At 34.9% G+C, this 526,145-nt stretch overlaps 4 protein-coding genes across 5 annotated transcripts; 3 read left to right on the forward strand and 1 right to left on the reverse strand.

Annotated features, from left to right (window-relative positions):
• Positions 1–24,384: 24,384 nt before the first annotated feature.
• On the forward strand, positions 24,385–319,919 carry LOC149561410 (uncharacterized). Of its 2 annotated transcripts, none has more exons than XM_089825134.1 (8): positions 24,385–24,745; positions 68,253–68,308; positions 117,642–117,703; positions 135,158–135,217; positions 159,166–159,231; positions 192,028–192,146; positions 234,319–234,434; positions 318,909–319,371. In XM_089825134.1, the coding sequence occupies exons 1-8, from the start codon at positions 24,534–24,536 to the stop codon at positions 319,058–319,060; spliced, it is 843 nt and encodes a 280-aa protein (XP_089681260.1). In that variant the 5' UTR covers positions 24,385–24,533; the 3' UTR covers positions 319,061–319,371. The 2 variants fall into 2 exon arrangements, with proteins under 2 accessions (XP_089681260.1, XP_089681261.1); XM_089825135.1 differs by lacking the exon at positions 318,909–319,371 and adding an exon at positions 319,531–319,919 and having other exon boundaries at positions 24,445–24,745.
• LOC149561411 (uncharacterized) lies at positions 214,403–216,884 on the forward strand. The gene is made up of 4 exons (XM_089825136.1): positions 214,403–214,635; positions 214,751–214,903; positions 215,038–215,438; positions 215,581–216,884. Exons 3-4 carry the CDS (start codon positions 215,106–215,108, stop codon positions 215,980–215,982), a joined length of 735 nt encoding a protein of 244 aa, XP_089681262.1. The 5' UTR covers positions 214,403–214,635; positions 214,751–214,903; positions 215,038–215,105; the 3' UTR covers positions 215,983–216,884.
• Positions 286,146–287,681, forward strand: LOC149561412 (uncharacterized). The gene is made up of 3 exons (XM_089823784.1): positions 286,146–286,885; positions 287,011–287,198; positions 287,305–287,681. The coding sequence occupies exons 1-3, from the start codon at positions 286,716–286,718 to the stop codon at positions 287,484–287,486; spliced, it is 540 nt and encodes a 179-aa protein (XP_089679910.1). The 5' UTR covers positions 286,146–286,715; the 3' UTR covers positions 287,487–287,681.
• On the reverse strand, positions 293,849–296,197 carry LOC149561413 (uncharacterized). Its single transcript, XM_089823785.1, has 2 exons — positions 294,371–296,197; positions 293,849–294,252 (listed from the first exon to the last, which is right to left on the reverse strand). Exons 1-2 carry the CDS (start codon positions 294,686–294,688, stop codon positions 293,980–293,982), a joined length of 591 nt encoding a protein of 196 aa, XP_089679911.1. The 5' UTR covers positions 294,689–296,197; the 3' UTR covers positions 293,849–293,979.
• Positions 319,920–526,145: the final 206,226 nt, after the last annotated feature.

The following is a 526,145-nucleotide window of genomic DNA, read 5'->3' on the forward strand; positions in this document are numbered from 1 at the left end:
GAACTATAGAGTTGAGGAACTTGAATATTGAGTTGAAACATAATATTGAAGCTAAGGAATTCATGGACTTTATGAAGAATTTTCATCAATAAGTAAGGAGTAATTTGAATATCAATAATTAAGAATATAAAGAGAGAGAAGATAAGAAGTGGAGACTTAAGACTTTTAAAGTTGGAGATGAAGTGATGGTACATCTGAAGAAGAAGTGAATTTCCTGTTGGAATTTATAGAAAGTTAAAGATGAAGAGATTTGGTCCTTATAAAACCTTGAGGAAATATGAGACTGGAAAAGCCTTTGAATTTGAATTTCTTGATGACATGGATGTTTCACCTATCTTCAATATTGTAGACATTTATGAATACTAAAAATATGATGAAGACACACCTGATAAACCTAATTATCCTAAGAAGAAGACAAAAGGAATTGAAATTTTTTTTGATACCCGAGTCAGTAAAAGCACTAGAGGAAAGGATTACAAATAATACTTATTAAAATGGAAGGATAAATCAGTGGAAGATAGTTCTTGGATTTCTCAAGCTGAGTTGAATATTTATAATACCTGTCAGAACATTAGGGGTTCCTAATGTGGAAAACAACCTTTGTTTACCCCAAGTGTCTAATGTAGGAGCATCTTGGTCATTTTGACAATCTTGCATCAACCAAAAATATTTTCTTTCAATTGTTCTTGCCTCTTGTTTGTGTTTTAGATTTATGTGCAACTGGATACTTAATCTGGACCTATTGTGGATCATTTTCCTATGTTCATAGAAACTAATTTGATCATATGATGGAGTTATCTTTTCTCTTTACTCATGGCTTGTTCTTTTCTAGCATCTCAAGTAACGTGTGGGTTTGGGTTATGTGAGCTTAAGTGTGATATATGGGCTTTTTGTGGCTTGAGGATCTCTTCTTGGATCCCATGTGGACCTATCTTTGTTTGCACATATTCCCTTTTTCTTAATTGTAAGGTTTTTTATTTATCCTTTGGGGTAGGACCTATATTTTTGTAATAATTCACCTGACAGACTGACTTGTGATCTTGTTGGCTATATATTCGAGATCTAGGATTATGATAGGTAAGAATGAATTTAGATATTAGGAAACCAATAAGATTTAGCTTTGTAAGCCTGATATTCTAAGCTCAAAGATTATATTTTAGATGTTAATGGTTACAACTAGGTGGCCTTATGCATGGCATGTTAATGCAAGATTTTCTCATCATATCTGCATTGAATTCTATAGAATTTATTGTGTTTTTTCTTCTACATTGGCTTATGTGTGTAACTCTTAGCAAGGGTAGCTCAAGACTACTTCCTTTTGGCATTTTATCCTTGCATCAAGTCTATATAGTAGTTCATTAGCATGTCTTAGGTCAAACTCCTTATATAATGCATGTGTCAGTGTCAACAAAAACATATATATTCCTTGTGCTCTTCAATCACATATGTCTTCCTTGGTTATAAGGATTTTATGAAATTCATGATAATAAGTTAGTTATTATCTTATTATGAGCTTTATTCATTTCAAATAAATTATTCTATGTACTAAAAACAATTTCTAATTATTTTTATATACTAATGTTTGTTTATAGGTTTGAAAGTTACTATTTCAGTTATATATACTTCAAACATAGAGTCAAATATTAATTATACCATCCCAATCACTTAAGTGGCATCAAATGATTACCTTGTGACCAACTTTGACAAATGCCTATGAATAATCAAATATTCATCCACATTTATAATTAAACTCGTGGAGAAGGCATCATTGTATGTTAGATATGTTGAGGAACTAAAAATAATGCAAATAAAGATGATACAAAACAAATTGTGATACACATATAAAAGTGGATGTGTTTGCCCAATGATGAAAGAAGTATTTTACAAACATTGTTTAAATAAAGGTCATAATACAATCTTAACTAAAGAAGACATATGCCATGTATTTACACCATTACAAAGAAATGTTTTGTATATAGTTCACTCTTCTCATAATATATTTCAAACTTCAACTTTGTCTAATTAGTTGTACTAGAGTTATATTCCTTACCTCTTCTATGTAACTTTCATGGGAAATATAAAAATAAATTATTTTTACAAATGTTCTCTTCAATGTATGTGGTTATTAAATGTAATAAATTGGTTAAAAAAAGAATTTGTGCATATATGTTATAAATTAAATTTATAACAAATGGCATATGATAATTGTAAGAAACATCTTCATTTTAAGTGGAACCCTTATTTCACTAAGATTAGTGCAAAATCGTAACTTTGCATGATATCCTTCATGATAGGTATATTTATCAAATACGATTATTACTTATTGTAATAGAAGTAACTTTTAACATCTCATGATCTCACATCATTACAACCAAATGATTTCTATATAGTTATTTCTTGTCTTCACATTCACACTACTTACATCATCTAAATACTTGGGTTGGGACTTATAGTTGCACTTTTATGAATAAGATAAAATCTATTAAATTATTTTTACTTTTCAAGACATGTTCAAAACCTACATCATAACTATAAATATAGTTCTAATCCAAATCATAATATTTATTGCAAGTGTGGCCATTATTTCAATAACATTAGCGCCAATTGTAAACTTTTTGCATATAAAATATATTAGTAACATTAAGTACCATAAATGTGTTTCTTCATGATAACCATAATTAACATAAACTAAAACTCTAATCATGTGCCTAACTATGATTGTAATTCTAACTCTATTACCTAAATCACATCACTAACTCTAATCCTAATTATAAGCCTTGCATGGCATTTATCATTACATCCCTTTATAAAACTAAACAACTTCTTTCTACTCACCAAAACTCCAATACTACACCTGAGTCCCACACTTCCCTTATGCAGGTCCCTATTTTTTTGTAATAGTTAATTGCATCTTACTCCTAACCATAACACTAAGTGTGATATAAACAAAACTATTAACCTTGGATCCTCACTCTAATAACCCTTATCTTAATTGTATATTTAACCCTAAGTATATATGTATTTTAGTGAACATTTAGTAAGTTGTATGAATAAAAATATAAACCTTGGATCTTAAATTTACCCTTAAATCTTACCCTAACTTTATATTTAATCATATTTTTGTATGTTAATATGGTAAACATTTAGTAAATTGTATGCATAACCCTAACGTCATCTGTAATTATATTGATATTTGATGGTAGTCCTAATCCTAACACTTACCTTATTGTAAGTCTTACCTTGACCTCAACCCTAATCAAGATTATCTATTACATGCTCCTATTCCTAAGTCTAACTATATCCCTATTCATAACATTAACCATAATCCTACTCCTATCCTTTATCCTACCCATAATTTTAAGCATATATGTAAATCTTATAGCATGCCTAACTATAATGATAACTCTATTCCTAACCTAACTCCAACTCTATTGCTAAACCTTACCCTGACCATAACCCTAAGCCTAATCTTATCATAAGTATTCCCCTAATGATAACTCTTAACCTAACCCTAGACCTAACTATAACCATATCTATAACCCAAACTCTAACTCTAACCATAGTCCTACTCCTATCCCTAACCTTACACACAACTATAATTTTTTCCCTAACTATTATAAAATTCTTAACTATAATAATAAATCTAATTCTAAACCCTTACCCTAAATATACTCATAATCATAATCCTAATTATAATCCTAACACATATCTTACCATATGCGGGCACCTAATTATAACTCTAAATCTAACCATAACTCTAAAAGTAAGTTTGTCTCCAATTCTAATCATATGCCTAACCCTTCTCTTATCATAATTTTAACCCTAACCCTTACTATATCCCTACTCCTAATTATAATTCTAACCCTATCCCTAACCATATTACTAACCCTAACATTTTTTCTAATTGTAATTCCTAACCCTAAATGTAGCACTGATCTTACCTCTTACCTTATTTTAACCCTGACTCTAATTATAATTGTAACCCTAACTCTATTTCTAACTCTAACCATCAACCTTACTCTAACTATAATTGCAAACCTAACCCTAACCCTAAATTTAATCATATCTCTAATCATAATCATAAGCCTAACAATAATTATTGTAACCTAAACCTAACCCTAACCCTAAATACAAGCCTAATTGTAAGCCTTAATTTAACCTTACTTGTAAGCCTAACACTTACCTTATTATGTTCTTAACTCTAACCCTAACCCTATCCCTATCCTTATCCCTAAACATAAGCCTAACTATAGCCCTAACTCTAACCACATTACTAATGTTAAGTCTAATTATAACCCAATCCGAAAGACTACTCCTATGGGTATGTTCAGGATCATGAGGGGCCAAACCATTGCCTTAAGTGGAAGTGAAAAATCAACAAATTAGTGTTATGTCAACTTGACATGCAATTTTGAACTCATTATGAACTTTATATCAAAAAGTTGTAAGAATATAATATGTAAAAAGTTTAATGTAATTTTTCAACTACTAGGTCTTATCTCAAAAAAAAGAAAAAAATTGGTCAAACATTCATATTTTAATACAATAGTACAAAAGTTTTAAGGCAAATATAAAAAATAGGTCTATGTCTGACCACAACACTAATCACAATCAAATGACAAAATTCTAATTACAAGATTCTAGATATTAGAAGTAGACTTATGCCTAGATATGATACATATTTTAGGGTATTTTCATTTCAAGAAAATAATTAATTATCTACAACATTTTCAGAATAAAAAAATAATTGTCTCTGACCACCTTAACTATTTCAAAACATTACAAAAGCAAATAATAGAATGTGGCGCATCTTTTAGATTTCAAAAAAGTTTTATCATTTGAAAGTTATCGTTGTTTTAAAATCAATATGCCAATCAACACTTTATAGGTATCTTTTTTTAAAATAACTAATAATTACTTATCAAACTCATATTTTGGTACCAATTATATAATTGGAAAGTTGAGAATGTCCTTTAGAAACCCTTCTCATTTCAACAAATTCAATTAGATTAAAAGTGGTTAGATGCCTCCTCGAAGTCTAGAACTCACCTAAACTAGGAAAAATCACATTGTTTGAGTTGACCAACAAGGCTTGGTTATTACCAAGCCTAATCGAGTATGTCATGTGTTGGAAATCAATTCAAAATTTCAACCTTTCATCTTATTCCCCAACTTTTCCCTCTTAATTTAGATACATTTTTAACAATATATTAAGTACCTTTTTAGCTTTTATATAAAATAGAATATTTTGATAAATTTTAGATAATATAATATTTAATAATAGTTAATAGTATTTCATAATGTTATAATGTGTATTAATATAAATATTATAGTCTTTGTTGTTATATAATGTTCTAATTAATATAAATTTTCTAATATCATATTACATATTGGTAAATATTATATAATTAGGTAAGTTAATATATCATATAATATTAAGTAATATATAATTTTTTTATTGTAACATAATATTATATAATTTATAAAATATGATATTTAATATAAAAAAATATAATGTGATTGAATGGGTCTAAAGGGGTTATAGGATACCATTTGACCCCTTTCAACCCATTTGATGACATGATGTGTACTTACATGTCCTAAGTTCTCTAGGGACATATATCATGTCATCAAATGGGTCAAAAGGGATTGTAGGTGAAAATGGGTCAAAGGATACCCTATAACCTTTCAACCAATTTGACAAGATGATATGTTCCTTCCTATGATCTCTAAGGACATATAACATATCTTCAAATAGCTCTAAAGGGGTCATAGGATACCCTATGACCCCTTTTGACCCATTTGATAACAAGATATCTTCCTAGGGGTTCTATGACCCCTAGAGACTTCTATCATGTGTTTAAATGGATCAATATCAACCTATTTGATGACAAGATATGTTCCTAGGGACCTTAGGACTCTTAAGGGCTTACATTGTGTCATAAAATGGGTCAAAAGGGATCATAGGGGACCCTGTGACCTCTTTTAGCCAATTTTATGACAAGACATGTTCTTAAGGGTCGTAAGACCATAGGGACATATATTGTATGTTCAAATGGGTCAAAAGAGGCCATAGGGTACCCTATGATCCCTTTCAACCCATTTGATGACATGATATGTTCCTTGAGGTTCTAGGACCACTAGGGGCATATATCATATGATTGAATGGCTCAAAAGGGGTCCCCTTTTGACCAATCTAATGATAAGATATGTTCTTACAAGTCCAAGGACTCCTAAGGACATATATATCATATGTTTGAATGGGTCTAAAGGGATTATATGGTATACTATGACCTCTTTTGACCCATTTGATGGCATGATATGTTCATAAGGGTCCTATGACACCTAAGGAAATTATATAAAATATATTTGAATAGGTCTAAAGTAGTAATAAAGTACCCTATGACCCATTTCTACCCATTTTATAACATAATATTTTCTTACGGGTCCTAGAGCCCCTAGGGACATATATCATATGTTAGAATGGGTTAAAAGGATACATAGGGTACCCTATGACCCCTTTTGGCTAATTTGATGACAAGATACACCTCCTAGGGGTCATATGACATTCTTTTCCCCCTTTCAACTCATTTGATGATAAGGTATAGCTCTAAGTGTCCTAAGACCTCTAGGGACATATCTCATATGTTTGAATGGGTCAAAAGGGGTCATACAATAACCTATGACCTATTTAAACTCATTTGATAACATGATATGTTTTTAGGGCTCCTAGGACACCAAGAAACATATATCATATATTCGAATAGATTGAAAGGGGTTGTAGGGTAACCTATGACCCCTTCCAATCCATTTAATGACCAGATATGTGCCTAGGTGTTCTAGAACGCCTAGGGACATATCCCATATGTTCAAATGGGTCAAAATGGGTCATTATGTACCATATGACCCCTTTCAACCAATTTTATGATATGATATGTTCCTAGGGACACATCTCATATGTTTGAAAGAGTTAAGTGGTCATAGTGTACCATTTTGATCTCATTCAACCCATTTGATGACATGATATGTTCCTATGGGTCTAGGACCCCTAAGAACATATATCATATGTTCAAAATGACTTATTTGATGACAATATATGTTCCTAGGTCCCCTAGGGACATATTTGATATTTTGAATGGATCAAAAGGAGTCATAGGGTACCCTTTCACCCTATTTGACCAATTGCATTACATGATGTCTTTGTCCTAGGACCCTTAAGGACATATCTGATGTGTTCAAATGGATCAAAAGGGATTATAAGGTACCCTACAACCCCTTTTGACCAATTTTATCACATGATGTGTTCATAGGAGTCCTAGGACCCCTAGGTATATATCATATGTTCAAAAGGCTCAAAAAGGGTGATAGGGTACCCTACGACACCTTTTGACCCTTTTGATGATAATATATGTTCCTAAGTGTCTTAAGACCCTAAAGGACATATCTCATATATTTGAATAGGTCAAAAGGGGTCATATCTATGACCCCTTCCAACATATTTGATCACATGATATAATCTTATGGGTCATTGGACCCATAGCAACATATATCATATGTTTCAATGGGTCAAAAGGGGTCATATGGTACCCTATATCTCCTTTCGATCCATTTGATCACATGATATGTTCCTTGGGGTCCTAGTATGCCTAAAGACATATGTCATATGTTCAAATGGCTAAAAAAGGGCCATAGGTGACCCTATGACCCCTTTCCATCCATTTGATCACATGATATATTCCTAGGGGTAATAGGATTCCCAAGGACAAATATCATATGCTTGAATGGGTCAAAAGGGATCATAAGGTTCCTTATGATGCCTTTCGACCCATTTAATGACACTATATGTTCCTAGGGGTCTCATGACCCCTAGGGACATATCGCATATGTTTGAATGGGTCTAAATGGGTCATAGGGTACCCTATGACCCTTTTTTACCCTCTTTATGACATGATATGATCCTAAGGGCCCTAAGACCCCTAGGGACATATATCCTATGTTCAAATAATTCAAAATGGGTCATAGGGTTCCCTATGACCCCTTTCAATACATTTGATGACAAGATATGTTCCTAGGGGTCCTAGAACCCCTAGAGACATTTCTCATTTGTTTGAATGGGTTAAAAGGGGTCATAGGGTACCCTATGACCCCTTTCATACCATTTTATAACAAGATATGTTCTTAGGGTTCCTACAACCCCTAGGGGTATATTTCATATGTTTGCATGGGTCAAAAGGGGTCAATCCATTTGATGACAAGATGTATGAATCCATAGGGACATACACCTTGTCATAAAATGGGTTGAAAAGGGTCATTTGGTGCCTCATTATCTATTTTAACCCATTTGATAAAATAATATGTTCTTTAGAGTCCAAATATCCCTAAGGGTATATATTATATGTTCAAATGGGTCAAAAGGGGTCATATTGTATCTTATGACCCCTTTTGATCCATTTGATGACAAGATATGTTCTTAGGGGTCCTAGTACCCCTAAGGACATAGTTCATTCCATCAAATTGGTCAAAAGGGATCATATGGTACCCTATGACCCATTTTGACCTATTTTATGACAAGATATATTTCTACGAGTCCAAGGATCCTTAGGGGCATATCTCATATATTAGAATGGGTAAGAAGGGGTCATAGGGTACTATATGACCCCTTTCAACATATTTGATTACATTTTATGTTCCTAGGAGTCTTAGCACCCCTAAGGAGATATATCATATTTTCAAATGTGTCAAAATGAGTCATAGGGCACCCTATAACCCCTTTCAACCCATTTGATAGCGTGATATGTTTGTAGGAGTCCTAGAACCCATAGGTATACATGTCACATATTCAAATCAGTCAAAATGGTTCATAGGGTATTATAAGACCCCTTGCAACCCATTTGATGATAATAAATGTTCTTAAGGGTCCTAAGATCCCTATAGACATATATCATATGTTCTAATGGCTCAAAAAGGGTCATAAGATACTCCATGACCCCTTTTAACCCATTTGATGACATGATATATTCATAGGGGTCATATGACCCTTACTAACATATATCATATGTCTAAATGGGTCAAAAAGGGTTGTAAAGTACCTTATGACTCATTTCAACCCATTCGATGACATGAAATATGTCCCTAGGGATCCTAGGAGCCCTAGCAATCTGTCCATAAAGATCCTAGGAGCCCCAGCGATCTATATCATGATATGTTTGTAGGGATCTTAGGACACCTAAGGACATACATCATATCATCAAATGGTTTGAGGGTCACAGGGTACCTTGTGACCTCTTTTGATACATTTGATGATAGGATATATTCATAAGGGTCCTAGAACCCCTAAGGACATATCTCACATGTTTGAATGGGTCAAAAAGGCTCATAGGGTGCACTATGACTCATTTGATGACATAATATGTTCCCAAGGGTCCTAGGACCCCTAGGGACATATATCATATGTTTGAATGGGTCAAAAGGGGACATAAGATACCTATGACCCCTTGTGACCCATTTTATAACTTTATATGTTTCTATGGGTTCTAAGACTCTTAGGGACATATATCATATGTTTGAATAGGCTGAAAGGGATCATAGTGAACCTTATGACCTTGTTTGATCATTTTGATGATAAGATATATTCTCATATGTTCAAATGGGTCAAAAAGTAATCTATGACCTCTTTCAACCTATTTGATAAAATGATATATTCCTAGGGGTCTTAGGACTCCTAGAGACATGTGTCATATGTTGAAATGGGTTGAAAGGGGTCATAGGGTACCCTATGACACCTTCTGACCCATTTGATGACAAAATATATTCTAGGGGCATATCACATATGTTCGAATGGGTCAAAATAGGTCATAGGTTACCTTACGACCCTTTTTGACCCATTTGATAGCAAGATATATTCTTAGGAGTCCTACGACCCTTAGGGAAACATCACATATGTTGAAATGGGTCAAAAGGGAACCTATGACCCCTAGGGACATTTTATTACACTAAATGGGTCAAAATGGTTCATAGGGTTCCTTATGACCCCTTTTGACCTATTTAGTGTAATAAAATGTCCCTAGGGGTCATAGGATCCCTAGGGACATACATTACGTCATCAAATACATTTAAAGGGATCATGAGGTACCCTATGATCCATTCGATAACATGATATGAACATATTAGGGGTATAAAGACCCCTAAGGACATATATCATATGTTGAAATGGTTCAAATATGTTCCTAGGGGTTCTAAGACCCCTAGTAACATATCATGTTATCAAACAGGTCATAAGGTACCCTGTGACCCCTTTCGACCCATTTGATGACAAGATATGTTCTTAGCGGTCCCAAGACCCCTAAGGACATACATTATTTCATCAAATGGGTCAAAATGGGTCATAGGGTACCTAGGACCCCTTTCAACCCATCTGATGATAAGATACATTCCTAGTGGTCATAGGGCCCCTAGGGACACATCTCATATGTTCAAATTGGTCAAAAGGGATCATAGGGTACATTGTAACCCCTTTTAGTCCATTTCATGGTATGATTTGTTTCTAGGGTTATAGGACCACTAGGTTCATAAGACCCCTAGGGTCATATATCACATATTTGCATGGTTCAAAAAGAGCTATAGGGTACCCTACCACCCCTTTCAACCCTTTTGATAACATGATATGTTTCTATAGGTACGAGGAGCCCTAGGGACATATATCATATGTTTAAATGGGTCAACAGGGGTCGTAGGGTACCCTATGACTCCTTTGAATCCATTTGATGATATGATATGTTCATAGGGGTCTTAGCACCCCTAAGGACATATAACATACATTCAAATAGGTCTAGAGGGGTCAAGGGTATCCTATGACCCTTTTTGACCCATTTGATAACACAATATATTCCTAGGGTTTTTCAAACATACATCATATGTCCAAATACGTTGAAAGTGGTAATGAGGTAGCCTATGACCCCTTTTGGCCCATTTAATGACATGATTTTTTTCTAGGGGTCATAGGACCCCTAAGAACATCCATCATGTCATCAAATGGGCCAATCCTCTTTCAACCCATGTGATGACAAGATATGTTCCTAAGGGTCTTAGGACCCCTAGGGACATATCTCATATGTTTGAATGAGTCAAAATGATTCATAAGGTACCTTATGACCCCTTTCAATATATTTGATTACATGGTCTATTGTTAGGGTTTGTATAACCCCTAGAGACATATATTATATGTTAAAATGGGTCAAACCTATGACCCATTTGATCACAATATATGTTCCTATGGATTAGAGATACATCATATGTTAGAATGGGTTGAAAGGGGTCATATGGGACCTTATAACCCCTTTTGACCAATTTGATGACAAGATTAACCCCTAGGGACATATCTCATTTGTTTGAATAGGTCAAAGAGATTTTAGGGTACCTTACGACCCCTTGGGACATATTTAATATATTTGAATGGGTCTAAAGGGGTCATAGGGTACTCTAAAACCCCTTTTGATCCATTTTATGATATGTTATGTTCCTAAGGGTTCTAGGACCCCTAGGAACATATGTCATATGTTTAAATGGATCAAAAGGGGTCAAAGGTTATCATATGACCCCTTTCTACCCATTTGATGACAATATATGTTCCTAGGTTTGTAAGACCCCTAAGGATATCATCATGTCATCAAATGGGTCAAAAGGTGTCACAAGGTACCCTATGACCCCTTGCAACCCATTTGATGACAAGATATATTCCTGAGGGTCCTAGGACCCCTAAGAACATCTCATATGTTTGAATAGGTCAAAAGGGTTATATAGGGTACCCTATGACCCCTTTTGACCCATTTGATAACATGATATGTTACTAGGGATCCTAGAACCCCTCATTACCTATATCATATTGTACAAGAAAGCAATTAGATGTGTTGTTATCAACAACATCAAGTTTAACAAGACATTGGAAAATGTAAAAGAAAATATAAGAGTGACATTTATACGCTTATCAATAAGTAGTGTTTGAGTACTATTTTTTGAAACTCATTTTAATATTACTATAATATTTATATATTAAATATTAATATAATAATTAGTATATAATATATTAGTTTTAAATATTACTATATAATAATTAGTATTAAATAGGCAAGAACCTACATCACTATAGTAAATTGTGATCATCTTATTTGGTAGGCCTTGAGTTCGAGTCTACTCAGACTTAACATATAATAATAATTATTCTCAAAAAATCATAATAGTAAAGAAATAATAAAATAATTTCTATGCTTCAATTCATTATTGATTTTTAAAAAAATAGTATTAAATGTTGCTATATATTAGTTATATTTAGTATTACTATATAATATTACTTAATAATAATTACTACATCTAATAAATGTATTAAATAATAATTACTATATAATTCAACTCTATATAGTGTATTAAGTATAAACTCTATACTATCTAATAACTCTTTACACATATACTCTATAATATTAAGTATATAGTATAAATAAACTAGTTAGTTTATAGATACCTAAGTTACTTTTGACATGTAATAGTACTCTATATTCTATTTTCGAAGCAAAAAAGACCATTTGGATGGCAAATTATCGAGTACCTAATATCAAATCGGGTACCCGATACTCGATATTTTACTAGTGAAACATAAATTTATTGTCGCTCTCCAAACCTGAGAATTGTAGATTTCAAAATATGTTTTCATAATTTTTGAGCTTTCTGACAAATTGTAGGGCCCATTATTTCAAAAAGTTGTTAAATTTTATAATTAGAGGTCCTAGGATCATTGAAAGTCTAAGGAGAAATAGTCTACAAAAGTCTAAATGGAAGAGGAAGGTGACCAATAAAGAAATAAATGTATATAGACAAAATATATAGGAAAAACCACTTAAAACAAAGATAAAGTATGTTAAATGTGAATAAAATTGAGTCCATAACAATAGTTAACACACTTAAGATATTTACTAAGTTCATGTCAAGCTAGTAATGCATGCCAAGTATAATATGTATATATGCCGCGTTGAAATGAGTGTCGAGTCACTTATGTGCTAAGTCACTCAAGTGTCGAGCAGATAGACCATGCTGAGCAGATAGACTATGCTGAGTAATTCAAGTGTCGAGTAAGTAGTTGATGCCAAGCAATTTAGGTGCTGAGCTAGAAAGAAAACTACAGTATGTGTTGAGCATCAGTATTATCAAGTGTTGAGTAACATAGATTAGATCTAGTTATTTGTGATGGCACAAACAACTATGTAAACCATTTTTATGCTGACTTATGGATAAATCTCAAAGCTTTGAAGATAAGGATGAATCTATTTGGATTCCCTATGCAATCAACATGTAACCAATCATAAAATTAGAAGGGATTAAGCAAAAAAATGAATGAATCTCAACCGTAGATTCATACCTAACCTTAAGCCACCAAAGTATTTATAAGGAAGATAAAGCCCCATAATTCAATATGTATGCATGCACATGAGTGAAGAGTAAAAGGAAGAAAAGGGGTGAATCAATCAGAAAGCATTCAAGGTGACTTAGAAGAGTGAAATTGTAGAATCAATTAGCAGAACAGAGGATCGAGGATACAACATTAACAAATCATATCAGAAAGGATTAAGAAGGATAGAATGGTGATCTAAAACCAGCAAGTTAAAGTTGTAAGTCATCAAATCAAATATTCTACTATTACTTTCTAACAATTGTATTAGCAGAGTGAAATCCTTTGGACTAAGGTTGACTTAACAATCATTGTAAAATCCTTTAATAGGGTGACATTCCAAGTGAATGTTCTAAAGTCCATTAACTAGGAACACTTCTAACGGGGTGTTAAAATCCTTTAACAGGGTGAGATTTAGTAGTCTCTTGTAAGCCTTTAACAAGGCAGGACTTTCATAGGGCAGATCATGTTTTATGGTCAAACTTATTTTAACCTTAACAGGTGAAACTTTTGTTGCTGTAGTAGTGAAGAATTGTGGGTGTCATCCCCACCCAATTTTACCTTCTCATTTGGAGGGTTTATGAGTAATCATATCAGGTGTCAAGTGTGTATGTTTATATGTTATGATGCATTTACTTTACATTTTATTTCAGTTTATTACATGTATCTAATGAATGGTATAAGAGATTTAAGTGTTGAAGTTTGAATTTTTGATTCACCCCCCCTCTCAGAAGTCTATGTTTCCCATTTGTAATTCCAAGAATTGGTATCAGAGCTAAGTTCTCAAGAGGAGAAGCTTTACAACTTGGAATAAATATCTTGAAATGGAAGTCTACAAGTTGGGAAAGACCATCGAAAACTAGGAGATTGAGATACATCTCAGACCACATCAACTAAATGAAGCCAGAGATGCTTTGAAGAGTTCCCTGAAGAGAAGGAAAGAGATTGTTATAGCAAAAATGACACAATACAAAGAGATTGACACCATAAAGTTATTTGCAGATGGTAACACCAGTGAATTCAATGCAACAATTGCAGTTCTTATGGAAAAGAACAAAGCACAAGCTAAAGAGATCAAAAATTTCAAGTTGCAACAAGAATCACAAGCTATACTATTGTGTGAGGTGACTGAATAAAAGAAGAAAGCTATAGAAGACAAGGCCATGATTGAAGAAGACAAAAGAATTTTGGAAAACAAATTAGAGGAAAAGTTAATAGAGCTATCCAAGATCTCAAAAATGCATTTGGACACCTTAAGCCAAATGATGAATGCTCATCATGAGTTGAATGTCAAGGATATTGAAATAACCACTTTGAAACTGCAAAATGACCTAAAAAGAGAAAAGGAATTTGCTGAAAGTTTCAACAAGCCAAATAAAGCCATCAAGTACTTTGAGCAACTATTGAAATCCCCTAGATCCAGTAGAGATACATCAGGATTGGGCTACATAAGCACTGAAAAAGGAGAATCATCCAAATCTACTGAGGAAAGGAATAATAAAGGTAAGAACTCTAAACCTACTTGTCATCATTGTGGTAAGAAAGGACATACAACTAATATTTGTAGGAGTAAGAATGCAAGTCAAAATTCTAAGCCAAAGAACATGACTCATTGTCACAAGTGCAACGAACAAGGTCATCAGTCACATGAATGCAAAACTAGAACCATGCATGCACCAAAATTTCAAGGACACTACTATAATTGTCAGAAGTATGGACGCAAAGCCTTTGAATGCAAATCCAAGTCCACATGGTCATCAAGCAAGCCAACAAAGGTAAGAAGCTATGAAAACTCCTATAACTAGGATTACAATACAAGATATAGATGTCACTATTATCAGGAATATGGACATATCCTTGAGAATTGCATAAGAACACACTTCAGTAGTAACTACAAGAGATGGTTTAGTCAAACTACATGTTTTAGTTGTCATAAGATTGGCCACATCAGCAATCATTGTCCAACTAGGTCCAAGGCACCAAATTGTGAATTTGATAAAGGTAAAGGCAAGGCAAATGTTGAGCACATCAAGAATGAGATGAACAAGACATGGAAGAAGAAAGATGTTGGGAGTACATCAAATGGAGAAGGGATCAATTCACTCAATGGGTCAAGTGGTCACACTTCTTCAAACTAAGCAAAATGAGGTATGTGGGGCTGATATTTAAAATGTTTTATCATACATTAGTTCCAAGAAATATCAGTACTAAAAAAGATAGATCAACATGAAAAAAGATGCAAGAAAATGAGGAAAGTCCAAAGTCAAATCTTCAAGTTCTCACATTTCTGCCAAGTATAAAAGGTCCACTTTAGATGTTGTGTAAATACTAGTGTGTGTCGAGCTAATAGTCAAAGTTAGTTAGAGCTAAGTTAGCAGTAGTTGCTGAGTGGAGGTAAAATCAATGAATGCCGAGTGAAACATAAATCACATTGAAGCCAAGTTTTATAGCTATACACAACTAAGCATTAATTGTAGAGTTTTGAAGGGTATATGGTTGATGTTCACCTATTCTTTGTCATTACAAACTCAAAGCAAGAGTGAGCAAAGCAAAGAAATGATCTACAAACTAGTTCGAAGCATTTACACATATTATAGCAAAGATCAAGCATCAGTTCATTAATTTTAAAGGTATTCTTCATCCGTCGAGCTACATAATTTTATACTTGTTAAACCCTAATTTTATGGTATGGCATCTAGTTCAAAAATTATGAAGGAGAAAGAAACTTTTGAAGTTCAATTAGTCAGCAATGAGGTTAAACAACCAGATTTCAAGGCTATACCAGAAGTTGCCTATAAAAATGATCCAATAGGAGTGTTGTCCATGATCCCGCCTAAGGTTATAATGGTACAAGATGTGAGCAAGTGCTATAACAAAAAATTAGGAGCCATTGGAGACATGGAAATAAGATAGACATATGAAAAACTATGTGAAAATGGAGTGTCGAAGGAGGAATTCAAGATTGTAGAGAGGAAGGGTTTGACTCGTGCCCTAGATTTTCTCATGATTTTTAAAATAGAGTGGATTAAAATAGTTTTGAGTAGAATACATGATGGATGTTTGTGGTTAGAGGGAGGAACCATTGAAATCTCAAAAAGAATTGTCCATAGGGTTACTAGTTATACAACCCTAGATCAGCCCATGACACTAAGAAGCGACTCAAAAGAGGCAATAGAGAAAAATATAGGTGCAAAGTGGAACAAGCGTGGTATGGCCATTGACACCATTACAGACCCTTTTCTTGATTTTGCTATTAGAGTCATATCCTACAAATTCTATCTATCAATCAGGTTAAACAGTGTGCCCTACATAACAATGGATGTTGGATACAAGATTGTTAAGAAAGATCACAACTATGATCTTGTAGAACTTCAATTTCAATAGATAAATAAAAATCTTGGAGCTATTAGAAGGTCAAAGAGTGCTCAATGCAATTTTGGTTCAATACTTGTATGTATGTTTTTCTATGTACAAAATGAGTTTCCATATTTTGGCAAAATAGGATGAAAGACAAATAAGTTAGTTGTTGTTCAAATTAATGAATATATTGAGCAAATGGGAGACAATTTTGAGTCAATTATGACAAGCTATTTTGAAGACTTTAAGAAGCCTATGAAGGAAAGGTTAAGGATTCTTGTTTCCCTAGTTGAGCAATACTACAATGACATTTGTTTCCTTGTTGATATTGATTACACTTACATCTAGTTTGCAGTACCTAGGGTTAGATGGATAATGCCCCTAGGCTATGAAATAAATGTTGATGAAGCCTCAACTGCCATCACTACACTTCTTGTTGAAGAAATTGACAAAAGTGCCAAGATATTTGGAAATTATGATGTTGTGAAGTCAAAGGTTAAGATGGAATTGAAGATAGTCTCTACTTTGAAAAAGAAGGACAAAATGGCTAAGAAACTAAAGGCCAAGTTTGGAGAAGGTGCAAGTGATGATGAAGAAGATGAAGAGGAAGAAGAGATGCAAGGTCAAGAACCTTTAGCTTTAACCCAATGCATGGGTGAAGACCAAGAAGAAGAAGGTGCAGAGGAAGAAGAAGTTGAGGAAGCACTAGTAAAGCTAGAACCTAAAAAGAGAAAGGATAAGGCACAACTTGTAGCCAAACCAAAGGCAAAGAGGGCTACCAAGCCAAGCATAGCAAAGCCAATTGCTCCAACAACAAGGGCTAGTACAAGGGCCACTACTCAAAAGGACAAAAAGTAGGCAAAGGAGAAAACAAAAGCAACTAAATAGAAGGGCCCAATGTAGAAGAAACTAAGGAGAAAGTATGTTACACAGCCTGAAATAGACGATAAAAAGATAGATTCAGAAGATACAAGTTAGTTTAGGGTGGTAAGTCATGCACCTAAATTTGATCTTGAGAATATTTGTGATAATATTAAAGATAATGCAGATATGAAAGGATTAAAGAACATTGATTTTAGAAAACTTGCTAGAGAAGAGCAAAACAAGGTAGAAGATTTAGTGTATGCCATGATGTCTAAATTCAAGAATACTCCACTTGAATTAGACAAAAAAATGCCCAAGGAGCTATACACCCTTGTAGAAAATAAGTGGCATTATTGCTTAAACCTTGAAAAGAAAATAAGGGAATCAACCCTAGCCCAAGTGATGCTTGACCTAACAAAGGGGAAAATTATCAAGGAAAATAAGAAGTATGGTAGCAGATTTGCACCCAAATACAGGGTATTCAACATTCTCCAAAACAACATTGAAGATGTTGTAAAGAAATCCACTCAAATGTGGAAATTGATATATGGGTTAGCAATTGTCAAAGCAGGAGAAGAGGATCCCTTTGAGGGAAGAAATAATGGAGGAGAGGAAGAAAAGGAAGAAGAGATAGAAAAAGGAAAAGAAGATACTAATGTGGAGGAGACACAAAAGAAGAAAGATGAAATGGCCACAGTTGAAAAGCAACAAGAAGAATAGAATGTGGAAGACATACAAATGGCAGCCATGAGCCCTCCACATGATATAAACACACCTGTAGAAACCATAATAGTAAAAGTCAAGAATGGAACAAAGTTTGAGGAAAAATGATTATCAAGCTGACTTGGAAGGAACATTTAAATATTGTAGAGGTTGTTACAAAATATTTACATGACATGGATCACAGATTCCTATGTTGTGTGATCAATGATCAAGATAAAGAGGCAAAACATGGAATTATCTAGAAAAATCTTTACGATACTCTTTAAATAGTGATGATCTTAACCTGGATCATATGGTTAGTGAGAGTGTGAATCATAGTGCAAGTGAAAGCAAGAGAGGGTGATGATAAGTAAAGAAAATGATTGAGATTAGAAGTCAATGAAGGGTTCTATTATCATCTATAAGAGCAAGTGACCTATTCATAAGCCATGGAGTGAAAGGGAAAGAAAATTAATATCAAATTAGAAGAGAGGATTAGTTAGCAAGGAGAAGACTCAAAATTAGTTTACAAAGCATATTGAAAGTTAGGCAACAGACTTGAATCAAGGTAAATCTCTTAATAGAGTGATCTTAACAGATCTTTGTAATTCTCCTAACAGAGTCCTTACTTTGTTGTAATTGTTAAATCATCTAACAAGGTGATGCCTGACAATCTCTTAAGCCTTTAATAGGGTAGACTCCTTATAGGGTAGATCATATTTTATGATCAAATATTGTAACCATGATAGGCTAACTTTATTACTCCAATAGTGAAGATTTGTGGGTGTCATCCCTACTCGATTTCTACCATCACCTTGGAGGATTTTTGGGTAACAAATATTGTGTTATCTATTTGACTTTCATGCATGTGATAGATTAGATTTACATGTTACAATAAGTTATCATTACAAGTTTTACATGCACAACTTTATTGAATGATGTGAATGAATTCGTAAAAAGTTTAAAGTGTTAAATATTATGATTCACCCCCTCTTAGTATCTTGTTTATCCTATTTATTACTCCATTAATCAACACTTGGTAACCCTCTAATTATTTTCATCTTACTAGTGTTTACCAAATTATCAAAGTTCATATGACATGACCTCTTATGACATAGCCAAATATCTTCAAATTGTAAAAATATACAAGTATCTTCATATTGGTCTAGATAGAACAAGTTACCTCTTATTTTCCCTCCACTCCTAATAAGTTCACTAGTGGTATCATAGAGCTTTGTCTTCTTATTTTGGAATTTAACTCTATAGCCTGAACTAATCAACTGTGCCACACCCAACAAGTTATATTTCAAATCATCAACCCAATATGCATTGTCACATCTGATCTTATCATTCAGTTTGATTGGTCCTTTACCTTTTACATAACATGGTACATCATCACCAAACTCAACACTACTTCCATTATAACGTTCTAGCTTCTCATACTTACTTGTATCACTAGTCATATGATATGAGAAACCACTATTAATTATCCATATATCATTCTTGTTCACATGTGAAATCAATGCAATTTTCTCATCTTCATCAAAATCATCTTTCATTGAAATATAAACAACCTCTTCACCATGATCATCATAATTACTATCAGAATCATCTTCTTTAGCAATGTAGTAAGATTTCATACCTTTATTCTTGTAGTCTTTGTAATTATTGTTACCTCAGTTGTCTCTATTGTCTACCCTTCCTCTGTCCTTGGAATCTTTCCTTTCTTCCTTCTCATCTCCGTCAAGACATCTTATTGCAATGTGGGCATCTTTATTACATGTAAAATTATTAATAGGAAGTTTACCTTTGTATTTTCTTTTTCCTCTAGGTAGTCTTCTGGCTAACAATGCTTCAACTTCATCAAGGTTATCATCAGATTCACTGTCACTTTCTACATACTTACACTTCTTCTTTCTCTTTGAACCATCAAGGGTTGGTTGTTCTTTACAAGAAGATTCAAGACTAGCAGGTGAATATTTATCAAAATTTGACAATTCAAATGCAATGAGTCTACCAATTAGACCATTCAAAGTTAGATTATTACCGAGTGTACATCTTAGTTCTTAAATTGTAGATACTCTAATTGCATAGATAGGTAGTAAAGTCCTCAATACCTTACTTATCACAGTCTCATTAGATATAATGCCTCCAACTCCTTTGATAGCATTCACCACCTCTTTGATTTAGCCATAATACTATGTAATAGTCTCACCTTTTTGCATTCTCATGTCATCAAACTTGCCTCTCAAGCTTTCTGCCTTAGCTCTTAGAACATTTTTGTCTCCTCCATGGATTTGTGCTAGCTTGTCCCACATTTGTTTTACAATAGTGCAATCTTTCACATCATCAAATTCAACATAACTTAGGATTGTTGTAAGTGCAATCATCATTTGGTTGTGCTCTTGCTTCTCTTTCATTTGTTCAACTGTCATAAGTCTTGGTACCTCAATGTATTCATTGTGTAGATAGTATAATGTAGAATCTCCAATACCATATAAGTGTGATCTCATCAAACTTTTCCATGCTGGAAAGTTTTCCTTGTTTAGCTTGGGTATCACTCTTTTGTACATCTTGATCTTTAGCTATAAGTCCTTCAAACTTTTTTTTAGAAGCAACACTACTCTAATACCAATTGTTAGAATGGTTTAAAATAACTGAGAGAGAGAGAGAATGGTAGTGGGGGTCAATTATGCTCAGGTCCAAATGTACCAATTCAACTTTTAACAGCTTCACCCAACTTAAACAATCTCATTCAATAACTTGGTCAATATAACATCTCATTAGTAAATCAACTTTCTATACATCACTTAATGTTCTCTAGATGTGTCAACTAATAGTAAAATAGACAACTGTAAAAATGACATGCATAAAATAACATACACACATGTAAATGAAACTTTGACACCAAAATTTAACATGGAAACCCAATTTGAAAAAAAATCACCAAGCAACATGCTACCAATTTTTCAATCTTTTAAAGTGAGCTCAGTTAAGAGCCAACCTTATTAAAGGTTATACAACACATTGTTAATTGTGAACTAGTTAATTAGAATGCCAAATTCATTAAAGGATTTACAAAATGACTATTAGGTCAACCTTGATTAAAGGTTTTTGACTGCCACAATGGTTAGACTGTAACAATATGTCTGATCTGTAAAGCACAAATCCAGATCTCCATTTGCTCATCTATTGGCTCATTGATCGAGCTCCATTATCATCTCCATCACTAATCTTCTCGGCACCCCTTTAAGTAATCACACTTCACTAATCTCTTCACACTTCTCCTCTATTGCTCTGCTCTTCATAGCTTCTCCTTAAGATCACCAATTAACAATGAATCAACCTAAGAAAACATCTCTCATGCCTCCTTAAATAGATAATTTTGATCTTTTTCCACTTAAACATCACTATAGATCTTAGGGTTAGGTTGGATTCATTGAATCCTTCCATCATTTTGTTCTTGTTCTTCTTCTAGAAACTATTGATCAAATCTATGCCTTTGATTACATAAAAGACTCTCATCATGCATTAAATATGCTAGCTCATTAATCCTTATCATCCACACACTTTGACTATTCTTTCACAAACTATAAATTTTGTTGTCACTCGACAATCACTATGTTCTTCTGTTCGATAATCACTGTGTAGCTTGGCTTATACTATTTTGTTTTTCTTGCCATTCACTGGCTCACTCAACAATTACTATGCTCAATCGCTTCTAGGGTAAAAACACATACTTATGTCACCTTTTATAAAGAAAAAGGATCCCGTAATGCAAAGTGTTCAACTTTAATGACATAAAAATGGTATTTGTGTTTACAATTTGAAGATAATGTAAATTGATGAAATGTGTAAATTAGATGAATTTTATGCCTATAATTTTTTTGAGTAAGAATTTATTCATTTAAAAAAAAATTGAAGTCCTCTTTTAAATTGCAAAAAATATAGTGTATAGTTCCCGTTAGACACATGTATGCAAATCATCATTTTTTGCTATGATTTGAAAATATGTTATAGATGACATGTATACCTAGGTTACAAAAAAAAGAAAAGTTTTTGACGATGTTTTCTTTGTTATAAGTACTCAAAGTTGACCTTATTAGAAACCAACAATTTTTTCCTTTCGTCAAAACTTCCTTATCAAATATACATCTTTTTGAAAATGAATTACATATTCTTGAAGGGGACTCTCTCCTCTAGGGATGAATATATATATATATATATATATATATATATATTTGTGATATGGTTGACTTTTTTTTTTCCTTTTTAGATGGAGCATCTTTTGAAATGTTAAAATATTGACTTATAATATTTTGAGATTATAGCATATTAAAAGTAATCAAAATACTATGAAATTTATTTAATGATGATATTGACTTTGAGATCTATAAAAGAGTATTTTTAGTTTTTGAAAAAAGTTAAGTTTTGATAGAGAAATGAAATTTGACCAAAACAAGTTTAAAGGTCCTAAAAGGTGACACAGATATGTGCTTTCAGCCATTAACATTTCCTTCATCAACTTGCTCAACAATAACTATCACTCGGCTTGAACTATTTGTTCAACTCCTTCTTAAGTTCTTTAATCTTCTACTTCACTTGCTTCATTGACTGACCAATACTGATTCTTAGTCAAGCTTAGTGTTTAACTTAACTCTTGTCATTTCACTCATTCATAAGTTTACTTGGCTTATTCACTTTACATATTGATTGAATAATACATTATCTTGTCAAAGACTAACTTATCAAGTGCTCGTTGTATTTCCATGATACTTATTTTCTCATCACTCAACAACAATACTAGCTCACTTTATTATTTTTTCTTTTCAAATCTTCTTCATCAATCCAATGACATGACACTCTACATGGTTAGTAAATGTCTCTCCAATAGGTTTGATAATATCTTACCAGTAGGTTTGACATCAATGACAAGATAACACTTGTTCCAATTGTAGTTTCCAACAATATGCATATATGTATATATGTGTATGTGTGTATGCGTCTCTCTCTCTCTTTGTATCTCTGTACATGCATAAATACATATATAAACACATACATATGTATGCATGTACATATATAGATATGTATATATATGTATAATTTTATTTGAACAATAATAAATGCTTGTATACATACACACATAATTCATTTATATACAATTGTTTTTGTGTAATAAATAGTCTATTTATAGAATTAAATATTTATATTAAAAAATTTAAATTTTTTTTGATTATCATCTAACTATTTTTTCATACATTCCTAAAAATTATATTATAATAATTTAACAATAGGATTTTTTAACTTTGCAAATCAATAGATTCATGATTTTTAATAGTTTTTTTTATAAATGATTTTCAATAGCTTTTATTTATATTTAAATAAATAATAAATAAAAAACAATAGATTTTTAATAGTTTGACTAGTCATTACATCATAAATAAACAAATAATCAAAATTGTTTTTCAAAATTTGCAACAATGTGATCCCCATAAATATCATAATTATTTTTCAAAATTTGCAACATTGTGATCCCCATAAATATGATATATTAGTACCAATTAAGCCGAGAGGCTTTCTACAATTGTACAATCTTTAATGTAAACATTTTTCATTATTAAAAAAAATTGACGGTCATTTACTTGTCACAGAAATAAAATAGAATTTAACAGTTATAGAGACTAAATATAATTAAAAACTTAAAAGTTGCATGCAATGGATAGTTTAACTCAATGTGAACTGGTGGATTTTTCAGTCTCATAAAACTAAGAAGAGTTTTAAAATTTAAGATTTCTATGAAGTTTTTAAAGATAGATTTAAGATTTTTATGTATTGGGTGATAGTATATATAAAATAAATAAACTTTTGAAATTAGATACCTCTCGACCTATTTAAAAAAAAAAATTGAATTAAATTTTTAGATATGGTAGTGATAAATTGGCATCAATGAAATCCAACCATATAGTTGAAATCTGTAATTTACATTCAAATGTCGCGATATATTCAATTTCACACTTATAAAACTTAATTAATAAATGATTTGATTAGGATAATTTATAACAACTAAATAATTATCGCTTGTAAGTACGGTAAAATTTGAAATGTGAATACCCAAACTTGAGGAAGTGTTTTGCGAAGGATGCTTATTTTGTTGGCGACGTAATTGGAGGAAAGCATGGAGGGTGGGCAGAATGTCACGAAGAAGAGAAAAATACAAATTTCTCACTCAGAGAGTTGCGAGGAAGAAGAAAAAGATGAAAAACAAAGTAACACGAATTGGATTGGAGGTGAAATTAGAGTGGGCGCCTGTGATCTCATCTTGGGTATTGAAGATGAGCTTGTGCGAGAGCTAAACTCTCTCACTTTTGGACTTCCTGTTGCTTATGTGTAAGAATATGCTCTTTTTCTACTACATAGAATATACTATACCTGCCCCCGTCTAATAGGAATAGGATTTTATTCGCTGCAGTAAATCTGTTTCCTTCTGTACCAATTCAGCATATGTTTCTTCTGACATTTTGTTTATTTTAGGTTACATATGATTTTTTCTAAATCCGTAAAAGGCAAGTGCTCTGTACATATTATATTTCAAAATAATTTACATTATTTTAAACCCCGTTTAGAGTGAGGCATTCGGAAAAAAAATGGGGAAGAAAATCCTGAATATAGCCCACGGCCAAAGTCCTGTTTTAGAATGTACATTTGCCCCTTAAAATTCGTGGGGTCTTTAGAAGGCATACGATCTTTTTACATGACAAATATTTATACATTTGATAATTGCCCTTAGTAGGCCTTACAAGATATACATGTTAAAACTTTGACAGCTGATTTTATTACATTGGAATTGTTATATCTTTGATTCTTTGAGCGAAGCCTTTTTCTATCCTGTTATTTCATATCCTTGCTTCTTTTACTGCTTTCTTCTTCGTTACTGGATTTTCGCCCCTGTGACTTCATGCATACTCCAAGCTCAAGGTTAAAAGTTGGTGTAAACCGTATCAAAACAATCCAACTGGGATATTACTACCTCTTTTTCCCTAGTTATATTGGTACCTCATCATGTATTAAATTTCATTTCCTAAAGAATCTTAAAGGAAACACTTTAGAAATTGAGAGAATCTTTTATTAAAAGAGAGTAATCTTTTGCTTAATTTTCATGCTACCTTTTCATGTCTTCCTTGTAAGTAAAGTTTTTTCACGGTTTCATTAATTATTCTTATAGTCAGACCTTAATTGTTTTAATTTTAAAATTATTTTCAAGAGTATCCTTTCGTTAGTTTTATCTTATTGGTTTCAAGGTATACTTCTTGAGGCCCCTTCTTAAAATTACCCTAATACCATTTTAGTGTCATTTCCAAATTTAGACAGGTTGCATATGAAATTTTATTGTGCTCAAGGTGTGAATTATGTTGAAGACGTGATTGGTGTTTGATATTTCTCTTTAATTACAACAGGTTAATTATCTTGTTATGGTGACGCTTTGTAGTATGAGGTTCATTTTCAACAATGAATGACCTTGCTTTGTTGGCAAGCCTATTAGCAGGCATTGAATTTGCTAGTGACTTTGATTAAAGTTAAGTCTAAAGATGTTTATGGTTTGGTTAGAAAGGAGGATAAGTTTTAGATTGGGTTTAAAAATTGAACAAACATGGGTTGTTCATCTTTAAACTTGGCTTGCAACTCGAGCAATCTGGGTTTTTGGACAAGACACTGCCAAATCATTATTAGGGTTAAAAATACCTCAAGACACAATCACCTGGAACTTAGGTTCAGTAATGGGAACTCTGAACGCATGCTTTATTCATATACTCCTATATCCTACTTAAAGATGGCTATCCAAGTATCATGGTGACTATGCCTTACGGAAATTAGTAAGGGGGTTTTCTGTGATATTCCTTGGATGGTATCCTACTTAGGTTGTTCGTGATTTATGACCGTAAAGTTGGCAAAGAAAAAGAGTGCCAATTATTAATGATTCCATACACAAAAAGCACACAGGTTTGGCTGCAATACAAAATGCATGACAGTTTCTCATCCCATTTGGTACGTACACAATTGAAATGTCCAAAATGGATGGGCAATGAAAAGGAAAGGTCCTTTTATAGTGTACGATACCAGCCATGTGTTTTTGGGTCTACATATGGTGAGAGTAATTAATTTTCTAAAAACTTCGAGTTAATGAAGGCTGTGTTGCATGACTATGGGCTGTCATAGACTGATGTATGCAGATGGAACTTCACATCACTTCAAATATTAGGCTCTGACCTGATAGCTTTAGTCGCTGCCAAGCACCAAGACTTTGCTTCCTGTGACTGATAGACAGAGAAAACACCCAACATTCTATCACTAATCATTCATGTGGCTGCGCTTCTCAAAATCAAGAGCGATACCGAGCTAGCTCGGTGTTGTGTCTCACCCCACACATGATACATAGATAACTATTGGGCAATATTACAATGTCCTTTCCCCAACTTACTAAGGCGACTATGCCAATTTCGACCAGCTGCAAACTGCTACGCAGTCACAACATGCATCACAACAACCTTCTCATTTCACTGTTTCAAATCCCACAGGAAATAGTCTGCTGTGTTTAAACTCAAAGTGCCTAGAAGCAAACGACCAACTCCATTCCTTTCAACATCTATTGATTCAATCCATTGTTTAGTTCAGGTGAACTCGCTCTACAAAATTGCGACCAGATTGCAAAACTTGAAGGGCTTATGTCGTTCAAAAATGCAAGTCACATAATGACTAATTTGTAGAATTCAATTTTTTTTTCTTTTCCTCGTCCAATGGTTCTCTCCCATGCAACAACCCCGCTTTCTTGGAGTGGATGTGTGTTACAAAATGAGACCATTAGAATTCATTTCCAGCCACATGTAGAAAGCTCCAAAATTAGAGTGTGCTCACATTAGAAAGGGAAGTTACTTGCCCTAGGAAATATATTTGCGCCCCCAAGGATTTTAAATAAAAGTTGCCAAGTCACAGACATATTAATATTAATATCTTTCAACTAAGGACACCAAGCAAGCTTAAAGTCAAGTGGCCATCAACTGTGACCGCAAAGCATTTCTTTCACACCAAATTTAGCTTACTAGGATGATGAGTAGACCAATGGCGTCCGTTGAGACTTAATTTCGAGAAGGGGACATGACAGTCGTCCCTTCCTGTGATTGTTGGTCCTCAAGCAACTGTAAGGTTGGGTGTTGTAAGATATTTTCATTTTCCCAAGTTGCATTTTCAATAGGTATGTCCCTCCATCGTACTAGATATTCATTAATTGTCCTATTTCTTAAGTGCTTCTATCTTACCTCTAATATCTTCGACAACACCAATACTAGTTTTCCTCCATCTAAAGGAGGCAATTCAGGAGAAGCTGCAATATGCTATCGAATAACCTTTTAAGGCAAGAGACATGGAAGACATTATGGATTTTTCTATAATCTAGCAACTCAAGTTCATAGGCCACTTTACCTACTCTCCTCACTATCCTGTAGTGTCCATAGAATCAGGGCCTAAGCTTTTATGAGCCACTCTTAAATCGGGGTCAAGTTCTTACTTGGCTTATTGCTCTTCCTAGGTCGTTGCGGGATCCAATCCTATTAACAGAGCTTGTCATTGGTTCACCAAGGCCTCTGCTCTTCTTGGTTCGATTGGAATCTCAACGAACCACCTTCCCCCCTTTCAATTCTCTCTGGATGACCTCGCTCACCTACTTCCTTCTTAGCAGGAGTTGAATGAGCACATTAGGACTGACATTTACAGGTAGCATATCATCATGACGTGGGTAAACCTTCTGAGGAGACTTCACCTAAGGATGGCTTTTTATGCTAAGCACTATATGGCTCTTCAGGACGGGATCTTTGTTCGTCCTTACTATCTCACGCACTGTTGGACCCACGCCCTCCTCATCTCCTTGGGATCCTTTCGGGTGAGCTCCCATCAGCCGCGTGTACAAACTAACCATCATATAGAGAAAGAGGACATGACTTGTTGCCTCTACCCATTTGGAGAGGTGGATATGGAGACCCATTTTATTTTCCCTTGCTTCATTTATTATGAGATCCGGGGGAGGTTCCACTACTTGTTAAGGGGGTGCAGGAGCCTATCATCCTCCTTTAGTTACACCAACTAGCGGTGCCTTGCCCTCTTCATCCAGGCGGCAATACAGTTGCACAATTACAACCTTGAGCTTCAATTCCTGCCGAGACAAACTTCAAACCAGTTCATTACCTCCTTCACCCTTGGATCTTCCACTTGGGGAACGAAGAGGTCGCCTGGCCTTTCCTCGAACCATACTATATCTGTGAGACATTGCAAAACATTCACTCGACAACATCATCCTACCTCTAGCGGCTCCTTGAGACAGTTCGGGGCCCATGCATACCTTTGCCTCGAACGGTATCCTTTAGTCCTGGACTACTTACTGGTGGGAAGTTCCTTGTCTCTCTTGTTTTTCTATCTTTCCTCTTTCTTGTTTTGTTCTTTTCGTGGTCACTGTTTGTTGTTCCTGCCGTTGGTTGTGGCCTCTGTGTACTCTTTTCAGTCCCTTAGACCCGTTTGTGGTCTTTTGTTGGACATTAATAAATTTATCTTATCTTATCTTATCTTCTTCAATGATATCTGTCCGTAGGGTTGAAGCCGAAGAAACACAATATCTCCAAACCCAAAAGATCTCGGTCGTGTGGCAATCAACTTAAATCTTTTGCTGATTTTGTGTATGCATAATGCTCTCCTTGATGGCTCTAAATATATTATATTGCTCTTGCAACCAATCTTTTGCTAATGGGGTCTTGTTGTTAAATAGAGCTAAATCTAGGAAAGATAATGGTTCATAACCATATAGTGCTCTGAAAGGTGACATGTTGATAGACATATGGTAAGTTGAATCATTGCAATACTCACCCAAATAGAACCATTTGAACCACGCTCTTTGCTTCCCTACAACATAATTATGGAGGTAACTCTCTACCCATTTATTTACCACCTCTGTCTGCTCATTTGTCTAAGGATGATAGTTGGTGCTAGAAGTCGCTCTCTAATATGCTTAAGAACATCATCCTTGAGGCTTTTCCAAGAGAACTTCTCTTTGATCTACCTGTAAGTCCTAAAGTACCTTGGATGACCTGCTGAAGGTGTATCATGTACTGCTTGCATAATCTTGTTCTTAAATTTAGATTCAGGTACTAAATAAATCCCATTTTTATAATAAATCACATCATCAATAATCCAATACTTGTCATCTTGAATCAATATGTCCATAATCTTACATGAAAAAGTGTTTTTGAAATACTCGACTAAAAGTTGAAATTTCCAATTAGCTGAAATCTTAGAAATAGAACAAGTATGTTGACCTTACAAGTCTCTTTGGCATAAAGGTTGTAAGGAGTATTGTCATTGATATAAAAGTTATTGATTGGCAAACTATTTGACAGTTGATCGAAGGAAGAAGAAGACACAAGGAGTTGTGACTACTAGTAGAAGAGTGGACCAATATGCACCATTCCAACATAGGTAGACATGCATGCAAGTTAGTTAATCTAGGTCATTAACCAACTGAGTCACCATTGACGTGATGGGAGAGTAATGGGCAGGGTGGATGTGACAAAAGCAAAGAGCGAAACGACGCAAGTAAGCAAGGACGAAGGCAACCATTAGTTCACAGATGGACTGGCAGGGCTCCAGTCTAGGCCCTAAGTGTAGGGGTCATGGATTTCTTGTGAACAAACTAGACATGAGAATCAAAATTTGAATTAAAAAATAAGCGGGATAATTTGGTTATGGGTACCTGTGCCCTGATAACGCTAAATGAATTTAAGCAATCAAAAAGAGGTTTCTGTTGTTGCTGTTGTTGTGAGAGTCGAAGAAGTTGGTTGTTGAAGAGTAGAGAACAAAGAGGGAGAAAAGTGTGTAGAAAAACACATAGAGCAGAGACCAACAAGCAAAGAAGTTGCGAAGAAAGAGAATACAATAACGGGTTGTTGCAGACAACCAAGGGGAGAGGTGAGACCAAATAACTCACCAGGTAAACGAGGAGATCAATGCGTCTCCGAAGATACAAAGCATAGATCTACACGGGAAGCTAGTGCCACATTGAGGTCGAAATACATTGTATGCTTTCTTATCATTGCATCTATTTGTAGCTCTTGATAGGGAAAGCTTCATTAGTAAGCTTAGTGTAAAATCCTCTAACAAGGTGTCTCTTTGAAGGAGACTTGTAAATCCTCTAACAAGGTAGTTTTCACAGGTTTGTGAAAACTTGACAGGTTATAAGCATACCTAACAAAATGTATTTCCAGAAGAAACACTTGTAGCTTCTAACAGGGTAACGCTTTACATGCATTATAAGGGCTAGTGGGTATATTATCCCCACCGTGGTTTTCATCCTCTAACCAAGGGTTTCCACATATAAAAATCTTTGTGTCAACTTGATGAATGCTTTTGTGTGTGAACTTACTTGCTTTTACTTTTCTGTATTTCTCTTGGTCTTAGTTGTCAAGTAGCTTACTCTAAGTAAAATTAGAGTGGTTAGAGGAGTAACTGGTTTTCAAGTGGGTATCGATTCACCCCCCCTCTCAGTACGGGTTGGGACCAAAAAAGTAGCCATTGGTGGCCTCTTGGAAAGTGCATCAACTACAATGTTCCTTTTGCCCTTGACATATTTAGTGTCAAAATCATAAGCCTATACCTTATTCACCCACTTCTACTGCCTCTCATTCAACTCTTTCTGCTTTAAGAAGTAATGTAGGCTGTTATGATTTGTCCTCACGAAAAACTTCCCACCTATGAAATACTGGCTGAATTTAGCCATTGCATAGATAATGGCTAACATCTCCCTATCATAGGTGGAATACAACCTCTTATTCTCTTGCAACTTCTTGCTCTTGTATGCGATGGGATGCCTATCTTGCATAACTATTGCACCTATCCCCTCTCCCAAAGCATCACACTCAATACAAATAGCCAAGAGAAATCCGAAAGTGCTAACACTAGACAAGTACTCATGACCCTTTTAAGCACGTTAATTATTACCTCTCCATCATCTGGCCACCTGAAAGCACCCTTCTTAGTGAGATCGGTGAGTGGTGCTGCAAGCTAAGAAAATCCCTTAAGAATCTCCTATATTATTAACATATCCCAAGGAACCCCCTCAAATCAAAAGCATTTCTAGGTGGTGGCCAATCTAGTATTGCTTGTACTTTCTCTTGATGAACCTTGACACTATGGGTCCCTATCACATGCCCAAGGTCTAAAATATTTGTCAAACCAAACTCGCATTTATATTCCTTAGCAAATAAAGAATGCTGCTCCATGATACTCAAAACCTCATCCAAATGCTGTAAGTGCTTTTCCCATGATTTTCCAAATATCATACTATCATCAAAGAACACCAAAACATACTTACACAAGTGCTTATTAAAAATGTTGTTCATGAATAATTGAAATGTTGCAGGTGCATTGGTGAGACTGACAAGCATCACCAAAAACTTACAATGACCGTAGTGGCATCTAGATGTTGTCTTATGCACATCCTCATCATGGACTCGAATCTGATGGTATCCTGAGCAAAGATCAATTTTTGAAAAACAACTCCATGCAATTCATCTCTTCTTGATTATCCTCTCGTTAAAGTGTTGTACTCAGTGCACATCCGAAGAGTTTCATCTTTCTTCTTAAGCAATACCATTGAAGAAGCAAGTGGGCTCAAACTAGGTCTAATGTGTCCCATGACAAGTAACTTCGTAATTGTTTTCTCAATCTCCTTAAAATGTCATGGATGGCGATAAGGAGTAGTAATGATGGGCTCAACACACTCCTTCAGCTCTATCATGTGCTCAAATATGCAATCAGGTGATATGTCGGGATCAGTGTCTCTAAAGACACCCTTGTGCTTATTCAACATGGTCTGTATGTCTATGTGATACTGCTGGCCTAAATCAGAAGTAAATTTGGTAGACACAAAACATTGGGCTGCCCGCACAATCTCATCGTGTCTCACAATGGCCTTCATCTGATGAGCTGAAACCATCTTAGGCGCTCCTTCTATCATGGCCTTAAGAATAATCTGATGGTCTCTCAAAAACTCTAACTATTTCAGATCACGATCAATAGGTTACCTGCTAAGTGTTTGAAGCCACAGTAGACCTAAGATGGCGTCCATCCCACCTAACTTAACCACAAAAATTAGCTACTAAGGTGTAATTCCCCAGCTGGATACATTCTTGGAACAGTTAAGATCTCCACCAACAACGCTAACATCAAATTCAGAAACCACTTCCACTTGCAGTTTCCGTTTTGCTAGTGTGCAGGTACTAATAAAGTTATGTGTAGCTCCGATATCCAGTAAACAAGCAATTAACTGCCCTTTCACATTTCCTTTTAGGCAGATAAGATAGTCTGCAGGTAATCTTGAAAGATTGGCAATCGTAGGTGGCTGATCGGAAACATTTCCCTCAACTGTCTATACCTAGGATTGTGCAGGGTTACCTTCATCATCATTGCTATTTGACGTGTTGTCCTCATTTTCACCATCAGAAACAACCTCAGTTTAATCCAATGTATCCTTCTTAAGGCACCTATGATTAAAGGTCCACGATTCTTTGCATGTAAAACACAATCTTTTCCTTTTTAACTCATTTTTGTACTCAAATCTAATTTAGGTGGTATGGTCTTATTCTGATTTGCAGATTTCAGACTTGATTTTGACCCTTTAAATGGCTTCCTAGGTGGCTGCAATAGAGGAGGATTAGTATCTAAATTATGTGCCATCTTAATGGGTTCATGCAGCGTGTTTGGTTTCTGCACTTTAACAATCCCTTTGAATTTTTCATTCAGCCCTTCAACAAACAACATTACCTTTATTTTTTCTGTCATATCCAGAACCACAATAGAAATCTTCTAAAGATAAGGGTCTAAAGCACCACTTTGTTTCAGCTAGGCCTGTTCTCTTTAATAGATCTCTATATCTTTATTGTCAAACAGGGTGATCAACTTGTTGCTAAGGGCCTCATACGAATTAATCAGCTCATGATATAGTGTAATAAGCCCATGATGCCACCAATCATACGTTGTCCCATCTAAATGCATGGTAGAAAATTTAATTCCTTCTGTTTCTAACATGGGTTTAAGTATCAGGAATGTATTTAGCTTGTGTATCCAAGCACAGGCTGAAGTTTTACCGCTGCCTTCAAATGTTGGAAGAGATAGTTTGTCCATAGCATGTTTTGAATCCTTGGTTTGAGCCTTGTGCCTTCTATCTTACCTTGCCCTTCCATTTCTATTCGCTGCCTCATGTACTGAACAAAACTTAAATAAGCTTTGACATTATCTAAAAACAAATCTCACTCGGCATGCATGGCCCTACCATCCTCCGAAATAGCTACTGCTGCCCCAACATTTCTCACTTCCACTTCATTATTGTTCTCAACAAATATAGACATTAACAGTCTATCTAAGGCATGTGTAGGTGCTCTAGGGCTTTGTGGGGACACAATTGTACGAGCGCCTTAATTGTAATGACTTTGAGGTCTTCTTGACCCTCTATTTAATTGTTGTATTGCCTCTATAAGCTGTTGCAACACATCAACAACATGTTCTTGCCTTGTTTAGTTTCTTCTCAAAGTCTCCCTTACTTCTCTGTCCTCATCCGCCATATTTGCAACTTGTTCAAAGCTAGAAGGGGCTTTGATAATCATAGAAGTTGTCCTGCCTTCTGGTACTGGTGGTTGTCATGTCCCCATTTTGGAGGTAATTTGATTCAATTAATTAATTAATTAAGTTGTCCAAAATAATGAATATTTTATGAGAATGACTAATTAATTATTTTAATTAAATAAATAAGTGGTATTAAGTTAATTATTTATAGAGTTATCAAATAAATAAATATTAAAAGATAACTTTATATTTAATTAATTTAATAAAGTGACTTGAATTATAACATATTTTATAAAGTCACTTAATAGATAAAATAAAATAATGTTTTAGAAGTTTCTGGAGAAAGTGGAGAAAAAGAATATATAGGCATGGAGGGCTCATTGTCTATCATCCAAGTTTATTTTCTCTATTGTGTCTACTTGAGCATTTGTGGAGCTTGAAGGCCTCCAAGTATTCAGCTTAATCATTGGGAACGATACCTCCCAAGTGATTGCATAACTGAGGGGGTGAAAGATTCTCTGAAGGGTTGCCCTTTGGAAGTGGCACCCAGCCATTTCAAGTTGAACTTAATTTGTATACTTAGACTTACCTGAGGGTTTGAGTTTTGGTTGCAAGAGGAAAAAAGTAGATCCGAAAAAGCAAGCGAAGAAGCAGATCCAAAAAAGCAAACCGAAAAAGCAGATCCGAAGAAGCAAGACGAAAAGGCAGCATTGGTAAAAGTTATTACAGCCATCTACAATCAGGTTCCTTTGGATATTTTATGCATTTTTATCATTTAGATGCATATTAGAAGATAAGGCTGTAGGTGAAAGTTTGTATCAGATATAAGCATTATTCTTGCAGATGTAAGCCAAGAGTCTTGGCCATTTCATACTAGCATTGTAGTTGACATTATATGTGCAATAAAGGAGACATAAGTTGCTGGTCTGACATAGTTGTAATTGAATATGTATTTATCATTCATGATCAACTTATTAGTTTGCATGTCAATTGGTTGTAGGTTCTCTTTTTGGCATAAACAATGTTATAATTTTGCATACCAAGTGTTTGTATTAATGCCAGTGGGCTATAAGTGCATTAACGCCATCATAGGTTGCATCCAAAGTGTTTGTCATAATTACTATTTGCTGTAGCTGTATATTGCAAGTAGTTTTAGTCACATATATGCATTGAATATTGTTAAAATAAGTTGCACATTCATGTTAGGTCATTGTTTTGTCAATTTTGAGCCCTCTTGCAAAAATTCTCATTGATGCTAATTGAAGAAAAGAGTCATTAAAGCAAACTGAAATACTATATAAGTCATATGACCCTTGTATGTGAAGTGTTTGACAAAATTTCTTAGTTTAGCATTAGAGGTTTTTAGTGGCCTATAGGTAGGGGTCATTACAGTGGTGGTCTTCAAACTCCACGTGGTTCTCTATTATATTGTTGCATTCAATTTCAAATTTCCCACAAGATGGCAGGAAAACCACCTCTGATACCACTGTAAGTTCCCTTATGAATTTTAGACTCCAATTTTATGGAATAGTCTTGCAAGTATCTGTCTTGATGGGTTTCCTATTGTTTAATTGAATTTGATAATTCCAATTTATTTCTGCTGAAGATGTATTGATGACTCAATATTAAACCACAACTGATGTTTGTATGACTTGTAATATTCAGAATGAATTCATTGCATTTCAAAATGCGAATAGCTAGAAATTAATATACTAAAACATAACTACAAAACTTACAATCAGCTTGTTTCCATGACAAAGATACAATATGACAGTATGTTAATGTATAGATTAGTTGAACAAAAATTATGAAGATTTATTAATAACTCTTGTGTTGATATTTATGTTATTCATAAATGTTTAGGATATTTAAGTATACTCGTATATATATATATATATATATATATATATATATATATATATATATATATATATATATATATATATATATATATATATATATATATATATATATATATATATATATATATATATATAACAAAATGTATATGAATAAATTAATGAAGTTTTTCCTATGTTATTGATTGCCTTATTAAACCAAGTTTATAATACTCCTGTCAATATTAGAAAGATTATCGAGGGTGACTATTGAGTCACGCTCGATAGACATGACTCAAGTATGAGTCACGCCTATTGGTCATGACTCATGGTCAACCCTCCCATCTATTAATATGCTATCTCCGCTGATTATTAGACATAGTGAACACATATGTATTTCAGTCTTCCAGTGCATATCGGCGTTGATTACTTAAACATATTCCTGCATTCTTGATCATCATACTGTTATATAATCTGGTTCTATCACTGTGTTACTGTTATGTAAAAGAACTCATAATCAGATTCTTATCTTGGAGAACAAATCATAATAGTATTACACATACAGTCTGTTACACTAACATGGTATCAGAGCAGGTTTAAACTAACATGGTATCAGAGCAGGTTTAAAGAAGCAATTCGAAATCAGACTTTATTCAAATATTATTCTAAAATTGTGAACGGCATGAGGCTAGAAGACAGGTTAGAAGGTGATTCAAATTTTGTAGGCTAGAAACTACAACTAAAACTTATATGGAAAGAACATGGCCTAAATAAGTTCATTGAAAATTCTGACCCACCACCCAAAGGAAATGATGGATTGGAAAAATGGGAGAATGACAACAATAAAGCGATGAAGCTCATTGTGGATGGTGTAAAAACTCATCTACTTCCTATAATCTTAGAACTAGAAACTGCACATGAGATGTACAATGCTCTTGGAAATATGTTTGAGATAAATAATGCTGTTCGGACTATCACATTAAGGGACATAATTTCAAATATTAAAATGAATAAGGAAGAGAAAATTTCCTCATACTTTATGAGAATAACTGAACTTCGAAGTCAACTCTCTTTAATAGGACATGTCTGTGATGGAAAGGAGTTAACAATAATGGCTATAAAAGGCCTTCCATCATCATGGGATACCTTCAGGCAAGGGGTATGCTCTTGTTCTAAACTTCCTAAATTTGAAAGACTTAAAGCTGATTGCATACAAGAAGAGTGTCTGCAAGTAGCCCAATACCAAAATGTCTCCTCCTCAAAAGAAGATTTACAAGTTCTCTCTACACAAGTAAATAAGAAGAAGAGAAAATTCAAAGGGAAGAGAAACCAACTTGACTTCTCCAAAATGCAATGTTTTAGATGTGATAAAATTGAGCATCCAACATCTAAATGTCCTGATAGAATTAAGCAACAAGCATCATTTGCAACCACTCAAAACTCAAATGGAAATTCCAAACATAATGCATTCTATTCAGCTCTCTCTAGTGAAGCATCAACCATATAAAGTACTTGGGTAATTGGTGGCGGAGCCTCTTGACATATTACAGGTTTTAAAGAATAGTTGGATTCTAACAAGGAAGACTATGTTAACGAAGTAACTATTGGAGATGATACAAGCTATCCCATAAAGGGAATAGGGACATGTACTATTCATCTGAAATCAGGGAAAACAATTGAACTTACTAAGGTACTATATGTACCTAGTATAAAAAGAAACTTGCTTTCCACCTCTGCTCTTGAAGATGAAGGATTTAGAGTTACATTTATGGAAGGAAAGGTCTTAGCTTGGCCTAAGAGTTCTAACATAAAAAATGCGTACAAGATTGGCTCCAGACATGGATGTCTTTATCAACTTAACACTCACACTCATTCAGCTCTACTTCATGATTCTTTCAAAGAAAATGAAATCTGGCACAAGAGACTAGGTCATCTTCATTTTTGAGGATTACCTTCTCTAGAAAAAATGGTAATGGGTCTACCTAAACTTCATCCATACCATGAAAGAACCTGTAAAGGTTGTACTCTGGGGAAGAATATTAAAACTAAATTTCGAAATAGTCAAAGCAAATCCAAAAAAGTTCTAGAACTTATTCACTTAGATTTATGCGGTCCTATGTTGGTTCCTTAACTAGGGGGTTTCCTATACTATATCCTATTTGTGGATGATTTCTCTAAGAAGACTTGGATCTATTTTCTTAAAAGTAAAGAGTCTGAAGAAATCTTGACTAAATTTAAAGAGTTTAAAGCCCTTGTAGAAAATCTATCTGGAAAGAAAATAAAAGTTTTGAGAATAGACAATGGTAAAGAGTACATTTCTGAGATCTTTATAAATTATTGTAAAACTGTTGGGATCAAGAGGGAGTATTTTGTTCCCTATAATCCTCAACAAAATGGAATAGCTGAGAGAAAGAATAGAACCATAGTTGAAGCTGCTAAAGCAATACTTCATGATCAAAATCTTGAAACTTTTCTTTGGGGAGAAGCCTCAAATATTGCTGTTTTCCTTCAAAATAGATGTCCACACTTTCATTTGGAATACACGACCCCTGAAGAAGCATTTTTTGGGAAGAAACCTGATCTTAAATACCTAAGAATTTTTGGTTGCTCTATCTATGTGCACATTCCTAAGGAGAAGAGAACAAAACTAGATCCCTCAGGAAAGAAGGGAAGCTTGGTAGGATACAGTGAAACTTCCAAAGCTTATCGTATCTATCTCCTTGGACAAAGAAATATTGAACTAAGTCAAGATCTAATATTTGATGAAGATTCAATTTTCAAAATATCTAAGGATGAAACTGAATAAAATTTAGAAGAGACACTAGAAGAACAAAACTCTGATAATGAGAGGGAGTTTCTAATGGAGGAAGATAACTCCGTTGAACCTATGGACATTACTCACACTTCTGAGGAAAAGAAAAGACCACTATGAGCCAGGAAGCTAACTGAAGAGAACAATTCCATTCCCTCAGATTTCATTATGGAAAGAAAACGTCCTAACATATATTCTAGTTACATTGCATTAATGAGTGGAATCTCCAAATTTGAACCATTTGATGTAAAAGAAGCAATAAAACGTCAAAATTGGAAAGATGCCATGATAAAAGAATATGATTCCATACTTAAAAATGATGTTTGGGATATTGTTCCTAGACCCAAAAATAAATCAGTTGTCTCCTCAAAGTGGCTATTTAAAATTAAACATGTTGCAAATGGAAGTATCGACAAGTACAAAGCGAGGTTTGTAGCAAGACGATTTTCTCAAAAAGAAGGAATAGACTATGAGGAAACTTTTGCTCCGGTAGCTAGATATACCTTTGTCAGAACTGTTTTGGCCATTTCTGCATCCAAGGGATGGAAAATTCATCAAATGGATGTAAAGACTGCATTTTTGAATGGCATTATAGAATAGGAAGTTTATCTTGAACAACCTGAAGGATTTGAAGTACACAATAAACAATCTCATGTATGCAAGTTACAAAAAAGCATTATATGGATTGAAACAAGCTCCCCGAGCTTGTTATAAACAGATAGATCATCACCTAAGTAAACTTGGTTTCTCTAAAAACATTGCAGATCCAAATTTATATTACAAGGTAATATAGGGGGATATGTTGATTATGGTTTTATATGTTGATGATCTTTTGATTACAGGAGAAGATCATCTTATTGACAAATGTAAACAAGATCTTATATCTGAATTTGAAATGAAGGACTTAGGAATACTACACTATTTCTTGGGACTAGAAGTATGGCAGCAATCAAATGAAACTTTCTTAAATCAAGGGAAGTATACTTTTGACCTACTCAAAAGATTTGGCATGTTGGACAGCAAGGCAATAAAAACTCCTATGGAAACAAATCTCAAGACACTAAAAGAAGCAACAAAAGATTTTGAGAATGTCGATCCTACTCTATATCGACAGATAATTGGTTCTTTAATGTATTTCGTAAACACAAGACTTGACATCTGTTATGCTGTAAATGTTCTTAGTTAGTTCATGTGTGAACCTAATTAAACTCATTTAGTAGCAGCAAAACACATTCTGAGGTATCTTAGTGGTACAATTGGATATGGTCTCAAATACAGTAAAACTGAACTAAATCTAAGTGGATATACAAACTTTGACTAGGTAGGAAATTCAGAGAATTGTAAGAGCACTTCAGGATGTTATTTTACTTTGGGGTCAGCAATGATATCTTGGTTTAGTCAGAAGCAATCTTCAGTAGCACAGAGTTCTACATAAGCCGAGTACATAGCTGCATGCATGGGAGCAAGAGAAGCTGTATGGTTGAGAAAGCTTCTATTTGGATTATTTGGAAAGCCTCTTCCACCTACTACTATTTATTGTGATAACTAGAGCTGCATTAAACTATCTCTTAATCCAGTGTTTCATAACAGATCAAAACACATCGAGATACCATACCATTATGTTCAAGATATGGTTTTGAAGGATGTAATCAAGTTGAAATATATTAGTACAAAGAATCAAATTGCAAACACTCTTACCAAACCACTTGCTAAGACAAAGGTGGAGCACTTCGTAAAGAACTTGGTATGATTGTAAAATTTGAGGAAATGTCTCAGAGAAATTGATTATTGTACATTACATATATTATATAAATTTATGAAACTTTGTTAATCATTAAGAAGTGACGACTTCAAAATGATTTCACTTGTATTGGGAGAAGTTGTTGTAAAGTGATGTCCTTACAATAACTTCTAGCATGATTCATTTTGTGTAATTGTTTCATGTAAAGGCTTTATCTTATAAATCAACAATAGGTGTTGGATATCATTACATTGATTATCTACAAGTTGCTTGTATAGATATATTTTTGGTACTTGGTGAATATCTTGCCCTGATATTCTGATAGGCCAATACCACACTGAGTACTTGGTGAACATCATTCAGTAGATGTTCTGATAGGCCATTACTCAAGAGTGCTTGGTGAATATCATGTGATTGATATTCTGATAGGCCAATACTCGTGTTACATAATGTCAAATATAAGTTGGTGAATATCTTATCATTGATGAATCAACACTTATCTGACATTGTATAAAGAAGTCTTTTGATCAAAGACTTCTTCTGTGTGTTTAGCCTACTAATCTAAGAGGGAGTGTTAATATATAGATTAGTTGAACATAAATTATGAAGATTTATTAATAACTCATGTGTTGATATTTATTTTATTCATATATGTTTAGGATATTTAAATATACTCATATATATATATCTATAGATAGATAGATAGATAGATAGATAGATATAGATATGCAGATATATTATGAAATGTATATGAATAAATTAATGAAGTTTTTCTTATGTTATCGATTGCCTTTTTAAACCGAGTTTATAATACTCTTGTCGATATTGGAAAGATTATTGAGGGTGACTATTGAGTCACGCCCGATAGACGTGATTCAAGTATGATTCACGCCTATCGGTCATGACTCATGGTCAACCCTCCCATCTATTAATATGCTATCTCCACTAATTATTAGACACGACAAACACATATGTAATTCAGTCTTCTAGTGCATATCAGCGTTGATTAGTTAAACATATTCCTGCATTCTTGATCATCATATCGTAATATAATCTGGTTCTATCACTGTGTTACTGTTATGTAAAAGAACTCATAATCAGATTCTTATCTTGGAGAACAAATCAGAATAGTATTACACATACAGTCTGTTACACTAACACAGTATGATATGGCAATCGTAATTGAGTCTTATGAAATTCTTGCAAATGTTTACATTCATATATATATATATAAATATGTATATATGTGTATATATATATGTGTGTCTGTGTGTGTACACACACACACACACACACACACACACACACACACACACATATAAAGGAAGGGACTTAGCTCAAATTAATTTTCTAAGAACTTGGAGTTACTGAAGGCTGTGTTGTATGACTACGTGGTGTCACAGACTATCGTATGTAGCTGAAACTTCGTGTTGCTGCAAATATTAGGCATTGGTTCTTTAAGAAGATTACCAAATAAATGCAGTTGCAGCCAAGCACAAAGACTTTGCTTCTCTCAAATGATAGATAGAGCAAACACCCAACATTCAATCACCAATTATTCATGTGATGGTTCTCGTGCTTCTCAAAATCAAGAGCAATACCCATCTAGCTCGGTGTTGTGTCTCGCCCCACACACAACACACATATAACTACTGGGAAATAATTAAAATGTGCTCCTTTCCCTAACTCACTAAGGCGACTACACCAATTTTAACCAACCACAAACTACTACATAGTCACGACATGCATCACGACAACCTTCCCATTTCACCTTTTCAAATCCCACAAGAAAAATACCTCGCCGTGTTTAAATTCAAAATGCCTAGAAGCAAATGATCAACTCCATTCCTTTTAGCATCTAAAGATTCAATCCACGTTTGAGTTCTGTGTGAACTCGTTCTATAAAATTGCAACCAGATTGTCATCCAAATTGTAAAACTTGAAGGGTTTACGTCCTTGAAAAATGTAGTCACAAAATGACTAATTTGTAGACGTGAAGCTTCTTTTCTTTTCCTCTTCCAATGGTTCTATCCCATGCAACAACCTTTCTTTTTCCTGGATTGGATGTTTGTTACAAAACAAGACCATTACAATTCATTCCCAACCACATGTAGAAAGCTCCAAAATTAGAGTACGCTCATGTTAGAAATGGAAGCTAGTTGGGCTAGGAAAGATATTGACACCACCAAGCATTTTAAATAAAAGTTAACAAGTCATTGACATATAAATATTAATATTAACAAGGTTTTGCTAAGGACACCAAGCAAGCTTAAAGTCAAGTCGCCACCAACTAACCGTGACCGCAAAGCATCCCTTTCACACTAAATTTAGCCTATTCGGATGACGAGTAGACCAATGGCATCCCTTGAGACTTAATTTCGAAGAGGGGACATGACACACAGGGTTATAGTACAATGCTGCTTCTCTTGTGCTGATATCACTTCATTACATTCTAGTTGAAACATGTTCACATTCATGGTTGCTTGATGTTGAGGGCAATTATTGTCCTCATAGTCACATAGGCCATTTATTGCGAGAAACACATTTGAAATTATGGCACCCATTTACATCTATTTCCATATGATGACTTAGCTTCCTTGGTTCTAGTTTTTTGTTTTGTTGTCCTTGTTGAGGGTTTTTATTGTCCACTTGTAATTGCCTTTGAAATCATTGAATTTTTTGCTAGCATTTTTGGGTCATGTTTATCAAATTGAAGGAATAATCCTTTGTGAAGTGCATTATCATTCTAGATATCTCACAAAAACATGTCTATTTAAGAATTTTTATCAAAATTTTATCTTTTCTTTCTCTGTCTCATCTTAGATATCCCTAATCACTTCATCATACATATTTTGAGATTTTGAATTTGTTGAAAGTTTAGCTTCAGTCGAGTAATACTGAGCATCTGAATATGTTATGCTCTGTCTTATATATATATGATAATATGCATATGCATATATGTACAGATATGTATAAGTATGATTTAGACAGATGTGATTCAGATCAAGCATATATATGTTACTGCTGTTACTGATTCACATCGGGTTCTATCATTCTTGATATTATGACTGCCACCAATACACATTGGATTACTTTCAAATTTATCTACCATCTTCGATCAGGGATTGGGTGTTATTTGTATTGCCTTTGATAAATATTGAGATCATTATCGAAGATGTTATCGGGCATGATTAAACCATTGTATGGTTATGGTTAACAAACATTATTTTATGACTATGTAGGGTCATGACCCTATGAGGGCATCACTCTTCACACTTGTATATATAGTTACTCTCATCGGTGGACAAGGCAATATGAAAGACGTAACATACTTGCAGTCCTAGGATGAATAAGGAAACATTGCAGATTACAAAATACATTCCCTTTTAGCATTCGGCATTCCAGTCACAGCATATCAGAAGCATTCTGAATGTATCTACCTATTGCATTCAAGTAACTCAAGTAAGTAAAGTCTGATAAAAAAACTGTTATTAATTCTATCAGAGATCCTATAAAATTAACATGGTATCAGAGCCATACTGATAAGAAATTTTATTCAAAACTTATATATATAAAATTTCAAACTTTACCTTTTTTAAATTTTCTTTTCAAAATGGTTTACCACTGGGGCCTTCAAACTTTTTTTCATGGAAAACTCGTGTCATGATAATCCTAAGAGAAATGGAATTAGAAGAATATGTAGAAACAAATAAATCTATTCCAGAAAATGATCCAGACAAAACAATATGGAAAAGGCACAACAATAAAACCGTGCAAATAATTATAGACTCTATTAAGGATCATATTTTCCCTTCTATTTCTAGCCTTTCTACAATATTTGAAATGTTCTCCACTATTAAGAACACCTTTGAAATCAATAATACTAGCAGGTTGCTGACATTAAAGCAGGATTTATTATACATAAAAATGAATAGTAGGGAAACTATCACTTCCTATTTTCTAAGAATCTCTGAACTAAAAGATCAGCTTGCCACAATTGGAAGTCAAGTTGATGATAAAGAACTTATCATGATTGCCCTAAGGGGATTTCCTCTATCTTGGGAAACTTTTATTTGAGGACTAAGCTCTCAACCTGAGCTTCAAAAATTTGAATTATTCAAGAATGAATGCACTCAAGAGGAATCAAGATTAGTCTGAAGGGGGATAAACCTAAATCAAGAGGGAGACATTCATGCACTTCAAACAAGTTACAACAGGAAAGGAAAATTCAATCGAAATAGGAGAGAATCTAACAAACCTTATAAGAAAAGAGATTGGTCAAAAGTGAGATGTTTTAAATGTGACACAATTAGTCACTCTCATAATGTCTACCTTGAACATAAAAGAATTCAAGTTTCTCTAGCAGAAATAAAAGAAGAAATGGAGGAAGTAGAAGAAAATCATGCATTTTATCTAGCACTCTCCAATGAGTTAAACTCAAACAAAAACACTTGGATCATAGACAGTGGAGCATCTCGACATATAACAGGTTTTAGAGACAAAATCAAAAACTTTACAGAATGCAACTCAGAAGAGGTAACCATTAGGGATAACTCCACACATCCAATTAAAGGTATTGGGTCTTGCTCTATTCAACTAAATTCTGGCATTACTCTTCAACTCAACAATGTTTAATATGTACTTGGAATTAAAAGAAACCTAGTCTCTATATCTGGCCTTTTTGATGAAGGATACAAAATTGCTTTTCAAGAAGACAGTTTTGTCTTGGCCTAAATTACTAACATCAAGAAAGCTATCACTATTGGTGTTAGAGACAGGAGTTTATATAAACTTTGTAATCAACAAAATTTTGTACTAAGTCATGAAACCTCAAAGTCTACAAAAATATGGCATAGGAGACTAGGTCACCTACATTTTCAAGCATTATTAACTATAGGGAAAATTGTCAAAGGGTTACCTAATCTAAAATCAGATCATTTAGGTGTCTACAAAGGCTGTGCCCTAGGTAAAAATGTCAAGAAAACCTTTCTCAAAAGTGTTCATAAATCTAAAGCAATACTTGAACTCATTCACTTTGACCTATGTGGTCCTATGTTTGTACCCTCTCTAAATGGGTGCCTCTATTATGTAATCTTTATTAATGATTATTCTAGAACTTGGATCTATTTCCTAAAACAAAAGGAATCTAGTGAAGTACTCTCAAAATTCAAAGAATTCAAAGCTCTAGTAGAAAATCAGTCAGGAAAGAAAAAACTTTAAGATTAGATAATGGAGGAGAGTACATCTCTGAAATTTTTAAAGATTTTTGCATTACTGTTGGGATCAAGAGGTGGTTTTCTGTACCTTATAATCCTCAACAGAATGGAGTTGTAGAACGCAAGAATAGATCAATCGTTGAATCAGCTAAAGCTATGATGCATGATCAAAACCTTCATACTTCGTTCTGGGCTGAAGCATCTAACATTGCTGTTTACATTCAAAATCGATGTCCACACTCATTCTTGGATAATACCACTCTAGAAGAAGTATTTACAGGCATCAAACCAGATTTAAGTCACCTAAAGATATTTGGGTGTCCAGTATATTTACACATTCTTAAAGAAAAGAGAATAAAGCTAGAACCATCTGGAAAGAAAGCAATTCTCATCGAGTATGGTGAAAACTCCAAAGGCTATAGGGTCTATATCCCAGGTTAGAGAACAATTGAAATCAGCAAGGATGTTAAATTTGAAGAAGACATTGCCTTCAACTTTTCTAAAAATAATGATGAGATATTCATAGAACCTACTACTGAGACAAATGAAGATCATCTGATAGAGAATGAGAGGGAGAACGACACTTCATCTCCTATACCTACTTCGAATGATGTTGAAAATAACAACAATAAAATGAGACCGCTTTGGGCCAAAAAATTCATAGAAGAAAATCATGTTGAACCTGATGAAGTATCAAAAGAAAGCAAGAAAAGAACTCAGTCTTGTTATGTTGCATTAGTAATAAAACTTATCAAATCAAAACCTTCTAACACTAAAGAAGCCTTATCAAGTCAACCTTGGAAGGAAGCTATGATTGAAGAATACAATTCAATATTTAAAAATGATGTATGGGACATTGTACTTAGACCTAAAAGCAAATCAATAGTTTCTTCCAAATGGCTATACAAAATCAAGCATGCACTTGATGGCAGCATTGAGAAATACAAAGCTAGATTTGTAGCACAAGGTTTCTCATAGAAGGAAGGTATTGATTACGAGGAAACTTTTCCCCCAGTTGCTAGGTATACATCAGTTAGGACCATCTTGGCCATTGCAACCTCTAAAGGATGGAAAGTCCATCAAATGGATGTTAAGACAACTTTTCTAAATGGTGAAATTGAAGAAGTGTACATTGAACAACCTGAAGGGTTTATTGCTCACAACAAGAATACCCATGTATGCAAGTTAAAGAAAGCACTATATGGGCTCAAACAAGCTCCAAGAATGTGGTATCAAAGAATAGACAGTTATCTTACAAAGCTAAGGTATTCTAAAAATGAAGTTGATCCTAATCTATATTTCAAAGCAGATGGAAATGATATGATTATTCTGGTGTTATATGTTGATGACTTATTAATTACAGGTGAAGAACATTTAATAAGCAAATGCAAATAAGAATTGACAGCTGAATTTGACATGAAAGACTTAGGTCTTCTTCACTACTTCCTAGGATTGAAAGTTTGGCAAAAGGGAAACTACATCTTTCTAAACCAAGGATAATATATTATTGATATTTTAAGTTTGGAATGATGGACTGCAAACTAGCTTCTACTCCCATGGAACTTAATCTACATAAATTGAAGGATGACACGGATAAATCTGAACGTGCTGATCCTACTCTCTACAGACAAATCATTGACTCATTGATGTATTTAGTGAATACTCGTCATGACATATGCTATGCTAGTAACACCTTGAGTCAGTTCATGGTTACACCAAAGAAGATTCACTTGATGGCAGCTAAACATATTCTAAGATATCTAAGAGGAACTATTGGCATGGGAATCATATATGATCAAGTTGAGATAAATCTTCATGGTTTTTTAGAGTCAGATTGGGCAGGCAGTTCTACCAAGCATAAGAGTACTTCAGGATGTTGCTTTAGTCTTGGGTCCGGGATGATTTCCTAGTTCAGCAAGAAACAATCATCAGTTGCACTAAGCTCTATAGAAGCAGAATACATAGCCACCTCCTTTGGAGCCAGAGAAGCTATATGGCTACGAAAGCTTTTATTTGATCTATTCAGAGAAACCTTAAAGCCTACCATCATTCATTGTGATAACTAGAGTTGTATTAAACTATCAGCTAATCCAGTGTTTTGCAATCGAGCAAAACATATCGAAATTCCCTATCACTACATTAGAGATATGGTAGATCAAGATATCATTAAACTTTAGTACATTAGTACTAAGGAACAAACAACTGATATTTTTACCAAACCTCTTGCTAAAGTGAAGTTGGTATACTTTAGAGAAAAACTTAGTCTGATTAAATTGTAATTTTGAACATTGAATATAATATCAATTCATATGTGTTTTTGCTTCTATGTTTGTTGCTTCAGATATGTAATGAAAGGTGACGATCTTTGATATATATATATATTTAGAAGGTAATCTTTGTAAGGTGATGATCTTACAAATGATAGACCTATTATTATGACTGTTGGTCTAGATATTCCGGAGTCATGAATAACAAATACATTATGATTACTCTAGATATTGTTTCAAGCAATTAGGGATCATAATTTATGTTATGATAGCGTTCATAGCATTGTGATTTATGTTATTTGACAAGTCTCTATTTCTTAGAGTGGTAGTGTCAAATAATGTATTGTGTAGATATTCTAATATCTGGATTCTTTATTACTTCTCCCTTGCTAAAGAGGGAGTGTTGAAAGTTTAGCTTAAGTCGAGTAATATTGAGCATCTGATATGTTATGCTTTGTCTTATATATATATATCTATATATGTATAGATATGTGTACGTATAATTTAGATAGATGTGATTCAGATCAGGCACATATGTATTACTGCTGTTACCGATTCACACTGGGTTCTATCATTCTTGATATTACGACTGCCACCAATACACATTGGATTACTTTTAAATTTGTCTATCATCTCTGATCAAGGATCGGGTCTTATTTGTATTGCCTTTGATAAACATTGAGATCATTATCGAACATGTTATTAGACATGATTAAACCGTTGTATGGGTATGGTTAACAAACATTAGTTTATGACCACGAAGGGTCATGACCCTACATGGCCTTTGGCCACGTAGAGTCATGCCTCTACAGGGACATAACTCTTCACACTTGTATATATAGTTACTCTCATCGGTGGACAAGGCAATATGAAAGACATAACATACTTGCAGTCCCAGGATTAATAAGGAAACATTGCAGATTACAAAATACATTCCTGTTAGCATTCGACATTCCAGTCATAACATATTAGAAGCATTCTAAAGGTATCTACTTGTTGCATTCAAGTAACTCAAGTAAGTAATCTGATATAAAAATTGTTATTATTTCTATCAGAGATCCTATAAAATTAACAGAATTTTGGATCTAACCATATCCTTTTCAACATTGGATCTTGTTGACAAATATTACTATTAGTGGTATGTTTGTTGGTTTTCTCCTCAACTTGTCTTGTGATTTTGGTTCAAATAATCCCTTGACTATATATTCTTTAATACATTTTCAAAATGTTCTCCAATTTATAAATTGTTTCCCTTAATTTTGTAATATCTTGATGTATGTTTGCGCATTAAATAAATATCCAACCTTATATAATATTTATGGAATCGGGATTGTTGATACATATGGTTTCCAAAAGACTAGGTGTTAGAAAGTTGCTCCTATGTAGATTACAAGACTGTACACTTGTAATGACCCATTTAGGCAAGATCTTGAAGTTTGGGTTTGTCAACTCATCATTGCAACCCATGTGAGTTGATGTTTGGTATTGAGGGTCCTTGTTGCTAATTTGCTATTTTTGGACTTATTACATTTAGTAAGTCATTTTGGCCGGTTACTATTTTTAGTAGGGTAGTTCTGGCTGGGGTGGTTGCTTGGCATTTTTGCTCTCAGTCTCTAGATGGATTATTTGGTAGAGTCATATTTATTTCAATTTTAATGAGACGTAATGAATATCTAATGCACTTTTAATTATTATTGTGCTTTTGTAACATCCCGATTTTCCGGGTCTAATTTAACTTTCAACATACTCAAGGAATACAGTTACTATTTGGTTTCATAGGAAGATGGTTATATCATTCATGTTCATGTGAATAAGATTTACTGTTAAAAAAAATCAATTAAACAAAATTTCTTAAATAAATACTTGAAATACCATCAAATGAAATTACCTCAGAAATTGAAATCACATACCTCAGAAAACTGAGTCTGAAAATCAACTAAGGATGCTTCTGCAACCACCTAGATTGGTCCACAAATGCACTATAACAATTTCATATGACATTTATCATCTAAAAGCCGCTATCTTAAAATCAAATTAAATACTTCCATTATTTTAAATTAGGGCATCACCTACCACTATATCAATTAGGGCATTGTTTACCTTCTGTTCATTTAGGGCTTCTGATACCGCTATCTCACTTAGGGCTTCCAATACCATGGATTCATTTTAGGGCTTACGCGACCACGGATTCAATTTAGGGCTTCCGCGACCACGAATTCAACTAGGGCTTCCAATACCTTTGTATCATTTAAGGTTCCAACTGTCACTTGATCAATTAGGGCTTCAGATTTGATTACTTATCTGTGACAGTAACTCAAGGTTAGAAATATACTTGTAATCGATATTCATTTAAATGAAAAACAATCCATGAATCTATCTCTTAGATCTAGATGTAAATAACAATAAGAATGAAATCCGCTCAATTTAATCTTACCTCTTCATAAATTAAAATGATAATATCTGTTTCTAGTAAACATAGGAATGCATAGCTTATCTCTATCTGATGCTTGTCCGACATCTTGAGAGAGGTGAAACATTGTCAGGGGCTTAACCACCCAACCTCGGACCACAACAAATCCCCACACGATCTCCATTGAGAAAGGCCCTCCTTACCCGGAATTGACAGGAAACATCTTACCAACCATTGGGCATCATGATATATAACACGCCATACGACTTGGCAGCAGATCACCATAACAGGAATATTCATGAGCTATTAATTAATTCATATTAAATAATAAAAATTGAAATGTCATAACTGATATTGGTTCATATTAATTATGATTCCTTTCTCACACCTCATCACCCATCTTCTCGGCTATACAGCCGGTTGAGTCCTAGGTATCCAGAATTCTCAGAACATACGGCTCTAACAATTATTCAAGAAGATCACATACAATAATTATTTCACTTTCTGTGATTATATTCTTTAAAGATCTCAAAATTGACAACATTCTTCCTGAGCGAAACATGCATAAGCTATAGATATGTTTTTATGTTTCATTATATGAATACTGATGTCAACCTCTTCACCTCCTCACCCTATTCAGGCCTCCAAGCCGGTGATTCCCAGGTGTAATCAGATTAAAGATCACAAAGATATTTTACAACTTCTTCACCACATACTGGCATCTTCACCTGGTGAATTACTTGGTTAACGGGTTTCAATATCTTCTCTCAGTTATTTATATTATAACAGGATTTAATTGACTTCCAATTGGGATTATAACTTTCTTTCCATTTACCATAAATGATCCAAAGAAATTATTCATACTCGGAAATAAATTTAAATGAAAGAAAATATTAGACTTATTTATAATCAGTGCAGTAATAAAAGGCAATCGACAGACCTTTCAAGGGAGACAACATACTTTATAGGTATACAACAGACTTACAAGAAGAACAACAAACTTTATACGTTATTCACTGTCATATTATCTCTATAACAAACTTGTAAATGATAATAAACGATAGGCTTATGCATTAATCAATGTCTTCTTATCAAATGCTGATACTTAGAAGGGTTATGACTAGAACTAATGGCATAAGAATAATATCCAAATAAACAGGTCAGAAGTCTTACAAGAAATACGGAAGACTTATGCATTAAATGGGTTGCATCTAATCTTGCTTTCGTGACCAAATCTGGTATCAACTTGCATTTGATGAAATTTTGCCAACCCTGCTATCAGACCCGCGGCAAGAGGAAACAGTCTCTTGTTCAATAGAGATAATACGCAGAACAGAAATCAGTCGCATGATTAATGACCATGAAAAGCCATCCAACAAATGTTACACAATGTCTAGCAAGCATAACTTGAAACAGCATCTTCTTTGTAAGGATTAACACTAAATTAATAACTGTCGACTTAAGAAATAATACCACATTCAAACCTTGCAAGAAATGAATATGAAAAAGGGTACACGAGTTGTGGTAGGGTCTTACATGACTCTGTCAAAAGTCTAAATAAAAATAACCTTAATGTTTGGTATGATTCCGCCTACCAGCTCAAAGGTTTGCGGCTTGAAAGAATTCAATCGTTGGCACAATATGAACTCGGGTTCACTCTGAGAATGTCTATCAAGGGTTCGATTGCCAAGAAAATTGAATTTTGAAAGAGGAATAAGTAGAATGGATCCGACAGCTAAAGAAAATACATAATATATAGAGTAAGCCTGACTCTACGGCTACCTACATTTACAAGATTCATTTCAAATTCCCCAAAAGTCTAAATGAATTTAAAAACATAAATATTATTAAACATGCCAAACAATAATCGGTTGAAAGCAAGAATAATAAAGAAGAGAATAGAATTAGAAAATTAAAATTCGAAGATTATAATAATATAATTATTATAATTCAAACATTATTATAAAATACTTCTTTTAAATTATTAAATGATAATGGTGCCAAATCATGGTTATATTTAAATGAATATTTATAAACAATTATTAAAAATACTACGACAAAAGATAATTTAAAATCCTTTAAGATATGTTTTCTAAATAATTTAATTAATTTAATTAAAATATTTATTAAACAACTCAATTATTATAATTAAACTATTTATTAAAATAACTCATGCGATTCCACAAATGTATTTTGTTCCAAGTCGCTAGGTCTTCTATCTGTCTGCCCAGTGATGATGACGCCCTGCCTAATTCTTTTCTAACAATGCTTCCACCCCTTCGGCATGCTCCCTGCAAGAATTTTCTTCGTAATTAAATTATAAATTATATAATCATAAATAATTATAACAGTTAACCTTACTTAATTCCCTGTATTTACGATTAACGATCGACTAACATGTCATCTTCACTTGAAATCATAACGACTATCTATCTTACGATTTCATCTGATTATATCAAATTAAACTGCCAATTGACTTCATGTGAACTTCAACGTCTATATTTCAAGCCAGGTCAAATATTGGGATGTAACAACTTTATATTATAAAGTAATTGGACTTTATATTATAAAGCTATCTCTAAAGTGAAAGGTGTGATGGTGAAGCTAGCTGTAATGTTTCGAGCTAGTAGTGCAGTGTTTAAACACGATGAGCGAATGGTTAGGTACAAATGATGGTCTGTGTGCTTTAGAATAGGGTCCATACGGTGGAGGTGGGCTATGCTGAAAGTAGGTCGTACAATGGAGAGGAGAGAGATGGTGTAGGGTAGTACGGATGAGTCCATACGGTACAAGGTGAAGGCTATACAGTGGTAGAAGGTGGGATGACGTATGGTGGTGGTAGGACAGTGATGAGAATTGTCCTACGGTGGACCAAGCTGGCCGTATGATGGGCTTATGGTAGCGTGGTATTGAGGTACGATTGCAACAATAATGAAAACCATACAATGACTATATGGAGGCCCTACAGTGGGAATAGGAAGGGCCGTACAATTGTGTGGGTGGGTCGTACAGTTGGTAGGAGGGTAGTACGACTTATCTTAGAGGCTGTATGGTGAGAAATGCTGCAGACAGAAATTGTATTGAGTGGTACGGAGGGAAAATGGTTTAGCTCGGTACCTTAAATTATTAACCCCAAATTTATCAAACAATGCCAAACAAGAATGGAGATTTGAACATGAATAACCTTCAATTAATATTTGCCAAGAGATGGTGCTCCGATTTGCCAGATCCGAGCGAAGTATTACATGCAACAACGGAATGGGGTGATGGTTGAGTCCTACTGAAATTGCACGAGCCAAATAGGGGAGATCTTTCACTTTCGAAATGGCGAAAAAATCTAGAACTCCAACAAGAATTTGTAGTACAAAGAAATAATGAAAATTGCATACCTATGACTACCTACAAGCCGTGCTTAAATACCCGTTGGGAAACTTTCTGAGGGTGTACAAAGATAGGTGACATCTACACTTACCTATGGGAACAAAACTAAAATGGGTCTGAGATTTTTTTAAATCAATCGGCCATTAACAAAGATTTGATTAATAAAGTATTTTACGACGGGGATATTACAATCCTCTTGTCCCAAAATTTGCTTGTCCTCAAGCAAAAGCAATGCCAGATGCTATAGAATGTGCTCACCTTCCCAAGTTGTGTCGTCCTACGGCAAGCGTTTCCAGCATACCAAGTATTCCTTCACTGTTTGGTTTTGCAGGGTCTTCTCACGTACTTCAATAATTTCGACTGGTTCCAATATGAGCTTTCCTTCTTCATTGAGTGGTGGTGGGTTTGTAGCTACCGTGATTATCTGTCCCACAACTTTCTTTAGGCAGGAAACATATAAAACGTTATGAATACAGCTCCTCTTCAGAAGTTCCAGTTTGTAGGTGACTTCACTGATGCGGCAAACTACACGATAAGGGCCATAAAATCATGGCTTAGGTTTTTCTTTTCCCTTTTCTTTCAATAAGTATTGTCAGTACAGCTGGAGCCTGAGGTAGACAAAGTCTCCTACTTTGAAACTCCTCTCTATTTGGTGTCTATCGGCGTACATCTTTTGTTGATTTTGTGCGCATTGTAAGTTTTCCTTCAGGTATCTTAGAATGTCTTGTCCCTCTTGAAGTCAGTCCCTCGCCTTTGGTGAACGACTATCTCCTAAAACTGTGTCAATGAAGGAGAGGGGTCTGTACTCGTATAGAGCTTTGAATGGTGCCATCCCAATGGACATGTGGTACATGGTATTGTAACAATATTCCCCTAGGTGTATCCATTTGACCCATGCTTGTTGTTGTGCCGAAACGTAGTTTCAGAGGTAACCTTCGAGCCACTTGTTCACAATCTCTGTTTTCCCATCTGTCTAAGGGTGGTAACTCGTACTTGGTGACAATTCTCTCCCTGCCAACCTAGACTTCGACTTGTAACTCGTATAGGTGGCACTTCCTATACAAGCTAGACTTCGACTTGCAACTGACTTCTAAAGTTCCACACCATCCATTATCCATGATTCCCCTCTTTGGTATAATCACTCATCTCAATATTGTTTTGACTCCTTTTTAAATGTGTTGCAGGATGTATCCTCCAATTGTGGTGATATAAACTAATTTTGTCTCTTTGATATGACTATAGCAGCTTGAAGGATACAGACTAAAACAAATCCTGTTTTCAAATAAACAAGTTTGATACCTGCAATTTCTTCCCTTCAATCCTCACATCCCTTATGTTGCTCACGCCAGCAAAGACATAACATTCCAGGCAACTAATTTACGTAGACTCATAATGTAGGAGATTGTGCCATTATCTGTGGTGGGCATGCTAGTTTCCGATTCCAAAGTATGCAACCTTGAAATGCAAGGAACTCCCATTATTCATGAAGCCAGGTGGCAATCAGAAGTAATCTCGAAGGCTATTGTGTGCAGTGTTGATTCCTCCTGTTCTTATATCGCCTTCCAAAGTCATTCAGCACATCTAAAAATATTTGAACTTTCTTATACGGTTAATGAAACTTCAACTTCATAAGTTGTAACTTGTTTGTTATTCTTGCATTTCCCTTCTATGTTAATGTCCTCTTGACTTAACAAGTTTTCTCAAAGGGGGATTGTTAAAGTTTTGTAGCTTTAGTCAGATAAATCTATGAATAATTATATATGAGATATAATTGTTAAAGGGCACTTATTTGGCAAAACAAGCCCAGATTTCTTCATTTCCAGCTCATGAGTGCATATTAGAGGAAGACGATTTGGCATTTGAATGCACGTTCTTGCTATTTGAGGTCACATTTTACCATTCCTTGTGAGAACCGATTCATATTCTTGCACTTGAAGGGCACATTTTTGCCCAAACATGACCCCACACATGGTGATTTCTAAAAATGTTTTGTATTTGGGGGTTTGAAGATCACATTTTTGGCATTTGCACACAAAAACGCCTCATGCTTTAGCCTTGGACAATAATATTTGCAAGTTTTGAAATAGTAAGAGCTTTTTGGGAAATTTGAATTTGTAGGAAAGCCATTCATTCAAACTTCTCAATCTTCCACATTTGGCTCTTTGAGCTCGATCTAAGTAGACGTTTTCAACTTTGCTTATCTTTGCTATTTTGTTGCATATTTTGGCTAACCATTGTAGATTGTTCAAAGACATGCCATGTATTTTGCAGATTTTCTTTAAATAAGATGAATACTTCTATTTTCAAATGCTTGGAATTTCCCCAAACTGCAAATTCAAAATTGCATATAGGAGAGCAATTGATATTTGTAATGTTTGAGTAAAAAACCATAGGTATGTTTTTTGTTTTGTGCATACTTTTGTTTGTTGTTTGCTTGCTGTTTTGATTTCCTTTTTTTGAAGAGGCTAGGATTCTTTCCCAAAAATGTAAGAGCATTTTACACCATTTCACATTCCACCTTTTAATTCAAGAACATCACATCTTTTCACCATCATGTGTCAAAGTATATTATGCCCATTTTCTAATATATGCAATTACATCCATTTTCATTTACGTATAATTCCATCCTCCATACCCACTTAATGTAATTACATTTTCCGAACCTAATTACATGTTTACATCAAGTAACAATTATATGTAAATCACTTTATATGTAATTGCATCTAGAGAACCCAATTTTGGTAAAAGGTCACTCTCCAAATACCGAAGTCATCATTTGCATGTATCCTCATACACCTAGCTTACATTCCTGTAGCATTTACATGAAAACCCATCCTTACCCACATGCAGTCCATCTTCCTAAATCCCATTTTGGTCCTCTGGATATGTTTTCCTTTTCGTATCCAAGCCATTGCATATGTTCCATGAGTATCTAATCAATACTCCGGATGTATTGTTCCTTATAGATCCGCCTTTGCCAATAAAAAATCAACATCTTCATGGAATTAGTAACTTCCAATAATGTTTTCACCCTTTGAAATTTTCATGTTTCAGCACATGACATGCCCGCATCTACGAAGTCCAAAGGAAAGATGAAGTATCACTATAACAAGGAGTTAGCTCATGTATCTGCATCTCTCATCTCATCTCCTCTAGATCAAGTATCTGACACAAAGATTGGACACGTTGACATATATGATTTCTTACAAAGGGTCGAAGCTCCTTCTAACAAAGAGATGAGATGCATTAAGAGAAGTAACATTCATCTAGTATTTACTTTTCCTACGATTACCTTGGAACCAAAATTCGTCTTAGGATGTGCTCGACGTTTCAGTCCTAAGACCAAAACAATCAAGAATGCAGGTGCTAAAGTTATCATGATCCTAGACCTAGAGATTATTGAACAAATTTTTAGAGCTCCTCAGAATGCATAGTGTGTAGACTTGTCAAAAGAGATGCCTCTGACTCTCTAGAGTTATGGAACGAGAAGAAGTTGGATTATCAAAGGTATATGAATGCATATTGGTTAGCTGTCAGAATAAGTAAGTTTTCAAGATGGCCCAAAACAATTCACAGATCTGACTTTAAGCCGAAATGTAAGGATTTGATTACTCTCCTTACTAGAGTATGTGGCCTCAAAGAATCTAGTGACTTTGAACCATGGATGTACAAGTTTATCTTTCAAATCTTCGATAACGAAGAACCCATCTTCTGGGCAGAGCTTGTCAGTACAACACTATGCGAACAATTGCTTAATGTGGGAATGTCATCTCCATTTCACATGAACTCATACTTGGTTTACATTGCTGCATCCATCGGATCCTTCTTAGGACTTTCCACCAAAGGGGCTCGGCTTCAATCTCCTATTTGGAATTGTTATGATCAAATCACATTGACACATAACAAATATTGCTATAAGAGAGTCCAAGATGCATTTTTTAGATATTTCAAGTGTCAATTTGATAAATAGTCTGTAATTAGAAGAGTATCAGATAAAGCTTGGAATAGGGTAAATCAATTTGGTTGCATCTTTTTGTAGTTTCCAATTCACTTATTTGAGAGTTGGTTATTTCAAAGAAGAATCATATACCTTACTAGATATGCTATTGATAAAATTATTCTGATGGAGTTGGCCAGATAGCTTATGGAGGTGCAAACATATCAAAATACTCAACATAGGCCAGGATTCAGTATTACCATAGCCAGGCCCTTGGTGATTGGTTAATATATGCTTAATTCAGTCTACAAAGCAAAAGCTATGGAAGCAGAACTTCAACTTATGACATTGAAGATATGCAAAGCTAGGTTTGATTTTGATTACCGAAGAATGCATTCAAAGATCAGAAGAGCATTCATCCATGTTCATTGGATATACGACTTATGGATTAACTTACGCATAGAACTGAATATGGTGAAGATGGATTATTGTAGGCTCACAATGTAACAAATCATTGATCTCAACATGCTTGAGATTCCACCCAATTTTTAGATACAAGATGATGGTGTCATTCTTGATCTAAAATATCATTAGGTTTGCTTGACAAGCAACGTCCTTTTCCCATACATTAGCAATAGAAAGGTGTTTCTATCTTTGATAGATTCCATTCCGTGTTGGCAAATACTAACAAGTGGTTGAAGATCAATTGTCTTAAGAGAGTATATCCTAAGCTTTGGGTAGATTGTGATAATTTTGGACCAGTTGGAAGGACACCTTGGGTGGAGATTACAAGCAAAGATGGTGAATCTTCCTCAGTAACAACCAAATCTCTCAAGTTTAAGCTTAAAGGCGGAAAGGATCAAAATCACTTAAGCACCTGTACAGGCTCAAGAATCTGAAGAAGAAGATGAAGAGGAAGGAGAGATCATGATCATATCTCCTCCACAACCAATAAATACTCAAGGTCTATCCATTCAAGAAGTACCCTTCTTGGATGATATAGAGAACAATGTGGATTCATTCTCGACCATTTTAACATCTATCATCCCTGCTTCAGAAGTAAACATGTTGGAACTCCCCATCTCTTCAACAACTCCTATTCTCATAGCTGAGTAGCGTGAAAATTTGGGAAATTTGTTTGAAGATTTCTCAACTCTCACAGAAGGTCAAGTTTCCCAACTTGATACCTCAATGGTTGGCTTCAAATATTCATGACAAAATCTTCTCATCAGGCACCCTTGAATTCAGCCATGCAAACTAAAGCATGCACGATTACAATGGAAATACAATCAGGATCAATGTCTGTGTTAGCCACTATCTTTGTTTCAGTAGATGAGGGTTTTAGTTTGCTTGCATGGTTGGGTAAAATCACTATGAAGAGAAGAAAGGTCGTAGTATCTCCAGATAATCTTCCTATTAAGAAAACTAAGTCTAAATCTTTGAAAGACAAGATTATTCCAAGGGTTGTTTTGGATTCCGAAAAGACTAAGTTTGCAGAAATTGCAGAACCTTTGGTAGATAAACTAGCTGAGGAGCTTTACCGTTCAAATCAGAGGTTCACCAAAATTGAATTTGGTAAACAATCACGACAGGGTGTTTGCAAGATGCCCAAGATGCACTTGGCAATGTGTCTAGAAGCAATCATGAGCTTTGGGTGAAGAAGAATCAGCTTAAGCAAGAGGTTACTTCTCTAAATGAGCACATCCGTTAACAGACTTCATAGCATATAGTCACCACGTCTTAGACACCTCAGGGTAAACGGATAATTGAAGCAACAAAGAGTTGGTTTGGAGAAGTTGTCTCTGAAGGAGTTCAAGCCATTAAATATGTGGTCAAAGTTCTTGAACGTATCAGAGGTGTTGAAGACATTTTACATGACCTGATTGCTTCTGTGAATCAAGAAGCCAATAGCTTGAAAGAGAGTTTGTGTAATTGGGATCAAATGGTTAATGCTGATCTAGATGACATGATGGCATGTGAAGTCATTCCATCTTCAGAAATGTTCTACAGATGTCAGGGACTCATGGGTCACAAAGAAGAGACATTGGGAAAACTTATAACAAAGTTGCAGGCAACCTTAAAGATTGTCAATCAATTGAAACATAGATCATGTGCAATCTGGAACAAATGGGATGCAATGTCCTTATTGAACATGACAATTTGGTCACAGAAGAGGAAATAACCTCAGAGTATACAAATAGAGTTAATGCTGATCTTGATTTTGAAAAGTTTGGATTGCACACAATGAACAGATTTGTTGCATACAAATCAGTAGCAAAGTGCCTATGGGCTTCTCTTTCAGCAAATTACAAGGTTCTAAAATCAACATATGCCAATGTAGTCATAATTGAAACTATATCAAAGATAATGAAGATCTTAGATCTTCCTACTGTGTGTGATTGCATTCCCAAGTATAATGCCCTTTAGAACAATTCTTAGGATTGTTTCAACTTCTTCTGTCTTCTTCTTTCTTTGCTTTACATGTTGGTAGTTGGAGAGGATGAATTGCACGAGATGCAATTATATGTAATTCAATTTACATGTCCTTCAAGCATGTAATCCAATAATTCTTTCTCACCTAGTTTTATCGGGTTAAAGTTGGTTGAGTTGCTCCCATTTTTTCTTCTTTTTTCTCACTTCTTTTTCCTATATAAGGAATGCCCCCTCATTGTAAAAGTCATCTTTTATTGTTTGCAAGAAAGTTCTGAAGAAATTGTGCAAGCATAACTTTGATTGTGTAGTACTATTTTGAATGAAAAGTGAATACAAAGAAGCAATTAGAGGAACTTTGATTGAGTGCAATTGTGAAAAGTGCAAATTGGAAGCTTTGACTGTAATTTGCATCTTTCTTCATTGGTTCATGTTTTCGTTCTATGATTTAAATAATTGAGCATAGAGGATTAGGAAACAATTGAAGCCGAAGCTTTGACTAGGAGCGATTGTGGTGATACATAGACTAGCAGTTTTGTTTGTAGCTTGTATTGCCTTCTCAAGTCACAAAAATAGTTAGAATTCTTTGCTTTTGGAAGTCTTTGTGCCCCAATAGTAAAGCTTATTCTAATAGAATAGATTAAAAGTGGACTTAGAGCCAAATTGGTACGCTTTCAACTAGCCTTTAAGTTAGTTTTGATTTACGGTATTACTGTTTCTAGCTATTAGATAGAAGTGTAGTTAGAGTTCTCATCTTACCCATTACTCACTTCATAGGTAAGTGGATTCTTTCCTAAAAGTTAAGAGGAAAGAATATTGATAACACCCTTTCAAAATCTCTCATTTTCTTGCTTACCTTGAGTTGATCCAAGGAATAGTGAGAAGGGGGAGCCTTCCCTTTAAGGTAGAAGAGGCTGTGTCATACGCTGAGGTTGGTCTACCTATTTTGTGACTGGATTTTAGCAAACTGTCGGTTGCAAAATGTCCACCCAACACTATCGTCCCCTTGTCCCCTAGGACGTTGTAAATATGATTCTAAGTTACTGATTCGGGTTCGGTTCCAAGTTGCAAGTTCGAGAACCGGTTCATAAGTTTGTCAAAATTTTGGAAAGGGATTTGGGTTCGCTGGTAAAAAAACATGCAAAACTTATAATATATATGTATATACCTATATACATATTTATGAAGCATGAGTTAAAATTAGAATGCAGCATAGTAGCGGAAACACATTTAAACAACAAAAACACCATAAACTTGTAATCATAGTGATCATACCATCATATAGTTCAACATCAAAGATTCAAAACATTAAAAATAAATTATAGCATCAAGTTCAAGTATCATTGTTTCACGTTCATTGTTCAAGTAATGGAATAAAAATCTATTAGTATTCTAAGTTCTTCAATCTTCATCTTCTTCATATTCATCTTCATCATCATCATCTTCTTCTTCTCCATCTTTTTTTTAATATTAGTCGCGCTAAGACTAGTGGGATCAACAACAAAAGGAACAATGGTATTGGCATCAAAGTCATCAAAATCATCCACTGTAAGCCGAGCAATGGAAACTTCTAAGTCTGCAATCTTTGCACCTATATCTCACTTCTTTTTCTACCCTTCTTTGTATTCTTACTCTTGTGCGAAAGAAGGCGAAATTTGTAATGTACAAATACCAGGTTCTTTGCTTTTCTTGAATTGCAACCAATTGCGCTACACTGAGTGGATTAAAGAATGGGTGCTACAATTTCTTTTTTATGCAAAAGAACCAGCAACCTATGAAGGCAACACACGGTAAGCAATTATAATAGAATTAATTCAATCTTATATAAAATTTAAAATTACTTTCTACTCATGATTCTTTTGAAGATAAGTGAGCTATTATTTTAAAAATAAAAGTTACTTCTGATATAACTTTGATTGCAAGGGGCTGCAATGTTTGTAATCTTTGGCCATGGAGATATCGCCAACTATGAGCATCCTTCCCGAATCAATGACGAATAACATTGTTACTTAAACCTCTAGCATTCACAAACTCTATGAATGTAATAACCCCAATAGGTTATAACTTCTTCAAACACCAAAAATCTTTATACTTCAGTTGTTTGACATTTCGTCAAACACTTTGCAAGCAAGGGTCATCTGACTGATATAACTTTTCAGATTGCTGCAGTGATTCTTGTTTGGATTTGCCTCAAAGTGAATGCTTACAAAAGACTCCAAATTGTCTAAACAATTACCTAACATAAATATGCAACTAATTTTGGCAATAGTGAATGCATATATGAGTTCTAATCATGAAAATGATCACCTACAGCCAACTGGTATTTTAACAAACAGTTGGTATGCAAGGTAACTGGCTGATAAGAAATGATATATTAACGCTCAAAGACAACTATTAATGACCAGCAATTGTATCTCCTTGATTGAGAATGAGTATCCAATACAATATTCATACTAAGTTAGCCAAGACTCTTGGCATTTACAAAGATATCAAAATATGATGCTTGCTGGTAAAGTAATATGCACCTACAGCTGCCAATGAAAACTAATGCAACACTAAATATCTAACTTCAATACTCCCCTACAGCAGTACGCTAATCACATGCATGATTAAATACAACTAAAGCCATGGATTGCTGATACCATTGTGAGGAATGTAAAAATGAATGATATATCTATTAATGAATGATAGGTCTGATATGAAATGACAATTACAACAACACTCTATAGTGAAAGGCAACTATGAAAATACACATCAGACCTGGCATATGAAGTCGCCTTAGAGAATAGATGTATTGCAATACCATTGAACAGAAAATAACCTCCTCAAGTGCCCAAGTCGTGCCTCTCTAGCTGCCGCCCTTGATTGTAGATGGCTGTAATAATTTTCTTTGCTTTTTCGAATTGCCCTCTTTTTTTTTTTTTTTTGGATTGCTTTTCCGGACCTGCTTTTTCGGCTTGCTTTTTCGACCTGCTTTTTCGGTTCTGCTTTTTTGGCCTGCTTTTCGAATTGCTTTTTCGGCCTGCTTTTTCGAACTGCTTTTTCGGCCTGCTTTTTTGTACTCAAATATTTTTTCTCAATGTAGCACAAATAGAAGACTGAAGTATCGTTCTCCTAGCTGCAATAATTCAAGTGATATTTCACACCCTCAAAATTGCGTACCAATTGAGAGTTTTTATTCTCAATGGCCAGTTGTGACTATTGCAGAAACCCTAGGCTCCATAATGCACATCAACAAACATCAATATCAACAACAACAAATTTGGATGATTAGAATGAAGCCCGGGGTGCCTATTTATTCTTTTTCCTCCACTTTCTCCAGAAGCTTCTAGAACATTATTTTATTTTATCTATTAAGTGACTTTATAAAATATTTTATAATTCAAGTCACTTTATTAAATTAATTAAATATAAAGTTACCTTTTAATATTTATTTATTTGATAACTTTATAAATAATTAACTTAATATCACTTATTTATTTAATTAAAATAATTAATTAGTCATCCTCATAAAATATTCATTATTTTGAACAACTTAATTAATTAAATCAAATTGCCTCCAAAATGGGGACATGACAATGAACTCATGCATGATCACATCTCTCATATCATCATCGGGAAATAGTGTTCTAAATGCTACTTGGTACCCGTCAGGCACTTCTATATCTCTATATGGTGGCAACCTCTGTGGTAGACTATAATATTGAGAGCTATAGTATTTGGGCATCAAGGCATAGGCAAGAAAATGTAGCAGAGTTGTCATTTTGTTCCATCTTTCAACAATAATTGCTTGGAATTGTTTAATGAAGGTCTCTTGCGGATCTTGCTCCTTATTTATAATTTGTTTGACCTTCTCAAGCATTGCGTCTATGCCATCATATATCTCTCCAAGGCAAGGCCTATCCATGTCAGTATACCTAAGCATGCTCAATGGGCTCGGTGATCTTAAGGAGATATTCCCCACGTTCCCACCATGAGTAAGTCAATACCCTATCCTATATTTTGTTTGCCCTATCAGTGCTCTTTTGCTTCCATACGCCCCAATTGTAGTTGATTACCATACGTTGAAGTGCCTCTTTCACTTGCACAAGTTAGTCTCAAGACGATTATATGTGATAACGGGTCTCAACAACCTGTGACATAAATTAGAGCAAAAAAATAACTATTAGATACATATTTTAGACAAGCATATAAATTGCACAAGAAAACTATGAAAAATCAGAAATTGTCAAATATTAAAAACTAAATTACTAACTTGAGTTCAAGTTCATTTTCCTTCAGTAGCTCCAATTTTGAGTAGTTTTAGAAAAGAGATTGAGTCATGTGGTGGTTTGTGACAAACATTTGGATGTCCTCAGCCTCTTCATACACTGTTTTGATCCACTCAATTTGGTTCCCAATCTTTTTTACATAAGATTGAGTGGATGGAGCGTACAAGGTGCCCAAAAGATTTGCTGATATTGCTTTTCAACCAACAAACTAGTAGCTCTACAAGTCTTTGCGTTGTCTATTATGACTTGGACAACGTTTCTAGCACCCACTTGTTCAATGGCCTCAATTAGTATATTAGCAATAAATGGTCCATCTTTTACTTGGCCCTCACAATCCACTGCTTTGGGAAACATTACCCCTCTAGGGGACCCTGCAAGGACATTGATCAAGGGACGGTTTTTGGAATCCTTCCACCCATTTGAAACAATTGTCACCCCTATCTCAACCCATGAGTCCCTTATGGGCTTCAATTGATCTTCATTCCACTTGACCTCTTCATCCACTAAGGTGGTGCATACTTTCTCGAACTCGGGGCCACAATAATCTCTTGGAGCTTCATTGGCACTCCTCAACATGTCCTTCCAAAATGGAGAGTGAACAACATTAAAGGTCAACCCATTTGCATACAAGCATCTTCCCACCTTAATATCCACAATTTCTCGACTCTTATTTTGAAAAGTAGTTTCTAGTGGTCCCTTTCTTTTGTGTCTAAGGAGTACAGATTCAGTCTCAGTGGATGCGGTACTAAAAAAGGGGTGGTTTTGTACTATAACATCTAGGGGGGAGTTCAATTCCCTTTGCTTTTTTCTTACTTTTATTGCTATTGAGTTCGGTTGCCCTACATCCTTCTCTCTCTTCTACTGCCTCATGCTCTTCAATATATGTTAACACAGTTTCATTTGGTATAGGGACACCATTTATTCCATGACAATTCTTGACTCTTCTTTAAGTGTATCCACTCAAATGACCTACCACACGATAATATGAACTATTTCTTTCTACACCACAACCTTGCCATCTCCAATGGAATGCACCACCTCCTAGGAGGGGTTTTATAATATCTACATACTTCCATAGAGGAGAATCAGAGTTGGGTTCTATTCCTTGTTCGATATTGCCTAGTAATGAAGAGGTAGATGCCATTCTAGTTTGTTTTCCTATGGTAAGAAATTAAATACATGTTCATTTTATAATTTATATGCAAGAAAATGATTTTTTTTGAAGAAAATGGAAAGTCTTAGGAAGAATGAAAGAGAAATGGCAAAATTAAAAAACTAGAACAAATACAAAAGAAAATGGAACCAAAACTTACCTTTTCCATCCATAGTAAGCCTGCAAATGTGTAGGAATGAGACACAAACACTTGAAGAACACCCAAAAATCAATCTTCAAACTCTTTGCACAATCAGATTCTTGCTGTACCACTTATGTGCTCTTCCTTAAGACAAAATTATCTGTTTGGAAAAATAAAATTACAATGAGAGGCCACCAAAAGCAATTCATAACAAACTTTTAGGGTTGTGGACGCCAAACAACTATTAAATTTTGCAAAAAAACAAGTTTTCAGCCATCCATGATGTTGGCGTAGCGACTATATCCTTGATGAGATCCCTCTCCACCATCAGTATGTGCTTCTTCTTGAGCTTCGCTTAAGGGGGGGTGTTAGAGTAATTATTTTGTTACGCTTATTAATTAGATCATGTTGATTTAATTAATTAAGTGGTTTATTACTCTAGATACTTAAGCTTACTCTTAGGTGCATATAATTAATATTTTATATTAATTATAATGCGTAAACCTAGTTTTCTTTCCTTTTAGGGTTTTGTTCACCTTTAAGGTTGAACCTTTGTACTTTTCGTTTTTCATAACTTGGAATACATTTCGCTCTCACTTCGTTGAGAATTTTCAAGCTCTACTTTTTCTGTTTTTTGGTTTCTCTTCATTACAAGATATTTGCATGCAGGTGTTCTTGGTGATCTGTGAAGTTAGTTTTTTCAACTTCTACACATGAGGCCCAATATGCAACTTGGTTGGAATTTCCTGGTTTCGTTTGCCGGATTCAAACTAGTTTCGAACCCCTTTGCACCCACAGTTCAAAAGTGGAACCCTGCCTGAACCAGAGTTCAAAACTGGCTTGAATTTTGGACCAGTTCGAACTAATGCTGGTCATGGGGGGTGGGGAGGGGAGGTACCATGGTAACTTAGCTATTATTATCATGGAGCATTATTATTATTGATAATTATATATATATGTATGTATATATGTATGTATATGAGATATATTACACACACACACACATAAAGTATTATCATATATTATAATGATGATAATACATTGAGCAAATATCATTGTGATATATGATTAGTTGAGACATGTCCATCCGGGAGACATGCCTCTTTATATCATATACATATTCATTGGATGATAACTTCAAAAAACACAAAAATCAATAAGTGAAAAGTAAAGTTACACTAGTAAATACATAAATCTGCTCAAACCTTAACTTGGTACCATAGCAGGACTATTTAATGATGCACATAATGTTTAAATATCTATATTAGCTTAAGTGAGTGCTCAAATTGTTCAGACCTGCTTTGGGATCTCTTGTTCAAATTATATAGAGTTTTCTTTAAATGTTGGTGTAGGATTACACTTGAGGTGAGGAAATGAACGTTTGTTAAGATCATGGGATAACACTTGCTTCGTTTAGATTTGAATGGGATTTTGGAGACAAAATGCTAAATTATAGGATATTAGTGTATTATGAAAACAGTTAACAGAAGCAAAGAAAAATCAGAACAGTAAGCACACAATTATGCAATGCAAATGAACTTTATTGAAACCAAGAGTAATTATAAAACAGTAGCAATTGCTAAGTAGAGATTTGAAGCCACGACACTATTTTCTACACTCCACTAATGAAATTGTTAACTCTAGCAGGGAATAAGTCTAAAAATAAAGCATGAAACTATGCTTCTTGGAAGCCATGCAAAAATCATTCTTCCAAGAAGTTGATAAGTTTTTTGTAATTTAAGTTCATAAAAGACAAAGATCTTGGTTTTTTGAATTTTTTTGAATTGTCTAGACTTGAATATTTTCCAAACTGATTTTTTGGTGCAGTTTTCGGGGAGTCAAACTTTGCTCAACAGCATTGTGCATCTGTTTCTCATGTAATATTCATCCTAAGGTTTCCCAGAATTTTTAAATGGGTTTATTTAGAGCTAATGGTCATAATAATGTGTCCTGGCAAGGTGACCTGCTAGTATTTTGATATATTCTGTCAAATTATGTCCTGAACTGCAATCCGGGTCATCCCACACATTGCAATTCAATTGTTTTTTAGTGAGTGAGTCTGATGAGTTATGTTGTAGACAGCTTCAATATTGATCTAACCTTTTTGGTTGTTTGGGCAGTTCATCAGCTGCAGTTAGTCAACTAGAATATAGGAAGTTTGTGATCTTACTGCCAAACATTTTGCTTTTGCTTGACAAGAAATAGTCAATTATTCTGCAAGCTATTCTGGAAGTTGAGAATAAAATTCTGAGTTTTAAAACATTTTGGTTTAATCGGAAATTAGATATTTTATCTACTGATACTTACTTTTGTATGTCAAGCGTGAGGCAATTCACATTTTTGTAAGTTATTCTTTTTATTCATGAACAAACTTTATGTTATGCATATCCTATGCAATTGATGTATAGTCAATAGAATGAATAACAATAATAATGTGAAGATATGTACATGGGTAAAGTGTTTTGCAGTCAAAGTTACAATGACAGTCAATTATTCTGTCATTTTTTAATTCCTCGTTTGCTCTGCCATAATATCTACTCCAAGCAGCAAAATAAAAATTGAAATGCCTGTTCTCTTGCTTATATTCCATGAGGATATCGTCACCTAATACCTTGATCAACTATCCTGATTTTATCTTGCAGATATAATCCACTTGTATATGCTTGGGAACTGCACAAGCAATATGTGAGGAACTATGGTCAGTATTCAATACCACTATTGTACTTGTACTGCAATTTATTATGATTCAAAGGATGTGTAGTGACTTTTGAAGCCTAACTTTTACTATTCTGATTTTGCCAGATTAAAATTGATGAACCCATATACAAAAGGGACATTACTTTGAATTCATTCAGTTGATTAAGAATTCCCACTTTGCTCCCAATTAGCTTTACTAAAGTGATAAATCCTACGACATTTATGTCTAATTTTTATACTTTTTTTCGCTGCATGAGTTGAGGGATATAAAGGCTCACATCCAGTATATTAGACCAAATATAAAAATTTATATTTGAATATGGACTCTCATTGAGACTATGATATGAACTGGAAGATAATAGTGCTTGAAAGCCTGGAGCTCTTCTCAGGCAACACAAGCATAAATTAACAAAAAGTAGAATAGAAGAGACAAACACGGTTGCTATTTTCAACCAATTCTTGCACAAGGTCCACTAAAGCTTCCTCTGAATCAAATCCAGCTTATTCAGCCACTGCTCTCAGCCTTTCCCCATCAGCCGTTCTAACCAAATATTTGCAAGCATGTTGTTCTTACTGTTTAGCACTTTCTTGATGTGGAGAATGAGTTTAAAATGGACATCTTAACTTAGAAACATCAAAAAAGGGCCGAAGAGAAGGAGAACACCCATAGGACAAAACTTGCTTCCAAGAGAAGGATGATGAATGGATGAATTTGGAAGTTGCTTGTGTGCCTTGAAGCTGATAATTGTGACTGAAACTGATCAATGGGATCAAGTGCAATGCAAGATTCAAGAACATTGACTATAATGAATGTTTCTCAGTTAGAGACATGAATTGCATCAAGATTTAGGAACATTTTCTATAGATGAATAGCTTTCAATTTGAGATGTGAACCAATCCGAATCAACACGTGTCAAGTGATAAGCATGAGTTAGAGAGAAAAGGAGGATCTAAGCCAGCTGATGCAACTTGGTGTGAACTTTCATTAATAGATTGTAATGAGCCCTTCTGGCTCACTCCTGACTATGCTGTAGAAGTAATACTGTTTTCCTTGCTTTTTTGAACGTTTGTGATTTTTGTATTCTTTTGCATTATATGCTTTTCAGATTTTGAGAAGAAATAAAATCAATGCATAGAAATAAATGGAAATCCACACTCTTATTTATAATTTTGCAAATATATACAATGAATTGCAGCTGTATGAAATGCACATTTATTTAATATTTGAAATGCAAGGAACCTAACAAAGATAAGAAGCACGCAAGTCCATAATTGTGGCAGATGGAATTGATAGTTGATGCAGAAGTATTCCCTTCATGACAACTATAGAGAGCTAAGATAAATTTGGGCACATTCAAATGATCTCCACGACACAATAATGCCATTCTTTTAACAAATATTTTAGCCTTGGAATATTTACCGTACTTACACATCAAATATTTAAGTGCAAGTGCCACAAGCTTATTTCAGCTACTTTATTAAACCCACAACAAACCCTATTTATTGAATGCATAATATTCCCTTAATTCCACAGCTATGACATCTCTCAAAATGCAAGGCGCTTCAAAGAAACAATTAATAGCTTCACCTCCAAATATTCACCTAAGCCTAGGTATGAATAGTGTGAACCTTAAAAAGTGCAACTTAATTTATTCCACAGTGTATATTAAAGTTGCCAACCCTTTGCAATAGGTTTGACATAATTATTGAAGTCTGCGAGTTTAATAAATTCGACATCAATAACATCTTCAGAATATAATTTGGAAAACATGAGTAATAATCAAAAACCTTTCCAATTAATTGCTTGTTTTCTTTAATATTAACAATTGTATAGTCCCCAAAATATTAACCTTTGTTGCACAATATTTTTGTCATGGATATTAAAACTTTTCCTTTCCAAAATGAGGTAAATACATCAATGACTGTAAATGCCTTATTTTTGCAAATTTTAACCCTTCAGGTTGGCAGGATACATTGCTTTGATAACACTAAAATATCTCTGTAGGATATTTTCTGTAGATTTTTTGAATGGTACACAATAATTTACATAATTTTGTGCAAGAAAAATGATTTCTATTCATTTAGTAGATTATATTGAAAACCAGTTAGGCCGAAAGTAAATATGAAAATTGCCTTCAAATTACAATCTTATTTACCAAACAGATATGAAATACCTCTATTGTTGCAAGTATGTCTTTAGATGAAATCTTCACCAATTTGCTAAGATGTGCGCTCCGTTGCAAAGCCATCTCCAAAGATTTATTGGGTTTCTATCCAGTCCACTGAGACATCCTGAAGGTTTCCGTCCTCAGGTTTTCAAAATTGAAAGCTAAGGCTTCCTATAATTATCCAAGAGAAAACAATAAACCAAACATATGAGAATGAGATTCTCAATTTTCTTTTATAGCACATACTGTGACTTCATTTTCGTTGTGCCTGTCTCTTCATATTCCTTTTCTTTGTCTCTTTATTTCCCTCTAACTTAAAACAACTTTATTAATTTTTCACTAGGTTCCATAGAAGTCATTTTAATAGTTTATTAAATAATTAAGCTAAGTTGTTGTTTAGTTTGATATAATTTGACAACTTAATTATTTAATTGACTTCTACAGTCACAAAAAGGGACATTACCAAACATAGTTCTGATGCCAGTTGTAATGTCCCCTTATTAGTTATGAAAGGATGTTGGAAGTATTACTCTTCCTCAAACTGTGTTAATAGATATACTGAAGCAAGTAATGCAAGATAATGACTCTTAATTTGATTTCTGATATATACATTAATAACCAAGATATGCTTAATTAATGATTGTAATGTTTGGTATGCAATAGACTTGTACAGTGTGCTCTGGATTCCTTCACAGATTGTGATGGATTGAAGATGCTATATCTGACTTACAAATGAAATATGCAATCAATATTAATTGCAAAAGAAATGCTTCTATATCTAAATATATATAAGTGGACTTTGATTTTGTCAATGGATAGAGACAATGGAGATAGAAACCAGTAAATAAAATTAAGCTTGATATCATGTCAGAAATGATTGAACATAGGGAGCAGACAGGAGTAAAAGCGTCTGAATATACCATACAACGTGATGTACTTAATTAGAACCAGCACTATAGTCATGTCCCCAAATTTTAATGTAATAATTAAATTAAATTAATTAATTAACTAGTCCCAGAATTTAAATAATATAACAAAAGGACCTTTAATTAGTTACTTTAATTAATTAATATGGGGCCCAGGTTAATAATATTTGCATTTGTGGTTCTAATTGATTTAGTATATCTCGGACCTATTTTTATTTTAATTGTTTACCGTAGGTGTTGCCATCGGCTACCTTTGTAAACCCTCAGGAGTTCCTCCAAAGGGTATTTAAGCACGACGTGTAGGTAGTAGTTGTTATCGAATTTGGATTTTTTTTTGTATTGCGAATTCTTGTTGGAATTTAGTATTGTTCACCATTTCAGAAGTGAAAGATCTTCCCTACTTGTCTATTCCGGTTTCGGTGGGATTCATCCCTCACCCTATTTCGTTTCTGCATTACATGCTCAGATTTGACAAATCCTTGCATCATTTCTGTTGCAGATTCATATATTGGATTGAACCATTTGCATTGGCATTAATTGAGGTATTTGGCGAATATATGTTCTGGCATCTAGCTCGTAACTCATTTTGCACCCATCGTACGGACCTTGCGAATCTTGTGGCTTAACAACACGTATCGTACGGTTTGGACATCTGCACAACCATATGGTTGCCCCTCCTCTTACCGTACGACCATATCGTATGGTAGTCAACTCCACCCCTCACACTGTACGGCTTCCATATCATCGTACGGACTTCCCAGAAAGCATTGATCCACCGTATTTGCCCCTACCGTACGATCAAACATTACAAGCCCTCTGCAGTAGTTGCTCCATGCTTCTTAGGCCACCGTATGACAACTGAGTCATAGTTGGAGCATTATAGTGGTATTAGAGATGGTGATTCTGCCAGCCTGTTGGGAGAATGGAGAGCTTTGACTTGGATTACACTATGGCTTAGTTTCGAGCCAATTGGAGGGCACATCTGTTAGTCGAATACTCTGAGAATACTTTTGCGTGCAAACTATTGGATGGTCAAGTATAGGATAACAGATATAAAGTGGTTGTCAAAATCATTTACCACAAAGACAGAATCTACTTGGTACCTGAGTCCAAAATGAAGGAAATGTCTGGAAGAAGGTACTTGCACAAATATCATTGAACCAATGCTCGATGATCAACGTGATGGAAATTTGGGTTCTACCAGCGACCCTCCGAATAAGCAAGCTCTACTGGTAGTTGTTCAATCTCCCAGTGATATGGATTTGATCGAGGATTATTTGCAAGAGCAATCTTTATAGTTGGCTGATTATGAAGTCTTTCCCCAGTGTCAATCATGATGGATTACACAGATGAATTTCAAGTTTGCGATCTTGGTGAATTGGGACAGGACAATATTTATAGCAAAGTGGCGCAATGGCTGCTTAACGATAGTGGGAGCTGTGTGGTTCAAGGGAGGTTTGATGACAATTCACTTATTTCGCCTGCATGTTTAGATTGGGATCCTGGTGACTCAGGACACGACAATATTTGTATTAGTGGCGTAGCGAAAGTTTGACGACAATGTGGTGTTGTGGAGGATTGATGTCATTTCACTTGTCTTACCTACGCGTCTAATTTCATATCCTGGAGCTGTTGGTATTTTATTTGATGATAGATTGCTTAAGGGCAAACAATCTTTGGGTAGCGAGGATTTGTCATGTCCCCAAATTTTAATGTAATAATTTAATCAAATTAATTAATTAATTGGTCCTAAAATTTAAATAATATAACAAAAGGACCTTTTATTAGTTACTTTAATTAATTAATGTGGCCCAAGTTAATAATATTTGTATTTGTGGTTCCTATTGATTTAATATATCTCAGACACATTTTTATTTTAATTGTTTTTGTAGGTGTTGCCGTTGGTGATCTTTGTAAACCCTCGGGAGTTCCTCCGAAGGGTATTTAAGCATGACGTGTAGGTGGTAGTTGTTATGGGATTTGGATTATTTCTTTGTATTGCAAATTCGTGTTGTAATTCAATATTGTTCGCCATTTCGGAAGTGAAAGATCTTCCATACTTGGCTATTTCAGTTTCGGTGGGATTCATCCCACCCTATTCCGTTTCTGCATTACTTGCTCGGATCTAGCAAATCCGCGCACCATCTTTGTTACAGATTCATCTATATATATCACCGGAATTGTATTGAACCATTTGCACTAGCATTAATTGAGGTATTTGGTGAATATATGTTCCAGCATCTAGCTCGTAACTCATTCTGCACCCACCTTATGGACCCTGCAAATCTTGTGGCTTAACAACACATACTGTACAACATGGACATCTCCACAACCGTATGGCCTGGTCATCTCTACAACTGTACGGTTGCCCCTCCTCTTACTGTATGACCATACTGTATGGTAGTCAACTCCACCCCTCACACTGTACGACTTCCATATCATCGTATGGACTTCCCAGAAAACATTGATCCACCGTATTTTCCCCTATCGTACGATCAAACATTACAAGCCCTCTGCAGTAGTTGCTACTCGAAAACACCGTATTCTCCTCCCAAACCGTACACCATGCTTCTTAGGCCACTGGACAACAACTGAGTCATAGTGGGAACATTACAACTACATCCTTCTACTAACCTGGAACCCCTTAATTGTTGAAGCCATTTTGGAGCTGTAAGAACTTTGACTAATTCTGCTCTGTTTTCTTCAAGTTTGGATGTTTGACATGTTGAAATGTAGTATCAGTCAGATCTGATAAGGGACATCAGTATCTGCATAGATCACACACACACACAAACACACACACACATGACGCATATCCTGATGTATTAAATCAGACCTGATATCATGTCTCTACATTGACATGACCTTTCTTACTCATATTTATATTGATACGGCTGGTTGAGAGAAAGCATCAATTCAATCCATGTTACAATCTCAAGCAACTGCAATCTCAGTAATAAATATATTGCACTACAACCTGCGATCTTTTGCATATATAAACCAGTACTATAGACTGTAATCTTGCATAGATTCATAAACATTGTTACAGTATTATAGACTGGGGTCTTGCACAGATCCATAATCTTGTTATTGTGATAATCCTCATACACCTGTTCACAGTACCATCTTGTGAAAGAGCATTGACACCCTGCACAATTATCACAGAGATAAATCAGTCACTATCTTGATTACTCAAGAGATTAAATAAGGTCGAATTGTCATACAAATATCAGAGAATTAGTAAATCAGAATACTCTACCATAAGATCTCACATTCCTTAACATAGTATCAGAGCCTAGTTAATAGATATAGTTTTTTAAAAAAGATTTGATATGCCTCTAAAAGATTTTCGAACTATTTAAAATCCACTCAAATTCAAATGGTGAACAGATTCAAGTTAGAAGGTAGACTAGATGGAGCTTCAAACTTCGTATCTTGGAGAATACGAATGATGGTTGTACTTAGAGAACTTGAACTAGATGAATATGTAGAAGAAAACAAAGCTATGCTTGGAGATGGGCCTAATAAAACAATTTGGAAAAGGCACAACAGTAAGGCTATGAAAATCATAATTGACTCTGTAAAAGATCATATTCTTCCACATATAGCAAAAGCCACAACTACATATGAGATGTTTATAATCATTCATAACTCATATGAAATTAAAAATACTAGCATATTGCTAACCTTGAAAACGCAACTTCTTCGTATTAAGATGAACAAGGGAGAAACTATCACTTCTTATTTTTATGAGAATATCAGAATTGAGAGATTAACTTGCAACCATCAAAAACATTGTTGGCGACCAAGAATTATAATTGATTGCTCTTAAAGGTTTGCCAACTACATGGGAATCCTTCAACCAAGGGACTAATGCACGCCCTACCTTGCCAAAATTCGATCAACTCAAGAATGACTCTACTCAAGAAGAGTCCCGACTGATTACAAGAGGTATCATCCCTAATAAGGAGGAAGAGATTCAAGTGTTACATGCAAATTCAAATAATAAGAAGGGAAAATTCAAGAGAAAGAGAGGAAAGAAAAATACAAACTACAAGAAAAGAGATCTATCAAAATTTCAATACTACGAGTGTGACAAATTTGGACACACTCTCAGGTATTGTTCAGAAAGGAAGAAAAATCCCTTCAACTTGGCTGAAGTCAAGGAAGCAGAAAACTTACTATTCTTCTTCACCTTATTAAGTGAGCTAAACACTAAAAACACCTAGATAATTGATAGTGGGGCCTCTAGACCCATAATCGGATTTAGAGATCAGTTTGAAACCCTTGAGGGAGATTCACTTGAAGAAGTACGATAGGAGACAATTCCACTTATCTTGTGAAAGGAATTGGGACCTATTCAGTGATACTAAATACTAGAGTTACCCTACAGTTAAAAGATTTCCTATTTGTATTGGGAGTAAAGAGAAATCTTGTCTCTATATCTGGTGTAGCAGATCAAGGGTATTGAGTTACCTTTCAAGAGAATAAAGTCCTATCTTGGCATAAAAATTCAAATATTAAGAACGAAATCTCTATTGGATTTAGAGATAGGATTCTATACAAGCTTTGTAATTCTTCAAACCTAGCCCTAAACCATGAAGTTGTGAAAACAAATGAGATTTGGCATACAAGATTAGGGCACCTAAATTTATGAGCTTCACCCTCTATAGAGAAAATTGTGAAACGCCCACCTAACCTAAAATCTGATCATGAGGGGAGTTGTAAAGGCTGTGCATTAGGAAAGAACTCTAAAACTTCATTTCCCTGCAGTGAACACAAATCAAAGAGCATACGTGAACTCATTCATACTAACCTATGTGGACCCATGTCAGTACCTTTGTTAGGGGGATACTTATACTACATCATCTTTGTCGATGATTATTCTAGGGAAACTTGGATGTATTTCCTTATACTAAAAGAGTCAAATGAAGTCCTATCCAAATTCAAAGAATTTAAAGCCGTAGTCGAAAATCAAACTAGGAAGAAGATCAAAATCTTAAGATATGATAATGGAGGAGAATACATCTTCGAAAACTTTAAAGAATTTTGTATATTTGTTGGGATTAAGAGGGAGTATATTGTACCATATAATCCTCAACAGAATGGAGTAGTAGAGAGAAATAATAGAACTATCATTGAAGCAGCTAACGCCATGATGCATGATCAAAATATCCACATAACATTTTGGGCCGAAGCATCCAATACTACAATATACATTCAGAATAGATGCCCTCATGCAATTCTAGAGAACATAACACCCGAAGTAGTCTTCCCATGAAACAAACGTGACCTAAGTCACTTCAGGATATTTGGTTGTCTTGTATATATTCATATCCCTAAGGAGAAAAGAACTGAACTAGAGCCCTTAGGGAATAAAATCATATTCGTTGGCTATACTGATTCTTCCAAAGCCTACAGAGTGCATGTACCAGGGTCAAAGACAATTGAAATCAGTAGATCTGAAGTCAGAAGAAGATATTGCATATAAGACTTCTAAAGATATAGAACCTAATGATGATTCCATTCTCGAGGAAAATGAAAATTCTATGGTTGAGAGGGAGAGTTGTACAAAAGATAATGGACCCACAACACCTAACTCTAGGCACGACTCAAACCCACTCAATAAGAAAAGAACTTTATGGGCCAGAAAAATGCTAGAATAAAATAATGTGGCTCCTGATGAAATCTTTAGAGAAACCAATAACAAGAAGCCATTCATGTAATGTTGCTCACACAAATGAGCCCACTAAGTCAAAACCTTCTAATGTTGAAGAAGCCCTAAAATCCCAAGCCTGGAAAGATGCCACGATTTAGGAATACCAATCTATACTAAAAAATGATGTTCGAGATATTGTGTCGAGACCCAATGATGAAGCACTTGTCTCCTCAAGATGGTTATTTAAAATCAAATAGGCACCTGATGGCAGTATTGAAAAACACAAAGCCAGATTTGTGGCCAGAGGATTTCCAGAGAAGGTAGGAATTGATTATCATGAAACGTTTGCTCCTGTTGCTCGTTACACATCTGTTAGAACCATAATTGCAATAACTACATCCAAAGGTTGGAAGGTACATCAGATGGATGTAAAGACAACATTCTCGAATGAAGTCATTGATGAAGAAGTATACCTGGAACAAGAACAACAAGAAGGGTTTGTTATTTATGACAAGAAATCACATATATGCAAACTAAAGAAAGCTCTCTATGGTCTTAAATAAGCCCTCAAGGGATGGTATGAGAGAATAGATAACTACCTTATCAAATTAGGGTACTCAAGAAATGAAGCAGATCCTAACATATACTTATGGAATCATAGGGAGATATGCTAATACTAGCTCTCTATGTTGATGATCTTCTGATAATAGAAGACCACCTTATTGCTGAATGCAAACAAGACCTTACATTTGAATTTGAAATGAAAGATTTTGTTGTTCTACACCATTTCTTAGGATTAGAAATATGGCAAAAAGGAAAACTATATTTTGCTAAACCAAGGAAAGTATACTATTGATAAATTTAACAGATTTGGCATGATGGACTGCAAACCATTATCCACACCTATGGAGACAAATCTTCATAAACTCAAAACTAACGCAACTAAGTCTGAAGCCACTGATCCTAGATGTTACAAACAAATAATTGGATCCTTAATGTACTTGGTGAACACCCGTGTTGATATTTGTTATGCTACAAATGCATTAAGTCAGTTTATGTGTGAACCTAAGAAGATTCATCTCAGGGCAGCAAATCACGTTTTGAGGTACTTGCAAGGCACTATTGGACTTGGTCTAAAATATGACAAAGTTGGGTTACAACTTCATGAGTATTCATATTCTGATTGGGCTTGATGTTTTACTGATTGGATTAGCACTACAGGATGTTGTTTTAGTCTTGGATCTGCGATGATATCCTAGTTTAGTAGGAAGCAATGTGCTGTTGCTCAAAGTTCCACCATAGCACAATACATAGCCACATCTATGGGAGCTTGAGAAGCAGTATGGTTAAAGAAGTTATTGGTTAGGCTATTTGGGAAACCTCTAAAACCTACAGTTATACATTGTGATAACCAAAGTTGTATCAAATTCTCAGTGAATCCAATCTTCCATAACAAATCCAAGCATATAGAGATACCCTGCCATGACGTCAGAGATATGGTGGATAGGGATGTCATCAAGTTGGTATATATCAGCACTGAAGAGCAATCTGCCGACATATTCATCAAACATCTTGCAAAGTTAAAAGTGGAATACTTCAGAGGAAAATTTGATATAACAAAATTGTAATTATATTTGTAAGTCCTAAGATAAAAAATCTCAGTTTTGTGTAATATATATATATATATCTTTGTTGTTTAAAGAGTTACTATTGTGCACATGTGTTTGCTTATGAACGGTGATGATCTTTCATTTTATGAGATGTGAGGTCTTTATTGTAAGGTGACGACCTCAACAATAGATTGACCTATTATCATAGACTTCATTAAGTGTTGTCCCAGAATGTGCTGGAAAGTATGATAACAAAAGTATTATAGTTGACTTCATTATGTTGTTGCCCTGGGTTGTGCTGGATACCATGATACTACTTGTGTTGTTATTTTAAAAATCCTCGACTTGTTGTCATGTTAAGACTACATTAAAATGTTGTCCCAGGATTATGCTGGAAACCACATGACAATAAGAATCGTGATAGATTATGTTAGTCCCAGAATGAGCTGGATATCATGATACTTATTATGTTGTTTTCTGGTCAAGGTTAATTGTTTGATAGACTATTTCGTTGTCCTGGAATGTGCCAGAATTCAGATAATTATTAAGATACTCTTGTTGATGAGTACATTGTTGGTTTTAATCTCATTATTGGATTGATCAGTTCCTCCCTCACTAAGAGGGAGTGTTGAAATGTAGTATCAGTCGGATCTGATTAGGAAACATCAGTATGTGCATAGATCACACACACACACACACACACACAGATAATAATAATATGATGCAAATCCTGATGTATGAAATCAGACCCAATGAATCTACATAGTGTGATTGATTGCATTGCCTAGATCGGGCATCTATCTCTGTGCTTAGTCTGATCAAAGACCTCTGACATTGTGCAAGTGTGCGAACATATTAATGGTGATTGAAGCACTTGTCCTTATCGTGTATCAATATGTATATTGCTCTGAGATGGGGTCTGCATTAGTGCGCTGAGAAAATGGTTTCTAATGAAGTGTCATAATGCCCTGAAGTTATCCGGCCTTAACTAATGAACATCTTGTGTTACCAAGAGTTATGTCCACGTAGGGACATGACCCTACGTGGCACATGCCACGTAGAGTCATGTCTCTACATTGACATGACCTTTCTTATTCATATTTATATTGATATGGTTTGTTGAGAGAAAGCATCAATTCAATCAGTGTTACTATCTCAAGCAACTGCGATCTCAGTAATAAATATATTGCACTACAACCTGCGATCTTCTGCATATATAAACCAGTATTAAAGACTGTGATCTTGCATAGATTCATAAACATTGTTACAGTATTATAGACTCTGATCTTGCAGAGATCCATAATCTTGTTATTGTGATCATCCTCATACACCTATTTACAGTACCATCTTGTGAAAGAGCATTGACAACCTGCACAATTATCACAGAGATAAATTAGGCACTATCTTGATTACTCAAGATATTAAATAAGGTTGAATTGTCATACAAATATCAGAGAAGTAGTAAATCAGAATAATCTACCATATGATCTCACATTCCTTAACATGGCATTTCGTCAAGCACTTGGCACACAACTCACTATTATCCGATTTTGTGATAATTGTTTATGTTTTGGGGTTTATGTCTATTGCCAAATCAAATAGAAATGCAAAGAATATGGTAAGCAATGATTGCACTAAATTTAGAAAGACAAACTCAAAGAAATGATGCTGCATTAGACATACAATAGAATTGAATATACTTATTATGAGGTCTGATGCAATCATATCAGACTGTAGCATCATCTGGAAAATGCATTACATGAACAATTACAAAGTCTTATTTTGTTCCTCACATACATGATTTGCTTTCTTGCTTATATGCATTCAAAATGACAGCTAATACAACTTTATGCGGAAGGGAATGGCCTGCAGTTCTGTTGATGAAATCTAAAACAATTTTGATCCAATTTGAAACTGATGCCAGTCTCTACAAACTCTTAGCACCTATAGATATTCTTCTCCAATATAGCTTCTTAGGGTATATGTGGAAGTAATGAATCCCTAAGCTATTACAAACTGATATGATGCCAATCTCGAAACCCTTGCCCCCGGAGTCTTATATAAACCTGATGAAATTTGATCTCCAAACTGCAATTATTCCCCAAGCCCTAGTAGTTCCAAATGAAGGAAAATTCATATAAAATCACCAACAGCTTCAAAAAGTCTGAAACCACCTGCAACTAAATGATATTTCCAACTCCTCAATGCCAAATAGAAGTAATAAGCTCAATGTGAATTTTGCAAAAAATCCACCTAATAGGCTGAATTGGTTTTCGTCTACACAACCAAGAAACTCCAAGGGTTCTCGTTCTTAGATTTCCTATAAATGAAAGCCAAAGTGTAATGTCCCCATTTTTGCTAGCATCAGAGTTTTAGAGATTAGCTTATTATTGTGATCCTCGTAGGCTAATTATTGTGGATAGAGGGTCTTCTGAGCTAGTGGCTTGGCTTGGGATGGTCTTATTTTTTCCACAATTCAATATGCTATAGGTTGGTCTTCGTTTGACTCAAATTGGACTTCTTTTGGGCTTAGTTTTGTGTACTTACTATTTGTGGTAAGTTGGTGTTGATTGAGATGGACCCTTTCTATTTTTGGAAAGTGCATCTAGTCACATAAAGAAATAATAAGTTGACTCCTATTTCAGACGACATATTTAAATGATGAGTATTTTGGGAGTTATTATATTTTTAGTGGCCAAACTATTATTAAATAATTAAATGGCTTATTATAAAGTTGTTATTTAACTTTATAATTTCAGTTAAGTTGAGGGTTGAGTTATCTTTGGAAAAAGGTATATTTTAAGCCAAGTCAAGTAAAAGAATCTAATGAAAGCTTCTAATTAATGTTGTGTGGTGAAGCTTTTTGAGTGAATTTACATTTTGGTAACAAAAGAGAATGTGGAGGTTATAGATACAAGCCCATTTGTTGAGAAAAGCATGCTTGGATATTTTATTTGCTTTTGATACCTTTGTGGCTTTTTCTAAGTTTTCTGAATTGAGTGCCCTTGCTGAAGTATAAGGGTTATTCTGATAATTTCTATTGCAAATTGTGCTGAGGTAAACAATTTGTCTATTTTCCTCCTACTGTTCATACTATGTCTAAGGAGAGGATTACTCTTGAGATTTATTGAAGGAAGTGGTGAATTTCTGAGAGCTGTGATTCAAATTGGGAGTCATAATTTGGTTTGCCAAAGTCTCACACTTCTACTTAGGCAGTGGCTGATCGTTGGAGAGATGCATTTCATCTTGGATAGGCCTGTTATACATTTCCAGAGGTCTGCGTGGGTAATTTCCAGACTTGGTGTCTACATTAGAAGCCCCTAGAAATCATTACCAAATCACAAATCATTACCAAAGCTGTGATTTGGACTGGGAGCCTGTGTCAACTCATCTTTGCTCTGCGATTTCATTTAAGGCTCACGATTTGATCTCCATGTCTGCAATACACATTCCATGCTATGCCACGTCATTTTTGGCAAACATATTGACGACTAGTGGTTAATTCATGTTGGCTGGGCATCGTTTTTGCATTGGAGGAGACTGTGAATTTTCCTAGTCCTGCAACTTTCCAGTTTGGAGTTCTATGTTTCCATATTAGCTATGTCAAAGACATCTAGATTACAATTAAGCTCCATTGGATTTAGATTTTGTAAACATTGTTAATTCAGTTTTGGCAAGTAAAATAGTGGAAATGTCTGGGAGTTCTTTATCTATCTGAATAGGGCCAATTTTTGTGAATTATATCTTCCCTAGAGTTTGTTTGAGAAAATAATAAACAACTGAAGATTATCTTGTCAGTCCATTTGATTTTCTAGATTGGCATTCGTGGCTTAAATTGAGTTTACCATTATATCTCAGCCAAAGATTCGTTCTACATGTTTGCAAGAAAACTTTAGAGTGCGATAAGAAGTTCGGTATTTCATTGTTATGTCGCATGAAGGATAGTTTGCAATTCAATCATTAAGACTGTTTAGAAAATTGCCAGACTTCAATTATTTGAGTGCTTCCCATGTGTTTGATTAAATGACAACTCTCTGATTGGTAAAGGGAATTAGTGTTTATCTAAGCTATAACCAGATAGGTGTTGTTACACAAAGCTCTCAATCTCCTTAAAATGAAATTAAACAAAATGAAGTATATCCAAATGAGCTCCAAATGAGGCCTTTTATTACGCTCCAAGGAAGCTTCTTGAAGCCCTTATAAAATTTCCACTTTTCTTCCACATGAGAATTCAATAATTTAATACTTAAGTGATTCCCTCGTATAATTTCTTCAGTAATATAAAGTCACTTTAATATCCTTATACCTCCATTTGTTGGCATTGCATTTGGCATAATAATTAAATACTTTATGAGATTAATATATTAAATGCACAATTGACCCCTTATATCACCTTTAATCATGAAGATATTTAATTTAATTAATTATTTAAAGGCAATGCTAGATTAGAATTTAGTAAATCAGATTAAATCATTATATTCCATTAAATGCCAAATATCAAACGAACATTTGATTCTACCAATTTTCTTGATAGAGCCAATGGTGCCCTTTGATCATTCAAATGAATTACCGTAAATAGTAGGCATGGACCCAAAAGTCTAAGTGACTTACTATAAGTAATGTGTATAGATGGATCCTTAAAGGCCTCTAGAAGGCAAACCAGAAGTAAATTGATGCACTAAGATGGACAGTATTGAAGTAGATGTCAAATGATCTACTGAATAACCTTGAATTTCTCTCAAAGGCTACCCTAGTCACCATATATGTCTACATGGACCACTAATAATAGGACAGCCTTTGAAAATAACTATTGCCTAGGAAGGTGCAAAAAAATGATTTAACATAGGGAATAAATGGGAGAAAGCATTTGAATCTACCTTCCAACATGATGTAGTTGATTAGAACTAGTGCCATGTCCTTCCACTAACCCAAAATTTATTCCCTGTTGAAGCCATTTTGGGGTCGAGGGATCTTTTCCCTTGAACATGATAACATCTTAAAATCGTTCTTGTAATGCCCTTTAGAATCTCTAGGGATGGTTTTGCCATCTACCACCAAGCTAGTAACAACAATAGAATCCATGGAAACCACAAAGGATACCCCACCAATGGTGATTGCATCCTTATTGCAAGCGTTAGGAAACTTCTCAAACAAATCCGGGTTGAATCCTTTCATATCATCTGCATTATTAGCCACATTGTTTGTTTCAAGAATAGGCCAAAGAATAGGGTCATTCATGAACTCTTCATTGTTAGCTGGATCAATTTGGATGAGATTGTAATGATCCCATGTTTTAGCCTTCACGTTCTCCAAAGTCTAAGTGGAGGATAAGAAGAAATTAAATTAATTTCTTATAAAGTCATTCAATTTAAAGGTGACTTTGTATTTAATTAATTTAATTATTAATTACAAGGGAGTAGCTTCTAGGGTATGTATTAATTATTGGAAGGACGGAAGCCTCTCGTCATTTAATTAATTATTGCTAGGGAGGGATTTCTAGAGAATGCATTAATTATTGGAAGGAGGAAGCTTCTAGCACTTGCAATTAATTAATGTTTTAGTTCTTTCTAGAAGGGTGAAGGAATAGGATAAATAGGGGTGAGAGTCTCATTGTTTAGCATGGGATTATTGTATCGGATGATTATACCTTGCATTGATAACAGCTTGGATGTGTGAATCACACTCTTTTTTGGCAATAGGGGACGTTCAGTCTCTGTTGTAACATTCTAGACGTCATTCCCTTAGGGTTTGGCCTTTGGAATACATCTCTTTGTACTTGATTGCAGCATTTTTAGAATTAATATAATTTCAGTAGTTGGTTCAGCTTTTGGGCATTCCTGGGTGCCCATTCCAGTGGTATCAGAGCTTCCTTGCAAAGTCTTTCATAAAGTTATAACCGGTGGGTGCCCATTCCAGTGGTATCAGAGCTATTTCTAGGGTGCCCATTACAGAGATCTCCTCCCATGGGGACCTAGCAATTAGAGAGCTCAAAAAAACCCTAAAAGGGCATAGCAAAGAAACCCAAAAAGAGGATAGTTTCTAAACATTAGCTGATGAAAACAAAGGAGAATTTTCCCATGAAAACCTCTCCTCCATGTAATCATTTCCATTACAATCATGATAATGCATCATTACGAAGTTGGGGGGCGAGACGTCCATCAACATGTGTAAGATGATCATGCAAGATAACAGCACGAGTCTCATTAGGAATGTATTTCATGACAAGTCACATTATTAGAGGTGATGGAAAATGTAATAGAAGCCAAACAATTGACTGAGATATTGCCCTGCTTAAGTCTGTTAAATTTTGACATTGTTTGTCATGGATAACAAATCTTGGCTTTTGGTGATGATATTATTGTGAATCCACTGAGGAGTCATCTACCCATGATAAGCCATTGCCACCTTAGCTGTATGTGCAGTCTGGATTCTCAAATTGATCACATAAGCCAACTTTAGATTGCCTTGAGCATCTTTGATGAGTCCACCAAAATCCTTCTGACTTGGGTTCCGCAAAGAGGAACTATCAAAGTTGAGTATCATCCATCTAGGTTTAGGGTGGTCCATTTAATTTTGTTGTTGTAAACCAAAGGGAGGGAACCATAGCCTACTAAGCAATCAAAAAGACCCCTAGATTTAGTAATCTCCCAGTCCAAAGAAGAGGGAGGAACCTTGTGTTTGATTCTAATATTACACTTGATGCTTTACTTACATTATTAATAGTAGTAAAGTAGATCACTTCCCAATTGGTTTTATTATCTCTAAAGGTGTAGTTATTATGTTCCTTCCATAAAGACCAACTTGAATGAAGGGGTTTCTGCAACCACTACTCAACAACAAAGTGTGAGAGCTAGGGAGACTGACATGAATAACTTAGTTGGGGATTAGTTTGCCAAAACCGTTGAATAGAGATGTAATGTCCCCGATGCACAGTAGTGACAGGTTGTCAATCAGTAATCACTGGAGTACAAGATAGAGGCTACACAACAAAATGGATAAAGTGGGGAGTGTGTGGAGACAAAGAAAGGAGTTGGGCATACAGTCGGCTATACAGATGTGTTCCAAAGCATATGACAGTGAGTGAGGCAGGGCGTACGGTGGTAGTGAAAGGAGTGGTACAATGGGTGAGGCAAGCCGTGCAGTGTACGAATGACAAGAAAGGTATATAGTAAAAATATGAAATACTTATGGGGGAGAAGATGCAAGACGTTTAATATGGTTAGAGCGAGGAGGTCCTAGTATAAATGGTGTATAATTGGAACTTCCAACTATGTACATCAAGACGAGATAGTGTGGTGGAGTCTGGGTCGTAGGACTTTTTTGGACTGTCTTTGGCAGCTTCATCGTCGCCTTAATATGTTAGTGTTAGGTAATTACATAGAAAAACTGCTATCTCAATATGCCAGACAGATCAATAGTTGCATGTCACTAATTGTATTCATCAAGACGAGGGACTTCCATATAATTGGAACTTCTAGGTATGTACATCAAGATAAGGTAGTGTGGTGGAGTCTCGGTTGTACGACCTCTCTGGACTTTGTCTTCAATAGCTTCGTCGACACCTTAATATGTTGGTGTTAGGTAATTACACATAACAACTACTATCTCAATATATGAGAAACAAGTCAATAGTTGCAATATCACCAATTGTATCCATGCTAGAGAAGTAAATCTAATGTAAATGAAGGAAGCACAAAATATACTATGGATCACCATGAAATGAATATTGGATTGATTTTTGCCAAAGCCAGCAACTCAAAGAGTTTTACATTCCAATGATTAATAGCACTGCAAAAGGCTTCCATGAAGATTTGAGCAAATAGAGATCAATCTCCAAACGAAGATGGTCAACAGATTTGTCACACAAGTGAAATAGCATAGTGATATTTCCAACGTTAGACTAGGGTAGTGCTGAACCACCGAAACTGTGAAAACTAGATTAGGGAGGATCATCTACCTCTGAAACCATGCTCAAACTTCCTCAACCTTGAGCCTCTTGAAATACAAAATCAATCCATGATGATTTACAATGCCCAACTTCGTATATAGGCCACCAAGTGTCCAGGAGATTACAATAGGACACAGGGCCATAATTAATTTATTATTATATTATTTATTAATTTGGCCCCCCCTTAATTTATTAATTAATATAATTAATTAAAAGTCCTTTATTATTTTATTTAAATTCTATGACGACCACTTAATCAATTAATTAAATTAAATTATTACATAAAAAATTTGGGGACATCGTGAGAGGAGACATTAATCTCTGCTCGAGATTCCAAGAATATGGATATCTTAACATTGAGTTATTCATACTTTTCAAATCCTTTTCAACACACCTATTGACCACTTGAATGCCTTTCTTTTAAATACTATGCAAAGTAAAATATTCCTCGTGGAAGACTGTCCACCAAAAGAAATGAGTTTTGGGGGAATTTACCATATTGATTTATCCTCGAGATTCAATTTGTAAAATCTCAACCACCAAATGGATAGGTCCTTCAAACCATAACAAATCAATCTTCCAAGAGGGGGAAGGGATTGTGATGTTTCATTCTGGGTGTACGACAGAATAGCGATAGCTACTAGTAGCCATACGGTTGTTTCTTGAAGGCCATACGGTTGCTTTTGTTACGCCATAGGGTATGTAGGAGCCACACGGTGAATACAGAATGACTTACGAACAAGATGCCAGAACATGTATTTGCCAAACAATTAATGCCAGAGCAATGGAACCCAAAGATACATACCTATATATATAAATGAATCTATAATAGAGATGGTGCGTAGATTTGCCAGATTCAAGCAAGTTATGTAGAACGGAATAGGGTGAGGGTTGAATCCCACCGAAACCGAAAAACCAAATAGGGAAGGTATTTCACTTCCGAAATGGGGAACAACAGATAATCCCAACGAGAATTCGTAGTACAAAGAAAATAATCCAGAATGCATACCTATGACTACCTACATGTCATGCTTAAATAGCTGTCGGGAGAACCTTCCGAGGGTGTACAAAGATAGCCGATGACCGTACTTACCTACGGAAATAATTAAATTAAAAATGGGTCCGAGATATATTAAATCAATCGGCCCATTAACAAGGTTTAATTAAATATATTTATTTTATGACCGGGACATTACAGTCCTCTTGTCCCAAAATTTTCTTTTCCTCAAGCAAATGCAAATCCGGTTGTAGGAAACCTTCCGTAATTAGCTTCTTTAGTTTCGAGTTAGGTACTAAGTAGATATTCCCACCGAAATAATTATGTCATCAATAACTTTGTATCTTTCATTGCGTACATAGCCATCCATCAACTCACATGCAAAAGTGTTTTTGGTGTACTCAACCAATAGAAGGGCCTACCAATTATCCAAGGAATGGGGTAAGGTGTTGACTATCTTGTTTTTACTTGCAGCATCTAGGACCAAATTGTGTTTAAAACTAGCCTCCATCTTCTTGATTGTTACTTTTCTCAATCCTTTATTTCACATTCCTCTTAGTAGCACCTTCTTGCCATCTGTCTCAAATGAAAAGTCCATCCTTTTGAAACTTTGCGTGTACTAGTCAAGAGTTTCCAACCACTGGATGCCCAAAATGATATCGATATTAACCAAATCTATGACACACAAATTATCTGTCATGGTATAGTTTCCCGTGGAAATTTGTAGTTGTGGGATCACTTGAATGTAAGGTAACAAGGTTCCTCCTGCAACCTTAACCTTAAATCCTCCATGGTCCACTGTGCGCAAGCCTTTACTAGTGACTAAAGATGAATTGATGAAAATGAGTGTGGCGCCACTATTAATCATGATTGGGAGTCATTTTCCGTGAAGTGTGCCACGAACCCTGAAGATACCATTTCTAGTCACTGTAGTAAGGGTAGCAATGGAACGCCCTTTTTGTATCAGGGCATTTATTCTCTCCTGTTGGGAAATTTTTTCATTAGTTGCTGTAGGTATTTGTCCTTTGTCGTCATCAAGCATCACCTCAATGTAATGAATCTTTCCCTTCCCCAGGCAGTGATGACCAGGTTCCCATGGTTCTTTGCACGTGAAACAAAGCTTTTTCCTCCAAAGCTCTTGCCGAGAATCTTCATCAAACTGAGGATTCTTCTGAACTGGTTCCTTGTCCTTGTCTTCTTGTGGGGATGGTGTTGGTGAAGCTGCGTGAGTTTTGGAGGAAGATACAGCCATGTCGCGCACCTTCTCAATAGCTTTGTTGAGTGCACACGGGTTGAACCCTTTGATCTAGCCTCTCAAATGCTCTCTCAACCCATCCGTGAATAACACAATTCAACATCTTTCAAAGATGTCCGCGACTAGTACCGATAGCCTTTGGAACTTAGTGATGTAGTTGTCTACTGTGCCCGTTTGCTTCAGTTGAGCTAGATCTTTGAAGTTTAGCTTAGGATCCTTTCCATCAAAATGGTCAATGAGTCTCTTAGTGAACTCCACATAAGAGGTCACTTGATCGTGACCGAGAGTAACCAATCCATGATGCCACCACTAATGTGCCACTCCTTCAAGATGAAGTGCTATGAACTTGATTGCTTCCTCTTTGGGCATTGGATTGAGTTGGAACTACCTTTAGAACCCATGACTGTGCGGTAATGAATCCAAATCCATCAAATGGCGATAAGTTTACCTTTCTGATCTTTCTCCTGAGATCATCATTAAAATAACCAGGACTTCCCCCTCTAGAATATCTCATTCCTAGATCAACATTGTCTTTGTAAGATATATTAGCTTCCATATTCGCGCTCCGCCAATCTTCATGAAGTTTTTCTTGCATTTCCTCAAAAGTGAGCTCTCTTTCTTTGCGTGGTGCTTCCGTCCTTGGAAGGAAGATGGGTATTGAGGGGCGAGAGCGAGAGGGTTGAAAGTTTGTCCTTCCTAAAACAAAATTATCGCTATTCCCATTCGGTTCTCTTGTTGTCTTTCCTTAGCCAATATTTTTAAAGTTTCCTGCATAAGCCTTTGGGTTTTGTTGATTTGCATTTGGTTTCTGTTCAGCTCTCTTAAAAGATTCATGAGTTTTGTAGTAGGATCTTGATGATTTTCCATTCTACCAATAAGGTTATTTCGCCTTCTCCTTCGAGTATAAATTTGCATTCACTTCCACAAGCGGGCAGAATCAAAAGCTTTGATGCTATTGCGATGTTCCATTCCGGGTGTACGCCAAAATAACGGTAGCTACTAGTAGTCGTACGGTTGTTCCTTGGAGGCCATACGGTTGCTTCTGTTATGCTACGGGTTATGTAGGAGCCACATGGTGAATACATAATGATTTACTAACAAGATGCAAAAACATGTATTTGCCAAACAATTAATGCCAGAGCAATGAAACCCAAAGATATATAACTATATTTTTAAATGAATCTATAGCAAAGATGGTGCGTGGATTTGCTAGATTTGAGCAAGTAATGTAGAATGGAATAGGGTGAGGATTGAATCTCATTGAAACCGGAAAACCAAATAGGGAAGGTATTTCACTTCCGAAATTACGAACAACAGAGAATCCCAATTGAAATTCGCAGTACAAAGAAAATAATCCAGAATGCATACCTACGACTACCTACATGCCGTGCTTAAATACCCGTCGGGAAAACCTTCCGAGGGTGTACAAAGATAGCCGACGGCCAACCTACGGAAACAATTAAATTAAAAATTGGTTCGAGATATATTAAATGAATCGGCTCATCAACAAGGTTTGATTAAATACATTTATTTTTTGATTGGGACATTACAAAGAGAGAAATATCTCATTACTCGTGAATACGATATCCAAGCTTGTTGGTTAAGACACTTTGTGAAGTAGAGAATGTTAGGTGATATTCTAGGGGCCTAGAGGAAATCCAAAGACCCTTCTAAAAGTGGACCTTCCTACTATCTCCAATTTTCCATATGTGTCCTTCCATCAAAATTGGTTTGTTTTTTGGTAAATTATTGGAAACATTAGAACCCTAAGGCTAAAGATTATTCTTAAGGAACATCAATCCATCATTATTCTAGAGGTACATAAATACGATATTTTTGGCTCATTACGAGGACTGGTTGGTGAGTTTTGAACTGACTTTGGTCGGTAGAGAAAGAATGAGAAGGCGAGTATTTTTGACATTAAATCCTCCAACCTCCCTAGAAGAGTAGACCTTTTCCCAATCAACAAGTGAGACCTAATTTTTAGTTTCCATAATAGACCAAAGAAACTCTCTTTTAATGAGGTGAAGTTGTTCAATCCACATAGTAGGCATGTGGAAAAGTGACATAATGTAGATATAGGTACTTTTAATAAAAACCAAGAGCATTTGGATTTCTCTAGCATTATCGAGGACAACATGTTCCTAGCTATCCAACTTAATCTAAACTCTCTCTAGCAACCTAGACTGGACTGAGTTGCCAACTTTACTTGAGGTTAAAGTTCTAGCCCCAAAAAAGTGGAACAAAAACTAACAATCTGACAATTTAAAGTTCTAGCAATATGAGCCTAAAGATTATAATGAGTATTCATAAAAATCAACGCACTTTTTGGCGGTTTGATTTTCTGACCCAAAACCAAAGCATAATTCAATAGGGATATCCAATCTTTAGCCTAAGCCAAGGAAGCTGAATCAAGAAGGATTGTATGATCATCAGCAAACTGTTGGTGAGAAACAAAATTATTTGTGGATGAGGGTTTGATACCTTTAAGTGAGACTTGCTAAACTCTTTATTCAATATTTCTTCGCAAAACGTCATCCGATAAAATGGAGAGGTAAGGGGATAGGGGTGCCCCCGTTGAAGCCCTGCAAAAGCTGAAAACAATCCTTGCATAAATCCATGAACCATGAAAAACTTTAGGGGTGCAAAGACAGGCCTCAATGTTTTCTGGAATCCTCCCATCAAATCCAAATTTCTGTAGCACTAGAAGAGAAAGGGCTAGGAGACCATCTCATTAGCTTTTGAGTTATTAAGGTTGAGGAGCATACCTTAGTCATTTTTGATACAATGGAGAGCTTCATGCACTATAGTTGCAACATTAGTTATCTGTCTGCCCAAAACAAAATCTTTTTGATGGACATGTATCAACTGATACAGAACAGATATAACCTTGTAAATCAAAAGTTTAGACAAGATTTTTTATAGTGTTACAAAGGCTTATGGCACACAATTCTCCCATTGTGTTAGCTCCACTTTTCTTAGGAAGAAGTACAATATATGTATTATCTAACTCTTTTAGAATACCCTCACAAGGGAGAAATCCCTTAGTTGCAGTAAGATATTGAGAGCGATGATATCCCAATATTTTTGAAAGAAAAAAAGGGGAAAATCATCTGGCCCAGAGCATTGATTGAGCTAAGGGAGAAGACCAATGTTTTGATTTAACCTTCAAAGACTCTTTTTCCACTTTGCCTTTACTTCCCCAAGATAAAGAGAATAAGGAATAAATTCCAGGAGAGATTCAATAATTTGAGTAGCAACATTGCCAACCAAAGGGGTAGGATTCAAAATAGAAAAAACAGGGTTGAAATAATATCCTCTTGTTTATTGTAAATAGTGCCATTCAAGATAATAAACTCTCTGATTTTATTCCTCTTTTTGTGTCTCAGAACAAATTGGTGGAAGAATTTAGTATTATGATCCCCCTCTTTGATCCATTGGGCTCTTGAATTTGTTTCTGGAAAATTTCTCTTTGGAAGTAATGTTGTGATGTTCATAAATCATTCCTTTATTATAATTTAGTCTCAAGGATAGAACCCTTTCTCTCAATTTGAAGTTGAATCTGCATAATTTTATCATTTAACTGTATTTTGAACCAAGATGTTACCAAAACAGGATTTTCTCCAACCCCATGGCTTGGCCTTGAGTATTTTCAACTTCTTGGTCATTTTGAACATAGCAATCCCATGGATATCAAAGTTTCACCAATGAGCGAACAGATCTTTAAAATCAGATTGATAACACCACATTATTTTGAATCTAAAAGGGAACATTTTCCTGGCAAGATCCTCTTTCCAACTGAGAAGAATGAGGCTATGATTCAAACGAACATGGATAAGGGAGGATAGGTTGTATTTTTCACATATATTCTAGGATGAGGAGATAAGGCAATGGCTTAAATGGACTTGAATCAGATAAAGGCCAGATTGCATGTTTGACCAAGTGTAGCGTTTTCCAGCCATTTCCAATTCTCGGAGACCATTGGAAACAAGTTCATGGAGGTATTGGGTACTACTAGTGAGGTTAGGAGAAAGTCCTTGTTTTTATGAGGGGTACAGGGGAGTGTCAGAGTCACCCATCAACATCCATTTAGAGTTAATGAAGGGTGCCTTATCATTCAAAAGAGATAACCACAAATCCCTTCTCAAAATTTGGTAGTTAGGAGCATACACATTAGGGAAGACCCAATGCATAGATGAATTCTCGTCCTTGAATGAAGTACTTTGAACAATTTTTATTTTGAGAATGTAGGGTACCGATAAGGTTATGGGGTTCCTACATCACAACAAGACACCCTGAAGCACGCTCAATACAAACAACTAAGGAGTTGGAAAAAGGCCAAAGGAATTTGCTAGCTGTATAGAACACTTCATCAGACATCTTGGTGTTCTAAAGAAGAATATCGAGTTTTAAATCTCTTGCAATATTTTTATCTCAAATCTGATTTTGATTACCATTCAGTCCTTTGATGTAGGATAGAACAATCATTTTTATGATTTTGGAAGTAGAATTGCTCCAATGTACTTTGACTGGCATTGGCCACATCTTTGGCTGTTGTGGATTCACCAATCTCTCTAGTAATCTCTTACTAACCTTCGAATTACTAATATTTGTTGTCCTTTGAACCTTCCAAGTATGACGCTAGAGGAGGAGATTCCTCTCTTTCAAGGTATTGGGAGGGGGGGTGGCGAGAGAATGAGAGCGATAAAGAAGAGACATTGTTCGCATTAGTGGGAAAACAAATCTGCCCAGTGTTGGTTCTCTAAACCACAGATTGAAATCCTATGAGCCTTGCCAACTCAATGTTGGGATTCCAACTTGTTATGGCCAACTTGACAGGACTGATCAATTTGGTCCAAGTCCCCTGCGCTTTTGGCTCTGCAGGGCTAAGGCGGGTACACGTACTCCTAAGACAGGTCCTTTGGCCTTAGGCTTTTATTGCAGACAATGTGATCACAAATGAAAGCAAATACTCTTCTGAATGACAAGAAATTAAGAAGACCTTTAGCATGCAAATTTTAAAACTGAAATTAGGAATCTTTGTAACTGTATTTGCTGAAAGTAAATGCTTTAAAAGAGTGAAATAAATTGTAAATGCATGTAGATTGATTTCTTGAAAGGAAAAGCAAAATAACTCTTCAATCTCTGGCTATAAATCAAATGATTATACTTCTGATGACTAACAGATCAGTGCCTTGTCTATGTGTGCAATAGAGTCAGTCATGTGAAAGTTATTTATGCACAACTTTATAGGACAATACATTTAAATACTATCAACAATCCAATTATTAGAGTGTAGAGAACCAATTACATATGCAATTCTAAGTCAGTCTAATTGGATGCTAACTTCTTTGATAGGAAGATCAATCGAACTAAGATATTAAAAAAACATAAATATTTCACTATATCTCAGATTATTAGACTTAAAATATTGTAACTAGTTTCTAATTACAATCAGATATTGAGAGTTGTTCACAAATTTCTTTGTGACTGTAAAGGGCAAAACTTATCTGTGTTTTGACTCCTTGCATAGAATAGACAAAAATAGTGAATCGTTACAAATCACATCAGAATTTCCACATCAGTTGAAATGCCAGATCTTGTAGATTATAATACTACTCTTCCTTTTTCCAATTTTCTATGGATGAAAAGTAGTCCTGTTAATAAATTTTGTCATTGAAAGTGTTGTTTCCTCTTTGTTCTAGCAATCTCTTAATTATATACAAATGAAGAGATGCAAGACTCTTCTCATTGTTGTTTCCTTTTTGTTCTAGCAATCTCTTAATTATATACAAATGAAGAGATGTAAGACTCTTCTCATAGCAACATGTCTCTTCATAACCATTAACTGATTGGGTATTACTTCTACACAATTTGTATGTTTATTCAAAACACAGAATCAATATGTCAGCCGATTAGTAATCTGTCTTTAATTTAGAACAAGCAGCGCTACAAAACAATCTGAAGCATCACGCTGTGGTACAGACATAACTGTTTAGAGGCTGGTGATGAGCGGCCTGCACTTCTTGTCTCACCAGCTGCATTAATATTTTGTCCTTGATTCTTAGAGCCTTCGGAAGTGTTCAAGAATGTGATGATCCCTATGCATGCTCTGCCCCTATTTCTTGCTAAAGTAGAGTCCAGAAACAATTCTTATCTTGGGTAATTTGGGGCACTCAATTTGAGATGCACAAATCCTCAATGGTTATCAAGAATTCATTGTAATGCACACATGACCCAAATTATTTGCTAATCATCAAGTGTAACCTGAGGAATCTTGCACCCGTAAGGCTTTTCGATGGTAATATACTCTAGGTGCATTATTAGTTCTATCATCTATCACTTTTTGGAATAATTAGCCAACTGTCTAATTCAGAGACGTGGCCTGTCAGATTATATTTAATTGGATACATTGTAGTATATTTTGATGCAAATGCAGTCTGCTTTATCCTTTTCAAAGTCCATCATCAATGACTTTAAACAGACACGAGCATCTTCATTTTCACCAAACTTCTGTTCTTTGCCATTCATATTCTCTTCAATGTATATCCGTGAATTTCTCCTATTTCCATCTGAGCTCAATATCCAAATCTATAATTGTTATTATGCATAAACGATCATTCATCTCGATATCAGTTATTGGCTGAACAGCTGTGCAAAAGAATACTGTTGACTTTAATGGATATCACACACCATGATCAGAGGCTCTAGTACAGTGGTTCTACATTCAGATGATCTTCAACTACGGTGTTCTCTGCTTATAGTGATGCTTCAGATATCAATCGGAAACAATAATCATAGACGCTGGATAATCTTCCGTCATTGAAAGCCATTACTATGGGTGTCAACTCATGCACACAATCTTGGAAACTCCATAACCATTATGCTCTCCCAACAATAAGAATAAAGAGATAATCAAGGCTATTGGCCTCAATAGTTCTGCACAAACATGTCCTCGTGAGCAATATGGCCGGTTGCATACTTGAACTATTTGGTTCAATGAAATATCAACATCAACCTCTAGAATGCTAGGATAAATATTTGTCTTTCCTAATTGAATCGATGCAGACACTCATTATTGTCTCATACGCTCCAATAAATTCATATATAGCCATCTGTTATGAATATTTGAAAAGCATGATCTGAATTGTATACTCTTTGCTTATTTTTGACTTAGCTTTAACTGGCAGTGGCACACAACATTCTTTACTTTAAATAGTTTCAATGATAATATTCTGGCCCCGAACTATCAACTCTGCTTTAATAGTTAGAGTTTGAGATTCAAGTCTTCATAATCTTCATATGGATTTCAGAAACAGCTTGACCAAGCCCATATATGAATGAATTTATTGACCATAAAGTGATACAATGCCCTGCTGTGCTGTGTCTAATTTGTGTGAAACCCCATTAATGGACATGCTACAGAGTCCTTTGTTTCAAATACATTGTCTTTAAAAATCAGAGGATAATATAATAATTTCTAGCATTTTAATCTGCAGAATGGAACAAATAATTCAAATTACTTAAATGTTGAATTATGACACCATTTGATTTATGCAAAAACAGTGCAATGTATAATATTTGAGAATATAACACTAATAATATACATGAATTATTAAATCCCATAGTAGAAAAACTGCTAATGATCAATGCTTAAATACGAAATTACAAAACTTTTTAAAATTCAATGGAGAAAAGAGTTCGAATGGAAGCCTAATTTGCAAAAAATAGGGCTTCATCACCTAGAAGAGGAAGCTCTAATAGAGGAACATTAGGGTCCAAAAAAGGAATAATTTGCAAAGGAGGGGAGCCCATTGCCTGTTGAAGATCTATCACTAGAGGTCAATTAGGGGGAGCTACCTTCACCACCTAAGATGCATCCGAGGGAAAATAGGCAAACATTTAATGCCCTGCTTGGAGATCCTTCAACATGCAACCGATCAAAAGATCGCAACAGAAGACTTAACCAACCAATCTTGGCAACCGACGAATCTCCAAGCGACACTAAAACCAAAAATGACAATGCTACTGAGGTCGCAAACACATTCGAATCCGAAAGACCCCAAATTCGAAAAGTCGAACACTAGAGTTCGAGAACTCCGTAAAGGGTAGCTAAGTCACCTCTCAAAGAGTTCTGGTCAAGTGAAAAAATGCCCGCTGGTCGCTCGAGCAGGCTTTCTCACAAACCTATGCGACACTTTTCAGTATAGCCATGCGATATTTCTCACTATAGCTAGGCGATACTTTAATACAGCTATGCAATATTTGTCTAGTATCGTACGACATTTCTCACCACTATTGTGCAATACTTTCAGGGACCGCGCGATAGAGTTGGCTATAGTCGTGCTATACTCTTCCAGTATCGTACGATAGATCTTATTACTCGTAATGTCCCCATTTTTATCAGTATTAGAGTTTTAGGGATTAGCCTATTATTGTGATCCTCGTAGGCTAATTATTGTGGATAGAGGGTCTTTTGAGCAATGGCTTGGCTTGAGAGGGTCTTATCTTCTCCACAATTCAGTAAGCTACAAGTTGGTCTTCGTTTGGCTCAGATTGGACTTCGTTTGGGCTTAGTTTTGTGTACTTACTATTTGTGGTAAGTTAGTGTTGATCGAGACAAACCCTTTCTATTTTTGGAAAGTGCATTTATTCACATGGAGAAATAATAGGCATGACTCCTATTTCAGACGACATACTTAAATGATGAGTATGTTGGGAGTCATTATATTTTTTGAGGCCAAATTATTATTAATTATTAAATGGCTTATTATAAAGTTATAATTTAACTTTATAATTTCACTTAAGTCGAGAGTCGATTTATCATTCGAAAGTGCCATATATTAATTAGTTAAGCCAAGTCAAGTGAGAGAATCTAATGGAAGCGTCTAATTAATGTTGTGTTGTGAAGCTTATTGAGTGAAGTTACATTTTGGCAACAAAAGAGAATTTGGAGGTTATAAACACAAGCTCATTTGTTGAGGAAAGCATGCTTAAATAATTATTTACTTTTGTTGCCTTTGTGGCTTTCTGAGGTATTGAATTTTGTTGCCTTTGCTGAGATATAAGGGAAGTTGAGAAGTGTTTTTGAATCACTGCCGAGGTAAAGTGATTCCATTTAATCTCCCTAACTGTTATTATTTGTGGCTGGGAGTATTGCATTTGTGGTGTTTGATTTGTATCTTCCATTATTGTACTTAGTGTGGCTTGGAAGATATATGTTGGGTGGAGGTTATCTATATTCTGCCATTGATTGATAAGAGGGCTGATAGCTAAAGAAAATCTCATGCTTTGGTACACCTAGGGTCTGGAGTTTGGAGTAATTTCTCAAAGTTTTTTTGTAAGTGCGCATTGGCTCTTTCACACGCCTAGATTTCTGGTTACTGGCGTTGAATTCTAGTGGTCTAAAGTCTTGTCAAAGGCCACATTAATATCTATTGTTTGAGATGTCTATCTCTGCTAAAACGTTGGAAATTGATCTACACTTGATTGGAAAAATCAAATTGCAATTGATTTGCACTTCTGGTCGTGGATTACTTTGTAGCCTGTTGACATTCTTTGCTGCTGTTTGCTTGTTATTGGGAGCTGTAGTTGCCTATGGAGTTTGGGTAAATTCTAGTGTCACCCTATTGAAGGAATTCAGACACCATCTGAAGGCATGGTTATGTGTTTCCTATCACCAAGTTTGGTGACCTGCTGATCATCTCTAGGCTTTGCTGCTGTTGGGCAATCTAAATCTATGTGGAGGCACTTGCTAGTTTGTTAGGGGCACAAACAACTTCATTATCTCAACTGGAGTTGTAGAGTTGAGTGAAATGCATGTCACTTTTTGTGCAAATTGATTTGGAGCTGAAGTCATAGGGTGCTTTTGTTGGTGTAACTAAATATTCACTAATTACACTTACTTAAGCTTACTTAGGATAATGCATTGTGTAGTAGTTTGTGATTGAGACACTTAGGAGTTTGCACCTCAATTAAACACATGGTGTTGGAGAATTCCACTCTACGTGGTCATAGTTGTTATCTCATTCCACCTTTAGTGCACATATCACATTATCATCCTCATCATCGCACATACTTCATTGCATAATGGACGATGATTCACCTTTGGTGGACATGTGATTCCACCTTGTGTGGGTGATAGCTTATCTTCTCCTTATCATTGTCTCTTATCGCCTTTCCTATATAAGGAGGCCTATTATGTACATTTTCAATCAATCCATTGGACGTCAATCAAGTCCATTATCAATAATAGCATTTTTGCATCTTCATGCAATTGTCTTGCCAATCTCTTCTTGAAGTTATCTTGGTCTTTCATTTGATCCTAGGGGTGTTGTAGAGTCACCTAAAACTCCAACAATTTTTAAAATTTTATGTATGTTGCAACATTTCCTTAAAAGCCAAATTGCAGATTGATATAAACCCCAATTACAAGACATTAAGTTTGGTACCAATTATAGTTAATTATATAATTTGGGTATTTTTCTTCTAGCCTTATTTAAGTAAATGAAATTAATTGCTAGATATATTTGAAATTGTTCAATTAGTTGTGGGTAGTGCATATTCCAATGTGGTTTTCAAATTTGGAAAAATAACGTACTTTCAATAGTGAGTCGGGTTGGGGTTTTTACATACATTGCCATGTGATACTTTCCAGTATCATACGACATAGCTCTTTAAGGCATGCGAAACTATATAAATATCGTCCAATATTGAAGCATTGTCGTCCAGGAATGCAAAGAAACATTTCGACGTACATTCAAAGGGAAAAAACGAAGTTAGAACCTCCACACTGGGGAATACTAGATTGACAAAATCGAGGCTTGGAAACTCGAAAGCAAGAATAACATGACACCAAACAATAGGAAGCAGAAACCATCTAACTATTTGAACTGTAACAGCATATGAAGGAACATGCAGAAAACAACATCGGAATGTACATACATGGTTCATAAACTAGCATGATATGAAGAAAACATAAACAAGTAAACTCATGCTTGGTTTCTCCCAACCGTAATAGCATCATGAGACCTCAAGGGCCCTAGCCATCCCCCAAGCGTAACATCCCAAACTGCCAATGATATAGTTACGAGCTGTCTTATGAGGGAGTTACTACTACAACGTAATAACACCATAAGAACATGAAGATCTAACATGGTAAGCCGTCAAAGCATAGATTCTCCAGCTAGTAGTGAATCACATCATCTAACAATATGCTAAACATCATAATAAAGGAATGCGTCAAATGAAACTAACATCACCTAAACATGATATCCAAGCATTCCATCACAAGGAAACATAATCCGAAAACCCGAATATACCAAGTGAAACATCAAGCATTGGTCACAACTAGAAATAGACCATCTCTGTACACTAGTTCCCAACAGTGGTATAGGTAGCTACGCTTCCCAACCACGTAGAACCCGTAGGCCCACTTTCATCATGTTGATGGAGATAGTGATCCAACCACAAACATACATAAAACAAACGCCCATGACTAACACTCACGCTAGACAGTAAAGAGGACTGCAACCAAGATCATGAGACAATGCAAGTACAATAGGTCCTTGTTAGACACTCTATGGGTCATCTATGTAGGGACTCGATAGAGGGTAAGTCGCTTGGCATCAAAGAGCCCAAGCTAGTATAGTTCGGCATCAACTCCCTGGGGAGGTGCATGCACTATGTCCTCAGATCCACTCTGGGTGCTCACATTTTATGTGTCCTTGGATCAACTCCGGGTGCTCACTATTTTTAGTTACCTTAGATTTATTACCTAGTTATTTATCTAATTATCACCTTTTTAGAACTTCTTCACACCAACCTAGGAAATAGTCACCAAGGTTGAGAGAGAAGCCCCCCCATAGTGGTAGCCTACATACCCATGCTCATCACATGATGAGTGCTTTTAGGTAATGCATATTGCCAACCCAACTCCAATGAACATAACTCTACCGATAACAACTGGGAGATCGAGCCTCGCAAGCACTTGACAAATGCATGCGCACGTGCTTGTGGGTGGGCGCACTAACTACACGAAGATCATAAAAATAAGGGTTGGATGAGAACATAAGCAAAATAATACTTAACTGAATACAAGGTCGGGAGTACGGATGTGGCATGCATCCCAATGCAACATAAAAGTGCAACAGTGGTCGGATTGACATCCTACAGATAATCCAAATCCATGACCAACACCATGCCAAGAAAACCCGAGAAAACGGGGCGACACTTAAATCAGGGCAAAAATCTCAAAAACTAAATGTTGACGAAAATCAACGAAATTAAAACCCATTCAATCCAAGGATGAATAAGCCACAAAAATCCAATAAAAATCGGGTTCGAACATTGTATGCAAAAACGGCCAGCATAATGGTGCGAAACCCCAAACCTCCATCCCGAAAATCAAGGAAATGCTCATACCCGCCCAACTAGGTGGAGCTAGCAATCAAAAATAGAGGGGAACACTAATTCTCAACCTCCTAACATACAACTATTAGAAACGGAAGTAGAAATGAAGCTGAAACAACAAAACAAGAGAGCCCTACCTGACAGCCAGAAGGGCAAAAACGAGAATTTGAACAATAAAATAAAATTCTTGCGGAAGTTGTCGAAAATCATGGCAACCCAAGGTCTCCCTGAGCTAGATCCAACGAGACCGATTTCACGACGATCCCACGCCTGCATCTTCTACAATGAACAAGAACTTAATACTACAAATGAGGATTCAGAAATTGCTCTCAATTTTCTTATTTCAGAAAGTGAGAAGTGAGGAATGAAATTCCTTTTTGGATACTTATTCAATTTTCAAGTTAATGAAGGATTAGGGTAAATAACTAGGTCACCTAGTTAAATTCTAAATCAACCCAAACGAAAACAGACTATTCCAAGTAATTGGAATTCATCTATGACAAAGCTATTGGGAATTAAATTAAATAAAATAAAGTTCGAAATTCCCTTGAAGCAAAATCACAAAATTCTTTAATAACTTTCACGACGAATGCAAACCTCTCAATGCGCAGACACGCTCATGGGTCTAAACACATTATGCAAATGTGTTCAGATTTATGAAATCACCAGAGGGTTTAATTTAAACAATTAAATAGGATACATCGACCATATAGGGACGACATTGGTTAAATATGAACAGCTGAATCACTAACTCCATGTGCCACTGCCAGGTACATAAATCCTGCACACTAAACACAGAATCAAGTGCAATTGGATATAATAACATAGCTGAAGCAATAAATGCATTAAATGACCTAATTTAACCATTTATTTAATTGTACTAAAATAATCCATTTACATCACTCACTTTCACGTAAAGTGTCACAAAGCAAGATTGAAGTAAATAATCTTAGCATCAAATCCAACATATAAACATAATCAGAGGATATGTCTCAATACCAGATAACCAGATATCATCATAAAACATACTGTCATCTCAAAAAGGGATCATCATGCAGATATGATCAACCAAACAACATAGTAATCTATCTACGATACTGGAAATCAAAGTAAAACATTTTGACCATCAGATCATCTCAAATGTAAAAATAACATGAGTAACAAGTATCTCTCAGATCAAAATATAACAAGGTACATATTGCAAACACGTGAGGCACTACATCCTCCGTCACTAGGCATAGGCTTACTCCCGCAAGACTGCAAAAAGATGGGGGAACAAATCTCTCAATCGTGTAGCATCTTCCCAAGTAGCAAAAGTCTCATCGCTTGGGTCCCACTAGACCCTTACTTGCTCTATGTCCCGACCTCTCAAAGTCAGCCTCTGATGCTGAAGGATACGAATGGGCTCCAAAGAAGGTTGCCTGTCCTCCACCTATAAAGGATCCCAATCAAAACATGGGTCACTTTGGGAATATATATTGCCTCAAAACAGAAACATGGAAAACATTATGGTTGCATGATAGGCTAGGCGGCAACGCTAGTCGATAAGCAACAGGACCGATCCTCTCGAGGATCTCAACCAGTCCAACAAAACGTGGCGCCAACTTAGAGCCTTTCCCATAACGGATGGGGCTCTTCCTCAGACGCACTCTCAAAAATACCCTGTCACCAATAGAAAAGTGACGATCCAACCTATAGGCATCTGCTTACTTCTTTTGCCTGTCCTAAGCAGTAACCAAATGCTCTCTAATACGAACAAGCTGTTGCATAATATCCTGAAGCATCTTTGGACCTAGAAGTACTCAGTCCTCCAAACGATCCCATCTCAAAGGGGTAAGACAAGGTCTTCTGTACAAGGCCTGAAAAAGTGACATGCCAAGAGAATTATGATAGCCATTGTTATATGCAAAATCAACAAGGAATAAATAATCCTCCCACTTCACTTGCTTGTCCATCACATATATGTGAAGTATGTCTTCCAGAACCTGGTTCACTCTTTTTGTCTGACTATTGGCCTCTGGGTGGTAAGCCGAACTAAAATTGAGCTGCGTGCCCAAAGCATGCTTGAGAGATGTCCACAATGCTTAAGTAAACACTGGATCTCTATCTCATATAATCCAACGAGGGATTGCATGCAATCGAACAATGTCTTCCAAGAAAACATGTGCTACAAAATAAGCTATGTAGGATGTCCTCATGGGTGAAAAGTGTGCTACCTTGAACAACTTGTCCACTGTCACCATGATACAATCATGTCGTCATGATGACATATGCAACCTTGTGATAAAATCAATGGATACGGTATCCCATTTCCACTTTAGAATGGTATGCGATTGTAAAAGACCAGCTGGATGTTGATGCTCTTCCTTCACTCTCTGGCACTTGAGACATTGAGCAACAAAATCAGCGACATTGCGCCTCATCCTTGCCCAAAAGTACAACTGCCTAAGATCGGAATGCATCTTCTTGATACCGGTATGTGCAGAATATGGTGCACGATGCGCTTCCGACAAAATCAAGGTACGAAGATCACCAGACATTGGTACATAAATATGCGTCAAGTGTCGCAGCATTCCATCAAACTCTACCAAATAACCTGAAAACCTCCCCTCAAGGGTACATCCAAACTCAATCTCCGCCCTCACCTCTTGATACCATGTGTCACCAGGCAAAGCCTCCAAGATACGGCCTCGCAAATCCACTCATAATGACAAAACTAATATCTCATGTCGCTTCCTACTCAAGGCATCCGAGATGACATTTTCTTTTCCCTTAATGTAGTGAAAATCAAAGTCATATTCACATAGGAACTCCATCCAGCGACGCTATTATGCATTCAAGTTTGGCTGAGTAAAGATATACTGCAAACTACGATAATCGCTATGCAGCTCAACTTGTGTCCCAAAAGGAAATGACTCCAAAGCACAAGACCATGCACCACGACCGCAAGTTGCAAATCATGAGTGGGGTAGTTAAGCTCATGGTCCTTGAGTTTTCTAGGCTCGTATGCAATCACACGACCATACTACATCAACACCGCACCCACATCTTCTAACCAAGCATCCATGCAAACCATAAAATCTTTTAAAGGATTAGGCACTGTAAGGATTAGTGCACTAGTCAAATGCTCCTTAAGAGCATTGAATGTTGCCTCACACTGGTCTAACCAAATATACTTCTTCCCTTTCCGTTGAAGAGAAGTGATGGGATGAGCCACATGTGAAAACTCCTTAACAAATCGATTGCAGTAACCCGCCAATCCCATGAAACTATGAACTTCAGAAACATTAGTGGGTAACGGCCAATGCATGATAGCTCGGATTTTCTCTGGATCCACCACAATACCATCACCAGTGATGATATGCCCCAAATACTTCACCTCTGACTAGAAGAATTCACATTTACCCAAATTGCCATACAACTGATGGTCTCACAAACACTGCAACACTTGGAGTAAATGGAACTCATGTTCCTCTACAGTCTTAGAATAGATCAATATGTCACCCAATAATACAATGACATACCAATCGAGGTATGTGCGAAATACTCCATTCATCAGACTGATAAACATTGATGGTGCGTTGGTTAATCCAAAGGGTACAACCGTGAAGTCATAATGCTTGTAACGTGTACGAAAAGTTGTCTGATGAATATCAGCCTCATGAATATGAAGCTAATGGTATCTCGACTTGAGATCAATCTTTGACAACGCTCGCGCTCCCTTCATCTGATCAAACAAGTCATCTGTCCTCATCTAAGGATATCGGTTCTTCATCGTCACCTTATTCCACTGCCGGGAGTCAATGCATAAGTGCAATGATCCATCTTTCTTCTTCACAAAGATGATTGGTGCACCCCACGAGGATACACTACGACAAATATGGCCCTTGGTCAACAATTCCTCCAATTGCAATCTGAGCTTACTTAACTCTTTAGGAGGCATGCAGTAAGGAGCTTGTGAAATTGGCTCCGCTCTTGGTATGAGATTGATCCGGAAATCAATGTCACGTTGCGAGGGCATACCTGGTATCTCATAAGGGAAACACGTATGCATACTCACGAAGGAGTGGGTGATCATCAAGTGTCACCATACGACTCTTGACCTCCTCAAGATCGTTGATAGAGACTAAAAACATTTGACATCCCTTCCGCATAGTCCTCTTCAACTAGTTAGCTGAGATCATCCGAAGTGAGACTAGTCTCTAGACCCTAAAAAGCTCTATCGGCCCACCTGTGTCATCAACGCATTGTACCGACTTACAACAACAATCTATATTTTCCTGATGGGCGGCTAACCAATCCATGCCCAACACAATATCATACGATCCTAGAGGTAGGATGCGAAGATCCACTATGGTGTTGAAGGTACCTATGTCCAAAACACATCCACTGACCAGTAGTCCACAACCACTCTCTGAATCTCTCCTCAAAGAGATGGTGAAATAAAAGAATCTAAGGCACCTAAGTCAAATAATACTAAAGATGAAATACCATGTAACATACTTGTAGCCTCGACTATAGTACCCTGGTACTTAGCTTGACGGTTATTAATCGTCGCAAAGACTCGATGGTTTTTACTTGCATCTCCCATGGTAGGGTGTCCGATATGGCTGCACCTTTACTAGGTCCTGAAGGAGTTTTTGAAGGACATTCCACTGCTTTATGGCCAAGTTGATTGCATGAGAAACATGCTCGTCTCATATCAGGGCCCTGTCCACGTCCACCCTGAGAAGCACTAGAATAGGGTGCACTTCCCTTGCTAGAGTTCTACTGACTACCCTGAGATGGGCGATTCTGCTGAGATTGCTGGCCACGACTCTGGTAATCCCGTTTTTTCCCTGAGGCACTTGAATTCTGTCCACCCTTTGTCCAATTCCCTCGTCGTTTTCCATGACAATAACCACCATGTGAGGGTGTTGACTGGGTTTGGCCCTTTCCAAAGGATTGTGATTGAGGAAACTATGCATCCTGCCTTGAAGTTTGTGCACTATGGCTCTCAGAGCTTGATTTGCCACTGAACCCCTTAGCCATATTGTTCTCCGCAATCCTTGCCTTTTTTGGAGCAAGGATGAGTGTCCTAGGTTGATGCATCCGAACCTCTCCAATGATGGAGTATTTAAGACCTCAGGCAAAATGCTGAGTAAGGAGTATCTCATCATGGTTATAGGATGAGTACTACCTGAGCTCAAAGAATCTATGATGTCCCCATTTTGGCAAGTAATTTAAATAATAATAATAAATATTTTATATAAAGTAATATTAATAAATAATATTAAAATAATAATATTATGTTATAAGTAATATTATAATAATTATATTATGTCGTATTATAATAGTAATATGAATGAAATAATAAATAATGATAAAGACACGCTTTAATATAGCAATACTATATTAGTAAAAGTATTATAATAATATTATTTATAAGTAATACTATTATAATCCTATAATACTTTATAATCATATTAGACTTATAAATTCAATATTATATTATGATCATATAATAATGTCATATTATGTATAACGTATTATAATCAATGAAATAATAATAATATAATATAATGATATTATGATTACTAAGATATATTTCAATGTAACAATACTATATTGATAATGAATTATAATAATGTATAGTTGATATATTATTAAATTAATATATATTACAATATAATTATTAATATAATATATTAACTAAAGCTTATTAATATAAATATATTATTAATATAATATAATTATTATTATGAAAAGATGTGTCTTTTACTATTAAAATGTATATATGTGGAATAGTAACTTTGAAAGGGTATGATACGGCAACAGATAGAAATTATCAAAAGGATCCGGAGAAAAATATGGCAAAATAATTTATAGAAGAGGAAAGACGTAGACAAATGATGGACCCCCAATTTGGGTTCATTACAGAATCTCATCTCGTACTGATCCACTGACATGTTCCCTTGTTTAATCTCATCGAACTCATCAGCCTGAGCTTCCTTGAACTAAGGGGATAGGAACCTCTCTCTGAATCTCTCCTCAAAGATCTCCTAGGGGAGATCTATAATATTGATCTGGAGCTTTTGCCCCTCATTTTTCCACCAAATAGATGCGTGGTCTCTCAACTGCATGACAACACAATGGGCTCTCAAGTTGGTTGCATACAGATACAGGGAAAAACAACGTTCCATATCTAGTAACCAAGTCTTAGCCTTGAGGCCACCTCCCTATCAAGATTAACCTCAGATAGAAATAACAGTTACATACAATATAACCAATATTAGAAAATAGTAGATTGTACATAAGAGAACACAAAACACCAAGATTTAACGTGGTTCACCCAATCCCTAGGCTACATCCACCAACAACAAGTCCAATATTATTATGATCCAGTGATTACAACCTGATTACAATTTGTAAGCCCTTATAGCTCAATACTGCTACAAGAACCAATTTTCGCATTACTCATTATGAAATTCCCTAACCCTAAGCCTTTTTATACAAGCTTTTTGCCGCTTACAAAATTAGGGCTAGAATAATAGAACAATAGTAGCTGACGCCTTTTACAATATAAGATCATTTTTGGGGGCGCTGCCCACAAAACCCCGTAGAAATAATCTAGAGGGAAACCGCGCCAAATAAACCTCTAAGTCTGATTAGGCTCCACATCACAACAGTCTCCCACTTGGAGACTGATCAGACTCCACAATAATAACACTTCCTTACCATCAAAGTATGGTAGTTTAGATTGTTGAAGGGATTTCATCATGTATATGCGGATGGAATCCTCACCGTCGCAGTCATGATCTTTCTGATGTTACCCTCTACCATTAGGTGGTGTGTGAGAATGTTCACGCTCACGCTTCTCTTCCTCTCTATGATCTGAGATATGGGAATCTCCATGATTAGATCCCTCGTCCATGTTGGTTTTCCTTTACACAAGGTCCCAACTGCGCTATAATCTCTTGTAGCAAAGGCATCATTGCCCTAGTGCCACCATGGTTGTTATTACCCTATTCTTCCATACCATCTTGACGTTCCTCCTAATGGTGTTCTTCCTCATTGTTATTTCTTCGGTTATTACCTCGATCACCAAGTCTACGTGTAGGAGGCATCACTAAGGAAGCAACAAGATAAGGGTCAGAATCATATGTGACAGTCATAAGAGTTGCAAGCAAAAGCTAAAATAAGATAACAATGTACGCAAAGAAAAATAATATCATAATGGGAACATAACACAGAGATCTAAATGTTGCAACATGGGCTCTGATACCAGATGTAATGCCCCACCCTTAAATCCTTGGAACAAGGATAAGTAAAAGCCAATATGTAAATGTAATTAGAGGATATGTCTAAATACCGGATAACCAGATATCATCATAAAACATATTGTAATCTCAAAAAGGCCTCATCATGCAGATATGATCAACTGAACAACATGGTAATCTAACAGCTATGATACTGGAAATCAAAGTATAACATATGACCATCAGGTCATCTCAAATATAAAAATGACATGAGTAAGAAGTATCTCTCGGATCAAAATATAACAAGGTACAAATTGCAAACACGAGAGGCACTACAAAACACATTCAACTCCTTGGCTACATACTCAAAACCAAAAGGAATAGGGTAGGGGCCTAGAATTCCTTTTACGCCAACTAGTTTACGATTGTGTTCTAAGTCAATTTGAAGAGGGACAAACATGATATCTAAAGCTTTAGTAGGGATCGATTGTAATGTCCCCTTTCTAGCATTCATAGCATGATGTTGTCGTTAGCCTATTTCCCCACAGTCCCATAGGCTAACTAGGACATTAAAGGGGCTTAGAGGCCATTTGGCCTAGACAGTTTCAGTTGCAGGTCTTTCTGAGGGGTTCTGTGGCAACTTTGGGCATACTTACTATTTATAGTAAGTCATCTTGGACATGGCCGGACATTCAGTCACAGTGGTATGTCGATGGTAATTGTTTAAAATCGATAGAAAAACTTATTTATCATTGATAAGATTTGTTATGCATTGATAAAGCCATTTTATAAAGTTAAATTTAAATATTTAACTTTATTAATGCATAGACTATAGTTTGTGGGAAATATTTAAATTAAAAGAGTTCCCTTTATTTTTATAACACATTGGAGACATAAGGTACATAAAGGGAGTTATGTTTTATCCCACATTGAGAAAACGAAGGATTGAGCTCTTGTGAGAACACTATAAAAGAAATGGAAGAGCTTTTTTTTGTATGCAGGGATGAAGATTAATGTTATGTTGCTGGATATTTGATTATCGGTCTTGGAGGACAGAATCCCTCTTTGCTAGCATTCTCTTCGCTGTTGGAAGACACAGTCAGGAGGATCAAGGGTGTTTTCACTTCAGGAAACACACTGGGTTTCATTTGGGGCATTCGCATAAAGAAATTTACAAGGGTTTGAGGTGCAAATCTGAAGTTAGTTATTGCTATAGTGCCGCATGAACAGTATTTTGCTACAGTCGGCATGAACAGTATTTTGCTACAGTACGGCGTGAACAGTGTTGGTATCAAGTTTACTTGTTTTTCCGGCTGATTAGAAGTTTGGAGGGCTGCCGACTACATCTGCAAAATACTACGGCAACTAATTGCAGGTTTCTTCTGTCAAATTTTGATACTTTGCATAATAATTGATGAATACAAGTCTGAATAGTTGTTGCAGCCTTTAAGGCAGCTGTAAGTGCACATCTACATTTAAAAATCACCCTTTTATCAGCAGATTGAAAGAGTTTCCAGATATTTCATATACTGTTGAATGTGTCCCAAGTGTTTGTGAAAATGTTATGATGTGTATTATGCATTTTAATGTCAGTTCATAGTTGTTCGTAAATCTACTCATTGGAAAGCAATTTATTGAGGAAATCAGCTTTATGAGTTTGCATACAAAGTGTTTGACAATATTCCTTAAGTTAAATTTCTACAAGTCAAAGTTCAAATTAGGGGAGGATATTACAGTGGTATTAGAGCTATAAGTCCTGCCATCCTGTGGAGGTCTTATAGGAAATTTGGAATTGGCGGATAGAGGGGAAAGTGTTTGATGAAATGTCAAAACACTAAAATCAGAGCATTTATGTTTGAGCATGCGACAGGGGCCTTATAATCTCCGCAATACCAGAGCAAGACAAAGTAGGAGTTCAGACCTGCAAAGCAAACAGTCTAGTTCATCCGTACAGGGGGGTATAGAATCCAGTCATACAGACACAGCGGAGGTATTCTTTGATCAAGACAGCAATATGGGTGACCGAGATGACAGGAATACAAGATTAGGTGGAGGCGGTAATGCCAGTCCAGAGCCTGGAGAGGAAAGATTCTTACAGTTATTAGAGACCTTGCTACAGGGTCAGCGAGTAGCAGAACAAAGGGCACAGGAACAGAATCAGAGATTGTATCTTATAATGCAGATGATGGCTCGTCAAATGGGGTTGAATGCTAACATGGGTGGAGGAAATAATCAGAATGGTAACAATCAGAATGGAAATGATCAGGATGGGACACATAATGGAGATGAACAAGTTGGGAACAATTTCGGTCATGCACCCCAGCGAGCTAGGACAGTGAGTTCAAGGCCCATGATTCCTACATTTCCTCCTAGAGCTCCAGAGCAGCTCGTACCAGAGCCCCAGATTACTGATATACAGGACCAGTTGAGGAGAGATTGGGAAGCCGGAGGGCCAGATTTTACTGCTGCAATTACCTTTAGGGAGTATATGGATGTGCGGATGAAACATATGCCACGTGGACATGACAGGAACCAGAGCTATGAGCTACAGAAGAGAGTAGGGAGACTTGAGTTACCATATTATGATGGCTCAGGAAAGTCTACAACAAGAGCTTGGGTTCAAAAGCTTGACACATACTTTCAATTGAACCCTATGCCCGAGGAAGAAGCTATTAAGTACGCAGCAATTCATCTGGATGGGTTAGCACACGAGTGGTGGCATCATGGTATGGTCACTATGGGACATGCACACATTACCTCATATGTGCAGTTTACAGAGAGGCTGATTGAACGTTTTGATAGGAAGGATCCAGAACTCCATTTGAAGGAGTTAGCTCAGCTTAAACAGTGGGGATCATTGGAAACATACATTTTAGAGTTTCAGAAACTTGCAGTGTTAGTAATAGATGTATCTGAACGGAGGATACTAGTTCTATTTATGGATGGGTTAGCTGATCCGTTGAGAGGGTGGATTAAAGCTCTCAACCCTCCCACTTTGCAAGAAGCCATTAAGAAAGCTCGTGACATGGATTCCTCTTCATCTTCAAAAAATAAATTCCAGGAAAAGAGTTTCCCTTCAAGGAAAGATAAGGACAGGAAACGTTTTCATAAAGAGGTTCAGCCAGCTAAGGAGGAAAGTAAGAGGTTGGACAATGAGACACTTAATGATCTCAGGAAGAAGAAGCTTTGTTTTCATTGCAGGGAGCCTTGGGATTTGTCACATAAGTGTCCATTGAAAGCAAAAGCTAAGCAGATGGAGTACTTTTCAGCCGAAGAGTCAGTAGATGGAGATTCAGAGCAGTCATCCGAATCAGATGGAGATGATGATAGTTCTTCACAGGAGGAAGCACGCGGTGATAGCACGATAGCTCAGTTGTCAAGTATACAGGAGGCCGTCACTTTCAGAGTTAGGGGAACCTTGGATGGACAGAGAGTTGTGGCACTCATTGATACAGGGGCGACACATAACTTCATTGATGAGAAGTTTGTGACACACAGAGGGCTACATACAAAGGAGCATAGGGGATTTAAGGTGATGGTTGCCGATGGCTTCAAAATTGAATGTACCAAGAAAATCTCCAACTTGCAGCTTCATTTGGGAGATTATGACATGACAGGAGATTTCTTTGTGGTCAACATTGGTGATCAGGATATGGTGCTTGGGATGAACTGGATGAAGTCTCTGGTAGAGTTTACATTTAACCTTGAGAAAATGGAAATGAGGTTTGAGGCAAATGGTAAGAAGATAGTGCTCAGAGGTTTGTCAGATGGGAGACTTCGAGTGGTGTCACTCAAGCGGATGCAAAGTTTCTTTGGACATGATCAGGTGCATTGGGCAGCAGAGTTTATAGTAATGCCTGAGATGACAGAGCAGCATAAACAAGAGTATCCACCTGATGTACAAAAAATAATAACCAAACATACTAAGGTGTTTGGTGAGATACCTCCAGGGAGACCCCCGGATAGGGGAATCGAGCATGTTATTGAATTAGAGGAAGGGGCTAAGCCAGTTATCATCACACCTTACCGCCATCCGAAGAGATGTAAGGATGAAATAGAAAAGGCAATTAAGGAGTTGATTGACATGGGGCACATACGGCCAAGCAAAAGTCCTTTCGCTTCTTCAGTAGTACTGGTGAAGAAGAAGGATGGTACAATGAGGATGTGCATTGATTAGAGGGAGCTAAACAAGAAGACAATCAAGAACCGATACCCTATCTTGCGCATCGATGAGCTTATTGATGAATTGCATGGTGCATGCTACTTCTCCAAGATTGATTTGAGATCCGGCTACCATCAGATACGGGTTAGAGAGGTGGATGTGGAGAAGACAGCTTTTAGATGCCACTATGGACATTTTGAGTTCTTAGTCATGCCCTTTGGGTTGACAAATGCCCCTGCCACTTTCTAGTCCTGTATGAATAGAGTGTTCAGAGATCAGTTGAGGAAGTTTGTGTTGATATTTTTTGATGATATACTGATATACAGCCGTACTTGGGAGGAACATTTGAGGCATATTGATACAGTGCTCAGTATTCTAGAGAGGGAGTCCTTATATGCCAAGATGAGTAAATGTGAGTTTGGGATGACAAAGTTGCTGTATCTAGGGCATATTATTAGTGCAGGAAGTGTTCGGGTTGACCCAGACAAGATCAGGGCCATTTTGGATTGGCCACCACCGAGGAACACTTCACAACTCAAGGGATTTCTCGGGCTTTGTGGGTTCTACCGCAGATTTGTGAAGGGATTTTCACAGATAGCAGCACCACTTACAGATTTGACACGGAAAGATAGTTTCAAGTGGTCAGAGAGGGCTCAGGATTGTTTTGACAGGTTTAAGGAGCTGATAAGTACATGTCCTGTTTTAGCCATTCCAGATTTCACCAGGCCCTTTGAGCTGCAGTGTGATGCCTCGGGAGAGGGCATAGGAGCTGTTCTAATGCAAGACAAACATCCCATCGCATATGAGAGTAGAAAATTACGAGGTGTGGAGAGAACCTACAGCATCTACGACAAAGAGATGCTAGCAATCATGGACGCGCTAGCTAAGTTCAGGCAGTATTTAGTTGGAAGCCGGTTCACAGTAAAAACAGATCATAATAGCTTGAAACATTTCCTTGGACAGAAGGACCTTAATGACAGGCAACAGAAATGGGTGAGTAAATTACGGGCCTATGATTTCGACATAGCCTATGTCAAAGGGAAGAAAAATATTGTTGCAGATGCTTTATCTAGAAGGCCTCATTTGCTTGCTGTTGGGATAGTCATGGATGATTGGAGAGAGATGATCTTGGCAGAATATGCTAAGGATAGTTGGGCATCTAGCATTATTGAGGGAGCTATTCAAGATAGTCGATACACTGTCGTAAATGATCTGATCATCTACAAGGAAAGGATTTATTTAGTACCCGGGTCTGCTATGAAGCAGAAGATTTTGAGGGCATTTCATGATTCACCAATGGCAGGACATCCCGGATTCTTTAAGACATCTCGGCAGGTGAGAGAGCGCTTCACTTGGAAAGGACTCAAATCAGAGGTGCTTCAGTTTGTGAGGGAATGCCCTGTGTGTCAGCAGAACAAACAGGAACATTCTTTTCCGGGTGGTTTACTACAGCCCCTACCCATACCAGAGAAGAAGTGGGATAGCATTTCCATGGATTTTATCACAGGCCTCCCCAAGGCACAGGGTTGGGATTGTATGTTTGTTGTGGTAGACAGATTGACGAAATTTGCACATTTCTTTGCAATTTCGTCTACATATTCAGCAGCACAAACAGCAAAACTTTTTTTTCGAGAGGTATTCAGACTACATGGGATACCACGGAGCATAGTCAGTGACAGAGACAGCAGATTTATGAGCCACTTTTGGCAGGAGTTGTTCAGGTTATGTGGAACAGAGCTCACTCCGAGTACCAGCTACCAACCCCAAACTGATGGGCAGACAGAGATAGTGAACAAATGGGTTGAGGGGTACCTTCGAAACTACATTGCAGGAGAGCAGAAGGCTTGGGTGAAGTGGCTACATCTAGGGGAGTACTGCTATAATACCTCTTTCCATATGTCTATTCAAATGTCCCCTTTTATGGCACTGTACGGGTATGATGCTCCTAGTTTTTTGGATTTGTTATTTGGCGACAGCAGGGTGCCTAAGGCCAAGGATACTTTGCAGGAGTGCCAGGACATTATGCGATCCTTGAAGGAAAATTTGCAAAAAGCACAAAATCAGCAGAAGCAATATGCTGATCAGCACAGGGTTGAGAGGTCTTTTGAGGTGGGAGATATGGTGTACCTCATGTTACAGCCGTATAGACAGTCCTCTCTCAAGAAGAGTGGAGCAGAGAAATTGAAACCACGCTACTATGGACCGGTCAAAGTAATCAGGAGAGTGGGCGAAGTAGCTTATGAGTTGGAGTTACCTGCAGACAGTAAAGTGCATAATGTGTTCCATGTGTCACGCCTTAAGAAGGCATTGGGTCACAATGTGGTGCCTTCAGTAGTATTGCCACCTCTTGATGATGAGAGAAAGCTTATCTTGGTTCCCGAGGCCATACTTGACTCCAGGGAGAGGGTGGTTCGCAGGAGGACTATCAGGGAGTATCTAGTGAAGTGGAGGAACCTACCTGTCGAGGATGCTACTTGGGAAAATGAGCAAATATTGCAGCATCCAGAGCTGAAATTGTTTGAGGACAAGCAATTTTGGGAATGGCGGACTGTAATGTCCCCTTTCTAGCATTCATAGCATGATGTTGTCGTTAGCCTATTTCCCCACAGTCCCGTAGGCTAACTAGGACATTAAAGGGGCTTAGAGGCCATTTGGCCTAGACAGTTTCAGTTGCAGGTCTTTCTGAGGGATTCTGGGGCAACTTTGGGCATACTTACTATTTATAGTAAGTCATCTTAGACATGGCCGGACATTCAGTCACAGTGGTATGTCGATGGTAATTGTTTAAAATCGACAGTAAAACTTATTTATCATTGATAAGATTTGTTATGTATTGATAAAGCCATTTTATAAAGTTAAATTTAAATATTTAACTTTATTAATGCATAGACTATAGTTTGTGGGAAATATTTAAATTAAAAGAGTTCCCTTTATTTTTATAACACATTGGAGACATAAGGTACATAAAGGGAGTTATGTTTTATCCCACATTGAGAAAACGAAGGATTGAGCTCTTGTGAGAACACTATAAAAGAAATGGAAGAGCTTTTTTTTGTATGCAGGGATGAAGATTAATGTTATGTTGCTGGATATTTGATTATCGGTCTTGGAGGACAGAATCCCTCTTTGCTAGCATTCTCTTCGCTATTGGAAGACACAGTCAGGAGGATCAAGGGTGTTTTCACTTCAGGAAACACACTGGGTTTCATTTGGGGCATTCGCATAAAGAAATTTACAAGGGTTTGAGGTGCAAATCTGAAGTTAGTTATTGCTATAGTGCCGCATGAACAGTATTTTGCTACAGTCGGCATGAACAGTATTTTGCTACAGTACGGCGTGAACAGTGTTGGTATCAAGTTTACTTGTTTTTCCGGCTGATTAAAAGTTTGGAGGGCTGCCGACTACATCTGCAAAATACTACGGCAACTAATTGCAGGTTTCTTCTGTCAAATTTTGATACTTTGCATAATAATTGATGAATACAAGTCTGAATAGTTGTTGCAGCCTTTAAGGCAGCTGTAAGTGCACATCTACATTTAAAAATCACCCTTTTATCAGCAGATTGAAAGAGTTTCCAGATATTTCATATACTGTTGAATGTGTCCCAAGTGTTTGTGAAAATGTTATGATGTGTATTATGCATTTTAATGTCAGTTCATAGTTGTTCGTAAATCTACTCATTGGAAAGCAATTTATTGAGGAAATCAGCTTTATGAGTTTGCATACAAAGTGTTTGACAATATTCCTTAAGTTAAATTTCTACAAGTCAAAGTTCAAATCAAGGGAGGATATTACATCGATACGGGTTCCCTAACCTTCCTTTCCCTTTGAAAACCTTATCATAAGCCCTTGCGCAAGCGTTGTTGACATGACCTTTAGAAGAACAAAGTTGACAAAAAGGAGTGGAGTTCTTGTATTCAATACATTGAGTCCAAGATCCCAGCCTAGACTTTAGTTCAATGGAAATCAGAAGAACAAAGCTAAGAACTACAAAAGAAACCAAAAACAATCCTTGCCCTACTCTTTGTAACAACATCAATGCCCAAATTCTCGCCAATGGAGCTAGTAATCCCTTTAATGACCTCATGATTTCAAAATTCCAACCGTAGTCCAGGATTGTGAACCTATGTTAAGATAGCCAAAAGATAATCAAGAGGGTCAAAACTAGGGCCTCCGTTTGCATAGATGAAGAAGTTGTTTAAAAAAAACCATGACCCAACGAATAGGATGTGAATACAATCTTTGAAGAAGGAAAAATAAAAACACCCCTTAGGAGGAGACAATACAAACAAAGAGCCCTTGATAGCTTATTTAGTTGCAATCCACTTTCTAGGCATTACAATGCCTGAGCGACAAACCCCAATTTTCCAAGATAGATAATTTTTCATCTTAGTTAAGGACCTATCAACGGAATGGTCCAATATCTTGATGCAAGTACCTGAATCTATTTTTTTTTACAAAGACACCCCCATATGAGTCAAAGAGGTCCTTTATAAAAGGATTCTTCCAAAGCCCATAAGGGCCTTTGTAAGCAGAAACAGACTTAGGGAGAGAGAACCATTAACCTTGATATACAAAACTTGATTGAAACTTAAGGTAAGAGGTATAAATTTTGTTGTTTTTCGAAAAAATCTACAAAATTGTTTAGGGCTTGAAGTTAATTTAGAGTAAGAGGTATGTGAATGGGAGGTGTTTTGATGAAACAACTTATCCTTAACTTCCAATTGGAATTAAAACCATAATTCTTAAAATTTTATAACAATAAACCATAATTCTAACAATTTTATAACTCCATAATTATAAGTCAAGATTAATTAGATCTTCTCTTTACGATTGTTATTGTGATAGCAGGAGATCAAAAATGACAAATACAAGGAGTTTTCTTAAGTTAGTGTCAATATTTACTATTAAAATTTGCCTTTATGATTTCATATGTTGATTACTTGTGCTTATCTTGTAGGAGGGAGAAGGGTGGAAGTGCTTTTGGTTGGGATGAATCCAGGTCCTTTTGGAATGGCCCAGGTAATTAGAATACTTTTATGTTTCTATCTTCTTCCTTTGAAAGATAAATGAGGGATTTTGCTATGGCCATTAAGCTCGGGCATATGTTTTGAACTCCAATACAAAAAATACACCATCTAGTAAAAAGAATTAAACTATTTTGAGGTTGGACATTTAGCTTTAACTTTTGATGTTCCGTTTTGTTGATATGTAACTAAAATTATATTACTCATGTGTAGGCACCCACTTAATATCCGTATACCTCCATTTGTTTTTTGTTTTTTTGGTAAATAAGAGGCAAGTGCCCATTTTATTGAAGTTTAGAAATATTTAGATAACCCTATTCAAGTGTAGGCATCGGGGGAAAAAGAACGGGGTTAATAAAATCCCTGGTGTAGCCTAGGATTGAAGTCCTGTATACGTTCATTTGCTAGAATTGGGATTTGAAGAGGGCATATCGTCTTTTACATAATTTTTAGAGGGCATACCCCCTATCATATAGAATTTAATAATTGATTACATAATTTAGTAAAAATTTACAACATATAAGATTGATGGATGAAAATGATGGAAAGTTATCCTTGGAGACTAGAAGAAGCTCTCTGCATTCTTGCAACATGTTGTCAGCCCACATATCCTCCTTCAAGGAACAAAACAAAACACTACACAAACACAACTTTTATAGAGAATGGGTTAGTTTCATCCTTGAATAATTCATATTTTAGATTAAGGAAGGTGGCAATGGAAATCTCAAACCTAAACATGCTGAAATAAAACCTTATAGAAGTGTCTTCAAACATAATCTCAAGCCATACCAGAACAGTAGTCATTTGAAATCTAAAATTGAGAACAACCATGTTTCCGAATATATAAGAAATATAAATCACAAATCCTTCTTAATCAAGATTGCTGAAACAAAATCATTCTCTGAAAGGAAATTGGAAGCACAAATATCGCAATAGCAACACCAAACTAAGATAAAAGACCCTTTCATACATGGAGTCAGCCGTGCTGGTGTTAGGCTATAGAAGCTTGGAAGCCAAATCCTGTCATGTTTAGTTGGAAAAAATCATGCTAGGGTCTGATAAGTATTCCAGAAATGACTTTTTAAGAGAGCCCTTAAAGAATGTTATATGGCGATTAACTAATTGCTAAATTCTTAAAAGTTGAGAACCAAAAGTAACAGGCGTTTATATGCTATTTACGAAGGAAGGTTCCATTCAAAAGTTACTACTGTCCAGACCATTAACAAAGTTAAAAGAAATTGTAAAGGAGATTCAAAGAGTCATATATTTAAATAAAGCATGGCTTCGGTCACTGTTTTAAGCCTTTGCCATAAAGTTCCAAGGAACATTTCGAAGACAAAAATGATAAAGAAGTATCTTAAAAGTCTCTCATTCCTTGAAACATTCATGGAGGTCTTCTATGTCGATTCGCAGGCCCAGTTGTGTAGTATCCCTTCTACTTGAAAGTAGTGCTCCAACCAGTCTAGATCAATGTGGTCCAACATAGCAAAAAAGTAAAGAAGAAACCTAATATTTCTCAGATAAACCTCTTTGTCTTCCTAGAAGCCCGCCGGATCCTCAATAAAGATAATCGGGTAATTAGGAACAGGTTCCGCTCTATATAAAGAAAATTGTAGTAAGCTGCAAGAGGAATGATAAGATCTCTTCTAATGTTAATAAGGATAGTGTCGAGATCTCACAACAGATGGTTGTCAAATATTCATGAGATAGACTAGCTAACAGCCTATTATCAACACATATATGACGGACTTCTGCTATGAACATAGCAATGATGACTGCATTAAAACGAGACCTATTGGGACAATTGATATATTGGGTACCTAAGCTTTGTAGAACAACTATCCAAATTACCTTATTCCTAACAGATACAAACTGTATAATTCTCTCAATCTTAATGGGTTTATCGAAAGCCATGAGCCTAGCAAGAGAGGTGAGCTTAATCCGAGTATCCATAATTCTCAAATGCAAACAAGGAACTCAACATTCCTTAATAATAAGTTGAGGAGAAAGGCTGCCCAACCTGCCACCTTTCTTTGGTGAATAATTGCATTTAAGTCTCGCACAAGGAATGATGAAATGTTCTGAACGGTTTCGGTAATGTTCCTGAAAGTTTCAGAGATGCTCTCAAACGGTTTCGGTAATGTTCCCAAAAGTTTCGGAGATGCTCCCAAAAGGTTTATGCTCTAATACCACTGTAATGTTCCCGAACAATTTCAGTAATGTTCCCTAAAGTTTCGGAGATGCTCCCGAACAATTTCAGTAATGCTCCCGAAAGGTTTATGCTCTGATACCATTGTAATGTTCCTTTCTAGAGTTTCCTTATGAAGTCTCGTAGTATGCTTTAGGTAATCTTGTCGTGTGCTTCAGGTAGTCTGGTTGTGTGCTCCAAGTAGTATCCATTAGTGCTTCGGGTGGCCAGTGCTTCAGGTCAGTTCTTTAGGTAGTTCTCCTTTAGTGCTTCGGGTTAGTGCTTCAGGTCAGTGCTTCGCATTAATGCTTCGAGTCAGTGCTTTGGGTAAGTACTTCGGGTGACTAGTGGTTCAGGTCAGTGCTTCAAGAGATTGATCCGAAGGGAACTTAGTCCGAAGGGGAAACTTGATCCGAAGGGGAAACTTGATCCGAAGGGGTTTTTGATCCAAAGGCAATTGTTCTAATACTACTGCTCTGGAGACGATCTCTCTCCGTTAGATACTGGAAATGTTGCTCGGATGGTTCTATCGTGGAGGCAGTACGGCTAAGTGGAGATGATGTACAAACACTAATTGAGGAGGAAGGAGGAGTAGCAGGAATGTCGTATGGTGGAAGGACGAACAATAGGAATGTCGTGCAGTTACAGGGGGTAGATGGTCATACAAAGGGATATGGAGCAAGCCGTACGGTGGAACACAAATATGGCTGTATGTAATTGCTTGGGAGTCCGTATGGACGGTACGGTGGATTGAGTTTGACTGTATGGTAACAGGCCAAGGGAAATGGGAAGGCCGTGTGGTAAGAAGAATGAAGCCAGAAGATGATTTGGTAGTTGACAGATGGTTAATGTTGTGTATCATTGAGGCACGGATGGAAGGCGATTTTAGTCTTTCAAACATAAACTTATAATCATAAATTCATCAGATAAAATCCAAACAATAATGGAGATCGAACATGAATAATCCTTCAATTAACATATGCCAATATGATAGTGCTCCAACTTGCTAGATCTGAGTGAAGTGTTATAGTTGACCAAATAGTGTGAGGGTTGAATCCCACCGAAACCAGAAATAGCGAAGTAGGGAAGATCTTTCACTTCCAAAATGGCGAACTACAAAGAATTCCAACTGGAATTTACAGTACAAAGAAAATAATCCAAATTGCATACCTACAACTACATCCAAGCCGTGCTTAAATACCCGTTAGGGAAAACCTTTCCGAGGGTGTACAGAGATAGCCAACGAGAAAGTTTACCAACGGAAACTAAAATAAAAATAGGTCCGAGATATATTAAATCAATCGAAACCACAAATACAAATAATAACTTGGGCCTGTATTAATTAATTAAAGAAACTAATTAAAGGTCCTTTTATTATATTATTGAAATTTTGGGACCAGTTAATGAATTAAATTAAATTATTACATTAAAATTTGGGGACATGACAAATGAAGTAATGCATGCACGAAAGGTGCTTGCCTCTTTGTATGAGCACTAAATGATCATTTATTAAAAGCACATCCAAGTTTAAAATTGAAAAAAAAAGATTAAAAGTGAAGAGTAAAATAAGAGAGGTGTGAATGGCGGATCCCAAGATGGCCTTAAAAAAACTTCATTAGAAGCTGCTGAAAATCCCTTTAGTACCAAACTTGATTGACATAGTTAAATATGCTAGGTATTATGTTCCTTCAAAAATAAATCCAATAAGGATAGAAAAAACAATCTAGACAAAACAAAAATAGAGAAGAATTAAAATAATGATAAAAGGATTAGAAATGAGTTAAAAGAGACTAGGATGGTAAGGGGAAGATACTAGGATTAAGACAACACTTCTTTAGGGCTAACTTTCTATAAGCTTCCATATATCCTGCTAGTATAACATTCATAAAACAATGAATCAAAAGAAGCCACAGTAGTTATAAGGAGAGTAATTGAAGTTCCCTCGAGAAGTCATTCTTGCTCTGTAGGTCATTTGGCCAAATGCTTTAAGAGACACAAGTCTTATTCGAGCCATCTGCTCCTTCATTTGCCAACTGATTAGCCAGAGTGTTCTCTTCTCTATTAATATGGCTCATTGTAGCTTGCTTAAATGTTTGGAGGATCTGTAATGCTTTTACCAGTAGTGATTCCAATTTCCAGTTAGGCATGGATCCCTTTTGTAGGGCATTAATGATTATGGCTGAGTCACCTTCAATTTCAATGTTTTGGAATTTGAAAATTGAGCAGAGCCGGAGTCCTTTCAAAAGGGCTTTAAGCTTTGCCTCGTGATTAGATGCAAATCCAATGTATTTTCAACATTTGATTGGAATATCTCCCTTAGGATCTCTAATAGAACACCCAATGCCAGCAACACCTAGATTCTCTCGTGAAGCTCCATCAAAATTAATGTTCACCCAACCTTTTTGGGGAGGTGACCATACACATTTTTCCCTTTCACTTTTATCCTTCCCTTTCCCAATGAAAGGAGGAAGTTTATGTACCAGCCATCTGTGTCGCATATAATCATCCCACTAAGTCATTACTTTATGGGATCCTTCGTTATTGCATACCTTACTGTTAATAAATTCAATGGTTAGAGTTTCCAATTTAACAATGAGTTGCTAGTGATCCATCTTCATATCTCTAAATATCTTTCTGTTCCTTTACTTCCATAATAATTGTAGAATCATGGAAGGAGATATTAGCCATATTCCCCTAAAAATACTCTCTTTATTCAAGATGGTCCAGGATAAGAAGAGAGATCGAATGGAGTGAGGAAGATCTTTTTTCTAGGACATCATTTTGAAGAACCAGTTCCAATGCTATCTAGCATAGTCATAGTTAACTAATAAATGGTTGAGATACTCCTATTCCTTTTCACAAAGTGGATGTTGAAGGGGGCCTTCATAGCCCATTCTTCTGAATTTATCAGCAATTGGGATTTTTTCTTGAAGAGCTAGCCATGGGAATGCCCCTGCCTTAGGAAGACAGAGCATCCTAACACAAGATCTTAGGTAGCTCCTCCTTGGGGGGATTTCTTCTTTCCATCAAGTAGCTGTAGTCTTCCTTTGCTGTAAAGTCCCCTAATTTGGATCCATCCCAGATTAATTTATCTTTACTATTTGATAAGACTAAGGTTCCATTTTTAAGAATGGACAAAACAAAAGCCTTATTAGACTGTGGAGCCTTAGGATTATGGAAGGATTCCCAATGCCAACCCTCGTGGAAAGATTTGTCTAAGCCCACATTGTTCCTTAGGAAAGGAACCCAAGATTCTTCCAGGTCTTCTCTAAGAATAAGAAAGTTGCCCAACTTATTTATAATATGGTATCCTTCCCAAGAACTAGTCCAGAATCTTTCCTCATCAGCTTTTCCTACTTTCGATGTGATTCTATTAGAGATGATAGATTTGCATTTGATCATGAAATTCCAAATGCCTGATCCCATTGGAGGATTTTTAATTCTGAAGAGACTGAGGGGATCCATTGAATCAAGATATTTTTGTAATGAATTTTGGCCCATTTTAGATGAGGGTTTCTAAACATTCTCCATACCAATTTTGCCCGAGAATCGAGGCCTAATCTTTGATATTTCTTATCCCATAACCTCCATTGGCCTTAGGCCTGTATGCTTTATCCCAAGTCAATAATGGAATTTTCATTATGTTGCCTAAACCTTGCTAAAGAAAGTCTCTTGAAATTTTGTTTAAAAGCTCTATTCAGAACAGGCAAGTTGGATATTGAGAGGTGATATATAGGTATGCTAGTTAACACTGATTTTAGTAAAGCTAGTCTCCTCGCCAGAGATAGCCTCTTTCCTTTCCGTGATTGAATTTTTTGTTTTGACCTTACCTAATAGACTATCCCAGCTAGCTGTCTATTTCATCCCTTTTTCCAGCTAGAACTCAAGGTATTTAGAAGGAAAGGTGCCTGCTTTGATGTTGAGAATTTTCCCTATACTTACTCTTAGAGAAGGGGCAGTGTTAAAAAAAAAGGCTTCTGACTTTGCCAAGTTGATCTTTTGACCTAAAAGGACCATATGATTGTTAAGAATGGTTTTCATGGTTTTGGCTTCTAAGATGCTGACCTCATCATACAACATTGTGTCATCTACAAATTTCTGATGGATAGTGGGTTCATCCTTCCTTGCTGGTTGAATGCCTTTAAGTAGGTTGTTAGAGAAGCTAGTTTGGAATGCTCTCCCTAGGGCTTCTGACATTAGGACAAACAAGAATAGGGAAGATTAGGATAAACAAGAATGAGGATAGAGGATCCCCTAGCTGTAGTCCTCTTGAAGGAGCCAAAAATCCTTTTGGGGCACCATTTACAAGAACCAAGAATATCGGGGTAGAGATGCATTCATAGATTAAGTTTATCCAAGGTTTAGCAAATTCGTGAGCTTGGAGATGTTTGCAGCGAAAGTACTAGTTTACTTTGTCATTGGGGCACCATTTTCAAGAACCTAGAATCTCGGGGTGGAGATGCATTCATTGATTAAGTTTATCCAAGGTTTAGTAAATTCGTGAGCTTGGAGACGTTTGCAGTGAAAGTACTAGTTTACTTTGTCATAGGCTTTACTAATATCCAGTTTTATGAGCATCCTAGGTTTTCTTGATACTTGTAAAGAATGCATAATTTCTTGAGCTATCACCACTCCATCGTAAATGGATCTGCTAGGAACAAAACTTGTTTGTTCTTCATTAATGAGAGATGGTAAAAGATTTTGAAGTCTACTAGCTAAAGTCTTTGTTAGCAATTTATACAGTGTATTACAAAGAGCTACCGGTCTATAGTCTTTGAAGCTTTTAGGAGATTCCTGTTTATGAATTAAAGCTAGGAAAGTGTGATTAACTTCCCTAATGGGCCCCCTAGAGTTACAAACTCTTTCCAGAGCCTCTGTGACTTCATCTCCTAAGAAATGACAACATTTTTGAAAGAAGCAAGCCAGGAAGCCATTTGGCCCAGGTGATTTATCCGTATTCATTTGTTTTAGAACCTTTTGCACTTCTTCCTTAGTAAATTTTGCCAAGAGTACTTTATTCTTCTTTGGGGTATTAGGAATGTTATTGAGGAATTCTTTCTGATTTAGTGTTGAAGAGTTTTCGTTAAGCATATTCTTAAAAAAAAGAGGAAATCTCCTCTGCCACCACTGAGGGGTTTTCCAAGCTCAAACTTTTCTTTGCTGGAATTTTGGTAACCTTGTTTTGTTCTCTATGAAGCTTTGTGCTATGATGATTTTTTTGTGTGTTCTTATCTCCTTTAAGCCAAGACTCCCTAGATTTCTGCCTCCAATAAATTTCTACCTTAGCTAGAATATCTTGTAATTTTAATTTTAGGTTTTTTTTCACGGATATAAAGGTCTTCTTCCATGCCTACAACCATGACTTCCAAGTTAACTTGTTCTAGTTCTGCTTCTATTTCCCTTTTTTGATCGAAGATGTTTTGAAATGTGGATTTATTCCATTGAATGAGATGATTCTTTATAATTTATAATTTTTGAAGTACTTTATACATATTGGATCCTGAGAGTTTTGCTTCCCTCCACCATAGTTCCAGTAGAGATAGAAGAGAGGGGTCGAGAAACCACATTTGCTCAAGTTTGAATGGATTTCTAGCTGGGGTTTCTCCCATGAACATATAAAGCAGAACAAGGAAATGATCCGAGTTGGAGAAAGGTAAATTTTCAGATTTGATATAGGAAATTTGATCAGGGAAGTTACCCTAGGAAATGAACCTATCTAATCTTTCTTCTATTTGACTGAAACCAATAATTAAAATCTATAGATGTTTGAAACAGTTTTGACAATCCTCTTTTTTTCGAGGGCGAGGTGATAGCATTAAAATCACCTCCTAGAATACAAAATTGATTAAGGGTCTGAAGATGAGTGCTTGATTCTTGCCAAACCTTTCTTTTATTAGAAGTCAAGATGGGGCCATGTATATTAAACGTGAAAAGAACAAATTTTTGTTAAGATCCTTAACTTGTGCCAGCATCCAATTCTTTTTCGAATTAATAGGGGTGATGCTAATGTTGTGAGGGTTGCAAATGAAGGCGAAGCCTCTTGAAGTGCCCTCAATTGGGATTCCCCAAATACATTTGAATCCCAGTTTCTTATTAAATTCAAACACTTCTTCTAAGCTCATTTTAGTTTCTTGTGTAATAGCAATGTCAGGTTTATATTTGTTAAGACAACACTTGAGAAGGTGCTGTTTGTTAGAGGCATTAAGCCCCCTAACATTCCAAGATAGGACTAACATGACCCCTTGGGAAGGCTCCTCCACTTCCCGGCTTCAAAGAGATCAATTAATTTTTGTTGCTCTTCAGCTTCTGCTGCCTAAGATCTAAGTTCAGTCAAGGATTTCCTACCCCTTTTTCTGGGTATTCTTTCTAAGAGCGAGCATGTTTTTTTCAATTTCCCTCATATTTTCTAATTCTTCCATTATTACCACTTAGCATGAAGATCTTCCATAGTATAGCCTTCTCCTCCTAGGGAAAGCAAATCAATGAATAAGCTTCTGCTTATGATGATCTAAGCAATCCTTGACAACATTTTCTGTAAAGGTATTATAAGATCCTCTGCCAATTTTTCACATAAGGCATATTTTTCTTCTCTACATAACCTTTTGAGAGAGTATCCCCTACTATTACATCGAGAGGATCTTTCTTTAGAAGGGAAACTAGGAGACCCATCTGCCTGAACCTTATTAATTTGATCCCCCATGTTGGTGGGTTGAAACAGAGATTGTTCAAGAACACTCTTAAGGTCTGAATTAGGGACCTAATTTTGGGTTCGCTTATTATTATCTCCTTTCATAGAATGGGAAGAGCTTCCTCCATCTTCAGAAGGATTCTCTGTTACATCCGAAATTTTGCCCTAAAATTTTAAACTGATTATAGCCGTTGAATCAAACTATTTCTTCATGAACGTGTGAAATTGAGTTAGTTAATTATAGCCGTCGTTTATTTTTTTTCATGATCATGTGAAATTGAGTTAGTTAATTATAGCTGTTGTATTGATTTATTTGAGTTAATTAAGTTTATTCATGATCATGTGAAAGTAAGTTAATTATAGCCGTTGTATATTACGATGAACATGTAGAGTTAGTTAATCTGACATTGATGAAATCTCTAATGGTCACTTGATAACTTTGAATTAGCAATTTATAAATCTTGAATTGATGTCTTCGTGAGAATGTTGTTTTGAATGATTACAGGAAGAAGACTGAAGAGAGAGGGGAAGCATAGCTAAACAGGGTCATCGGAAGAGGATGGTTGAGTAGTTTAGTCATCAAAATCAATAGGTTTGACCTAAACTATCTTCGCAAGGTTACTAGGACTTGGCAACATATTTCGTGGTGGAACTACACGAGCTATAAAGTAGAACATTATAATAAAAAAAAATGTAAAATAAACATAAATTATTACCTTGAAAGAATTATCAAATATTATTATTATTTAATTATTATTTTACATTCTCAAATATGATCATATGTAAATAATAATAAAATGACACCATTACATTGATAATAATAATCCAATGATGCCACCCTATTATTACGTACACATAGGCATAAATGAGAAAATAAAATAATAATAAAATAATAATAATTTTAAAAACCTTTCATCTTCTTCTTTCTTACTTTTCCTTCCTTTCTTTCTTTTTCTTTTAAGCCGATTTGAATGGCTTTCGATTTGAGTCTTGTAACTGTAGGTAGCCGTAGAGACATGCTTACTCTATATAATGGATTTCCTTAATTGACTGTCAGCATGCATTCTTTCTCGATCAACATTCATATTCTTTTGGCAATCGAACCCTTTGTTAGATATCCTCATAATTTGCAGAGTCAACCTGAGATCATACTGTGCTCATCGAATAAGTTCTACCAAGCCACGGATCTCAGAGCTGGTTGGCGGATTTATTCCAAACGCCAAGGCTTTATTTAGACTTTCGTGCAGAGTCATGTAAGGCACCTCCTACAACCCGTGCACCCTTTTCATACTCTTATTCCTGTTAAGTTTAGACACGGAATTATTTCCTTAAGCCGTCAGTTCTGATCTTCTATTTCCATAGTGTTAGCATGTGCTGATATGACAATGAAATTATAAAGTTAGTTTTCTTTTTCTTTCTCATGTATATAAATATTTGAATAGGTAGAGCTATTCTGAATCATTTTGATCCATGTCAAGAAAGTATATCAACCCAGTTTAGAATCAAATGCATCCTGAAATAATTATAACTGAGAGAATGATGTATAGAACACCAAGGAATTCACTAGGCGATAACGCTAGAATATGGTGAAGAAGGTGTGAAGTATCACTGAGAATTTAATTTGATAGCACCTAGGAATCACCGGCTTGATGGCTTGAAATAGGTGAGGAGGTGTAGAGAATCTGCAAAACAAGAATGTCATTAGAATAAGATAATAACATGATAAATAATAACATTAGCTCATGCATGTTCCATTCATGAAGAATGTTGTCAAGCCGAGTGGTGGAGATCGGGTTTGTCGACCCACATTTTGAAATCCTTGGCTAGGGTGGAATTAGGCAGATTTGCCGAACAAGTGATCTTTGTTGATTGTCCAGATGCTTCAGTTATTTTGTCAAATAACTGTTGGGACTTCAACCCACCTGAATACTCTAATAGCTAGATTAATGAACATCCCAAGCTCAACCTTGGGGTAGGGAGGGCCGTTCTATTAAATTAGAATAAGTGGGGATAAGTAATGGTCCGCGGTTGGGAGGTTAAGCCTATGTCAATGCTTCTCCTCTTACCAATGCCAGGGCTTGGACAATGAGTAAAAGAAAAGAGGGGGTCTAGTCCTCGAAGAGGTGCCCCGCATTGGGACTAGGTGTGAGCTGCGTGAATGTGGTCTTTTGTTGTGCCTCCTCGCTCAACATCCTCACTGAATGGCTCTGCACCTTGGAAGTGGATGTATCTCCTCCTATATGTGGGACCGCCAATACCTCATTGTCTAAGTCTGAATCCTTATCATCCTCGTCCTCGTCCTAAATGTCATCTATTGTGAAACAAAAATCTGTTTCAGCACGCTCTTCCAAGGCCTACTTCTCCAAATCAGCAAACTCCTCTGCTAAAAACAATGGACCTAGCTCTTGTGCCTTCCAATCAGAATAAGGATTTATCTCATTCATATCAAGTGGACCAAGTACTACTAAACTCTGTGCCCTTTTTATGCGCAACTGAAGATTATAGTGCACATAAACAAGGTCATTGAGCCTTTTTTGAGTCAATCTGTTTCTTTTCTTTGTGTGGGTGGACTCAAATAAGCTCCAATTGCACTAAGAATGGGATGCGCTACAAGTTTGGCAAAAGACTTTGAGAGCAAAATTCTTTAAATTAGAGGTATTTCCACCCCAAGTTGACCACCAACTATCTATAATACAAAATATAATAAGTTATAAAGCAATGGAAAAAGATAATTAGAAAATACAACTTATCAATTTGCAAAAGTTTTAAAGTTCAAACTTTGATGGTTTACCTGGGGCTTGAGCGCCTCTTGCTCTCTTTGATAGCGTAGAAGAGAACAAATCACCACATGATCGACATAGACTTGTTCGGTCACAACAAGTTTTCTCTCCGCTTCATCGGATACGATCCTCTCCATGCATCTAGAGAGACCCTCCATGACCTTCTTAAGGATTTGAATAGGAATCATCGGCCCTAAAACAAACATAAAATGAAATCAAGTCTTAGTACAGAACCTTAAAAAATGAAGTAAAATGAAATCTTAGTTAAATCTCAAGGAGAATCATAGTACTTGAATTTAGGGTTGAGGAAGTAGCCTTTAGGGTGCATGAATGGGTTAGTGGAGCATATTGTTCCACCTTCTATCGATTTTTCCAAATGGGGTTAAATTTGAGTCTGTTCGCATGGTAGTAATTTCTAACAACCTCTTTGGCCTTATCCATGACCTCATAAAGACATCCCATTGGGAATTGTTGCCCATCGCATATGTACAAGACTCTAACCAGGGGCATAGGCATCTACATTTGAAATTTGAAAAATACAAATTAGTTACCAACATAGTAAGTTATAAATTAATAATGAAACTTGAATCAACTAAAAAATAAATGTTTTGATTTTAAATGTTACCTTCACAATCTCAGTAGCCTTTTCAAAAAACTCTCATCAAAGTCTATCCGTGCCACGCCCTCTCCTTTAGGCTTCTTTGAGTAAGGTGAAGTAACCCAATCAGCACACAAAAACATTTGTTTCATAGGCAATAGTGTGTTGATAATACTTTGCAATGTCAAGAACACCATTTCAAACCTTGTGGTAGTGGGTCTCACCAAATCTTTGCCTTTAGTGATCCTTCTTATCAAACTGAGAACCCACGGGTGATTATAGATATATTTGGTGACACGCCTTGCATCTTCCACAATTGGACTCAGCCAATCAAGTTTTCCTATGTCCTCCAAAATAAGGTCAGGGACATGTGTTGCACAAGGTGACGAAAAAAGTGTACGATGCCTTTCTTGGTGGATTCTACCTAAAAGATTAGTAAAAAAATAATAATTAGTTACAAACTTTCCATATTTACATCAAATCTAAATTCAATAATACCATAGCATTACATTCATGATTTATATTGAATATAAAAAAAAAATTTATCTTCTGCATTATCTGTGATGATTTGCACCACATTCTCTACTCCCACCTCTGTGACATTATTCTCTAACATTAAAGTCAATGTGTGCATTTTTCACTTTATTGGAGGCATCAACAAATTTCCAAAACAACACATCACCTTTGCAAGCAACCAATAAATTAGTAATGGTTCTACTTCTTTCATTAGTCCACCCATTAGATAAAATGGTATAGCCATATTTCGTCCACTCTTTCTTTTGGTCTTATATCAATACTCCTTCCCTACCAACCGCATTGTCAACCAGCCTACAAAATTTAGGTGTAATAAAATGTTAATATAAAGTAGGAAATAACAATTAAGATTTAAAATATAACAATGAACTAAGGTGGATTTCAATTATTTATAGTTACTAAAGAGTAAAATACTAACCTTCCACTCAAATCCTTGCAAGAAGGGGGCTTGTACCCTTTGCCCGATGTTGAATTTGTGTTCACCAAATTCAACCAATAGGGACTATCAACCACATACATTGAGAGATTGTTGAAAAACCAAAAATCAGTTGTTGCAGTATCAATTTGTTCATGCACCTCCTTATTCCATTAAGTGCCATCTAATGATGGTTGTGATCCAGTTGTGTTCCTGGACACAAAATAACTCCCTATGCCTGATGCGTATGGTGATGAAGAACTAGGTAATGTAGAAGGAGCGGGTATAGCAAATGAGACACGCTGTTTGTAGATTCGCGGGCCACAAAGAGATCTCGCTATGTTCTCAAGTGCCTCTTCTTCTTCTTGAATATCAATTGGAGCTCCTTGAGATTCAGCTATGGCTTCCCTCATAGCTAATTTCGCTCACTCCCTATTCAATTTTTTCTCTCCAGCAATTGCAAGTAGGGCATTGATGAATCTTTTTTCTTATTCAGTTACCTTGTGACAATGAGTTGAATCATGTTTCTTTATGCGTGCAACGTGGTATTTGAAGCGGTTTAGGACTCCATAAATATTTTTCTGACATAGAATGCATATAACCTTCCCAACATCATTTGGAGCTTCATAGGCAAACTACTGTGCCTTATCTCTTGCATTTCTGGGCCGAGTACCGATAAATTTAGATGGGCATGGTGTTTGTGGCCACTCTTCCTGTGAATTTGCCATTTTTTTTAATGCTTACCGCTGCCCTACATATAAATTTAAAAAGCAAATTAAATTTAATAGAAAAATGAAGAAACAAAATTAGAACTTCAAAATAGAAACTAGGTAAATTAGTTTGATTGTTTTTAGATGTCACTCAAAGTTGAACATTAACTACACAGACTGTTAGTGTTTGTTTAAAAAGAAACTACATGTTTTTTAAAAAATGATTGTCAAACATAGAGTTGAAATGCTTTCAAATGATTCAAACATGGAGTTGAAATGCTTTCAAATGATTTGAATGCATTTACATACTACAAGAAAACAATAGAAGTTTTTTTAAAAGAATAAAAATAATCTTAGCAAACCTACTTGGGAAAGAGATTTGTCTTCTAAAACCAGTTGGAATCCTCTTCAAATCCACCCAAATCCGCCTTGAATAGCTTGCAATCACCTAAGAATGGCTTGGAACCCTTTTTCTCTCCCCTCCTCAAGCCTCCAAACACACAAAAGAAAACTGGTGTTGACAAAAATAATGTTTTTGGCATATATCATTGTTGCTCACACGTGGCCGAGTATTTTATTAAAAATCATGAGTTTTAACTCGTCGATTTTTCGGAGGTTGCCGAGTTTTTATTTGAGCGATTATTTTTGCCAAAAACTTGCCGAGCTATAAAAGTTGAATGCAATTTTATCTCTTTGCTTCTCACGTTAAATATATGCCAAGTAGAATGCAATTTTATCTCTTTTGTTATCTTATTCTATTTTCTCCCTTTGATGCAATTTTTATTTTTTCTTATTCAATAGTGATTTGTAAATCTTGTTTTAATTATGATCTGTGCTCTTTAGAAAAAGTTGCAGCCCTTCATAATCACAATCTTTTTGAAAAGTCACAACACTTCATAATTACAACCTTTTCAAAGAGTTACAATCATTCATAATTGCAACCCTTTCGGAGAGTTAGATCCTTTCATCATTGCAACAAGCTTTTGAAAAACTCCCTCCCTTATTTTCTTCTCATTCCCCATCTTTTCCATTAATCCTTCTTTTACTCCCATCTTCTCCTCTTCTTCCTTCCTTCCTCTTTCACATGAACTCTTCCTTTTTATCTCTTATTTTGAGGAGTCACAACTCTATTAAATATCTCTCGACCTTTCATCATGTTTAGTTAATTTATTTTATTTTCTATTATATTATTTATTATTAAATCTTATTTATAAAAGTAACATACTTTTTACTATAATGTTTCTTGTAGTTAATTTTATTTATTCGTTTGTTGTAATTTTATTATTATTTAATTGTTATTTATTTTTAAATTTTATTTTAAAACTTATATGACTGATAATAGATCTTTTATATTATAATATTAATACTTAAATTTTTAAAATTGTATTTCTTATTTTTTATGTTTTAATATTAATTTTAATGTATGACTTTATTATTATTATTTATTTAAAAATATAGCATTATTTAGTTACAATTAAAATTCTATCTTAAAATGGGAACATGACACTTGACTTCTTCCTACACCTTCCACACTTCCTATTTATGCTTTAATAAACCACCTCCTATATCCTATAAAAGTAAGGTAAAGAGCCTTGCTGCCTCTTACTTGATTATGCTGTAGAAATGATATTGTTTTGGACCTGTGGTTTTTGAAAGTTTTTGTGATCTTTCTGTTGTGTTTTTGGAATATATGCTTTTTTTGTTTCTTTTTCTTGATTCTGAATTGAAAGTAATGCATCAAAGTTAAAGCAATTTCAAGCAATTTCAGTGCTCACACCGTCTTTACTTTCTGTATGAAGTTGTAGGTAATTATAATACACAGCTTATTTCTAAATGAAAAGAATCTGATTTGTGATGTTAATAAACTCTGCTCATTCCCAGATGTCTATGATAGACCATCAAATGAGATGCTGCCCAACACAATTGAATTTGATCCTCTTGAAGTATAATGCTGGATCAGAGATGATCAACGTTGCCTGGTAGGGATCACAGCCTTCTTAATACTCATGTTGGTTTCTTTGAGAGTGCCTGATCTGCATCAACTAACTCCAAGGCTGCCTTAATTGCAGCAATTCTCACAAACCAAACCCCGACGTCCGACACCAACAAATTTCAGAATTCCTCCTAGACAATTCCTTTGATTATTAGCAGAAATTTGTAGGCACAATCCATTGGTATTATGAAATCAACTCAAAGTGTAAAGGTGGGAAGAATTGACAATTCTCTTAGCTTCAGATTTTTCCTAAGCCTTCAATTTACAAAAAAATCAATGCCATAAGATGGTTGATTCTTCTCTTCAAATTTGCTTTTATCATTGATTAAGCCAAGAAAGTTTCTCCCTTACACCAAACGGTTAATAGCTCCATTCACACACGTTTTACTTAAACGACTTTGCTTTTGATTGCTTATTCAAACTTAAAAATTTACTAACTCCATGAACTTTTATAATTAAACTTGACTTAGGCTTATAAATCAATTAATTAAGTAAAACTTAATAACTTTTCCTTATATTACAAGGTCAAGAAATTATCAAGTATTCATCCAGATAATAGCTTGACCAAAAACATCTACCAGATGCACTGCTAAAAAATGGAAATCAGCCCAACTAATTTACTATATATAGAAATTCAACCACCAGAGACCCTTAAAACAAACCCTTATCTCACAAGGGTCACAATGATGAACTAACATAACCAAGCTCTTGAAACTTGCTAGAAAGGGGACTTTACACATAATGCAACCACTATCTCTCAACCTAATGTGGTGTCCTCCCTCCTTCCTCCTAAAGAAACAAAGGACCTTATGTTGATTGATCCTCAATCATATCTAATTTCACACAAAACCAAACATAACCCTTGTACTGGTGAATACCACCATAAATGTTTTGCTAGAGCTCATGAATGTGCTTTCCGAAACATATCCTCCCCAAAGACACCTACTGATGCTTTCATTCTCATTGATCATCGTATGCATAGCCTAGGGGAGGAAGTTAATCTTGAAAAGATGAAATTGATCACCAATGTTACTTTTTAAAATTATAATGTAAACATGCATGCATTATTGATCTTTTCCTACAAATATATAAAATTTCTATATATATTTAAAATTTTCTATATTTGATATAGCCATCCCCAAAAAATGGCTTGAAAAATCAGGCACAAGGAAATGCATCCCCCTATCCCCAATAACCCTATCTTGGAAATGTAACAGAGTTATCAAGGTAAGTTCTTGAAGTAATAGCTCATATAATTATATTTACACTTAAGTAACTAATGTTTGTTTCTTTATGTTAATTCTTGATTTAAATTTTAAACAATATGGTTTCACTACATTGATAGTGTTGCACTCAATAATCTGATGCACTTATTGATGAAGAAATCATGTAAATAGTTCTACTTAGTATCTTTGGCTTGATGTATTTATGCACATTTCCTTATGTGTATTAATAGTTGCATTGTTTTATATGTTTTTACATTTATATACCATTTAAAGATGTTATGTTAAATGTACATTTGTATTGGAATTGATGTTATTAGACTGGGATTCCTTTTGGAGACAACATCATTGTTCGTGATTTCTTGAAGATAAATGGCAAGGTAATGACACATCTCTGTCCATGTTTTGCTAAAGAATTTTGAATTGTGTATAGTTCTTATTTTTGTAAGCCTATCGTTTATTCTATAATGTGTTATTTTTTATTTTCTTCATAGAGCACCCTCACATTAATCAAATTTTTCTATTATACACATCCATCGGAATCATGTCACTGACTGAGCCATATGTGTGAAGCTATATTGGTTAATTTTAACATGCACATAGCCCTAGGGGAGTGGAAAATTAGTATATATTATCTAAGACTGGAAACTAGACAAAAGAAGATAGTGACAAGCACATTCTATGTTTTAGAATATATCTTGCTAATAGATTAGTGTCTCTCATCAGACCCTTTGGAAACAGATGAATTTTCCAACATGTTTAAGCTGAAATCATGAACAAATGAAAAACCTAGATGCCAAATTTTATTGAAATTAATTCTGATCTGCAATATGGCATAATTACAAAACCTTTTGCCAATAAAAATACACAACTATTGACATCTCACAAGCTGCTCTGAGTCTTGGAACTCTTGAATCTTGAAATTATGAGAATTGTACACGCAGATTTGAAGTACGATAGTGATGAGCATACTCTTTTACTGCAGAGATGAGGGGTTTGAATCAGAAGAAGGAAATCTTTTGTTTTCAGTTTATTGATCACATTAATATCAATCACATAACTTTAACAAATAAGAACACAAAATTTACATGGAAACCATCTTGGTAAAATTGTATAGCGAAATATTGCTTATATAAATTCCTCTTACAAGCTTTATGGCATAACCTACTGTAGACACCAATTTCTTGCTTATCTTTGTAGGCTTCACTGGACACACAAATGCTTAGTACTAATGTAAGAACTCCTGCACGTTCTGACTGTGAGAAACACTGGATTTGTTTTCATTTTGGATATTTGACATTTTGTCAAACACTTCCAATGCAAGTCTTGTTTCTTGTTTGGTCTTTGCGAAGTTTAAGCACCTTTTTGGTTTTTTCAAATACATGCTTTTAATTATTTTCGACAATATATGGAATTATTATGAAATGCTTGGAATTTCAAAAGTCAATCAAGCTATTCATTGAACAATCATAATTCTTATCATTATCCAATTATCCTTATCTTATCACTATGCAATTATCCTTATCCATTTGTGATTTTGATTCAGCTCATTAACCAACATATTCAACTGTTTCACAATACTGAACTGTATCTCAGATTCGTCATCCCTAAGTGGTGAAGTATGATGCCTATAGGCATAGTGCCTACCTAGAACGGATCTACTATCACTACCCATGTCATTGAATACCAATTAGTGAAATATTAGAAGTAATGACTCTGAGGCCAATTCCTGCAGGCTGGCAGGAAACTGCTTAGGGTCTGTTTGGTTTGTGGAATTGTAGAAATAGAGATTTCTACAAAGCTCGGTTTAGCCAAATCAAGGTTTTGCAAATCTTCATTCCTATTTTTGAGATTTTACTTAACTGTTTGTTTCACTCGGAAGATGACTGGGAATAAACATTTTTATGTGTAAGCTTGGAGTTGCAGGCAAACTCCAAAAAGTAGTCCAATATATTGTCTTTATTGTTTTTAAACTCCTCAAAAAGCATAACTAGGTTTTGATTTTCAATTCCTACTTGCTAGTAGGAAATCGGAAAACCTGGTTTTGAGATAAAATTAGAAGTTTGGTATTCTAATTTCATTTTGCCAATTTTGAAACGAATGCAAAAATTTTCAAATCCAAATTTTGGAAAAGCCAAATCCTATCATCTTCCACGAACCAAACAGACCCTGATATCACTGTGAAAGCCCTGGTTGATTATGTTCTTGTCAACTTAAATAATTTCCACTACTTAAACGTGTGACATTTGTCAAACAGTTGGTGGCCAGAATTTATACCACTAGAAAGAATTTGCTTGGCTCTCTTACCTAAACTGGATGTTTGAGTAATTAAATTTTGTGTTTTGTAAATTTTGTTTTGTCTTTCCAATTAAGGTTTCATCAATCTTGTCATGATGTACACCTTTGTCTCCAGTTATCTCTGCAATTTCATTTTAGTAAATGTAATGTACCAAGGAGTCCCTGAACTGTAGATATCAAATTCGCCGTACGGATAGGGCGCCTGAAGGCCATTCAGAATGAGTTTGCAGGGGTTGTATGAGGTTGGAAACAATTTGTAGGGAGCTGTACGGTCAAATCCGTACACAAAGCAACTCAGAGATTACCGTACGTTGGGCCAAGAAGGCTGTATGGTTGGAGTAGTGCAAGCCGTACAGTGGGCAAGTATGCTGTACGGTGGAGGATGAGTAGACTCCATATGGGGGCCAATAGATGGCTGTACGCCAGATATAATCAGATCGTACGGATACTGGATTGTTTGTATGCAAGTTTGGAAGCCGTACGATGTCAAGGAGGGCCGTATGATGGCTAATGCAAGCCGTATGGTGGTCTAAGAAGATAGTATGGTGACTATTGAAGGGTGAAAAATGATCGTACGGTGAGCTAAGACAGATGAATGGTAGAAGAAAACGGTTGTACGGTGACGTGCAGGGTGTATGGAAGAATGATTGCACAATGTTAAACTAGTTTTCTTGAATATGCACCAATTACTGACACAGAGATAGAAGATTCACCAAATAGGTATTGATATTTCCACAAACAATAAGCCTTCAATTTGCCAGATACAGACCGAGTTGAACACCGACAGAACAGGGTGAGGGTTGAAGCCCATCGAAATCGTGCAAGCCAAATAGGAAAGATCTTTCACTTCCAAAATGGCGAACAATGCTGAACTCCAACAGGAATCCGCAGTACAGAGAGATATAATCCAAAAGCATCCCTACTGACTACCTAAGGTCCGTGCTTAAATACTCGTCGGGAAAAGCTTTCCGAGGGTGTACAAAGTTAGCTGACGGCAACACAAATTACGAAAACAAAATAAAAATGGGTCCGAGATAAAATAAATCAATCGACCCATTACAAAGATTAAATTATTAGTTATTTTATAATGGGGACATTACAGTAAATAATAATATATGTTATGGGCCCATTTCTAAGTTGTTTTGAATTTATTTCCCTCTTGCTAAAGAGGGAGTGATGAGGAAGTTAGCCTTATAGTGAATTGAACTAAATTTCATATGTTGATATGTACATGTGTGTGTTGATGGATTTATATTGATATTCTTAATATGTCATTTTAGGAATATCATTCTAAGATCATATCTCTCCATACTCAAGAGCATAATGTGTTATATATCAATCTTCCCTAATTAAGAGGGAGTATTAAGGATGTTAGCAATTCTGTGTATTGAAACTACTGGTGGATATTCTATCAGCCACATTTAAGTGGTCTCATACCTACTAGTATAAAGATGTTTCAAACCCTCATTGCTAAAGAAGGAGTGTTGAATATAGTTTCGATTGTATCTAAGTCATAGCTATGGTAGAAAACAATTGATATACATATCATTGTTAGAATCAGATATTGTTGGCATGTTTATACTAACACATTTCGTGAAGCAATGTCTACTATAAACAGAAAGTTCACAACTATGATATGATATAGACTTCTTGTTGAAACTTATATTATCAAAGGATAACATCTAGTGTGATAAATGTATATTGATGTCTTTAATATGACATTCTAAGATTATCATGATAATGTATTCTATAACAATCTTCCTAAGCTAAGAGGGAGTGTTAAGTTGTAGCTTCTGTTGGATTGAACTATCCTAGAGTTAATCCTTTTGTGGTTATTGACAATCATTAATTAGACATATATATATATTATGTTATATATATTATATATTTATATATATAATATAGATATGTTATAATTAATAATGTTTTAATTAATGATTAATTAATATATATAACCATATAGACATGTCTATTCACAAGACATGCCTCTTGAAGATATATTTATATATCTTGGAAATCTGCAATTGAAAGACATAGAATTACATCAATGTTATTACATTTGTAGAGATCCTAAAAACTAACACCTTTCACTTTTTTTTTTGAAGCAAATTGCTGGGCACATTCCCATGCAAACCTAGGTTCTCAGACAACCATTGGGAAAGTGGAGACCAAATTAATTACAACTTATTTGTTTTGAAGCACACCTTCTTTATTGGATTTCATCATTCATTATAGAAATTCTGCCATATCTTGAATTGCTGTAACATGAAAGTTTCAATGGGATTGAATCCAATCATTGGAAATGGATTCTAACTCCACGTGTAATTTCCCCATTTTAGCAGGTTCTTGCAGTTGGCCAGGTCAGTTCACCATGGCGACTCTCGTGAGCTGACATTGGGATTTGAGGGTCTCAGTTGTGTGGTTATAGGCTTTCTAGCAGCCTATGGTGTGTTTTATCTCTGTTTGAGGGACTTACCATTTAAAGTAAGTCAATCTGTTGGTTCCGATGAGCTCAGTTGAGGAGTTGGAGGATGCTTTCAATTTTTATTTTGGGCTTCCAGTTTGAGCTCCAAAAATCTTGGAGGGAGCATTTATTTATAGTAAGTCACCCCGTCAGGTTCATTCATCATCTTTCATCATCAGGATCACTTTGGTGTTGTCAGATTTTGATTGTGATGCCTCTTCAGTTGTTTTTGTAAGACAGGTGAATTATTATTATTATTCATATAAATGCGCCAAGGTTGCTATTTTTGATAGTGTTGTTGGTTGGTCACCTTAGTATCATAGCTCGTTAGAATAGGACGAAAAGTTTTAAATTATGGGAACAAGAAACAGTGGCCTTACGTGTCAGAATTTTAAGTTATGGTGGAAAAAGCTCATTTTTGGAGCCAAAAGCAATTAAATAAATCAGATTATAATGGCACTTTATTATATTTTAATGTTGTGTGTGGGAAGCTTCTTAAGTGAAGTTCATTTGGGAAACTTTGTCCGATTCAGAGATTATAAATATGAGCCCATTTGACAAGTAAAGCATCTGATTATTTGATTAACTATTTGCCTTTGGTGTCTTTGTGACAATTCCGAGTCTGTGGTTTGTGCCCTTGCTGAAGAATAAGGGTCTGGATTGGAGAAGTTACCAGGTAATTCATTGCTGAGGTATTGTGAATTAATTTTGAGGAATTATTTTGTCTTCCTACTATTCTTATTGTTGCTAGAAGTCATTATTTATTATTATCTTTAATTTGGTTGAGAGTTGTGAAGTCTGAAAATTATTCTAGGAATTGGAATTGCAAATTACTGCTGAAGTATAGTAGTTTGCACTAACTTCTCTTCTATTGCTAATTGTTTTTGAGAAGTGATTAAGTGTTGAAGAAAATTTGATGGGGGTGGTTTGGATATTTATGACTGTTGCCATAAACTCTTATACCTATGTTGAATTGCTTATGGGTTGCAGTTACATGTTTGAGGCTTGAGATTGTTCTACTATAGTCCACATTCACAGTTGGAGGGTTTGCATTCAACATTTAGATTTGCATTTGGAATTTCCAAGGAACTGCAGTTACATTTACAAGGCCTGCTCTCATTATTGGTGCTTAATCTACACATCCAGACATTGCAAATTGGGTCTGCTGGTATAAGTAGAGTGCATAATTTGAAGTTTGCTGCAATCATTCTGCGAACTATACATTGGACAGGTTCATTTATTGTAATAATTTACATCATTGCGGTCATTGTTGATTTTAATAAAACTTCAGAATAATTGCTTTTGAGCTAATTATCTATCGTTGTGTTGAGAGAAATACTTTCATTTCAGAATTCCATATTAACTTCCTTTTTATATGCATCAATATCATCATAAAAAATCATTGTCAAACAAAAAATCAAAGCTAATGGGTTGCTTGCCAAGTGTTTGACGAAATGTCAAACCTTTGAATTGTGAAAGAAATTAATGTTTGATTAAGTTATAACTGGTTGGGGTAGAATGTTGGCAAAATGGATCTCTGAGGAACAATATATTTTGGGTATTGATTAGATACTCATGGAACATATGCAATGAATTGGATGTGATATGAAAAGTACATGTAGAGGGCTAAAATGGGACTTAGGAAGATGGATGGCATGTAAATGTGTATAGGAAAAGGATGCGTTCTTGTAAAGATGCCTCAAGGAATGAAGGCTAGGCGCATGGGAATGCATGCAAATGATAACTTTTGACATTAAAAGTTTGACCTTTAGTCAAAAACGGGTTCTTTGGATGTCATTACACATAAAGTGAATTACATGTAAAACGAATATGCATTTAGATTCAGAAGATGGAAATGCGTTTAAATGGGAACGAAGGATGAGATTGCATGTAAATGCAGATGAAGGGTGAGATTACATGTAATCGCGTGTGGAGAATGAGATGCAATGTGCCATAGCATGTAATGATGGAGGTAGAATGAAACAATGCGGTTGGATGAGATGGTGGAAAGTGGAGTGAAGTGAAATGTATTCAAGTTCTTGGGAAAGAATTTACAATTCCTTCCAAAGGAAGAAAAAAATAAGGCAAGCAAACAAACAACAAAAACAAGCACAAAAGAAACACGTACCATTGGTTTTAGACTCAAACATACCAAGAGGCAAGTTGCTTTAAAGTGCAAATTCAAATTTAGAGTTTGGGAAAAAGTCAAAAGTATGAAAGTGTGAGTTTTCATCACATTTAAAGAAAAATTGCACTTTACATGGCATATCTATGGACAAATGTGCAATATCAAGCTAAAATATGCAATAGAATAACAAGATAAGCACAAATTAATGAACAAGATTGAAAATGTCGACTTGAAGATCAATTAGCCAAATTAGCAAGATTTGTAGATCTTGAAGACCAATTCTCGCCCAAATCCGGATTATCAAACAATAATATTGACTTCAATCTTGCAAGTGATGATCATTAATGTGCAATGAATGGTTGTATTTGGTATGAGATACCAAAATCGAGGTCAAAGATCACCAATGCATGGGTTGTTTTTGGCAAAATGCTTGAGTAGAACCCATTTTTGACAAAGACATGGTCTTAATCTGCCCTTGCATGGAACGTTTTTTGCATTGGATGGTAAAAACGTGGCCTTTAATGATATGATTATGCACCCAAGAAAATGACCTATATTTGAGCCAAAACATTATCTCCAAACTCCAAAATTGGGCATTTTTGGGCAAAACGTGAATCCAAATGAGCATGAAATGAGACATTTTTTGTATGGATTTGGATGGCAAATGCATAAAAATGCACGAGGATGCAAAAACGCCTCTTGAGGAAGTGATTTCAAGACATCATGGACAAATCTAGTCAAAATCACCCAAAACGTAGTCTCAATGGGCAATAGGATGAATGTTTTACTCATGGAGGCAAAGATGTAGACTTCAAATGCAAATGCATATAATGGTAAACCCAAACACACACTGAGGGAGTGATTATGTGTTTTTAATTACATGCCTTTTGCCTTTTCCATGCCAAACGAATTCTTGAGGAGTATTTGCATGTTTTAAAATATGAATTTGATAAAAAACACACTCATGGAGTGCTATTACACATTTAAAAAACATGCAAATGACTTGCCTATGTAAAACACATTCTAAGAGTGTCATTACAGATTTTAAAAACATACCATATGATCTCAAGGTGCAAAATGCACTCTTGGAGGGTGATTGCATGTAATGTCCCCATTTTGGCTGACATCGTTTTGCGTGCCGGATCAGTCTATCACGGACTCTCGTAGACGGGTGGTTGTGATGAGAGAGTCATTTTGGCGTTTATTTAGTGATTGGATGGCTCATTATGCTCTTGGAGATATTTTATTTATATTTTATCATCATTTTTATACGGGGCCTACATGTTATAATTCTAAGTTGAGTTGCACTTTTTTATAAAGTTATTTATGATAAAAAAGTGCATTATAATGGAATTTTATAATGGATGTTTCTAGAAGTTCTTAGTAACTTTTTAGAAAGGGATGTTTCTAGAAGTTCTTAGTAACTTCTTAGGAGAGTAGATAAATAGAGGGCTCGGGCTCCCATTTGGACAGACGGGAATTGATGATTCTACTACCATTCTCTTTGAGCATTTGTGGCACCATCCAGGTCTGCAAATATTCAGCATAATCCTTGAGAACAATACCTCTCAAGAGATTGCATAACTGAGGAAGTGAAAGACCTTCTGAAGGGTTGCACTTTGGAAGTGGTTTTCAGCCATTTCAAGTTGAGCTTAATTTGTATCCTCAGACTACCTGAGGGTTTGAGTTTTTTGGAAGCAGATCCGGAAAAGGAGTCTGAAAAAGCAGATCTGAAAAAGCAGTCCGAAAAAGTAGATCCGAAAAAGCAGTTCGAAAAAGCAAAGCGAAAAAGCAGATCCGAAAAAACAAGTGAAAAAAGCAGATCGGAAAAAGCAAAGCAGAAAAGGCAGCATTGGAGAAAATTATTACAGCCATCTACAACTAGGTTCCTTTGTTAGCATTGCATTTTAGGTGTTACAAGTTTCAGCTGTAGGTGTGCATTATACCAACATTATCATTTTTGTAATCCATGTAAACGCCAAAAGTCTTGGCCATATTTCACGAGCATTGTATTAGAAATTTCATTGCAATTAAGGAGATAATAGTTGCTGGTGTCATTTGAGCAATTCAATATCATTATTTATCAGCTAGTTAGTTTGCATACCAATTGTTTGTAAAAATGCCAGTTGGCTGTAGGTGTTCATTTCTAATGTTTAGATCATATATATGCATTGTATATTGCCAAAATTAGTTGCACATTCATGTTAGGACATTGTTTAGTCAATTCAGAGTCTGCTTGCAAGCATTCTTATTGATACTAAATGAAGGAAAGAGCCATAAAAACAAACTGAAATTTTATATCAGTCATATGACCCTTGTATGCCAAGTGTTTTCTTGAACCTTTATCAGTATTTTGGGATCAGATTTGATCAGGTTCATTACATTGCATATTTAAAAAACTTGCTTATTATAACCTCTTTTAGTGCAAAACACTCTCTGGAGGTCATTGCATATTTAAAAAACATGCAAAACTCATTCTAAGATGACCATTGTACATTTTAAAAACATTTAAAATGCCTTTCTAGTGCAAAGTGTGGTCTCTAGATGCATATGCATATTTACATGTAATAGGGTCTAAAGACATGTAATGCACAACATAAGTGATGAATTAAGCACATTTCTAATTAATCTTGTGGAAATATCACTTAATTGGGTCAAAAATAATATTTACTCTATATAGTTTAATAAATATGTGCAAATATCATTCAAAAAGTAATATTTACTTAGATGTTTTAAATTAAAACAAAAAGCAACTCAAAATTTTTAATCAAACTATATAGTTAGTAAAGTCACTTAAGTGAAAAATTGAGAAAGCAACTCAACATGAAAATATAATATAGAGTGCACTACAATCACTTAAGTGATAAAGTAACTAAAAACATAGCATAAAGTGATTTTAAGTTATATTTTTCAAAAAGTGAATGTCAACTTTAAAATATAATATGATATTTTAAATCGTGCAGTTGCACCTGGAGAGTCCACCTTTTGGGCACTAAAATGATCATGTCTTTTGATTGCTAACTCTGATTAAGCCCTAAGATAGATCGAATTGAAGGGAAAACCGAAAGCAATGATTTGAACAAAACCAAAAGACCAAAAGCTAACAAACACACACTCAAAAATGAAGAGGACAATAAAGGCTTCAAAAATTAAACATAGGATCAGCAAACATAAAAACGAAAAAGACTTGATAAAAGCCTTTAGTAAAAGAATCCATTAGAATAGTTGGACTCGGTTGGTCGATCAATGTTATCTAATTAAATAATGAACTAACATAGAGAAATGCGAAACTAGGTTGAAAAAGTTTCGTAGTGTTGGCTGAATTTTGTGGTGACAAAATGCAGGACAACAAGGAACAATCTAATACTAATGATGTTGGCAATTTAGATGAAATTGGCAACATTATATCTGAAGTAGTCACCATAGCAGAGGATATCAAGGATGACAGTAGTGGACAAGAAATATATACAAGAATAGATGAGGAAAGAAATAAGCAAGCTGAGCAAATTGAACAAATAGTTAAGGATCAAGCTGATAAAGTTGGACAGATGAGTGAGCAGCAAGAAGATTAAAGTACGTAAACAAACATTCTGAAAAGTGAGAACTTGGACAAGGACTCAATGCCATCTGTGGTAAATGAAAAGGATCTTCATTACCCACTAGAACTGACATTACTAAGAAGGTCATGACTGATCAGAGGATAGTGACAGATCAAAGGAAAGAGGAGCAAAGGACAGAGGTAGCAGGTCAAGTTACTCAGACTACAACTTAGTATAGATTCCCACAAGGTCAATGGATAAAGGCAAGGATATTGCTAGCACACCATCACCTACACTTCAAACCTTATTAGCAAGTAATAGCATAGCAGGAGATATTACTAAGTTGATGAAGGAGGACATGGATGCAAAGAGTTTTATGCAATTATCAGTGTTTGCCTTCACCAAGGCTATTGAGCAACCTGAGATGAGGATGGTTAGTACTCGAAAGGTATTGGAACTTGCACTAGAAAGATTATAGAAGACTTTGCCTTCCTCGGTACAACTTGAATGACATACCATGGAGAAGGATATGGAAAATGTTATTGAGGAATTTGACGCCCAATTCTCCACACTTGAAGAGTTATTGGAAGTAGATCATGAGGCAAAGATTTTTCATCAGGTATGTGATAGCATCAAGAATGATTTACTAGTCATTGATACCTGCATAAAAGACATTAAGGGATGAATATCAGAAGGAAAGAAATTGTATGTTGAATGTGCAAGAGCACATAAGTATACTGCTGGTGTGACAAAGGCTATCAAGGAAAGGGGTGAAGATTTAGAAAATATAGCAGAAAAATTTAAAGAAAATGACTTAAGCATTATTGAGGTGGACAAAGGAATGAGTAAAGATATGATGGCTTACAGATTTGATAGCATGACAAAGATAAAATCATTGGGAGATTTAACCTATTTAGAGATCATTTGTCACCCAAGAGTGATTTGTTAAAAAAGAAGCTCAATTCCCTACTAAGTGCAAATAGATCATATGAAAACTTTAAAGAGGAATTTCTCTGATTGCATCAAACTTTTGCATTGAAGAACAATTTTTGGAAGCACAATTTTGACTTGCATATACATTTTTGACTCACCTTTGCCATTGGTGTCGAAGGGGGAGAAGAAGTCAGTGAAAAAAATATTTTTAAGGATAACATAACACAAGTTATGTAGTATTGTGACTAAACCTCACCCAATGCCCATGTATGGGACCTCTGTTTGTAGTCTTGGCAAATCTTAGCCATGAGTCCACCATGGAGATTCCTGTATTATGTTGTGCAAGTGTAGAATGGAGTCAACCATATAGGGAGCGCATTTCAACACATGCTTTGGATGGTCAGTTATGGAGATTCCCTGACATGCATAAAGCTCCGCTCTTAGAGCTTTTAGGAGCGCACTTTCAATCCTAGTAAGGATTTCTTTTGTCATGCAAAAATTCCATGATGCCCTTGAAACCATGCTCCCCCACACCTCTGGAGTGCAATTTTGACCACCTCAAGTAAGGTATGTCGTGGATGAAATTCGTGAGACTCTTACAATCCTACCCTTTGCATATTATGGAGTACAATTTCGGTATTGTTGTGGATTCTGTCCTGCAGAATGGAATACAAGACAAACTCAAAGCCCCGCCAAGTCTCTTTTACTAGGTGCAGTTCTGACCTTCCTGTGGAATGCTTTTCTTGGAAGGGAATCCATGATTTCCATAAGACCTCACTCTCTCATAACGTTGTAGTGCATTTCTACCAATTTAAAGGAAACCTTGGACCGCACTAAATTCCTTGGACTTCTTAAAACTGCACTCTGCATAATATGTGGAACACGTTTTTCCCATAGCATGGAATATGTCCAAAGGATAATGCAATCAAGAAAGATATAATCTTTTGAAAGTGGAGTAGAACATAAGTAGAAAATGAAACCTTGAAAATCCAAATGTATGATGGTTGTGGGATAAAAATGGGAAAAGTTGAAAAATCTGGGGAAATATGGGAAAATCCATGATAGTGAGAAATTTGGAACTAAATGGAAAAGTTGAAATCTTCTAGAATTTTGGAGAAATGTAACAACCTGCCTTGTTCTGTTATTTTTTAGTGTCTATTTCTTCTTGTAATTTTGTCAAACAATTGTCTTGCAACCAAATTTCTTATAGTTTTCAGCTTGATGTTGATCAATGGTTTCTCAAGATTGTTTGTGTTTCATATGAGATGCAAATAGGAGGCAACATACAACCATATGCAACTAATAACAATGACCATTCATTTATTTCTTGTTTCAGATTATCAGGAAATTACAACTACCATAACAATCATATCTTCTCATTAAACTCAACGCATTATATCAACTATAAAGTTCAATGATGGTCCATACCCATTTCGGTTACAACAGTGTTAATAGTTCTGAAATTGCTACAGTAACTTGTAGCTACAGCGATTCGGACTTCGACAGTAACTTGCTGCTACAGTGATTTTCGGTCTGCTACATTAACTCCCTGCTACGGTGATTCAGATTGCTACAGTAACTCGCTGCTACAATGATTCCGACTGCTAGAGTAACTCGCTGCTACAGTGATTCCGACTGCTACAGTAACTCGCTGCTACAGTACTGCGCTACAGTGATTCGGGCTGCTATAGTGACTCGCTGTTACAGTACCGTGCGACAGGAACTTGCTGTTACCATGTTGAATCTCAAGACCATATCTTTCAATGGCGTCAAGATTTCCAACTTGAAGGGATTTCGTCCTTCAAACTATTGGGATATAATATCCAGAATATTACCCAATTTCTTTGATATTTCCAAGCATGCTAAAAAGAAGCTCTTCCATTTCTTTTATAGTGTTCTCACAAGAGCTCAATCCTTCGTTTTCTCAATGTGGGATAAAACATAACTCCCTTTATGTAACTTATGTCTCCAATGTGTTATAAAATAAAGGGGACTCTTTTTAATTTAAATATTTCCCACAAACTATAGTCTATGGATTAATAAAGTTAAATATTTAAATTTAACTTTATAAAATAGCTTTATCAATGCATAACAAATCTTATCAATGATAAACAAGTCTTCTTGTCGATTTTAAACAATTACCATCGATATACCACTGCCACTGGATGTCCGACCATATCCAAGATGACTTACTATAAATAGTAAGTATGACCAAAGTTGCCTCAAAACCCCACAAAAAGACCTGTAACTGAAACTATCTAGGCCAAACGGCCTCTAAGTCCCTTTCATGTCCTGGTTAGCCTACGGGACCGTGGGGAAATAGGCTAACGACAACATCATGCTATGAATGCTAAAAAGGGGACATTACAAGAAATCCCAACATTTTAAAAAAATTGAAAATTCAAAAGTTTGAAAAAATTGAAAATTTTAAAAAATGCAAAAAATTGCCATGTCCAAATCGTGAAAAGTTGAATTTTTGGGAAATTTGAAAAAAATCCTAAATTTGAAAATTTTGAAAAATAAAATTCCATGGAAAATCAAGTTTGGAGATTGAAATAATAAAAAGCAAAAATTTGAAAAAGCATAAAGTTGGGAAAATTCTTCATGGATGGAAAAGGTGGACTTAAAAAGATTTTGAAAATAGCTTTTCAAGCTTTGTTTTTTGGATTTACATAAAGAATTAAATATTAGCTTTTATTAATATTTAATTTAATTATTTTTTGAAAATAATCCCGAAAATGAAGTATTGGAAGAAATTGAGAGTAAATTTGATTTTTTGCATTAAATCTAGAATATTGATTTTCAATAAAAATTTAATCAATGAAATGCCAAAAAATCAAAATTGGAGGAGTTAGGCATAACTTTATCACGAAGCTAAATGCATCAAATTGGAAACTTTTGGGAATTAGGGTAGAAAGTGGCACAAAAATTTGAAATCTTAATGACTAAGTAAGTCAACTGCCTAATATTAGCCTAGAGTTTTAAAGGCGACTTTTTACAAGGATGCCTTATATAAGCAAATCATTTCATTCTTTCTCTCACATAGAGAAGTTTAGAAAACACATTGGGAGAGCAAGAGTGAAATTTAGAGAGTTTGTGAGAAAGAATTTTGAATTTTTTTTCGAAATTGTTGAGGAGAGGGAAAAGGAATCTGGTTGGAATTCATAAAAGAAGGATACTGAACTTCATCAGAAAGGGAACTTGTTCAATGGGTTGTGAAAAATCGTATGTTTCTTGAGAAAATCTTGAAAGGCTAATCCCGAGGAGAAGAAAATGGAAATCTTAACAAAATTCCAAAATCTTCATCTTTTGGAGGAATTATCTTTGCTTTTTTTATGCTTCTTATGTATGAACTTTTTGTTTTATTTTCCAGGAAGGAAGAATGGCAAAACCCAGAGGAACAGGAGAGACGTGAGCACAGTTGATAGAGAATGAAGTAGAGGATTTTAACCCGAATCCAAAATCATGTCGGAGTGGGCTGACATTGGAGACTCAAGCTTTGGTGGCCTTGATTTGAAAGAATTAAATCAAAGAATGTTTGGATACAATAACAATCCTACGCACCTAGCTACCAGGGTCATGAGAAGTGGAATTGTTGCTATGGCTGGTTTCACTCCTACCTTTCAGCATCCAGAGTTGATTGTGGAATTTGGCAAACACTATAGTCCAAGGGACAAAACAATCGGGGATTCAGAATGAAATGTTCTCTTAGATTTTTCTCTAGCATGCATAACTGAATCATTTGGGATTCCATCACATTCGAGAATGGTGAGGAAAACATAAGAGCAGGCACTTAGAATCTATATTGCTGGAATCCAATTTTGTGAAGAAATAATCAACAAGAGATGGTTGAAAGGGAATAGATCACATCATTCAAAGATTCCTAAGGAACTAGTATGGCTCAAATTGCAGTGAGAGTAGAACGACATGATCATGATGCTTAGTCGCATTTTTGGCATACCTCATTGCTTTAGATTTGACTCTTGGATGTGGTACTAAGTTGAGCAGGTGATAGAAGAAGGTGATAGGATAGATTGGGTTGGACTCATAAGTGACAACCTAAATGAGTAATTGATAAATTTAGAGTACACAGGAAAATTCTACATGAGCTCATACATCATTTATATGGCAGCACACATGATGAGTGACAATGGATTGAGAGCAGAACCCACACCTGAAAGTTCAAGAGTGCTACTCGTAGTTGTATTTATATTCCAGGGATGATTACATAAGGGTTAGTGATGCCTTTTCCATGTGCATAGTGAGGACCCTACAAAAGAAGTTGCATATGAGATTGTCAATGGGCGCAATGAAGTTGGTGGAGGACTATAGCGCTTGGTTCATCCAATTTCCTACCTTTTCATACATCCAAGTTGAAGGACTCTCCATGTAATCATACAAACTTTCGAGGTACCCAACAGATAAGATGGTCTTGTTGGAATTTATGTGGCAACTTACAGTCTATGACAAGATTCAAAAGGGGAAGAGGAAGTTGGGGTTCCAATTCCCAATTTCCATTAGAGAAGAAAAACCATGGCATTTCCATGTCTAAAGGCAACAAAGAGGTCATTAGATGAGTTGCACTTCTTCTGTCTTCCACTTTATCTAATGAGTGACGATTTTGATCCCTACAACAAGATCACATCAATAGTAGGATCAAAGTACCAACATAAGGTTCACCTTGAAGATTTTTGGGCAAACACTACAAATGAGCATGAGATTAGAAAGAGGATGCGTTCAAGGTTGCCATTGAGCATTATCAAAGCATGCAATGTATTCCAGGTTCCTTATCAGATGGAGGAGGATCCAAATGTGATACAAAAAGGATTCAATCCAGAAATGACAATTTAACCATATGATTGGAAAAAGCAAGAGGTTACAAATCTGGAAACTCTTTCAAAGATAGTCTTGGATTTTACAAAGTGGTGGATTGAGTGAAAGCTTGAAAAACTAGTTGCGCCAACAAATGGATTCAAATATAGATTGATTGGTCATCGATCGCTTAGGGATGAAAGATCGAGGCAAATATATAAAGGGACTATTGAAGAGAGAGAACTCCATCAGAAGACGTAGGAACTAAGAAGGGGAAAGAGGTAGCTCGAGAAAAGAATCCTAGGAGTGGGACAGATGTCCAAGAGCCTCAATAGAAGAGCATAAATGTAGAAATGCTCCCTCTTCTTTGAGTGGTACACCTAGCCTTCAAGAGATAGAAACATTTGAAAGGCAGTAAGTAGAGATGAGCATAAGGAGATTTGAGCAACATGAAAATTTGGCTAGGCCAGTTCATGATAGACTAAGTGTAAATGCCCATGAAAAATCTGTGCAAGGGGGAGGAAGACAACAAGATATAGCTATAGAAGAAAGGCTTGCTACAATCTTAGAGCGAGAAATGATGGAGGTCCAGGTTGGTCCAGAAGAGGAAAAGGCTCCTACAGTAGCAATACAGATTCTAGATATTGAAGTTGCAACTCCAAAAGTGATAATGGATAGTCTAGGAGGTAAAGAGGAGATGAACATTCAAGTAGTCCAAAGGAAAGAACAATCCGTGATCCCAGTAGATCAAAGTATACCCATTCAAGAGTGGTTGAAGTAACGAATTCAAAAGAGTCAATAGGAGGTTGACTCGACAATTGAATTGTAGGAAATTTTGAACCGAGCAAACTAATCCGAAGAGAAAGGGAAAGCAAAGAGATTCACTAATGTTGTAAGGGGAGAATTAGGGTCTAGGATTTTGTAGATTGCAACTCCTACAGTTGACAAGGGTACGGATTAGATTGCTGCGAATGAGTACCATCACAGAAATCAATCTTAGAAGAATTCGATGACTCTACTCAATCTTTGGAAGATAAATTGAAGAAGGTGCAAGAAGGGTACCAGAAACAAAAAGGGAAATCAAAGCCTTGTGTTAGTACATCAATGACTTGCCTCGTCGAGTAAGAGAGGAAAGTCCATCATTTGTCCCTCCAATGAGTGAGCGGTAGATGATATTAATAGGATCAAGCGAACTGCTCAAGGTGCGAAGGTTTGGGTTGAAAGAATTGTTGTGGTTTCACAACGGATGCCCCATTTTGCCTAGAAATGGGGATCGCCTACTTTATTTTTCGGCGTTCCGGACCCCTAGTGTAGGGTCCGAGTCTTTTCTAGGGTTTTGCCTAGTGTCTTTAGTCAAATCCAAGTCCCGGCTTGAAAACCCAGATTCTGGAAATCATAATTCTGGGGGAGAAGTTCATTTTTGTGCATAAAAGTGCATACTAGCTCACCTAGCTCACCTCGCTAAGTGCGCTAGTGCGCTAAGTCTCATTGGAAAACATTGTCTCTTTGAAGTGCGCAACAATGCACCTCAAAGAGGTGCGCTGGGTCCCAGGTCTATAAAACCCGGGACCCACTCAGCCCTTCACTTTTTCTCTCCTACGCATTCCCGACCCGCATCGTTGTTGCTCCTTAGGTGCGCTGTTGCGCCGCCTCGCCTCTTCATGACTACACAAAAAAAAAAACCAATTTTAAACACCGAAAAAGGTGCGCAGCTGTACACCTTTTTATTTTTCAAAAACTTTAAAACTTTAAAAACTTTAAAAGCTTTAAAAGGCTAACACCTATTCAGGTGTGCAGCTGTGCACCTTTATACTCCTTATGCATTTAAAAAGATATAAGGGTGTGCACCAAGCGCACCCCATGAGGTGCGTTGGTGCACACTCATATATTAAAGTTTTACAAGGAGAAAGGCTCACTTGGCACAGCTCCAAGGTGTGCCACGTGTGCCCTTTTTTTGCATATCAAGGTTAAATTTAGGTTTTTTGATGTTTTTTAACACTTAGGGTTTCTGGGTTTTTCCCATATCATTAGGGTTGGTATTAATTGATTTTTCTTCGACTTCGAACTAATAGACGTTTTTGTGTAGGTTCAATGGCTTCTTCATCGTCCTCCCTTGCTCAAAGATGGTCTCGAAACCAATGGTGCTCAAGTTTTAGGGTGTTCCTGCTAAGTCATGCTTCCAATATGATTATTCAGAGATTTGGGACACCGAACTTGGTCATATTGACTGGAACGCATTCCCAGTGTTATGCAACAAGCCTATGGAGAGGTCCCCATTGATATCTGCTCTGATCCGATTGTTACTAGTCAACACAACATCACATTTAGTATCTGTACAATCTTCATAATTGATCATAGCACAGGCAGAAAACTATGTTTCTGAAGAAAGGGTCGTGAAGAGTATAATTGGAGAGATCGTCCTAGATCTCTGACCAAAGAACATAGAGGTGTTCCATCTTCCGAGAGCAGATCAGTTCATCAGATTAACCTATCACTAGGTAGAAAGATGGTACAGAGAAGATATAGAGGAAGCATCTCAAATCATCCAATCTTTACACCTCATTGAGAAGACTCCTCTAGGGCGTAAAACAATCAAAGTGGACATGACGAGAGGTTACATGAAAGAAGATATTGGATATTCTATAATACTCTTGAGTAGAGTTATGGGGTTTCCAGCATTAGGACACTTGAATATATTGACTGTGCATTTTATTGAGATTATCAAGACGACAAAGATGCCAATTGATTGGGCTTCCATTCTTAGTGAGAACTTGGATGAATAGTTGGTGACGGTTAAGAATAATCGTAACTTCTACATGACATCATATTTGGTGTACTTGTTGGCTGCAAGGGTGACAGATTATCCGAGACTCTTCAAAAAGGGCAGCATGCAAGATGCAAACACATGACCCTATATAGTATATCCCTAGCTGGTAAAGAAAAAACTTCCAGAGCATAGCAAGGAATACAAGATAGTGAATGACACATTTATATTCACAATTATCCGATTTATTGAGGGGGATTATGCGAAGAGGATGTTAGAGGAGGCAGCGACAAACATTTCAGAAATCAGAGCCTATTACATTAGATATCGAACATTCACTTATTGGAGGGTAGCGGATACCACTATCAATCCCAAGAAGCTCACTAGGTATCCAAGTGACATTCTTATATTGTTGGAAATTGTTCGACAACTCTTGTCTGCCTGCGACAGAGTAAGGAAGCAACAGAAAATAACATGGGTGTGGCCTATTACTATAGGACCATTTAGTGTGGTTCAGAGATAGGATATTCCATCTTTTGAGCCTGAGTGGGATCAGTATCTCTTGGAGGAATATATTCTCCTCGCCCTTATTTTGATAACATTGGAAGAGTGCAATATTTAGCTGGCAAGACATTTCAACATGAAGATTCAGTTGAGGACCACTGGATGGACATAGTAGATGACTACGATATTCGAATAAGGGATTATTGTAGGATGACTCTATTTGGCGAGCAGTGCTTTAAAGATAAAGGTCGCTTTGAAGGTTATGCAACAAGATATTGAGGATGTCCTTGATCCGTTGTTCAATAGAGACAAGATTGGTGATTGACCTATTATGAATGCTGAGATTGATAAGGAAGAAAACTCAGAAATTAATCATAGGGCCAGGCATGTCATCAAACTGACCAAGGATATGATCAATAGACCTTTCAAATTGTATCCAATTCCTCAAGCGGTAGTCTTTCACGCTACAACCTGCCCAACAAGAGGTCGAGGAGCTAAGGTAGCAATGCCCACTTTTACAGCTCAGTGCCCAGTGAGGTCGGAAACAGTACACCAACTTGATAGAGAAGTTGGATAATATAGGGCTTAGAAAGGTAAAGGCAAGAGGAAGATAACTTCCCTCCAACAAGCCGAGCCAGAAGAGGAACCACGTCAAGCACCGCCACAACCTAGGGTAGAAAATGTACAAGGGTCGGAAAACATTGAAGCTACACAGACCTAGGACAATGCTCAAGTGCCACCAACTGAACAAGGGCAAGGAGCTGAAGCAGAGGTACAAGAAGTGTCTCCACCTCAACAAGAGGTACAAGCCTCCCCATTCACTCCTAAGAAAAGAAAGATCAAGACTTCAGTCAAGAGGAGACAAAAGGTGATTAAGAGAGTTATTCCTTTCCCATCAGTCCCGGAAGTTATCCCAAAAGGAGAGGAAGAAGAGGATGATGAGGATGAAGAAGATGACCTTCCTTTGAACTGGAAGACTCATCTTGCTAGAGCCATGGAGTTGGAACGGAGAAGAAGCACCACAATTACACTGCCATCCATTCCTCAACAGCCTATTCAGTCTACAACTTCAGATGATGAACTGCAGCAATGGATTGATGAGTAGGAGGGTGAAGGCACCGATGTCTTTCAGATGTCAGATTTTGATTTTATGACGGTTGGCACTGAATAGGTGGGAGACAAAATAAGGGATTCTCCAACTAATCAACCTCAACAGGAGGATTGGAGTAAGTTGTCACCTGAGCCACAAGGACCCAAAGTAGCTCCACCATCACCAATTGAAGTTACATTTTGCGTGGATAAAGGATCAACTACTCCTCTTCCTCCGAGCAATGAAGAAGAATAGGTTCAAGCGGAATAGGAGGAAGAGCCACAACAAATATCCACCGATGAAGTGTCAGAGGAAGGGCAAATATATGAGCAACCTTAATAGAGTTCCCAAGACACAGATGTGAGGATTGTCGACTCCACGAATATAGAGACTTCAAATGTGGATCTCTCACAAAAGGAGAAGACTCCAGAGAGGAGAGATAAGGGGAAGAGCATAGTAGAACAGACTCCTTCGTCATCAAAAGGAAAATCTCCAATGGAACATATTCCAGGATGGCTAAGAAAAGAGGTGATTAGTAACAAAAGGCAATTCTATGATACTAAGGAGGAAGGAATAAGATAATTGATTGAAGTTCTCAGAAAACCCGAGTCATCGCCAAAAGATGCACGGGCATTTGCCTTCATCATGAGTGATCAGAACCAAGATTCATTTGCTCATGTTGCTGTCCCTCCTCCACATGCAGATGGTGAAGAATTGAATCCCAAAAATTATTAGATCCGGGAAGTTGTGCTTGGGAAAGCCACGTTGGACATTGCTAAGTTGATGGTGACAACTGGGATTAAAGAAGCATTTAGGCACTTAGAACAAGATGACACAGAATTAATAATACTTCGGAAACAGAATGAGATCCTAAAAGGATATCTAAACGAAGTTGTTGGTCTTTTAGATTCTGAAAATCTTGAGGAGACTTTCAATGCAGCATTGGAGAAAAGAGATAAGGAGACAATGCAACTTGATCCATTTTTGAAAGCTTGTCAATAACGGCGAGAGAGTTTTGAAGAAAAAGGTGTGGAGATTATATAAGGAAATCTTAAGTTGCTACGCCATATGCAGGATATGCGATAAGTTGGTAGCCATTTTTAATCAATATTTTGGTTTGATGAATGAAGTACATACCTAGGGAAAGGACTTGGAAGCATTACAATCGATCAAAGGCCAAAGGTATTGGATGTTAATGGAGGTATACAAAGCGGAAGAGTTGGACAAAATTGATGATTGGATAGAGAAGATTGCGGATACAATAAAGTAATGGAGACATTACATGCAAAAATTCATAAGCTCAAGGATCAAACCCAAGAGCAAATTTTGGAGGCAGAGAAACATTATAGTGATGTGTGTTTAGATATTTTTTAGGATGATTCAAGGGACAAATTGATGTCTGTGGAAGCAGTTGTTGAACAGTTCTGAAAGACTTTTGAAGAAGCTTCTAATGATGATGATATTAGAGAAGCATTCATAACTGAAGGAGCATTATTAGATTTAAATGTGAAACTTGGAGATTTTGCAGAGACTCACATCGAGGTGGGCAACTTTAGTCAGAAAGTCAAGAACAAGAACCATCTTTTTTGTAATTTAATTTAAGTTCCTAGTGAAGCCACCTATGGTAAGAAGGGAGCCTCCCCTATTGTTGAGAGGATAGAGAAATCTCATGAAATGTTGCCTAAAGTCACAATTTTGTAAGTCATAGTGACATAGAAATTTTTTAGCCAACAATAGGTATATATATATATATATTAGAGTTCTTCATATGTATGTTACTATTTTTAATTTTGTCAACAATCTAACTAGTGTATTCTCTCTCTCTCTCTCTCTATATATATATATATATATTAAAGTTCTTCATATGTATTTTACTATCTTTAATTTTGTCAACAATCTAACTGGTGTGTTCTCTCTCTCTATATATATTAGAGTTCTTCGTATGTATGTTACTATCTTTAATTTTGTCGATGATCTAACTGTTGTATTCTCTTCCATTCATATATATATTTGTTGATTAGTTTGGCATACCTATTAACAAGTTTGCATTTGATCATGGGGATCTTCACCACTAATATCAATATGGCAATAACTATTTTGATATTTTGGGGTTCAAGACTCAATATAAATGATTTCCAAATAAACTCCTGCATTCCTGAAAATTTCATTTATATAGAATAAAAGATAATAGGTAGCATGTTTCTGTTGTCCTCAAATAAGGCACTGTATGGTCTAGTTGTCATGATTGCCTTGTCCTCCGATATATTTTCATTTAGAATCCTTCTCTTAATCTGAATTATTCCTTTTGTTTGCTGGTAATGTATTTTCTCTTAGAGAGCGATGTTCTTTGATTTGCAATAGTTGTCTTTATTGCTTATTATTTAATTTATTTTGTAATGGCTATGCGTTTGTGTAAGCTATTCACGAACTTCCTTGATTGATGCCTTAATTCACCAAGATGTGTATATTAGTTAATAATTCTTTATATATACTTGCTCTACCGATCAATGAGATTTCTTGCCTTTTGCATCTCCCTTGTATGACATGTCAATGTTTTTGTTCTTGTAAAACAAGTTGCTTCCTTACATTCATAGTTTGGCTTTGATACCATGTTCAGATTTATAAAATAATTTTTTGCAAATGTAATAGCACTCCCGTCATATTGGTGTGTCCCAAATGCAAATGATAGACTTATAAATATGAGAGGTGGAGACATATCTGTATGATTAATCATCATTAGATAATATATTAACAATAATATATATATATATAGCTACAACCTTTACATGGTCAAGGAATTTATTTGACTTGTCAAATCAATAACTTAACAAGGTAGGGATGACATCCGAGTTGTTAACTCTCAGCTAGCAAATTATAATATTAGGTTTTGGTAACGTGTGATTATGTACAAGGCGACTCATTAAAGAATTTAGTATACAGGGATTTTTGTTTAGCGAAGTCTCCAATTGTATTGTAATGATATAATTGGTATATGCACACTTTATTGATATTTGTATAGATGTGAGTTTGATGGTTAGAGTAGTACAGATAGTTGTATGTATGTTTGGATGCAAGGAACTAAAAGCGACTGATTAGATATTGAAAAGATCAACAACAGTCAAAATTTTGGTATATCTCTATATTATTTCTTGTAATGAGCAGTGAGCTCACCTTCTTTTCGTAAATACAACTCCTAACAGGGTTGAGGATTCTAACAAGGCTTAGTCCTCTAACAAGGACAGATACATTGTATATATGTAATTAGATTCCTAACAAGGTCAACACCTTTCACAAGGTACTTTTGATTAGTGGATCATTTTGTGGATACCATCCCCACTTGGGTTTTCCCTTGGCTGGAGTTTCCTTGGTTAACAAGATATCATGTTATGATTTTCTTTATGGTATGCTTATTATTACTTTTCAATTTACTCATTTATGCAAGTTTAAGGTTGGTAATTGATATTTATAGTTGGGCAAAAAGTTGCGATTCCTTTTTTCTAACAACAATTTGTGCTACTATCTCTTGTAAACTCTCTTTTGTATCAGTCATCATCTTACTTGAGACATATTATTATAATAGTATAGTGCTACTCTATAAATTTACTTTAGATTTTAAATTTCTATTTGCAAAATGCTTCGTGTATTGATTCTATTAATTTTCATTAGGCTAAATAAATCCTTGTCTAGTAAGGATGTGACCTTTTTGGAGGATTGTGTATTTCTCTCGTTATAATTTCAACCATTATTTGAACACCTGGCTTTTACTGCATACTAGACTGACTTTTCATATATGTAGGTAGATTCTCCTAGTGTTACTCATCCAAAGAGGGAAGTTTATGGATTGGATTGCCCTAGAAGAGAGGTATTGTTTTCTTACTCATTCATCTTTTTAATATTTAATAAAATGTAAGACCGATGAATCCTTTTGACATATGTTTAACTTGTAATTTGTGGATTAAAACTTAAGTTGAACAATAAATTATTTTCAGTTGTTTCTAATTTTTTTTTTTCCTGATGAATGATTTTAAGGAAACATATTTGTGCAAATACACATCCAAATTTACCCAACAATGCTTGTATTTCTACATCAAAATAAATTTATTTAGTTTAGTGTAAGCTATTGTACTTCTTATATTTTACTTGAATGGGATAAACATAAAATCCACTTAGGTTAATTTTGGTTGCAATCTTACTTGATTATTGGTTTATTGTTTGGTAAGGCAACATCATGTTATAGTTTCCCTTAACTTGCATTGACAGGGAAGTTGATATGGTCTTTTGTAATGTTCTTATAGAATTACAATCCATGAATTTTAGTTTACAACCATCTAGGCCTTGAAAGAAGTAGCTCTCTATACAACACAATTCACATTATTTAAACTTGTGTTGAATGCTTTTTGACGTCACTACATTCAAGTACATTCTTAGGACCATAATTGAATGTAATGTCCTCACTATTAGGGTTAGTTTGGGACCAGTAATACCTGCAAAATAATGGTTAGAATCACAACAATAACAAAACTAACCATATTATTCTATCCTCTAATTTAACCCCAATCTTAAGGACGTCTCTAGATCGGGATGTCTCTAGATTGAGTTTCCTAGCCCAAAGCTACCTCGCCATCTTCTCTGGAGCACACCCCTTGGCATCCTCTATCCAAGGCCAATCACATATGCATATGTTGACATCATCATAATATTTTGGCACATTGATTCTCGGCCATATTGGACAATGGAGATCTTGATATCTCACATGCTCCATGCTTCAAGTCTCATCAATATTCACGGTGTTAATCCCAGAGGCTAACACAATATTATCCACAGGTTTGATTCATTAATATAAATAAATTCATAAACATAATTAAACAAATATAATCTACAAACATACCTTTCTTACCTTCTTTTCCTAGAGTCACAACCTTTCATAACACAAATCCTTTGAAAAGTCACAACACTTCATGGTTATAATCCTTTCGAAAAGTCACAACACTTTATAAGTAAAATCCTTTGGAAAAATCCCAATACTTTGTAACCACACTATTTTTTAAGAGTCACAACAATTTATAATTATAACCCTTTCGAAGTTTCACATCCTTTCAATATTATTGATACCTTTTCCAAAAGTCACTTTCTTATTTTTTCATATTACTTTCCTCTTCCATGTTTCCTTTTCAAACTCCTATCTTCTCTTCTTTTTCCCCCTCTCTAAAATAAACTCTTCTCCATTTTATATTTTAATTTTAAGGAGTCATGCCTATTTGTTAAACATCTCTTGACTTTTCATTAGATTTAGTTAATTTTTATTATTCTATGTTATATTTTTTATTTACTTATTTATTTGTGTTTATTATTATTTATTAATAAATTCTATTTAGAAAGTTAACATACTTTCTACAATATTGTCTCTTCTATTTAATTTTATTTCTTTACTTACTCATTGGAATTTATTATTTTTTAATTATTTAAAATATCATACTAAAAATTATTTAATTGATAATATAAATTAAATAATAATTATTTCCTATTTTTTATATTTTTAGTATTAGTTTTAATATGACTTTATTGTCATTATTTATTTAATAACGATTCATTATCTAATTATTATTTAAATTCTATCTTAAAATGGGGAATGACATTGAAAAATTGAGACTTGGTGATTATGGACAGGCAAATGTAAATAATAAAAGGACTTAAGTTATGCAACTGAAACCCTTATTCTACAATTAATTGCCACCTTGTGATTGAGCTTAATATATATGCATAAAAGTTGAAAGATTATACAAATCTCTTAACGAAAGGCCTCTTGTTGTACCCCAATGTAGATGCATGTAATTGACATACAATGTTTATTGTTAGTGTTGATTTTATGAGGATTGCTGTAAATGTAATAGCACTGCTTTCCAAATGGTAGAAACGTCTAATTTATAATGAGCAAAGGCTATGAAGAGACATGTCCTTTGATGGGATATCTCTATTCAACAATTAGGTATTAACAAATAATAATCTCACATAATATATAATTTAACTACACACACACACATATCATAGATATATTGGATATATATATAACTTGAGTTAGTCTCATGAGTTTATTCAACTTCTTGGGTGGATATTTTGCAACGGATAGTTTTGAGTAAAATCTAGTCGCAAAATAGGATGACCAGTCATAGCATGTGCGACAGTTTCTTCGACCTTAAAGAGAAGGCTCCTGCTTCTCACTGTTCTTTGAATCAACTCAAGGTAAACAAGAATCTGAAAGATTTTGTAAAAGGGTGTTACTAATATTCTTTCCTCTTATCTTTCAGGAAAGAATCCAATTACCTGTGGAGCGAGTAATGGACAAGGTGAAATCTCTAACTGCACTTCTATCTAAAAGATGGAAACGGTGATACTGATAAACCGACACTAACTCAAAGGCTAGCTGAAAGTGTATCGATTTGGCTCCCACTCCGGTCATAATTCTATATGAATAAGATTTACTATTGGGGCACAAAGACTTCCAGAATTAAAGATATCTAAATTATTTTGTGAATCAAGAAAGATATATAAGCTATAGACAAAGCTTCTAGTCTATATATCTGTATAACCGATGCCAGTCAAATCTTCGGATCTGGTTGCTTTATAACTCTTTTTATACTCAAATATCAAGAATGCAAAACATGTGATTTAAAGACAATAAATGCAAATCATAGTCAAAGCTTCTAACTTGCACAAGTAACAATCTCACTCAATCACAGTTAAGTCTAAATTGATTCTTTGTATTCACTTTCTTTCAAAAAGACGCTACACAATCAATGTTATGCTTGCATAATTTATTAAGAGCTCTCTTCCATACAGTAAAAGATAGATTTTACAATAAGAGAACACTCCTTTATATAGGCAAAGGAGTTGAGAAAAAGATGGAGAAAAAAGTGGGAGCATCTCAACCAGCTTTGATTGAGTGTAACTAGAAGGGAAATTAGTGGATTACATGTAAATGCACATGCAATTCACATTACATGTAATTACATAATTTCATGCAATGCATCCTCTTTGATCTACAAGTAGTAAAATAAAATAACAATCTTAAAGATTGTTCTTTAGTGCCTTGAATTTGATGATAATATCATGTATTGTAGGAAGATCAAAAATCTCCATTGTCTTTGTTATTGCCTTTATTCTTACTGCATTTGCATATGCTGATTGCACAACCTTGAAATTTGCTGCCAAAGAATCTTGCAAGTTTTTTGCCAAAGATTTATACAAGGCAAACTTCTTCATTATGTGAGAACCAAAATCGTCAGAATCTAAATCAGCATTCATTCTAATTGTATATTCCGTTGTTATTTCTTTAACTACAACCAAGTTATCATTCTCATCAAAAACTTCACATCCCATTTGTTCCAAATCACACATGTTCCCAATTTCTATCGCCTAACATTCTCCAAGGGTTGCTTGCAACTTTGTTATCAGTTTTCTTAGTGTTTCTCCTTTGTAACCCATAAGTCCTTGACATCTGAAGAACATTTCACAGGATGGAAGAACATCACATGTGACCATGGTATCTAAATGAAGAACATTGACCGTATTTGTATAGGCCTGTACTCCTTCGGAAATGACTTCTCCCATCCAAGACTTCACAGCTTCCACTATCCTTTTCTCCGTAGGTGTCTGAGATACAACAACTGCATGTTGTGAGGATTGTTGTTGAATTGCCTCGTTTAAGTGAGCAACCTCTTGCTTAAGCTGATTTTTCTTTTCCCATAGTTCATGGTTACTTTTTGACACATTAGCAAGTGCATCTTGAGCATCTTGTAAGCAACCCAGTCGAGACTGCTTTCCAATTTCTACCTTGGTGAACTTGTAATCAAAACGATTAAGTTCCTCAACTGGCTTGTCTACGAATGGTTTAGCAAATTCTACAAACTTGTCTTTTTAGAATCAAATATGATTCTAGAAACAATCTTATCTTTCAATAATGTAGACTTAGTTTTCTTTACTGGAAGGTTATCTGGGGTTACCACAACCTTTCTTCTTTTCATTGTAATATTACTCAACCATGCAAGCAACTTGAGACTCTCATTCGTGGAAGCAGGTATAGTGGAGAACATTGTCATTGATCTTGATTATATCTCCGTTGTAACTGAGCATGACACAGTTTGCACAGCTGAATTAATGGATGCATGATAAGAAGATTCTCTTAATAATAACTCAAAGCTAGTCATAGAAGTGTCAAGATAGGAAACTTGACCCTCTGTGCAGATTGGAAAATCCTCAAACACATTTCCGATATTTTGGCATTGCTCAGCTATTAGAATGGAAGGTGCTGCCTAAGATATAGGGAATGCAAATGTATTTACTTCCGATGATGGAATAGGAGGTGTGAGGACCGTATAGAATGAATCCACATCATCATCAGTTGTACCCAGAATAGGTGCCCCCTACATCATCTTCTTTAGCCTCTTTATCAGATTTCTTCTTCTAATTCTTGAGCTTGCGCAAGTTTTTGAGATGTTTTAAATACCTTCCCACCTTTCAATTTGAACTTGAGGGATTTCTTTGCATCAGAGGAGGATGCACCATATTTACCCACAACATCTAATTGCGAGTTTCTCCCAAATGGACCTAAACTTCCACAATCCAAACATAAATTTGGATTTACCCTTTTGAGACCTTTGATCTTTAACCATTTGTTGGTGTCTGTCAAAATGGATTAAAATCAATCAAGGATAGGGGTGCCTTCCGTTTGTTGCCATTGTATGGGAAAAGGGCATTGTTTTTCAAAACCAGCCCGATGATATTTTGGATCAAGAACATTACCATCATCTTTAATGTGAAAATTAGATGGAATTTTAAGCATATTCAAATCAATGACCTACTGCAAAGTTAGCCTGCAATAGTTCATCTTCATAATATCCAATTGTGTTCGCAAATCAATCTAGACGTCTTTTGTGCCATGAACATGAGTAAATGCCCTCTTCATTCTTGAATTCATTGCATGATAATCAAAGTCATATTTGGCCTTGGACTTCTTCAATGTGATTAGCTGAAGTTTCGTTTCCATAACCTTAGCTTTGTAAATTGAATTGATCATATAATGACCAATTGCCAAAGGCTTAGCAGAGGTGATGCCAAAACCTAGCCTATGTAAAATGGTTTGATCACATTCTACCTCCATGAACTGTTTGGCCAACTCCATTAGAAAGATTTTGCTAGTGGCATACCTAGGTAAAGTATAAGGTTCTCCTTTACAATATCTAACTCTCAAATAGGTAAAGGTCGAAATTGAAGGAATATGCAGCCATATTGATTAACCTTATCCCAAGCCTTATCAGACACTCTTTTGACAGACAACTGTCTATCTAACAAACATCGAAAATGTCCAAAGAGTGCATCTTATAGTCTTCATTAATGTTATTTACTATTGGTGACAGTAATTTGATCATAGTATTCCCAAATTAGAATAGAAGATGATCTCCTTTGGTTGAAAGCCAAGAAAAATATTGCATAGCAGCAAGAATATAGGCAAGATAGGAATTCATGTAGAATGGTGTTGATGTTCCTACATTGAGCAACTGCTCACAAAGCCCAGTGCGGATAAATTCCCCCCAAAAGATATGTTCCTTATTATCAAAGATTTGGAAAATGAACTTATACATCCATGGTTCAAAATCATTAGAATCCTTGAGACCACATATCTTGCTGAGAAGGATATTTAGGTCTTTGTATTCTGACTTCAAACTATATCTTGGGGTCCAACCAGTATAAATTAGCATATCTTTGATAAGTTGCTATATTCTCATTCCATATCTCTCGAGATCTCTCTTTTCTCAGATCTACACATTCTACACTTTGTGGCACTTTGAAAATTTTCCCAATAACCTCTGGATAAAGACTAAGAACGACATTACCATCTGCATCTTTGATCGTTTTAGACTTCGGACTAAAATGCTTTGCACATCCTACAATGAATTCCCATTCTTCCTCCTGCAATGGTCATGTTGTAATGTTCCCAAGTATGGAGGGCTGGATAATTGACGGAGATGAGCTCAGGAAACTTGTACGATGTGGAAAGACAATCCGTACAGTGCAATGAAGGGATCTGTACGGTGGAGAAAGGAGGGGAAGTATGGTTTAGCCATCCAAGAAGTTCGTACGATGCTGGGGCAATGCATAGGAAAGGCCATGCAGTGTCACTAGGAAGGCCATACGGTGGAGGGCAATACATAAGAAGCTGTATGGTGGGTGTGTAGGGTGTCTTTCGTACGGTGGAGACAAATGTAAGGTGATGGTACACTAGTTTGTACAAAAATATATATTTTCAGGCCTTATGGTGGAGTTAGTAGGTCGTATGACACAAGGAAGTGCAGTACGGTGATGGAATATATGATGACCGTACCTAATACTAGCTGTACGGTATCAGAGGGAGACAATGGATAGAGGGGAAAGTCCAGTAGTGCCACAATAAACTTAAAGATCACAATTCATCAGATAGAACCAAACAATAATGGAGATTGGAACACAAATAACTTTCAAATAGTATTTGGCAAAGGATGGTGCTCCGATTTGCTAGAGCCGAGCGAAGTATTACATGCAACAATAGAATAGGGTGAGGGTTGAATCCCACCGAAACCGCACTGTCCAAATAGGGAAGATCTTACACTTCCGAAATGGCGAACAATCTAGAACTCCAACAGGAATTCGTAGTGCATAGAAATAATCCAAAAAAAAAAACCTAAAGACTACCTATAAGCTGTGCTTAAATGGTTGTCGGGAAAACTTTCCGAGGGTGTACAAAGATAGCCGACAATGACACAAACTATGAAAACAAAACAAAAATGGGTTTGAGATATATCAAATCAGTCAGCCCATTAACAATAGTTTGATAAATGATTTATTTTATAACGGGAACATTACACTTAAAATACTAGAACTGGATGCCCACTTCAGTGATAAACTAAACCCAATGATGACCGATTTCCAAAACAAATATCTCCAACGAATTCAGTGTTATTCTCAGCACCAAAACTCTTCTCAGTTATAGTCCATACAGTAAGAGAAGGCCCCTTCAATCAATTAAACAAGAAAAATCAATCTCACTATACACTAGTAGTGGATTGATGCACAGGTTCAGCACCAAAACTCTTGTCAGTTACAGTCCATACAGTAAGAGAAGGCTCTTTCAATCAATTAAACAAGAAAAAACAATCTCACTATACACTAGTAGTGGATTGATGCACAGGTTCAATTTTCAAAATCCTTAGAACAAAACCCTTACACCTCAGAAAGCGAATTGAAATCACCAAACTCAGAAACCCTCACAAAAGGCAATAAATAAGCAATTTGACAATTGGATTTTTTTTTCACCAAATGTACTCATATTTATAATATAATTTGCAATTAGCTTCTTCAACACACCTTTCACTTAAGAAGCTTCTTCTACACAACTACATTTTATAACATTAAATATCATAAAGTATCATTATAATAATGAAGCCTTAATAATTAATTAATAAATATAAACCCATCCATTAAATACCCTCATCCAATGAAATTGATGACCAACTACCAGGGCTACCAAGTGCACTACCAAATATGGTAACTACCCAAAATAGACTTTGTAAAAATAGCAAGTTCACAACTGATACCCTCAAATCTCATTGTCAGATCACGAGGGTCGCAATGATGAACTGAGCTAGCCAACTGTGGAGAGTTGCTAAAAATGGGAAACATTCAAATCTTCCCTCCCCAAGATTGCTTGTCCTCAAGTAATCAAGCAACACACTGAACTCCAACCTCCACTCGGATCCGATATGAAGAAGCACTTGATATCTCCGTCATCACTAAACTAACTATATAGTAATAACATCATTAGGATCAGCAACATAATCTGTAAAATAGCACCCAGTATCTATATTAATGATGTCTAAGCTAAAGTATTATCGGACGACTGCATAGGAGATGTTAGCATACTATCCTTCATTCCATCAACCCAACCATCCTACCAAAAGTCTAACTTTGGCACAAACAAACTCTGTACTTGATGTAAGTCCTACACATGTGGATTGAATATGAGACTGTAAATACTTATCACTGTATACACTCTGCTGCCACTTTGGTCATGTCCATCAAAATCCTCAGGTTGTTGAGATGACTTTGCCTTAACCTCATTAGTATAAACCCACATGGCATAGTTTGCTGCCCCCTTTGGCCTCAATGGACGTGTGACCTTTAGAGAAAGGCCCCTTGCACCTGTTGGCCATTCTCCCCCCCCGCCCCAATTCAGCCCATCACTAACAACTGATTTGAGAGATCTTCAATTGGTTGGATTCTTTGATGTGGGTTAACATGCTTTTTGGTCGGGTTAACATTTCATGTTAACTCGATCTCTTCATGAGCCGAGTTGGCTCAGTTCCTTCATCGACCGAGCTAGTTCAGTTCCTTCATTGACCGAGTTAGCTCATTTTCGTTCATTTTCCGAGTTGCGGGTTAAGATGCATTTTCACTCCGGGTTAACATTCTGCGTAAACCATTTTCGCTATTTCGGGGAGTGACCTTTCTTGCTCCCGCAAAATTGCGAGATCACATGCTGCCTCCTCCACCATGCATTTGGGAATGTACAAACCGATAGATTCATGCCACATAGCGGATCATTCTTGTGTTGGGCTACTCTTGATCAGTAGATTTGTATACATATTTAAATATTTTGAAGTGTATTATAGTTGACCATTGGAGAATGAAGGGATCTTGATCTACGGTTTGGTTTTAATCACTTGCTAAGGAGATTTCTTGCAACATCTGAGCCATCTATTTCAGAATGAAGATCTACATCAATGAATCATCTTATTGGGGGCAAATTAGATTGATTCCATGCGGGTTGATTGTGCATTTCCGTGGCAGGTTAGTTTGCATTTTATCCCATCCTGTGTTTTATTTTGACAGCGATGCGATTTCTTTTGTTGCGGCCATAATACATTACAAGGACGGCTCTTTAATGTTGAGCAACATTCTTTGACACCTTTGCTTCTCCACGCCTCTTTATGGATTGTAATGATCAAATCTCATGGGATTTGATTTCTTATGGTTGGGTGCATTTATTTTGCCCTTCTATCACTTCATTAGAACAAATTGTATTTCATGATCAGATTTAGTTCTGATATTCATTTATTGCTGCACTCTGCAACTTGACTTCACCTTTAGTTGGGGTTTGAACTCCATAGTTTAGATTTGAGTTATGCTTGAACAATATAAAAGGCAGTTGTAAATATGTTTCTAGGGTTTTGATTTTTCAAAAAAAAAACATTTTTTCGTGATCTCTTAAGAGTTCTTCATAATATTTCTTGGAGATCACTTTGTAACCAGTTGGATGAATGTTGTTGAACTATTCTTTGAATCTTGAATAAAAGAATAGTTTAGAAGCACTTATTGTGTTCATCTTTGATGTGTAAGTTACTAGTTTGATATAATTATTGTGATTTATTTCGAAATCCTAAATTATGTCCTAGTTTTATTTGCAAAATGAGTTTGGAATATTTATATAGGTTACAAGTAGTGGGTTTATGCTTCTTCTCAAGTTGCTAATTGTGAGTGTCATCACTCCCCTTAGCACCTTGTTTAAAGATTACTCTTCTTGTGAAATATTTATATATGAGTTTTCTAAGGTCAATATTGTGCCCCCCTCTAACTGTCCAGAAAAGCTTCATCGTGTTAGGTCAACAATATTCCTATCTTATTGTTTGGTGTATCATTCATTTTAATTTTCAGCATTTACTTTCATGCAAGCAATCCCTCTCCCTTTCCCTCCCAAGTTTAATTTTATGTATAAGGAGCAAATAGGTGAAGCATCATAAGGAACCAGCCTAGAACGGGGAGATGCATTCCTAATCTTGATACACCCACTAGCTAGGAGTGTTTCCATGTTACTCGAAGTGACTGAACTGAGAGATCCAGTCATGGTGCAACTTTTAGAGATAATAGCACCACAAGAAAAGTTGTCTCCTAAAGTCCTCTCGTGAAGCAGGCCTCCCAACTGCCTCCCCTTGTCCTCAGTGACTGGCGGGACTCCTCATCAACAAGCGTAGAGGCAAAAGACTTTGAAACAAACTTGTGTCAAGAAGATGACTCTAGATCCCTAGCTTTCCTCATCACTTGCTGCAAAGTAGAGGGGTCCAATGACTTAATCCATCCATGGACTGGCTCAACTAGTCCCTCCATAAACATCACTTGACTTTTTTTTTTCTCTATATATACCTCTTAGCCCCAAAACTTCCTCTGCTGAGCCAACTCTTTGAAGTATAATTCGAGATCCTTCCTATCTAATCTCTTGATCAATCGATCCACAAACTTGTGATAGGAAGTGATTTGATCATGATGAAGTGAAACCAATCCATGATACCACAAATCTTGAGCAACTTCTTCAAGATGCAACACACTCCCCCTTAGTCATCAAATGCAATGCCAAATATGTGTTGAGCTTATGGACCTAAGCTCGAGTTGTCACTCTACCACTACCATCAAAGTGCTCTAATGTCATCTTATTGGCCACGTCTCGTAAATCAATCTGTCGAGGTCTCTGTTTGTTAGGTGCAAGCCTACCTCTAAAATGCTCCTACTTCTGTGTCAGGAACCTATCAAAGTTCAAGTGTTGTTTGATTGCCTATGGTAGAGCATCTCACTATGAAATGTGTGCTAATAAGTCATCTGTAAAGGGTGTGGCCTCACTCTCAGTACTACCCACATCTGCTTGAAGTCACAGGAATGTAGGTCTTTGTGGCTTATCATATGTGCCAGTATGAATTGTCCTGTCAACTTTGCTAGCTATCTTGTCTCAATCTTTTGGTGTAACCCTGTTGCCATCTCTGAACTTGTCATCAACTTAGGACCTGTGAGAAGTAACAAAAGCATTTCGAGCACCTCGCTCCCTACTCTAATCTCTAGGGAGTGCAATCCACTGCAGTGTGTTAGAAAGTTGTTGCAACACCTTGGCAACATAGTGTTGACCATGTGCAAGATCCTGTTGTGTCTTCCAAGCCTTTCTATCTGCCTTAAAACTAGTGCCATCATCTCTATATCCTATATTAGCTGAACCACCCAGACTATCTACACCTATGTCACCCATAGTACCAAATTGAATAACCAGTTCTCCATCCCTAGGAGAAGTGCGACCTCTATGGATATAATGTCTACCTAGAATAAACCTTTGAGCTATCATGCTAAATAATAAATCATTCAACAATGAATTGATCAATAAATATTGAGCCCAATTCCTATAGGTTAGCAAGAAATCACACTAATACCATTGTAATGTGCCCAAGCTGGCTCTACTAGATATATAGGTCGAATGTAGCTATAAAAAGATGTTTTCCTTTCTTGGTTTTTGAATTTTCAAGTTTATTGGAGTTTTTGGAATATATATATATATATATATATATATATATCATAGTAACACGGGGATGCGTCCTCACTATTTTTTGCTGCTGCACCCAGAATGGTGGGACAACGTTCCTATGTCCCCAGCAGTGCCACCAACTCGCCACTGGGAGGGGAATGTCCCCGTTTAGGGACTTGGGGATGAGGATGCGTCCCCCAACCTAGCTAGGGACGACAGGCCATCCCCCGTCCTCATTTCACATAACGATTAAAATTAGTTACAATCATGTGAAATGGTAAGATGGTTAATTGTTGTAATCTCATATGAGGTTGGCATGATAGTTAATCGTTATGATGATATTTTAATGCTAGTTTGGAAAGTTGGTTATTTATCATGAATTCATGAGAATTGAAAAAGTAGTTAGCTGTTATGATTGTTTATGATTAATAATTTTTCATGGTAATATGAAGATGATAATGTTGGAAGCACGTCAAAGGGGTGGAAGCATTGTTAGAAAAGAATTGGGCACAGGGGCACCACCATCACTGGGCAAATAGGTGTGAATCTTGAACTATCGTGGTTAAGGAAAAACGAATAGGCAAGCAAGAGTGTACGTTGGGCAATAGCATGAGCTACTTGGTCAAACATAAAATAAAATATATAGTTGTCATTATCAAAGTTCATGTTCAGAACCATTACCTTTTTTGTTTGGTGGTGTCGTCTCAAACATAAAAGGTAGAGTTGCTAGATGCGTAAATGCATGTGCTCTATGTACTTCTTCGTCTTACATTTGTTGTGATATTTGTTCTATAGCTCTGAAATTGTAAATATTGAACTTATAATTGCTCAAGATAGTACTCACATGTAGAGAAATCTAGATGATCTATATACAAATGATAGTTTCTTTCTCCAAGGACCCACCCTGGCTGGAGTAGCCAATGAAAGGGGGTGAAGAGGAAGAAATCCCTGCAAGGGAAAGAAACAGAAAATTAGAACATTAATACTTGAAATTAAGATAAGTTTTATAACACATCCAAGTAAGCTCATATTTGTCCAGTATGTACCCTATTGACAAGTCAAGTGGTGGAATTAGGTACTAGGATGCTCAGTGGCTAGAGAAGGTGTTCTATGTCTATTTCAAGTAGGGAGGGCCTTTCTCGAATTGGATTATGTAGGGATATTTTAAGGGTCTTTGATTGGGAGGTTAAGCCCCTAACAATGTTTCCCCTCTCAACAAGATGTCAAGATATGCACCAGACAAAGATAAGTTATGCATTCAAACATCTTTTGGTAACATGCTATTTCCTTTAATGAAAGCAACTTTTCTCGTCAATGTAATTGGTAACCAGTTAGATCGATTGATCTTCCAACTGAACATGGAATATATCTATATGTGGGAGATAGGTTTATTTGATAGATTGTTATTTCAGTGTTTCATTTATGTGAATAATGAATATGAGCGTATTTTCTAACTGTATGTTATTGCCATACTTAGCAATGGAAGGAGAAGGGATGATACAATGGTATTTGATGCCCTAAGTGATACAATGGTATTTGATACCCTAATTGATATAGTGGTATTTGATGCCCTCAATAATATAGTGGTATTTGATAGTATTTGTCATTTCGATAAAGTGGTATAGCTATTTGTTCTAAGTAGTATTTATGGACTAACATGGGTTTTGTAGAAGCATCCCAAGATGGATTTCGGTTTTGAACTATAGAGGCATGTAGATTTTAAATTCCGTGTTAAATTGATTGATGGTGTCTTCAATTGTTAGTTATGAAATTTCTGTTTAACTAATTATAACCATTTATCTCACTCACATGAACATATCTGTTATAAGTATCTTCCTATGAATATGAAGTATTAACTGTATTCTTTGATATGACTGGTTGTTAGTTAAGACCTGGTAAAAGTGGATGTTACAATAGATGATGAATGATCTCTTAGGACCTTGTAGCTTCCTGCTCTCAAAAGCCATGAGATGGCAATCTTGGCAAAGTATTGCTCCAATAACCTCTGCTGAGGCATCATGGTGCAAATTAAATAGCCTCGAAAGATCTGACAAAGCTAAAACAAGGCATGAAGTCATGATAACCTTGAACTTCACAAAGCACTCTTATACCTGAGGAACCCACTAAAAGACACCCTTACAAGTCAAATCCGTAAGGGGAGTTCTATATTTCAAGAAACCTGCCACAAATGTGTGGTAGAAAGCACGGAGTCCAAAGAACTCTCTCAACTGTGTTAAGTTCTCAAGTGTAGGCCACTTTAAGATGGCACAAATCTTATCAAGATCCATGCGAACAACCTTTGCACTAATAATATGTCCCAAATAGACCATCTATGTTATACCAAGTGCACACTTGGACTCCTTGGCACACAAGGAAGCTCTATCAAAAATGTCAAAAATTGTATCAAGATGAGAAACATGGTCATCCCAAGTCTTACTATAAATCAGGATATCATCAAAGAAACACCAACACAAATCTTCGAAGTTGACTATAAAAAACCTTGTTCATAGACGACTGGAAAGTGGTAGGAGGATTGGTCAAGCCAAATAGCATGACTAGGAACTCAAAATGTCCGTAATGACACCTGAAAGTAGTCTTCTCTATATCTTGCTCACTATTTTGGATCTAATGATAACCCTATCTCAGATCAATCTTAGAGAAATACATCTCTCTTAGCAGCTCATCAATCCGAGGAATTGGATATTGATTCTTAATAATCCTCTTATTAAGCATCCAGTAATCTATACACATCCGCAATCATCCATCCCTTTTCACCAATAAAATTGAAGAAGCAAAGGAAGACTTACTCGGCCTGATGTGTCCCATATCTAGCGGCTCCTGTATAGTCTTCTCAATCTCATCCTTAGGCCATTTTGAGTTGTGGTAAAGCATAGTTATGATGGGCTTAGTGCTCTCCTCCAACTCAATAATACGCTCAATCCCTCTATTAGGTGGCCTGCCAGGTTGTAAGTCACTAAACACTTTAGAGTGTTTAGTCCTCAGTTGCTGAATATTTGGATGATATGTTGGCTTGTTTGGAAAAGCTAAAGTAGGCATCATCTCGCACTCAATAGCCCAATCAATCACATTCTCATAGCATACCAAGTGCTGCATACATCTACGAGAAATCTTTTTAAGATCATCATTCCTAATAGCCTTAAGGACGTATGCTTTACCATCCCCAATGAGTCTCATCTCCACTAATATAAATGTCCTTAATATCCAACCATGTCATGCCAAGAACTATGTCAGTGCCACCCGTATCAACCACATAAAAGAAATGCCTTGAAGGTATAGGGATTCAACTTAACTTGTAGATCTGAAATCATCTTGTTTCACCTAAGGGTGTAACCATCAGCCAGCTGAACTTGTAGTCCCTCAAAATCCATAACGTAGATCTCTCGCTTGGTGACCGAATAGGCATCAATAAAATTATGTGCTGCACATGTATCTAATAGAGCAATCACATGTTGTCTCGCTAATATCCCATGCATCTTGAAAGGTCCTTCTTTTCTCATGCTAGAAATGTAGGCAACCTTCAGGCTGGAATCACCCACCTCATCATCATCATCTCCCATAGCTCTATGAAGATCATGATCATAATAAGCTAGCTTCCCTATAGGATTAGAACTATCTGTATCATCGTAAAACCACTCCATCATCTTATTCTTGCCCTTAGGCTTCATAGGACAATCATGATTGACATCATACAACCCTGCAATAGAAACATAACTTCTTCCTCAAATTTTTAATGGTATCCTAGTCCAAACGTGTTGGCATAAGACGCTCAGGATCTGATTTTTCTTCCCTCTTAGGAGTTTTCCTAACATTAGATGAACTAGAAGGCTTTGAGGCAAACTTGACTCTAGTTGTAGATGACTCCAAATTCCTAGCCTTCTTTATAGTCTTTTGTAATGAAGATAGGTTTAGGGACTTAACCCAACCTCTAAGTGGCTCAGCTAGACCCTCTATAAATAGCATGACTGCCCTCGTCTTTGATATGTCATATATTATCACAAAAAGTCTCTAAAATTCATTGATGAATGCTTCTAAACTAGCTGTCTATCGTAATTAAGCCAACTCTCTAAAGTAGACCTCAAGATCCTGCTTGTCGAAGTGCTCTATCAACATGTCAAAATCGTCTCAAATCCTCTCCCTACTCCATCCCCAAGGGAGTGCTATCCACTGTTGAGTGTCAAAAAGATGATGCAACACACCTGCCACCTAGTGTTATCTTGCTGCCAAGTTCTGGAGTGTCTCTCTTGCCTCTCTATCGAATTCAAAACCTGTGCTAGCATCTCTAAATCCTATACCAAATGAACCGCCCAGACTACTAGGACCCCTGTCACCTATAACACCAAACTGTATCTCATGCTCTCCATCCCTTGGTGGAGAAGTATGACCTCTACAGGCATAATGCATACCCAACACAAATCTCCCGTTACCATCCATAACTACTGAATGCCAAAAGCTGAATCAAATGCTGACAATCTCTAAACTAAACAAATAACTCTGAGTCTAATTTTTGCAGGCTGGCAGGAAACCACTCTGATACCATTATAAGGACTCTGGGTTGTCTACCACTCGCTAAACTGATGATGAAAGATAATTTTTTTGCTTTCTTGTTTTCCTACTATTTTTTGTGTTTTTGTATTTTTATGTTTTTTTTGGCTTTTCTAGATTCTTGAATACAAACGTATGCAATGCTAAAAAAAAAAACTTATAAACTAATTACTACTCTTATTCATGTGATTTGATCATTTCCACATCAGATAATAACTAACAAATGAGATTACATAATTTAATATGAAGGTAATGGAACTTAGAAGTAATTAGCATATTCGTAAGCTTGTTGATGCAACCACTTGCTACGACAATCTTCTTCACAGCCCCTGTCCTTATCATTCTCCTCTAGTATGAAGATCGGGCAACCACATTGAACAAAGTGGACTTTGGCTTCCCAAATTCATATTGTAGCCTTAATAGATGTTTGTGTGAGATGTACCAAGTGATGCTGCTTCCTAATTTGCAAATCGCAAGCCACAAACAATGTAACACGAGCCTTAAGAATGGAACACAGGCCCTTGACTGTAGAATGCAGGTACTTCAAATGAAATCACAGGCCTCCTTTGGATGTTTGCAGCCCTCAGTTTGACCAAAACGTTGCCTTACACTACTACAATTGTACCCGAATTGCTATGGCGTGTTGTTGCAATTGCGATGAACATCCATCACCCAAGCAACATAAGCACGACTTGGCTCCTGTCGGATGGGCGTCAGACTTTTGCTGTCACAAATTGCGACGACAAGGGCATTCGTTGCAATTGCGACAGATAAAACTGTCGTAACTTGGAAGAAGGAATGGACAAGAGTTCATGTTAACGACATCGCAATTGCGAGTCCTCCGTCGTAATTACGATGTCTTGAGCATCCAGGTTGCCTCGTAATTGCGACTCCCTTGCAACAGCTTTGCTATGGAAGCGACATTGAGCCGTTTGGACTAATTGTAATTGCGACGCCCTTGCTGTGCAGGTGACGGCTAGCCATTGGAACATTCCGTCACAATTGCGACGACTGATCGAATAATTTAAAAAATGTTGCTAGAGAATATTTTAATATATTTTGATATATTATCATTGCAGTCATTATTCATACAATCTAACGGGTTTGTACCATATTTTTCTAACACACATATCTACTATGGAGCCTTTATATCCATCCATTCATTATAAGTTGGGAATGTTCCTCATACCTAGCATGCAAGGGATGCATTTGCATATGCAATTTTATCAACTTGGAAAACTATATTTGATCTTGCTAGCTGGGAACAGTGGATTGTTTTTTTTATTGTACCTAATTTGATGACATTTCTACAAGAATTCGTAATCAACCTAGCTAATCAGCAACCAAACCAATTTCATTGGGTTATGGCTTGGGCATCTGCTATTCCCATTTATCATATGGTTGCAATGTTGGAGGCAACATTTTTTCCAAAGTGGCAGCAGGTTTTATATCATTGGCTTTGTTCAAGTCCTGATTTTAATTAACACAATGGTTTTTAGGGTGGAAATGACTATTTTGCCCCGAGCTTCTTGGTAATGACAGGATAAGAAGTCAGCTAACTGTAACCCTTGAAATGATGAATCAAGCTGTAGAGGGTATGACTGTGGAACAACCTGGGGCTAGAGAGAATGTAACCTATCATAGACTGACAGAGAAGCGCCAATGTGAGGCACTTCAGCAGTAGCAACATATGCTCAACAACGAACAACGAGCCTCAACTTCCATGGGTAGTGGGATTCACCTGAACAATTCCATGGGCACACCTCAGTTGAGTTTGAAGGAAGTGATTGAAACATATGCACAAGAACATGACACACACATTATAGTCTTTAGGTTTATGGCTTTGAAACTGTCATTATCTATCTAGATTTTGTAAAATTGTAATGTTCCCGTCATTAACTAATTATTTAATCAAACCTTCGTTAATGGGTGGATTGGTTTAGTATATCTTGGACCCAGTTTATTTAATTATTTCCGTAGGTCAGTGTGGCCGTCGGCTATCTTTGCACACCCTCAGAAAAGTTTCCTCGACGGGTATTTAAGCATGGCTTTTATGTAGTACTTGGTATGCAATTTGGATTATTTCTTTGTATTGCAAATTCATGTTGGAGTTCTGGATTGTTTGCCATTTCGGAAGTGAAAGATCTTCCCTACTTGGCTATTTCAGTGTCGGTGGATTCAACCCTCACTATATTCCCTTGCCTATAATACTTCGCTCAGATCTGACAAGTCGGAGCACCATCTTGTTTGCAAATATAAATTGAAGATTATTCGTGTTCAATCTCCATTCTTGTTCGGCTTTTATCTGATGAATTTGTGGCTCTAGATTTATTTATGGTTGCATCGACAGAACCCATCTTGCATCCGTACAACTTCCACTACCATACAAACTCTTGGCTTGGAATGACATACATTATACTTAACTGTACTGCATCATAACAACTTCATATGGCTCAATATATCTCTCAACTGCACTGTACAACCCTCTGGCCCTACCGTACAACCAATTTATCTTAGACCCATTGCTGCCTCTCTCCCCTTACGGCCTTCCTAACTCAACCGTATAGCTCTTCGTTATACCGTATGACATATTCCTAGGCTTCCCCACCATATGGTTTGACTCCAGTCAACACCCTCCATGTCACACCCTGCAAACACGCTACTGTACGACCCCCAAGCAGTTTGTACACCAGTATTACCCAACTGTACATCTTATTTAGGCTACCTGTATGACTACTATGATCCAGTGCATGCTTTGTTTGGGGTTTGATTCTAGCATTCGCCAAGCTCACACATGGGAAAACCAGTTCTTGAAGGTTAGTCAGACAATGGGAACATTATCCCTCTCTATTGAATCCTTACGAGAGACTTTATCTCATCCCAGGTCATTAAGGATATCCCTTTAGGAGTATCCCTCTCTATTTAATTCATAGGAGAGACTTTATCTCATCCTAAGACCTCTAGAAGTGCATGATCTTTCTATAGTTTCATTCAAGGAGTTTTGAGAAAATTTTGAGTATAAATACAATTGAATATTTGTATTCATATGCTTATTACATATTCTCATAATCAATTACTTGTCAATCAAAAAGAAATATTTACAAATACTAAATAAAAGTGAATGATTTCTTATCCCATTTTTATTTTCCCTTCTTCTCTAATATCGATTACTAATTCCAATCAAATTTATACATCAAGTGTAATTTCTTCAAAATACCATCGCTTCTCTCCTTCATTTTGTGCTTGAATACTATTCAAATCTCTTGGATCATGTCTTGCTTTCTTAGGAGATTCGTCTATTTCTCTCTCGGATCTTGCTTCTATTCTATTAATTTGATTCCTTTTGCTACACTTGTGACCTGACGCTTATGGTTCTCTACACCGAAAGCATAAGACTTTCTTCATTACATCCTCTTTTTGCTTGAGAGCATCCTGTCCATGGCATTGATGCCCAACACTCCACTGTCCTTTGCAAAAATAACATTCTTTTTCTTTATGATCGTTTCTCGAGTCATTGTTTCTATGTTCCGTCTTTGATGAAAAATTCTTAGATTTTCAAAGGATTTGATTCTACCATTTTTTATTTTTTAATGGCTTCTTCCAAGTTTTGTAGTTCATGCAGTTTAACAGAGTGCCTGGTGGAATCTTTTAATCTTTCTATAAATATATGAGTGAGTCTCTTTTGGGAAAGGTCCGGAACCATAACTGATAACTCTTGGAATTTGCGAACATAGTTTTCCACTGTTCCAGTTTGTCTAAGTTGAGTTAGTTCTTGGAAATGCCATTCGATGTCGTTATCATCAAATCTGTTCATGAGCTTTCGGGAGAATTCTTCATAGGATTTTACATATTTATGTCATAATGAAATACGCCCACGGGTCCACCAATCATGTGCTGCTTCCTCTAGATGCACTATAGTGAATTGTAAGGCATCTTCTTTGGTCATGGGATTTAGAATAAAAAATGTGTTGAATTTTTCTAACCATTGGTGCGGTGTAATCGTTTTTGGACCATCAAAATGTGGAAGCTTTGTTTTGTTAATTTTATGTTTGAGCTCTTCATTTACAGTCCTTCTAGACGTCTCCCTTCATTCATCACAAAATTCTCTGAAAGATACAAGTTCTCTAATGTTAGGTTCTAGAGCTGCGTATGCCCTTGCAATTTCTTTAGTCCTAGTCATTGGTTGTTCTATCCCATCTTCTTCTCTTGGTAGCTTTGCTTTGCGTAAGAATGATGGTTGTAGTATTCTAGTTGCAGAAAATGCATTATTTTCTGAGTGAGTGGAGCCAGTTTCTCTTGCCTGGTTGGGTTGACCTCTCAAATTGTTGATAGAATTTCCCATATTTTGCAATGCTTGGAGAAGTGCTTGATTTGATTTTTCCATTTGATTCAATATGGTTTGGTTGGTTTGGTTGTTTTGTTCCATATAAGATCACACCTCATTCACTAAGTCGTTCATTGTTGTTTTATTTGTCCTCCTCTTGTAAGTTTCCATAAGCCTTCACTCAGAGGATTGGAAGATCAAGCTTTGATAGTACTGTAATGTCCCTTATAGACTAGCTTTAACTTTCGCCTTCAATCTTGAATGGATCAAGGTTGCAAGCAATGAATAATTTATAAAGGTTACATATGATTATATTGGTTATAGAAATTTGTTCATCCACCCTAGCTTCTATTTGAATTCCTTTACAATAGACTTGGTTGAGGAACACCTTATAGAGGGAGGTAATATAGTTTTATTAATACCCAGTCTGATATGGTTTAAGATAATCATATTTGAGCACTAGTTTGATAGTGAAAGTTGACAAGACTACGAAGTTGTTATTCCTAATATATTTTGATGTGCATGAGATAGTACTTATCCGAATGCTTTTTTTTTCTATTTAAATCTTTATTTTCTGTGGTAGCCTATTGATGATCAGTCTGTTTTAATATCACAAAACTGGTGGATGCTTATTCTTATCATAGATGGGTTATGTACAATCTCCATTGATTGTATTCTATAAGGTTACATAACCCTTCGTACCTGAGTTCTTCAAACATCTAATTGGAAACTCTCCTTGATTCTGCTCACCTCTCTATATATATATATACCATTTCAATATCCTTCCTTGGAATCTTGCTCCATAATATTTCCTTTATATCTTCTATACATATGGACGTGACTATTCGTAGTGAAAGGACATATCTCTCCCATCGAGAGGTCATATTAGTTCGCTCGTCTTACAAAACCAATTTATGATTTAATTGTAACTTATGAATTTTAATCAAATCATTGATTCTATGTACTATTATATTTACCACGATCAAGGTTGCTAATGTTATTGACTAGATGGGCACAAGTTTTCATATCTTTTGTTCGCCGCCTTATTTTCATTCCCTTTGACTGTGATAATAATATCTTCTTATCATCATTTACTCATTGTCCCAAGTTTAGGATTGGACACTGAATATGATAGGAAACATTAATCAGACATCGTTCACCCATGAATGGAATTGGTGATTCGCAACTCATCATATTATTAATTCATACCTTGTTTGTTAGATTCAAAACCGTGCAAGTCCTGTTAGATTATGTTCGATGTTTCTGATAGCTTTGGAGATTCATAGTCTTGCTTTTTTAGTCATACTTTGATCCAATTGGTCTTTTAGTTATAATGAACACTAATTTATAATATTTAGTTTTCCTTTCACCTATACCATTAACTTGTTATATTAATATTATTTTTGTGTTTTTACATTTAACAATAAATTATATATTATAATAACATAAGATTTGTCTATTAGTATAATAATATTGTATTATATGCTCGTCTTATTATATTAGTGTTATAGTAATTTTAATAATAAATTACATTATAGTTTATTATTAAATTGATTCATTTATTTTATTATTTTATTGGATGAAAATATGGGACATGACAACAATAGGAGAACAAAATGGGCATAGGAACGCCTCTGTTTTAGGTAGGGCAAATTTTCGACCCTCTTGCTCTCGACCCTTGATACCCATCTTTCTTCCAGGGACAGCAGCACCACGTAAAGAAAGAGAGCTCACCTTTTAGGAAATGCAAGAAAAACTTAGGGAAGTTTGGGGGAATGTGAATATGAAAGTTGATATATCTTACAGAGAGTATGTTGATCTAAGAATGAAATATTCAAGTGGGGGAAATCGTGGTTATTTTGATGATGATCTCGGGAGAAAGGTTGGAAAGGTAAACTTTTTAGCATTTGATGGATCTAGAGCCATTACTGCTTAGGCGTTGGTTATGAAGGCAGACACCTATCTCCAACTCAACCCGATGCTCGAAGAGGAAGCAATCAAGTTCGCAGCACTCCATCTAGAAGGAGTGATGCAAGGTGGAGGCACCATGGATTGGTCACTCTTGGCCACGACCAAGTAACCTCTCATGTCGAGTTCACTGAGAGACTCATTGATCGGTTCAATGGGAAGGATCATGAACTAAACTTCAAAGATCTAGCTTAGCTAAAGAAAACAGATATGGTAGACAATTACATCACTGAGTTCCAAAGGCTGTCAATACTAGTCACTAACATCTGTGAAAGACGTCGAAAATGTGTTATCCATGGATGGGCTAAAAGAGCCTTTGAGAGGCTGGATCAAAGGGTTCGACCCGTGTGCACTCAATGAAGCTATTAAGAAGGTGTGTGACATGGTTGCATCTTCCTCCAAAACTCACATAGCTTTGCTAACATCGACCCCACAAGAAGACAAAAACAAGGAGAAAATTCACTTGAATCCTTAGTTGGATGAAGACTATCGAAAAGAGCTCTAAAGGAAAAAGCTCAGTGTCATGTGCAAGGAACCATGGGGACCTGATCATCGCTGCCTTGGGAAGGGAAAGATTCATTACATCGAGGTGTTTCCTGATAACAAGGAAGGACAAGCACCTACAATGACTGGAGAAGAAATTAACCAGCAGGAGAGAATAAATGCCCTAATATTAAAAGGGGGTTCTATTGCTACCCTCACTACAATGGCCAGAAGTAGTATCTTCAAGGTTCGTGGCACAGTTCACAGGAAACGAGTCACAGTCATGATTGATAGTGGCGCCACATTCAATTTCATCAATTCATCTTTGGTCACTAGTAAGGGATTGCATGCAGTAGAGCATGGAGGATTTAAGGTTAAGGTCACTGGAGGAACCTTGATACCCTGCACTCATGTTATCCTACGGCTACAAATTTCTATGGGAAAATATACCTTGACAGATGATTTCTTTGTCATAGATTTGGTTGATATTGATGTCATATTGGGCATCCAGTGGATGAAAACCCTTGATCAATACACCCAAAGTTTCAAGAGGATGGACTTTTCATTTGAGACGTATGGTAAGAAGGTGCTGTGAAGAGGAATGTCAAATAAATGATCGAGAGAAGTCACAATCAAGAAGATGGAGGTCATTTTTAAACATGATATGATCTCAAATGTTGCAAGTAAAAACATAACAGTCAACACTTTGCCCCATTCCTTGGATAATTGGTGGGTCCATCTATTGGTCGAGTACTCCAAGAACTATTTTGCATGTCAGTTGATGGATGGCTATATACATGATGACAGATACAGAGTTATTGATGCTCTCGTTTACTACGACGATAAGATCTACTTGGTACCTGACTCGAAAAGGAAGAAGCTGATTACAGAAGGTTTCCAAGAATCGGATTTGCATTTGCTTGAGGACAAGCAAATTTTGGGATGGAAGGACTGTAATGTTCTTGTCGTTATATATTTAATCAAACCTTTGTTAATGGGCCGATTGGTTTAGTATATCTTGAACACATTTTATTTAATTATTTCCGCAGGTAGGTGTGGCCGTCAAGGATATTTGTACACCCTCAGAAAGGTTTCCTCGATGGATATTTAAGTATAGCTTGTAGGTAGTAGTTGGTACGCAATTTGGATTATTTCTTTGTATTGCGAATTCTTGTTGGAGTTTTGGATTGTTTGCCATTTCGGAAGTGAAAGATCTTCCCTACTTGGCTATTCCTATTTTGGTGGGATTCAACCCTCATCTTATTCCATTGCCTGTAATACTTCACTTAGATCTGGCAAATCGGAGCACCATCTTGTTTGCAAATATAAATTGAAGATTATTTGTGTTTAATCTCCATTCTTGTTCAGCTTTTATCTGATGAATTTGGGACTCTAAATTTAGTTATGTTTGCATCAACAGAGCCCATCTTCTATCCGTACACCTTCCACTACCGTACGGACCCTTGGCTTCGCATAACATACATTATACTTAACCATACTACATCATAACAACTCCGTACGGCTCGATATCTCTCACAATTGCACCGTACAACCTATTGGCTCTATTGTACGACCAGTTTACCTTTGATCCACGACTGCCTCTCTCCCCTTACGGCCTTCCTAACTCCACTGTACAGCTCCCCGTTATACATTCTCAGGCCTCCCCACCATACGGTTTGACTCCAGTCAATACCCTCCATCTCACACCCCACAAACACGCTACCGTACGGCCTCCAAGCAATCTGTACACCACTCTTATCCAACCGTACGTCTTTCATGCTACTTGTATGACTATTGTGATCTAGTGCACGCTTTGTCTAGGATTTGATTCTGGCATTCCCCAAGCTCACACACGGGCAAACCAGTTTCTGAAGGTTAATCGGAAACGGGAACATTACAAAAACAAGTGCTTGCACAATCTGGAGATAGATGGGTGATTTCAGCATTGGAGCAGCTAGTTGAGATGCACCATAATTGAATTGGAGGAAATCATTGATAAACCAAATATATAATGAAGAGGAAACTTGGAAACTTGAATGCTGAAATGAAAACTATCGAGGATCAAACGCCTACGCTAGAGTTACAACACAATGTGATGTTGATTTTAGATATGGTAGAGGCATGCATTTTGAAGTTTGATCGGAATATAAGGCACGGGATAGAGTTTGTGGCAATATACCAGAAGGAGAAGGAGCGGTTTTAGAAAGAGACTGCACGGTAGAAACAACTACTAGACAACAAAGAGGATATTATGGGAGCACTAGATAGAATCCAGGGAAGTGTTGTGGTAGGTACTATGATATTGGAATCATTTGGATGGAAAACACCCTCTTATAGAGAAGATCGGATTTTCACATTCACAATGATCTAATGACCAAGGCATTATAGACTATAGAAAATGGATCAAATGTGTTGAACAAGAATATGTCTTTTGTGTCAAGTATGACCTTGATTTAAAGCTGAGAAGGCTCGGGACAAAAATTCCGAGCCATACTTTATAGGATTTCTGAGATCAAATATATAATTACTCTTAGGGCCTACAAACATGTGAATACACACTTATTCGAATATTTCAGGGTAAAATCATATGATGAAGCTTAGGCCTTCTGATGTCAACCCATTATTTTAGGATACCCAAAAGAAGATCAGTTGGATGGATGTGGACCTGTCTACTTGCTAGCCTATTACTATATTGGTATTTAGTGTAGATGGAAGCAAACTAACAAATCCGTTTGCCAATGAAAATCTATAGCCTTCTCAAATTAGTCAAATACCTTTTCGTCAGTGGCATACATATTCTAAAAGATGGTTGAAATAAAATACAAAACGATAGTAAGTGTCAAGAAACACTAGAATGGACACAACCACTAAATAAACTACCTTGTTCCAATTGGGCTCACAATGGCTGCAAATGTCCCAATTGAATTTGTGATACCTGCCCTATATAGATATGAAGAATAAGATTGTTGTCATGAATGAATCCAATTAATAAGAAATCAGTCCATTGCCTTGAAACTTACGGATAAAAAAGGGATCAACTATTATACCATGAAGAACTCCTACATATTGTGGTGCTATATCTTGATTATACAACAATGAATGAAGAATCCAAATATTCAGAAAGTGATTTTTCTAAGAAGAGAAAATCATGATATCATTGTTCAAGTTTCTTAAAGCTATTGACACATTGAATTCAAATGAAGGAGTTATGAATCATTGGAAGAATGATATACTTCAATAAGCTACGAAGATCAACTGTAATATGTTCGAAAATGAAGACACTGGTATATCAATCAAGACAAGAGACCTACGTGCATATTTAGAAGAAAACCAGCTTGGCTAATTGAACTCAAACTAAGTGTCGTTGTTAGCCATGCAAGCCTTGGCAATTATGACAGACACCCATTGCCCAAGTGACATAAGCACAAATTGGCTCTTGTCAGATGGGCGTCGGACTTTCGTTGTCGCAAATTGCGATGGCAAGGGCATCCGTTGCAATTGCGACGGATAAAACTACCGTAACTTGGAAGATGGAAGGGACAAGAGTTCATGTTAACAACGTCGCAATTGCAATAGTCCATCGTCGTAAGTACGATGTCTTAAGCATCCAGGTTGTCGTAATTGTGATGCCTTTGCAACAGCTCCACTGTGGAAGCGACATTGAGCAGTCGCGACTAGCCATCGTAATTGCGACGCCCTTGGTGTGCAAGTGACGACTAGCCGTTTGAATATTCCGTCGCAATAGTGATGACTAGCCGAATTATTTTTAAAAAATGTTGTAGAGAATATTTTAATATATTTTGATATGTTATCATTGCAATCATTATTCATACAGTCTAATGGGTCTGTACCATGTTTGTCCAACACACATATCTACTATGGAGCCTTTATATCCAACCTATGAAGCCTTTATGTCCAACCATTCGTTATAAGTTGGGAATGTGCTACATGCCTGACATGTAAGGGATGCATTTGCATATGCAATTTTATCACCTTGGAAAACTGTATTTGATCCTGCTAGTTGGGAATAGCTGATTGTTCGTTTTATTGTACCTAATTTGATGACAGTTCTACAGGAATTTGTAATCAACCTAGCTAATCAACAACTAGACCAATTTAACTGGGTTAGGGCTTGTTTCTTTCTAAAAATATCTTGTATGATATGTTTTTGTAAAATTTCCTGTGAACTCTGCCATTTTTCTTGTTCTGCATTACTTTTGTGCAGGATCTTGAGGTAAGTCACTTAGTATAGGTTGAGTGAGTTTTATTGTTTTATTATTTGGATTCAGGAATATTTATGCAATTGGATCAATTTTTCTGTTGTGCAGAAATGTAATAAGCACCTTAAAATAGATCTCTTTGTATATAAAGAGATACATACATAGACACACACACATATGTGTGTATGTATGTATGTATATATACACATATATATACATATACATATGTATATACATACATACATATATATACATATACATATGTATATATACATACATATATACATATACACATACATACATATCTACTGCATCAACACAACTACCATTTCATATTGATTACTTATTTGGACTAGCTTTCTCCGATTGATAAGTTTTGATAGTGGAAGAGAACTAATTATCTTAGTTGTTGATGAGAACCAATAGACATTATTGTCTAGCTTAGGGACATAAAGAGAAGATATGGGTGCAATGAAGGATATGTCATAATTTGTGTTTCATATATGCCTCTTCATTTTGATTTTGTTCAAGGGAAATCTGTCAATGCTAATAGAAAACAACAATGCACTTTCTAAGAGTTTACAATTGTTCAACAAAATTAATGTTACAAGAAAATGCACCTAAAGAATTGTTAGCACAGAAGCAAGAACATGGTGTTGAAATAGTATAAAAAGTGCTTGACATGAGAGGTTCGCAAGTGAGGGTGTTGACTAGTCTTGAAAACTTGAATGTTGAAATGAAAGCTATCGAGATCAAACACCTATGCCAAATTTACAACACAATGTGAAGTTGATTTTAGATATGGTAGAGGCAGATATTCAGAAGTTTGATAATCAAAATTTAAGGCACGAGAGAGAGTCTATGGCAATATACTAGAAGGAGCATCTTCAGAAAGAGATTACACAATAGAAATAACAACTAAACAATATAGAGGATATTATGGGAGCCATTGGATAGAATCCAAGAAAGTGTTGCGGTAGGTACTATGACATTGGAATCACTTGCAAGTGTCTTTGAGAGTTTATAGTCCAAGTATTGGGAGGACTACAAGTTGTGCAATTTGTCATGTATTGTCATGCATTCTCCTTGCGATGATCTCAAATATCCATTGCTTATAAGAGTGTTTCAAGGTTGGGAACCACTTCAACATCCTTTGCATGGTTTAGAGTTAATGTCATTGTAGCAGAGGCTTCTACATGGGAATGAGCCTCATGATTATGGCATTTACACAGAAGCAAAACTTGTTTCTTCAACTCCTTACACTCAACTTTGCATTGAAGTTATTCTTCAACAGTGAGAATAGCTACTACAAATTCCTAGGAGCCAAGGGACCCTAAACCTATGCTACGTTTTTTAGATACACTCGATAAGTTACTACTGGCTTCCGTACTTCATAACATTTTAGATCATATAGTGATGCCCAAATTAACATCACCAGTAGATACTTGGGATCCTCGCAAGGGGATTGTGCCAATACATGCATGGTTACATCCTTGGTTTCTATTGTTAGGCCAGCATATGGAGGCTTTATATCCAACCAGTCTTTATAAATTAGGGAATGCACTTCATGCCTGGCATGCAAGTGATGCATCTACATATGCAATTTGATCACTTGGAAAACTATATTTGATCTTGCTAGCTGGGAACAACTGATTGTTTGTTTTATTGTACCTAATTTGATGATAGTTCTACAGGAATTTGTAATCAACCCATTTAGTCAACAACTAGACCAATTTAAGTGGGTTACGGTTTGTTTCTTTCTAAAAATATCTTCTATGATATGTTTTTCTAAAATTTCTTGTGAACTCTACCCATTTTTTCTGGTCTGCATTATTTTTGTGTAGGATCTTGAGGTAAGTCACTTAGCACGGGTTGAGTGAGTTTTATTGTTTTATTATTTGGATTCTGGAATATGTATGCAACAAGGGCATAGCAAGGGCACAAAGATCACAAGGGCATGGCACGGCAACGTAGTTCTGCAGAGCTAGGGCACGGCCATTGATTGACTGAAGATTATTACAATATAGTCAAGCTCATTTGATGCCATGAACAACAAAAAAACATTTAATTAAGATTAAGATCTCATATAGGGAGGAAGATATTCAAAGTTAGTGTGAAACAATAGAAAGACTAAATAATGAGGAGAATGTATTACAAGCAAAATACCGTGGCAACAAAATGCAGAGAAAGGGCAACAAAATGTAGAGCAAGGGAACGGCTAGGCAATCATAGATCTCCACACTCCACACTTTTTCGGAACTTCTCTATACACTTGTTCGGAGCTCTCCACAATCTTTTGCGTGTAGGTCTCCACAATCATGGGAATTATTAATGTCATGTTTCTTTCTTTTTTTGTTTATAATCACATTGACGTCGCAATTATGGCACCAACGTCGGTATTGCGATGGTGTTGGGGACAATTGCAAAAAAAAAAAAAAACATGAAAATCACCACAAACTTCACTGCCGTTGCTAATTGTCGTCGCAATTTGACCCCAAATGTTGTAGTGTTAGTAAGGTTAGCACCCTCAATAATGTCCACAACCTTATTCCAGATCAGAATCGTAGGCACTTATTTAATTTACTAGCAGCAATTATTCTTCCCAAACCAATCGATCTCTTCAATATGAATCAGCTTCTCAATTACAGTAGAAACTGAAGCGAAGCATATGCAAACTGTTATACCTCATCAACAATTTGCCACAATTTCCTTGAACAATCTTCAAAACTCAATACCCTCAGCAATATAACATTCAATTGGATACTTATAACAAGTTGCAAATATTATATTCACCAAATTTCTGAATTTGTAGCCATAGCGACATACCAATGCAAATTTGCAAACAATCAATTTATTAATTGACTTGAAACGTAGAAAAAGTCCATTCAGCACCACCAATGAATGCATGGCTGTAGAAACATTCTGCCGCCTTCCCAGAGACCCAGACAGCCTGTATATATGAGAATACGACCTTCCTAAATGCGTACGCAACCTCTCAAGTAATCTGAAGGCTTCAAACTCTAAAACCTGCAGGACCAAACAATGAAATGTAGGTCAAAATGCTCCCACCTTTGGCGTTTCTAAACAGGCCCCATAGGGAGATCAGTCCCTATTCCAAATGTTGAAAATGCTTGCCAATCGCAGATAGTAATGGCATTAAAATGGAAATGAATTTTTGAGCTCCCAATTGCAGTAGAAAGTCATGCCTAAGCATAGGAAAATAGGTGTCCAATACAGCAAGAAATGGGAGAAATGAATGCCAACCACATCGCCTAATAAAGAAGTAGAATTCCCACACTGATATGCTAGATGAATGAGCAATGATTTGCAGATGTCTCAATTTGTTTCTCAGAGTCCAAACCCCTACACTGAAACACGAGAATTGGATGTTCAATTCAGTGATAAACTAAAGCCAATGATTACTGATTTCCCAAACATAAATCTCGAACAAATTCAGTATAGTTCTCGGCACTAAATCTCTCTCAGTTACAGCGTATATTGTAAGAGAAGGCTCCATAGATCATATAGACAAGCAAAATCAATCTCACTAAATACCAACAGTGGAGTGATGCACAACTTCAATATTCAGAATCCTCAGAACAAAACCCTTGTACCTCAGCAAGGGAATTGAAATCACCAAACTCAGAAACACTCACAAAAGATAATCAAAAAGCAAATAGACAATTGGATGCTTTTTTCACCAAATAGGCACATATTTATGACATAATTTGGTACTTAGCTTCTACATCACTCCTTTGACTTAAGAAACTTAATCTACACAACTCCATTTTATAACATTAAATATCATAACGTGCCATTATAATAATGAATCCTTAAAAATTAATTAATAAATATGAACTATGCATTAAATACCCTCATCCAATGTAGTTGATGACCAACTACCAGCACCACCAAATTGCACTGCCAAATATGACAACTACCCAAAATAGACTTACTAAAAATAGAAAGTCTGCCAGTGAGACTCTCAAATCTCACTGTCTGCTCACAAGGGTCATGATGATGAAATGACCTAGCCAACTCTAGAGACTCGCCAAAAATGGGGACATTACAGTGATAAACATTTGTTTTCTACAATGGAATAATCCTTCTATTTCAATTCAACATTCTTTCCCGTGAAGGTTTGGACCCCTCTAGGATGCTCCTCCTTGCCTTTGCATGCAGACAATATGAAGCTTTTTCCACCCTTTATAAGTTTGTAAATTTCTGCCCTACAATAATAAGCCTCTTTGTCGTCACATGTGTAGGGCTTCCAAATATAGTACAATGTGCATCCATAGGATCTATATCTATGATGATTTCATGAACAAATTGGAGTTACCACAAATCTTCAATTTATATTGTCAACTCACAAGAAAAATTGCTTTGTTTTTATCTAGCATTTCTCTCAAAAGGATTGTAAGTATTAATAAGTTTCTAGATCATATTTGTCAACTTTATCTTTAGACACGAGGTTAGCTTGCGCACGAGAATCAAAAAGTTCATCAATTTTAACACCATCAGCTTGAATTTTTATGTGCAACAATGCTTTTGACTCATTGAGCCATCATACTAACTGTGCAACAATGCTTTTGACTCATTGAGCCATCAAACTAACTTTTTAATTAGAATTTGAGACCACTTCTGAAGTACAATCAATTTTTTTTTTTCCTTTATTAATTACTATACATTACATTTATGGTAGGCAAACAGTTTTACTTACCCATTTTACCTCGCTTATGAGGATTCGTAGTATGTAATTCCCAACAAGTTGAATGGATTGAATAGATAAACTTATAAATATGGTTTGAAGTAGATTCTTAATTGATGGGTTTGAATATCCGATTGATAGAAGTCACTGTGCTAATGGTAGTTTAAATTTTTTAAATTAGTGTTACCAAGGTTTGACCTATTTTTCTTTTCTACTTGGCTTTTGAGCTGTGCAAAATATGATTTCACGTAATGCATTAATTATTGCTTTATGAGTTTTTATCTTTAATTCCCCTATCTTACTTTCTGGAAATTAAATCTGGATGCAATTAAAAGACACTTCTGCTTGAATTGTATAGCAGATGTCATTAAAGTAGAATGTGCATTCAATTAAAAGTGTTAATTTGGTGCTTATTTAAAATTAGGACAGTTAAATCTCGAACGAGATAAAGCAATCCACACACAAAGCAAGGAGGTTGGCCTAACTTTAAATTTGAGAATATCATTTTGATAATGCTAACTGATTAGCACCTGATTTTCTTCACTAATCTGGCATATTTCAAAGAAACATAAATGGAGTATAAATTAACAGGATACTGTGAATTGCATCCCTGAACTCTCTATTACCTTTTATTGCACTTTAATATTACAAGGTGCAGAAGTGTAGGTACTGGAGATTTCTGAGGTGTTCCTGTGTCTCTGAAATGTTACAGGAATGAGGCCACCTGAGAACTCGTGGTTTTAGCTATTGACATACATTTTTTATAGTATGTCCTGGTAAATGGGTTCAACTTTCAAGATTTTGATTATATAAATTTAAAAGCATATAATATTGAATTCAACCTCTTTCCTGATTAAGATGGTACTTAATGTGGTATGAATATTTAAATAAACAGTGCTGGTTCTGTTTATATATTATAGTTTTTTGTTGATACATAAAGGTCGTTCAAGAAAGTGATATGTATGCCTTTGTTGCTCTAAGAAATATTGTTTCCTGAATCTTTAATTTTATTCATCTTATTGCAGATCAGTGGACAAAGGTTGTGGGGATGGGCTGAAAAGCAGTTTCATTCTGCAGAAAATTTTCTTAATCGCTTTTGGATTCACAACTATTGCCCTCTTCTGTTTATGGAAGCATCTAGCAAGTAATTTTTTTATTTATTGTTTCTTGAAAGAAATGGTAGTCAAATGGTTTACAATTTACATATATGGATTAATTTAATCAATTCACTGGGCCATAATCTGGTCCTTTGTGCTTGAGTGGTGCTAGATACTAGTATCTATCTCTTCAAATAATTAAGTTTGAATCAATACTAAATTTTATCACTCATCCCCCAATTACAAAAATGATTTCCTAGTTTTGTATCTACTATTTATATGATGACCATAAGCAGAATTCCCTCTATGTTCACAAAAAATACCTAATTGCTCAAAATTTGATTATAAACAGTAATGGAACATACCCATTTGCTGGAAATGAGATATATAACAGTACAGTAGTATTGACCAGGAAATGTAATGCACAGAAACACTAAGTTTCTCTCCAAAATACGTCCAAATGGTATGAATATATGTAGCAGGGTTTAGAGAAATGTGTGATCTCTAAGAATGAATATATAATCCTCCCGAGTCTGATTGCTTTACCTAACCATTTCATGCTAAACTCAAGAAGTGGTATGGCTAGTATAAAATGGTACGACCCAGCCAAGGCACACATACAACAGAAAAATGTAAGTTTTGTGCAAATTCTGATGACACAATACTGATATAAAACCTGTATGAATATATGTAGCAGAGTCGAAGAGCAATCTGTGATCTCTAAGAATGAATATATAATCCTCCCAAGTCTGATTGCTTTACCTAACTGTTTCATGCTAAACTCAAGAAGTGGTATGGCTAGTATAAAATGGTATGACCCAGCCAAGGCACACATACAACAGAAAAATGTAAGTTTTCTGCAAATTCTGATGACACAATACTGATATAAAAGCTTTAGCCTTGCTGGAGATGATCCTTATATATATTCAGGACAGAATATTTAGTGTTCTTGGAGTATGATGTATTATTTGAAAATGTTTTTTGTCCGTGCTATAAATTGTATTATTGTGTTGAGTGTGTCTTCTATCCACTTCCTTGCCTCTCCTCTATAGTGAAGCCAAGGGACATGTCCTTACAAAGGACATGACCCTTTCTAGGTCGGCCCTCCATAAAATACATTTAATTTATTCCTCCATAAATCGGTGCTCTTATTCATTGACTAATAGTTAACTATTCTTTAACTACAATAGTCAATTTGAAGACATATAAATGTACTTAGCAAATCACCGATCTGCTCTACGGAGATGCATTTATTGTGAGGCCATGTACAAAGGAAATTTCATGCATTTTAGATCTATATAATCTGAAAAATCAGAACATAAATATGATCAAGTTATCAGGATTTAACACTCTCTTAACTTGATAATATAAATGAGAGAAACATAACTACCAACATTGTTAAGCATAGATTTGTACTCTATATCTATTTGATTCTTCCATGCATGTAGTATCATGGTACGCATGATACTTTGTTATATTACTAAACTTGTAATATGGATTATCACTAAGACTTGTGATAATAGTATTACATATAATGCAGTACACAGGATAAAATCCGGAGAATGATAAAATTCTTCCTTTACCCAAATTGTGACTCATAGGCACTAACAAGCCTATATCACAATATGATCTTGAATTAAGTTGCCATTACACAGGATAAAATCTGGAGAATGATTAAATTCTTCCTGTATCCAAATTTTGACTCATAGTCATAGAAATGTCTATAACACAATATGATCTTTAATTCATCTAGATCTACTAGTAATTTCCTACTATTATAGAAAATTATCTCAAAGATTGTCATCTCATATAATGTCTATTTATTATCACAGAGATCGTCACCTCTTTAGATAATAAACACAAATGATGAAGCCAATAATAGTCAATAGCCTAACAATAATAAATTTAACACAAAATTATTTCATTAATAATTAAAGAATACAAATGTATTATAATTCAACCATACCAAGTCTTTTTCTGAATTGATCTATCTTGACTCGAGAGAGAGGTTTGGTAGGAATATCCATTGTTTGATTTGTAGTGCAAATGTTTTCTAACTTGACAATTTTCCTGTCTACCATATCTCTTGCATAATGGTAAGGAATTTCAATATGCGTGGACCTGTCATGAAAAATTGGATTCACAAAAAGCTTGATGGAACTCTGATTATCATAGTGAATAATAGTGGGATTCATTGGTATACCAAATAATCCCACAAGTAACTTTCTCAGCCAAACTGCTTCCCGAGAAGCCATTACAGTTGTAATGTATTCAACTTCTGTGGAACTCTGTGCCACTGATGCATGCTTTCTGCATATCCATGATATTATCATTGAGCCTAAACTGAAACAACATCCTGAAGTGCTTTTCCTATCAGTAACACTTCCAGCCCAATCTGAGTTAATCCATGTAAGTCCAAGTCAATTTTCTCATACTTGAGCCCAAGGTTAAGAGTGCCTTATAAGTATCTTATAATGTGTTTGACTGCAGCCAGGTGAATCTCCTTTTGCTCACACATAAATTGACTTAAGGCATTAACAACATAGCAAATATAAGGTCTTGTATTTACCAAGTATATAAGAAACCCAATCATTTGTCTGTAAAGAGTAGAATCTATGGAGGGTGATTCTACTATTGCTTCCTAAAGTTTGTGTAGATTAGTCTCCATTGGAGAACACATAGGTCTGCAGTTCAACATTCCAAACCTCTTCAAGATGTCTAATGTACACTTTGCTTGATTAAGTATGATGTTGTCAGAGTTCTTCCACACTTCTAGTCCTAGGAAGTAATGAAGGAGTCTTAAATCTTTCATATCAAATTCTTTGAATAGATATTTCTTGCATTGCTCTATAAGATGATCATCACCTGTTATTAATAAATCATCACCATATAGTATCAAAATTTTCATATCATCTTTATCTCTTTTATAATAGAGATTTGGATTAGCTTCATTCTTAGAGAATCCTAAACTTGTGAGATATGTATTGATCCTTTCGTACCATGCCTTGGGAGCCTGTTTAAGCCCATAGAGAGCTTTCTTGAGTCTGCAAACAAATATTTAAGATTATGAGTTTCAAATCCTTCAGGTTGTTTCAAATATACCTCTTTTGTAATCTTTCCATTCAGAAATGTTGTTTTCACATCCATTTAATGTACTTACCATCCCTCCAATGCTACAATATCTATGACTGCTCTTACAGATGTGTATCTAGAAACTAGAGCAAAGGTTTCTTCATAGTCAATTCCCTCCTAAGAGAATCCTCTAGCTACGAATATGGCTTTATATTATTCAATACTACCGTCAGGAGCATGCTTGATTTTAAATATCCACTTAGAAGAAACAAAAGATTTTTCCTCAGGCCTTGGAACAATTTCCCAAACATCATTCTTAATAATTGATTGGTATTCTTCCGTCATAGCATCCTTCCAAGTTGTATGTTTAATAGTATCTGAAACATTGGTTGGTTCTGATTGAGATAAATCGCTCATATTTGCTGCATAGCTGGAAAATCTTTTGGGTCTTTTGTTTTCTTTGAAGGTTCCAGATGGTGCAACGAAGTCTTGTACTTCCTCTACAGTCTTTATAGCCCAAAGTTATCCTTTCTTAGTATTTTGAGTTTCCTCAAGATTAAGATTTTGAATTTCACTTTCAATTTCTTCAGTGTTCTCCCTCTGAAGCTCAAATTCATGATTTTCTTCAGAATTAGGCATAGGAGAGGGATCTTTGGAACTTAGGGTTCTTTTGAATGCAAGCTCTTCTTCAAAGATAACATCTCTACTAATTTCAATGTTCTTTTGACCAAGTATGTAAATTTTGTATGCTTTAGATGTTTCACTATACCCGACAAAAATACCTTTCCTCCTGGAGGGTCCTAGGTTAGTTCTCTTATCTTTTGGAACATGTATTTATACTGGGCACCCAAATGTCCTAAGATGACTTATATTTGGTTTAACCTTAGAAAAGACTTCTTTAGGAGTTTTATCTCTAAAGTGGGAGTGAGGACTTCTGTTTTGAATATAGAGAGCAGTACATGAGGCTTCTGCCCAAAGATAATATTCTAAATTTTGATCAAATATCATAGCTCTTGCTGCTTCTATAATTGTTTTATTCTTCCTTTTTGCTATGCTGTTTTGTTGTGGGTTATAAGGAACAACATACTGCCTCTTAATTCCTGCTTCTTTACAAAAATCCTTAAACAAATCTGAAGTATGTACCTTCCCATTATCAGACCTAAGAGTCTTAATTTTGTGTCCTAATAGGTTTTCAGATCTTTAAATCTCCTAAGGATTTATTCTGATTCTTTACATTTTAAGAAATAAATCCATGTTTTCCTAGAGAAATCATGTATAAAAAGTATATAAAAGAGAAGGAATAGACATGGGTCCACATAAATCTGAGTTGACTAATTCTAAAACATTGTTAGTTTTTCTAATGCTATCTTGAAATGGACTTTTGGTGTTCTTACCTAGTGCACATCCTTTGCATATGCTTGAATGATCTTTATTCAACTTAGGTAAACCAGTAACCATCTTCTCCATAGTCGATAACGCTTTGAAGTTTAGATGTCCTGACCTTCTATGCCACATTTTGTTTATATCAGCAGCTTCATGAATCAAGGCTTGAATAGGTTTTATGTTTAATTCATACAGGTATCCCTTTCTTTGACCAATGAACTTTGATTTCTTAAATGAAGAGTTCTTAGACCAGGTCATCACTTTACCGTCCATGAATGCAACATTATGTCCATCATCTTTAATTGTTGCAACAAAGATTATATTTTGTTGGATTCCTAGTACATAGAGTACTCTTTTAAGATGATGAGAAATACTTGACTACAGTTTCAAGGTGCAGTTTGCAATTCCTTTGACAAAATGAGTGAAATTATCACCTATGGTAACTTCGTCATTAACTTCTTTTGATATTGAGTCTAGTACATCTTTGTATCCTATAATGTGTCGAGATGATCCACTATCAATTACCCATGCCTTGCTTGATACTTCATTTAATAGTGCTGAATACAATACACGTTTCTCGAGATCATAGTTTTCCACTTTCCTAGTAACGTTTGTACAGTTTATTTGTTGCTTTGTATTCTCAAGGTAATTAGATTTATAGTGTCCAAAATTTTCACATTTGAAGCATTTTATTTAGGACAAATCTCTTTTAGGTTTGTCATTTGTTTGATTACCCTTCTTACCTTTATAGAAATTTGTGTTGAGAACATGAAGTTCTTCATCTTCAATTTTCAATTTTCCTCCTTTCTTAAGTTGCCTGGATTCTTCTTGAAGGCAATCTCCTTTAAGTCTATTGAAGTCTAGAAGTTTGTCTCTAGCACTTACTCCTTGTTAGAATATTCCCCATGAATCTGGTAATCCATCTATTGACATTAATGTTAGTTCTTCATCATCAATTATGTACCCAATGCTTGTAAGTTCATCCCTTAGACTAGCCACCCTTAGGAAGTTTGAATTCATAGATTCCCCCTTCCTTATTTTTATATGATTTAGTTTGCTTTTTAGTGACAGGGTTCTACTTTTATTATTAACCTCACATGCATTGATTAATGCACTCATCATTTTGAATGTTGTCTAATGTTTCATTAACATAGGTACTATTTCATTTTTAACTCCATCTAATATGATTTTCATGGCTTTCTTGTTTCCTTTAATCTAGATAGTTTTATGAGGATCAGCATCAGGTTGCTTGGATTCCTGAACTGTGATACATCATTTTCTTCAAGAGCCATCATAATTCTAAATTTCCATGCAATGAAATGGTTTTTTCCATCAAATCTATCTTTGAGTCTAATTGCATTAGCCGTTGGAGCCATTGTAGGCAGAAGAATGAAGCTAGATATGAATTAAGTCTGATTACTAATTTGCAGAGCCAAGGTTTGATTACTAGAGCTCTGATACCATATAAGTTTTCTGTAAATTCTGATGACACAATATTGATATAAAATCTTTAGCCTTGTTGGAGATGATCCTTATATATATTCAAGACAAAATATTTAGTGTTCTTGGAGTATTATGTATTATTCTGAAAATGTTTTTATCCGTGCTATAAATCGCATAAGGCAGCAATGGTAGAGGAGTAGACTTATTGTGTTGAGTGTGTCTTCTATTCACATCCTTGCCTCTCCTTTATAGTGAACCCAAGGGACATGTAATGATCCGACCTATGCAACTACTCTTAACAATCTTTCTACCAAATAAAACCCGTACAAGATTCTGGAGGACAGTACAATGCAATTGGAATTTGGAGTACGGATGCCAATTTGCAACATGGATGATATGGAGGCTGTATGGTGTCTGAGTAATTGTACGGTCTAATCGGTGGAGATGGGCTGGACACCAAGGAGGTGAAGGTTGTATAGCGTGAAGAAGTCCGTACGGTTGGCAGTAGAGTTCGTATTGTAGATAGGCCGTATAGGAAGGAGGCACAATGGCCGTACGGAGGAGGGTGGAGGGCCACAAGGCTGTACGGTGAATGCAGAATAGAGCCGTACGATGTATTCAAGAGGGTCAGAACAAGGCCGTATGGTGTGATTCCAGATAGTTAGAAAGTGAGTGGTGGGCATATGGCATGGGGCTGCTTTCAATGATGTACGGATGAAATTGGGTGTTAGAAAATGATCGAACCACTCAATACTATCAAGATAAAACTCGAACAAGAAATGGAAAGTGAGCACAAACATTCAACTAATATTCGCAATATGATGGTGCTCTGATTTGCCAGATCCGAACAAAGTATTACAAGCAACGGAATAGGGTGAGGGTTGAATCCCATCGAAGCTGGAATAGCCAAGTAGGGAAGATCTTTCACTTCCGAAATGGCGAACAACAGAGAATCCCAACTGGAATTTGTAGTACAAAGAAAAATCCAATATGCCTAAAGACTACCTACAAGCCGTGCTTAAATACCTGTCGAGGAAAACCTTTCGAGGGCATACAAAGATAACCGACGCCGACACGAACTATGGAAACAAAATAAAAATGAGTCCAAGATATATTAAATCAATCGGCCCATTAACAATAGTTTGATTTAATGATTTAATTTATAACGAGAACATTACTTCTAGGTCGGCCTTCCATAAAATACATTTAATTTACTCCTCCATAAATTGGTGCTCTTATGCATTGACTAATAGTTAACTATTCATTAACTACAGTAATCAATTTCAAGACATATAAATGTACTTAGCAAATTGCCGATCTGCTCTAGGGAGATGCATCTATTATGAGGCCATGCATAAAGGAAATTTCATGCATTTTAGATCTATATAATCTGAAAAATTGAAACATAAATATGATCAAGTGATCAGGATTTAACAAAAAATACCTCTGAAATCTCCTTCAATCGGCCCTACCAAATAAGCGAAGCGAAATCTCAACGTCGTCTAAAATTGGCATGTCCACTACTTAAGCTGGATCTATTCACAAGTTTGGCTAGCTCATTCAATCTTCTGTAAGCTAGTTAACCTTTCAAGAAGGCCCAATTTGGGTGGCACACTTGTGCATTGCCCTGCCTAAGTATGGACCGGTTTCAAATTAATCTTTTGTGGCACCATTCTATGCTAGCTGATTAGCTTGTATTGTTTTGCTTGAACATCATACATATATTGACATTGAGTGACCATAGTCATCATTGATCATCTATGTTGAGATATAATAGCTTCAGTCATATTATATTGGATACTATTTTCCCATATATGTGAATGTATGTTTTATATACATTCACACGTACATACTTGTCATAATAAATGTAGGAATATACTTGAAAACGGACCAGCATAATCATATGAGACTAAATTAAACTTGATGCAGATATATATTTTTATCTTGCTTCTTATAATAATGATCGGTTAAGGCATATTGCTAATCATATGAGTAATCACTTGCTAGTTAGTATTTACTTAATGATCAAATCCTTTTAGATTGGATTAGTTATTGCATACTAACTAAAAAATGCTTAAATGACTTTTCATTTGAATAGTCATGACCGATCATGGATTGACTGTTGAATACAATATATATATGCCATCATTGAAAGGAGTATAGATATTGTAATTGATAAATTTCCTATACCTTCCTATAGTCTGAAGATAATCATATTTGCATAACTATATTTATCCTAAATATATAAAACTATCCTACCTTAACATGGTATCAAAGTCAAGTTGTTTGTTAGGAATATTTAGGGTACAAAGATTTGAGCTTAGCAGAGGGTATTTGGAGAATTTGTAAGAACAAGTGGAGATTTGTGATTTGAGCAGAATTATAGTCCAGAGAATATGAAAGGTCTCTTGTCGTTCTTAAACAAAATCATATATCTTTTGTAGCGAAGAGATTTTACAAAAGATGCGGATGAGCTTGTTCTAGAAAGAATGTGTGGTTCTATTTGAAAGATGCTAGTACTATCATTTTGCATCGGGAGTGAAGGGAAATGAATTCATTGTTATTGAGTTCTGCCAAAGCATATCCACTGTGCCAATATCAATATTTATGGAAACAAAAAATCTCCTACGTAGATGGATTTTAGCAGTGGTGCTAAATGTTATCTTAGTGAAACAAATAAGGGCAAACATCTGTTAATATGGGTCTCGAAGTTTATTTGACAAACATTTAGATCTTTATATTATCGTGGAACCTAAAATTGGAAGATGTTGACCAATATAGTTCGGCATCTAACTATGAAATAAGATATATTTGCGTGAAGGCATATCTAATATATTTATTGGGCCAAAGGATTTTATTGATTAATGTTTTCATGTGTAGTGTTCCCAATGTAGCTTTGGAGCATTACTCTTTATAAGATTGGGCTTTAGCGGTTGGGAAGTTACTGTGTGGGTCCCCATAAATAATAGACACCTAGAACCACAAAATAAGGCTAGAGAATATGATTTTTGCAGAAATTATAAGCACTAACGATGTTAGGGAAATTCGTTGTAAGCAAAATATTAATCATTGTGAGGAATGTTTGAAGGGGAGACATGTATTCAACAAGCAGTTGGCAGTTGATAGTCAGTTGAAGGCATTAAAGTTTCCTGTAGGCATTATCAACTAGACACCACAATTTCTTACATCACTACAAAATACTTTGAACTGATTCTGCAAAGTTCGGAGAGGCTCAAAAGTCATTTGATGGTGAAACAACAATGGTGATTCGTATTCCAGCATATTCCAAGTCCATGCATCTGTGGTTCTTGTTTGGTGCATATTTAGTCATTTGGGACTCTTTGTTGGTTGCATGTTCTCTTCAAATAAAAGATGAGCATTCCATGCTTGATTAATGCACATGAACTTTTATCGTTATGCTATAGCAAATCATTATCCTTCAATTGCATTGGACAATCTCCATATTGCTTTCAAGATGCACCAAGAAGCATAAGAATAGAAGAACTTAATAATTGCTACAATGAGACTGAGTTGGTAGCTAGAAATATTTCTTCGAAGAGGGAGAGTTAATATTTAGGAGTCTGATAATCCATTTTAGTACTTATAGTGCCTTCTATATTTGGTGGCAGTAATAAACACTACAAGTTGTCATTTCTAAACAACATGAAGATGTCAATGTTATATCTTGAGGAGTATAAATACCTAATGAGGTATTGTCACGAGGAACTAGATATATTGAGCTTTGAAAATATCAAATGAGCTCTAGTTTGGGACAATTCCATATGCAGAAGTTAAAATTGGAAATTAAATATATCTAAGATTTACCAACTGTTGTCGTACATTTTGTCACAACAACATGTTGGTAACAACACAAAACTTTTTTAAGCTAGTTTCGTGTTTCTCTAAGCTTGAATTTGATATTTAATTTCTTAGTGTTGATCGATCGATCCATTCCAATTCATATATCAAATCATTTTATTGAAGGTCTTTGTCAAGTCTTTTTCGTTTTACTTTCTATCGAGCCTTTGTTTGATTTTGAATCCTTCATTGTCTGTTTTTTGTTTTAGAGTTTGTGTTTGTTTGTTTTTAGTCCTTTGCTTTTGCTCGTGTCATGCCTTTCGGTTTCCCCTTCGATTCGGTCTAACCTAGAGGTCAATTGGAGTTGTTAGTCAAGAGATATGCCCATTTTATGGACCTTTTTGGTACAACGACACAAATTAAAAATATGATGTTATATTTTCAATTTCACTTTCACTTGTTGATAAATATAACTTATATTCACTTTTTGTTATGTTTTTAAGTTACTTTAACTTCAAATTTTTAACTTAAAGTGACTATAGTGCACTATATGTTATAATTTTAATTTGAGTTACTTTTTAAGTTTTCACTTAAAGTAACTATATAACTATATAGTTCCAATTTAATTTTTGGTTTTTAAATCAAATGTTTATTTAATTGTTACTTTTTAAATGATGTTTATATGTTATATTTTAAAATATGATAGATAAATATTGTTTATGGCCCATTTTGTAACATTTTTATAATTTTAAGTGAACTAAATGACTTCAAGTCTTCAAAAGTGGACATTTTATATGCATTTACATGTAAAATCCATCAGAATTGGACATTTTACATGTTACTGCATATAAAGATCACTTTGGTGGACCTTTTTGATGTCATTACATCAAAAGTCTATCATAAGTAGACCTTTCTGATGCTATTGCATCAAAAGTGAAGTTTTCATGCTTTAACATATAAAAAGTGAGATACATTTTAAAACATGCATCCTCCCCCAAAAGGTCCGAGTTTACTTATGAGCATATTTTAAAACATGTAATAGCACCCAAAAAGTGTGATTTTGATTAGATGCACATTTTAAAATATGTGACTCAAAAAGGTCTGATTTTTATCAAAAACCATGTTTTAATATATGCAATGACACTCAAAAAGTCCATTTTTGAGGAAAAACATGTTTTTGCCCTCCAAAAACCCGATTTTGATTATAAGTTGAGATTTATCTTGCATTTCAAATGTATTCAACAAGCTGAAAAATGTATTTGGAAGCTCTCATCTAGGGCATGCCTTTTGAAATAACTCTAAATAGATCTATTTTTTATCCACGTTTTTGCACAATGATGAATCAATTTGGTGTTTTATGGTGATTACATTGCATATTGATGCAATTTTTGATCTTTAATGATCAAAACGTTTTGATCATGCTTCTTGGTGAAACATGTTTTTCACCAAAAACGTCCCACAAGCATGAGCTTCCAAAAACATTGGATTATAGAGCATGAATAGGGCACATTTTGGCATCTTTTAAAAAGAACTCCTTGTTTGCTGTCCTTTCCCATTCGAATTTGTAAAGTTGGAAAAAGTGTTTTTGAAGAAATTTTGAAACATTGGAGCATCTTTTCCCTTCATTTTTGGCACATGTAAGTGGACTCTTTCTTTCTTTCTTTTAATTCATGCTTATCTTGCTGATTTTATGAATGTAATTACTTGATGGTTGACACTTGTTAAAATCATTCCCATGGAAAGTGCATTTTTATTTTACAAATGAAGTTTTTGTTCACTTTCATGTTTTTGGTTCTTTCCCAAGTCCCAATTTCGAATTTGAGTGTTGAAGTGCATTGCATTTTGATATTTTTGAGTCACTTTCGAAAGGTACGCTTTTTCTTTTGCGTTTTGTGCTTTGTGCTTGCTTGCCGGTTTTCTCGACTTGGAGAAATTGCAAGTTCTTTCCCAAGAACTTGTTTTTGCTTTGTTACATGTGAAAGCATCATCAGATTCCACATTCTATTTCCATGTCACAACACCTCATCTCTCACTCAACAAATGCGATTACATGTTTTCCATCTCATTTTCTATTCGCACGTGCATGTAATCTCATTTTTCATTTTCCATTTTCACTCATCTCACTTCTTGCATCCGTTTGCACGACACGATTACAGGAAATGTCTTATGTGTCAATGCATCCAAAAACTCCAATTTTGATTAAAAGTCACATTTTGAAAAGTCAATAAAATGTCATTTTCATCTCCCATGTACTTTGACTTCCCCTTTTCACCAAGAGCGACTATAAAACTCATTATCCCTCATCGATTTTCCATTTCCATCTCTCCTTATGCTTTTGCGCGTCTATGAGCAAATACATATTTTTGCTTCTTTCCATGCTTTCCATCTCATCCTCCATTTGCACTTACATGTGAAGTGCATCCTCCGCTTGTAGTCACATCTCATTTTACCTTCCATCTCCCATTACATGCTGCACTTACATGTACTCATTTTTCGTTTTATAATGCTTTGGAAACACTGAGCCGCTTTTAAAATCAACAATTTTCATTTGCACGCATTCCCATGCATTTCACCTTCACACATTCTCATTCCGTTTCATTCCATCTTCCATATTTTCACTTTCATATCATTTCATTCCGCATTCCATTCATTTCATTCCACACATCACTGCATATGCATATGCTTTGTTTTTAAAGTCACTTTGTCGGATTTGTGAAGTCTCCAATCCATTTTCGAATCTTTACTACTGATCCAAAGTCAACTTGTATAGCGATTCCATCTGATGATGTATTTGTGTTTTGAGATTTTTGTATTGCAGCGCAAGTACAAGACATCTCCTCGCCATCAAAATCCAAAGGCAAAATGAAATATCAATATTATAAAGAATTGGCTCATGCAGCTCCTTCGTCAATCATATCTATTTTGGATAACGTGATGGACATAAAGATTGGTCATGTGGATGTGGCTGATTTTCTACAAAGAGTTGAAGCTCTAGCTAGTAATGAAATGAAGCGTATTAAGAGAAGCAACATTCACTTGGTGTTTATGTTTCCTATGGTGGCTATAGAACCTGATTTCATTCACGAACGTACACGGTGGTTTACTCTCAGGACGAATACTATCAAAGATGCTGATGGCAAGGTTATCATTAACCTTGATCATAAGGTCATTGTAGAAATCTTCAAGGTTCCACATAAAGCAGAATGTGTTGATTTGACCAAAGAATCATCATTGGCATGCTGGAATGGGCAAAAGGGTGATTATCAGAAGTATGTCAACCTTTATTGGTTAGACAATAAGAGAAGCAACTTCTCCAGATGGCCAAAAACCATTCATCAGTCTAATTTTAAACAAGAATATAAGGATCTCATCATTCTTCTCAGCAGAATTTGTGGCCATAAAGATTCTACTGATTTTGAGCCATGGATGTATAAGTTCATGTTTCAAATTATGGAGAATAAATAACACATCTTTTGGGGAGAGCTCATCAGCATTGCGCTTTGCCAGCAAATAGGCAACGTGGGAACATTGATGCCTTTTTACATGAATTCTTACCTTGTTTACATTACTGCTGCCATGGGATTTTTCTCTAGTCTTTCAACCAAGGGAGATCGTCTTCAGGTTCTTGTTTGGAATTACTATGACCAAATCACTTTGGCAAATAGTAAATTCCATTATAGAAGAGTCCAAGATGCCTTCTTTGGGCATTTCCGGTGCTTGTTCAATAAACAGTTATTTGTCAAAACAGTATCTGATGCAGCATGGGAGAAGGTGAACCAATACAGCTATATTTTTATTTAGTTTCCCACTTTCACATACTTGAGAGTAGGATATTTCAAAGGTGAGCCATATACCTTACCTAGATATGCTACAAATCGAATTATTTTGATGGAGCTAGCTAGACAGCTCATATACGTGTAGGGTGATTATCATGCTTTGCATAGGCCTGGTTTCGACATTACCTCAACTAAACCTTTGGCTATTGGTAACTATTTGATCATTTTTGTGTCTAAAGCAAAAAACATGGAAGTAGAGTTGTAGTTGATCACCTTGAAGAAGTTCAAGGCCAGATTTGATTTTGACTACAAAGAGATGAACTCTCAAATGAAAAGAGCTTACACTTATGTTCATTGCATCGAAGACATCTAGATAGATATGAGGTCAGAACTTGATATCATGAAGATGGACTACTACAGATTAACCCTGCAACAGATAATTGATCTTAACATGTTGGAAATCCCTTCAAATTCCCAAGTTGAAGATGATGGCAACATCATTGGTCCGGAGCTTCATCAAGTCGGCTTTGATAAGAAGTGCCCTTTTCCTATCTAGTGGCAGCAAAAGGAAGGTACATCTATCATGGATAGGTTTCAATCCATCTTATTAAACACCAATAAATGGTTGAAAAGTAAAGGCTTTAAAAGAGTAAATCCTAAGATGGGCTTGGATTGTGGAAATTTTGGTCCTCTTGGCAGGAAGTCACAATTGGAAATCATAGGGAAAGATGGTGCCTCATCTTCTGATGCTAAGGGTTCCCTCAAATTCAACTTGAGGGGCGGAAAGGGAGCTATTTCATCTCAAGTTCTTGAATTAATTCAAAAATCAGTGGAAGAATCAGAAGAGGAATTGGAAATAGAATTTGATAAAGGAGATTCAGTTAAAGAAGGGAAAAATCATGATCATATCTCCTCCAAAGCTTGCGCAAGCTTGTAGATCTTCTATACATGAAGAGCCTTTTCTACACGAGGTGGATGATGATGTGGATTCATTCTCCATTGTTTTCACTCCTTCCATTCCAATCTTGGAGGTTAATAACATGGCTCTTCCTATTTCCTCTACTGCTCCTTGCATCCTTGCACATGAGCAATATGAACATTTAGCAAATGTGTTTGAGGATTTTCCAACTATTACGAATGGTCAAGTTTCCCAACTTGATACATCTTTGACAGGGTTTGAGCTTTTCTTGACAGAGTCTTCTCAGCATGTTTCTATGCTTTTAGCTATGCAAACTGAATCTTGCTTTATTAGAACGGAAATACAATCATGATCAATGTCTGGTCTCCACTGTAACTACTTCTATGGATGAAGGTTTCAACCTACCTCTATGGATGAGCAAAATAACAATGAAGAGGAGAAAAGTGGTTGTTCCTCCAAACAATCTTCCTGTTAGAAAGACCAAATCCAAATTTTTGAAAGACAAGATTATTTCTAGAATTTTGGTTGATTCAGATAAAACCAAATTTGTTGAAGTTGTTGAGCCCTTGGTAGATAAACCTGTTGAGGAACTTACTCGTTTTGACTACAAGTTTACTAAGGCTGAAATCGGAAAGGAATCATGTTTGAGTTGTTTGCAAGATGCATTTGCTAATGTAACAAAGTGCAATAATGAGCTATGGGAAAAGAAAAATCAACTAAAACAGGTCTCTTGTCTGAATGAGGTCATTGAAAAACATTGTCGTCATAGTGTTGTTATGTCTCAAACACCTAAGTAGAGAAAGCTAATTGAAGCTACCAAGTTTTGGATACAGCAAATCATTTCTGAAGGAGTTCGAGCTATCTCGGAGACATTTGCAGTTCTTAGGTGTGTCAAAGAGATGAATGAAATGGAGTGAAACTTAATCTCTTCTATGACTCAAGAAGCAGATAACTTGAAGGAAATCCTTGATGATTAGGATGAGATGGTGAAATTTGATCTAGATGCCTTGGTCTCATGTAACATTCTTCCGTCATGTGAAATGTTCTTCATATTTCAATGACTCATTGGTTACAAAGAGGAAACATTGAGGAAGTTGATCACGAAGTTGCAAGTGGGCTTTGAAGATTGTCAAACAGGTGAAACAAGTGTTACTTGTGATTTGGAATAGATGGGATGCGATGTTATTGATGAATGTAGTAATCTTATTGCAGTAGAGAGTAAATGTAGAATATACAATTAGGATCAATGTTGATGTAGATTCTGAAGATTTTGGTTCACACACGATAAACAAGTTTGTCTTATATAAATCCTTGGCAAAACACTTGTTAGTTACTACAGTAGCAAATTCCAAAGTTGTGCAATCAGCGTATGAAAATGTAGTGAGAGTAGAAGCCATATTGAAGACTATGGAAATTATTGATCTTCCCACTGTGCATGACATCATTGTTAAATTTGAGGCACTGAGAAACAATCTTTAAGATTGTTGTTTTTGTTCTTATTTCATGTTAGTAGTTGTAAGTGATGCATTACATGAAAAAATTTAATTACATGTAATGCAAGTTACATGTATGAAAAAGGATGTAATGCGAGTTGTATGTGCAGTTGCATGTAACCCTTCATTTTTTTTTTCCTGTAGTTAGACTAGGTCAAAGTTGGTTGAGTTGCACCCACTTTTTCCTCCACCTTTTTCTCAACTCCTATGCCTATATAAAGTAGTGCCCCTTTATTGTAAAATCATCATTAGCTTTATGCAAGAGAGCTCTAAAGAAATTGTGCTAGTAGAATTTTGTTTGTGTAAGCACTATTTTGAGAGAGAGTGAATACAAAGGAGCATTTGAGACTTAACTTTGATTAAGTGAGATTGTTACTTGCCTGAGTTATAAGCTTTGTCTATAATTCATTTACGTTATTTTTGATTCATGTTATCTTATGTTATTGGTAATTGTATCTCATGAATTGGATAGAAAAGAGTTAAGAAACAATTGGAGCCAAAGCTTTGACTAGGAGCAATTGTGGAAATATATAGCTAGAAGCTTTGTCTGTAGCTTAGGTTTTCTTCTTAATTCGCAAAATAGTTAAGTTACTCTAACTTTTAGGAGTCTTTGTGCCCTAATTGTAAAGCTTTTCCATATAGAAGTATAACCGGACTTAGAGCCAGACCGTTGCATTTTTAGATAGCCTTTGAGTTAGTGAAGGTTTATCGGTATCATTATTTCCAGCTCTTGATATAAGTGTAGTTAGAGATTCACCCTACCAATTACTTCCTTCATGAGTAAGTGGATTCTTTCTTGAAAGATAAGAAGAAAGGATATTAGTAACACCCATTTTATAAAATCTCTCGAATTCTTGTTTACCTTGAGTTGATCCAAGGAATTATGAGAAGGGGGAGTCTTTCTTTAAAGGTAGGAGAGACTCTGTCTCACATGCTGTGGCCGGTCATCCTATTTTGCGACTGAATTTTTACCCAAAATTTTCAGTTGCAAAATATCCACCCAACACCAACAATGTGGGAGACCTTGATCATAGCGAGCATCTAGAAGATCTGCCACAATTGATCTTTGAGGAGTTTGATTATATCGATTCAGAGGGAGCAGGCTGTAGTGGAATTTTGAGGGAGTTTGAAAATCCATCATAGAAAATTTTGGACGAGAAGGTCAAGAGGTTGATGCGTGTACTTGGAGCTTCAGATAGAAGCCACATTATTATGAATGTTGGTATCACGATGCCTAGGGATACATCCAAAGCTTATTGCATTTACTCATGTTACTATGAAATTAGACAAATATATTTGTGCACAAGAAACTACTACTAAGAATAATGTCATGATCAGAGCAGAGAGAGTTGCTAAGGAAGTAGATCATGGAAGTAGAACTTGTAGAAAAATTATATTATCACAATAGTATGAACTGTTGATATTCTCACCAAGTGAAGTTTGTGCATTTGGAGAGTATCGTGGAGTTAGGAAGAATGAAGCCCTTGCTAAGGAGTCTTAGCATTAGTGATTTATTGAAATGTACTTTATTGGATTCTTCTCTATGTGAGAGAAGCTTAAGGTGGAACCCTAGGTTCATAAGCAGGGAGAAGTTGTGATAGATCCATCCTTTGATATGGTTCATGATGGATGTCATGTGTGTGATGCCATGACAACACTTCGTGAGAGAATCCATGGTGGCTCTGTGTAAACCTTTTCATATGTGTGACTATGAATTTAATGGGCCCCCATGTGTACATTATTGAAAGGTGATGATCTTTTTGATAATGTACACTTGTATTCAACATTGTAAGGTGACGAATTTACAATGTTCAATATCATGACGTATATCATGTAGTCTTGGTATTCATGGAAATGTCTTGATAGTTAATCTCTTGAACTTAATTGATAGATGTCATGCTGACTTGATATCGGTTCTGTATATATATGTTATTTGTGAGATAATCATGATGGTTATTATGTGATGTAATATCTATGGACATGCCATGTTGAGTTATGGTAGACATCATGGAACGTGATGCAAGTGCACATACCATAGCCAGGATATATGAATAGCATGATGACTTGATGTTCAATATACTTCTTGATATCACAAGTGAGGTGATATCTAAATTTGTCATACTTGGTATCTCTTGAACATTTTAATGGATATTAAGAGACATGATTCCTATTGCAAATCATTGTATTCTTTATGAGATAATCATGGTGAGACGCCACGATGTGTTATGGTAGACATCATGTGACATGATGCCAGTGCTCATACCATAACTGGGATATATGAATGCCATGCGACTTGATATTCATTATACTCTTATATCTCGAGTGAGCTAGTATCTAAATTTGTTCATACTTAGTCATCTTCCCTAGCTAAGAGGTAGTGTTGAGATATGATAGCTTGGGTCAGATTATATTGGATACTATTTGCCCATATATGTGAATGTATGTTTTACATACATTCACATCTATGTACTTGTCATAATAATTCTGGTAATATACTTGAAAACCAACCAGCATAATCATATGAGACTAAAATGAACTTGATGCTTATATATATTCTTATCTTGCTTCTTATAATAATGATCGATTAAGGCATATTACTAATCATATGAGTAATCACGTGTAATAACCCCAATAGGTTATAACTTCTTCAAACACCAAAAATCTTTATACTTCAGTTGTTTGACATTTCGTCAAACACTTTGCAAGCAAGGGTCATCTGACTGATATAACTTTTCAGATTGTTGCAATGATTCTTGTTTGGATTTGCCTCAAAGAGAATGCTTACAAAAGACTCCAAATTGTCTAAACAATTACTTAACATAAATATGCAACTAATTTTGGCAATAGTGAATGCATATATGAGTTCTAATCATGAAAATGATCACCTACAGCCAACTGGTATTTTAACAAATAGTTGGTATGCAAGCTAACTGGCTGATAAGAAATGATATATTAACGCTCAAAGACAACTATTAATGACCAGCAATTATATCTCCTTGATTGAGAATGAGTATCCAATACAATATTCATACTAAGTTAGCCAAGACTCTTGGCATTTACAAAGATATCAAAATATGATGCTTGCTGGTAAAGTAATATGCACCTACAGCTGCCAATGAAAACTAATGCAACACTAAATATCTAACTTCAATACTCCCCTACAACAGTACGCTAATCACATGCATGATTAAATACAACTAAAGCCATGGATTGCTGATACCATTGTGAGGAATGTAAAAATGAATGATAGGTCTGATACGAAATGACAATTACAACAGCACTCTATAGTGAAAGGCAACTATGAAAATACACATCAGACCTGGCATATGAAGTCGCCTTAGAGAATAGATGTATTGCAATACCACTGAACAGAAAATAACCTCCTCAAGTGCCCAAGTCGTGCCTCTCTAGTTGCTGCCCCTGATTGTAGATGGCTGTAATAATTTTCTTTGCTTTTTCGAATTGCCCTCTTTTTTTTTTTTTGGATTGCTTTTTCGGCCTGCTTTTTCGGTTCTGCTTTTTCAGCCTGCTTTTTTCGGACTGTTTTTTTGGCCTGCTTTTTTCGGACTGTTTTTTCGGCCTGCTTTTTCGAACTGCTTTTTTGGCCTGCTTTTTCGGCCTGCTTTTTCAAACTGCTTTTTCGGCCTGCTTTTTTGTACTCAAATATTTTTTCTCAATGTAGCACAAATAGAAGACTGAAGTATCTTCCTCCTAGCTGCAATAATTCAAATGATATTTCACACCCTCAAAATTGCGTACCAATTGAGAGTTTTCGTTCTCAATGGCCAGTTGTGACTATTGCAGAAACCCTAGGCTCCACAATGCACATCAACAAACATCAATATCAACAACAACAAATCTGGATGATTAGAATGAAGCCCGAGGTGCCTATTTATTCTTTTTCCTCCACTTTCTCCAGAAGCTTCTAGAACATTATTTTATTTTATCTATTAAGTGACTTTATAAAATATTTTATAATTCAAGTCACTTTATTAAATTAATTAAATATAAAGTTACCTTTTAATATTTATTTATTTGATAACTTTATAAATAATTAACTTAATATCACTTATTTATTTAATTAAAATAATTAATTAGTCATCCTCATAAAATATTCATTATTTTGAACAACTTAATTAATTAAATCAAATTGCCTCCAAAATGGGGACATGACAGTCCGCCCTTCCTAAAATTGCTTGTCCCCAAGCAATGGCTGAACAATAAACCAATCAATCCGCCTGGATTCCAAATGTGGATATCTTGTGCCTCTTCATGCAATTTTTTAATCGACTTAACCTTAGTGCCAAATTTTTGCAGCATTAGGTTGAGTGAGTCCACAGCATAAGGTGTCCAAAAATTTGTTTGTACTGCTCCTCAACCAATAAGCCGTCGACCCTGCAATTCTTTGCATTGTCGGTTACTACTTGAACAACATTCTGAGGGCCAACTTGCTCAATGGCTTGGATGAGAATGTTTGCAAACAACCGTCCTTTACCTGACCTTCACAATCCACAGCTTTCAAAAACATTGCACCTCTTGTAGACACTGCAATAACATTCACCAGAGGACGGTTCTTCGCATCTTTCCATCCATCTGATACTACTGTGACACTTGTTCTGGTCCATGAAATCTTGATAGGCAGCATGACAGTGTCTACACGAGCCACCTCATCATCAAATAAAGCGGTGTGTATTTTCTCATAACCAAGGCCCTTGAACCCCTTTGGAGCATCATTAACTGCTCTCACCATGTATTCCCAATATGGTGAGCGAACAACATTAAATGATAATCCATTTGCATATGCACATCTTGCTATGGCTTGATCGACAATGTCTCTAGCATCATTTTGAAATGATGCTTCCAATGGTCCCTGTTATGTCCCATATTTTTCCCATAGAATTTAATAATAAATAATAAAATAAATGAATCAATTTAAATTATAAAATAAGTTGTGTTAATATCATAGTTCCAAAAATCGCCTTGAAATTGCCGAAATCGCCGATTTGGCGATAAGATTCATGACTCCCGATTTTTTTCGGATCGGAAATTGCTAGTTGCGATTTTTTCTGGTGAATCACCTGAATCGCCCAAATCGGCGATTCATGGCAAAAATCGCCAGAATCGCCATCGGGTATCTCCAAAAATCGGCCGCTCCAACAAGTATAAAAAGTTGGACTTAAAAAAAAAAAAACGCATGTTTTAGTTGCTTTCTAATTTGTCTTTCCTCTTTGTTATAACCCTAAAGAGCCTTCTATTTGCTTAGCATGAGTAGAAGAGAGGAAGAGTGAGAGAGAAGAAGAGAAAAGAAAATCCATAGGTTTCCAACTGGCAAGAAGGAAGAGCAACAAAGAGATCAAAAGTCCATCTGGGGAGGCCGTAAATTGCATTGGGAGCATTAAGGAGTCAATATCAACACTCCTCAACTCATTTGCAAGAGATAAGTGCTGGTTTTTTTTTTGCATATTAGTGTATTATGCATTTTTTGTTAAATTTTTTTAGTGTTCATTTGCAAATCTTTTATGTTTTTTATTTCTACTAAATTGCAAACTAGGGTTTGTTGTTTTGTAGTTTTTGTTTATTAGCTGCAAACTTTGATATTTTACATGAATTTTTTTTTATTGCAGCAGCTCTTTGCTTTCATTTTCCAATTTTCACAATGGGTAAGAAAGATGAATGCTGGAAATATAATGAAGAGTTTCTTGGGAGAACCAAATATCATACAAAATGTATATTTTGCAAAGAAAAAAGAAATTCGAGAGGTATCTATAGATTGAAATACCACATTGTTGGCATACCTGGCCATGATGTCACAATTTGCAGTCATCAAACTGCTGAGGGAAAATGCACTTGTTTGGTGGCATTAGAAGAAATTGAACAAGACAAGTTGAATAGGAAAATGCAACTTGAAGGGTTAAGAGGTATTGGCTCCCGTGCTCCCATATCCGCAATCGCATCTACATCTGCATCTGCATCAGCTTCCGCATCTGTAGGTTGTGTTGGAGAGGGTCCTTCCAGGCCTCCTTTTCATCCTAGTGCTAGTGCTCATGCGAGTGTTAGTGCTAGTGGTAGTCGGTCTTATACTGAGACAGAGTCCAACACCAACCTATTGCGGCCTAGAGTGTGGAAAAATAGAATTGATAGTTACTTTGTGCCCCACACTATTGTTGGCTCCCAACCCACACTTGAGGGCATGGGTTTGAACAAGGAGATTCATGATGTTGCCATAAAAGAGATTTGCAAATTCTGGTACTTTTGCAAATATTCCATTTATTGTAGTCAGGTAATTGATTCTTTTTTCTTTGTTATCTTTAAAGTTAAAGTTAAAAGTAAAAGTAAAACTTTAATTATATCTACTTGTTTTATGATTTGAGTTTTTGATATCTAAATTTCTAATCAATATCATTATCTATTTGTGACAGGGCTCCTTATTTGCAGAACATGATAGATGCAGTTGCCATTTGTGGTCTGGGGTTTAAAGCCCCAACTGAGGCTGAGTTGAGTGGATACCTCCTGGATGAAATGGTTGAGGATATGAGGCATGAGCTTGAGGACAATTGAAAGGAGTGAATCGAAAAGGGTTGCACCATCATGACTGATGGTTGGACAAATAGGAGGGGAAGAACACTCTTCAATTTTCTTGTATCCTGTGGAGGTGATTGATCATTCTACTTTCTTACATACATAATTTTAAATTGTGATTGACTATTTCAAATTTTGATTTGTTGATTGCTAATAGTAATTATAATTCGTTGTTTTGTTACTTGTAGGATATACCATGTTCCTCAAATCCATTGATGTTTTTATTCATGTAAAAAACGCCACATACTTATGTGAGGTTATTGAGGAAGTTATAGCAGAGGTGGGGGAACAACATGTGGTGCAAGTGGCGACGGATAATACAACAAGTTATGTTGTTGCAGGTAAACTTTTAACTTTTCAAGTTTTGAAAATAAATTTATTTGAATTTTAAACTTTTTCTAATTCTAACTTAGAATTTCTAAGTTTCCTAAATTCTAACATGTTTGAAATTCTAATTAACTTGAAATTGTTGTAGGTAAACTTTTGATGGAGAGGCACCCCACCATATTTTAGTCCCCTTGTGCGGCACACTGCATTGACCTCATGTTGGAGGAAATTGACAAACTTGAGTGGGTCAAGTCATGTGTGGAAAGGGCAAAAAACATATGCAAATTTATTTATAATCATTTATTTGTCCTTAGCACAATGAGGAAGTACACAAGAGACAAAGAGTTAGCTCATCCAGGGATCACGAGGTTTGCCTCGAATTTCATCACCTTGCAGTCCTTGTTGACATCAAGGGATGATTTGAGGAGCATGTTTGTTGGGCAGGAGTGGATTTCATCTTCCTATGCTACGACCACTGCAGGGATAGATGTGGTGGATTGCATATTTGATGATGATGGTTTTTGGAAACTTGTTAGAGAAATCCTTAAGGTAAATTTATTGCAATTTAACATTTAATATTTTACAGTTTACTATGCCAATTGTTTAATGATCTAGTTTTACCTTAAGTTATATTATTGAATTATTCTATATTTAAGTTTTGACTCAAATTTTTGTTTTACTTTATATGTAGGCCACTGAGCCCCTTGTATCCCTCTTACGAACTGCTGATGGGGCGAAGCCCTCTATGGGCTACATATATGACGGCATGGATAGGGCCAAGGAGGCCATTAGAGCCCAGTATGTAGGAGTGCAGGAGAAGTATGCCCCTATTTGGGACATCATTGATAGGAGATGGCAGAATCAGCTCCACAAACCCATCCATGCAGCAGCTTACTTTTTGAATCCGACATTTCGTTTCCGTCCTGACTTGAAGGCGGATGAAGAGGTTCTCACCGGATTATATACAGCGGTCCAGAGGTTGATATCTGATGAGGATAGCAGTGCTGCAATTATTGAGCTTGATAAGTTCAATAATAAAGAAGGGCCACTTTTCTCTAGCAGGATGGCCATAGATGCTCGGGAAACAATATAGCCAGATAAAAATTAAATAATATATTCAATATTCATGAATCTAGATTCTAAACTTAAAGTTGATTATGTAATTGTAGAGTTAACTTGTAATTTGTAATTTGTAAATGAGACTAATTGTTTTTATTTTCCCTTATTTCAGATATATGGTGGCAAATGTTTGGGGCCACAACTCCAAAACTTCAAAAAATTGCCATCCGTATTCTGAGTCAGCCAAGCAACGCTTCTGGATGTGAGCGTAGTTGGTCCATGTTCAAGCACATCCACTCGAAGAGGAGAAACAGGTTGACAGTGCAGAGGTTGAATGATCTTGTCTTTGTTCATTACAACGTCCGTGTTAGGATCAGACAGATTTTGGGCACTGACTCCTCTCCGATCATTCTGGAGGAGATTGATCCAGAATCAGAGTGGCTCACAGAGGTTGTGGATCTAGTCTTTACTGAGGAAGACCGTGCGTGGATTTACCAGGTGGATATAGAGGCTGAGGCATCTAGAGCACGTTCTTTAGGCATTGGTAGACGCACACGTGCGCGCACAGACACAGGCCCTAGCGACGTTCGTGAGCCCATCTTACATGCAGGAGATATGGCTCGGCAGTCCTCTAGGACCTACATTAGACGCCTTGCTATTAGGCAAACTGGATACTTAGAGGTTGACGCTGAGGTTGCAACCGAGCTTGAGGATGGTGTTGAGGATGATGATGACTATAAGCCTGAGGCTTGAGCTGGAGCCTTGCTTTTATATTTTGTTTACAGATATCGATACTGAATCATTGATAGACATATGTTTCAAACTTTCATGGATCTTCATCTTAGATTCTTACACACATTTATGATTCGATGTCTTATAGATCATCTTACATACATTCTATGATTTAAATCATTATGATCATTTGATTTCTATTTACTTCAGCTGGCCTACAATTTACATTTTAGATAACATAGTTACGGATGTGATGGATTTTATGTTCTATGTTTATGTATGTTATAGTGTGTTTTAGTTATATTCAATAAAGGGTGCATGAAATAAGTTTTAAATTGTTAAAATCTTTAAAGTTAAAGGGTTTTTTCAAATTTGCCCATTCATCGCCAATTCATTGTTGATTAATGATTCGATTCGGCCTTGCCGATTCCGATCTGATTTTGATTCACGTTACTTTGGTTAATATAATAAAACAAGAGAACATAATATGGATGAAGTAATACCATACAATTCATAATTAGATAAAATATTATTGTATTATAATATATGATATAATATTATAATACAAGCAATTAAATAGTAGAAGATTAATAAAATCAACTTAATCCGCACCCACATAGTTAGAGGAACACACAAAGATAATATAATCAAAGAGACAAGTATATATAAGGATAATTAATGAAGGAAAATAGGGATGACCAAAGTGTCACTATTTAGGACCAAACTAAGGAGAGACAACCATTCAGTATAGGTAATATAAATAGATAGGCAATTATTCATTTAGAGGCGAGAAGAATGCGTCGTTTTTAAATTTTTAAATGTTCTGCTGTTCGCATGAGACTTCTGATAGCAGTTCCAGGTCATCAACTTTTGGTGAGAGATGTGTGTAGGTGTCAAGAAGGATTGCAGAGAGGGGCTTAGGAAGCAGATGGAAAATGATTTGTCAACGAACTAGAGAAGGAATCAGTGTTCAAATACACCACCAGCTATGTGACTTTCCATGTCTCCCAAAAATAAGGGAAGTCAGTTCCGTGAGAACCAGGATAGAGAAGATTGGACAACGATAAAGGAGTTGATAATATAATGGATGAAAAACTATATTACTTGCGCAGATGTTGGGCATGTTTGCTCTAACAATGAAATGATTATTATATAGTGAGCAAGGATGAATAGAGGACATTAATGAAAGAAGATGAACCAAGTGAATATTGATTACATCATAAGTGAACAAGATACATTTTTGAGTGCTAAAGGAGTCCCATATGTATTTTTTTCAGCAGAGATACCACGGAATTCTATCAACGAATTTCATAGGGGCGTCAACGGGTATCAATAATGCAATTACACAATTGTAGAAGTATTTCCTATTAGAACTATCTGAAGTTATAGTCTGAATTTGAAAGATCCCTGATGGATTTCTGCTGTAGATTTATTTTATTTTTTTGTTTTTTTCTGTTTATTAATGTTTTCTTGTAGAACTAGACGGAAATGTAGAAGAGTTTGTTTGTTTTTGTGTTTTTGATGATTATTCCACATAGAAATGAGAAGTAGCAAATGGCAAGAAAAGAGTCTGAAAATAAATAACAATATGCAGTAAAGTCAGAGTTTATACAAATCGTACCAGGCAGATCTCTGAATTATAGAGCCAAATAAAAGATCCAGTACATTTCCTCTAACAATGATGCCACAACTGGCTGATGAAAACGGGCTGATAAGATGCAAGAATCTGCTGCCGAGTAACTGATTTTTCTATGTATCCAAGTGCTGCAAATGACAGAGTACGGCTGCAAGAAATGGCAGTGTACGGCTGCTAGAATTCACCTCCTATATGCCAAAGAACATGCCCAACAAAACAAACTGTAGGCCCAAGCTGAAGTGGCGTCTACCTTCCTCCTGAATACTGTTGAAACTACTGACAAACCGATAGCCAATGCTGCTGAGGGTTACGTCCCAGCCAGCAATTACCCTGGGGTTTGCGTCCCAAAATGCAAATCGCTCAAGTAGAGCAAATCTGAAAAGAAGTGTTTGAAAAATATGCATAATCATGAGAAATGGCGCCCATCTCCTTATAACCCCTTGCAAAGCAATTCGAACCCTAAAGTGACCCCCAATTGGCGTTGGCTATAAAAAAATGAATTAAATCTTATTTTAAAGTGACCATGTCACTAGAAAATGACCTTTTCCACCATAGTAATAAATCCGTTCACCGAATTGCCCTGAGACCAAAGAGGAAGATTTAGAGAATTTCAAGACCTTTCAAACGAGCTATCATAACATGGGATATGCATCCAGATGAGGCCAAAATTCCCTTATTACTCCAAAATGGCTACTAACTTAGCCTTATTTAAATATTAAACGCTAACTTAGGAAATATTAAAAATATAACCCAAATAGCCACAAACTGCCCAACTGACATCACAAACCATAAAATCATCCTGTCACCTGTCTGTGACTGAAGTTGGAAATCAAGGATCCACTGGGAGTCTCATCCCTAAAATTTAGGGATGCTCCTAAAATTTAGGAAACAAGCCCTATCCCTCTGAAACTGAACCCAAAGGGTCATCTCATGGAAACCTAGCCCTGGGCATGATCATACCTCCTAAAAAGTAGGAATGAACCCCATAAATGTAGGAACTGCCTCCTAAAAACAAGGAACGTTACCCAACTGATCAATACCCACCAGAAAGCTAAGTCCCCAACACTGAATAACCATACTGGGTCTCTATCCAACCCTGTCAGCCTACAAGACCCCATAATAAGCTGACTCACATGTCTCTGTTAGACTGAGCTAGAGTGGGGACATGACAGTCCTCCCCTCTTGGAGATGCTTGCTCACAAGCAACTGTAATGCAGGATGCTGTAAAATGCTCTCACCCTCCCAGGTGGCATCCTCTATGGGAAGATCTCTCCATCAAACCAAATACTCTCGAATCACTCGGCTTCTCAGCCGCCGTTCCCTCACCTCAAGAATCTCATCAGGGACCAAAATCAATTTACCTTCTTCATCCGTAGGAGGTAATTCAGATGAAACTATAATATGTTGTCCAAGGGCCTTTTTCAGGCAAGATACATGAAATACATTATGAACCTTGCTGCCATGTGGTAACTCAACCTCATATGCAACCTCTCCCACTCGCCTGAGTACCCTGTATGGACCATAAAAATGTGGTTTGAGCTTCTCAGCTCCCCCCCTTTTTAGGGTGCTCTGCCGATATGGTTGTAAACGCAGAAAGACCATATCATCCACCTCAAATGCCCTCTCAATCCTGTGCCTGTCAGCATACATCTTTTGCTGATTTTGGGCTTGCTGCAAATTCTCCCTAAGAGATCTCATGACATCCTGGTTCTCTTATAACCAATCTTGAGCCAAGGGAACTCTACTGTCACCAAATGCCAAATCAGTGAAAGATAATGCCTCATATCCATAGAGAGCTCTGATAGGCGTCATGCCAATGGACATATGATGCGTAGTATTATAACAATACTCGCCCAAATGCAGCCAACGCACCCATGCTTTTTGCTGCCCTGACACATAGTTACGCAAATATCCCTCAACCCATTTGTTAACTATTTCTGTCTGCCCATCCATTTGAGGGTGGTAACTAGTATTAGGTGTTAACAAAGTACCAGCTAGTGTAAAAATTTCCTGCCAGAAGGAACTCATGAATCTGCTGTCCCTATCACTCACAATGGTCTTGGGAAGACCATGAAGTCTAAACACCTCCTTGAAGAACAACTCAGCCACCTGCGGTGCTGTAAAATCTAATGCAATGGGAAAGAAGTGGGCATACTTCGTTAGCCTATCCACAACAACATAGATGCAATCTTTCCCTTGAACCCAAAGAAGACCTGTAATGAAATCCATGGAGATCCCTGTCCACTTCTGTTCCGGTATAGGCAAGGGCTGCAATAATCCCGCTGGGTAGGTATGCTCCGACTTGTTCTGCTGACAAGTCATACACTCACGGACATGGCGTAAAACATCATCTTTGAGACCCTTCCAAGAGAATCTCTTATGTACCGCCTTGTAAGTCTTACCATATCCTGGGTGTCCGGCTGTAGGAATATCATGGAGAGCATGAAAAATTTGTTCCTTCGACTGAGAACTCGGAACAAGGTAAACCCTATCTTTATAGTAGATAATATCATCTACCACACTGTATCTGTCATCCACTATCAATCCCTCCATAATCTCACAAGCATGCTAATCTTTGGAGTATTCAACTAAAAGTTGAGCCTTCCAATCTGCTGAAATCTCGCTCAATGAACATAGGGCAGCCAATGAAGGTTTCCTAGAGAGTGCATCAGCCACAGTATTATTCTTCCCTTTTATGAATTCGATATCAAAGTCATAAGCTTGAATTTTGCTAACCCATTTTTGTTGTCGATCATTGAGCTCTATTTGATTTAGGAAATACTTCAGACTGTTATGGTCTATTCTCACCACAAATTTACTGCCAACAAGATACTGTCTGAACTTGGCTAATGCATGCATAATAGCCAACATTTCCTTATTATAGGTAGAGTACAACTTTTCATTGTTTTGCAACTTCCTGCTCTCATAGGCAATGGGGTGTCTATTCTGCATCAACACCTCTCCTATACCCAAGCCTGACGCATCACACTCCAGGACAAATGGCTTCGAGAAATCAGGTAGTGCCAAAACGGGGCAAGTACTGATAACCTCCTTGAGTCTATCAAAGACCCCCTGTGCTTGTTCTGTCCATCTGAACGATCCTTTCTTTGTGAGATCTGTCAAAGGTGCTGCCAGCTGTGAGAAACCCTTCACAAATCTTCTATAATAAGCACACAATCTAAGGAACCCTCGTAACTCAGTAATGTTCCGAGGAACAGGCCAATTCTGAATCGTCTGAATCTTCTCTTCATGCACCTTCACCCCCTCAGCACTAATCACATGACCCAAATATAACACCTCCCCCAATCCAAACTCACATTTGAAAAGCTTAGCAAATAGAGACTGACTCTCCATTATGCTAAGTACCTCCTCGAGATGTCTGAGATGGTCCTCCCAAGTACTGCTGTAAATCAATATATCGTCAAAAAACACTAGAACCGATTTCTTCAACTGCTTGTTGAAGATATGATTCATATAGGACTGGAAAGTAGCTGGTGCATTGGTAAGGCCAAAAGGCATTACCAGAAACTCATAGTGCCCATAGTGACAACGAAAGGCGGTCTTGTGTACATCCTCTGCTCGTACACTTATCTGATGATAACCTGAACGAAGATCAATCTTAGAGAAGTAGACAGCCCCATGTAACTCATCTAACAACTCATCAATGCGCGGAATGGGATATCTATTTTTTATTGTCTTCTTGTTCAAAGCTCTATAGTCTACACACATCCGTAGAGTCCCATCCTTCTTCTTAACAAGCACTATAGAAGAAGCAAAGGGCCTGGAACTAGGTCGAATGAAACCCATGTCGAATAGCTCATGAATAGTCTTCTCAATTTCATCCTTATAGGCTCTAGGATGACGATATGGGGTAGTAATCACTGGCTTCGCTCCATCCTCCAACTCTATACCATGCTCAAACCCTCTATCTGGTGGCACTCTAGGAGGTATATCACCAAACACTCTACTGTGACGATCCATCACTGACTGAATGTCCACATGAAATACATGACCATCTTGAGATATGGGTGTTTTGGATTTAACCAAACAGTGTGTAGCCCAAAGCATATCATTATACCTAAGGATGGTCTCCATCCTGCGAGAAGTCACCTCCCTGGGTCCACCATCTGACGTTGCCTTCAAAATCACCTTCTGCCCGCCAGAAAGAAACTCTAACTGCATTTGATGGTGATCAATAATGTAATGCCCAATACCCTGTAACCACTGCATGCCCAAAACCACATCATAATCTTCTATGGGAAGCACATAGAAGTCATCAGTCAAAGTATAATCTCCCATTTGAATACTAAGCTGTGGAATCCGCTTGGTACAACCCAAAATGGTACCATCAGCCACCTTCACTCCAAAACCACCAAACTCCTCGTACTGTAAGCCACGCCTCTCAACTAATTTTTGATCAATAAAGTTATGCATAGCACCTGTGTCTACCAAACTGGTGATCCGCTTACCCTTAAGTGTACCTTTCAACCGGAAGGCATGAAACTTAGGATAATTGGAGAGGGTAGCCATAGCTACTTTAGCTGATGCCACAGGCTCAGTGGTGTCTAACTCCAACTGTGTCGGAAACTGCTCAACATCCTCTGTATTATCCTGAATATCAGTATCAGGAACCTCCTCATCCCCTAACTCAAAAGTCACCTCAATCAAATGAACCTTTCCTTTACCCGTGCAACGGTGTCCTGGTTCCCATGGTTCTTTGCAGGAAAAACACAACTTTTTCCTCCTCAATTCATTCCTCGTCTCCTGATTCATCCAAGGAGTTTTAGATGAGGTCCCTCCTTTGTTCTGTGTCGTATTGGCCTTTTGTGCAGGTCGTGAATCTCTAAATGGTTTCTCATATGCCTGATAAGAAGTGGGAACAATATCCAATCTCAATGTCACATCAATAGCCTCCTTAAGAGTAGCTGGTTGGAAAGCACGTACCAATCCTTTTAGTCTATCCTGCAAACCCTCAATGAACAAGATCACACTACGTTTCTGGGGCATATCCGGAACCATAACTGCAATATGTTGGAACTCATTAATATAGGCTTCTGCATGACCAATTTGTTTAAGGTGAGCCAACTCCCTGTAATAAAGTTCTGTATCCTTACGGTCAAATCGTGCAATGAGTCGCTCGGTGAACTCAGCATAGGAGTGAACTAAGGCGTGATCCTGGGTGACCAATCCATGGTGCCACCAATTATAGGCAATCCCCTCTAAATGCAACACAACAAACTGAATAGCCTCACGCTCAGGCATGGGCCTCAATGAAAGGTATATGTCCAGCTTGTGGACCCAAGCTCGTGCACTAGTGTCTCCTGAGCCATTATATGGGGCCAATGTAATCTTCCCAGTAGCTCTATTGAGGTCATAATTCTGCTGCTGTTGTGGTAGTCTATTACCACGATCTCCCGTAAACCTGATTGTATCTCTATGATGTGCACAATACTGGGGAAGAGGGAAGACGTCGCTAACCTCAGGACGTAGGGCTCTCCACTCAGCTGTGGCTGCCAAAACTGACTCCTGAAACCCCACTTCTGGTGGTTCCACCTGCGCTGGCCATTCACCTGGTATGAATTGGGGAAGCAATGGCCTATTCCTAGTAGGTGTACGATGGCAATGCCTCCTACTGGAATGAAGGAAGCTCCCAACTGAAGAATGGGACTGATGGCTGCGCTGACTACTAGCCATTGAAACTGATCTACTTTGCCTGCCTCTGTGTCCACCCATCTCCAAACGTTCCAAGGTATCCTGTAACCTATCTAGAGCCTGAGCAATCCTAGGCTGAGTAGTGAATAGGGTCCGCACCATCTCTCTTTCTTCTGCCTCTGTAGGCATGCCGTCGCCAGTAGCACCCTGTGCCTCACCCATAGCTGGTATCTGTGCGTCTCTGGTGGCCTTTGCTTGCCATTGGTTTCTCCTGCGCTCATAGAATCTGTGTATTTCTCCACCAGGATGCATAGATTTGTATTCAATCCACCAACTAGTGACTACCCAGATGCTGAAATGATTTATCAAAAACTTTTATCCAATACCCAGATGCCAAAATCTGTTGTGGCAATTTCTCACAAACCCTATAAGTTGGCAGGATGTAAGCTCTGATACCATTGAAAGATCCCTGATGGATCTCCGCTGTAGATTTATTTTATTTTTTTGTTTTTTCCTGTTTATTAATGTTTTCTTGTAGAACTAGGCGGAAATGCAGAAGAGTTTGTTTGTTTTTGTGTTTTTGATGATTATTCCACATAGAAATGAGAAGTAGCAAATGGCAAGAAAAGAGTCTGAAAATAAATAACAATATGCAGTAAAGTCAGAGTTTATACAAATCGTACTAGGCAGATCTCTGAATTATAGAGCCAAATAAAAGATCTAGTACATTTCCTCTAACAATGATGCGACAACTGGCTGATGAAAATGGGCTAATAAGATGCAAGAATCTGCTACTGAGTAACCGATTTTTCTATGTATCCAAGTGCTGCAAATGACAGAGTACGGCTGCAAGTACGGTTGCAAGAAATGGCAGTGTACGGCTGCTAGAATTCACCTCTCATACGCCAAAGAACATGCCCAACAAAACAAACTGTAGGCCCAAGCTGAAGTGGCGTCTACCTTCCTCCTGAATACTATTGAAACTATTGACAAACCAATACCCAATGCTGCTGAAGGTTACATCCCAGCCAGCAATTACCCTGGGGTTTGCGTCCCAGAATGCAAATCGCTCAAGCAGAGCAAATTTGAAAAGAAGTGTTTGAAAAATATGCATAATCATGAGAAATGGCGCCCATCTCCTATAACCCCTTGCAAAGCAATTCGAACCCTAAAATGACCCCCAATTGGCGTTGGCTATAAAAAAATGAATTAAATCTTATTTTAAAGTGACCATGTCACTAGAAAATGACCTTTTCCACCATAGTAATAAATCCGTTCACCGAATTGCCCTGAGACCAAAGAGGAAGATTTAGAGAATTTCAAGACCTTTCCAACAAGCTATCATAACATGGGATACGCATCCAGATGAGGCCAAAATTCCCTTATTACTCCAAAATGGCTATTAACTTAGCCTTATTTAATATTAAACGCTAACTTAGGAAATATTAAAAATATAACCCAAATAGCCACAAACTGCCCAACTGACATCACAAATCATAAAATCATCTTGTCACCTGTCTGTGACTGAAGTCGGAAATCAAGGATCCACTGGCAGTCTCATCCCTAAAATCTAGGGATGCTCCTAAAATTTAGGAAACAAGCCCTATCCCTCTGAAACTGAACCCAAAGGGTCATCTCATGGAAACCCAGCCCTGGGCATGATCATACCTCCTAAAAAGTAGGAATGGACCCCATAAATGTAGGAACTGCCTCTTAAAAACAAGGAACGTCACCCAACTGATGAATACCCACCAGAAAATCAAGTCCTTAACACTGAATAACCATACTGGGTCTCTATCCAACCCTGTCAGCCTACAAGACCCCATAATTAGCTGACTCACATGTCTCTGTTAGACTGAGCTAGAGTGGGGACATGACAGGAATTGCAACTAGAATCTCCAATCCTCTAACCAGTTATTGGATATATCTGAAATACTCACCATACCTGCAGAGGCTAGCGATTATAACCAATGATATTGAGCATCCCCGACTGTATCTACGGAAAAATACATAATATATTACAGTAGGTGTCATAGAGGCGATCAAATTTGACCCTTTTACATTATGCAGCTAAGAGGATAAGAAGGAATAGACACTGGAATCAATAAACGGTGATCATAAGAGGTTGGAACCAAATCAGAATAGCACACAACATTTAGTAATTGATGCATGTGCATACCAGCTTCTAAATCAGTATTGGAGAATCAAATTATCAACATGAATGTTAGACAAGTTTTGGAAAGGAAAGAATAATTAATAAGGGATGTACAAGGTTTAATATAATAGACATTGTCTACAAATTACATTGAGGAAGAAGATATATATATATATATATATATATATATATATATATATATATATATATATATATATATATATATATATATATGTCAATCACAGAAAAGGAAAGATACATATAGAATAGATTAAGGGAAGGATGTATATTTGCAAGTTAGAGTTCCTCTAGCATTTCAAGGAACCACAAGGCAAGTATATTTGGAAAGAAGATATATATATATATATATGGAATTTACTGGACTCAGAGGAATCATTAAGAAAAATTAAATGCAGTTATAAATAGGGACATTACAGTCCCACTGCTTTCTTATTTACAAGTTGTTTTTGAGGAGAATGTAAGAATGGATGACCCTTAGCTGTTGGTCCCTTTCTTTGAAGGCCTACTGCTTTGCAACGGATGGGTAGCATTTGCCCTCCTAGCAGCTTCATCTGCTTGCTTTTGTTCTTGAATATATTTGTTCACAATGTGATTTGGAAAGAGGGTTTTAGGTAGCTTTCTGTTTACTCTTGGCTTCCTTGTACAAAATTTAATGCCTTTTTGAGGAATAAAGCACAAATGTGCTTTCACTCTACTATAGGAACTACTTGCTTTCTCTTTGCAATGGCTGCAAATCCATACACAACCTCATCCACCCAGCACTGGTCGAAGTATTTCCACGTATTTCCATAACAAGGAGCATCTATCGTTTTTGAAGTGGGGATTTCCGGTACCAGAACCAGTTGCAGCCATTTCAAGAATCTACAAAGAACAAAAAAACAAAAATGATTCCTTATATATATCATTACTATTACATGATATTTGACTACTAAACATGTCTTAGCTAATCTGAATCATGTTACATAATATATACCAATATAGGCTAATCGTTTATTGGCAGTAAACTAGTAAATTAGTAATTAAAATGAAGCCTGTATTTGTGATCCACTTAATCAAGAGATTGTATAGATTATTAAATTAAATTTAAGAATGGTTAACTTTAAAATAATACGTGAAAATGCTAACCTGTAGAGAGGAAGATGACATTGTTTCTCAGAATCCAAACTCGCTTGCAACTCAAAAATTTGTTGTGAGGAACCACAGGATGCAACTAATGCTCAAAACCGATGGGCTTACAATCCATTAGTGCAACACAAAATTTTTTTGTTCCCCAAGCTGCTCAGAATTTGCGGGCTCAGAATGCAACATAGAATGTTTTATCACAGGAAAGCAACCACAGGAAGCTGCCAAGCGATCATGTGTGAAGACTTAGAGACAAGCGATACACTGAGGAAGCAGCATAATTTTTTAGGTTTAAGACACGAAATACATGTTCTGCAAAATCGTGGCGGAAATATTTTCATGCATGATGTTTCATTGTTTTACTTCATCAAATCGCGACACTATTTAGGTTTAAACTTTTACCATTTACAACTTTACATTATAATATGCATAAAACAATTTAATAAAGTAAAAACAATGTCGTTGAAGTCGACAAATTTACAAAAATCAACAATCACTCAAATTTGTTCTAATTTACCTCTTGGGTTCGGTCACGTGGTTTTGACAGTTGCCCAAATTGGATTAAAATTTGACCCGGGTTTGTATGGATGAATTTTATAAAAATATCATAGGGAAATTGCGATTTGGATTCAAATTCAAATCGAATACGAATATCTTACAAATCGAATTGCGATTTCCTAGTTGCAGCAACAAATATGGTAACCTAGCTTAAAACAATTAATACATTGTCAGAAAAGCAATATTAATCTAGCATAACAATAAACCTTGTATGCTGACTATATCATACAAGCTTAAGGATGTTGTACCATGAGTAGCTTGGTCTCGAGGAAAGACTAAAATATTTGTTAGGATTTTTCAGTACTCCAAGTTAGACATAATCTTTGTGAATATTAAATCCTTATTTGTTCCATTTTGATTTGTTGTTTTTGAGTTGAACATTTTGTGTTAAAAATTAGTTGCCGTGCAATTTTTTTATTACATTATGAATGCATGTAAGTGTTTGCCGCATGGGGTAAATCGTTTAATGCATATAGACTATGAACAAGAACAACAATACTCCTTTTATTATTCGCATATGCCAAAGACAATACATTATGCTTATGATGATTACAACAATGACCCAAAAGTGTGTATATATACTTTTCAAAGAACCTTCCCAAAGGGGTTCGTCGGCTTCATAACAAGAACCTTACCAAAGGCCCCCGTCAGTTGATATGCAATTTTACCGACGACATCATCCCCCCCAAAAATATAAGGTCCTTCTTAGCTATAGATTCTTCCAATTGCTTTTTCCACTTTCTCTTGCCCACAGAGTCCGTTTATTCTTTTATTTGGTTAGGTCACTTCTCTCTTCGTACAAATTTCTTTGCTTCCTAGTGGCCGTACGGGCCTATTAGCTGCTCTGCACTAACTGTATCACTTGATTTGCCTTACTGGGTGAATGCTATACGCCGTACGATCTCAGATGGTTTGCTGAATGGAGCCGGACGATGTTTTCATGAAATAATAATACAAAAAGGGACTTGATGACTTCTATTCAAGCCGATATGCATCACGCTTGGGATATCTCTAAAATCTCAAATCAAACTTGCAGCTTGACATACATCTTCATAATCATGTAGAAACACTAAATGATCAAATTCGGCATACAACAGTAATTCCATTTACAAACCTTTTCACACCAATCAAGCTTCATACTATGGCAAATGCATTCAAGATCTTATACCTCACCATGCTGATCTGCACAATGTGATATTTGGGCGTACGACGCTATTTAAAGGAGTCATACGGTGCTTGAATAAACAGGTCGTGTGGTGTCTTCCTTAAGACCATACGGACAGTGTGAAATTCTGCAAGACAAATCCGTACGGTGCCTAAAACCAAGCTCCAAATACGTACGACAGCAAACAACAATTTTAACCTCCTAGTCCGTACGGTTGCAACCAAGTCATATATCCTTCCAATCTGTACTGTAACAAACAAGCAATTTATCCTTTCAAAATCCGTATGGTGCTCAAATAGAGGACTTCAAAATCCGTACGTGCTTGATGGAGAACTTAATCTTTTAAATCCATACGGGTATGCAGCTGTTGAAGATTGTACGACTAATGGAACCATCGTACGGTATCCATCAAGGCAATATAAGTTGCCATACGACAACTTTTTTTTTTCACTTTTGTCTCTTTTTTTTATTTTTAATTTTTAATTTTTGTAATAAATCAAATCTCCTTTTGAGCTTCGTCATTCTTTGATGAGGGGATCGTTCTGGTGTGGTACATCTTTAGCTTTGAACTGTTGACTGCCTCTGGTATTTCTTGTTCGTCTAATGTCCACAACTTTATCTCTCCGTTGTTGGCTACCTCTTGAATTTGCTATGGCCCGACCTATCTAACTTTAAACTTCCCTGGTTTGATTTCGTTCCGTCCATCATACTTCAACACCAACTGCCTTGGTTGGAACTTAATTAGTTTGAGGTGTTTATCATGCCATGCCTTGCGCCTGTTTTGTGTCACCTCCATGGCCCATTGTGCCAATAGCCGCTTCTCCTCGAGCTTGTTCAGATTATGCAACCTTTCCCTCAAGCTTGCCATGTCGCCTAACTTATTTTCCAATGCGATTTGCAGGCTCGGTAGCATGAATTCTGCTGGTACCACTGCCTCTTGTCCGAACATCAACTGGAATGGTGTGTGTCCAGTTGTCACTTTGTACGCCGTGCGGTATGCACAAAGGGCAGAGGGCAATTTTTGCTCCCAATCTTCACTTTCAACCACACATCACTTGTAGATGATTGCTACCAAGACCTTGTTCGTAGCCTCAGCCTGTCAATTTGCTCTCAGATAGTACGCGCTTGACAATGAATGATAGATCTTAAATTTCGTAGTCAGCAGTCGGATAACATGGTTAACAAAGTGTCCTGCCCTATCATTGGTCAATTGTAGTGGAATCCCGTACCTGGTAATTTTTTGCTCATAAATAAATCTCGTTGTGCTTACCACCGAGTTATCCGGTAGTGCGTGTGCCTCCACCCACTTGGTCAGATACTCCATCGCTACAACAATGTAATGACACCTTCTAGTTTGGCTCACCTTCAGAGGATCGATGAAGTTCAACCCAATCTTTCAAAGAGTTCTTGTGCATGTGAGGGGTTAAGCAGCATGAAGTCTCTCTTCAACGGTTTCCCAGTCCTTCGGCAAGTGTCACATCCAACGACCCATTTGCGTGCGTCGTTGTACAGTGTGTTCCACCACAGTCCTGCCAACAATATTTTTCGTACTGTCGTATCAGGTCTCATATGTCCTCATGCGGGACCCTCATGTGCTTCCTTCAACACCCTCGGTATTTCCTCTAACACACAACGTCGCAGGATGTGATCAGGTCCCATCTTGTATAGTAATCCATTGATCAATTGAAATGTACGGCTCCTGATTACCAATTTCTGCCTTTCATTTGGTGGCATTTCACTTGGAAATTGTCTTGTCGAAAGGTACTCTCCAATGCTCGTGTACCATTTTGGCAGTATTGCAATTTGAACCAACTGTGTATCAAGAAAATCGTTGTTGACTCCGTCCGCTGGCTCTCCTTTTTTCAGACACGACAGATGGTCTGCGTTGACATGTTTCTTCCCAGGCCGTACAATGATCTTGAAAGTAAACTCCTGCGACAAAGGTAACCACTGGCTGATTCTCCCTTGGATGGTAGGTTTATTTACCAGGTACAACAGAGCCTGATGGTCAATGTACCGACACATTGCATAGGCCGAATGGCATCCGGTTGTATGCGTACACCCCATCTTCTACCACAAATGTCATTTTCAGCTTGTCCTCTTCTGCTATGCAAATTTGATTATATCCCGAAAACCCGTCCATAAGGGAATAAATCTCATGTCCCACCACCTCCTCCAATATGCTGTCTGTGAACGATATTAGGAAGGGGTCCTTGATTGTTACCGCATTGAGGCATCTGAAATCGACACATATCCGGATCTGGGTAGTATCCTTCTTTAGTGAGATTACTATAGGCGACACCCATTCACTTGTCTGAACCTTGAAAATAATACTGGGCTCCAGCATCCTGTTGATTTTTTCTGTAACCCGTGCTGCATAGTTCTTATTCATCCTGTAAGGTCGCTTTTGTACAGGGACTACACCTTCGACCAACGGAATGCAGTGCACACACAACTCCGGAGGTACTTCTTTCAGATCCTTATATGTCCAAGCGAATACATCTTTGTATTCCAGAAATATTTTAAATGTTGCCTTGAGTACTGAATTCCAGTTATCCTCCACTAGTATGTTTTTTGGTTCCGTCTCATCTCCCAAATTCATGGTTTGCATTGTGGCTTCGTTATATTTGATCAGCTTCCCTTCACCGAATACATGTGCAGGTGTTTCATCCAGCGATGCGTCTCCCTCTTTTACTTTCCTGAATTCTTCGTGAAATTTGTCTTTGTTGTGTCCTTCCTCTATTGTTAGTATGTTGTAGCTCTGGAATAGCTCATAGTCCTCCATCTGCCAGTGGAAAAGGCTGCTCACCGAGTCCAAATCATCATTTGTTTATCTTCTTTCCAACCGTAGGACTCCTTTCTGATCTAGTTCCATTCGTTGCTGCCGTTCATCCTCTTCTTCAGAATCTGATGATAGAGCTTCTTCGCCCACCATTTACGTGCGTAGATCAATGATGAATTTTCGTCCTTTGCTTTCCAGTAATAGCGTATTCTTCTTCTAGTCATGTTTAACTTTTGCTTGTATGAGCCATCCTCGGCCCAGAATGGCGTCCCATCCTCTCCTTTTCAGCGGAATGACAACGAAGTCAAGTAGGAATGGCTGTGTTCCAATCGTCACTGATTGTGCCATCTGTAGGCCAAGAGGTTTAATGCCATGTTGGTCTACTATTAGCAAATGGAATGTAGGTGGGCACAATGTTGGCTGTCCCAACCTCTTGCAGGTATCCTTCGGTAACAATTGTGTCTGTTAGAACCGTTCCTAGAATTCCCATCTCGATGACCACCGGATGTAAGGGCTAGCAACATTGGGTCCTCTGCACTTGCTCTAGTTTCTTTCTCCTTCCCTTGTTCTCCTGGTAATTTAGCAGTTGGAGCGATGTTTGTGAGTGTTGATCGGAGTTGAGGCATTGTTAGCAACAGATCATTTATCTTGACTGGTACTTTGGTTTGTAATATTTTTCGTACGATGTTTTGGTCCGCACAATTTCTTATTGAGGTACCAATAGTGTCCTTCAAGTGTGCTTTGTCCGGTTGCGTTGCCTTCTCAATTTCTACCCATACTTCCTCTACTCTCTTCTTTTCCTCCGTCGGGTCGGGGTACAGTGTTGCTTGCTTCTGTGTGATTGCCCGAAGCTCCTCTTCATCCATCCCGATGGTGATCAAATTCACTCTTGATTTTGGGTACTTGGCATCTTCATGATCTCCAAGACCGCACCATCTGCATAACGACTTCGGTGTGTTTGCCGTTGTACAATCTCGGGCAAAGTGGCCCCACAAATTGCATGCTTGGCATTGAACTATCAGGCAACCGTTCGCATCATACTAAATTTGGTTGCGGCTCCCATTATTATTGTTGGCATTGTTGTTGTTTCGCCCTCATCTATGATTTCTATACCGTCTCGACGTGGCACCCTCATTACTGGTGTTTTCGCTCTTTCCTGACGCGGAAGCCTCCTAGGTTAGGAGCACTTGTTGAGGTCCTCTTGTTTTCATATTGAAGGCACATTCTTTTGTGGAATGTCTCATGATCTGGCAGATCTCGCAGAACTGGTTCTTTGGATAGATACCTTCGTGTGACCTGTCTTACATTTTGTGCACCAGAGGTCATTTCCCTTCATCTCTTTCTGCATTTTCTTAAATTCTTTCATCATTCGAATCATATCCTTTTGGAAAGTTCGGACCTTCTTGCTGCCCTTTTTGTCATCGCTGCTCTCTTCTTCCAAAGACGCTTTGTCATCTGACTCGGATGAGCTACTCTTCTTCTTCTTTTTTTCTTTTTGCTCACTTTCTAAGTTCATTGCTTGATTGTATGCTTCAGTGTATGATGTCATCGGTAAAATTGTATATTAGCCGACAGGGGCCTTCTGGAAGGTTCTTGTTATGAAGCCGACAAACCCCTTCGGGAAGGTTCTTCGGAGAGTATATATACACCCTTTTGGGTCATTGTTGTAATCATCAGAAGCATAATGTAATGTCTTTGGCATATGCGAATAATAAAAGGAGTACTGCTGTTCTTGTTCATAGTCTGTATGCATTAAATGATTTACCCCATGTGGTAAACAGTAAGTCGTCAATAAATTAAAACTCTTTCGAGTGCTTTTATAGTGAGTATATTTCACATTCTATCTAAAAGTTTGACAAAAATCATAACCAGACCAGCAGCATACAAACTATTTGAGAAGATGCCTGGGTACAAAACTCTGTGAAAATTGCAAAAAAGTCTTAGAATTCAAACCAGCTTAGTACAATTATCAACTTGCGATTTTCATGGTTGAAACTCTTTAAACAGTATATATTCAATCCTGTCATTGGAAGTACATGAAAGAATACTTAACAATAGACACCTGCAAAATAAATGGAGAGAAACATCTGTTTTCCCATAGTTGCATCATTTACTTGATGTGTGCACTTAGTTCAAGCAAATTCTTCGTGTTTTACTTGAGATGACCAGGTTAACTTTGACTCTATTGTTGTGTAGCCTAAAATGATCTCTAGGAAAGCATAGAATGGGGCATCATACATCCAATTATTTTTATGGACAATGCAATAGCCAAGTTAACATTGAAAATTTGTTTTCAATATATAATAGCTATTAACTCCATTTAGTTGCACTGACATGGCATGAGCAGCAGATTGCAAATGAGATTATTGTAATGAGATAATAGAAAGTGGGTAGAGATTCTTAAATGTTTTTTATTTTACCTTTTGTTTGCGCAGTGAGACATAACCAGGATGCCAATGCATTATTTTCATAAATTGTTTTTTTTTTTGTTTTTAGTACTGTATAGTTGATTTCATTTAGGATCCTTAAGCATATTATTGAACACAGAAACCGCACACCAGACAAACTTCCTGCTAAAGAACGGGAGTCACTAGAAACTTGCTGCAACAAGGCACTCATTGCAACAATCAATCTAATACAACCGCGCATGGTTGTTGGAGTTGGTGAGTCCATGCTTATTTCACTTCACTCCCTAGCTTGGCTTTTAATGTTTGTGTAATGGTTGAGTTGAACATGTGTACTTATATTTCTTTCTTTAAATTATTGAAAGTAGATTCATGTTGATTTTGAAGCTTAAAATAAGGCCTACTGGTAATGTTATAATTCTGTCGGATAAATTATATATATCAGATGTATAAAAAATATATGGCAATTATTATATATGGAATTATTAGCTTACATTAAGAGAGTATATATATATATATATAAAATCATTTGAGAGTGTATTACTTGTAATATAACTAATGTAAGTTAATATATTAAAGAGACATATCTCATCAAGAGACATGTGTCTTTATATCACATATATATGCATTCAGATAGTAACTTGAAAATACACATAAAATTCACAAGTATCAGAGCAGTTGTGATCTTAGGGATTACTGCAAAAATGAAGGAAAATGAGACAATGAGAAAGGTTGAGAGCCTTATGGTTTTATAAGTTTGTATTCTTAGAAATATAATTTTGGAGTGGGACAAATGTCATCTTCATGTGGACTGGCTAATAGCTGGACATCACCCGTTTAAGAGAGACAACCGAAATTGAAGCCATTGGGTGGATGAAAAATGGACCATTTTGAAGATTGGTGACGATGAGTGTGTTCAATATTGTGAGGACTCAGAATAATTGGGAAGGAATCTGCTAGTAGCTATATGGCAAAGAAAATGACGTGGCAGCAGTATTACAGTTTGTCAAATTCTTTCTTTCAAGAAAGATCTCATTGAAAAAGGGTTATATCAAGATTGGAGGAAATGATAATTATATAATATTGAGCATACCAATCTGTAGCACTTGGATTTTCTTTGCCAGTGTCATGCATTGACTCCTCTCTACCATTACAATTGATACTGGTTATCCCTATAACTATCAACACAGATCCCTTCCACCTTCAATTCTAGATGACAGTAATTCTTTCTATTTTGGTCACTATATTATGAATTATGAACACTATCACAGAATTGTTGGAAATATATATCTCCATAAAAAAAAAAAGAGAGTCTTATCTTATCCAGAGATTCTTTATGCATGGATTGTATACTCGTTTTGCACGTAGACCATACTGGTTGTGTGCATTTCCTCATTATATATATATACATATATGGGTGGATTAAGCTACATCAGAAGCTGGACATAACCACAACAAATGTCTGCAAACTATATTTCTTATTTTATTATGAGTTGAAGCAGTGAATAGTATGAGATATATTATTGCAAATATGCTGGTCTGTTTTTATTGGCAGTGATGTTGATGACCTGACACCTCTACACGAGATATCATTAACAATATTGTATCAAGTTCTTGGTAGCATTTAAGTCTCACATAAAATGCAGCGACCAGTTCAAGCAATGTTTATATCATCAAATAAATATTTTGTATCAAGCCTTGATTGTAATACTTATAAGCATGCTTTTGAAGAGAATTGAAAGATTGATTAACATGGATGTTGCACACTATTTTTGGGTGTTTAGATATTTGGAGAAATATTTAGACTACTATCAAAATGAAGCTTACATGTAAAGGATTCATCTTCACTCATAAACTCTTATGGACATTCATAGCTCAAAATATTTTTAGCACATTATCTTTATATTGTGTGCATGTGTGATGTTTAAGAGATCACCTTGAAAAACATTTGAGCATGAAAAGTGCACTCTATCATGTCGTATGTAGCTCCTCGTTTTCTCCTTGCACAGGGTTGTTAAAGAATATTAGAGAAATTATCAGGAATTTCCATTTCACAAGAATCATACTAGAAAAGGAATCAGGCCAAATCGAAGATCATTTACACAATAGTTGCAAAGAAAACTTCATATGTTGGATAAGGAAAGTAAGATATCAAAGAATGTTATTTTGATATACATTGAGTATATACTTCATCGATATAATTCCTTAGTTTTACGAAGTATAACATAGTATTTTAATGGGCAAAGATAAGACAAAGATGCAATTTTGAGTATGGAGGAAGATATAACTTAGGGAATATGCTTAATTGTACAAGAAATAAAGAGATAGTTTGTCAAAGTGTTATGTTGATAACTAACACAGTTAAAGGTTGATATATTTCATAGACAATTGACTCTCATTGGACTTGATAGTGATTGAAAAACCTTAAAATGGAATGGGTGAGAATTTTATATTGTCAAGGGGAATAATAACCAATGTTTCATTCCCACTTGAACCATCCTCATTGGTGAGATGATTCAAATATGGAAAACAATCTAAGAAGGCATTTTTCTGATTTGATGGACCTTTGTTGAAGCAGCTTATATTGAGGACACATAGATAATTATTCATTATCTTTGAGTATTACATTCATATACTCACTATAGTCTCTCTTTTATTTCTATATGTACTATAAGAAGTTATTTGCCTTTATTCTTTTCTGTTTTCTCTGGGATGTTCTTGCAGGGGAGATGATTTTAACATTAGGCATGCTACCAAATATTGTGCAGACTCAATCTTATGATAGTAGCTCAAAAGAAGCTGTGATTTAAGATTCGTTAATCATGTGATGATTAGGTTGGATAATGTGAGGCTTTTGAAGTGAATATCCTTGATGATTGGGATTATATGAGGGAGTCTAACAGTTCATTAGAGGCAACCTTGGACAAAGAGGGAGCAGAAAATAAAAATACTTCAATCAAACTTTTGATTATCTTGGTTTAGAGGGAGTAGACCTTGTTGTCCACTAGTTTGAAACTATAATAGCTAAAGGACTATGATTCATGGGATAAAGTCTAATGTAAGTAGATTGGAAGGCCTTATGCTATTAGGAAACCTATTAAACTAGGGAAGCATGACATGACTTGCTACCAAGAGGTTAGAAGGATGATAACAGATTCAGAGGGAATCTAACACTTCATCGGAGAGAACCTTGTACTAAGAGGTTAGAAAAGTTGATATCAGACTAAACAGGATCTTTGACACTTTATTTGTAACCTTGACAAGAAGATCAAAAGGTTAGTGTTTCTTCATGAAGAAGAATTTCCAAGTGGAATCCTTTGTATTACATTCTTGTCTATGAGAGATAAGTCTGAGGTGAAAACCTTATTCTCTGATATGTTTTATGGTATATGTCATGACAACACCACATGACAGTATGCATGGTGACTTCATGTGAACTTTTATGTCATTCGTGTATGAACCTATCCCCTATGTACATCATGAAGAAATGACAACTTCTAAATGATTATCACTTGTATTTGGAGAAGTTATTGAAATGTGATGACCTTACAATAACTTGTATCCTGATATACACTTTGTGTAAATGTTGAAATAAAACATGAAAATACTTTATCTCATAAATCAACAACTAGGTGTTAGATGTCATTAATTTGATTAGTTACAGGTTGTTCGTATAAATATATTTTAGGTGCTTGGTGAATATCTTGCCTTGATATTCTGATAGGCCATTACTGCATTGAGTACTTGGTGAATATCATTTGGTTGATGTGTAGATAGGCCAATGCTCATGTTACCTAATATGATATCATATAGTAATTGGTGAATATCATGTGTTAATATTCTGATAGGCCAATACTTATATGATATCATATAGTGCAAATCTTCTGATCAAAGATTTCCTGAAAGTATTATTCTTGAAATATTACCTATGGTGTATTATCTATGTGTCTCATCCTTCTTCATTAAGAGGGAGTGTTAATGTTATAATTTTGTGGATAAATTATATATATATATATAATATTGCTATATAACCATTCGAGAGTATATTACTTGTAATATAACTATAACTAATGTAATATATTAAAGAGACATGTCTCTTCAAACCTCTTTATATCTCACACACACGCACACACACACACACACACACACACACACACACACATGCATCCAGCTAGTAACTTGAAAATACACATATAATTCACAAGTGCTATTACAAGTTAGATCATATCTAAAACTTGGGAAAACTTAACACCTACAAGCACAAGTAAACATGTAAACTTAGTCACAAGCTTTGAATTCGAATTCAAGATTGTTGACCATAAAATTTGGATGAAATTAGGCAAGGGTAAAAATTTGAAAAAGAAATTGACATTAAATATACCTTATACAATTTTTTATTGTTTTAAATATAAGTATTATATCCTCAAAATTGTCAAAATAGTTTGGCATTGCTAAATAGTTAAACAAAATAGGTCAATATTATGTTAAAATAAAACTATGTTATATTAGATATCATAAAAAAATTGGACGAAGTTCAAAAAAGGTAAAAATTTGCTTAAATTTGAACTTCATGGATGAAATTTGACATATCCTATGATTTAGCATGTAAATTTTTGTGCAGGGATGCTTCACAATCGTAAAGCAATAATAGATGCAAATAATTCGTTTACAAATATTGATAGCAGATTTTGGTATTGTTTCATCTCAAGCAACACTTATGAACTAGAAGAGCTCCTTATTTAATATTTTTTGGTGGAAGGGTCTCTTAATGACTAACACTTATTGCACATACTTCTCCGACAGACTTATGCTATCCCATTCTGTAGTTCTATCATGTTAATGCTTCTTTTGTTTGACACCCTTTAGTGCAACTGGAAATGGAAGTGTGTACTATTAAATTATACTTCAAATTATGAAGGAAGATCCTTTTAGAAGAGGGAAGGACATGATATAAATTTCCTAACTCTACAATTTGCAAAACCTAGAACCTATGGGATCTTAAATAGACAATGCAAACAAAGTGCAAAATTTAGAAAACCTTAACATTCAGATCTAGGCCAGGGAACAATGCAATTCAACAATTTTGCACTAGACAACAGAATTTATTATTTTATGACGATTTACTACAAAAGGGATCTAAGACAATGAATGGACACTTCAAACATTCAGCTAAATGCTAAGGCTCAAAATTGCAACATTTATTTGAAATGATATAAAGTCAGATTAAGAATTTAAGCATGCAAGAATTGCTTTCAAAGCGAAATACTTCTTTTGACAAATACTGCAATACAAAGCTTACAAAGATTATAAAATTGTAATTAAGAAATGGAACATAAAAATATAAAACTTAATAAAAACAACATCAACAAGCAGGAATAAACGATTTTTTTGAAAATTTAAATGCAACCGTGAGAAACAAAAAATAAAAGCTAATTACAACTTTTAATTAAGAATACTTTGCTTACTGAAAACTACACTCAACAAATTCTAATTCTAAATTAGACAATCGTTGATTAGATTCGTAACAAGAATAATCACAAAATATTAATAAAATGAAGGATAAGAATCTGGAACCCGGCCTCATCTCTTAAATTTGGAAATTCAAACTTAAGATATTAAACAATAGAGAATCATTAAATAGCACATCTGACCAAAACCTAGAAACAGTTAACAGTAACTGCTTAACCATGCTTTAAAGATGATAATGCCAAAGCAACTTTCTGAATGCTCCGAAGAAACTATGCAACTCTATATTCAGTTTGTACAATCAATGAATCTAGCTGAAATGTTTGAGTTTGAAATTTAAAGCCGGCATTAGAAATCAATGTTTCTATTTTTATTAATTTTTCCTCCTTTTACATGTGAACAATGATTTTTTCCAATTTATACATACTTCCACATTTTGGGATTTCCCAAATTGGTCCTTTAACAACTATTTTAATCCATCTATACATCATCCCAATTCAATGTACTGATCTCTTCTTCAGAATACATATGTAGAATAGTAGTTGCAAACTTAGAATGGACTCTTGTATACAAGTTTATTTGTTCTTTTTTCTTTAACAATTAGAAGCAGCTTCATTTAGTATTGTCATCCGAAAACTATATCGTTTGTTCCATGTGAATGCTTGCCTTTTCTTTGACGGATTCAATTTTTAAATGGGGATAGGATTGTGCTGGTTGAAATTTGTTCATAAGAAGGAACTTCCTTATCGGGTCCAGACCTTGGAGCTTGGGTCCAGATCCAGATTCAAGCTCGGGTCTGCTATGGGTCCGGGCAGGGTCCCTCTTTGGGATTGTGGGTCTACATGTGGACCTGTGCAGGCCCACAGTCCCAAACAAGGACCCTACCCGGACCCGGGTGAATCCGGGAGGACCCATAGCTTGTGGGGCCATAAAGTGGTAAAAAATAAATAAAAATGAGTTCTTTTATAAATATTTTCTTCTAACCCTAAAGGAGGGCATATTAGATACTTGCATTCATCTAATCTCTCATTTGCTTTCTCATTTTGGTGTGGCCATTCTGCAAGTTTGAAGAGAAGGTTTTAGGGATTGTTTGTGGAGTCTCAAATCCTTCAAATAATTAGTGCTGAGTGTTCCAAGTATGCATTCGATCCTTCCTTTTTCTTCTTTCATAGTTTGTTTTTAGTTTTTTTATTGTTCTAATTTTTTTATCAAGTTTTGTATAAGTTCTGAATTTTTTTAAAAAAATTTATAGATTGCAAGAACCATAAAATAAGTAGTCCGAGTTCAGTGGGTGGCGAGAGATCCCAAAGATTTAAAATTGATAAAAGCTCTCCTTTGTGGACGTATACAACAAGAATTGAGCAATGTGTTGGAGGGGGAGGCTATATATGGAAATGCAATTTTTACCAAAGCCAATATAGAAGCTCATATTACTGGGTTAAACATCATTTGATAGGCCCAATGGGTCAAGGGATTAGCATGTGTGAGGGGCCCCCAGAGGGAGGTAAAAAGGGGTTACCTGCTTCTCAAAAATAGGCATGTTAAATGTAATGTCCCATTTTTTTGGAGGAGTTAATTATAAAGTTATCAATTAAAAAAAAATATATTATGAGGTAACTTAATAAATTAAATAAAAAAAATCTTCTAGAGGTTGTTGGAAGAAGTGGAGAAAAATTAAAAAGGAGGCTGACCTATCAAGGAAAAAAGAATAAATAGGCATTGAGGGCTCATTTCCTATCATCAAGTTTTATTATTGAATTTTCGCTGATGTGCGTTGTGGATCCTAGGGTTTCTGCAAGTAGTCACAATTGGCCATTGCGAACAAAAACTCTCAATTGGTACGCAATTTTGAGGGTGTGAAAGATCACCTGAATTATTGCAACTGTGGGAAGGATATTTCAGTCCTTTCACTTGTGCTTAATTGTTGGTTTGGAGTTTCCAGTGGAGTTGCACTTTCACCATATCATCTTCAGCATTCAGTCTCCACCATTTGATCAATCCAGATTCTTCATTTCAATCTGTAGTTGCAACAAGTTCTCAATTGTATACAGCCAGTTAGGGTTTCTCTGTAATGTGCTATGTCATAATGTTTTGGTGCTGAAATTTGCCATATCATTTGTAAAAACATTTGGTTTACATTGAATGAATACATTGGCACTATTATTTCTTTTATTTCAGCAATATATTTTAGCAGTGTATTAAATTTAGGGTTTTGTTTAGTGGCCTATTGGTACGAGTCATTACGGTGGTATCGTAGTGGTTTCCTGCCAGCCTGATAGGGTTACCCACCCACCATTTAATTTAGTTTACAAAAGAACCGACATAACTGAGAATATGGCTGAGAGACATTCTCAAAGCCCATCCAGAAGTGTGCGAGATGATGAGACTTTACAGCAACAGGAAAGGCTTCTACAGTCAATAGAGGCAAGTACACAGGCAATGATGGTTATGATGCAACATTTGATTGGGGAAAATAGGAGGAATAATCATAATAATAACCAGGATGACAGGAGCATAGCAGGATCACAACATAGGACACGGTCTGGAACAACTGATAGACCCACACGTCCTACATTCAGAGAAGAAACTCTAGCATGCACACCTAATGCTATGGTAACAGATATTGTAGATGAACTCCGACAAGTGAGGAATGAGTGGGATTCATTACCAGAATATGTACATGATGGATGGACATTTGACAGGTACCTGAACTATAGAGTTGCTAGGCAAAAGCAAGTAGATAAACACAGTGAGTTGCAATAGGTCACCAACAAGTTGGTATTACCCACATTTGATGGCAGTGCAAAAATGATTGCTTGTGCTTGGATTCATAAGGTGGATACTTTCCTATCTTTGAAGATGATGACAAAATTTGAAGCACTCAAGTATGCCACTTTACACTTAGATGGGGCAGCACATGATTGGTGGACACATGGCATGATCACATTGCAACACAATTAGGTAACCACTTATCTGGAGTTTGTGGATAGATTGATAGAAAGGTTTGATAAAAAAAATCCTGAAGTTTATTTCTGGGAGTTAGCCCAGTTGAGACAGTTAGGAGGCTTAGAACAATTTATCAATGACTTCCAGAAGCTTGCAGTGATGGTGCCTGACATTTCAGAAAGGAGGCTAGTCATTTTTTTCACAGAGGGATTAATTGAACCACTCAAGGGGTGGGTAAAGGCCTTTGATCCTCCTACATTATAGGAAGCCATGAAGAAAGCCCGCAGTGTGGAACTTGCAGCTCCAGTAAACCGGTTTAGTTCAAAGAGTTCTTCATCATTTAGAGATAACAAAGGGGAATTCAACAAGGGTAAAGAGAAGGTTAGTGACTCAAAAGACAAGCTAGCTGCACCTTGGGATAAGGAAACACTTAATGACCTACGTAGGAAGAAGCTATGCTTCTTTTGCAAAGGTCCTTATGAGTTTGGTCATGATTGTCCTATGAAGCCTAAGGGGAAGGCTAACTGGGTGATGTGGGCTTATTACGAAGCTTCAGATTCAGACATCTCAGAGCACCATGATGAGGATCCTGATGAGGCAAAGGGTGAACAAGAGGTAGATAGTGCTGAGAAAAGAGAGGCTCCAGAGATACATTTACAGGAGGCACGTTTGTCTAGTATTCAAAGAGAGGGATCTTATAGATTTCGGGGAGTCTTGGCAGGACAAAAGATTATTACTCTGTTGGATACAGGTGCCACGCATAATTTCATTGATGCACGATTTGTGGAGAGGCGTGGACTCATTACTGAGGAGTTCAAGGGACAAAGTTAAGGTAGCTGATGGATATACTCTTCATTGTGATAGGATGGTGCGAGATCTACCTTTGCGCCTGAACAACTATGAGTTTAAGGTGGACTATCATGTGGTCAACATGGGTGACATGGACATAGTACTTGGGATGCAATGGCTACATTCTTTGGAGGAGGTTACCCTGAGATTGGAGGATATGGAGATACAATTCGTGGTGGATGGTAGGACTCATGTGCTGAAGGCTATCTGTAATGGTGATGTCAGGACTATCTCATTTAGGCGGTTGGAGAGATTAGCCAAACATAATAATATAGAGTGGGAAGCAATATGCGCTTTGATGCCTACCCAGGAGGGGCAACATAAGACTAAATATCATCCAGATATTCAGAAATTGAGAATCAAGTATGGGAAGGTATTCAGTGAGATTCCACCAAGCAGGCCACCAGACAGAGGTATTGAGCACATTATCGAGTTGGAGGAAGGTGCTAAGCCTGTCATGATCACACCATACCGGCACCCAAAACGACTCAAAGATGAGATCAAGAGGACCATCAACGAGTTGCTAGCAATGGGACACATCACACCAAGTAAGTCACCCTCTGCATCTTCTGTTGTTTTGGTAAAAAAGGATGGTACTCTACGAATGTGTATTGATTACAGGGTGTTGAATAAGAGAACTATAAGGAAAAAGTATCCCATCCCACGCATCGATGAGCTGATAGACGAATTGCATGGGGCTTTTTATTTCACAAAAATTGATTTGAGATCGGGCTATCACCAGATTAGAGTTCGAGAGCAGGATATTGAAAAAATTGCTTTTAGATGTCATTACGGGCATTCCGAGTTTGTAGTCATGCCTTTTGGTTTGACTAATGCACCTACCACTTTTCAGTCCACTATGAACAAGGTCTTCCACCATCAGTTGAGGAAATTTGTGCTAGTGTTCTTTGATGATATTTTGATCTATAACAGGACATGGCAGGAACATTTAGAGCACTTGGAGACAGTATTAAGCATTTTACAGAGTGAGTCCTTGTATGCCAAGGAGTCCAAATGTGATTTGGGGATGACGGAATTGTTGTATCTTGGACACATCATTAGTGCGGAAGGAGTGCGAATGGATCCTGAAAAGATCCGTGCTATTGTTGATTGGCCACCACTAGAGAACCTTACACGGTTAAGAGGGTTCCTTGGTCTATGTGGATTCTATCGCAGGTTTGTTAGTGGCTACTCACGACATGCAGCGCCCATGACAGATTTGCTGAAGAAAGGGGCATTTGTGTGGACTTGTGAGGATTTGGAGTGTTTTATGCGGTTCAAGGAAATAATGACTACATGCCCTGTATTAGCATTACCTGATTTCACAAAGCCATTTGAGCTTCAATGTGATGCTTTTGGAGAGGGAGTTGGTGTTTACTCATGCAGGACAAGCATCCTATAGCTTATGAGAGTAGGAAACTCAGAGGGGCTGAGAGATCATTCAGCATATATGATAAGGAGATGTTGGCCATCATGCATGCCTTGGCCAAATTTAGACAGTATCTTGTGGGCAGAAAATTTTGTATTAAAACTGATCATAATAGTTTGAAGCACTTTTTGGGACAGCGGGACCTAAATGATCGTTAGCAGAAGTGGGTGAGTAAGTTACAGGCATATGATTTTGCTATCACATATGTTAAGGGGACACAGAATATTGTTGCAGATGCTTTATCCCGTAGGCCACACCGCACTTCTATGATTCAGATATCAGAGGATTGGCAACACTTGATTGTAGCAGAATATGCCAAAGACACGTGGGCCTCTGCTATAGTGGAGGGGACAACAATCGACACCAGATACACTCTCATAGATGATTTGATCATTTACAAGAACAGGATTTACTTAGTCCCAGGATCGAAAGTGAAGCAGTTGATTTTGAGAGCATTCGATAATTCACCTACAGTAGGCCATCCTATTCCTAACAGGAAGTGGGAGTGCATCTCTATGGATTTTATTATGGGCTTGCCTAGGGCCCAGGGGCACGATTGTATTTCTGTGGTGGTGGATAGGCTGACAAAATATGCTCACTTCTTCCCTATCGCTACTACATACTCAGCAACTCAGGTGGCAGAGGTCTTCTTCAGGGAGATTTTTAGATTACACGGTTTGCCTCAGAGCATTGTGAGTGACAGGGGCAGCCGCTTCATGAGTCACTTTTGGCAGGAGATATTTTGGTTGTGTGGCACTGAGCTTACACCTAGTACCAGTTATCACCCACAGACTGATGGTCAAACAGAGATTGTAAACAAATGGGTGGAAGGGTATTTGAGGAATTATGTGGCAGATCAATAGTGAGCTTGGGTCAGATGGATATATCTCTGTGAGTATTGTTACAATACTACATATCATATGACTATACAAATGACACCCTTCATTGCACTTTACGATTATGAGGCACCTAGTTTCTTAGATTTGTTGATTGGAGACAGTCAAGTACCCCGTACAGGTGAACTATTACAAGAAAGTAAGGATATAGTTGCTACTCTCAGAGACAACATTGCTAGAGCTCAGAACCAGCAAAAACAGTATGCAGACAAGAAGAGGACTGAGCGTAGTTTTGAGGTAAATGATATAATATACCTTATGTTGCAGCCATATAAGCAGTCCACTCTCAAGAAGAGTGGTACATAGAAACTCAAGCCACGATATTATGGACCATTCAAGATCATCAAACAAGTGGGTGAGGTGGCTTATGAGTTGGAGCTTCCCACAGATAGTAGAGTGCACAATATGTTTCATGTATCACGCCTCAAAAAGGTGTTGGGTCAGAATGTGATGCCTTCTGCAGTATTACCTCCCTTGGATGATGAGGGGAAATTGATCTTAGTGCCAGAATCCATTTTGGATAGTAGAGAGAAGCAGCTTCACAGGAGAGTAATCAAAGAGTATCTAGTTATGTGGAAATATTTACCTATTGAAGATGCTACTTGTGAGGGAGAAGTGATTTTGCAGCATCCAGCATTAAGATTGCTTGAGGCCAAGCAATTTTAGGAGGGGCAGACTTGTAATGTCCCATTTTTTTGGAGGAGTTAATTATAAAGTTATCAACTAAAAACATATATATTACAAGGTAACTTAATAAATTAAATAAAAAAAATCTTCTAGAGGTTGCTGGAAGAAGCGGAGAAAAATTAAAAAGGAGGCCGACCTATCAAGGAAAAAAGAATAAATAGGCATTGAGGGCTCATTGCCTATCATCAAGTTTTATTATTGAATTTTTGTTGATGTGCGTTGTGGAGCCTAGGGTTTCTGCAAGTAGTCACAATTGGCCATTGAGAACAAAAACTCTCAATTGGTACGCAATTTTGAGGGTGTGAAAGATCACCTGAATTATTGCAACTGTGGGAAGGATATTTCAGTCCTTTCACTTGTGCTTAATTGCTGGTTTGGAGTTTCCAGTGGAGTTGCACTTTCACCATATCATCTTCAGCATTCAGTCTCCACCATTTGATCAATCCAGGTTCTTCATTTCAATTTGTAGTTGCAACAAGTTCTCAATTGTATACAGCCAGTTAGGGTTTCTCTGTAATGTGCTATGTCATAATGTTTTGGTGCTGAAATTTGCCATATCATTTGTAAAAACATTTGGTTTACATTGAATGAATACATTGGCACTATTATTATTTTTATTTCAGCAATATATTTTAGCAGTGTATTAAATTTAGGGTTTTATTTAGTGGCCTATTGGTACGGGTCATTACATTAAAAGAACAACAAGAGGCTGATAGGTTAGTGTCAAAGGGCACAAAAGATGGATCAAAGCAAAAACCACCAACACAACCCTCTCAAACAACCACTAGACAACATCCCTTCCTACCTACCCCATCTACAGATGAAGATGAAATAGAAACATGCCCATCCTGCAAGAGAGGCCCATTAGATATGGCATTTCAAAATGAAAAGAGAGAAATTGCTAACATAAAGGTTGGGCATTGCCTCATTACGAATGGTGTTTCATTCAATCTCATGAGATCACCTTATTGGAGAGAGATGGTGCAAGCACTAAATGAAGCACCTTGTGGTTACCGAGCCCTTGGATATGAAAAGTTGAGAACCACCATATTGCATAATGAGAGAAAGAATGTAGAAAACCTCCTCAACCCAATAAGAGATTCTTGGATGCAAATGGGGTTGAGCATTTTTTCTGATGGATAGAAAGATTGCAAAAGCCGTCCATTAATAAATGTGATTGTTGTTTGCCCCATGGAGGCAACTTTTTTAGGGCAATTGATTGTGAAGGACAGGTAAAGGATGCAAATTTTATTGCCCAACTTCTCATTGAATCCATAGAGCTCGTGAGAGTTAACAATGTTCTCCAAGTAATAACAGACAATGCTAAAGTTTGTAAGGTTGGAGGGGCTTTGCTAGAAGCATGATATGATCATATATATTGGACACCATGCACTGTCCACTCCTTGAACTTGTTGATGAAAGTAATTGGCACCCAAATTGAATGGGTGAAAAAAGTGTATGAGGAGGGTGAGGAGATCCAAATGTTTGTGACAAACCACCATATGTCACAAGCAATTTTCAGAACTTTCTCCAATTTGGAATTATTGAAGGTAAATTTTAAACTTTATTTAGCTTCATTTATCATTTTGTATCATACTTGACATAATTGAATAAAATGTTTTTAACTTTTAACTTTTTAGTTTTTTGGGTTGTTTACATATTTGAAATGTGTTATTATATTAACTTACAATTTGAAAAACATGGTAATAGGTTGCTGAAACAAGGTTTGCTTCACATATAATCGTCCTTATACAACTTGTGAGGGTGGAAGAAGCATTACCCCAAATGATTATTGGTAACAAATGGGGTGGATGGAAGCAAGCCAATACAGAAAGGGCTACAATAGTAAAGGATATGATCTTGAGTGATGATTTTTGTAACAAGGTGGAATATGTATTAGAACTCATCTAACCCATCATGTCTATGTTTTAGTTTGCCAACACTGATGAGCCTTGTTTGGGGGACATATATGATGCCATGTACTCCATGCTAGAAAGAATGAAATAAGTTTAAATTTTTATACATTACTTTATCCTTGTCTATTGAGAGATTTTGATTTTTTATTTAATTAAGTTATTAACACTACATCAAGATAACTTACACGTACATATTTGACATCCTGGTTCATTCAGAGGAGAGAGCGGGATCCTGAGGAAACCTTGTACAATAAGCTGAAGAAAATTGTTCTACATCACTAGAACAAGATGACTACACCTTTACACCTCCTGGCATATGCACTTCCTCTCAAGTATTAGGGCAGTGAGATATTTTCTTTCCTAATAGAGTGGCACCATACAAAGATCCTGAGGTTGCTAATGGGTATAAGAGGGCATTTAGCAGGCTCTTTAGTGACCCTAATGTGGCATCAAATGTTAGGAGAGAGTTTATAGATTTTGTCTCAAGCAAAAATACAGACCATAATGCAATGAATGACCAAAGTAGAATGGATGCCATTGGATGGTGGTACTTACATGGGCAATTTACATGTACCTCCAACCTGTTGCCATTAAGATCTTGTCACAAATATGTATTTAAGTGTTTTTTTCCTTTTCTTATGGCCAATAAGCTTGTGGAATTAGCACTCTTAAATTGCTATTGTATTGTAAATTACAATTCCTAATTTTTAAAAACTTTGTTGGTTGTCTCTCTAGGTTGCAAGCTCTTCTGTTGTTGAGTGGAATTGGAGTACATACTCCTTTATTTATTTAGTGAAGCGTAACTAGTTAGGTTTGAAGAAAGTAGAAGACTTGGTATTTATTCGTAAAAACTAGCGCTTCTTGTCATGCAAGGATCCAGGATATAAGAAGGGAACAGAGAAGTTGTGGGATGTATTACCCGAGACTTTTGACTTGGATATGACCGTCCAGGATATATCTAGAATTGCCTTGCTAGATGTTGAGGATGAGGAGGAGGATGTGGTTGCATCTGGGGCTAGTGAAACCGGTTTGGGTTCCAATGGTGAGGAAAATGATATAGATGAGGATGAAGCCATTGATCCCTCATATTTTGATGACCCATTTGACCCTTGAAGGGAATTTGCATCTTTGATACTACGAGTCTATGATCATCGATAAACTATTAAACACTTGTCATTGACTCATTTATCACCATGTTTCAAACTTTATTAAATTAAATTATTATCTATCAATCTGATGAAGTAGTCTATGTTTTGAAATTCCATTTTGCATTTTAGTAATTCAATTTATGATTTTATTTACAACATTAACATAGATTAATGAGTGAGTATTTAATGTTCATCTGTGACATTTGGCATTGATCAATAATCAAGTAACATTGATATATTCATACTATGAAATGACTTAGTAAGTTAGTTTTATAACTATGCAAGTTTTTTTTTTTTTTTGTGCACACACACACACACACAAACCCACCCATGAACCCAAATAGGAAAAAAAAATGTCCGAACCCACGAACCCGAACCCCAATCCTAAATTCGTCCCAAAACCTGAATCAGCAACTTAGAAAGGAAGTAATCCTGCCATATTTTTTTCCATCAGATTGATCTCATGCTTAACTTTTTTATTCTTTTAATCATAAAGCATAGAATTGACCGAAAAGCTTGGAACCTTGCTGGAAAATGTAATCAAACCATTGGTCCATGTTCATTCCATGTGTGACTAGCTGACCTAGTTTCCTATTATTGTTGATGGTCTCTAGGATCTTGGGGACATGCTCTATGAGGTTAGAAATAGGCTGGAAGAGATGAGTTATGAAATTTGTTTATGGCCTTTGAGTTTGCTTTGTCTTTTTCATTTTAAGGACTCTTTCTTTGATGTTCTTTACCACAACCTCTCGCATTTTTGCATTTTAACATCACCATGATGTGTGCTAATCCCAAATCCATCCTAGCTATCTACAAATCAACTAGCTCAACATTTTGGGTAGTCTTGTCTCCTAGAGGAACAATTATTTCCGCTATCAAATTGTCATTTGTGGTTCTTTCATCCTAGAGTATTTCTTAGGCTTCCTCCCTTGTTAATTTTCAATGAGGGTGGAAACCATGAAAACTTTGGTTTGGTATGAAGGTAGGATTTCAATTTTCTTTGTAACCACTGATTTTAGCTCCTAGTATCTTTTCTTTTTTTCATGAATGCTTTGAGACTCTGTATCAAGAGATGAAATATTGATAAATGGTGGTGTTTGTGGATAAAGAATGGAATGGATAGAAGACAAAATGGTAAGATAACTTTGAAAGTTCTGCTGAGTGGATGCTAAGCTAACATCCATTAGAAGGTTAGGGGAAGATGGATTGATGTGTGACAATGAAAGATATCTCAAATCGGGAGAAGCGAGAAGATAACTCAGTACGAAATAAAGGGGTACAAGACATAACCAATGATTCATCCTCATGCTAAAATGGGTAGATGCCCAAAATTTCCAACCATTTGAACTACCTTTGCATTCCACATCACCTTTTTCTTTGTTTTTTCTTTGATGTGTTGTTTTCCTTCCTTTTCCTTTTGCTACTTATAGCATGACACTTTTTGAGGAAGATGGAGGAGGCAGAGTAATTAGCAGTGGCTCTAGAATTGAAATTTCCCTGTTTTTGTTTCCTTGTTTTTGCCTCCAAAAACTATTGGTCTATTGTTGACCTTGGAAAGAGTCTATTGCTACTAAAAATGAACATTTCCCTTTCCTAATTTAGAGGAGTTTCTAGGTTACACCAGTTTCCCAAAGGCAAATGTCATTGAAGAATATTCCTCTCTATGCATTGAGGAGAAAGAACATATAATTCATCCTTTGAAAAGCTAAGCACTTTTCAAAAGAATGTTAGAAAATTACCTGAGAACTAGGTGATAAAAATCGTCTAACATGAAACTCGCTTGTATAGTTGGGCTAATAACTTTAACTCTCTAAAAGATGCACATATTGATTTTCAATTCTTTTGCCCTAGTACTTTGTGTCATACATGCACTTCTCATAAAAGAGTTCAAAGTTGAATCTAGTCATTTAATTGCCAAGGAATTTAGAATTAATTTATTTAGTCCCAGCTGAATTTAAACACCAACCCTTAACTTATGTCATTGTGATGTCCCCTATTTCTGAAGTTAAATTCATTAAATAATAACATAGTAATAATGGCATAAGAGTGAATAAATAATAGATATAATATTAACATAAATAAACAATAAATAATTATATAATTTAGTATAGTAACTATATTATTAAATATAAGAATGAAATTATATAATGTTTTAATTGATATAATATAATATTAATGAATGAATATAATAACACTATAATATGATATAATCTTTGTTAAATATAACATATTTATACTAAAGTATAATACAAATCATTACCAACTAAAGAATAAATTAAAATAATAGAATTAATATGCAAAATCAATAACACTAAAAAAATTGAAACAAATAATGAACTATAAATTAATAATGGTAGAAGAATATCAATAAATTGATAAATAATACATGAAATATATATTAATATATTATCTAAATTTTAGCAACCCATAGTGTGTAATGCTTCCTAGTTTATAATAACTAATTTAATTGTAATATTTAATATTATTCTTAATATTTATATTGCTATTCCTAATATCAAATATATTAATATTATAATATGATAAATCTATTATTAAATATAATATATTAATGTAAAATAATAATATAAATTAAATACAAACTAAATAATAAATAATATTAATAGAATTAATATATAAAATTAATAACACTAATAAAATTGAAACAAATAATGAGCAATAAATAAAGTATTAATAATAGAATATAATAAATTGTTAAAAATAATAGAAAATATATTTTTTCTAAATTTTGGCAATCCATAATACGTAATTCTTCCTAATTTGTAATATTTGATATTATTCTAAATATTTATAATATACTATTCCTAGGTGGCTAATTCTCCTATAACTTGTGTGCAATACCTTTCCATATGTTATTGTTTTAGTTTGTGGCTAAACTCTAAATTTAGGACCTTGCTATGTGTGTGCCAATCATTTTCATTATGTTTTGATGAGGCTTTATGATCCTTTGACAATTTGTTGTGATGATACACTGACATTGATAAGGTTATTGCTTATATCGCTTCATACTTATATTCTAATGATGTTTATATATTCATGTTAGGACATATGGTGATGATATAGTTGATTATGTTTCACTGAGATGTTAACCCTTATATTTGCCCATGCATTGATTATAGTTATGCTTACGATTATGTTTGATGTGTTTGTATGATGATGGATGAAGTTGTAGTTACTTACTTATGATATCCACATGATGTCTCAATCCCCTTCATTAGTTGTCATTATGATGTGTATGTATCCACATACTCATCTTTGTGATGTAGGGTTGCAAGTACTGGGCATTGACCTCACCTGAAGTAGAACATTTTGAGTGTGCACTTTCATGCATCTCAATAGTGGAAGAGGGTAGGTAACATTCAATCCTAAACCCTATCCTAAGCTCCTAACCCTAAGTCATTGTACTATGTAAGAACAAGTATCTCAGTAACCTACCCTATTAGAATTGTTAAGACAACATGAATCTGGTTCCCTTGGTTGATTGTGAATTTGGTTTGATTGGCTTGTTAGTCTATCTTTTATGATGAGTACATGTGTGTGTGTGTGTGTATACACACACTTATGGACTCATTCATATATTAACATTAACTTATAATCTTAAAGTTATTATGATATTAAGATTACTAGGAAAATAGTATTATGACAAAATACATTTATATTAGAGTTTAATCAAAATATTCTTATATTTTAATTAACATATAGTAATTAACTACAAGAGACATTAAAAAATTGCATTATTGTACTTACCATTTTCAAATATCGTTTTTTTTGGTGAAACATTATATTTATATTAATAATAATAATTGTTTCAAAATAACTTCCGGAGAAAAGAACTAGAAGAGAAAAACTCTGGCCATTGCTTGATAGAAAAAGGATGCAAAAGAATAAATACTACATCAAGAGAGAGTAACTATCAACACTAATGAATCTTGTACTTGAGATTCCCAAATCAAGAATATTGTGATTACAAAGAGCCCAAAACTCATATGAATACGATTCATTGTTTGGTGGCGGAGACAAAACCAAGAGCCAAGCCAAAAATTGTCATAAAATATTCCATCATTGATCTTCATCCAAAACTCCAATTGAGACCGTGATGTTAGAAAGTCATCTGATTCAGGTGCAATCCAAGACCCTGAACTACATAGAATATCTCAAAAGAACAAGTGAGATCCATAAAAGTAAAAACATATGAAATCACAGAGAAGCCGTGATTTACTATCAAATAATATATGAGGACTCAACATTATTCTAAAAATATTCTTTTGTCATAATATTAACCAAGTTGGGGAAATCAAGCAGGTTAAGTAGGGAAAGTAAAGAGTTAATATAAAACCCAATAGTACCCAAATTAGCCAGACAATCAGCTAAAAGATTGTCTTCTCTATAAGTATACATGATGTAACATTCATAAATTGAATCAAGAAGAGACCATAATTGATGTAATATATACTGTATGGACAAATTATATACATGATGTTTAATACATGCATTAATAATAATGGATGAATCCCCTTCAACATGTAACTTCGATATAGATACTGATTTTGCAAGTTCCAAACCAAAAAGCAAGGCCAAGGCCTCAGCTTTGTTATAGTACACAGATGGAGAGGAGATGATTTTGCTACAATCACATGACCTTTAAAATCTCTAATGACATTATTAATTATTAATATTATTGGATAACATTATTATTAACAAGTTTTGAAATAATTATAATAATAATTATAAAATACTACTCAATTTAAAACTCATAGAAATCCTGATTTTTGGAGACTCTTGTTAAATGGAAAGTTTACTTCCAAGAAATTTTAATTATGGTGCTTTCCTACTTAAAGCGAAGATTTTTTCTGATTTTTTGAGTTTTGTAAGGTGCAAGCTTTAGAAACTCTCGTTTCCTATTTTTGTTATAATTAGATGTATTTTGTCATTTTAGAGATCTTTTATGCAGAGGTTTCTCCTACATTCTAGGTGAGAATTTTGTTGGCTTGAATTGGAAAGCTTTGATTGACTTCTTGAATTTTTTCGTCCTCGATTTGATTATCATATGTGAGGTGGGTGTTGGCATAACTAATGTTGTGATGGCATGTGATGTTAGTAATGTCATGATAGAGATATGATTGCATGATGATAAATTATTTTGTCGTCATTGGTTTCAATGATTAACTTGGTGTTCCAATGAGTTTCAGTGGTTGTCAACATTAAGAGATCATTTGGCATGTCTTTGAAAGTCCATGGTACGACCACTACTGTTGAAGTGAAGAAAGATGTGATTGAGTGAATTGACAGTGCAACTGGTACAACAATTAGTAATAAGCAATAGGTGATTTGATTTGTTTGTAAAATCTTCATTGAGTCAAGAGGAGTGATGTCAGGATGGTGTAAACAAGACAATCAAGGTGATACAATTAGGATTACAACTCGTTATAGTGATCAATGAAGCAATAACATAATGGATAGTTGATCAGTGAGGCAGTGACAGAGTAGTTGAACATGTTTAAAGACTTGAGTTCTTGAGTGATAGTAAATTGATGATCGATGATTGGGGTAAGGTTGCAATGAATTTAGTTGAGCTAGTCATGATTTGGTGACGTGCATTCTTGATTGGAGATGATGATCCGGTATCACATTGTTTGATTACAATGTACGAAGAAGATTCTAGAGGAAGCAAGTAGTTACTTAGAATATGTTTGACCTCTTGCCATAGAATTCTATGAATCAATTGATGTGGTCTTGTAAATGTGTTTTGTGGTTTAAGATTTTTCTTATGGTGTGTTACATCTAAGCGAGATATTTGAAATACATATTGGTTTCAAATTCTAGGGCGTGATTAAGGTGATTGACTTGAAAGTCCAATATATACTATGGAAGCTAAACTATTTGTTGTTGCTTGCAGTCAAGCAAGTGCAGTGAAGGGTTCAAGGTGCAATCAAGCTAGAGTAGAGTTGAGTATGTTGTGAAGTATGTTTGAGCTTCAATGGATATGATCAATTAAAGGTAGTGTTGTTCTACAAATCATTCTTTTTGGTATTCCCTAACAATTACATTAGTCAAAATCCCTTAACTAGGTGGATCCTAACAGGTCCTTTGGGTTGCCACTTTAATTAGTCTTTAAATTCCTCTAACTAGGTTACTCTTAATAGGGTAAAGCACCTAACAAGGATAGAGGAAAATCACCTAACAGTGTCTTTGTAACTCCTAACAGGGTTAAAATCCTCACAGGGTGTACTTCAGAAGAGTGCACAATTTGTTGGTACTAGTCCCCATTATGGTTTTCACCTATGTTGGATTTTCGTGATACCAAAATTTATTTGTAAATCTTGTGGATGTGTTTATGTGTCAAATTCTTATGTGTTGCCATTAAGTTGTTCTTGCGATAAAGGATTAAAGGTTGAAAAGTTGTTTAATTGTTGTTTATTGTTTCACCCCACTCTTAGTAAACTAATCGTTTAGACTAAGAATTGGTATCAGAGCTCTGGTCCTCTGTTTTGTGGTGAAGCTTAATAGCTTGAGGGAAAGATCCAAAGATGATGAGAAAGGAAAGTCCTAAGTTCACAAGGGAGAACTATCCAGTATGGTGTGGCAAGATGAAGCTTTATCTTGAAGGTATGGGTGAGCAATATTGGAATCATGTAGTCACAAGATATGTTGTTACCATGGGAACTATTGACACAAATCGGTTGAAGACACAACATTAGTATACAACTACTATGGAGGCCATAGCTAGCACTCTTTCTAATGCATAGTACATCAATGTCCAAGATCTAGAGACCGCTCATGACATGTGGCAAAAACTGAAGAGAGGTTGTAGTGGAGACTAACATGTGTAGAAGGATAAGGTGGATAGCCTAAAAGAGAAGTTTGATAAGATGAGGATGACGGAGAATGAGAACATTGAACAATATAGTGAAAGGATCAAAGATGTGGTTGTTGCTATCAGAGGTGTTGGTGGAACTCTTAAGGAAGATGTGGTAAGAAAATTACTTAGAACTTTGTTACCTCAATATGTTATTAGGGTCTCAACCATTCAAGAAGTCAAATCTTTAGTTATTGGTGTTTTCACTTTGGGTGTATTAATAGGCAAGTTGACTGCTTTTGAATTGAGTAACTTTGATAATAGTATGTCTAAGATTAAAGGTGGTGAGAAAGCATTAGTTTCCAGTATGAATCACAATGGAGATTGGATAAACGACAGTAGTTTCTCTCATCAAAAGACTGTTGACAAAAGCATATTTATCAAGATTGAGGAATGTAATGGAGGATTAGTAATATTTGGCAATGATACTCCTTATGTAGTCAAAGGTAAATGATCCATTGCTTTGAACAATACAACAAATTTTGATGATGTTTACTAGGTTGAAGGTTTCAAATACAATTTATTAAGTTTTGCTCAGCTGAATAACAAAGGATACAAATTGGAGTTCAATGGAGGAATGTGTAGGATTATTAGGGAAATAGGAGATGTGATTGTTACGGGTGAACAAAACAAAGGTAACTTGTTCCGTCTAAATTCTACTATTAAGAGTTGTCTGATTGCTAGAGTGGAAGATTGTTGGTTATGCCATAAGAAGGTTTTTCATGTTAATTTTGATAACTTGATCAGAGTGAGCAAGATGAAAATAGTGAGAGGTCTACCTAACTTAGTTAAACCAAACAATGTAACGTGCAAAGAATGTCATCTTGGAAAGTTAATCAATTCTTGTTATATTAGTAAAGGTCATTCTTTTGAACAAATTCTGGATATAATTCATACTGATTTGTGTGGCCCAATAGGAACTCGGAGTTATTATGGACACAAATACTTTGTGTTGTTTGTGGATTGATGTGGTTTTTCTTTCTAAAGTGCAAATATAAAGCTTTGCACATATTTAAGATCTTCAAAGCTAGAATAGAAAGTGAGATTGGTAAAAAGATTAAATACCTTAGATTAGATAGAGGAGGTGAGTTTACTTTAAATGAGTTTACTGCATATTGTGAAGAACAAGGAATCATATGGCAAATGTCAACTCTGACAACACTCAGCAAAATGGTATTGTTGAAAAAAGAAATAGGTCCATCATTGATTATGCAAGGACATTAATGTTGCAAAAAGGTGTTGCTCAAATTTTTTGGAGAGAAGCAATGAGTACTGTAGTCTACACATTGAAGAGGGTCCAGATGAAGATAGGTACAAACAAAACTCCCCATGAGTTGTGGTATGGTCATTCACCGTGTTTAATTTTTCCAAAGTATTTGGAAGCAGATGCTACATAAAGAGATGATTATTTAGGCAAGTTTGACTCAAGAAGTGATGAAGGAATATTCTTGGGGTATACCACTAAAAGCAAGACATACAAATGTTCGAACAAGAGAACCAACAAGATGGTAGAAAGTGCAAATGTGAGGATTGATGAATACTCAGAACATAATGATGAATCCAACATAAAAGACCCTGAAGATCAGGCTGAAGATCAATACCTTTAACCTATAGTAAAATGCAAAAGGAAGATTGGACATATTTGTCTTCTAGGCTGATGCTGATAAGAATTCCACAAAACTGGGCTATAACAACTTGATCCATATTTTATAACGGGTTTAAATGAGACTACCAAAATACTCAACTCCTATATCATAGTTAAAGTGGGATGGACAATGATATCAACATAAGATAAATGAACATGAAAGTACACTTTATCTTGCCATCAAATAGGGAGAAGAAATGGAAGATCGACAGGACAAATTCCGATTCTACATAACCTAAGGTTTGATTCAGATTGCCTAACTGAATGGATAATTTTGGCCTTAATTCTGTTTTCAGGATACAAATCTGAAATCTTGACTTTAGGAAACTTAAAATTCCCTTTCTCATCAACATATTCATCTATGTCCTCAAAATAGTTGTGGATCACAAAAGATAGAGAATTACTTGCATTTGTTGATCTTTGACTAACCATTATTGAGAGAGTTTACTTATGTTTCGCTCCTTTTGCTGCTACTTTTTCTGACTTGCTGCTCACCCTTTACTCGCCTTTCCTTCAGCTTCACCACGGGATTTATGGACTTATTACAAGTCCACAACTACTTGCAGTCTATCATCCATTGAAGCCCACCTCTTCAAAATGACACACACACACACACACACATAAATATATTTTTGTAGTCAATCGTGTATTGATTAGCATATCATATAATAATTCAAGTAAAACTTTCAATATGTAACATACCTTTATGATTCCTTTACCAACTTTTAGAATTGTCTTTCTTCTCACATTAAATATATGTCAAGATGCATGCAATCGTATCTCTTTTGTTGTCTTATTCTGTTTTCTCCTTTTGATACGATTATTCTTTTTTTTATTCATTAGTAATTTATAAATCTTGTTTCATTTGTCATCTATGTCCTGAAAAGTCACAACCCTTCATAATCACAATCGTTTTGAAAAGTCACAACACTTCATACTTACAACATTTGCAAAGAGTCAAAACTATTAATAATTACAACCCTTTCAGAGAGTCACATCCTTTCATAATTTCAGCCTTCTGAAAAAATCCCTTATTTTCTTCTCGTTCCATTCCTCTTCCATTAATCCTTCTTTAACTCCTACCTCCTCCTCTTCTTCCTTCTTTCATCTTTCAAATGAACTCTTCTCCCTTTTAAATCATATTTTGATGGACTGAACTCTTTATTAAATATCCCTTGACCTTTCATCAGATTTAGCTAATTTATATTTTTTTATTTTATATAAGTTTATTATCATTTATTATTAAATCATGTTTAGAAAGATAATATACTATTTACAACATTATTTCGTGTAGTTAATTTTATTTATTCATTCATTCATTTTAATTTAATTTAATTGATATTAGATTACATCATATGTGACTATCTATGTTTTAATAATATTTTTTTGTATTTGGAATAGGTCATTGGCCGTTTCAGTCACAAAAGTAAAATTTATCATATGAATTAATAATTTTGTCAATTCAGGAGAGACCGGGATTTCAATAAAACAACCTACTTTTTCATTTGATCCTTCCAAAATTTGAATCAAATCCTTGCTTAAGATCCTAATATCTGCAAACACTATCTTATATTTTGCCAACACATGGTTAGAAGTAACGTGAAAAAAAAACTAGGTGTAATAAAGAGCTCAATCATCCTTGTGACTGAAAATAGAGTTTATAATTCCTTAAAAGACTTAGACATAAAGACAAAATTCACAGTTAGACCACTTATCAAAATTTAGAGTTTATCTTGCAATCTATAAGGAGTATTCCCAAAGTTAAATGTGATTACACATGTTGGAATTCTAAGATGAAATTATTACCTAGCCATTTACCCTAAAAGTTTAAAGATTATCCATCATTAAATGTTTGTGGAAAATAATTAAAGTCTTAGTACGAAATAAAAGCCAACGATTATCCCTTCGAGATGTTACTAGTTATTCCTTCATTAACCCCTATAGTTATCAATTCATTTGTCCTTTTGTTAACCTCCCTATAAATGTGATTAATAGTTAAATTATCAAAGGATTTACATAAGAGAAGAGCTTTGGATAGTAATGAATTAAGTCTTCAATTGGGATTTGATTCAGTTAACTTAATGTATTAATGATGCTGGTTGAATCTCCTTCAATTTCAATTTTACGAATATATCCATTTCCTCACATAGCTCGAGTGCTTCAACTAAGGCAAAGAGCTCGACCCAATTATTTGTCTCTTTACCTACATGCTTAGCTATATTTGTAATTTCTTCTTCTAGCACATATTGTATGCAAAAACCAATACTAGCATCACTAGGGTTACCTCTTGATGCACCATCAAATTTTAACTGAAACCATCCATGTAAAGGTGGTTTCCAAGAGCATTCATTTCTCTTTTTGTGTTAGGATTTTACTCCTGGATCAATAAAGGGAGGTAGCTTAAGACTTAGCCATTTCCTACATTGTTTCTCATCCCAATAAGTCATAGCCTTATCCTTTTTAGGATATTGTTTGATGCGATTATTACATATCTCAATGCTTAAAGTTTCAATTTTTTTTAAAGTTGACAAACCTCGAGCCTCTTATCCTAGAAGATTCTTATATTACGTTCCTTTCATAATTCCCACAAAATGATTGAGGGAATACAAGACTTTTAAAGCAAGGCCAACTATGAAGAGATTCTAAAATTGAGATAGGGAATGAAGAAGACCATTCAAACAGAGAACTAATCCATTTCCAACATTGTTTTCCAAATGGGTATTGGAGGAAGATATGATCAATGCTTTCCTTCTCATTTTCACAATGTAGGCATCTGCTTGGTCCTTGACAACCCATTCTACTAAATTTTTCTATTGTTAAAACTTTCTTATTGAGGACCAGTCTTGGGCAATCAAAGTTTATCTTAGCATAACTTTAGAGGTAGGTGAGATTTTGGATACAAGTGCTTAGAAGTTAAAAAGGAGTATCCTATCTTAATCAAGCATTCCTCAGAGCGATTGCCATCCCAAACTAATTTATCGCTTTGCTTGATTCCAAAGAATCTTTCTAGATTCCAGAGATTCCTCAAGAGAATCTTTTTCTAAGGGAGGGATATCAATGTCATCCAATTTATTCTAGTTCCATTGTTACCTAATACATCTCATTCAATATAGTCCTTTACTTTAGATCCCCATATATTTTCCGAAATAGCTTTTGAGTTTGGTCATTTTAACTCTTTCTAGAATTTGATACCCACCCCACAAGTTTGATCAAAATTGAGCCTCTCAACTTCTCGATAATAAAACTAAAACATTACAAGATAAAATTCCAAATTCTAGACCCCTTACGAGGAGTTTTTTCTCTAAACATATTAACTAGATATGAGTTGCTTAGGTACTTTTGAATAAGAATCCTTGCCCATTTGAGATTTGACTAGTGATACATTCTCCAAACCAGGTTTTCTCCTAAAGCCTTTCCTTGATCTTTAATGTTTTTAATACCAGCCCCTAATGTTTTTTATACCTTGCTAAAAGAAAAAATGAAGATAGTTTTTTGATTCTATTATTTTATTGGTTGGAAGGTCAAAACAGGATAACTAATAGATGGGTTGTGCAAAAAGAACATTTTTAACCCTAGTAGCTCTACCTGCAGTCAAGAGCCACTTCCTTTTCCAAGATTCTATTTCCTTTTTTATCTTTCTTATAGTGAGTTCCCGCAAGCTACTTGATCTACACCTAGATTTTAGGAGTAGACCCAAATTTTAAAATGATAAAGTTCCTTTACTAAAATTTAGGATGTTGCAAATTTGGTTTTCTAAATTTGATAGGGGATTAAAAAAAGAAAATTTGTGACTTGAGTGGATAAATATCTTGACCAGACACTCTTGTGTAGGTATTTAAAGTTTCCTTAAGAATATTAGCTTCCCTTATCATACTTTGTCCATGAAGCATAGTGTCATCCACAAATTGTTTATGAGTTGTAGGATCCATATTGCTAGTAATACGTATATTGTGTCATGATAGATCACCCCAAGGCCTTTGTCATGATGATGAAAAGAAAGGGGGAGATTGGGTCTATACCTGTCTTAACCGCCTAGAAATAAAAATGAAAAAACATGTTAGAGAACCATTTTACTAGGATTGACATTTTAGGAGTAGCTATACATTCATAGATCTATTGTTTAGAGAATTCAAATGCTTCCAAACATTTACACAAAAATCTCCAATCTATTCACTCATAAGCTTTCTTGATATCTAATTTTAGGAGCATTGAGGGGGAATGATTGTTCTTAACTATATGAATTGATGCTTGTCCTATAATTACTCCATCATGAATTGATCTTCCTAGTACAAAGCCTATTTTTCTTCTCTAATAAGAAAAGGTTATAAAAATTGGAGTCTACTAGCTAGGGTCTTAGTAAAGAGCTGATACACGGTGTTACATAAAGCTGTGGAGCTGAAATTATCAAAACTCTCCACTCTCGCCTTTTTGGGTATCAATGCTATGAACGTGTTGTTAACCTCCCTTAGGAGATTTCCTGAATTTCTTATCCCTTCCAAAGCATCAGTAATTTCCTTACCCATGAAGTCCCAACATTTTAGGAGGAGGTCAGTTCGGAAACCATTGAGGCCCCTAGTTTAACCTGGATTCATTTTCATTAGTACTAATTTCACTTCTTGAACAAAACGGGACTTCCATTTTATTCCTTCGAAATAAGTTTTAGTATATTTTTCAAAATGGCCTTTTCTTTGTTTAAGAGGGAGTCTTCCAAATTATTGAACATATTTTTAAAATATTTCATCTCAATATTCTCAAAATGTGATTCTGGTATTCAAAAACACTATTATCTTCAACTTGCATGATTTCTAACCCTTCCCTTTGTTTTGTACTATTATGAATTTGTTTTGAATTTATGTCCCCTTCAGCCAACCGAACCTCCCTAGACTTCTACCTCCAAAAGATTTCCTCCTTTGACAAAATGTCCTTGTATTCGTTTAAGAGGTTATTCTCTTTCCAACATAAGGATTCATCCGTACCCCTTAGCATTACTTCATTATTGACTTCCTCCATGTTGGCTTCTATGGATTCATTAATTTCAAAATTGCCAAAACTATTTTTATTCCATTCCTTCAAATTTTGTTTGATTACCTTATGTTTATTTACCACTACATAGAGCTTTGAGCCTTTAGATTCAACTTCCTACATTGCTTGATAAGGTTGAGGAAATTTTCATCCCTTAACCACATTTTTAAACTTGAATGGGCATTTAGTCAATTTCAAATCCATCACCAATTTGAGTTCTAAGGGACAATGATCTGAGCCTGAGAATGGTATCACTTCAAATATCATTAAGAAGGGGAAATCAACTAAACTTCCTTTTATGAGGAACATATCCAATTTCTCCACAATATTGCTAAAACCTTTTCGTCTATTGTTCCATGTACTGGAGTTGCTAGAAGTCCCAATTTCTAAGAGGTTGTTTCTTCTTACCCAATCGCCAAAATCTTCTACAGCTTTTGCGAGTTAAATAATTCCTCCCCACTTTTTTATGGTTTTACAATTGCATTAAAATTCCCTCCAATAATGCAGAATTTGTTGTTTAAGGTTGAGAAAAAGGCCTTAATTTCCTTCCAAACTGGGATTTTATCCTTATTCTAAGTTGGTCCATAAACATTCACAAATCTGAAAGATATACTAAGCTTAGGACAAGAGACCAGATCGCTAATCCAATTTTAATGAGATTCTAGGGTAGGCACGGTTGGATTCTCAGGATCCCATATTATAGCCAAACCACTAGAGCACTTGCAGGAGGGGAATTCTATAATTTTTTAAAACCAAGCTTTTGATTAAGACCTTTCATTTTTAAAGGGTTAAGCTTCATTTCTTGGAGCATTAGTATATCACATTTATTTTTAGAGATGCAACATTTGAGTAGATGTTGTTTGTTAAGGGCATTAAGGCCTCTAACATTCCAGATTAGGATATTCATGTTAGTGTGGGAAGGAACTTCCCCTTCCCTACATTTAGAATGTTGGTGAATTTGGACTGGCCATTAGCTTCCCCATCTCTAGTTCACAATTCCTTATTAGTTTTCCTTCCTCTTCTTTTTGAAGGTTTTACATAGTGAGGAGCACTCTTACTTAGATCTCTAGTGGCTAACCCCAACATTTCATGTTTAGTTCCTTCATTATCCATCCTCTTTATATTATCAGTTAGGAGATCTTTTTGTCTTTGAAGTTCTTCATTGTCACATATTTCACTCATAAATATTTCCATAAGATTATTAACCACCAGATCACTAAGGTATTTTGAGACTATATTTACCTCTATCCCTACTTGTCGTAATACTTCCTTAGTCTCAATTGCTCATCTTTTCCTAGTGAACTCTCTTCATATGTTTGAGGGCATTCTGTCTTGGAATTAGATTCAATATTAAGCTCTTTTTTGAAAATGGATCTCGATGTTAACAAATCAGAAGGGTTATTAATTCATGATTTGAAGATACTAATGTTGGGGATTTGATATAACTAGAATTAGGGTTACTATTACTTGCTTCCTGGATAATCTCTACGGTATCTATACAAGGAGAGGTCACATTTTCTTTCCTAATTTCTCCATCTTCTAGGGGTTCACAATTGTCAAAAAATTTAATATTAAATTCCCCCTTAACAATATCGAGAACTACTTGAACATTTGGAGCAGAAGCAGGGCGAGAAGGGTTATTCATATTCTCTCTTTTATTAGGATCAATACACACCCTAAGTTTGGCTTTATAAAATTTAGGTCCTTTGAAAATTGATTGATTATTAACCTTGATTTAAATTTTTGGAAGGATTTTGACATTAATATCCATACTCAAAACAATAGTCAAATAGGCATAGGAAAATTGTTCCTCCTAGCAGGCAACATACTTAGCTAGTTTATTACCAATTTATTTGAAAGTTTCTTTATTCTGAATCTGTATTGGTATGTTAAGTAGTAAAATCGGTCTATCTACTTTGAAAGATTATAAATTTTTAGGAGTAAAGAAAGGTTGCAAATCCACAATTCTTAAAGGTTGCTTTTTAAAAGTCAAATTGTTACCACAAATCAAATATTGTTTTAAATCAATGTTACTACAATCAATATAGAGAAAATCTTGATCCAAAATTGCTACCCTATTTTCTCATCATACATGGATTTCAATCCAAAAGCAACTTCCTCAATTTTTCACCCAATCCCTGTTTGATTTGCAAAAAAAAGTCATATTTTTCACATTGTTGTTGCAGGTAAACAACCGATTCTATGTCTACTTGATCTTTAGATTTATGAAGGCTATGAAGAAGCCAATTGTTTATCTTCAAAGTAGTATCTGTTTTGCCTATAATTTTTGTCCACCCCTTCTTGAAAGTGAGGTTACTTCTGTGGTCTTTTTCCTAAAAAATCTCTGAGGATTTCTGAAGAGGAAGGAATGAGTTCTTCCCTACTGCCACCATATGAGATATTTCTCCTGGATTATGCTCTAGGGATCTTTTCCAATCTCTCTTATATTCGAGCTTCTATTGCCTCTTTTAAAGTAGAATTTTTTCCATATCTTCCAGGGATGTATTCCGATCCATTCGTCTTCCATAATGTTAGGTTGTAGAGAAGGAAATGACCTGGATATTACCTCCTACGGAAGATATTTCATCTTACTAAAGAAGATTTTTTGTTTTTCCGAAGTTGCTACATCTTACTAAAGAATATATTATTAACAATTATATATTTTATTTTAAGACTGGTCTAATTATTAGTCCAAAACAATAAAAATCGAATTGGAAAAATTCCTTATATCGTTGATAAAGATATTAATCTGTATATTGTTGAATCGCTGCAGATGATCGCTTACTTATATGAATGCAATCGCCTTTGATTAAATGGGATGCACTTATGATTGAATTTGCTAAGGTCTCCGAGGAACTCACCTTAATTGACTTTCTAAAGATTTTGAATCTAGGGGGTTGTAGAATTTTTTTGATTTCAAACTATTTTTTTACCCTAAGTGTATTTGATCACCAATTTTGTTAATTTGTAACTACTAATTCACAACATAAATTATTTGCATATAATAATTAAAATAATTATTAAATAGATCGAGGAATAAATATCTGATTTCAAGAAAATAAAAATCATTTGTGCTGAGGAGGAGAGTTGAGTTCTGTATCACTTGATTGTTGAAGCTTGGAAGTTTGACAGAGCACTCCCAACAAATATTTGTAAGAAATTTTTGATCTAATTGGTTTGTAGATACGCAATCTACCTCCAAACTAATTGTAAGGATAAAGTTTTCCCATAATTATTTATTTTAAAGAGAATAATAGGTATCGATCTGCCAATGAATTGTTTTGTAATAGGTATTGATTTGGCAATGAATCTGAATCAATCTGAATATGTATGGATCTGCCAATATGTTTGAATTGATCTTTTGTCTTGTATATTCGATCTGCTCTAATGTATCGATTTGTTCAATGATATTGATTTGTCCCTCTATTATGTTCTTGATAGTAGAGACATTACGCTATGGAGGAAAGGTAGAAGAATAAAAAATGCAGAACAAAGCAACATGCAAGGGCGTACAAAAGCAATATGAAGCTGGCTAGAGATGGAAAAAACTACATGCAAGAGGATAGCCAAAAGCAATGTGCAGCAGAAGTTATAGATTCCAAAATCTGAAGTTGTCAAGGGTAAATAATTCTTAGATGGTAAACAATCCCCCAAAATTGCCAAAGAATTGTTGTTTCTGTGTTTTTTCGAACATACCACACCTTGTGAGTTACTTGAAGTCCTAGATGACCTATGAAATGGCTGCGTGTTTCAGGAAAATCAGTGAAACAATTATAAAAATTTATGTCAAGTGTGTGTGGAGTTGCAGGTGAATACAACGGTGTTTTAAAAAATGACCAAGAAAATTGCAAAAATGGTTTTTTCACAGAAAAAATGGCAGAACTGAAGGTTGACTCAGGTGTGGGATATTGATTGGGTATGGTTGTCCAATCCCAAAAGATCCTAGCATATGAAACAGAGGGGTTGTCAGTGACTATATTGTGGGTTATTCTGAGATTATTGCTCTGATCTTTGTCTGAATATATTCTTTTCCTATGATCCGATCCTAAGTTTTTTACTCCACTTGCACTTCATTGTTTGTTGGATAACTGATAATGATTGTCCCTTGGGTCTGATTTTAGGTTTGCTGTGAATTCTCCTTTTAATTCTGCTTTTCACTAAAAACTGGCATTGTCATCAATAAATTTTGGAAATTAAAACCATCATAGGTTTTCAAATGGCAGTAAATTATGCTTAGACTTTCCCCCATGCAAGTATTGAATAATAATTTTATATTTGTTGATGTTTGGTAGCTTCAGTCACATAAACCTATGAGTCTAAGCTATTGAAGATATTATTGAGAGAAATTTTATATATATATATATATATATATATATATATATATATATATATATAAAACTAATTATCACTAGATTAAATTCAGAACTGAACAACATGTGTTAAAGAATAGACATGTCTCATCAAAGGACATGTCTCTCCTTGTTCCATCCAAAATATAAGTATAAGCAAGATTGTTGTCATTAGAAAACACATGCAGTGCTATTACATTTGCAGCAATCACAAAATTCAAGATGGTATCACAGCCAGGCTACAAATGTAAGAATGGATTAGAAAGAACACAAGGAAAAGGAATATCTATGAAAAAGAAACCTGATGAATGGTGTTTGGATGAGCTAAAAGGTATTGAGTCAAATTTACTTCAAGGAATAAGAAAGTCTGAGAAATATATACGGTGCAGATAAAATTATCAAACCATGTCTTAAACAAATCATCCAACATAGATACAGTCAATTGGATGTCATTTATTGAGTAGCATCTAACATTGGTAACAATAATCCTATTCCTCATGGGAAGTCTAAGTTGTGATTGTTTCAGGAAGTCATTCCACTACAGGGAAGGGAGTATGAACATTCTGGGAAAGATCAACACAAATACTCAGGCAGCAATACTACACACCCAAGTCACCAATAAGAAGATCAACAACATTTACCAAGGCCCGGAACATAGAATAATGCATACACTGAGAAGTCACATGGCATTCATGTAATACGAAGGGACTCCCAAGCGTAATAAACACTAATGAAGTACCAAGTCAAGAAACGTCCCGATAAGAAAAGGTGAGAGAAGTCAGGACTTGCACAAAACAACACACAAGTGTAGTTGGTGAAGATGTTAGACACCAACCAGTAAATATAGTGCATTGTACCCAAGATTAAGGAACATAGTGATAAATATGAGGTTTTAGACAGAAAAAGGACAACATAAGTGGATGCTTGGGCCACTAGTCCAACATGTAGTAAAGCCATCAACACTAGACCTTTCACAAACATAGTGAGTGAAACAATTGAAAGGGATAACGAGATGCCAACATTGTCATGTGTGTGAAGGAATCTAAAAAAAGAAGTTGTAACATAGGGGTCAAACAAGATCAAGCAGATTGCGATGTCTTGTGTATATATTAAAAGTTGTGAATAGGGAGGGAACATAACATAATGCAATCAATAAAGGTGAGGAGTCTTTCATTGAAGATGACAGTAGGAGGAAATATAATGGACCTCGAGTGGAAGATTATACAATTCCATGGGTACTGTATTTCATCAAAGGATACGACTTACAGTCAACCATTGATTGCAATCCTGGAGGTTCAAGTACAAGAATTAAATCGACATATGGACCCTTATTGGAGCAACTTGTATCAAGGATGTTGATGTTTGGATAAGTATTAATTATTATTCAATATTAAATTTATCTACTCATAAATTGTATTTCTATGCATACTATAAAAGCTATTTGCTTTGATCTTTTCCTTTCTCTATGGTAATGCTTTTGTAGGAAAAAGATGATTCATATCAAATTCAAAGAGAGTCTGACACTTCATTAGAGGCAACCTTGGAAAGAGAGGGAGAAAATAAAGGATATACTTAAATCAACTTTTGATGATCTTGGTCATTTTGATTCTCCAATGATCAAGAAATTGTAGCTTTCAGAGGATATTTAATGATGTCTAAGCAGATCATAATAGATTATATCTTGCATGGTGGATTAAGTTCTTAAAACAGACTGTGAACTCTCATATGGTAAGTATTATTGAGGATACTTGTGCACATACCTTATGAACATTTTGAATATTTAGTGAATGTCATGCAACTTGATGCTCCAGAGGTCATTACTCAAATTACTCGATGAATATCATGTGACTTGATGTTTAAGAGGCCAATAATCAAAGTACTTGGTGTATGTCATGCGACTTGGCATTTTGGGGGTCATTACTCTTAATATCAATTCTCAGAGAACTTGGTAAATGTCATGTGACTTGACATTCAAACAATTATTACTCTTGATGTCATGAGATGATATCTAAATTGCAGATATCTTTTGATCAAAGATATTTGTAAAAGTATAAAACTAATTGTCATTATATTAAAGTCATAAATCAACAATATGTGCTAATGAGCTGACATGTCCCATGAAGGGACATGTCTCTCCTTGTTTCATCCAAAATATAAGTACAGGAAAGATTGTTTCCATTGGAAAACACATAAAAATACAAGGAATTTTATTACATTTGCAGCAATCACAAAATTCAACATTATTATTTCATATTTTTTATATTTTAATGTATAATTTTAGTATCATTATATATTTGATATAACTATACTATTTAATCATTATTAAAAGTATATCTTAAAATGGGGACATGATGGTCCACACTTTCTCAAATCGCTTATCTCGGGCAGTTAGATAATTTCTTCTTATGATTTGAAAGATGTGCGTCTTTTAGACCAAATTCTTAGATGGTTGTCATGGCTATAATCAAACCTCTTCCAATCTTCATTGACTTTCTACATTATTTTTTGATATGATTTATTTTCCTATATCCTCTTTTACCCTGCGAGATCCAAGATCAAGCTCTAATACCACTAGAATGTCCCCGCTATTAGTGCCAGCTTTGGACAAATAGAATGTGCAAATAAATGTTTGATTTAAATAATAAGAAGTTTAATTATAATATTCTAGATACAAGTGCTACCCCAATTCCAAGCCCAAACCTTAAGGACATCTCCAGATTGGGTTTCCTTACCTTTAGTTATTCATCATCTTCTCTGGAGCACACCCCCTAATATGTCTTCTTGGAAGGGACATCCCCTATCCAAGACTTATCACATATGCATCTATTGACTAATTAGAATATTTTGGCTCTATTATGATAATTGCATCTAGTTTATATGGGGTTATACTAATCTCTCACACTTGCACTATTAGTCATTCATAGGAGAATTGTACTAACCTCCTGCATTGGCACTATGAGGTTCCATTTATCCCATTTCAGCTATTTATATATAGATGACCCCAAACCCTACACTAGCGTGTAGTCATTCATATAGAGATGAGTTCAGTCCCTACACTAGTACTATGAGAACTTGATCAATTACTTCTTTAAATATCCTATTAATGAACATAATATCAAATTTAAATAACTATTAAATATTATTATGTTGAATTAATGCAGATTTTCGTGTGTGTGTGTATATATATATATATATATATATATAGATATATAACCAATCATGCATGTATTGACATGTCATAATAATGTTAAAAAACTTTGAATATATAACATAGTTTATACACATCTTTATGATGTCCTTACCATTTCTTAGAGTTGTCTTTCTTCTCACGTTACATATATGCCAAGAGACATGTAATTATATCTCTTTTGTTGTCTTATTCAATTATTAATTTTTATTAGATTATTTTTTTTCTTATTCAATTGTGATTTATAAATCTTGTTTCATTTATCTATATCAACTTTGAAAAAGTCACAACCCTTCATAATCACAATCCTTATGAAAAGTCACAACACTTCATAAGTACAACATTTTCAAGGAATCAAAACCATTCATTAGTACAAATTTTCAAAGAGTTTCATAATTGCAACCTTTTGAAAAAGTCTCATTTTCTGCTCATTCATTTCCTCTTCCATTGATCCTTCTTTAACTCCTATCTTCTCTTCTTCTTTCATCCTCCTTTCAAATGAATTCTCCTCCCTTTCATATCTTATTTTGAAGGAGTCAAAACTCTTTATTAAATATCTCTTGACCTTTCATTAGATTTAGTTAATTTATATTGTTTTATATTATATTAATTATTTACTTATTCATTTAAGTTTATTATCATTTATTATTAAATCCTATTCTTGTAGTTAATTTTATTTATTTGTTCATTCATTGTAATTTTATTATTATTTAATTGTTATTTATTTTTAAATTTTTTTAAAAATGATTTTACTGATATTAAATTATAGCATATGTGATTGTGTATATTATAACGATTATAATAATATTTTTAATTATTTCATATTTGTTTCATTTTTATTTTAATATTAATCTTAATAAAATCTTATTATTATAATTTGTTAATAATATTCTATTTCATAATTATTATTAAGATTTTATTTTAAATAGAAACTTGACATGTGCCAAATTACAAAACAATTCCCTTAAAATAAAAGAACATAACATATGTGACAGCCATTCCAATCTGAAAGTATCACCTAGGTGTTCTTTGAAATCCACATGTGCATATTTGGTCATCCATTCTATGCATTGAATGCATAAGAAATATATCACTCACCCTTATATAGTGTTGACTCTGTGTTCCAGCTATGGTAAATTCGTTTACATGTGAGTGTTTTGGCAAGGCCTAACTTTGTTCAATCATGCAAAAAATCCTCTTTGTGCCATGAGATTTACAATAGAATAAATCATCCTACACTCATGACTTGTAGAATCAATTGTTTATGCAGACACTTGTTGACCAATACTGCCTAATCAAAGTGCATTTCTCCTTTTTATATGGTGCCTAAGATAGTAGCAACCATTGAATTTCAAAGGTCTCTTGGGTGTGTTCAAGTATTTTTCATGTAGTGTAATTTCATTAAAAAAATCTTTGAACCCTAGTGCTTTGCATTTGTATTGCAAGCGAGGTCTGGAATATCCACTAAAATATGGGAAGTTTAAGTTGATCACCAAAAAGGATGGTTATTCAGAACATGTATCACTCAAATATAGTTGATAAGTTTGAACATGAGATTTGCTACCTTTTGAAGATTTTTCGTTAAAGAGATGATTTGGGTACCTTCTATATTTGCAAACACTTCCTAGGACATTTTTGTAACACATTTTGTGACAAGAAAATAACCAACCTATTTGAGATGTGAGAAAGATGAATGTGAGCATTGTTTTCTTGCTAATTACCTTGTAAATGCTATCTTTTTCTGTCTAAGTGCTCTCTTCTTTGTTAGAAATTTGACTTGGGGAAGTTATATTTGTTCTTCCTTCATGCTGAAAGTAATTGTACTTGTATGATGAATACTAAAACAACTCTTCCATGGTGATAAAACCTTTGATATGTCAAACCGTGTCTTAAACAAATCATCCAACACAAATACAGGCAAGTGGATGCCATTTATCAAGTAGCATCTAACATTGGGAAGATTATCAATAATCCTATTCATGATGGGAAGTCTAAGGAGTGATTGTGTCAGGAATTCATCCCACCACAGGGATGGAAGTACGAACATTCTAGGAAAGATCAACGCAAATACTTGGGCAGCGATACTACACACCCAAGTCACCAATAAGAAGATCAACAACATTTATTAAGGGGAAAGATATAATAATTCATATGCCTAAAAGTCACGTGGCATCCACGTAACATGAGGGTATTGCCAAATGTAATAGACACTAACGAAGTAGCAAGTCAAGCAACGTCCCGATAAGAAGAGGTGAGAGAAGTCAAGACTTGGATAAAATAGTGCGTAAGGATAGTTGCTGAAGACTTCAGACATTAACCAGTAAATATACCACACTCTACCCAAGATTAAAGAACATAATGATAAATATGAGGTTTTAGACAAAAAATGGACAACATAAGTGGATGCTTGGGCCAACAGTCCACTACATAGCAGAGCCATCGATACTAGACCTGACACAAACATAGTGGACAAAACAATTAAGAGGGATAACGAGATGCCAACATTGTCATGTGTGCGAAGGAATCTAAAAAAAAGCTGTAATGCAAGGGTCATACAAGATCAAGCCAATCGACCCAATAAAATATAAGGATATTATTGTAAGTTAAGTTTTGAGATGGATGGCGTCTTGTGTGTATATTAAAAGTCGTGAAGAGGGAGGACACACATGCAATCGATAAAGGTGAGGAGTCTTTTACTAAAGATGGCAGTAGGAGGAAATATAATGGCCTCAAGTGGAAGATTATACAATTCCATGGTTATTGTATTTCATCAAAGTATACGACTTAGAGTCAACTATTGATTGTAATCTTGGACATTCAAGTACAAGAATTAAATTGACATATGGACCTTCATTGGACCAACTTGTATCAAGGGTGTTGAGGTGCGGATAAGTATTTTTTATTATCTGGTATTACATTTATTTACTAATTAATTGTATTTCTATACATACTATAAAAGCTATTTGCCTTGATCTTTTCCTTTCTCTCTAGTAATGCTCTTGCAAGAAAAAGAGGATTGATATTAGATTTAGAGGGAGTCTAACACTTCATCAGAGGCAACCTTGGAAAGAGAGGGAGCAAATAGAATATATACTTCAATCAACTTTTGATGATCTCAATCATATTGATTCAAAGAGAGTAGACAATGTCGAGATGGATTCTCCAATGATCAAGAACTTGCAGCAATCAGAGCATATCTTATGATGTCTAAGAAGATCATGATAGACTATATCTTGCATGGTGGATTAAGTTTCTTAAATAGACCATGAACGTTCATATGGTAAGTACTGTTTAGGATACATGTGCACATACCTAATGAACATTTCAAATATTTGGTGAATGCCATGCAACTTGATGTTGAGGAGGCCATTACTCAAACTAATTGGTGAATATCATGTGACTTGATGTTTAGGAGGCCAATATTTAGATTACTTGGTGACTGTCATGTGACTTGACATTCTGGAGGCCATTACTCTTAATATCATTTCTTAGAGTACTTGGTAAATGTCATGTGACTTGTCATTCACGAGGCCATTACTCTTGATGTCATGAGCTGATATCTAAATGGTGGATATCTTCTAATCAAAGATATCCTTAAAACTATAAAACAAATTGTTATTATATTAAAGTCATATATAGATAATGTTTTATTGAATGGACATGTCTCTCCTTGTGTCATCCAAAATACAAGTACAAGAAAGATTGTTTCCATTGGAAAATGCTTAAAAACATAGGTAGTGCTATTACATTTGTAGCAATCACAAAATTCAACATTATTATTATTTCATATTTTTTGTACTTTAATGTATGATTTTATCATCATTATTTATTTAATAAAACAGTATTATTTAATTATATCTTAAAATGGGGACATGATGGTCTGTAATTTCTCAAATTGTTTGTCTCAAGTAATTAGATAATTTCTTCTTATGATTTGAAAGACGTGTCTTTTAGTCCAAATTCTTAGGTTGTTGTCATGGCTATGATCAAACATCTTCCAATCTTCATTGACTTTCTACTTTAATTTTTTATATGAATTATTTTCCTATATCCTCTTTTACCCTACAAGATCACAAGATTGTGCTCTGATACCATTGGAATGTCCCCACTATTAGTGTTAGCTTTACACGAATAGAACCTACAAATAAATGTTCAATCTAAATAATAACAAGATTAATTATAATATTCTAGATCCAAGTGCTAACCCAAACCTTAAGGACATCTCTAGATCAGGTTTCGTAACCTTTAGCTATTTCATCATCTTCTCTGGAGTTCGCCCCCTAAGATCTCTTCTTAGACGGAACATTCTCTGTCCAAGGCTCCTTACATATGCATAAATAGACTCATTAGAATATTTTGGATCTATTATGATAATCTCATCTAGCCATTCGTATGGGGTTATACTAATCTCTCACACTTGCACTATTAGCAATTCGTACGAGAATTGTACCAACCTCCCACACTGGCACTATGATGTTCCATTTATCCCATTTTAGCCATTTATATATAGATGACACCAAACCCTATGCTAGCGTGTAGTCATTCATATAGAGATGAATGGAGTCCTTTCACTAGCACTATGAGAATTTGATCAATTACTTCTTCAAATATCCAATTGATGAACATAATATCAAATCTTAATAACTATAAAATATTATTATGTTGAATTAATGCACACACACACGCGCGCATAAATATATTTATATATAGTCAGTCATGAATGTATTGACATATTATAATAATGTAAAAAAATCTTTGAATAAATAACATAGCTTATACACATGTTTATGATGTCCATACCACCTCTTAGAGTTTTCTTTCATCTCATATTAAATATATGCGAAGAAACATGCAATTATATCTTTTCTGTTTATACGATTATTTTTTTTCTTATTCAATTGTGATTTATAAATCTTGTTTCATTTGTCATCTGTCAATTTTGAAAAAGTCACAACCCTTCATAATCACAATTCTTTTGAAAAGTCACAACATTTCATAATTACAACATTTTCAAAGAGTCAAAACCATTCATAAGTCCAATTATTTCAAAGTCGCATCCTTTTATAATTGCAACCTTTTGAAAAAGTCTTGTATTTTCTTCTCATTCCTTTCCTCTTCCATTGATCCCTCTTCAACTCCCATCCTCTCTCTTCTTCCATCCTCCTTTCAAATGAACTCTTGTCCCTTTCATATCTTATTTTGAAGGTCATAAATATTTATTAAATATCTCTCGACCTTTTATTAGATTTAGTTAATTTGTATTGTTTTTTATTATATATTATTTATTTACTTATTCATTGTAAGTTTATTATCATTTATGATTAAATCCTCTATAATTTGATAATATTATTTCTTGTGGTTAATTTTTATTTATCTTTACATATTGTTTTATTGTTATTAGATTATATCATTTGTGACTTTATATTATAATAATTAAAAATTAATTAATTATTTCATATTTTTTTTCATTTTCTTTTTAATTGTAATTTTAATATATAATTTATTTAATAATATTCTATTTCTTAATTATTATTAAAATTATATTTGATAATAGAGACTTGACACGAACCAAAATACAAAACAATTCCCTTAAAATAAAAGAACATAACAGATGTGACAATCCTTCCAATCTGAAATTATCACCTAGGTGTGCTTTGAAATCCACATGTGCAGATTTTAGCATCCATTATATGCATTGAATGCATAAGAAAAATATCTATTACCCTTATATAGTGTTGACTCTATGTGTTCCGGCTATGGTAAATTTGTTGAGATGTGAGTGTGTTGGCAAGGCTTGATTTTGTTCAATCTTGTGCCATGAGGTTTATAATAGAATAAATCATCCTGCACTAATGAGTTTACTTGAACAATCAATTGTTTATGCAGACACTTGTTGATTAATAGTGCCTTATCAAATTGCTTTTCTACTTTTTATATCGCTACTACATTTGGACCCGATTTGCGACGGCAGGACGTTGCAATGGCGACAAGCACCCATCTCCCAAGCGACGCCAACAAGAATTGGCTCCCGTCGGACAGGCGACGAACTTTCGTCGTTGGAAGTTGTGACGGCAAGGCCTTCCATTGCAATTATGATGACCCAAGCTGTTGTAAATTGAATCCACAGGGGGCAATAGACCATCAGAGACCCCATCACATGTGCAATGTCCAGGCGATGCGAATGTTGTGGATCCGAAGACTAATTGTCGCACCTGTCTGTCACAATAGTGACGGATAGGTGGCAGCAACGCTGTGGAATCGACGGCTAGCCGTCAGAGTTACGAGGACTACATGGTAGGAGAAAAATATAGAATGTGTGACGTTGAGAGTGCGCTTTCCTAACAAATCTATTTCTAAAATTCAAATTTGGTTATGAACATTATCAAGACACTGCAATGCTCTTACCCCTATAACTGGTTTTCCTGTTATTTTTATCTTTTGGGAGAGATCGGATGATTCTTGTCAGTTCAATTCCTCCCAAAAGATAAAAATAACAGGAAAACCAATTATAGGGGTAAGAGCGTTGCAGTGTCCTGATAATGTTCATAACCAAAGTTGAGTTTTAGAAATAGATTTGTTAGGAAAGCACACTCTTCGACGTCACACATTCTATATTTATCTTCTATTACAATTGCAAAATAGGTTAATATTGAGTTTCACTTGGTTTCAAGAATAGTTTAATATTCTCTACTAACTAATCAGGGCCAACCGTGTGAAGGTGGAAGCTCATTTGGCCCCATCCCCGCCCCCCAACCACCTCTGCCCCCCAACCCCCCTCCCTCTCCCCCAATCCCAACATCTAAATTCTCCGTTAACATCTAAAATCTTTAAGAAAGGATCAATGTTTAAAGTACAAAAAAAGGTTCCATAACTACAAAAGTGACATCATTTTCCCATCTTCTGGTGCATGTCATTTTTCCATTGCATCCAAAATAAGATTCTGCCACTCTAAATCAAGAATGCATGTTGCATTCAAATGCATGGACAGCAGGCAGAGCTGATAAAACACAACACAATTACATTTATTTAATACCTATTTAAAGACCTCAAATAGAAATGCAAACATGTGTTTTTCAACTCCACCTGTTGTCCATGCATTTGAACATCCTCATTGCTCACAAGTAATTCATCACAAGGGTACATCTAGGAATGTCTTCATTGTCTCTGCATAAAATGAATCCAATATTAGAAAATGCCCCTAAAGAAATAATAGTTCAAGTGAAATAAACACATGAAAAATGAGAGAGAAAAAGAGGAATCTACTTACCAATAGGTTCTGCCATCACATCTGTGGCCATGCTACTTGTTGAGTGAGTTTATTGTTTCACTGTTGTGCCAAGATCTCTTTGTTTATATACATACATACATACATAAATATACAGAGATCACAAGGGCATGACAACGAATGAGATGTAGAGATTACAAGGGCACGATGACGAAATGCAGCGATCACAAGGGCACGGAAATGAAATCCTAGATCTCCACATCATACATACATACATGCATATATATATACATATACATACATACATACATACATGCATGCATGCATGTATGTATATACAGAGAAATCTTTTTTAAGGTGCTACGTGATGACATACCTCAAGATCCTCCACAAAAATAATGCAGACCAGGAAAAATGGGCAGAGCTCGCAGAAATTTTACAAAATCATATCATAGCAGATAATTTTGGAAAGAAACAAGTCATTCCAGCAGTGAGAATAGCTGCTACAAATTCTTGGAAGCCAAGGGACACTAAACCTATGCTACATTTTCTGGAGACATGGGAGAAGTTACTACCATCTTCAGTACTTCATAACATTCTAGATCATATAGTGATACCCAAATTAACCACAGTAGATACTTGGGATGCAAAGATCACAAGGGCACGGCAACAAAATCCTAGATCTCCACATGATATATACATGCATATATACATATGTATGTATACAAAGAGATCTTTTTTAAGGTGCTTATTACATCTTAGCACAACAGAAAAATTGATCTAGTTGCCCACATATTCCAGAATCCAAATAATTAAACAATAAAACTCACTCAACCCGTGCTAAATGACTTAGCTCAAGATCTTGCACAAAAATAATGCAGAGTTAATGGGCAATATGTATATATAGATATGTAGGGGAAATATAATGCCCATTCACAATGACATTAGCTTTACCAATACATGCATGGTTACATCCTTGGCTTTTATTGTTGGGCCAGCATATGGAGCCTTTATATCGAACCATTCATTATAAATTGGGGAATGTGCTTCATGCCTAGCATTCAAGTGATGCATCTGCATATGCAATTTTATCACCTTGGAAAACTGTATTTGATCCTGCTAACTGGGAATAGCTGATTGTTCATTTTATTGTACCTAATTTGATGACAGTTCTACAACAATTTGTAATCAACCTAGCTAATCAGCAACTAGACCAATTTAACTAGGTTATGGCTCGGGCATGTGCTATTCCCATTTATCATATGGTTGCAATGTGGAGGCAGCATTTTTTATTTGTGCAGGATATGGAGGAAGAGTAGTGGTGTTGGCAAACATGAAAATTTAGTAATGCCAAGTCACCTTGAGGAACTTGTGTATGCTCTTGGCAAACATGTCATCGAAAATGTTCATCATGACCTTTTTTGCTTCTACATGATTTTGCATGGAGCCTTGACACACCTAGTGCTCACAAATGTCTACTTAAGAATGTGAACTTGTAGGATCTCATTTGAAGCCGTAGTTTTTTAACCCAAATGCCATCATTTATTTTTACATTAATCACTTGTACAATAATATCATAAGAAAGAAAATATTTAATTACTTAAGAAAAAAATACATAATATCAAGGAGCTAACACTCCATTACATATCATCCCAACATACCAAACCTGTCGAATTAATGAACTAGGTATCCAATCCCATTGCCGACTGAAATCAACCTGGCAAAGACTTCAGCAAGGAAAAAATCATCATTTTCTTGGCAAAACGTTTTAAACTTACTCAAATCATTATTTTTTGCATATCCCAGATTTGAAAAGTGACCAAGCATTCTTCATCTTTTTCTTCTTTCCTTCAACTTCAAGGAAGAAAACACTCAGAAGATCCCCTCTAGCCAAGTTTGTATCTATCAGATCCAAAGCATTCATCACCTCCAAATAGAGATTTTCAGCAATTATCCTCCTAGCCACACCATATGCAGAAATAAGATGGCCCAAAATTTGTATTATAAGCTGGAATAAGTCAAAGATCACCCTGACATCGTGAACGTGACCATCAAACCAATAATCTACTCCTAGCAACATAATTATTGTATCCTTCTCCTGCTCTTTGGCCTGCTTGAAGATCCTAGCCACTTGAGCTTCTGGCACCTCCTCCACCATTGCAACTTGCATGCACCTACACTAAATTCCCAAGAACGCCATTTGATTTGAGATTAAAAAACAGAGGCCCAAATAAATAGAAAAAAAACCGTGACAATCTTTTGTCAGTCCAAGCAATACTGACAGAATACTGCAAAAGATCTGAGAGAAAGATTATTCAAAATCTAAGGACAGCAGCAACAACACCAAAAATTCAAGAGAAAACCATTGACCATATACAAGGGGATTCTTTCGGATTTTGACTAATGCCTTTACTGACAAATGCCTGCATATCTTCTGATATAATATCTAGCAAACTCTGTGGAATGCGATCTCCACTCATCAAATCCATCTCATCATTTCAATCAATCCCCACATTTGCCAAGAAGTCAATAGACTTGTTACCCTCTCGAAAATTATGTTGGAGCTGAAAATTGTCAAAAGACCGAAAGTGATTCGAGATAAAGTCTCTACCAATACTTATGAGGATTACTAATCAAGACTTGTCATGGGTCAAAGAAAGGAAAAGGAAGGATCGGAAAGCATATCAAGATAAGTTCCTCTTGTAAAATTTATCTTAGTAATTCAAAATCTAATCTTGTGATATGTAAATTTATATTTTTCAACTATCTAATCCCAAACTAAAATTGTTGTTGCAGGATTGTCGACCAATTCATAAGGAGATAGTATTGAATTGCTTGAGGACAAGCAATTTTGGGAAGGGCAGACTACTATAATGTCCCCATTTCCAAGATCAATTTTAATAATAGAGTTACTATAAAGAATAAATAAATATAATTTGATTTAATTCTAATTGCATTTGATAAAGGTAAATAAATAATATTTATTTCTAAGATTGAATTTAATAAATAACAATAATAAAAAATAAGTATTATAATCAAACTCAAATATTAAATTAAAGACATTCAATTCCAACTCATTGCACACAAAGTCTCCAGTCAAAGAGTTTGTAAGAATCAAGTGAATGTTAAATCTCAACTCAAATGAGACATCTGTAGGGAAGATATTAGGAGAGTTGAAAACAATAAAAAGAAGAGCATAGAGTATTGAAGACATATCAGAATTTATTTGTAAGAGAAAATAGGGAAAAGACTCTCAGGGATTGTGACGCACGACCATTGGAATTTTATATATAGTGACCATGATTTTTAAAGCCAATCTAATACAAAGAGAATGTAGTCACCAAATAATGAATTCCTGTCAATAAAACTATATATACTCAGCCAATGAGTGAGGATATACAAACATCAATGAACAAAAGGAATGAAAATAGTATTGAATAAAAATAGAGATTATTAATTACAACAAATTATAATGAAAATCACACATGATTCATGAATAATCATATATGTATAATAACGAAATAAAAAATAATCCCCTCAAACATCAAAGAATATCCAATTAATCGCTTTCATATATATCATTTTCAAAGCGGTCAATCTAAGAATTTGGTATATTATCAAGATTAGTGACATGTCGAATGAAGTATTGCAGAAGGTGCAAGCTCAACTACCTAACTATGTCCAAGGCGTCTGCACACTAGAGGCATACTCTGCCTACCAAGCTGTCTACATACTCGTAGCCATAGGATCAAGACCCTTTAACTACTCACTCTTACAAATATGTAGTTCTTGTTTCTAATTGTTTTGATGCAGTTGTATTCCTATAACCACTGGTGAACTTTACTCACCTAATACAGCTCTATGCGATCATACACCCACTCGGTCGAATCAGATGGTTTTCTATAATTGCAATACTGTAATACCTTGGTGCAACCTTTGTGTTGTAGTTTACAGTTAATGTAAGGTTAACCTATATACATTCTAACTCACTCCTTATATAGTCATGTTTAAAAGCTTGCGACAATAATCGATGGGTCTAAAAATTAAATAGACTATTCAAGTTAATGCTGAAATGTAGAGTTTAGCCTTCTATTTTCAATAGCCAGATACACTAGGTAATGTCATGTTTAGAGGTAATTTACATGGTTTAGAGCGTAATGTCCTTGTGGTAATGGCAATAACTTCAGTGAAGAGTTGAGTGTAAGGAGTTACTACCCTGAACCTATGCTACAAATTCCTAGGAGCCAAGGGACTTTACTCAAACCACTGGTGACAATACCCATGGCCATGCTACATGTTGAGTGAGTTTTATTGTTTTTCTATTGTGCTAAGATCTCTCTGTTTATATACATATATATATATACATATACATATGTATATATATGTATATACATACATACATACATAGATCACAAGGGCACTGTAATGAAATGGAGCAATCACAAGGGCACATCAACGAAATCCTAGATCTCCATTAATCTCCACAATCCCCAAGATCTCTCTATACATATACATACATACATATATACACACACACACATATATACATACATCTGCATATGCAATTTTATCACCTTGGAAAATTGTATTTGATCCTACTAGCTAGGAATAGTTGATTGTTCATTTTATTGTACCTAATCTGATGACAGTTGTATAGGAATTTGTAATCAACCCAGCTAATCAGCAACTAGACCAATTTAACTAGGTTATGGCTTGTCTCTTTTTAAAAATATCTACTATGATATGCTTTTCTAAAATTTCTTGCGAACTCTGCCCATTTTTCCTGGTTTGCATTATTCTTGTGTAGAATCTTGAGCTAAGTCACTTAGCACAGGTTGAGTGAGTTTTATTGTTTTATTATTTGGATTTTGGAGTATGGGCTTTGTTTTATCATTGGCTTTGTTCAAGTCCTGATTTTAATGAAGTAAAGAAGTGGTTTTTAGGGTGGAAAGGATTATATAATGAAGAGGAAACTTGAATGTTGAAATGCTGAAATGAAAGCTATTGAGGATCAAACACCTATGGTACAGTTACAATAACAATGTAAAGTTGATTTTAAATATAAACCAAAATAAAAAATAAAAAGACATAAATCATTCCCCATTTGTTTTGATTGTAGAGAGCTACGTGCGAAAGAGGGTAGAGAGCTCTAAATGTTGGTGGATATTTCGTTGCCGTGCCCTTATGATCGCTGCATTTGGTTGTCGTGCCCTTATTATCTTTGCATTTCGTTGCCGTGCACTTGGTGGAGATCTAGGATTTCATTGTCATGCCCTTGGGATCTCCTTGCCCTTGCTCTGCGATTTTGTTGATGTGTCATGCCCTTGTGATCTTTGTGCCCTTTGCATATCAATTCAACATTTGGGGTCAAATTGTGACGGCAATTTGTAATGGCGGTGTAATTTGTGGTGTTTGGGCCCAAATGTGGTAGTGCTTGCTCTGTGATTTTCTTCAAGGGGAGAAGGGGTGCCTATGTAAATGTTCTTTTCTTTTCCTTCTAAACATGTATCTCTTTATATTTCCCCAGCAGTTGATCACAAGGGCACGGTAACGAGATGCAAAGATACATACATACATACATACATCCGCATATGCAATTTTATCACCTTGGAAAACTATATTTGATCTTTATTCAATCACCAAGAGATGATATAATTTGTATGTACAGATTTTTGCATACTTAGTTTGGTATGAATAGTTTCGATTGAATTCATCTAAGGAGAGTGAGTCTACTCGTGATGATAATGGCTCCATTTATTGGGTATTTAGAGGAGAGAGACTTACAGAAGATTAGATGGTGGAGTAGGAGGAAGATGGTTGTGTGAATGGCTGATTGGGCAAGTTGCAAAATATCAGGGTGTCAGTTGCAAGTAGTTTCATTAATTTGATAAGGGAATCAACTTTGAAAGTGGGATGATCAAAATTGACATGACCATCCATATGATAGATGTCTCTATCTCATATTTAGAAAACTACCTCAAATGACAAGTGACAAATTATTAAATATATGGAAAATCAAAAAACAGTCACCTATAATATTTTTGAAGGACAAAAACAGAATAAAAATATAATTTGGTGGAAAATGCCATGAGCTATGTGGCTTCTCATTGTGGTTATTGTATTGTCCAATAGTGGAAACTCTTCACGTTAAATATGAAGATCTTGAAATTTAAAAAGATAACTATCAGAAATCTATATTTGTGTTTTATTGATAAAAAATATACAGTCTAATTTTAAGAAAAATAATAGTCTTAGTATATGATTAAATAAAATAAACAAGAGTACTAGTTGTAGCTGTATTATTCTAGTCATAGATGTGAGTATCGCCGATTAATCGGCGATACAAGATAAAATCGCGATTTTTTGGGGCCGGCGATTTAGTCGCCCCAAAAATCGCGATTTTTTTTTGTAGATTTTTTCCAAAAAATCGCAGATTAATCGCCTAAAAAATCGCCTAAAAATCGCGATTTTTTGCAAAAAAATCGCCCACGCCCGGCAGTCACATAAAGTGACGAAAAAACACGTTTTTTTTATTATGTTTTTACATTGCTTAGGGTGTTTTGGAGAGGAGAGGATAGAGAAGGAGTTCTTGGCAAGAAATAGGCAGAATCAAGTGCATTTGGAGGCCTTTTGATTCGATTTCTTCGTTACTAGGTAAGTGATTTGAATCTTTGTTTTTTGTTTTTGGAAGAGATTGTATTTTCTTTTCTTGCATGTAAATGGATAAAAATACATTCCTAATTAGTTAGGAATGCATTTGATGAATGTAAGCAAGATTAAATGCATTCATTTGCATTTTTTTCCATTCTAGATCGAATTTATGCTAAAAATTTGCCCTTTTAAAAAAAATTTGAAACCCTAGCAGCTAGTTTGTTTGAATGTTATTTGGATTTCAATTTATTGGTGCTGTTATTGGAATGTTGCTTGAATTCTTTGTTTAACTATTAACTTTGATCTTGTTATAATTTATTTATAGTTTTTTTTTAAAAATTTGTATGTGTAGGCAGCCCGCAGCAGTTTTAAATGGCAGACAAATGGCCATTGACTCCATGCCCCTCAGGCTACATTGGCACCAGGCCAAAGAATGCAAGAGATCAAGCATGGAAATATGCCTATGAAGCACCCGATGAACCAACCAAAGTGATTTGCATTCGATGTGAAAAAGTAATATTCGGGGGCATTTACCGGTTCAAATATCACATCGCAGGGATCTCAAAACATGATACGAATCCTTGTGAGAATACAACAGAAGAAATAAAAAGGTTTGCAAATGCCTTGCTCGTAGCTGGAGAGCAAAAAAAATTGCAAAGAGAGCGGAATAAATTGCATGTCAGGGCAGCCATAGCAGAGACCCAGGGCAGTTTCGTTGATGTTCAGGAGGAGGAGGCAGCCATTGAGAGCATGGCTGGCTCTTATCGTGGGCCACGTGTCCGCAAACAGGGTGGTTTTTCTTTCACGAGTTCCACTCCTACACCTCCTAGCACTTCCGCACCATCAGGATCAGCAGGTGCTTCTGGGATAGGGAGCTATTTTGTGCCGAGGCACACACTGGGTGCACAACCTTCATTAGAGGCCACTAGATGGAATAAGGAGGTCCATGACCAGTTGGACAATGCACTAGCAGATTTTTGGGTTTTCAACAACCTTCCTATTAGTGTTGTTGACAGTCCCTATTGGGAGGCTTTGGCCACAGGGTTGACAGCTGCAGGAAAGGGGTACAAGTCCCCTTCTCGTTTTGTGTTGGGTGGCAGATAAGCGAATAATTTTATTACACTCGATTTCCTTTTAATTTTTAACTTTTTACTTAGTTCTAAATTTTAATTAATTTATCTAGAAATTAGAATGTTGATTACTAAAGTCTAAATCAATTTTAAATTACTAAGAATCTAAGACATAACTAAATTTTGTTTTTGTAGGCTTATTGGAAATGCTGTTGAGAGGGCCAAAGCATTTGTTGAGGAACAGAAACAAGAATGGACAAAATTTGGTTGCACCATTCTTTCTGACGGGTGGACGGATGGGAAGAGCAGGACCATAATTAATTTTTTGGCCTGCTGTAATGATAATGTGGTGTTCCTGAAATCAATCGATGCCTCCAACAAGGTAAAAAATGCTCAGACATTAGCATTGATGTTGGAGAACATGGTCTTAGAGATTGGCATTGAAAATGTGGTGCAAATCATCACAGACAATGTTGCTGCATATGTATCAACAGGTAAACCGTAATTTTATGTTGCATGTGCATTGTGAATTTCACAACAAGAATTTTTAATAGTTTGATATATTTGAAAAGTTGGAAACTAATTAGTATTTGCTTTTACAATTGGTAGGAAAACTCCTACAGCAGAGGCACCCCACTCTCTCTTGGACCCCGTGTGCAGCACATGTCCTTGACCCTCTTTTGGAGGACATGGGCAAACTTGAGTGGGTCACTCCAATTGTGGAGGATGCAAGGCGGGTGACAAAATACATATACAATCACCCATGGGTCCTTAGCCTGATGAGAGAGCACACTGATGGCAAAGAAATTGTCAGGCCTGCCGTCACAAGGTTTGCAACGATTTTTTTGACATTGCAAAGCATTCTCGATAATTTGGCTTCTTTGAAGCAAATGTTTGTTTCCAAAAAATGGCTTGCTTCCACATTTTCAAAGAAGAGTGAAGGAGAGAATGTTGTTTGGATTGTGTTTGATAAATATTTTGAAGATAAGGCTGATGAAATAGTAAAGGTAACTACAAAACTTTAAGTTTTAGTTTACACTTTACAACTTTATAACATACTAAGTTTGTAACTCAAGTAAATAATAATTTTGTAACTTGTCAACTAATTTCAAATTTATATTGCAGGTGTCTGAGCCTTTAGTCAGAGTTTTGCGTTTGGTTGATGGAGACCAAACGCCAATGGGTGAACTATATGAGGCGATGGACAAGGCCAAAGAATCTGTCAAAAATTACTACAAGGGGGAAAGCATCAAATATGAACCCATTTGGCAGATCATTGATAGAAGGTGGAATAATCAGCTTCACCAACCCATTCATGCAGCAGGATATTTCCTCAACCCACGTTTTAGGTATACTGTAAGCTCATTCTTACTCAAATTTAAGTTAACGAAGACTTGAGTTCATTTTGCTTTCGTATGGTGTTGGGTGTGTACTAAAATTGGAAGACTTATTTGTTTTTGGTTTTTGGTTTTAGGGCTGATGGTACATATGCAGATCCTGATGGAGAGGTCATCAGAGGCCTAAGTGAGTGCGTCGAAAAGATGGTAACCAGCGAGGAAACAAGAGATAAAATCATCGTTGAGCAGGAGATCTTCACTTCAGCAGGAGGCAAGGTGTTCTCCACTTCTCTCTGCAAGAGAGCAAGGCTTACACAAACCCCAGGTAATACATTTGCAAACTTCTGAATCTCAAATGCTAAATTAATATTTATGTTTCATTTTTTGTTGTCTATTAGTATTTTCTAACTTGTACAATTTTTGTGATGCAGTGGCTTGGTGGACCACTTGGGGTGCAAGCACTCCAAATCTTGCAAAATTTGCTCTCAAAATCCTATCACAGCCTTGTAGCGCATCACATTGTGAGCGCAACTGGAGTTTGTTTGAGGCCATCCACACAAAAAAGAGAAACAGGTTGTCCCAAAAGAGGATGAATGACATGGTCTATGTGTAATATAATCTTAAATTGCGCATGAAAAAGGTGCAACAAGATCCTCCTGGGCCAATCGATTTGGATGAGATAGATCCTTATTATGATTGGACGGCACAGGAACAGGCTCCCTTATTTACACAGGAGGACATCTCCAATTTGGAGAGGGAGGCCGCGGAGGAGGCTGCGGAGGAGGAAGGGGGTGGAACTAGATATGACATCGAGGAGGGCAATGATGAGGATGATGACATTGAGCTTACTACAAAGGACCTTGACATCTTGCGCGCAGCGAATGTGGAGATACCGACATCTAGTTCTATAGCGACACCATCTCCTGCATTGGCACATACACAGACACGGGCACAAACCCTGCGGGGTTCTAGTTCTAGAGCTTTACGCTCTCCCGCACTCGCTAGTAAAGTGACTGGGAAGAGGAAGATGTAGTCCTGTATTTGACATTTGTACTTATTTGTAGTCATGTTGATGTGCTTATTTGAACTCTTTACATTTGACACTTTATTTATGAGAATACTTCTCATGTGTTGTGAACTTGTTAGTTGTTAGTAATTTACAACTTGTCACTACTTACTTGTTAGTAATTTACCGATTAATAACTCCTTTTGCATTGATATATATCTAAACATGATTGTTTCTTATGTATTGTTAGTAATTAAGTCATTAGATGCAAAAAAACATTGAATTCTGTAAAAAAATCGCATTTTTTTATTAAAATTTAGTGGTTTTTTAGTTCCCGATTTTTTCCCCGATTTTTTCCCGATTTTTCCCGATTAAACTTTTTCAGGCTTAGGCGATTAATCTCCTCAGGCGATTTTTACATCAATGATTCTAGTATTATTGAGTATGTTAAACAAAATGTTCAATAAAACAAGTAAGAAGTAACATAAATAGATCATTTGCTTGATCCTATTATGACTTAATGTGAATGCATCCGATCATTACCTGGGTGATATTATGCACGAGATCTTTACTCAATCACCAAGAGATAATATAATTTGTAAGTATAGATTTCGACATACTTAATTTGGTATGAATAAATTCAACTAAATGCAAGGATAATTGCTTGTGTGAATTGAAGACATGAATGATTATTTATTTAGCACAAGTACTATGCAAGTGTGTGTGTATGTGTGTGTGCATGTAAAGAAATTTACATAGTGAACTAATTTACATATTTACATGCACATATGCATACAATCATCATAATCAGTTATCCTTGAATCTGACCAAAGCTATTATATATGAACAAGAGATACATGTTTAGAAGGAAAAGAAAAGAACATTTACATAGGCACCTCTTCTCCCCTTGAAGAAAATCGCAAAGCAAGGGCAGAGAGATCACAAGGGAACTACAACAAAATCTTAGATCTCCACTGATCTCCACCAACGTTCAGAGCTCTCCACCTTTGTTTGGAGCTTTCCACCCTCTTTCACGCACAACTCTCCACAATCAATCAAAACAAATGGGGAATGATGAATGTCGTGTTTTCTTTTCTTTTTTGTTTATAATCCATAATCCACAATCCACAAGATCTCTCTGTATACATTATTATATACATACATACATGAAAACAACAATGCACTTTCTAAGAGTTTTCAATTATTCAACAAAATTAATGTTCTACAAGAAAATGCATCTGAAGGTACTATGACTTTGGAAACAACAGTTAAATTGGTGTATTTGCTGATTAACTGGGTTGATTACTTCATTATTATATAATCCAATGGTAATTCTAGTTATTATTTTGACATACATGAAAACAACAATGCACTTTCTAAGAGTTTACAATTGTTCAACAAAATTATTGTTTTACAAGAAAATGCATGTGAAGAACCATTAGCTCTGAAGCAAGAACATGGTGTTGAAATAGTATAGAAAGTGCTTGACATGAGAGGTTTGCAAGTGAGGGTGTTGACCAATCTTGAAAACTTGAATGCTGAAATGAAAGCTATCAATGATCAAACACCTATGCTAGAGTTACAACACAATGTGAAGTTGATTTTAGATAAGGTAGAGGCAGATGTTCAGAAGTTTGATAATCAAAATTTAAGGCATGGGAGCAAAGGAGGAGGAGTGGCTTTAGAAAGAGAAGGAGAAGGAGTGGCTTTAGAAAGAGACTGCATGGCAGAAACAACAGGTAGACAAAATAGAAGATATTATGGAAGCCACTAGATAGAATCCAAGAAAGTGTTGCGGTAGGTACTATGACATTGGAATCACTTGCAAGTGTCTTTGAGAATTTATAGTCCAAGTATCAAATGCTTATAAGAGTGTTTCAAGGTTGGGAACCACTTCAACATCCTTTGCATGGTTTAGAGGTAATGTCATTGTACCAGAGGCTTCTACAAGGGAATGAACCTTGTGATTATGGCATTTATGCAAAAGCAGAACTTGCTTCTTCAACTCCTTACACTCAACTCTTCACTGAAGTTATTCTTCAATTCCTTGCATATGCAATTTTATCGCCTTGGAAAACTGTATTTGATCCTACTAGCTGGGAACAGCTGATTGTTCCTTTTATTGTACCTAATCTAATGACAGCACTATATCAATTCAACAAATCAGCAACTAGATCCATTTAACTGGTTATGGCTAGTTTCTTTCTAAAAATATCTGCTATGATATGTTTTTTGTAAAATTTCATGCGAAATCTGCCCATTTTTCTTGGTCAGCATTATTTTTGTGGAGGATCTTGAGGTAAGTCACTTAGCACGGGTTAAGTGAGGTTTATTATTTGGATTTTGGAATAGTAGTTGGATCAATTTTTTTGTTGTGTAGCTAATATGTAATAAGCACCTTAAAAAAGATCTCTCGATCTACATGTTCAAAAGGAGATATAAAGATATACATGTTTAGAAGGAAAAAAAACTAACATTTACATACCTTTGATGAAAATCCCAAAGCTAGGGCATGACAACAAAATCATAGAGCAAGGGCGCAACATGACAACAAAATCGCAAAGCAAGGGCATAGCATGGCAACAAAATCACAGAGCAAGCACACGGCACCGAAATCGCAAAGCTCACAAGGGCATGGCAACCAAATCGCCAAGGGCACAACAACGAAATGCAAAGATATATATCACAGGAAAGAAATGCACCAAACACATGCATAATCACGAGGCTCATTCCCTTGTAGATGCCATAACCTAGTTAAATATATGTATATATCAACCAAGCTAATCAACAATTAGACCCATTTAACTGGTTATGGCTTGCTATGATAACATTTTGTAAAATTTCTTGCGAACTTGACCCATTTTTCATGGTTTGCATTATTTTTTTAAGATCTTGAGGTAAGTCACTTAGCATGGATTGAGTGACTTATATTGTTTTATTATTTGGATTTTGGAATATGTATGTAGCTGGATCATATATGTAATAAGCACCTTGAAAAAGATCTCTCTGAATATATAAAGAGATACATGTTTAGAAGGAAATATGAAGGCATACATGTTTACAAGGAAAAGGAATTTTTTTTACATACGTACCCTTTCTCGCCCTTGAAGAAAATCGTAGAGCTAGGGCATGTAGATAACAAGGGCATGGCATGACAATGAAATTGTAGAGCAAGGGCACGGCAACGAAATGAAGAGATCACAAGGGCACAGCAACCAAATGCACCGATTACAAGGGCGCTATGACAACGTTCATACCTCTCCACCTCTTTCATGCGCAACTCTCTCCAAAATTAAAACAAATAGAAAATGATTGTCGTATTTCTTTTTTTTTATGTTTTATCCTTGTGAGGGCATCACAACTACGATGCCAATGTTGATATTGTGATGTCATCAAGGACAATTGTAAAAAAAAACTTGAAAATTATCACAAATTACACTGTCATTGCAATTTGACCCCAAATGTTGTAGTGGGTGGTGCTTAAGATAGTAGCGGCTATTGAATTTCAAAGGTCTATTGGGTGTGTTAAAGTATTTTTGTCATGTCCCCTCTTTTAGCTCAGTCTAGCAAAGACATGTGAGTCAGCTTATTATGGGGTCTTGTAGGCTGACAGGGTTGGATAGAGACCCAGTATGGTTATTCAATGTTGGGGACTTGATTTTCTGGCAGTTATTAATCAATTGGGAGATGTTCCTTGTTTTTAGGAGGCAGTTCCTACTTTTTAGGAGGTATGATCTTGCCCAATGTTGGGTCTTCATGAGATTACTCTTTGGGTTCAGTTTCAAAGGGATAGGGCTTGTTTCCTAAATTTTAGGAGCATCCCTAGATTTTAGGGATGAGACTGCCAGTGGATCCTTGATTTCCAACTTCAGTCACACACAGGTGACAAGATGATTTTATGGTTTGTGATGTCAGTTGAGCATTTTGTGGCTATTTGGGTTATATTTTTAATATTTCCTAAGTTAGTTTTGGAGTAATAAGGTGTTTTTGGCCTCATCTCGATGCACATCCTATGGTGTGATAGCTCGTTGGAAAGGTCTCGAAATTTTCTAAATCTTTCTCTTTGGTCCCAGGGCAATTCAATGAACAGATTTCTGTCTATGAGGAAAAAGGTCATTTTCTAGTGACATGACCACTTTAAAATAAGAAATTATAACACTTTCACTACCCAATGCCACTTGGAGACACTTAGGGTTTTGATTTGCAATTGAGAGGGGTTATAAGGAGATAGAAGCTTCATTCAAAGATCATCTTTTGCATATTTGACAACTTCTTTATGAATTTGCTCTAAATGGGCAATTTCTAGTCTGGGACGCAAACCCCAGGTTAGTGATTGGCTGGGACGTAGCCTCAGCAATCTTTGGCACCGAATCTCTTAGGCATTGTGCATGGTGATTAAGGACAGAGGCATCAATTCTCATTGGGGTTTCAGCGTGGCATATCATCTTTCCAGTTGGGACGTGGTTCATTGCAGCCTGTGGGACGCCATTTGCAGCAGATACACCACGTGGTGTATAGAGTATTGCTTGTATTCACCTCCAAATGTATGCTAGATTCGAGAACAATCTTCACCTTCCAGTGTGACATCAAATTTGTATGTGAGCTTTGGGAAATGCATTGCATTTATTGCTTGGCTCTATAATTCAGACAAATCTGCCTGGTACGGTTTGCACTAATTCTGACTTTTGCTATATACCTTATTTATTCCAGTCATTGATTTAAAAATCACTTGAGGAGATTAATCGCCTAGGCCTGAAAAAGTTTAATCGGGAAAAATTAGGAAAAATCGGCGAAAAATCGAGGAAAAAATCAGGAACTCAAAAACCACTAAATTTTAATTAAAAAATGCGATTTTTTTACAGAATTCAATGTTTTTTTGCATCTAACGACTTAATTACTAACAATACATAAGAAACAATCATGTTTAGATATATATCAATGCAAAAAGAGTTATTAATCGGTAAATTACTAACAAGTAGTGACAAGTTATAAATTACTAACAACTAACAAGTTCACAACACATGAGAAGTTGTATTCTCATAAATAAAGTGTCAAATGTAAAGAGTTCAAATAAGCACATCAACATGACTACAAATAAGTACAAATGTCAAATACAGGACTACATCTTCCTCTTCCCAGTCGCTTTACTAGCGAGTGTGGGAGAGGGTAAAGCTCTTGAACTAGAACCCTGCAGGGTCTGTGCCTGTGTCTATGTCTGTGTCTGTGTCTGTGCCAATGCAGGAGATTGTGTAGCTATAGAACTAGATGTCAGTAGCTCCACATTCGCTGCGCGCAAGATGTCAAGGTCCTCTGCAGTAAGCTCAATGTCATCATCCTCATCATTGCCCTCCTCGATGTCATATCCAGTTCCACCCCCTTCCCCCACAGCCTCCTCCGCAGCCTCCCTCTCCAAATTGGAGATGTCCCCCTGTGTAAATAAGGGAGCCTACTCCTGTGCTGTCCAATCATAATAAGGATCTATCTCATCCAAATCGATTGGCCTAGGAGGATCTTGTTGTGCCTTTTTCATGCACAATTTAAGATTATATTGCACATAGACCATGTCATTCATCCTCTTTTGGGACAACCTGTTTCTCTTTTTTGTGTGAATGGCCTCAAACAAACTCCAGTTACGCTCACAATGTGATGCGCTGCAAGGTTGTGATAGGATTCTGAGAGCAAATTTTGCAAGATTTGGAGTGCTTGCACCCCAAGTAGTCCACCAAGCCACTGCATCACAAAAATTGTACAAGTTAGAAAATACTAATAGACAACAAAAAGTGAAACATAATTGTTAATTTAGCATTTGAGATTTAGAAGTTTGCAAATGTATTACCTGGGGTTTGTGTAAGCCTTGCTCTCTTGCAGAGAGGAGTGGAGAAAACCCTGCCCCTTGCTGAAGTGAAGATCTTCTGCTCAGCAATGATTTTATCTCTTGTTTCCTCGCTGGTTACCATCTTTTGGACGCACTCACTTAGGCCTCTGATGACCTCTCCATCAGGATCTGCATATGTACCATCGGCCCTAAAACCAAAAACCAAAAACAAATAAGTCTTGCAATTTTAGTACACACCCAACACCCTACGAAAGCAAAATGAACTCAAGTCTTCGTTAACTTAAATTTGAGTAAGAATGAGCTTACGGTATACCTAAAACGTGGGTTGAGGAAATATCTTGCTGCATGAATGGGTTGGTGGAGCTGATTATTCCACCTTCTATCAATGATCTGCCAAATGGGTTCATATTTGATGCTTTCCCCCTTGTAGTAATTTTTGACAGATTCTTTGGCCTTGTCCATGGCCTCATATAGTTCACCCATTGGCATTTGGTCTCCATCAACCAAATGCAGAACTCTGACTAAAGGCTCAGACACCTGCAATATAAATTTGAAATTAGTTGACAAGTTAGAAAATTATTATTTACTTGAGTTACAAACTTAGTATGTTATAAAGTTGTAAAGTGTAAACTAAAATTTAAAGTTTTGTAGTCACCTTTACTATTTCATCGGCCTTATCTGCAAAATATTTATCAAACACAATCCGCACAACATTCTCTCCTTCACTCTTCTTTGAAAATGTGGAATCAAGCCATTTTTTGGAAACAAACATTTGCTTCAAAGAAACCAAATTATTGAGAATGCTTTGTAATGTCAAGAAAATCGTTGCAAACCTTGTGACGGCAGGCCTGACAATTTTTTTGCCATAAGTGTGCTCTCTCATCAGGCTAAGGACCCATGGGTGATTGTATATGTATTTTGTCACCCGCCTTGCATCTTCCACAATTGGAGTGACCCACTCAAGTTTGCCCATGTCCTCCAAAAGAAGGTCAAGGACATGTGCTGCACACGGGATCCAAGAGAGAGTGGGGTGCCTCTGCCGTAGGAGTTTTCCTACGAATTGTAAAAGCAAATACTAATTAGTTTCCAACTTTTCAAAAATATCAAACTATAAAAATTCTTGTGAAATTCACAATGCACATGCAACATAAAATTACGGTTTACCTGCTGATACATATGCAGCAGCATTGTCTGTGATGATTTGCACCACATTTTCAACGCCAATCTCTAAGACCATGTTCTCCAACATTAATGCCAATGTCTGAGCATTTTTTACCTTGTTGGAGGCATCGATTGATTTCAGGAACACCACATTATCATTACAGTAGGCCAAAAAATTAATAATGGTCCTGCTCTTCCCATCCGTCCACCCGTCAAAAAGAATGGTGCAACCAAATTTTGTCCATTCTTGTTTCTGTTCCTCAACAAATGCTTTGGCCCTCTCAACAGCAGTTCCAATAAGCCTACAAAAACAAAATTTAGTTGTCTTAGATTCTTAGTAATTTTAAATTGATTTAGACTTTAGTAATCAACATTCTAATTTCTAGATAAATTAATTAAAATTTAGAACTAAGTAAAAAGTTAAAAATTAAAAGAAAATCGAGTGTAATAAAATTATTCGCTTATCTGCCACCCAACACAAAACGATAAGGGGACTTGTACCCCTTTCCTGCAACTGTCAACCCTGTGGCTAAAGCGTCCCAATAGGGACTGTCAACAACACTAATAGGAAGGTTGTTGAAAACCCAGAAATCTGCTAGTGCATTGTCCACTTGGTCATGGACCTCCTTATTCCATCTAGTGGCCTCTAATGAAGGTTGTGCACTAGGTGTGTGCCTCAGCACAAAATAGCTCCCAATCTCAGAAGCACCTGCTGATCCTGATGGTGCGGAAGTGCTAGGAGGTGTAGGAGTGTGAGTGGGAGCGGAACTCGTGAAAGAAAAACCACCCTGTTTGCGGACACGCGGCCCACGATAATAGCCGGCCATGCTCTCAATGGCTGCCTCCTCCTCCTGAACATCAATGAAACTGCCCTAGGTCTTTGCTATCGCTGCCCTGACATGCAATCTATTCCGCTCTCTTTGCAATTTTTTTTGCTCTCGAGCTGCGAGCAAGGCATTTGCAAACCTTTTTATTTCTTCTGTTGTACTCTCACAAGGATTCGTATCATGTTTTGAGATCCTTGCGATGTGATATTTGAACCGGTAAATGCCCCCGGATATTACTTTTTCACATCGAATGCAAATCACTTTGGTTGGTCCATCGGATGCTTCATAGGCATATTTCCATGCCTGATCTTTCGCATTCTTTGGCCTAGTGCCAATGTAGCCTGAAGGGCATGGAGTCAATGGCCATTTGTCTGCCATTTAAAACTGCTGCGGGCTGCCTTACGCATACAAATTTTATATAAAAAACTACAAATAAATTATAACAAGATCAAAGTTAATAGTTAAACAAAGAATTCAAGCAACATTCCAATAACAGTGCCAATAAATTGAAATCCAATTAACATTCAAACAAACTAGTTGCTAGGGTTTCAAATTTTTCAAAAAAGTGCAAATTTCTAACATAAATTCGATCTAGAATGGAAAAAAATGCAAATGAATGCATTTAATCTTGCTTGCATTCATCAAATGCATTCCTAACTAATTAGGAATGTATTTTTATCCATTTACATGCAAGAAAAAAGAATACAATCTCTTGCAAAAATAAAAAACAAAGATTCAAATCACTTACCTAGTAACGAAGAAATCGAATCAAAAGGCCTCCAAATGCACTAGATTCCACCTCTTGCTTGCCAAGAACTCCTCCACTATCCTCTCCTCTCCAAAATGCCCTAAGCAATTTAAAAACTGAATGAAAAAAATATGTTTTTTCGTCACTTTATGTGACTTCCGGGCATTTTTTTCCAAGAAATCGTGATTTTTAGGCAATTAATCGCCTATTAATTTGCGATTTTTTTGAAAAAATCTGCAAAAAAAAATTGCAATTTTTGGGGCGACTAAATCGCCAGCTCCAAAAAATTGCGATTTTTTCTAGTATCGCCGATTAATCGACGATACTCACATCTATGATTCCAGTCTTGTTTCATGTTTGTTGTTCCCTATTCCTTTCTATGTTATAAAACCATCAAAACACAATAACAAACAAACCTTTTTGCACTTCTGTCTAGCTCTGCAAGAAAACATAAATAAACAGGAAAACAAATTTTTTTTGAAAAAAAGTACAGCAATTTAATGAAGAGATCGATCAGGGATCTTTCAGTGGTATCAGAGCTTACATCCTACCAGCCTGTAGGCTTTTGTGAGAAATTGTCACAACAAATTTCAGCAAAAATTTTGATAATTCATTTTGGCATTTGGGTATTGGATAAAAAGTTTTGATAATTCATTTGCGCATCTGGGTACTGGCTAAAAAGTTTTGATAATTCTTTTTGGCATCTGGGTATTGGATAAGAAGTTATGATAATTCATTTCAGCATCTGGGTACTGGCTAAAATGTTTTGATAATTCATTTTGGCATCTAAGTATTTGATCAAAAGTTTTGATAATTCATATTAGCATTTGGGTAGTCATTAGTTGGTGGATTGAATACAAATCTATGCATCCACGAGCTGAGATACATAGATTTTATGCACATAGGACAGCTCAACTTGAGCAAGGGTTTGGAATAGACCAGGAACCTATTATGGCAGAAGAACAGGTGGGCAGCACAAGGAATTAGGATGATGAAGAGAGAGAGATGGTGTGGACCCTAATCACTACTCAGCCCAGGATCTCATTCGGACCTCTTTCGTGCACAACTCTCAAAAATCAAAACAAATGGAAAATGATTGTCGTGTTTATTTTATTTTTAATCCTCATGAGGGCGTCGCAATTACAACGCCAACAACGGTATTGCGACATTGTCAAGGACAATTGCAAAAAAAAACATGAAAATCACCACAAATTACACCGTCGTCACAAATTGTCGTCACAATTTGACCCCAAATATTGTAGTGTATGGTGCTTAAGATAGTAGCAGCTATTGAATTTCAAAGGTTTATTGGGTGTGTTAAAGTATTTTTCATGTAGTGCAATTTCATAAAAAAAATCTTTGAACCCTTGTGATTTGCATATGTATGGCAAGCGAGGTGAATATCCACTAAAATAGGGGAAGTTTAAGTTGATCACCAAAAAGGATGTCTATTCAAAACAAGTATCACTCAAATAGAGTTAATAACTTTGAACATGAGATTTCCTACTTTTGAAGATTGTTCGTTAAAGAGAGGATTTGGATGCCTTCTATAATTGCAACACTTCTTAGGACATTTTGTGACAAGAAATTAATCAACCTATTTGAGATGTGAGAAAGATAATGTGAGCATTGTTTTCTTCTTGATTATCTTGTAAATGCTATCTTCTTTTGTCTAAGTGCTCTCTTCTTTGTCAAGAATGGTCCTAAGATTATGGCTGTAAATTTGACTTGGGGAAGATATATTTGTTCTTCCTTCTTGCTGAAAGTAATGGTACTTGTATGATGAATACTAAAACAACTCTTCCATGGTGATTAAACCTTTGATATGTGTTTCAATCTTCTATTTAGTTGAATGTTCATCTAGAAGTGATGGAAAAATGGGTGTTGCAAAGCTGTCTCTAAGAGTGATCCAAAACAATGGTTTTCGTTGACCTTGCAAAGATGTACTAGCAAAGTTATGAGAGTTGGCCTATTATTGGAGTCTCGTAGGCTAGTAGTATTGGATAAAGAGTCATACTGGATATTTAGTGACTAGAGTTGGTTCTACAGTCAATTTGAGAGCTAGTCAGGGCAATTCAAGCACCTTGAAAAAGATCTCTTTGAATATAAAAAGAGATATATGTATAGAAGGAAATATAAAGACATACATGTTTAGAAGGAAAAGAGAAAAAAATTTACATACGTACCCCTTCTCGCCCTTGAAAAAAATCACAGAGCTAGGGCACGTAGATAACAAGGGCACGGCAACGAAATGCAGAGATCACAAGGGCACAACTACCAAATGCACCGATCACAAGGGTGCCACGACAATGTTTATACCTCTCCACCTCTTTTATGCGCAGCTCTCTCCAAAATCAAAACAAATGGAAAATGATTGTCGTGTTTCTTTTTTTTTTAATCCTCGGGAGGGCGTTGCAATTATGACGCCAACGTCTGTATTGCAATGTCATCAAGGACAATTGCCAAAAAAACATGAAAATCACCACAAATTACACTGTTGTCATAAATTGTCTTTGCAATTTGACCCCAAATGTTGTGTATGGTGCTTAAGATAGTAGCAACTATCGAATTTCAAAGATCTATTGGGTGTGTTAAAGTATTGTTCATGTAGTGCAATTTCATAAAAAAAATCTGTGAACCCTTGTGCTTTGCATATGTGTGGCAGGCGAGGTGAATATCCACTAAAATAGGGGAAGTTTAAGTTGATCACCAAAAAGGATGTCTATTCAGACGAAGTATCACTCAAATAGAGTTAATAAGTTTGAACATGAGATTTGCTAATTTTGAAGATTGTCGTTAAAGAGAGGATTTGGGTGCCTTCTATATTTGCAACACTTCTTAGGACATTATGTAACACATTTTGTGACAAGAAAATAATCAACCTATTTGAGATGTGAGAAAGATAATGTGAGCATTGTTTTCTTCTTGATTACCTTGTAAATGCTATCTTTTTTTGTCTAAGTGCTCTCTTCTTTGTCAGGAATGGTCCTAAGATTATGGCTGTAAATTTGACTTGGGGAAGATATATTTGTTCTTCCTTCTTGCTGAAAGTAATGGTACTTGTATGATGAATACTAAAACAACTCTTCCATGGTAATTAAACCTTTGAGATGTGTTTCAATCTTCTATTTAGTTGAATGTTCGTCTAGAAGTGATGGAAAAATGGGTGTTGCAAAGTTGTCTCTAAAAGTGATCCAATAGACCAACCGATGTAATTGTTCACACTCATCTTTTCTATGGCGAATGCCCAAAACAATGGTTTTCGTTGACCTTGCAAAGATGTACTAGCAAAGTTATGAGAGTTGGCCTTATTATTGGAGTCTCGTAGGCTAGCAGTGGTGGATAAAAACTCATATTGGATATTTAGTGGCTAGAGTTGGTTCTACAGCCAGTTTGAGAGCCAGTCAGGGCAGTTCCTTAATTTTAGGGATTCTCCTAAAATTGAGGAGGTTGTGGCAGTGATAAGATTTGAGGCTTCTCAAGACCAGTATACGGTTCCAGTTTTAGGGTGATAGGGTATATTCCCTAGTTTCTAGGAGCATCCCTAGTTCTTAGGGATGGGACTACCAATTGGCCCACCTTGCTGGTATCAATCACAACCATGTGATAAGACCAGTTCGCTGGTTATTTGGTTGGTTTAGCTTTATTTGGTTTGTTTTGCTATTTATATAAATTAAATAAATTAAAACAAAGCTATTTATGTAGTTAAATTGAGTAATAAGGAGATTTTGGCTTCAATTGACCAAGCAGGCCTATGTGTTATAGCTCGTTGGAAAGGTCTTGAATTATTATAACTTATTTTCATCATCCAGAGACCTTCGGGCACCTAGAGTTATGTTATTTGAGGAAAGGGGTGTTTTTCTTATACATGAAGACCTTTTAATTGAGAAGATGTCATTTTATAATAAAGGGAAAGGCATATTCTCCCTGTAGGGTTTGATTGGCATTGAGAGGGAGATAAAAGAGATGTTGGCTCATTCTTTCATTATCTTTTATATCTTCATCCTTGGTATTTGCGATTTTGCTCTAAGGAGCGATTCTAGAGGTCTGGGACGCAAACCCTAAAGCTTGGCTATTGGAAAGCAAACCCCAATAGGTGGTTTCAATAGCATTCTACAGTATTGTTTCAGCAGTAGACAAAGATTGTAAGTTCAGCATTGTAGGGTGCAAGTGCATTCCACAGTGGGATCTTCTTGCTCCCTTGGCGTGACTATAGCAGCCATACAGTTGCCTTTCAGTTGGTGCGTGGTTTGTTGGTTGGATTACGTTAGCCATATTTGCCATTTTGGTGCGTGGCTGGTCCATTCTTGCTATTGGCGTCATCATTCTTTGTTTGTAAACACCTTTGTTGGCATACTAATTACATATCTTGCCTGGTACGATTTGTAGCTATTCTAGTTGATTGAATTATATTATTTGTTGTTTTTTATTATCATTTTACTTATATGTGAAAAATACAAAAAAGAAGAAACAATCTTTTTGTCTATCTAATTCTCTAAGACCAAAAGGAAAGCACAGGAAAATCTATTATTTTAGTTAAAATTTACAAAAGTTCAATAAAAGGATCCTTTTGGGATCTTTCAGTTGTATCAGAGCTTGAATCCTGCTAGCCTATAGGGTTTTAGTGAAATTATCACAACAGGTTATAGAAAAGGGTTTGATAATTCATTTCAGCATTTGGCATCTATCTTTATATATCTTCTATGCATCCTAGTGGAGAAATACACAGGTTTTACGAGTGCAAGAGAAATTAGTGGCGAGCAAAGGCCGCCAGAGACGCAGAGACACAAACTATGGGTGAGGCATAGGGTGTTTCTGGTGACAACATGCCTACAAAGGTAGAGGAGATAGAGTTCATGAGAACTCTGATTGTTTTGCAGCTTGGGATAGTCCAAACATTGGACAAATTATAAGAGAACTTAGATCAGATGGAATTGGATAGGCATGCAAGTAGATAGGAAAGACAAGGATGGAGCGTGTCGGTTTTCGTTGTGGGAAGCCAACGTAGTCATTGATCTCATGTCTTAGCAAAGACCTCCCTTCATTCCCATAGGCAGGAACGCCCATGTATTCCTGCTTTGGATAGACCATTATTGCCTCAGTTTAGGCAAGTTGAGCAGTCGGCACAAGTGGAGCAACCTGAGATTGGGTTCCAAGATTCAGTCATGGCAGCTACAACTAAGTGGAGAGCCCTACCCCCAGAGGTTAGGGATGTTTTTCCTTTTCCACATTATTATATACAGAATAGGGATAACACCAGGTTTAGAGAATATAGGGGCTACAAACCACAACAGAACAACGACCTCAGTAGAGCCACTGGGAAGATCACACAGGCTACCTATGATGGCACAGGTGATATGAGTACACGAGCTTGGGTGCATAAGCTAGATATCTATTTATCATTGAGATCTATGCCTGAGAGAGAGGCTATACAGTTTGTGGTTTTGCATTTAGACGGGGTTGCCTATGATTGGTGGCACCATGGATTGGTTACCCAAGATCATGCCACGATTCACTCCTATGTTGAATTCACTGAGTGACTCACTGCTAGGTTTGATCGTAAAGACACAGAACTTTGCTACTAGGAGTTGGCACATATTAGGCAAACAAGGAACGTGGAGTCTTTTGTGAATGAGTTCTAGCGTATTGCAATCATGGTTCCGGACATGTCTCATAGTCGTCGTGTGATGTTCATAGAGGGTTTTTAGGACAGGCTGAAGGGACTATTACGAGCATTCAGGCCAACCACCCTCAAGGAGGCCATTGATTTTACATTTAGACTGGACACCCCTCGTACTCCTTATCAGGCAAATAAGAAACCGTTCATGGATTCTTGACCTCCCCAAAAGGTCAACACTTCCAAAGACGGAGGGGGACCGCCTTCTAGACCACCTAGGATGGATCATGAGTCGAGGAATGAGCTGAGGAAGAAACTATGCTTCTCTTGTAAGGAGCCATGGGAGCCTAGACATTGTTGCCTTGGTAATGGCAAGGTTCATTTGATAGAGGTGACATTTGAAATAGGCGATGAGGAGATTCCTGATATTGATACTGAGGATAGTTCGGAGGAGGTTGAGCAGGGACACCCACAGTTAGAGCTAGACACTCTGAAGCCTTTGGCATCAACTAAATTGACTATGGCTACTCTCTCCAGTTATCCCAGATTTCATGCCTTTCATTTGAAAGGTACATTGAGAGGCCAGTAGGTTATGAACTTAGTAGACACAGGTGCCACACACAACTTTATTGACCAGAAGCTAGTTGACAGGCGTGGGTTCAAGTTTGAGGAGTTTGTTGGTTTTGGAGTGAAGGTTGCAGACGATGTCGTTTTGAGTTGTACTCGGAGGATTCCTCAGCTTAGCATGCAGATGGGGGACTATACTTTGACAAATGATTTTTATATGCTACCGCTGGAGGATTATGATGTAGTTTTGGGTGATACATCATTGACCACCACTGCATGCATTTGGAGTTTCTTTCTAGAAGGAAGAAGACTATCTTGAGAGTGGCTTCAGACGGTTGTCTTAAGGAGGTAATTTTCCGTAGGCTGGAGACTATCATTCCTCATGATGACATACATTGGGCTACATGTTTTGTGAAGTCCAAAATACCTACACCTCAAGATGGCAGGACTTTTCATGTAGACATAGAGTTCATTAACGGGAAGAAATATACTGCTGCTGATGCACTTTCCAGGTAGCCATTACTTGCTGCCTTATGTTCATTGAGTGAGATTTCAACAAGTTGGAAGGCTCAACTTTTAGTCGAGTATTCCAAAAATCAACATGCTTGTGAGATGGTGGATGGGTTGAGATAGGATAACGGATGTAGTGTAGTGGATGATGTCATCTACTACAATGGCAATGTCTACCTTGTTCCTGACACACAGTTGAACGAGCATGTTTTACATGCTTATCATGATACTCCTACAATAGGTCATCTGGGCTATGATAAGACCTATAGAGCGGTACAAGAGAGATTCTCTTAGAAGGGTCTCAAGGATGAGTCTTACGGCATGGTTGTGAATGCATGACTTGTCAACAAAACAAGTCAGAGCGTACTTTTTTGGTTGAATTGTTGTAGTCTCTACCTATACCGGAGCCGAAGTGGATAGGGATATCTATGGACTTCATTACAAGTCTTCCTTGAGTTCAGGGGAAGGACTGTATTTATGCTGTGGTGGACAGGTTGACTAAGTATGCCCACTTTATTCCTATTGTAGCAGACTTCACAACTTCACAGGTAGTCGAGTTGTTTTACAAAGAGATATTTAGACTCCATGGTCTCCCCAAGACCATAGTGAGTGATAGGGACAGCAGGTTCATGAGTTCTTTTTGGTAGGAACATTTCAGGCTAGCAGGCACAGAGTTGACCCCCAACACTAGCTGCCATCCTCAGACAGATGGACAGACTAAGGTAGTTAATAAGTGGGTGGGGACGGGTATCTACGCAATTATGTGTCAGCGCAGCAGAAGGCATGGCTGCATTGGTTGTATTTTTGCAAATATTGTTATAATACTACGCACCACATGTCCATTGACATGACTTCTTTCAAAGCTGTTTATGGCTACGAGGCATTATCTTTTGTTGATTTGGTTTTTAGTGACAACAGAGTTCCCTTGGCATAGGATTGGTTGCAAGAGAACCAAGTTATCATGAGATCTCTCAGGATGAACTTGCAACATGCTTAGAATCAGCAGAAGATGTACGCTGATCGGCACTAGACGGAGATAGCATTTGAGGTGGGTGACATGGTTTTCCTTCATTTATAGCCTTTCAGACAAAGCACCCTAAAACAGGAGCTAAGAAGCTCAAGTCTCATTTTTATGGACCTTACATAGTACTCAAGCAAGTTGGAGAGGTAGCCTATGAGATCGAGTTACCACTAGACAGTAGGGTTCATAATGTGTTCCACGTGTCATGCCTGAAGAGGGCACTGGGGCAGTATATTACAGCATCATGCGATTTACCTCGTTTGGATGAAGAGGCTAAATCGACTTTGGTCCCTGAGGAGATTCAGGAGATCTGGGAGAGACGATTGAGTAGGGTGATTTAGGAGAACTTGGTGAATTGGAGATGTCTACCCATAGAAGATGCCACCTGGGAGGGTGAATCCATTTCATAGCATCCAGCATTGCAATTGCTTGTGGGCAAGCATCTCCGAGAGGGGAGGACTGGCATGTCCCCTCTCTAGTTTGACTAGCAGAGTCATGAGAGTTGGCCTATTATTGGAGTCTTGTAGGCTAGCAGTGGTGGATAGAGACTCACACTATATACTCAATGACTAGAGTTGGTTCTACAGTCAGTTTGAGAGCCATTTGCGACAGTTCCTTAATTTTCGAGATTTTCCTAAAATTTAGGAGGTTGTGGCAGTGATCAGATTTGAGGCTTCTCAAGATGCAGTTTCAGGGTGACAGGGTATATTCCCTAGTTTCTAGGAGCATCCCTAGTTTTTAGGTATGGGACTCCCAATTGGCCACATCACCGGCATCAATAACAAGCAGGTGACAAAACTAGTTCGCTGATTATTTGGTTCATTTGGCTTTCCAGTTGAATAAAAGGAAATATTTTTAATATCCTAAGTTTGTGTTTAAATAAATTAAAATAAAGCTATTTATATAGCTAATTGGAGTAATAAGGGGATTTTGGCTTCATTTGGTTAGGGAGTCTTGTGTTATAGCTCGTTGGAAAGTTCTTGAATTATTATAACTTATTTTCATTAGCTGGAGACCTTCGAACGCCTAGATTTTTGTTATTATAACTTATTTTCATCATCCAGAGACCATCAGGCACCACAAAACAAGGTTAAAACACTATGCACTTCCAACAACAGTTGGAATCATGGGGAATAACCATCCCAAAAGTTCCCAAGAATATTATCATGCCACACATGAGCATCCTTGAATTCACGTATACTCACCCTTTGAACATAGAGGATGATGGTTTACTAACAAATTTGCACACTCCAAAGGATACCTTCCACAACTAACCACCAAGTTTAGGAACACAGTCTCTATGATACAAAAAGTTTAACTATTGTTGGGGATTAGGGTTACATAACCCAGTCGTACAAGATATCACATTTCCACAAGGTTGCAAAGAATTTCATCAGTGGACAAAATCAAGCAATAACTTCATACCAACTCATAAGATGGTAACATGTGTCGAACGATACCATGTCCCACCAGCAACATGCTAGGAATACTACACCCCACCTATTGCTAAACTCAATCTCCAGCCTCAAGTCAACTATAAATGAGCAACTTGACTTAAGACGGTCCTCATAAAGATACAAGATTAGGGAGAAAGAAACTACTGAGCATTAGGACTAAGAGGGAGTCTCTCTCAACGTCTGCACTAAATCAGCCCAAGATGCGTTAGGGAAACTCACAATTCCACCAACCATCAAAATACTCATTCCACACAAACTGAGTTAATGGTATAACCATGCTATCCTACTCACTCCAAAGAGGTAAGCACAAGGAAATACACTAGCACTAAAGCTCGCAACTAGGGTCAACCTCAAAGGTGAACTAAGCTACACCTAGATACAGTACTATCAAAGGATGACTCCAAAGAAGCACAAAACTCGCCTTCCCTTTGGAGGCCATAACTTTCTCATCTGGACTTTAATTGACTCCATTTGAAATGCATCGGAAAGATCTCGATGAGGCCTACAACATGATGGAGTTTAGAAAGTCCTAAAGCCTAAAAGTTTGAGTCACCACTCAAGATAAAACATCATATGCAAAATCAAATAGTCTTGGTTACCAAGACAAGCAACGAACGCAACGTCTAAAACAACCAAGAAGACATGTCCAAAATGACAGGAGGCATGTAAAGAAAGAAAATTCACACATTGAAATAGTTAACCATAACCCAACCATTAATGCACAATGAAACTATAAGGTTTTCGAAGCAGAGGTTCAAGAGTCACTTACCATAAAACAAGTACATATCTTTTGAAATTTCTTTCAAGAATAACATTACATTTAATCATCACTTAAACCATCCAATTATACTAACAACTTTACATCTATCACAAACACGCTAGTATGTTCTCTATGATATTATCCCTTGTACATACTACCAAAGGTTCGAGATGAACATGATAGAGTCACAACACACAATTGGGCAGTAGTAAAACACATGTAGAATAGTCACCATGAGACAAAATCAAAAGGCCCAAGTGGGATAATTGTCAACTCCAACAGTAAATCACAAAAGAGCTCATTTCAACAATAAGTCAAGTGTGACAACAGCCACAAAGAGAGCAATAGAGAAATTTGATGACTATTCCAAGAGAGGAAAAATATCGAAAACCAATGCTAGCCCAACAACATGAGGAAAGTACCTCCAACCAAATAAAATAAGGCATCAATCTAATCACATTACATGTGATGACTGAGAACAGTCACACAAGAGGGATAAATCACTATGTTACCCCGAGTTTCCGGGACGGGGGGATGGGGGGACGAGGAAACAGGTTTTCGGGACGGTTTTTTTTTTGGCTGAAATAGGGGACGGCGGGGGACGGCTATATATATATATATATATATATATATATTGTTGAAAGACATTTTTAGCTAGCCGATTTTATAGCTGACCTGAGCAACTTAATTTGGTGCTGCGTTTCAGCACCTTTGTAATTAATTGCACTAGGATTTGAAACCTTCATTTTGGGCCATTATAACTTGGCCATCATTTCAAGGACGATTTTGCATGTTTGATATGTGTAAACCCTATATTTATGTTTTTTGGACAGCAGACTTCTGGGCAAGTCAAGTATCAAAATCTGCATATCCATCTCTATTTTATCTCAGAAATAGTAAGGAAGGTTGTATTTCAAGACTGAAATTTCCAGGGCAGATATTAAGATTATTGTATGTTTCTAAACTCAGAATATAATCTAAAAAACTGTCTTTAGTTGATAAACTCAGATCTGATTCTGACATAATATCTGAGCTATAATTGACATATTTGAATGCAAATAAATATTCAGAATGTTTGTGCCCTAGTTTATAATATTTGTTATATTTTCCTAGCATCCCTATTTGAAGATATTACACTATAACAGCTTCAAAAGATGAAACTTTTGTATAAAATATTTAGCTAATCATGAATAATAGCTACGTAAAGTAGAGTGTGAAATGTTTTCTCTATTGTACCCCTAGGAAAACAATAAAAGTATTGTATATTAACAATTTAATAGTGAAATTTTCTGCGCAGATACTAAGATTATTGTTTGTTTCTAAACTCGGATTACTATTATGTTTCTAAATATTTAACTAATCATGAACAACAGCTAGGTAGAGTGTGATCTAATATTTTCTCTATTACACCCCAGGGGAAAACAATAAAAAATTGCATATCACTAGTAATGTTTTTTTAAAGTTGAATTTTATTTTAAAATTGGAAACTTCAAGCAGTCCCTAGGACGGATAGGAAACAGCTACGGAGTATCGGAGATGGTTAACACCATTTGGAAACGCGTTGACCGTTTCCGAATTTTTGGGGACGGGTTTCCATTTTTTTTGCTTGGGTGGGGACGGCTTGGAAACGTTTTCGGCCGTCCCCAAGTCCCCGAAACGGGGACGGTTTCCGAAACTCAATGCTTAGGGCAAGAAACCCGTGTCCAGGTAACATAGATAAATCACCACACAATGCTAAGGAATACATCATCCTAGCAGCATTAGAGAACACACACACATCAAGCAGTATACCATCAATAATTTCATGCATATGGAGACTGCAATAATTTCCTTAATTATTTTCCATGCAATGCAACATTTAGACATCCATCAGTTTTAATACAATTTCAATAAGCTTAAGAAGCAATCAGTTCGAGGACTTAAGTTATTAACCCAAAGGAACTAATGCAAACCCACTTCTTTGCAATGATTCGCAATAAACACTTATTTCTCAATGAAAGGAAACATTTCATTAACATATTGACATAACATAGAATCACAAATAAGATTCATTTATTTACTTACAAATAGGAGAAAACAGGGAAAACAACGCACCTTACTCCACAAGGAGAAACAAAAAGAGGCACTCAAAGCCAACACGTGGACACCAATCAGTGGCTCCATCCAAGAGGGTTACACAAGCAACCAGCCATGTAAAGGCACATTGATTCCATCAACAAAACTAGGAAGGTTCACTTCCTTCTCCTTACACTGCTCTAGTCACATCTACCAAACAAGCAAGTCCATCACAAGTAGATGCCCAAGAAACAAAACTCATGAGCTATCAAAGAGGAACTCACACTCACACAATTGCAGCATCCACCATATGGGCAACATATACACATAGATCCCAATGTTTGAACATGGGCTCTGATACCAGATGTAATGCCCCACCCGGAGATCCTTGGAAGACAAGGATAAAACATGCACTGAATAATTTTTTTCTTAAAATAAGTTACTTAACAATAGGATAAGTAACCAAGTGCAATAGTGAAACACTAGGACAAGGTGATGAGAATAGGGAATATGGCAAGACTCACATGTTCATCTACACCAGCAAAAGTCTTACAACTACTTCCAAAGATCTCCAAGCTCTAAACCGGAACTCGAAAACCAAGACCATACGAATCGTAAGAATATACCGAGGGGATGTTCACTTTTAAACCCAAGGTAAAAGCTCCTAGCATGGTTAGACATACAAGTCCATATCCAATAAACATATCATAATCAAGAATTACAAGCAGAGACCAACAACAGTCATGCAGGAGACAAGGGCTCACAATTACCACCACTCATCTACTGGACACCATGCTGAAAGATAAATATTGGCTCCTAAAATTTGGCTAAACCTGAAATCCTAAAGCCCTGAAAATTGGCTAAGTCTGAATTTATGAGACCCTAAAATTTTCTAGAATCTTTATCTTAACTCAGAGAGGTATGGAACCTATCTCAAATGAATTGTCGCATATATTAAAATATATCTGAAGTATAAGGAATTAAATATTTTAAACTTCATAGAACATCTGCGGAACTAGGAAGGAGTGCAACCCTAAAGGGTACTCAAAACACCAATCAACTCTTAATCGAAAAGTCCCAAGATACTCGTTGTTTGCCCAAGCAGGTTTCTGCAAGAAAACCAAGCAATACTTTTTTCCAAGGAGATACTTCTTAGTATGGCCATGCGATACTTAACCAGTATTGTACGATATTTCGCACTACTATGGTGCAATACTTTCCAGTGTCATATGATCTTTCTCCTTAACACATGCGATACTCTTCTAGTATTGCCCAATGCTGAACATCTGTCACCTAGGATTAAAAGGAAACAACCCGATGAATAATCAGAAGAGAAAAAGAGTTAGAACCTCCATATCGAGGAGTACCGGATCCACTGTAATCGAGGCTTGGACACTTGAACACCTAAATTGCAAGACACCATGCAATAGGAAGGAGAAAACATTTATCCATCCAAACCATACGAGCATATGAAAGAACATGTAGAAAGCAACATCGTAGTGTACATACATGGTTCATAAACTATAATGTCCCCACTAATAGGGTTGGTTAGGGACAAGTAATACCTGCAAAAAAATGTTAGAATCACAATAATAATAAAACTATGTTATTCTGCCCTCTAATTTAACCCCAATCTTAAGGACGTCTCCAAATCGAGCTTCATAGCTCATAGCTACTTCACCGTCATTCTAAGAGTGCACCCCTTAAGATTCTTCTTGGACGGGCATCCTCTATCCAAGGCCAATGACATATGCATATGTTTGACAACATCAGAATATTCTGACAACACGGAGAATTCTCGGCCATGGTGGTCGGTTCAAGGTGTTAATATCTTGCTACCCCCATGCTTTGAGTCTTATAATTCTCCAAATAGATTAATGTATTATTACTTGATAATCGGCCATGGCAAACAATGGAGATCTTAATATCTCCATGCTCCATGCTTTGATATCGAATCTCGGCCATGGCAAACGATGTAGATATTAATATCTCACATGCTCCATGCTTTAAGTTCACATTGATATCCATGGTGTTAACCCATGAGCTAACACAATATTATCCACAAGTAGTGTTCATAAATAAATTCATAAACATAATTAAACAAATATAATTCATAAACATACCTTTCTTACCTTCTTCTTTCCCAAGAGTTGCACTCTTTCATAATACAGATCCTTTGAAAAGTCACATGACTTCATAGTTATAATTCTTTCGAAAAGTCACAACCCTTCATAAGTAAAATCTTTTGGAAAAGTCTCAATACTTTATCATTAAAATATTTTTGGAGAGTCGCAACAGTTCATAATTATGACCTTTTCAGAGGTTTACATCCTTTCAATATCATTGATACCTTTTCAAAAAGCCACTTCCTTATTTTTTTTCATTACTTTCTTCTTCCATTTTTCGTTTTGAACTCCTCTCCTCTTCTCTTCCTTTTCTCCCCTTTTTAAAATAAACTCTTCTCCCTTTTATTTCTTAATTTTAAGAAGTCATGTCTATTTGTTAAACATCTCTTGAATTTTCATTAATTTAGTTAATTTATATTATTTTATGTTATATTATTTATTTACTTACATGTGTTTATTTTATTTATTATTAAATTCTATTTAGAAAGTTAACATACTTTCTACAATATTGTCTCTTGTATTTAATTTTATTTCTTTTTATCTTTACTCATTGAAATTTTATTATTTTTTAATTATTTAAAATATCATACTAAATATTATTTTATTAATGATATAGATTAAATAATTATTATTTCCTTGGTTTACTGTTTAGTATTATTTTTAGTATAACTTTATTATTTATTTAATAACATTATATTATTTAATTATCGTTAAAATTCTATCTTAAAATGGGGATATGACATTCCACCCTTCCTCAAATTGCTTGCCCTCAAGCAATTAGATAATTTCTTTTGTTGAGTTGAGATATATATTTCTTTTAATTCAAATTATTAGGTTTCTATCATGGATATGTTTGAATCCTTTCTAATAGTTCTAGATCCCCTTTTAACCCTATATGATGACAAGATCATGCTCTAATACCACTATAATGTCCCTACTAAAAGGGTGGGTTAGGGACAAGTAATACTTGCAAAAAAAATGTTAGAATCACAATAATAATAAAACTATGTTATTCTACCCTCTAAGTTAACCCCAATCTTAAGGACATCTCCAGATTAGGCTTCATAGCTCATAGCTACTTCATCGTCATCCTAGGAGCAAACCCCTTAAGATTCTTCTTGGATGGACATCCTTTATCCAAGGTCAATGACATATGCATATGTTTGGCAACATCAGAATATTCTAGCAACACAGAGAATTCTCCGCCATGGTGGTTGGTTCAAGGTGTTAATGCCTTGCTAGCCCCATACTTCAAGTCTTATAATTCTCCTAATAGATCAAATGTATTATTACTTGATTATCGGCCATGGCGGACAATGAAGATCTTAATATTTCCATGCTCCATGCTTCGATATCGAATCTTGGCCATGGCAGACAATGTAGATATTAATATCTCACATGCTCCATGCTTTGAATTCACATTGATATCCATAGTGTTAACCCATGAGCTAACACTATTATCCACAAGTAGTGTTCATAAATAAATTCATAAACATAATTAAACAAATATAATTCATAAATATACCTTTCTTAACTTCTTCTTTTTCAAGAGTTGCACCCTTTTATAATACAAATCTTTTGAAAAGTCACAACACTTCATAGTTATAATCCTTTTGAAAAGTCACAACCCTTCATAACTAAAATCCTTTGGAAAAGTCCCAATACTTTATAATTAAAATATTTTTGGAGAGTCACAATGGTTCATAATAATGACCCTTTCAAAGGTTTGCATCCTTTCAGTATCATCGATACCTTTTCAGAAAGTCACTTCCTTATTTTCTTCATATTACTTTTCTCTTCCATTTTTCCTTTTGAACTCCTCTCCTCTTCTCTTTCTGTTCTCCCCTCTAAATTAAACTCTCCTCCCTTTTATATCTTAATTTTTAGGAGTCATTTCTATTTGTTAAACATCTTTTGAGTTTTCATTAATTTAGTTAATTTATATTATTCCTAGTTATATTATTTATTTACTTACTTATATATGTTTATTTTATTTATTATTAAATTCTATTTAGAAAGTTAACATACTTTCTACAATAGTCTCTTGCATTTAATTTTCTTTCTTTCTTTCTTTACTCATTGAAATTTTATTATTTTTTAATTATTTAAAATATCATATTAAATATTATTTTATTAATAATATAGAATTATTATTTCCTTGGTACCCATACTCATCACACGATGAGTGTCCATAGGCATGCATATTCCCAACCCAACCCCAATGAACATAACTCCACTGAAATACATACTTTGGGCTACATGTTGTTTTGTGAAGTCTGAAATACCTACACCTTAGGATGGCAGGGCCTTTCATGTAGACATAGAGTTCATCAAGGGGAAGAACTATATTGTTGCTGATGCACTTTCTAGGAAGCCATCACTTGTTGCCCTATGTTCATTGAGCGAGATTTCAGTAGATTGGAAGGATCAACTTTTAGTTGAGTATTCCAAAAATCAGCATGCTTATCAGATCATGGATGGGTTGACACAGGACGACAGATATAGTGTAGTGTATGATGTCATCTACCACAATGGCAGGGTCTACCTTATTCCTGAATCACAGTTGAAGGAGCATGTTTTACATGTTTATCATGATACTCCTACAATAGGACATCCGAGTTATGGTAAGACCTATAGTGCGGTACAAGAGAGACTCTCTTAGAAGGGTCTCAAGGATGATGTCTTACCACATGTTCATGAATGCATGACTTGTCAGCAGAACAAGTCAGAGTATACTTTTTTGGTTGGATTGTTGTAGTCTCTACCTATACCGGTGCAAAAGTGGATAGGGATATCTATGGACTTCATTACAGGTCTTCCTTGAGTTCAGTGAAAGGACTATATTTATGTTGTAGTGGATAAATTGACTAAGTATGCCCACTTCTTTCCTATTGCAATGGACTTCGAAGCTTCACAAGTAGCTGAGTTGTTTTTCAGAGAGATTTGAAGGGTAGACTCCATGGTTTACCCATGACCATAGTGAGTGACAAGGACAGTAGGTTCATGAGTTCCTTCTGGCAGGAACTTTTTAGGCTAGCTACCATCCTCAAATTGATGGACAGACTGAGGGAGTCAATAAGTGGGTGGAGGGTATTTGCGCAACTATGTGTCAAGGCAGTAGAAGGCATGGGTGCGTTGGTTGTATTGGGGCAAATATTGTTATAATACTGCACACCACATGTCCATTGGCATGACTCCCTTTAGAGCTCTTTATGGCTACGGAGCATTATCTTTTGTTGATTTGGCTTTCAGTGACAACAGAGTTCTTGTTACATCCCAATTTTTGACCTAATTTAAAATATAGCCGTTGAAGTTTACATGAAGTCAGTTGACAGTTAATTTGGTTATAATCCTGTGAAATGGTAAGATGGTTAGTCATTATAATTTCAAAATGAAGATAACAAGCTAGTTGATCATTTGTCACGAATTCATGGAATTTAAAAGATGTTAACCGTTATGATTAATTATGATTAAATAATTTATTATGATAATATAATTTAATTGTGAAGAACTTCCTTACAGGAAACATGTCGAAGGGGCGGAAGCATTGTCAGAAAAGAATTAGGCATAGGAGCATCACCATCACTGGGCGGATGGGTTGAGAACCTAGCGACTTGAAACATGATACATCTGTGGGACCTACATGAGCTATTTAAATAAATAAATTGAGAAACATAAAATAATTGAGTTAAAATATAATACATACATTTAGAGATTGTTTATTAATTTTTCTCTTATCATTATAATAAACACTTACATACAAACACATAAATATAAAGATGAAATGGTACCAATAAATTATAATAATATAATCTAATGATGTCACCCCATCAATAGACTTAAGTGAACTTATACAAGAATGTATTATAATAATAAAATAAAGTTTATAACTCTTCAACTCCTCCTTAATTCTTTTCCCTCTTTATTTCTCTATTTTTCAAATCGAATTAATGTTTGAATTCGAATGGACATCTTGAGAAACCGATGGAAGCCAAAGAGTCACGGCTAACCTTTAAGTGAAGCCATGAACTGACTAAGGAAAGCATTCTTTCCTCACTTTTCTATTATCTGATCCATTTCATATTAAGCCAAGTTTAGACGTTCTCAGCCAAACATTTCCCAATTTTTTTATTTTCTCAATCTCGAATTCCTTATTTACCCTCTCTTACCGGCATTTAAAGTCTGAGATCTAGTATCAATTAGCGGATGAGCTAGGAGCCAGCAGGAATTCTGGCTAGGGCAAGAGGAGCCACATCTTAATCACAAATCACAAATTTTAAACAATCGCATGTCATACTTTACCTTTTCTTTTCTAAGTTTTACGCCTAACTATAGTTAGTTGCTCATTCCAAGGTTGAATGAGATACAATAAAAGCATTTGTAATTTCATAGTTCGAATTCCATTGAATATAATGTCTATTGATAGTTAGTATAAAATGATTTACTTGCTTTACATTCCCAATTTATTCCTTCTTCCATGAATATAAGACCAACTGCAATCGGCTTTTACAATGCTAGGTTTATGAACTGTAACATGTGTAATCGATTTATGCTTTCCTTACTGGAGTAAAGGTCTGACTGCAACCGCTCATATATTAATAGGACTGTGAATGAAACATTTCATATAATGGAATATCATAAGTCTACCTTCATTAGGTAGCAAACCTAATGCATCCAACATATTTATACCTTGTTGATGGTCTTATGCAAATTCTTGGAATCATGGAGATCTTTTAGTTTTACCTCTGTAAATTTGTAACATCTTTATGAAATCGAATTGTAGCTATAGTGAGTATTGAAATCAGTATCAATAAACATGTTATAATCTTCAAAACAATGAACAGAATACTCATGGATTCAAAACAGCGAGGATTCACCTGGGCATAGAAGCCATAGAATGGTGAACAGGTATCAATAAAATCAGAAGGCTCATAATCTTACGAACATCGAGGAATTCACTGGCAAAGAAGCCATGGAATGGTGAAGAGGTGTAAATAAAACAAGATGATCATAATCTTTCAAGCACCTAGGATTCACTGGCAAAGAAATGGTGAAGAGGTAGAGAAAACTTGCAAGAACCAAGGATAAAATCAGATATGAATAACTAAGTAATGAAACACTTAATAGCTCATGCATGATCCTGTTATTGTAATCCCTACTGTCAAGTCGAATGGTGTGTTTAGATACCAAGATGCTCAGTGGATAACAAGATGATCCCTGTCTAATTTCGGGTAGGCAGGGTCTTTCTCGATAGAGATTGTGTGGGGATAAGTTTTGGTCCGAGGTTGGGTGGTTAAGCTCCTGACAATGTTCACCTCTTCCCAAGTTGTCGGATGTACAATAGACAAAGATAAGCCATACATTCAATTGTTTGTCAAAAATAGGTATTATCACTTTTATGATGTATATGCAAGAAGGTAAGATTAATTGAGTTATTTCATCGTTACAGATATTTTACACCTAGATGCGAGAGATAGATTTATGGATTGTTTTTCGTTTATATGAATATCGAATATGAGCTATTTTCTAATCCTGAGTTACTGCCACAGTTAAGTAATCAGAAGGAAAGGAATCTAAAGCCCTAATTGATTCAGTGGTAACTGGAACCCTAAATGATACAGTGGTATTAGAATCCCTAAGTGATACAATGGTATCAAAAGCCATAGATGATCCAATGATAATCGATGCCCTAATTGATACAATGGTTTTTGATACCCTAATTTTATATAGTGGTTTTTAATAGTAATCGTCATTTGATCTTGATATAGCAGTATTGGATGGTAGTCGTTATATGATTTTGTTATAGTGGTATTTGTGGACTAATCTTGGTGATTGCAAAAGCCTTCTTATCAGTTCAAATTCCCTAGTATGTGGATTTAAATTTCTATAGTAAATTCCTTGAAGGTGTTTTAAGTTCTAGTTAAGAAAATTTTGTCTAACTGATTTTAATGGTAAATCTCATTCACATGAAAATGATTGATATGGCTGTCTTCCTATAAAAATGAAGTAATATCTATAATTCTTTGAAAAAGTTGTTAATTAAGACCCGGGAAAATAGGTTGTTATAGTTGCCTTGGCATAGGATTGGTTGCAGGAGAACTTGCAGCGTGCTCAAAATCAGCAGAAGATGTATGCTGATCGGCATAGGATGGAGAGAGCATTTGAGGAGGGTGACATGGTTTTCCTTCGTCTACAGACTTATAGACAGAGCACCCTTAAATAGAGAGGCGCTGAGAAGCTCAAGCCTCATTTTTATTGATCTTATAGAGTACTCAGGTGAGTTGGAGAGGTAGCCTATGAGATCGAGATATCACCAGATAGAAGGGTTCATAATGTGTTCTACGTATCATGCCTGAAGAAGGCATTGGAGCAGCATATTATAGCATCACGTGATTTACCTCCTTTGGATGAAGAGGGTAAATTGACTTTGGTCCCTGAGGAGATTTTGGAGGTCAAGGAGAGACGATTGAGGAGTAGGTTGAATTAGGAGTACTTGGTGAGCTGGAGAGGTCTACCCATAGAAGATGCCACCTGGGAGGGTGAGTCCATTTTGCAGCATCTAGTGCTGCAATTGCTTGTAGGCAAACATCTCCGAGAGGAGAGGACTATCATGTACCCTCTCTAGTCTGACTAGCAGAGTCATGAGAGTTGGTGTATTATTGGAGTCTTGTAGGCTAGCAGTAGCGGATAGAGACTCATATTGGATATCAGTTACTCGAGTTGGTTCTTCAGTCAGTTTAAGAGCCATTCGAGGCAGTTCCTTAATTTTAGGGATTTTCCAAAAATTTAGGAGGTTGTGGCAGTGATTAGATTTGAGGCTCCTCGAGACTAGTATACGATTTCAATTTCAGGGTGACAGGGTATATTCCCTAGTTTCTAGGTGCATCCCTAGTTTTTAGGGATGGGACTGCCAATTGACCCACATTGTCGGCATCAACCACAGGTAGGTGACAGGACTAATTCATTGGTTATTTGATTGGTTTGGCTTTCTAGTTGAATAAAAGGAAATATTTTTAATATTTCTTAAGTTTGCATTTAAATAAATTAAAGTCAAGCTATTTATATAGCTAATTGGAGCTATAAGGGGATTTTGACTTCATTTGGTCAGGCAGGCCTATGTGTTATAGCCCGTTGGAAAGGTCTTGAATTATTATAACTTATTTTCATCATCCAAAGACCTTCTTGGACCTAGAGTTATGTTATTTGAGGAAAGGGGTGTTTTTCCTATACATAGTCTTTTAATTGAGAATATGTTATTTTATAATAAAGGGAAAGGCATATTCTCTCTTTAGGATTTGATTGGCATTGAGAGGAAGATAAAAGGAGATGTTGGCTCATTCTTTTATTATCTTTTACATCTTCATTCTTGTTATTTGCGATTTTGCTCTAAGGAGCAATTCTAGAGGTTTGGGAGGCAAACCCTAGAACCTGACTATTGGGATACAAACCCCAATAGGTAGTTCCAGTAGCATTCTATAGTATTGTTTCAGCAGTTGACAAAAATTGTTAAGTTAAATGTTGAGGGTGCTTGTACATTGCACATTGGGATCTTCTTGCTGCCTTAGCGTGACTATAGCAATCATATGGCTGCCTTTCAGCTGGCACATGGTTTGTTGGTTGGATTATGTTTGCCATCTCTACCCTTTTGGTGCATGGCTGGTCCATTCTTGTAGCGGGCATCATCATTCTTCACTTGTAAACACCTTTGCTAGCATACTAATTACATATCTTGCCTGGTACAATTTGTAGCTATTCTGGTTGACTGAATATTATATTATTTATTGTTGTTTTTAATCATTGTTTTACTTATATCTGGAAAATACAAAAAAAAAAAAGAAACAATCTTTCTACAACTTCTCTCTAATTCTCTAAGACCACAAGGAAAGCACAGGAAAATCTATTATTTTAATTAAAATTTACAGAAGTTACAGTGAAAGAATCCTTTTGGGATCTTTCAAAGGATGACAAAACACAAGAAAACAGGACTAAGCTTGAAACTTTGACGACAAGACAAGGATTTGGTTTGAAATTTGTCACTACATGAAAACAAAAATGGGGGGTAATAGAAATTTTTGTCCATATATAAGCAAGAGAAATGTCTTAACATCACGACATTTTGAATTCCTATTTAATTTTTAAAGTTCATTCGTGATAATCTGTACTCTCATATTGGTTTTTCATTCAGTGGTTTAGCATGCTTATTTAATGGATTGTTATTTACATTTATTTTTCACTTTCTTCATTCCTTTTTTATTTCAGATGATTGGGAACAGATGAGTTCTCTTATCGTCATCTTTATCCTCTTTTATATGCTTTCATAAATTCTCTAAAAACTATTGAACAGGTAAATATGCCACAAAAAGGATTCGAGCAAGTGGAGCAAAAGACATTGTAGTTGGGGAAGTAATGCATCCTAGTCCGGCCAACCCAAAAGCTAATAAAGAGTGGAGAAATATATTTGAAACGCAACTAAAATCCCTTGGTATAGTTGTATGAAGTAACACATTGTTGTTCATTGTTTTCAGCAGTGAAATTCAGTGAAAGGATCCTTTTGGGATCTTTCAAAGGATGACAAAACACAAGAAAACAGGACTAAGCTTGAAACAAGACTTGTTTTGACGAGAAGACAAGGATTTGGTTTGAAATTTATAACTTCATGAATACAAAAATTGGGGGTAATAGAAATTTTTGTCCATATATAAGCAAGAGAAATGTCTGAACATCACAACATTTTGAATTCCTATTTAATTTTCAAAATTCATTCATGATAATCTGTAATCTCATATTGGTTTTTCAACATTATTTCAGTGGTTTAGCATGCTTATTTAATGGATTGTTATTTACATTTATTTTTCACTTTATTCATCCCTTTTCTATTCAAATGATTGGGAACACAGGAGTCCTCTTATCATCATATTTATCCTCTTTTATATGCTTTCATAAATTCTCTAAAAACTATTGAACAGGTAAATATGCCACAAAAAGGATTCGAGCAAGTGGAGCAAAAGATATTGTAGTTGGGGAAGTAATGCATCCTAGTCCGGCCAACCCAAAAGCTAATAAAGAGTGGAAAAATATATTTGAAACGCAACTAAAATCCCTTGGTATAGTTGTATGAAGTAACACATTGCTGTTCATTGTTTTCAGGAGTGAGAGATCAGATTAGAAACCTAGAAAATTGGCTACTTGGATGTTGTTTGATAGCATCACTTTCTCTTTCATTGTATTTCTTTTTTCTAGAAACTAAACTTTGTTTGTCAATGCTCACAATTTTCACAAGATTGTTATAAATCATGATGGTTGTTTTCGGAAATGATGTTTACTGTAGTCCAATAATTTATCATACTTTCCAAAAGATGTACCTTGACTTGTTGCCATTATATCATATGGAAAAATAGTCAGCACAGATTAGATAGAACAGTGAATGAAGTACAGTTCTATGAAAAACTATATAATTCCATATTGTTTATATCATTTTGGACACATGCATGTAACTAATACTAACCCTCTAAAAAAGAAAGATTCAAATTCTTAAGTTCCGATTTGTAGAGAACTTTATATTGTTCATATTGTGATTCTAATATGCAACGAAACGCAAGTGTTTCTTTCAACAGAAGAATACATATTACCTTTAGTGATCCATGTTAGGAGAATAAACAATACCACCTTCAGTGGTGATCCTTATTGCGATAGTAATATATAGTACATTAAAGAACTTTATTTTGAAAGACTTGTCCTGATAAATTTCTGAGGATTGTAAATGAAAATAATTGTGTAGTATCTACAAGGAGTATGCACATATCTACAAACGTTATATAGAAAACTATTTGCATTTGTCCAGGTCGTTATGTTCAAAGACAAGATGGTAGTGGCTAAAATTTATCCTGATATCAATAGGAGTCTGGCGCCTCCTTAAAAGATGGGAAGATCCCTACACGTTTTTATTCGATTAAGAGAAGAATGAGCAATCTGTATGGAAAGAACATCGTATATACCTGTACGCATCAAATAATGTTGTAGGTTATATACATTTTAGTGAGGTTGAAGTCTTATAAAAATGAATAATGTCAATAAAGGTTAGAGAATTATTTAGTGAGAAATTTACCATTTAGGTGTGTGTTACAAATTTACAAATATAATATTCAATAAATCATTAATTCAATTGGTTAGTATAAGTAATCAATCAAATGGATTCAAATAACCAATCAAGATTGACTTATTGTTTCCTAGTCAAAGTGGATATGATACAATTGACAAATTTGCTCTCAAAATATGCATAGATTAGGACACGCCACCTTGAAATGGAAGATTTAAATATAAAATATATCTACATAAATCCAATTATAAAGATCATGATGAGAAACCCTTGATCAAAAAATACAACACTCAAAAACCGTTAATTCAATTGGTTAGCATAAGTAATCAATCAAATGAACTCAGATAACCAATCAAGATTGACTTATTGCGTCCTAGTCAAAGTGAATATGGTATATGTATAGATTAGTGGCAAGCCACCATGAAATGAAATATTTAAATTAAAATGCATCTACATGAATGCAATTATAAAGATCGTGATGAGAAATTATACAATTAAATACTATGCAAAACTAAAATGACTTGAACTATAAATATACATGATTGATTGGGCTATGAAAATGTTATAAATTACTCCTATAATTCTCTTAAATGCTATTAGAACTGCTCTGGAATTAATTTGGCATTATCTCATTACAATGTTATAGATGACCAAATGACTCAAAAATGAGGGTTGATATAGATTTTTCTTTGGAGGAAAGATGCTTGAACCTTGAATACGAATTCATCGAATGAGATTGATCCACCATGAGAGGCTATGATTAGGACCTTATTAATCCATGTGATATTATCTCATTAGTTTGATTTAAGTCCTTTGTCTTTTTTGTAGTCTCTCTCTCTCTCTCTCTCTCTCTCTCTCTCTCTCTCTCTCTCTCTCTATATATATATATATATATATATATATATATATATAATGTCACCGGTCATGGTAGGATTTTGGTCTTTTATTTAGTTAAATATATAGGATTAATTAATTAATTAATATTCTTTTGATGATTAATTGTTGATGAATTATCTAATCAAATTGACCTACTACACAATTATGATTAAAATTGAATTGATTTGACGACCTTGATTAGGGTTTGTACAACTGATTAAGATTTAGGGCAATTAAGTATTTTGATAAGACTAGACCAATTTTAGGTGGTTACGTGTGCCTTTCTTTGAATTGGTGTGTGAGCAAAACATTGATATAAATATCATCTAATGTATGATGTCAATAAGATTTTATGTGAAAGGTTTGATATGAGTCCTAGTGAAAATATTCACAGTACAAATGATATTGAGTTTGAGAGCTTAATGTGATTTCTGATGACAAATTCAAACTAGACTAAACTAGTTTGATGTGATGCAATGAAACTCATGATATGTACATCTTAATATTGATTATGTTGATGATAAAAATTAACCAATTTGATGTGATGCAATGAAATTGATTAAAGTAAAAAAGATTTTGAAAGTAGTGGTGTAGATAAGAATGAATGACTAGTTTGATGTGTAGTGATAAAACTTATTACTATCGAAAGGTTGATTGAGATAATTAACTTGATAGCTATCCTAATGAATTCAATTATGTGATGAGGAGGAGGAGACTATCAATTTGACATGTAACAATGACACTAAACTGCCCCTATTGTTTCTAATAATGAAAACCTTGATAAAAGGGAGCCATTTGATATGGAACTTGATGAAATAACTCATTCATGAGATCTAATTGATCTAAGAAAACTAACTTGATGTGGATTTTGATGAAGTTGGTGCGCCCCTAGTGATGTGATTTAGTTTTATGTGTTGATTCTATGAGTCAAAAATAACTTTTCGCTTGGACATGTGTGGCTTCACAAAGTCCTTGAGGGATAGAAGAGATTTTCAAAGGTAGATTGCATGCCATGTGCCCATCAAAATACTAGCCGTGGCACTTTGATTAGTGGGCCTTGTTAATTTCTTCCCAGATATGGCACATAAACATCCTCCAAGTATTTGGTAGGCTTCAGATTTGATGCATCAACTTCTAGGAGTCATAACTTTTGACTTGGATATGGGTTTTGGCTGAAATTTTACAAGTAGTTGTGTGAGGAGTCATTTGGATTGCAAATGAGCTTAACTTGATTGGTGACCATTTCGATATTTTTTTGGGAGCCTGAAATATCATCTTGGCCTCCAAAATTAGCTTTTTTGTGTTTTTTTCCAGTTTTTCAAAAACTTGTTTTTGTAATAAATTTGAAATCATATTCTTGATTTCTTAGATTAGTTGGCAATTCATCTTGCCTTAGTTGGGGGCTTTTCTTGGGAAAATTGAGTTTTGAAGGATGGGTTTTGAAAATTATCAAAAATGGAAAAAAAATATATTTCCCTAAAATCTGTCAAATATGGTAATTTTTGAAATTGTAATAAGTTGTTGTTTTCTTTTGTTGTAGAGGATGAATAGGAGTTGGAAAATTTTAATGAAGACTTCGGCATTCTGAAATTTATGTGTTGTGTAATTTTCTGAATTATTGATGTGAAGGGTTTGGGCTACATCAAGTTTTAGCCTAAGAAGGTTGTCACGTTGACCTACTACATTTTATCTTGCCACAACCAGGTGATCCCATGTGTATGGCTCTCTAAACCTATTTGTTCTTCCAGTTTTAGCACATTTCTTTTCAAGATTGTTGCATTGTTCACAAGGGTAGTTGGGAAATAATAATGAATGATCTAAAAAAAATTGCTAGTTGTGAGCTCTAAAAGCTAGCGATGAAGACCTCATCTTCCTAAGTCTCATAAAGACAAACACATGTCCAATCCATTTTCTAGTAGTGTTCTATGGCCACCACCTCTTGTCGTCATATATTGTCAAGATATTTATAATAAATTGTAACTCTCAAGGAAAGAACTTTGAGAAATTTCTACTTTTGTATGAAAAGGTTATTCTATCAAGCCTTAAAATTGTAATGAACAATTTGAGTCAATGAAATATATCAACCATGCTTTCAACCCTTCGTTTTTTTAGGAATCATCATTTCATGAGTGTTTTCTATTCTTTTTTTTCTTGATTAAAAATAGCATTTTGGTATTTGATAGGTAGATTACTTCTTATACTTCTCTATATAAGGTTATCATTACAAGTTTTTGCATTATGTCTAATGCCTAAATAGATGTTTGTAGAGTTGTGATTGTTTTCACTTTCAATTTAAAGGGCTAATGATGTGTTGTATGAGATAGTGTGTGCATTTTAAAGTGTTCCAAAAGCTTGGTCTTTCATCTCTTATATCTTAAGTGACACTTCCTTCTCTTTTCGACCCTACAACATGAAGAGACAACTTCTGGAATCCTTGAGGTTGTTTAACAAAAATGTCCAGGTCCCATATTCACTCAACTTCCCATTAGGTTTACACCTAAGAGCAATTTTGGGTGTCAATAGTTCATTTTTTGACACACCCAATGGGACCATTCACTACAAATCAACATAAATATATTGGTCATCCAGTCGGTTATAGCTTGCTAAGAATTTGGGTGTCATTCTTAGTACCATCATCTTTTAAGAGAATTTTAATCAAACACCATGGCAACTTCGAGTGCAAGATATGTTGGTTCCAAACAACCCTAGTGTCACATGCCCATGATCATTATTGATCTTGTGGAGCTATAACCATGGACCCATCCTATAGAGGTGTGTATTATTTTCATCCTTGTTATGAACAAACATCTTGTCATCATTCTTATTATCTATTGTGGTCACAATTCAGTTATGACCAAAGCACTTTTGTGATACCAAAGGGCCAACATGTCAAGTACACCTACCATTCCCATTCCATTTTTTAAACATTCACAGTGTCCCCTATTGGTATTGGTGAGCTCTAGGCTATGTTGATGGACTTTGGAAAATAAATATATGAATTAAATACATTCTTGATGCAACAAAAGGCACAGGAAGAGGAAATGGCTTATTAGGCCTATCTTTATGAACAAGAAAATAAAACCCAACTACTAAAACATTTTCGAAAAGGCCTTGTAAAACAAGTGGCCTAGAAGAAGAGACTAGTGAATCATTTTGTAATCAAGATGTGATAATTCGAAAGCCAAGTGGCTCTTTCTCTTGAACATGACCCCCAAGTTCTGGGCAACCACTCTTGCCACAAGAGTTTCTAAACTAAATTTTTTCCTGTGAGAAGGCAGAATTGTCCACTTGAACACCCACATAGATGGAAATACAACAAAAAGAGGACCTAATTGTCTTATTTGGAGAACTTCCCATGTTCACAAAAGAGTCGAAGGTAGAAAAGTTACACATCATTTCAACGAACAAATCATGGTGGTAGAACCCTTACCAAATTCAGAGGACCTAAAAGAAAAACTTGTCCTTAGTAATGTGTGCATTGATATGCATAAGGTCATTCCTCAACTTATGTACACTACTGGACTAGAATAAAAGGTGTCTGATGATGATGAAAGATTTTAGGATGAGCTTGAAATCTCTTGCTCATCCATAAATATCAAGCTATATGCCCTTTTATCAAAAGAATGAGTCACAGAAGCAATGTGTGAAGACTTACAACATACCAAATATGCTAAAGATAGATCATTAGTGGCATGAAGGAGTGTAAAATTTTACCCTTCTATCATTGTAATTCAAAGAGAGATAGCCTGAGATGGCTACCTTCACCCGTCACTATCAAGAGGATTCCCTATTTGACATGTAATTTACAACGAGGAAACATGTTACCATGGGATATGCCAGTTTCAAAGCATGAAGGACATGTCATCGAAAAAACTAAGGTATAGACTCTTGTCAGAAAAAGTATCTCCTAAACTAATTCTTTCCATCCACATCTACAATTGGTTATATCTTGACTGTAGTAGTAGTTGTTGACTCCACTAAATTAGCTATTAGTTACAAACTAATTCCACACATTTCCTAATAATTTGGTGGACTACATCTCCACCTCCTTATGAAACTGTCCATGTGTAGAGTTAGTTAGAATAGAATTTAGTTTGGGTTTGTCATTTCAAATTCTAGAAGTTATAAATTCCTTTATAAATAGAGGCAATGTAGTTGCACAAATCAATTAATAAAGATCTTTTCTCCTCCAATCTTCACCTTTATGTTGTTCATATTTCTTTAGTTTACCTTTTTCTACATGGTATCAGAGTATTTATGACTCTTGGGTTGTGATAGATCATTTTTTGTGAAAGTCTTTTTTTTTCTACAGGTTATAATATGAATGAGCAGCATCAAAGAAATCTTTGGGTGTTTGAAACACCAAAATAAATGGATGGATTGTTGTGTTTTTGCAGTTGACACCTAAAGGAGAATAAATAATGCTTGGTAAAAGATTGAAAAATAGAATGGAAGATTGGATGTTGGTATGTCTGTCTATGGCTACATTAAAAGGAGAATTTAAATTGTTGGAGGTAAAATTATTTTTCTTGTCGGATCATAGCAAAAAAGTTTGTCTGAATTTTCTTTAGAAATAATCATATTCATAACAAGCTGAGGAAATCTAAAATTGTCACTATCATAGAAGAGGATATAGTTGTGATTGTTAATGTGAAGTGGGGTAAATATACTATTGTAATTGTTGGAGATTCCAAAAAGGTTTTGTTTGTGAATTAATTACAATGGGGAAGCAAGGTAAAATAATGTTAAAGGAGAATGCATGTTTAATTTTTGCTATAAATGATTTAGAAGAAGAAGTAAAGAAGGTGAAGAAAGGTAATATAAGTTTAATTTGTGAAAAGATTTCTTTGAAAGAAAAGTGACAAAGTTAAGCAATGATATGGGAGCAAAAAGGTGTAAATTTTTTAGTGATATTAGTGTTTATATAGATGCAAATGAAAGATAGAACAAAAATTAAATTTGTTTGATGATGTTAAGAAAAGAAATGATGAATTAGAGGAGAAAAATTAGAGGAGAAAATAAAGAGACTACAAGAGGATAATGACTTGTTTAAAGATGAATTAAATCAATCACTCATTGTGAGAAACATATGCTTAAAGACAAAATCAGTATGTGATGTTTCATGTAGTACTATTTATTTGGATTAACCACTCAATAAGTGTGACTATGGTGAAGTTGTTTGTGATAAAGAATGTAAGAAACAATATGAAAATGTGGCATCAAATACTATCAATTGTGATAATAAGAATGTTGGTTGGAATATCATGAAGAAAATGGGTTACAAAGCTAAAGGATTGGAAAAACATTAACAAGGAATTAGAGAACTTATTGAAAAAACATTAACAAGGAATTAGAGAACTTATTGAACCAACAATAAGACCAAAGTATGAAGGACTGGGATATACAATAGATAAAAGAAATGATAATCTTGGTGCAAGCAAATTTTTTCAAAGTAAACAATATATGCAATGTTCAAATTGTAACAGGAAAGGACACATGAAAGACAAGTGTTGGGATCTACATTGATGAAGGCTTTTTGGTTTTAAAAAGTCATTGTGAAAAGACATGTTGGAATAGAGAGTGCAAAAATGAATCTTTGTAAAACTACGTTAAAATGGACTTGGATGGAGCTATGGATCAAGTTGGCAGAAAATTGTAGGCATGATCAAAGCTTTGTTTATATACAAATGTTCAAGTATTAGGAATAATAAGAATTTATCAACATATGAACTCTCAAGAAGGACTACAAATGATTTGACCAAATTGGATCATTGTCTAGCAAGACATCCATGAAAAGTAAGATTTTATCTCAGAGATAGTTTTCCCATCATTTAGATGATATTTGTGTCAAGTCTTTGAAGGATTTCTAGTAAGCCAAAACCACTTGTTTGGGTGAAAAACCTAAAGAAAAAAACAATTGTATTAGTTGGTGAAATCCCAAATGGTTATGGGTGAATTGGTTAAAACCCCAAAGCATAGTGAAAAGAGGAAAGACTTTTTTAAAAGTGATAGTGATAAAAGGAACATAAATTTTATGTTGTAAATGTGTACCTAAGAAGGCTTAATGTTGGGACTCGTCCTATTTGAATTTTTTATTGTAATAATTTCTCTCACATAAAAAGATATTTGTGGTAGCAATTAAGGGGGGTTGTTGGAAAAATTATCTCCTAAACTTTTTTATTATTTTGTCCACAACTGCAATTGGTTATATCTAGATTATAGTTGATTTTGTTGACTCCACTATATTAGTTATTAGTTACAAACTAATTCCATACATTTCCTAATAAACTGGTGGACTATATCTCCACCTCCTCATGCAATTGTCCATGTGTAGAGTTAATTAGAATGGAATTTGATTTGGGTTTCACATTTCAAATTTTAGAAGTTGTAAATTCTTCTATAAATAGAGGCAATGTAGTTTCACAAATCAATCAAATAAAGAAAATTCTCCTCCAATCTGTTGTGGAAAATAGTCTTTGTTATGCTATTGTTCATATTTCTTTACTTCATCTTTTTCCGCAAGTCCCAAGGAACCTACACGGGTATTTGAAGTCAGTCATATTTTCGTCACCATTTATATGGCCTCCCCAAAAGTGGTAATACCTCATCTCCCTCTACATCACCAAAAATGGTCAAGCTCTTAAAGAAGAAGAAAACATTGAGGCATAGAGGCAATTACTTTCCTAACCCAGTTAATGTTTTCTTTAAGATAAAGTATAATTTTGTTAGTGTAAATAGTTGTGTTCTAGTTTTTGTTTGCATTGTGTTTAGTTTCAATAAGCACTACTATGATAGGTATGCATTCTATAGCATCTTTAAAGAGTCCCTTGTTTGTCATAGTCAAGTTACATGATTATCATCATCAATTATAAATTCATTTGTTTTAATGATAATTATCAGTTATTACTGTGCTAACACCTATTTTGACAAGCATAAGTATCTCACCGTAGGTTCTCTCTTTTGGTGTGTGCCCTTAGATTGGTATTCCCTACTCTATGATCATTTTTTACATGTATTGATAGGGTCCTATATCATGATACATCAATTCCCTATGGTCGATTTCTAAGGAAGATTTTAAATCATAAGGAATGTAAGTACTTCAAATAGAAAATGATATAGAATTGTGTGTAGAAACTGAGATAATCACACAAAATTTCATATATTATAGTGGAAATATACATTGTAAAATATCACACCTATTACATTTTGTATCAGATCTCGAGTTTCTACACTTGGAACTCTAGAGGTATTGTACACCTATAACATGTCAAATAGTCAAAACTTAAAACCCAAAATTAAACAATAAAACTTGGGAAGAAACTTGATGCATAGCACTTAGTATTTTAGACTCTTGTTTTTGTGACTATATGTTATATCTTTATTATCTTTTAGCTTGGTTGGATATTTTCTTGTTGGATTTACCATAATATATTATGAATGTTGATGTTTAAGATTTTATACAATTCCCTTTGGTATTGGGTGTCCTAGTTTGAGAGCACTTTGTTGGTAACCCTTATCTCCTTGAGAATTCCATGTTCTTGGTTTGACCCTATTGCTTATGCACCTAAACTTTCAATTAGACTATTTTGTTAGGAATTGAGGATATGGTTGGCATTCAGGAGTTTTGCAAATGTGTATTAATGATAGATTTTTTCATTGATGTCAACATATATTCTTTGGCTCATTATAGACTCAAATTATGTATATTGCATGTTGCTAATCAAATTTGTGCAGAAAGTGATGGATAGGTTTGTATGTGTGAGTTTACATTTTTGTAAAAGAATGAGTATATATATCATGTTTGTGTTCATTGTACTTTATATGATATTCTAGCTAGATGAGTTACGCATTATTTTGTGAAGACTGATAGCAAACCAGTATGCAAAAAATGTGATAGAGGCAGTTTAGTGTTTACATTCAAAGATTGCAAACATTTCATTTCCTTTGTAATTTGGCTCAATTAGGGTTTAGTGTTGTACAGACAACTAAGGAACCTAAAACCCTAAAAACATTGAAGTTTTTCTAAAATAGGCTCATTTGGAAAGTTGTGAAGTTTAAGTTCAAAAATACATTTTTGAGGGCCAATTGAGACCTGGTAGGCCTAATAGTCCTAAAAATCAAGATTCTGGAGATTGGTAAAAGAATGCTTGTAAGATCAAGGAAAATGGTGAATTTTGCAATTGAACGAGTGGATTTGAAGGCCAAATACTCCTACAATATGATGATGAATGGTCTAGTTGATTGTTAGGTGAACTAGCATTTGTGAGTTCAAATGGAGAAGTAAAGCTTGAATTGGTATAGAGGCTCAAGATGAGTTGGGAAGTAGAATGAACCCTCCCAAGAGTGAAGGATTGAAGAGAATAAAACTGTAGAAGGTCCTAGAGTTGTCCTTAGTGTAGAGTTTAGTGAAACTCATTGGAGGAACCTCCCTATCAAATTGGTAGCAAAGCACCTAAGAAAAGCTTAGAGAGTTAGAAAAAAACTTGGTGAAGTAGAAAACAAAGTACAGAGGGTGACAATAAAAGTCACTAAAAAAGATAAAAAAGAAAGGCTCAAAGAAGTGTAATTTGAAGATGAGGTCCCTGAACTAGACCCTGATATGTAAGAAGAACCATTTCTCAAAGAAATTAAGGCTTTAGGAGGGAAATAACTTGAAGACATCCCACTTTTTAGTGGAAAGGTGGAGCCATACCTAGTAATGGGGTGGATAGAAGGGTTTGAAAATCACTTTGAATGAGAGGGTATTAGTGAGGCCCCTAAAAGTGAAAGTTGCTAAATCAAGAATGAAGGGAGCTACTTTGACAAGGTGAAAATTTGTGCAAGTAGAAAGGGAGAAGGAAGGAAAGAACCTTATATCCACTTGAATAAGTATGATGGCCAAGGTAAGAGAGACAAACCTACCTATGGATTGTGAGATTTAGCTCCACAAAAAGAGACAAAACCTAAGGATAATAGACCTAGATGTTAATGCTTATACAAAATAATTTCAAAACCTATGTTTAAGGTCCAAGAAAACAAAGGATGAAAGAATTAAGGTTTCAAGAAACTTAAATAGGCTAAGATGGAACATCCAAGAATAAATAAGTTCATTAAGCTCCACAACAATGTTGACATTAAGTTAAGTTTCTTATTAGTGACAACATTTATTCAGATTTTGTATGGTGACTGAAAATCACTTTGAATGAGAGGGTATTAGTGAGGCCCATAAAAGTGAAAGTTGCTAAATCAAGAATGAGGGGAGCTATTTTGACAAAGTGAAAATTTGTGCAAGTAGAAAGGGAGAAGGAAGGAAAGAACCTTATATCCACTTGAATAAGTATGATGGCCAAGGTAAGAGAGACAAACCTACCTATGGATTGTGAGATTTAGCTCCACAAAAAGAGACAAAACCTAAGGATAATAGACCTAGATGTTAATGCTTATACAAAATAATTTCAAAACCTATGTTTAAGGTCCAAGAAAACAAAGAATGAAAGAATTAAGGTTTCAAGAAACTTAAATAGGCTAAAATGGAACATCCAAGAATAAATAAGTTCATTAAGCCCCACAACAATGTTGACATTAAGTTAAGTTTCTTATTAGTGACAACATTTATTCAGATTATGTATGGTGACTGAGCTCATCGAATAGTCTATAGTGTTTGCCATGTAATTTAGTAGCCATCAAGATTTATAGTTCCTACTGAGCATTCCAGTTGTTACTAAGTGAATTCAGTTAGCATGAAGTGCAATAGTTCAAATCGAGCAGAATCAGGCAGTGTGAAGTCCAGTAGTTCAACCCGAGCAGTTCAATGGTTACCAAGCTTCGCAGTTTCAATCGAGCTAGCAGTTCATGTGAAGTGAATTTAGTGTTAACCGAGCTATGTGAAATTGGTGTTTATCGAGTGATGGTAAATGAGTAATTTATTTTCTACCAAGTTACACAGTATCTACCAAGTCACCAGTGTAGATCGAGTTCGAGACTACTCTAAGATGATTAGTATGGACCGAGTTTCTACATGTACCGAATGCATGACGATGTCGAGTAGTGACAATGGACGTCATGTATCAAAATTTTACCAAGTCAGTCTTCAGAACCAGAGTGTCTTCACTTGAGCCGACTTTGTAGTATTGGTGTTAACTTGTATATTGGTCAATTTTGTAATTTTGTAAATTGGATTGATATATATATATATATATATATATATATATATATATATATATATATATATATGTATATATGTAATGTATTGTATCATATCAATGTATGGGTAAAAGATGTATGTAAAAAAGAAGGAAAGTATGAAATAATGAAAGAGTAAGAAGCATGTGAATGTGAATCAGTAGCAAAGTGTATTGTAAGGCCATATCAACAAAGGAGCAGCAAAGTCTTATCTATCACATAAAGGTGTTCAGTACTTCAAAGAATCTCTATCAGCAAATCAAGTTTTAAGTCAGAGATTTATTGTTTGATCCTAACAAGTGAACCAGTCCAAATCCTCTAACAAGGTAGACTTATCAATCTTTTGTCAAATCTCTTTACCGAGTGCATACTTTATTGTATGTTTGTAAAACCTCTAACAAGGTGGACCTAGCAGTGCTGATTGCTCCTAACAGGGTAGATCGTCAGAAGTGATCATTGTAAGCCTGAACAGGCCAACTTTATGCTGCAGTATTGAAGTTTTAGGGGTATCATCCCCACCCCAATTTTACTTTCTATTTGGAAGGTTTCTGGGTCACCAAATTATTGTGTTCAAGTGTTATGAATGTTTATGTTTTCAGTTTATCATGCGTGTAGTTAGATCTGATTTAATGGATTAAATGGTTATTGGAATATTGCAATTAAGATCTAAATTTGGTAAAGTTTTTGAGGTTACTAATTCACCCCTCCCCTCTCAATAACCTAGCATAGTCTTGAATATTTCCAACAAAAAATTCATAAGGTGTTACCAATTGGCACTCAAGGTGGAGAAGAAGAGAAAGAAGAAACATGAAGTAGGAAGTAGAGGCAAAGGTAGAGGGAGAGCTAATAGAGGCCATAGAGGAAGCTATGGTGGAAAGAGTACAAGTCAAAGACCCTAAGGAAAGTCTAAACTTGTAGAAGAAAGTGGTGAATCAAGTAGAAGAAAAGGTTACAGAAAAGGAAGGGGTTCTTGTAGAAGTAGCGACAAAGGTAGATCTAGTGAATTAGGCATAGGTTCTTACTCAAAAAATATAAGATGTTATAATTGTAATCAGTTGGGACGCCCTACTTATAGGTTCCTTGATAAATCCCCTTATTCCCAAGGTAATAACAAGATCAATTATGTTTAAGGAAACATTACTACTATAAAATCCCCTTAGGTGAACTTAGATTAAGAAGTTGGAGACAACTTGATGATAAGAAGAATCTTGATCAAGGAACATATCAAAGAGGAGCCAAAACAGAGGTCTTTCTTCAAAGTCGAATATGAAATCTTGGGCAAGGTATATAAGGTCATCATAAACTTAGGCTCTACTAAAACTCTATTTTAGAAGAAGCAATCAATAAGTTGAATATCTCATAGAATTTCTTATAGGGTTGCATCGCTTAATAAGGGGAAACATATACTAGTAAATGAACAAGCTTGGGTGGAGTTCACTATAGGTAGTTATAAGAATACAAAATTATGTGATGGTTTTTAAATAGATGCATGTCATCTATTATTGGGAAGACCATAGAAATTTGACAGATGGTGAGAAAGATTCATATTATTTTCAAAAGTATGGTGTTACGTACAAGATCCGATCTTTGGTAGATGGGGAAGAGAGTAAATCTACTATTCCTAATGTGCCAATGGTTGGTGGAAAAGAGTTCTTGAGAATTCTTAAGGAGGGAGATGAAGGTTGTTTCTCTATTTTTTTAATGCCCAAAGAAGAAGAGAGGGCTAAGAAGGAAGACATTTCTGTAGAAGTGCAAAACCTTTTGGATTAGTTTAAGACATTATCACTGATGGGAACCATGCTACTCTACCATAGAGGATATTAAGCTATCAAATGAAATTAATCTGAGGGTCTTCTATTCCTAGTAAAGTTTCTTACAAGATGACTCCAGACTATAACAAGGAGGTAGCTAATCAAGTACAAGAGCTTCTTATGAATAGTGGGTTGGTGAGAAAAAGTATTAGTCCTTGTGCATTCCTAGTAGTATCCACACCCAAGAAAGAAGGATCATGGAGGCTATGCACTGATCAAGGGCCATAAATAGAATTACTATCAAGTATATATTTTCAATCTTTAAGATTGAAGAGTTAATGGATTGTCTAAGAGGAGCTCAATATTTCACCAAGATATACTTGAAAAGTGGATAACACCAAATTAGGTTAAAGGAATGGGATGAATTAAAGATGGCTTACAAGACCACATAAGGCCCTTGTATGATTATCTTATTATACCATTTGAACTGACCAACTCCCCTAGTACATTTATGAGGTTCGTGAATGAGGTACTCAAACACTATATTGGTAAAATTTGTAGTTGTTTATCTAAATAACATCTTGACTTTTAATAAGACTAGAGATGAGCATCTTAAGCATTTAGAGATTGTACTTATAAAGTTGAAAGATGAAAAACTAACTATCAACCTTGGAGAAATATGAGTTTATGAAGTAGAAACTTGTGTATTTGGGCTTTATGGTCTCAAAAGTGACTCTAATATGGAAGCATCAAACGTTGAAGTCATTCTCAACTAGCCCACTCCCAATATATCTATTGAGGTGAGGAGTTTTCATGGACTTGCTCAATTCTATAAGAAGCTCATAAGGAACTTTAGTGAAAAAATTCTCCCATACTTGATACAAAAAAAGGAGGTATGCAAGTTAAGTTTAACTAAACAAATGAGGAAAATAAGGGATTTGAACTATTAAAGAAAAAGGTATCCACTCAACCTATTTCGGTGCCACCAAGTTTTGAGAAACTCTTTACTTTGGAATGTGATGCAAGTAACATTCAAATAGGTGTAGTCTTGAGTGAGGATAACAAACATGTAGCCTTTTACAGTGAAAAGGTAAATGAGGCCAAAAAGAGGTATCATCCTATGACTTGGAACTTTATTCCCTTATTTAAAAACTTAGAAAATGGAGGCAATTCCTCTTGCCAAAATAGTATTTTGTGTATACGAGTAACCAAACATTAAGTTTCATTAACTCCCAAGAAAAATTGAGCCATAGGGACATTAAATGGATGAAGTTTTTGCAGGCATACGTATTCATAATAAGCATAAGAAGGAGTAGCACAAAAAAGTCATTGATGCCCTAAGAAGGAGGCTACTTACATTCTAGGAAGTACATTTGAAAAGCATAAGAGTTGAGATTTGTAAGGACCTCTACAAGGAAGATGAATATTCTATAGATACTTATAAGGTATGCTCATAATTCAACAATCATTTTAATAGTTAATATGCAAACATTACCTTTCAATATGGGTTTTTATTTGAGGATGGGAAATTGTGTATTCCAAAATGATCAATGTGGAAGAATTCAATTCAAGAAAAACACAATGGGAGTTTAAGTGGGAACTTTGGTCTGAGTTAGACCTTAGTGTTAGTCCAAAGATACAATTATTGGCCTATAATGCATAAATATATAAGGAATTATGTTGATAAATGCACCATATGTTAGAATAATAAAGTAACTTCATCAAATGATGGTCTTTATCAAGAAGTGGACATGTTGAATACTTTTCACAATCCATGAAGGAAGCACATGAGCAGATGATGAGAACCTTAACTAGAGAAAATTCAAAAGATAAAGGATAAGGTTGATGTTAAGAGGAAGGATGTCTAGTTTGATGTTGCATATTTATTAATGGTTTACTTGAAAAAAGATAGACTTCAAAAAGGTGTGTCAAGAAAGATACAAATGAGGAGAGTTGTCCTTGAAAGATATTGGACAAGTATGCAAATAATGCATACAAAGTAGACTTACTAGTTGATCTAGCACTTTTCCCTATTTTTAATTTATCTTATTTATTTAAATAAAAAGGTCCTATTATTAGAGGAAGACAAGAGAGTTCCTGAAGTTGCAGTGATGGTCACTAACTTGACCTTTCCTCCCCAAATCAAGCTACAAGTAGAGAAGGTGTTAGATTCAAGGGTCAAAAAGAAGACAAGGCATGGAATATACATGGAGCACCTAATAAAATAGAAGAATTTATCTAAAGAAAAGGCCACTTGGATCTCTAAAGGTTATTTTAAGAGTTTTGGTATTTATAAGGCATTGTTGTCACCTGATGTGACTTAGCTTATTTTCTATAGGGTGAGAATGGTGCAGGAGAACGTAGGGTTTGATGATAAACCCAAAGTATTTTTTTTTTGTAATGACCTTATCTAGTTCATGGTTTGAATAAGGACCATTTGAGGGTCGATTGTATGTGTTTGTGGAATTTTCTTATAGTGTGAAAGTCATTTGCCAAACTTGGGCAAAATGTTGTTATTGTATTGACTAGAAGTTGCCAAGTAGGCCAAAATGGGCATAGTACATCAAATAGCTCCAAATTCTTGCAGTGGGGTTAACTAGTGTAACATATTCTTAGGCCATGATTTATTTCCACTCTACATTATTAGGATTCAAGTTTGTATAAGGAAACTAAAAATCATCAAAATGTTGTCATGACAACATTTGCAAGAAGTTGAATTTTTTAACCAAAATAGTAAGGAACCAAAATAAATATTGGATCCTGATGAGTACACATTTAATTTTTTCTAAACCATTTTACAGAGGTGGGTTGAAGTTTTGAAGTTGAAGTAATAGAGAAATAGTGATCATTTATCAGTAAATCTATCACAGCCATATTCCAAGTGATGAAAATTATGTCTAATTGATTGAAACTTAAATAGTTGTACTTTAAATAGTTAGAGTGACTTATTTTCTTTCTTTTGGTATTTTGGTAGTGGTTGGTGTTTATTTTAGAGTAGTTAAATAAAATCCAAACTCTAGTAGCCAGGCTGAGGCAATAAAATGGACCTATCTTGAAACCTCACTATGTGATCCTCACAAGAACTTTAGATCCATTAGTAAGGTACATGTACATTATAATCTCTTTTTTAGAGGATTAGAAAATGTGCTTTTCTATTGTTAAAGTCTTTCCCTAGGTCAACTCTTTTGAAACCAAGCTAGGAGTAAGAAGTTTTCAAATTTGTTACTTGCATGAGTGGATTGATTAGATAAATCTAATAACTTGGAGGTGTCATGGGAGTCTTGGAAGAGCCTTGGAAAAAAAAATAGGATTGATTGAATCCATTTTGGGTGTCTACCCATTGAAATATTGCAAACATTTCATTTCCTTTGTAATTTGGCTCAATTAGCGTTTAGTGTTGTATGGATAGGTCATGGACTTGGAACCCTAAAAATATTGAATTTTTCCCAAAAGGGTATCTAAAATGCAAGTTTTTTCATAGGCTCATTCGGAAATTTGTGAGTTTAAAGGTCAAAACCCATTTTTGAGGGTTAATTGAGACTTAGTAGACTTAATAGTCCTAAAAATTAGGATTCTTGAGATCAGCAAAAGAATGCTAGCAAGATCAAGCCAAATGGTGAGTTTTTTTATTGAACACATGGATTTGAATGCCAAATACTCATGCAAGGTGATAAGGAATGATTTAGGTGATTTTTAGTTGAACTAGCTTTTGTGAGCTCAAAAGGAGGATTAAAGCTTGAATTGGGAGAGAGGATCAAGTTGAATTGGGAAATGGAATGAATCTTCCCAAGAGTGAAGGGTTGAAGATAAGAAAACCCTAGAAGGTGCTACATTAAGAGCTCATTAGAGAAGCCTCCCTATCAGTTAGGCAAAAAGAGAAATCTTACTTAAAGTTAAAGTGACATATTTTTACATTGGAGAGAAATAATAAATACCATAGTTTACACCCTGGATAGATTTCAAACAAGACAAGGAGTTGGTAAACACCTTATAAACTTTGATTTGGTCATGCACCTATAGTAAAGAACTTTATAATCTTTAGAAGAAAATGTTATATCAAGAGAGATGATGAAATGGGAAAGTTTGGTCCTAGTAGTGATATATGAATATTTATTGGATATTCTACTAAAAGTAAGGATTACAAGTATTATAACTTAGACTAAAGAAGATTTTTGAAAGTGCAAATGTAAGAATTTATGAAATATTTTAGGTGCAAGAATGAAAGTTTGAGTACAATGAAAATAAAGATACAAACCAAGCAAGCACATATCAGAGAACAATACAAAATTAAAATGCAAAATATGAACTTTTATTTAAAATGGACAATGGGTTTTATGTTCATATTGAACAACCTAGAGGAGAACAGAGAATGCCTAGGCATGTTGCTTCAAACCATCTTGATGATCAAATTATTGGAAATGAAATATATTTAATTTAACAATTTGAACCTAGAAAATCAATGAGACATGTAAGTATAAATTATGGATTAATGCTATGAAGGAAGAGATTCAACAAATTGAGAAGAACAACACATTGGAATTGGTTCCTACGTTTAAAGACAAAAATGTTATAGGAACTAAGTGGCTATTCATAAATAAGATAAATGAGCTAGAAGAAGTTGTAAGAAATAAGGAAATACTATGTAAAATTTATTCACAACAAGAAGGGATTGATTTTGAAGAATTGGTTGTTGTTGTAGCTAGATTAGAATTAGTTAGACAATTTTTGGTACAAACGGCTAACAATATGTGATTTTAGTTAAACATTTGTTACATTTGGAATTCAAAAGGGTAAATGCAAACATTTGTACCTAAGAGTTAATTCAAGCAGATTATTAATTATGAAGTATTTATGGATGACATTATTTTTAGAAGAAATAGGTGAGTTACAAATTGTTTTCCGAAATGAAAGGTGATTTGAAATATCTATGATAGGTGGGATGAAATACTTTCTTGTATTGCAAATAACTCAAAAGTAAATATGGTATCTTTATATTTTAGACAGATTATCTAAATAGTTGATAGTGAGATTTGGTATAGAAATTTGAGAACTAGTTGGAACACCTATGGTTAAAGGTTGTAAGTTGACTACTAATGATGATTCTTCTAGCACTATTCTAACAAGATATAGATCTATGATTGGTGGTTTACAATATTTATCTCGTACTAGACCTAAAATAGAAAGTGCAGTTGGTATTGTTACAAATTATCAAGCAGAACCTAAAGAATCGCACCTTGAAGAAATTAAAAAAAATCTTCAAAAATTTGAAAGGAACCTTGGAATTTGGTTAATGGTATGATAGATCAAATAGTTTAATATTATATGGTTCTATTGATGATTGTGCAAGAAATGTTGATGATGGGAAAAGTGCTATTGGAGGTGTATTTTTCCTTGGAGGAAGACTAGTTTCATGGTTGAATAAGAAGAAAGATTTCACATCACAATCTATTGCATAAGAATAATATATAGAAACAACAAATATTTGTAATTATTTGATGTGGATGAAATATTTATTGAAAGATTTTGGTATAAAATTATCTAAAAATATCCATGTACATTGTTATAATACAAGTACATTTAAAATGTCACAAAAATTAGTATTATTTTCAAATAGTAAACATATTGCTATCAAGTATCATTTTGTGATAGGTAAATTCACTAAGAAGGAAATTAGATCAGAATATGTAAGTACAGAAGAAGATGCAGAAAGTATATTTACTAAACCTATTTCTAAGGACACCTTTGAGTATCTCAAAGTTATACTTGGGGGTAATGGCCCTACTTACGAAGATTAATTGATGTAGATGTGTATCAATCTATTTATTTCAGAGAAAATTCAATCACCTAAATGTGATGCTTGCTACTTCTCCTTAGGGTAGTGGTTACATAATGCAGAAATAATCTTAGAGATCTTATGTGATGATTTTCATATAGCAATGTTTTTTGGCACTTGATATTATTTTTTGTTGCAAATTAGAATGATCCAATACAAGTACTTTGAAGAGTTTTTTTTATCAAAGGGAGAGATTGCTAGAGATTTTGGCATTTGGAATAATGTCTCCTTTTTTATTGATGTCAAGGTGGGGAGGTGGGGGAGGGGGAGAATCATTGAAAAAACTTTTCATCTGGGAAGGTATATATGCATGAGAAGTTTCAGGATTGTATATGTTGAGGATATTCAAAAAATTGTATTATATTGTTCACTTTTCCATTGATGACTTTTTACTATATGTTGTCATTAATTCCAAAGGGGGAGATTTCTAGGAATGAGGATATTTTTGGCACTTACGAGCTTTGAAAATATGTTGTACTAATGGAAGGTTTTGTCATTGATGTCAACATATATTATTTGGCTCGTGACATACATAGATTATATATATTGTAGGCTACTAATCATATCGATACAAAAAATGATTGATAGATTTGTATATGAGAGATTACATTTATGTAAGTAATGAATATAGATATCATGACTATGTTTGTTTTACTATGTATGATATTTTGGATGAGATCTAGACTATTTTGTGAAGACTCATATTAGACTAGCATGAAAGAAAATGTAATAGAGGAAGTTGGAGACTTTTTGCTATATCTTAATGGCAAGAAGGAATAAACCCTAGTAAGCATGGAAGATAGTAGAATATTTGTTCATGAGTGAATCTTTTGATTTTTTATTTGGTTTATTCTATAAGTGTGTAAATTGTGATGTATTTTACTAGTGGTCGACTTTGTTGTTATAGCATATGAAATGTTTTGGAAAATATAGTATTATTATTATAATGTGTGTGATGCTTATGAATTCATGTATGTCTTAGAATGGTTCTATAAAATTCATTGTACATTGGAGAAGCTCTAATAGACTGGCCTAATTAATTAATTGTAAAGGTTATAAAGGAAAGTTGTTTTCCTTGTTTGAGATGTATGAGCTATGTTATAGTCTAGATACATATGATGCAAGCCTTCATGTTGAGCAGAGAAGAGATGTTCTTGTATGATTAGCGGACTTCAAAGGAACTATTTTGGCAAGTAAGTTGTGGATGAGTCATTTCATGAATATTGAATATGTTGTTCTAAAATATTTATCTTTCACTATTATCAAAGCATTTAAATAGTGGTTCTACTTGTTCTTATTGACCTTTGAAAAGGTTAGAGCCTTATAAAAATGGTTCAAAGTATTCTAACAAGGATTTATCTTCTAACATGGATTTTTGTACTAAATTAATTGTATATGAATCCTAAAAGGGTTACATATTTTCAAAAGGAACTTATATATTAGTACATTGTCTTGTAGGTACCATCCCCACTAGGGTTTTCACTCTAATCAAGGGTTTCCCTAGTTAAGAAAATGATTGTATTACAATGTATGGTTTTGCTTTGTTGTACATCATTGTTTTAATTGTTGAAGAATAGTTTTATATTTTTGCATTTAATTACATATTTCATAACCGATTGACCCCTCAACCCCTAGTTGTATGTTCATTTTACTTCTTAACATGTATATTTAATTTTTAGAAGAATAATTTAAGTTATAACCATTTTGTGGCATTTTAAAGGATTGGATTAGATACATTTCATTAGTTATCATGTAGAGTACCTTGTATCAAAAAATCAAGCATTGTAACAAATCCTAAATGAATGCAAGAAAGTAGGGCTCATGATTGCATATGATTATATAAAAGATAATTATAAAAAGAATAAGAAAATTGGTTATCTATTGTCTTAGGGTGCATTCTCTGCCACATCTAGTACACTAGGTCCCTAGACATTGTGCAACAGTTACTCCCTCGAGTGTGGCTACCCCTAGTCACCTTCTTATGTGATATGTGTTATGGTTGATGAATTTATTTTGATTATTGATAAAATGTTCATGCTGTACCTAGGATAGCATTGAATTTTTAAACTTTGTTATACCTAGATGAATCACCTAACTCTCTTTTGCTATTAATTTTGTCACACTAGTCAAGCTTGATTTACTTTTAGAATTATTGTGATATTTTTTTATTTAATGTTGAACTTGATATTCACTCACTTGAATTTTCTTTTTGAATCCTACAATGACTATTAGAATGTTTGGTATTGGTGGCCCTATTGTGTGACAAGTATTGTTTCTATCGTGTTTATTATGGACTTAATGGAGGACATCATAGAGATTGTACTATGTTTGCATGTAGGAAGGAAATATGTTTGGATCATGTAGCTTTGCATGAGTGTCACATTAATTAAATGATTGTGTGTGTCACATCAACTAGGATTACATTAAAAAATTAACTTGATAGTTAATGTAGGAGTACATTATGTAATTAATTTTTAGATATCCTTTATGATATTTAAGGAATAAGAATATAGGCTCATTTAAGGAATAGTTAAAAGACTAATATTTGATCAATGTGGTTTTTGGTTTATGCTTAAACCAAAATCGTATTGCTCTTAGTGATTGGATGTTTATATCCAGTGAACTTGCATGACCATTTGTATGACATTCTAGATAGAACATTTTAACTTCTAGTTTGCCTTAGTTGTATTAGCCGACTTCTAGGTGTAAGCTTATTTTAAAAGGGGTTGTAATACTCATCCCTTTGCTATCACTATATATTATGTTATCAAACCCTACCAAACCCTTTTGGTGAGCGTGTTTGTTATATTTTTTTGATGCAATACTTAGATATATAGAATGTTTTATTTTATCATGTTAGTGGGAAGTGATGATTACACATTTATAAAAGTGATATATAGTGTGCTTTCAATTGATGTTTATAGTTATTTTCATGATGATCTCATATCATGTGCTTTCAATTAATGATTACAATTACATTCATGATGAAAAAAATCATATCTTAAGATATGATTTTATTTGTATTTGCAGTTTACTAGTTGTACTCACCCCATACTTGCATGTGTAAGGTGTGCATATTTATTTTACATTTCTGTCTGATGTGTTTGATATGGTTGAGGGAGGGAGACGTAGTCACATGCGATTTGGGATCTACAAGATGTACCACTCCACGTTCTTGTATTTTTATATAGTTATAAATTTGTACATCCTTGTCTTATATGTGGGATCACAGGTACCAAATATCAATTTCCCTAAATTGGCAACATGGGTGTGCCCTATTGCAAAACCTCAATAGTAAGAGAAGGGAGATAGTGTTCCAATTTAAGTATAAAACTAAGCCTATTATTGTCCTTAGAAGGAGAATAGGTAGTTAACTAACTACCTATTTAAATTTGTCAAGATGGAGTGAATTCATGAATTTACCATTTAAGTATGTTTTGGGCATTTTAGAATTTTTCAATTTTTCTTGCTATTTTTCTGTCATGTATGTTTATGTGAGATGTGGTATTAATTATCCAAGAAATTAAATAAAATTTAATTTAATAATAAAATTATTATACATATCAATGTAATGCTCTACTAAGGAACCCAAGAGAAATTAACTAATAATGTCACTAAGTTTTCTAAACATTTCTTTTAAGTTTAAACAACACAAGATAACAACGCATAAGCAATGGCCCATTCATGGGTGTATTCAGACTAATCCAATCTTAAAAAGGGAGAAGGCATTATGGATACCTTCCAAAGGAGGGATGGGTCAAAATTAATTTTGATGGGGGCAGCAAGGGGCAACCCAGGAGTATCAGGGTGTGGATGTGTGGCAAGAGATCATAAAGGCAATATAATTACAGTTACAGCCAAAAGATTGCTAGATGATACAAATAATATTGCAAAATGTTTAGCTACTAAGGAAGCTTTGGGGTTAGGAGTAAAAATTGGATGTCAACATATACATTTGGAAGGTGACTTGGAAATCATTATCAATGGCATCAGAAAAGGAAAGATGGAAGCATGGCATTTAGATCAAAGTATATGTCAAATCAAGGAGTTGTTGTTGGACTTCGAGGATTTTAAAGTTTCACACTACTTCAGGGAAGCGAATGAAGTGGCAAATCAGCTTGCCAACTTAGGCACCAATACAACATTGGGTCCTCAATATGGAATTTGTGAGGACTTCTGTTACCTTGAAGAGTAAATAAAGAGGGGAAATTTGATGATCATTATAATAAATAATCCACTCATGGCACCTCAATTTGAAGTCTGAAGCATTATGATTTAGACTCACGAGGACTTTAATCATCCTAGAGTAACCAGAATTGTCCATGATATTGATGCATCCCTCAAAGGTGTGAAAGAAGTGTTTAGGTGGCTTTGGTACATTTTCCAAAGAGTTCTAAGGATGTTAAATTTAGGCGAAAGTAAGGGGAAGTTCATTATTTTTCTCTGAGACAAAAATGGAGATGAATTTTTCTCTTGGTTCAGATCCGCAAATAAAAATTTATGAAGGTCAAATTTCTCTACGGCACTTGAAACACATTTTTCATTATTGATGACATAAGCTTTATGAAGGGTGTTTAGAAGTTATTCAAGCCAAAGTATTTGGATGATTTCTAGAGGAGGAGGTCCAATCTAGATGTGGCCTCTTTGTTTGTGGCGCTTTCTCTTTTGGTGGGGGGATCGAAAGATGAGGTTCAATGGGTGGTAGCTGCAAGCATTGATAGGAAATAGCTTATGGAACTGGATGAAATAATTGATCAATTTGTTTTGGGGGTGGGAATTGAAATGGGAACCGAACCCTAGCGATTGATTGGTGCAGGGGATTCCTCTATCCAACTGTTGGTGGTGTGGTCATCTTCAAACCCATAGGACATGCATATCTCTAAAATAGTTGAGGGATGGAAATTGATCATGGATTACATGACTGAGAACATATGGGTGTCGAAGGTGGAAGGGCACAATTTTATGAAGGCTATGCCGAGGAAGAGCACTTTTTCCCCTAGAAAAAAACTCTATCATCAGATTGTGAAGAAATCTCAGCCGAATGTGGGGGCATCCACTACAAAGGGAATGTGGGTTGATGCTTCTTTGCTGACAGAGGAGGGAAAAGGCAATGGAAAGCATCGCAGGATGCAGTGGGGATTATCAGTGGAGGACAATCATGCAACCCCAACATTTACCCACGAGGAAGCAATAAGCTGGTTCAAGGAATAGCTAACAATGAAGGTGGGGGAATTGCTTTTTGTGTGTTAAAGTATGGATAATATATGGGTGGGTGTTTATACTTTCAGAGTGTCAATACTTAGTTTTTTGTTATATTTACCCAATGGTATATGTAAGGGTAAGGATAACTTAAAGTGCAAGGCTTGATGCCATACCGATAAAATGTACTCGCTCAATCAATATCAATACAAACAAATATTACCAATCAAAAAAAATAGTGCAGAAGAAATATACACATACACATCAAGTACGCATAAGCAATTACAGATAGAGTTTCCATTCCTTAAGGGTTTCTTCATTTTGAGTTAAATTAAGAAGTTTATATTAATTAGTTTAAGTCTCAAGTACAATGTCTCATTATCATAAGGAAATAACAGATGCATCGTCTCATAATCTAAATCACAAATACATCTAACACAATACATCTAGTGAATAACATCCACTACACATGTTATAGGGTACGTGAGAATAGATATAAGTACATCCAAATACAAGATAATTGTTAACATATATAGATTAACTAAATAGAAGTATCCAAATTATGAATAAGAATGATAAAGGGTATAGAACTACACCAATGAGCATCCAATATTCACAAATCTGAGGGTACCTAAATTGTAAGAAGACACTATCTCTCAACCGCATGATCACTTAGTTAGGCTTCCACTCCCAGCATACAGGGGAGATAATGTACGATCCACATACGAATAATCAATCATAAAACATTCTTAGGAAAAGGATCCTAATAGCCAAATCTACCTCAAGGGTAACACAAACTACTCAAGAAGAAGAGGTAATTAAAATTGAAAGGACACTCAATCCAATACCAACACCACATACCAAGTCAACATACAAATACCAAGTATAATTCAAGTATCAAAAATTAAGATAAAGTCAATGAAAGATATCCACCTTATGTTAGAGGCCACATATCCAAGAATAATAATCAATAGATAACAACTATCATCAATAAAAGTAAATCACCAACAATAAGAATATCCAAAATAAGCACACCACCAATAAATAGTTGACACTTATCAATAAAAGTCAATTGTCAACAATATTTGACATCCAATCAATGAGTAACAACTCAAAATGAATATCCACCAAGTACACAACTAGAGGTAAATATAAATAAAAACCATGAAAGAGACTTAGGCTACATACTAGGGAGTGTCATCACATGATCAAACTACTTGAGTTACCTTGAACTGGTCTCTCATTAGACCCCAAACCTTCAAGCATTGAGTTACCCTAAACTGGTCACTCTAGACTCAGACCCTCAACATGACACATGTGGAACTAGAATACCCTCTCATGAAGACAAGGAAAACTAGTCATACCTCTCACTAGGTTCCATCACATTCCCATCGTTAGACTATACAAGCACTCAAGGCATGGGTGAGGCAAAATCTCTAACTTATCTTTTAATGTGTGTCTAAATATTTTTATTACTATATTATCACTTATTACACAACTTACAATGAATTACCTTGATAGCCACTTTGGGCCTCAACCCCTATTGCAGGCCACTTCCAAAGAAATGCACCCAGACTACCTTCCCAAAACTTAAAAATAACAGTGTATTTCATACCATAGAATTAATATTGATCAAATTTAGTTCCTTAATAAGCAACTTGAAAATAACATTGGTTCTCAAAACCCAAGTTCCATAAATGTTCAATAGCATAAAGCTCATAAAACATAAATCTCAATTGAAATCATAAAGTACATCATGATATCAAGTCAAATAATCATAAAAGAAATCTCAAAAATGTCTCTGGTGCACATCCTAACTTGGCCAAGTAAACAACTCACAAAGAAAATCATCATGAAAATAAACATCACAAGACTATAAATAGAATATTTAAAAAAACACATAGTTTCCAACCATATGGTTTAATTCCATCATTTTCTATTCTTTAGTTTGGCCATAAAGATGTGTTTGATATTAAAGTAAGAATATACATGTTTACATAGATAGTTAGGCTAATATGTTTATTTAAATAAACAAGTATTTAAATGTCAAGTCTCTCTATACATATAAAATATCATGCAACATTAGCATATTATTAATTTAAATAATCTTAAATCATAAATGATTTAATTAATAACACAAATGAGGCAAGAGCCTACAACACAACGGTACCTTATGAGCCTCTCGTGTGGGAGGTCTTGGGTTTGAATTTTCTTAACACATAAAAATAAGTAATTAAAATAAATAACAATAATTAATATAGGCTTTGGTTGTTTATCGATCCAAAAAAATAAAACATAAGTGTATATTATTAGATTAAATATTCATATCAATTTCATTTCTAAAATATTAATTTGACTTCTAGTTAAGTCTAATATTAATAGTTACTTTTCTTTTAATTCATAATGCAACTACATATAACTCAAACTTGAAATTAAGATTTTAATTAAGTTATCTACAATTTCTCTCATAATATTAAATATCATAACTAGCTGATTATATAGTGAACTCCACTATAAATTCTCTTAAAATATACCTAAATCATAATTATATATTTATTAATTTATAACTCCACTTGCATTAATAAATATATAAAGCCAACTAAGAGTTTTTAAAAGAATTAATATTAAAAAAATCATAAGAAAATAAGTAGTATTTATTTATTTAATTTTTAAAATAAATAAATAATCTTTTTCTAATTATTTTTTAACTTCTAAAATTAATTTTTATTCATTATTATTTTTACTTTTTTAAATCCAAAAAATTAAATAATATTTTCATAAAATAAAAATGAACATACAATTATTATTTTTGCACGCCTTTAATCTCTCAAATCATGCAACCATTATATACTTAATTTTATATCTTTAGTATATTTGTTTTCACATGCATGTATAAGTTTAGTTACAACATGTTTTTCTCTCAATTAATCTTTTACTTTTCCAATAAACTTTGCAACCAAATTATTTTAGATATAAGAATAATATTTATCTTTAATTATAAAATTCATTATAATCACATGGTTCTAATGATAAATTTAAATTTGAAACCTTGGTTGTTCAATTTGTTGTTTACCTCCAATTTTCTATAATTGAATTTTCCCTATATTAGAAAGGGTTTTAAAAGAATACGGTCATAATAATTTTCTATATTTTTCTACAATTTTTCCCAGTCAAGTTTTCTTGATCACTAAATTTTTCTATTCAAAACCTACAACATAATTCTTTATCCAAAATCAATACAATAAATTAATAAGCATTATGCAAGCACCATGACAGACATGAAGTAGATAGATATTTCTATAAAATTCTACAATGAATTTTCAAACCCTACCTCAAAACCATAGCTAAAATCTGAGACAATATGTGAATATATGCAAATCCAAACCCTTGAGACTTTCAATAATTCTTTTGAACCAATTCTGAATTTTGCTCCCCAAAACCTATGTGTCACTCAAATGAACTACCAAACCCTTAATAAAGAACCATAACCCTAACTAGGGTTTCTATTCTCCAATTATTAAAAGTCACTAACTTTATTAAAAATATTAATATTTTAATTGTTTAATGCTTTCATGCACACTTAAAGAACATTAATATTTTAAAAATTTCTTTTCTTTTCTTTTCCTCCACTTTATTAATTAGTGTAAGCTCCATGTAAATCGTAGTTTATTATTTAAATTAATAATAATAATTAAAGCTCGTTATTAAATACAACTCTAATTTAATTATTATTAATTTAATAATTATAATAAAACAATATTAAATCTTTTAATTATTTTTTAATCTAACTTCTTAAAATGGACTTTTAAATTAAATCTTTTAAACTGAACCACATATTTAACTAATTTATAATTCATTAAATATCATCTTATTTTAATTTCTCTTTAACTAATTTTTCAAGTTAGACTTCTAAATTAAGTCGTTTAAATTAAAGCACATAATTAATTTTTAATTGATTAAATATTCTCATATATTAATATTTTCTTTTTAATCAGATAATATTTAATAATTCTTAATATTATATGGTTAGCTCAAATATTATAATTAAATTATTCACCAAATAACTCACATAGCCAAATCCACATTAAAAAAACATTACCTAAACTGACCAAAACTCAAAATTAAACAATACAAGGAAAGATAAACTCATGGATCTTAAAATGGTGGAAAGTCAGATACATTTCCTCCTTCTTAGGGCAAGTAATTAGGCTATGGTTGGGATGGACTTGAACATTATCTCCCCATTCTTACCATTGAGTTATTGTAATAGGGCATGTTATGGTAGGGAGTGGTACATCGTATAGATCCCGACTAGCAAGTGACTACAACTCCCTCCCTTAACCATATTAAACACATCAAACGAAAAAGTAAAACAAACACGCACACCATACACATGCAAGTATGGGGTAAGTACCAATAGTAAATCCTAAATATGAATAACATCTTATTCTAACATGAATATCTCATCATTATGAGGACATAATAAACATCTTTCTAAAACACACCATATGACATTATCATAAAAGTAATTTCATTAACTAGCTAAGAGCAATTAAAGCATCATCACTACAAGTAGGAAATTGTTACTACCAGACAATCAATTACTCAACATATCAAAGTATTACATTTCAAATATCAAATCATGGATAACCCATCTATAGAAGAGTCATATGGAACTATAACAACTTAGTCTACAATGATAGCAAACAAGGGGTATTACAATTAGATTATGAAAATATTAAATATGAGACTATTTAATTAGTTGGGAATTAGTAAAACATATTTTATTTTATTTGAAGACTTAATTTAAAATTATATTGAGAAAATTGGAGAGTTTAAATGAACAATAATGATAAAACATAATTTAATGCATAAAGAAAAATTAGTATGCATTAGAGGAATTAGTAAATTAAAATATATTTTTTACAATTTTAAGTTGAGTTAGATTTTCTTTATTAGAGTTGTTTTTGGTCATTTAGCATACATAGGTTTTGAAAAAAAAAATTATAGGTTTTAGAGAGCAAAATTACAAGTTTTGGTAAAATGAAAGTCAATGAATATTTCAAGATCTTAGGAGTATTTAAATTGTGTGGTTTATCCTAGTTGTTTAGAATTTCAGTTGGATTGGGGTAGGAATTGAGAAACCTTTGTAGAATTTCTTCTTCTAAAAGATTATTTTCTCTATGTCTACAAGGTTGGGTATATTTGATGGTAGAAAATTACTGATGGTTTTATTTATGAGTTTTTTAAAAAGAAATTTAGTTTTATTTTACATTGTATTGAGAGAAGAAATTTGTTGAACGATTGAAAACAAAACTTTGTAGATTCATCAGAACTATTGAACCCTGGCTTGAAAATTTAGAGAAACCATAATTCATTAAATGTGTATTAAAATCTCATGTTGTTGGTGAAATTTCTATAATAGAAATTTTAACAAATAGAAAATTAAGCCCAACTAGGGCTTGACAAGAAAATTATGCCATTAGAGCCATGTAATTATCATGATTTTTTCAAATAAAGATAGATATTCTTTCATGTATCTTAAATAAATTTACTCGCAAAATTTTATTGGAAAATAAAAGAAAAATTGAAATATATGTTTATTGGAATTAATTTTCAAATCAGACAATATAACACACATGCGCATGTAAAAGAAGATGCATTCATGTTGAAAAAAGTAAGGATATTATTCTTGCATGTTTTATAAGTATGTAGGTATGTGAAAATTGTTAGTGTAAATTATTATTTATGCTTTACTTAAGTTTACTTAGGATAAATGTATTAGTTATTAATTTGTCACCTAGGAGTAAGCGTACTCTCACATGTTGACTTGTTGACAACATAGGATTTTGCACCTACTTTGTCATACTTATCCTCTCATCTACATGGAGGATAATCCACTTTTCGTGGGCATATGCTTAGTTGTCATGCTTATCTCCTAGCTCTTTCTAGCTCATTCTAGAAGCTTCCTAGAGGCCTTTATAAATAGGCTCTCCTAGTGTATTTTTATACATCAGTTTTTTTTTCATTGTTGGAATATATTTTCTCTCACATCGTTGAGATTATCCAAGCTCTACCTTTCCTTCTTTGGTTTCTCTTCAGTAGGTTATTTGCATACAGGTGGTCTTGGCAATCTGTGAAGTTGGTTTTTCAAAACTTCTACATCGTATCAAAGCGTTCCTGTTGCTTCTTGGTTTGAAGATTTTTGAAGTCATGATTCAGAGACATAAACCCTAGCTTGTTCGAGGTTTTTTTCTTCAATCGAGAGGAAGTGTTTTTTTTTGGGGCACTTTGGGCAAAAATAGATGCTACCATTGTGTTAAAAAGGTTCGATATAGTCAAAATTCATATAAAAATTTTGAATTTTGGACACTATATCTTCTAGCAAAAAAAAATTGGCCTCCCGAAGGGCTGTATAGATGGAAATCAAAAAATATATAAAAATATAAAAAGGCGGCCACTCAAGCCATTCTGTCCAACAGCCACCCTCCCACCACCCCAGTGCTATCGCAGCACCACCCGCACTCAGCTCGAGCTCAGCCACAGTGGGTCGTGCAGCCGCAACGCAACCTGCACATAGTCATCACAAATGGGCCACCTTCTGACCACCGCCACCTAGCCAAGTCGTTGTCTCCACTATGGAACTTAGCCCACCCACCACCTCTTCTGATGGTGCTCCTCCTGGCCCCCACTAATGCAAGTTTCTAGCATTAATGTCACCTCTGCAATAGGTGATGTTACTTTTCTAGCCTTGTGACATCATTTTTCTAGTCACCTATACATCGTTCCAACCAAAATTTTCTACCCATGTTGACATCATTTTCAGGTGAGGTGATGTCACTTTTTGACTGCTAATGTCATCATTCTGGCAACCAAATTTTTTTTTGGCAATGGCCATTTAATGGCCGTATGGCTATCAAATTTTTTGCTGTGACTATAATTTTCTAGTGAGCTTTTTTTTGGAGCAACAATTGTTTGTTTGGCCATAACTTGAGCATATGGAGGTCTTTTTTATATATAAAAGAAGCACCAAAAAGCTAGTTTTGAGATAAAGACAATGATGTTGGTTTCATTTTATTTTGAATTTATTTGAGCTCCCATTTTTGGTGTTGAAGTAGAGGCTTCAGTTTCCTCTCTCTACATCTGGAATCTAGGTTATTTTCTCAATTTTTGTGCTTTCAATAGTTATTTCTTTGGTTTTTGAGGGATATATTTATATGTAGTGGGGGGAGCATTTTCTTTTCTACAATTTACTTTAGAGTCAACCCTTTCTGCTTTTTTCTTCTTCTCTCAATGTCAGACCCCTCAATGTGGACTGGCTCATGCAACACAACTATCACACCTAGAAAGCACAAATGACTTGACTTCTTATGTCACAAGGCTTATGGTCATGTCTAGATGGGAACCAACTTGTTCTTTAGTGCCCTTTTGAGGTTCTTTAGCATAGAAATAAAATGGATGAAGCCATGGGATTGATTGTACGGAACATCTCAGATGGTCTCATGTTTCATTTGGATGGTTTGACTACTCCTCGGGCTATTTGGACCAAGTTTCACAACTTGTTTGGCACGGTGAATGAGTTCTAGGCACTACAACTTGATGCAAAGTTGATTTCTTTGACACCTACTACTTCCCCACCATTTAGGACTTCTTGATGAAGATCAAATCTCTGCGTACAATTTTGTAGGGATGTGGGAAAAACAAAACAGATACTGAGTGTATTTTTTTATACTCCCAAAGTTGCAAGGACAATATCAAATCTTTTCTTCCACTTTCTACTCCACTATGGATGCCTTGGGTAATAGTCATCAGATGCTTTCTTTTGAGATATTATGTGACAGGTTAACTCGTGAGCAATCCAAGCTGACGCAGATGGATTCACTTACAAGTTCACTGTCATAGGCATTGCTTTCCAAGGATACATAGGAGCAAAAGTCAAAGTAGATATTTGATTCCTCTTCTCAACACTCTATTGGTCCATCCTCTTCTTCTAAGAAGAGAAGACTGTGACTCCTACCTATTCCTATTGTTAGAAAGGATCTCATGATGAGGCACATTTTTTTCGAAAGAGATTTGATGGTTATGAGAAAAGGATTGTAGATTTGCAAGCTCTTCTTTAAAAGAGCACTATTTCATCTCCATCCTCTTCTACCTCATAGGGGTCTATCTTTTAGTCTTCTTCCATATCTTTGACCTCTACATCAAATTTTGGACAGGGTCATGCATTACGGGCATCCATTGCACCCCCTTCACAGGTCCCATGGATACTAGATTCAGGTGCTTCTCACCATATGACATCTTCTCAAGGTGTTTTCTCCACTATTGAGGCTTCTCTCATTCCTCATATTCTCATGGGGAATAACACTACCCTACAAATCTACAAGAAAGGTCCAGTTTGCATCCAAGATGGTATATTCAATGATGTATTGTATATTCCATCTCTATCTGCAAACCTTCTCTCAAATTCACAGATTGCATGCAGTGGATCAGGGAAGATAGTTGAGTTTACTATAGATTTAGTTTTCATTTGGGATAGTAGAACAGGAAGCCTTATTGCTACAAGGACAATTGATCCTACCTCTAGTCTCTATACCTTATCACACTTCGATCCACCATCTCCATTGTTGGAGCATGACTCTTCCCTTTCACAAGAGCATCATGTGGTGTAGTCAAGATACTTGAATCTTTGTATTGTTCCCAAAATCATTGCTTCAACTCCCACACCAGGTCTAGTTGAGGCCTTTTCTCTTCAGTAGGATTCTTCTTCAGCTCTACCTAAATCTCCAACTCCATTTATCGAGCATCCAAGTGCAATTGTTGAGGATTCTACAGAGGACATTCATCTCCTCCTTCATGACAGTGTCAGCACACCTATCGTGGGGATTCCCTTTCAGGATCCTCATGTTTTCTCCTTTGAGCATTAGTTAGGCCTTCTAGTTTCACCTCTCATTCAGGGGTTTCCTTGGTTTGTTCCTATGTTTCTTCCACATTGGAGTTTTATTGGTTTGATCCTTTCTCCAAGAGCTCCATTATTTTGGGGGGGCTTTGGTATCTCTTCTCTCTCTCATGGGGGGGCTGGTTGTACTTATGGTTTTGAAAGTCTCTTGAGCTATTTCTGGTGGAAGTTGTCCTTGGGGGATCTTATTGAGGCTTTCCTTCCTTCCTTCCTTCCTTCCTTCCTTCATGTTTTATTTGCATGTTTGTACTTACCTCTTTTTGGGGGAGGGTTTTTCCCATGAGGTTTTCCCTCTTTCCCCAATTTCAAAGGTTGCATTTCTTTGCATTTGTACATGGGTACCTAACACGGCCTAGTTGTCGAGACCCATTATGCATTTTCATCATAGCTTTTGTGAGATTAAGTGCATTCCCCTAAGTTGCACTTAAGAGGGGGTGTTAGTGTAAATTATTATTTACACTTTACTTTAGTTTACTTAGGATAAATGCATTAGTTATTAATTTGTCACTTAGGAGTAAGCGTACTCTCACGTGTTGACTTGTTGATAACATAGGAGTTTGCACCTACCTTGTCATACTTATCCTCTCATCTACATGGAGGATAATCCACTTTTCGTGGACATATGCTTAGTTGTCATGCTTATCTCCTAGCTCATTCTAGAAGCTTGCTAGAAGACTTTATAAACAGGCTCTCCTAGTGTATTTTTGTACAGCAATTTCATTTTTCATTGTTGGAATATATTTTCTCTCACACCGTTCAAATTCTCTAAGCCCTCCCTTTCCTTCTTTGATTTCTCTTCAGCAGGTGGTCTTGGCAATCTGGGAAGTTGATTTTTCACTTCTACAATATATATATATATATATATATATATATATATATATATATATATATATATATATATATATATATATATATATATATATATATATATATATATATATATATATATATATATATATATATATATATATATATATATATATATATATATATATATATATATATATATATATATATATATATATATATATATATATACATACACACACACACACATGTATATGTATATATATACACATGTATATGTATGTATATAAGCCCTCCCTTTCCTTCTTTGATTTCTCTTCAGCAGGTGGTCTTGGCAATCTGGGAAGTTGATTTTTCACTTCTACAATATATATATACATATACATATACATATACATATACATATACATGTATATATATATATACATATATATACATATATATACATATACATGTATATATATACATATATATATATAGTACGTATATATATATATGTATACGTATATACATGTATATGTATATGTATATGTATATATGTATACATATATATGTATATAAATGTATATATATGTATATGTATATGTGTATATGTATATATATATATGTATATATATATATATGTATATATGTGTATATATATATATGTATATATGTATATATATATATGTATGTATATATGTATATGTATATATATATGTATATATATATATATATATATATATATATATATATATATATATATATATATATATGCTTCATTTTAAATTTAAGAAATATAATTTAATATTTGAAAATAAAAAATAAATATATAATTATTAATTTTAGAAATTTAAAAATTTAAAAATGTATTAAAAATAAATATTACTAATTAATTTAAAAATTAAGCAAATCAATATTGTGTGTTTTCTTTATAAGTGATTTTTTAATATTAATATTTTTATTTGTACAAGTAAATCTAATTAAACTCTTTGTTGGATGCGATTTTATTATATATTTATTAGTGCAAGTGTAATTATAAGCTAATATATAATTAAGATTTAGTTATATTTTAACAGGAGTTATAGTGGAGTTAAGTATATAATCATCTAGTTGTAATTATTTGATATTATGGGTGGAGTTTAAATAATTTATTAAATTATAATTTACATTGAGTTATTTATAATTGTATTATGAATTAAGAAGAATTAAATATTAAATTTACAATTCATTGCTACAAAATAAGAGAGTACATGTTTCAAGATATTTTTACATTCTAAATTATATATTTATTTTGGAATATTCAAGAAGTAAAAAGAATGATATTGTTAAAAAAAAATATTAAATACTTGTAATTTTTATATCAACATTTTTATACCAAACCAAACTTTAATAAATACTTGTTTTGTTTATACATTTTAGATTAATCTTTGAATTTGTTTATTGGGTGTTTTTTTATGATATATTTGGTGTTGTTCAAATGGAAATTAAGTTGGCTTTAGGAATGGGACATGAAACACTTGAGAATTTGACTTTTATGGTGAAATTTGTATTCATGATGTGATAATCTTTTGATTTAACATGCTCAACCTTTGTACAAGTATTAAGCTCATATTTATGATGTGTACTTTTTAGAGCACTTGTGATATTTTAGTTTGAGGACCATTGTGAATTCTAGTTGCCTCTTATGGAACTGAATTTGATTATCATTCCTTATGTGATTTTTGAGATCTATTTTTGATATGTGAGCTTAGGGGAGGTGCTCTTGGTACATCTTAAGGGTGTGGCTTAGAGAAGGGTTTTGGTGCCCAAAGTGGTCTATGGAAGGCTAACTTATTGTAAGTTTGGTAATAATTAATAACTTAATAAACTTTTTGAATGGGTTAAATATGTATAAGATAATTATGTCAATCGTACATGCCTTAAGCATTAGTATAGGTTAGAATGGAGGTGGGAAAAGATGCTTGATTGAGGTCTTGGATAGTTAATAAGCCTTGTGCATATGAAAGGTTATTGATGTTGCATGGTTCACATTGACAATCTAGGGTCCAAAGTGACCAGTCTAGGATAGCTTAACACTTGAGATTTTGGGTCTAGTGAGATACTAGTCTATAGTAACTCAAATATTTTGTCATGTGATGAGACTCCCAAATATGTGTCTTATGTCTCCTCCATATATTTTTCATTTTCCATTTATGTGTATTATTGATTTAGTTGTGGATGGTACTTATTTGTGGCTATTATTTATTTGTTGGTTACTATTCTTTCTCTTATTGGTATTTGATTTGGAAGTTGATATTTATGAGATGGTTTTTCTTCATTTGTATTGGGACTTTTTTTAAAATATTGGTATCTAGTTCTTGATTTTGGTATATGGTGTTGGTATTTGCCAATTTTTGTTGTTTTGACATTTGTTGTAATTTGTTATTAGTACATATATATTCATGTATTATATATTTGTGTTTTGAGGTCTTTCTAGGATGATTTATTGTATTTGATTTTTCATTACATACCCTATGATGTTTGCAGTTGATGTTATGTAGTTGGATATACCATGTGGTATCATGTGTACTTTATGTATTTTAGTTAAGGTATCGTGTAACTTACATTTCATCATGGATGTGGACATTGTATTTAAGATTAAATCTAATTAATAAATTTACATAAATATGATTAGACATTAAGGAACCCTTGAGAAATATAAAGTGTAATTGTATTGTTTTATGTGTATGTGATGTGTTTTAGTATATTACTTTCACATTGATATTAATTGTTGTTGTGCAAACTTTAAAGGAAATAAATAAGGTTAATTTCTCTTGGATTCTCTAGCAGGGTGTTACAAATTTGGACTAGAAAATTACCATTGTTATAATACATAGAGAGACAGTCTGAGATAACTACCTTCACCTATCACTATCAAGAGGATGCTTTAATCAACATTTATCTTTTCAAAAAAGAGGCATGTGCCCAAAAATTTTTAAGCTCTTAAAGAAGAAGAAAAAAGTAGTCCACATTGGTGACTACTTTCCTAGCCCAATTAATGGTTTATTTTAGATAAAGTATAATTTTGTTAGTGTAAATAGACAGGTTTTGGTTTTTTTCTACATTGTGTTTAGTTTTAATTAGCACTATTGTGTGAGGGATGTATTATTTGGCATCCTTTGTAGACTCCCTCATTAGTCACTAGCATATTTCATGATTATATCTATCATTTACAAATCCATCTATTTTAATGATGATTATTAGTTTTTGATAAGATAAACAAGTTTTACAGGGACCCTGAAACCCAAAAGTAGCTACATAAACATGGCTGAAAATAAGAAATAGAAGCCCAGCCAGATAAAAACAAGTCTAACAGCTGATAATAAGCACAAGGCCTAGCCAACAATAGAGACCAACAGAAAGGCCAGAAAAAAAAATTGTCTTTTAACAGAACTTAGCAAAAGCCAAAAAAGATACAGCAAAAAACCAAAAAGATAGAACAAGAGGGCTACTCTTGATTCTTCCTCTCAAGATCCTGCATGGCTTGGGCTACCTCATAAATATTCTGGTTCTCCTCGACCATCTACTCTTGGGCTTTCTGTTTATTCTGGTCCAAATTGGTATAGATGATATCAGAATGATGATTATTAGTTATTACTATGTTAACTCCTCCTTTCATTGTCAAGCATAAGTGTCTCATGTAGGTTCTCTTCCTTGGTGTGCTCCCTCAAAAAGGTTTTCCCAACTTTGTGATCATTTTGTATGTGATGATAGGGTCCTGTGTCATGATAATTCAATTCCTCATGGTTGGTCTCTAAAGAATATTCTAAAGCATAAGAAATTTAAGTACTTCAAAAAGAAAATGACATAGAAATGTGTTTAGACAATGAGGTAGTTAGACAAAATTTTCAAATATTATAGTAACTCTATACATTGAAAAAGAATACAATTTTTTAAAAAATTGTCATACATATATCACAAGCATTTTTTATTCTACAAAAGAAAGAAAGAAAAATATGTTTACAGTGCTTCATTAGCTTCTCTAATGGTTATCATTCTAAGAGCCTTATTGGCTTCTTATTCTCTTTTGATTTAGAAGAGCTTCCTCTACTTGAATTGGTTAATATTTCCCATGCTTGTTCAAAAATCACATATGCATAAAATTCCTCTATCACCACCTCTAACATTTGCACACTGAGTTCAAGTTACTTCATAAGGAATTTTCCCCCATGCCTCACATAGAAGAAATGTATGCCAAGGGGGCAATAGAAAAATTTCTTTGTGAATGACATGAATGAAACCTTCGCACCCATTGTGAGGCCTTTGTAATGTCCCCACTAATAGGGTTAGTGAGGAACAAGTAATACCTATATAAATACATGTTAGAATCACAATAATAATATAACTATATTATTCTACCCTCTAAGTTAACCCCAATCTTAAGAACATCTCTAGATCGGGCTTCATAGCTCATAGCTACTTTGCCATCATCCAGGGAGCGCACCCCTTAAGATTTTTCTTGGATGGGCATCCTCTATCCAAGGCCAATGACATATGCATATATTTGACAACATCAGAATATTCTGGCAACACGAAGAATTCTCAGCCATGGTGGTCAGTTCAAGGTGTTAATACCTTGCTACCCCGATGCTTCAAGTCTTATAATTCTCCTAATAGATTAATGTATTATTACTTGATTATCGACCATAGCGGACAATGGAGATTTTAATATCTCCATGCTCCATGCTTCGATATTGAATCTTAGCCATGGTGGACAATGTAGATATTAATATCTCACATGCTACATGTTTCGAGTTCACATTGATTCTTGACCATGGTGGACAATGGAGATCTTATTATTGCACATGCTCCATGCTTCAAGTCTCATTAATAGCCATGGTGTTAACCCCATGAGTTAACACAATATTATCCACAAGTATTGTTCATAAATAAATTCATAAACATAATTAAACAAATATAATTTATAAACATACCTTTCTTACCTTCTTCTTTTCCAAGAGTTGCACCCTTTCATAATACAAATCCTTTGAAAAGTCACAATACTTCATAGTTATAATCCTTTCAAAAAGTCACAACCGTTCATAACTAAAATCCTTTATAATTAAAATATTTTTGAAGAGTCACAACTATTCATAATTATGACCCTTTCAAAGCTTCGTATCCTTTCAATATCATTGATACCTTTTCAGAAAGTCACTTCCTTATTTTCTTCATATTACTTTCCTCTTCCATTTTTCCTTTTGGACTTCTCTCCTCTTCTCTTCCTTTTCTCCCCTCTCTAGAATTAACTCTCCTCCCTTTTATATCTTAATTTTAAGGAGTCATGTCTATTTGTTAAACATCTCTTGAATTTTTATTAGATTTAATTAATTTATATTATTCTATGTTATATTATTTATTTACTTACTTATATGTATTTATTTTATTTATTATTAAATTCTATTTAGAATGTTAACATACTTTCTACAATATTGTCTCTTGTATTTAATTTTATTTCTTTCTTTCTTTACTCATTGAAATTTTATTGTTTTTTAAATATTATTTTATTAATAATATAGATTAAATAATTATTATTTTCTTATTTTATATTTTAGTATTAGTTTTAATATAACTTTATAATAAATTTAATAACATTGTATTATCTAATAATTATTAAAATTCTATCTTAACATGGGGATATGACAGTCTTGCCCTGATCCATCATAGTATAGCTGATACTTTGTTATTTTGATACATTATGACTCGATATGTCGAAATATTTTTTGATGGACTAGACATTATTATGTTATTTTATGTCATGTGATAATTCACTTTAAGATTCTTAATCATGATTATTTAATGTTTTATGAGCATGCATATTGATGATGCAGTACAATAAATGAATGCAAGATTAGGAATATGATTAATACGTTAATTATGCAATTTTAATGGTTAAATATATGAGTAGAAATGAGATCACAATTATTTATATAAAAGATTGATGTTTTGATTAATGTGATTATCCAGATGAGTTTTAACTATATACATGTGATTTGTCTCAAGCTACTAATGTGTGAATCCAATGTGCAGGATTATTAACCAAGAAATCTAATAGAGAACTGGTAATCGAACCTATGTAAAATATGTGAAACCAAGGTTGAATCTAATGAAAGATGTAGACCCCATTGTTTCATATTTTATTTGTATCATAATCTAAATGTGTGTATCATTCTGTAGTCGTAAAGGTTTTAATATTTTGTAACAGTAAAACTTATGGTGTCACTTGACACTTGTAATTCGTATATGTATATTAGCATGATAATTAGGGTTAGCCAAGTAACCTATAAATCTAAGATGGACTAGGTTAGTAACCTAAGACTAATTAGTTGGTAACCTAGATTAATTACCCTAATTAGGGTTTTGTGGTAAGTTTGCATTCATGGGGTTTTTAGAAAGTTCAGATATTTCAAGCCAATTAATAGGTCCTAAAATGATCCTAAAGGCCAAAATTAGTAAAAACCAAGTGCCTAGGGGGTATGTGTATGGGTTGGGGGCATTTTCCACCCCTTTAGACCCTTCTGTTGACTTTTATGACCACCCAAATGTACCATTTTTTCTTTATTGCAAAAATTGAACTTCACCATGAGTTTGACAAGTTTACACTCCACCATAAAGGTTTCCTTAATGATAGGATTAAGTTGGAAGACCCTAGAAGGCCTTAGTCAAGTCTAGAGTTATTGCAATTTTTAGATGGGTGAGTTAGGAGCCTATTTAGTTACAAATTTGAGGGTTGAAGAGTGTTCACCCAATCTCTACATTTAGAGAGAGTAAAGCCAGGATTGAAGGAGAAAGAAGGAATAGCTAACCATTTGTGAAGATAGGAATCCTTCAAGTTCTTTTTCTTCATGTTTTGTTTTTTATTGCTTAAGTAGGCCTTCTGCATGTGTGTGTATTCATATGTATGATGAAAAATATAAGGGATGGGATTGTTATGGGTTTCTTAATTATTTTATTTTTATGTTTTACATTTTATTTTATGAGGGAAACTGTAAGGGTTGTGTTGGCATTACTCACCCTTGGATAGGGCAGAAGTGGCCATGTATAGGAGGAGGGCCTTAGCTGGACTTCAGGTCAGTGTAGAGTCTCTCCTCATGATGAGGAGAGAGTAGGGTGATATGGGCCCTTAATCATCAATACAAACCATTTTGTATTTTGTGAATTAAGAAGTGAAAGAATAAAAGTTCTTGTGATTATTAGCCTCGAAAGGGGCATCTATTTTGGTGTTGTGATTGACTTCTCCTACCTTAGAAAAATCCACCTTCTCCCTAGTCTAGTTCAATAATAGACCTGTTGTGCAAACCTAGGGATGGGAGTAATTGATTGGATGTGTCCTTCTATTGAATTTGATTGTCTCCCAATCAGTTTTGGTTCTCCATGGTTACATCAATGTAATTTGTAGATTTCGTAGTTGCTACCTTGATATGGAGCCAACTTGGATTCAGGGTTTTGGTGTTTTGATTCAACTGTCTTGGAGAATTATCCTCGAGATAATGATCTTATTGTAAGCTTCATTGTGAAACTTATATTTTTGAAATGAAAATGATATTGGATTTTCTTCCCTAGTTCTTTCCCGATTGAGTCCTTGAATCAAGTGTTTGAATAAAATGAATAAGAAGTGGTTAGCCCACGTATGTTGAAAAAACAAAAATTTCCTTTCATATGATATTCTTTATTATTAAAATGTGTATTTATATGTTTAACAATGATTAGATGAAATGATGTTATATTAAGTTATGAAATTTGATTCCGAACTATGATAAGGAAATTTGATTTATATGGTTGGTATTTCATTCTATATTTTAGTAATTATTGAAAAGAGAAATATTCCTATTTCAATGCATAAATATAATATCAAACACTATGCTATAATTCATCTTAGAAAAAATGAAAAAGAAATATCCCCTTTTGCCATGTAAATAAATTGTATGAGAAAATTTAACACTTGAGAGAAAAAAAAAAAAAAAGATACTTAAGAAAATTTATAATTTCTAGAGCAAAAATGTTCTCTGCCTTTTGTATGAGAAATTTTTAATCCTCTTTAAAATAGAGAATATTCTAGTAAGATTCTTTCTTTAAAAAAATCCTTCACATAAATACAAATAATAGTTTTTGCAATTATGAAATGCATGAAAATAGATTACAAATTAAATTATTTTTAAAAAATCTATATACAAACCCATTTTCTACCTTACCCTACTCCACCTAATAAACTTCATTACATAACTTCCTTTTAAATATCCTCCACCTCCATGGGTGATGATGTCACCTCACCTTCCCCTTTTTCCCAAAAGTGGGTGAACTGTATCTTTTTTACAAGAGATTGAGATGTATATTAAATAGAATCTAACTTGAAAGCTTCTCCTTAAGTCAATTGGTGGATAGTGGCCTGTCAACTTTTGACATAATTTAAACTTGCCCTCTCCCCACACTCCATTAGCACCTGACTGCTGCAATTTTCCTCGGGCAACATGGGGAAAAGGTTTGGGAAAGGATGCCAACAAAGTCAACAAAGGACAGAGTAAGTGTTTAAAACCTTGCAACCACCCTTTAAAAAAAAAAGCACACTTAACTTCCTTCCAAGTGCCTTATCACCATGCATGTACCCTTTCTCCATTTGTTGGCTAGTGTGACCTCCATTTGGGAAAGCTCATGTGAGCCTTGATGGACACAGAGTTAGTAGGGGTTAGGTGGCAAGGTTGAATTGGGATTAGTTTAGAAGTAGTTAGGTAGAGTTAGTGAGGGTAAGGTAAAGGGGGTTGGAGTTAGGTGTTAAGTGATTGGTTAGTAAGTTTGAAGTTAGGAGTTAAATGTTAGTTTAAGATTAGTTCATTCTTTATATATATATATATATATATATATATATAGATATATATATATATCTATATATATATATATATATATATATATATATATATATATATATATATATATATATATATATATATATATATATATATATATAAAGATTAGTTGTGTTAGAATCTGAAAAGATTAATAACCCAGAAAACTAGTGCAAAGAGTAAATATCTAAACTATGAATGCAAATGATACAAAATCAAAATAGCATCATAGAGTTAGTCTCCAAGAGAGTAATGCAAATGCTGGAAGCAAAATAGCATTAAGAGGATGCAAAAATAAGAGATACAAATACAAGCCAGGTAGCATGCTTATATAGGCTAGGAAGAGAGAGGAGGTGGCAACACCAACCAATGAGGAGCAACCATCTATCGGACTAAAGATAGCAAAGTATCTTCCCAAGATAGCTAATGGATGCTCACATGTAGGAAGGTGACACCTCACAACCATTCACCTAATAAGACATGCTTTATTAACCTAAGCGAGATTATTAAAAGTGTAGGAAAAACCTAGCAAAATAGGAAAAAATAAAAAACTACACTAACACCCCCCCATAAGCGAAGCTTAGGTGGATGTAGAAATGGGTCCCGGCAATGAGGCCATGTTAGGTACCCAAGTACAATGCAAGAAGATGCAACCTCTGAAAGCGGGGAAAGAGAGAAAACCACAAGGGAAAAACCCTCCCCCAAAAAGAGGTAAGAACCTAGTGAAGAACTGAAGAAGTCTCGCGCTAGGGAAATTGTCCCCTAAAATAGGAACAATGAGTGATCATGAAGAAGCAGCATCACTGAAGCATGAAGAACTGCAAAACTCTATCAAAATGCTGATCTGTAGAACCCCCATGGAAATAGAAGGCACGAACCATCAACCAAAAGAACCTCCATGGAAATAGAAGGCACGAACCATCAACCAAAGGAACCTCCATGGAAATAGAAGGCACGAACCATCAACCAAAGGAACCTCCATGGAAATAGAAGGCACGAACCATCAACCAAAGGAGCATAGAACAACAATATAACCTCCCCTTAAGGTAGGTGAGGTGACAGGCAGCTGAAAAGATGGGCCAAAAAATCTCCTACAACACAGGAGCCAAACTCATCGAGAGTGAGGTACAAACACAAATAAAGGCATGTGTCGTCGACACTGCATGAGGAATTAGAGAAAGAGAGCCTATAAGCGGCAAACAACTATCCCCCCCATGGCACTTTATATAATAGTGCGAGTACAATGAATCACAATGATGAAAAGGATCCTGAATCGCAAGAGTGGCACTTTATCTCAGTGCGTTGCATAAAGATGCTTACAGTGAATATCAACAATGATCAAAAAAAACATAAGGCTGAAACAACAGAAGGTAAAGCCCAAAACGAAGCAACTAAAGCAACAAAATCGATCTCCGGACCTGAAATAAACAGAATATCCACCAGAATGCTAAAACACAAAAGATTGAATAGGATGTGTCTGGAACAGAATCTGGAACAACAACCAACATCACTGGAAAGAGCACAGAAAGAGCTTTCCAGCGATATAAAGAAGTCCAAAAACAAAGATCGGAAGCTCAAGATACGCCTCTCGGAGTGCAAAATAGAACATCCAACTTTGATTGCCATAATAGGAAACCAAACTGTATCAAAACTCAAAAAAACCTATACCAGTATCTCTGTCTCAGAACCAGCTTTTCGACACTTTTTTCGGATCGAAAAAATACCTCTATATGCAAAAGTTATGGCCAAAATACCACAAGTAGGTCTTGATTTTAATGCATTACAAACCCTCATGAAGAGCATATGTTAAAAGTGAAACTTGGGCACAATAATCAAGGAAACGAATAGCACCACTGCGATCTACTAGAAAAATCATGCACTTTCAAAAAAAGAATCACCTCGATATGAGGTCGTATGAGAAAGTTATGATCCTCCAAAGTTTCCAAAACAAGAACTGTGCACAGTCACGGCTGAGAATCTGCAATTTCTGAAGAATTCATGCATGAAAATCAAAAAATAACTCCAATAGTGGATAGAGCACAAAAAAATAGCCAAGTTCATAACAAGAATCATCAAAATCGGAGTCCGTATGAGCAAGAACGAGACATTTGAAAACTGCATTCAAATCTGCGACTGCCAATGGAGAGGGGTATGGTTGTAGCTTTGCATGCTCGATTCTGAAAAATATACAGCTTGCATGCAAAATCTAAAAGATACCCAGATGGTTTTTCGGGGCTGCGAACAAAACTTAGAAAGCGTTTTTCTTCCTGATGAACAGAAGATGTTGCTGTAGTGTAAATCAAACGCCTTTAACAGAAAAAAACGGCTCCAAAAATCAGAAAACGACCCCAGCAACCAAAATTTGACATGCAAATGCTGGATCAGCTTCTCAAGTCCATCAATGGCATGCTGGAACCTGCAAAACTGATTGAAAACTCCAAATATGCAAGTTGGTTGTCAGATTTGAGATTGAAACCCTAGAGAAAAACTGTTTTTGTCAAAACTTTTCTGATTCTCAAGATCATCCAAAGATGCAAGAGAAGAGCATACTTCGTTTTTCAAAAAACTAAAATAAAGTTTATTTGCCCCCCCCGAATCTCTCAAATAAGGAAACTAAAATCTACTCTTGCACATAGAAAAGCTCTAATACCATGTTAGAATCTGAAAAGATTAATAACCCAGAAAACTAGTGCAAAGAGTAAATATCTAAACTATGAATGCAAATGATACAAAATCAAAATAGCATCATAGAGTTAGTCTCCAAGAGAGTAATGCAAATGCTGGAAGCAAAATAGCATTAAGAGGATGCAAAAATAAGAGATACAAATACAAGCCAGGTAGCATGCTTATATAGGCTAGGAAGAGAGAGGAGGTGGCAACACCAACCAATGAGGAGCAACCATCTATCGGACTAAAGATAGCAAAGTATCTTCCCAAGATAGCTAATGGATGCTCACATGTAGGAAGGTGACACCTCACAACCATTCACCTAATAAGACATGCTTTATTAACCTAAGCGAGATTATTAAAAGTGTAGGAAAAACCTAGCAAAATAGGAAAAAATATTGTCAAAGGAATTGTTGCTAAATGTTTACACATGTTAAAGTTTAGTATCACCATGTTTTTCCTAAGGAGCATATCCTTTTATTCTCTATATTCAGTTATTATTTACTACAAATCATTTTCATTGGACACAAAAATTAAAGCTGAAACTTCCTTTGTATCAATCATCAAATTATATGTACAACAGATGAAGATGAAATTTGACATGTTGAATATAAATGTATCTCCCACAAAAGGCTATGAGAGTAGTATTTTATATGTTAATACTTCCTATTCTATACAAATGTAAAGAACATGAAAAGAAAATAGAATAAGTATTTAGATGTTCAAAGGGAACCAAATATTTCTTTTCGTAATGATTAGTTCTACCACTTCATCATTGTTGTGTATTTGCAATAGTTTCTTTAAGTCATGTGTCATCCAAGTCCCTCTCTTATGTCTTGAAATCAAGAAAGAAAGGAGTTAGATCCAATGGATCTAAAAAATGCTTGTATCTCATCTCATCCATGTGTATCCTACTCTAGTGTCATGATGTACACTTGCATAGAAGAAAATAAATATCAACAATAGGATAAACAACAATGTGCTAAATTAGAAGCCACATAAAAATAGTTTGCATAAGATACCAACTGGATATGAGCATTAAAGAAGGTATATGTTCCCTATATGAAACCTTTTGTTAATTCTAGCATATTATCATGAGCATCAAGTACCATTCAAAATAGTGAAATATTAAAGGACCAAATTTCATTATTTTGAAACATTTTATTTCAATATGAAAAAAAATAAAAGGATGGGGCAATGTATCAAGTAAAAAACTTAATATGGGGGAAATCACAAAGCAATAAACATGTAGTAGCAAGTGGAGGAATAACTAAAGTATATATCAGAGCTCACATTGTGCTCAAGTGTAAAACAAATCCACAAGATATATTCGACATTTTTAAATGAAATGGATTTGATAAAGTGATTAAAACTAATAGTTTATAAATCATGATTATGAAGATGTTAATTACTTTGAAGATATGAGCCAATTATATCATTGAATATGCAATATGTTCAAGATAATCCAAGGGTGTGTGCACCAAGATGGTGTATAATTTAGTGAACGCCACAAAAGGAAAACCAAAAATGTTAATAACCCTATCATGTTATGAATAACTTGATCATGTTGTTTTAAATTTGAAAATGTGGCTAAGCTTGGTAACCAAGCTTGGCCAAAATAATAAAATACATAACTTGGTGAAGTTATGTAACCCAATTAGGTTATTAAAACTAAATTTAGTTTTAAAAACCCTATCGGGTTTCTTTTACCACTATTTTACTATTGTTTCCTATAGCCAAGGAAATTTCTAATACCTTAAAGACATAAGGCAATAGAAAAAAGAGCATATTTGAAGCACAAACCTGATTGGGCCTTGGAAAGTTAGTGATATTTTAAGCATTTGCAAGGATGGGGCCCCATGAACAAGGTATTTGGTCAAGTGTTTTTTTCATTTTTGTTTCTATTTCTTATTAAATTAAGGTTAGTAGTTTATTTTTTATTTTTTAGTATCAGATACCTCAAAGAATCCAAGAAAATGGCATAGAGTTAAAAGACCAACTCCTACAAAAATAACACAATTAACTCTATAAATACTTAAAATGTACAAGCACCAACCCTTCGTTGACTATGAGACAACCACAAAACCCTCCACCCATTGTGACACAACCACAAAACTCTCCACTCAATGTTCCCCCTCAACAACCATGGCCACCTTTAAACCCTTTGTGTATCCCATTAGATCATGTAAATGGTACCCATTAGGACCTCATCAATTGCATTACACAAAATACCTCTCACATTTCCCAATTGGTCAATAGGTTGGGGTCATCTAGTCTTGATCACCACTCAACCTTGGCAGATACACTAGAAAAAATAGCCAACATTGCGAATGAGGTGTTTAGGGAGGTTATGAAATTTGGCTTATGGAGGGATAGGTGTTGTTAATTTTATGACTATGGGTTGCTATATGAGAAAGTGAAAGATAAGAGCATACAGAAAGATGATATATGTGCTCTTTTCATTAATCATTTTACTAGAAACTCAGAATAAACTACATAGACTTTTCCTATTCAATGGTGCATTCACAGTAGGATGAGATCAAATTTTTGGGATTGGTGGTATATGTTATTTGACCTACCACCATGTAATAATTATGAGGTACCTTTATATTTTTTAGGAAAGCTATATTGTGGGTTCATCCTTAGAAAGAAGCCAAATTACTTTGAAATGTTCCAATTCTAGGGTAGGGGAAGGCTTTGAATAGGATAGAACTAGAGCCCATAGGGTAGTACCATCATAATAAAGGTGTACAAAAAGAAGAAAAAATGTATCATTTTTTGGTCCCAACATTGTAAAGGAGTCTATTGATTTACAAACTCTTCAATATGCAATTACATCATTGACCGATGTCATCATTTACTAGTGCAGGAGCACATAGGGTAAGGTAAAGACCTAATCTAAAATTTTGGTTTTTAGATGGTCCAAAAAACTATTGTGGTATTAGGGACTAGCTATAAAGTCCCAAGGGGATTTTAGGTAGGATTTGGAATGAGGGTCAAGTATTGTCGATTAGGTCCTCATAGGCAAGATTGCTAAAAGGTTGCTTTAGGTGGGAAAATATGGTAAAATGCCTTAAAAGGGGAAAATAAGTGTGTAAGGATTGTCCTTAGTTGTCCTAAGTTCATTCTAGGAGGTTTGATAACAAACTAGCCAAGTTTGGAGGTCTAATGAGAAAAATTACAAAAGTTGTCAAAAAGCTGCATTGACAACTTTTCAATTTTGCATAGTTTCTTAGCAACTTTTTGTGCAATTTTGGAAAAAGAAAACGACTTGGGCAGTTATGGTTTGAACTAAAGGCAAAAATGGAGCAAGAAGTCTATTTAATATTTTTCTAACTCATTTCCAAGGTTTGGATAGTTGGATGTACGGACAACACTTGTAGAGGGCAATTTTGTGGACTAGAACATGGTTTTTAGAGTGTGAATAGAGTGTTTGGATTGAAAAATGGACTATTTTTTATGGAATAGAGCCTTGTGGTCATGCTTTGAATTTTTACATAGTTATTTTGGTTTCAATTTTTCTTTTGTTAGGAATCAAAAAGTTAATTAGTTTTAGGGTTCTTAAAGTCTAGTTTTGTAGTGCAAGCAAGAAAATGTCTATGGCTTGAGTGTCCTTGGTCAAAACACTATGGCTCTTGGGGACCAAGAAATAGTCTTTGTATATATTTTAAATATTATTTTTGGATTTTTTGGAAGGCCAAATTTATTTTTTACAAGTGAGCCCTAGACAAGCAAGCAAGCTTGGCAAGGTGCAAGAAAATGCTTGTAATGGATTTTGTGGTGAGTAGAAGATTGGCATGAGTCAATCTTGAATTGGAAATGTATAAGTAGTGTGTCAAGGGATTAAACTTTAAAGTAGGAGTTTGGAGATGGATTTTGATGCTTTTTGGGTAAGGATACGTGAGCATTTCCTTTGAAACCCTTAAAAAGAAAGTTTTCTGAAGTTGTACTCCACGGTCAATCCTAGAGCTCAAGACTTGAAAAATATTCAAGGTTAGGTCTTAGGGAACAAAATTCTTGAACATAGAAAGGGCCTTATTAAGGGTTTTTGTGAGTTATTTCACTTTCCTTATTTCTAGGAGGGCTAATAGGGGCTCGTAGGGCTACAAGGACTAACTAGGTAATTTGGGGGAAAATGAGTGGGAAGCTTGAAAGAATGATGTAGAATGGTAAGGAATGCATCAAGAACCACATGATAATGGTTCAATATTTATTTTGATGCTTTGGGTTGTATTTGGTGAAGATTTGGCAATCTAGGCCAAATAGTGCAAAATTGGTGTATTAAGGAGTAGCATTGAAACTTGAATTGTTGGGAGAGTTTCTTGCGGAAAGGGGATTAGAAAGGGATCCTCTAGGTTAGGATTAGGAGAATTAACCATAATTAGGATAGGAGTATCCTAGGAAGAGAATTAAAGTTCTTAGTTGAAGAAGCTCCCCATCAAAGTGGTATCAAAGCCATAAGATTAAGGCTTGTGGTGGTATGTTGTATTCCACTAAATCAAGTGGGTTTACAAATATGGTTACCAATGTAGAGTTTGGAAAAGGAGGTAGATGAGCAGAAGAAGCTCATAGAAGAGAAAACAAGGGTCCTTGATGAGGCCATAGAGGAGATGAAGGATAATATAAAATAAATGGAAGATGTAGCCCAAGCTAAGGAAGATGAAGACTTTGGCAAGGGTAAAGAGAAGGTGAGTTTGGAGGATGAGATACTTGAACCAGATCCTCCACTTGGTGAATGAGAACCATTCCTCAAAGCCCTCAATGCATTTAAAGGAAAGAGCCTAGAGAATGTTTCCCTGTTCCATGGCAAGATGGATGCAGAGGTAGTACTAGAATGGCTTGAGAGCATTGAAAACTACTTCGAATGTGAAGGGAAAATAGAAGCTCAAAAGTTAAGATTTGCCAAGTCTAGATTGAAAGGTCAAGCATTGACATGGTGGAAGTTTGCGCAAAAGGAAAGAGAAAGTGAAGGGAAGAAACCTATAGCTAATTGGAAGGATATGGTGGCAAAGATAAAAGAAACCTACTTGCTAGAGGACTATGAGATTTGGATTCATAAGCAGAGACAATAAATCAAGCAAAAGGATCTTGATGTGGCTACCTGTACTAAGGAATTTTATAAATTCACCCTAAGATCAAGGGTACAAGAAGCAGAGAGCATCAAGGTGGCTAGGTATCTAAATGGCCTTAAATGGGCTATCCAAGATGAGTTGAGTTTATTTAGCCTATCCACCTTGAAAAGTTGTTTTCAAATGGCTAGGAAGGTGGAAGATAAACTAAGGAAGAAGGGGGACTCAAGTTCCAAGAATAGGGGCAAAGGTAGAGAATTTAGAGGTGGCTCAAGATGAGGTTTTAGTGGCAAGAACAATGAGTAGAGAAACTATGGGGATTCTAAGTGGAATGAGCAAGCTAGTGAGACCAATGAGAGGGGAGGCTCTAGTAGAGGCGGAGGATCCAATAATGGTAGTAGAGGCAAATATGGAAATAGCAGTAGAGGCTCACACTTCAATAACATGAAGTGTTATAACAATGATAAGTTTGGACACCCTACTTATAGATGTCCAAAAAAGGCATCATCTTCCTATGGGGAAAAGAAAATCACATACATCCAAGAAGAATATAATTAGAAGGAAGGAGAAGTGGATCTTGATGTGGAGAAAGGAGACAACCTCAAGTTGAAGAGAGTATTGGTTAAGGAGCCAGTAAAAGATGAGCCTAAGCAGAGAAGAGCGTTATTTAGGACAACATACAAAATATTAGGCAAGGTATGCAAAAGTGATTATAGACTCAAGGTCTACTGATAATGTCTTGATACAGGAGGTAGTACAAAATCTTCATTTCACTAAGATTCCACATGTATGTCCATAAAGGGTGACTTGGTTAAATAAATGGTAGAATATCCTAGTAAATGAGCAAGTTTAGATAGAAATCATCATTGGCAAGTATCAAGACAAGATCTTTTGTGATGTACTTCCCATGGATGCTTGCCACTTGTTGTTAGGAAGAGCTTGATAGTATGATAGGGAGGCAATGCACCATGGGAAGGAAAACAAGTATTCCTTCAAGAAGGATGGAGTCACTTATAGGATCTAGTCTATAGTGGAAGAAGACAAGGTGGAAAAGACTACTACTAAAACATTTCTCATGAGTGGGAAAGAGTTCCTTAAGGATTTGAAGGAGAGTGAAGAAATTGGATATGCTATTATGGTGAAACCCAAGGAAGAGAAGACAATTTCACAAGCACTTATCCCTACAAAGCTACAACACCTATTGGATCAGTTCAAAGATATCATTTGTAATGGAGCACCACAAATACTACCACCTAAGAGAGCCATAAGTCATCAATTGACTTCATACCAGGAGCATCACTGCTAGACAAAGTTGTATGCAAGATGACTCCAGACAAAAACAAGGACATTGCAAGGCAAGTTCAAGAGCTTCTTGATCAGGGGATGATTAGGAAGAGCATCAGTCCATGTGTCGTACTAGTGCTCCTAGCACCCAAAAAAGGAGGTAAGTGGAGAATGTGCACTAATTCTAGAGAAATTAATAGAATCACAATTAGGTACAAATTTCCTATTCCTAGGATAGAGAATTAAATGGATTCTCTAGGTGGGACTAGGTTCTTCTCCAAAATTGATCTTAAAAGTGGATATTATCATATTAGGATGAAAGAAGGGGATGAATTGAATTCTACACTCAAGACTACTAAGGATCTCTATGAGTGGTTGGTAATGCCATTTGGCCTTACCAATGCACCAAGTACCTTCATGGGAGTCATGAATGAGGTCTTGAAAGACTACATAGGCATATGTGTTGTTGTATACTTAGATGGCATTCTCATCTCTAGTAAGACCAAGGAAGAACATATGAAACACCTAGAACTGGTGTTGGGAAATCTTCAAAAGGAAAAGCTAATAGTAAACTCGAAAAAGAGTAAGTTCATGAAAGAGGAACTAGTATATTTAGGGTTTGTAGTATCCCAAGGAAGTCTTAAAATGGACAAAGACAAGGTAGAGGCTATTTTGAGTTGGCCTACCCCTAGATCTGCTACTGAGGTCAAGATTTATCATGGATTGGCACATTTTTTTAGAAATATTCTAAGAAGGTTTGGTGAAATTGTACGCCTATGATGGATACCATTAAAGGGGGCATGAAAACCAAGTTCATGTAGACTAAGTCTATAGATCAGGGTTTTGAGAGATTGAAGAAAGAGGTGGAAACCCAACCTATCTTGGGTCTACCTAGTTTTGAGAAGCCATTTGTGGTGGAGTGTGATGCTAGGAACATATCAGTTGGGGCATTTTTGAGCCAAGAGGGCAGACCAGTGCATTTTTCAGTGAGAGGCTTAATGAAGGCAAGACAAGGTACTCAACATATGACCTAGAGCTATATGCACTTCTCCAAGCCCTCTAGAAGTGGAGGCATTACCTCTTACCCAAGGATTTTTTGGTCTTCGTAGATAACCAAGCACTAAGCTTTATCAATTCCTAGGAGAAGCTAAGTCTGAGACACATCAAGTGGATGGATTTCTTGTAGTCCTACACTTTCACTATCAAGCATAAAAAGGGGACAAACAATAAGGTGGTAGATTCTTTGAGCAAGAGGTTCTTGATAGTGCAAGAAGTCAATTTTTAGAGCATTGGCTTGGATGGATTCAAAGATCTCTATGAGGACACAAATTTCTCAGAGGCTTACAAGGTATATACTAACTTTGTTAATCATTTTCATAGTGATTTTTTTTAATACACCTTGCTGAATGGATTATTGTTCAAAGGTCAATAGTTATGCATCTCAAGGGATCCATGAGGGAAAATCTCATAGAAGAGAAGCAAAATAGGAGCATGAGTGGGAACTTGGCCTTAACAAGACTTTAGACCTTATGGAGAGATTATATTATTGGCCCAAAATGCAAAGGGATGACAGTAGGTTTGTGGAGCAATGTAGCATATGTCAAAAGGCAAAGGGAACTTCATCAAATGTAGGGCTCTACCAACCTCTCTCCATTCCTAATAGGCCTTGGGAATGCATCAGCATGGATTTCATAGTGGGCATACCAAGGACTAGGACAGGGATGGATAGTGTATCTGTGGTAGTAGACAAGTTCAACAAAATGAGCCACTTCATACCACGCAAGACAACACATGATGCAAGTAATGTTGCCAACCTATTCTTTAGAGAAGCTATTAGGATTCATGACTTGCCAAGAAGCATAGTGACTAATAGAGATGTCAAGTTTATGGGGCACTATTTGAAGACCCATATGTCATAAGGAAAAGGGAACTTCATCAAATGCAGGGCTCTACCAACCTCTCCCCATTCCTAATAGGCCTTGGGAATGCATCAGCATGGATTTCGTAGTGGGCTTACCAAGGACTAGGACAGGGATGGATAGTGTATTTTTGGTATTAGACAGGTTCAAAAAAATGAGCCACTTCATACCATGCAAGACAACACATGATGCAAGTAATTTTGCCAACCTACTCTTCAGAGAAGTGGTTAGGATACATGGTTTTCCAAGAAGTATAGTGGCTGAGAGAGATGTCAAGTTTATGGGACACTTTTGGAAGATCCTATGGAAGAGGCTTGGAAAAAATATAGCACATATTTCTACCTACCATCCTCAAACTAATGGTCAAACAGAGGTGATCAATAAGGTATTAGGCAATCTGTTAAGGTGTCTCACTAAAGAGTATGGGCAAAGTTGGGAGAAGGTCATTGCCCAAGCTGAAATTGCATACAGTGATAGAAATACTAGGACAATAGGGTTAAGCCATTTTCAAGTAGTGTATGGCACTCACCCAAGAGGCATCATGGAGTTAGGGGACCTACCTTCACAAGAAAAAATTAGTGGGCAAGGTGATGACTTTGTTCAATCCATGAAGGAGGTGCATAATCAAGCGTAGCAAACACTAATGGAGGCAAATCAAAAATTGAAGGAGAAGAAAGATGAGGGGAGAAGGGAGTTACAATTCTAAGTGTGAAACATGGTGATGGTTTATTTGAATAAGGCTAGGTTATAGAAGGGAATCCCTAGTAAGTTGCAGATGAGGGGGATTGGGCCATGCAAAATCCTTGAGAAGTATGGACCTAATGCCTACAAGATAGATCTACCAAAGTACATGTCTATATCTCCAATTTTAAATTTTAAAGACCTAGTACCCTTTTAAGGTCCTAATATGGATGACATAGAGTATCAAGAAGAACTGAACAAGGATGTATCAACCTTAAAGGTACCTGAAAGGAAGCAACTGGAGGTTGAGAAAATTTTGGATTCTAGGGTGAAGAAAAGTACAAGAAACAAAGTCTACAAGGAACATCTAGTGAAATGGATGGATCTATCTAAGGCTGAGGCAACTTAGATTGCTGAAAGTGATTTCAAGAATCTTGGTATCAACAAGGAGTTCTTATCTCCAACATTACTTTAGGCTTCTTCTTGCAAGGGGAATGGTGTAGGAGCACCTAGGGTAAGGTAAAGCCCTAATATAAAATTTTGGTTTGTAGATGGTCTACCCAACCATTGGGGCAATAAGGACTATCTATAAATTCTCAAGTGGAGTTTAGGTGGATTGAATAAGTAGGATATGGAATGTGGGTCAAGTCTTGTCAATTAGGTCCTAGTAGGAAAGATTTCTAAAAAGTTGCTCTAGGTGAAAAAATGTGGCAAAATATCTTAAAAGGAAAAAATAAGTGTGTAAGGGTGGTCCATAGTTGTCATAACAAACTGGCCAAGTTTGGAGGTCTAATGAGAAAAATTACAAAAGTTGTCAAAAAGTTGCATTGACAACTTTTCAATTTTGCAAAGTTACTTAGCAACATTTTCTACAATTTTGGAAAAGAAAACTACTTGGGTAGTTATGGCTCTAACTAAAGAATATAATGGAGCATGAAGTCTATTTAAGACTTTTCCAACTCATTTCCAAGCATTGGATAGTTGGATGTACAGACAACACCCGTAAAGGGCAATTTTGTGGATTGGAACGTAGTTTTTGGAGTTTGAATAGAGTGTTTGGACTGAAAATTGGACTATTTTTATGGAATAGAGCCTTGTGTTCATTCTTTGAATTGATGCATAGTTATTTTAGTTTCAAGTTTTCATTTGTTAGAAATTAGAAAATTAATTATTTTTAGGGTTCTTATTGTCCAGTTTTGTAGTGCAAGCATGAAAATGGCTTTGGCTTGAGTGTCCTTGGTAAAAACACCATGGTTCTTGGGGACAAATAAATAGCCTTTTTATATAGTTTAAATTTATTTTTGGAGTTTGTGTGAGGCCAAATGTTGTTTTTGCAAGCGAGCCCTAGGTAATCAAGCAAGCTTGGCAAGGTACAAGAAAATGCTTGTAATGGAGTTTTGTGGTGAATAGAAGATTGGCATGAGTCAATCTTGAATTAGAAATGTACGAGTAGTGTGTCAAGGGATCCAAACTCAAAGGAGGAGTTTGGATGTGGAGTTTGATGCTTGTGGAGAAGGATACATGAACATTGCCTTTGAAACCCTTAAAGGGTTTTCTGAAGTCATACTGTACAGTCAATCCTAGAGGCCAAGACCTGAAAAATCTTCAAGGTTAGGTCTTATGGAAAAAATTCTTGAAAACACCAAGGGCCTTATTAAGGTTTTTTGTGATTTATTTTACTTTCCTTGTTTCTAGGAGGGTTAATAGGGGCTCTTAGGGCTACAAAGGCTAACTAGGCAATTTGGGGAAAATGAGTGGGAAACTTAAAAGAATCATGTAGTAAGGAATGCATCAAGAACCACATAATAATGGTTCAATACTTATTTTGACCCATTGGGGTTTATTTGGTGAATATTTAGAAATCTAGGCCAAATAGTTCAAAATTAGTGTATTGAAGGTGTAGCATTGAAACTTGAATTATTGGGAGATTTTCTTGGGAAAAGGGGATTCGAAAGGGGTCCTCTAGGTTAAGGTTAGGATAAGTAACCCTAAGTAGGCTAGGACTATCCTTGGAATATCATCAAAGCTCTTAGTTGAAGAAGCTCCTCACCATTTAGCATGGCACACAATTAGCCAAGAGAGTGGATGGATCATCACCTACAACACCTTCACCATCATCAGATATGCCATTAGGACCATCATAGAATGTGTTAGCTCCATCATCATATATACCACCAGGGTCATCCACACTTGTGTCACCTACATTGTCATCACGTGCATCATTAGAATCATTGGGGCCCATTCAATATATGCATTTTAGCTACCAACATATATGTGATGGGGAAGATATTGATGTGAATGAGGATGGATCAATGTCCCTTTCATGTATACATCATGAGAGGAGTTATTATGCATAAAAACTTAAGTATTTGGTGCTCAAATATTATTTTATGATGATGATCTTTGGTGGAGACGAGAAACATGTTTTTTTATTTAAGTTTTGACATGTTATGGTATTGCTATCAGGATTTAATTGTGTAATTTTTGAGTCAAATTCATTGACCTATGTTTCATGAGTAGTGATTCAACACAAATCCATTTCTTATGAGAATAAATGGAACACTTAGCACTCATTGGATCTTGGTGAATAATATGAAATGCAAGGTGTAGTAGGTAGTATGAGAACACCACACAATACTCATTCTGCTAGACGTACGGGGTTAGGACAAGGAACACCTGAGGTAAAGTTTTTTTAAATATTCTTAAAATACAATAATACATTGGTTTCTAAATATTTTATTTAATTTCAATGACACTAAGAATATCCTTTAAATACACTAATAATATTCTCCAACTAGGAACAATACAAGGTTCCCTCAACCAATCTACTAACTCATTGTACACAAGACCTTTCAGTGGTTAAATTCCTCATTTTGTTAATTCCCCTACCCATCATACTCTACATATTGATTCTACTCTAATTCTATCCAGTTATGACATAATTCTTAGTTTGAATTTTCTTACATCAATTTCTCATAGATATGATGCAGATAAATATGGAGCTTCGTTATTTCTATGATAAAACTTATCAAATGCACAAAATGCTTATGTTATTCCATAGTATTTCTTAATGCAACCAATTTCTCAAATCACACAAATCATGAACTCAACACTCCTAATGACCCACTAGGGCTATAAGTTTAGATACTTTTCCAATCCAATCATAAGGATTAACTCACAAAGTTTCAAATGCCTAACTTATATGCAAACCCCAAATGTTGTCCTATTAGACCTAGTAACCAATTAAGCCTCTAGTGATAGTTTTCTCAACTTTTTTCATAATTTTTCCAAATCACTCCCAAAATAAATTATGTAAAATTTGAGTTACCATTTTTTTTCTTTACAACATATCAAAAGATTAGTATTATCTTTTTTTGGATCAACCCGTCAGATTATCCAATTATGGTTATTTTAAGAGTTAAACCACATGACTTTTACAAAGGAACCGTACCCAATAGTTGTCATCCAACCTTGTAACTTTTCACATTATGTTATTTTGACTCCAATTAGAGGAATATGTGACCAAGTTGACTCTACAAGATTCCCATATAGGAAAGCCCCAATTTTCCCTCAATAAACCCTTAAAATTAGGGTTTGGTCAATGTCACCCTTCAAAACTCAATCTCAACCAAATATTATTTTATTCACCTTCCCCTCAACAAATACTACTTGATTCCATAAGAAAATTCTCCCTTATGAAGGTAGATTTTCTACTACAATATGTTACCCTCAAAATTGGTGTTCCTTCCACCAAACAAACAATTTGGTGAACACCAACTTCAAACACTTCTCTTCAAAATCTTATTGGTTTCATATATTACATGTTTTTTCATGACCATCCCATGTTATTTGAAATTTTGAATTTCTAAACTCTCTTTAATTGCTTTCCTATGTAAACTAACATGCCAAACTTTGAATTATGATTAGTCTTGGATCATTCTATCATGTTATATATATTATAAACCTAATTGACCCCTTTGAAACTTTCTCCCCCCTTACAATCAATTAGTCCTAATATCCTTAGCATGACCTTTAGGAATTTTAACAAAGACATTGAATTCATCATCCCAAAAGGCCATTATTGGCTTCAAAACATTCAAATTCAACTTGTTTGATCCCTTGTAGTCATCTTCATGCCTTGGACCCCTCATTAAAATTCCTTATTTGTTAGGTTCCATGGATCCTAATCTTATATCTTGGTTTGTTCTTAAACTCCCAATAACCCATGTATAAGTCATGTCTTCCCACATTATTACAATTCCTAACTAGATTATCATGCTTTAAAACTTCATCCACATTATACCCTTCTCAATAGACCTCTTTCTTACTAAAAGTAAAGTAGTAACCTTATTCCATTCTTTATATGGCTCTATAGGAATTACAAGAGGAAAGGTAAACTTCTGAGAGTGGGGGGTGAATCAATAGTTTAAACTTGGACCCATAAAAATTCCACCATACATCATAACATGCATTAAATAATTATGTTGAAATAACATGTAAAGCATATGCATCTAAATCATATAACCGTGTAAGCATTCACACACATAACACCAAATATGATTACCTAGAAACTCTCTAAGTGAGAAGGTAAAACTAGGGTGGGGATGACACCCACAAATCTTCATTACTGCAGTAATAAAGTGTATCCAATGAAGGTTACAATGCTTTGACCATGAAACATGATCTAACTTGTGATAGGTCTACCCTGTTAAAGGCTTACAAATACTGTTAGGTCTCACCTTGTTAGAGGATTGCAACACCCTATTAGAAGTGTTCCTTGTTAGAGGACTTCAACTTACAACTAAGTAAGCACCTTGTTAAAGGATTTCATACAGTCTGTTAGGACTACTCTATTAAGAGATTTAACTGAAATCACCTATTAAAATGCCTCAACATAGATCCTACAGTTGGCACTTGCTTGCTTGATAATAGATCACCTCTAGACAATGTCTTATTCATCCTTCACGATCAAATGTATCATTTTCTCTATCCTCTATTCTTCTCTAACTAATTTTGAAATTCACTCTTTCTTCTAAGTCACCTTGAATGCTTTGTATGCAAACTATTTTTTTTGCACCTTCAGTTCCTTACACACTTGATTGATAGTTTAAGGTTTTCATTCTTTTTAAGAAGACTTAGGTGGCTTAGGGTTAGGTATGAATCTACGGCTGAGATTCATCCATTTTTCTGCTTAATCCTTCCCATTTTTTGATTGGTTGCATATAATTGCATAGGGAATCTAAATAGAGATTCATCCCTGTCTCCAAAATATCAAAATATAATCTTAAGTTGGCTCAAAAATGGTTTACATAGTTGTTTGTGTCATTACAAACAAATATGTCAAAACTATGTCACTCGACATATGAAGTCTCTGATGCTCGGCATGCATTGTTCTGTATACTATGAATTAGCACCTACATCACTTGGCATCCATTGTTTACTTGCTCCTGAATCACTTGGCATGGTCTATCTGTTTAGCACTTGAGTGACTCGGCACTTATTGCAACTCAGCATGGTCTAATATTTACATGTTGTGCGTAGCATATATTACTAGTTTGGCATGAAATAAATAAATGGCTTAAGTGTATTGACACTCACTTGTCAAAACTAATCTAAGATCAACAATCTTCCTCTTTGACATGAGTTTCCAAAACACTTGAATATACAATATTAACCTTAATTTCTCGAGTATAACATATCCATGGCATGGCTTATCTACAAAATTTTAAAATTTTAAAATGTTTCACTAATTTGTATCTCAAAATTTGATAACTCCCCCTAAGTTAGTATGTCTATATTGTATCCAAAATTTTGTGCTCCCTTCTGAGTAAATGTGTCTCTACTGATACACTTTGACTTTAATGTTTTGTGTTACAAATACTCTTTCATCTAATATGCTCTCTCTTAGCTGATATCTATCCCTTTTTGCTCTTTTTCTCCAATCAAAAATGTATATCGCCCCAATGATATAACACTACTCTATTGTATTTTTTGTTGCTATTCTCCCCCTTTCTTATTTCTCTCCTTTTTGTTCATACTCCTCCATATTATATTTCTCCCACATTCTATCTCCCTCTTTTTGACACTTATGTCAAATGGGCTATACACCTATGGTGTGTTTGTCTAGAAAATATTTATGGAAATCCATTATTATTCATAGAGTTGCATCCCAATTATCACATGCAACATCCAATGACTTAATTTGGATTGCAAGCTCGGCAGCAAGGTGTACTAGACCATCTAAAGTAGAAAGATTGGGGTCTTTCTTCAATAGAGTTTCAACATAGCCTAGCTCCTTATGCATTATCTCCATATATGGGGTGAGGGAAGCTTGAATGCTTGTCAATTTGGCTCTAATATTAGCCTCATCTATTTTTAAGATAGCTAACTGACTTTGTGTTTGAAGCACTGTCCTAAATGCTTCTCACTCTGAGCTAGATTTGTAGGTAGTCTTGCACCTGATGTAGATATTTGGCTTTGCAAGCTTAGAATGTGACTTTTGGTCTCTTGGGGGAAAAGTGTAGGATTTTATAGTTTTGTGTACAATTAGAATATATTCTCAAGTACCTTCTTCACATCCTCAACCTTGGTTGCCAATGCAACTTGTTGTAGTGCTATCTCACTAGATATTTTCTCATTTACCTTTCTTTGAAAATTCTTTTCAGACCATTCTAATAGTTTTGCATTTGTATCAAGGTCTTCATTACTAACCTTCTCCACTATATTCATTAGTTGTTCTATTAGTGACTTGGTCTTTTTAGGAATTGGCAAACTAAATGCATCTAGAAAGATGTCCTTGATGTCTTAAAGTGCTTGCTTCTGCCTATGTTCTCTCCTAAGCATTTCTTAATGTTTTTTCCTTTCAAAGGCTTGTTGTAATATGCCTATTTGTTCCAATGTCATAGTATCATAATCATACTTTGGAACAAAATTTTCTTCATCAAGGCTTATGTCTCCATAATGTATTACCTTTTCAACCTTTGATGAGCTTGGACTTGGAACTGAGATCTATAGTGGAGTAGCATCTATGCTCGGCTTCTAAAGAGTTTGTGTAGAAGGAGTGCCAAATGCTAGTAAGGCTACTAGTGCTTGGATGGCCACTTGTTCCTTCACCTTTGGTTCTATCTCTTCAATATTTCCCTAGTCTATCACTATGACTTGGCTTGTACCTCGTTCTTGTGTTGTAGGTATAGATGAATCTATCTATCTCATTTCTTTCTATTTTCCTATAGTTATGTCTTGCTCTTCTACTTTCTTTTCAATTGTATCAACCTTAGTAGATGTATCTACTATCATTTGGATTAAAATTTGCACATGAGTAACTGAAGGGATGATGGAAGGTGGTTCTTGTGGATTCACCTTTTCCCTTGTGACATTAGTTACTGCGTTTTGCAATTCTTCTACACTAACCAAAATAGGATTCCCACATAGTTTTTCTTGCAAAGTAGATTAATCTAAAATATTCTTTAAATCTTTTGTAATAAGAGGATTGATGTTCTAAACTAATGGATTAGAGACATCCTTAAAAGTTATAGTTTCAGTAGTTTTGGCTGTGTCATGGGGAGGACTAACACTCGACAATTGTGTGTCATGCACACCCTGTTCTTCTTGTTTTTTCTTAGTTGTTGCCTTGTCATCATCTTTATTTTATATCTCTCCTCCAACTATGTTATCTTTGTCATCATCTTTACCCTTTGAAGGGTTAGCTTCTCCTTTCTTCATAGTGGTCAACCCATAGATGAGTTTCCAAATTTGTGTTGATTTCTTAACAACATATTCAATATTATTTTGGAGAATGCTAAAGGCTTTGTATTTGGGTGTGAACCTAGCTATATATTTCTTTATTGCCTTAGCAGTTTGTCCCTTTGTCAATTCTAGCATTACTTAGGCTAGTGTTGTTTCCCTGATTTATCTTTCCAAATTTAGACAATAATGTCATTTTTGCTCAACAATATCATATAGGGTTTTAGGTATTGAGTTGGAAAATTCTAGTGGTGTGTTCTTGAACTTTGACATCATGGCATATAATTCCTCTTCCACTTGGTTTTCCTCTTCTTTACCCAATTTATCAAAATCAATATGACTAAACCTAATAAATTTGCATTGTTCTTGACATTTTCACATAAGTTCTCAAGATCTGAGAGAAGATTGTGACTTGTGACCTTGAATTGATTGTTATCATCTAATTTCATATTCTCTTCATCAAAATCTTATTGAGCCACATACTTCCTCCTCTATCTTTTCTGCTCCTATCCTCCCTACTCTATTTTCTTTGACTTTTCCTTGGCCTTTTTGGTGGCCCTTGTAGTAGGTGTAGTAGGCTTTAACTAACTTGGTTTTATAATCTTCTTTGTCCTTTCCACTGGCTATGCCTTTGCCTTCCTCTTCTTTGGTTCGATAGGAGTAGGTGCTTCCTCGACTTCTTCTCCCTTGGCACCTATAGTCGCCTCCTCTTCTTTTTCTTCTCCCATGCCTTGAGTTAAAGCTAGAGGTTCTTGATCTTGTGTTTGTTCATCCTCTTCTTCTTCTTCCTCTTCCTCCTCAGCACCCTCTCCAAAATTTACTTTTAACTTCTTTACCAGCGTATCCTTCTTCTTGATTGTGGAGGCAGCTTTTAGTTCCATCAAAATCTTTGATTTTACCATCTCATAATTTCCAAAAACTTTTTTAGTTTTATCTACTTCTTCTACAAGTAGAGTTGTTATGGCTGCTAAGGCTTCATCTACATTTACCTCATAACCTAAGGGTCCTAACCATCTTACCCTTGCTGTAGCAACTTGCACAAATGTGTAGTCAGCATCAACAAGAAAACATACATCATAATAATGTTTCTCAACTAAGGAAATTGGTATTTTGAGTCTCTACTTCATTGATTTCTTGAAGTCTTCAAAGTAGCCGATCATTATGGATTCAAAGTTTTTCTCCTAGTTGCTCAATGTACTCCCCAATTTTTGTTGTAACTAATCTATTAGTCTTCCATTCCATTGTTCCAAATGAGGGAAATGTGTTCAATACATAAAAGAATATGCAAACTAGTATAGAACTAAAGTTGCATTGTGCACTCTTGGTTTTCCTTATTAATCTAAAGTTATCCATAAATTGTAATTGAAGTTCTACTAGGTCATATGTATGATCTTTCTTAACAATTTTATAAACAACATCCATAGCTATATAGGATACAATGTTCAATCTATTGCATTGATAGAATTTATGTGAGATTACCCTTATAAAAAAATTGATAAGAGGATATATGATTGTATCTATAGTCATACATCTCTTATTCCAGACTGCTCTAGTATTCTTCTCAATCATTTCTTTGGAATCACTTCTAAGTGTCTTGGGTCAATCTAGGGTTGGGTAGCTAGTAACCCTATGAATTATTCTCTTAGTTATTTTGATTGGTCCTCCTTCTAGCCACAAGGAACCATCATAAATTCAGCTTAGTATAATTTGTATCCACTCAGTTTTAAATATATTTGGAAAATCTAAGACTCGTGTTAAACACATTTTCTCAACAATTTTGTATTCTTCCTTCAAAACACCATTTTCACACAACCTATTGTATGCACCTCTTATTTCCATGTCACCAATGTTTCCTATCTTGCAATTGTATCATTTCATCACATCTTGCACTAGTATCACATTTGGCAAGATCATAGACAATGTGCTTGAAGGGTCTTGTTTGTAAGAGATGTTAGGAATGGCTTTAAATACAAGCTACTTAACTTCATTACTAACTAGTTGAACATTTAAAGCTTCCTTTCCTTCAACATTTTTCAAACTTGATGCCATTGTCACAAGCTAGGGTTTATGAAAATTTAAACTATGTAGCTCAACTCTTGATAAATACCTTATAAAATCTAACAAACTGGTGATGAAACATTGCACAAATCTTCTACAATAGCTTCTAATAAATTTTAGGTTGCTTCTATCTCTTCTTGCTCTTTCTCAATTTTTAAATGATGAAGAATGAGCTCAAATCAATCATATACCCTTTTAAAACCTTGAATTTAATGCTAAGTGATTGCATAGTTGTAAGCTTGGCAATAACCAATTTAAAGTTCATTCAACATTCATTGATATTTCCATCACTCGACAACTACTACAAGCTTGGCATCAACTTACTTTTCTGACATCTCAACATCAACTAACATTCCACTTGACACATATAGGAAGCTTTTCATACTTGGCAACAACATGAAAAATTTAAAGATTTGTCTTGAATTTCTAATAACATCTTGCATCTTTATTCATGCTAATGTATTCTTTTCAATACTATTTCCTCTTGGAACTAATGCATGGTTTAACCTTTAAATATTAGTCCCACATACCTCTTGTTTTCCTAGTCTAACGAGGTGTGATCACCTGACCCATTGGGTGAAGTGATCCCTTCTCCATTTGATGTGCTACAAACATCTTTCTTTTTCCATGTCTTGTTCATCTCATATTTTATGTGTTCAACATCTGCCTTTCCTTTACCTTTATCAAATTCAAAACTTGGTGCCTTTGACCTAGTTGGACAATATTTACTGATGTGCCCAGTCTTCAAATAGCTAAAACATGTAGTTTGACTTAACCATTTTTTGTAATTTCCACTGAAGTGTGTCCTAATACAATTCTCAAGAACATGCCCATATTCTTGATAGTAATGATAGCTATATCTTGTATTATAATCCCAATTGTAAGAGTTCTCATTGTTTCTTACCTTTGTTGGCTTGTTTGATGACCATATGGATTTGAATTTACATTCAAAAGCTTTATGTCCATACTTCTGACAATTGTAGCAATATCCTTCAAATCTTTGTGTATGCATGGTCCTAATTCTACATTCATGTGCCTGATGACCTTGCTTGTTGCACTTATGACAATGAGTCATGTTCTTAGGCTTGACATTCTAATTTGTAATCTTGCTCCCACACACATTAGCATTATGTCCTTTCTTACCACAATTATGACAAGTAGGTTAGGAGTTCTTACCTTGGTGTTCCTTTCCTCTACAACTTTGGATGATTTTCCTTCTTTACTGGTTGTGAAGCCCAGTCCTGATGTATCATTGTTGGATCTAGGGGATCTCAATAATTGTTCAAAGTATTTGATGGCTTCATTTTTATTGTTGAAACTTTTTGCAAATTACTTTTCTCTCTTTAGGTAACTCTGCAATTGTTCTTTCTGCAACTTTAATGTAGTTATTTCAATGTCCTTGACATTCAATTCATAGTTGGCATTCATCATTTGACTTAGGGTATCCAATTGTAGGTTGGAAATCTTGGTTAACTCTATTGACTTCTCTTCCAATTTGTTGGCCAGAATTCTTTTGTCTTCTTCAATTATGACTTTTTCTTTTCCATAGCTTTCTTCTTTTGTTCAGTCACCTCACATAGCAGTATAGCTTGTGATTCTTGCTCTAACTTGAGATTTATAATTTCTTCAGCTTGGACTCTATTCTTTTCCATTAGATTTGGAACTACTGCATCAAATTCATTGGAGTCACCATCTACAAATAGCTATGTAGTGTCTATCTCTTTGAATAGTGTGTCATTCTCTGCAATAGCAACCTCTTTCCTTCTCTTCAAGGATTTCTTTAGTTCCTCTCTTGCTTCATTTAGTTAATGTAGTATGAGATGTATTTCAATCTCCTGGTTTTCAATAGTCTTTCCCAACTTGTAGACTTCCCTTTCAAGATCTTTCCTCAAAGCTATAAAGCTTCTCTTTTAGAGAACTAGGCTATGATACCAATTGTTGGAATTATAAGAGGAAAGGTAAACTTCTGGGGGGGTGTGAATCAATAGTTTAAATTTGGACCCATAAAACTTTCACCATACATTCATCACATGCATTAAATAATTAAGCTAAAATAACATGTAAAGCATATGCATCTAAATCATATAACCATGTAAGCATTCACACACATAACACGAGATATGATTACCTAGAAACCCTCCAAGTGAGAAGGTAAAACTAGGGTGGATGACACCCACAAATCTTCACTACTGTAGTAATAAAGTGTATCCAATGAAGGTTACAATGTTTTGACCATGAAACATGATCTACCCTATGAAAGGTATGCCCTGTTAAAGGCTTACAAAGACTATTAGGTCTCACCTTGTTAGAGGATTTCAACACCCTATTAGAAGTGTGCCTTGTTAGAGGACTTCAACTTACAACTAAGTAAGTACCCTATTAAAGGATTTCATACAATCTATTAGAACTACTTTGTTAAGAGATTTAACTAAAATCACCTGTTAAAATGTCACAGCATAGATCCTGTGGTTGGCACTTGCTTGATAACAAATCACCTCTAAAAAATGTCTTATTGATCTTTCATGATCAGATGTCTTAATGTTGTATCTTTTTCTCTATCCTCTGTTCTTCTCTAACTAATTCTACAATTCAATCTTTCTTCTAAGTCACCTTGAATGCTCTACTTACAAACTATCCTTTTGCACCTTCAGTTCCTTACACGCTTGATTGATAGTTTAGGGTTTTCATTCTCCTTAAGAAGATTTAGGTGGCTTAGGTTGGGTATGAATCTATAGCTAAGATTCATCCATTTTGCTACTTAATCCTTCCCATTTTCTAATTGGTTGTATGTAATTGCATAGGGAATCCAAATAGAGATTTTTCCTTATCTCCAAAATATCAAAATATAATCTTAAGTTGGCTCAAAAATGGTTTACATAGTTGTTTGTACCATTACAAACAAATATGTCAAAATAGTGTCACTCGGCATATGAAGTCTTTGATGCTCAACATGTACTATTCTGTATACTATGACTCAGCACCTGTATCACTTAGTATCCATTGTTTACTCAACTCCTAAATCACTTGGCATGGTCTATCTATTCGACACTTGAGTGACTCAAAACTTATTACAACTCGACATAGTCTAACATTTACATGTTGTACTTGGCATATACTACTAGATCAGCATGAACTGAGTAAATGGCTTAAGTGTGTTGACACTCACTTGTCAAAACCAATCTGAGATCAATAGGCTCCCTCTCTAACTTACCCCATAAGTAACAAGAGATCTTTCTAAGGCCTTTGTCACACTTATTCCCTGTCTTAGGCTCTCTACCAATCTCAATCTATAATGTTCTTTATATTAACCTATCACATGAACCCCCATGCTCTCCAAGCCTACACACATACTCCAGAGGATCCTTTATGCTCTCCTTACAACCCCTAAGATCAATATTTATTTTCCATTATAAATAAATCTTCAATCCACTTTGTGATAGAAAACATGTGCTTTGTAATTTTCATAGACCTTCTATGTCTTGAAATCATGTGCATGTGACTGCATGCTCTTCTTTGAGCTCTTTTAGGTCCTCATAGGTCATTGTAGCCTTCAAGTGTTAAAGGTCAACTATGTGACCTCCTAATATCTTTCCAAGTCCTAGGTGCTCCTAGGTGTTTATAAGTTATAGGTAGCCTTTAACTATTCACTCATAGACCCTAGTTTTCTCAAATAACATGCCCTCTTATTTCTAACAATGATCTTTACTATTTTATAGGGCTTGTTGGGGGATGAAACTTCTCAAACTGGTGATTTCACACTTTCTACCATTAACTTTTTCCTAGAGAGCTTTGTGGTATCATAATTTTCACACCTCTCAAGTTTTAATTATAATTTTACTCATGATTTATCATATTTGGTCCTCTTATATTGTTTTTGTTTGTATTTAGGCTACCCCACATAGCTCAAGGTTACTCAAAAAGTGAAAGAAATTAGTGAGCACACCTAAATGCAATAAGTTATTTGTTAGCATTTATTCAAGTTTGTTATTAGTAACAACACTTATTCAAATTTTGTATGGCTACCAAGCTCATTGAATAGTCTATAGTGTTTGCCATGTAATTTAGTAGTCACCAAGATCTACAATTTCTATCAAGCTAAAAATTCATGTGAAGTGATGATTAGTTTTTATCCAGTGTAGTCATGGTAAATGAGTAATTAAGTTTCTATCGAGTTACACATTATCTACCAAGTCACCAGTGCAGACTGAGTTCAATACTACATTGAGATGATTAGAATGGACCTAGCTTCTACTTCTACCAAATGCATGATGATGTCGAGTAGTGATAGTGGACGCCATGTATCAGAACTTCACCAAGTCAGTCTTCAGAACCTGGGTGTCTTCATCAGCTCTAACTTTGTAATATTGGTGTTAACTTGTATATTGGTCGACTTTGTAATTTTGTATATTGGATTGATATATATGTAATGTATTGTATCATATCCAAAGTAGTATAAAAAAATATGAAAAAGTATGAATGTGTGAAAAATGTGAAATAGAAGCATGTGAATGAGAATCAACAACAGACAAAGTGTATTGTAAGGCCATATAGGCAAAGAAGCAGCATAGTCATATCTATCACATAAAGGTGATCAACACTTCAAAGAATCTCTATCAACAATCCAATTGTAAGTTAGAGATCTACTATTTCATCCTAATAGGTGAACCAATTCAAATCCTTTAACAAGGTAGGCTTAACAGTCTTTTATCAAATCTCTTTATCGAGTGCATACTTCATTGTGTAATTGTAAAACCTCTAATAAGGTGAACCTAGCAGTCCTAATTGCTCCTAATAGAGAAGATCATCAGAAGTGATCAAATTAAGCCTTAACAAACCAACTTTATGTTGTATTTTTGAAATTTTTTGGGTATCATCCCCACCCCAGTTTTACTTTCCATTTGGAAGGTTTTTGGGTCACCAAATTATTGTGTTCAAGTGTTATGAATGTTTTATGCTTTCAGTTTCTCATGCATGCAGTTAGATCTAATTTAAAGAATTAAATGATAATTTAATTATTACAATTAATATCTAAATTTGGTAAAGTTTTTGAGGTTACTGATTCACTCCTCCCCTCTCAGTAACCTAGCATAGTCTTGAGTATTTCCAACAATTGGTATCAAACCTTTATGGTTCTCAAGATCAAGCTTGAAAGCTTGAGAAAAGATCAAGGCCAATGGAAATATTCAAACTTGATAAGGCAATTGACAATGAAAAACTAGATCTAGAAATGGCCATTGCACAACTCAATAAAGTTAAGAAGAAACTTTCCCAATCCTTAAAAAGAAGGAAAGAACTTGCAAATCAAATGAATGCTCATTAGTACATTGAGGAAAATATTGAAGAATTTTTCCCTTCAAGTAGTTCAGATGAAGCAAATGATGCAATCAAATAACTCTTAGAGAAGAATGGTTTCATACAAGAAGAAGTAAGAAAGCTCAAAAGAGAACAAGAAATTCAGTCAGTAAGGCTATGTGAAATCTTAGAACAAAGGAACAAGATGAAAGAAGAAATGGATGGAAGGAAAAATGAGATCTAGAACCAATCCCTTTAGCATGCAAATCTTATGGATCAAATCTCCAATTCAAATGAGGAAATCATGAACCAAAGGTAGATCAATGAGAGATTAAGAAATGATCTAAATTTATAAAGGCAAATCAATGAAAGAATAAGAAGTGAGTTGAGATCTGAAAAGAAAATCAATGAAAATTTGAAAAATGACCTAAACACCGAAAAGAAAATCAATGAAAGAATGATGAAATCCTTATAGACAAAAAGGAAAAGTAGGAATTGCATACAAAGAAAAAGGTGAATCCTCCAAACAAGGTGCTCAAAAGAATCAAAGACCTACTTGCAATCACTATGGTAAGATAGGTCATACATCAAACAGATGTTGGAGTAATGGTAAAGAAAAATTCAATGGTAAATGCTAAAATTGTAATCAATATGGTCACAAGGCTAATGAATGCAAAGAGAAACCAAAATTTAAAGGCAAGTGTCACAAATACAAGAAACAAGGTCACAAGGCACCAGACTACAAAACCAAGTCATTTAATCCAACAGAACAAATTGTGAAAGCAATATTCAGTTGGGACTATAACACTCTGTGTAGATGTCATTACTATGGAGAATATGGACACATTGGCATGAATTGTGTTAAACATCACACTAGGAAGAGAATTCACTTTTGCAAAACTTGGTCATCTAGCCAAGAATTGCATGAATATAGGTAGAATTGAAGATGAAAAGAAAGCAAAAGAAGATAACATTTGAAAGTAGATGAGGCAACAATGGATTCCTAAATCTACCAAGGAAGATAGTTCAAGAAATTATGGTCATGTCACTAAAGAAGTGGGTGACTCCACCATTTCTAACTAAAATCTTAAGGAAAAACTAGAATTGTGTTATCAAGATCACATCTAAAGAGTTCCAAAATAGAAAGGAAGCAAAGATCCAAATCAATATTCAAGATAAAAAAGGATCATCAAGTGATATCAGTATTAGTTATCATTGAGTTGACTTCTCTACTAAGTAAGGTCAGGTCATGGACTCTATTGAGCAAAGTCAGGAGTAACAAGTCACACATGATTACCAAGTTATGAAGCTTTCATCAAGCAATCCAAACAGATAGTGGATGACAACCTATCATGCATAATGATGTCATCATAGCTACCTTCATACTAATAATTAACAAAAAAAATTTAACAAAAGGTAGGAAATCAAATTCATTTTCATAGAGAATTCTAAGTGCTATTGCGATGAAGTAGAGAGATCAAGTGACTTCCAACAGAATTTGCAATAAAGTTTTTCAAATTTTTCATAACCTACCAAGTAGCCATGGTAGCATCAAGAAATAGTAGCAAAGCAAGGAAAGGGTCAAAAATGTTGGTCCAAGGAGTCAAATGGAAAGCACCTAATTTCAAACTTGTGTTGGTGGTTGCTGAAACCCTCGATCCAAACAGAGCACAATTGCAAATCCGTCCTAAGGTATTACTCATTAACGATATTCGAACTCATTTTAAGTGTGAAATTCAAGAAATTGGAACCCTAGAGATGGATGATGCCCTAGGTGAATTATGTTTAAATGGTGTTCTTAAACCTCAACATAAGCATTTGGAAGACCAAGGTTTAACCCACATTCCCCAGATGCCTTGAAGTTTCCAAATCAAATGGATCAGATACATCCTAAGCCGAGTTCACAATGGTCAATTATGGCTTGAGCAACTAGTTTTGATCACTAAGAAGATGATTCATTGCATCACCAGCCTTCTTATGCTCTCCAAGGCCAAAACCACTAAAACCCTAGGTTGAGTAGAGTTGGAAAAGAAAACCCTAGCTGAGTGGGATGGCAAAGGTATGAAGGTTAGTAGTGTAATTGATGTAGAACTAAAATTTGGCATACATGTGATAGCTCACAAGATCTATAGTTCTAGCCATCTAAATAGTGTGTCATGTGAAGCAGTAGACTTGGCATACAAAGTTGTGAAGAATAATTTATCATATGATCTTGTAGATTTATTGTTGAAGTAGTTTAACAAAAATATGGAAAGTATAAGGACTTCCAAGAAAAACCCTTGCAAATTCATATCATTGTTGACATGTTTATTTTTCTATGTTCAAAAGTTTTTCCCTTCAAAAGGCACAGTAGTATGGAGAAAGGATGTGCCAATATTATATCAAATTAATGAGTATATTGTAGAAATGGGAGAGAATTTTTTTAGTATAATGGAAAATTATTTTGATGTCTTCAAGGAGAAAATGAATAACAGATTTAGGATTCCCAAGAAATTGGTTGAAGATTACAAAGATAATGTTTGTTTCATGGTAGACTATGACAAAGTCTACATTCAAGTAGTGAAACCCAGAGTTGTATGGGTAAAACCTCTTCCCTATGAGGTAAACATAGATAAAGAAAAAGACATTATTGAAGCCTTGATAAATGAACCTATCAATCCAAAGGCACCATACTTGGAACGTATGATGACGCCAAAGCAAGAATAGAGCTTGAAATCAAGCCTCCATAGGCAGCTAACAAAGGAAAGAGGAGGATAGCAAAACTCAAAACCAGCACACCATTTATGTTAACAAAGGATAAAGGAGAAGATGTGGAAGAAGTAGAGGATGAAGAAGATTCAGAAAAAGGAAGAAGAAAGAGTGAAGTAGAAAGGCAAGGTAATCATCACCAAGCCATCCACTGTAGTTTTTACCAAGAGATCCAAGAAGAAAGGCAGTGAAGTTGTCTTTAGCAAACCTCCTCCCACCTTTCAAGAAAGATTGGAATAATTGGAAGAAGGTACTGGCATAACCAAATTCAAATCATTGAAGTATGAAACCATGATAGAGGCTAAGAAGAAATAGGTTGAAGAATTAGTGCTAACCAAGATGGTAAAATGGAAGTATTCCCCTAATCAAATAGCTTCCCAGATCTCTAATGAATTATTAGATAAAATAAAGCTAATATGGGACTTTTCTATGCAAACAACAAAATATATCTATGCACAAACCCTAAGGTAATTGCTACCGAGCATCACAGATGCTAAGGTAAAAGAGTCCATAAAGAAAAATGAAGAAAAGATGACTCTTAGATTTAATACTTGTTTAATTTTGTTAAAGGATATAGAGCATGCGGTCAAGGATGCCAAAAGTATGTGGAAGAATGTTTATCACTTGCATAAACAAAGTGACTTTCCAATAGAAGTCAAGGATGATAACAATAATGATGAGGAAGAAGAAACATACATTGAGCCAAAAAATTTTGACAATGAAGAAGTTGAAGAAGACAAAGAGGAAGAAGCTATCAAGGAAGACAAAGAAGATGATGAGGAGACTGATCCTATGAAGATAGCAGTCACATTCATTGCCTCACTTCCTCATTATCCAACAAATCAGCAACTATATCAAGTTTGAAGACAGCTTCAACAAGTTTTATTGTGACCATAGCAGATACATCAAATGTCCAATCACTCTTCGCTCCCTCACAGCTTAACACATCACTGATAGAAGTGTCTACCACTTCATCTATCAAGTTGCAGCCTCCCTCTTCTTCAGCTATTGAGTCAGCATCATCAGTCATGAGAGCAGTATGTTCTACAATTTTGAGTTCTTCTATAGTAAGTATAGTTTTGAGTACTACAATTTTGGATTCTATAATTTTGGATTCAATAAGCATACCAGTCAGTATTCCATATGTTGGTACTATATCAATTTTCACTACTAGCCCTACTATCTCTACTATTGTTTCCATCCCAGATTCAAAGGCATTAAGTACGAGGATAGTTGAACCTAAGGCTCAATCGAGTCGAAGATGTTTTATTAGAGGAAAGGAGATAGAGGTGGATATAAACCTAGATGAGGAGATTGAGATTCCCAAATGGTATTTTGATAATATCACTACAAATCAAATGCATATAGCCAATCAACTCCTCCAAAAGAAGGATAAGCAAAAGAAATTGAGAGAGGAGAGAGATAGAGAATATAAAATTATAGAAGATGCCAAGAATATTTTGACTGAGGTTATAGGTGTTGAAGTTGATACTTCTCAACACATTTTATTTCAATTAGAAGAGGTAGTCCAAAAGTTTAATGAGGACTCCAATGGTCAAGACAAATTGATTGAGAAAGTAGAAAAAAAATGATAATAAAGTGCTTGAGCACATTGCTCAAAAAATTGCCATTCAGTAAGTGGAGCTTTCCTCAATTTTGACCAGTCTTGAAACCTCTTGCACAAATGTAACATCACTTTTTGGAAAGTTGTGTAATGTTACTGAGTTCACAAAGGAAATAAAGAGAAAATTGGCAAAGATTGATGAAGATCTGAAGGCTAGTGCATAGCAATTGCAACTTGACCCTAGTTCAAGCTTTGCACATCATATGAAGATCAAATTCTTGTCAGACATGCAAGCAAAGTTGTTGAGAGAAAAGCAAGGATCTAGTCTACACTGATAGATATTCAGAATATGATCTCTCCCATCATGGATACAATGCAGAACCATATTGTTTATTCCAAAACATTGATCCATGACAACAACTTCTCCATTGTAGATCACATGATAGAACTCTCTGCAAAAGTGCAAATTACTCTATATACATACAAAGTTTTGCAAGAGAATTGGGATAAGACTCTAGCACTTATTCTCAAGGTACATTCTAATTTTCTTTCTTATATTGGTGTCTCCATGTAAATAAGTTTTGAATAAATCTTTGGCATTATTGTCAAAAAGGGGGAGAGACACTTAGTATGTATATATGGAGAGAGACACTTATTATGCTATGTATATTTTATGGGGGAGAATTATGCAAAGGAAAGGAAAGTGTATATAGTAGAGAATTTGCAGATATAGTATACTGTATATACTTACAAAGACAATTTTTGAAAAATCTCAAAAAAAATAGTATACCATACTAAGCCAGTACCACATTGTGATGTATATAATTTGTGGCTGATAAGTGTGTTTGTCACTAATGCCAAAGGGGGAGATTTTTGACATTTAGTCAAGTTTTTTATTATTGACAAGACTTATTCAGATTTTGTATGGCTACCAAGCTCATTGAATAGTCTATAGTGTTTGTCATGTACTTCAGTAGTCACTAAGCTCTACAGTTTCTACCAAGCTAGCAATTCTTGTGAAGCGAAGTTAGTGTTAACCAAGCTATATGATGATTAGTGTTTATCAAGTGCAGTCATGGTAAATGAGTAATTCAATTTCTACTAAGTTACACAATATCTACCGAGTCACCAGTGCATATCGAGTTCAAGATTACATTGAGATGATTAGTATGGACCAAGCTTCTACTTCCATTGAATGCATGACGATGCTGAGTAGTGAAAGTGGATGTCGTGTATCAAAACTTCACCAAGTCAATCTTCAGAACCCGAGTGTCTTCATTTGGGCCAACTTTGTAATATTGGTGTTAACTTGTATATTGGCCGACTTTGTAATTTTGTAAATTGGATTGATATATATGTAATGTGTTGTATCATATCCAAAGTAGTATAAAAAATATGAAAAAGTATGAATGTGTGAAAAATTTGAAATAGAAGCATGCGAATGAGAATCAGCAGCAGACAAAGTGTATTATAAGGCCATATCAATAAAGGAGCAGCAGAATCATATCTATCACATAAAGGTGATCAGCACTTCAAAGAATCTCTATCAACAATCTAGCTGTAAGTTAGAGATCTACTATTTCATCCTAACAGGTGAACCAGTCCAAATCCTTTAACAAGGTAGACTTAATAGTCTTTTGTCAAATATCTTTACCAAGTGCATACTTCATTGTGTGTTTGTAAAACCTCTAACAATGTGGACCTAGCAGTCTTAATTTCTCCTAATAGGGTAGATCATTAGAAGTGGTCATTGTAAGCCTTAATAGGCTCACTTTATGCTATAGTATTGAATTTTTGTGGGTATTATCCCCACTCCAGTTTTACTTTCTATTTGGAAGGTTTTTGGGTCACCAAATTATTGTGTTCAAGTATTATGAATGTGTTATGCTCTCAATTTCTCATGCATGCAGATAGATCTAGTTTAATGAATTAAATAGCAATTGGATTATTGCAATTAAGATCTAAATTCGGTAAAGTTTTTGATGTTACTGATTCACCCCTCTCCTCTCAGTAACCTAGCACAGTCTTGAATATTTCCAACAGTATTAAATACAAGTCAAGTTTATATTTGAAAATTATTATGAATGAACATATGCATGTACTCAATATTGATTAATATACCTGACTTTTTTGTTTTATATATGTAGAAATAATTGGGTTTTATAGAGTTGGTCAATGCACATGACATTGATGATGTTCATGAGAGAAAAGATGTAATATTTTAATATTTTCTTTCAATTAAATTTTATCATTGTGTCATAACATGCTATGTTTTTTCATCTAAGAAATTGTCAAAGCTACCTCACCAATGGTACTGCCTCCTACAAGTATAGGACAAGCATCTAAGTATATGGTATGCATTTGTTCTATATACATGTTAACTATTGCATTTACAAATAGGTACATGTATGTTTTTTTGTTTTTTTGTTATTGTCAACAATTTTGGGTTATTAACTTGTGTTAATTGTTTTTTTACATATTACAGTTCCCTTTACGAATTCCTATATATCCTCTATCATTTCATTTTGGTAGGATTCTTGATCATTAAATATGGGGTTGAACAGAATAAAGGTCATAGGTATGCATGTACTAGATTCTTTTTTGAAGCCCACTTGTGATAACATTTTCAATTGTTTTTGTGTTTTTTATAAATCCCTAACACCTATGTCTATAATTCTAACATTTTTATCACTTACCATATAGATTGTTCCTTCTACTGACATAGGAGATCCATCTCAAGCTCTAGTATGTTTTTTTTTTTTTACTCCGTTTAGAAATTTCTAACACCCACGTCTATAATACTAACATTTTTATCACTTACCATATAGGTTGTGCCTCCTTCCAAGATAGGAGATCCAGCTCACATTCTAGTAAATATTTGTGTTTAACTCCATACAATTTATTTCTAGTATTTATTGGCAATTACATTTTTTAATTTTACTATGTAGAAAAATATACTAACTTATTCATCATAGGTTGTGGCTCCTACCATTAGTATGAGACATCCTGATTCATTGGTACTTATGTCATCTATTAGTATAGGATAAGAAATTGAGGCTCTAATGAGAATTTCATTATTAGTCCATACATTTTTGGTTTATTAGTATATGTTGACTTCAAAAAAAAATTGTATTTTTTTTTGCATTTCCTCTTACAAGCACCTTTAGGACTACCCATCATTTCTCTACCTCATCATTTTTTTAAGATTATCACTTGTCCAAGAAGGGGCCTATTATCCTTATCATTCAATCCAAGTGTAGAACAAAGAGATCCAGTAATCACAATTCAACTACCAACAAATTATAACCCATTTTTTAGTTATTTTCACATTATTTTTAGATAAGATATTTGATTTAGCATTTTAATTCTTCTTGTTTAGACACCTATCAAGCCATGTACTAGTTCAAAGAGGCTCGATTTTGATGTTCCAACATATTCATAGATATTGATAGAGATATATAGATGTAGTTATGGTCATTGCATGGCATTTATGTATATTCAACTTGTATTGTATACATTGCACATTTGTATTTGTATTATATATATATCAACATGGACCTATGAGATAGAATATTTTTGTAATTACATTATTGATATGGAATGATATTGTTTATTTTGATATAGATAAATCTTTAATTTCTATCCAAATTGTTCATTGTGTGCATACAAAGTTATATTTTATCTTACTTTCTTGTGATTAATCAAACATGTGAATGTTCATTATTTAATATATAATAATGTAACTTGTTTATCAAAGTCATTGTGGCATGGATAATTTAACCAAAAATCATATGTAACTTATTTTGATGTAATAAGACATGAAAAGTAAAGATACATAATAATTTTGTATATTTGTATCAAATTATAAATATCATACAAATATACCCTTAGGGACACTTCTATCCAGTGTGCTCAACAATATTTGAGGGACTTTGGAGGTGAAATGAGGTTGGAAGTAGTGTTCACCTAGCCAACCAAAGCTTAAAAAGAAGACGCTTTGATCCCAAGATGAACGATTTCAAAAATATCCAACCTTTCTCATTTGAACTAACCAACATTGCAACTTTTGGTATTAACCAAGATAGGGATGCCAAATCAAAATAAATGTGAATCTCCCAAAATTGAGACATGTTATTGTAGGCCTCAATAATTCAATCCTATAGAACCCAACCATTTATCGATACCTCATAGGAGATCAGAGATATGCATGCTCAAAGATCATTGTCTAATGTTGCTTAGTGACCCTTAGGGACACTTCCATCTAGTGTGCTTAAGAACATTTGAGGGAATCCATGATTGAAATGAGATCAAAACTAAAATTTACTTGATGAGCTAGAGTTAGTTTAGAGAAGATAATTCAATCCCAGGATGAGTAGTTTGAAAGATATTCAACCTTGCTCATTTGAACTGAGAAATACTGCAACTTTTGGCATTATTTGAGATAGGGATGCCAAATCAAAATAAAGGTGAATATCCCAAAATTGAGATAGGTTATTATAGGCCTCAACAACACAATCTTTTAGTACCTAACCAGTTGTTGATTCTTGGAGCGAGCTTAGAGATATGCCTTCTCAAAGCTCACTTCCTAATATTGCTTAGAGGTCCTTAGGGACACTTTTGTTTAGTGCATTAGAGAATGTTCAAGGGACTCCATATTCAAAATAAGGTTGACACTAGTGTTTACCTAACCAACCAGAGCTAATAAGAGACAATTTGATCCCAGGATGAGTAGTTTGAAAGATATCCAACCTTCCTCATTTGAACTAAGCAACAATACAACTTTTGGCATTAACTAAGATGGGGATGTCAAACAAAACATGAAGAAAAATCTCCCAAAAATGAGATAGGTTATTGTAGGCCTTAATAATGTGATCATATAACACTTGACTATTTTTCAATACCTTGCACGAGCTTGAAGATATGTTCACTCAAATATCACTGCCTAATGTTACTTAGTGACCCTTGAGGACACTTTTGTCTAGCATGCTTGAGAATTTTTTAGGGACTCCATAGTTAAAAAAGGTTGGCACCAATGTTTACCAGGTCAATTGGAGATAATGGAGAAGACAATTTGATCCTAGGATGAGTGGTTTGAAAGATATTACACCTTGTTCATTTCATCTAAGTAACACTAAAACTTTTGGCATTAAGAGAGATAGGGATGCCAAATCAAAATGAATGCAAATTTCCTAAAATTGAGATAGGTTGTTGTAGCCCTCAATAATATGAGCCTATAGCACTTGATTTTTTATCAATACCTCACACAAGCTTGGAGATATGCCTACTCAAATATCATTGGCTAATGTTTCTTAGTGACCCTTATGGACACATCTGTCTACTATGTTCAAGAATGTTTGAGGGACTCCATGGTCAAAATGAGATTGGCACTAGAATTTACCCAACCAACCAGAGCTAAAAAAGAAGATGATTCAATCCCAAGATGAATAGTTTGAAAGATATCTAGCCTTTCTCATTTGAACTCACCAACACTACAATTTTTAGCATTAACCAAGATAGGGATGCCAAATCAAAATAAAGGTGAATCTCACAAAACTAAGATAGGTTATTGTAGGCTTTGACAATGTAAACTTGTAGTACATGGTCATTCATCAATAAATTATATGAGCTCAGAAATATGCATGCTCAAATATTATTGCCCAATATTTCTTAGTGACCCTTAGGGACACTTCTATATAGTATGCTCAAGAATGTTTGAGGGACTCCCTAGTCAAAATGAGGTTGGTACTAGTATTTACATGACCAAATAGAGCTAAAAAAGAAGATGATTTGATACTAGGATGAACAAATTGAAAGATATCCAACCTTTCTTATTTGAACTAACTAATAATATAACTTTTTGCATTAATCAAGATAGGGATACCAAACCAAAATGAAGGAAAATCTCCCAAAACTAAGATATGTTATGTAGACCTCAATACTGAAATCTTATAGCACTTGACTATTTATTGATATCTTGTAGGAGTTTGAAGATATGCCCGCTCAAAAATTGTTGGCCAATGTTTCTTTGTGACCCTTACTAAATAGTGACCATCTAAGTCATTTCACATTCTTGTCATTGTAGGCATAAACTAGCTTGCTGACATACCCTACCGAGAATATCTCTTATGTTCCCTAAGGGTAAAAAAATGTAAAACTTTGTCATATTATTTATTGCAAATTGGGGCACTTGTACAGGATTTTTTTGAACCTATGGAGTAAGGTTAGTGTCCCCTACAAAAAATTATCTCATTTTTTTATGACGAAAAGTCATTTTTGCGTGGAAAAAACTGTTTTCATGATGTAGATATTATCAACCACACTTAGTAAATAGTAACCAGCTAATTCATTTCATGTTCTTCTTATTGTGGGAATCAACTAACACTTCCACCATGTCCAATTTGGAATTTTTACCCTAGGAATGGTCTCACTTTTCCTTTGGCTCCCTAGGAATGCTCACTAACATACCCTACTAGCAATCTCTATTATGTTCCCTAATGGCCAAAAAAGCTCAAAGTTTAACATATTGTTTCTTGCAAATTGAGGCACCTACGCATAATCTGTTTGAATCTATGGAAGCACAAAGACAATATTTGTTTGCACTATGAACTTAATGAGAACATTTTTATACAAATGTTGGCATCTAAATATGCACATCTTCTATCTCTTAAATCTATTTTTTATACAAAATTTGGCATCTAGATATACACTGTTACATCTCTTGTCTATTTTTTATACAAAAATTGGCATTTAAATATGCACATGTTACATCTCCAATCTATTTCTATACAAAATTTGACATCTAAATATGTATATGTTACAACTCTTATCTATTTTATATACAAAACTTGGCATCCAAATTTGTGCATGTTACATGTCTTATCTTTTTTATATACAAAATTTGGCATCTAGAAATGCACATCACTACAAGTTACAATATTTCATGCAAGATATATACAAAATTTTCTAAATTATTCTACCATATGTAGAAGCATTTTGCTAGATAGCTTACAACCAATCAAATAAACCTTCTAGATCATCTCTAACCTTTATTGTGTCAAGTATTGCCTCATAATTAGATTCACAAACATTCCACAACTTCTTTTTAAGAGGTTTACCATGATGTTGTATCAATTGAATATTTTTTGCACAAGTAAGGTTGGAGCAATGAATAATACATTTGTGTGTCTCAAAATCCTCAAACAACTAGGTGACACAATTCTTGATAGGGTACCTACATTTAAGTATTAAAATTATTTAAAGTCAAAATTGATACATTAAGCATGATAAATTGACTCCAAGAGGTCTCAATACCACTACACACAAATATACTACGTTTTAAGCCATGCAACTATCACAATGATGGGTCCTACTAGGTATTTAATACCCTCACCACCAATGATTATAGTTATTAGTTTTTTTTGGCATCAACACAATGACATAGAAAGTAATGTATTCCTTCTTCATTTTCTCATCTACAATACCTACATTTTATAGAATGATAAGTTAATGCCAAAATTAAAATGGATATTTTACTAAAATTACTCCAAAAATTATTATAGCCAAGTAATAAATCGATAAAGTACCTAGTTAAACTAGATCAAATACATGGTCAAAATATATTGATGCTTTAACCTAGTTCAATTGTAGTGTTTTAGAGAATTCATATGAATCAATTGGATGTAAAAGTCTAAAATACCACCGGTCAACCCACTCTTTTGATTCACATTCATCTCATACAAGATGCATACAAGAATAGGAAAAGCATGCAAGTTTTCTAGTATGTATAGCTAGTGGCATTACATTTGAACTTCTAAATGAATGCACATCACTTGATCCTATAAGTGTATAAAAATATTAAAAAAATTCAATGTTAAGTGCACATATCAACCCAAAATATCTAGAAAACTAAAGACTTTCCTATATTACCTAGTCTCCTCATAGAGTTACACCATTGCACAATTATTTTTGCATTTTCTAATATTGCACCACCTTGATACTTTAATTCCTCTTACTAAGAGATATTTTCAAACATATTTTGGCACCATCATTCTCTCGCTTTTCATATCTCACCTTAGAAAAAAAAAAACTAAAAATGTTGCACTTCACTTGTCTCATGCATCCCACTTAACCAATAGAACATTCTTGTATTCTCAAATTATGCAATGCAATTATTTGGACATATTATGCGTTGAATTTATCTTGCATCTCTTTCTCTTAAGTTTTCATAGAAAACTCTAAAATGTCCTTACACAAACTCTAATGAATGAGCTCAATCGTCACTAATATAGAAGTGGTACTCTCTTAAAATCTTTATGTCCTCCATTGTGATATCATTTGCATAAATAAATATTATGTGTATAAAAATTGACACTGGTGTAGAGTGGTAATACATTTTTTGCACTTCATTTTGAGGTTTTAGTATATAGTTTTCAACAAAGTCAACAAAAGCCATAATAGTACGTAGGGGAAAAGTGTCCTTAAACAACTTGAATTGATCATCTAACCATGTAGCTCTCTATGTATGACATATATACTCATAAAATAGTTTCTCTTGAAAAAAATCATAAAATCAACTATGTATAGATTTTTTATACTAGCTAACACCTCTTTAATTATTTTCCATCTTTAACACCATATATAACTAACATATTTTTTTTTAGAGAAATGAGTTCCTTACTAATTTCATGTGTGCTATCTAGATGTAGGCATCTATTCAACTGCTGCAAACTATCACATTTGTGACAAAAAAAACTTTCAAACACATGGTCTTATAATCAATACACCCATCTTCTTATTTACATAGTACACGTGCAATAAAAAATTTTAGTGACTTGGGAGGTACTTGTAGACCACATTCCTAAAATAAATCATTAGTGCACAAAGAGAAACATATATAACAATAAATATCATAATGCATAGAAAAATCAACATTAGATCTACAACAACATGTAGTGTGTGTATGATTTGTCTTAACATAGAATGGTTTTGTCATCTCAGAAAATGTTTGGTTGATTTTAATTTGAGGAAATCTTTGAAGAAATATTTCATAAAGTTGTGTTTGGGTCATATCCAAACAATATTTTGTATGTGGCTTATGGTTTATAATTCTAATTCACCTTTTGATGACATGTTTTTTGTTTGGTGAATCCCTTGTGTTACCATGCCAAAAAAATTCAATTAATGTTCTTAGTGCATCAACAACAATGTTATCCTTACAGTGTACACTGGAATGACCAAAAAGAAGTATTGTTAGGATCCTCAATACTCTCTCACCTCTCTATGGCTTTGATTGATCTTGTTCTACTTATCCTTAATGACTTACTTGTTCTAATTATTATACAAGATTTTATCATTTAAATCCCATTATGGTTGATGTAAGGACACATCGAGTGACATTAACATATTTAGTGCATGATTTTGAACCGATGGATTAGTATGCATGAAAGATAATTTTGGCAATGGTTCTTTCCCTACTATTTTTAGATGTTCTTAACCCCAAAATGCTCATTGTCTCTCTAAATTTCAAATATTTAAGCATTTCAACAATGATTTGGCATCTTCCAGTGATTTAATTTTCCAAAATAGTTATTCCAAATCTTTTTAACAATTCTTCTACAATTTATATCTAACATTCTATTATGCATTATCTTCAAAATATTTTTAGCAATGTCAATTAGAAACTTTGGTTTTTTACAAATTATTCTAGGAGGTGTTAACATAGGTACATGCTCCAAATTTTCATTACTTGCATTATATCGGTTCATCACATCAAATTGAGATGCCACATTAAGTGTAGTTTTCATAATCATTTCAATTGGTGTATGTTGAACATTTTTGTTTCTTAAATTAGGCTCATTTTCCAATCAATATCAATAGGTGCAAGCTCATGATTTTCATTTGCTACATTAAGTGCATTGATCAAGTCAATTTGAATTTTTAATATTTTCATCACTTACATTGTGTGAATTTGATGATTAACCTTGATGTAATATCCTCATGTAATCTCTTGTTTGTGCCTTTGTTGCCTCTCATTTTTCAATCATTCCTCTCTTGTTCTCTCCCATTGTAGACCAAAATTGTCCTATAAATAATAGCATGAGCAAATACACAATCAAATACAAAAATTAAAATTGCATCATTATTTTATACTTTGAAGTAAAACAATAGAGTGAAAAATAAGATAAACATATGATGAATTACAAGATACAAACATAAAATAACATGGACCTAAGAAAATAGACCAAATAAGTCATTTCCAAGAAAAAAGACTAAACATATGCAAACCTGTTTTAGGAAAATATGTGATACAGTAATAGGACCTCGTAGGACACAATACAATAGTCTATTATCTATTGACAAGTTTATCTATTAATGTTTTTCAATAACTCAATCAAGTTATGCATAATTGATCAAGTTATTAACTCCTTGATGAAGGGTGCTCCCTTAATACCACAAACACATAAACAAAGAAATGAAATAACAAAAATTTGTGAGAAAAAAATATGGGCTTTTTATTATCATCACAAATGCATAATTATAGAATTTTGAAATACAATATGCAAACCCAGATGGATGTCTTTCTTAGAATAATTTGCAACATAGAGCTATAAACTATCACTCAAAGTTGTCTTAGACAATGTACTGATATACCTTATATAGGCATTTTTACACCACCCAAGAAATTTAAAAACATCAAACTCTAACCCTTGAGATCAATTAACTCTAAAATTACATATAGAGTTGGCCTGATACACCTTTGACACTTATTTTGGAAATTCTAGTTGGTCCAAATTTGGAAGGCCATAACTTTCAAACTGTTGCTCTAATTGGCTATTATAAACCCTTTTTGGAATCCTCGACTTCTAATCTATAGGTCCTAACTTGTGCAAGCTCTAGTCATCCCCCATTTTAGAGCCCATCTAAGTCCTCTAAGGTTTTCAACACTAAGCCTACAGCATTTATACCAAAATTGCGCACCAAAAATCCATACTAACTTCAAAAATACTCATGATATGTCACTATGCCTCAATTGGTAGGCTAATATATCTAAGATGAACATCCATCTTTGAAATTAGGACATTCCAAGCTCATATGACTGACTTATGAATTGGAAAGCCTCTAGAAATAACAACTGATAAACATCCATCTTTGAAATTAGGACATTCCAAGCTCGTATGACTGACTTACTAATTAGAAAGCCTCTAGAAACAACAACTCTACACTTAGGAAATCCTCATTCAAGAAACAAAAAGGAAATATTTTTGGGCAATGCAAGATTTCTCTTACACCCAAGATGCTCCTGCATCAAACACATGGGGTAATTTGAGAAGTGACCCATCATGTCTCAAGTGTTTAGAGGAAAACCAAGATAATCAAACTTGTCCCTTGATAACTTTGATGAATCCTCTACTGGTCTCCCTTTTCATTTGACCATATACTCTTCATATTGTATGTTCCTTGTGCTCTTGCTAACACAACTATCCAATATGTCCTCAATATCCTTTCCAACTAAACTAATTGTTAGAATACTACAAGTAAATGTAGTTTTATCTTAATCTTTGGGAGCTATCTTAATTTGGTTGTATTCTAAGAATCCATTCATGAGGGAACATTATTCATAACCCATTGACATACCCATTACCATGCATATGTTAGGAAATCAATGTAGACGTGAATAGATCTATCATGTTTAGGAACTAGTACAATATTTGAATACATGCAACATAATCAATATCTCTTATAAATCTAGCCTTCTTCTCTAACTAAGAGATTTGCATGTGGATGCATTTTCTTAGTTTTTGTTTGACATTTTATACACTAGGAGCTATAGATAAATTATGCATAATAATATTTGTGTCAATACATGGCATATCTGAATAGGTTTAAGTGATATTAATCTTTCTTTTCTTAATTAATTCTATATCCTTCTTTTATTCCTTTGATAGGGATTGAGCTAGGTGTATGATTTGAGAATTTTCTTCTATCCCAAGATTTACAGGCTAAGTAGGCTTGATCAATACTAAAGATCTTTCTTGAAAATAACTAGGAAGACTACCAAGTACTTCATCCTCAGGTACATCAAGGATGTTTTCACCCTTGGTTACATCTTTTATTTTTACCTTTTTATGATCTAACAATGCCACAAAGTGGTTTTCACCATTAGAATGTCTATTCTTTTTCATTTTTATTTTTATTTTTGGACTAAGGTACTTGATATCTATCTCAGGCATATTTTCCTAGGCTTGGTGTTAGAAGAAACTATTGGCTCAATAACATTGAGGTAGCATGCAATCTCATAGTCATTTTGAAACATAAGTAATTCAGGCTATTGATTTAGCTATGACTAATCAATGAGATCTTGATGAGGAAGTGAGAGTGAAGTGGAAGATTAAATATTGTTGATATGGTAAGCATAATCTATGGAAATAAGAAAGTCAAAGTCCATAAGGTACCCCTTATAGGTCTCTAGATCGATTAGTCCCCTAGCTTGATCAACGTGATCAACAAGTGCAATGTATGGGTTCAACTCATCAGGTCCTACAGATGACTAGTATACTACCTCAAACTAATTAGCATAAGTATATACCACATTCACTCCTAATTCTATAGATTTTACTAAAGTTGAATCATGCTCATACTTATGTGAGTCTAAACTAAGATTTCTTTCAAGGAGTCAAGCAATGTTTCTTTGAGTTGTCTCTCTATTGGGATCTTTAACTTCTTATTCATCATGTTGGTGAGATGTATAAGATTCATCATCACGTTCTATTGGAGGTATTTCTTCATTCCAAAGAATGGTAGTAGAGAAGATAGAGTATTCATTATCTTTTTTAATAGTGTTGACAAGTACAATCTCTTCTTCAGATTTACTAGAACTATCAAGAGTTTTCTCAAAGATAGGTTATGTATCAACATTATAAAGTTCCAATTCAATCTTATCCTTAGATTTATGTCCATTTGTATGACTCAAGGGTTCAACAAGGCATACTTCTTATTACACAAAGAACCATGATGTGGATATCCCATCATAGCTAAAAACTCATATCCCTTTCCATATTTATTAGGAGGTATTTCAATAGTTAATATGACTTCCTCATAAGGTTCTCCTCTATAGATCCATTCTTTAATATCTCCCTCTTTATGTTCATCTTCTAAAGGGACTGACACTTGAACAAAGGTTCCATAAACTGTCATAGTTGAAGATGATGGTTTCATTTCCTCTAAAGGTTTACCATATGAGAAAGGTGACATAGAAAAACCTTCAATATAATCTAAGTGATACTCTCCCATCCCAATATCAAGCATTTTCAACTTTCTTTCACATTCACCAAGTGTACTCCCACTTTCCTTGACAAATCTATCATGTTGTGCTAAATATTCAGTGACAACATTGACAGACATAGAATTATACCTAGGAATAGACACCTTAGTACCATTAGAGAGGAACTTTATACACTGATGGTAAGTCAAAGGAATTTATTGCATGCCATGAATCCAAGGTCTACCTAGTAGCACATTATAAGCAAGAAGAATATCTACAACTTGAAAGACCACATCTTTTTCTACTAGACCCAAATAAATAGGTAACACAACTAATTCCTTAGATGACCTCTCAACTTCATCATATATTTTGATATTGATCTTTCTCCTTGGTTCAATAGTAAGCTTGGACAATCTCAATTTTTGACCAAATGAAATGAACAAATGTTTAACCCTACACAATTATCTATCAACGAATGCTTGACTTGAGTTTGATAGATTTGGGCTTCAATATGTAAGGAAATTTTATGAGGATGGCTTAAGGAATTGTCATCTTCTTTATAAAATGAGAGCTAGTGAGGGGAGACAATATGGTTTACCATGGTCTAGAACTTATTAGTATCAATGTTTTTGGGAAAATTAGCTATACAAAAATCCTTATCCAATATTTTTGTATGCATGTATAGCTGAAATTTCTAAAAACTCAAAGATAGAGACCTAAGTTGGGGGTCCTTTGCAATTGATTAACAATATTGTAGCCAGACTTGGATGTAGTAGACACTTGTTTGGAAGAGGACCCAAATTTTTTAGAGGTAGACTTGTTAGAGAGATTTGGACCTTAAGGATGACCTTTGGTTGACTTCTTTTGATCACATTCAATTTTCCAAGATATGAAGAGGAATCAACACATATAAGAATAATCAAAGATTTTTGCTCATCTTTTCTTCTAGTGTCATCATTGTAATATCGTGACCATGTAGAAGAAGAACCAACACCCCTCTAGAAACTTTTGAGTGATTCATCAATGTCATAATCATAATTATGTTTTCACCCTTGGTTCTAATCATGTGTATACTTTTCTCAATGAGTTCAAGCATGTCTATCACATTTTCATTATCTATGTATGTATAGTTCATTTTTGTATCTCCATTTTTATTCTTAGATATCTCACCCTTCTCATATGTGGGGAGTGGTTCCTTAAAAGCTTTGTGATCAATATTCTTAACAAGTCCATCAATTCCTACCTTTTCTATCAATAAGATCTTGAATGACATGTTTCAACCTTATGTAATTTTCAATATTGTGTCTATTGTTTCTATGAAAATCACAATAATGGTCATCATTACACCACTTAGGTTTTAAGCCAAACTCATGAGGTCTAGAGTTTACTGGTAGTGTGATGATCTTGTTGGCAAGTAGGGTCTTAAGTACATCTCATATGACTCTCCTAAATGGGTGAAGTCATGTTTAGGTCTAAGTTCCTAATTATACCTTCCTCTATATTAATTAATTTGTTGGAGTAATTATATTTGGAAGATTATTTTTGTCTAACCATTTGAATAATACTAGTCAAGTTGAAAATAAGCTCTTTAGGTTAAGGTGTATTAACATCATTGACCAAATGCTTGTTTTTGTTCCAAGATTTGTTCTTATATTTTTTATAAGAGTTATTTCCATTATTGGATTTTTCCTTGTTTAATGGGAGGAAGAGTTCTTTCCTAATGTTATGATAGTGTATTCAGGTATGAGATTGTTGACAGAAAATATCAATATATTCATTCTCAGGAAGTTGTCAAGGATAACGTGAGTTTAACTTCCTCCACCTTTGTGGAAATGTAACAAAAGGTTCATCTTGTCTTTGTTTGATGTTGTATCAGTCAGACATAGTGATTGAATACTGAATATTATAAGAATAGTGTTGGACAAATATTTGGGCAATATCATAAAAGGACTTAAGTGGAAAATAATCTTTGTAAACCATTCCATAGCTTGACCACTTAGACTTCTAGGAAAAATTCTCATAAGGTAAGCATATTCATGCATAAAGTCCATATTCAAGGCATAAAATTGTCTCACATAGTCATGAGAATCTCCATTCTCATCATATTTTCAATACTTAGGTGTCTCACATCTCTTGGGAAAGGAGGCATACATAAGCTCTTATCAAAAGGTAGAGCATAGATGGACTCACATGAGAATGATTTCTTAGGTTTGATTTATTCCAACTTCATTTCCATCATTTCTTGTTGCATTTTCTATAAAAAAATTCCATTATCTCCAAAGGTGTAGGTTCTTCTTTGTGAACTAAGTTGGCAACATCAAAGTTGTAAGGAAATTGATCACCTTGGGAAGCTAGATGTACAAATAATTGATCCTTATTTTTTTCAAAGGTTTTTATCCAAAGATTTTTGAAGTGTCTATCTTGTTGGAATTGGAGGATCTCATCTTTAGTAATCTTAGCATTTGAATCATGGCCATGTTCAAAGTAATGTGAATCATATCTAGTGTATGAAGATCTAGGTGGTGAATCATATCTTTCATCGTAAGGTGATCTTGGAGGACTGATTGGAGGTGAACCATTTCCATTATTTTTGAACAAAATTGTATTGAATTATTGAGCCAAACATTGTGCTTGTACTTCCATGTAAGTCCTCTTCCCTAAATCAATTTTCCTATGTATTTCATTTTGCATGAAAAAATCATGACTCTCTTTGTCATGATCCTCTTTAGACATATTGTATAGAGATTATTTTTAGATCATGAATAACTTTCACATGTCTTCAAATTTTGGCATGTGCACTTGTCCACATCATCAAGACATATTATAGAACATATCCTCAACTGTGCTTGACCTCGTCATCAATATAAATTTTGTATGACCTCATTCTATGTCTACTACTCTATTAGTCTTTACATAAAGAATATTATGTTGACATCAATGAAAAATACACTCATGAATGCAACATATCAATCATGCTAACAATCTCCTCAACTATTCTAGCAATGTTTAGGATACTCCCCTAAAGGAATACCATCAACATTCATGATAACAATCTTGCAGTGCCCTATTTAGGAACCCAAAAGAAATAAACCTAATATGTTACAAAGTTTAGTGAACTATTTTTTAAAAAATTTGAACAACATAAAAGTAACAATAATGTGGAAGCAATATATACATACACACCAAGAACATGTAATCAATTATAAATACAATTTCAATTCCTCAAGGGTGCCTTCGCACTAAGTTGCATTTAATAAAGTTTTATTAATAAGTTTAAGTCTCAATTACAATGTCCATAATCATAAAATGAATCAACACATACATAGTCATATAAAAAAATGTATAAGTACAACTAATAATATGAAAGCACATCTAATAAATAACATCCACTACACATGTCACAGGGTATGTGAAAATAGATTTAAAAGTACATCAACATACAACACAATATCCTGTAGGATCTCAAAATACATGATACATAGATACATCAAATGGATAGAAGTCTTCAAGATAAGGGAAAGAATGATAATGGTACCATTGTACAAGGAGCATCCAAGATATGTCAATCTAATGGGGACCCAAATGGTAAGAATACACTACCTCTCAACTGCATGGTCACCTAATCAGGCTCCCACTCCCACCATACAAGAGAGATAATGTATGATCCACACATAGATAATCAAATCATAAAATAATCTTAGGCAAGGAACCCTAATAGCCAAAACTACTCAAGGGTAACATAAACTACTCAAGAAGAAGAGATAATCAAAATCAAAAGGATACTCATTCCAATACTAACATCTCATACCAAGTCAACATACAAATACCAAGCCCAAAAATATACAACCACCTAGAAATCAATGTTAAGTGTCACAAGCACAATGACCAACAGATAACAACTGTAATCAATAAAATTAGACTACCAATCACTAACTCCAACAATAAAAACACCACCAATGAATAACTAGTCATTCATTAATAAAAGTCAATTGTCAACAATAAATGACATCCAATCAATGAGTAACAACTCACAATAAATACACCATCAAAATTAATATCCAACAAGTACACCACTAGAGGCAAATATATAAAAAACCATGAAGGAGACTCAGGCTACATACTATGGAGTGCCATCACATGAGCCAACTCTAAGGTTACCGTGGCAGTCTCTCAGGACCCTGGCCCCCTAGTGACTCTATGTGGAACAAGAATACCCTCTCGTGAAGATGTGAAAACTAGTCATACCTCTCAAGGTATCATCTTCATCTCATCCTTAGTCTATACAAGAACTCAAGGCTTGGACGAGAAAAAATCTCTAACTTATCTTTTTAATGTATCAAGGAAAAGGGCTAGGCAAGATATTTTAATTACTATGTTATCACTTATTACACAACTTGCAATGGACCCCACCCCCTATTGCAAGCCACTCTCATAGACATGCACCTAGACTACCTTCTCAAAAAATACAAACCAAAATAGTGTCTCATAACATAAAAAGTAATACTGATCGAATTCGGTTCCTTAACAGGTAACCCAAAAATAATATTGGTTCTCAAAACCCAAATTCTCATAAATGCTCAATAGCATAAAGCTCATAAAATGTAAATCTCAATTCAAATCATAAATTTTATCATGACATCTAGTCAAATAATCATAAAAAAAATCTCAAAAATGCCTCTAGTGCACATCCTATTTTGGCCAACTAAATAACTCACAAAGAAAAACTATCAAGAAAATAAACATCACAAGACTATAAATAGAATATTAGAAAATATATAGTTTTCAGCCACATGATTTAATTCCACCAATTTCTCTTGTTTAGTTTAGGTTATAAGGATGTGTTTAGAAATAAGGTAAGAATATACATGTTAATATAAATTGTTATGCTAATACACTTATTTAAAACAATAAGTATTTAAATAGTCAATCTTTTTGTGTATATAAAATATCATGCAATATTATCATATTATTAATTTAAATAATCTTAAATCATAAATGATTTAATTAATAACATAAATGTATACTATTATATTACATGCTAATATCAATTTCGTTTCTAAAATATAAATTTGACTTATATCTAAGTGCAATATTAATATTTACTTTTCATTTAATTCATAATGCAACTAGAGATAAAATTATAAATTTAATTCAATTATTTATAATTTCTCTCATAAAGTCAAATAGTTATTAACTAAATGATTACAAAGTGAATTCTACCACAACTTCTATTAAAATAAAATTATAAATATTTATTTATTAATTTCCCTCTTGCATTAATAATTATAAAATCATTTATATGCAACTAAGAGTTTAATTAAACTTAAATAATCACTAATACTAACATTCACTTTATAACTAAATGGATAATAATTATTTTATTTAGAAATTAATAAATTATTACTATTAAATAAATAAATCTAAAAATTAAATTAAATTTTTATAAAATTAAAATAAAGGTGCAATTAGTTTTTTCGGATGTCTTTGATCTCTCAAATCATGCAAACATACTATACTTAGTTTTCTATTTTTAGCATATTTGTTTTCGCATGCATGTAACCATACTATATTTATCTTTCTATTTATAGCATATTTGTTTTCACATGCATGCATACGTTTAGTTACAACATGTTTTCCTCTCAATTAATTTTTTTTTTCAATTTATTTTTCAATTAAATTATTTTAGATATAAGAATAATATTTATCTATATTTAGAAAATTCATGATAATCACATAGTTCTAATGACAAAATTAAAGTAGAAACCTAACTGTTCAATTTGTTATTTTCTTCCAATTTTTTGTAATCAAATTTTCCCTATATTCAAAAGGGCCTTAAAAAAATGCAGTCATAATAATTTTCTATAGTTTTTCTATAATTTTTCTCAATCAAGTTTTCTTTTTCAAAATCTACAACATAATTCTTTATTTAACAATCAATATAGTAAATTAATAAGCAATATGCAAACACCCACGAAGACACAGTAGACAGATCTTTCAATGAAATTCTACAATGGGTTTTCAAACCCTACCTCAAAACCACAGCTAAAATCTGAGACAATCTGTGAATGCATGCAAATCCAAAACCTCTGAAATTTTCAACAATTGTTTTGATCTAATTCCAAATTTTACTCCTCAAAACCTGTGTAATTGCAAAATGAGCTATAGATTTCTGATAAAGAGTTCTTCACTAAATTGGGGCTCTAATTGTGCACTCATGAGAGGGAACTCACTGATCAATTATTGTTTATTACTTTATTACCTTTTACCTTTTTATGCACAACTCTTTTAAATATTTAATTACAAAATATCTTAATTTAAACAATTAGATTTCTCTCTTTAATTAATTTTCAAAGCGTTTTTAATGAAATATTTATTAATTTAATTAATAAGATTATTTAGATTGTATTATTAAAATAAAAATCCTAAATAATTATCATTAAATTAAATAAATATACTACACCACAATTAGAACTATAACCTCATCTTTAAATTTCATTCGTTTATATTTTACTTTCCTCTAGTTTATTAATTAGTGCAAGCACTAATTAAAGCATACTTTATTATTTAAATTAATAATAATAATCAAAGCTCATTGTTTAAATGCAACTCTAATTTAATTATTATTAAATAAATAATTATAATAAAGCAATATTAAATCTTTAATATTCTAATATTTTAATTATCTTTTTGTCCAACTTCTTAAATTAAATCTTTTAAACTAAAATACATATTTAATTAATTTATAATTAATTAAATATCATCATATTATAATTTCTCTTTAACCAATTTTCTAAATTTAGACTTCTAAATCAAGACTTTTAGATTAAAAGCACATATTTAATTAGTTTTTTAATTAATTAAATATTCTCATGCTTTAATATTTTCTTTTTAATCAATTGATATTTAAGTATATGATTAACCCAAATATTATAATTAAATCATTTACGAACTAAATCACATAGCGAAATCCACATAAAAACAACATTACAAAAAACAAACCGAAACTCAATATCAAACAACACAGATAAAGATAAACTCACAGGTTCTAAAAAAGGTGGAAAGTCAATTATGAGTCCTCCTTGCAAGACAAGTATTTAGGCTATGGTTGGGATTTGACCTGAACATTATCTCCTCATTCTTACCATTGAATTATTATGATAGGGCATGTTCATCCTGATAATTCAGGGAAGTCAATGCCCGATACCTACATTTTGCAAAGACAAGCATGTACATTATATAAATACATTATATAAATATGTCTAAATTAAACAAGCAATGGCAGGGAGTGGTACATCATGTAGATCCTGACTAGTAGGTGACTACAACTCCCTTTGTTAACCACATCAAATACGACAAACAAAAAGACAAAATAGACACACGCACCATACACATGCAAGTATGGGGTAAGTACCATAATAATTATAAGTCAAACATCAAATGCCCATATAAAATAATGCATCATTACAAATATGAAGTAATCATCATTAAAGCATCATCTAACATTGTTATGAAAGGAATCACATTTATTAACTACGAATCATTAAAGTATCATTAATGCACCAATAACCATAATCGTTAAACAACATATGAAATATAGTCAACTAAGTAATCATCGTTGATATATCTCTAGTCCAAGTTATGAAATAATATCCTTGAAACTAACACATCCATGAAATAGGCATAAAAGAGTTTAGTAAATATAGTGGAAAAGCAAACTATGGTTGGGCACTACAAATCTCCCTCTTTGGCATAGATAAAACACATCTAAGTTCCAAGAATACCAAATCTAATTTCACTGTTGTTATTGTTCTCATCTTTTCAAATCCTCTTCATCAATCAAATCAAAAACTTATCGGAACAATTCTTCACATGTCCTTCCTCATGCTTACATGGATGCCATCAATTGTTCACACTTCTCCCCCATTTATATAACTCAATGTGATTATACATCTCCCCATGCATTCTCTCCCCTATATACATCTCCCACATACTATCAAAATATGTTTTTTCATGAAATCTCTCCCCCATTTACATTAATGGCAAAGGCATCATTATGTCAATCAATTGTTCAAAATATTCAACCAGCTCAAGTGTCCAAAGACATAGTTCATACCCACTACTAAGAGTCTGTAATGACTCTACTCAACCACAGATACTCCCCCATACAGGAAGCATCAATATTTAGTCTATATAAATAACAATGCTCTATACCATTGGATTGATGCAATCTCTACATCATCTACTCTAAAGTGGGAAGGGTCATAACCCCAAGTATACCTTGCAAATACTCAAATGTATCCTTAGGAAAAGGCTTCATAAAAATATCTGTAATATGTTCCTTTGTATTAACATACACTAATATGATTTATTTCTCTGTAACTTTCTCTCTTAGAAAATGATACTTAATCAATATATGCTTAGTCTTAGAATGTAACACATGATTCATAGACATACTTACTATTCTTGTGTTACAATAATTTATGATAATAGGTTCTATAAACTCTATCCCACTATCATTTAGCATCTTTTTCATCTAAATGACCTAATTACAATTTTTTGTTGCTGTTACATACTCTACTTCTATTATACTTTTTGAAATACAATCTTGTTTCTTGCTCAACCAAGAAATCAATCTTCCTCGAAGGAAAAATTCTCAACCACTTGTACTCTTTCTATCATCCATATTTCCTACCCAATCCAAATCATCATATGCACATAGAGTAAAGTCATTTGATCTATCATACCATAATCCAAAATCAAGTGTACTCTTCAAATATCTCAATATTCTTTTTACTACTACAGAGTGTGGTTCCTTAGGGTTTGCTTGAAATCTTGCTACTATACCAACTACATTTTCTGTATATGGTCTTGTGTGAGTTAGATATTGCAAACCTCCAATCATTGATCTATAATTCTTCTACTCAACTATAGGTTTCTCATATTTGCTAGATAACTTATGAATAGTTATCATAGGTGCATCAACAAGTTTACAAATTTTCAAGTCATATCTCTTCAACAAGTCTTTCAAATACTTAGCCTATGATAGGAAAATACCATCACTATTATGCACAATCTCTAAACCTAAGAAATATTTCATCTCACCAGTCATGCTCATCTCAAATTAATTTTTCATTTCATCAACAAATTTTTCACTTGCTTCATCATTACCTCCAAATATTATGTCATCCACAAATATCACAATAATCAACAAGTCATTCTCAATTTCTTTCATAATGACCTATGCATGGTACTTTTGAGGAAGAAAGTTGTGGGCAATAAAGCCATAATCCATATACATAAACAATAGGTAGACCTAAAAAAATACAAGTTTACATTTTTTTTAGAGGTGGATAGGTTTTTTAGGTTATAGATTGTCACAGATGTCAAAATTTTTAATCCTATGAGAGAGAATTCCCCCAACAAGCCAACAAATCAAAACAACTAAAAGACTAGAAGATTGCTAATCAAAATAGTTATGAACTCCCCTATTCAAAAACCACCAAGGAGTTTTGACCACTAATAATTTTATGAATTTACTCAACATATACAATCTTTATTTGTGCATACAAGACAAAGAAGGTATGTGCACAGGTGACAAGCATACAAAGTTGTTGCAACATTGATGGAAGCTTGACCCAACCCCAAATGCACTAATGATGATTTTGAAAGATTTAGATGTACCACTAGTACATTTTTGGCTAGGTCACCTCCTAGTAAAACTTTAAAAAAAATTGTGTGCTTTTCACCTGTGTATATATCATCTCTAATGAACTCTTATATATAGGTGAAGATTGTATATATTGAAGATATTCAGGAAAAAAAAAAAAAAAAATTGGTTGGAAATCCTTGGTGGTTTTTAAATAGGGAATTTCTTAGTTATTTTGATTATAATTTTTGTGGTCTATTAACTATTTGATTTTCTTTCTTGTTGAGGGCATTACCCTCACCTATAGGAGTTAAAATTCTAACATCTACCAGTCTACAACATAAAAAACTTATAGACATCTCTAACAAACATGTGAAGATGTGTAGAAATTTACATTTTTAAGCTCCTATCCTCAATGCTTATGGATTGAGTTTTAAATTGTCCCTAACATGCTTCCTCAAAAGTACCATGTGTGTGTTACAATGGAAGAAAAAACACCTGAGAATACCACTATTGATCTTTGATATTGAACTAGGTTTACCTCTTGCATTGCCTAAAACCCAGAGATTCAAGCAATAAACATTTGAAATTAGCATTCATAATTATTATATTTGCATAGTTCCCATAATCAAATCCATGAAATACATACATCTACTAGAAAACAAGATTCTTCTAAAAAAATACAATTAGATTCCCTTAAGGAAAATATCAGAAAGCAAGGTTCTCCTCCTCCCACCACTATCTTAATATATAGAATATTGTGTTGATTCCTAGAGGTTATGTATTACAAGACCCTACAATCAATAAGCATCCTCCATAAACCATCTTTCTTGAGTCATCCTTGCTCAAATTTAATGGCCAGTATAGATGGTATAAAAATATAATCTACTAAAAATAGGTAGTATAAAATAATAATCTCACATTCTAATATATACAAAAGTGTGAGTTATCTTATCGATAGTTTTATGTTCTCCAATGCTAAAGCTACCTTATCCATTATCAAATGCAAAGGAATTAAAGAAGTGATCTGAAATGTACTTATTAAACCAACTCAAATAGACAAAATTTAATTTATTTAATGGTATACAAATGTGTTCAACCACGATTTTGAAGTGTTTATAAGGTACGAAATGAAAGAAATTACCTAAGACATGTTGTCAGGAGTATGGAATTGAATGGTTTTACTAAAGAATAATGGCTATTAGAGAAGCTATATGTTCATGAAGAATGAACAAAAAAAGCATCATATTCATATAAAATATATAATATAGAAGCACCAAACAAGTTATTCATTGAAGATCCGAGCACTTAAAGAATAGTGAACAATCAAAGAAGTTCAAGTCCAAGTTTCATGTCTAGTAGAGAAACAATGCACACACAAATAGTTTTTTTGAACCTCTATAGATACAAAGAACACCTATGAAAATAAAATGAATTTAGAAGTTATGCGGCATAAACATAATAGTTAATCAAGGAAACATATACATACAATGTCTTTGAAAAATGAATGACAACTGACAAAGAAATGATTGATTGTTGAATGAGAATAACTGAATTATTCAAGGTTGTAGGAACCACATAATACTAATTAATGATAAAATATATTGATCTAACACAAGGTGGACAACATGAAAATCATGTCATTTCACTTACATCAATATCACACAATGACTACAATATGGCATGTAACAACAATAATATTATATCTTGAAGTAAGATTAAAATTTTAAATAAGCATGAAGAAAAAAATATAAAAGTAAACCATTCTAGATCTAATAGAGGAACTTGACAAACCCAAACAACTAAGATTGTCAATTAATTTATTTCTAACAAAGAGCATTGGTGTTATGTGCTAAAAATGTATCACGCTTCTATAAACCCCTATTCTTGAGAATACCCATAGAATATAGCATCTCAAGAGGTAGTTTATCAATCTCCATCTATGATGTTCAAAGGTGCAAGAAGTGAAATTGTGGCTCTCAAATGAACCAAAGCTATGTAACCCTTCCAAGGTGCACCATAGAATGAGAGATTCAAAGAGTAGAGATAATGAGTACCAACATCTAAGAATCCTCAAATGGGTATGCAATGCAAGATGAAAGCTAAACTAAATGAGATGCAAGATGCAAGCTAACAAGTATGAAATATTATTGTTGGGCATTCATTTTGCAAGAGGTCAATGACAAGAATCCATAGTGTAATTCCTCTCTTGAAAAGCAAATATTTTTAAGGATCCACTCCAAGGTTTAGTGTTTTTCTTGAGACATACCAAAATCCACTCAATAGAAGATAAATATGAGTGTTCACGAGGAGGTCTTTGCTGCTTCTTTAGTATTGTTAGTATGTTCACTTGATTCTGATACTGTTGTCCTCCTTGGGCTGGCCTTACCAGTGGTGGATTGTTGTTTTCTCTAGGATTAGGTGGAGTTGGTTGCAAACCAGGAGGAATTCCATAGGTCAAGGGACCCCTTTTGTTTGTGAGATTATATGTATTTCGATTGTCATTTCGAAAGGAAAACATCTCATCTTGTTGAAGATAGGCTTCTTGAATAAAAGGGAATGAGAATTCCTCACTTGCTTGTTGTTCCACTTGTACATTCTATGTAGAATCGTAAGATTCTAATAGAATTACATTGAATTGAACATGAGGAGGATTATCATTCACTTGTGAGTTTTGATTCACCTCCTGATTACCATTATAGTATGCACCATTGTTGCTAGGCATATTTTGGCCATCATCATACTGATTGATATCAGCATACTGAATGTTGTTGTTATCAGGAAGAATGCTTCCATTATTTGGTCGAGTATTCCATTGTCAGTTTTGTCTTTGGAAGCCATTGTTGCGGTCAAGAGGATTGAAGTTGTTTCATCTGCCATTGTTTCCTGCATTGTTGTTACTATTGTTCTTAAAGTTCCTGTTGTAATTCTGACCAAAATTGTTGTTCTAGGGGCCAGCATTATTTCTTCGAAAGTTGTTATTTTTCCCTTGTGATAATCTAAGACGTGTCAACTCGTTGTTCATTTATGACATGGTCTTCTTTATTTGATCAACTTCTAAAAGGAGATTGTTATCTGCTTCCACAAGAACCGTTGCTTTTTGTTCAAAGAAAGCTATTTTCGAGGGCTCGTACCTTAGATACATTATCGCTTGAGTTTGTGGAGTGGGTGCCTGCTGCAATGGAACTAGGTTCATAGGTATGAACTAACTAGGCATGGTAGGTGCTCCCATGGGAACTGTTGGCATTGTAGGGACTGTTTGTGTAGGAAGCATCATTCCTCCCCCATTAGGATTAGCTTGCTTTGTGAATGTGATCACTTCTGCTAAAACTTTGTCCAATGTGTCAATATTTGCTATAGGAAGTCTTCTCAGAAAGGTCATAGTAAGAGGGTCCATAGCATTGAAATAAACTTGGATGGCGACTTCAACCAGTATTGTGTATGGTGTTTCCAACTTGCAGTAGGCCATATGAAAGTGATGATTGAAGCGTGAAACTATCTCAGCTGGGTCCCTTTTATTGATATGAATTGTTGATGTATCACTACTGGATTGATGAATGTTTTGAATTTTTCCAAGAACAATTTTTCAAAAGTGTCCCAGTCTCCAATACATCCTGGTGGTAGGTTCACATACCAATTGTAGGTAATTTCCCCCAAAGAGTAGGGAAATAAATGAAGAACCACATCTTCATTAGCAATTTGCTTTCGGTTGCAAATTTCCTTAAAAACCTTGACATGATCTTCAGTGGTTCTTGTTTCTCCGTAAATGAACCTTGGACAAAATTTCTCGAGATTCTTAGGGAGGTCATGGAGGGCACCTCTCAAGTTAATGGGTGAATCAACTGCATTTGCAAAAAAGGCCATTGGAGGATTTTGTGGACCTAAAGGTGGTTGGGATGGTGATGGGAGTGTTGGAATATGTGGAGGTCCACCTGTTGGTTGAATGGGTGGTGGAGTAGAAGAAGATGACAAAATTTTGAATGGAAGTGGTTGAATTCGAGGTACTCCTCTGTCACTACGTGGCTTACAAAAATGAGTAAGCTCTAAAAATTCTTGGGCACTTGGTGAAGATCTTAATGCTCGCTGGAATGGGGATCTTGGATCAATATCTTCTAGCTTGTATCAATTCTGGATAAAGTGCACCTGTGTAGAAGTACACTTCCTCACTTCTTCTAAATTTTGTGCACCACAGAGTCTTGCAGACCTGCGAACCTGCATACCTATGAACCTGCGGATCTGTGGACCTATAGACTTGCGTACCTACGGACCTAAATTTTTGAAAATTTTAGAAGTGATTTCTGAACTTTTACGGAGTGCGCGCACGTAGCGCTACGCCATGCCACGCCCCTTTTGGGGTGCACGCGCTGCTCGCGCCACTGCGCGAGTGGCACGCATGAATTCCCTCGTGAGTGGTGCGAGCCTATCCACGTGCTCTTAAATGAATTTTTTAAAATAATAATAATAATAATTTTTTTAAAAAAACAAATAAATAAGTTCCCTAGGGGGGACTTTTTTCTTTTTCATTTTTTTTTGATATCTAATCATGGTTTTTTTCTCATGATGCATAGGTAATCTAATCAGATGGCGTCCACATCTGGATTAGCAACTAAACCAGTTGTGTACAAGTTCCAAGGTGTAACCCCGAAATCACGATTGCACAATGAATGCTCTAAGATCAAAGACACAGAACTTGGACACATGGACTTGGGAGAGTTCTTAAGAGTTTGTAACAACCCAACCAAAAGATCATCTTTGAGATCCGCCCTAATCTATTCTGGATTAGTATATGTAGCATCACATCTCAGGATTGTGCAGTCAACTAAATTGATTATGACCCTATCTCGACATTTTTTTCCTGATGAAAGGGTGGTAAAGAGCATCACTAGGGAAGTGGTCTTGGATCTACAACCTAATAATATTGAGAGGGTTTTTCATCTACCTAGAGTCAATCAGTTCATCAAACTTTCATATGAAGTAGCTAAGAGGTGGCATAAGGATCATTACCAGGAGACCATCGACATCATATATTCCTCATACTTCATTGAGAAACCACCTCTGGGGAAGACAATCAGCAAAGTGGATATGACTCAAGGATACATGAAGAATGACATTGGATATTCAATCATTCTCTTGAGCAGAGTTATGGGATTTCTCGCAGCAGGTCATCTCACTCCATTCATGGTCAACTTCATTGAGACCATCAGACATGCAAAGATGCCACTGGATTAGGCCACCACACTTAGTGAGAACTTGTGTGACCAGTTGCAAATAGTAAAGGACAAGAAGAAGTTCTACATGAATTCTTATGTGGTATATCTACTTGCAGAAAGGGCAACCGACTATCCCAGGTTGTACAAGAAGGGTAATATGTAGGATCCTAATGCATGGTCGTATATAGTTTATCCTCAGCTGGTGAAGAAAAAGCTCTCACCACAGAGCAAGGAGTATAGAATTGTGAATGATGCCTTCATCTTTTCCATCATTCAATTCATCGAAGGGGATTATGGGAAGAGATTGTCTGATGAGGCCAAGACACATATCACATCTCTCGGTGCATATTTCATCCAATTTTGAATATTCACATACATTCGGGTTGGTGGATCATCCATCAATCAAAAGAAACTCCCAAGGTACCCAAGTGACAAGTTGATTTTAATAGAAATTTCCTGATAGATTGAGTTAGCTTATGAGAGGATCAAAAACCAACAGAGACCTTGTTGGGATTGGCCTTTTGTAATAGGAGCATACCAGGTAAAGAGAAAGCAAGATATCCCAACTTTCGAGTGGGAATGGGAGAATTATCCTCTTGAAGAATATAACTCTCCCCGGCCATTCTTTGATAATGTTGGTAAAGTGGAAAACCTGGTAGGAAAAGAGTTCTATCACGAGGATGCCATTGAAGATCATTGGATGAATGCGACAAATGACTACGATGTTTGTATCACAAACTATTGTAGAATGACTTTGTATTTAGCAAAAAAGACTCTCCATTTGACCATCCTAGATGAGATAAGGCTACAGGACTCATAGGAGCTATTGGATCCCCTATTCAATATAGATAAAGTTGGCGAGAGGCCCATCCTAACTGTAGAAATTGATAGAGAGGAAGGAGATGATATTAATCATCGAGCGAGACATGTCCTGAAAATGACAAAGAGTTGGATCAAGAAACCCTTTCCACTTGATCCAATTTCGGATACAGTGATATTCCATGCACATGCTCACCCAAAAAGGGTAAAGGGGAAGAAATTCATAGTTCCTATCTTTGCGCTCCAGTCTCCTATCAAGCCAGAAATAGTCTACCAACTTGATCATCCAGTGGGATACTACCATTCTTTAGAGAAGAAGGAAAAGAGGAAGAGAGGCTCTCCTCAGAGGATTTAGGCAGAGCATGTTGAAGAACATGCCCCTTCGTAGCAACAAGAATCTACTCCCTAGGAGCCCCAAGACTCTGGAATTTCTCATATCTAGGTTGATTTTCCATTGCCTCTATTTTGTCAAGTCAACAAGAAGAGGGAGAAATTCTAGAGACATCCATTCATCTGGTGCATTAAGAGCTCGTTTCTCCTATGGTTCCATAGAAGCAAAAGAGGATCAAGGTTAGAATGAACAAGAGGGAAAGAGTTCATAAAAGATTAGTGCCTAATCCCTCTATTTCCTAAAACCATTCCCGAGGAAGAATCAGATGAAGGGGAAACAGAATTAGATAAAGAGGAGGAGCAAGTGCCTCTACAAAGGAGAACTCAAATGGTCAAAGCCATAAAATTGGAAAAAAGGAAGAGTGTCACAAATACCCCACTACCCACCCAAGCTAAAATGATAGAACTCTCTTCTTTGGAAGACAAAGTACAACAATGGGTGAATGAGCAAAGGGAGCTAGGTGATGATGTTCTCTCCATCCCAAATTTTGATTTCATGCCAGTGGGTACAGAATTGGTTGGAGATAAGATTAGAGATACTCCTACAGGTGAACTTTAATAGCAAGATTGGATGCAGATGCCACCTAAGACACAAGGTCCTCATCTCACTCCCCCATCTTCACCTCAGGTTATGATGGTAGATAAGGTTTCAGTGACACCTCCACCTTTGAGTTTAGAAGAACATGTTCAGAAGGAATCATCATCACAAGGAGAACCAAAACCAAGGGTTACTGATGAGCCATCAAAAGAGGCACAAGTAGCAGAGTGTATACAACAACCTTCTCAGGAAGTTGAGGATCAAACTACGGGATCTACAGAAATAAAGACTACAAAAGAAGAACCCTCACAACAGGAGACTCCAAGAAAGAGTGATAGAGGGAAGGAGGTAGTTGAACACATCCCTTCATCATCCAAAGCAAAGGTTATAGAAATACATATCCCAAGATGGTTTCAGAAAGAGATAATGAGGAGTGCCAAGCATCAATTCCTTACTTCAGAGGATGATATTCGTGACATTGCAAAGATTCTGAACAAGCCTGACTCTCCATTACATGATGCAACACCATTTGCATTCATTACTACTACTCGAAACTAGGACTTATTTGCACAAGTGGCTCACCCTCTGAAAGGTAAAGATGAAGAAGTTGTTAGCCTTTAGGACTATGAAGTGAAAGATATCATGTTAGGAAAGCCTACATGGGATACTTCCCAAAAAATGATGACTATGGGAGTCAAGGAGGTTCTCTGCCATATAGAATAGGATGAGATTGAAATCATAACACTTCGAAGGCAAGTTGGGATCTTAAAAGGATATTTAGCTAAATTTATCAGTCCTCTTGATTTTGAACACCCTGAGGAGACTTTGAATACCATTCTTAGAGAAGGGGAAGGTGTACAACTCAGTCCATTTTTGAGAGCTTGTCAGGATTGGCGAGATAGCCTTGAGGATAGGGGTGTTACTATAATCACAAGAAGTCTAAAGTTATTGCATGCTACACAAGAGAATTTTGATAAGATCATGGCAATTTTGAGGTGGGACTTCAGCATTATGGATGAGGTACGGGTATGGAGCAAGGATTTACAAACTCTACAAGCCATAAAAGGGCAAAGGTGCTAAATTCTGATTGATGTATATACCAGAGAAGAGTTAGACATGACAGATGATTGGATAGAAAAGATTCCAAATGGAAATAAAGTGATGGAAACATTGCATGATGAGATATATAGGCTCAAGGACCAAGCCCGAGAACGAATTTTGGAAGTAGAAAAGTTGTACAGTGATGCATGCTTGGACATTTTTGAAGATAAAGAATGACAGAAGCTTTTACCAGTTGAGGTAGTTGTGGAAAATTTTAGAAAGACTTTAGAGGAAGCATCCAGCGATGAAGACATTAGACAAGCCTTCAGGATAGAGGAAGCATAGTTAGAGTTGGACACCAAACTTGAAGATTTTGCAGAAACTTGAATTGAGGTGGACAACTACAGACAGAAGGTCAAAGACAAGTATGAGGCTTTGGATCTTCTAGATGCTACTAAGATTACTGAGATTATAGAGAAATTCAAGGGAAAACATCCAAACATATCTTTAGGATAAAGATGAGCAAAACCCAGATGCCAGAATTTCAATTTTGACACTTAGTAAAATTTTGAGATTTTTGACCCAGTCAAGGTCTGCAGCTTCGTAGCTCTGCAGGTCTGTAGCTCCACATTTTTTGAGCTCCGCAACTCCATAATTCAAAGGTGCACCGGCAGTTGACTACTAGTTCCAAAAATAGCACTTTCCATGAATTGGGAATGCATTCTGACAGCAGTTTAACTCTGACACACGCCTAGTGAAGGGGCAGCTTCTATTTTTGGTGTCTCCATGCACTTCTACTTTGACTGATGGCTTCCTCCTACTTTCTCTCTCATGCTTTCATTTTTTTTGACATGTAAAGGGCTCATGCATCGAATTAATGAATAAAATATGTATGGAGTCCCTCTAAGCACCAGTTAAATTGTCAGTTTGTATATATTTAGTTTTTTTTAAAGCATTTTATTGCATCAAGATATCTCTCACTCTCAACACAAATTGAGGAGATGATTTCTTATAAATACCCCATATTAAAATGTAACAAAATCCGTCGTTATTATGCAATAAAGTTATGCTTTTGGTGCTCGAATTCAGAGTGTAGTTATTCTTGCCTAAATGTGTCATTGTTTTGTGAATTTTATTCATGAGATTGTGATTGAGCCAAAGGTTTATTGTGTTGTTTCTGGTTGTGCGATCTTTTAGTTCTGGTGTTTGCTACGGATATATGAATTCCATTGACGTAACGAGCTTGAGAAGAGATCACCCAATTTGTGTCTACATAGCTTTTTGTCTCGCATGAGCACACTTTTCATGGCCTTGTGATTTGATGAAGAGTGAAACATCATTCGATTTGTTAAAGATTCTCACTAACGGTTGCATCAATAGATTCTAGGAAGCGTTGCTCCTATTTTCATTGGTTTCCTACCGATTTCTTCAAAGGTTTAGCTCGCGGCATGTTGTGTTCTATAGCTTATGTCCGTTTAGAAATTTCAATTTCATCTTATTTGATCTCATGTTATTTGTTTTCAGTTTCTTTATTTGCTTTGCTAACCCCTTGTTAGAATAGGAACTCATAGTAGCTGCATTGTTAGAATTGCATTCATTGAAAAACAAAAAAAATACAAAAATATTATTGTTTTGGTGTGATATTTTGAGATAGCGAACAGATTTTACTTCAATTCCAAGATAAGAGAGTTTTAGAACCAACAAAGGCCTCCTTGTGAACACTCACATTTATCTTCTACTGAGAAAATTTTGGTACATCGCCAGACAAACACTGAACCTTGGAGTGGATCCTTAAAAAGATTTGCTTTTCAAGAGAGGAATTACACTATGGATTCCTGCCATTGACCTCGTGCAAAAAAAATGCCCAACAATTACAAAACTCATATTTATACTAGGTGAGTTATTCTAGAGCACAAAAGGAAATCTAAACTAAAATGCCATAATGCAAGAATGAGAAATCAAATATGAAATGCAAATTCAAGAGTGCTCCAAGTCCTTTAAAGATCCGAAGTCACCAATAAAACATGTAGCATAATGTTAGTATGAGATTCCAAGGTTAGAGAATGAGGAGAGAGCCCTCCTTTTAAAGATAAATAGATGGTAGATATTAAGAGACAAAAGAGGCATAATCAAGGGAGGATAATGCATCTTGAGTGATCCATGTGCACAAGCATCTTCACCAATCATAATCAATAGTTGAATTTTGAGAGGGAAAGAAATGTGTGGAGGAGAATTAAAGTTATTTTTAAAAATAGAAGATTCCTCTCACATAGAAAATTGTGCATTCATGTGTAGACAAAAAAGTATTTTCTTTTATTTTTAAAATAGCAATAATTATTTATGTGTGCACACTTAGGATAAGTGGGAAGTGTGAGATTTATTTAATTAAAAGGGGGCAAGTTATTTCAATTAAATAAAAGACTTAGGATAAAGTGGTCAAACTATAGGTTATAATTGAATAAATAGACTTTTGAAGATTTGATCAAGAATAAGCAAAGGATAAATTATGTGAAAATGCTAAAAAGGGGACTCATAATGTAGATGACCATTTTTAGGTGATTATATTTTCCCCTCTTTGACTAATGTGTGATTGATTTGGGAATACATTACGTCAAAGAATAAAGAAGTCAAGCAAGTAGCAAAGAAACCTGACTTCAAAGTGTATATGAGCAATGTTAGTATGCTAATAGAAACCAAATTTAAATAAAGCTTCTACAAACTAAACAAAATTCATAAACTTCAAGATAGACTAAGATGAGCTCTTAATTGAGAATATAAGCCATTAATGGACTCTCTCAATACGAAGCTCTCTTGTTGAGTAGCTTTATCTAAATGGATAGGATGTATGCTCAATATGCTTCCAAAGGCTTCAATGGATGATTGTGGATTTTTGGTGTGGATAGATGGCTTTAGTATGGATTTGGCTCTCAAAATAGCATTATAACTTTACTTCATGGATTGTGTTATTTTGCAAAGGGGAAGGATCCAATTTATAGGCAAGAGGCTTGAGGGATTGAGGGCTAAGATGCAAGGATGGGAAAAAGCTCATGGAGGGCTCAGATTGCATGAGAAGAGAGCACATGGATTGTGCTTCCTTATAGCCAATCAAGGAGTGACACATGTCACATGGTGAGAGGATGGAGGAAAGGGGAAGGATGAGTCAACAAAGGAGGCTCAAGGGATAAAATCTTCATAAAGACCCTCATAATGACTTGTAAGAGCAATAAAAGGGCTTGTAAGAGTCATTTATGACCTAGTGGACTTCATAAAGTTTTATGGTTGAGATATTTTGAGGGTGATGAGAGAAATTTCAACTTGGACTTGATTAGGAAGGTTTTAAGCTTGCTTAGGCTTGTGCAAATGATTAGAGGATGGATTAGGATGGTTTAGGATTAGCTTAGGGATAGGCAAGTGGATGGCATTTAATGAGGGTGGGTGAAGGAGGAGATATTTGTTAACTTTGGCTTGGGTTAGTAATTCTTAACCCATGTTTAGGGAATGTGACAAGGTTAGGAGGGGATTAGGATTAGGTTTAAAGACATCTTCTAGAAGAGTCTAGACTTTGGATGAGGATAAAGACTTTCTAGAATAGCCTAGAATTTCCTAGGATGAGGATGAAGACTTTCTAGAAGAGTCTAGAACTTCTTAGGATGAGGATAAATTAGATTTTTAGGAAATAAATAAAGTTTTATTTATTTCAAGGGTTTGGGTTGAGGAGATATTTATTAAAACTTTTTTAATAAACATGAGGATTAATATTTAATCTTAATTAAATATTTTGAGTTGGGATTAGGGGTAGGAAATGATGGGATTAGCCTTTAATCAAAATTAAAGAAGGATTAGAAGATTTTGGAAGAGGTTATTGGTCATAAGGAAATTGGCCAAATTTTGGGCAAAAAATAATTTTTTTATTTATTTTAGAATTTTTGGTCAATTTATTAATTAAATAATTAATAAATAAGGAAATAATGTTTAAATAAGATTTAAACATTTTAGGGAGGGATTCCTTAATTAAATACTTTTAATTAAGATAAAGGGATTTAATGGCATAAAAATTAATTAATTAATTAATTAATTAAGAAATGATGATGTCATCAGGTATTTTTTCAAAAAATAAAAGTACTTTATTTTTTAAAGGATTTTTAGGTGTCTACACAAAGAATGAAATACAAGGAGATAGCAAATGCACAACCTGTTAGTAGTAGTACTAAGCATTGGAAAAAACAATAGATAATGAGAACTAATATTTCAAGCCAAGTAGCCAAAGAAAGCAAATGAGTTAAGAGAAAATGAAAAGGTCAAGCATATGCTCTTGAGAAATAGATAGCCATAGAAAAAAATAAATTTGCAATAATGATAGAATATTCCTGCTCCCTCATGATCAAAATCAAAATGAGATAGAGGAGATGTAAAAATAAGTTGGATCTAGATCAAATCGAGACAAAGAAAATTCTATACTGGTAGATGAGTGATTAAGACCAAAGAGTGACCACCAAGCAATGAAGATGTGCCCCATCGCAACTGATTTTAACCAAGAAAGATAAAGAATTAGAATTAGGTCAAAGAAAGAGGAAAGATGAAATGAAATGAAATAGAATGAACAAGAAGTGAAAGAGCATAGAAATGATGAAGAAATGATGAATGCCCCAAGATTCAGCCTTAGAAAGTTGACTAATTGCATAGAAGGTAGAATTTTAAAATACAATTTTGACCAACAAGATGTACTTGGATTTTGATTTTAATCCTAAAAATGGATCTAAGACATCAAAATTAGATAGATGTGATGATAATATTAACCCCTTGTGTACTTGTATTTTGATTTTGATCCTAAAAATGGATCTAAGACATCAAAATTAGATAGATGTGATGATAATATTAACCCTGTGTGATGACAAGACATGATCTAGAAGTGAAAGGAGATGAACATAGTTAGCTAACACATTCACTAAAGATAAAGAAGACTCTCTCAACATTCAAATGCAAAGCTAACCTAAAATTAACACTAAAATGTAAGCAAGTATGAAAAGGTGCAATTGCAAGGGTTATATAAGTAGGTCCTAGTTTTTATCGTCAAGCCTTATTAGGGATATTGGAAGAACATACACTCATCACTAGCATAAACTATGAGGATATAAATATGATCTATATTAGATACGTATGTGGGAACCCAACCTATGCATCAAAGATATATAGGTCAAGATGATGGTGTGATTAGATTCCCTAGGTTTAATGTAGCAAGATTATGCTCACATCAAGACACAAAATATCAAGATGGTCATAAGCACACACTTGCAAAAATAGACAAGGATAATACATTGTATGTCCTCAGTGTCAAGTAGAACAAGCAATATGCTCAAGACACCTAAGATCAACAAGGTACACCCACAGGCATAAAGAAAGAGAAAACATGCCTCATGCCCCTAGCTTCTAGTCAATGACATCCTTGAGAGACTATTAGGAAGTGAACACTCAACAAATAAATCATCATAGATAGCACACAAAGTAAAATAAGTCAAAAAGTCTCAGCCAATTTTAGTGTTTAAGTGTGTGTGTGTGTAAAACACATGACTGTCTCTTTAGGACTCAAGTCTACCAATGAGAAATATTGTGGCATCCTAGACTATAACTAAAGTATTTGATAAATGTTGAAAAACACTTGATGTCATGGGGAAAGTATTGAAAACTACTATTTAGTGAGAGTTTCTAAAGAAACACCTACACAACAAAGAGACCCATGATAAGCTATGTAGTACATGCCCCCTAGACCTAGACGTAAGAGTCAATTCCAAGCTAGGAAAGGAAAAAGCAATATGAGATGAATGGTGTATGAGTTAAAAGTGAGATAGAGATAGATATAAGTGCAAGGGTCTCAAGTAGTACTTATTTCTAGGTTTTCACTGCTTGGTAGGGTTGACTAACTCTTAAGAAAAATCACATTGTTTTGTCCTAGTGTCTAGAAAGGTATAAGGCATGATGGAGTAGCAAGCAAGTGGATAGGAAGATATGGATAAGAAAGGAGTGTATGAAGAAATTGAAAATGATCTCAAGGACTGGCTCGTCAAGCTTACCCAAGCTAGGGAAAGAGTAAAATAGCTATATGAAGTGTGTTTTGGATAAGCCAAGAAAGACAGGAAAGAGGATAGCATGTAGGGTAAGTAGCTAACCCAATAAACGAGATAGAATATAAGATAAGTAGTGGAAGCCAATAAGTGAGACAGAATATAGGATAACTAGTGGAAGCCAATAAGAGAGATAACATATGGGATAGGATATAGGATAAGCAATGGTAAAAGAGTAGACATGTTATGAAGAGGCCTATGAGAACCATATTTAATTATTTATTATGATCAAGACCAAGGGGTCAATTGGATAGGATAGAGATGGTGACAGAGAGATAAGATTGAAGCTAGATATGAAGATTATTAGTGAATAAGAAAGCACAATAGTGAAGCTGATGGTAAATAGCCAATATACAAGGATAGCTCAACATTGTCAATATCAAAGAGGAAAGATAGAACATGTGGATTGTGGAAGAATTATGCATGATGCATGTTTGCCAGGTTTTCATAATGGTACTTATCCAAGGCACCACAAGAAGTGGCTTTCACCATAGGACTAATTTATTTCTCTTTACTTCTACCAAGGTTCCTATTTACCAAGTTTTCACCAAGGCACTATTTTCATCATATTTTTTCTAACTTTTTTTAGAATGAGTTCAATCTTTTTCAATTTGGATAGTGATCCGATTGGAACAATAAGTCATGATAGCCAAGACCATGGAGAGGTATGCTCAAATTTTCTAATAGAATGATATAAAGGAGATAGTAGAGAAAATAAGGGTATATGGAAAACAAGGTTTTAGGATTTGGATGAGATAAATAGGATGGAAGGATAAAATGTGGGAGCACATTAAGTGGAAGGATAATAGATAGGGTGTTGAAAGGATAGCACAAGGGTAGAAGAAAAAGTGGACAAGATCAACATTGACACAAACCTTGAAGGGTGATGGAATGATAGAGGAATCACGAGCGAAATAGCTTGACGTTTAGATGTATGAGGTGGTAGAGTAATTTTGGAGGAAGATGGAGTTGAATACTTTGAAAGATTTTGAGAAAGATGTTTGGAAGAACATGGAGTGGAAGTCTTTGGAAGCTTGAATGTCAACTTTTTTTTTTTTTCAATATTCAATTCTTTCAAGAGAGACTTTGGAACCCATATAGCTTTTAAGTTTTCTTTTCCTTTGAATTCTTCAAAATGCATTTCTTCAATGATGGATTTAGGAACCCATATATGTTTGATTGCACTTTTTGAATAGTGAACCTTTGTGATCTCTTGAATTTTTTTTCTTTCTTTGCATTCACATGTCAATTAAATAGGACATAGTGATCTTCATTTGTAGACGGATTCTTTTGTTTCTTCTTAAGTTGATCATCCAAATTGCTTCCAAAAGACTTGGTATTTGTGGATGAATAAGGATGATATGGTGGGTTTAGATGGACATATTGATGTGAAGGGTTCAAGGATGTGTATCTTTGTTGATGTTAAGGTATAATAGGAGAAGTGGATGATAAGATAGGAGTGGAAGTAGGAGATGGAAGAACATAAGATCCCAATATGGATGGAAGGTTTGAAGGCTTTAGCTTAGATGGATAAGGACCAAGAATGGACTTAGGAAATGCAAATGAATAGTGGATAGGGATATCAAAAAATTTAGAGTGAGAAACATGACCAAGGCCACCAATAGACTCATGAGTAGATTTGATAGGAGCAACAGCTTTGATAGGAGAATTTGAAGCTTGAGCATAGTTTTGACGTGATTATGGAGAAGTATACCAAGAGTGGATACTTTGATCTTGACAAGTATCTTTGAATAGCATAGGCATAGTGACTTTCTCATTATTTTCAATAAGCTCAATGGAGATAGTGGAAGTGGTGTCTTCATCATACTTAGGAGGTGGATAAGACATAGGATATGGAAGAGTGACATCTTGAAGGTGATGAAAGGGTGTTTGATCTTGATCTTTCTTAAAATTTATAGTTTTATCTTTTTGAGATTCCTCTTTACATGAGCCACTTCTAAGGACAATGGATAATGTGAGGTTTTCATGATAGGATCTTGAAGAGATAGTGAAGGAGTACCTAATCTGGGCATAGTAAGCATAGTATCACATATTTAGTCTTTGTGGCATGGAAAATATTTGCAGCCAAGTGAAGATTGGCTTGATTTTATTTTAGAGGTAGCCCTTGAGGGTAGGTATAGTCAATGTGGAAAGCATTAGGTTCTTTTTTTATGGAGGCATGTTGGAAAGCTTTGAAGTGTTGGGAGATGTATGAGTGTTGGAAGAAGTGGGGGTGTTAAGGAGACCATCACTAGACATAGATTCATAAATATGATCTTGCTCAAGAGTAGAGTCTTCGTCACATGAGTCATTTGGGGTTCCAACATTAAAAATCCTGTCATTAATAAGATCTTGGATTTTATCTTTCAACTCCATGCAATCATCATTTTTATGAAATTTGTTGCTATGCTAATTGCAATAGTGGTTGTCATTCCACCATGGAGGTTTTACCTTAGGTTCATAAGGTTTATATTTGTATGGTAAAGTGATGATCTTGTTTGCAACTAAGGTCTTAAGCACCATATCATATGAATTTCCCAAAGGAGTAAAATTTCTCTAAAAATTATGTCTAGGATTATTTTTGTCATTCTCACATTGGTCAAAGATAGGTCCATAATAAAATATTGTCATAGGCTTAAAGAGGGTATCACTTGCTTGTTTTTTAAAGAGGTCTTTAGGTCTAGTAAATGAATACAGTTGATGTCATGGAGTAGAATATGTAGACCTAGAGGAAGATGAACCATGTGCATGTAAAAATCTTAAGGAAGGATCATGTGAGGATGTCATTCTTTCCTCTAACCTTTTCTCAATTTCAGACTTCACTTCTATTATGCACCTAGTGAGACAAAGGTAAGCAAGATCATATGTCTTTTCTAGATCTTTGTATTTTGTATATAGGTATTGAAAATTTTTAGCCGTATGGAGAAGCTTATGAACATCTAGAGCTGGTAGAGGTTTGGTAGAAAAATATTTTAAACCCCTAGTGGTTGATATAAAATCAAGCATGAAGGAGACTAGAAGAAGCTAATAACATGATACAAGATAATTTGATGTCCAGACTAGAGCGTTAGAGTATTAACTTTCCAAGAGAGGTACAAATAAGAGAATGATTTATCGAGAAAAGTATCCAAGAAACTTATGACACCTGTGACTCAAGTCAAGAGTTGGGCAAGATTCCCAAAGAGCCAAGTAGATAGATAAATAAATAAAATAAGTGAACAAACTTCCAAGTCAAGGAGTGTAGTCAATAGATCAAGGTAAAATTTTAGAAAAAGAGGGTCTTAGTATGCCAATATAGTGTTGGAATACTTTAGAATAACTAAGAGGGGGGGTGAATCAGTTATCCAAGGTCCAAATGTACAAATAAAACTTTTCAATACTTCAACTCATGCATGCATTGATCATTCAATATCTTAAACATATGCATATTTTTGTCCTAGGTAACTTTTTAGAAATGTAAACATGTAATACAACAAATTCAATCACACATTTTGACAAAAGGATTTTATGTGGAAACCCAATTTGGGAAAAAATGCCAGTAACATGCTGCCAATTTTCACTCTTCTAAGTGAGCTCTATGAGGAGCCAATCCTGTTAAAGGTTACAATACACACTATTAAATGTAACCTAGTTAAAGGATTTCAATCACCCTATTAGGAGTGAGCCTTGTTAGATGACTTTAGAATATTCTATTAGAATGTCACCTTGTTAAAGGATTTACTAATGACTATTAGGTCAACCTTAGTCCAAAGGATTTATCTAGACTAATACAATTATTAGAGAGTAATAGCAAGACTTGATCTGATAATAATAACAACCCACTTCCAAATTATAGATCTCACATTCAGTACTTCATTCTGATTAGCATTCATCCTCTTCATCTCTGACAACTTGTTCCCCCTTCAAGCCTTCACCCTCTTAATCCTTCTTGCTTTGTATGCCAAGTGTAGACTCTTTTATTTTTCTAACATATGAAGTAACACCCTAGACTTCTTGTCTTTCTTAGGCTCTCGTGCATGAAAACAATTGCTTCTAGCATGTTATCTCTATAAATAGAGAATTTAGGTCTTTTGCCACTTAACCACAACCATCCATTCTAGGGTTATGTAAGATTCATTGAATCTACCCACTTTTTCTTTATTTCCTTCTAGAAACTTCTTTTACAATCCTCTTTGAATTCACCTCAAAATGGTTTAACTTGAATTTTATGCCACAAGCTCATAATTAATATCTTCCATGTGCTTTACACAATTCAATAAATCAACTATGTCGGCTCAAATTTGTCAAATCTTCAATCTAACTCATTTTACTATCACTCGGCAATAACACTTTGTTTACTTGGCAAACACTGTCTTCTGATGCTTGGCCAACACTAGGTTTTCTGACATGCACTAAGGCTTTAATGGTGCTCAACACTTTATTCAATTGGAACCAACTATATTTCTCTTTGCTCAGCTCATACTAAACTTATTGCATGGCTTCCACTAACTTTATGTTCAGCCTGCACTAACTTTGCTTGACTTCCACTATTTTCTCAGTCAGGCTTAGAAGAGACATTTCTTTACTTAGCCTCCTTCTAGTCTTTGCCCAAGTATCCTTTTAGTATAGCCTTAAGTAGGTAAAAAATACACTATATCATCAATGTCTTGCTTGGTCTTAGTGCTCTTTTTATACACCATACAACTCAACCTTTCTCTAGGTTCTCTTATTATCCTTTCTTGTCAAATCCTCTTAATCAATCAATCAAATGATAAAATTTAGACCAAAGTAAGTAATTGTCTTACCAAAAAGTAGCAAATTTGACATAAATGACAAAATAATGATTGTTCCATCATAGGTTTCAACAATATTCTTCATTTAAACAATCTCCCTCTTTGGCATTGGTGGCAAACCAATACCAACAACAATTCCAAAAAGAAACTTAATACCTTGTATTGAAATCTCTCCTTCTATCAATATATGTCCTTCTTCTATATAGGATACAATCTCTCTTCATCTTTATGTTGAAAAAAATTGCTACAAGTATGAATATGTGTTTCAATCATTGTTTTATCACTAATGTCAAACCTGCTACTTGTTGGTAAGATAATTGCCTAGATGATTTGAGTACTATCATTTGTTTGATTGATGAAGAGGATTAGATAAAATGAGGTAACAATAGCACCTAGAGAAAAGGTTGAGTTATGATATAGAAAAGGATTTTAAGGATCAGTTAAGATAGTGATATTATAGTGCATTGATAATCTACTTAAGGTTGAAAAGGATGATTACATTGATTAAGTTTAGAAGAATAAGTTAAATAAAGTATGTCTACCAAGCTTAACAATCTGCACAGTAAGTGCTGAGAAAAGTTAGTGGAAGTTGAGCAAAAAAATAGTTGGAGTCAAGAAAAGTCAATTTTAGTGTCGTTCGAGTGATACAGTGTAAGCCAAGTAAAGTTTAGTTGATGTCGAGCACCAATAAACTTTAGTTCATGCCAAGTGTTTTGATAGTGGATGTTGAGCAACATAGTATGTGTTAAGCATCAGAAGCAAGTTAAAATGTTGAGTGTTAGCATTATGAGAAAGATCTTGAATTTGATGAATCTGAGTCAACAATATTAATTTCTTGTATTGTGTGAACCATGTAGAAGATAAGCTTGATAAGCTGGTGATATAGAATTCAAGATGAACCATTTTGAGGCAAATTCTAAGAGGATTGAAGGAGAAGTTTCTAAAAGGGAATGAAATGAAATTATAGGTAGATGGATTCATTGAATCCTACCTAATGCAAAATAAACCTAAAATGGACAAAGGAGGATTAAAAAAAAGATCTTAATTCTCTATTTATAGAGATGGTTAGTCAGAAGCAAAGGTTGTCATGTGTGAGAACCTAAGGAAGACAAGGAGTCTAGGGTATTACTTCATTCAGTGACCTAAGAGAAGAGAGTACATTGGCAAGCAAAGCAAGAAGGCTTAAGGGTATGGATGCTTGAAGTGTGAACAAGCTATTAGAGCTAAAGTGTGTGAAAGCCAAGTAGAATGGAGAACTAAAATAGAGATCTGTAATCTGCAAGTGTGTTGTAAGTTATTATTAGATCAAGCCTTACTAATACTTTCTAATAATTGTACTAGTCTAGGATAAATCCTTTGGATTAAGGTTGGCCTAATAGTATTTTTAAATCCCTTAACTGGGTGGCATTCCAAGTGAATGATCTAAAGTCCTCTAATAAGGCTCACTCCTAAAAGGGTGATTGAAATCCTTTAACTAGGTCACATTTAATAGTGTGCATTGTAACTTTTAACAAGGTTGGCCTTTCATAGGGCATCAATTTAGAAGAGTGAGACTGAGTAGCATATTACTGGTGCATTTTCTCAAATTGGGTTTCCACATTAAATCATTGTGTCAAATGCGTTATTGAATCTGTTATGTTTCATGCTTATATTTTTGCAAAATTTATTTGACAGTAATCTACAAGTTTAAGTGATTGTATGATCTAATGGATTAATGTGTGATGAAAATGATTTATGGATATCGGTTCACTAAGTTGTGAAAAGTTTTGATTGTACATCTAGACCTTGGATAACTATTCACCCTCCCCCCCCCGCCCCCCCCCCCCCCCAAGTTATTCTAAATAATGCCAACACTTTAGATATTCAATGTAAGCTCTTCCTCTTTCTTTCTGAACTCTTTTATATCTCTCTCTTTCTTATTTCACCATGTATATTCTCCCTCATTTTGATCTCTCCCTCTTTGAAAAAAATGTCAAAGAATTTTCATCTATACATGTAGATATAATCAATTTAAGTTTTTCTTCTATTACCTTGCATGTGACTGTAAATCTTTTGTTTCAGCTCCTTCCTTACTTCAGACATATCCTGAAGTAAGATTCACTGCATCACTTTGTAAAATATATCATTCAACTTAGTTGATGTAGGGTGCTACTATGGCTTCTTAAGTAGCTTTGGATAGGGGTATCACCCCTAGTTTACCTCTAAGATATTCATGTGCATCCTTAGGTAAAGCCTTTGTGAATATATCAGCTATATCTTATTTTGTATTCACATATTCCATTCTCACTTATTTGTCTTATACCAATTCTCTCAAGTAATGATACTTGATTGCAATGTGATTTTTCTTTGTATGCATCACAAGATTTTTAGATATGTTTACAGCACTTGTATTTTTATAGTAGAGTGCCATAGGTTCAGTAGTTTCCTCCTTCATTCTTTTGAGTAACTATTTGATCCATCCCACATTTGTGCAATTCACTAGCCACATATTCAGCTTCAGCAGCAGATCATGAAATACAATTTTGTTTCTTGTTGGTCCAGGTAAGAAATCTTTTTCCTAAGAAAAATTCTTCTCCACTTGTACTTTTTCTATCATCAATGTTTCTAGCCCAATCAACATCTGTATAAGCTCTCAATTCAAACTTGTCATTTTTCTTGTTGTATAGACCATAGTCTTTTGTTCCTTTCAAGTATCTCATAATCCTTTTAACAGCCATTAAATGATTCTCCTTAGGATTTGCAAACAACCTTGCAATAATTTCAATAGCTAGAGAAATTTCAAGTCTTCTATGAACTACATATTGTAATTTTCCAATCATAGACTTGTGCAATGTTTGATTTACTTCAAAAGAATCTTCAATTTTGGATAGTTTGTGACTTGCCACCATAGGAGTACTAACTGGTTTCAAATCCTCCATACCAAAGGTTTTCAAGATTTCCTTCACATACTTGGAATGAGTGATGTAAATACCATATTTCATTTGATATACTTGCAATCCAACAAAGAACTTTATTTCTCCAAACATAGACATTTCAAACTCTTTATTCATTTCATTTGCAAATGTCTTACACAATACATTTTATCCTCCAAATATGATATCATAAACAAATATTTCAGCTAGTAAAATTCTTTTACCTCCTTTTTTCTTCAAGTACAGATGGTTGTTGTTATTAGTCTTCTCAAAACCAATCTTCACAAGATAGTTACATAATCTTTCATACCATGCTCTGGGAGCTTGCTTCAAACCACATAAAGCTTTGTGTAGTCCACACACCATGTTCTTATTGTTTGGAACAACAAATTCTTGAGGTTATTCTATGTAAACCTCCTCTTCCAATACACCATTCATAAGTGTTGACTTAACATCCATTTGATAAACTTGAAAACCTTTGTAAACAGAGTAAGCAAGTAGAGTTCTTACTCCTTCCAATCTTGTGACTGGGGAAACTATATCTCCATAGTCAATTCCCTATTCTTGTGCATATCCCTTGCAAACTAATCTTGCCTTATTCCTTGTAGCTTCACCATTCTCATCTAATTTATTTCTATATGCCCACTTGGTTCCAATAACATTCTTGTTCTCTGGTTTGCGTACTAGAGTCCATATTTTGTTCTTCTCAATCTGATCAATCTCTTCTTTGATGACTTTATTCTAGTTTTCATTTTCTAATGCATCCTTCACTGACTTAGGCTCATGCATGATTAACAAACATGTGTCATTTCTCAACCTATTCATTTTCATTGGTCTATCTTCTTTATCTCCAATAATTTGTATAGCAGGGTGATGTCTTCTAACATACTTTGACAACCTTGGCTCTGTTCTTCTTTCAATAATAGGTCTTTCATGAAGTTCAATTTCAAATTCACTATGTACTTCTCTATCAAGTAACTCAAAATTAATTTCACATAAACTGGTCTCAGTATGAAAATGTACCTCAACTTCTAATTGTAACTCGGCTCTTGACTGCAACTATTGTACGTGACTCAATAGTCACTAATTCTTGTTGATTAGCAACTTAATTTGTAGAATTATCATCATCAGTAGAAATTCCTTCATAGTAGTACATAAAGTTATTGTAATTTTCAAGTTCCTTCTTTGGTTCATCTTCATGAACTTCTGTATATTCATCAAACTTTACATTTTCACTCTCCACAACTTTGTTAGTGTTAGTATTTAAACACTTATAAGCTTTAATTATTGTGGAATAACCTAGGAATATACCTTCTTCACTTTTAGCATCAAGTTTACCATTTCTATTATCCTTAAGAATGTAACACTTTCTTCCAAATACCTTAAAATATTTGACATTGGGTGAGTATCCATACCATAATTCAAAAGGTGTGGAATTTGTACCTTTCTTGACTTGCACTCAGTTCAAGGTATAGAAAGTTGTACTAACATCTTCTCTCCAATATTTCAAAGAAATACTTTTCTCCATCATCAGTGTCCTAGCACAATCCATTACAGATATGTTCCTTCTTTTAATAATCTCATTTTGTGGAGGGGTCCTAGGTGCAAAAGTTTTTTTGTTGATTCCTCTGTCATTATAGAAGTTTTCAAATTCATTTGATGTAAACTCTCCACCTCTATCAGATCTCAGCCATTTCAAGCTTTTACATGTTTCCTTTTCAACTCTTTGTAGGTACCACTTAAACATTTGAAATGCATCATATTTTTCTCTTAAAAATATAACTATCATCATTCTAGAGTAATCATCAACAAATAGGATAAAGTACTTGTCACCTTTGTAGCTTTCCACATCAACTAGTCCACATAAATCAATATAAACTAATTCCATAACTTATTTTGAAGTGTGAGTCTTACTTTTAAAACTAGTCTTTTTCATCTTTCTTAACTGACATTCTTTGCAAATCATATTATTAGGTTTCTTTAGTTTTGGCAAACCTCTCACTCTTTTCATCTTACTGATACTGAACAAATTGTCCAAATTTACATGACATAACCTTTTGTTCCATAGCCACACATCATCAAATTGTACAACTGACAATTAGCATCATTCATGTCAAGATAAATAGATTACCTCTAGAATGGTCTCCACTTCCAATTAGTTTCCCATCAGTGTCATAGATCTTAGCCTTCCTATTATCAAATTCAACTTTGCATCTTGACTATTTAATGGTGACACATTCAACAAATTATAGTTAAGTCCTTCCACATAGTAAGCATTGTTACACATGATCTTGTTTTGTCAAACGTATTGATCCTTTTCCTTTTATCAGATAGGGTGCATCATTACCAAATCTAACAATGTTTCCATTGTAATACTCAAGGGTAATGAACTTACTTTTGTCTCTAGTCATGTGATGTGAACATCCTCTATCAATGATCCATCTTTCTTCTTTGTTGACATAAGATATCAATGTAGTTGCCTCATCTTCATCAAAATCATCTTTCATAGCAATAAAGACAACTTCATCATCAGATCATCAGATTTATCATTGGATTCTTCTTTAGCAATGTAAGAAGCCTTATTTCCCTTGTCCTAGTAGCCTTTGTTACTATCATCTTTTCTACCTTTGAATTTGTTTTCATTCTTGTTGTTCTTCTTCTTAGGACATCTTGTTGCAATATGATCAACCTCATTACAATTAAAACATATGATGGGTAATTTACCTTTGCCTCTATAAAATTTCCTAGCCAATAGTGCTTCCAGTTCTTCTAGCTCTTCATCATCTGTATCACTGTAACTAGAAATATGTTTGACCTTTTTAATTTACTCAACTTTAGGTTCTTTTAATGTCATCTTATCTTTGAAAGTAGATTCAACATTCTAAGATTTGAAATTATCAAAATTTGAAAGCTCAAAAGTAGTGAGTCTACCAACCAATCCTTCAAGGGTCAAATTACAACTAGGAGTATACCTCAGTTCTTATATAGCAGAGACAATCCTTCAAGGGTCAAATTACAACTAGGAGTATACCTCAGTTCTTATATAGCATAGATAGGTAGCAAGGTTCTCAATACTTTGTTGATCACATTTTCATCTTCAATCTGTCCATTGGATCCTTAAATTGCATTAACAACATCTTTGATCCTTGCACAATACTAGACTATAGTCTCACCTTCTTGCATTCTCATTTCATCAAATTTTCCTCTAAGACTTTCAACTTTGGCTCTTAGTACATTATTGTCTCCTCCATAGAACTTCTATAGGGAATCCCACATCTTTTTAGTAGGATTTTTTTCTTTGATGTCATCAAACTCTAAATAGCTTAGGGAAAATGCAATCTCCAAAATTGCATGATTGTGTTCATTCTTCTGTTTCAATTTTTCAATAGTTGGGGCTCCAATTGGATCAACATGCTCAGTGGTGATAGTTGACTATGCATAATCTCCAAGACCTCCTAGAAGTAGCTTCATCAAACTTTTCCATGCAGGAAATTTTTCCTTGTTCAGCTTGGGCACCTTCTTTCTATACATCTTCAAACAAGCACTTGATGTTCTAATACCAATTGTTGAAATACTTTAGAATAACTAATAGGGAGGGTTAATCAATTATCCAAGGTCCAAATGTATAGATAAAACTTTTTAGTACTTCAACTTATACTTATGTATGCATTGATCATTCAACATCTTAAACATATGCATATTGTTGTCCTAGGTCAAAATAAGTTTGCAGAAATGTAAACATGTAATACCACAAAATTAATCACACATTTTGACACAAAATTTTTATGTGGAAAATAAATTTGGGAAAACCCACTAGTAACATGCTACCAATTTTCACTCTTCTAAAGTAAGCTCTGTGAGGAGCCAACCCTATTAAAGGTTACAATGCACACTGTTAAATGTGACCTGGTTAAAGGATATCAATCACCCTGTTAGGAGTGATCCTCATTAAAGGACTTTAGAACATTCCATTAGAATGTCACCCTCTTAAATAATTTACTAATGACTATTAGGTCAACCCTAGTCCAAAGGATTCATCCAGACTTATACAATTGTTAGAGAGTAATAACAGGACTTGATCTAATAACAATAACAACTCACTTGTAGATTACAGATCTCGCATTCAGTCCTCCATTCTACTTATCATTCATCCTCTTCATCTCTGATAGCTTGTTCACCATTCAAGCCTTCACCCTCTTAAGCCTTCTTGCTTTGTATGCCAACTACAGACTCTTTCATTCGGCCACCATATGAAGCAACACCCTAGACTTCTTATCTTTCTTAGGTTCTTGCACATGACAAAAATTTCTTCTAGCCTATTATCTCTATAAACAGAACATTTAGGTCTTTTTCCACTTAACAACAACCGTCCATTCTAGGTTTAGGTAAGATTCATTGAATCTACCCACTTTTCCATTTTATTTCCTTCTAGAAAATTTGTTTACAATCCTCTTTGGATTCACCTCAAAATGGTTTATCTTGAATTTTGTGCCACTAGCTCATCATAGTTATTTTCCACATGCTTCACACAATTCAAGAAATCAACTCTATCAGTTCAAATTTGTCAAATCTTCAATCTAACTCATTTTAATGTCACTTAGCAATAACACTCTATTTTCTTAGCAAACATTGTCTTTTGATGCTCAACCAACGCTAGGTTGCCTAGCATACACTAAGTCTTTACTAGTGCTTGACACATTCTTCACTTGACACCAACTAGATTTCTCTTTGCTCGACTCATACTAAACTTACTACTCAGCTTCCACTAAATTGTTCCTTGGCCTGCACTAACTTTTCTCGACTTTCACTATTTTCTCAGTCAGGCTTGGCAAACACATTTCTTTACTTGTCCTCCTTCTAGTCTTTGCTCAAGTATTCTTTTATTATAGACTTAAGTAGATAAACAATACACTATATCATTAATTGTCTTGCTTGGTCTTAGTGTTCCTTTTATACACCATATAACTAAACCTTTGTCTAGGTTCTCTTGTTATCCTTTCTTTTCAAATCCTCTTCATCAATCAATCAAATGATGGCATTTAGACCAAAATAAGAAATTGTATTACCAACAAGTAGTAGTTTGACATCAGCAAATAATTATTTTTCTATGATAGGTTTCAACATTATTCTTCATTTCAACAATCTCCTTTCAACACACAGACCAAGAAGATAGAAAAGACCAAGAGTGCTAAGACCAAAGAGCCATTTTAAGAAAGTTCAAGCACTAGAGACATAGAAAAGAAAATTCAAATGATTAAACCCACCCCGCCCCCCCTCCCCCCCACGCAGAAAGAAATATGAGCAAAATATTTATACTTGGTGTTTTGACTTAGAGGAAAATGTTTTTTTGACTTTTTGAGTTTTTGAAGTTTTATAATTATTTTGGACTTTTTGAGTAAACACACACAATGAAAGAATTTAAAAGGGAAAATCTTAAGGCTCAATTTGATGGACGTATCCCCATTTTTCCAAGTGAGGAAGGTTTTAAACATTCAAACACATCAAAAACCTATTCAAGTTTCTACAAGGATGCACAAGCTCAACTAGGGGATGTCATCGATATACGCAAGGTACTTGAGTACAAAATTTGCAGATGAAAGAGAATACTACCAAACAGTTGGGAGGAAATAGTAACCCAATCTCCACCTTCACTTACCAAAGGTTTAAATTTCTTTGGGGCTTAGCCAAGATTGAAAATGTTGCTACTTCCAAGAAGCTTGTCTTTAGGTTCAAGCCACCATGATTTATACTTTGTCGGAACATGCAAGTTGAGGTCATCCCCTAGAGTGATCACTTCTCTAGGAAGGCCCCGTAAGAATGAAAAGAAAGATCCCTTATTTATGTTCCCTTCAAACTCCTTAAGAAGAAAATATAAATAAGAAAACCTTGGGGATTAAAAGACAAAGGGGTTCATTTTTAAGCCCAAATGCAAGTGTGAATGATTAGTTTTAAGCCTATTTTTCAATGTTGGAAAGACACACCAAACAAGTTGACCAAAAAAAATAAATGATTTTACAATAAAAAAGAAGACAATGGTCAATATTTACAATGAAAATAAGAAGGTTTAAAAGCACCTTGATTTTATGCTTTCCAATTTTTTCCCTCTTTTGCTCCTTTGACCTCCAAGTTGCCTTCACAAGCTTCAATGAAGTGAATAAAATCATGAAGAAATAGGAAAACTCAAATAAAATGCATTGAACTAGTCGATTCCATCCAAAATGACAACTCATTTAATGCATTAAACTTTGTGCAAATAAAGTACAAGCTAATCACCAAATGCTCTTTTTTTGTTTTTTACTTTTTGACCTAGTTAACAAGATTAGATTTTTATGAAAGGATTTAGACCCCAAAAATGAAAATACAAAGAAGAGACATATAGTAAAAATAAATGAGATTTCCAAAAATGCAGGAATTTTAGGGTTATCTCTTAATTTGTGCCTTAGGGACCCATTTTACCAAAATGGACCATTTTTTTTCAAATTGACTTATTGAGCCCTAATATGACATCCAAATTGAAACCACAAAGAAAAAATCCCCTTTGGAATTTGAAGGCCTTTAGAAAAATGTAGAGTTTATTGAATAATTCACTGATTTATGGTTAGAATTTTTTTTAATGAAAACAAAAAAAAATTAGAACTCACACAAATCAACTTGAAAAATATCTAAATTTTGGATGAAGTCATCTCTAATCCATCACCACCTTGCAAAAAATATTCAAATCTGAATACCAAACCATTTGGAAGATATTATTGAATCTTTGAAAACCTAGGGTTTTATCCTTCAAATAAACATGCACAAGGGTTAGCTTTAAAAACCAAAGTAAGAACCCTACAAAACCACTTGATTAAATCCAATTAGTTGCTGAAAAAATTAGAAATAAGAAATGCAACTAAAATACCAACAAGTTAAACTACTAAACTCAAAAATAATGCAAGAAAATAGAACTAGAAACTTGGTTCTAGCCCTATGGTGGGCACCAAAAATATGTGCTAAAAATGTGTCACACTTCTATAAACCCTTATTCTTGAGAATACCCATGTAAGAGAGAATCTCAAGAGACATCTTATAGCTCTCTATCTATGATGTGCAAAGGCGCAAGAAGTGAAATTATTGTTCTCAAATAAAACAAAGCAATGCAACCCTTGCAAGGTGCACCATAGAATGAGAGATTCAAAGAGTAGAGGCAAGGAGTGCCAATATCCAAGAATCCTCAAATGGGTATACAATGCAAGATGAAAGCTAAAGTAAATGAGATACAAGGTGCAAGCTAACAAGTATGAAAGATTACAAAATCCCTATTTAGACTGGGTGAGCTATTCTAGAGCATAAAAGGAAATATAAACTAAAATACCATTATGCAAGAATGAGAAAGCAAATATGAAATGCAAGTGCAAGAGTACTGCTCCAAGTCCTTCAAAGCTCCAAAGTCACCAAGAAAACCTAAAACATAACATTAGTATGAAATTCTAAGATAAGAGAATGAGGAGAGAGGCCTCCTTTTAAAGATAAATGGATGGTACAGATTAAGAGACAAAAGTGGCATAATCAAGGGAGGAGAATGCATCTTGAGTGATTCATGTGCACAAGCATCTTCACTAATCATAATCAACAGTTGACTTTTGGGAGGGAGAGAAATGTGTGGAGGAGAATCAAAGTTATTTTTAAAATAGAAGATTCCTCTCACATAGAAAATTGTGCATTCATGTGTAAACAAAAAAAACTTTTTCTTTTATTTTTAAAATAATAATTATATTATATGTGTGCACATTTAGGATAAGTAGGAAGTGGGAGCTTTATTTTCTAAAAAGGGAGCAAGTTCTTTCAATTAAATAAAAGACTTAGGATAAAGTGGTCAAACCATAGGTTATATTCAAATAAATAGATTTTTGAGGATTTGATCAAGAATAAGAAATGAATAAATTATGCAAAAATGCTAGAAAGTGGCTTCATAGTCTAGATGACCATTTAAGATGATTACAGGTGTGATCTGCAAGTTCAAATAATATCCTCTTTTATAAAGTAAGTTCAATGATAAAATGAAATTATAGAATAAGAAGAAATATGAAAATACATTATGGATTTATTAACATTTTCATCATAAAAAAGGAGTTCCATGTTAATGGTGTTCTAGTTATACCAAAAAGGTGTTGCTATTATGATTATGACAAGGGTAGTTGGATGCTTCCATGAGACATAGTAGCGAACGTATTTGATCTTGAGTCTCATTTTTGGTATGTGGAGTCTTCCAAGAGGTAACAATATGTGAATATCTTTGTAAGGAGAACCTAGATTAGCATACAGATGATAGTGAGATGTATCCTATGTCATGAGAACCTAGATCACTTGGTTACCTTAATGTGTTTTGATGGAGAGGATAAGGGTTCAACACAAAAAAACTTCAAACATTTCAATGTTGAATCATGATCATGTCCATGTCACAAAATTCAACTCTTTTTTTAACAACACCCACCTATTTCATCCTACAACTCCCTTCTACAAGGATGCTTGGTTTCATAGGTTCCAAAAAACAAATGTGATATTTTATTATTAACGAGACTCAAATAAATTCATTGGTATACAAACTAACATGATAGATGTTTTGAAGGCCCTTGGTACCCTTCAAGAATAATAGCTCTATCAACTATTATATGCTTCCAAAATCAGGCCTAAATGTCCTATATCCTTTAACAGTAACAAATTAGGTGACAAATCTTCAAATAAAAAGTAACTTCCAAAACACAATAAAATTTTAAACACCCTTGATAGTCTCTCAAGACATATGTGAAACATGTTCTCTATTTTTTTATAATGAAAAAGCAAAGATGAAATGCAAGTGCAAGAGTACTACTCCAAATCCTTCAAAGCTCCAAAGTCACCAAGAAAACCTAAAACATAACATTAGTATGAAATTCTAAGATAAGAGAATGAGGAGAGAGCCCTCCTTTTAAAGATAAATGGATGGTAAGGATTAAGAGACAAAAGTGGCATAAACAAGGGAGGAGAATGCATCTTGAGTGATCTGTGTGCACAAGCATCTTCACCAATCATAATCAATAGTTGACTTTTGGGAGGGAGAGAAATGTGTGGAGGAGAATCAAAGTTATTTTAAAAAGTAACTTCCAAAACATAATAAAATTTCAAACACCCTTGATAGTCTCTCAAAACATATGTGAAACATGTTCTCTATTGTTTTATAATGAATGCTCAAACAAAGACTATCAATTAACAAATAAGCATATTCACGTTAGTAAATTTAGCATTCATCATAATTAAAAACAAAATTATCTCTATAAAAATGACTTTAATGACATAAGGGAACATCAATAAATGACCCCTAGCAGCATCGTATCTCATACATTATGTAACACAACTAAAACAACACAATCCTTTGTCTTGCTTATTCTATCACAACTAGACAATGACCTAATTACACTTAGCTTTTGTCAACTCTTGATCTTCAAAATATCCCAAATGTTCTCACATCCATTTCAAATAATTTTACCCTTTATGAAATAATATATTGAATCACAAAATAAAAAGAAACTTGACTATTCTGTCATTACAATTCTACTCACAAGGAATACCATCCATTCATAATACAAAAAGAATACAACATCTTGTGCTTGAGGAAAACCTTAGTTTAGAAAAGGATATCCTTGAGTGTGATAGACCAATTCAAACCTCCATGATAATATATGATCTCTTATTCAATATAAAAATATGAAAATCCCATTGCACATGCTCTTATACTAGTCTGAGACAAGAAATCAAACTCTAGGGCATCAAACAACCCATGGGAAAACTCCATTTTTTGGATTTGCAATGTTAATAACTTCAAAGAATATCAAAGACAAATATTCCACCAATTTATAGTATTATCTAATGGCTAAAATTAGAGACTTTTAGATGTCAATTAAGAATTATTGTTATATTTTTTATAGGAGCCAAAATTACATGAAAACTTAATTACATAGTGGTTATTATGAAAAAGACATTAGGTAGTGAAGAAAATAATAAAACAAATTGGATAAATGTTTGAAAAGTAATGCTCCACAAAAACCCATGAAATCTTCTTTTAAATGTTCCTTAACTACATGTATTTATACAAAGTTTGTAGTGGCTACCCCTAGTTTACTTTTCATGTTATATTGTTGAATTCTTTTAGGCTAGCTTTCATGGTTATATGTTATGATTTAGTGGTATTTGGTTACCTAATTTGGTTTGATGTTAGTTCATACTTAGTTTATATATTTGATGAGCTACTTGATACTTGATTACTTCATGTGTTCATGGTTATTCTTTCGATGATGATGCTTTGTATGTTTCATATGGCGATATCAGTTATTTCATGATGATAGTTAGATGGATGGTGTATATATGAATTGTATGGTTCTTACCCCATACTTGTATGTGCATGGTGTACATGTATGTTTTACTTTATGTTTGACATTTCTGATGTGATTGAGGGAGGGAATTGTAGTCACCTACAAGTCAAGATCTGCATAATGTACTACTCCCTACCATTGCCTGTTGTTTAGATATATATGCATATGTACATGTTCAAATTTTATACATATTGTAGGTATCAGGCATCAACTTCCCTGAATTGTTAGGATGAGTGTACCCTATTGCAATATCTCAATGGTAAAGAGGGGAGATAGTTCTTGAGTCCAAATCCTAACAATAACCAAATTGTCCTAGAAAATGGGACAAGTATCTGAGTTTTGTACCCTTCTGAATTCATCAAGTGATGTAAATTCAAGATTTTTACCCTTAATCTCAAATTAGCACTTTGTCTTTTAGATAGGTTTTCTTATTTAGTTTGTGGGTCAATTGTGAGTTCTTGTGTTAAATTTTTTTTTAAAGATATTATTAAATGATTTAATTTAACAAAAAACTATAAAGAAATATTATATTTTTAATTATATTTAATTAATTGTGAAATTAATTCAATATAGGGAATAAACTTAAATATTTAATTAAGATCTAATTTAGTGTATTTATATTTATTTTATTTAATAATAATTAATTTTGGAGTTTCATTTTAATAATGAACTCTAAATATTATTATTAGTTAAATTAATAAATATACTTTTTGAATACGTCTTAATAAAAGCAAGTCAGAATAAATTAAATAAACTTTATTTTTATTAAAATACAAAAAGTTTGCACATGAAATTAAATAAATTAAAATAATAAAAGGAAAGGCTTTTGCATGTTCATAAAACCAAAACCCTAAGAGGAGAAAATTCTTTATTAGGAAATTAGAGCTCATTTTCTCTACACAACTTTGGAAAAGCAAATTTCAGAAAGGGTTTTGAGAGACAGGAGTTCTTGCATTCTTCAAGTGTTCATCCAGTTTAGCATCAGATTGAGGCAGGAATTCTATTGAGATTTTCATAATAATCACCTTAAAATTACCTTTGTCTTCTTCGTGTTTATATGTGGATCTTGTTTCAGAAATTATATTTGGATTGAAACCCTTGTTTGGAAATTATTATTATTCATTATAGAACATGTTTGTGATAGAAATTAGATTTAAAACCCTTATTGGAAAATTGGATTTTGGAAAATAAAGATCAAGCTAGGGTTGAAAATGAAATCCAGTTTTAAATTCACAATTTTGATTGTTGCATAAAAAAATTCTCCATCAGAATGTTGTATGAAATTTTGTATTAAGAAAGGGTAAATGTATATTATTTTTAAAAATACATATTTTTTTTAATTAAAAAATTGTGGGTGAGAGAAGCCATGACCTCCCATGTCCCCATGTTGTTCATCACAACTTAGTTGTGAAGGCAACCAAGGTTGTCATAAGCAGCCAAAGCTACCACAGTAGTCGAGGCTACCTAAGTAGCTAAAGTTGTGGTGATGTAGCCATAACTGCTTTGGCAGTCGACCTTCAGACCTTTGAATATTTATTTATTTATTTATTTATTTATTTATTTATTTATTTATTTATTTATTTATTTATATTTAAAATAATTATATTATATTTTTAGTTATTATTATTATTTTAACAAATATTATTTTATTAATAATTTTTTATATTTATTATTATTAATAATTTAATAAATATTATTTTATTAATAATTTAATAATTATTATTAAATTTTAATACTATTTAATTTTAAAAATTATTATATAGTTTATTATTAATATATATATTTAAAAATTGATAATTGTAATTTCAACTTTGAATTAAGGGAAATTTTTAATGAAATTCTTATTATTATTTAATAGTATTTTATTTTTTATTTTTTGAAAATGGATTATGTACTAAGGTGCTTTTAATTGATTGTTGGGTCATCTAAAATATTTGTGTACTTGGAAACCTTTATTGAATGTTACTGTTAAAAAATGAAAACTCAAAATTTTATTTTGAATCAATTTGGTTATGAGACTATGCCAAAAAAATTAATGGTTGTTTAATTTCACTTGTGTTATATGCTCTTTGAGATTTGTGTCTTACCTTGCAGTGGTATTGGGAAGACCTAGTGCTTTGACCAGTTAGGTATGTTTACCAAATGTTTGGGAAGTATTGTTTTATGATGATTGTATGAAATGTCATGATTTATGTGATTTAACCTTTGAGGTATTGACCAATATTTATTGTGATTTTGAGTTGCTTGTATATGACTGATGTGTTCATTGTGACTTTATGAGATTTTTTGTTATGAGCTTAGGGTAGGTTATCTTTATGTATGTTGGTAAGTGGCTTGCAATGGAGGCTAGAGCCTTAAAGAAGTTGCATGGATAATCTATTGTAGGTTGTATTAATAAGTGATAATATTTCATTAAATGGATTAAAAATGAATTAACAAGATTTAGTGGATTACCTCACCCACGCCTCAAGTGCTAGTACAGTCTAGGATGGGAGTAGAGAGGATGCTCAATTGCAAGCTTGCCTTATTGGTATGCCTTGTATATAAGAAAGGATATTGATGCCACTTAGATTCACTACAGGGTGGAGTCAAGAGAAGTTGCAAGGGTAACCTTAGTGTTGGATCATGTGATGACACTTGCCCAATTACATAGTAGGTTTCCTACATGTCTTTGTTGCCTCGAGGATTAGATGTTATGTGTGTACTTGGTACCTTGAGATAGATTTCTATCAAGATTTCTTTGACCTAGATTTTAGTTATGACTCTTGGTTTGTTATCTATATGGAACTTGAGATTATCTCCTCAACATGGTGGGAGTAGGCCATTTAGGTTCCACGAGGTTGGGTGGTAGTGTTTCCTATACCATTGAGATCCAATAGTTCGATGTTGTTGTTGGATGTACTTGTGTAGTTGTTCCATTCTTCTAATCTTTTGATTTTGTTCTATGGTCATATGTTGATTTACTATACTTTGATTAGTGGAGATCTTCTAAGATGTTGAACCTTATCATGATGTATTTTCTTTTAGCATTTCATACCCTATGACCTATAGAAAGGATGATTATGCATTCTGGTTATATCATGTCACATCTTATGTACTTGCATATTATTTCATTTGATTCGTACATATGGTTATTCTATAATGTGAATTTTGTTATGTATCATATTTAATCTTAATATAACTTATGTCTGTGATTCAACATCATGGTACCCTTAAGAGATGTAACTATTTTTTTTTTAGCAAACTTAGTGACTTTTTAGGTTAATTTCTTTTGTGTACCCTGACAGGACATTAAATATGGTATCAGAGCCCAAGTTTCTACTTTGGGAGCTCTGGGTATATTGGAACACCACTAGATGACAACTAGTTAACTTTAAAAAAAACTTAAACAACTACATGCATGTATTACAACTTGAAGACCTTGAACTTTAGACTTGAATACTTAAACCTAGAAATAGACAAAACTGGAATAAATATTGATTTGATTTTCAAACATGTTTCTTATGGTTATGCTTTATAGTAGTATGCACTTGTTAATTTTGTTGGCATTTCATTGTTCTTTCTTGGATGTTGTAGGAGGATGGTGTCCAAAACTAGATCGACTATGAGAGGTCATAACTTAAGACGAGGCAAAGGTTGTGGGTGAGTTAGAGATATCATCTTGCATGGAACTAATCATGAGAGTCTTATTCAAGAAGAGAATAGAGAGGAGAATAATGGAGAACATCAAGTTGATTCAGAAGAGGTCAATTTGAGATAGATGATGAGGATTATCCTAGAGCACCTACCACCTCCAAAGGGTGTTGATCAAGAAGAACCACATCATGCAAGAAACAAGGAAAGGTAGAGATCTAGGAGTCCTCAAGGAGATTCCCATGGTGATAGACAGAGGTTAGCTAAGGCCACACAGATGAGGGACTTATAGTGATCTAAGATCAAACCTTTCATCAGAGCAGGTATTGGATATGTTGTAGAGCAGTGGTTGATTGCCTTGGATAGATGTTTCACGATGCATGACTTTAACTCCAACATCAAAGCAAGGTATGCCATCACACGTTTAGAAGCCTTTATAGCTACATGGTGGAATACTGAGGAAAAGAAGCTAGGTTTGGATATGAATATTATTACCTAGGAGTTATTCCTTGAAAACTTTCATGATCGCTTCTTACCAGAATAGTGGAAACAATAGAGGGTTGATGAATTTCATAATCTGAGACACTATGCCATAACCATGGTAGAGTACAAGAAAAATTTCTATGAGCTCATGCCTTATGCAATAATCAATGATAATTCACCACTGATAGTACATCACTTCATTCAAGGTCTAAATAACCATTTCATTGGGGGTATTCTAGCCTAAAAATCTTAAGGATGTGTTACATCAAGCTATTCTTATGGGGCAGAACATCACTTTGGGACATGGTGGTTTTGTGGGGGCACCTACAGCATCAAGGTTCAAGGACACACAAAACTAGGGGGCAAGCAGTAATAGGAAGCTTCCTTATCCAAAGGAAACTAAGGTCAGTAGTAGTAGGAACAATAGCAAAAGGGATCTTATCCTCTAGCATAGAGTGGTGGCAATGGTTCCAATTATTTGGACTTCCAAAACTCTTAGCACCATAGTCATAATTAGAATAGTCAGCCTATGCAAAGTAACCACTCCTTTGCCAATAGAGACAGTCATCAACAATCTAGTGCACCTCCAATAAGGAGAGGTTCTAGCAGGGGTACAGGGTGTTTCTCATATGGAAAGTTTAGGTATATTGCAACCAACTTCCTATAATGTACATCTCATTATTCAATACTAAGGCCAACAACATCTGAGCCTATAGTTGGTGATAGTGGGAGATCACGTAGAGTTTTTGTAGTGGTAGATCATCGCTAAATAGATCACTAGGGTACCGTAGTTGAGACTACAAGAGTGATCAAAGGTACACCTCTTTTCTATTTTATTCAAATTAGGTGCTACAAATTCCTTCATATCACCTTCTATAGTTGTAAAGTGTGAGTGTGAGGCAGTTAAGAAAGGGATAGGTTGGCAGGTAGAACTAGCTTCAAGAGCTAAGATTCCCACATACTCTCTAGTACAGTAGTATGAGTTGAACCTAGGAGTTTCATTACTTTAGTAGACCTTTGAGTTATTCCCCTTTATTAATTTGATGTAGTGTTAGGCATGGATTGTCTTAGCTCACATAGAGCTAGCATTGACTACAGGAGGAAGACCATTTAGTGTAAGGATGACTAGGGTAAGGACTCTGAGATTCTAGGCATCCAAAGATCCATATCCCTCTAAATGATCTCTTCAATGTAATTGAAGTGGAGTATTCATAAGGATTGTCAGGTATTTGCCATTATTGTGAGTGAACTTGAGGAGGAAGACCCTAGATCACCCTATCCTACAGGAGTATGTTGATGTTTTTCCTAGTGAGATTCCAAGTATGCCACCTAAGAGGGACATTGACTTTCACATTAACCTCATCCCAAGAGTAGAGCCCATATCTAGAGCTCCTTATCGAATGACCACTCAAGAGTTGAGTGAATTGCACCTTCAGTCAAAGGACCTTTTGTCCAAAGATTTTATTAGACTGAGTGCTTCTCCATGGGGAGCACCAATGCTCTTTGTGAAGAATAAGGATGGATCATTATGCTTGTGCATTAACTACAAATAGTTGAACAAGGTAACGATTAAGAATAGGTACCCTTTACCAAGGATCCATGACTTGTGTGACTAGATCAAGGGAGCAAAATTGTTCTCAAAGATAGATCTAAGGTTAGGGCACCATCAGTTATGCATTCAAGATGTTGATATACATAAGACAACCTTCCACACTCATTATGGACACTATGAGTTTATAATGGTTCCATTCTGTTTGATGAATGCTCCATCAGTTTTCATGTACTTGATGAATGGAGTATTCCATTATTACCTAGATTGTTTTGTACTTGGGTTCTTGGATGACATATTGAAAAATATTCCAAATTTTAAGAAGAACACAAGGAACACCTATGATTAGTCCTTTAGTTCCTTAGAGACAATTAGCTATATGTCAATTTGGAAAAGTGTAACTTCTTTCAATTTGAGGTATAGTACTTGGGACACATCATTTCAGGTGATGGTATCTTAGTGGATCCTATGAAGATCTAGGTGATGATAGATTGGCCTGCACCCATTACTATGTCTAAGATTCATAGCTTTATGTATTTGGTTGGATATTACCATAGATTTTTTTAGAACTTCTCTAGATTTGCATACCCCATCACTTCCCTCTAGAGAAAGGGGAAGAATTTCATTTGGATAGAGAAATGTGAGGAATCATTCAAGAAGCTCAAGGAGCTTTTGACTAGCACACTAATTCTAGCAATACCTGATCTAGCAGGTGATTTTATGGTGTGTATTGATGCTTCCCTAGAAGGGATTAGAGCACTCCTAATGTAGGACAGCTGTGTGATTTCCTATGAGTCTCATAAGCTCAAGAAACATGAGTTGAACTATCCCACACATGATCTTGAGCTAGCTATAGTTGTTCACGCTCTAGTGAGATGGAGACACTTCTTGTTGGGGCATCATTTTGAGCTTCATAGTGATCATCACAGTTTGTAGTACATATTCATGCAACCTAATCTAAATGCTAGGCAGAGGCATTAGATGGAGTTTCTATGTGAGTATGACTTCAAGGTGAAGTATATTCAGGGGAAGGAGAATGTGATAGTTGACGATCTAAGTCATAAAAGATATGAGACATTACCTTTGACTCTTAGTGTGGATTTGAGGAGTTGTATCCTTTAGGACTCCATACAAATATTTGGTATCACGAGGTGAGCGTTGAGATAGATTCGGGCAGATCTTTAGAGGGAAGATTTTTAGGCTATGTCCTAGAGTCAGATGGCCTTTTGCATTATACAAGGAGGATTTATGTACCACTATTGGATGATTTTTTTTATTGATCCTATTTAAGGATTATCATGCACCTTAATTACCACATTCAGGTGTCAAGAAGATGCATGTAGACTTACGATGATTATACTTTTGGATAGGGATAAAGCATGATATCAATGATTTTGTGGCTAGGTGTCTTGAGTGCTAAAGGGTTAAGGTAGAGCACCAACATCCTATAGGACTTTTACAACCTAATCTCATTCCTTCGTGGAAGTGGGCTATTATTTCTATAGATTTCATTGTGGGATTACCTATGAATGCTCGTCAACATGATGCTATCATGGTCACTGTTGATTGATTCACTAAGGTGGCACACTTCTTGCCAATGAGGTCATCCTACACAAGTGCTTCAGTAGCCAATGTCTTTATGTGTGATATTGTGAGATTGCATGGTATCCCTTAGGAGATCATTTTGGATAGGGATCTTGTATTCACATCTATATTTTGGACATCCTTGCAACATGATCTTGGAGAATAGTTGAACTTCAACTCAACATATCACCTAGAGATAGATGGTCAGATTGAGGGAGTGAATTAGGGTCTAGAGGATATGTTGAGGATGTATGTTATGAATCGACAGACTCTTTGGGAGGATTATATATATCTAGTGGATTTTGCATATAATAATGGTTATCACATTTCTATTGGGATGACACCTTTTTAGGCCTTATATAGTTGTCCTTGTCGTATACCGTTGAGTTGGGATAGTTTAGAGGATTGTATCATTTTGGGTCTTAAGATGCTTTGAGATATGGAGCAATAGGTAGTGTACATCTATGAGCATGTGTCTATAGCACAGGATAGATAGAAGAAGTACACTGATGCTCACAGATTGGATAAGCAGTTTGTAGTGGGAGAGAAATTTTTCTTAGGAGTGTGTTCACGGAAGAGTCCAATCTATTATGGAAAGGGTTCAAAGCTAGCACCTCATTTTGTGGGGTCATTTGAGATTCTTGAAAGGACAAATCTAGCTACCTACAATCTTGCATTGTCACATATCTTAGCTTGTGTTCATGATGTTTTCAATGTTTATATTCTTAGATAGTATATTCCTAATGTGATACATGTTCTTGATTGGAATGTGTTACAAGTGGAGGATGAGTAGCTAGCTTTAGAGCCGATGCACATTCGTCAACAGTGGGATTTGACCCTCAGAGGTTGAACCATAGAGTAGGTAAGGGTCCAATGTGACCCTACTAATGAGTCATTAGCTACATGGGAGGATGCATTTAGATTACGAGATTTATATCATTACTTGATTATAGGCTTCCAGGAGTAAGCCTAAGTCTAGGGGGGTGGATGTAGTGCCTACCCCTAGTTTACTTTTCATGTTATATTGTCAAATTCTTTTAGGCCATATTTTATGGTTATGTATTATGATTTAGTGGTATTTGGTTACCTGATTTGATTAGATGTTATTTCATACTTAGTTTATATATTTGATGAGCTACTTGATACTCGGTTGTTTTATATGTTCATGGTTATTCTTTCGATGATGATGCTTTGTATGTTTCATATAGTGATTTTAGTTGTTTCATGATGATAGTTAGATAGATGATGTATATATGATTTTTATGGTTACTTACCCCATACTTGCATATGTATGGTAGACATGTGTGTTTCACTTTATGTTTGATGTTTCTGATGTGGTTGAGGGAGGGAATCGTAGTCACTTGCTAATTGAGATCTACATGATGTACCACTCCCCACCATTGTCTATTTAGTTTAGATATATGTGCATATGTACATGTTCAACTTTTATGCTGAGTGTGCCCTATCGCAGTATCTCAATGGTAAAAAGGGGAGATGGTTCTTGAGTCCAAATCCTAACCCTAAGCCAATTGTCCTAGAATATAGGACAAGTATCAAAGTTTTGTACCCTTTTTAATTCGTCAAGTGACATAAATTTGAGATTTTGACCTTTAAGCTTGAATTAGTACTTTATCTTTTAGATGGGTTTTCTTATTTAGTTTGTGGGTCGGTTGTGAGTTTCAGTTATCATTAAATATTTTTAAAAAACATTATTAAATGATTTAATTTAACAAAATAATAATAAAGAAAAATCAAATCTTAATTATATTTAATTAACTATGAAATTAATTAAATAGAGGGAATAAATTTAAATATTTAATTAAAGATCCAATTTGGCATAATTATATTCATTTAATTATTAATAATTAATTTAGGAGTTTCATTTTAATAATGAACTCTAAATATTATTATTAGTTAAATTAATAAGTATACTTTTCAAATACTTCTTAATTAAAGCAAGTGAGAATAAATAAAACAAGCTTTATTTTTATTAAAATGCAAAAAATTTACACATGAAATTAAAATAATAAAAGAAAAGGCTTTTGCATGTTAGTAAAATTGAAACCTTAAGAGGAGAAAATTCTTTATTAGGAAATTAGAGCTCATTTTCTCCACATAGGTTTGGAGAAGCAAATTTTGGAAAGGGTTTTGAGAGATGTGAATTATTGCATTCTCTGAGCATTCGTCCAATTTGGTATCAAATTGAGGTAGGAATTATGTTTAAATTTTCACAATAATCCCCTTCAAACTACCTTTGTCTTCTTCATGTTTGTTTTTGGATCTTGTTTCAAAAATCGTATTTGGATTGAAACCCTTGTTTGGAAATTATTATTCTTCGTTATGGAAAATGTTTGTGAGAGAAATTAGATTTAAAACCCTTATTGGAAAATTGGATTTTAGAAAATAATGATCAAGCTAGGGTTGAAGACAAAATCCACTTTTAAATTCACAATTTTGATTGTTGCATAAAAAATTTCTCCATCAAATTGTTGTACACAATTTTGTATTAAAAAAGGGTAAATATAGATTGTTTTTCATTTTAAAAATGGAGTGGGGGGATCTTCACTATTTTTTTAAAATTATACATATTTTTTTTAATAAAAAATAATAATAATAATTGTGGGAGACGAAGGTTGTGACCTCCCTCGTCCCCACACTGCTAAACACAGTTAGGCTACGAAGGTAGCCAAGGTTGTTGTAAGTAGTTGAAGTTGCCACAATAGTCAAGGTTGCCTTAATAGCCAAGGCTGAGGTGATGTAATTGTAATTGCTTTGGTGGTTGGCCCTCCACCCTTTGGATATATATAATATTTTTAATTATTAATATTTTAATAAATATTTTTATTTTTTTTGAACAAATAGTGACAAAGCCACTTGATATATATAATATTTTTAATTATTATTATTATTTTAATAAATATTTTTTTTTTTTGAACAAACATTGACAAAGTCACTTGATATATATATATAAATATATCTTTACATTTTTTATTTTTTATTTTACTAATTCTAAGATATAGAGCTCGAGGAGAAAAGAATCAGGAAAAACTGTGTTCATTACCCCATCAAGAGGAAGAAAAAAGAAAATAAGAGAGGAAAGAATATGGAAGTTACACAAACCTAGTTATAACTTTCCAAGCATGAGACTTCCAAATTACAATGTATATCAAAAGAAGAAGATAAGAAGAAGAATTTATCTAGAATGTACAAGTATAAAGAAATATAATCTGTATAAAGTGCCACAATATTGGCCGAAGAGTGCTATGAAACCAAGCCAAAAACAACGAAACCATCTGCTAACCAGAAGTCTGATGCAGCCCCATGAAAAAACCTACATAGAAAAACTGTGGAAAACACAAAACTAAAAAAACACCAAACAAAAAGCCTTACTCCTCCATGTCCCCTACCATAGGAACAAAACTACCAAACTTAAGAGTAAGATCAGGAGTGGCAATAGCAGGATTAAACATAGGAGCAATAGTTGGAATAGATGTCTAAAATGAATAATGTTCTAGCAAATCAAATAAAGCAAAAACAATCTGATGCACATTGTTGATACAATTTTTGGTAACCCATTGCCAAATTGTTGCTATGCAGCTTTCACCGAATGAAAATATTGCCTCTCAAGAGATTTTTTAATACTCTCATAAACCACATAAACATTATGATTACTAAGGAGAGCATGGTGGTGAAACAAACTCCCAATGAGGGCAGCACCACTCCAGAGATTATACTTCTAACAAGCTTTAGTAAGCTTGCCATCATGCAAATAAACCAGTCTAATAAATCTAGTAGCTATCAGCTCCACATGAAATGGAGACTATAATAAATCCATGGCATTGGACAGAAAATCCAAGAGAATGTGGGAAGGATAAATTAATCTTTTACCAGAAGGAAATAAAACCTCATGACTGTAACGCCCTGCTCGGGAACCCAAGAGAAATAAACCTAACATGTTACAATGTTTACTAAACTTTTTTTTTTTTTGAAGTTTAAACAACATCAAGATAACATTAATGCGGAAGCAATATGAACATACACAACAAATACACATTTGCAATTACAGATATAGTTTCAATTCCTCAAGAGTTCCTTTACGTTGAGTCACATTTAATGTTTTTAAAATTAATTAGTTTAAGTTCCAAGTACAATGTCTCAAGATCATAAAGGAATAACAGATACATAATCGCATAAGCAAATACATAAGTATAAACAATACAATGAAAGTGCATCCACTAAATAACATCCACTGCACATGTCGCAGGGTATGTGAAAATAGATACTGTACCACAGAATACATGATAACATATATACATCATCTGAAAAGAAGTCTGTAAGATAAGAAATAAGAATGATAAAGGTACATCTTCTGCAACGAACATCCAACAGCTGGCAATGTGAAGGGGAACCCAAATGGTAAGAAGACACTACCTCCCGACCGCGTGGTTACCTAGTCAGGCTTCCACTCCCACCGTGCAGGGAAGATAATGAACGATCCACAAACGGCTATCAAACATAAAACATTCCTAGGCATGGAATACCTACTAGCCAAAACTATATCAAAGGTAACACATACTACTCAAGAAGATAAAATAATCCAAAAGTAAGAACACTCAATCCAATACTGACACCACATAACCAAACATCATACATGAACCAAGTATAAACCAAATACCAAGGTCATAAGATAAAGTCAACAAAAGATAATCACCTCAAGTTAAAAGCCACACGTCAAAAGTACAACATAATGAAACACCAATCATCATCAATGAAAGTAAGTAACCACAATAAACACATCCAACAATAGATACACCACCAGAGGTACACAAATCTACAGAGGAGACTTAGGCTACATACTAGGGAGTGTCATCACATGGCTGCTTGAGTTACCCTGGACTGATCTCTTAAAAGACCCCGGACCCTCAAGCGTTGAGTTACCCTGGACTGGTTACTCTGAACCTCGGACCCTCAACATCACACATATGGAAACCAGAAAGTCCTCTCAAGAAGACGAGGCACTCATCTCATTCCCATCCTTAGTCTATACAAGCACTCAAGGCATAGGTGGATCAAATATCTCTAATTTATCTTTTTAATGTGTTTTCCCCCCAAAGATTTTTCATTACTAGATTATCACTTATTACACAACTTGCATAGGTTACCCTGGTACTGACCACTTTGGGTCCTGGACCCCTACTACAAGCCACTCCCAAGTCATGTACCTAGACAACCTCTCCTAAGCACATAAAAACACAGTTGTGTCCCATACCACAACACCCATAAAGATCAAACTCGGTTCCTTAACAGGCAACCTGATAATAAGATGGTTCTCCCACCCAAGTACACATAAATGCTTCATAAAGTAAACCTCCTAAATATAATCTCCAATATAAATCACAAAACACATCACAACATCTAGTCACATCAATAGTATCAAAAAAATCCGACAAAGCCTCTGGTGTACATCCTAGACTAGTCAAGATCTAAACAACCCCAAAATCCAAAAGCATAGATAGTACAAGCAAACAGTATAATTTCATAGTTTGGGTTTGATTTGAAAGGACACAATAAGTAAAGTTTTAGTTTTTCAATGTTTGTGTTCACGTAACTAGTCTCATAGTTCAATTGATTGATAATATACTTTTGAGTTAATCTGAGGTTTCCATTTCTAGTTGAGCATATGTTTTAGTCAGATAAAACCCATAGTTCACCCTTGCAAAAATATCTTGTTCCTATATCCAAATGAAACACACAATTACCCATAATTGATTTCAAGTTAAGTTCCCAAAACAACCCAAAGGTAATAATTAAATTATCAATAATACTACGATTTTATTACAAATTAATATTACAATAATTAAGTAAAACTTATAACTTAGTTAAACAACTTTCGTTATTAACTAATTCTAATTAAATTATATTTAATTAGGTTAATAATATCCATATCAAATTTTAATCTCATGATTATAAATCACTTTGATAATAATTTAATTAAGATTTAAATTAAACATTATCATAATTTAAATCAATTAATTATATTAATAATAATAATTTATTACAACATAATTTAAATGATTAATAATAATAAATCATTAACATTTTATAAATGAAAAATTAATTAATAGTTAACACATATTAAATAACATTTAAAATTTAATAAAAACATATACTAATACTAATTAACAAATATATATATCATAAAAACTATAATTAAAACTTTATTTAAAACTTTCTAAATGCCAAACAATCTGCAAGCGATTTTAAATCGTTGTAGGGCTTAATAAAGCCACTGGCCAAGATGCCATGCGGCCACTTTACTGCCCCCCCCCACGATCGCAGTACCCTGCGACTTCACCGTGCAGGTACACATGAATGCCGCCGGTCGAATAGGTAAGTGGGGGGTAAGTTAGTTTAATTTTTTTTTTTTTTTTTTTTTTTTTTTTTTGTATTAAGTTTTCCTTTTTGCCTTTCCCCCCATAGAATAACTCACATCATTTTATTTTTAGATTTATATAAACTTTAATCATAATTTATATATTAACACTTTTTTTTTTAATATATGTATTTTAAAATTTTAATTTATTTAAATTGTGACAAAATAACCATCTAAATATATAATCTAAAATTTTATTTTATTTTTAATAAAAATTTAATCCAAAACAATGCCCCCATCAATTATATAATTTATTTATTTATTATTATTTTTTTTTTTTTTTTTAAATAAATGATTGCCATTTAAATTTGGTAGGAGAAATTAAGTTGAACCAATCTAATTTTCAATCTACGATCAAATCTTTTCCAAGTTTAAATTTCTCAATCAAGAACAAATATTTTCATACCAGAAAAACAACACATGCAAAAGACATGGAGCAGACATAAACTTGAAAAGCGAAAAACTACTATACAATTAAACCACGAGATCCTACCTAGATCTGATGCTAAACAGTGGCAGCTAGATAAAGATTCCTACTGCAAGTGAAAACCCTTCAAGCTATGAAAAACTTCCCTTCTTTTCCAAACCCTCTGATTTTCTCTTCAACCCTGTATGTGCCCTGAAATCTGTGTCTAAAAAAACTCCTTTCAAAAATGACCCCAAAAACCCTCTAATATAGAATCTAATTACCTTTTAGGGTTTCTGTCACCACCACTTCTAAATTAGAATAATTTTATTTAATTACTTCATTCATGCACAATTAATTTTCTTTTTAAATTAAAATATTCTTTTATTATTCCTTCATGCACTTTAAGTGAATTGTTAAATTACTTTATTTAACTTTCCACTTTACTTTTCTTTAAATTAATTTATTAACTTCAATCTCATGCGCACTTAATGCGATTAAATATCTTTATTAATTTCACATGTTTAATCTTTTCAATTAATTTCTTTTATTTCCAACTCATGCATAAATCATGCGAACTATAATCTTTATGATAATTAAATATCTTTTCACTTTTAATTTCATTTTTTTAGAAACTTAATTGATAAAATATTTATTAACTTAAATAACAATAATATTTAGCATTTATTTAAAAATGCACTCTAAATATATTATTATTAAATTAAATAAATATAATCACGTTCTAAATTTAAACTTTATTTAAATTTTTAATATATTTAGAACATTTAATTTGATAAATATTTATTAACTTAAATAACAATAATATTTAGCATTTATTTAAAAATGAACTCTAAATATATTATTATTAAATTAAATAAATATTATCATGTTCTAAATTTAATCTTAAAACTTTTATCTTCAATTTAATTCTTTATATTTAATTAATTTCTCAATTAATTAAATATAATTAAATATTCATAATATCATAATAATTCTCCATTAAATTAAATTATTAATTTAATCTATTAATTAGACTTAATTAATAGAAATTCATCAAAGACTCACAAAACAACATACGCACAAAATACTCACGGGTTAAAAAAGGGTAGACAGTCTGTTACGAGTCCTCCTTGCAGGACAAGTATTATAGGCTTATGGCTAGGATTGGACCTGATCATTATCTTCCCATTCTCACCATTTGAGTATTTGTAATAGGGCACGCTCATCCTGGCAATTCAGGGAAGTCGATGCCTGGTACCTGCATCCTGCATAAAAGACGAGCATGTACATGTATATAATATATCTAAACTAAACAGACAATGGCGGGGAGTGGTTCATCGTGTAGATCCCGACTAGCAGGTGACTACGACTCCCTCCCTTAACCACATCAAACACATCAGACAGAAAGATAAAATAAACACGCGCACCATACACATGCAAGCATGGGGTAAGTATCGTAAAAATCACAAGTCTAACATCAAATGCGCACCTGTAATAATGCATCTCTATCAATACAACATAATCATCATTAAAGACATCGCATTAACATTGTTACAAAAGAAACCACATTTACTAATTAGGAATCATTAAGACATCATTAACGACACATGAATGAAATCAACTAAGAAACAATAACTGATACATTTGTAATCAAAGTCATGAAATAATATCATAATATTACAAATCTAGTATCTCTAAAGCTAATCAAAGCATAAAATCAACCTAAAAGAATTTGACAATGATAACAGAATGCGATCTAGGGGCAGGCACTACAATGACCAATAATCCTCTTGATTCCTCTACGAATGTGAGGATGATCACAGAAGAATAATGTGGCTAACATCTCATCCTTAATATAGCCAAGAAAAGGTTGCTACCAATCTTCTAGTTCCACAAACATCCTAAAATTCCTAGGCTAATATTCCATATGAACAAAAGAACAGGTTGAACAAACATCCACTTGGTAACTAACTCCAACTAGCAAGCTTTGTTGACTTGACATGATGAAGCAAAAAGCAACAATGAAGGCTGACACAAAGCAATAGAATCAAAAAACAACCACCCAAAAGACCAAATGGCCAAAGAGGAAATAAATGCTTCCACAATGATAATCTACTCAAAGAAATTGCAGACCTCAAAAGTAACCACCCAGAAGACCATGAGAAAATCAAGAGCCAACATGAAAAAAGATTTACAATCGAGCTCATTTAAAACACCATTTCAGCCACACAGGTGGAAGATATGAAATAAAACCTACATAATGAAAATATAGGATAGCTCCCACGAATTGAGTACATATTAGCAGAGCAATACACGAGAGAATAATTAACCACACACCCCAAGTAAATGAAATAGATGCTGGTTATGGAATAAAAAATAATAAGGTACAAAAACTTTGTAAGATCAAATCACAAGAAGAACAAGAATCACAATCGTGTGATGAAGAATGATGCCATGAGGGAATACAACAATAGCTATCTGGTTACATAATCGAGGACATCACCAAAGACACCTCACAAAAAAATCTAATGAGGTACAAGTGATAGATCCTAAAAAATTAGTTGAGAACATACAACCCATCATTAAGACAAATAGATATTCCCCACTTGATGTCAAATACTAAACCAATACTATAATGAATAATACAGTAAACTTGCTTTCAATTGGCATTAAACGTTATAGCAATAACTTAGTTCTTCACACCAACTAGCATACACCTCCCCTACTTGATGCCAATTACTAGCCCATTGTTAACATGATTAATAGCACCATTATATATGCACACATAAACCAAAAAAATTTATATATGCATACGAAAACCATACCTGGTGATATTAACCATCTAATCACAAAACTAGTAATTCCCACCAATAGGAAAATATTTAAGATTCATTCCTAATGATAGAAGCAATACAAGGAAATTTGTCTAGCATACAATTAGATGAGTGAGAATCCAAGATTGTACCATCATAGCCAATATTTGCTAGACTATCAGTCGGAACATTACCCTCCCTGAACACATGAGATATCAAATAACTATTAAAAGAATCAATGAGATCCCAAATACGCTAGAAAGTATAATCCAAATACCAGCTATTGATCTTCCTATGAATACATGCATTAATAACTACAGAAGAGTCACCTTCTATATGTAGAGAACAAAGAATAAAGCTATCCCATGAAGAGAACATGCCATTACACTTGAAATGACTATTAACAAAGTTATTGACTAATTCAAAAATAAGCTGCTCAATTGTGTCAATCACACTACTGACATCAAATATCTCTTTACAAAAAATCTCTTATTTTGTTTCCACCAAATGATAGATGAGGGGAAAATAATCCATGGACATGCAAAAATAGAATTGGAAAATAGAATTGGCCAAGATTGGAACAAGTCCCATAAAGACTGAGGAAGAGGCAGTTGAAGAGGCAATTTACCCAAAACTGAATACCAACATTGCATGGAAAAGTGACAATGCATAAAGAGATGGTCAGCTAATTCAATATGAAGACCACACATGACACACTTGAAAGGTTCTACAATGTGCAATCCACTAAATCTATCACTAGTCAAAACTCTACCCTGAATGGCCAACCAAGAAAAAGCTCCTACTTTCAGCAAAACACTCTTATCCCAACAAAACTTGAAAGCTCACTTTGAATCATATTGCTCTGACATACCCAATAAAGTCTCGTATCTTGATTTAACTAAGTACAACCCTATCTTAGCAGAACACCACAATCCTATCACAACCTCTGAACAAGAAAATCACTCTACTGGCTAGGATGGCATCAAAATTCCTAGCCAATTCACTACCAATAGGTAGTGAGAAAGGATCATTCCAACAAACCTTATGAGACACACAGTCAACATAATCCACATAGTTGACTAAACAAACTCCCCAAAAACTACACATAGTCTCCATAACCTCATGCAAAGAAAAGCTATGACACAACAAAGGATTGTCATTCCAAGAATCTTTCTAAAAGGAAACATCATAACCAGAATGAACCTACCAAGATGATAATTTCATGACAACTGCCCTAGATGACATCATAAAATTCTAGGTAGGTGACCCTACAAGAGGATTAGAGATAGTAAAAAATCTATGAGGACAAGTAGAGTCAAGATATTTAGCTTGCATGATTTGACACCATAAAGATTGAGGTTTAAAGTACATATTCCAGCCAAGTTTTCCCCCAAAAGCTTTATTCCTACGTGATATGTTGTGAACTCTAGCCCCACCATAGGATTTAGCCAGAGCCATCTTTTGTAAAGAAATCAAAGGTATTTTCCTAACATTATTCATATTAGAAGACCATAGAAGTTACAAATGATTTTCTTAATCTGAGCAATAACAGAAGATAGAGCTTGAAGAATGAAAAGATAATAAAGGACTATTTTGATCAATAAGATTCTCCCAAAAAGTGAAAGCCACCTCGCCTTCCAGGTTGAAATCCTACCCTTTAATCTATTAATCACATTATTCCAAAATGAAGGCTTCACTAGACCCAAAAAGAACGGAATCCCCAAATAAAGAGATGGCAGCTCCTCCACTAAAAAACCAACAATGTTAATTAACCTATGTTTAACTGACTCAAGCATAAAAATTAGGAAGAGTTTAGATTTATTCAAATTGATGACTTGACTAGATGCATTAGTATATATGTTTAAAATATTCTGGATACACTTGGCTTCCCTAATCGAGGATCTGCTAAAAAGAACAGTATCATCAACAAAGAAGTTATGAGTGACAGAAATATCAAAGTTTGGTATATGAATACCTTGCCAATTAGCTAATGCCTTCTACCTTAGAATAGACCTACTTAAGGTTTTAGCCATAATAATAAATAAAAATAGAGAAAGAGGGTCACCTTGTTGAACCCCTTGGGTAGCTCAAAAGTAGGAAGAAGGCACACCATTAATAATAACTATAAATGAAGTGCCTGAAAGACACTTCTTAATCCACTTACACCAAGGCTTTGAGAAACCAAATTTGGCTAGCATAGCCAAAAGAAATTCCCAATCCACTTTATCATAGGCTTTCATCACGTCTAACTTTGCAACAAATGTAGGAGTTTGATAAGATTTGATTGTATGAAGAACTTCCAATGATCTAAAGTATCCCTACCTAGGAAAAAACCTCCTTGTTGAGGAGAAACTAACCTAGGGATTAGAGGTTTAAGCCTAATATTTTTAGCCTTAGTAATAATCTTATAAATTGAGTTGCATAGAGAAATAGGTCTAAAATCTACAAATGTAGCAAAGGATCTCACCTTTGGAATCAGAATGATATTTGTTTTATTAAGACTTTTCAGACTGTGCCCTTTCTTCTAAGATTCCTCTAAGACCAAAAGTAGGTCAAAACTAATCACATCCCAACATTTTTGGTAGATAAGAATAGAAAATCCATCAAGACCAAGCGCTTTATTAAGAGCCATAGAAAAAACAACAGAACGAATCTCTTCCAAAGTGAAAGGTTTCATAAGGGACTCATTATCTAAATCGGTAACAAGAGGAGGAATGGACTGCAATAACATACTTCTATCATCCTTGATATCCCTCAGACACTTATCTGGAGTAAGTAAATTTTTTTAAAAATTAACCCCCTCATTACAAATATCTTGATGAGAAACCAAATTGGCCCTAGATGAAGTGCTATTAATAGACACAATAGAAGAGTATGCCTTCTTAATCTTAGCTGAGGCATGAAAAATCTTTGTGTTCCTATCACCCTCTCTTAACCATAATTCCCTAGACTTCTGCCTACAATAAATTTCCTCCCTAGCACACAAAACTTCCCAATAACCTTGAAGAGTTCTTTTTTTTATGGACAGTTCTACATCAATCCCAAACTTCATAATGTGATCAACAATACATTTGAGATCACTCTCAACCCTACAAATTTTCATGAAACACATTCTTGAAGACCTCTTTATTCCAAACACGGATTTTGGAGTGCACAAAAGACAACTTGTTTGCAAATTGAAACATTTTGTTTCCTTTACAATATGGAGCACTAACCCACCATTGCCTAAGTAAATATAAGAAATGAGGATGAGTAAACCACATACTCTCAAACTTAAAGGTAGACCTAGCTTTAGGTAGATTTGGTTTATTAATCTCCAAAGAAATGGGTAAATGATCAAATTCAGAAAATGATAGAATCTGAGCTGAAAACGACAAATTGAGAAGCTCCAATTCTAGAGAAATCAGAAATCTATCCAGTTTAGAAGAAATGGGATCAACAGATCTACGATTAGACTAAGTAAAACCACCATTCAAGAAAGCCACCTTAGTTAAAGCATTATTCTAAATAAAAAATTAAACTCTTCTATAATTCTTGGGGCAGTAACATTGTCCCCAATTTTGTTAGTGGGTGAGATGGCATTAAAATCACCCCCAATAATAACAGGAAGGTCCTCCAATTTACTAATCTAATCAATAATAGCATCCCACAATAAAGATTTATCCTGGGCTGAAGAAGGCCCATAGACATTGAAAAAAAATTAAATTCCAACCAATTAATTTTGATGAGCTTCCAATTAGATTGTGACATCATGGGCACCCCTGAGACATGTTTATTCTTCCATAGAAAAATGAGACCACCAGAAGCACTAGAAAACAGAACACGTGTATACTCCCAAGAAGACTAGCTATGCACAAACTTCTCAAATAATTCCTGAGATAATTTAGACTCTTGAATAAGAACTATATCAACCTAAAAAGATAGAATAAACTTCCTAACTCTACTTCTTTTATCTAAAGAATTCAATCCCCTAACATTCCAAGATAAGATCCTCATACTGCTAGAGGAGATCATGATATGCTCCAAGTCCAAACAATAGATGAGAAAGAATCCAAAATAGTCATATGAATTCTAGCCTCAATTTCCTCTTTAACTTTACAAGCAAGAGGCTTTTGACTCCTTCTCTTTGGGGTCTTAACAACTACACCCAAATTTAGCAGAGCACTAGATGACTCTAATTGTCAAATGGATAATTCTTGAGATAAACCAAACCCATCAACAATAGATGGACACTTATGCTAAGGAAAATAAACCCAAACACCCCTTCTTCCAACAAAATCTCATCCCTATCTTGAGATGCAACTAAGATGATGATACTAATAGATTTCAAATGGGTCTCATGACAATCTTGCAGGGAACCTGAAGAAGATGAAATAGGAATAAACGGTTGACTATAGAACAGAAAAATTTGTATGATACCCAAGTCATCCACTAGAGGAGCAACCAACCTAGACCCCAAACAACTAGGACAAACAAGAGATAGACAAGAAGTAGTAGCAAGAAGTGGATTTCTAAAAGACAAACCAGAATCACCAAAGAGAGAAGGAAAAAATAGACATACCAAACATACCTGAGACAGACACTGAAAAAATCAAAGAAAAAGGAGGGGAGAGAAGGGAGAGAACCTGATGAACAACCATTGCACTATGATTAGGAGAAGCCTTAGAGACTTTCTTTAGAAGAGAACCCCAATAGGAAACACAAAAAATTAGGAACCAACTACACTAAAGGAGGATCAGAAGCCAACTGAACTAGAAGCAAATTAGTACCAAGAGAGGATACCTCTAACTCAGCCTCAAAATGACCTTCATCAATAGAAGTATGGTGTCCCAAAACTAGTTGCAAAGAGTTTGATTCTAAGCCCAATTGTCACTCATCAAAAGAACATAACAATGGATCTAAACAAAAACATTGACAATTTTCTTACGATACTAGAAGAAAATTTTTACACTTATGCATAAAATGTCCTAGAGAATTAACATTCTTGGCAACAATATCTAGTTCCACATATTGAATTTGCTACATCCAAACCCCAAATTTTGAGCAAATAGAAAATTCTGTAGGGGGTTTCTCACCTTTCTACATAAGGATACACACCTAAAAAACCATATGTGGCCACACAAATGGTATTAAATCATACCTGATGAAAATGCCCAACCTATTAGTAAAAATATCAACCAAATACATGTCCCTTTATTCCAATGGGAGATTTGGAAGCACAATCCATTGAGGAAAAAATTGCGGCAGATCCTTCGACATATCAAAATGCGGTATCCACCCCATTGTAGTAATACCAACCCCATTACAAAACCAACCCTTAAACTTGTGCACTACAATTTTCTTCTCTGTAGAATAAAAAATAGCTACAAAAGAAAGAGAATCCTTATTCAACAAAAAAATTTCAAACAACCCCACCCAATATTGGCTAGCCCATGAAAGAAAGAGGTCAAAATCCACTATGGCTTGAAGTGTACCAATAAGTGTCATTGAACGCAAACTATCCACCTTCTCATTAATTAACTCAAATGGAATAGAAACCCTAAGCTCAAATAGTCGACAAGATGCCCTACTAAGAAGTGGATCATGCCTAACTTGATCTAGGGTAGACAGCAAGAGAGGGTTAGGACTAGTATCTATCGACTTTGGAGTGAAGAGACCTCTACAAGAATGAGAAGGGGCCTTCAAAATCGGGTTTCTATTCAGAAAGGTCATGAACCACAGAATAGGGCTACCTTGAAACATTGAAGAGGATGACACAGGTTGAGAATCCTTGTAAATATCAAAGGGGGGTTGTCAAACAAAATTCTTTTTGTGATAAGGTTTATGCCTAGGCAAATGACGTCGCTTACCCTACAACCAAGGAGGGCCAAAAGCTTTTCTAGAGAAACCAGCAAAAGATGGATGAGAGCCCAAAATACCTTCAAACACAAAAGCCCTAGGTGGAACAATAGAACTAACCCTAGCTCACGATAAACAGTTCTGCCATACTTGTGAACCAACAAAAAGACCCAGCTTCATGCAATCTCTCCAAACCCCTTGATAAAGAACCCATTGAGGAAGATGACCAGAAGACCTTGCAAATGCTACATCCTCTTCACTTACCAAGAAACCACAAAGAATATTGTAGTCCTCCAGGCCTCCATGCGTAAGCCATGCCCCTTCTTTACTACCGGGCCAACCAGAATGCACCGAGAATCTATTCCATCAAGACAGCTAGTACCAGTACAAACATTCAACACATCACCAAACGCCATCCTCTATTCCATAAAATTCACTTGTGATATGGAATAAAAATTACACAACCTATTTTAATAAATATTAATTTATTAATAAATTTAATAGTTATTATTACTAATAATTAAGAAATGTTATTTTATTAATAATTTAATAATATTTATTAATAATAATTTAATAATTATTATTAAATTTTAATAATATTTAATTAAATATTTTGTTATATAGTTTATTGTTAATATATATATTGAAAATTTGATAATTGTAATTTCAAATTTTAATTAAGGGAAATTTTTAATGAAACTCTGATTATTGTTTAACAGTATTTCCTTTTTTTATGAAAATGGATTATGTTCTAAGGTGCTTTTAATGGATTGTTGGGTCATCTAAAATATTTGTGTACTTGGAAACCTTTATCAAATGTGACTATTAGAAAATGAAAACTCAAAACTTTATTTCGAATCAATTTGTTTATGAGATAATATCAAAAAAAAATATGATTGTTTAATTTCACTTGTGTTATATGCTCTTTGAGATTTGTGTTTTACCTTGCAGTGGTATTGGAAAGACCTAGTACTTTGACTAGTTAGGTATGTTTACCAAAGGCTTGGGAGGTATAGTTTTATGATATTGATTATATGAAATGTCATCATTTATGTGATTTAACCTTTGAGGTATTGGTCAATATTTGTCATGATTTTCAATTGCTTGTATAGGACTAATGCGTTCATTGTGACTATGATATTTTTTGTTATTAGCTTATGGTAGGTTATTGTTATGTATGTTGATAAGTGGCTTGCAATGGAAGTCAGAGCCCTAAAGAGACTGCCTAAGTAACTCATTGTAGGTTGTATTAATAAGTCATAGTGTTTCATTAATGGGTTAAAAATGAATTAACAAGAGTCACTGGATTGTCTTGCTCATTCCTCGAGTGCTAGTACAGGCTAGGATTGGAGTAGAGAGGATACTCAGTTGTAACCTTGCCTTGTTGGTATGCCTTGTCTATAAGAAAGGATATCGATGCCACATAAAGTCACTAGGGGGCCAGAGTCTAGAGAGGCTACTAGGGTAATGTTAGAGTTGGCTCATGCAATGACACTTGCCCACTTACATAGTAGGTTTCCTATGTGTCTTTGTTTCCTCTGGGATTAGATGTTATGTGTGTACTTGGTACCTTGAGCTAGATTGCTATCAAGATTTCTTTGACCTAGATTTTGGTTATGACTCTTGGTTGTTATATGTATGGGTCTTGAGATTATCTCCTCAACATAGTGGGAGTGGGTCATTTAGGTTCCATGAGGTCGGGTGATAGTGTTTCTTATACCATTGAGATCTGATAGCTGGATGTCATTAATGAATGTACTTGTGTAGTTGTTCCGTTCTTCTAATCTTGTGATTTTGTTCTATGGTCATATGTTGATTTACTATACTTTTATTATTAGAGATTTTTTGAGATGTTGTACCTTATCATGATGTATATTCTTTTAGTATTTCATACCCTATGACCTATAGAGAGGATGATTATGCATTTTGGTTATGCCATGTGGCATCTTATGTATTTGTATATTATTTCAATTGATTCATACATATGGTTATTCCATGATGTGGATTTTGTTATGTATCAAATTTAATCTTAATAAAATTTATGTATGTGATTGAATGTCATGGAACCCTTAAGGAGGTATTTTTGCATTTCTTTATATGTATGTGAGTTAATGCTTCTGCTATGTTATCTCTTATTATTTTAATCTTTTAAATTATTATTTTTTAGCAAACTTAGTGACTTAATAGGTTAATTTCTTATGGGTTCCCTAGCATGGCATTACAAAGTTCTTAAGTTAAACATGTCATTTCTCTAGTTGAGTACGTTGGTGGTGTTTTAAAAAAACATCTAATTTCATCAAAGGTGATCAATATCTCTATTGATAGAGTATTCTAAAAACAAATGGAAAGTCTTATATTTGAGCATAACTCATTATATGATGTTGGACTTGAAATAAGAACTTTAAGTGCTAGTGAAAAAAGAGCCAACTATATACCTAATAAATCACTCTAATAGGAAATAGAAAGTCCTACATTTTGGTTCCAATTTATCCACATTAAAGGTAACTCAACATATTTACAAATTAAATTGCATTAATTATTTAAATCCTTCATTTATATGTAAACAAATACTTACTTGTAGAGAGTTACTTGAGCTCCAATAAAATTAGAGGTAGCTTGCTATATTGTGTACTTTCTTTGTTGAGGATTACATTCACTAAAAAATACTGGAGACCTGGAAAACCACATATGAATAATTTAAAAAAATTAGTGGGTTAGAAAGGCTTTAAAAATGGTAATTGAAAACTCAAATTTATATTTAGTTTACAAAATCTTACCTTAATTTGAAGAGTGCTAAGCTCATTTTGAGGATAGGTTGCATTAAGACCAGTGATGTCTTGTCGTTGGATTTCTAGTTTTCTCTTCAATACACCTTCCAAAACCTCCCAAACAAGATTTCATTTTGAGAAATAACATTTTTCTACCAAGTCACCTTGGCATCTTGACATATACTACCCACCACAAAAACATAATGTAATTTTTAGTGACCAAACAATGTAATCTTGGTTACTAGCTTTTCTAAAAAAAATTCCAAGTGGGGTTCAAATATCAATGCATTTTTCCTCCATGTAAATGATACTATATTTACATTTGAAAACCTCAAATCTGATGGTCTATTATTTTAATTATTTTATCTTTAAGTATCTGTTTATAACTGAACTATAGAGTCATGTAGCACAAGAGAAAAAGAATATAGTAAGTTATTCTAGACATTATGAGTCTAGACATTTGAAAGTATCAAAAAAGTCTTTGGTTTATAGATATAGATGTATCAGTATAGATTACTTTTCTTATGTGGGAAAGGAGCTCATCCATGATGTTTTCTTTCAAGAAGATCAAAAGCAATAAGAAAACTAATGTTTTTCATTGTTCAAGAAATTAGCATTGATTTTTATGAGAAAAGTGATAAACATCCATTTCATATATTATTTGTGTTTCATCTTAGTGATTGAATAAGATATTGACACACAAAAAATAACTCTTATTTATTTTCCTAAAAGTTCTTGCTGGTGCAATAAAATTGTAAAGATATTATAATCAATGTCAATGTACGATTTAGAGTACATTATAAGGAGATATGCTTTATGAAAATGTGAATGCATAGGATGTTGTGAGAAATTATTTGGTTGAGGAAGAATGAATAACAAAGCCTTGAATATGTTGCAATTAATGGCAACTAAGTGGTACACCGCTAGGAAAGAGTTGAAGGGATTGTTGAACCAGAGTTGTTGGTAATTGTTATTAATTACCAGTTTGTCGACCTAGTAAATGATATGAGAGATAAGGGTTGGGCTATGGTCAACAAGTCTAGTATTTTCTCAAGTAAGGGGACATGGAATGGTGAAATCCTTGGCCTTAGGATCCTTAGTAGGATAAAAAAAAGTGTAGAAAGGGTTGCTATGTTGTGAGGATTTACTATTGAGTACATGGTGTTGGGTTTGTTCAATACTAGAGTCAAGACAAGGGTTTGTTATAGAGGTATAATAGAGATAGTCACAGTTAATTATTCAAGGAAGTCTTTGATTTTATTATAACAAATGATTGTAGCCTTAAGGGACATGGAAAATGACAATATCTATAAGTAGATTGGAGTCTTTCTTGTAGTAGGGATGGTTTTTTATTGAGTGGGTGTTGTCATAGGGAATAGATGACTAGCAAGAAGGATATGCAATTAGTCAAGTTGAATAACGTGATCAAACTTGAAGATGCAATTAGAGTTGATATGGTCCATGACAAGGAGATATGTTGGAAGGAAACTTGGCAAATGACCTTGGAAAAAAAGATGATATTGCCAGAGGGTAGGTAAAATGTAAAGGTGGAGTAAGGTGGATATGTGATGTGGAATGATCATTTTAAGGATCTTATGACTTTTGAAGAGTCTATTGGAGGTTTATCCAAACATGCCTCAAAACTAATGAGTAGTGATATGAGTATTTAATCTAGATGTGGTTGGAGTTTGAGAAGGTGATTGACTTGTAGAGAATAGTGGATCCTATGAGTACTTGACCATTAATAGGTCTAAGAATGAAAATGGTTGGATGTTGTATATTATTGAGCTTCATTTTGTTTTGAGAATAGTTTACTATTCTCTACTCAATAGGGCCAACCACGTAAAAGTGGAAGCTCAACTTTCATTCTTTCATCCATTAGTAAAATATAACATTCATTCATTATGACATGAAGTTAAAAAAATTATGAGCCTCCATAAAATAATCTCATAGTATCCAAAGATAACATCTAACATTCATTCATTGTTTTATCATTAATATAATATAACCCATTAACACATTTCATTTATTAACACATAAGATTCATTAACATTAGAAAATAAAAGATTCAGTCATTATCAAATACAACACATTGTTTTTTTTTCTTCTTCCTTCTATTCTTAGTGAAAGTAATAAGTGGACCATCTCTTTCATTGTCATGTTCCTCTTCTATTGTCCTCATTATTGATGTGACAACTAGTCTTGCTCCCACCGTAGCTAATCCTAGGGATACCTTGTTGCAAGCTAGAGTTGTCATTGTACCAAAAGATTGACTTGTTAATGCTTGATACAACCACTAGACTTATAGAACATAGGAGACGGTTAAGCCATGTCAAGAATCCTAAAGGGGAAGGCTGGTGGTTAGCCCAACAATTGCCCCCTTAGTGTTACCCGAGGAGATTCAAACCTATGACCAAGCTCTAATACCACTTGTTACAAGATAGAGTTGTCATTGCACCAAAAGATCAACCTATTAATGCCCGATACAACCACTTGACTTATAGAACATGGGAGATGGTTAAGCCATGTCATGAATCCCAAAGGGGAAGGCTAGCTATTAGTCCAACATATCTTACATCTCCTCTTAACCTAATAGGGTTACTAGTTACCTTATTCTCCTTAGGATCCTAACGAAGAGGTCTTAGGCTTTTCAACTAGTGCACACCAATGTAAGAACAAAAATTCTCCACATTACAGCCAACCCCAAATACTCACGCGACTCCCAAAATGGATAAATAGTCACTTAATGAGGCACTTGGATTTTCGTCAAGGTTTACAACCACAAAAATACTTGAAACCCTAATCAAGTTCCAAAAATCATGCAAGATTTCACAAAATTGCTTAAAACAAGGCTACAAGCAATTAGCCCTAATAATGAAGAAAATTCCAAATATTTTTCAAAATTCCTTAACAAGGGCTCAAATAAACCACTTATTCAAGCACCCTTTGTAGAGACCTCAAAGATTTTTGTGGTCTAGGTTTCTCAACCTATTCGTATAGTACGGGCACAAATTTAGCCTTAAAATAAGGGTTTTAAGGGCTTAGTAGGTTTTCTTATGAAAATATGGTTTTTCCTTTCATAAGACTTCCCTCAATGCCTCCCACTAAAGTTGGGGCTTTACCAAAACATCCTCCAACACATTTCAAGCTCTAGTTGAATTATCACAAACATTCAACCACTCCAAACACCTTTGCAATTGATTGTGATTCCTAGCCATGCATCTTTGGTTCGCCTAGGGCATCACCATAAAATCACTTGCTTTGATTTCCAAGGGACCTCCTTTTTTTTATAGTAGAGCCATCTCCCAAATCCCAAGAGTTTATATAGATCCTACAGTGGGAGAGGGAGTTATGACCCCATCTTGCTCCAGGATTGGATTCAAAACAACAAGCACACAAACACCAAAATAATTTATACAAACAACTAAAACTTCACAAAAACACAAACTACTAGTGTATAGAATCTCACATCAACCTCTTCTAACACTTCAATCAATAATAGTTCTCAAACTAATCCATTAAAATGCCAAAATCTTAAAAAGCATAAAACTGTGATAATGAACTTGCTATTTAGTTCGTACACGAAAAATCTTCACAAACTTCCAACCCTACCAAAAGGTTGAGGATGGCCTTATAAACACATCCCCACACTGATCCCAACTACTTTAGACAGTTACAAAGCTCCAACTAAAAATTTGCTAAATTGCAACAAAAAGTTGCCAATGTTGTCAATGACAACATTAACAAATTTTGAGCAATTTTTTCATTATTTAGTGTTTGACCATCAAACTTGCTCCAAAGGTTTCCAAACCTTGTCAAGAGCATCCAATGTATGAAAAACATGTAAGAAGGTCTTAAAAAAACTTATGTGATTATTCTACCCTAATAACCAAAAAGATGCTCAATTTGACCTTATTGAGCAACTATAAGCAACTTACCCTGAACAAATTCACTTTAGGACTAGGCTAGCCCTATTATTCACCTAGTAGTGTGGCCAGTACCACTACAAGCAAAAATACCCTTGGAGCCTTAGGTTTTTCACAAGCCTACCTAGGTGCCCCTGCACCATACTCCCCCACAAAAGAAAACTATGTCACTCCTATAAACAATAGGTCTTGGGCGATGCTTGCCTTGTTGAAATTTGCCTCAGCAACACAAGTTGCTTCTAAATTAGGTTTAGCCTTCCATTTGATGAGGTTCTCCATATACACCTATTGTTTGGTGGCCTTCTTCACTCTTGAATCCAAGACTTGTTCAACTTCCAACTTTCTTTATGAAGGTGCTACTGCAAGTTCTAGGTTAGTATCAATTCCTTGACCACTTTAAGGTAGTGTACCCTTGAATTCAACTAAACATTGTACATTAAAAATTGGAGAGATGCCCAAATCTGATGGAAAATCAATTTTGTAGGCATTGGCTCCATATTTGGCTATGATTTTACAATGTCCCACTCTTTTCATTTGTAGCTTGGTTGGCATACCTTTTTGTAATATGAAATTTTTCATATATAACATGACATAATCTCCAATAGAAAATTGAATGTCCTTCCTTATTTCATCCACCTTGACTTTCAATTTTTGTGTATTGTCTTGAATAGTCTTCTTGACTTTCTCTTGGATTTATTCCATGGTTTAGGCAAAATCCTTAGCATATCCACTCCTATGTTCCATCCCATCAAGATCCCTCAACTCACACACACCCCGTGGATGCATTCCATGTACAATTCAAAGGGACTTTTACCTGTGGTTCTATTCCTACTATCATTGTAGGCATACTCTGCTTGGAGAATGATGAAATCCCAAGTTTTCCCATACTCCTTAGTTAGGAACCTCAAGAGATTATCTAACACTCTATTGACCACCTTAGTCTAACCATTTGTTTGAGGATGGTATGTTGAACCAAATGACAAGTTTATACCAAGTCTTCTCCACAAGGTCTTTGAAAAGTGACTCATGAATTTTACATCCCTATCTAAAACTATGCTCAATGGAAGTCCATGAATCCTCACAACCTCTTTGAAGAAAAAATTTACAATGTGGCTTGCATCATTGGTAGTCTTACATGGAATTAAGTGCCCCATCTTGTTGAACCTATCAACAACTACATATATACTCTCATACCCCTATTTTGTCTTAGGTAAACCTATTATGAATTTCATGCTCACACACTCCCATGCCCTATTTGGGACTGGTAAGGGATGATAAAGACCTGCATTACTCATTCCACTCTTAGCTCTCATACACACTATACATTGCTCCACATATTTAGTCACATCCCTGACTAGTTTAGGCTAATAAAGAACCTTTGCACTAGTTCCAAGGTCTTGTTCACACCAAAGTATTCACTGAGGATTCCATTATGTTTTTCCTATATTAGGTTTTTTCTTATTGAACCTCTTGGTACACACAACTAATTACCCTTGAATAACAATCCATTCTACAATGTAAATTCAGAAAACTTGCTATGAAAGTGATTCTCAAAGTTCGAACATACCTTGTATGCCTTAGTAAAGTCTTCATCCTCCTTATAAAGACTCTTGAAGCTCTCTATCCCAATGCTATGTAATTGTACCTCTTGAACTATTAACAACCTTCTACTCAATGCATCTACCACTTTATTCATTTGCCCTTTCTTATGCTTGATTGTGAACGTGAAAGCTTGCAAGTACTCCATCCACTTCAAATGTATATTACTCAACTTTTCTTGGGTGTTAATATAGCTAAGAGCTTGATTATCTATAAAGACAAAAATTTCCTTGGGTAATAGGTAGTGCCTCCACTTCCTAAGAGACTAAACTAGGGCATAGAGTTCTAGGTCATAAGATGAATAATTCTTCTTGGCCTCATTAAGTTTTTCACTAAAGAAGGCTACTAGCCAACCTTCTTGACTTAACACTCCCCCTACTACTAGGCCACTTGCATTACACTCTATGGTGAACAATTTCTCAAAGCTAGGCAATTTCAAAATAGGTTGGGTAGCTACTTGCTTCTTTAACATTTCAAAGGATTTCTCTCCTTCTAAGGTCCACTTAAATTTAGACTTGATCCCACCCTTTATGGTATCTAGAAAAGGTACACATATGCCACTAAAATTCCTATAGAATTGAGCTAGACCATGAAAACTTCTTACCTTAGTAGATGTAGTAGGTGGCAGCCAGTTGAGGATAGCAACAACCTTCTCTTGATCCATCATCAAGAATCCTTGGACACCACAAAAACTAAGTACACAAGTTCTTGCTTGAAGAAGTCACACTTCTCAAGGTTTATAGCAAGCTTCTCCTCATAAAGTCTCTACAATAAGTCCTCCACATGCTTGATGTATTCCTCCTTGGTCATGTTGCAGATGAGTATATCATCTATGTACACCACCACAAACCTCCCAGTGAAGTCCTTAAGAACTTCATTCATGAGCCTCATGAATGTGCTAGGAGAATTTGAAATAAAAAATTGCATCACAAGCCATTCATAAAGCCTATTTTTTGTCTTAAATGTTGTTTTCCACTCGTATGCCTCCTTAATCCTAATTTGATGGTATCCACTCTTCAAGTCCAACTTTGTGAAGTACATTGCTCCTCCAAGACAACCCATGAGATCCTCAATCCTAGGTATGGGGAACCTATACCTAATTGTGATCTTATTTATGGCCCTTGAGTCCATACATAGCCTCCATTTTCCTCCCTTCTTAGATGCTAGTACTATAGGGACTGCACATGGGCTTATGCTCTTCTTGATTAGACCTTGGTCCATCAGTTCTTGCATTTCTCTTGACACTTCTAGATTTTGGTCTAGAGTGAGCTTGTATGTTGCTTTATTTGGTAAGGATGCACCAAGAACAAATTCAATCTAGTGGCTTATGACTCTTTTAGGAGGTAGGGTAGCAAGAGTGCCATCACTCACAATGTCTTTGTATTTCTCAAGCAATGCTTGAACCTCTACAGGTAAAGGGTTTTTTATTGTCTTTCCTTCTCCCTTGGACTTTAGCACCACTACATAGCCTTGAATCTCATCATCTTTAAGATCCTTAACAAACTCCTTCCCACTGTATAACAACATACTAGAACCTTAGACTGTGGCTCTTCTCCCTCCAACAAAGATTGGATCTTAAAAGTTTTGCCTTCTTTCTTAAAGGATATTGAGTTTTCTTTGCCATCATAAACTACCTCTCTATCATAGTACCAGGGTCTACCTAATAGTAGATGGCAAGAATCCATGGGAAAAATATCACACAATAATCTATTCTTGTACCCTGCTATAGAGAAGTCAACCCAAGTTTTCTCATTCACCAGTATGCTTTGACCTTTGTTGAGCCAATTCACCTTGTATGGGTTTACATGTGGTATTTTAGTTAGCTTAATCTTCTCAATTGCCTCCTCTAATGTTATATTATATGTAGAACCTAAATCCACCACAACCTTGCAAACTTTTCCAAGGATTTTTCATCTAATCCTAAATAGAGCCCTCCTATCTTAGGTTCATCAGGAGTAGGTTTTTTGATCAGTACCCTTCTAAACATAAGATTCTCTCCTTTTTTTGACTCTATGTGATCCACTTCACTTTCCTTGCAATTAGAGCTATCGTCTTGCGCATATGCCACTCTTTTGTCATGGTTTGAAGAAGAGGGCTTCTTAGGGTATCTATATGTCAGATGGCCTAGTTGACCATAGTTGTAGTACCTCATGCTAGTAAAATAGGAGATGCTTCTACCTGATCCTTTGCCCCTATTACAACCTCTATGTTTACCTCTTCCCCTATTGTAACCTCCTCTAGAAGTGCTTTCAGTGGCTTGTTCTATCAGTTTGTTCTCTCCTTGGTTTCTCTACTCATTACTCCTGCCTTGATAACCTCCTCTTTATCCTCTCTGATTTCTTCCCTTGCCTCTATCTTTGAATTTGGAATCCCCTTTCTTCTTATTCTTTTCCTCCACTTTTAGGTATAGTTGATGGCACCTTTGAGTAGTAATAGGTGTCCACAAACTAATCTTCTCTTGAATATTCCACTTCAAACCACCCAAATACCTAGCCACCTTTATTGGCTCTTCCTCTTGTTTCTTGGATCTAAGGCATAACCTCTAAAACTCTTCTGTGTAAGAGGCCATATCCAGATCTTTTTGTTTTAGACCTTGTCTTCTCTTATGAAGCTAGAATTCAAAATCCTCAGGTAGGAAATTCTCCTTCAATTTGGCAACCATGGCATTCCAATTGGTTATAAGGTTCTTGCCCATACTAATCCTCTCATCTTGGACATATTTCCACCAAGTTAAGGTTGAGCCTCTAAGTCTTCACTTAGATACTTTGACTTTTTGTGCTTCTAACACACCTTCACATTCAAAATGGTTCTCCATGCCATCCAACCAATCCATCACTGCATCTATGTCCATCTTTCCACTAAATAGTGGCACTCCTTCCAAAGCTTTCCCTCTTAGGGCTTTAATAGCTTTCAAGAAAGGTTCCTCATTCAAGATAGGGTTTGGTTCAAGGACAACATCTTCTTTTGCTACCTCCTTGCCCTTCTCATTGTCTTCTTCTTCCTTCTTTTTAGTTGCATCAACAACTTCATCCAACTTTATCTTTGCCTCTTCCAAGGCTACTTCAAGGAATTTATTCATCTCCTTTTTCTCATCAACTTCCTTAGCTAGCTCTTCATTAGTCACCATACTTGACTCACCAACTAACTCTCTAGTAGTTGCAGACATACACTGAGTTCCCCAAGTCTCTAACTTTCTCTGATACCACGCTAATGTGACAACTAGTCTTGCTCCCACCCTAGCTACTCCTAGGGATAACTTAGGTCTTCCTCTTGACCTAATAGGGTTACTAGTTACCCTATTCTTATTAAGATCCTAACAAAGAGGTCCTAGGCTTTTCAACTAGTGCACACCAATGTAAGAAAAAATCTCCACATTACAACCAACCCCAAATACTCACATGACTCCTCAAATAGATGAATGATCACCTAAGAAGGCACTTGTATTCCCCTCAAGATTCACAACCACAAACAAAATTGAAACCCTAATCGAGTTCCAAAAATCATGCAAGATTTCACAAAATTGCTTGAAACAGGACTACAAGCAATTAGCCCTCGTAATGAAGAAAATTCCAAATATCTAGCAAGAGTCCTTAACAAGGGGTCAAATAAATCACTAATATAGACACCCTTTTTGGAGACCCCAAGGATTTTGGTGGTCTAGGGTTCTCAACCTATCTATACAGTACGGGCACAAAGTTAGCCTTAAAATGAGGGTTTTAAGGGCTTAGTAGGTTGTCTAATGAAAAGATGGTTTTGACTTCCATAGGACTTCCCTCAATGTCTCCCACTGAGTTGTGAGTTAAAAGGAAGTTTGTATTGACATCTAAGGGATTTGGAATTGGCTTAGTGGTAACTGATTCACCCCTACCCTCTCAGTTACTCCTCTTATATTTCCAAAAATTGGTATTAGAGCTTGGTGCTTAACGAAAAGCTTTCAAGGATCTAAGCTAAAGATCAAAATGTCTTATAGAAGAGAGATTCCTAAGTTGAACAAAGATAACTTCAAAGTATGACAAGATCTCCTGAAGTTACAATTGGAGATACAAGCCTAAAATTCTTAGAGAACTAGGATATGTCACCTCCTGATCCTTTGGTTGTGGAGTAGATGGTAGATAAAAATAATCATAATACAATGATGATTGACATTTCTTCTACTCTAAATTATGCTAAATTTGATGATGTCAAAGATTATCCTACTACTCATGAAATGTGGAACAAGTTGTAAAAGATCTATGGAGGAGATGAGAATGAGAGGAGAGCCAAAGCAAAAAGAGGTCAATTTGATTAGATGAAAATGAGAGAAGATGAAAATATTGTAAAATACAGTGAGAGAGTCAAAGCAAGTGTGAGTGCAATTAGAGCTTTAGGAGGAAAAATATAAGATGCAACAATAGTCAACAAAGTATTAAGAACTCTTCTTCCTATTTATACAATTAGATTTTCATCTATTCAAGAGATGAGATGTGACCCCAACAGTGATATAACTTTGGATGCACTAGTGGGAAGGTTAATATCTTTTGAGTTGGATAACTTTGATAACTATCTTCCTATATCTCACAACATAGAATCAACATTCAAAGCAAAACCAACCCTTGATAGAAAGGAAGGAAACTCAAAAGGCAAACAGTTTGATAGTGAAGAAGAAGAAGAATCTAATGATGACCTTGAAGCCCTACTTGCAAGAAGGTTACCAAAAGGCAAAGGTAAATATAAAGGCAAAATTCCATTAATTTGTAAGTTGGTCACATTGTTGCAAGGTTTCCAAATAAGGAAAGCAAAGATGACAGAAAATACATAAATTTCAAAGGCAAGAAAGATTTCAAAAGCTACAAAGACTACAAAGACAAAGGTAAGAAATCTTGTTATATTGCTAAAGATTTTGATAGTGATGATGAAGATGAAATGATATATATTAATATTAAAGATGAATCAGATGACAAGGATAATGAATATATGACACTTATTTCTCATGTTACTAAGAATGACACATGGATAATGGATAGTGGGTGTTTTCATTACATCACTAGCGATAAAACTAAGTCTGAACACTTGGAGCACTATGTGGACATGTTAAATTTGGAAACAGTAAACCATGTTATGTGAAGGGAAAAGGTTGCATTGTATTAATTGATGCAATCAAATGTGATAATGCCTATTGGGTTGAAGGACTGAGACATAATCTTCTAAGTGTGGTACAACTAAACAACATTGGATTCAAGGTAGAATTCATGAATGGGAAAGCTAGGCTATTGGATTGTAAAGGAAACCTAGTTGGAACTAGCAATTAGACAAAAGGTAATTTGTTTTACCTAGAATTCACTAAAATTGCATGTTTGCTAGCTCAAATAGAGGAAACCAAGTCCATAATGTCAATCGGGTTGTAGCCAATGCAACCTGAGCTAAAAATAGTTATAACCAAGTCTCAGACAGAAGAAGCCAAGTTGCAGATAGAGGAGATATTGAAGACCTTTGGAATCAAAGATTCCAAACCAATTGGAACACCTATGTCTACTAGACACAAGCTATCCAAGAGTGATGATTCAAAAGAGGTAAATCAGACTGCCTATAGATCTATGATTAGGAAACTTCAGTATGTTGTTCATACAAGACCTGATATTGCATTAGCAGTTGGTATAGTTGCAAGATTCTCTACAAATCCAAAAGAAAATCATATGATGGAAATCAAAAGAATTATGAGATATCTAAAAGGCACTCAAGACTATGGTCTATGGTACAAGAAAGGAGGAAACTTCAAGTTGAAATCCTTTACTAATGTTGATTGGGCTAGAAGCATTAATGACAGCAAGAGTGCCAGTGGAGGAGCATTCTTTCTTTGAAAGAGGTTAGTATCTTGGACAAGAAAAAAACATAATTGCATCTCTCAATCTATAGTAGAAGAAAAATATGTTGTTGCAATAGTTAATTGCTCTAACATAATTTAGATCAAGCAATTCTTATCAAGAGTGAAGGAAGAAATCAAGGATCTAGTGTTTATCTATTGTGATAACACAAGTGCAATCAATATATCTAAAAATCTAGTGATGCACACCAAGACAAAACACATTGCAGTCAAGTATCAATTTTTGAGATAATTAGTTCAAGATAAAAAGATCAGATTAGAATATGTTAACACAAAGGAATGGGTTGTTGACATATTTACCAAACCATTACCTAAGGGTGCATTTTTATTTCTAAAAGAAAAGCTAGGGGTCATTCCCCTATCTAATGCTGACTAGAGTACATATTACTGATGCATCAACCAAACTACTTTGAGGAACTATCAAGTTGATGCAAAGAAGTTAGAGCTCATTGCATAATGAATCAGTACATCAAGTACATTATAAAATAATTGTGTCAAGACTTTGGCATTTGATATCAACAAGGAAGAGAATCATGTCATATATTCATTAAGAGAGAGATTGATGTGATCAAAGAAGAATCAAAGGCAGTAATTTGCAAGAGGGAGAACTTGATTTGGTGGAGTCTAAAGATAAGATGGCAAAGGGAGAATCTCAGAGGGAGTTCTCGTGGATGGATGGAAAATCAAAATGAAACTAAGGATATTATTAAATCTTGCTAATCATCCTGATTGCTCTAAGTTTTCTTTTCTTAATGACATGTTGTGTTTCCATCAATGCCAAAGAGGGAGATTGTTGATAACAATTATTCAATTGTATATTGCCATTGATGTTACACAAATGTTATACTCTAACCAAGATCTGCTAGTTGGAACTAAGTTCACAAGACTCCAAAATCAGTCAAGCACAATTTTAGAAGAAGCAAGTTTAGGGATTCTTATGTAAATTGAATCAAGTTGGTTACCAAAGGAGTTTAGTGTAAACTGAGTCAGATTAGTTACCAAGGAACTCAATGGTAATCGAGTGACCCAGTTTTTAGTTTTAGCTACCCTACCACAAATTAGTTATATTTATTAGTTGGTTTATGCAAGCTGACTCAGTGGATGTTATTTGTTTATTTGAAAGGGTATTCAAGACTACTTGACATTAGGTTTTATATATATGAAAGGTCAAGATGTGGATTGAAAAATGAGAAAGTAGAGAAGGAAATAAGATGTGAATAAAGAAGGATATCTAATTTAGAGTAGAGTATCCAAGGAGCTCCAAAGAATATTCTGATCAGGGAGGATCCAGAGGATAAGTCAGAATAGTGATCTAAATTTGTAATTTAGTTGCTTCATTAATTGGGTCAATCATTATTGCTCTCTAACAATTATAGCAGTGAAGAAATATCTTAATAGAGTTGACTTAATAGTCATTTTGTAAATCCTCTAACCAGATGACATTTCTAGATTGAAGTGCCTTAAGACCTCTAACAAGGCCACTCCTAACAGGGTGATTCAAATACTTTAACATGGTCACACCTATCAATGTGTTTTGTAACCTTTAACAGGGTTGGCTCCTAATAGGGCTCACTTCAGAAGAGTGAAAAGTTGTAACTAGTTGCATTGGTGGTTTTCCCAAATTGGGTTTCCATGTAAATTCTTGGAGTCTCATGTGTTCATGTTATTTTCTTATTGCTTTATCTTTGTGAAACTAATTTACTAAAGGTTAATACACATCATTATCTAAATATTTCTTTGTTAATCAAGTTATAGTGAATATCTAGTTCTAATTGAGATGTGAGTTAAAAGGAAGTTTGTATTGACATCTAAGGGATTTGGAATTGTTTTAGTGGTAACTAATTCACCCCTCCCCTCTTAGTTACTCTTCTTATATTCCCAATAGATCCCTCTCTTGCAAAGGGAGGTTTTGTGAAATAAGAAAGAAATGGTTTAAATTCATAAAAAAAAATTATTATTGTCACAAGTGTCTGATTAATTTAAGGAACATAACTTCACTGCTCTTTATCTAAGGGGAAACATCACCTTCCACATTGTTTTGTCTTCCATCAACCTCTAAAATATCAAAAAAAAAAGGTTACATTAATTAATATTCCACTTTCAATTAAAAAGTACATGATATGTATACTAAAATGTACATAGTAGATAATATGAAAAACATGAGTACTCTACAACATTAAATAGATTAAGGATTATTTGCATACCTCTAATCATAATCATCATAATCATAGTGGTAATTGAGTTTTCTTTTAATTTTTCTATCAAGAAAAAAATATTAAATAGATTAAGGATTGATCTCATACCTCTACATTTCATTCATGTCATTGATTTTATTCTTCATCGTAATCATCATCATTGTTGTCTTTTTCATCATCGTCATCACCATCACCATCACCACCATCATTGTCACCATCATCATCTTCATCATCATTATTGTTGTCATTTTAGGATTTGAGCAAAAGTGCACAAGAAATCCATAAAGCCCAAGAAAACCTACATGTAGAAAACCTGTCATGGAGAAGAAAAAGACAAGAAGAGGCAAGGGTTTGATCTGAAAAACTCAAACGAAGAAAATATTATTCAACAGATCTTCATAATGAAAAATACAAAGAGATCAATCCTTATAAAAGGAGATCAAAACCCGAAAAGGGTAACCTAAAGCCTAAAAAAGCTAGGTTGCACAATATAATTAATAAAATGTTAATTATATGCACCTACAAGATAGCTTAAGAAAACTAGAGTAATAGGAAACTTAATTAATTTAATCAAATTGATTTAATTAATAAGTGCGAACAAATAATTACTCTAACACCCCCCCTTAAGTGAAGCTCAGGAGGTAAGCTAACCTAGCACAACTATGAAAGCAGAAAAATTGGGTCCCAGCAACAAGGCCTGATTAGGTACCCAATCACAACAAAATCTCTATAAAGAGGAGAAATAGAGAAAACCACATGGGAAAAACCTTACTCCAAAAAGAGATAGCAAAGAATGTTCCAGAAGAAGGAACAAAGAGATCAGAAGAGAATCACTGAAGCATGAAGAACTGCAAAACTCTGTCAAATTGTTGATCTTGTAGAACTTCCATGGAAATAGAAGGCACGAACCGAGCATGTCTATATGGTAGATGATTCATCTCACCAAAATGCATAGGTAGCCAGCCACTGCAATCGCCTAGTATGTAGGATCAAGTACTAAATACATAGCTCACACCAATGAACCATCAACCAAAGAAGCATAGAACAACAATATAACCCTCCCTTAATGCAAGTGAGGTGACAGGTAGCTGAAAAGGTGGGCCAAAGAATCTCCTACAACACAGGAACCAGACACATCGAGAGTAAGGTAAGACACCAATAAAGGCACGTGTCATCGACACTGCATGAGGCAAAAGAGAAAGAGGGCGTATAAGTGGCAAACAACTATCCCCCCCATGGCACTTTATAAAATAGTGCATGTACAATGAATCACAATGATGAAAAGGATTCTGAAACGCAAGAATGGTACTTTATCTTAGTGCGTTGCATAAAGATGCTTACAATGAATATCAACAATGATTAGAAAAAACATAAGACTAAAACAACAGAAGGTAGAGCCCAAAACAAAGCATTTGAAGCAACAAAATCGATCCCTGGACTCAAAACAATTAGGATATCCACCAAAATGCTAAAAGGCAAAAGACTGAATAGGATGTGCCTAGAACAGAATCTGGAACAACAACTAGCATCACTGGAAAGAGCATAAAAAGAGCTTTCCAACGATATAAAGAAGTCTAAAAATGAAGATCGGATGCTCAAGATATGCCTCCCAGATTGCAAAATAGAACATCCAGCTTTGACTATCAAAACAGGCAACCAAACTGCATCAAAACCCAAAAACACCTATACCATCATCTCTGTCTCGGAACTAGCTTTCTGGCACATTTTTTGGATTAAAAAAAATGTCTTTATGCTCAAGTTACAAAAAAAAAACCTCCAGGCCCTTTGAAATGCATGAAAAAATTATAAATAAATAATAATAATAATAAAAACCTTCAAGAAAATGCGCCACCCGTGGGGCAAAGGCGGAGCGGAGGTCGGTGGCTGAGCCACTGGTGGGTGGTGGGAAAAGCAATGGCGGTGGTAGGAGGTCCACCACTACAGAGCCACCACGGCACTGCTTGTAGGCGGCGGCGGTGAAGCCGCAATGGCCACCAAGCCGCAGTTGTCTGTGGACTGCTGGCGGTCACCGCCGACTGTTACCACCAACCGCTAGCAATTTCGATGACCGCTGGCAATTTTTTTTAACCATAGCGGTAAATAAAACTGCTTTCTACAATTTTTTTGTGATTTTTTAAATTTTTGCACCTCGATCTACATGCCAAGGGTCGTACGGCCCTGTCGTGCAAAAAAAATTTGCCTCCCAAATCAACATTGTCCAAATCAGACAAATTTTATATCAAAACAAGGGTTCTGACACCTTTTGAATCCATCTGTGAGGTCTGTTTGGCCTCAAATAGCTCTAAAAATTAGTGACCCCCTATTTTCTTAGAAAAAACCTTAAAAAACACCATATCTGATCCGCCAAACCCTTGTTCTCCCTTTTTCTTGAAACACTGAACAAGCTACAATAGATCTAGCTCTGATACCATGTAGGATTTGAGAAAAAGTGCACAACAAATCCACGAAGCCCAAGAATACCTACATGCAGAAAACCTGTCACAGAGAAGAAAAAGACAAGAAGAGGCAAGGGTTTGATCTAAAAAACTTAGACGAAGAAAATATTATTCAACAGATCTTCATAATGAAGAATACAAAGAGATCAATCCTTATAAAAGGAGATTGAAACCCGAAAAGGGTAACCTAAAGCCTAAAAAGCTAGGTTGCATAATATAATAAATAAAATATTAATTATATGCACCTACAAGATAGCTTAAGCAAACTAGAGTAATAGGCAACTTAATTAATTAAATCAAAGTGATTTAATTAATAAGTGCGAACAAATAATTACTTTAACAGTCATCATCATCACTATCAACATCAACATCTTCTTCTTCTTTATGAACATCTTGTTGATCCAAAATGCAATCATGGTATTGTCAGTTAGTGCAAAACACTTAGTCATTTACAAGGTAGAGTTGGTTGGTCAACACTATGACCAAGCTATTCTAAATAGGCTGGGCTATGTAAAGAAGAAGTGTATATATTCAGTTGTTACCCAGTAATAGTGATTTTTGAGCAAATCAATAGTTGTCAAGTATACAGTGGTTGCTGAGTTATACATGAAGCAACACTTGAACTAAGTGCTACAGAAGTCGAGCAATGCATAGAAGCTGAGTACAATATACACTGAGGGAAAATATGAAAGAAAAAGCATGACCAAGCACCAAAAGGTATATGTGTCGAGTTAGACAATTTTTGCATATATGTTTGGAATGGCCCAAAATCTTATGTAAACCATTTTTGTTGATCTAGATGCATTATTTTACGATCGAGGAGTTAATAAAGGAGCTAATTGCACCTATAATTACACATCATTAATCCATATGCAATGAGATCAACTAATAAGAAAATTAAGACTAAGTGAAAGAACAAGGATGAATCTGGATTGATGCTTGAGATCTATAAACTTCTAAGATGACTATTAAAGCATGATTCCAAGTCATAATTTTGTTGTTGTTGAGAATTGAAGGATTGTTTGTGTTGCAAAGCTAAGTGGAATCAACAAGTTATGAACTAAGGTGACTAAGAAGTGTAGAGAGTAGTTATTGTTTATCAATCACAGATAGGTTATTACATATTGGATAGAGGTGATCTATCATCAACAATCAACTGCAAACTAAAGGATCAAGGTATTATTACATTCTAATAGGTGTATTAGGGCGAATCTCTTAACAGAGTAGTTCTAATAGACTTATGTAAATCTCTTAACAAAATGCTCACTTAATTGTTTAGTTTAAATCTTTTAATCAAGGTAGACTTAACAGTATTGTAAGCTCTTAGCAAGTAAGACCCCTAATAGGGTAGATCATCAGAAGTGATCAAACTTTGTAGCCCTAATAGGTACACTTTATTATTGCAGTGGTAAAGATTTTCTGGGTGGCATCCCCACCACAATTTTACCTTCACTTTGGAGGGTTTATGGGCTGCCAAATTTGTTATTATGTGTTGATTATGTATTCATGTAATTTATTCATGCAAGTAGATGTTAGATATGATATTTCATGAAGTTGCATATTTATTTACATAAAAGGTTGAGGTTTATGTTTTTTATGGGGAAGATGTTAAACATGGATTATGTTTGATCTAGTGAAAATTTTAAAGATCCTGATTCACCTCCCCTCCCTCTCAGTATCTTACTTTCCCACTAGATTTCCAATAGATCCCCTTCAAGATCATCATTGACAAACTATCAATCATGATCATCATCTACATCATCTTCTACTTCTTTGGTATCTTCTTCTTCTATCATATTATACTTTATTGACCTTCCTCTTAGATCATAACTAACAAAAACTAACCAACCCAGTTTATGTGTAACCTTTGAGTAAAATACCTTCTCACATTGGCTTGGAAGAACATGGAGATCATCCTCAACTGGATCAAATGACCTTGTATTAACCATTAAAAATTCATTATCATGTTCAATAACAATTCTATCAGGATCATTGCCAATAGTGGCATGTTGTGATGGTTAAGTTGTTGTGTTGTTATCCTTGCCATCCAGGTTCAAATCTCATGGGGATGAGGTCCCCCGTTTGTGGCCTCACTGGTTCATAGCTCCAGGTCAAAGCGTTGGTGGTACCGGTGGGCGTGTCGCACCAGCGCTACCGGTCACGTTAAAAAGTTTACCAGGCGCATTAAAAAAAAAAAAAAAAAAAAAAAAATTCTATCAGGATCATTTTGATTGAGTCGTAGCATGCACCATTTGATGATGAAGAGAACCATTTTGAAGGAATTGAAGTCACACTCAAGCATATCATCAAAAATTCCATAGCATCAATTTTGAGACCCTTGAGGATGTATATCATTTCTAGATGAAATATTAGTCATCTCAAAGATTGTAGCTATCCCATAATCATAGGTTTTCTTTGTGTCGTCCAACATTTAAATGTGAAATTTATAACCATTACACCACATAGCCTCGTGGTGTTTGACTTGTAATAATATGTCAAACATTTAAAAATTTTGCATCGTGACTTGTTAAATATACAAATGATTAATAAATTTATACGTACCTCATTAATTACCTCTTAAGCCATATGCTAAATCAATTTCCTTTTGCATAACATTGTAATTTTCATTATGATAAGCTTCTTTAACCAATGAAGACACATCTTCCAATGTTACTATGCAACTAAATTATCCACATCATTCAATCCATATCATCATCCAATCAAGATTATTTGCAAGATATAAATGCAATGCATCTCACTCATGACAAACTATACAAAGAATAAATAGACGGCTTAGAAATGATTTATTTTGAAGATTTTGAACAATTAACTATAATAACATCTTATATTTACCTTTTACTTTCCTTAATATATCTTTCCCCATCAAGTTCTCTCGTTTGAATTTGTTAATGGGGTTGGGATCCCAAATGCGATCTATATGGATCTTTATTGCAAGCTTAGGAAGATATTCAATAACGTACCCCATAGTATGGTATGCTATATATCTCTCCACCATAACATTCTCAAAATATGTTCTTTTTCAAACCAAAGCTTCCAAAAATTTGAAGTGCCTCTCAACCATCCACATTGACCTAGTGCATACAGGTCCACACATTTCAATCTCCTCAACTTGGTGTATGAGGTAGGGGTTAGTGCAAGAAGTTGGGTCTCACTTTTGGATAAAAAGTGGAAGTATTTTTCCTGTTTTTGAAATATATTGTCAATTGATGCCAAATTTTGAGGTATTTAGAGATTTAATATATAAAAAAAAACTTTAGAAATAAGAATTGTAATGCCTGGAATCTCCTTTTTGAATATTTAATTTATTTGTATACCCACATGATAGATATTTTTTTGGTATGGATCTTTAAAACCCATTTTTTTAAATCCATTTTTCGGGACCATACCACACTTGTGTACGGACACCATAATTTGACACAACTAAATGAGTTTTTGTGAATCCTTTTAAACAAAGTTACTTGACACACCAAAGATTGATGAGAATAATTTTCTTTAATTATTTAATGAATTTTTTTAATTAATTTTTAATTGACAATTAAGCTAATTTCTAAAACTTCTCATGTACGAACACCATAATTTAATCAAAATTTAACTTTTTTGGATTTTTTTCAACTTCAAAAGAATTGTGTAAAGATTGATGACATGTAAATGAATTTAAGAAATATGAAAATTTTAAAAAGTTATTAAAGTTTTAAAGAATGAGACATTTTTTTATTAATAAATAATACAAAAATAGCAAATAAACTCATAACACTATAAAATGTACATTTTTGAAATCAGAACAGTAAGACCTATAATGGATTTTTATTCAATCAAAAAATTCAATGGGGAAGACTATATAAAAATTACGACAATCCCAAAAATTATCAATTAATTGCCTTAGTCAAAATTTGATACATAAAGGCACAAGCTTGGTCCCACCAAGCCTATGCCATGCCTTTCCCCAAGGCAAAACCTGATGCCAAAGGGAAATTCCCACCCGTGGCATTAGAATTGGGAACCCAATTTGCAATTCAAAACTAGGCGCTTGATTGTAATTTAGCCGTTATGAGAATCGGGCACCTGATTATTTAAAAATCAGGTGCCTGATTTAGAATCTCGTACCCAATTGTTTAAATATTAGGTGCTTGATTTTAAAATGAGTTCCTGATTGTTTAAAATTTGGGTACTAAATTCTTAAGTACTCGATGGGTCCTAAAAGATGCCCCACAAATCACTTTTCAATCATTGCAATAATTGAATGACAATTCTGAGCTGCAATAATGAATTTATGTCACAATTATTTTGTTTCTTGTCATCTTCTACAATTTGCAAGCCATTGATTTGAGTTCAAAATTGGTGCAAACATGGGATCAAATCAACAAAGAAAGAAGAAAATAAAAGTTTAGAAAAGTGAGGAGATTGCAACAAACAAAGAGAATGAAGCACATTGTCAATGAGAGAGAAGACAAAGAATTAGAGAGTTAAGTAATGTTTCAAAAGAGAAAGATATTGATGATACTGCAATGGATGAAGAGGCTGAAGAAGAGAACCCAATACAAGGAGATTCAAGTGCATATTCTGATCAAACATTCAATATAGGTGTGTCTCCAAACCCTCTAGTTTTTTCTCATGATGAAATTGGTGATTTTGTAGAAGCAGGTTACGATTTAAATGATTTAGGTTTTCTTCATGAGAATAGATTTCCAAATGATCATGCACAACAAACTCCAATGAAAATGCAAGCCCCGAAAGAAATACCAAGAAAAAAATGAAAATGAGATTCAAATTCCAAATAACATTGAAAATGAAATGCCAATTGAAAATAACAATGGTATGAATGTAGGCATGGAAACACCAAGTACTAAACAAACATGTTTGAATGATACTGAAGTGTGTGAACATAATTTTCATTTTTCTAATGATGTGCTAGATAATCTTCATGGATTAGTTTCATGGAGATAGATTAGGACACATACTAATAGATTATATAGACATTTTTTATAATAAGAAATTTGGGTTTCAATGTCAGTTGATGTTGCAACTAATTAAAATGTCTAAAATGTGAAAAGTAATGAAAATGTTAGTAATGTATGCAAAATCCAAAAATAAAAATGAGTCTTTAAATAAGTTATATCCACTATTACTAGTGTCTTTCATGTTATCGAAAAGAGAAGTCACTCTAAAGATAAAAATGTAGCATGACAAGCAATAACAACAACTTTAGTTAACAATTCAACTACTGACAAAAGATTGATTAGTAACATAAGTGGATATCTTGATATGAATCATAAGACTTTAGAAAGAGTTATAAAGAGAAGGGCTAACTTTGAATGTGATCCAACAAATAGTTTGTGGACTTCTAGTGGTAGACTCTTGAGATCTTATATGAAACTTACTAGTGAAGTCAAAAGTTTGGTTGAAATTTTATGGCATGATAATACAAGAGTATCATCTAATTCAAGAGATGTTCTTACATTAAGAGTTGGCTCAAAAATACATAAACCACATCCTAAACACCTTTTGGACATGGCTCAAACTGAATTGTTTAGAAAAAATTTAGATGATAAAGTGTTAAATATTACCACTAGTTAAAGATTTTTTGAAAAGTGTAAACCATGATATGTAAGGATTAACAAGAAAATAATCGCATGTTTTTGTAAAACTCATGTTCAATTTCATTACCATTATGATGTATTTCGATCTATACATGGTACCATACATAGTAAAGAAATGTTACAAGAATGTGGTATAAAAATACCATCTCAAACTATAAAGGATTTCATATCAGGTTTGTTTTGTAAGCCACCTAATGACCAATATTTTCTTTTCAATGCATGTCTTTTTGGTACATGTGATATGTGTGGAAATATTTCTATGTTAGATGAATGTTTGCATGCAAATTCTTTGACTAATTTTGAACAAAAATTAGTTGATGTAAAAAGATTCAAAACTATTGAATATCCATTGAAGGATGGGAAGATTGGAAGAATGTGTGATCTAGTTATAGATAAAGTTATTTGTAATGCATTTAAGGAAAAGTTTAAGAATGTGATCATACCAAAAGATGTTAAACACTGTCAATATGCTAGATAAGAATATATTTCCAATTGGTACTATACTTTCATTTGTTGACTTTACAGAGAACTACACACTTGCACCGCAAGATGAGGTACAAGCACAATATTATAATTCAATGCAAGTAGCATTTTTTGTTCATATAGTTTATAGGCGTACACCTAATAATATAAAGAAGGATGAAAAATATTGAGAGAGTACCATTTCTATATGAGTGATAATAAAATTCATTCATCTGAGTTTGTCCAATATTGTTTCAAGGTCTTTTATGATAATTTAAAAGAGAGACAAATTCAAATGACACAACATTGGATATGGTCAGATAATTGTACAAGACAATTCAAAAATGTTAGAATGTTCTATTGGTTGAGTAGGACACATAGGCAAACTAATATCCAACATGTCTAGAGTTTTTTTGAGACTGGACATGGTAAAGGGGAACATGATGGTGTTGGTACATGTGTAAAGAGAGCCCTTTGTAAAGAGCAATTAAAATTTGAGGAAAAAGCCAAATTAAAAAATGCACATGAGATTATGGAATGGTGTAACAAATATTTATACATAGGATCAAGTCAAAACTCTACAATCAGACATTTCTTCTGCCTAGTTGAAGAGAAGATTATCCTTTCAAGATATGAGTGTGACAAAATTAGTGGGTCAACTAAATGACATTCATTTAGGAGTTCAGATTCTAACACTTGGACTATATGGACTAGGGAGCTTACTTGTTTTTGTCAGTTTTGTCTTGCGGGTGAATGGAAATAATGTGAGAATACATAATGGGTTGAAGATTAGCGACATAAATCATTAGCACCTACTAACACACATTTTGAAGATGATATATTAAATGAAGGCCCAAATGTTACATTTGCATCATAAGACTATGGTCATATTTTAAACCTCATACAACCTAGTATGCACAATTTAATTAAATTTTGTTGTGATCATTCTTCAATTTATATTATTTATTTATGTACATGTCATTAATATATTATAAATATTTATATACACATATGATTAAATAGTTTACATGTACTGTATCTTATCTTGTAGGACATGTTTATGTTGTTATTGCACCTAATGATAATGATGAACACACTAAGTATTGGCTAACTAGATGTGTAGAACCTAAGAAAAATTGATATGTCATCAAGTACACAATGATGGTTTTGAGTATCCAATTGGGTCTGTCATTGTAGCTGGCACTTGGCTACATACATACCTAACAAGAAGAAATGGTTTACCAACATTTGAAGGCTACCAATTAGAAAAGAAGATTTTACACTATTATCATTTGGTTGTGGCAACAAATATCAAATTAGAAAGATACAAAGGGAGACCCACCAATGAGCTATTATGGACAATTTCAATGGATGAGCACAAGATAATCATAGATGCATTGCAAAAGAGAGAGGATGCAGATGGTATAGTGGGATGACTACAAAATACACACATAAGTTTTCTCTTTATTGTGCTCTTTATATACATATATATGCATATATATATAAAGAGCACAATAAAGAGAAAACTTATGTGTGTATTTTACATACATAAATACATATGTATGTATGTATGTATGTATGCCTTGTCAATAGCAAATTAGAGAACTTATACACCTCTTATTTAGGTATCAAGTACAACTTATGCAAATCTAAATATTTATGGTGGATCCAACATAAACATCTTGTGCAATTACACATAGTGAGTACATACATTACATATATTTATATTTACACAATACAGATAGCTCTTATTAATTTAAAAATTTATTAACATTTTAAATTGTGTTTTTCTTTTAAAGTTTTATTTTGCAGGACCTCATTTAAACAAATGTGTTCAACCAAATTTTTTATGTTGAAATTGAAACATGTTGTAAACACTTAAAAACAAGAGTTCACTTCTTTTTATGTCCTTCACATTGTGTTACATATATATGACTTCACTTGTTTTAAATTTATATGACTTCACTTTTTTAATAATATATGAGTTTAATTGTGTAAAATATAGGAGTTCACTTCCATTTGAAATTTAAAGGTGTGCACTTGATATTAATTTCTTTGTCAATTAAAGTAACGACCTCCTATATTTTTCCATTAATTTTATATTCATAAATAATATGTGTATAAAAACACAATTTAAAGGTTCCAAAAGACCTAATCTATCTGATCTACAATACACTTTACTCCACGCGAAGAGGACTCAAATGGATCATCCTCTGTAACATGATGTGTCTCATCATGTGGGACATCTTATGAGGCATTGTGTGTTACATCCTGAGAAGACAATGTATACAAGCTTAATTGAAATGAATACTTATTTTAAATAATACCACGTGAGATAGGTGTCCCTCTATAATAGGAGGAGGTGCACTGTCAAAGCTACCAAATGTGGTAGTGGTGAGGTCCCGTAATAGAATACATAAATTTTAAAAAATTGATAAAGATCATAATGAACTATGTATAAATCACAATACTAACCCAAAAGGACAATGTTTGTACCTCCATCCAGCTTAGTCTTATAATCCTAGCAACACTCATGGCAACATAGTCCTAAAATCGTGGATACATAAACCTTGAGTCAAAATTATATATGCATGAATTACAAAGTATGTAAATTAAAAAGTACATAATTCACACTACATTTTTTTGAAATAAAAACATATATATCATACCTAAGTAGTAGCCAGTGTTATAGATGTGTCTAGAGATATGCTACCATGATGATCATCGACATGTCTAAAATGGTAAAAAGATGGAGTTAAAAATAGACTATACTAGGGCCTATATGGAAAAGTACGATCCATCTCTTATCCGTAAAACCAAAATACATTATTATACATGAATCAAAGTTGAAGATAAGTTAATAACAATGTGTACAAAAAAATAGTACAAATTATTTGTATTCAAAAGTTTATACTGTAGGTATTTGAGGTTGTGCCTCAATGGTCGATGGATCAAGACCTATATAAGCATCTGACTGTGTAATAGATGACAATCCTTACAAAATCAGATAAAAAGTATATATGAGCACATGTTATTAAATTTGAGTTCCAATGTACATTATTTATAGTGTAATTCAAAGTGCATACCATATGAGGGATGCCAACATCTGAAGGTCTCGAAAAAAATACTATACTGTCTCCTAGGAGGAACAATATCATCCACCCTCTATTAACTGAAAATTGACATACATTAATATAGTTAATACAATTATGCATATATGTAGAAAGTAAATAATAATGTACTTTATAAATTAAAAAATGAAAATTTTACCTTTTTCTCCTAACTCTCTCCCTCTCCACCAAGAAGCTCAACAAATGACTCAACATCAATCTCACCACTACCACCAACATGAGCAGTGTACGCCTCATCATCAAAACCACGACCCTCAACATTATGGCCATCTTATGCTACATCAACATCACCCTGGGGGCCTTTTCATATACCTCCACAACTCATACAAATGTGTCCAAGTGGATGAATAGTTGTCATCTACATCCACTAGTCTACTAAATTGTCTGAAAGAGAACTCAATGAAGTAAGAGTAGATGACACTACTTTATGATGGAGAGGCATCAGGAAATCTGGTGCAGGTAGAGGAACAAGAGGCTAAGGACATCTATGATTCCTTGTATTATCGCTTTTCTTTTCCCTAGGCCTATCCTAAGGCATCCCTTCACCAACCCCCTAAAATGCTCTAATATTAAAATAATTGGGTTTCCAACCCAATTCAAGCTCATCCCATAGTTTCTTAAGGAAGTACATGGGCACCTCATGATTAGTGTGTGGTGTGTTGTGGTTTCACAATGCACACCCCATTTTTGATAAAAAATGGGGACCCCCTACTTAATTTTTGGGCTTTTCGGGTCCTTATTCTAGGGTCTAAGTTCTTTTGAGGTTTTATCTAGTGTCCTCGTTCGAGTCTAGGTTTTGACTAAGAAAACTCAGGTGTGAAAATCAAAGTTTTTAGATGGAGAGTCTTTTTGCAAAATAAAAGGTTAAATTGGTGCACAAGTGCACCAAAAAGATAATTTTGTGTTGTGCACCTATGCAACACAAAATTATGTGGGAGGTCTATAGATACCCCCCCTCCTCCTTTCCATCTTACTTTTTTTCTCATTTTAACCTTAGCGAACCGCACCAGTGCACCAAAGCAAGTGCACCTTCCTTCCTGCAAGACCTGCATAGATGCAAAAAACAATAAGTTAACCCATAACATGGTGTACATCAGTGCACCTCCCCAGGTGCACTGATGCACACCATTCTCACTATTAAGAAACTTCAAAACTTAAAACAATTAAGAAAACTTACCATATGTTAGGTGTGCATTAGTGCACCTACCCAAGTGCACTAATGCACATCCAATGTCCTTCAAAAAATAAAACAAAACAATAAAAAATTCCTAAGCCAAATGAGGTGTGCATCAATACACCCCATGAGGTGTGTTGATGTGCACATCATTATTAGAGTTTTCTTTGTCAAAGAAAGCACACCAGGCACACCTAACAAGTGTGCTAGGTGTGCTAATTTTTTATATTCGAAGGCTTTTGATAAGGCTTTTAGGTTTTTTTTAAGTGTCTCATTTCTAGAGTTTTGTGCGAGTTAGTTTTAGGGCATTCTTAATCTATTATTCTTTAGTTCTAGACTAATAGACACACTTCTTGTGTAGATACAATGGCATCTTCCTCATCTTCCCTTGGTGAGAAAATGGCATTGAAACCAGTAGTATTCAAGTTCCAGGGCTTTCCAACAAAATCATGCTTTCAAGATGACAACTAAGAAATCTGAGATACTTATTTGGGACATTCAAATTTGGGAGATTTTTTAAAGATATGTAACAAACCAATTGAGAGGTCTCAGATGATCTCCGCACTAATTTGGTCATGTCTCATCAATGCAGCATCACACTTGGTGTTAGTGTAGTCTTTAGAACTGATCATGACACTTGCAGAACATTTTGTTCCTAAAGAGAGGGTTGTAAAGAGCATAATGAGAGAGATCATTCTAGATCTCCAACCCAAGAACATTAAAATGGTATTCCATCTCTGACAGGTAGACCAACAAGTAGAAAGATGGTATCGAGAACATACTGACGAGGCTTCTGAGATTATCCAATCCTCATACCTTATAGAGAAGACTCCTTTGGGAAAGAAAACTAGAAAAGTGGACATGACAAGAGGGTACATGAAGGAAGACATTGGGTATTCAATCATACTCTTGAGTAGAGTAATGGGTTTGTCGGCAACTAGACACCTAAACATTTTCATGGTGCACTTTATTGAGACAATAAAAAAAGTAGAGATGCCACTAGATTGGGCTTCTACTCTTAGTCAAAATTTGAGTGAGAAATTAGTAGTAGCTAAGAACAAAAGGAAATTTTATATGACTTCATATTTGGTATACCTACTAGTTGCAAGAGCAATAGATTATCCAAGGCTCTATAAGAGGGGCAACATGCAAGATGCTAATGCATGGCCATATATTGTATACCTACAACTGGTGAAGAAAAGGCTTTCAAAGCAAAGAAAAGAATATAGAATTCTGAACGATGCTTTCATCTTCACCATAATTTGGTTTATAGAAGGAGATTATGCAAAAAGAATATCAGAGGAGGCAGCTGCATAGATATCATTAGTTGGGGTCTACTATATCCAGTTTTGAATGTTTATGTATTTGAGGGTAGTGGGTACAAATATTAACCCTAAGAAGCTCCCTAGATATCCCAGTGACAGATTGATTCTCTTGGAGATTTCCCAATGACTCTTGTTTGCCTATGACAGAGTTAGAAAGCAACATAAAATATGTTGGACCTGGCCTATGACTATAGAACCTTTTTAGGTAGACCGGAGGCAAGATATCCCCTCTTTTGAATGTGAATGGGATCAATATCCATTAGAAGAGTATAATTCTGTGTGACCATATTTTGACAATATCAAGAGAGTATAGTACTTGGCAGGCAAAACATTTCAACATGAGGAAGCCATAGAAGATCATTGGATGAATGTGACAAATGACTATGATGTCTGTATCAAGGATTATTATAGGATAACTTTATATTTGGTAGAGAAGGCCTTGAAAATAAAGATTCCATTAAAGACATTACAACATGACACAAAGGAGTTGCTTGATCCTTTGTTCAACAAAGACAGAATTAGTGAATGGCCTATTATGAATGTCGAGGTTAAGAAGGAAGAGAACTCAAACATCAATCACAGGGCAAGGCATGTCATCAAATTAATGTAGGATTAGATCAAGAAACCCTTCAAACTTGATCCAATTCCAAAGATAGTAATCTTTCATGTACAAGCCCATCTAGCCAAAGGTAGAGGGAAAAAGTTCACCATCCCTATATTTATAACTCAATCACCAGTAAGGCCAAAGATGGTGCACCAACTCGATAGGCCAGTTGGTTATTATCAAGCTCAAAAGGGGAAAGGAAAGGGTAAGAGGAAGAGGAATTTTCCTCAACCAGCTGAATCAGAAGAGGGAGAAATTATGGCACCTCCATAGTAAGGAGAGGAAAACATACAAGAGATGGAAGATATAGAAGGCACACAAGCCCAAGGTGATCCCCAAATTATACCAATTTCCCAAGTGCCACCAGAAATAGAAATAGAAACTGAGGTATGAGAGGTTCCCCCCCTCAATAGGTAGATAAAGCCTCCCCCTCAACACCAAAAAGAAGGAAGATTAAGACTCTAGTGAAGAGGAGACAAAAGGTGATTAAGAAAGTGATTCCTTTTCCATCTATCCCCGAACCCATTTTGAGAAAGGCAAAAGAAGAGGGTGATGAGGATGAAGTGGATGATCTACCTTTGAGTCAAAGGATTCAACTAGCTAGAGCCATAGAGTAGGAATGAAGGAGATAGATGCCAGTGTGGTTGTAGAAGTTCTAAAGACCTAAGACAGTTTCGAAATCCTAGCTGCAAGTCACATTTTGTGTAGACAAGGGATCGACTAATCCTCTTCCTCTAGGTATAGAAATTGAACAGGTCCAAGCAAAACATGAAGAAGAGCCACATCAAGTATCTATTGATGAAGTGTTACAAGAGGGGAAAATAGGTGAATAACCTCAACAAACTTTCTAGGACATAGAGGTGAGAACTATGGGCTCCACATATACAGAGATTGTTGGCACATACCTCTCACAAAGGGAGAAGACTCTTGAAAGGAGCGATAAAGGGAAAGGTATAGCTGAGAAAACACCTTCATCCTCTAAAGGTAAATCCCTAATGCAACATATTCCAAGGTGGCTCAAAAAAGAAGTGATAAGAAACAAGAAGCAACAATTCAGTACTAAGGAGGAGGATAGGATGGAATTGATAGAAGTGCTAAGGAATCCTGATTCACCTCCAAAGGATGCAAGAGCATTAGCCTTCATCATGAGTGATTAGAGCCAAGACTTGTTTGTTCATGTAGCTATCCCTCCTCCATAATTAAATGTTGAAGAATTGACTCCTAGGGATTATCAGATCTGGGAAGTTATGCTTGGAAAGCCAACCTTGGAAACTGCAAAATTGATGGTTATGACAGGGATGAAGGAAGTTTTCAGGAGCCTAGAATAGGATAGGGCAGAATTGATAACACTTCGATGATAGAATAAGATCCATAAGGGATATTTGAGTGAATTTTTTGGCCCCTTGGATCCCACTAACCCTAAAGAAACTCTAAATGCAACAATTTAGAGAATGGATAGGGGAGCAGTATAGTTGGACCCATTTTTGAATGCCTATCAACAATGGCAGGAAAGTTTTGAGGAGAAAGGCATTTTGATTATTCAAGGGAATCTTAAATTATTGCATGTTATGTAGGAGAATGCAAATAAGTGAGTGGCAATTTTGAATCAAGATTTTGGTTTAATGGATGAAGTACATACTCGGGGAAAAGATTTATAGGCATTATAGGCGATAAAAGGCCAGAGGTATCAAATGCTCATGGATGTATATATAGAAGAGGAGCTAAATTTAATAGATGATTGGATTGAGAAGATTGCAAATGGAAATAAAGTAATGGAGTTATTACATGTGAAGATTCATAGACACAAGGACCAAGCCAAAGAGCAAATTTTGGAAGTTGATAAGCATTATAGTGATGCATGTCTAGACATTTTTTAGGATGATGCATGGGAAAAGTTAATACCTGTAGAGGTAGTAGTTCAGATATTTTAGAAGACTTTTTATGAAGTTTCTAATGATGAGGATATTCAGTAGGCATTTAGAATAGAAGAAGCTTTGTTAGAGCTTGATACAAAACTTGGGGATTTTGCAGAAACCTGTATAGAAGTAGATAACTATAGGAAGAAAGTAAAGGATAAATATAATGACTTGATGTGGCTAAATTCACTAATATAATTGAGAAATTCAAGGGCAAATATGCAGACATAGCTCTGGTATAAAAGGGAACAAAACCCAGAAGCCAGAATTTCAATTTTGACACTTGGTGAAATTTTGTAATTTTTGGCCTCCAAGGTGCATTGCTACGCCAGGTGTGCTGGTGCACTTTTTGAAAAGTGTTTTGGATGGTTTTGAAGAAGTCAAAGGTGTGCTGATAGTTAACTGCTAGTTCCAAAATTAGAGCTTTCCATGCATCAGAAATGCAATCTGACAGCAGTTTAACTCTGATAGACGCCTAATAAAGATGGAGCTTCTATTTTTTGACACTTCCAGACACTCCTACATCAACTGATGGCTCTCTTCTTCTTATTTTTCATGATTTCTTTGTTTTATGACATGTAAAGGCTCATGCATCCAATTAATGATATAAAAATGGATGGAGTCCTATTAAGCACCAGTTAGAGAGTCAGTTTGTACATAATTAGTTTGTTTTATTAATTTAGAAGCATATGATTGCATAAAGATATCTCTCACTCTCAACACAAATTGAGGAGATGATTTCTTGTAAATACGAGATTGTAATATGTAATCAAGGTCACCGTTATTTTCCGATAACATATGCTTTTGGTGCTTGCATTTGGAGTGTAGTGATTCTTGCCTAAGTGTGTTATATTTTTTGAATGTATGTAATTGAGCCAAAAGTTTATTTTGTTATTTCTGTTTGTGCGATCTTTTAATTTTGGTGTTTGCTATGGTTTTACAAATTCCACTGACATATCTAGTTCAAGAAGAGATCACCAATTTTGTTTATGCATAACTTTTTGTCTTGTGTAAGCACACTTTCTATGGCCTTGAAATTTGATGAAAAGTGAAACAACTTATGATAACTAAATTCCCCATCAACAATTACATTAGTGGAATTAAGGAAGCATTACTCCTACTTTCATTGGTTACCCACTGATCTTTTCAAAAGCTTAACTCACAGACGCATTGTTTCCATAGTTGATGTCCATTAGGATTTTACTTTCATGTTATTTGCTTAAACTTCTTGTCACCCTATCTTTATTATTTTCTTTACTAACCCCTTGGTTAATTTAGGAATTCATATAGTTACATTGTTAGATTGCATTAACCATAAAAAATAAAAATACAAAAATATAGTTCTTTTTGTGTGTTTATTCTTTTGAAGCAACGAACACATTTTACATCTTATCCATAGTTATCTTAACTAGCAAAGGCCTCCTCATGAACATTCAAATTTATCTTCAACTAAGCGGATTTCAGTAGGTCACAAGATCACCTAGAACCTTGGAGTTGATCCTCAAATTAGCTTTTGAAGAGAGGAGTTCGAAAGGATTCCTATTGTTAAGCATCGTGCAAAATCATAGCTCAACATGGTGGATGGTCAAATACCATCCACCACCACTCCCAAAAGTGTCATGATATACAAGGATGGGTGCACCATCTAATAGATATGCAAGGCTTCTTATCATTTATCTCAAGACCCATCTTCAAGTTTATAAAATATCTTTTAAAATGTCCTTTTCGTAATTTGAGTTGATGGACCTCTTTATAGACTAGGCCATCAGAATAGAAGGCATGCATCTTTTTCCTTCATAGTCTAGAGCTATTGATGTCACTATCCAAATTCTCAATAGAGTGTCAATGCCTTGTATGCTATCTGCAAGGCAAAGTAGGTATATCTCACATGAGGTCATGAAGGTTGTACCCATGCTCTCCCTTAGATCCTTTGCAGTAGGTGGTGGAGGAGGACTAAGTGATCATGGAGGTGGGGGTGGGGGTGGAGGTGGAGGTGGAGGTGGAGGTGGAGATGGAGGGGGTGAGGGTGGGGAAGAGGGAGGAGGTGGGGGTGGGTCCATCAAATATAATATACATATATGTAAACAACATAAAAATTCACAAAATTACTATTTAATAAAATAAATCTAACATATCAATTATATAAATGTACATCTTTAGAACCATATCAATTTACATCTAATACATCTTTAACTACTTGAATATAATAAAAAGATGAGAGAATATGTTTGGATTAAAGAAACAGTGTGGACATCATAAACATACATAACTATACAAAGTATAGTAAAAAAAACCTACTTTAACATTATATGAAATTAAATATCATCTTAAATAATACTGAAAATGAAGACTAAATTAAAGTGAATGCTAAATGTCAATTCTTGGAATCTAATTTAATCCAAACAAACACTAATAATAAATTAAATTTAATCTTAATCTACACCAAATAGAACCATAACACTAACACTAAATTAAAGTTAAACACTTAAGAAAACTTTAATCTTAAGGGTAATTGAACATTATACCAAATCTAAGCCTAATCATAAAATAATACTCCAAAAAACTATTAATAAATCAATTTAAATGTGAATTCTAAAAATAACTAAATTATAAAATAAATTTAATCATTACTACAAACCTAACTAAAATCTAAGACAATATGAATGGTAACTTTGAACAAAATAAAATAATAATCCAAAAGATATGAGGTAAAGATAGATAATAATCAAGAGGAAAAGATGGTGAAAGTGGGTAGAAAGGAAGAAGAGGGATAAGAGGTAAGAGGAAGAGATGAGATGAAGAGAGAGGATGTGGAGGGGTAGAGATGAGATAGATCTCAAGAAGGAACAATTAGAGTTAGGGGAGGGAGGGAGGGGGAGAGGGAGGGAGGGAGGGGAGGAGAGAGAGAGAGAGAGAGAGAGAGAGAGAGAGAGAGAGAGAGAGAGAGAGAGAGAGAGAGAGAGAGATGTTAAGAGGGGGATGGATATGGGATTTTAATTTTAGCATTGAGGGAAATTATTGAGCGATTAGGGTCTAACATTTATAATCATGGTTTGGCATTTATAATTGGGATTAGGGTAAGGATTATGGTATGGGTTTACATTATTATTAGCAATATGATTACGATTATGGTATGCATTTTCTAGGATTTAATATTAGTGATTAGCATTTATATTTATTTAGGATTATTGTTGGAAGATTGGAGAGATTGTTGGAAGATTGGTTTGATGATGATATGTTACATTCATGACTGAGTTTCTCATTGATGTCAACATAACATGTTTGATGTCTTCTGTGGTATCTGACAAAAGAATAGCAGAAAGATCAAGTTGATAGAGATGGCTAGTTGAGCATGATAACCACCCGAGGTTATGGGAGATACATTTGAGTCTCTAAAATATGCAATTAATGTTGGAAGCGGAAAGGATAAGTCTAGAAGAAGTTATGTAAGTTTTGGTGATAACTATTCTAAGATAGAGTTTACAGAGGCATGTTCTGGTAAACATGTTATATCTCTTAGTAGAATTTATATCTCGAGGATTGAGGTTGAGGACATAGAAAATACATGTTGAGTATGATGTGGATAAGCTTGCTCATCATAATATTGTGTGTACGAAAAGTTATTCAAGTTTCAAGGTGGAAGACTTGTGTTATTGCTAAGTGTAACGTGTTTTTAATGTGGTCCTATAATAATTAATTGAGAAGGACTAACAACCGACTCAAGGAATTGTTTAATGGACTTGGTATAGAGGAAGGATATTTTTCTTTATTGTGGCATGTATAAATGCGAAGTGTGAATGTTCAAAAACTAGTAGACAATGTGGAATGTGAAGTTGAGCAAAGCAGTGCAAAAGTGAAGGAAACTTCATTGCCGATGTTTTGCTGAGTGATCCGAGGTTTGGTATTTGGATCCAAGGTTTGTGACCTACTCTACAAGGTATGATAGTGATTGGTCTGGTTGATAGGACAGAGGAAAGAACAAGAAAGGATGACAAATAATAGTAAATTATTTGTTTGGGCAATGAGCTCTTCTTGTAGTTGAAATTACATGTTTGGCCAGTGGGCTCTTCTTGCATACATTATACCACAACTCTTAATAGGGTTGGAATCTTCTAATAGGGATTCAAAGTCTCCTAACAGGGACTCACTATACTAAATGTTTTAATAGACTCCAAACGAGGTCCATCCAATAACAAGGAATATTTATATTAGTACATCATCTTGTGGGAATCATTCCCATTGAGGTGTTCCCTGTGATCAAGGGTTTCCCTAGTCAACACATGTGGTGTAATTGTTTATGTGCATCTTTGTATGGTTGCTATTTACTTTGGTTGAATGGTTAAGTTTGTTTGAAGAAGATAATTGTTTTAATTGTTGGATAACTGATTCACTCCCCCCCCCCCCTTCTTAGTTATCTCGGTGGACTATTATTTTTAACAAGTGGTATCAAAGCTTCAGGTCCTTGAAGAAAAAGTTTAACAACTTTGGGAGATCCATGGCGAACATGTTCAAGAAAGATAGTCTGAAGTTTGATGGAACAAATTATGACAGTTGGAAAGAAAAGATGAAGATACATTTGTTGTGTATGGGTTTAGGATATTGGATCTTGACAAAAATAGCAAAGACAATCATTGAAGAAAAGGACTTGGAAACTTGCACCAAGGCAAAAAGAGATCTTTTCATGTAGGACATGAGAGCTAGAGAAGCACTATTGACTGCACTTAGTAAAATTGAGTACAATCAGGTAAAATCACTTGCTACTTCACATTTGATTTGGAAGCTTTGGAAAATAGTTTTGAAGGTGATGAACACTCTAAGAAGTTGAGGCTAAAAAATTGGATTTGTGCATTTCAAGATGCCAAGATGATGGAAGATGAATATGTAAGAACATATATATGCAAGATATCAAAGATTACTATAGGTATTAAAGCTCGAGGAGGAACAAGGATGATGATGAAGTTATATGGAAGATATTGAACACTCTAACACCACCATTCAAGTTAGCAGTTTAGATGATACAGTTGTTGATATCATGCACCAAAGATTTCACAAAGGAAACATTGCTTGGAAGACTTAAAGCACTTGAGAATGAACTTAGATAGTCCAGAGAGGTGACCATAACAGAGACAACTTTTAGTGCCTTAAGTATTTGACCTAACTTATCAAGGAGCACAAGTTCTAGAGGAGATTTTGCTAGCAACAATAGATCCTAAGAAGATAGAAAGATTGATGAAGTAGTAGCCCTTCTAGTAAGAAGAGAAAAAAGAGGTAAGAAAATCTTTAGATGTTGGACTTGTGATGAATATGGTCATTATGCATCTAAGTGTCCTAAAAGGGAGAAAAAGTATAAGGGAAATCGTAAGCCTAGAAAAGATAGAGATTGTTTGTATGCAAATGAGGATTATGATTCTAATGAACAAGCATTGAGTGTTAGTGGTGATGAAATTGGATTTGTAGCAATTAAAGAAGAAATTCCAAAGAAGATAGCTTTGGAAATCACAAGTTGAGAAGAAATCTAATTGGATAATTGACAGTGTATGACTGGTAACATGAACAAGTTTGTTAACTTCAAAAGTCAAGATGGAGGAATTATCAAAGTTGGAAATAATGCAACATGCCAAGTAAAAGGTATTGGATCTATAATTGCTGATGGTAAAACTAATACTAAGGATGTATACTTTGTTGATGGTTTAAAGCACAATCTTTTGAGTGTTGGACAACTAGTAGACAAAGCTTATCAGTTGCAATTCATAGAAAAGACATGCATGATCAAAGATAAAGATGGAAAGGTAACTAGAACAAGAACTAGATCTAGAGGTAAAGTATTTTAGTTGAATCCTACTAAAATGACATGCTTAGTTGCAAAGGTAGATGACAATTGGTAATGGCATAAGAGATTATATCACATGAACTTTGATAGTATTGTGAGGACAAGTAGAATGTTTATTGTTAGAGATTTGTCGAAGATTGTAAAGCCTACTAACACAATTTGCAAGGAGTGTGTTTTGGCAAAGCATAATAGAATTATTTTCCCAGTAAGAAGTTCACCACTACAACAAAGTTGGAGATTGTACACATAGATCTCATAAGTCCTACAGAGACTAGAGGATTCTATGGTGAAAGGTATTTTATGATTCTAGTTGATGATTTTTCTAGAATGATGTGGGTTGCTTTCCTTAAAGAGAAATCTGAAGCATTTGACAAGTTCAAGATATTCAAGAATAGATTTGAGAATGAATCTAGTACGAAGATTAAATGTTTAAGATCAGATAGAGGAGGAGAATTTACTTCAAATGAGTTTAACATGTTTTGTAAAGAAAATGGAATTAAAAGACAACTATTAGCTCCGAGAACCCCTGAATAGAATGGTGTTGCAGAGAGAAGGAACAAGTTTGTTACAGAAGCTGCAAGAGCTATGTTACTAGACAATGATGTATCCAAGATATTTTGGAGAGAAGTTGTGAGTACATCAGTCTACACTATGAGCAAAGTACAAGTTAGGAAGGACACAAGACACCTTATGAACTATGGTTTGGTCACTCACCTACAGTTAAGTATTTCAGAATATTTGGAAGTAAGTGTTACATAAAGAGAGATGATGATATTGGTAAGTTTGATGCTAGAAGTGATGAAGGTATGTTTCTTGGTTATTCATTAAAAAGCAAGGCTTATAGATGTTATAATCAGAGAACTAAGACTATCATGGAAAGTGCAAATGTAAGAATTGATGAGAAGTTCAGAATACAAGAGAGAATAGTTGATTACAATTCAGATAATGATGTTGTTACTAAGCCAAGGAATGATGAGATATTTCTTGAGACCAACAATAATTTGTAGAATGAAGGAGAGCCAAGTTAGGGACAAAGCTCAGAACCTTCAGTAGAACCAAGAGTTGAGATAGCAACTCCTACTTTAGGAAAGAACATGATAAAGAATCACCCATCCGAACAAATCATCATAAGCAAAGACAAAGGTGTAATGACAAGAAGCAGAGTGAATAAAGAAATATTTATGATATCTCAAGTTGAACCGAAGAATGTAGATGAAGCATGTAAAGATGACTACTGGAATCAAGCTATGAAAGAGGAATTGAATCAGATAGAAAATAATGGAACATGGGAATTGGTCCCTAGACTAGCAGGCAAGAATGTGATAGGAACCAAATGGGTAGTCAAGAACAAGATGAATGAACAAGGAGAAGTTGTAAGAAACAAAGCAAGATTGCTATACAAAGGTTATTCATAGCAAGAAGGAATAGATTATGAGAAGACTTATGCTCCAGTAGCTAGAATAGAAGCAGTAAGACTATTTTTAGCCTATGCAGCACAGAAGAAATTCAAAGTATATCAAATGGATGTCAAGTCAACATTTCTAAATGGAGAAATTGAAGAAGAGATATACATTACACAACCTAAAGGATATCCTTTAACAGATGACAAGGATATTGTATGCAAACTGAGGAAAGCATTGTATGGATTGAAGCGAGCACCTAGAACCTGGTATGCAAGGTTAGACAAGCATTTGACAAAGCTCATATATAGAAAAGATATGGTAGATAACAATATGTATTGGAAAGAAACTGATGATGGTTTGATAATTTTGGTAATATTTGTTGATGACATTATATTTGGAGATAATGATGAAGAGAGCAAAAAGTTTACAGAATAAATGGAGAAAGAATTTGAAATGAGTATGATAGGAGAAATGAAATATTTCCTAGGATTGCAGATAGTATAGAATAAAGAAAGAATCTTTATCTCTCGGACTAAGTATTTAAAGGACCTACTGAAAAGGTTTGGTTTGGAAACATGTAAACCTATTGGAACACCTATGGTAACTAGACATAAGTTATCTACAAAGGATGAGACACCTATTGTTGAGCAGAAGAAGTATAGATCTATGATCAGAGGATTGTAATATCTAACTCATACAAGGCCAGATATAGAAAATGCAATTGGAATTGTTGCAAGATTCCAAGATGATCCTAGAGAAGCACACTATGCAACAATAAAAAGGATATTTAGATATCTAAAAGGAACTTCAGAATTTGGATTATTATATGATAGATCTAATGATTTTACTCTAAGTACTTATACTGATGTAGATTGGGTAGGCAGTATGGATGACAGAAAGAGAACCAATAGAGGAGCCTTCTTTCTTGGAGGAAGATTGGTTTCTTGGTTAAGCAAGAAACGAGATTGTACATCTTAGAGTACATCAAAAGTAGAGTATATTGCAATAGCAAATAATTGCAATCAAGTTATTTGGATGAAACAGATGCTGAAGGATATAAGGATGGAAATTAGTGAACCTATTGTTATACATTGTGACAACACAAGCACAATAAATATGTCTAAGAATCTAGTGTTGCATTCAAAGGCTAAGCATATTTCTATTAAGTATCACATGTTGAGAGAAAAAGTTGTAGAAAAAGAAATCAGATTGGGTTATGTAAGCACAAAAGAGTAGATTGCAGATATATTCACTAAACCTCTTCCCAATGAAACTTCTGAGTATTTACGAGGTATGCTTGGGGTTATGCCCCTTCCTACATCAGAGTAGAAGATGCAAGAATGCATCAGTCCAAGGTAACAGAGCACCATTGCTTGTCTGGACTAGATGTTGATGCTTCATGTATGGGGGAGTATATGTGATGGACAAAGTCATCTAGAACTCTTGATTGATATTATTGTGAATAGTGTCTTTTTGACACTCAAGCTAAACAATTATCAGTTGTTGCAGAGTTTGATGCAGATATTTTGGTTTCAAAACCCTTTGACATTGATGTCAATGGGGGAGAAGATTGACATGAAAAACATCATACTCTAGAGGAGAAGTTTGGCATCATACTATGGGGGAGAAGTATTGCTGGAAAGTATTTTACTAGAAAAGTTTGGCAGTATGCTAAGGAAGATGTTAAACATAAGCATAGTATTTGTAATGATAGTTTGATACATAGTACATTGAGGTATATCAATGGGGGAATATGATTGATAAAGAGGATTTGAAGACTGTATGTCTTTTGTTGGTATTCTTAGAACTAGATATTTTTCTTCTATGTTACCACCAATGCCAAAGGGGGAGATTGTTAGAAAATTGGAGAGATTGTTGTAAGATTGTTTTGATGATAATATGTTACATTCATGACTGAGTTTGTCATTGATGTCAACATAGCATGTTTGATGTCTTATGTGGTATCTGACAGAAGAACAATAGAAAGATCAAGTTGATACAGACAGGCAGTTGAGCATGATAACCACCCAAGGTTATGGAAGATACATTTGAGTATTTGGCATATGAAATTAACATCAAAAGTGGAAAGGATAAGTCTAGAAGAAGTTATGTAAGTTTTGGTGATAATTGTTCTAAGATAGAGTTTACAAAGGCATATTTTGGTAAACTTTTTATATCTCTTAGCAGAATTGATATCTTGAGGATCAAGCTTGAGGACATAGAGAAGACATATTGAGTATGATGTGGATAAGCTTGCTCATCATAATATTTTGTGTATGGAGAGTTATTCAAGTTTCAAGGTGGAAGATTTGTGTTATTGCTAAGTGTAACATGTTCTTAATGTGGTCCTATAATAATTAATTGAGAAGGACTAATAGTCGAATCAAGGAATTATTTAATGGATTTGGTATAAAGGAAGGATATTTTCCTTTATCATGGCATGGATATATGCAAAGTGTGAATGTTCAAAAATTAGTGGAGAGTGTGGAATATGAAGTTGAGCAGAGCAGTGTGGAAGTGAAGGAAACTTCATTGTCGAGGTTTTGTTGAGTGATCTGAGGTTTGATATTTGGATCCAAGGTTTGTGACCTGGTCTACAAGGTTTGACAATGATTGACAGGATAGAGGAAAGAACAAGCGAGGAAGACAAATAACAGTAAATTACTTGTTTGAGCAATGAGCTCTTCTTGTAGTTGAAGCTACATGTTTGGGTAGTGGGCTCTTCTTGCATACATTTTTCCACAACTCTTAATAGGGTTGAAATCTTCTAACAAGGATTCAAAGTCTCCTAATAGGGACTCATTGTACTAAATGTCATGATAGACTCCTAATAGGGTCCACCCTCTAGCAAGGAATATTTATATTATTACATCATCTTGTGGACATCATCCCCAATGAGGTTTTCCCTCTAATCAAGGGTTTCCCTAGTCAACATATCTGGTGTAATTGTTGATGTGCATCTTTATATGGTTGCTATTTACTTTGGTTGAATGGTTAAGTTTGTTTGAAGAAGATAATTGTTTTAATTGTTGGATAATTGATTCAACGCGCCCCCCCCCCCCCTTCAAAGTTATCTTGGTGGACTATTGTTTCTAAGAATTATGCCTTAGCATTTATAATTAAAGTTCAATAATAACAATTAGGATTTAACATTTAAGATTGTGGTTTGGGTTAGGATTTAGGGTTATCCATTTAGAATTAGGGTAGAGTAATTAACATTATGATTGGGGCACAAAATATAAGATTTAGGATTACGACTAGTATTTTGGCTTATCATTTAAGATTAGACATTATAATTTAGAATTATGGTTTAGGTTAAGATTTAGGATTTATGGATGATAATTTAAGATTAGAGTTTAGCACTTAGAATTAGTGTTTAAAAATTAGGATAAGAATTAGGGTTTACATTTTAGGATCACATGCTAGCTTTAAGGATTAGGATTTTTAATTATGGTTAAGATTGGGATTTAGTATTTAGTAATTTAGATTTTAGCATTTAGGGCAATTATTGAGCAATTAGGGTCTACCATTTAGAATCATGGTCTTGTTGGAATTATGATATATTTGTCATTAGTTACAACACTTATTCAAATTTGAATGCTTACCGAGCTCATCACTCAGTCTACAGTTCATACCAAGCATTCAGTAGTGGTCACCGAGCAGAACAGTTCATACCATGCTGAAAAGTGGTCACCGAGCAAATGGGAAGTTCAGCAGTGTTTACCAAGTTCTCAGTGTTCACCGAGTCATCAGTTGAAATTAGTGTTTATCGAGTGATCAAGGTAAACGAAGGACTTAGTGTTTACCAAGTGATCAAGGTAAAGGAAGGACTTAGTGTTTACCGAGTGAACAAGGTAAATGAAGGAATCGGTGTTTACCAAGTGAAGAAGGTTATCAATGGATTCAGTTTTTACCGAGTGACACAATATTCACCAAGTCACCAATGGTTACCGAGTTCTAAGCTACTTAGAGTGATTAGTATGGATCATGCCTCTACTCTTATCAAGTGCATGATGATGCAGTGTATTGTAGTGGATGTCGAGTATCAGAAGGTCACCAAGTCAGTTTGAGGAACTCAAGTTTTCTACTATCTGGCTAACTCAGTAATGTTTTGTTCACTTGTGTTTGGCCGACCTTGCCAGTGTAAATATTGGAATGGTATATATGTAATGTATTATATCATTTGTAAAATATGATAAAATGTTGTATATCATTGCATGGTGTTGTATTGCAATATTTTGAGAAGAGTGAAAGCGAATCAGCAGCAGAATAGAGGAATACAGCAAGGTCAACATAGATGCAGAAAAGTTATATCTATCACATCAGGTGATCAGTGCATAAAGGATCTTATCAACAATCAGTTGTAACCAGATCCACTACTTCATCCTAACAGGTGAATCAGTTTGTAAATCCTTTAACAAGGTAGACTTAATAGTCTTTTGTAAATCTCCTAACAGAGTGCATACTTCATTGTATGTTTGTAAATCCTCTAACAAGGTGGCTCTAGCAATCCTACTTGCTCTTAACAGGGCAGATCACCAGAAGTGATCATTGTAAGCCTTAACAGGCCAACTTTATACTGCAGTATTGAAGTTTTGTAGGCATCATCCCCACCCCAGTTTTACTTTCTAATTGGAAGGTTTCTGGGTCACCAAATCAGTGTGTTCATGTGTTATGAATGTTTATCTTTTCATGCATACAGTAGATTAGATGGATAAATGGTGAATATTTAATTATGTTGAATTGATTTAAAGTTTTAGAGTTACTAATTCACCCCTCCCCTCTTAATAACCTTGTTAGTCTTGATTATTTCCAACAATTGGTATCAGAGCATTGTGGTTCTCAGGATAAAGTTTGACAGCTTGAGCAAAGATCAAGGACAATGGAGATATTCAGACTTGACAAATCTATTGAGAATGAAAAGCTAGATCTGGAAATGGCCATGACTCAACTCAAAGAAGCAAAGGAGCATCTTTCTCAATCTCTAAAAAGAAGGAAGGAACTTGCAAGACAAATGAATGATCATCAGTATGTTGAAAAAAAGATTGAAGACCTTTTACCATCAAGCAGTTCAAATGAAGCTAATGAGGCAAACAATGCAATCAAAGAACTCTTAGAGAAGAATGGATCTCTGCAAGAAGAAGTAAGAATGCTAAGAAGAGAACAAGAGATTCAGTCAACAAGGTTATGTGAAATTTTGGAACAAAGGAACATGATGCAAGATGAGATAGAAGGAAGAAACAATGAAATTCAAAATCAATCCCTTCAGTATGAGGATCTTACAGATCAACTTTCCAATGCAAATGAAGAAATCAAAATTCTCAAAGCACAAAATGAAAGAATAAGGAATGATCTGAATGTTGAAAGACAAATCACTGAAAGCTTACAAAGTGACCTAAGATCTGAAAGACAAATCAATGAAAGTTTGGAAAATGACTTAAATGTTGAAAAGCAAGTCAATGAAAGGATGATAAAATCTCAAACAGATGTGGATCAATTGAATTAGCAAAATGAGCAGAATCTTCATAGACAAAAAGGTAAACTAGGCCTTGGATACAATGAAGAAGGTGAATCTTCCAAACAAGGTGCCCAAAAGAATCAAAGACCTACTTGCAATCACTGTGGCAAGATAGGTCATGCATCTAATAGATGTTGGAGCAATGGTAAAGGAAAATTCAATGGTAAATGCTACAATTGCAATCAGCATGGTCATAAAGCCAATGAATGCAAAGAGAAACCAAAATTTGAAGGCAAATGTCACAAATACAAGAAACAAGGTCTCAAGGCATTTGAGTGTAGATCTAAATCATTCAATCCAGCAGAACAAATTGTCAAAGCATTATTTGGTTGGGACTACAATACTTAGTGCAGATGTCACTATTGTGGAGAATATGGACACATTGGAGTAAACTGTGCAAGGCATCACCTAAGGAAGAAAGATACTACCATAAGATGTTATACATGTACCGAACTTGGTCATATATCTAAGAATTGCATGAACATAGGAAGAGTTGAAGATGAAAAGAAAGCCAGAGCTGACAACATTCAAAAACAAATGAGACAATAGTGGATTCCTAAATCTATCGAACCAGAAAGTTCAAATGATGGCAATGTCACTCAAGAAGTGGGTGACTCCACCATTTCTAATTAGACTCATCAAGGAGGATCAAGGAATGCATCTTCAAGCCATATCCTAAGCAGTTCCAAAATGAAGGAGTGCAAATGACAAATCAATATTTCAGATACAAGACATAGTTCACTATGATGCATCTACCGAACAAGGTTGGTCTCAACCTTAACTGAGCTAGGTCAGGAATATGAAAGGTTTTGTTTGTTCATTGAGTTTCAAGGTTTACCGAGTAAGTCGATGACTATCTGACAAACCCTAGGTCATATCAGCTACCTTCGTACCTAAGCAACTTTTTTCATCGTAGCTAACTATTCAATCTGCTGGAACTATACAGCTTGTATGCAATTACACTAATTCTTAAAGCCTTAAAGTATGAATCCAGGACTCCTGCTGAGCAAAAGGAAATTGAAGATCTGGTAACGGAGAAGTTGGGAACTTGGAAATTCTCCCCAGACCAATTTGTCTCCCAAATTCCTGCAATATTGTTTGATAAAATAAAGGTAAGATGGGAGAACACTGAGCAAACTGTTAGAGACATTTTTGAACAGAAATTGAGAGAACTGGTACCTAGCCTGATAGATGCATAAATAAAAAAGGCAATGAAGGATCAGGAAGGAAGAATGAATATGAGATTCAATACATGTCTCATATTGTTAAAAAATATTGAACCAGTTGTTAAGAATGCAACTAATGTTTGGAATGATACTTATAAACTGCATAAGCCAAGTGATGAACCTGTGGAAATCAAGGATGATGAAAGTAATGATGAAGAGGATGTGGATGGTGATAACTCTATCACCATGGATGTAACTGATGAAGATCTCCAGCAATTAATGAAGGAGAAGGAAGAAGAAGAAAAGGAAGAAGAAGCAGTTGAGGAGGAGGATGATCCAATTAAAATTGCAGCAACTGTCATTGCCTCCCTTCTTCACTCTCCACCTAAAATTGTTAAATCTATGGAGATAGGTTCTTCGAGCAAGATTGTGAGCACCATAGAGACATCAATAGCTCAAACTCCTCCAATCACCTCTCAGCTCCAGGTATCTACAATGGAAGTATCAAGTACTTCATCTACCAAGCTGAAGATCACTTCTTCGTCTACCAAGCATCAGGCAATATCTTCAGTCATCGAGTCATCCACTGCAACAGTCACTACATCAGGTGTATCAATTCCTCCTGCAGTATGTATAGTAAGTTTTCTAGTTTTCACTTCAATTTTGTAATCCCCAGCCACATTGGGTCCAATTTTTGCTCCAGTCAGCTCTTCTACTGCAAATATTCCGATTTGTACATTAGTTTTGGATATGGGAACATCAATTTTTCCCACAGTTAGCACTTCTCTCAGTCTTTCTTTAGTTGGTCCTATTCTAGTTTTGACAGCCAGTACAGCCTCATCAACCATTGTCTTTGTTTTCAAAGGCAAAGATGTTAGCACAGCAGAAAAACCAAAGATTCCATTAAAATTTTTGCTTACAGGCAAGACAGTGGATGAGGATGTAGACTTGGATAATGAAATTGTCATTGCCAAGATAGATCTGGATACTGCTTCAATTGATGAACTAAGACTGCTCAGTCAGCATATAGATCTAAAGGCAAAGCAGAAACAACTAAGGAATGAGAGAGATAGAGAGTTTAATATTATTGAAGGAGCGAAGAATATTATTACTGAGGCTATAGGTGTTGATGTTGATACTTCTCAACACATTTTGTTACAATTAGAAGAGGCAGTTAATAAATTCAATGAGGATATCTCTGGTCAAGAAAAGTTGATGGAGAAGGCAGAAAAGAAGTTTGCTAATAAGGTGCTTGAGCACATTGCTCAACACTTAGCAATAAAACAAGTTGAATTAACCACAGTTTTGGCTAACATTGAAAATTCTTTTACTAATGTAACTTCACTTTTTGCTAAGCTTTGTGATGTTACCGAGTATACTAAGGAGATAAGAGAGAAACTGAATAAGATAGATGAGGATCTGAAGGTTAGTTCTCAAAAGCTGAAGCTTGACCCTAGTTCAAGCTCATCTCATCACCTCAAGATCAAATTTTTGTCAGAGAAGCAAGCAGAATTGTTGAGGGAAGAGGCAAGGATCTGATCTACATTGTTAGATATTCAGAATATGATCCTTCCCATCATGGACACAATGCAGAAGCACATTGCACATTCAAAAACATTGATCCATGACAACAATTTCTCTGTTGCAAACCATGTGATTGGACTTTCTGCAGAAGTTCAAGTGGCTCTATCTTCATGCAAAATCTTGCAAGAGAATTGGGATAAGACTCTGCAACTCATTCTCAAGGTACATTATTAGTTTATCTCACATTTTGGTGTCTCTATGTAAATACATTATTTTATTCTTTGGCATTATTGTCAAAAAGGGGGAGAAAGAGATACTCAGAAAGAGATATTGGTGAGATAAATGTACAAAAGGGACAAAGAGATACTATGAATAAAAGTCATATAACTCATGTAAATACCTTGTGTATATTGTATGGGGGAGTTATATGTAAGGAAGCCATGTATATTCAGCAAAATTAGATGTCAGTATGTCAGATGTTGTATATAAGTTTTGGCTCATAAGTGTTTTTGTCACTAATGCCAAAGGGGGAGATTGTTAGAATTATGATATATTTGTCATTAGTTACAACACTTATTCTATTCTGAATGCTTACCGAGCTCATCACTCAGTCTATAGTTCATACTGAGCGTTTAGTAGTGGTTACTGAGCAGAACAGTTCATACCATGTTGAACAGTGGTCACCGAGCAAATGGGAAGTTCAACAGTGTTTACCAAGTTCTTAGTGTTCACCAAGTCATCAATTGAAATCAATGTTTACCAAGTGATCAAGGTAAATGAAGGACTTAGTGTTTACTGAGTGATCAAGGTAAACGAAGGACTTAGTTTTTACCGAGTGAACAAGGTAAATGAAGGAATCAGTGTTTACCAAGTGAAGAAGGTTATCAATGGATTTAGTTTTTACCGAGTGACACATTATTCACCAAGTCACCAATGGTTACCGAGTTCCAAGCTACTTAGAGTGATTAGTATGGACCGTGCCTCTACTCTTACCGAGTGCATGACGATGCAGTGTATTGTAGTAGATGCCAAGTATCAGAAGGTCACCGAGTCAGTTTGAGGAACCCGAGTTTCCTACTATCTGGCCGACTCAGTAATGTTTTGTTCACTTGTGTTTGGCCGACCTTGCCAATGTAAATATTGGAATGGTATATATGTAATGTATTATATCATTTGTAAAATATGATAAAATGTTGTATATCGTTGTATGGTGTTGTATTGCAATATTTTGAGAAGAGTGAAAGCGAATCAACAACAGAACAGAAGAATACAACAAGGTCAACATAGATGCAGAAAAGTTATATCTATCACATCAAGTGATCAGTGCATAAAGGATTTTATCAGCAATCAGTTGTAACCAGATCCACTGCTTCATCCTAACAGGTGAATTAGTTTATAAATCCTTTAACAAGGTAGACTTAACAGTCTTTTGTAAATCTCCTAACGGAGTGCATACTTCATTGTATGTTTGTAAATCCTCTAACAAGGTGGATCTAGCAATCCTACTTGCTCCTAACAGGGCAGATCACCAGAAGTGATCATTGTAAGCCTTAACATGCCAACTTTATACTGCAGTATTGAAGTTTTGTGGGCATCATCCCCACCCCAGTTTTACTTTCTAATTGAAAGGTTTTTGGGTCGCCAAATCAGTGTGTTCATGTGTTATGAATGTTTATCTTTTCATGCATACAGTAGATTAGATGGATGAATGGTGAATATGCTATTATGCTGAATTGATTTAAAGTTTTAGAGTTACTGATTCACCCCTCCCCTCTTAGTAACCTTGTTAGTCTTGATTATTTCCAACAGGTTTGACATTTAGAATTCTAGGGCTAGGGTAAAGATTATGGTATGGGTTTACATCATTATTAGAAATATGATTAGGATTATGATATGTAATTTCTAGGATTTAAAATGAGTGTTTAGGATTTATATTTATGTTTGGGATTATGTCTTAGCATTTATGATTAAGGTTCAATATTAACTATTAGGATTTTACATTTAAGATTGTGGTTTGGGTTAGGATTTAGCGTTATCCATTTACAATTAGGGTATAGTAATTAACATTATTATTGGGGCACAAAATATAAGATTTAGGATTATAGATAGTATTTTGGCTTATCATTTAAGATTAGGCATTAGAATTTAGAATTATGGTTTAGGTTAAGATTTAGGATTTATGGATGATAATTTTAGATTAGAGCATTTAGAATTAGTGTTTAAAAATTAGGATTAGAATTAGGGTTTACATATTAGGATCGCGTGCTAGCTTTAAGGATTAAGATTTTTAATTATGGTTAGGATTAAGATTACTTTCCATCATGTTTACTATTATGGTTAGGGTTAGGGTTCAAGTGTTAGGTTTAAGATTTGAAGTTAAAATTAGAATTAGGGTTTAACATTTGGGATTATGTTTATCATTTAAGAAATGGGTTAGGATAAGTATTAGGGTTTGGAATTAATGATTAGGGTTAGGTTTCTCATTTTTAGTATAATAGTTAAAATTTTAATTAGTGTTAGGGTTAGGCTTAGAATTATGGTGAGAGTGGGATTTTACATCAAGGTTAATATATGTTTAGGGTTAGTGTGTAGTTTTATAAAAAAAATGGCCATTAAATTATTGAAATTTTTGTTGTAAAATTTATCTAACTAAATAATGAAATGATAAATGGATACAATGACATATAATTTGGAGTAGGGGATTAATTTTTTTACATTTGATTTAGAAGGGAAGCATGACTTATTGAAAATCAAAAATAGAATTTAAGAGAGTCTAGGTCTATCTCTATCATAATTAGGGCTAAGGTTATGGTGAGGATTTGGTTATTATTGTTTAGGATTAGGATTTTAGTTAATGTTAGGATTAGAGTTACATGAATCTAAGGTTTAGAGTTAAAATTATGTTTTTAAGGTAAGGGAGCACATTATACTTAGTTTTATGTTTAGAGTTTAGATTTTTATTGTACAGTTATGGTTAGGTTGAGGTTAGACTTAGAAATATAGTTAGTTTTATGGTTAAAGTTACAATTTCTAATAGGGTTAGGCTTAGGATAATGGTTTGGGTCTATGTCATGATTAATATTAAGATTTTGTACCTTGTTTACCATTATGATTTAATATTTGTGATCAAGATCATTTGATATAAAGGTAAATTACTTAAATTATCTATTATTTGATATATTAAATTTAGAATTTATTTTAATACATAAATATTGATTATTTATTATTTAAAATTTTAAATAAATTATAACTTGATTTTTTCATATAATGTTATCAATTAATATATGTGAACATATGTGAATAATTGAGAGACTGCAACACTTACCAATTTTTATAAATTTAATACATCTTCATAAAATATTAAACTTATATTCAATTCAAACATACATACATCACCTTAAACTAAAGATTAGGGTTACATGGTTAAGTTTTAGAAATAACATTTTAGGTTATGAGTTCATTAAACTTGGTTAGGTTTAGTGTTAGGGTATGGATATGGGTAGCTAACATAATGATTTATAGTTACGTTTAGAATTCAGTGTCTATATGGTAGGGTTACGAATATAAGGTTTGAAACATAACTTATTATCTAGAGCTAGGCATTTAAGGTTTAGAGTTAGATGTAGGATTGAAGTAAGGGTTTCAGATTATGTGCATTACATAGGTTCAGTTAGGATGTACATAAATTAAGGTCAATGTTACTATAGTTCTATCTAAAATTGGATTACATGGTTAGCTACATGTTTAAACAATCTAAACATCTAATGCATATATCTAACCATCCATCACTTTAATTTTAATTAAATACATTGAAACATCTAAAATAACAATCTTAAAATGAACATCTGCCAAAATTTTTTTAAATGAACATCTAACTATCAAAAAATATGACTTTTTAATTTGTGGAGATTTAAAATTAACAATAATCTAAATATAAAACTGTTAACAATGGAAATATTGAATTTTACATAGACAAAACTATTAAACATGACAAAAGCAATAAATTGACAGAACTATAAAGCAAAAAACTAAAAATAATGAAATAAAATAATATAAAACAAAGTAAAATACCTAGTAGAGTGAAAAACAATAGCCGGGGGTCAGTAGAAAATACAAAATAGACTCCAGTTTCCAAGCATAAATTGGGCTCCCATTTTGCAATGAGCATGAAGATGAAAAAAAACTCACAAAAAATGGGTTATATATGTTTTTTGAAAATTTGGTACTTGATTTGTTTAAAAATCGGGTGCCCAATTTTTAATTCACGGTTTGGGTACCTGATTCATATTAAAAAATTGGGCACCCAATTTTTGAATACAGATTGGGCACCCTAACCATAACGGGTACCCGATTCTAATAAATCGAGTACTCATTTCTGAAGAGGTCTCATTCCATGGAATTGACTTCCGTGGAATTGCAACCCAACTCCTTGCACACACCCATATTGTTCTTATGCATTGGAAAAGGTTGAAGGTAGACACTTTTGCATTTCACACATTAGATGAGGAATTTTTCTCTTCCAATTTAATATATCTTCTTTATGGATTTCTTTAGATGACAACCACCTACAAGAGATTCAAGACAAAAAATATATAGCTACGATACTTTACAAAATAATATACAATATATTACATAACAAGAAAAAAATCATGAATATAATATACATTTACAAAATATCATTACTTACCTCATGTATTTTCCAAGATCATATATGACTTGCTTGACATTATTGTCGAAGTGGTCTAGGAGAGATAGAGGTAGCACAAACTGAAGGATTTGAGCAACACAAATCCATAAAACCCGAAGAACACCTACATACAAGAACCTATCACAGTGAAGAAAAGACAAAGAAGAGGCAAGGCTTTTGCTATGAGAATATGCAAAATATATTATCAAACTGAATGGTTGAGAGATATTTACAAAAGATAAATTCTAATAGAAGGAGATCAAAAGACTTAAAAGGGAAACCCTAAGAAGTAAATGACATTTAATAATTACTAATTAATTATTAAATGGAAATGCAAAGTGCATAAAGTAAAATCTTAAAACGAGATTAAAGGTAATTTAATAAATTAAATTAAATTAACGCTTTACTCTAACTCCCCACCTTAAGATGAGCAACAATGTAGAAAAAGCAAGGAAACTACAATGCAATGCTAAAAGCAAACTTGGGTCTTGGCAATAAGACCTAATGAGATACCCAATCACAACCAAATCTCTGTGAAATGGAGAAATAGGGAAAACCATCTGGGAAAAACCCTACTCCAAAAAGAGATAACAAGAAAAGAAGGAAGGAAGGACTCATCACTGAGACCCCCCAAGGACAACTTCCTTCACCCCAAGAATAGACCGTAATTGAAGGTACCATAGGGATACATAAGGTTTAGTGAAGATGTTTGCAACCTGCTTAATAGTGGGAATGTACTCCAAGCTCAGAGAGTCATCCTAAACAAGATGCTTGATGAAATGCATGTGAAGCTCAATGTGCTTGGTCCATTAATGATCAACTAGGTCATGGGAAACATGTATAGCACTCTGATTATCACACCATAGAAAGGCAAGACTATTAGGAGGAAATCCAAACTTTGTCATCAACTGTCAAAGACACAAAACCTCTTGACTAGCTAGCACAACTGCCCCATACTCTACCTTTGTAGATGATAATGCATGAGCATGCTACTTCTTGCAAGACCATGTGATAGGACCAGA

Source organism: Cupressus sempervirens, chromosome 4 (genome assembly GCF_028749045.1).
Source record: "Cupressus sempervirens isolate cs-2001-9-10 chromosome 4, ASM2874904v1, whole genome shotgun sequence".
Lineage (NCBI taxonomy): Eukaryota > Viridiplantae > Streptophyta > Pinopsida > Cupressales > Cupressaceae > Cupressus > Cupressus sempervirens.

Bases quoted from the DNA above. Each gene is read 5' to 3' on its own strand.
- LOC149561410 (XM_089825134.1), top strand. From the start codon at position 24,534: ATGGAGGGTGGGCAGAATGTCACGAAGAAGAGAAAAATACAAATTTCT. The intron at 68,309-117,641 runs GTCAGTATTCAA...CTTATCTTGTAG, and splicing joins GCAATATGTGAGGAACTATG to GAGGGAGAAGGGTGGAAGTG. The intron at 159,232-192,027 runs GTATTGTTTTCT...ATCTTATTGCAG, and splicing joins TGGATTGCCCTAGAAGAGAG to ATCAGTGGACAAAGGTTGTG.
- LOC149561411 (XM_089825136.1), top strand. From the start codon at position 215,106: ATGTTGGAGGAAATTGACAAACTTGAGTGGGTCAAGTCATGTGTGGAA. The intron at 215,439-215,580 runs GTAAATTTATTG...CTTTATATGTAG, and splicing joins TTGTTAGAGAAATCCTTAAG to GCCACTGAGCCCCTTGTATC.
- LOC149561412 (XM_089823784.1), top strand. From the start codon at position 286,716: ATGGGTGAACTATATGAGGCGATGGACAAGGCCAAAGAATCTGTCAAA. The intron at 286,886-287,010 runs GTATACTGTAAG...TTTTGGTTTTAG, and splicing joins TTCCTCAACCCACGTTTTAG to GGCTGATGGTACATATGCAG. The intron at 287,199-287,304 runs GTAATACATTTG...TTTGTGATGCAG, and splicing joins AAGGCTTACACAAACCCCAG to TGGCTTGGTGGACCACTTGG.
- LOC149561413 (XM_089823785.1), bottom strand. From the start codon at position 294,688: ATGGGCAAACTTGAGTGGGTCACTCCAATTGTGGAAGATGCAAGGCGG. The intron at 294,253-294,370 runs GTGACTACAAAA...TTTATATTGCAG, and splicing joins AGGCCGATGAAATAGTAAAG to GTGTCTGAGCCTTTAGTCAG.